Source organism: Macaca thibetana, chromosome 6 (genome assembly GCF_024542745.1).
Source record: "Macaca thibetana thibetana isolate TM-01 chromosome 6, ASM2454274v1, whole genome shotgun sequence".
Lineage (NCBI taxonomy): Eukaryota > Metazoa > Chordata > Mammalia > Primates > Cercopithecidae > Macaca > Macaca thibetana.
The window spans coordinates 24,079,745-24,656,460 of NC_065583.1; the positions used below are offsets into that span (position 1 = coordinate 24,079,745).

Sequence of the window (576,716 nt, forward strand, 5' to 3'; positions counted from 1 at the left end):
AGATTAAAATCACTGTTACAGAAATGAAGAATCTATGATGGGCTCATGAGTAGACTGAACACGGCTAAGAAAAAAATCTCTGAGCCTGAGGATGTGAGAATAGAAATTTGCAAAACTGAATAGCAAAGAGAAGAAAAGACTGAAAAAATAAAACAGAATACCCAAGAATTTTGAGACAAGTACAAAAGGTACAGATATGCACAATGAAAATACCAGAAGGAGAAGAAAAAGAGAAAGGAGCAGAAGCAATATGTGAATTTCCCCAATGACAGATACCAAACCACAGATCCAAAAAGCTCAGAGAACACCAGGCAGGAGATATGCCAAGTAAACAAACAAACAAACAAAAAACAGGGACACCTAGTCACACACAAGAAATATGTTAAAATGAACAAACAAATGAAAAACTACACTTAGGCATATCATAATAAAACTTCTGAAAATCAAACACAAAGGCAAAATCTTGAAAGAAGCCAGGGGAAAGAATAAAACACCTCACTTAAGGAAGAGCAAAAAATTGGACCTAGCTTTTCAGAAACCATGCAAGCAAGAAGAGAATTGAGTGTAATATTTAAAGTGTTAAAAGAAAAATCCCACCAATCCAGAATTCTGTACACCATGGTACAGAATTCCTCAACAACAAAGGAGAGGCCGAGCGCAGTGGCTCACGCCTGTAGTCCCAGCACTTTGGGAGGCCGAGGTGGGTGGATTACCTGAGGTCATGAGTTCAAGATCAGCCTGGCCAACATGGTGAAACCCCGTCTCTACTAAAAAAAAAAAAAGAAAGAAAAAAAAATTACCCAGGAGTGGTGGCATGCACCTGTAATTCCAGCTACTTGGCAGGCTAAGGCGGGAGAATCTCTTGAACCTGGAGCGAGGAGGTTGCAGTGAGCCGAGATTGCGCGATTGCACTCCAGGCTAGGCAACAGAGTGAGACTCTGTCTCAAAAAAAAAAAAAAAAAAAACTAGGGAGAAATAAAGCCTTTCTCAAACAAAAATGGAAGGAATTTGTTGCCAATAGATCTGCGTTGCAAGCATTTTTTTTTTTTTTTCTCAGACGGAGCCTCTCTCAGCTGCCCAGTCTGGAGTGCAGTGGCGCGATCTCGGCTCACTGCAACCTCCACCTCCCAGGTTCAAGCGATTCTCCAGCCTCCTGAGTAGCTGGGACTACAGGCGTGCACCACCAAGCCCAGCTAATTTTTGTATTTTTAGTAGAGATGGGGTTTCACTATGTTGGCCAGGATGGTCTCGATCTCTTGACCTCATGATCCACCCGTCTCGGCCTCTCAAAGTTCTGGGATTACAGGGGTGAGCTACCATGCCCAGCCAATAAATATTTTTTAAAAGTTCTTCAAGGAGAAGGAAATTGATATAGGGTCAGAAACTTAGGTTTGCATAAAGAAAAAACGAGCAACAGAGAATAAATAAATGACAATAAAATTGAAATTTTTATTTTTCCTATTCTTAATTCTTCTAAGGGATAACATTGTGTTCCAAATAATAATAGCAACAATATATTCAATGTTTATGTATACATGTGCATGATTATCTGTTAGAGAAATGAATCACAGCAATAATACAAGGAATGGGAGGAATTAGGACTATTTTCTTATTATAAGGTATTCACACTACCCAGGAAGTGGTACAGTGTTATTTGAAAGTGGACTTGGATTAGTTGTAAATGTATTTTCAAACCCTAGGACAACCTGATATGCTAAAAAAGGAGAGAAAATAGAATCATAAAAATGCTCAAAGCCACAGAAGCCAGAGAAAATATGAAAGACAAAGATAGGAACACAGAATAAGGGCAACATATAGAAAACAGTAACAAATATGATAGGTAATAGTTCATCTATATCAACAATCACTTTAGATGTCAAAGGTCTAAATATATCAAATAGAAGACAGTTCAGAGTAGATCAAACAAGAAGACTCAACTCTATGTCATCTGTAATAAACTCAACTTTAAATATAAAGACACACAGATTAAAAGGAAAGGGATAGAGAAAAATACACTCTGCAAATACTAATCAAAAGTGATTGTACTGTAACAGAGCAGACTTCAGAGCAAGGAATAAAGGGGGACATTATATAATGATGAAGGTGTCAATATTCCAGGAAGACATAACAGTCCTTAAAGTGTATGCACCTAACAGAGAGCATCAAACTATGTGAGGCAAAAGCTGATAGAACAACAAGGAGAAATAGATGAAGGCACTATTATAGTTGAGGACCTCAGTGTTCCTCTGTTGGTAACAGGTAGATAAAGCAGGCAGAGTATCAGTAAGGGCATAGTTGAACCCAATAGTACTTCATTCAACAACAGCAGATTCATACATTCTCAAGACGTCATGGAACATTCACCAAGATAAACCCCATTCTGAGCCATAAAACACGCCTTAACAAATTTAAAAGAATAGAAAGTATACAAAGGCTGCAGTCAGATTTCAACTGAATGAAATTAGAAATCAGTAACAGAAAAATAGGTGGAAAATCCCCAGATACTTGGAGATTTAAAAAAATACTTTCACTGGGGATGGTGGCTTATGCTTGTGTAATCCCAGCAATTTGGGAGGCTAAGGCAGATGTATTGTTTGAGGCCAGGAGTTCAAGACCAGCCTGGCCAACACGGTGAAACTCTGTCTCTGCTAAAAATACAAAATATTAGCTGGGTGTTGTGGCACACGCCTGTAGTCCCAGCTACCCTAGAGGCTGAGGCAGGAGAATCACTTGAACCTGGGAGGCAGAGGCTGCAGTGAGCCGAGATAGAGCTCCTGCACATTACCAATGTTTAACTGTTTCTGACCTACAAAGTCAACACTTCCTGATAGTTTAACCTAAGATGTCTTCATGGGACTGTTATGGGCATTAAATGAGATGATGTAGGCACTGTGCTTGGAACCAATCAGGGTGCTCCATATATGATAGTTGTTATTATGCACCATGTTGGGGACAGTACCCAATGTTGACAAATCAAAGGACATGAGTCATATGTCAAGAAACTTGATCCTCCTCTGTAATCAGTCACTTAATTTACTTGTCAGTTCCTACCAGCTCCTTTCTTTTATGCCCCTCCCCCTACCATGATTGTAATAGTGGAAACCCTATCTCAGATTCTCTGTAGATTTTAGCAGATGCTGGGAACATAATAGGTATTCAGTGAATGCTTGCTGAATGAATGATTTCAAGAGCTTTGTGAGTTATCCAGGGTTTAGGAAGATTTGCTTCTTCTGTGAATTATTTAAAAAAACAGAAATAAAGACTAAAGTCTTTACTATATCCATAAAACTTGAGTAAAAGACTCTCTTTAGGCTTTAATTCCTTTCATTAAAATGGATATAATCATCCTACCTGGCTACATCATGGAGTATTTGAAGAGCCAGATAATTGTTAAGAAACTACACATCCATTACAATGGCTAAAATCAAAAGAACTGGCAATACCAAATGCTGACAAGGAAGCAGAGCAACCAGAACTTTCATACCTTGCTTGTGGGAAGGCAAAGTTGTACAACCACTTTGGAAAATATTTTTTGCAGTTTCTTGTAAAGTTAAACGTATACTTAACCACAATACCCAGTGGAATTGCTTTCACCCTACGGAAACGAAAGATTGTGTTCACATAAAACCTGAATATATATATAGTGACTTTATTCATAATCATCCAAGACTGAAACACTCAAATATCCTTCACGGGTGACCGAATAAACTGACAATGATACATCTATACAATGGAGTACTACTGAATGATAAAAAGGCAGGAAATATTGATAATGCAGTGACCTGGATGAATCTTAAATGCACTATGCTAAGTGAAAGAAACCATATCCAGAGTCTATATCCTGTGTGCTTCTATTTATATGACATTCTGGAAAAGGCAAGTTGAGAAGGACATAAAATAAACCAGTGATTCCAGGAGTGAGGGGAGTGGCTGAATGCATAGAGATAGGAGGAAAGTTTTTGGTGTGGTCTTGACTCTGCAAGTGGTTATTCCACTGCGTGTGCTTGTCAAAACTCATGGAACCATAGATTTAAAAAACAGAGAATGTTAATGTATATAAATTATATCTAAGTAAACAGAACTTCAAAGAGCAAGTTGCTGAGAAAATGGTTCACAAAGCAAAGTTATCACAGGTCCAACATTATTCCCATAACAGGGACACAACAAAGATGATTCTTTAATGAGGGGCTTGGAAGTTTGAGCGGAGCCAGGATGAGATAATTATTATTAATTGTTTAACTTCTAATTTGTTTAATTAAACATTGATTGTGCCTCCCAAATGCTGGAGGGCTGAGTGAAGAACAAGGTCCAGCTCCTATTCACAAGGGGCTCACAATCTAGGGCGAGGGGATAGGAAAAAGACAATAATAGTATAACATGACCATTATCATTGATAGTAATTAGAGAACAAGTATAAAATTAGACTCTTCACACATTATACAACAAAAAGCACAAGCTAGGCGTTATAAATAACAGCCCACCTCTCAGTACTTATTAGCAGTAGAAGGAGGGTAATACTGACTAGCATTCATTGACTGCCTACTATGTGATGGGTGCTATTCTAAATACCCATTTAAGCCTCACAAAAACTGTCATTATTATTGTCCTTTATAGATGAGACAACAGCATCACAGAAAAATTTAGTGGCCCAAGTTCACATAGCTAAGAAGGGACAGAAAAGGGATTTAATCCCTGGCAGGATGGCCACTTCCTAGCCATAATGTTAATAGTATACTCTAGCTGGAGATGACCAGTGACCTGTGTCACTTCAACTCCCACATTCTGGAACTGGCTGCTGTAACTTCAGCTCAGTTTTCCCATCGTCAGAGGAGAAGGTCAGCCGTATATACAGAGGTCAAATTTGCAAAACTCTGTTTAAGATACCAGGAAAAACTCTTTTTCCTTTTGTGTTCCTTTCTGTATTTAACATTTACCTGCCCTCCCATGACTAAAGTAATATAGTTATGTGCCATATAATGACATTTCAGTCAATGAGGGACCAGATGCAGATCCCATAAGACTGAAACATTCCTGTCCCCTAGTGGCATCATAGCCCGTCGTAGCACACTGCGTTGTACTTTCTATGTTTAGATGCACAAGTACTTACAATTGTGTTACAGTTGCCTACAGTATTCAGTGCAGTAGGATGCTGTATAGGTTTGTTGCCCAGGAGCAATAGGCTATACCGTATAGCCTGGTTGTATAATAGGCTATGCCATCTAGGTTTGTGTAAGTGCACTCTATGATGTTCCCATGACAAAATCGCCTAATGATGTGTCTCAGAATGTATCCCTGTCATTAAGCAATGCCTGACTGTGTACTTCATTATTGTAGAAAATGAAAGAGAGAGAAAGAACAAACAGGAAAACAAAACCAAACAAAAAAAACCCTGTCATCCATAGTTTTACCATGCAGAGGTAACTACTGTTAACATTTTGACACGCTTCCTTCAAGTCTTTTTAGAAATGTCTTTTATTTACATAGCTGAGATCATACTTAAATGTAATTTTGGACCCTGCTTTTTTTCACCTACCATCAGAGCAGAAACTCCCATCATTTTAAGTGGCTGCATAATAATCCATCTTATGGATATTCTATAATTTATGAGCTGTTCTTTCACAGTTGAATATTTCGGTTGTTTCCAATATTTTCACTATTATAAATAACACCATTATGAGCATTCTAGTCCATAAATCTGTGTGTGCATTGCAGATTATTTTTTTTAGGATAGTTTCCCAGAAATGTAATTACTAGGTTAAATGTCATGAATATTTCAAAGATTATGTAGCGACTTAATACTCTTTACAAATAACATATACGTTCTTTACAAATACATGGGAAGGCTTCTACAAGGTCAAAGTTGTATATATACCCGTTCCTGTGGATAAGTGGGGAGGAGGAGTAGGATGAGACTACACTGGGAACTCTGTGATTCCTTGGTTGTGCATGAACCACTGGACTTTTTGTCTTGTGAGCTACCTCCCAATTTTCAGGCCTACATACTGATTAAATATTGATCAGCCGAGTGCCAGCAAAGGGAAGGGAACTTCGAGTATGGAGTTTGTATGTCTTTTGCAAGGAGACCTGTCTACAGAGTCAGTTAGGCATGGCACTTCAGCATTTTCCACTTGTCACGGAACTTTCACTCCCATCATCGCAATTGCTCGTCACAGCTCCTGGGTGACATGCATTGGGGGCAGCCATTCCTGTTCCCAAGTTATTCAGCAGAAACTCAGTCCCAGAAAGGAGAAGTGACTCACCCAAGGTCACAGAACTGGTTGGAGAGAAAACTGGGACTAGAATTGTAGTCTCATGGCTCTAGGGCTATAGCCATAATTATAGACTACATTTGTCTCTCCCAGCCCCCAAATTCATAAGTTGGAATCCTAACCCCCAATGTGACTGGATATGGAGATAGGGCTTCTAAGGAGGTAATGAGGGTTAAATGAGGTCATGAGGGTGGGGCCCTACTCCGATAGGACTGATGTCCTTATAATAAGAGGAAGAGAGGCTGGGCGCCTGTAATCCCAGCACTTTGGGAGGCTGAGGCGGGTGAATGACTTGAGGTCAGGAGTTCGAGACCACCCTGGCCAACATGGTGAAATCCCATCTCTACTAAAAGTACAAAAAATTAGCTGGGCGTGGTGGTACACACCTGTAATCCCAGCTACTTGGGAGGCTGAGACAGGAGAATTGTTTAACCTGGGAGGTGGAGGTTGCAGTGAGCTGAGATTGTGCCACTGTACTCCAGCCGGGGTGTCAGAGCAAGACTTCATCTCAAAAATAAAATAAAATAAAATAATAAGAGGAAGAGACCCATCCCCTCCACTCTCTCTCTGTCTCACTGAATGTGCAGAGAAGAGGCCATGTGAGAGCACAGTGAGGAGGTGACCATTCTACAGGCCAGGAACAGAGGCCTTGCCAGAAAGCAAGCCTGATGGGAGCTTGAGCTTGGACTTCTAACCCCCAGAACGGTGAGAAAATAAATTTCTGGCCGGGTGTGGTCACTCTTGCCCATAATCCCAGCACTTTGGGAGGCTGAGGAGGGAGGATTGCTTGAGCCCAGGAGTTTGAGACCAGCCTCGTCTACATGGCAAAATCCCATCTCAACAAAAATTAGCCAGGTGTGGTGGTGTGCACCTATAGTCCTAGCTACTCGGGAAGCAGAAGGATCGCTTGAGCCTGGGAGGTAGAGGTTGTAGTGAGCTAAGATTGCACCACTGCACTCCAGCCTGGGCAACAGAGAGAGACTCTGTCTCAAAAAAAAAAAAAAAAAAAAAAAAAAAAATCTGTTGTTTAAGCCACCAGTTTGTGGTATTTTGTTTTGGCAGCCTTAGCAGACGAATACAGGTTTTGATACTGAGAAGTCAGCTATGCTATAACAAAATACCTAAAAATGCGGAAGTGAGTTTGGATCCGAGTAATGGGTAAAGGCTGGATGAGCTTTGAGGTGCATGCTAGAAAAAGCCAAGATTGCTTTGAAGGACTATTGATAGAAGTGTAGATGTAGCACGCATATGTTTATTGCGGCACTATTCACAATAGCAAAGACTTGGAATCAACCCAAATGTCCATCAGTGACAGACTGGATTAAGAAAATGTGGCACATTTACACCATGGAATACTATGCAGCCATAAAAAAGGATGAGTGCGTGTCCTTTGTAGGGATATGGATGCAGCTGGAAACCATCATTCTCAGCAAACTATCACAAGAACAGAAAACCAAATACCGCATGCTCTCACTCGTAGGTGGGAATTGAACAGTGAGATCTCTTGGACACAGGAAGGGGAACATCACACACCAGGGCCTATTGTGGAGAGAGGGTAGGGGGGAGGGATAGCATTGGGAGATATACCTAATGTAAATGACGAGTTAATGGGTGCAGCACACCAACATGGCACATGTATACATATGTAACAAACCTGCACATTGTGCACATACACCCTAGAACTTAAAGTATAATTTAAAAAAAAAAAAAAAAAAAAAAAAAAGAAGTGTAGATGTTAAAGGTGATTCTGACCAGGGCTCAGGGAGACAGGAGGAGACCTGTAGAGAAAGCTTCTGTCATCTTGGAGAACGCATATATCATCAGGAACAGAATATTAGTAGAAACATGAATATTAAGAGCTATTCTGGTGAGGTCTATGATGGAAATGAGGAACATGTTATTGGAAACTGGAGGAAAGGTGATTCTTGTGTAGGGGCTAAGAGAAAACTTCCCCTTTGCCCTCTGAAGTTTCAGCAAAAAATCAACTCACAAAAGGCAGATTAACTGGAGACAATGCATACACATTTATTAGCATGCATGGGAGAGAATCACAGAGTGACTGTCCAATATCCCATTGGGGTACGGATGTTTATACACCCTACTTCTTAGGGGAAAGGGAGATAGGGAAGTGTGGATGATTTTAGGGGGATAGTACATGATTTTTAGGGGAATTCGGTGGGCCTGAAGAACATACAATGGCCTAGGACAGAGTCTTTTGGCCCACAGACCTGACAATGGTTTGTGACAAAAGTCTGTTCAGGTGTGTTGACAGACTCCAGTCTTCCTGCGATATGAATGCAGCTAATGAAAACACAGGGAAGGCACCCGAGACAGTTGGTGTCTTCTTTGGCAGGTCCAGACTTTAGGCAGATAAGGGAACTTCAGAGAACAACTTCATCCTGTGCTTTGGGAGAGACGAAGGATTGAGAGACAGGAGAGTGTGGGGAAAGGTCAAAGAGACGTGAAGCCTTCTTTAGTTTAATGTGTCAAAGTGCCATATCTTGGGATACTGGTTTCTGAACCCCAGTACTACTTATAACATGGCAAAGGGTTCAGCTGAATTGCTGTGATATTATGATATATATGTATATTGGTTTTCATCCATGTTTCCTGGCTCATAACTCCCATAGCCCTTGTTATAGTCTTTGGTTGTGATATTGGGGCACTTTAGGTCTCAGAAACAGGTGTCAGGAAACAGAATCTGACCTTTTTCTGCCCTTCCTTCACCTGCCTACAGCAGGACTATAATCTAATTGTGGGTCATAGGCTCTCACTGCAGAGAGGAGCCTGCCCTATACTCTTTATTTTTTACTTTTAATATATAGAATGCATCATGAATTTTCATGTTATCCTTGCACAGGAGCCAGGCTAATCTCTGTATCTTTCCAATTTAATAGACGTAGTGCTGAAGCAAGCTGCCCTCTACTCTTGAGGAAGGAATGTTGCACAGAGAGGTCAAGAAGAATCTGAAGACACAGGCCTTGCTGGGTTTATGTAAACAAGTGCTTCCCTGAGTTCTGTGAGCTGCTCCAGTAAATTAATTAAACCCAAAGAGGTGTCCTGGAACCCCAATTGGAAGTCAGTCGGTCAGAAGTTCTGGAAGCCCAGACTTGTGACTGGTGTCTGAAGGGGGCCCAATCTTGGAAACTGAGCCCTCAACCTGTGGGATCTGATGCGATCTGTAGGTGGGTAGTGTCTGAATTGATTGCTGCTTGGTGTGTGGGGAAAGCCCCCACGTCTTTGATCACAGAAGTCTTCTCTGTTGATTGTTGTTGTGTTGAGTGAGAGAAAAGGAAAAAGCACTTTGAGTTTGTGTTTTCTCCACCACCAATTGTGTTCTAGTGTTTTGTGGAAAGTAGAAATTGCAAGTGATGAACTTAAATATTTAGCGGCAGAGATTTCCAAAGTGTTGAAGATGAGGCCTGGCTTCTCCTTGGTACTTACGTAAAATGTGAGTGGACGGAGATAAATGGAAGGAATTGCTAAGCAAAAAGGAAACAGAACTTGAAGATTTGGAAAATTATCGGCCTATTCATCTTGTAAAACATGAAAAAGGATTTTCTGGAGAGAACACTAAGGGTGTGGATGGACAATAACCCACGGAGCTAATCAGCCATCTCATTAGAAGCTAGAAATAGAGATGGGTTTTACCAGCAAAGACATTGCCAGTTTAGACCCAAAGGAGTAAAGACAGGATGAAACAAAGGAAGGCTTTTAGAATTTTGTTCTATAGGACAGGATAATACCGCTTGCTTCATTCTTTAAGAAAAATGATTCACAGATCATCAGGGTTGCCACTCCCACCACAGCGGGCTGCTGGGGAGGTAGGGAGTGAAAGAGTGGAGTCTCCTTCTCTTAAGCAGGCCAGGCTGCCCCTGCCCAGTGCCTTGGGGTAGGGGACTGTGGCAAAGAGCTATGGTGCTGGCCACTGCCTAGTGCTGTGGGGGTGACACTGCTGACCCGGTGGGCCTACAGGGCAGAACATCCAGCCAAAGAGGATTGTTGAAGAACTTTAAGATCTGATGGAATTTGCCTTGCTAGATTTTGCACTTTTGGGGACCTGTCACCTTGTTCTTTTCAGCATCTCTCTTTTGGAATCAGCACGTCTATCCTATGCCTGTCCCACCACATTGTATTTGGAAGCTGAGAGGAATTTTGCCTCAGGATGACTCAAACTTCAAGTCTCACCCATATCTAATACAGATGAAATTTAGACACTTCAGACTTAGAATTAACGCTGGAATGAGTGAAGATGTTTGGGCTGCTGGGATGGGGTGAATGTATTCTGCATGTGAGAAGTGTAAAAGGAAAATAAATCTTAGGACTCCCAAATCACTAAGCCAAGGGAAAAGTTAAGCTGGGAACAATGTCAGGCAAACCTGCTTCCCATTTTATTCTTTTCTTTCTTTCTTTTTTTTTTTTTTGAAATGGAGTCTCACTCTGTTGCCCAGGCTGGAGTGCAGTGGCATGATCTTGGCTCACTGCAACCTCCACTTCCCCGAGGTTTAAGCGATCTCCTGCCTCAGCCTCCTGAGTAGCTGGGATTACAGGTGCGCCACCACGCCCCGCTAATTTTTTTGTATTTTTAGTAGAGACAGGGTTTTGCCACATTGGTCAGACTGGTCTCTAATTCCTGACCTCAGGTGATCTGTCCGCCTTGGCCTCCCAAAGTGCTGGGATTAGAGGCATAAGCCACAGCGCCAGGACACCATTTTATTCTTAAATAAGATAGCTACAAAGGTAAACAGCTCTATACCTTCCTCACAATTTTCACACAAGGAAATTCCTTGTGGACAAAGGACAGACAGAACTTAAAGTCATCCCTCTGAGGCTCGCGGGAAACAAATGCATATCTGATTGCTTCTTCTGCCCTATTGTTTATGTAAAAATGCAGATTCACTGAGCTAGACTAAATTGTGTATTCAGCGGAAGGTTGATCAAGGACTCAAAAGAATGTAACCTCTTCTGTTTCTTATCTACTTATAACCTGGAAGCACCACCCCTTCTGTAGCTTGGAGTTTTCTCACCTTACCGGACCCGGAAGCAATGTACATCCTACACATATTGATTGATGTCTCATGTCTCCCCAAAATATATAAAAGGAAGCTGTACCCCGACCACCCTGGGCACGTGTTGGGACGTCCTGAGGCTGTGTCACCAGCACGTTCTTAACCCTGGCAAAATTAACCTTCTAAATTGACTGAGACCTATCTCACATATTTTGGGTTCACAGAAAGATACAAATTTTACAGCAGCTGGAGGAGACTAACGGAGTCCCAAACGACATTAATGGCCAGAACCACATCTTTTATTTCCCTCATGGGTGCCCATGAGTAGGGTTTGATAGACCTGCCTATCCATCATCTTCAGGAGTGCCTCGCCCTCTCTGACACACAGCACTTCTCTAGTCAACCTGGGTTTGACTAAAGAGGCTCAGAAAAAGGGTGAGGTTTGAGACTGGGTTTCTAGAATGAGGCTTTGCTAAAACTTGCTAAGGGATCTTAAGCAAGTCATTTCTCTCTCATTATCAGTTTCCCCACCTGGAAAATAAGGTGTGTTGCATCAGGCTCTGGAGTTAGACGGATGTGGGTTTGAATCCAGGCGCTGGCATTAGCTGTGTAACCTTGGACAAGTGGTTTAGCCTCTCAGGTTTGATTTCCTCATTTCTAAAACAGGGATAGTACTAGTACCCACCCCATGGGATTATTGGGCTAATGAAAAGAGATAACGTCTGCAGAGTCCCTGGATAATAAAAGTTATTTTCTTCGATTAAATAAGTGAATATGTGTAAGGTGCTGAAGACAGTGTTTGACACAGCGTTTTATCGGTCTTAGCTATCATGATTTTCTTATTCTAGTACATAGCAAGTCCTCAATAAGTAACAGTAATTATTATTATTTTTGGTTTCACCTCCCTGCGTTTCCCTCCAAAACCCTAACTATCCCCAATTCTGGTTTTCTCCCCCAATGCAGCCCAAGGGTTTTCACGTCCCAGTGCGATTGTCTGGGCTGTTTCCTCCGCCTGATGTTCCATTTCTCCTCCCGATCTCAGATGTCTTCTCCTCTGGGATTCCTCTGGTCTTCACCACTCCCTCCTCCCAGGCAGAAGGAATGGCTCCTGGATTTGCGTCCTGCAAAAAAAAAAAAAAAAAAAAAAAAAAAAAAAAAAAAAAAAGTCCATAGAGCGCTTAGTTCTTTGTGCCTGGTGGTTGGGTTAACTCTTTCTGAGCCTGCCTACGAGAGTGGCGGCCTCTGGGGCACGGCACTGGGTGAGTCTCCTCTGAGTGTCACCCAAGGCGTCTGGCACAGTGCGGGACAGTAAACGGATCGCTGTGCGGAGAGGGGTCCAGTTTAACTCCTAGAAGCCCGAGTCCCCGACCCTCTACGGGCCGAGTCCACCTCGAATCCCTCCTCCTTGGGGGCTCGGATTCTCCCTTCCCCGCGGTCTCCCTCACCTGAGCCAGCCCTGCTCCCCCGAGTCTCGCCAGCTCCTCCCCGGCCGCTCCCTCCAGCCCCCTCCGGGCGGGAGCCTCCCCTCCTCCATCCCCTGGCGGAGCCCCGCGGGGCTGGGGGCGGAGCGTCTCGGCTGAGGGCTGGGAGCCGGGTGGGGAGGCGCGGGGCGAGCCGGGGGGTTCCAGACGCGCCTCCACCGCCGCCGGGCCGGAGGCAGGCATGGCTGAGGGCGTGTGAGCGCCGAGCGCTGAGGGCCGCCGCCACCATGCCAGGGGGCGCAGGCGCCGCCCGGCTCTGCTTGCTGGCGCTCGCCCTGCAGCTCCTCCGGCCGCGGGCGGCGCGGGAGCCTGGATGGACAAGTAAGTGGCCAGGCGCTGGGAGATGGAGGCTGGGTGGCCCGGAGATCTGGGTGGCCCGGAGACCTGGGAGTCGCCCTGCGGGTCCGGAGCGCTGGGACCGCGACCCCTGCGCCTCCCGCAACTCTGCGGGGCCTGTGCCCCCGCCGCCTCCAGCCTGGGAGCCCGGGCTTTGTTCCCACGTTGTGCGCCCTGGGTGGTGGCGGAGGTCGGGGAAACCTGGCACAGCCAGAAAACAGCGGGTCGGTTCAGGGGCTTGCCTTCCCCTCTCGCCTTCTCCTTCCTCTGTTTTTCTGCTTTTGGCTTCTCTTTCCGCCGTTCTCGCGGCTTATCCTCCTCCGTTTTCTCACGGTCCCTCGTGTCCGCTCCGCCTCTCTCTCTGTCTTTCTCTCTACCGCCCGCTGCACTCGCCAGCGCAGAGCATCCCGAGCGCCCTGCCCATGTGGCCTGGGAGCGGCTTCCTGGGACCAGGCTCGGTGCCTGCCACACTGGTGGGGTAGGACATAAAATGCCCGCGGGAGACTGTGGTGGCTTTGGCTGGGGGATGGCTCGCTGTGTATCTCCAGCCGTACACTTCGGATCCCTGAGCAGGCAGGAGCCCTACCGAAGGCCAAGTCAAACGCACCCATTTCACAGATGGGGAAACTGAGGCCCACAAAAGGGAAAGGACTTGCCCATGGCCACGCTACGGGTTGAGGTCCGCGGTGGCACTGTAAACCAGGGCTCTCTTTCCACGCCAACCCGACGGCCGCCTTCTTTGGTCCTCAATTTCCCCTTCTGTGAAGCGAAGGGGTCGGACTGGATGTTTCCAGCTTAGATGCCGGGTGATGTCCGTGTTTCTCACGACTAGTTTCCCAGACACCAACCCCCTCCCATCCCTCCGGGGCTCTGCGCAGATTTCGCGGAAGGAATGGTCCCGGGGGGCTGTGCCCGCGTTCTGTCATTATGACCGGAGAAGGCTTAGCCCTGGCTCCACCGCTGCAGACGGGCTGGGCTGACTCCAGACTGCTGCCTGGGGGACCAAGAGTCAGCGTTTTCAAATAAAGCGAGCACCGGCGGGGCGGGGGTGGGCTGGCTGGACCCCCGAGAGGCCTCAAACCCAGAGGCTGAGAGCTCTTCCGACAGTTTGGAACTTCCAGGGGCCAAGGTCGGGCGGTCCTCCCAAAGAACTCAAAGGAACCGCCCTTTGAGCTATTGTACCGAAGGGGAAACTGAGGCACAGGAGGTTCGAGGGTAGCACCAGGCCTGTGTCAGTGCTTAGTTCAGGAGAAAAGCATGAAGAAAGACAAGGGAAGCAAGTTACTGCTCCTAGCACAGGCGCCTTCTCTGAGTTCTAAGTCCTTGGAGACCACTTGCTGTAGAGTATCTGGGAAATAATGAAAAGTGTAAAAGAAATAAAATGATCTGCAACCCCCAAATCCACAGTTGCTATTGATATTTTTCCCCTCCCCATTCTTTGTGTGTTCTTATGAATATATATTGATAAAATTGGAACCATACCATAAGTACAGTTTCCTGTCTTGCATTTTTCACTTCACACCATGAGCATTTTCCACATCATTAAATTCTCTGGAAAACATGATTTTAATGACTCTATACAAAGTTTTCAAAAGTTAAAAACACGACTCATACAAATGCGGCCAAGATTGATTCAACTCATTAATGAGGTAGCAAACAGGACAGTAAAGCTGATTCAGGGAGCATTAGAAAGGGGTGATACAAGCATTGGAGAAAGAATGTTGAAATCCTGTGACCCAGGACAGATGCAGAAATGGTGGATGCCCCATGAAGCAAAACCATAATTCTTGGTTTCCTTTCTTTTTTAATTTCCCTCTTTCGTTTCTTCTTTTCTTTTCTTTTCTTTTCTTTTTTCTTTTCTTTTCGTCTCTATCTGTTGCCCAGGCTGGCGTGCAGTGGCAGGATCTGGGCTCTCTGCAATCTCTGCCTCCTGGGTTCAAGCGATTCTCCTGCCTCAGCCTCAGCCTCCTGAGTAGCTGGGCTTACAGGCATGTGCCACCACACCCGGCTAGTTTTTGTATTTTTAGTAGAAATGAGGTTTCACCATGTTGGCCAGGCTAGTCTGGAATTCCTGACCTGAGGTGATCCACCCGCCTAGGCCTCCTAAAGTGCTAGGATTACAGGTGTGAGCCATTGTGCCTGGCCAGGTTATCTTTCTACTATGCTGAAATCACTTACATCTCTGTCAGACAGAAATCTATAGATATATAGAGATTATATAACTTCACAGAGTATAGCCTTTAATCACTGGTAAATAAAAAGTCAATGGTACATTCCCCTAGATAATGCAATGATCCATGGATGGGTCTGTTAAACAATGCTCCGATATGACATTGAGAAGACATCTAGCTTGCTCTTTGCCTTATTTCCAAGTTTTGGAGACCTTTTCTTGACATGTACTGTGTTCCTCTTTTGTAGATTGCTTTCACTATTTTTTTACAATCATAGATATCATTTAATTCAATTAAATGTTCCATTAAATATTATAGAATTCCTTTTCATTTAAAATAATCTAGGCTTATCAGAGCCACCAGGGCAAGGGCGATGCTTGTCTTTTTTTATTTTTTTCTCTGAGATGGAGTCTCTCTCTGTCGCTCAGTCTGGAGTGCAGTGGCGCAATCTTGGCCTCCCAGATTCAAGGGATTCTCATGCCTCAGCCTCCTGAGTAGCTGGGATTACAGGCATGCACCACCACACCCAGCTAATTTTCATATTTTTAGTAGACACAGGGTTTCACCTTGTTGGCCAGGCTAGTCTCAAACTCCTGACCTCAGGTGATCCACCCACCTCAGACCTCCAAAGTGCTGAGATTACAGGTGTGAGCCACCATTCCTGCCATTCCTGCTGTATGCTTATCTTGTTCCTCCATGAATATTAAGCACCTCTTCATAGCATGGTACTTGGCACATAGTTAAGTACTCAGAAAATATTTGATAAATATATGAATGCATTGTTTCTAATATTTGCCTGTCTGATGAATTGGCATTGGTCCAATGAGATTATTTTTAAAATCCATGTTGACTGCAAGTGCATTATATTGGTATTCTGAAGGGAATGTTAATAATTACTCACAATCACCACTCTAACAGAACAACTATGGCTGTCTTTTTATCACTCATATTCTGTATGATTGATGTAGTTAGTTTAGACAGAATAGATTTTGGAGTCCTCAGCCTCATTCCCAGGAGCACTACGGAGACCAGTCTGTTTAGGTGTTGGGAAATTAACATTTTATTAAGATGGTCTGCAGCCAGTATTTGAGTTCTGCAGCGCCCTGAACAAACCTCTCCTGTAGTTTACATTCTCTTTCTTGCAAAACAGGACTCCTACTTCCTACTTCCCAGGGTTGCCCTAAGCATGAAGGAGAACTGGTTTGGGAGAGAGATTTGGGAAGTAGAAAGTGGAATACAAATGCAAACTTGCCATTAGGAAGCTCCAATTAATGTAACGATGCTCTGCCAAGTAGGAGGTTGACATTGGATATTGACTTTCCACCATAAAGCTGTGAGATGGGCAGGTAGGATCATTGTCTTCAATTTACAGGCAAGAAAACTAAAGCTCCACGGGAGCAATATTCATGGGCTTGACCTCCAGAATATGCCCAGAATCCCACCGCTTCATTCCTCTCCACTGATGTCATTCTAATCTGAGCCACCATCATCTCTCACCAGGGCTCCAGCATATCTCTAGCCTGGCCTTCCTGCTTCTGCTCTCACTCTCGCCGCTCTGCCTCACCCCACCCCCATTCTCCACCATGCAGGCAGAGTGATCTTTTTTAAACTTAACACAGATCATATTGCTCTGTATTTAAAACACCCAGTGCCTTCCAAGTCTATTTATAAGAAAATCCAGACACTCCCCATGGTCTCTGCATTATCAGACCCAGGGCTGCCTTGCTGACCATATCTCATACCAACTTCCTCTTTCATTTACTAGCTGCCCCCTACCTTATGCTTGTTCCTTCAACAGGCCAAGTTCACTTCTGCTCAGGCAGGGCCATTGCACTTGCTATTTCCTCTACCTGGGGCACTCTTCCCCCAAGTTTTTGCGTGGCTGCCTTCTGGCCCCTCAGGACTCAAATGCCATCTAAGTTGATCATCCTGTTTCAAATAGGCACCCCCTGCTAGATGTCTCTTTATACCATGACCCCAACTTATTTTCTTCAGGGTACTTAGCACCATCTGAGAACAGTTGTTCATTGTCTGTCTCCCACCTCTAGAAGGTAGACTTTACAAGTACAGAGACCTCATGTGTCCTATTTACTACAGTATCACCGACCCCTAGAGTGCCTAGTTCCTAGGAAGTGCCAAGAGCCTGAAATCCAGCAAGTCTTCTAATGACCCAGTGCAGGGGCAGCTCACAGACAGTGCATGTGTGGCTTAACTGGGGTATAGAGGTCTGGGATTCCAATGGTTTTGCATCTTGTCTTGGCAGGAGGAAGTGGGGAAGGCAGCCCCAAGCTGCAGCATGAACTAATCATACCTCAGTGGAAGACTCCAGAAAGCCCCGTGAGAGAAAAGGTAAGACTCAAAAGACCTCATTTACATTGGCAGGAGTTGACAACTGAGGTTTGGGCTACCTACTCAACTTTCTTAGAATCCCAGTCATCACTATTAGTTCTGTTTCCGGCCCATTCTATCCTCTGGGTGCCCATTTTGGATATCACAGACGGGACTTTCCTTCTTCGTATGACAAACTTCTAGAACACTTCCAAATGCTATTAGTTGAGGAAATGAAAATTCACATTAATGCTGACACAAGCTAAGTGCAAATGTGTTGGTGTCACAGAAGTCACTTAGTCTTGATTGGAATTCATTAAATATTGTCATTGTTATTTTTGCTCTGCATAGTACATACTTCATTTTCTTGAAGGAATAATGTACTTGGAGAGAAAAAGGATAATAATATAAACTATTTTAATCAGAGGCAGGGTAGAGACCTAGTACTGGGGAATGTATCTTACAATCCAGTAGGCTCCCCTGGCCAGAACACCAGGGAAATGCATAGGCTTTATCAAAGAGATTGGGAACAAAACAAAACACACTGTCCTGTTCTTGCAGAGAGGACCTGTGCATCTAGAATATTCTTTGTGGTTCTGTTTTTTGTTTTTGTGTGTGTTTTTATTTTGTTTGTTTGTTTGTTTTGACAGAGTCTCACTCTGCCGCACAGGCTAGAGTGCAGTGGCATGATCTCGGCTCACTGTAACCTCTGCCTGGCAGGTTCAAGTGATTCTCATGCCTCAGCCTCCGGAGTAGCTGAGATTACATGTGTGCGCTGCGAAGCCAGGCACATTTTTGTATTTTTTAGTAGAGACGGGGTTTCACCATGTTGTCCAGGGTGGTCTCGAACTCCTGACCTCAAGTGATCCCCCACTTCGGCCTCCCAAAGTGTTGGGATTACAGGCGTCAGCTACTGTGCCCCACTGTGATTTTGGTTATTGCAGCCCAAGTGAGACATGAAAGAGCAGGAAAGGAAGATGTGGTTGTTGTGTGCCAGTAACCAGCTATGTGACCTGCCACTTGCTGAAGTGGTGGATTTTCCTCATTTATAAAGCAGTGCTTAGAGAGAATAAGGAGAAAAGAAAGCTGGGGAGAGGGGTTGTTTTCTAAGATCTCTTTGGGTTAAAACGATTTGTGATTTATTGGGCAACATATTGGAGCAAGATTACAGCAGGAAAGAGATGTGTCAGGAAAGGCTGCAGACATTGTGGCTGTTGAATCTGGAAAGATAAATGGAAAGCAGCAACGTCCAGGATCCTTGAAGCTCTGGCCAGGATAATACAGACATGTCCAAAAAGGCTCCAACTTGGATTTACCAAGGGAACCTAACAGTGTAAATTTTAGGACAGGCCAAGTGCGGTGGCTCAAGCCTGTAATCCCAGCACTTTGGGAGGCTGAGGCAGGAGGATCATTTGAGGCCAGAAATTTAAGACCAGCCTGGGGCAACATACTGAGATCCTATCTCTATTTAAAAAAAAAAAAAAAAAAGAAAGAAAGAAAGAAAGAAAATTAGCTAGTCCTAGCGGTGTGTGTTGTAGTCCCAGCTACTCTGGAGGCTGAGGTGGGACGATCGCCTGAGCCCAGGAGTTTGAGGTTATAGTAAGATATGGTCGCATCACTGTCCTCCAGTCTGAGTGACAATGCAAGATCCTATCTCAAAAAAAAAAAAAAAAAATCAGGACAAATAAAAACAAGTAACATTTTGTCCTAAAGGCAGTGAACACATGGAATTCATTTCATCAAAAAGTAGGAGATGCTGAAAATAGCTTCAGGAAAAGTCTTGACAAATTAATGGATGGTCGTCCTAGAGCAAATTACTTTTCACAATTAAGATCTTGGGTATTGCAACCTATTCATACTGCCTGAGGAATGGACCTGCTACTTTTTATAGAGGCTTCTTTGTTCTCTCCAGATGTGGATGCTGGGCATCCTCAGGAAGGGCCTGAGAACAAAGCAGAGGACCAGATCCTGTCTTTGTTCCCAACCATTGTCTGCCCAGCATATGGGTCATTATATTCTATAGGAATAGTCAGCATAGTGCCTGGCACCATAAATATTTGTTGAATGAATAAATGAATGAATGTCAAAGAGAGAGAGACTAGAGGCTGGATTTCACTTGGGCCTCTCATTCTCATTTATGTAATTAATTCACTCACTGAACATTTTTTTCTTCACTTTTTCTCACCACTGACTTAAAGCTCACATTCATTAAACATTGACTGAATACTTATACTGTATACTAAATATTATACTAGATCTTAAGGGGAATGCAAATATAGGACAGATTTCCGATACCCTATGGAGCTGAAGATCTATTTAATCTAGACTGAAGGAGAGAGAATTTTTAAACCATCCCTAGGAGAGGGATAAATGGTGGGTCAGCTCCCTGTACTTTCTGGGAGAGGAGAGCTGATGGTGCCTCTTCTTAATACAGGGTGGAGTTTCATCAGAAAAGCTTATCAGTAGAACTGGACAGAAAAGCTTCATAGATCCTTAAAATGCAGTTTCGTTGTTTTGCTTGAAATGCCTCATAGAAAAAGGGAGCATCCTTTTTTAAATATCGGTGCCCGAGCACCTTCCAGAATAGAGAGAATTATTTTTGGATCACCCATATAAAAATAAAGATTACTACTCCTGGTGGGGTGAGGTGGCTCATGCCCTGTAATCCCAGCACTTTGGGAGGCCGAGATGATCACCTGAGGTCAGGAGTTCGAGACCAGCCTGGCCAACACAGAGAAAGCCCGTCTACTAAAATTACAAAAATTAGCCAGGCATGGTGGTGCGCACCTGTAATCCCAGCTACTTGGAAGGCTGAGCACGAGAATGGCTTGAACCTGGGAGGTGGAGTTTGCAGTGAGCCAAGATTGGGCCACTGCACTCTAGCCTGGGTGACAGAGCAAGACTCTGTCTCAATTAAAAAAAAAAAAAAAAAGATTACTACTCCTGCTGCAGCTTGTGTCTCTTTGCGGGAGGGGTGATAGTGCTTTGATTTGGGGCAGTATTCATTTTCTGTGGGGGCAGTGACATACATGGTTACCTACCTCTTGGATGAGGGAATCGCTGTAGCTCTGTTGCTATGTGGCCTTTCTTTCTTTTTTTGTTTTGTTTTGTTTTGTTTTGTTTAGACGGAGTTTCGCTCTTGTTGCCCAGGCTGGAGTGCAATGGTGTGATCTCGGCTCTTGGCAACCTCCGCCTCCTGGGTTCAAGCGATTCTCATGCCTCAGCCTCCCAAGTAGCTGGGATTATAGGCACCCGCCACCATGCCTGGCTAATTTTGTATTTTTAGTAGAGACAGGGTTTCTCCATGTTGGTCAGGCTGGTCTTGAACTCTCGACCTCTGGTGATCCGTCCGCCTCGGCCCCCCAAAGTGTTGGGATTACAGGCGTGAGCCACCGTGCCCGGTCTGTGTGGTCTTTCTTAAATGCCTTCTTGGAGCTGGGTCCCTGATGCTCAGTGTGATTGCGCGGGTCACTGGTTCAAAAAATCCATAAAGTGGCAAAGGATCCGCAACCAGAGTAGGTGTTGGCAGAGCTGAATCAGGGCATGACAAACAGAGAAGTGAATCTCTTAGTGAAAGTTATTGGTCAAACATCTCCCCAGCTTCCTACTCCGGTGGGTTTGAAATGTTCCTTCTTGAGATGAAGTAATACGATTAATTAGGCAATGGTCAGGGTTGACCAAGAGTCCTTGATCGGAACGTTTAGATCTCATTAGAGCCCTTGGTGACCTCAGAGTCTCAGAAATGCCCAAATCCTAATGCAGAGTGGGGTTTGCAGCGAGGAAGGGGAATGTGCTTAGAAGAGGTAGGCCTCTAACCAGAGGTGGCAGAACGGGTGACCTACTTCCTCAGACATGCAAGAACTAAGCTTTCAGGTCAACCTTATAAGGGCTAGAAGCTCTACTCTAGCAATGACTTTTGTGGATTGAAAGGGACTTCAAGAATTTATCTACTGGGTGAGGTGGCTCACGCTTGTAATACCAACACTTTGGAAGCCTGAGTTGGGAGGATCACCTGAGCCCAGGAGTTCAAGATCTCCCTTGGAAACATGATAATACCCCAGGATCTACAAAAAATTTAAAAATATTAGCCCAGTGTGGTGGCATGCACCTGTGGTCCCAGCTACTCAGTATGCTTGAGCCTGGGAGGGTGAGGCTGCAGTGAGCTGTGATTGTGCAACTGCACTCCAGCCTGCACAACAAAGCAAGACCCTGTCTCAAAAAAAAGTTGTCAGTTCCTTAGTCCCAAAATAGAGAGCTTATGTTTAAAACACTCCAAAGAATCTGTTCTGTTTTAAATATGTAAATATCTTTTTTTAAATAAATAATTTATTTCTTCAAAAACAGTTCAGTAGCCTTAAGTTGAATTGTTGAAGCATGGAGGTTTATTATGACTTGGTTTTTAAATTTCTTTGAAATTTTCCACAATAATAAGGTAAAAAGAGATTAATAAAAGTTATTTTCTTAAACTCTGAAAGCAACTATAAAAATGTGGAAAGATGTGCAGAAGAAAACAAAATTAACTCATGATCCTGTTGCCTAGAGTAAGTATGGTAACCTTTAGGCTTACTTCTCTTTACAGTTTTCCCTTTGCAAAGTGTATTTAAATAAAACATTCAGTGTTTTATTTTGAGGTTTTATGACTAGCGATTATAGTGTACATTTTGTCAATAATTTAACAACTACTTAAAGTTGCTGCTTTTAATGATCATTCAGTGTTCTGTCATATGAATGGATCATCATTTATTTAACCATTCTCTAACAGGTTATATTTAGGACAGTTAGGTTACATTTCATTATTCATTACTTTTATTTTATTTATTTATTTATTTTTGAGACAGAGTCTTGCTCTGTCACCCAGGCTGGAGTGTGCAGTGGCATGATCTTGGCCCAACCTCCGCTTCCCAGGTTCAAGGGATTCTCCTGCCTCAGCCTCCTGAACAGCTAGAACTATAGGTGTGCACCACCATGCCCAGCTAATTTTTGTATTTTTAGTAGAGATGGGGTTTCACCATGTTGATCAGGCTGGTCTTGAACTCTTGACCTCAAGTGATCCACTCGTCTCGGCCTCCCAAAGTGCTGGGATTACAGGCGTGAGCCACTGCTCCCAGCCCATTATTCATTATTATAAGTAATAAATATCCTTCTATACAAACCTTTGCTTGTGCCTCCTTTTATTCCTTTCAAACAGCCTCACATTCCTGAGTCTAAACTTTTTTTTTTTTTTTGAGACAGTGTCTCGCTCTGTCACCTAGGCTGGAGTGCAGTGGCGCGATTTCAGCTCACGGCAACCTTCGCCTCCCAGGTTCAAGCAATTGCCTCAGCCTCCTGAGTAGCTGGGATCACAGGTGCCCACCCCATGCCTGGCTAATTTTTGTATTTTTGGTAGAGACAGGGTTTCACCATGTTGGCCAGGCTGGTCTCGAACTCCTGCTCTGCCTGCCTCAGCCTCCCAAAGTGCTGGGATTACGGGCGTGTACCACTGTGCCCGGCCAAGTCTAAACATTTTTAAACTCTCGGTGCATACTGTCATGTTATCTTTCAGAGAGTTGCCGTCGGTTTAAATTCTCAGTGGTAGGGATTGCAAGTGCCCACTTTACAGTGGGCATTGTGCATTGTGATTTAGAGTTTTAGATAACCTCTGGCACTTTGATGTTTTTCAAGGTACCTTATTATTAATTTTTTTTTTCTGGAGGTGGAGAGAGGTGGTTTATTAGTGATGTTGAACATAGTTTTTGTGCTTATCAACCACTGGTATATGTTAAGTGATCCGTTCTGGGTGTGTAGCACCTGTAGTCACCACCAAACTGCTTATGTGTAAAATGTATCTACTTTTTGGCCTATAAAACCTTAATTTGAGGATCTCTTAGTTGCTTCCTCTGAGATGATTGGGGTTTTCCAAACTAAGAGTCAAAATAAAATAAGAACACCCACTACGAAGAGGATTCCCTAGTATTTTACAAGATAATAGGCAACATGTATCATGGCTTGCCGTGTGCCGGGCACTGTGATACATTATTTATGCTCATTATCTCACTCAGTCCTTACAAGATCCCCATCAAATTGACTATTACTATCTCTGTATCATACATGAAGAAACTGAGATGTGGGGAGGCTAAGCAACATGTCTGACTTCACACAGCTGCCGGTGTCAGAGCCAGCGCTTGAATCCAGATCTGACTCTGCAGGACATTTACTGCTAGAGATTGTGTTTTCCAGTGTTTCCCTTCACTGCACCACATACATACACTTACACCACATTGCAGCCTGGAGTTTCTTCCCTATGCCTTTCAGGAGAAAGCAGATGGGGGAAGGATTTGGGTCATTCTGGGATTGAGGTCGTTTTACATGTAGGCTGGAAATGCAATTGACCTTTGCTCGTTCACTTCCTGTGGATCAATGTCTGAGCACTGTGCTAGAGGCTGTGCCTGACTCTGGGAGCCTGGGTGCCGGGTTTTAGGAACTGACATTATTTTGTTGTTGCTTTTAGCATCCACTCAAAGCTGAGCTCAGGGTAATGGCTGAGGGGCGAGAACTGATCCTGGACCTGGAGAAGAATGAGTAAGTGGACTCCTCCTTTGTCTAAAATGAAACAAATAAAGTCTGTGTCAATGCCGGACGCAGGTGTCGCTGTTCTGGAAGGAAGCAGTTAATGGAGTGACCCCAAGCTCTCAGTCCTTGGTTCCTTTCAGGCAGCATCTTGCAAAGTCATGAAGCTTTCCACAGCCTCTTGACTTGATGTGAGATTGCTGGACTGCTAAATGTGTTGCTAAAATTTCCTTAGGCAGTATTTCAGGGGTCCCTGGAGTTCACTGTGGGCACACAGAGGTCTGTGTATGTGTGAGATTAAGGGAGTGGATGGACCGGAGGTCTTCGGCAGCTGCCTTACTAGCGCCAGCCCAGTGCGTGGCAGGAAATGAAGGAAATTAGAGGAAAACAGCAGAGAGGAGCGAGCAAAGCAGGGGTGTGCTGGGGCTTGGCGCCTCAGACTCAGATCGTTCCATGTGTTCTGTGTCAGCTGCATCTGAGATTTTGCCAATAGGGCATTGTCAACAGTCTCCTGGCTTCGTCGGGCCCGGCTCTTCCATCTTCCTAACCCCATTCATCTTGGGTGGTAGCCTGACTCAGAGGCACTTGTGCATTGATTGGCCATCAGACGCAGTCATATCTGGATTCATTTAAGGGAGGAGGTGAATGGGCACAAGGCATGACTATGTCTGTGGCCCATTCTTTGGCCATTCCCCATCTACTTAGCTGTGAAGAGCTCTCCTCACTTGGCCGAGGGACTCTGAAAACCTTTGGTATTTCCCCACCGACCATCCCACTTTTTGTTTTGCCACACAGACGTCGCAGATAAGGCCGCATGGCTTGGAGAGCTGCCTGTCTCCTCTTGGCAGCCTCCACAACCCCCTGGAAGCCAATGAGTAATCAAATGCATCACTGCCAAGAAAAGGATGAAGAAGGACCTTCCTGTATACAAAAGGATGGGAATGACTTTTAGGCTTGGGTGGAAAGGGAGAATATAATTTATTCCAAATTTGGGCTTTTTGGGCACTTGCAAAGGAGGATGAGTGGTGTCCCGAGTATGGTTAAAATACAACTCGCAGCTTGTGCAGTGGTGATGCTTCATCCACATCCTTCCTCTGCCTCCAGGACATGGTGGCCGCGGGAAGCCAGAAAGATGGGGATCACAGTCATTTTTGTTTCTCTCCTCTTGAGAGTAAAGCCAGTTCAGGCTGTGTTTCTTCTCTCTGTTGTCCCTGGAATAGACCTGGCCAGCTGCATCCCCAGACAGTGCAGCAACTATTAGCCCTGGATTTTTCCTTGCGTTGTCTTCCTTTGGTCCTTCAAGAAAAGGCCCTTAGAGGATTTGTTCTTCAGGGGCCTGCCTTTGTTTCTCATGGCCCCAGCCTATTAGCCCTAGTCTAAGTGTTCCCTGTTGTTGCCTGTGTCTAATCTCCTGTTCTGCCCCCAGTAGAGCCTGTGGCCCTTCAGCTTCCTCTGGTCAGCCCAAGTGATAGTGTTGGTGTTGTGGGAAAATCTTTAGGAGTTGGTCTCTGGCCAAGCAGGAGTCCCAGGACTCAAGTCTCTCTCCTTCCCTCCTATTTTGAAACATTTGCTAGAGACCATAGGAAGTTAAAGCAGGAAGATGCCTTAGAAAACACTGAATGGAAAGATCTTAGAAGACTCTGAAATTACAGATGCAGAAATTTTGATTCAGAGAGGGATAGGCCTTTGTCCGAGGCCACCCAGCAGGTAAATGCAAGAGCTGAAACTAGGATCATGTGTATTCTTGGTGTGAGTCTGGAGTTACAGAATGTGACCCAGGGCAAATGGCTGAATCTTTTGGAACTTCAGCGTCCTTGTCTATAAAATGAGGGTAATAAGGCCAGCCTCGTGGGATGATTGTGAAGATAAATGAGGTGAAGTGCAGGAAGTGCTTGCAGAGCGCATGGTGAGTGACCAGCCACTGTTGGGATTTTTATTGTCCCACACAGGCTCCAGAGGAGAACCCGTGGCTGTGGTTCTAGCATCTGCTTTTCCGAGAGCAGCTCTCGTTTCCCATTGAGCCGCATGGGGCTGGATGTGGTTCCTGGCCTCCTTGAGTTGGCAGAAGGCAGCAGAGTTGGTAAAAATGGAAGCAGCAGAGCCAAGCAATATGACCTCACCAGGTGTCCCTGGGGGACGGCTTCCTGCTATTTTCATCCAAATTGGGCTTTTTGTTTTGAACATGTGTTAGTGAGCGGAACTCCAACTGCACACGACTTCCTAGTGTGTTTATTTCCCAAAGCCTTCTCATTCATGGTGCGTGCGAGTCCGGATTCAAAACAGCTTTGGAGTGGGGGAGATGATTTTCTAATTTTTCAAATCACTGTGTTGCAGTTTCTATAATCTCATGATATTTGGGGGAAACTAGGCCCTGGGCCAAGCCATTTCTCAGCCTCTGGTTCTCAACCTCCTTGACCAACATATTCATTTTTTAAAATCTACTGTGCCTCTGTGATAGTTCAGGCACCAGTGCAGGTACTGGGGATAAAGCTGGGAATAAAACAGTTCAGCCTTTATGGAGCTTCTATTCTAGTGGGCAGTGGTAAGCAGACAAGTGAGTGCACCGTCTGTCAGGTGATGGGTGCTGTGCACGAGACAGAGGAACATAGGGAGTGGGGCCAGAGGAGTGTGGAGGTGGAACGGGAGCTGCTGTTTCTGAATGGCAGTCAGGGAAGGCCTTGCAGGTGAACTGATATTTGAGCCAAGACCTGAAGGAGGTGATGGAGTGAGCCATGTGGGCAGCTGAGAGATGACAATTCCAAGGAGAGGGAACAGCCACGTTCAAAGGCCCTAATAGATGATGAAGGTTTCCACTCTCCATCTGTACATTTCCCCATACACTGGATTCTCAGGTCTCCCAGGAGCAGTGAGCAAGGGCTTCTGGGACTCTGGGGGGAGGGAGAGGACCTTTTAAATTTCTTTTTCATCATCCTGCCGTGTCTGGCCTTCTCCCATCAAATCAAAGCCCACGTGTTAATGCATGGCCCAAAATAGCAGTGAGCAAGCCTTTAATGGAATTCACACATGGAGAGATTGCCAAGAATGGTGAGGATGGAAAGGCATGGGGCATGGGCCAGGAGAGGAGGGGGAACACAGCAAAGGGAGTTTCAGCTCAGGCGGCAGACACTCCGAGGTGTCCTACAATAGCACGGCAGCCGGCAGCCTTTCTCTGCTTTGAAGCAACTCAGGATAAACGGATGACATCCGTGAGAGGCACACTTTCTTTTTTTCTATTGAGTGCAGGTGAGAAACTGTGACCCTTTAGGGATAATCTGAGCATTCCTTTTGTGTCGGTTATTCCTGTGTTCAGATCCTGGCTCCGCCACTTACTACCTTGTAGCCTCTTTAAGCCTCAGCTTGTGCATCTGGGGTTTAATTATGGTCCCATGTCACAGAGCCACAGGGGGTATGAAATGAGATGGTACAGGTGAAGGACCTAGCGGAGTGCCTTGTTGGTATTCCAAGCTTAAGGTTGCTGTGATTATTTCTTGTTCATTGTTTTTAAATTGCCAAAGCAAATCATGCTTATTGTAAAACATGTAGCAATTCCGAATAAACAAAAGAATGAAAGTTTCCCCCCCAACAAGGAAAATCCACTGCTGTTTGGTGAGCAAACCCTGGACCTTTTCTATGCGTACAAGAACATGCACATGAATCCTCACAGACACAATCACATACAGACACAGTCACACAGAAGCTGCTATTTTTGTTGAGGAGGGAGGAGCAGAAATGAGATTATGCCAGACATATTGCTCCAGCATTTCCTTTTTTGAACTCAATTGGATGTCATGAAGACAGTCCTCTGCTCTAATAAAGTATATATTACATTGTTTAATATTTATATACACTTGTAATCACATAATTTGCAAAGATTGGTGCCTAGCTGTTGTTTGGAGAAACTAGTGATTGAGGCAGTGTGGCACGGTGGACATAGCATTGACCTCAGAGACAGATGATGTGGAATTGGTCAACAAGCCAGCCAGCTCCCCTGAGCCTCAGCTTTCTCATCTGTGAAATGCAGATTTTGGCCCCGGATAGGCTCTAGGCTCGGAAGGCTCTTCCTGCACTACCTCTTTAAAGCACGCTGTGTGAGTAGAAAAACACAAAAGAAGTCTCTGCCTCAGGAAATTTGCTCTACTTTGGAGACATCCTGGGAAATAGTGGGCAGTGGGATAAAGGAAAAAGGTGTCCCAAATCACGGGACCTTGAAGTTGGGGATGAACTTCTAGGTCAGAACCTGGCAGTTCAGGCAACAGAAAATACAAGAAGGGAAACTACAGAGCAGAGCTTACAGACTGCTGTTTGCACAACAGATTTGAGCATTAATCCGTATTTTTTCTCCATGTTCTTCTCCCCATGTCCTGAGACTACCTCACCAACCCAGGAACCCATATTTGACAAAAACTTGTTTGCTGAAATCAAATGGAATCCTCCTTAGTTAGCTACAGGCATCCAGGGAGATGAACAGGGCTATGTGAACCCTGGTGCTGTCTCCTGTCCTTTCTTGGCTTTTTCCCAAAAGGAGGGCACACTGAATTGCTCGGCCAGATTCCTGGATGCTCACTGGGCCACATTACTAGCGAGCAGGATCACTCTATTCCAAGATCACCTTCAAAAGCAAATGAACAGCTCAACTAGTAGGCACTTTGCCCAGAGGCTCTTTGGCCATATGCTTCTGTCTTCTAGTATCTTAAACACATTCTAGGACTCTCATCTCTTGGGTAGACTGTCCTTCCTCAAGTCCAAATGACGATGGCTTGAGAAAGGGAGAGACGTCCTTTGGTCTCACCCCATCCATTTGTGCTCCAGCCCAGTTAGCTAAAGAGATCCTATTTGCTCAAGTTTAGTTAATAAGAATGGGTGTTTGTTTTCTTTTGTGAGTATATCGACCTCCAAACCACCTGGGGAACAGCAATTGTCAAGGCAGAATTTGGCCTTTAGAGGTTTACTGATTTTAATACCCATCATTACCTCTCTCTTTAATCTTTCTTCCTATCCCTAACTTCTTATCAGTCCTTCAGTGATATCACAGGGAAGGAGAAGGCTTTTGTTGTTCTGGAAATCAAACTACAGTCTGGAAAATTAACAGTCATTCAGTGCTAATGGAGTAATCTAGCTCCCTAACATTCTCGTTTTTCCTCAAGTCCATTATACAATTTGGATTGCATAACATTGGTGGAATTGAAGAAGGGCAGAATTAGCAGGCAGGAAGGGAATTTTTCAGCAACACACAGGGCAGATTAGTTGCCATCTCCTATTCCTGCGCTTGTTTTTCAAGGAGGCCTGGTAGAAATAGTAGCAGACCCAAAGCAGAGCCCTGAATACCACTTAGGCAGTGGAGCTCTCCCCACCTCCACCCTCCCAGCTTCCTCCCGGGTCAAGAGTAGACTTTAACATCTTACCTAAGATAAAGGACAGCTCTCTTTGACCCTCTCCTGTCAGGAGCTTCATTTGTTGTTGGCAGAATTCAATTTCCTGGATCAAAGAGCAGCTTAGAAAGGCTTAGATGGTATCCCAATGCTCTTAGTAAACCATGCTTCACTGAGTTGCATTTAAATGAGTCATAGACATATGGATTACATTGCACTTAAAATACACATGGCTCAAGAAATTAAAGGATATCATTTTTTTAACCAAGTATTTGGCAGATCTAAAGTATTCAAAATGTTTTTCCAAACTCTGCTTGCAGCTGTACTCCCCATTCCCCGTGGCTAAGGTTGTATAACCCAGGGAGACGGGTGCTGAGGAAACAGTTAGATGAATGGGTGGGGACACCAGAATTTGATGAGAGCTGCCTGTGGTGTCTGAAATTTTCTTCAAATGTTCTTTGGAAGTATCAAGAACTGGTTTAACCCTGCTGTGTTGACGCTGAAGGCAGTGAATGCATGAGTGGATTTAAATTCCAAGTGCTGTGCTAGGCACGTGGTCCCAGAGAGACCTGGTAGTCCTGTTTGAGATGTAGTTTCTAATTGTAGCTTTGTAGACTGAGAATGATTTCATTTGCAATTCCCAAATGCCCGGAGTTGCAGAACAAATGGATTGCCAGCCAGTCTGATGTGATTTTTGTATAAGCCAAACTCTCAACCCCACCCCTGCATAAGCAGGGTCTCCATTTGCAATGTACTGAATGTTTCTGTCTCCCTTCAAATTCTTACATTGAAATCCTAGTCCCCAAGGTGATGGTATTAGGAGGTGGGGCCTTTTGGAGATGATTCGTTTATGAGGGCTCTGCTCTCATGAATAGGATTGGTGCCCTGATAGAAGAGACCCCAGAGAATTAGCTCACCTTTTCCACCAGGTGAAGACATGGCTAGCAGCTACTATCTATGAACGGAGAGAGGGCCCTCACCAGACCCCAAATCTGCTGATCCCTTGATCTTGGACTTCCCAGACTCTAGAACTGTGAGAAGTACATTTGTTGCTTATTTGCTACCCAGGTTATGCTGTTTTGTTATAGCAGCCTGAATGGACTAAGATGCCATTATTTCTAAATTGCTGGAAACATGATATCACTTTCTTAGGGTCCATTGCTTAAGCTCAGACTCAGTAATAAGCCTGGTGATCTGAAGGGATGCAGCTTCATGATACACTTGCCTGAAGTATCAGAGTGCATCCAAAACTGAAATAGCCTAGGTGTGTTGATTCTGAAAACCATGTGCACACAAGCCTTAAACATCCTAATCCATAGAGTAGAACAGATTTGGACTTTGGTCCCAGAGACCCCAATTCAATTCCAGATACTGACACTTCCTGGTTGGGTGGTTTTTGGTACGTCACTTGCCTTCTAAGTTTTACTTCTTCATCTGTATTCATAGTAATACTACTTGGCCAGGTGCAGTGGCTCATGCCTGTAATCCTAGCACTTTGGGAGGCTGAAGCGGGTGGATCGCTCGAGCTCAGGAGTTCGAGACCAGCCTGGGCAATGCGGCAAAACCCTATCTCTACCAAAACTAACCAACCAATCAAACAAAAACCCCCACAAAAATTAGCCAGGCATGGTGGCACATGCCTGTAGTCCCAGCTACTCAGGAAGCTGGGGTGGGAGGATCTTTTGAGCCCAGGAGGTGGAGGTTGCAGTGAGCTGAGATCATACCACCACACTCTAGCCTGGTTGACAGAGCTAGATGCTGTCTCAAATAATAATAATACTCACTGCTTTGTGAGCATTTGCTGAGAATGGATACCTCGGAAAAGGCACTTCACACAGTGTCTTACTGAATCCTCATGGCAACCCTTTGAATGAGATATTGTCTGCATTTTGTAATGAAACTCAAGCACAAGGAGTTTAAGTAATTTACCCAGCATTGGGCATAGCCAGGAGTCAAACTCAGGCCTGCCTGCCTCTTACTACATTATAGCACTTGCATAGAAAATAGAGACATTGATACCTTCATTGCAGGGTGTGGAAGGCTAAAAAATGTGCCCTCTCCCCTCCAACAATAACCACATTCTAATCCCTGAAACATGTGGCAGAATCTTTGCAGATGTGATTAAGTTAAAGATCTTGAGGCCCGGCATGGTGGCTCACGCCTGTAATCCCAGCACTTTGGGAGGCCAAGGCAGGTGGATCACCTGAGGTCAGGAGTTCGAGACCAACCTGATCAATATGGTGAAACCCAGTCTCTACTAAAAATACAAAAATTAGCTGGGCGTGGTGGTACACACCCCTGTAATCCCAGCTACTCGGGAGGTTGAGGCAGAAAAATTGCTTGAACCCAGGAGGTGGAGGTGCAGTGAGCCGAGATTGTGCCACTGCACTCCAGCCTGGGCGATAGAGCGAGACTCTATCTCAAAAAAAAAAAAAAAAGAAGAAGAAGAAAGAAAAAAAGGTTATAAAAACCTTGCTGATAAAACAGGTTGCAGTAAAGAAGAATCACTTGAGCCCGGAAGGCAGAGGCTGCAGTGAGCCGAGATCACACCACTGCACTCCAGCCTGAGTGACAGAGCGAGACTCTGAGACTCCGTCTCAAACAACAACAACAACAACGACAAAGTTAAAGATCTTGAGATGGGAAGGTTATCTTGGATTACCTGGATGGGCCCTAAATACAATGGCAAATATATTTGTAAGAGGGAGGCAGAAGGAGATTTGACTACAGACAGAACAGGAGACAGTGATGTGGCCACAGAGGCAGAGATTAGAGTGGTGCAGCCACGAGCCAAGGAGAAGCTGGAAGAGGCAAAGAACAGATTCTCCCAGAGGGTGTGCAGCCCTGCTGACCCCTTGATTTTGGCCCAATAATACCGATTTCACTCTTCTGACCTCTCCTGCTGTGTGAAAACAATTTTCTGTTGTTTGAAGCCACCAAATTTGTGACAGTTTATTACACACTGGCCCCAGGAAACACCCACACAGGGTTTGTGAGGTTAGGAGATAATGTATTACAATGTGCTTAGTACAACGTCTGGCACATAACAAGCAGGTTTTCAATACACGCTAATTTGTATTAATGCAAAGTCCAGAAGAAATATTTTCAGGTGTTTTGGGGATGCCAGTCGTGACGTGTGGCCCTTGCAGCTTTCTTCAAGCATGAAAATGACAAGAGAAAAAAACATATTGAGCAATAATCTGTGTGGTTATTGCTTATCTACATTACCTAAGTTCCGGGTCATGTTCTCTGATGCTCTGTCTGCCCTTAGGGAACTTCTGGCTGAGGATAACTAGGAATGATTGTCACGTATTAATAAATGGTGATAGCTAAAATGTAAGAGATGCCTGTATAACAGGCATTGTACTCTGGTATTTACCTGGGTCATCTCATTCTCTTGTTACAACCAACCAGTGAAGAGTAGATTCCTGTATTAGCCCTATTTGGCAGATGGGGACCCTGAGGTGTGGAGCAGTGTGACTTGCTCAAAGTCATGTGGGTGGGAAGGGCAGGGCCAGGATGTGAAGCTAGATCTGTTTGACTCCCAAGTCCAGGCTTTTAACAGGGGCAGTATATTGCCTCTGAGATGCATAGTCCTGGCTCAGTGTGCTTTGGTCTCTTCTTTGGTTAGCACTGGCATTTCTTCTCCACTATTCTACTCTCCCCCTTCCCTTTCCTCCTACCCTTCCCAGGCCCTGGTTAGAATTTTCATGTCAGTGTAATGTGATAGTGTAATCCAGGCAGGTGTGGATCCCAAGCTTGGCTCCTTGCACTACCTGGAGGTATAAGCTTTGTCAAGTCACTCAACCTTTGGGAGTCTCAGTTTTCTCATCTACGTGATGGGGATAATAACCTCATAGGATGTGTGTGGAATTCAATAACGTAATGCTTTTAAAGGATTTACAGGGTGCCTGGTGCACTATGAGGGCACAATAAATAGACACTGTTATTTGTGTTTTCCAGGGTCAGAAAAACATTTAAGAATGAAGTCAGAGGGAATTCCCCTGAGCTGGTTTCCAAATGTAATTAAGAAGGGTTGACCTTAAAATCCATTGCCCCTGGGAGGAAATTACTTCTGCTCTCCAGTGATGCCCAGTTTGACCTAATTGTGTCTCGAAAACACTGCTTTGCAGTGTTCTCCAGTGGGCCAAACTGTACCTCTTTTCTGTGCCTGCAGAATCAGATGAGGCCCTGAACTGTCCAATATGAGGTTGGGATTTGTCCACTGGTTCCGGCTCTCCTTCCAGGGAGCCGCAGCCAGTGCAGCCAGGAAGGATGTCCACGGTTTTCTTTTGTCTCAAGCTTATTTCTCCTGGCTGCTCTTCAGCAGGAGCACGGGGTAAAATGAATGGGAGGAAGCTGTCAACTGCCCTGTTGGCCTTAGATGGACCCTTATCCGAACTAAGGGAAGCTGTGGACTTGGAAGAAGTCAGGAGTGCTTGAGTTTGGGGATCCCTTTATCATCAGGCTGCTTACCTTCAGATAACAACAACTGGCATTGAGGGAGTGAGCATTTACCATGAACTTAGTATTTTATGTAGATTTAAAAATCCCTATGTATATTTATATACAAATGAGGTCATACTGTATTCTTGGTTTTGTAACCTATTTTTTTTTTCACTTGAAAATATAGCATGGGCATTATGAAAACATTTAAAAGATTTTACATGGAACTTTTTGGAATGTTTGACATTTTTCATAATAAAACTTCAGAGAAAAATTAAACAAGTTATAGAGTTTTTAAATGCATGGTATCATACTTGATACACTATTTTATAATTTGCTTTTTTATTTTTTGTCTTCAGTGTCTTTCCACATGAGCACATTTATAGACCTGTTTCTTTTTTTTTTTTAATTATTTTTTATTATTATACTTTAAGTTCTAGGGTACATGTGCATAACGTGCAGGTTTGTTACATATGTATACTTGTGCTATGTTGCTGTGCTGCACCCATCAACTCGTCAGCACCCATCAACTCGTCATTTACATCAGGTATAACTCCCAATGCAATCCCTCCCCCCTCCCCCCTCCCCATGATAGGCCCTGGTGTGTGATGTTCCCCTTCCCGAGTCCAAGTGATCTCATTGTTCAGTTCCCACCTATGAGTGAGAACATGCGGTGTTTGGTTTTCTGTTCTTGTGATAGTTTGCTAAGAATGATGGTTTCCAGCTGCATCCATGTCCCTACAAAGGACACAAACTCATCCTTTTTTATGGCTGCATAGTATTCCATGGTGTATATGTGCCACATTTTCTTAATCCAGTCTGTCACTGATGGACATTTGGGTTGATTCCAAGTCTTTGCTATTGTGAATAGTGCCGCAATAAACATACGTGTGCATGTGTATAGACCTGTTTCATTCTTTTTAATGGTGACATAGGATTCCACTGAATGGATGAATCAAAATTTATTAATTTCCTTATTAACTAACAGTTAGGTTTCTGATTTCTTGTTATTACAAATAATCCTAGTAATAGGATTGTACATAACCTGTAAGCACATTTGCAAGTATTTCTGTAGGACTATACCTAGATGTAGAGTTACAGGATCCTATGGAGTACATAATTAAAACGTTTTTAAATTTTGACAAGTTGTACCTCTCACTCCACAGATACCTCTCTAAAGACTGAATGTACCATTTTGCATTTATACAACAACAGATACCTCCCCAAAGGTTGAATGTACCATTTTGCATTATGAGTATATTATAAATATGTCTCCATGTACCTTTATCATATTTAAAAAATTAATTAGAAGTTTTATTTTTACTGACTTTGACCCCATAAAACAAGTCTCAGTAATTTTATTTTTTCCTTTTTTAATTTTTAATTTTCATGAGTTCATACATAGTAAGTGTATGTATTTATGGGGTACATGAGATGTTTTGGTACAGACATGCAATGTGAAATAAGCACATCATGAAGACAAGGGTACCCATTCCCTCAGGCATTGCAAACAGTCCAATTATACTCTTTATTTAAAAATGTACAGTTAAATTGTTATTGATGATGGTCACCTTGTTGTGCTATCAAATAATAGGTCTTATTCATTCTTTCTTTTTTTTTTTTTTTTTTTGGTACCCACTAACTATCTACATCTCCCCACTACACTCTTCCCAGCCTCTGGTAACCATCACTGTCTCTGTCCATGAGTTCAATTATTTTGATTTTTAGATCCTACAATGTCTGTGCCTGTCTTATTTCGCTGAACGTAATGATCTCCAGTTCCATCCATGTTGTTGCAAATGACTGGAGCTCATTCTTTTTTATGGCAAAATGGTACTCCATTGTGTATGTGTACCACATTTTCTGTATCCATTCATCCCAGATAGAGACTTAGGTTGCTTCCAAATCTTGGCTATTGTGAACTCTGCTGCAACAAACATAGGAGTGTAGATATGTCTTCAGTATATTGATTTCCTTTCTTTTTTTCTTTTTTTGTTGAGATGGAGTCCCACTCAGTCACCCAGGCTGGAGTGCGATAGCACAATCTCAGCTCACTGCAACCTCCGCCTCCCAGGTTCAAGCGATTCTCCTGTCTCAGCCTCCCGAGTAGCTGGGATTACAGGCATGCACCACTATGCCTGGCTAACTTTTTGTATTTTTAGTAGAGACGGGGTTTCACCTTGTTGCTCAGGCTGGCCTCGAACTCCTGTTGCCCAGGCTGGTCTCGAACTCATGAGCTCAGGCAATCCACCCGCCTCAGCCTCCCAAAGTGCTAGGATTACAGGCGTGAGCCACCACGCCTGGCACACTGATTTCCTTTCTTTTGGGTCTATACCCAGCAGTGGGATTGCTGGATCATATGGTAGCATGACATAGTGGTTGTACTAATTTATATTCCCACCGACAATGTGCACAAGGGTTCCCTTTTCTCCACATCCTCACCTCACCAGCATTTATTATTGCCTGTCTTTCAACTGGGTGAGATGATATCTCATTGTAGTTTTTTTTGTTTTGTTTTGTTTTGTTTTGTTTTTTGAGACAGAGTCTTGATCTGTCCCCGAGGCTGGAGTTCAGTGGTGCGATCTTGGCTCACTGCAACCTCCGCCTTCTGGGTTCAAGTGATTCTCGTGCCTCAGTCTCCTGAGTAGCCAGGACTATAGGTGCACGCCACCACACCTGGTTAATTTTTTTGTATTTTGTATTTTTAGTAGAGATGGGGTTTTGCCATGTTGACCAGGCTGTTCTCAAACTCCTGGCCTCAAATGATCCATCCCAAAGTGCTGGGATTACAGGCATGAGTCACAGCACCCAGCTCGTTGTACTTTTGATTTGCATTTCTCTGATGATCAGTGATGTTGAGCACCTTTTCATAGGCTTGTTTGCCATTTTTATGCCTTCTTTTGAGAAATGTCTATTCAAAGCTTTTGTCCATCTTTTGATTGAATTATTAGGCTTTTTTTTCCTTATAGAGTTGTGTGAGTTCCTTATATAGTCTCGTTATTAAGCCCTTGTCAGATGGGTGGTTTGCAGATATTTTCTCCCATTCTTTGGGCTGTCTGTTCACTTTGTTGATTGTATCCTTTGCTGTTCAGAAGCTTTTTAACTTGTTGTGATCCTATTTGTCCATTTTTTCTTTGGTTGCCTGTGCTCGTGGGGTATTGCTCAAGAAATTTTGCCTGGACGAACGTCCTGGAGATTTCCCCCATGTTTTCTTGTAGTGGTTTAATGGTTTGAGGTCTTAGTTTTTTTTGCGGGGAGGGGACAGAATCGCACTTTGTTGCTTAGGGCTGAAGTGCAATGGCATGATCTCAGCTCATTGCAACCTCTGCCTTCTTGGTTCAATTGATTCTCCTGTTTCAGCCTCCTGAGTAGCTGGGATTACAGGCGTGCACCACCACGCCAGCTAATTTTTGTATTTTTAGTAGAGACAGGATTTTGCCATATTGACCAGGCTGGTCTGAAACTCCTGACCTCAGGTGATCCGCCTGCCTCGGCCTCCCAAAGTGCTGGGATTACAGGCATGAACTACTGTGCCCAGCCTGAGGTCTTAGATTTAAGTCTTTAATCCATTTTGATTTGATTTTTGTATACAGTGAGAGATAGTGGTTTAGTTTTATTTTTCTGCATATGGATATCCAGTTTTCCCACCATTTATTGAAGAGACTATCATATCATTTTCATGGCTGTGTGATATTATATTCTATGTGTATGCATGATTAACTCTTACAGTTTCTTATAATGAAAAATTATCAAATATGCAGAGTGGAGAGAATAATGTTATGAATCACTGTATACCCAACTGAGTCAAAGAGAATTTACATGTAACATGGATATATAGAGGCAAGTTGCCCTTGGCTTCTTTACAAGTTTATATCTCACTACCCTTGTTGAGAGATCCTGTTTTCCCAAACACACCATTGAGTTGATTTATTGAGCTTGGGCAGACTCTTTAAACCCAAACTCTCTTGTCTTTTTTTTTCAAACAGCTTTGCTGAGATATAACTCACATAACATATAGTTCACTCATTTAAAGTACACAATTTTATCTGTTTTAGTATATTTACAAAGTCATGCAGCCATTGACATAATCTAATTTTAGAACATTTTCACCACTCCAAAAGGAAAACATTAGCAGTGTTATGAGTTGAATGGTGTCCCCCCAAACTCAAACTCATATGTTGAAGTCTTTATCCCTAGTACCTCAAAGTGACCTTATTTGGAAATTGAGTTGTGGATGTATTTAGTTAAGATGAGATCATACTGGAGTATGGCAGGTCTCTAATCCAACATGACTGGTGTCCTTTTAGAAGGGGGAGGTTTGGAAGCAGACACATACTCTGGGAGAATGCCATGTGAAGATTAGAGTTATGCCACCACAAGCGAAGGAACTCAGAAGCCAGGAGAGAGGCCTGGAATAAGCCCTTTCCTTGCACCTGCATAGAGAGCATGACACCTTGATCTTGGACTTTTAGCCTCAAGAACTGTGTGACATAAACTTCCAACTTTTTTTTTTTTTTTTTTTTTTTTGAGACGGAGTCTTGCTCTGTCGCCCAGGCTGGAGTGCAGTGAACTTCCAACTTTTAAGCCACTTGGTTTGTGACACTTTGTTAAGGTAGTCCTAGAAAACAAGTACAGTCATTCTTCATTCTCCCCAACCCCACGTCAGTCCTGTGAAGCTGGCAATCTGATGTCTCTAGATTTACTTATTCTGGATGTTTCATATAAATGGGATTATACCATATGTGGTCTTTTTGACTGGCTATTTTCACTTTGGGTAATGTTTTTGAGGTTTATTCATGTTGCAGTACGTATCAGTATTTCTTCTTATTGCTATGTAGTATTACATTGTATAGATATACCATATTTTGTTAATCCATTCATTAGTTGATAGATCTGCCTTTTAAACTTTATGTTTTAAATGCCTCATATGCCTTTTAAATCAAACATTCTACAAGCTTGATTTCAGGGGATACTGATTAAGCACCTCTATGTAAAGTCCTGTGCTAGGTGCTGTAGAGATTAGGCATGAAAACAGGATATTCTTACCTTCTGGCAGTTTAGACTCTGTGGGAGAGAAAACAACATGCCAACAGCATAATCCAAGACAGATTACAAATTTACATGGTAGAATTGAAAGTAAAGTACTGCGAAGGCAAGAGGAATGGGAATTTGTGACTGGGGAAGAGGGGAACCTTCCCGAATGGGGGTTACTTGGAATATTGTCTTGCAGAATGAAGGGAGGCTTTTGATGAGGGAGGGAGATGAGATGAATGGAGAATGAGAAAGGAATTCAGACTGAGAAAACAATGTGTAAAAGTTTGGTCTGGATCAAAGGGAACCTAAAACTACAGTGCTACTAATCTTTTAGGAATTTAGTATCCCTAACTAGCCAAATCATTTGAATTCAGAAGAGTGATATGTTGAGGTTGGAGAATGGGTTGCTTTTCCTTCACTGGTGGGCTACCAGAGAATTTGAGTGGCGTAGAGCTCAATATTTTAATTCTCCCATTTTTGGCTTTGAGTTGCGTTCTCTTGCCTCAGGTAGACCCATGTGGTCAGGGAAGTAGGTGATCTACTTCTAGGAAACATGCTTGAAGTGCGCTCTAAAGCTAGGCTGTATTTCTACACCTTGGAAGAGAAGCAGCTTTCCTCCCACCCCTCCCCACTGAAGAACAATTTGGGCCGAGCCAAGGGGATGGAGGTGTACTTGGTGGATGGAGCCCATGGATTGCAAGGCAGTGATGGCTTCTTCACAACTTCTGTAGATGGGGAAGCCTCCTGAGATGCAAGGCTGGTGGGCGGGATGCAGATGGATTTATGGATATACATTTGGATTTGGGAGAGGCCCTTTTGGCCCTCTCTTTTCTCCCAGCTCCGAGGATGTGACTAAGCTCTTCATCTAGGCTCTCTGGAAATTGGAGGATATTTCCTACTCTTTATGCTTTGTGCTTGGGCAATGGAGCATGACTATCCTGGAGAAAAGTGAGAGGAGGCTGACAGTGTGGCCCCTGGACAGATTCTGTCCTGAAAATGAAACTACATTTACACTTCACCCAGGAGATATTTTTGATTTTGAGCAATTAATGTTTGCTTTTTCTTTATTTAGAACTCAGTGATATATACAGACCTTTGGCTGACCCCTTGAATAAACTAAGTGAGTCGTCTTTTGGGTACTCTGGGGCAAGTTGCTAGGTCTTGCACAAACTCAACTGGGGCAGGTATTGAGTCAGAGAATCCCTGGCTTTTCTGGCAAGTCCCTTCCCAGTGTACTGGGCTTGAGCTCTGGACTACTCATTGAGAATTCCTAATTTACGTCGTTCTTTTCTTCTCTTCCTTCGTTAAACAAATATTGTGAGTGCCAACTATGTGGCAGGCACTGGGATAGGTCCTGGGTATTCATGGGAGAATCAGTAGTGATCAAAATAGTCTCTGCCATCATGGGGCTTAGAACTTAGAAGAGGGGACAGATAATTAAACAGTTACAGAACAATGTGGGGCTTGCTAGGAGGGAGGAAGTAGAGGGTACTGTAGGAACATGGGGAAGGGGAACTTCCCCTGGACTGGGGGCACGGGAAGTCTTATAGGAGGAAGTAAAGAAAAGGGGGAGTGTGGTGGTGGTGGAGAGTGTGGCAGAGTTGGCTCATGCAACAGCGAGTATGTGCCAAGCAGCACAAATCACAGGATCAAAGGCCCAAAGGCAAGAATGACATTGAAAATGAAAAGAAGTTCTCTATAGTTAGAACAGAGAGAAGGAGGAAGGAAATGATGAGAAGAAATTGGTGAGGCAGGCAGAGGTGAGTCCTTAAAGGGCCTTGCAGGCACTTTAAAGAGTTTGGACTTTTATCTCGAGGGCAATGGGAAGCGGATGAAGAATATTTTAAAAGTCACATAGTGACAGCATCCAAAATTCATTTGAGAAGGACTAATTTAGGGAAGAGGTAGCTGATATAAAGAGAAGAGGATAGATTCCAGAGATATTTATAGGGTGGAATCATGGAAACTGGGAAATGGGTTGCATGTGGGCTGAGGGAGAGGGTGGTTTCAAGGGAGAGTCCAAAGTTTCTAGCTTGAATAAGTAGCAGGATAGTTGTCTTAATTCATTTTGCATTGGCAAAACAGAATCCTAGAGACTGGGTCACTTATAAAGAAAAGAAATCTGTTTCTCACAGTTCTGCCAGCTGGGAAGTCCAATATCAAGGTACCAGCATCTGTTGAGGGCCTTCTTGCTATGTTACCCCATGGTGAAAGGTAGAAGGGCAAGAGAGCACATGAAAAAAAGAGCAAGAGAGCACACTTGCAGCCTCAAGCCCTTTTATAACAGCATTAATCCATTCATTAGGGTGGAGCCTTCATGGACTAATCTCTCCTCATCAGGTCTACCTCCCAACACTGTTGCATTGGGGATTAAGTTTCCAACACAGGCTTTTGGGGGGACACATTCAAACCATAGCAAGGGTGGTGTCTGTCCCTTGATTTTTCCTTAGCTTGTGGTGGGACCTTGGACAAGCCACCTCTTTCCTTGGATCTTTAGTTTTCTCATTGGATAGGTAATTAGACTCAATAGACTAATTAGACTAGGTAATAATTCCTAGTCACCAACTTGGCAGGATCATCATGGGGATGCAATAATAAAACCTATGTGAAAAGCAGTATCCTGTACTCTTTCCCTAGCGCTGACAGGCCCAGCAGAAGCAAAATCTGTGCCTCCCCTGGTTTTCTCTGTTTTTTCCTCCTTATCTAAAATTCTAAGCACTTGATCTCTTAGGAACTGGTGAGACCTCTGCCCATTCCAGCAGCTGAGGCTTCACTGGGGACCTCTCTAGGGATTCTGAAACTGGCTTTTGTTGAAAACAATGATATCATTGAGTAGGTGGAGCTGGGCCGGACTTTCCTCAGCCAGTGGAAGGAGAAATGGGGTCTTTATGACTTCTGTACTTGTGGCTCTTTTCCAGCTTCTTCCATGGCTCCCATGTGTCTCACTTCCCCCCTTTCCTCCTTGCAGAAAACTGGCAGTCTCCACATTTTCTCCTCTTGCATCAGTCTCCCTGGGGAGAAGGCCAGAAGGGCCAAGGAGCTATAATGGCTGCATTATATCAAGCATGGTTTCTTTTTCCAAGGGCTCCCTTCTGGGGAAGGGAAGGGCAAGTCATGGAAAGGGACTCCTTTGGAGGGAGACTGGAGTGCTGGGGAAAAGGGTGATCTAAGTGTGGGGAGGAATGTCAGGCTCTTTGTATTCTAGAAGCTCTTTATCTCTTGACTCACTGATGCTAGATTTGGGGCTTGGGTAAGAATGCAAAGGTCAAACTGGCCTCTCTGGGATATGGTGATAGGAATATGGGTTTGGAGAAGGAGGGCAGCCATGTTGAGTGAGTATCCTTAGTTCCTGATCCCCAGACTGGTCTTGCTCTCTGCTCACAACACACACACACGCACATACACATACACACACACACGCACACACATGCACGCGTGCACATACACATCCCTTCTCCATAACTGTGTAGACAGCTTGTTAGGAGAAACTGGAAATTGATTACCACACTGGTTTGCAGCTGTTGCAGGAAGGAAGATGAGCTGTGAAACAGTGCCTTCTGGGGACCAGACAGTTACACCTGCCCTATGCATGGTGTCAGCATTTGCCAAGCACTTGGAAACTGCAGGTGCCAAGCCAGGAGAGGGAAAGGAAACCTAGGCCTGCCTCATTGGCTGCTGAAGCCCCATCCTGTAGCATAGTGCCTGGACTTGCAGATGCACGGCCTGCAGGGCCTGATGCTCAGGAAAGGTGCTGCATCTTGACCAAGGACCCCCAGCAAATAGTGATGAAATCAAGCTGTGAGAAACTCTGCCCTCCCGATGCCAGGTGGCCTGCAGTTTGTACCACATTACACTGCTTAATATGCAGTTATTCATGAGATTGCATGAATAGCCTTTCTCTCTGCCTTCTGGGTGTGTCTGGATGGCCCAACTCTTGGCTTGTCTACCACTGACATTTAGCTTACTCTAGTTCATTGAGATGATGGGTTTAGAAACAAAATATAACTGTGTGATGCTGGGCAAGTTGCTTTTGCTCTTTTGCAGATTCTTCCATCTGTGAAAGTGGAGGTCAGGGTTGGGCAGAGAGGGTGGTATATAACTAATGTTTCATTGCGGTAGACTCTGTAACTTACACACTAACCCTTGCTTCTCCTGAACAATCTTTTTGGAAAGGATATGGGGGAATGCATAGAATGAGGGAAAAGTTGAAAAACTAAGGTTTGGAAAGGTTGAGGTCCCAGAATGAATAGATGGTCCCTTCATGTACTATCATCTTGAAGTTTCGAGATGAGATCTGACTGTCCAGGCATATCATGAAGCATTCATTTGGCCAGGCAAGGGCAGGGATCTTGATCAACTCCAGGTGCCCTAGTCAGCAATGCTATGAGAAGGGAGTATTTCTTTAAATACAAATCGGGCCACTGTTATCTCAGGAAGGTGGCACGGATGCTGGGCAGGCTCCGACAATAGGTATCCACTATGATCTAGGAGGGCTTTCCAAGTTCTGACATCCTTGACTTATGCTTTGGGTGTGGTTTGTGCCTTAGTGTGCTAAGAAACATTGGACAAGTTTTTGAAAGTTACTGGGATATTTAATCAGAGCCTAAAAAGCGCTAAGCACCTACACCTCCCTGTTTTATGTTTGTTTGTTAGTTTCAGGGAGTGGTCCGCTTATTCCCGTTTTTCTAAGCATATTCTCACAGCTTCAGTGATCTCAGAGGGTCCTTCTCTTCATTTCCCCTGTGTCTTATCCACACCATTTTTCTTTATGATGTAGCTCTCTCCTCATACCCTCTTACATCCGTCTTTCCCTTCAGGTTTTCTGTGGTATCGGCTAATCTGATAAACACTGTGGTTATTTACCAAAAACTGGTTGCTAGAGAAGTTGCTCCTACTCACCATTTTCGCTTTTAAATTTTTCTCAGAAATACTAAAGGTAGCACCTCATTTCCCCGAACTGTTCTTATCTGGTTTCAACAAATACACATAATGGACTATTTGGGACACTGGAAAACAAATTTGTGAACTCTTCTTGGGTGAGCCATTTTGAGGGCCCCTCAGGTCCCTGCCAGTTAAGTTGTCTGATCTCAAGAAGTCAGCTCTATTTGTGCAGAGAGGTTACCCATCTTCATAGAGGCAGCCAAGAGGGAGGCCTGAAGAGGGTTAAGTAAAGACCCTGCTGGCCAAAGGAGTCAGTGGTGCTCATCCAAACATCCTTTGGTATATAATGTAATAGCAAAACACAGGACCAGAAACTAGTCGGAAGGGTGCCAGGTCTTGTGGGGACTGGGAGAAGATGTCATGGGAAGTGGTTGGTGAAAGGGAGTGTTGACTTAACGCATTGTTTGGAAACTTCCTTAATAGGAAGTTAAAGAAAACATACTGAGTAGCGTTGGCCTTTTGCCAGGCTTCTGGATGGCGCCATTTTGCCTTCGGAGTGTTGCTTCCAAAGCTGCTCCTCTGGCAACGATGGTGCTTATTCAAGGGAGTCCCTGGAATAGGAGGAGGTCCCAATTTTTTACTCTCGGAGCAACCTCCAAAGTTCCCCCTTCCTTGGCCTTTCTGTTCCCTCATAAAGGAATGTGTCTGCTTGCAGCCCCCTGGACTCATCAGTCCCTTATTTGGCTTTGGGGCCATGCCTTTGGCACGTTGGTTTGTTTCCATTCCTTTGGAGTCAGAGGTGGAATGAGCACTGATGCAGAAATCTTGGTTCTGAAGCAGCTCTAGCTGTCTCTTCCCTGCTTGTCTTTCAGCATCTTAGAAAACAAAACATTACTCACTGAATTTATTTTGTCCCAAATCTAGACTAGCGCAGGCCATGACATTAGAATAGCACTCTGCTTTTCAGAGACACTTTCCAGGACCTGTCTGTCCTGGGCATTGCCATTTCTGTTTGATAGAAAGGGAAACTGAGGCTCAGTAGTTTGTGACTTGCACCGTATCACCCAGCTAGTTAAAAAATATTGTCAAAATTTATAAACCCAAAAAGAGAGAGACTAGTATTATAAGCCTCAGACAGCCATTACCTAGATTTAACAATGATCAAGATTTTGGCACATGTATATATAGCTAGTGCTGGAGAAAATGATAGCAATATTTGTAAAGCGCAAATACTTTCTACTTTACAAATAATTCTTTCACATTTGTTCATTTTATCTAACGAATAGTCATGTGATCTTCCTATATGCCAGGCACTATTCTAACATCTTACAGGAGCACTGTGAAGTAGATTTTATCATTCTCCTCATTTTTATGATGAGAAACCATAGGCATGGAGAAGTTACTGACCAGTCTGAACTCACACTACTTATAAGAGCTAGGATTTGAAAGTATTTTCTCATTTGGTCCTCAGCATCGCTGTGATACTGACGGTGATTATTAGTCTGTTTGTTTTGCAGTCTAGAAAATGGAGGGGGTTTTTGTGGCTCACGTGAAAACACTTTTTATACAAATGCATGGTGAGCTCTTCTCAAAGTTTTATTTATCTAATTAATGGGGGAACCAGCAAGATGATAAAACTGGTTTAAAATTAGATAAGGGAAACTAAGATGTGTTTGTGTGGGTGTGTGTGTGTATTTAACAGTGAAAAAAGGAATGCTGAGATAAGATTGCTAAATGAGATACAAAACTAGTTAATATCCTAGGGGCTGTAAAACCATAACCTTTGGGGTTATCTTTTCTACTAGATGGAAATATTTGCATTTCTGTTGTATCTTATTAAGTTTTTACAAGTTAACATCTGATTTTACAGAGTGCAGCAAGGGCTGCCGTAATTAATTGTAAATAGTACATCTTTCAAAGCCACATTCTTCCCATAAAGACCAGAGAACAGTAGGCAGGCCTCTGAGACTCTAAAGCTTGGCTATGCTCCGTGTTTTTTAATTTAATTTTTTGAGATGGAATCTGGCTCTGTCACTCAGGCTGGAGTGCAGTCGTGCAATGTCAGCTCCCTGCAACTTCCGCCTCCCGGGTTCAAGCGATTCTCCTGCCTCAGCCTCCTGAGTAGCTGGGATTACAGGCACGCACCATCATACCCGGCTACTTTTTTTTTGTAGAGAGGGCTTCTGCCCTGTTGGCCAGGCTGATCTTGAACTCCTGGCCTCAAGTGATCCACCTGCCTCGACCTCCCAAAGTTCTGGGATTACAGGTATGAGCCATCGCGCCTGGCCGTGGCTGTACACTTGTGTGACATTGAGAGGAACCATAGTCATCTTTTGCTTTATTTCCAAAAGATGGCTTTGGAAGGGCAGTTGCGTAGCGCGGCTGCTGCTTAAACCAAAGCATTCTGACTTTCCCTCTCTGCTGGGCTAGGATGATCTTTAGATTTTTGGAAGGTGATTAGGAGGCTAGACATGAAAAAGAGAATTAAAAATGTTAAAATTGCGCAAATGGAGTAGAATAATTCCCACAACCTGAAAACATAAATCACCTGAAAAAAAAAAAGATTAAAAATACAGATTTCTTAATCCTTCCCTAGAGAAGGCAGGGGATTGTGTATTTTTGAACAGTCTTTCCGTGTTGTGCAGTTGCTGGGCTAAGTCGCATGGTGAGGACATTATTACTAACAGAGGCAGAATGAAGTGAAATAAGAGAGACCAGAAAAGCAGGACCTCCCAAGGCATCATCTGGAGACTCTTGGAAGATTTAGATAGAGAAAGACCCAGAGAAAGGAGGTGTCAGCAAAACTCGCTACTGAGGTGAACAGAGCTCGCGTATGCTGAGCTCGTCTGCAGAGAGTGTTTTTCAAGGTAATTTGGAAATTGTTATCACTTTATCTTCACTGGTTTGCTTATCTGAAGCAGGAGGAAGAAGGTTTGAGCTCCCAGAAGATGTTTTGCAAATTCATTTTAGCGTCACTGCTCCTTCCTCTCTAGAGGGTGGTTTAGCATAGAGAGGCACTTGAAATTTGTCTGATGATAAATAGAACTTAAAGGAATTGTCCTGAGTTTGAAGCTTCCGAGCCTTAGGAAAGATGGGTCCAAGCTGTTTTCAGGCTGCAGTGTACTTTTGGGGCTGGCTGCTTGTACAGGTTTCAGTTCTTTTTCCCTAGAGAGTGACCTGATGTTTTATGTCCAGTGTTTGGGGGTAGCTTATTTTCCTAGGTGGAAGTCTGAAGATGCAGGTTTTGCTCGGGGACTTTTGAATCTAAGTGACACAGATTTTGCTCAACTGTAGTGCTGGCTACTATTCTAATGGTGCTGAGACATGGCAGTGTCCTACTGATTTCTGCCTGTCCATGGGCTCCTGAGCACGGAGCAGACAGAGCGGGAGGCAGCAGGGTAGAACAGAAATTGCTTTTCTATTAAAGCTAGAAAAAAAGAGTGGGCGGAATGGGAAATCGTGCACAGTCCTTTCTCTTCCTGGATGCACATCACTCATAAGTCGTTTCCTGAAAATCCTAATGCAATCCAGTGGTGAGAGACGGCTTCCTGCCGGTCTGCTGAGCCAGCCGCTTGTTAGGGAGGAGATGAGAACAAGATGTGGTCAGAGAATGGGGCAGCTGGGCTGGGCCGGGCTGCTCAGTGGCCACGTGCCCTCCTCTCTGTGGGACAGCAGTGTCCTTTGGTTCTGAGAGCAGCACCTGAACACATGGGCGTATATGGACCTAGCTTGGGGGAGTTGCAGAGTTGTTCAAACCGATGGCTGGGCCCTAACCCTAGAGTTTCTATCTGATTCATGAGTCTGGGTGGAGCCCGACAATTTGCATTTTTAACTAGTTTCAGATGATACTGCTGCTTCAGAAAGGGTGTTTAGGTGGAAGATGACGGCAGATTGTTTTATGCAGATTCAGAGGCCAGAACGAAGGCCTGTGGGTACCAGTGCCAGAGGGGTAGTTTTTAATCGGGAGTAAAAATTAACTACTGTATGTGGTCAGATATGGAGTGGGTAGTCTCAGGAGCAGCCTCTCCTAGCAGGTGTCCAGTGGTGAATGGCCATCTGGCAGATTCCTACATGAGATAAAAAGTTCATTTATTCATTTGCGAGTTTATTCACTCATCCACTCGTTCACAGAATGCACATGTACTGCCTGCTTGCTAGGTGCTGGGGGCCGGGGAGAAGCCTTCAAGGACACCGAGGTCCCTGTTTTTGGGGAGCTCACAGTGTAACTGGAGTTTAACTGTATGATTTCTAGGGTTCCTTTCAGTGCTGAGGGTCGGAGAGTCCTGTGATGATGGGGTAACGTCACTGGCTGGATGATTGTTTTCCCCCCTTGCTAAGTCTCAGAGGAGGCTGAGAATGTTTTTACCAGGAGTGCATTTTCTGTGGGAAAAGTCACACTTCCCCACTGACACCTGGAATGAACCATTAAACTCTGAACTCCTGACCAGCTGTACGTGGCGCAGTGTGTGAAAGCAGACCCAGGAAATGGGCTGCAGGAATGAGCACGCTGCGTTTTACCACCTCTCTTAAGCGATGGACTGGGGAGTTCATGGCTGGGGAAAGTTAGAGAAACTTTCTGGGTTCTTCTGTCATAATCCCTGTTGAAAGCAATAATGATTATCACTAACTTTTACCGAGCTCCACTTTGTGCCAGGCATGGCATTAAGCCTGCTACATTTATTATGTTGTTTGATCCTCATCACAGCCCTGTCAAATGAGTATTTCATCCTCTTTTTTGTCTAAGAGGAAACAAAGGTTCAGAGACATACATTTACTTGTTCACGGCCGTAGAGACAGTAAATGTCAGAGCTGGAATCAAAACATCAGTTTTTCCAGTGTCCAGACCATGCTCTAAGCTCCCAGGACACTGAACTACTCATCCATCTATTCATTCAGTAACTAGTTAAGTGGTTTTTTCATTGAACAAATGTTGAGCACTGACATAAACCAGTGAGCAAAACTGCTTGGCCTCTGCCCTCCTGAGGCTTACAGTTTTTCTCCCTCAGGCAAATGGGTGACTCCTCCCTCGAATCTTGGGCTAGTTAGATGCTAAGGAGAAAGAGAAAGGACTGGGAGACAGATTCTGTCAAGTTAGCCACTGACCCAAAGTTTCCATGTGAATGAGAATTTCTCTTCACAAAGCTGGGGTTTGTGCTTTGCTTTATTTTTACATTTTCCTGTTGGGCTTCTTTTCTTCTTGTCCAAGGCGAGAAGTTGAAGGACTTGACATAGTACAGAAGACAATTCTTGTGGCATTTGCCTTCTGACCACACACTGGGGATGGAGGGAAATCTGAGCGATCCCAGAACTTAGAGCTAGAAGTGACTCTAGAAGGATTCTAGAGACCCTCAACAATGACCCTCTCTTGCTGGGAAACGTCACCTCCTTTAAAACCTGGGTTATCCCTGCAGATTCCTTTGGCTTTCTGTGCTGGCCACAGCCTACATTTTCTTCTTTTTAAGAGCAGTTTTAAGTTAAAATTTCAGTTTTCAAAACAGCTCTCTGACAGTTAATTTAAAAGTCAACCAGCTTCAGAAATATGCAACTTATATTGTAAACATCTTCTGCAACTCCTGAGATAATCACCATCAACAAAGGTCATTTGTTTCTCCTTTTTTTTTTTTTTTTCTTTTGAGACAGTCTCGCTCTTGTCACCTAGGCTGGAGTGCAATGACGGGATCTCGGCTCACTGCAACTTCCACCCCGCAGGTTCAAGCAATTCTCCTGCCTCAGCATCCCGAGTAGCTAGGCACCTGCCACCACACCCGGCTAATTTTTGTACTTTTAGTAGAGACAGGGTTTCACCACATTGACCAGGCTGGTCTTGAACTCCTGACCTCAGGCAATCTGCCTGCCTCAGCCTCTCAACGTGGTGGGATTACAGGTGTGAGCCACCACACCTGGCGTCTAATTATTTCTGATGCCTGCTTTAGAGTGTGTAGTATTTGATTTTCAATGAAATGGACTTTTAAAATACATACTCTTCAGAACTTTACTATTGCTGTCTAACTCCATTTTAGACATCTTCCCATATTAGTACATACAGAGCCACATCATTCTCTTTTTGTCAGATTTGAATTTCTAATGGTGCCTTCCTTTAGAAACCTTTCTTGCCCCTTGACCTGGACTTTTTTTTTTTTCTTTTTCCTTTTTTTTTTTTTTTTTTTTTCTTTTCTCTTTTTTGAGATGGAGTGTCGCTCTTGTCACCTAGGCTGGAGTGCAATGGCATGATCTCGGCTCACTGCAACCTCTGCCTCTCAGGCTCAAGCGATTCTTCTGCCTCAGCCTCCCGAGTAGCTGGGATTACAGGCACCCACCACCACGCCCAGCGAATTTTTGTATTTTTAGTGGAGAAGGGGTTTCACCATGTTAGCCAGGCTGGTCTTGAACTCCTGACCTCAGGTGATCTGCCAGCCTTCACCTCCCAAAGTGCTAGGATTATAGGTGTGAGCCACCGCGCCTGGCCGACCTTGGCTTTCTCTAGATCAATTCTCCCTTTAGTGAAGCTGAACTATTAATAGTTGAAAACATCCATTTGACTCTTGTATTTTTCTTTTAATTTTTAGAGAAATTCTAAGAATATTTCTTGGAGTTGCCTGGCCTTTGGTGAGGAGATTCTTAACCTCTCCTTCAAGGGGTCTGTGGTGAGAGAAACCAATGTCCAAGTTCAGAAAAGAAAAAAAGGAATTTATTGGAAGGGTAATATAGTCCCAGGTCTCAGGGAATCTGAACCACTAAGCGTCAGAAAGGGCAGGCAACGGAAGCTTAGGGAACCTTTGTGGCAGGCACAGAAGAACAGATGCATTGCTTCCATCTGTTCAGACCTGGCAGCATCACTCCGCTGGCCAGGTCACCCCTTGGCCAGGGCCAAGTAGGACTCCTTGATTGACAGTCTCACCAAAATACACATCAGAGAAGAGGTATTCCCTTAAAGAAAAATTGGTCTGCTGATACTAAAAATTGGTAGATCCAGTGCTGGAAAAATCAACCAAGGTACACAATAGGGTTCATAGGCCCTGGAAAATTTTACATGTGTTTGCATGTCTGTTTTCCCGGGACCCAGACAAATACTAAGATCATTGCTTTAGTTCTGTCAATTCGATCTAGTTGGAGTGATGTTCCCATAGTGATGATAAATTATATTTAATTTACATTAAATATAAAATTAATAGCAAACTTCTGGTTTTCCCTTTTGTTCCTTAGCCCATAGTGGCTGCCCAGTTTCTTTTGCATGGAGATGCTTGGGATAGTCCTGCCTGGTTCAGTTAAAATCACTAGTTGTTGTTGCTAGGAGAATGGAGTTCATCCACTTATGATATAAATGTCTCTTTTTATTTTTTGCAGGCAACTTTTTGCTCCTTCCTACACAGAAACCCATTATACTTCAAGTGGTAACCCTCAAACCACCACACTGAAATTGGAGGTGAGTTCAGGTCAACAAATGTCTATACAGCAACTGTCCTCTCCCAGCACCACTCCTAGGACCTCAGGAGACGCCTGATGGAGTTGGTCCCTCCCCTGAAGGGAGTGTTTCCCCCAAGTGAAGACCAAGGGAGCAAACCAGAGAAGCAAAACATATATTTGATGTTTCATAGGTGCTCCCCCTTCTTTGCTAACTAAAATGGCTAAAGAAACATAGACTATTTTAGGGTAATTGCATCTGATTACAGTTGGTGCAAATTATTATGAAACATACATGCTCTTTACTTTATGTTAATTACCCACATATTAACGAAAGTTTTAGTAAAAGGAATGACTTACTCATAATCCTGTCATCTCATCCAATTAGATGTTTGATCAGTCCTTTTTAAATGGATGTATAACATTTACCAAGTTGTAATAACTGTGCATATACATTTTGTAGTCTGCTATTTTAATGTGATTTTTAAGTTACGAAGATTTTTTAATTTTGCTTCTGTATTCATATTGGACATTTTTTCCCTCAAAGTTGTTTTTGAGTAGGGATGTTTACACAACGTCAAAGATCTTTCATTTAGAAAATGGTCTTTCAGATGGTTACATGTCAGTTTGCTTTGCCGCACTCCACTGGTAGACATTTAAGGTAGTGAATGATACACATTTCATGGTGTCTGGTTCTTCTTACAGGGATGCCTATTGGAATTTGTAGGCTCAGAACATTGATTCTCAACCAGGAGAACCAATGGTTTTCCCCCGACCCCAGGGGACATCTGGTAATGTTTGGAGGCAGTTTTGATTGCCGTGACTGGCAGGGAGGATCTACTGGCATCTGCATTCTGTAATGCATAGGACAGACCCATCACTCCCCCACAACAGAATTATCCAGCTCCAAATATCCGTAGTGCCCAAGTTGAGAAACCCTGGATTCAAGTGACCATTCTCAAAGTCTGGGCTGGTGAGATGGGGGTAAAGAAGGGAAGACGCACGCTGGTAGGAGCAGCAGTGACCTTTGCCTTTGGGGCAGGACATAATGGACTACTGAGGCACACGGACTGGGAGGTGCGGTGTAGAGAACAGCAGGAGAGGTCCCTCCACCTCAGGACTCCTCCAGCAGCTTCCCATGGAACCTGAGTACTCTAGCAGGCCCGTTCTTTAAAATATCCCTGCTGGAGTGCAAGTGTCCAGCAAGATAACACTGGCCGCTATCAGTCATTAACAGCTCAGATTAGTTCACCAGATTACCCCTGGATGGGGAAAGGGACACAGGACAGGCAATTTTTGTGTGTGTGTGTGACAGAGTCTCACTCTGTAACCCAGGCTGGAGTGCAGTGGTGAGATCTTGGCTCACTGCAACCTCCGCCTCTCGGGTTCAAGCGGTTCTCCTGTCTCAGCCTCCCCAGTAGCTGGGATTACCGCCACACTTGGCTAAGTTTTGTATTTTTAGTAGAGACAGGGTTTCACCATGTTGGCTAAGCTATTCTCAAACTCCTGACCTCAGGTGATCCGCCCACCTTGACCTCCCAAAGTGCTGGGATTGTAGGCATGAGCCACCACGCCTGGCTAATGTTGTATTTTTAGTAGAGATGGGGTTTCACCATGTTGGCCAAGCTGGTCTCGAACTTCTGACCTCAGGTGATCCACGTGCCCCGGCCTCCCAAAGCACTGAGATTACAGGCATGAGCCACCGTGCCCGGCCACAGTTTTTGATAGATCCAAGAGACCTGGAGTATAGTAACTGGGTAGTTCAGGGGCTGTATTATATGGCTGAATGCGAGGACCAGTGCTGCCTTCTTCACCAAGACTTCCCTGGATAGGGAAGGAGTTGGTAGTGTGGCCAGTGCCTGCAGCACAGTTGGGCTGTGTCTTCTCATCCCCAGGAAGGCTGTCTAGCTGTGACTTCATATTCTTCAATGCCCCTTGGTCAAAACTTTTCCTCTCTTCTTGAGACCTCTGTTCTCTGCCTCCAGGGGCAGGGGTGGGATGGGGGAACAGGCATGCCTAGAAAGCCTAGCTATGACAACCTCCTTCAAACACCCTCCTCTGAGTTTGGATCCTGCCACTTCTATACCCACAGCTCAAGAATGTGTCTCAGTCCACAAATTTGCCATGAGCTCACGCTTCCTGCTATGAAAGCCCCCTTGGGGTGGCCCCATCAGGCTGAGAAGCTGAGGAATGCAATGACTTCATGACTGATTCTTGACTTGTTCTTTGTGCTCTCAGCTTGTGCATTAGGCAGAGATGTTGTAAGGGCCTTTCAGAAATAGAGGACTGGAAGAGAACTCCCCCTCTCCCAAAGTCCCCTCCTTCCAGAAGGTCTTGTTGGCTGAAGCACATCCTAGCTGAACCTTGGGACGGACAACTCATTGTTTGCTTACATCCCCTGCTACTAGACTCTTGCAAAGCTCCCACCCAGGCCCATGGGGTTCTCAGTCAGACTTCTCGTTTGGGAGCCGAGACCTCAATGAAAAGTGGGAATGGAATAAACCACTCAGCTGCCCTTGACCCGAATGTTGGAGACTGCACTCTACTACCAAACTTGGCCTGGGGTAGCTGGAATTCTGGCAACCTTATCAAGACTCATCAGCCAGGCCTTTTGGCGACAGCCTGCATCTAGGTCAGGCGGCTGGGGGAATGGGTCTGTGAATGTGTTCCGACAGAAAGAATGACACGGTTTGCGATCTGAAGCCAAGGTTGTTATCTTGGCTTTAACTAGTTATATGACCTTAAACAACCCCCTTAACCACACTAGTGTTGAGTTTTCTCCTTTGTAAGTTGGATATGCTGATATCTGACTCGCAGCGCTGTGGAAGGGTAAGATGAATCACTAATTTTTATGGGAATTCATAAACTTCTCTTCCAACTCCACATTTTACAGATGAGGAAATTGAGAGAAGAGGAAAAGTAACTTGCTCAAGTTCAGATAACCAGCAAGTGGCAAGGCTTAGGCTAGAACTTGTCTCCTTTGTTGCTAGAGAAGCTGGGGATAAAAGAGCCCTGACTAGCCAAGTTCCTCCTTTGCTACTGCTGAGAGAGGCAGAGGATGGAGCTTGGTGCCAGGCTGGTGGGGTTCCAGTTTCCACTTTGCTGTGTCACCTTGTGAATGACTTAAAACCTCTCTTTCAATTTCCCCCCTTTAAACTATGGCAATAATAATATCTACCTCATAAGATTGTGGTCAGAATCAAAGGGAAAAATTTGCCTAAGTTGTTCAAACAGTAAGAGCTGGGTAGATATTAGCTCTTTTATTTTAGACATAGGGCCTCGCTCTGTCCCCAAGGCTGGAGTGTAGTGACATGATCACAGCTCACCGCAGCCTTGAACTTCTGGTTTCAAGTGATCCTCTCACCTTGGCCTCCCAAAGCATTGGGATTACAGGCATAAGCTGCCATGCCTGGTTAGATGTTAGCTCTTATTTTTTTATTTTATTTTATTTTTTGAGACAGAGTCTCACTCTGTTGCCCACACTGGAGTGCAGTGGCATGATCTCAACTCAATGCAACCTCCGCCTCCCAGATTCAAGCGATTCTTATACCTCAGCCTCCCAAGTAGCTGGGATTACAGGCGACCACCACCACGCCCAGCTAATTTTTGTATTTTTAGTAGAAATGGGGTTTCACCATGTTGGCCAAGCTGGTCTCAAACTCCTGGCCTCAAGTGATTTGCCTGCCTCAGCCTCCCAAAGTGCTGGGGTTACAGGTGTGAGCCACCCCACCTGACCTCTTACTGTTAATAATACAAGTTGTAGGTGTCGTCGTCGCATGAGATAGTGTATGTGAAAGCTCTGTAAATTATAAAGCATGTTACAGAAGTCAGGTGCTCTATTTTCGAGAGAACTGGAGTTGTGAACACTCTTAGCATCCATTCAGAGATAGGAGGAGGTGCAGGGATTCTTCACAGCCATCCCTGGGTTTCAGTTCTTTCTTTTTTCTTTTTTCTTTTTTTGGAGACAGAGTCTAGCTCTGTCACCAGGCTGGAGTGCAGTGGTGCCATCTCGGGTTCAAGCAATTCTCCTGCCTCAGCCTTCTGAGTAGCTGGGACGACAGGCGCACACCACCATGCCCAGCTAATTTTGTGTATTTGTGATAAAGACAGGGTTTCACCATATTGGCCAGGTTGGTCTAGATTTCTTGACCTCATGATCCGCCCACCTCGGCCTCCCAGAGTGCTGGGATTACAGGCGTGAGCCACTGCGCCTAGCCTCAGTTCTTTCTGTTAACCAGCATTTTGAAACTATACCGATATATGTTTCTGAACTCCTTGATTCTTGGTCATTCCAACTCCTCTGAGCCCCATTTACCCCACACAGGCCTGGCCCCTCTTCTCCCCATGAATAATCCTGTGCTACAGGGCTCGTGGCTTCCCTGTTGAGTTCTAAGGACCAGGTTCAGGACTTGAGTGCTTCATGAGGGGCCTCCAAATCCCAGATCCCAGGGATAGGTTGAGAAGCCACATGACAGGCTGGCATTTGAAAGCAGTTGGAATCCTGGCCAGGAGGAGGGTTTTGCCTGCCACACTTTCTTTCATAGTCACAGCACAGTGACTTTCCTTTGTGCTCCTCAAGGGTGACATCTGACTTGTTTAAAATCCAGAAGAGTTTGATGCAAAGACAGGGGTTGGCTCTGTCCCTCCTCCTGACTGTATGAGCTTGAATGGGCAGAGAAGCCACATTGCTGGCCGAGGGACCATATGCAGATGAAAGGGCACCTGTGTTCTGGAGAACGAGGCCATGTTGAGTGTCAGCTTGGCCTGTATCCTTTGATCTGGCTGCGTGGCTGGCTGGATAGGATGGAGCACTGGCACAGCTAGGGCTTTGGATTCAGCCTTTTGGTGGGCTTCCAGGTCCCTTGAGGCCATATTATTTGATAAAGGAGAATTTCATGATTATATGGTTGCCGATGTTTATTGCCTGCCACTCTGGGCCAGGTACTCTTACTAGCTCCTTTATGTACAATATTCTCACCACCACTCTGGGGGATAGAGGCTAAAGACACTGAAGGTCAGAGAGAGGTTGTGGAACTGCTTATGCCTGGATTTAAATATGCCTGGCTATGCCAAAATGCTTGAATTTAATTATTCGTCTATACTCATGCTTAGAGCTGGGAGGGAGGTGGAGCCAGAGAATACGGACACGTGGGATAGCTGATTACTGGTCACATCCCTGTCCGGTGGGGACAAAGAAGCATGGTCCTAGAGGTGGGGGAAAAGAGAAAGCTTCTGTGTCTGCAACTGTGTGGTTTGCATCCATCCCTTTTGAGATCTTTCCAGAACTTGGCTCTACCCTGCGGGTTTTACCTTCTCTCTGTTCTGACCAGTGCATCTCTCTTGACTTATTTGGGAGGAAGCCTCTAGGAATGTGTCTCTTGTTGTTACCCCTCCATTTGTTGGACACAGTCCTGATTTCATCCCCGTCTGTCTGGTTTAGCGCATTAGCATGCTCAACAGTGCATATTTGCTTCCTAAATTCTATGGTTACCTGACTTATAAAACACTCAGCCCACACCTGAAATGTTTGTTTCAAGCCCCTTCTTTTGGTTTGTAATTATATCTGTTTGGATTTCTCATTAATGACTGCCTCTCACAAGACCATAAGCCCCATGAAGGCTGAAGCTGTGACTCTATTTGCTGGCTATGGTGTCTCCAGGGGCTGGCCCCAGGCCTGGCACAGAGCAGTGCTCACAGCTGTTTGTAGTGATGGAGGAATTCTGACAGCTGTGAGACACAGTGGCTGGAGAGCAGCAGCAGACCTCATGGGCATAGGTGACAAATCAAGTATGATTCAGGTGTGGAGGGATTTGTGTAGAAGAGCATCTTGAGCTGTGGAAGAGTAGGCAGTGTTCATTTCCTAGGCCTATGGCAACAAAGCACCATAAACTTAAAGATTTAAAACAATAGAATTTTACTTTCTCACAGTCCTGGAGGCTAGAAGTCCAAACTCAGGGTATTGTCAGGGCCACACTCCCTCCAAGCCTCTGGAGAGAGTCCTTCCAGGCTCTTCTAGCTTCTGGTGGCTTCTGGCCATCCTTGGTGTTCCTTGGCTTGCAACTTCATCACTCTAGTCTCTGTCTCCATCTTCATGGCCTTCTTCTCTTTCTCTGTGTGTGTCTCTCTGTGTCCTTTCCTCTTCTTAGAAGGACACAAATCATTGGATTTAGGACCTGCTCTAATTCAGCATGACACCACCTTTTTTTTTTTTTTTTTTTTTTTTTTTTTTTTTCCTTTTCCTTGAGACAGAATCTCACTCTGTCACTTAGGCTGGAGTGCAGTAGTGCAATCTCGGCTCACCGCAGCCTCCACCTCCTGGGCTTAAGCAATTCTCCTGCCTCAGCCTCCCAAGTAGCTGGGATTATAGGTGTGCACCACCACGCCTGGCTGATTTTTGTATTTTTAGTAGAGACGGGGTTTCACCATGTTGGCCAGGGTGGTCTGGAACTCCTGACCTCAAGTGATCCATCTGCCTCGGCCTCCCAAAGTGCTGGGATTACAGGTGTGAGCTACCACGCCTGGCCCAGCATGACATCACCTTAATTTAATTATATCTGCAAGACCCTATTTCCAAATAAAATCACATTCTGAGGGGGACATGAATTTTAGGGGGTTCTATTCAACTCATTGCAGGGGGTTGCGAAGATAACGTTGGTGGGGAGGCAGGCTCTTTCAGGAATCAGTGTTTTCTGTGGCCAACAGCATGCCATGGAAAGAGCTCTGAACTAGGAAAATACTGGATTTTCCAAACAGCAGGGAGACCTTGGGCAAATCTCTTTGCTCCTTTGAGCCTCAGCCTTTCATCAGCTTCATGGAGATAATGACATCTGCCCTGCCCCGTCTCCAAGGATTATTTTGGGAATCAAATGAAATTGTGTCTTGGAAAGCTCTTTGCAGGTTGTAAGGTGCTATAAAGTTGGGTAGGTATATAATAAGCCATGAGTCACCCACCATCCTGAGACATTAACGTTGCCATGCTTATCAGTGTTCTTTAGCCTGACCACCTCCTTTCTCCTTGTTAGGATCACTGCTTTTACCACGGCACAGTGAGGGAGACAGAGCTGTCCAGCGTCACGCTCAGCACCTGCCGGGGAATTAGGTAAGAGACTCTAAGGCTACAGGTGGCACCTGACACTCTCCTCAGGAATGGAAGTTTCAAGACAGACAAGGCAAAGGCAAGGACCTTGGGAAGGAGTCCATTGAGAATGTGTGCAAGCCAGCCCAGAGAGGGGCTGAGCCTGGGAGGACGGGCAAGGGAAAGCCTAGGTAATCCACAAATCCATTGGGATTTAACTTTCCTGATGAAACTTGATGTTTTAAAATATAGGTTTTGTTATTATTTAGGTATGGTGAGGCCAAAAAATCAGGAGATGACTGCCATTGAAAAGATGGTTATACTCACAGAAAAAGGAGGGGCCCAGCTGTGCCATGGGGGTGGCCTGGGGAGGCACTGGGGTTGGTCAGCCGGCCGAGGGAGCCTGGAGAAATGTCAGCAGAAGCCCTTCTTGTGGTTTCTGCAGGAAGGAATGGGAGAGGCAGAGTAAGCAGGTTTAGGATTGGCTAGTTTGCATCATTTCAGCAGGCTCTGGGGTTTATGGGCTCTCTGTCCTTAGTTGTCCTATACCTGGTTCTGGGGTGATTAGGGAAGGGGGATAGTGGCCCAGAGGTTGACAGCCCCATAAAATAGATGGCTAGGGTATGGGTTCTGGATTGATTGGCTTGCATTTGAAAGGCAAGGTAGCTGGGAAATTGTTGACCATCTCTAGGAGTTGGCTAACCCTGGAAGGGGCAGTCCCTCTATGGTCAGCAAGACCCAGATGTCAAAGAAACAGAAGATAAAAAAGAAGACACATGGTTAATATGCTCGCAATGGATGAGTTTGAGCATTTGGTTCCACACCTCCTCAGTTCTTCTTTGGGAGTACTTGGAGGTGGTGAAATAGGAAACGGACGGTTAATGAACAGAGAGTAGGAAGAGAAAGGAGAGGCAAGAATAATTTTCAAGAGAGAAAATCAATTGAAAAGTTCCCACCAGAATGTGCTTTTGAGAGTGACCCTTCCTTCTCTGAGTGAGACTACCTGGCTTTGAGCTGGTAGCAGTTTACCAGCTGGGTGACCTTGGGTCTCAATGGTCTCACTTGTAAAATGTGGATAAAAAGAATATATGCCTGTGGTTGTGAGGATTCAGCTTGTGAATAGCCATCTTACCTAGGAACTTGCAGCGGCACACTGTCAGCATGCGGTGACCTCCTAGGCCTTTGCTTCTCTAGGTGTGGTCCATGGATGGGTAGCGTCAACTTTACCTGGGAGTTTGTTCAAAATGCAGCTTCTCAGGTTCCACGCAGACCTACTGGGTTTTAATCTGCATTTTACCAAGATTCCCACGTGATTTGTGTGCACATTATAGTCTGTACCTGAGAAGGTGTGTTCCTTGAGAATATGCAGTATATCTCACATATCTATTTCTCTCCACCAGCCTGCCCTAATGCCTTGCATGCAATAGAATCTACGCATGTATGTTGACGTGATAAGTCTTATTTATGTAGACCACTTTCAATCTCCTTCTCCTTCCCTTTTTTTTGAAGAAGGATGATGATCTAAAAAACCTGATATCTCCTTGTATATACTAATTGCCTGGGTTTTGATTGCCTGTACTATGTGGTGCCTCTGTGCAGTGATAGACAGTGAGCTACAGTTTCCAAGAATACACAGGCTCAGTGAGAGACACTTCAGCCCAGTGTAAACTGGCTCTATGACAAAAAGGAAAAAGCCCTGATTTGTAGCATCTGCCAATATGCTGGCAAAGATAATCCCACCATGATCAATTTCAAGCTACCCATGTGATGTTATTGAAGGCAGAATTGGGAAGACATGCCTTGGATTGGCTCTTGTGAGCTGATAGGAGGTGGCTCCATTGTGTGTTCTTCCTCTATTGACTGATTCATTCATTCAGTGATTGCCTTTTTCATTCACAAATTGAAATTGAGTGTCTTCCTGATGCCAGTGCCCTACACAGGCGGAGGGAAAACCAGCATTGTAATTTTGGAGCCCTCAGTTTCCTTGTCAATAAAGTGAACATCAATATTAGGCATGATAGAGATTATTGCTGTAATTATGGTACTTTTTAAATGTAAAGGTTTCTCCTCATCTTACACTGGTGAGACGATGCTAAGACTTATGCAGGCTCCTATACAGATGGAGGGTTTCTGACACTGCAGGTCCCAAGTGTCTGTTTATAAATTGGGCCATGACTTTGTTTGAATGCTGCATGGTGAGTTGGCTGGAGGAAATTAGGCAGGAAATGGGCTTTGGATGGGAAGCAATAACAGAGTGGCCCCAAATCCCCTCTGTTTAAGTGACCTGGTTGAGCCAAGCTAACTGGCCTCACAGTGGTATTTACAAGCCCAGCCACCGCCACCTGCAGTCTGCAAGTAAACAAAGTTTGTCCCAAGAAGGAGGAAAAAGAACATGCAGGTGTGACCTGCTTCTGTCTGCCTCTTCCTCCATCCCCTCAGTCTGGAGCAGTGGGAACTTGGCTTGGCGTCTTGTAAATCATTCCAGCAGCAGTGCTGACAGGGAGGGGGATACCGGGTGAGCTGTCCATGTGTTTCTGTTTTGCATGCTTCCGTCTGGTGAGGTCCACCTTCCTTACTTTCCCAGTCTTCTCACTACACACGCCTTAAGAAACCAAGGCGTGGACTGTGGGTGGACTGATTTAAGAGCTGGAGACTCATGCCAGATGGTTCCATTTGGACCCTGGAGAAGGAGCAGCTGCAACAGCAGCAGTATTCAAACCCATGTCATCAAAACTCAAGGCGCCTCCCAAAGCTCATAAAGCACTGCTGCAGTGAAAAATCTCCATAGTGATTGTTCTTCTGTCCTGGAAACAAGATCCCGTGATTGGAGAAAATAGGTAGGATTTCTATCAAGTGAGATCTTCAAGCTGATGATACCAAGAGGAATTCAGCTGAGCTTCTAGATGGTTGCTAGGCCCCCTCTTCTCTCCAAAGCAGTTCTTTAGGTTACTTTAATTGAAGAAGTCATATATGATCTTAGTAAAAATAAATTCAAAAAAGTACAAAAGAGTGTACAATGAAAGATACGTCTCTTTTTACCCCAGATTTCCACATTTCCCCCCCTTCCCAGAGACAGCCGTTGTTACTAGTTTCTTATATATCCTTTTAGGAATATTCCTTGCGAAAAAAGAACATAGATATGTAATTGATATGGTTTGGCTCTGTGTCCCCACCTAAATCTTATCTCGAATTGTAATCCCCATGTGTTGAGGGAGGGACCTGGTGGGAGGTGATTGAATCATGGGAACAGTTTCCCCATGCTGTTCTGGTAATAGTGAGGGAGTTCTTACAAGATCTGATGGTTTAAAAGTGTCAGTTTCCGGCCGGGCATGGTGGCTCACGCCTGTAATCCCAGCACTTTGGGAGGCCAAGGCGGACGGATCATGAGATCAGGAGATGGATACCATCCTGGCTAACACGGTGAAACCCCGTCTCTACTAAAAATACAAAAAGTTAGCTGGGCGTGGTGGCGGGCGCCTGTAGTCCCAGCTATTTGGGAGGCTGAGGCAGGAGAATGGCGTGAACCCGGGAGGCGGAGCTTGCAGTGCACTGAGATTGCATCACTGCACTCCAGCCTGGGTGACAGAGCGAGACTGTCTCAAAAAAAAAAAAAAAGTGTCAGTTTCCCTTGTGCTCCCTCTCTCCTGCCATCTTGTGAAGAAGGTGCTCTTTCCCTTGGCCATCTGCCATGACTGTAAGGTTCCTGAGGCCTCCCCAGCCATGCAGAACTATGAGTCAACTCAACTTCTTTCCTTTATAAATTACCCAGTCTCAAGTAGTTCTTTATAGCAGTGTGAAAACAGACTAATACAGGAGTATAATGTCTGTAATCTTATTTGGGCCCCTGGACCCTTTGAGAATTGATTGGAAGCTATAGTACTTATAAATGACACCAATAGGCTGGGCGAGGTGGCTCACGCCTTTCATTCCAACACTTTGGGAGGCCGAGGCGGGTGGATCACTTGAGGTCAGGAGTTTGAGACCAGCCTGGCCAGCATGGCAAAACCCCATTTCCACTAAAAATATAAAAAATAGCCAGGTGTGGTAGTGCATGCTGTAGACCCAGGTACTTGGGAGGCTAAGGCAGGAGAACCGTTTGAACCCGGGAGGCAGAGATTGCAGTGAGCTGAGATCGTACCACTGTACTCCAGCTTAGGCGACAGAGCAAGACCCCTTCTCAAAAAAAAAAAAAAAGACACCATTGAAAAGACATGGCATCCCATCTCACTGGGGATGTCAAGTGTCATTCTCCCAAGCCTGTCTCAGATTAAGACATTCTCTAAATATCTACACTGGGTTAAGGTATCTCTGACTGAGCCTGTGTGTTCTGGGAAACTGTGTGTGTGTGTGTATGTAGTTCACTGTCAATAGCAGAGGTGTATCTGGTTGGTAAGTTGTTTACTTTTTTTAGAGAAATTTTTAACAATTATCATTATATAACTAATATGGGTTTAGTATTAAATGTTCAAATCATGCAGGAATGTGTAAGCTTTGAAAAATGAAAGTTGTTTATCTTGTCCTACCCTTCCAACCAATCCCGTTCTCCATCTGTTATTACTGTTGGAGGTATCCTTAATTACTGTTGGAGGTATCCTTAATTGAAATGCATAATTGTGTGTGTGTGTGTGTGTGTGTGTGTGTGTATATATATGTAATATATGAACATATTTAATCCAAATGAGGTTACCTTATACATACAGTTTTGTTTTTTTTTTCCAACTTAGCATTATGTTTTAGGTATACATAGATCTATCTCATTCTTTTAATGATTGCATAATATCATTTGTACTAATGTCTGACAGATTTTCATTATATAGAAAGTCTTTCAGAGGCATACAGTAAATCATGCATCGTTGTCTATTTGATGGATCACCCTTATATTACAGCAGCCCTGCCTTCAAAAACATAGGGCTCACTCTCACTGTAATTATACCTTAACTGTGGTCCCTGGACTAGATTCTGTGAGAGAGGGAGAAAGGGAGAATATGAGATTGAAAATGAATGCAGGAGAATGTGTAGGAAAGTGCGCATGATGGCCTGGAATAAGCTCAAAATTTAAAGTCAAGGGATCCACGTTTAAGATCTAGCTCCATACTTCCTGGCTGTGTGGCTCTCTGTGTTTTCCTCTCCCCATTAAATTTTTTCCATGTCTTTGCTGTGGCCAGGCTGGTCCCTCCACAGGCCCTACTCTGTCCGAAAGGTGGGTAAGTCCTGGGAGTGGGGTGGGTGGTCAGTGGGGGTGAGGTCGGGGGCATACCCCAGAGTCATGAACCTGGACGTTAGGAGAGCTGGGATTTGCACCGGCTGTCACATTAACTCACTAGGTGAGCTTGGGCAAGTTCTTTTTTGGGTGGGCTTTCCTCTCTTCTGTAAAACGAGAGTAGACCAGACTGTTAAAAGCTTCCTTTTGTGTTGGAAGTCCTGGGATGTAGAGAGGTTGGGCAGAGTCTCAGGGAGGTGGGAGCCTGGGGCAGAAGGAGGTGGTTCATGTATACACAGCCAGCCCTGGACGAGAAGTGGCAAGTCCTTTCCACCTTTGAATTCCTTGCCTTCCTTCTGCAGAACAGATCATAAATGCCACGTCCATGTCAGGCATTGCGCAGACTAAGCCCTCAGAGGACAGTATTATTAAGTTGTGATGAATTTAGATTCTGGAGCCAGACAGTTCCTGGTTTAAACCCTGCCAAGCTACTTAAGCTATCTAGTCTCAGTTTGCTCATCCATAAAATGGGAATAACAATATTGACATCACTGGTGGATTTACAATAGGTGAGGAGTGCAGGCTCCTTGACAGCAGGGACTTTGCTTTGATCATGCTGTTTCCCGTGCTGAGAACAGCTCCTGTCACACAGTGGGTTCTCAGTACAGATGTGTGGAATGGCTGTCGAATAAAACACTTTGCACTTTGCTTGACGTATAATACACAATCAATGACTGTTAACTATTCTTTTAAAATGTTGCTTTGGTTATTAGTGAACATTGCCTATTCAGTCCATTATCACAGCAACTCTGTGAGATGGGCAGTGTTATTACATCACTTACCACACAGCTAGGAGACAGCACAGCCAGAGTTTGAATCCAGGTGCTACATGGGGGCACCCCGTCCCTAAGATAGCACATGACCTACAAGCCTTCTCTTCTCTTTTTTGCAACCTTTGGAATTCCCCGTAACTCCTTTTGCATGGATATAATTTGCAGAGAAGGGGAGAGGAAAGAAGGGTAGCAGGGTAGTTACCTTTTAGGGCACCTCTGGGTAGAGGGATGTAGAACGTGTCCCCTTTGGTTTAGCTCTGAATGGACAAGTCCCCAGGAAGCAGTTCTTGGCCTACTTCCTTGAAGAATGCATTTGGTGAATCCTTCAGTTATGCAGGGGTTAGACATGAATTGCCTGTTGCCTGCCCGACCTGGCCTGCCCGGGTTTTTCTGTACAATTTCGTTTGTATCCATCTCTTAACAATGAGCAGTAGGATGGAGGACAGAATGGAGAATGGCACGTGAGGCTGGCCACCCAGCCTCCTGGGCCCCGGCTCATGCCTTCTGGCTGAGTTCTGCCTTTGCCAGCGCTAACATTCAGCAAATTAGATCAAGCAAGGCTCCTAGAAAGATAAACAACTGGTGGTGTTTGGAAGGGGGCAGCTAAAGGAATTAGGGGTGGGGGCGGGGAGGGCCCCTGGAGCCACATTCTCAGACATTCCCCCAGCAACAAAGCTGCAGGCCGCTGACAGTGCTGGGGCTTGTGCCAGCCTCTCCTCCATCCCCAGGCCGTCTGAGGGGATTGCAACCGTGACATGGGCACATTACCAGGAATAGCAGTTGGAGGAAGGGAGGGAAGTGGCCACAGAATCCTATTGCTGGAAGGACCTCCAGGGTCCTTCTGAGCCTGCGTTTCTCTCAAACTGTAATCTGCCCACTCCCTGAATCAGAATTACTAGGGTCCCCGTGAAAAGCAGGTGCCTGCTGCAGAGTGCGGTCTGCAGGCCAAAGTTCCTGAGTGTGGCTGGGCAGGGAATTACTCATGGGCCTTGATAACAGTGCAGACACTCAGGCCTGCAGATCTGGATTTTTAAAGTTGGGCCCTGTATGAGTCCATTTGTGTTGCTATAAAGGAATACATAAGGCTGGGTGCTTTATAAAGAAAAGAGTTTTATTTTGGCTCACAGTTCTGCGAGCCATACAGGAAGCATGGCGCCAGCATCTGCTTCTGGTGAGGGCCTCAGGCTGCTTCCACTCGTGGCAGAAGGAGACGGGGAGCCTGTATGAGCGGAGATCAAGTGGTGAGACAGGAAGTGAGAGAGAGAGGGAGGAGGTGCCAGGCTTTTTAATAACCAGCTCTTGAGGAAGCTCTCACGGGAATTTGCTGAGTAAAACTCTCTCATTACCACCAGGATGCACCAAGCCATTCATGAGGGATCCACCCCATGACCCTAACACCTCCTACCAGGCCCACCTCCAACACTGGGATCACATTCTACCATGAGACTTGCTGGGGACAGGTAAACCATATCCACAGCAGACCTGGATAGCCATGTTTTCAATACACTGTAGAATATTCTAGTAGATATCCCTGAGACCTCTGCTCCTAGAGATCTCTGACACTTAGGCCTGGAACTCACTGATGGAGGCAGAAAGCATAGAGGCTAAGGGGATAGGGTCCAAAGTCTGTGGACCTTGAATCTTTGACTCTAGATTACCTGGTCCCCATGTCTGGAGCCCACACTGCCCTTAGCCATGAGAGCTTGTTATTTAATGTCTCTGAGCCACAGTTTCTTCATCTATAAAGTGGGACTCATGAGGGTGCCTCCTTATAATGATGATGTGGGAATGAAATAACATTTGTAAACACAGTGCCTGGCATCCAGTTAGCTCAATCAATGGCATCTGAAGGTGAAAAGTAGGCTGCACACCTCCTTTGTCTTTTTTCCTAGGAAACTGAGGTGAGGCCAATCACCCCTCAAAGGAGAGCTGCTGGCACCATCACTGGAGCCATCTGTAGGCTGGTGGTATCTTTCTGATTCACTCTACAGGGCTGTTTTTTTTTTTCCTTTTGGAGACGGAGTCTTGATCTGTCGCCCAGGCTGGAGTGCAGTGGTGCGATCTTAGCTTACTGCAACCTCCACCTCCCAAGGTCAAGCAATTCTTCTGCCTCAGCCTCCCGAGTAGCTGGGATTACAGGCGCCGGCCAGCACGCCTGGCTAATTTTTGTATTTTTAATAGAGACAGGGTTTTACCATATCCAACTCCTGAGCTCAGGGAATCTACCAGCCTTGGCCTCCCAAAGTGCTAGGATTACAGGCGTGAGCCACTGCGCCCAGCCTCTATAGGACTATCGTGACTGAGGCAGTGGAAGGTCAGGGTAAAGTTGTGGGACTTGAAACTAGAATACTTCCATTCAAATCCCAACTCCTTTAATACCTAGGTGATGGGCTGATCTGTGCAGCAAATCACATGGCACATGTTTACCTGTGTAACAAACCTGCCCATCCTGCACATGTACCCTGGAACTTAAAATAAAAGTTGATGAAACACGAACAAAAAACAAATCCCTACTCTTTACTCTTACTATTTATGTGACTTTGGGTTAATTAACCTTGCTGAGCCTTTGTTTTCCCATTTGTACATTGGGGACAATATTTGTAAGGATCCTAGGAAGGTGGTGGGAATAATAAAATGCTCACTTGGCACAGTGCCAAGTCCACAGCAAAGGCTCTATAGTCTGCAGCCACTATGAGGATTCTTATTTATTGTGCACCACACTTTGGCTTGGTCTCTGTCCTGTTTAGCTCACAGGCTTGTTCAAGTGATGCCAGATCAATTGCGCCTTGTGACCCTCCACTGGAACTTTCCCCGATTCCTCTATGGAACTTTCCACTCACTGGGTGTCATCTTGGCAGCCACAGCCTGGTGCACAGAACCATCCGTTGGTGGTCAAGCCCTCTGTGTTCCCAAAGTGTGTAGCCATCAGGGGAAACTGAGGTGATGGGAGAGGCCTTGGTTGGCTGGGATGAAAAGATAACTTGGGAACAGGATGTGTGTAGCAGCTCTCTCCTCTGCCCTTTCCTGACTGGATTAGGGAGTGGATGCGACCCTTGCTCCTTGCCCCGCTCCCACCCCCAGATGTTCAGGGAGTACCTTACATGTCCGTCCGAGGGGGTGGTCGCGTATTGCTGCGTCAGCCTGGGTGAGGCAGCCAGGAAGTCATCAGGCTTCCTGGATCTGGAATAAGGTCAGCCAGGGATGGGATCCGGGAAAAGCTGCTGCCCATCACAGCCTGGCGCTGATTTTCCTGAGAGCGTCACAGGCTCTTCCCAAAGGGCAAAATCTGGGCGGGAATCCCAAGTGGCGGTTGTGGTGGAGGTCGAAGCTGAGATAAGCTAAGAGAGAGGTCCTGCCAATTTACAGTGGCAAAGACTGGGTTGGAGATGCTGTAGGTTCTGAGCTCTCTGGATGGATGAGAGCCTGCCTGAGGTTTTAGAGCATACAAAATGCTGCTAGAGTCTGTAGGGCTTACTCCTGGGCTTCCTTCTCCCCCTGAGCCTTGATTACATACCTTTACAATCATGTTTATCTCATTGTATCAAGGATGACACATGCCTGCTGCCTGGGCCTTCACTGATCATTAGCAATAGCAATAGATCATAAGTCATGGTCTTCTTTCTTGCTGAGGCTAGAAAAGCCCTCAGAAGCCTTGGTGATGTAACACTTGGAGCAGCTGCCTCCAGTCCAAGGGGTGATGAAACTTTTTGCTCTCTCTGTTATACATTAGAGTGACTTATTCCAATGCTTAGACTCAACGCTTCACAAGGGTAGGCACTTGGTGTGTCTTGTTCACTATTCCATCCTCAGCAACTAGCATGATAACCTGGCCCGCAGCAGGAGCTCAGTAAATATTTGTGACTGTCCTCCAGATGACTGTGAGTTTCTTGAGGAAAAGGATTATGTCTAGATTATGTGTAGGACACAGTAAGGGCTCCATGAGTTTATTCTGAGTTCAATGCTAGTATCTATAATCAAGGGAGGAAAAAAAGTAGTCACTCATGCTTGGTGGTGGATGTCACTTCACCAAATAACTGCCGTGCTGATGTGGGGCAGTTGGGACAGGTAGGCATGTCATCACTGATGCATCTAGCTTTAGTTTCCAAGCACAAAGACCCTTGTCTTTCCACTTAGTCATCCAGGAGTCTTGATAAGTTATAATTGCCATTTTAGGGATGAGGAAACTGATGCTTGGAGAGATTTAAGATGCTTGTTGAAGAGCGTGTGACAATTGAATGTTGGAGCTAAATCCAGAACCTGGGTCACCTCACTTGCAGGCCACTGTTCTTTCTCTGGCCACTGTACTGCTTCTTCTGAGTCTCTAAAGTTTTGACCCATGATTTGTCCTATGCCATGTTTTGGTTTGGGAGGCTTTTTGGAATCCTGGACCTACCATCCTTCATAAGTTTTAAGTGTCACAGGTACAGCCTTTTCAGAACTTTTTGAGATTTCCCAGTCCAGAGATTCTTAACCTGGAGCCTCACGATGAGCTTGGTGGTGGTGGTTGGGTGGAGTGGGGAAGGTCCAAGTGCCCTGAGCTCATGCACCACGTTTTATGTATATGTACATTTCGCTAGAGAGGAAGTGTGAGCTTGCATCAGAGTCTCACAAAGGGGTACATGGCCCCATAATGAGGTTAAGAACCGATGATCAAAACCCACTATGTCATTTTGCATATGGAGAAACTGAGACCTACACAAGGGACTTTTTCAGAACCATAATCTTTGACCAGAGTTTCTATTTCTCCTCTCAACAGAGGACTGATTACGGTGAGCAGCAACCTCAGCTACGTCATCGAGCCCCTCCCTGACAGCGAGGGCCAACACCTTATTTACAGATCTGAACATCTCAAGCCGCCCCCGGGAAACTGTGGGTTCGGGCACTCCAAGCTCAGCACCAGGGACTGGGCCCTTCAGTTTACACAACAGACCAAGAAGCGACCTCGCAGGGTGAGTTTTGAGGCTCAACCTGGGGACAGGCTTGTCCCCTCTGAGGTTGCTTACTTTGAATCCAGGAGTATTTCTAAATTGAAGGGTGATGCCTAAGAAGAAGGAAATAGTGTTTTTCTTTGATTCTAAGTCATTGTTGAGTGTGAAATACCCTCATAATAGAATAACTGCTTTTGGGGAGAACACCACTACCTTTAAAACACTCAGATGCTGACTTCAGAAAGCTTAAAAAGTGAAAAGAAGGCTGGGTGCCATGGCTCATGCCTATAATCCTAGCACTTTGGGAGGCTAAAGCAGGCAGATTGCTTGAGGCCAGGAGTTTGAGTCCAGCCTGGGTAACATGGCGAAACCCCATCTCTACTAAAAGTACAAGAATTAGCTGGGCATGGTGGCTGGGTACCTGTAGTCCCAACTACTTGGGAGGCTGAGGCACGGGAATCACTTGAACCCGGGAGGCGGAGATAGCAGTGAGTCGAGATGGCACCACTGCACTCCAGCCTGGGTGACAGAAGAAGACCCTGCCTCAAAAAAATAAGAATAAAAAAGTGGGAAAGAAAAGTATGCCTTCCCTATTGGAGTAGACACTACACCCTATGCACACAGTCTTCATATTGATTCATACTGAAAACAGCAGGGTGTTTTGAGGTTTTGAGGTTTCGAGGTTCTGTGGGAACGTGGTGGTTAGCACACTCCCTCTCGTACGCTGGCCTCTGTCCTGCCTGTGCTCACCAGCTCATCTCAGTATTTTCTGAGAATAAAGGACTGAATCCAATGTCCCAGAGCAGCCTCCAGCAATAACCAAATGGCAGTGGAAGGTGTTATGTGAGTGACGGCCACCACAGCCAAGAACATCTCTAGTGCCCAATGACAAAATCATTACAGAGGTAGCTGCTGCTTCTCCAGCAGCTCTGTTTCTTAGCAGTTTTTTAAAAATGAGGCCAAGTCCACCATTTCTATAGCGCTGATCTGTTTCTCTTTCTTAGATGAAAAGGGAAGATTTAAACTCCATGAAGTATGTGGAGCTTTACCTCGTGGCTGATTATGCAGAGGTAAGGGGGAGGCAATGGGTTTGACAGAAAAACTGCTCTCTTGATAGCTTCCATTCCAGGCTCCAGACTGTTTGGGGAAATGTTGCCTATTCATCTTTCTCCAGTTCATCTATGATTTTGACCTTAAGTCTGACCAAGGGCTGGGCGCGGCAGCTCACGCCTGTAATCCCAACACTTTGGGAGGCCAAGGCGGGTGGATCACCTGAGATCAGGAGTTTGAGACCAGCCTGGCCGACATGGTGAAACCCCGTCTCTACTAAAAATACAAAATTAGCTGGGAATTGTGGTGCATGCCTGTAATCCCAGCTACATGAGAGGCTGAGACAGGAGAATTGCCTGCACCTGGGAGGCAGAGGTTGCAGTGAGCTGAGATCGTGCCAATGGCACTCCAGCCTGAGCAACAAGAGCAAAACTCCATCTCAAAGAAAAAAAAAATCTGACCAAAGGCTCTTTTTGCCATTTTAAACATGGCTGGGGGGAGCTCCCCTCACTCCCCTGACCCTTTGTTCCCCTCCCCCCACCCCCCGCCCCACACAGCTAAGCCTCTCCTGGCTTGATACATCAATCACATAGAAAATCAAGACAGTTATCTGATTAACATTTCTTGAACTGGGTCTGAAGACCTTAAGGTTCTGGTGTTTATTCTTAGGAACCCATGAATTGTCCATGGAAATTCTAAAACTCTTTTTTGTTTGCAAAGATAGTAAGTACATTCCTAGTCATCCGACTGAAAACTGTGTTCTTGCCCATGTGTGTGGGTCCATTTTTATAATCATGTCAAATGATGCCAAATGATGACCTAAAACCATGGTCCCCAAAATGTGGTTCCCAGAGTGCCAGCATCAGCAGCACCTGTGATCTTATATAAAATGCAAATTCTTGGGCCCTACCCCTGACCACCTGAATCCCAGACCATCAGGATGGGGTCTAGGAATCCATGTTTTAACAAGACCTCTGGGCAATTGGGTTGTACAGGCAAGTTTGAGAACCACTGACCTAAAGGCACAGCAGTTCAGCCTTTAACACCATGTTCCTCAAATCAGACAGGTTCTAAGATTTGGTGAACCCTCACCTGGCTCATTGTATATTTCATTTATTCATCAATGATCTCTTGATTTTCTATTATGTGCTAAGCACCTGGACATATAGCTCTCAAGAAGATGTACCCTCCCCTGGCATCGCAGAGTTTGCAGTAACAGCACACAAACCTGTAGGTCCAAAGTGTGATGAGCACTAAGATGGACCATTAGGAGGGATGAGAGCGCAGATAATGAGGGATTCAACATAGTTTTGGGAATTAGGGAAAGCTTCTCTAACATTGAAGCAGACACTTAAAGAGTGAGTTTAGGCCCTGAGCCCATATTCGCCTAAATTAGCCAGATGTTACCTCCAATTCTCACTGTGTTTAGCGTCTCCATCATATAAGTACTAAGCGCATCTTGTGTGCATTGGATGTCATTATGAGCTGAGCGCTCGCTGTGTTGGAGCAGGGCAGACACTGGCCTTGGTCTCTCCTGAGGATAGAGCCCATCGCTACTCCAGTCTGTCTGTATCCCATCCACATGGTTTAGCTACCATCTCCCCAAAGAGCTCAGTCTAAGGCGCCTATATCTAGTCACATTTCCAAAGCATGTGTCCTGCGGCAGGGCCTGGTAGTGTGGGGAGAGCACTAGGCTGTAGGCCAGAAGGTCTTTGAGTGTTAGTCACTGGATGTTCGTTAGTGGCAGAAGGAGGTGGCCCTTGAAGCTGTCTTAAAAGACAAGGAGGAGTTAACTGGGCAGAGGAGTGGAGATGAAGGGCATTCCAGACCGAGGGAACATTGTGCTCTGCTTTGAAAAGCGTTTAGCTTTTTAATTGATGTTGATATTGGTTTTTCCAACAGCTGTGTGTGTGTGTGTGTGTGTGTGTGTGTGTGTTTTCTATGTTTTCTGTTTCCTCTCCAAAGACTCGTGTGTGTACAGCATGGGGGAATAGTGTGGGGAGCAAAATCCAAAGCTGGTTTAAAAGCCAGCTGAGGCTCCAAAGTCATGGGAGGAGATAACTGACTCTGGCCTGCCCTGCACGACTGCCCGTCGTGGGAGGACTGGTGGAAGAAAACCGAGCTCCTCTGACTCTGGGACATTTTTCCATTTAAGCTTTGCATCTGTGATCATCGAATACAATGGTCATGAGTCATTTCTTTCAGCTACAGAATCCTTTGGTTAGATGGCAGTTCCTGGGAATCCCAATACTTAAGTATATAGAGCCCAACTGCTCTAGTTTAAAGGTGGGGTGTTTCTCCCCTTTGGCCTTGCACTGTTCTCAGAGGAATTCTGTGCAGGTTTTAAAACCCACTGGGTGTGAATCTCCAGCAGCTGGAGAAGTGGGCAGCATGGGGGGAGGCAGGGATTAGGCATCTTCTGTCTCCTGACCTCCAGGGTCACAGCACACCCCCAGAGAAAAAGTGTCTGCTCAAGGTGCCTCGAGGACTCTGGTGTCACCTAGAGCCATCTTTCTCTTACAAAGGAGAGCATCTCAGCAACAGCCCGGGGTTCCCAGCAGGGCTGTGATTCATGCAGCCGTGGCGGATAAAGGAATGTGCTCATTTCTCAGAGCCCTGGGCACCCCTCCGCTGAAGGCTTTGAATGATTCATTTGAGGGACTGGGGTGGGGGTGTAACAGGCCAGGCTGGGTTCACAGGCTCACGAATCATCCCCTCTCCACCTGTCTCCATCCTCTGCAGACAGAAATATATTCTTGACAATTAATTAATCAATCTGAGAGGATGGGATGGCAGGAAAGGGGAGGGCTGCTTTACCATGATTTATAACCTCCTGCCGAGACAGGACAGCCTTCACCTTGCGGCTCTGAATGCAGAGGAGGAAGTGGAGACACAGATAGGGAGAGCCAGACGCCGCTGCTGCCTAGAGAGAGAGCTGTCAGCAGTAAAAGTGAGCAGGCAGCTCCTCGCTCCCTGGTCCTCGGTGGGAGCTTCTAGTTTATTCATCCCCCAGGTGGAATGGAATCCAGGGCGGAATAAAGAGTAAGGTGGACTGTTGTAGGGGTAGACAGGATAGCTGTAAACACAGGCCTGTAGAGGACTTCCATGATGCTGGTACAGTGCCAAATGGCTGGGAAAGGATGGTGCTGCATGTGGTACTTGCTGTGTCACCCTAGAAAATGTGAGCTTGAGACAGTCCTTTCTTTAGATCAGGGGTCTGCAAACTATACTCCATGGTCACATCCAGCCTGTACTATGTGTTTGGAAACAAAGTTTTACTGGAACACAGCCAGGCCCGTTGGTTTCTGTATCATCCAGGCCTGCTTCCGAGCCACCGCTGCACAGTTGAAGAGTTGTAGCAGAGACTATATGGCCACAAAGCCTAATCTGACCTTTGCAGAAAAGGTTTGCCGACTCCTGCTTCAGACTACTCTGGACAACAGAATTCACTCCTTAAATTATGGTGGTCTCATTAGGCAGTTCTTTGAAGAGAAGAAGGTTAATATTTTTTTGAAAGACAACGAAATCTGACCCTGATGTTCTAATAAATATTACTAAATGAATGGAAATGCTGCAATGCTATCTGTGCTGAGAGACCAATTTAGAAACAGGAGACCTCTAGAATGAGAAACTCCTGGATTAACACCTTGGAAAGGTCTAAGTTACAGTGTCTCACTGAATCTCACTCTAGAAAGCGGTGGTGACAGATTCTCTTCTGGTGAGTGGCAGTTTTAAGGAAGCCCTGAGAATGTCCACAAGCTGTGCTGAAAGGGAAATGGTGGATTTCTTCCCTGTGTCAGGGCTGGGACACACCTCTGGCTGAACAAATATCCCAGGGTGTTTTACTTGGCTGTTCTTGTTTCTTGCTTAGATACTCTTGCAGGATAGAGGGGAGGAAGGACGTGAAGGTTCAGAATTGAAGTAACATGTACAGTGGGTACCCAAGATAAATTAGAGAGGACCCAGATTCTATGTAACAATGGCAGTGTACAGGACATGCCTATGATTTTCAACTTTAATTTGCAGTTGTAGCAGGTTTTCTCTTTACACTGTGAAGCTTTCCTTCATCGCAGCTCAGAGAGATCTATTTTTTTGAGGCAGGAATGGTAAATAGAAGGTATTCACACTGAAATGTCCTCTTTCTGGTACCCATGGCAGATATTTCTAATGGAACACAGCTTTCTTTCCTATGCTTGGTTAGAAATGTCTGATTGCGGCCGGGCATGGTGGCTCATGCCTGTAATCCTAGCACTTTGGGAGGCCGAGGCAGATGGATCACTTGAGGTCGGGAGTTTGAGACCAGCCTGACCAACATGGTGAAACCCCATCACTACTAAAAATACAAAAATTAGCCGGGCTTGGTGGTGAGCACCTGTAATCCCAGCTACTCAGGAGGCTGAGGCAGGAGAATCACTTGAACCTGGGAGGCAGAGCTTGTGAGCCAAGATTGCACCGCTGCACACCAGCCTGGGCGACAAAGCAAGACTCAGTCTCAAAAAAGAAAAAAAAAGAAATGTCTGATTGAATTGATGCAGTCTCAGAATTCTCCTCACTGTAGAAGGCATTGCCAGTGGATCTGAGTGGTGTGCAAGATGAAGCCTATTTGCCAGTGTCTTATGGTCCTCCTCGTTAGCACTCATGCCATTCACATGGCCTCCTACTGTGGTTTTTCTGTGCACGTTTTCCAGGCAGGTTTTCTCAGACCATTTCAGTTGTATACTTCTTAAGCACAGGATCTGTCACTCAGGATCTGCCACAGTTATTTCTGGCCCTTTCTGTTTTAATTGAAGCTCCTCTAGGCTAGGACCAAGATCTCACACTTCTCTGGGTCCTACATAGTGCTAAGCGCAGTGCCTTGCCCATAGCAGGCATTCAGCAACAATTCGATCATTGTTGATTGACCACATGTAGGGAAGCCTCCTGAGATCTGTGCGATGGTGGCTTCATGTTGCGGTGATGACCGAGGTGAGGATTGGATCAGTCGTCCTAAGCCCCAGTGGGAGTTTGTCAGAGGCCTTGTAGTTTGAAGGGCAGGAGAATAAGATGTGCTTCAAGGGTTAGAGGAAGGCAGTTCAACTCCATGCATAATTATTACATGCCTACTGTGTGTGCTGCACTGAGCTAGTAGCTGTGGATACAAAGATAGATGTGACAGGTACTGCCCTCCATCAGCTCTTACTGTGGTGGGGAAGACAATTGCATAAAAATGACGGCTCAGAGAAGACAGAAGGAAATAAGAGCAAATTCAAAGACGAGTAATGGGGCGCAGGAAGCATCCTGCGAGAGGTTCTGGGATCTCACATGGCTCTGCTTGTCCCATTTAGTTTCAGAAGAATCGACGAGACCAGGACGCCACCAAACACAAGCTCATAGAGATCGCCAACTATGTTGATAAGGTGAGACCAGGTGTGTACTTTGTGGGAAAGGTGTCAGGTGCCAGCACTTCCAAGGGCACTGGAGCTGCCTTCTACTGGATTGGCTGCCCCAGCCATCTTCTGAAAGGGAATGAGCAATGCCATAGAGGCCCAGGGCGGTCATGACAGAGCCCTGAACTACGTACCCTTAGGCAAGTAACTCATTTTCTTTGAGTCACCTTTTTTTTTTTTTTTTTTTTTTTTGTGTTATTTTTATTTTTCCGGTGGAATCTTAAAAAATGAAATCTTATGCCAATGTCTAGTATAAAAGTTGAATGAAAACAGACTGCTCTAAGCGGGAGCAGGGGTGAGGACCCAGAACACTGTCCTTCTGACCCCTTCCTCTTACCCCTGCAGTGGATCCCAAGCAGCTTGGGCATGGAAGAGCCCAGTTTAAGAATCCTTTAAGGTTCTTTAAGGTTCCTCCAGATACAGAGCCCAGGGATTCTCTGACTTAGGAGGGAACTGAGGTGGGTCAGGGTGGGAAAGACACACAGCCTTGAGAAGTGGGCTGTTTGAGAAGTGGGCTGTTTGAGAAGTGGGCTGCTTGAGAAGTGGGCTGTTTGAGAAGCGGGCTGTTTGAGAAGCGGGCTGTTTGAGAAGCGGGCTGCTTGAGAAGTGGGTTGTCTGAGAAGTGAGTTGCTTGGGGCTAATCTGTAAAGTCTCCATGTGTAAAACTATCCTGAAATTATGTCTTCCCCCTTAGGAAGGATGTGCAAATGGTTAACTTTCCTAGGTCAGGACCTTTTACAAGATGCTCTTGGGAAATACCTACATTTTTGAATTTTACTAGAATAGGCTGGTCTGGGACTTGGAAATACATTGTGTATAAGAAAGAGGATATTTGTTATAGTACACAATGCAGAATAGGTAACCTAGAACGACAGTAGCCTCTTGGTAGGCTAGAAGTATATAGTTTTTAAAAGTAGGTTTTAATGTGTTTGGGATCACAGGTCTCTTTGAGGATCTGGTAACGTTTATTGCACAATTTTAGAACACTCATAACATTGATGAAGCTTAACCTTGGGCCTGCTAGGGATTCATGAATTCCAGGCCTAAAAGGAAAATCATTTTTTCCTAAACACTAGAGAATATAGGAGATTACTTAAAATATTTTTTAGGGACCAATAGGCAAATATGTTAGCGTTCTGAAGTCGTGTGATGGCAGTTTCCATGCCCTTGGTTTTTTTTTCTGCCCTAGATGGCTCTGGAAACACAGGTCAGTGGTCAGTGACAGGTGAAAGTCAAACACTGGTATTTCCTGGAAGGACAGACTCTAGGGACACAGTCCAGTCCTCTCTCTAGCTCCTGACTCACTCAAGAATAACATTTAAATAATCCTACAACCCAAACACTCAACATCTGGGAAAACATGGGAAGCTTGTTTCCCTGGGGAGAATATGGGAGGCCGACTCTGCTTTCACCCATGTGACATCCATTGTTTGGGGACCTGGCAGGTGGGGACTTGGCTGGGTATCCCCTCAGTGGGGTAGGTGATGGAGCCAAGGGTGCTGGTGACAAGTGAAGGGAGAAGAGAGGCACCAGCAAGCCTCAGTCCTTACTGAAAGCCCTAAGCCTGGGTGGCCCATGCATCCTGTCTTGGCTCTCTCCTCGCGGCTGCTGTTAGTCACTCCTGGCTGGTGAGGGAAGCCACGCCCACTTCTCTGGAGCTTGCTGACCCAGCTACTTGAACTGAACTATTGTTGAACTAAAACTGGAATGAATTGCACTCCTGTGCTGAATCATGAACCCAATCCAAAATGTTTCTCTGTAACTGTGAAAAAAAGCCAAGTTTACTTCCTTGAAAAGCTCCCTAGGAAAGCAAATTCAAATTGGAATCTGAACCTTTTATTTTCTGTTAACGATTGAACTGGCACAAAATGGAAAAATCAAAATTTCCGTTGAAATAAACTGATATTTCACTGAATCTTGAGCCCATCTTGACCAGCGTTTCTTGGAGCAAGTGGCTTATCTGGATGTGTCGATACTGCAGCACTGAGGCAGTAAAGGATCACACATAGGCTCTGAGGTTGTTATTTAGGACTTCATCCTGCCTCCACTATCTTCTTGCCGAGACTTTGGGCAAGTTCCTTAACTTCTCTAAGCCTCAGTGCCTAGTACATAAAAAGAGATGGAAAAATGTTGGTGCTATGATTATTCTTTTTAGCTGGGGCAGTACCTACCAATTTTGGATTAAGATGGTATCTTCTGCTCATACGAACTCTCCATACATGGGGCTTTTTATTAAGTCACGGGCTCAGTATTTGTAGGGTGGACCCATCAAAAAACCTGTTGTACTCACACCTTCCAGTGGTTTAGTTTTAAAGAAAACCCTCCTCCTGCTTATATTTGTATGAGATGAAAGATGCCAGGCCATAAAGGTTAGATGCAGCTCTAGCCTCGAGGAGGTTGAGTCAGATCTTGCGTATAGAATTTCAGGATCTCGGGTTTGCACAAAACCCTGAAGATTACCAACAATCTTTGTAGTCTATTGCTTGCAACTTGCTTATTCCATCCTTGACAAAACCTGAGACTATCCAGGGATGGGGAAGAAAATTTGAAGAATAAGCGTATCTATGCACTTTTATGTCGTTGATACTCATTTACTTCCAAAATGAGTGGGAGACATTTTATAATAAAATATCCATGTATTAATATAATTTGGTATATCCATACAAAAGAATATTATTCAGCAATAAAGAGAAATCACAAATGATACAGTCTACCACATGGATACATCTCAAAAACATTATGGTAAGTGAGAGAAGCCAGACACACAAAACCACATATTGTAAAACAAATGTCCAGAAAAGGCAGAATAAAAACAAAGTAGATGCATGGTTGCCTGGGACTGAGGGTGAGAATGGGAAATGACTGTAAATAGACATGAGGGATTTTACTGATGTGATGAAAATATTCTAAAACTGGATGATGGTGATGGCTTTATTTTATTTTTATTTTTTTGAGATGGAGTTTCACTCTTGTTGCCCAGGCTGGAGTGCAGTGGCACAATCTCGGTTTACCGCAACCTCCACCTTCCGGGTTCAAGCGATTCTCTTGCTTCAGCCTCCTGAGTAGCTGGGATTACAGGCATGCGCCACCACACCCAGCTAATTTTGTATTTTAGTAGAGATGGGGTTTCTCCATGTTGGTCAGGTTGGTCTCAAACTCCTGACCTCAGGTGATCTGCCCACCTCAGCCTCCCAAATTGCTGGGATTACAGGTATAAGCCACCACGCTTGGCTGGTGATGGCTTTAAAACTTGGTAAATTTACCAAAAACGTATTGGGCTGTACACCTAAAATAGGTGGGTATTATGGTATGCAAATTATACCTCAATGAAACGGTTTTTTAAAAATCCATATACAAGAGAACTTTTTAGATACCCATAAGAAAGATAAGGCCCATGTAAGAAATTGGGAGAAAAAATGGTACCAGACAACCTGGCCAAGGGCACTGATTACAGAAGACAGCAAAGCTCAACTCTGAGCTATCTCATGACCAGCTTTGTTTGAAAGCCTTCTTCCTATTTTAAAATGAAATGTATGTTTCTGTCTCTTTTACCTGTTGACCTAAGCCCTACTTGAAAATCATGCAGAACAACGCTAACCCTTTTTCCACATGATAGACCTGTTCGTATCTGAAAGCAATTTTATCTCTTATCTCAGTCATCTCTAAGCAAAGTCACCGCAGTTCTGCCACCAGAATGTCCTGCTCTCTCTCAGGACCTCATTTTCCCTTTCTAAAAAATGTCAATAACACCAGTTGCCTCCTTCCCTTGGAGCCATGGGCAGAAGAGAAATCTGGTATCTGTGCTCTGTGTTCTTAGGTTGAGAAGGGGCTTTTTTTTTTTTTAATTTATTTTTATTTTTATTTTTTAGTTTTAGTTTTTTTCTTTCTAATCTCAAGCTCCAGCAGAATGAAAGGAAGGGGCTTTTAAATCCCAGGTGGTTTGAGACGTACCGTGTTTTTCTGTGTCTTTTCAGTTTTACCGATCCTTGAACATCCGGATTGCTCTTGTGGGCTTGGAAGTGTGGACTCACGGGAACATGTGTGAAGTTTCAGAGAATCCATACTCTACCCTCTGGTCCTTTCTCAGTTGGAGGCGCAAGCTGCTTGCCCAGAAGTACCATGACAACGCCCAATTAATCACGTAAATAGCCTTTTTCCATATGTTGTGTTGTCCTTGGCTGCAAAGCCTCTGCCCACCGTGCACAATGCTCAGAGTTTGCCCCATGGCGAGTGTTGGTTGTACAAGGCCATTCTGACTCCCTGGTCCAGAGAATCAGGCATTTCCTAAACATGCGCTCTGTACCCAGCATACCCCAGAAAATGTTTAAAAGCCTGAGTCACATTAGTCCTAAGACGTGTTTAACAGTCTAACGGGAAAATTAGACTTACCCATATTCCATTGAGCATCTGAAATAATTGGGTATATATTTGGGAAGGGACTGACTGTTGGTCAGGTCTTAGACTTTCTAAGAGGCTCATCTCACTCTTCCTGGCACTTTGTTCTAATACATGAGCTGATCTCCCAACACAGGCACAGGAGAGGGGCTCTTTGTGTTGTCCTTCACTTGGTTCCCAAGGGGCACAGGGCTGAGTGCCTGAGAGAGTTGAAGTGTGAGACAGTGCAGGAACTGAGGGTTTGGCTGGAGGGAGACATTGAGGGGAGGGATTGTGCTAGATTTTCATCAGCCCCAGAGAGATAGTGATGGGGGTCGCATGTGACTGTGCCCCAGGGTGATTATTTGGTATTTATTAGTGTTGACTTCTGAAGGTATTTTGAGGCAGTTACAACAAAAGGCATATAGATAATAAAACCATTTGTCTTCTTCTTCTTCTTCTTTTTTTTGAGGGAGAGTTTCCCTCTGTTGCCCAGGCTGGAGTGCAGTAGCACCATCTCGGCTCATTGCAACCTCTGCCTCCCGGGCTCAAGCAATTCTAGTGCCTCAGCCTCCCAAGTAGCTGGGATTGGAGGCATGCACCACCAAACCCGGCCGATTTTTTTATTTTTAATAGAGACAGAATTTCACCATGTTGGCCAAGCTGGTCTTGAACTCCTGGCCTCAAGTGATCCGCCCGCCTCGGCCTCCCAAAGTGCTGGGATTATAGGCGTGAGTCACACATGCCTGGCCTTAAAACCGTTTTTCTTCTGTTCCCTAAATATAGTTGAGCCAATAATCATTTAAACCTTGGCTTATACTTTTAAAGAAACTGGGAAAAATAACTGTCCCAAAACCTGGGCTGTGAACAGTTACTTCATGACAATACATTTGCCTAGGAAGAGTCTTTGGTTATTAGAACTTTTGGCCTGAACTTTGGAACATTTAGAAAATAACTAGTAGGACTTCATATCAATTTGCATAGATTTTGCATATTTCTTTGCAGATTGTTTCTCTGAAGATAAGTCTGCCTGTAATTCAGCAAACATTTATTATATACCCACTATGTGTGACATTCTGTGCTAGGTTCTACTGATCCCAAAATAGTTAAGATAGTCTTGCTGTCAAAGATATCATGGTCTAGATAAGAAGACAAACATGGAGATAAGTACCACATAATGAATTTCCACATAGATTCTTTAAATATATTACATGTTTGTGGCATGCACAGAAACACTGGTAGTTTTTTTTTTTTTTTCTTCTCCCCTACCCTGGATGTATGTAACTGAAAGAAGGATGTATTCAACTGGGGAAAATGCAGCTTGCTGCTGGCAGATGAGGATCCCATTGCAAAACAAAGGCAGAAACAGCTCATTCTTGCATCCAGCTGCACTTTGTGAGGTTCCTGATGGGACACAGCTGTTTCCTTGGCCCCTGAGTATGTGGGAATGAAGCATCATCAGCCCCACAGCTGCTGCCCCGATGCCCCCACCCCTACCCCGGGGACTCACACCACAGAGCCAGGGATAAGGCATTGGATCCCGGCAGCTGGTGGAAGTGGGCATGATTCACTTCAGCATCAGAATCTGTGCCACCCTTCCATCAACCTCTCCCTCTGACCTTTTCCTGTGCAGCAGGAATGCGATGCAGCTTTGCAAACCCTGCCCATTTCCTTCCAAAGAATCGGTTATGGGTATATTGTGGGGGATAAACGACCTTTCTCTCTCTCTTTGTGTTTCTCTGGAGTCATGAGGGAGTAGGTGAGAGGAAGTGAGAGGTGTGGTGAGCTGGAAGTTGTCCAGTTGGCCTGATTACAACAGCCTCTACCCTTGGGGATGACCTGGGAAAGTCAGCAGGGCCAAGGAACCCCGGGATGGCCACCTACTCCTGGGCACATTGGAACAGCCCTCTCAGTCCCCTCCCAGGTCACTCTCTCTCCTTGCCTCCTGCAGGGGCATGTCCTTCCATGGCACCACCATCGGCCTGGCCCCCCTCATGGCCATGTGCTCTGTGTACCAGTCTGGAGGAGTCAACATGGTGAGTCTCAGCCCATGTGTGTGTGCTGCAGAAGGCGCTGAACTGCCTTACAAGACCAGAGGTCATCTTTTGAAAAAAAAGTTGATATTTATTATTGTAGCAGAAAAAGCTTTGATATCAGGAAGGGCAGTTGTTTAAAATGAAGTCATTAAGTTCTAAGAGATGGAGGTACCCAAGGGTGAATTTTCATTTATTATAGTTCATTCCGTATCTCCAAGCTGAGGAACCCTGAAGAGATTACATGCATTCATCACTAGATCTCATATGTTCCAAACCAGGGACTGGAAAATAGTAAAAGAGTAGAGGTTAAAAATGTTTTTATTCCAGGTCGTGCGCTGTTATATATGTCATTAAGAAACAAGAACCTGTCTCAAAGTCATGGTTAGGAAATTACTGCCTTCTTTTGAAATTCACTCTGACTTCATGAGACTATTTGTTTTGACTCTGTATTTCTAACCTGTGAAGTGCATATCGAGGAAGACTTCTCTCCATCTATTTGTCTGTCCCTCTATCCATTCTGTATTTATTGACAAAGTAGCGTAATGGCCAAAACCACAGGCTCTAGGGTCTGAGCCTGTTGGGTTCAAAGAACACCTGTGTGATTTTGGGGGAGTTAATGAGTGTCCTCAGCTGTAAAGAAACATAGTTTTACAGTTGATAATCATAGGATAAGAATGGGAATTAAATGAAATAATGCAGGAAACACACATCCATGTTTAGTAAATCTTTCTGCTGCTTCTTTCCTGCTGGGTTTTTTTCCTCTTGATTTCCTTAGCTTTTGCATCTGACAATTACATACCAGACAGTACACCAAGTGCTGTGCCTGGAGTGTATCTGTCTTGTGTGGCTCTCTCAGGAAACACTAAGCCAAGTACATCCTATGTTTGAATCAAGGTGGTGTTTTCTATGTTGATTCCCTTATGTCTGGAGAGGGATATATGTTCAGAAGAAGAATGGGGAAAAATCTTCCTCTTATTTATTCAGAAAGCATTTATTGGTCTGGAAGTTCATCAGTAGGTCAGTTGTGGTCTGCAACCTTGGAGAACTCAGAAACACGGACTTCTAAACATTTGATTTCCTCCTAGTGACAGCAGATTCAGCCTTGCTGTCAGAGGCACATGTAGAGAGTCTGTATGCTCAGTGACAGTGGAATTGGTGGAGACCTTCAAGACTTGGCTAAGGATAAGGCAGGGATAGGGGGCAGAGGCGGATCTGTCCCCTGGACCTTGACCTCAACTCTGTCTTCTGAGCAGGACCACTCCGAGAATGCCATTGGCGTGGCTGCCACCATGGCCCACGAGATGGGCCACAACTTTGGCATGACTCATGATTCTGCAGATTGCTGCTCGGCCAGTGCGGCTGACGGTGGGTGCATCATGGCGGCTGCCACTGGGTGAGTCAAACAGGAAGAGGGAGGATGGGGAGGAGGGTGGGCACACCTGGACAGTGTGACACAGGGGTTCCTCCCAGCTGGTCCCACTGAGACTCCCTTAAACTTCTGATGGGGCCGGGCGCGGTGGCTCAAGCCTGTAATCCCAGCACTTTGGGAGGCCGAGACGGGCGGATCACGAGGTCAGGAGATCGAGACCATCCTGGCTAACACGGTGAAACCCCGTCTCTACTAAAAATACAAAAAACTAGCCGGGCGAGGTGGCGGGCGCCTGTAGTCCCAGCTACTCAGGAGGCTGAGGCAGGAGAATGGCGTAAACCTGGGAGGTGGAGCTTGCAGTGAGCTGAGATCCGGCCACTGCACTCCAACCTGGGCGACAGAGCGAGACTCCGTCTCAAAAAAAAAAAAAAACAAAAAAAAAACTTCTGATGGGACCAAAAAAATGTGGTTTTTACAACAAAGAAATTGAGAGAAGACCAAGGCAAATGTGTGGCAAGAACTTAACTTTCCAGCAGGAGGTTTGGTGCTGGTGTAACCCTAAATTTACTTAATTTCTGTTTTAAGGGGTTGAGTTATAAATTGGCTTGGCCACATGTGTCTTTTTAATTTCATGAATTTTTGATGAGGACACATTTTGATCATAGCCACAAACCTTAATTCTTCTATCCCAAGAGAGTTGAATCAGTGCTGTTTCAATTCCAGGCTTCACTGAAAGCTCGGATGTAACAGAACAAGTTGAAGAAGAGGGCCATCCATACACCCTACAGTGACTTCTCAGGGAATTTGCAGGCTGTGTTACCCGTGAGGAACAGGGCGAGGCAGCTGCATCTCCCTGTGGTCTTGAGGGATTTTTAAAACCAGAGCCTTTGAAGAAAATTAGGAAGTTTCTTCAAAGGTCTTGTCTTCTAGCATCTGGACTCAGGCAGCACAAATCTTTGGGTTCTTCCAGGCTCCTTGGAAGGCATCACGATAGGACCTTGTGTTCTTTCACCCCAAACCATTCGGGCCTGCTTATGATTCTTTCTTAGAGGATGGTGTTTCAATGCCTCCAAGAAACAATGCAGCTTCCTTAGACCTCTGGTGTTAATTTTTAAAAATTACTTCTCAGCTGTGACATAGAAAGGATGATGTTGATTGGGTGCAGTAGCTCACGCCTGTAATTGCAGCACTTTGTGAGGCTGAGGTGGGCAGTTCATCTGAGGTCAGGAGTTTGAGACCAGCCTCGCCAACATGGTGAAACCCTGTTTCTACTAAAAACACAAAAATTAGCTGGGCCTGGTGGTACACGCCTGTGGTCCCAGCTACTAGGGAGGCTGAGGCAGGAGAATCACCTGAACTCAGGAGGCGAAGGTTGCAGTGAGTCAAAATTGTGCCACTGCACTCCAGCCTCCAGCCTGGGCAGCAGAGCAAGACTCCATCTCAAAACAACAACAACAACAAAAGAATGAGGCAGGATACAACTTCAGAGTCGTGCCTGGATCCCTATAAGCTCATGGTTAAGCCCACCCGTTTCTCTCTCAATCTGAAAAACATATCTGAAGACAAATGATTGAGAGTTATATTGATTACTACTCCACTTCATTTTAAAATTATTCACAAATTTGGGTAGTTTAACAATAACGATTAGTAACAAATTCCTTGTAGCATACCTTCTCACTGAAGGAAAACCTCTAATTTCTTGGAGGGTTTAACCTTTAATTGGTTTAGAGAAGTGGGAGCAGGATAACTCTCCTTTTGTAGACCCAGATGGTTGTACTTTTTGTCCTTCTCACCAATAGTGGGACCCAGTACCTTCCATGCTCCTGTGATAAAGAGCATGCGTTTATGAGTTGGCTGGTTGAGTTTGGAGTGCTCTCGGCATCCTTGGAACAGCGATGAGATCACTGGCCCAGAAAGAAATAAAACTTATGATCTTGGCCTTTTTTTGGCCTGGTCCTCTGTTGCAAGAGAATATTCACCTGATATCAGCTTCAGGAAAGGTTTAGGTTGACTGGTATTTTCTCCAGCACTAAGGCTTGGGAGACCTATTGTAACACACTCACCTTTTACTTATTGCAGCCCCCTCATGCAATGGGCAGAAATTGATACTCCTGATTCTCAAATGCTTCCTCCATGCAGAGTGAGAAAAATAAAATGCTATGGGATGGTTACTATCTCATCACTAAGGATGAAAGAATTCTAAATTAATGTATTGGTAAATGTTCTAAGGGGCAAGAATGTATGTGTGTGAGACAATGGGGGTCTGAGCCCAGGTGGAGTCAGCCCCACGGGTAGCAGGAGTGACAGGAGGAGTGACACCTGCCTGACTGCTGGATGCTTAGATTCCCCACTAATTCCAACCTTGTCCTCTGCCAGGCACCCCTTTCCCAAAGTGTTCAATGGATGCAACAGGAGGGAGCTGGACAGATATCTGCAGTCAGGCGGTGGAATGTGTCTCTCCAACATGCCAGATACCAGGATGCTATATGGAGGCCGGAGGTGTGGGAATGGGTACCTGGAAGATGGGGAAGAGTGTGACTGTGGAGAAGAAGAGGTGAGGGGTCACAATGGTGCTAGGGGGAGGGGAAGAATTTGCATTGGTTTCAAAGCTCAAGGTCAAAAAAGAACACAATTGAAAATTTCTTAGTCACAGGCATTTCCTACACATAACTATCCAATACCCCATGACAAATCAGATACGGAGAAGAAGCTTCCAGATGGAGTGTTTCTGCTGCCTCTCCCAGTTTGTGGCCAGCCTCGCTAGTGTCCAAGATCAGTTCTTCTTGTAAATGTCTGGTCTAACCAGAAACCACAATCGCATGGCATGTTGACTCTCTCTTCTTCGGTGGAGCTGCACATGCCTGCTTGGCCCTCCAGCTGCACGGAATTTATTCTGGAGGCCACACAGCTGGATATTTGGGCTTGAACAGGGGCCTTATGAGGATGCTTAAAATAACAAGCTCGTGCTGTTTAGGCTGGAGGAGAAAGGATGGAAAGGGGATGTAGGAAGTGCTGTCGAGTCTCAAAAGGGCTGCTAGGAGGAAGAAAGGGCAGAACTGTTTATGTGTAAACTCTCTCCTTCCTTCTGATCTTCACAGTGAGTGTGGAGGGCACACGGCAGAGCCTGGTCATTTTTAACAAATGCATGTGGTTCTGCAGAAAGCAGAACTGGATTGTTTCGTCTCTATTTTTTGAAGGCTGAAAATATGTATGTTTATACATGCATAACAATTTGGGGTAGATAACAAGTAACAGTAAATTATGGGGGTGAGACTGGGGTTCTGTATAAATGGAAAAAAATGTTTGATTTTATGGCCTTCTCTCTCTCACTCTGTTGCCCAGGCTGGAGTGCAGTGACATGATCTCTGCTCACTGCAACCTCCACCTCCAGAGTTCAAGCGATTCTCCTGCCTCAGTCTCCTGAGTAGTTGGGAATACAGGTGTGCACCACCACACCTGGTTAATTTTTTTGTGTGTGCTTTTAGTAGAGACACGGTTTTGCTACATTGGCCAGACTGGTCTCAAACTCCTGACCTCAGATGATCCACCTGCCTCGGCCTCCCAAAGCACTGGGATTACAGGCGTGAGCCACCGCACTCTGCCTGTGACCTCTATGATGTGATTTTCTTTTTTTAATGCCAGCATGCCACTTTCAGAATAGGATAAGTACTAGTCAAGGATGCCACCCCCACCACCATGAGCCCAGAGAGATCAACCCAGACCCATCAGAAAGAAGGGAGTGGTAGGAACATGGAGGGCCCATTGGGGTTGAGGAATGGCCTGAGAGTGGGCGTGGCCAGTTGGCTTAGGTTCTGAGCAGCTGCTCATTCTACAGACACACTGAGTGTGGGCTACGGTGTCTGGTCCTGGGGTTAGGATGAATGGCAAAAATGACATCGTTCCTGTCCTTGGGGAGCTGATAGATTAGTGGGAGAAACACATATTGAAATAATTGCAAAAGAATATACGTGCAGTCCATGGCAAGTGCTAGGAAGACAAATGACACAGTGCTCTGAACATGTATAATGTGAGGGGGAACCTCCTTGCTTGTGTGGGAGGTGACCGTGGAGCCCATATCTGAAGGCTGCATTAGGAGTTAGTGAGGCACGCAGGAGGGAAGGCACATATCAGGTGGAAGGGGAGCGTGTGCCTTCATGGGAAGAAATATGATACATTAGGAAGGCAGGAATACAGGTCTTCCTGGAGCCCAACATGGTGGGAGATTAATGGGAGGAAAGTGTTCTATTCCTTCTCTTAGGGGAAACAGGTGGACAGGTGTCTGTGGTCAGGGGATGGGATGTGGCTCTCCAATATGCTAGAGCCCTGGACAGTTAGGGGTATAAGGTTGATAAACATGAGGCAGGCCTCAGGCAGACCTGACTTGAATTCGGCAGGCGTGTCCCTCGGCCAGCTACTGGACTTGCCTGAGCTGCAGCGTCCCCATCTGTGGAATGGGGACAAGGCTGCCTCATAAGGCTGTGGTGGAGAGATGTGTGGAGCCCCATACACTCTTCATCAGTGGCTGATGGATTGGCCTGTGAATACTGTAAGAGTGTGATGAGGACACTCGGGGTCACTGGAGCGCCTCATCATCTTTTAAAAATCTCAGGCCGGGGGGCAGGAAGCAAGAGAGGAGAGCAAGGAATGCTTGGGCCTTTCTGTTCCAGAAAGGTCCAGGCCAGGAAGGGCTTAGGAAGAGAAGCAGATGGAGAAAAAAGTCTAAGGAAACAGGCCCAGGAGTTGACATAAACTATTCAGAGAGGTTGTTCCAGCAGCCTCTTGCACCAGCAGCCCCTTTTCATGAGATAAGAAAGCCTAGGAGGGTTGGAGGCAGGAGGGCACCCATGAAAGACGGGGTGTCTGGATATTCTACTGGGGATTAGAAAAACAAATCTTAAAATTTCCATGTACTATGCTAAAAAGTCAATTTTAGAAGAATACATGGTTACAGGGAGAAATATGCATGTTATATTAAGTAAAAAGCACTGTGGATACTATGATTTTGAAGGTAAGTATAAATATATATGTATGTGTGTAGAAAATGCCTGGGAAAATATTCATACTCAAAATGTAGCTGTGTCCTAGCCGGGCATGGTGGCGTGTGCCTGTGGTCCCTGCTACTTGGGAGGCTGTGGCACGAGAATTGCTTGAACCCAGGAGGAGAAGGTTGCAGACTGTCTCAAAAAAAGATGTAGCTGTGTCCAAGTCATGTTACTAATGATTGTGCATATATATGGTTCTTGTGATAAGTACACATTAGCTTAGTGACAAAACTGTCACATGATTTTTGAGGTCAAAAGTTTCTAGGCCAGGTGCGATGGCTCATGCCTATAATCCCAGCACTTTGGGAGGCCGAGGCAGGCGGATCACTTGAGGTCAGGAGTTTGAAACCAGCCTGGCCAACATGACGAAACCCAATCTCTACTGAAAATACAAAAATTAGCCAGGCATGGTGGCGTGCGCCTGTGGTCCCAGTTACTTCGGAGACTGAGGCAGGAGAATCGCTTGAACCCAGGAAGCAGAGGTTGCAGTGAGCCAAGATATATTGCATCACTGCACTGCAGCCTGGGTGACAGAGTGAGACTCCATCTCAAAAAAAAAAACAAAAAAAAAAACAGAGAGAGAGTTGCTAGAGAGCTGGGGTTCCAGGGGTGTGTGGGCAAGAGTGGGGAAAATGTTGGGGGTGGTGAAGGCCCTCCCCAACTCACATCCACCCCACTGCCTCCCCAGGAATGTAACAACCCCTGCTGCAATGCCTCTAATTGCACCCTGAGGCCAGGGGCGGAGTGTGCTCATGGCTCCTGCTGCCACCAGTGTAAGGTAAGTGGCCCTTTCCTCCGTGCCTTGGGCCCTGGCCTGGCAGTGAGACAACAGGACTGCTCTGCTGGGGTGGCTGGCTGGGATTTGCCTCCATCCTGGGGGAGTGATGGCAACAGAGTTTCAGAAACATGGAGCAGGAAAGGCACCTTGAATAAAATTTACTGTTCCTATACTGGGCCTCATGAATTCAGACCATCCCAGAGGAGGGTGGCGCCTCTTTGGAAATGGTAGTTTTTTTTCTTTTTCAAAGAAGCGTCCGGAGAGAGTGGACTTGATTTTACTGAGCTCATAAACAATAATAATTATCATAATTGGTATTGACATTGATGAACCTCTCAGTAGATGCCAGGCACTGTGCTGAGAATTTTATGTGCCTTATCTCATTCTCTCCTCACAAAAACCCCATAAAATAGATGCGATTATCCTCATTTTAAGATGTGGAAACTAGGGCTTATAGGGGATAAGAGGTTTATCTGGAATCAGGCAGTCAGGAAGGGACTGAATCCAGCTTTCCCTGACTCTGGTGCCCACATTCCTAATACTGATGTGGGAGATAAATCGTCTATTACTGCTAGTGTTACTGTAGAACCACAATCTCTCTTGCACAATTCTGAAGTTAAGAGAGTTCTAAAAGCTGGAAAAAAAATGTAAACACATTTGGTGGCAAAACTTGACCTGAATTGACACGAGACGAATTGTAGTCTTTTTTTAAAAAAGTCACTCCTAAAGTGAATATTTATATTGCATTATAGAAATATTAATATGTTTGATCAGAAGGTGTTATCCCCGGCCTTGCTGGGGGGTTGTGTAATATACATATGTAGTTATATATGCAGACATATGTAATTATTCATATCCATATATATACACACACACGTGTAATTATATATGTACACACACGTACATATGTACCTATGCATTACAATATCTGCTTTCTAAATCTGAAAAGGCTGAACCGCATCTGGCCCCAACATTTTAGGCAGGAACTGTGGGCCTCGGCTTCTGTCCAGCACTTGCTGAGTACTCGTTAGGGGCCAGATACCATTCACGTACTTCGTTCTAACTCATGTTGAATCACCCATGAGTGGGTTATTATCCTGAGTTGTGGGTGAGTGAGCACACACAGGTCACACACAGCAGGTGCCCAAGGCCCCCCTGCTGGTTAAGGAACGGGGATTTGTGCCCAGGCAGGCTGGCTCTGGGGCGGGTCCTCTTTGTCTCCACCTGCCTCTGGGTGGCAGAGGTGTGTCCTGCAGCCTCCTCCTGCATACACCACCCTGCCCACACTTGCAACGGGGCATCCACTCTCAGCATGCTGCTCAGCTGGCTCAGTCTCAGCCTGAGAGTGGCCAGTGGAGAAGCCTGTCTGCCTTCTCTCCTGGGAGGACCCTGTGGGTGGGAGGAGTGGCCCAGGAGCAGGGGAGGGGGTCTGTTCTCAGTCACAGGTTTCCTTGCCTGGCTCTCGGAATTTGCATGGCCTCTGGTTTGGCTGTGCATCCCCCAGGGAGGCTGTGCTGGGTCAAGTTCTTCCAGTTTTGGCCCAAGACCTAAGCATAGGCATGGAGTGGACCCCTTCATTCCACACAAGAATTTCAGTTTGAGCCTCAGAAAGGATTCCCTGGTGTCCGAGACTGACTTCAAACCCTGGCTGTGTGACTTGGGGCAACCTATTACCTCTCTGAGCCTAGGTTCTTTATTTGTAAAATGGGAAGAGTATTAGTAACATCGACTACCCAGGGAGGCTGTAAGACTCTTCGCCCGTTGCCCCAGGTGTGCTGTTGATCAACTTTTCATCTGCAAAGTGGGGCAAATAGCAGTATCTATCCCATGGAAACTGTGAGGATCCCACGAGATACATGTATGTCACACAGTCAGCCCAGTGCCTGGTTCCACAGTGGGGACGGATTATTGCTGAGGTGCTTTGTAAACTCCGGTGTTATGTGAATGCTAGGGTGTGTGTGTGTGTGTGTGTGTGTGTGTGTGTGTGTGTGTGTGTGTTAGTGGGCCTGGCTCCTCTGCCACTTACTATGAGTCTTTGGATGCATCATGTAACCTCTTTAAGCCTACGGATTTTATCTTCTGCAGAAGGGATAATTATATTACACAGGACTGTCATGAAAACTAAATGAAGTCATATTTGTACTGGATACTTACGTGGGAGCTGCAGAAAAGTAGCTGCTATTACTAAAGCGTGTAGGAAACTGTAAATTATTGTATAGGTATTGTTTCTTGCTTCCTTCTTAAGGCTTCCATGAAGAGAAAGTGAGTTAGCATTTGTGAAAACACCTTGAAATTCTGTCAGTATTCACATGAGAAGGCTGAAGATGGTTTGGGCTAATGAGGTCATGTAAAAAGTGCTGTAAAATCATGGTAATGGAAAATTCTGTTCTATGAGAGTGATCCTTTTGAGCCCTTGGGCAATAGGGTTGAGGATGGGGAGGAGATTGACGGTGTTTTCCTCTCGTTCCTTGGCTCAGCTGCTGGCTCCTGGGACCCTGTGCCGCGAGCAGGCCCGGCAGTGTGACCTCCCGGAGTTCTGTACGGGCAAGTCTCCCCACTGCCCCACCAACTTCTACCAGATGGATGGTACCCCCTGTGAGGGCGGCCAGGCCTACTGCTACAACGGCATGTGCCTCACCTACCAGGAGCAGTGCCAGCAGCTGTGGGGACCCGGTAAGGCTCTCCTGGGGAGAATGGCTCTCCCCAGCCCGCCACTTCCCAGCCAGCTCCCCTGGCCCTCAGGGTAGTTTGGAATCTTGGCTTCAAATGGCGCCTCTAGATACTGCCTCTTTCATCCCCTTGACTCAGGGTAGATGTTCAAGGAGAACCAGAGGACAGTGTTCCTTCCTGGTACCTTGATGCTTTTATTTCTCAGAGTGGACAAACGAATAAGAGTAATCCAAAAGAAAAATGAGCAGAGGATGGAGACAGAGAAGCAAATGCAAACGGCCCTTAAAGCTATGAAAAGACGTTTAACCTCAGTCATACTGAGGGAAAGCAAAGTATAATTATGATGAGGTGAGATTTTTCATATATCAGATTGCAAAGACTGAAGTTAAGATAATGATGTAATAACAATAATAATGATGGAGCGTTGTGGAGGGTGTGAAGAAACAGGTAGATACAACCACTATGTAAAGCAATTCGGAGATATACTTAGAAATGCAGCTAACACTTGCACATGTATGTGAGGATATATTTACTATGATGTTTACTGCACCATTGTTAGCCATAGCAACAACAACCTATATGTCTTTCAGTAGGGACCAATTAAATTAATTATGGTACATTCATATAATGCAATGCTTTATGGCTAAATAAGGAGGCAGGCCCATATTTACTGAATAAAATCATCTTCCACAAAAAACAAAGTGGAAATTGCAAGGTGTAGAACAGTGAACAAAATCTGCTTTCAAGCCAGATTTGGTGGCTGGCACCTGTAATCCCAGCTACTCAGGAGGCTGAGGTGGGAGGATGGTTTGAGCCCAGGAGTTTGAGGCTGCAGTGAGCCACTCCACTCTAGGACTCCAGCCCAAGTGACAGAGTGACGTACCATCTCAAAAAAAAAAAAAAAAAAAAAAAAAAAAAAAGGCCGGGGACAGTGGCTCTTGCCTATAATCCCAGTACTTTGGGAGGCCGAGGCAGGTGGATCACCTGAGGTCAGGAGTTCAAGACCAGCCTGGCCAACATGGTGAAACCCTGTAACTGCTAAAAATACAAAAATTAGCCAGGTGTGGTGGTGGACGCCTGTAATCCCAGCTACTCGAGAGGCTAAGATAGGAGAATCACTTGAGCCTGGGAGGCAGAGGTTGCAGTGAGCTAAGATTGTGCCACTGCACTCCAGCCTGGGCGACAGAGTGAGACTCTGTCTCAAAAAAAAAAAAAAAAAAAAAAAAAGAAAATGCTTCCATTCTTTATTAGATAGATTATCTCTAGAAGATACACACAGAATTATACCTAGGAGATACAGAAATTAGAGATGTAAGTCTCTTTAGAAAATATACTGTTAATAAGTGCTATTCCTCCAGGATGTAGAGAAGTAGGAACTAGATGACTACAAGAAAAATTTTCCAAGCCATATGTATATCTTTACAATATTATGCATGTTTGACCTATTTTTTAAAATCTTGAAATGGAACATGGCTTCTTCATTAGAGAGCAGGCTTAGCATGCAATCCTCCCCACACACAAATATAAATCCTCAGTAAGGTAGGAAGAATTCATATAAAACAGGCCAGGTGTGGTGGCTCACGCCTGTAATCCCAGCACTTTGGGAGGCCGAGGCAGGGGAATCACGAGGTCAGGAGTTCAAGACCAGCCTGGCCAAGATGGCGAAACCCCATTTCTACAAAAAAAATAAATAAATAAATACAAAAATTAGCCAGTCGTGGTGGCAGGTGCTTGTAATCCCAGCTACTCGGGAGGCTGAGGCAGAGAATTGCTTGAACCCAAGAGGCAGAGGATGCAATGAGCCGTGATTGTGCCACTGCACTCCAACTTAGGTGACAGAGTGAGAATTCATCTGAAAAAAAAAAAGAATTTATATAAAACATTATTCTCTGAGTAGATCTTGATGAGAATATGGGGATGGAATAACCTGGGGTGGGGGGAACAGGAAGAAGAGGCTGAATATTCTCTCCTAGAAAATATTCTTAACTTCACTACTTTACCAAAGATACCTTTGCTCTTGGGGACTTCTGACAGACGAATATACTGACAGATGTTGCTTGCCCACCCAGGAGCCCGACCTGCCCCTGACCTCTGCTTCGAGAAGGTGAATGTGGCAGGAGACACCTTTGGAAACTGTGGAAAGGACATGAATGGTGAACACAGGAAGTGCAACACAAGGTGATGACCAAAGGGCAGGCCCCATGAAATGAGGATGAACAAGCAGTTTCTACTCTGTCCTCACTGCTGCCCTGCTTAGCAGCGTGACTGGCCCCAGAGCTGCACCTTTACATCAATCAGTTGAAGTCAGTCATCTTTTCTCGGCCCCCTGTTTGACAGTGCACTATTCATCTCTAAGGAAGTCAGAGGAGGGTGTGGGTGGCAATGCTTCCTAGAAAGCTGATCAGGCTTCCTTTGGGGACCATCTTACAGTAGGGCAGGTAATCAGCCCTTTTGGGTCATTTCTGCAAAATTCTAATCGTGCCCTAATTTGAATAACTCCTCATTCATTAATTCACTAATTCATTCATTTATTCATCATTCATTCCAACCAACCATCCACTCATCTGTCTACCCATCCATCCATCCATCCATCCATCCATCCATCCATCCATCCATCCATCTATCCATCTAGTATCTATTGAAGATTTACCAACTATCTACTATCTATCGAAGATTTACCATGTGCAAGATACAGTGCTGAGTGCGTGGAACTTGTAATTAACAATACAGTATGATAATGGGAGTGTGGAGAGAGCCATCCAACCCATCTTAGTGTGTCAGAGTGGTTTCCCAAAGGAAGTTATACCTACACTGAGATCTGGAGCAGTTACCTAGGTGAACAGGGTGGAGAGTGGTACTGGTGCATAGGAGAGTGATCCAGGAAGAGAGATGAATGGAGAAAAACTGGCAGTTGAAAGAATTGAGAACAGTTTGATACAGTTAAAGTATAATGTTGGGATGCGAAGGAGAAGGTCTGCTGAGAAATTAGCCTGGATAGTTTAGCATGGACCAGGTCATGAAAAGCCTCAAATGCATGGCTAGGGGAGTTTGGACTTTAGCTTGAGAGCAGTGTGGAAATTCGACTCCTATGGGGCAGACTGGAGGCAGGGAAATCAGTCTTCTGCAGACCAGGTAAGGGGAGTGGGGCAGTGTGAATTAAGGTAGATCTATAGGAGGGAAGATGGATAGGGTTTGAAAATGGCTTGAGCCCAGGACTGAGGGAGAATGGGGAATTGGAGATGACCCCAGATTTCTGGCTGGAGCTCCTGGGTGGATGGCGGTATAAGGAGCAAAAAGGGAAAGATTGCTCAGCTCAGGTGGCTGTTCTTGGAGTTAAGGACTTTTCGAGGCCAGTTCTCTGGTCTGGATTTGCTCAGGGTCAAGGAGCCTGTTCTCTTCCCTTGGTGTCAGTCCACATGGAGTCTCTCCTGGTGAGTCTCCAAAGCACATGGCTGCCCTAAACCTTTGCCCCACCCCACACAAGCCCGCTGTCTTGGTCAGGAAAGGCTGAAGCTCTCTGGTGCTCCAGCTTTTCCTCTGCTCTGATTCCACCTCCTTCCCTCTCTGTCTCTTGTGCCCAGAGATGCGAAGTGTGGGAAGATCCAGTGTCAGAGCTCCGAGGCCCGGCCCCTGGAGTCCAACGCGGTGCCCATCGACACCACTATCATCATGAATGGGAGGCAGATCCAGTGCCGGGGCACCCACGTCTACCGAGGTCCTGAGGAGGAGGGTGATATGCTGGACCCAGGGCTGGTGATGACCGGAACCAAGTGTGGCTACAACCATGTGAGTCTCTTCCCCCAGCTCACCTAGGAGCTGGCTGCAGAGCAGAGTGATTGAGAAGTGAGCTTTGAGGGAAGGATGCCTGGGCTCAGATGCCACCTCCCCAACCTCTGAGCCTCGGTGGCTCCCTTCATGAAGCGTGTATAGCGACAGCAGGCGCCCACCCCAGAGAATTGTCAGAAGGATTAAAGAAAATCATCCTGGTAAAGCACTTAGGTCACCTAGCTAGTGCCACTTTCATTCTCATCGCTAATTATCATGGGAATTAAAAATGGACTAGGAGTTAGGGAAGCCTGAGCAAAATGATAGCAACTATCCCGTAGAGTCGATTCTGATAACGAAACTATGAAAAACATGAAGCATTTAGCATAGCACCTGGCACAGAATACTGTCACCATCATTATTTTTAAATATAATGTTAAAATTGATACATATTAATGACAAGTAATTAACATAATCAACATAATAGTCCTATAATATTATATTGTTAAATGTGATACTTTAACAATGTATTTGTTTTCTCCCTAATCACAAAAGTAATAGCAGAATTTAGCTGACTATTGTCCTGTCCTTAGCTTTTGCGGGCTGTTTTCCATTTTTCACTTTGATAGTTACCTGAAGTGGGCTGCCTTTTTGGGTCCTCATAATTTTTTTTTTTTTTTTTTGAGATGGAGTCTTGCTATGTTGCCCAGGCTGGAGTGCAGTGGTACAATCTCAGCTCACTGCAACCTCTGTCTCCTGGACTCAAGCAATTCTCCTGCCTCAGCCTCCCGAGTAGCTGGGATTACAGGCACAGGCCACCAGGCCCAGCTGATTTTTGTATTTTTAGTAGAGACAGAGTTTCACCATGTTGGCCAGTCTGGTCTCGAACTCCTGACCACAGGTGATCCACCCACCTTGGCCTCCCAAAGTGCTGGGATTACGGGCATGAGCCGCCAGGCCGGGCCATGGGTCCTCATATGTTCCAAGTGCAAAATCTTGCCTCTTAACTCCCAACCAGCGTACCTCCCACTGCACTGATCATTCTATTTTCTCCCTGTGCAGATTTGCTTCGAGGGGCAGTGCAGGAACACCTCCTTCTTTGAAACTGAAGGCTGTGGGAAGAAGTGCAATGGCCATGGGGTGCGTGCTGGGTTCTGGCTTCTTTGTGTCATGGGGACGTCATGAGGGCAGGCCCTGTGGGTGGTGATGCTCTCTGGGGTGCTGATGCCTCTACCCTTCCTTCACTCCAGGTCTGTAACAACAACCAGAATTGCCACTGCCTGCCGGGCTGGGCCCCGCCCTTCTGCAACACACCTGGCCACGGGGGCAGCATCGACAGTGGGCCCATGCCCCCTGAGAGTGAGTGCCAGCCCTGCTGGGGCCACTGCCCGCTTTTGTGAGAAGAGCAGGTGTCAGGGGCAGGTGGCATGTTGCAGAGCATCCACACTGAGTCAGCTTCATTGTCCTGATTTTGCAGAGAGGAAATCAGGATAAAGAGAGACCAAGAGAGAGGAGCGACTGCCCGTAGTGTGGTGTGGGGTCACGGTTCAGTCTCTCTTCTCCCATCCTTTCTACTGAGGAGGGGGAGTCTGCTTAGTAGAATGAGAGTAAGAGAGACTGTAGGTCATTGAATGTTCCCATTCTTTTTAGGGAACGTGGTGAATATTTCTTTTTGGGCACTTAAAAATCATCATGAACCTGGCACACATTATGGTAGTTTAGATTTCCTCTAATGGACACAAGTTAAAATGGGGAACCAGACTCTCAGAAAAGTTTTGTAGTATTTTAGTGGATCTCTCAAGGATTCTAGCCCTGTGGTTTCTAAAGATTTAAAAAAATAATAATAACAAAGAACTTAAAAAAAAAAAAGCACCAAAATCTTTCAAGGAAGAAATCCCAATATGTAAAACTGATAAAAGCAGTATTTTGTTAGTACAAATATATTCTGTATATTTACATTAACCACTTGAGAGAATATTGGGGTAGTTTTGATGAAACCAAATGTTAAGTTATGGATTATGGGTGAGAGTTCTAGTCTTAAATCTGTCTGAGTCTTTTTGCTTCTTTGTTCTTTTTTTTTTTTTTTTTTTTTTTTTTTTTGGGTAGGGCGCGGTAGCTCGTGCCTATAATCCCAGCACTTTGGGAGGCTGAGGCAGGTGGATCACAAGGTCAGGAGATCGAGACCATCCTGGCTAACACGTGAAACCCTGTCTCTACTAAAAATACAAAAAATTAGTCAGGTGTGGTGGCGGGCGCCTGTAGTCCCAGCTACTTGGGAGTCTTGCTCTGTCACCCTGGCTGGAGTACAGTGGTGTGATCACGACTCACTGCAACCTTCGCCTCCCGGGTTCAAGCGATTCTTCTGCTTCAGCCACCTGAGTAGCTGGGATTACAGGTGCCTGCCACCACATCTGGATAATTTTTGTATTTTTAGTAGAGACAGGATTTCACAATGTTGGCCAGGCTGGTCTCGAACACCTGACCTCAAGTGATCTGCCCACCTCAGCCTCTCAAAGCTCTCAAAGCATGAGCCAGCACGCCTGGCCAAGTCTTTTTGTATTTTGTGTTGGTTCCTTTGTGTTCAGGAAAATCATGATTCAGGCTAAACACTAGTGGCAAATTGTAACAGAGCTTGAACTGCTTGCCTGAAAAGGGACCTCTTCAATTAAGTAGAAGTGGCTATAGAAGCTTTGTACTGTAGAGTCTGTGCAAAACAAGTTGACTTGGCTCTTTGAGCTAACATTAGTGATTTCCCAGTGGTACATAATGTGTGTGGTTTTTTCTTGAGACGGAGTCTCACTCTGTTGCCAGCTGGAGTGCAGTGGCACAATCTCTGCTCACTGCAACCTCCGCCTCCCAGGTTAAAGCGATTCTCTTGCCTCAGCCTCCTGAGTAGCTGGGACTACAAGCGAGCGCCACCACGCCCAGCTAATTTTTGTATTTTTAGTAGAGATGAGGTTTCACCATGTTGGCCAGGATGGTCTTGACCTCTTGACTTTGTGATTCGCTCACCATGGCCTCCCAAAGTGCTGGGATTACAGGCGTGAGCCACTGTGCCTGGCCCATAATGTGTGCTTTTAATTATAATTTATAAGTTAAAGTAAGTAATACAAATTAAATGCAAATCAAATGCCTGAAGAAGAAGCAGGAATACTTATTTTGAAATCTGCTGTAGCCCTGACAGCTTCTAAATCTCCCACTTGGGTTCTGTTTCTGGAAGGTGTGGGTCCTGTGGTAGCTGGAGTGTTGGTGGCCATCTTCGTGCTGGCGGTCCTCATGCTGATGTACTACTGCTGCAGACAGAACAACAAACTAGGCCAACTCAAGCCCTCAGCTCTCCCTTCCAAGCTGAGGCAACAGTTCTGGTATGACAGGGTTCCATGGAGGACTCAGGGTCAATTTATGGGTCACAAAGGTCTCCATAAATGGTACTTAGCAAAAGTGTTGGTGACAGTGGGTCTAATTCAAGGAAGACAAATGCAAGGAACACGCTGCCCTCTCCCCTGCTGTGACTGTGACAGGCATTACTAGTTGATCTTATTGTAAGTACTCTACTGATTCTGGTCATCACTCCTGAGTTCTTCTCAGCAGAATATCCCCAACCAAATCAAGCTGAAATATAAAATAAAATCTATTTGCCATCCTTTATCTACTTGATTTGTTCCCCATGTTATTTTATATATTTATTTTCGAGATGAAGTTTCGCTCTTGTTGCCCAGGCTGGAATGCAGTGGCGCAATCTTGGTTCACTGCAACCTCTGTCTCCTGGGTTCAAGCGATTCTCCTGCCTCAGCCTCTTGAGTAGCTGAGACTAGAGGTGCGCGCCACCATACCCAGCTAATTTTTTGTATTTTTAGTAGAGATGGGGTTTCACCATGTTGGCCAGGCTGGTCTCAAACTCCTGACCTCAGGTGATCTGCCCGCTTCGGCCTCCTAAAGTGCTGGGATTACAGGCGTGAGCCACCATGCCTGGCCCCCTCTTTGTCTTTTTAACCACTGTTGCTTTAAAGTTTGTTTCATCTGATATAAGAATAGCTACTCCTGCTCGCTTTTGGTGTCCATTTAAAAAGTGATTTATTATTTTGGATATGGAAGATGTACAGTCTCTGAATCACCTATTAAATAATGCTTGTTCTGGAGGGGATTTTAAGTCCTAGGGTCTGTGGGTCTGTGGGTCTGTGCCTGATTGGGATTGGTTGATGGCTTGTGACACCCTTGTGTCTCCTCAGAGGGGAAGGATCTTAAAAGGGTGAAGAGAAGGTGTGGAGAGAGCTCTGCTTTGTATAAGGCCAACTCTGTTTCCTTGAGAGTTCTCCATTGGCCACACGTTTCCCTACTTAGGAAGATGTGGTTTGAGAAGACCAATCCCACTCCCTCCAGAGCAGACTTGGGGAAGATTTAGCTGCTTGCTGGCCCTGCTTGCGTCAAAGGGAACTCAGCCACTGTCCCCTGCTGAACATCTGCCCCTTTCTTCTCCTCCCCCATTTCTTGTTTCTAGTTGTCCCTTCAGGGTGTCTCAGAGCAGCGGGACTGGTCATGCCAACCCAACTTTCAAGCTGCAGACGCCCCAGGGCAAGCGAAAGGTAAGAGCTTTGCATCACTGAACTTGGCTACTTTTCCTTTATCCCTCACGGTCATGCTGTATTTTTCTAAGAGCCTCTGTGGGCCCATGGATTGGTAATAAAAGCCCTTTTATTGGCTGGAGAGGCATGTTATTTGGTTCTGACTTCCCCTAATGACTTTAAAGGTTGCATCTGACCTCTGGGATCCTCGGGCGGTTGATAGATGGGTGTGTCTGTTCTCCCTTTGGGCTCTGGTTTATCTCAAAGAGACACACAAGGGCAGCCCGAGTGATTTCTTGTCTCAGGTGTTCCTTGACTTGTGCATACAGGTAATCAACACTCCTGAAATCCTGCGGAAGCCCTCCCAGCCTCCTCCCCGGCCCCCCCCAGATTATCTGCGCGGTGGGTCCCCACCTGCACCACTGCCAGCACACCTGAGCAGGGCCGCCAGGAACTCCCCAGGGCCCGGGTCTCAAATAGAGAGGACGGAGTCATCCAGGAGGCCTCCTCCAAGCCGGCCAATTCCCCCCGCACCAAACTGCATCCTTTCCCAGGTAAGTGGATTGTCAGCAGCCTTGGGCTGGGAACATTGCTTTTAAGGCCACTTTCACTGGGTAATGGCAAAGGTGGGGAAGGTGAAACTTGTGGGGTCATGAGCTGACTGCCTTTTCTGCAATTCGGTCAATACGGGGGGCGCACAGCGGGTTAGAGCAATTAACGTGGGGAAACAGACTCTCCAGGCAGCTCCTAAACCACGTGACATTTTCTCCCGGATTGGCCTATTTTATGACAAGCCACTACCCACCTTCCACCCCAAATGAACTTCTGTCAGTTCCCCATGCTCGTCTGCCTGCTAGGTCTTTGCCAATGCTGCTTGTTCTGCCTGATACACTCCTTCTGCCTTGGCGGGGCCAGCTCCTGCTCGTCCTCAGATCTGCTCCTAGATGCCGCTTCTCCCGGGAAGCCTACTCTGATTCCTCAAGTCTGAGGCTGATGGGACTGTATTTTTCTCACCAGAGTACACTTCCCACCAAATTGTACCTGTTGGTACCTTCTACTGATTGGAAAGTCTTACCCAGGGATGTGCCCTGATGCCTTGCCCATCCCAAGGGGGCAGGTGCCTCTGGTAGGTGAGAGTGGGGTCCAGATTCTCTGCCCCCAGGCCTGGTGCTCATGGAAGCAGAGCCTGCCCAGCAGCCTGTTCCCACTGCGTGTGTGTGCTCTGATGGCTCCGACCACACCTTCTGCAGGAGATCCCCCCGTGCAGACACAGGTGTTTCCTGAGTGGCGGCTGGGCGGGTTGCCTTCCGGAACTGGCCTGTGTGTTTTGGGGGTGACCTCTCAACTGAGACTGCTTTCCTTTCCTCGGGTGTGGTCCAGAGGGGTCCATGCAACCCAAGCTGTCTCTGGCCCTAAGGACTCTGGGGTTGGCTGCAGGCTTTGGAGGGTCCTTAGGATGTGTGGCAGTGGGACAGTTTGGGAGAGCTGAGGGCATCCATTCTGTTTCTCTGCTGTGAAACAGCTGCTCTCCCCTTCCTTTTTGTGTGGGGCCGCGGTAGAATGGAGAAATCCGTGCAGAAAGAGAGAGGGAAGATTGACAAGGAGAGAGAGGGAAGGAAGAAAGGAAAAAAGCAAGAGAGGGGAGGAGTGGAGAGAGGAGAGGTGGAGAGTGTAGTCGTGTGCTGGGGGTGCTCTAACAGAGTACTGCACACTGGCTGACTTCAGAACAGACACCTATTTTCTCACAGTTCTGGAGGCTAGGAGTCCAAGGTCAAGGTGCTGGCAGGGTTGACTTCTGAAGCCTCTCTCAGTGGCTGGCAGGTGGCCGCCCTCTTGCTGAGTTCTCACGTGGCCTTTCCTATGCACTCCTGCCTCCCTGGTGTCTCTGCGTGGCCAACTGTCCTCTTCTTATGAGAACACCAGATTGGATTAGGTGGCCTCATTCTACCCTAATCACCTTTTTAAAGACCTTATCTCTAAATACGGCCACATTCTGAGGTACTCAGGGTTAGGGGTTCAGCATATGATTTTTTTTTTTAAGTGATGAGTGCACAGTTCAGTCCCTAACAGAGAGATGAAAGAAAGGGAGAAAGCAGGCGTGTAGAGACTTGGGGTTACGGGAGAGCAGGGGTGCCGGCGGAGGGAGGAGGGAGTGGGTCGGACTAGCAGTCCACTCAGACTATTGTTCCGAAAAACCCACACTAGAGGCGTGTTCAGAGAACACGGGGCCAGCCTCACCCCTGTCACCCCGAGGTGCTGAGCCCTAGGTCAGGAGGGGTCAGGGACAGTGGGGACCCAGCTGTGTGTTAAGTGGTGGAGGCTGCGTGTACCCTGCGCCTGCGTTTCTGGGGCTGCTGGCAGGAGTCCCGGGTGCAGGAAGCTGCCCAGCCAGTGGCAGGTGCCCCAGAACACAGCTAGCTCCCAAGCACAGCTTCTCCTGGGCCCCAGGGCCCAGTTGGGGGTCTCTCTACAAGCGAACAGTGGGAGGCAGCTGCTCCGAGTGGGGGTTGCTGTGATGACATTGGGCTGCCACCTGCCTTCTCACAGCCATTCCAAGAAGGGAGTTGCCGCAGCCCTCATTTCTCTTGGAGGTTGCCGGGCCTCACAGGGTTGAAGGGACTTGCCCGACATTGCGCAGTTGTGAGTGGAGGAGCTAGGACTTGAACCCAGGTCTCACCCAGCTGAGCGAGACAGCCTCCTGCCCTGGGGCCACTCACAGTCTCCAGTCTGCCATCAGAGACTCCCCACTTCCTAGCTGGGGGACATGGACGCCCTGGAGAAGTGATGGATGAAACCTCAGCACTTCTTCAGTTCTGCTATTCTCAACCGGCGTATGCACCTGCACTCTGGGCCAGGGGATGACGAGGAAGGCAGATGGCAGCTTTGCCTCCAGGAGCTCGCATTCTGCTGGGACAGCGACTGCAGGATACGTGTCACTGCAACAGCGATACGTGCTGAGAAGGAGAGGCTCAGGGTGCTCAGAAGAGTAACAAGGGGATTTGACCTAGTCTGGGAAATCCAGGAAGGTTTCCCTGAGGAGGTGACATTTGAGCTGAGACATGAAGGAGGAACAGGACTTAACCAGGCTGTGAGGGCAAGTGACGAAGGAGCTTTCCTGGTCCCAGGACCCACTAGTAGGGAGGCTCCGTCATGGGAGAGGGCCCTGCGGGTTGAAGGAACTTAAAGTTTTGTGTTCTTGGGGCCCAAGGAGCTATGAGATGAGGCTGGAAAGCCAGGAGGAGCCCAACTATGCCCAGGCCACATGGCCTTGGTCAGGACTTTGGTCTGTATTCCATAGAAAGAGGACAGTGGTGACATGATGCAATTCTCTATTGACAAGGATTGATCGCTGTTTGGGATATCTTTAGGCAGGAGGGAGGTGTAGTTCCTGCAAGGGGCCCATAGATGCTTCTGAAGCTGTTAATCTACTGTTTGACCTGCATGAGGATTACTTGGTGTATTCACGTTGTGATAATTCATCTAGTTGTATATTTATGATTTGTTCACCTTTTTCTGTGTATATTATATTTGAATTTTTAAAATAGTTTTAACAAATGAAAGTCACTCTAGAAGCAAATGGGTGTCCTAGTTAGAAGATTGAAAGGTTGTCCTGAAGAAAGATGGTAAAAGCTCGGAGCAGGGAGTAGGCAGGGCTGATGGAGTGAAGCTGATAAGAAATGTGCAGAAGAGAAAATAGACAGGACTTGAGGATCCATTGCAAACAAGGCTTGGCAGGGGATGATGCCCCGTGTCAGGCTTGTGCAATCTAATCGAGTGAGATGCCGTCCCTTGTGGTGGAAGGGAGCGTGGGCCAGAGTAGCTGAGGGACTGTTACTGCTTTAGAAAAAGGAAAACAGTGCGGGGCGAGGGCCCTGGTAGGGCTGAGTCGGATCATCACAGATGTGGCCTCTGGCTGGTTGCTGTGCTGGGAGGCCCAGCGCTGACATGCTGATGAGGCTCCTGCCCAAACACCAGCCCCTCAGTGGCTCATTGGCACAGCTCCTTGGGAGCACAGCCTTTACCAGTTGCAACCTGACATCTGCACCCAGCTGTCATCTGCCCCAGAAGGTCTCTATCCTGGCTTCCAGCAACCACTGCAACTTGGCAGCTATTCTGGGCTGGGGAAAGTGGTGGTGAAGGGGGCAGGTTGCATTGTCCTTCTACGTGGAGCTGAAGAACATGGCTTCTTGGCCCTAAGAATTTGCTTTCCTTTCTGATGCCGTGAAGCTTCTTGGGGAAAATCTCGGCTCTTTGTGTTATTCCTGGCCTCTCTACATGCTTGCCTTTTGTCCACTTTGATATATGGTAGTAACCCTCTCGAGAAGGGAAGGAAGTCAAGGAGAGCAGGCACTGGAACGCCCATCTATGCAGTTGGCTTCCCCTTAAACCCCAACAGCTTGGGGGCCTGCGGGTGGCACCATCATTCTTTCCCCCTAAAAAAAAACATGGATCAATTAATACATGTTGAGCACCTACCGTATGCTAGGCACACTGTTCTGAAAGCCGAAGATGTATCAGTTAACCAAACAGATGGAGACCCCACCCTGCTTCAACTCTAGAGGGGGATGGAGAGACAGAAAGTAAAACTCAACTTGATAAGTAACTAAATTATATATGTTGGAAGGCGGGCAGTGATACGAAAAGAAAAGAAGAGATATGTTAGGATACAAAGGTCAGGGAATGTCAGGGTGGGGCTGTTGTAATTTTAAATAAGGTAGTCAGGGCAAAGCCTTGTGGAGATGGTGAGAACATGAAGGTAATAGTAAACAGCAAGGACAGAATCCATGAAATGTGCCACACACATAGACAACCAACATGAACAAAATGTAGCTGCTTCTTTGTTTAAATTTTGTTTTAATCTAAACAGGCAATATACATACATGCTCTCGTTAAAAAAAAAATGGAATGTTCGAGGGCTGGGCATGGTGGCTCATGCCTGTAATCCCAGCACTTTGGGAGGCTGAGGCAGGCAGATCACCTAAGGTCAGAGTTCGAGACCAGCCTGACCAACGTGGTGAAACCCCGTCTCTACTAAAAACACAAAAATTAGCCAGGCATGGTGGTGGGCCCCTGTAATCCCAACTACTCAGGAGGCTGAGGCAAGAGAATCGTTTGAATTCGGGAGGCAGAGGTTGCAGTAAGCTGAGATTGTGCCATTGCACTCCAGCCCGGGGGACAGAGCAAGACTCCATCTCAAAAAAAAAAAAAAGGAATGTTCACCTGGACCACATCCCTCCCCTCTTGCACCCCATCCCAGCATAATCTCTTTTCAATTTGGTCCGTATCCTTCCTTTTTTTCTGTTTATAGACATTTCTAGTAGGTGGTGAGCATGGTGACTTATTTTGTGTCAGCTATCCTCCCCAGCTTGTTTGTTCCACCTGACAACTCTTGAACATCTCCCCACGCCAGCCCCTGTCAACCTACTTCATTCTTTTTAAGTGCTATGTCATCTGTCACTTTATAATTTTAGTTATTTTTCTGCTGATGAAATTTTGCTTATTTATGGTTTCTTTGCTGTTACAAATAGTGCTGTAAGGAACAGATTTGTTACATAGGTATACACATGCCATGGTGGTTTACTGCACCCATCAATCCGCCATCTACATTAGGTATTTCTCCTAATGTGATCACTCCCCTAGCCCCCTACCATCCAACAGGCCCTGGTGTGTAATGTTCTCCTCCCTGTGTCCATGTGTTCTCATTTCATGTTCAACTCCCACTTATGAGTGAGAACATGTGGTGTTTGGTTTTCTGTTCTTGTGTTATTTTGCTGAGAATGATGGTTTCCAGCATCATCCATGTCCCTGTAAAGGACAGAACTCATCCTTTGTTATGGCTGCATAGTATTCCATGGTGTATATGTGCTACGTTTTCTTTATCCAGTTTATCACTGATGGGCATTTGGGTTGGTTCCAAGTCTTTGCTATTGTGAATAATGCCACAATAAACATACGTGTGCATGTGTCTTTATAGTAGAATGATTTATAATCCTTTGGGTATATACCCAGTAATGGGATTGCTGAATCAAATGGTATTTCTAGTTCTAGACTCCCCCTATTTAATAATGATGCTGGGAAAACTGGCTAGCCATATGCAGAAAGCTGAAACTGGATCCATTCCTTTCATCTTATACAAAAATTAATTCAAGATGGATTAAAGACTTAAATGTAATACCTAAAACCATAAAAACCCTAGAAGAAAACCTAGGCAATACCATTGAGGACATAGGCATGGGCAAAGACTTCATGACTAAAACACCAAAAGCAATGGCAACAAAAGCCAAAATAGACAAATGGGATCTGATTGAACTAAAGAGCTTCTGCACAGCAAGAGAAACTATCATCAGAGTGAACAGACAACCTAGAGAATGGGAGAAAATTTTTGCCATCTATTCATCTGACAAAGGGCTAATATCCCCAATCTACAAAGAACTTAAACAGATTTACAAGAAACAAACAACCCTATCAAAAAGTGGGTGAAGGATATGAACAGACACTTCTCAAAAGAAGACATTTATGCAGCCAACAAACAGATGAAAAAAAGCTCATCATCACTGGTTATTTGTCCTTTCAATAGATACTGCCAGCTTGCTCTCCTGACTTCCTCTTGAGAATATAAACACATTATACATACAGTTTCTTTCTAAAGGGGACCATACAGTATATAACCTTTTCCTATCTGATTTTGACCCATAAGATAGCAGGGATATTTTCTTTCAAACAGGCCTCTGGCCTTCAAGTGAGGCTTGTTGCTTTCTCTCCAGGACTTCTCCAGGCCTCGGCCGCCCCAGAAGGCACTCCCGGCGAACCCAGTGCCAGGCCGCAGGAGCCTCCCCAGGCCAGGGGGTGCATCCCCACTGCGGACCCCTGGTGCTGGCCCTCAGCACTCCCGGCCTTTGGCAGCACCTGCCCCAAAGGTGAGTCCATGGGAAGCCCCGAAAGTGAAAGCTGGTACCAGAGGGCTCCAGGGGGGCAGGTGTAGAGTTGAGAAAATGAAGCAATTCATGCTTCTTGTGGTCTGGACTGAACTTCCAGAACAAAAGCCAAGGGCAAAACATTCATGTTTCTTGGTGCCTGCTTGACTGTGGAGTTTTGGCTTCATGTGAAAGTTGATGCTTAGAATCCCGAGCTGTGGTGGCTTCAGTCCTGCCCCTGCACGTGACCTGCGGAGGGACCCTGAGCAAGTCCCTCTTGAGTCTTTTTCCTCATTTGTACAGAGGCAATGATGGGCAGTAGTACCAGCCCCATCAGGTTGCTGTGAAGAGCAAGGCAGTGCATTAGTAGAAGCCACCTGGTCTGCGGGAGGCTGTGCACACTCGGCCCCTCCTCGTACCTCTTCTCTGTGGCTGACAGTCTCAGTTTGCCAGTCTTGGGAGTTGGGTCAGAAAGGGATGTGGTGAAGAAGCTGGCTGACCATACTGTATTCCCATGAGGCACCGGGAAAACTATGGGCTGTGCTGCTGCCTTAGCAGAGAAGGAAAGAGGAAGGGGTGACTGGTCAGTTTGAGACAGTGGCATCCACCACACCCCTCCTTGCAGGACTGATGGTCTGGGTGAGCGGACACACGGATGCACTTCACAAGAAGCCTTTGTTCTCAGTGGGTGGTCCACCCCTTCTTGTAAAATCAGGAGGATGACTCCCCCTTGATCCCACTGATTAGCATCAAGCTGATGTCTCTCTCCCTCCCTTCTTTTTCTTCCCAGTTTCCAGAATACAGATCACAGAGGGCTGGAGGGATGATTAGCTCGAAAATCTAGACCTGTCCAGGGGGCTTCTCCCTTTCCTTGAGCTCTCTGGACACTGCAGAGGACGCATGGCCATGGAACCCTGAAGAAGCATGTCTGGCCGCCGCCTCTGATCTCCTCCCACCCTCCTCCAGGAACCTCCACATCTCCAAAAATCTCCTTGTTGACTCAGTGCCTCCTCGGCTTCCTTGGAAGCCCAGAGGGACTACGATCCAATGGCTTCTAGGTGTTGTTTTGTGCAATATACAGCCCCAGGTAGGGAGGGGAGAGGAGAGGAGGGTGAATGGCAGCTTCTCCTCCAGACTCCTAGCCCCGAGGTGCTGATGGAGATGATCAAGGCTGGCAAGCCCCTCAGGCCAGCTCATCCATTCACTCCTGGGGTGTAGGGCACGCAAAAGAGCTTCCCATTGCTTCTGCTCTCCTCAGAGGTCCCGGGCTGGACAGAGGCTGGTACTTACCCACTCCTTTTAGCTTTTAGGGATTAAAGAAGGGTCAAGCCAGCCACTGCTGTGGCTCTGTCCAGGGCTTGGTTGAGGGAACGGCTTCTGGCTGTATGGCTGCATGTGACAAGCCAAGTCCCCTCCCACCTCTCCCCAAACCCCTGCATCCCCGTATTCACACGGGTCACTCTGACTCAGACAGGTACTATTCATAGGCAGTGTAGACAACAAGAGGAGCCTGGGCTTGGGCTTCCTCTGAGTCGTGATGCCAAAGGTTGCGACTCCTGACTCTGGATAATTTTTAGTTGCTTTTTGTTTTTTCTGCTGCACTTTCCTGGTGCCCCATGTTTTTCTCTCTTCCTTCCCCTCTCATTCCCCTTCTAAGTGTGGTGCTTTGGTGGGCAAACCCTCAGCAGTCCTGACCTTCTGGTGAACAGGTGCTTGTGACCTATAAGTCAGAGTCCTCTGTCACAGTCGGCCACTGGATTTCCCGCGTTGGCTCTCAGGAGTGTGACCAGAGTAGACTTGGGGCATGGCCATGTGGTCATATGTTTATTTTTCATTGTGTTTTGTGACCTCAGCAGGGTGGGGGTCTTCCTTCGTAAATCTGAGCTAAATCTAGTGAGGTCCCCCCTTAGGAAGCCCAGCTATTTACAAAGTACACACGAGGGAGCCAGCCTGCCCTAGTGGCTGGTCATTGACTTCGGGCTGGACCGTTGCCTTCTGAGCAGAGAACGGACCCATTTCTGGGAGCTGCCTGAGATCACTGGAGGAGGCAGCCAGCAGCAGCTGGGCTGGAACAGTCAGAGCTGGGAGCCTCTTCCTCAGCTCAGCTTTTTGTCATTCACTGCCTTTTGTTCTCTGTCTGGTCACTGCCCTTACCTGACCCTCACAGAAAGAGAGCTCTGAGCAGGTGAGGGGCTCTGCGGGGGCTCCTGTCTTCCCTGCAGCAGGGAGGGAGGGCCACGTGGTGCTGTGCTAGATAGGACGGTTTTTGCAAAGCGCCTGGAGATGTTTTCTGGGAGATTGACTCCCACCCCACAAAGGTGCTGGGTAGTTCTCTGGACAGGAGCTGGCTTGACTCTCACTCCTCTGAGGCTTTTCTGGGGCCTCCTCCTGTCCTGCCATGAGCAATTGTTTGCTCTTGAAAACCTCACTGCAAGGCTGAGGCTGAGCTTCTGATTCACCACTCCAGGGCCTCCTTAGAGTTCTCTGCATACAATAGGTGCTTCTTGGATGTTCTTGGGTTTGGAAATAAGTGGAAAATACGGGCTGTATCCCTGGGGGAAAAGCCTGGGTTGGGTTTAGAAAGATCTCAGGAAAATGAGTTTCTCTTCCCTCAGGGTGGCGGTGATACAGGTTCCCCATCTCCCTGCCGTGGGCCATCCTTGCTCCGGAGATCCATTCCCCACCTTTCCTGTGGCCCGATTAAGTCAGGAGACAATCTTTTATTTAAATGTGCCACCCTCTGCCTCAAGGCTTTGGTTCCTGGAAAGTAAAGGTGAAAACATCCCCCTTAACCCCCCTGCAAAACAAACAAGCAACATCCTCAAAACCCAACCCCATGCCTCGCAGAGGTTCCCGTGGCTTCTCCAGCCTTTCTCCCTCACATCAGGAGGTAGATGGCTCTGAAGTGACAGCGCCACAGTCATAATGACTGCGTGATCCGGCTGAACCTGCAGTCCACCCTCCCTGGAACCACACCAGAAAGAGGCCTGGGTTGTTGTTTTCTTGCTTTTTGTTTTGTTTTATTATTTTCCTATCACCTCCATCCCATAAAGTTGTACTGTGAACTAGAAGATGGTGGAATGTTTTGGAATTTGATAGACTTTCGGCAACCAGTTCTACTGATGCTTCTTCACTCCTGGCTCTATTGAGGAAGGCTGCCCAGGAGGAAGACTGGCCATTGTGCATCCCCTTTTCTCTCCAGTGCCCAGTACGCTGTTTTGAGGTGTCAAATACAAATAAATCTGGGCTTAGGGAAGGAGAGACCTTATTCCAAAGCACGATTGCAGAAGGGGAAAGGGAATATTGCAAAGGGGAGAGGAAGGGGCCTTATGGGAATTGTGACAAGGCTCAGACCCACCGATGGCAAGATCTGCAAGTGTCTCAAAGCCCAGGCAGAAAAGGCCTTTTCTTTTATTGGAAGAATTAACATGGCTAGAAAGAGCCATGTTCAGGGAATGACTTTGTGCCCAGCCTTTTTTTTTTTTTTTTTTTTCCCCCCAGGGGAGGGGCTGTTTGCTGGCTCAGGCTGAGGGTGGGTCAAAGTCCAGGGTTGGTGGGGAGGAGGGAAACTTAACTCAAGTTTGGGTTAGTGAGTTACAAGCTCTTTGTGCAGATGGAGATGTAGGCAAATCTTTTTAAAAGTGAAATTAACCTCCTGCTAGTTTTACAACCCAATAATTTTTTTTTTTTTTACAGGCCTTGGAGCCATCTCTAAAACAAACCTCAAGGGATTTAGTGCCCTATCTCCCTGTCTCTGTAGAAGCTTTAGCCTGGGCACCTGGCTCCATCTTGTAACTGCCTGCTAGCCATAGGTTCCTCTCTGCCTTGCTGGCTTCTCCCTATAAAAGTAAAGCCCTTTTCTGCCCCAGCTCGGAGACACTTGCAGATCTTAAGGTCTGAGACTTGCTGATTTTCTGGTTGGAGAGTTTTTTGTACTGCCATAGTCCCTTCCCCGTGAAGCAATAGCCCCTCACTACCTCCTGCAATAGGCCTTTCCAATAAAGTCGCTCCCTGCCTACTTCCTAATTTATTCCTATTTGACAGAAGGTATGGAAGACTTGCAATTTGAAAACTGGGGACCAGTTCCAAAGTCAGTCATCGTGTTAACCACGTGTATAACAGCTCTGCTGGACACCCAAGAAAGCCATGGGAACACCAACTGGAAAGGTCCCCTTCCCGAGGGAAGCCTGCGAAGGAGAGGTTCTGTAGAATCCAAGCCCACACTTCCAAAGTCACCCCCCACACGTCCTCTCACACCGTCCACTGTGCGTCCGTATGTGTCTGGGATCCAGGGCAATGTGAATTTTCTTTTTATTTGGAGATTGTTCACGGAAAACAGATCTTCTTCTCTCTTGTCCACCTATTAATTGTTTACAATATTTGTACATCTATGCAAAATACTTGAATGGGCCATGGTGCCTTTTTTCCTTGTTTGTATTTAATTAAAATGAATCGTTTGTCATTTGCAATGTTATCTGGTTTGGCAACTCTTTATTGCGTGTTTGTTGTAACGTCCTGCTGCTCAGATTAGATAAGATTCATGATGTGGACTCCAGAAAGAGTTCCCACAAGGACCATGAGTTCAGCCTATAAAGCCATCATGGTGGACCCGGAGCCACAGCAAAGCCTGTGTTTTCCTATGACCAGTAGAGGGGGCTGTGTGTCTTTGCACCTGGACGCAGGCTGCTTATTAAATCCTGAGATTCTTCGGTGTTTCTTCTCATCCTACTCTACTGAATATAGAAGACAGCTGAGAGCCTCTGCTCACCTCCTCATCTTGTTAAGGCAAGGGATCATACTTTAAAGAGGGGAGACACTTGCCTAAGGTCTCTTGGGCTGGGTAGGTAGGCACAGCCAGGGATAGGGTTGGGTGTGCTTTCTGATTCCAGAACCCTGCGTGATACCACATCTCATATTCATTAGTGCTTCCCAGTCCATAAAAGGATCCCACTCTTATTCTCTCATTGATCCCTACCTCAATTTTGAGGTTCTCTCGGAGAGATGGAGGATTAATAACCATGATGGAAGGTAACAGTTACTGAATACAGTCGGCCCTCCCTATCTGTGGGTTTCAAATCCATGGATTCAACCAACAGCAGATTGAAATGTTTGGAAAAAAAAAAAGTACAACTATAAAAAGTAATACAATTTTAAAATACAGTATAACAATGAGTTACACAGTGTTTACATTGTATTAGGTATTACAAAAATCTGGAGATGATTTAAAGTCTATGGGAGGATATAGTAGGTTATATGCAAATACTATACCATTTTATATAAGGGATTTGGCCGTCCTTAGATTTCGTTATCCATGAGGGTCCGGGAACCAATCTCCTGCAGATACCAAGGAACAGCTGTATTTAACATATGTGCGCCACTGCATGCGATTTACAAATAAGGATTATCTCATTTAATCTTCACAAAAACGCTGAGAGGGGCTTCTTGCTCTCTGATTATACTTTTTTTTGTTTGTTTTTTTTTAAAGATGGAGTCTCTCTCTGTCACCCAGGCTGGGGTGCAGTGGCATGATCTTAGCTCACTGCAGCCTCCACCTCCCAGGCTCAAGCAATTCTCGTGCCTCAGCCTCCCGTGTAGCCGGGATTACAGGTGCCCACCACCATACCTGTCTAATTTTCACATTTTTAGTAGAGATGACCTCATGTGATCCATCCGCCTCAGCCTCCTGAAGTGTTGGGATTACAGGCGTGAGCCACCGCGACAAGCCTGATTATACTTTTCTAACCTCTCGTGGTTATGAGGTTGCCTATGGACCCTAAAGAAATGTAAACACAAATGCTTTCACTACTAACATGCCTGCTCATGAAATTGCTTCCTACTCACACATCCCTCCCTGGTTAAGAGGCCACTCTTTCCCTGCTGTCAGCCAGCCTCTGGGGTGATGCTCATGTGTTGGTCACTAGCATAATGGAGAAAGCCTGGTTGGACAGACCCTGGTTAAAGTCCTGACTCTGCTTTCTACTCAGTAGATGAGTGGGCCTGGATAAGTTCCAGATTTCTGAGTCTCTTTTCACTATACAAATGGGAGTAATATACCTACCTCAAAAGTGTTGTGATCATCAACGAAGTCCTGTATGTGAAAGCCCCCAACAGCGCCTGTCACAGGCTGTGTGCTGAGACACTGCTGACTATATCAGTTTACAGTTGCTTTGCTTAACATGCAGGGTTCTATTGGGATCTCCCTTGCATTGAGTGCTGGTCCCAGGAGAATTTGGGCAAGGAAAGATTGTGATATTGTTCCTTCAATCTTGTTTTTTTTTTAGTGCCTATGATGTACTAGGCACTGAGGATAAGCAGTAAATCAAAGCCAACTCTCATGAAGCTTGTATCCAGATGGGGAAAGAGCACAGATCACAAGAAAATAAATGAATAAAGTAGTAGCAGATTATGCACCAGGCACAGTGGCTCAGGCCTAAAATCTCATCATTTTGGGAGGCCAAGGTGGGAAGATCACTTTAGGAAAGGAGTTTTGAGACCAGCTTGGGTAACACAGCAAGGCCTCAACTTTACCAAATCTGAGCCTGGGCGTTTGAAGCTGCAGTGAGCTAGGATCACACCACTGCACGCCAGCCTGGGGGACACAGTCAGACTCTGTCTCAAAACACAAAAAAACAAAACAAATTATACAATTGGGAGCAAGGTTAGTCTTGGAGAGATGCATGATGCCTGGTGGTTAAACCAGATATCGGCTCTGCTCTTCCTGGCTGTGTGACCTTGGGCAATTATTTAACCTCTTTGAGTTCCTTTCCTCATCTATAAATGGGAATAAAAACATATCCAACTTGAGGATTTGTGAGGGTTAAAGAGAAAATTCACAGGAAGCACCTACTATGCCTGGTGCCTGGTAAGGGCTCAGGTGTTAACTAGGGATGAGTTGTCTTCAACTGACTCCATTTCAAAAACTATCTTTCCCACTCTACCAAGGGTGTTAACTATCAAAGACATGGTAGGGGCTTTATTGGCAGTCACATTCATTCAGAGATTGGAGACTGTCCTTCCAGCACTGGAAAAACCAGTTTCATCACTCCATGCTCAAGGAAGGTCAAGACACAAGTATCAAGTAAATATAATCTGAAATCTTTATTCTTGATCCTGCAGACCACACTCTTAGGGCCCTCAGTTTACTGCCATTCTCAAGATCCAAGTTGTTGCATTGCTTTTAATTACAGACGGAAATCCACATTCATCAAAAACTGGGGATTTGAGGCTGAAGAGTCCAGGAGCCAGTCTGCTGGTCAGCCAAACCTTGGAGCTCCAAGGCCAGCAGGAATTTACCTGGGCTTGGCCCACTTAGGGCACAGGATAGAAACACAGAGTGCAGGTAGAGTCACACAGGGGAGGCCCTGCACCAACCTCGGGGCTGAGGATCAAAGTCTTCCCTCTTTCCAGATATACCAGCCCACTAATTTCCCTTTCTAATGGTTCTTCTCCAACCCCTGCACTCTTGCAGCCAGAAAAGAGATGGGAAGGGAGGGAATAGTAATTATCTCTCTCTCCAGCTGCTCTGTTTTTTTTTTGTATGCCTCCGGCCAAATGTGAAGGGACCAGAGGTACTCCCCATAGCAGGTGGTGTTGGAACAGTCAGGGCATGCTACTTCCCCGTGTGGCAGCTCACCAGTGGAGTGGGGGACTCGGTGGCAATCTGGTCAGCAGCTAGAATGCATCCCATGCCAAGTCTGCACCTCCACTTGGACATTGAGATTCACAGCTGATCCCACTGTCTAAGCTTTTAAGGCTGCAGCCCAGAAATTACCCCTGAGTTCTTTTCTCCTAAGTTCCTGGATGAGCACCAGAGTCAACAAAAAAGCCCCTAGTATCCAGACAGCCTGGGACTGTCTTCTGCCACATCCCAACTTTGCTCCTCATCCTCTTCCCACCTCCCCAGATCATAAGTTGGTTGACTCCTTGAGGAATAGAAAAGTACATTCTGCCAAATTCTAGCTTGGCAGCCAGGCCGCTTTGAAGCAGTGAATTTGCTGTTCTTTTTTCAGAGTAAGACAAAATGAAAACACTGGGTTTGGCCACCAGAGTTTGGCTGTGGTTCTGTTATTGTTTTGTTTCCAGTTCTGCGATTACTGCCTTTATGTCTCAGTGACTGACTCCTTAGGATGTAAGTAGAGGGGGAAGGGGTGATGGTGGGATGGACTGGGTGGATACCGAGGTGCTGACTGCCAGGCTGGAGTGCTCGGGGAATGAGCTGGTTGACATTTTTCCCTGAGACATCAAGTGGCTTTCACAGTAAGAAGGTCAGCTGAGGCCTTGCTTCTGCCTCCAAAGAGGAAGTGACAAGAGCAACAGGATATTTTACATTGGTTGTATCCCTGTCAGCTCTGGATAGGGAGGCATGGCCACTCGCCCTTTGGGCCTCTGGGAGCCAGCTCTATGTCATCCTTGGGCTAAACAACAACAACAACAATGGAGATTCCATCTCAGGAGGAGAATTGGTGTAAAGGAACTCCCAATGACCAATATCTCAGGGATGTCCTTGGACTGTGCTACATTCAATGGGTCAGATTCCACCTTCTTCCCAATGGCATAGAGATGGCACCGAAAGAATGAATGAGAAGGGAGGTCCAGGGGACCTGCAGGCACTGATGTAAACTTGGGTATTTGGTCACTGAGTCTGTTTCCAGGAAGTTCTGCCACCACTGCTATTTGGGTAGAGATGTTTCTCCTGGAAACAGTGATGAGGTATAAATGAACTTCTCAAGAAAAGAGAGCCCATTGGTAACAGTTGCACTGGAAAATAACCAGGTGGTTTTGAAATTGGGAGGTCAGGCTGTACCACTGGGCTCATCCTCTCACTCATATATTCCAAGCTTCAAGAATGGATTATAAATACTTTGGGTTTCTCTTCTGGCAATGAGGTGCTGGCGAGTTCTATATTGTCCACAAGGACGTTCTTGTCTTCCAGTCTAATGACAGTGGGTTCTGGGGCGGGAGAAGGGGGTGGGTTTTTGTGCATGTGGGGCAAGCTGGCGCAGCTGATGTCCAGGTCTTTGAAAGCATGCAGCATGAACACGCCCAGGATGATGGTGACAAAGCCCGAGAGGGTGCCCGCAATGTCCACAGCAGACATGCTGTACCACTCCTTGAAGAGGATGATGGACGAGGTAACGACCACCGTGGTGAAGAACACGTAGTAGATGGGGAACACCAGGGAGGTGTTGAAAATGTCCAGTGCCCTGTTGAGGAAGTTGACCTGAGTGCTGAGGGACAGTGCCAGGATGAGGGACAGGATGTAGGGGAGCGGGTGCCTGACAACTGGCAGCCCCTGGAAGAAGTTCTTGATGGTGATGCCCAGCCCCTTGACAGCAGCCACGGAGAAGGCCCCGATCACAGAGCAGATGATGATGTAGATGAGAATATTCCTTTGCCCATAACGTGGGGCGATGACAAAGATGAGGATGAGGCATGACACCAGCAGAAGCACAGCAAACACGATGAACCCTTTGGGAGGAGAGGGAGAAGGATCACCCAGCTGTGGAGGGTGCAGGCAGTGTCTAGGGCCCAGACTCATGGCAGTGGGAGGTAGCATTAAGATCGTGGGCTCTAGAGTCAGACAAACACGGGTTCCAGACCCAGCTTCATGACTTTCTAATAACTTGGTTAGGTTGTTAAACCCCCAAGAACTCAGTTCCCCATTTGTTAAAGAGAACCAAGAATAGGATCATCCTCATAAAGCTGTTTTGTGGGATTCAGTGAGATAATGTATATAAAGCATTCATAACAGTGCCTGGCACATAATAAACACTTATTAATGGTACCCATACATACCAGGCCTGGAAGCCTTTAAGCTAGCCTCGCTAACAAGTACCAGCCCATTAACGTTTCTTCTTTAGCTTGCCTTCTCCTCTAGGTGGCAGCACCTGAGATGGTCAGAACCCAATCTGAATTTTTTTTGTTTGTTTTTTGTTTGAGACGGGTCTCCCTCTGTCACCCAGGCTGGTGTACAGTGGCACCATCTCGGTTCACTGCAGCTCCACCTCCCTGGATTCATGCCATTCTCCTGCCTCAGCCTCTAAGTAGCTGGGACTACAGGCACCTGCCACCACGCCTGGCTAATTTTTTGTATTTTTAGTAGAGACGGGGTTTCACTGTGTTAGCTAGGATGGTCTCGATCTCCTGACCTCGTGATCCGCCCGCCTCGGCCTCCCAAAGTGCTGGGATTACAGGCTTGAGCCACCGCGCCCGGCCCAATGTGACCTTTTATGGGGCAGAGGGGGGCGTTCAACCTCCAGTATTTTCCTGCTCTTCGGGGACTTGGAGTCTACCTGTGTCTTTCATCTTGGAAGCCATCTCCATGATGGTGGTGACCTTCTCTTCCTCAGGGGCATGTATCACCATCACCGTGCTGCCGGCCACACAGATCACGCAGCCCAGCTTCCCCAGCAGATTCAGACTCTCTCCCAGGAAATATGAGGAGAGGATGGCACTGCACATGGAAATGGGAGAAGGGGATTAGAGCAGATATGCCTGTCCCAGAGTCCCAAAGAAAAATGGGGCCTGAGCAAGCACTCCCAGAGAACAACAGATCAGAACTCACTGCTCTCTCACGTGGAAGTTTTTCTTCCAAAAAAACTTATGTTACCATGGGCAAGTCATGTGACCACCCTAAGCCTCATTGTCCCCGTCTGCAAAATGGGGATGCTAATAATATCCAGGGGGGGCATTGTTCTCAGGAACTAAATGAGGTAATGCACAGAAAATGCACAGTATAGAGCTGGTACCAAAGAATAAACACAGCTGTCACATATGGAGGGCTCTGTATGTGCTGAACATTCTGAATGCATCCCGCATATTAACTCATTTAATCCTCACAGCATCCCTAGCTGAGGCCAAGAGAGGTTAAGCAACTTGGCCAGGGTCACCAGGTTCTAAGAGACCAGGCCAGAATTCTAACCCAGGCAGTCAAATTCCAGAGTCAGGGGGCTTAACTGCTATGCCACGTTGCCACTCAAGTAAACACTCATCAAATGTCTGATAGTTTTAAAAATAATTGATACGAAATATCTGTGCTTCCCACCACCCTCAGTTCTCCTGAAGGGGGGCAAAAAATGGTTTATATAGAAACTCATTTCTGGGAGTGTTAGAATGTTTGCTGGAGGAATAGAAATGCAGGTGAATTTCTACCATTTTAGAGACTGAAAGTATTCCCAAACAGAAGAGTTGGAAGAACACTTCGAAATGCTCTTGTCACACTGCCTGCCCAATGGACACATCCTCTCTTAGCACTGCCAACAGATGGCTCTCAGCTTTGGCTTATAGACACCTCTGGTGGCAGAGAGCCCACCCCTTCACAAGCCAAATGAGGCTGTTGTAGATTTGCTCTAATCATTTACCAAAAATATGCCTCCTGGTAATTTCTATTTTTTGCTCCATCTCTGCTCCTCGGGTCATCCGTAACAAATCTATTATTTCTTTCATTTGTGTAAGCCAATATAAACAACCTCAGTGACAATCACAGGTACCATATCTTAGGCATTTATTACGTACTATGTATGGTGCTAGGAACTTCCTGTCTACCTCACTAGCATCTCACAATTCTTTGCAAAGTGAAATATACTATCTCCAGTTGATAGATGAGAAGACTGAATCTCAAAGAAGTTAAAATGACTTGGCAAGTTCAAATGGCTAGCAAGTAGTGGAACCAGGAATTGAGCTCGAGTCCTTTCTAATTATAAAGTTCATGGGTTTTCTTCTATGCCTCATTGAAGAGGATCTTGTGACTTCCCTGAGTCTTCAATTTCTGGGCAAATTATCTCCAGTTCCTTGTCGCGCCGTGGTGACATGATTTCCATTCCCCTCACATCCTTGAACGAGCCAGCAGAGGCGAGAAAGTAAGGGAAAAAAATCACGGGCAAGCCTCATATGATCTCAGGGGCATGCTTCTGTCTCTTCACAAAGGTGGCATTCGTTTAGGGTAAAAACCTATTGGCTGTCTCGGGACACAATTAGCCTCAAAAATCCTGCTTCAAGTTGTCAGGGGAGAGGAGATTGATGTCTATCTAAGCTCTCTTGTCTGTCTTCCATCTTTCCTCTGAAACTACCAAATACATTTTGGCCACAATGTCCCATTCAAGAGATTGTTCATGCAGGCAGGGGTCACACACAAGGATTTCATGGCTCTCCCAGCTTCCCCGGAGTAGGAATTTGCAAACTAATCAGATATGCAATTATAGTATCACAGCTACATCAGCTATGTTAGGCCAGTTACACAGCATGAGTCAGGCCAGTTGTACAGCATGAGTTCTATTTGGTTTTTGAGTGTGCAAATGTTACAAAATTTTCATCAAGACGGTAAAACAAATGATGGGTACTGGGTGTGGTGTGCTAGGATTTACCAGTGTTCCAAGGTTAGGCCAAGGTTAGTCTCCTTCAAATGAGGCTCCAGGACCCCCACAGAGGAGCTGGCTCTGTGTTTGTAGCTCAGGGGGCAGTGGGAAGCACAGACGTTTAGTATCAATTATTTTTAAAACTATCAAACATTTGTTGAGTGTTTACTTGAGAGGCAACGTGACACAGCAATTAAGTCCACTGACTTTCGAATTAAGACTGCCTGGGTTAGAATCCTGCCTGACCTCTTAGAACCTGGTGACTTTGGCCAAGTTCCTTAACCTCTGTTGGGCTCAACTAGGGATGCTATGAGGATTAAATGAGTTAATACGCAGGATACATTCAGACTGTTCAGCACATACTAAGCCCTCACTATGTGACAGCCGTGGTTATTGTTTGGTACCAGCTCTGTACTGTGCATTTTCTGTGCATTATCTCATTCAATCCTCAGAACAATGCCTCCAGTAGGTATTATTGGCATCCTCATTTTGCAGATGGGAAAAATGAGGCTTTGAGTGACTAAGTGGCTTACATGACTTGCCTATGGTAACAAAACTACTAAGTGGCAGAGCGAGGATTAGAACTAAGGCAGCGTTAATCCGGAGCACATGCTCTTAACTTGTATGCTGCATCTATCGAGGCACCAAAATACTGGTATGCACCGTTCAGCCTGTTGACGGTGGAAGCCCTTCCAACTGGTTTGGGCTTGGCCTGCCTCTCTATGACCCAGTCAGTCAAGGGGATGCTGGGGCAAGTGGCAGCAAACATTCCCAGGGTCTATAGCTCTGAACTATAGCACACTGCCTCTTTCTGGAGGCTGAGACCAACCCAGGTCCCTGATTGCCAACTGGCGGTCGATCCCACTTGGCATTCCAGGCCTCAACAAACTGAAAACGGAACAGAATAAGAGAGGGCTAGAGAGGGACAATAACCTTATGAGGACACTCAGTGCTCCCAGAGGCGTGACGACTGTTGCAGGTGCAAATGCATAGGCTCCAAAGTTGGCAACTTCTCCAGCAGCCACTAGGAAATGAAGAGAGAAAAGAGGCTAGCATGGCGCAGAAGCACCGTCTCCGTCCCAGATGAATCATTCCGTGTGCAATCAGCTGGAGAATTCCCAGACCAGCATTCCTTAAAATCCTGATCCGTACGCACTCTTTCTGGAGAGTCTGATCAAACGTCAGTCCCAATCTATCCAGATTGGATCCTTCCATTTTAAAGATGGTGAAGCTAAGGCCCCGAGCCTAAGGTCACATGACATGCTTATGGGGTAGAAGCCCTCTTGTTCTTTAGGCCTCGTGGCTTCTAGTCCAGGCACAAATTTGTCTCAGGGACTGCCAGTATTTTGCACTAGATCTTTAATTTAAATTCTAGGAAGTGTTAATTATCAAAGGAAGAAACAGTTACAATTATTGATACTCCAGGTACCAATTGGTCCATGGACCCCTCTTTTCCAGGGGAACTGTGAAGAGTCTAGAACTACAAGCAGGTGATTAGAAAAATCTGACATTCCTGGCTGGGGGTGGTGGCTCATGCCTGTAATCCCAGCACTTTTGGAGGCTGAGGCGGGTGGATGACCTGAGGTTGGGAGTTCGAGACCAGCCTGACCAACATGGAGAAACCTCCATCTCTACTAAAAGTACAAAAAAAAAAAAAAAAAAAATTAGCCGGGCATGGTGGCGCATGCCTGTAATCCCAGCTACTCGAGAGGCTGAGGTAGGAGAATCACTTGAACCCGGAGGTGGAGGTTGTGGTGAGCCGAGATCGTGCCATTGCACTCCAGCCTGGGCAACAAAAGTGAAACTCCATCTCAAAAAGAAAAAAAAAAAAAAAGAAAAGAAAAATCTGACATTCCCAAGGGGGCAAGTCTTTTCTCTCCATCCGAGTTTTCCAATTTGTAAACTCCTGAGTTAATATACAGGATAACACTTAGAAAGTTTAGCACATAGTAAGCCCTCAATATGTGATAGCTGTGGTTATCAAAAAAGTGTCTTTTCCATCTCTCTGCTGATAGACAACGACCTGGTCTCCCCTTTAAAAGGAGATCGTCACTGGGATAGCTCTGGCTGAGACGGGGATCAAAACTTGATGTAGGGGGATTATGAATAGAAACCTGGTTAATTTTCCACCTAAAAGAGTCAGGGTTTGATAGCAGGAGAGGATGGGTGGAAAGTGGGGGAAATGTGTGAGTATACAAATTTGGGCAAACTTTAAGTAACGGACCAGCTATGTTATAAGTGGGCCAACACATTAACTGCCTGTGGACTGGGGGAAGTTGGCCTAGGAGTTCCAGCTTCTACCATGTAAAAGTCAAGAGTCCACTACCAACAGAGCTATGGAGCTATGTTTAAAGGGAAGTTGAGAAAATACACCTTCATTGTTGCCAGCTGTGTGCAGACCTCTCTGGGAGTAGACGCTTCATGGATGAAGACTGGCTTTGAGGGTAAGATGTTCTCCCTGCAAGGGTTGTCAAGGTTTTCCCCTGGGAATCTGGGCCTCAGATGGACACTTGCCATACTAGAGACAAAAACGCCCCACCCACCCCTCCCTTTGTCTCTGGCCCTGCTATCAATAGGCCACTGTTATTAGTAGCAAACAACCCACTTACTGGTGAGAAATCCAGCCCACCACATTGTATCTTTCAGGTAGCCGAAGCCTCCGTCCACTGTGGAGGGAATGGACACAAAGTTAGGATGGAACTTGGCCACACTTTCTCAGGCACCTTTCCTAACTCTCTGCTCACTCCCCGGCCTCCTTGAGGCTTGGTTCTGGGCCTTCTCCTGGGTGGGTTAATTTGTTCCTAAAGTTTTAAATACCATCTATATCTGGTGCCTCTGTATCTGTAGCCTGGACCTTCCTTCTGAGTCCAGGTGTATATCCAACTGCTTACTTCACATCTCCTCTTGGATTTCTCACAGGCGTCTCAATCTCTGTCCTAAGTGGAGCTCTTGGTTTGAAATGTTCCCCACCCACCTGCTGAATGAAACACAGTAAGTGGCACTCTCATTTATCCGGTTGCTTAAGCCAGAAACCAGGGAACTGCTCTTTGACTCTTCTCTCTCTCCTTCTGCAACTGGTAACTCTGTCTCCAAAAAGCATCTCGCATGTGTCCACTCCACTGCCACCCGCTACACCAAGGCACTGTCATCCCTGCTCCAGGTTGAGGCAACAGCCTCCTTCATAGTTACTCTAGTTCCACTCTTGACCCTTTAATAACCTATTTTTCTTTTCATGTTAACCAGTGGTCTTTTAAGAATGCAAATCAGGGGAGGCCGAGACGGGCAGATCACGAGGTCAGGAGATCGAGACCATCCTGGCTAACACAGCGAAACCCCGTCTCTACTAAAAAATACAAAAAAACTAGCCGGGCGAGGTGGCGGGCGCCTGTAGTCCCAGCTACTCGGGAGGCTGAGGCAGGAGAATGGCGTGAACCCGGGAGGCGGAGCTTGCAGTGAACCGAGATCCGGCCACTGCACTCCAGCCTGGGCGACAAAGCAAGACTTCGTCTCAAAAAAAAAAAAAAAAAAAAAAAAAGAATGCAAATCAGGGCCGAGCATGGTGGCTCACACCTGTAATCCCAGCACTTTGGGAGGCCAAGGCGGGCAGATCACAAGGTCAGGAGATCAAGACCATCCTGGCTAACACAGTGAAACCCCGTCTCTACTAAAAATACAAAAAAATTAGCCAGGCGTCGTGGCGGGTGCCTGTAGTCCCACCTACTCGGAGGCTGAGGCAGGAGAATGGCGTGAACCCAGGAGGCGGAGATTGCAGTGAGCCGAGATCGCGCCTCTGCACTCCAGCATGGGTGACAGAGTGAGACTATGCCTCAAAAAAAAAAAAAAAAAAAAAAAATGCGAATCGAATCAGCTTATGTCACTCCTCAACTTATGGCTAACCAATGGCTTCTGAGTGCTCTCAAGATAAAGACCAGAATCCTTAACAAGACCATGCATAGTCTTGGCTCTGCTCACCTGTCCAAGCACATCTCCTGCCACTCTTCTCCTCTCTCTTAGCTCTCCAAAAACGATGAGCTCTTTTCTGCCTCGAGGCCTTTGCACATGCTTTCCCTGTGTCCAGAATACTCTTCCTACTAATATTTGCCTCAACTTACACTCACTCTACAGGTTGCTATGTGACTGTTGCTTCCCCTACGATGCCATCCCTGACTTCCTGATTTCTATTATTTCCTGTTGGAGTTCCCTGTCTCCCTGCCTCCCTCCATCCTTTCCTTCCTTCCTTTCTTCTTTCCTTTCTCTCTCTCTCCCTTCCCTCCCACCCTCCTCCCTCCTTTCTTCCTTACCTTTTTCCTTCACTCCCTCCCCCACTACAGGGTCTTGCTTGGTCGCCCAGGCTGGAGTGTGCAGTGGCACGATCATAACTAAATGAAGCCTCAAACTCCTGGGCTCAAGGGATCCTCCCACCTCAGCCTCCTGAGTAGCTGGGACTACAGTCATATGCCACCATGCCTGGCTAATTTAAAAAATTTTTCTGTACAGATGGGGTTGCACTATGTTGCCCAGACTGGTCTCAAACTCTTGGACTCAAATGATCCTGACACCTCAGCCTCCCAAAGTGCTGGGATTACAGGTGTGAGTGACTGCACCCAGCTGGGGTTCTCTTACTGCACAGTTCTTCTCTTTCATGGCATTGTTGTTTATAATTTTAGTTGATCTTCTTATTTTATGACATTTCGCCCAGTAAAATGGAAGCTCTGCAAAGCCAGGAACTGTGTCTGCTTTGTTCAGGACCTGGCACATAGTCAATACTCAATAACATTAGCAACAAGGATGATGATAATGATGGATGATCATAGATGGGTTTGAGACAGTTTTGTACAAATCCAAAAATCTTATGTTGCTTTTTGGGAATGCCCACTTTTCTAAGGAAAATGTTTCTTGTTTTCACCGGGTTCCTAAAAAGGTCAGAATTTCCCGTAAATGTTAAGAACTCTGAGAGCATTCTACTCTAAGGGTTGAAATCACTGAAGATACTGAAATAGCAGATTGGAGAAAAAAACCTATTCCAGGGAAGCTGTCATTCTGAATGGTCGATGATACCTTCTCTGAGCACAAGCAGAAATTTCCCGGGCACTCTGGGAGTTCTCTGGCCTTTCGAGCACTTGTCTAGAAGTGAAGGGTGGAATAGCAACGACCATCGTTCCCAGCTTCATCCCTGCACCTTACAGCTATTCATTTTGCAGCCCACATGGGCTCTAGACCTGTACTTCTAACTGTGGGAACCTCCCACTGAGATAACAGTAATACCAGTACTAGTGCTAGTGTTTGCACCAGTACCTCTAACTGTGGGGACCTCTGACTGAGATAATAGTAATGCCAATCCTAGTGCTACTCTGTGCTAGGTATGATTCTAACTATGTTGCATTTTCTTATAACCCTTCAGGCTGGTACTATTCTTATCTCCATTTTATAGATGAGGAAACTGAGGCATAGAAATGGATACTTTTCTAGCCCAGAATTGAATCACCAGGAATTGAGGAACCAGAATTAGAACCCTAATAGTCTGCTTCCAAAGTGCAACATCCCATAGAAACATTAAATTGAACATGTCCAAACCTGAATGCATCATCTTCCCATAAACCTGTTCCTCCTTCGACGCTCTTCATCTCAAGAAATAGCACCTTCATCTCCCCAGTTGCTCAAGTCAAAAGCATGAGTCATCCTTGACTTCTTCCTCCGCCCCCCCTTGCTTGAAGCCAACCTGTATCAAAGCTGGTAAGCTCTACCTTCAAAAACTAGCTCTGGAATCCGCCACTTGTCTCCATTCCCATTTCCATCTTCCGGGCCCAAGTTCTGTCCTTTCACTCACCTACTTGGCCTCCCAGGCTCCAGGCTTGTCCCCTAATCCATTCTTCACCCAGCAACCAGGGATCTTTTCAAATTGCAAATTAGTCTGTGTCACTCCCCTGCCTAAAACCTTTCAGTCACCTAACAATTGCACTTAAGCTCTGTGCTTCCGTTTACAAGACCCTTCATGAGCTGGCCCTTCGCTCACCATGCACCCCTCCTGCTCCTGCCATCCTGAACGACTTTCGATTTCTAATATCACTCAAGTTCTCTCACTGCTGAGCCTTTGCACATATTATTCCTTCTGCCTGGAACACTGTCTCCCTCTTTCCCCTTTTACCTTGCTGTCTCCTCATCATCTAGGTCTCAGTTTAGAGATCATTTCTTCTAGAAAAACCTCCCCTAATCTCCTGAGTCTGGGCTTTACACACCCCTCCAAAATATTCCCCCATAGCAGGCTGTGTTATCCCCATGATGGTACTTAACACATGATAAAACGACTGCCTACTGACTCATCTGTCTCTGCCACTTGACTGAAGGTTCCATGAGGACACTGAATCCCCGTGTCTAGCATTGTCCCTGGCATACAGCAGGCATGCGATAAATGGTGATTAAATGAATGAGTCCTTTTGCACAGGATTCCTTTTCTTAAGCACTGTTTCATGGAAAACATCTTATGTCCCAAACAAGCAAATCCCTTGGGGTCAGAGACCTCACCATTTTCTGGCAGCCCAGAAGGGAGCTCAATTGGATGACAAGTGAGGGTACACTAGCGTCTGACATTGCTCTCAGCAGAGGTAGCTATTCCCATTTTGCAGAGAAGCTGTGACTTGCCTGTGATGACGTTGGTAGGAAGTAAGACCAAGACCAGACCTGCAGTATCTGATTCTTGGTCCTGAGACTTGTCCCTTCCCTCCTCTAATAAAGACACCATGAAGGTCTCAGGAAATTGGATTCTAAAGGAAGTCCTCCTGCTGGATCTCTAAACTGAAACCTCGGTTGGAGACCTTCCTTTTTAACCCTAAACCCTAACCCTGTTGGCAGGTGGGATTCCAGACAGGGTTGACAATGAGCCTTTTGTATCTCGCCGAGGCCATCCTCTTAGACTGCAGCCCTGGCCCCTGTGAGGGTTCAGCTGCCCTGTGCCCCATCCTCTCCTGGCCCAGGGACCTACCAGCTCTCGTGGCTCCCGTGGCCACGAGTCGCAGGAGGCCTTTCTTCTTGAGGATGACGCTGCTGCCGATGAGGAAGCTGGACAGGAAGGCCAGGCCCAGGCCGATGTAGAAGCCATAGTTCTGCCTGATCCTTTCCTGCCAGCTGTGAAAGGTGGCATTGCTGGGCACCTCAGGGCTGAGGTCACCGACAATCTGGCACAGGACTTCTTGGGAGGAGCAGTAGAGGTGGAGCAGGGAACCTGGATGGGAAGACCATGGTGAGAGAGTCACACTGGGGACATTTGCACATTTTTAAAATATTGGAATTGGCCACTGTTTCAAATCCTGTGCTTCTGCTACTGCAGCGCTATACCCATATACTGTGCCTCCATCCAAAAATAATAATGTTCAGTGAGTGCTCACTCTAGCTAGGGGCTTTCTTTGCATGACCAGAACAGATTTGTACCACCACACGCCAGATACAAACCTGGGCACAGGGGCAGACCCTCAGTCAGAAGAAGTACACAAGTTCAATGAAACTGCAAAGAATAGCCAATAATTCTCCAGTGCTACCACTCACATGGTCCTCTGCTCTGGGGTTTTCCAGGAGGGTCTCTAGTGACTACTTGGAAACAGGCACGACAATCATTTCTAGGCTTTTAGTTGAAGAAACCAAAGCTCTGATAAGTTTAGTAACCTGCCCAAAGCCAAAACATGGGTACTAAGTAGTGAAGCCAGTGTCAGATTCTAAGCTTATCTGATGCCAAAGCCCATGCTCTTAACCACCACACATACCTCAATAAAGCAGGTAGCATCTGGCCTCCTAAGAGGCTTTTTGTTTGTTTGTTTTTGTTTTTTGGGTAGAGATGGGGGGTCTCGCTGTGTTGCCCAGGGTGATCTTGACCTCCTAGCCTCAAGCTATCCTCCTGCCTCAGCCTCCCAAAGCACTGGGATTACAGATGTGAGCCACCATGCCTGGCCCTAAGAAGTATTTTAAAATAGAAAACATTTAAAAATTGGGAGATTTTCCATGAAAATTCAGGTGTGAGGCTACGGTGAAAAATCAGGTCTGCTCACCATATTGCGCCCTCTTCTAAGGCAACCACTGGCTGCAGCTGGGCAGTGTTGCCCCCTAAAACAGGACATGCTTTCTGCAGTTCCCCAAGAGTCTTATCTGGCTCCTTTCAGTAATTTCTGGCATGTGCTTGGCCCTTGTAGGCATCTGAGTTTGTGACCTCTGGAGGTAGCCTTTTACAAGCTGTGTGCCGCCAAGGCCCAGGTCCCTAGGCCAAGGATGTAAGCCTCAACCAAGTGTCCCTCCCACCAACCTAGAACTCCCAGCCAGTGCCTGGAAGGGCCCCCAAGTCCATGGTCAAGCAGCTCTGGCTCTGGCACATCTGCAGTGCAGAGTGGCATCTTGGTGGAACAGACTAAGGGCAATGTTGACCTTTCTTCCATGACACAGACTCCTGAATAACAGAGCTTGAAGAGCCCTTAGAAAGCAGCCTAAATTCTTATTTTCAGCTGGGGAAACTGAGAAGGGGAAGGGCTTGCTGAGGTCACCCCAACATCTGGTGAAAGATCTGGATCCAGCACCCACTAGGGCACATTCATGTGTCTTTTGCAGTGTGAGATCTCTCTTTCCAAAACCCATGTCACAATCAAGGGAAGATGAGACAAGAGGCATCTCAGTCCCTAATCAGACTTGTTCTGCGCCGCTCATTCCTGTTTCTCCAGCTCAGGCTTCCTTGCCCAAGAGCTGAATCTGGGGAGTTCCCTGAGCCCAGGAAATGAGCCAGAGCCTGGGATGACATAGGCTAGGGGAGGTGACTCCTGAGAGGAAGACCAAACTCATCCCCACGCCCTTCCCCTGCTCCCTGAAGATGCACCTCTAGCAGGTGGAGCCAAATAACCCTCTGTGGATGGACTTGGCTATCACAGTAAAGCCTGCAGCACCCAAGGGCTCAGCACCCTCCATTGAGTCAAGTTCTTCCACTGCAGTGAAAAGTAAAAGACAGAGGGCTGATGGCCAAAGTAATCCAATTCTGAGCATAGGCCAGATGATTCCTATCATCCCTTTCGGAATTTGCTAGGACTGGGGAACACATTCTGGCCCAGAGAAAAGGTGAGGCTGAAAATGGCCTGCCTTGTTCAGGAAACCAAAGTCAGACACCTAACGGGCTGGCTTTGAAAGCTTCACTGTAGAAGGGAAGAGGTTAGAGGAACAGGGACATCTCACAGCCTGCAGTTCCAAGACAAGGTGGGAAAGTGGAGCCACACCAAGGAAGGAGTCAAGGTTTTACCGTCCACCAGCCCTGGATCTATATTCCATTTCCTTACCGTATTACCTTGAGCAAATTATTAACTGTTCAGAACCTCAGTTTCTGGATCTTTAGAATGGGGATAGCAAGATAGTAAAATAATAATATCTACCTACCTTCTAGAGGATTCAGGGAGATAATGCAGGCAAAGGGCCTAGTCCACTACCTGCTTTATGATCAGAACGCAATAGGAAGCCAACGAGCTTTCTTTACCCCTTCCTGTGGTTCTTTCTCTTTCTTTTCCAAAGACAAGACCGTCCTGTGGTGGTCCTCCCATTGACCCAAACAGAAAGCCCAACTGCTCAGGTACTAAAACCTGAAGCAACTATACATTAAAAGCAACTATACATTAAAAGCACAACAGTATATTAAAAGCACAGAATCCCCCACCCCCAACTCTCAGAGTGTCTGCTGTCGACAAAATACCTGTCCCAACTAACCCCCCATCTCAACCCAGGGACATCCTTTCCCTCCCTGCCTCCTCTCAGCTACCCCAGCTGCGAAGATGAAAATGAAGTCTCAGCCAGAACCCTGATCTTCAAAGCTGGGTGGGAGCCACCTCGTGCTGGCCCTGCCCCTCCCCAGCTTTGGACCCCTTGGGAGGAGAGGATGCGAGGGAGAGGGGTGGCAAGGAGGGGAGGGCGGGAAGCGCGGAGCCCGCCTGGTCCCCAGCCCTGCGTACGCACCGTTCTCGCAGCTGGCGTTGCTGACCCGCAGCTCCATGGGGCCCAGGGCACATGAACCGACGCGCGGGCGGACGGCGCCCGGCGCCCGGCGCCCGGGCTCCCCAGCTCCGGAGCAGGTGGCCGCGACTTGTCTCCCGCTTGGATCGCGCGCGAGAAGCCGCCGGGGGTCCGGACCCAGGGGTGAGGAGAGTGACGCCTCCCAGAAGGGGAGGGTCCTCGGGGAGGAGTCACCCGGCGTCTTGGGCAACTCCGGGGGAAGGGGGCCCAGGGCTCGGGCCGCCCGCAGAGGGGCGCCTGCCTTCTCTGGGTGAGGACGCTGCCGGGCTCCCAGCTCTGGAGTCACCGCCCCGTGCCAGGGGCAAGAGGTGAGGGGGCGGGTTCCCCGGCACCACCCCTCCGATGCCTGAACTGGTGCCCAGCTCCATCCCCAGTGAAAGAGTACAGGGGCCCTGGATGGCTGGAGAAGGGGCAACTTTCCTGCCGAGGTGGAAGTGGCAACATAGGGGTTGGAAGTGGGTACTGCTGCCAATTGGGAACCTGGGTTCCTTCTTTTCCTTTCTTCTTGCCCTCCCACCCTCCCACTCTCCCTCTTCCCCTCCACCTTTCCTCCCTTCCTCCCATTGGACCCTCCTACCTTCCTCTCTTCCTTCTGCCCTGGACCTCCTTACTTGCCTTACCCATTCATTGATTCAACCTAGGTCTGATCTGTGCTGGTAGGTAACAGGTACATAGTGAGTGCCTAATAAATGCTCAATATATATTTATGTCTAATGAATAGATAATAGGAGCTTGGTAAATTAAATGAAAGAAGGAAATGAAGTGATTGGAGACCAAAATGAGTCAGACTATTCCCTGTCCCCCAAGTACCTTATATTTTAATGGGGGAAACAAAGTGTGATCATCTCTTAGAGACCAATGTTTTTGAAATTACCACTTTAAAATTATTTACATACACACATTGTGATGGAAAGCATATTTGTTACTATGGGTAACAGTAAAAAGCAAGTTAGAAAAACACTGACCTGGACCATAAAAACACTTATGTAGAGTTTGCTATAGGCCAGAGTTCTAAGTGCTGAAAAATTCCAGTTCATTTAATCTTCATAACTGCCTTATAATGTACAGACTTTTCTTATTTACCAGAAGGAAACTGAGGCACAAAGTGCTCAAGTAACTTGCCGGGGATCTCAGCTAGGAAGTGGAAAAGCCAGGATCAAACTCATGCTGTCAGTGGCCACATTAAGCCGCCTGGCAATTTACACTGAAAGAAACTGCTCCTGGGCAGTGAGGGTGTAGGGCTACTGAGAAAGCAGTGATTGGTTCTGCCAGTGGTGGTCACCGGCTTCCTGGAGGAGGCAGCTTTTAAGAACTGTCATGTATGGAGTCGTCAGCATGGGCCAGACACCGTGCTAACCCCTTTCCAGGCACTGTCTCATCGAAGCCTCCTAGGAGACAGATATCCTTACTCTTTCCATGCTACAGATGAGAGGAAACTGTTATTTTAAAAAATTGTATCATGAGATAATTTTAGACTTATAGAAGAGTTACGAAAATAGTATAGAGAGTTTGCATATACCTGTCACCAGCTTCCCTTAATGTTAACATCTTGAACAGAAATAGAAAAAACTATACTTTAAATACTCCAAGACACTTGCTCCCAAGATTGCACAGTTAGTGATTGAGGGTGCCAGGTATAAACAGAGCTGCTCTGACCCCCAACCCTGTCCTGTCCTCCTAGCTACTACCCTCCACTGTCTACGTGCGGACTTCTAGCTGGGCCTCCAAGGATGGGTTCTTCCAGCATGGGGCTTCCCCTAACTTGCTGGACTACTTTGAACAAGTTGCTTACTCTGCCTAAGGATCAACTTCTTTGTCAAATGCAACAGCCCCTTCTCCAAGGGGTCGGGATCGGGTTGGGGAGAGGAGAGGTTAAAAGAGAAAGGGAAATGTGAGACACAGCGAAAGTAACAGGCCACGTTTGCTCATTTTACTTGCCACATAATTTCACAAGTCCTTGATTCTGTAATGATGTGCACCTCTCTGGAAAAACGCTTTGAAAACAAAACAGGATAGAGCACAAGGCCCCCGCATCTCTTGTCTGAGGCACTATATTTCTTCAAAGATAAATGACCCTAGACCTTGCCTATTCTTACACATAGGATAAAGTTTGACAAGGTTAGTGACTATGCCTCTGTCATCTATAACCAGATATACTCTTGCACCCAGACTTTCATGTGATTCTGCTTTACTGTAACTTCTGAGCAAGTTTGGTGTAATGTTTGAGCACACGCTGCACTTCCACTACCTGTATATCAGCCATGAGCTAAAACACTGTTTCAGAGCAGTGGGGCAAGACCTCTCTGAAAGACTCCTCCCAGACTTTTGTCTTCAGTCTCTAGTCCTCAGTAAGGCTTATTTTTATTTATTTATTATTTTTTTTTGAGACAGAGTCTCGCTCTGTCGCTCTGGCTGGAGTGCAGTGGCTCGATCTCCGCTCACTGCAGCATCCGCCTCCCATGTTCAAGAGATTCTCCCACCTCAGCTTCCGGAGTAGCTGGGATGACAGGCACCCACCACCACACCCACTAATTTTTGTATTTTTAGTAGAGATGGGGTTTCACCATGTTAGCCAGGCTGATCTTGAACTCCTGACCTCAGATGATCCACCGCCTCAGCCTCCCAAAGTGCTGGGATTACAGGCCCTCAGTAAGACTTCTGAATAAAACTAACTTAAAATTTAATTCCTTGAAAGCTTGATTTTCTTTTCTTTAGTTGACAGAAGTCATAGCCGTTGCCAATGAATGTATCTAAGTCTGCGGGTGAGTGCGCCCAGGCCCGCCTGTAACTTTGGAGGTATGTGGTACCACCGTTCAAGTAGAGGTGAACACCTCCAAAACTGAATTTGAACACAGAGCAGCAAGACACTGGATGATTGACCCTCTTCGGAAGTGATACTTCATGATGAAAAAATACATGCATCCATGCTGCCTGCAAGGGAGAATGTGACAAGAGAATTCAACTTCTCATTCTCTTCCCTAAGCATTTCTGCTGTTCAGCTCCTCCTTGTGCTATAAAACAGAGTCAGCACTGAACCCGGCGTGGTACAGCCCTCAAACCCTCACTGCATTCAAACTTGACTGCTTTTGTTCCAAGGACATAAGGTGAGACATGTGGAGTATTTCCCTCTGGTCCTATCCTATCTTTTTTCTTCCTTGCATTATTGAAGTATGACTGACAAATGAAAATTATATATATTTAAGATGTACAACGTAATGATTTGATATAGGTGTACGTCGTGAAATGATACGACAATTAAGCTAATTAATACGTCGATCACCTCGCTTAGTTATATTGTGCGTGTGTGTGCGTACACGTGTGTATGTTGAGAACACTTTAAATAGTGGTGCCTCTCGGTGGCCTGACTTTTTAAATCACAAGAGAGGATGTTTCGGATTGTAGTTGCCAGAGCTGAGCCCAGATCCTGAAAGACAGATGCACATATATGTTCTTTAATACATTTATTTTTGTGTGTGTTTGTGATTTGTGGAGCCTCTAAATTTTAGGTTCAGGGCAGGGGCCCCCTCGTCAGGGGTTAAGGGCAATATTGAGCTTATCCTGTGTTTCGAGACGGGCCTTTTCAGAGTCAGGGGAATCTCATGTTTTAGGGCAGTGTGGCACGAGGTGAAGGAGGCCAGGATCCACTGCAGGGACTTCCACACCCTCACTGGGCCTCAGGCTCCCCATCTGTTCTAGAAGGGGGCTGGGCCTCGACAGGGCTGGCATCAGAGCATCTCGCCAATACAGACATAAAGGGCCCCATTGAATTGCAGGCTCCTCGGCTGCTGTCCTGACAAAGCCCTTTTCTCCTCCAGCCACAATGGCCCTGTCAGGCAGGTAGCAGAGCCTGCAGCATTGTCTCCCCAGAAAAGAACAACAGGGTTCACTGTCTGTTCCAGGCTCAGTCTCGCTGGGGAGGGCGCGTGGCTTAAGAAGGGTCTAACCAGCTAGGGACAGATGGGTTCTGCCCTTAGCCAGCCAGCGACTGGTGACCCAGCCACAGCTCTTTTGGTCAGTTATTCCGGGATGAGTAGGAAAACAAATTCACCAAAACCCAAGTTTTTAAAAACTTGCTTTTCCAAGTGCATGTCCAGACATTTTAGGTTATAGAGCTGTGCCGTCCAATATGGTAGCTACCAGCTGCATGTGGCTTCTGAGAACTCGATTAGCCACTAATCTGAATCGTGATGTGCTGTAAGTAGAAAATAGGCTCACTTAGCATTTTGGACCAGATTGTTCTTTGTGGCGGGGGCTGTCCTGTGCTCGTAGAATTAAGCACCCCTGGCCTTTACCCTCCAGATGCCAGCAATGCACACACCTCTGCACCCCGACGCCCACCCCAGTTTTGACAGCCCCAAACACCCCCAGACAATTGCCAAAATCACGCTGGATTGAGAACCACTCAGATTTCAAAAACTTAGTAAGAAGAAAAAAGGAAAATCTCATTAATGATTTTTAAATATTGATTATATGTTGAAATGATAACATTTTGGATTATTGGGCTAAGTAAAAACATTAAATTATTTTTCCTATTCTTTTCACTCTTTATAAAGTGGCTACTAAACTATTTAAAATTACATATGTGGCTCATGTTAAGTTTCTATTGGGCAGTGCTGTTAATAGAAGAAACTGGCCAGACGTGTTGGCTCACGCCTTTAATTCCGACACTTTGGGAGGCCGAGGTGGGCAGATCACAAGGTCAGGAGTTCGAGACCAGTCTGGCCAACATAGTGAAACCCTGTCTCTACTGAAAATACAAAAAATTAGCCAGGTATGGTGGTGTGTGCCTGTAATCTCAGTTACTTGGGAGGCTGAGGCAAGACAATCGCATAAACTCGGGAAGCAGAGATTGCAGAGAGCCAAGATTGCACCTTTGCACCCCAGCCCAGGTGAAAGTGCAAGACTCTGTCTCAAAAAAAAAAAAGAAGAAACTGAGTGCCAGAGGGAAAGTGACCAGCGGAGGGTCACAGAGCAACAGAGAGGCAGTCAGGGCCCCAATCAGTTTTTCAGACTGGCACCTGTAGGGTAAATGCACCTGGTAGCAACAACTTAAGCATATGCTTACAATGACCTTGTACGACAGACACACCTGAATGTGTGTTCCAAGGTCTGGAATCTGGGAGTGGCCAACCTGGAGACTTGTTCCTTGTCTACGAGGAACATCTGAGCCCCCGGTCTGTCCCATGGAATATGGGCTGTACAGAAGATTGAAGCCCTGACTTTCGAGTTGGATGAAGGTTGCCAGGTGGAGGTCATTAAGGGGAGGGTGTTAAGTGAAGATGGAATATAAACTGCATGCGGTTTGCAATTGGTTGTGGTTTTCCTGCCAGCCCTTCACCCCTGGGTTATCTTGTCCAGCCCACTGCGGCTGGACTGTAGGTAAGGAGGATATCATGTCCTTATCTGTCCTAGCCTGTCATCAGTGGACGGGTTTTCCTGTCTAGCTCGCCACCACTGGACTTGCTTCCCCGTATGTAAGCTGCCAATCAAACCCCAACTCTCATTTGCTGGCTCTGGGTCTCTTCTTCAGCCTCGTGAACCTGGTACCTTCCCTATCAAGGTTATAGGAGTTCAGCACAATAGCACCCAGACCAAGTCTTCGTCTCCATACAGCTTCACAACGGAAAGGAAATCCAAAAATCAGTGTGTTGCGTCTTTCCAGTGTGCTAAGGTCAAAGGGCACTACAGCAGGAATAGAGAGGACAGACATGACGTCTGTGGCCCACATTATGTTTGACCTTCATTTAATCTTTGCAGCAACCCTGGTAAGAGACTCCGTTATTAAGCCTATTGTCCAGATGAGGAAACTGAAGTCCTGTGAGGACTCTTAGCCTGCAAGTTGAGAAACTAAGCATCAAACCCAAATACTCCTTTCAATACTACACATACTGCCGTGCAGTCCTAGGTCTAGTGAGACCTGGATAGGTTAACTCTTCTCCTTACATCCTACCTGGGTAAGAGGACTGCCCAAGATATAGTCTGAAGTCCTTCCCAGCCCTGCCGAGCTGGTCTTCTGGGCAGGGTGGGGAGAGACAGATGGTTATCACCTCCTTCAGGCTGATGGGGAGTCATGGAATCTGGATGGTCAGCATGCAGAGGCTGGCCCACCCCTTTTCAGGTGTGTCCCTGGGATGGCTGCTGTCCTCATAAACAGCTTTGCTGACATCAGAAATAAGGCTTGGAATGGACACGTGTACTTGCTCTGCTTCTAAGAAGAGCACCATGCCCAACGATGGGGTCCACTGGCATCAATAATGATTACTAACCGAACACTCTACTGAGTTCTGTGTGTTAAGCACTTAGCAGACATTACCTCATGTGCTCTTACAATTCTTTACTCTGGTACCACTCTAAATCCCATCTTACAGACGAACGAACTGAGGCTCAGAGAGGTGAAGTGACTTTCATAAGGTCACACAGAGTGACAGAGAATTTCAAGCTGGGATTGTGCATTCCCACAGCAGTTCCCTTAACTAAGGCACCGGTTTGATGAGGCCACTGGTTTGAGGATTAGTCCCCTTCCTGATCCTCCTCTGTATGGGAAGACTGGGGCCATCCAGACTCAACAGCGGGCAGCTGTATAACGTTCTCATCAGCCCTTCTCCAGAGTCAGAGTTGAAGCAGCTCACCTAATCCAACCCTGCTGGTTTGAAATTGTGGGGAAGCTGAGATACAGAGAGGGGCAAGGTCATGTCCAACGTCACTCAGCTAATTTGTGGCACAATCAGTACTTGACTCAAAGTCACTGGAATCCAAACCCAGCACTTTTATCTCTCTCTTGGCTTCTTTCTTTCTTTCTTTCTTTCTTTCTTTTTTTTTTTGAGACAGGGTCTCACTCTATCACCCAGGCTGGAGTGCAGTGGCATGATCTCAGTTCACTGTAACCTCTAATCCCCAGGCTCAAGCAATTCTCTCACCTCAGCCTCCAGAGTAGCTGGGATTACAGGCGTGTGCCACCATGCCCAGCTAATTTTTATACTTTTAGTAGAGACAGGGTTACACCATGTTGGCCAGGCTGGTCTCAAATTCCTGACCTCAAGTGATCCACCCACCTCGGCCTCCCAAAGTGCTAGGATTACAGGCGTGAGCCACTGCACTCAGCCTGTTTCTTTGCTTTCTTTCTGAGAAGTAAGGACAGACTTTAGGACAAGTCATGAGTTAATAGTTTTTAGCTACTTTTTAAAGACGAGTCAAGGCACTGAGGTTTTCACAGGTATTATCCCATTTAATCCTCAAAACAAGCCTGGGAATTAGGGACTGCTATTATTCGCATTTTAGAGATAAGAAAACTGAGGCTCAGGGAGGTTGAGAAACTTGTCTTCTATTAAATAGTGGAGCCATAATGAAACCCAGCAGACTAATTCTAGAGCCAGTTTCTTCTCAGGCTGATCCAACAGCATCTGTGGAATTCTCCCATCAGAACATCTGCCTACAGGTGGAAGACTGTCAAATAACTGCAGAGGGCAGGGCTCAGGCCAGCACAGGTATGAGGAAGTGCAGCATTGCTTGGCCTTGATGTGGGTGTGCAGAGAGCCTAATGCACTTAAAGTATGTATAAGAACTTCAGATCTTGTCGAAAACCAGCTGTAGTTAAAACAATAATATTGATATGAACTATTACTTGTTGCACAACTTCCGTGTTGCAGGTTCTTTATGTGTATTGCCTCTGAGCCTTACAGCAACCCCATGTTAGGATACCTTCATGGTAACTTCATAAAGTTACCCAAAGTTTACAGCTGATGCAGTGAGACTTTGTGAGGTTAAGTGACTTGCTCAGGTTCCCATGGAGAATAAGTAGCTAAGCTGGGATTCAAGCAGGTTCTCAAAGCATCTGCCACTCTGTCTTCCTTGTTCCCTGCCGTTTGCTTCTCACTGGCAACAGTGAGGGCAGAAACCTCCTGGTGGAGGATTGAGGAGGACTGTAGTTACGCTCATCCCCTGGGCCTGTGTGGACCCACAGCATTTGGTATACGGGAACAGGGAGGGTTGGAACACAGTGAGCTTTGAGTGCGGCCAGAGGGAAGACTGATTCTAAAGTCAACTTGAACATGAACAACAAACTTAGGTTCTGTTTTTCCTTTCAGTTAAAAACAAACAAACAAACAAACAAACAAGAAAATGACCGGGCGTGGTGGCTCACGCCTGTAATCCCAGCACTTTGTGAGGCCGAGGTGGGCGGATCACGAGGTCAGGAGATCGAGACCATCCTGGCTAACATGGTGAAACCCCGTCTCAACCAAAAATAGAAAAAATTAGCCGGGCGTGGGGGCAGGCACCTGTCATCTCAGCTACTCGGGAGGCTGAGGCAGGAGAATGGCGTGAACCTGGGAGGCGGAGCTTGCAGTGAGCGGAGATCGCACCACTGCACTCCAGACTAGGTGACAGAGCGAGACTCCGTCTCAAAAAAAAAAAAAAAAAAAAACCCGAAACAAAACAAAAACAACCACCTCCGACTCTGCTGTTTGACAGGCTGGTATAAAAAGAGACAGGAGATGTCAGGTCCACTCTCTATTCTGTCACTAACACACTGGGACCTGCGGCAGTTCCTCCCCACCTGGGCCTGTCTTCCCAATATGCACAGTGGAAATGAAGAACTAGATCAGTGGTGTTTAAAACCTTTTTTTTTGGTGGTGGTATGGGGGTAGACAGCAAGCCTCTTTTTCAAATAGAAAGTTACATGGAAGCACAACATACAAACTGCTTTCAAGAGCAACTGCTTTCATTGACTCAGGCCCAGAACCTAGAACCTTGCCCCCCTCGGCCTCCATGTTGTCTCCCTGCTGCCCCTTCCCTGTGACAGCCACAGAGGCATCCCCCACGTACGCTAGGACTTGGAAGATCCCAGGTCGACAGCCGGGGCCATGTGGCTTCCTCTACATACAACATGTGCACTGGCCATGGACACTCCCTGTACAGAGAGGCTCATAAAGGGATGCGCATAGGCTCAAGACCTTCTCAGTTCTCCAGGCCCATTTGTCAGGGCCTTGGGTCATGGGCATGCTGTTGTCAAGTGGGTCTGAACGCTTATGCATGGGTGGTAGGGTCTGCGTTCTAAGGGGAAATTCCCACTCACTCCCGAGTGGCATGTGATGTGAGGCGTGGAGAGGAAGAGAGGTTTTATTTGCAAGTTCAAATAAAATGGGCTTAGCCTCCTTCAGGGATCCTGGAGAGAAAGAGCAGGTTTGGGGTTCTGTATAGGTCTCAATTCCGCCACACACAATAGCTGTGTGGCGTTAGGCAAGTTACTTACGCTTTCTGGGTCTCTGCTGTATGATCTCTAAAACACGAATAATGATGAGGATAATGATAATAATGGTGAGGATAATGATAATAATGAAGTGACTTCTTACTGTATACTTCCTATGTGCAGATGCTAAGTAAGTGCCTCTCGTGCATTATATCTGCAAAGCCTCATGATAACCATATTAGGTACACATTGTATTATCCACTTTGCCAAGGAGAAAACTGAAGCGTAGAACAGTTAAGCGGCTTGCCCAGGTTCACACAGCTATAGCTATCAAGTAACATAGCTAAGATGCAAACTCATGTTTATCAGACTCCAAAGCCTACATTTTCAGCTGCAACATTATCCCACCTTCTTCAAATAAAGCCTGCTTCAAATGGCTGTTTTGAGAATCATGAAAAACAATCTAAGCCATGATCACAGAGCTGGTATATAGTAGGTGCTCAGCAAATGAGTTCCCTTTCCTTATCTCCATGCTAACCAAAAGTCCCTGCAGACTTGAAGGAGTGGATGACTGTTTATAAGTTCCTCTTTTCCTAGCAGGTGAAAATAGGGCAAAGGAAGAGAATTCTGTCTGATCTCAGGAAAAATAACTTTTTTCCTGCAAACAAGCTATTTTTATTTTAATATTTAGACTGGGTCTTGCTATATTGCCCAGGCTGGAGTACAGTGGGGCAGTCATAGCTCACTACAGCCTCTAACTCCTGGGCTCAAGTGATCCTTCTGCCTCAGTCTCCCAAGTAGCTGGGACTATAGGCGATTGCCCCTACACCTGGCTAATTTTTTTAAAATTAATTTTTTGAAGAGACAGGGTCTTGCTATGTTGCCCAGGCTAGTCTTGAACTCCCAGGCACAAGTGATCTTCCTGTCTCAGCCTCCCAAAGTGCTGAGATTACAGGCATTAACCACTGTGTCTAGCCCAAATAAGCTTTTAAAATGACTGTTTACCAATCTATGTTCCATGGGATACTATTCCACATTGTTCTGTGTTCAATAAAGTTTGAGAAATGCTACATCCTCAACCCCGCTCTTGAACAGTTCCATTGTACATTAGCATATTAAAGGCACTGATAAATCCTGCTGCAAAGAGTTCCACCTAATTTAGCTTAACCCTGCCCGCCGCCATAATACATATTAGCATCTTTTTCTAAAGAACACACATGGAAGAGAAGCTGATTCTTGTCCATTTATGCACATAAGGCAATTAAGGGCCAGAAAGCTTTGGGTTTAGAGCTTAGGTCACATAGCTATCCAGTGGTAAATACTTTTGTAAATGAAGACTTATTCTCAAATCCATTGCCGAGGTGCAGGGTAGAGTGGCAAGTAAAAGAAGGAATCTCAAGTCAGATAACCTGAGTTTATATCTTGCCTCCACCATTCTTTAGCCTTGTGACCTTGAGCAGTTTGCTTAACCATCCTGGGCCTCAGTCTCCTCATCAGTTACATGAGGTAATATGATACATACCTCATGATGCTAGTTTGGGGAGCCAGTGAGTTAATACACGAGAAGTATTTAGAACAGCACCACGCATGAAGTTAGTTATCAGTATGCCTGTTGGAGTTTTGCATAAAAGGAAGTCCACCTGAATATACATGGTACTGGAGGCCTGCTGTTTGAGAGTGCCTGCTGCCTGCCGGGGCTCACAGGGCCTTGCTGGAGGGAGGCCGGGCCTTGGCTTGCAGCTCTGGGGAGGCCTGTTTTCCAGCCAAAGCTCTCAGGAGGTGAGAGCTCCTATCCTCCCTCCCCCACCAGCTCCAGGGCCAGGCCTCTTGGTGCTACCAGATCAGACAATATCCACATTTCTGTTTCTTCTCCCTGTCTCCTAAGCCCAGAGGAATCCTTGTTGGAATTGACAATTTGTGAGGCTAGATCGGTCTGGAAGAAAGAGCTGAAATAAGCAGTATAGCATCGTACAAAGAGTACCAGCTTTTGAGCCAGATAGTCCTGGCACCAAACCCAGGCTATGACACTTCCCACTTGCATAATTTTGGCCAAGTCACTTAATTCCTTTGAGTCTCAGTTTCTTCATTTGTAACACGTGCATAATAATGGTACCTACTTTCTAAGTGTGCTGTGAGATATGAATAACAGCTAATGTTTAATACATGCTTACTATATGCCATGCGCTGTTCTAGCAGCCAGGTATAGCTAATGTCATAATAGACAAGATACCTGCTCTCGTGGAGCTCAGTTCTATTAATAGAAGCGGTAGATACGACACAAGTAAAGAAATAAAAAAACAGATCAGAGTGTAATAATGTATATAGAGAAAATAAAATAGGTTAAGGGTCAGAGAATGAATAAAGTGGTCTGGGAAGGACTCACTGAGGCCCCGATATTTAAACTGAGATCTGACTGATAAGGAGTGAACTGTATGCAGCGATCTGGGGGAATAGCCTTCCAGACAGAAGGGACAGCCAGGCCAAAGGCCCTGAGGTGGGAGTAAGCTTGGTTTGCTTGAGGGACAGAAAGAAGGTCCTTATGATGCAGAAGGGGAGAATAGTATAAGATAAAATTATCCAACCCGACTATACACTTAAACGAATGAAAACCTATGTCCACACAAAAACTTGTGCCTGATTGTTGGTTCATAGCATTATTCATAAGAGCCAAAAAATGGGAACATCCCAAAAATCTATTAACTGATGAATGAATAAACAAAATGTGGCATATCCATACCATGGCAGCCACAGAAAGCAATGAAGTACCGAGACGCACATGGCAGACAACATGTATGAGCCTTGAAAGCACTATGCTAAGTGGAAGACACCAGACACAGAAGGCCACATATATGATTCCATTTCTATGAAATCTCCAGAAAAGGAAAATCAACAAAGGCAAAAAGTAAATGAATGACTCCAGGGGCTGAGGGGAGTGGAGAATGGAGAGTGACTGCTAGGGGGCACCCTTGGTTTTGGAATGATAAAAGTGTTCTGGGCTGGACGCGGTGGCTCAAGCCTGTAATCCCAGCACTTTGGGAGGCCGAGGCGGGTGGATCATGAGGTCAGCAGTTCAAGACCAGCCTGGCCAACATAGTGAAACCCCGTCTGTACTAAAAATACAAAAAATTAGCCAGCCATGGTGGCGGGTGCCTGTAATCCCAGCTACTTGGGAGGTTGAGGCAAGGGAATCGCTTGAACCCGGGAGGCAGAGGTGGCAGTGAGCTGAGATCACACCACTGCACTCCAGCCTGGGTGACAGTGGGAGACTCCGTCTCAAAATAAAATAAAATAAAAAATGTTCTGGAATTAGTGGAAATTGTTGCACAACTTTGTGAAGATACTAAAAACCACTGAATTGTACACTTTAAAAGGATACATTTCATGGGAAGTGGATTATATTTCAATCTTTAAAAAGAATTGGAGGGCTAGGCAGGGGCCAGCTTAGAAGTTAAACTGGATATTGGGGGGGTAGTACTACTGTTATGAATATTATGGAGGAGGATCCTAACACAGAGAGAAGATATGGAACTTGCCGGGGACCACACAGCTACAAATTGGCTGAGCCTGGCTTCAGAGCCCATTCTTTTATGTAAAACATTTATGTAGCACAGGGGCTGGTATCTGTCCATATAAACTCGATATATGGGGTTAGGGTTTCAGTTTCCGGATTCCCTTCCCTTGAGGCCTCCAATCTCACGTCTGGCCTCCACTTCCTGAGATGCGCCCTACCCAACCGCCTCATTCCAAGCAGAGAGACTAAGGACCTGGCATTCTTTTGTCCTGCCCTCTTAGGCAAGTCTACAGCAGCGACAGCCACATCCTCCTCGGTTGCTCATTAACTCTCTGCCAACACAGTCACACTGGAAATTCTGGTTTGCGGGCTGGGACTGGATAAGGGACCCCAGAGGAATCCAGAGCATGGATTAAGCTTTCTTCAGGCTTGTCAGGTGAGGCAGAGGGTTAAGCTGCCCCTCTACTACCAAGGACCTCCGCCCAGCCAGTGCGAGGCCAGATGTCCTGATGGGCAAAGGCCTGCAGGGCTGGGAAGAGCTCCGCCCACTAGGGTGTGGACACAGCCGCCCACCTCGGGATTGGCAGCACACAAAGGCGCTGGGCCAATAAAAAGCCACGCCTTTTTAAACAGATGCACTAAAGCTTAAGTGGTGATAATTATCTGCATATTGCTCCCCAAAGAAAAATGTAGCTGTTTGTTCTGTAGCCAGCCCATTAACTACGTTGGTGCCTACCTATCTCAAGGCCTGCATTTCTGGCAATCCTGTTCTGACAGAGCAGTCTGACCTTCAGTCACACCCCAACAGAACCAGGAGTAAGTAGTCTTTATTTTAGGGAAGGCCTTCATTGGTAATTTTTAACTTTTTAGGAGCTCCAAATTCCTTTAAGAATCCAACAAAAGGGGTCAACACTTGCCCAGAGAGAGGCACACACCACTTTTGCACTGAATTTCAGAAGGATACAAGTCAATAACCCTTGACTTTTGGCCAAAGGGGGGAAAACATCCTATATTTTTGAATGCATATTTTTTATTAAGGCAGAACTTCACAGAGAATAGTGCACAAATGTTAAGTGTGAGGATAGTGGGTTTTCATGTATGCATACACCCTTGTAACTACCATTCATGTAAGAGATGGAACATTTCCAGCTCTCAGAATGACCAAAAGAAATTCGGCAAGACTTTTTCATTTATTTATTTATTTTTTGAGACACAGTTTCCCTCTGTGGCCCAGGCTGGAGTGCAGTGGCGCAATCTTGGCTCACCGCAACCTCTGCCTCCCAGGTTCAAGTGATTCTTCTGCTTCAACCTCCCTACGAGCTGGGTTTATAGGCACGTGCCACCACGCCCGGATAATTCTTGCATTTTTCGTAGAGACGCGTTTTGTCATGTTGGCCAGGCTGGTCTCAGACTCCTGGCCTCAGGTAATATGCCCACCTCAGCCTCCCACAGTGCTGGGATTACAGGCATGAACCACGGCACCCAGCCAAATCATAAAATTTTAAAATTGTATGTTATAATTGGTTAAAAAAATACATAAAGTGCAGTTCAGAAGGGTGTAAAATGAAGGATAAAAGTACCCTGGCTATCCTACACACAAGAGGTAGTCACCACCATTAACAGATTCTGTGATATCCATCCAGAAATTACATATACATACCACAACACGGAGTCACATTATATAGCTTTTATTTCGGGTTGCTTTTCTCCTAGCAACTGACTTAGAGACTTTTTCATATTATACATATGAATATACTTATGTTTAGAATACTGCATCTTTTTGGAATATGCTAATGTATAAATATTCCTAGCTTATTTTGTTACGTTTCTACTGATTATCAGTAGAACAGCTTGTTTCCAGGTTTAAATATTATAAATTCTGTTGTGTGGACATTACTTCTTTATACAGTTTAGCCTGTAGGATAAACTCTGCAAGTGGAATTGCTGGGTTAAAGGATATGACTATTCAAAAGGCTTCTGGTAGGCTGAATATTCACATTCCCCACCCATGTCTTCATCCCTGAAACCTGTAAATTTGTCACCTTACATTGTAAAAGAGATTTTGTAGATGTGATTAAGTTAAAAATCCAGAGACAGGGAGAGTACCCTGGGTTTTCCAGGTGGACCCAATGTAATCACAAGGGTCCTTATAAGTGGAAGGCAGGTGGGTCGGAGTTAGCAGGGAAGGTCATGTGAGGATGGAAGCGGGGGTGGAAGTGATGTGGTCAAGAGCCAACAGCCTCTAGAAGCAAGAAACAGTGAGAAGCGAATTGTTCCCTGGTGCTCCAGAAAGAACCAGCTTTGCCGACACATTGATTCTCATCAGGTGACTAAGAGACTTACGTCTTTTGGTGTCCATAATTGTAAGATAATACGTTTGTGTTGCTGTTAAGTTGGCGGTAATTTGTTACACCGGCGTTAGGAAACAGGGCTGCACCCTCTCTCATTTTCACCAAGACAGTAGGAGAGTACTGGGTTCCCCAAAGTTCCCAAATAGACTCTTTAAAAATGTTGCCAGTTTAGAGCAGAAGTTTGAGAATCTGAGGCTGTCTACGACTCACTGTTTTCTGAAGAAGGCAAAACACATATATACGTGCCTGTAGTTTGTGAGTGCTCATGGATCCCCTAAGGTTAGAGCTTTCCTTTTAGGGTTTTGGGTTCCCCTTCCCTTGCCATCTCCCCCAAGGCAGCTGTGGTTCCCATCCATGGTTCCAGTGCAGAAGATCTCAAACTGCCAGGGCAGGAGGAGTCCTTAGAGATCATCTGGGGTACTATGCCCATTATAAAGATGGAGAAAAAGAAAAGCTGGGATGAGATGTGAGTTTCGTGACTCCCAGTGCTGTGTGTGTGTGTGTATTTGCCTACACATCCTCCTCTGCAAGGGAGGAGAAAGGACAGAGAAGCATCCAGGTCTGGGCTGAGGCTTGGGAGATCCCTCCTGTCACAGGTGAGTCCAGTTTTAGTAACCAGTCAACCCCAGGCAGTAAAGGCCTCCCACAGGCTCGTCTTCCCTCTTCTGGGCAGGGAGATGCACACATAGAAGACCTATCCAGAGACTCCTGGCCTCAGGCTTCAGGTCCTGAGAGTGAACTCTGGGTTCTTCGGAGCTAAAGAGTTTGCCAAGGAGGGGCTGAGATGGGGAACTTGATCTTCTCCCCACTGGTCTCAGGTGCGACCCTTTCCCACCTCTGGGCTTCCTGGGCTCTGCCATAGTCCCCTCCAGCTGGTGGTTTCTTCCTCATCTAGGCTTTTTGATTCCTGAATCTGTTGGAAATAGCTTTGGACTGAATGGGGATTAGGGGTGATCAAGATCTTCCAAGATATACTTCCACCTTCCCTGGGGAATCCTGAATGGAAACCCGAGTTGGAAAGGAGGAAACGGGGCGGTGACACCTGGCTGCAGAGGGTAAGAACAAGTGCCTTCAGCTGACCGAACCCTTTTCTCTCTATCAGCACCAGTTATTGATCACGGACGGTGTGCCGGGCACCGCGCCAAGGCAATTCGTACATACTATCATTCATTCCTTGTAACAACCCAAGAAGCGGGTATTATCACTGTTATTATTATTTTGCAGATAAGGAAAAAGATGCTCAAAGATTAAGAATTTGCTAGTTCCTGGCAGAGCTGGGTTTTCAACAACCCAGATCTTAACCAGTTACTCTCTTCTGCCTGCCTTCTTGGTTGAAAAGGGTTCCAAAAGAGAAAATTAACACCACGAAACCTCATGCTCAGCCCTGACTCTGTCCCTTTCTGTGTTTGTCCATGTCCCTCCTGCCTCAACCCTACCTTCATAGTCCTGTTTTCTGCAGCCCAATCTAGTATACCCATAATACTTACAGTCAGTGCCAGTTAGCCCTTTCCTCTCTTATGCCAGCTGCTGTTTTAAGGAAGGGTTTTTTTTTTTTGTTTTTTAGGGGAAGGAAACAGGGAGATATGGATTCATTTAGATGACATACATGGAGCATTTATGTGTCACCCGCTGTGAACGGCACTGGCACTATGATGGTGAGCAAGACAGGAAGTCCCTATACTCCTAGACTGTGTTCATTACATGATCACACAATTAACATTGAATTATAATTTTGATAAGAGGTAAGAAGGTCAAAGACAGGTGCTTAGAGAATATTTCACAGATCAGCTGGAACCCAGGCTTCCAGGAGGAAAAGGCATTATAAGGATGATAGAAGGCCTTGGTCTGTGAAGAGGGGGAGGTGGGGAGGGGGGAGGGGAAAGATGGTAGGGGGAGGGGAGCAGGCAGTGTGGTTGCTTGACCTCTGTTGTGTTCTAAGTCTGAGTCCTTGTGTATGAAATGGGGATGATATTTGCTCCTCAGGGAGGGGCGGAGTGATATGACATGAGAATATGTGGTAGCTAGTAGACAGGCTGCACCCAGGCTGCCCTGTCTACGGTCAGCCCCCTCCGCATTACAGTTCAACCCAGTTTACTTTCTCCAGCTCATTCCTGGGTTTGGCTTCTTGCCAGAAAGCCTATTAGAAAAGTTCCAACCAGGGACTCTTTGATTTCCTCTTTTCCTGTCAGTCTGAAACTCCAAAAGGCAGACATCCCTGGGTTTTATTCTGGCTAATGAAGGTAGAGTTTGGGGGCTGCATATTTTTCATTTGGATAGCATCTCACAGCGTATTTTCCCAGGGAAACTCTCCTCTATCCCTGTTCTGCCAGAAGCTGTGGGCTAGCCAGATAGTGATGTATCTGTCATCCCGCCGGACTCAGCCCAGAAAGAAGCCCAGGTGGAGAAAATAAGAGTAAATTAAACCATATGGGAAGTGAACTGGCTTTGGGGGCTGCTTACTCTTCTCCTTGCATAGAGGGGAAACAGATATGTCTTTATCCCTTTCCCACTGTGGGCTTTATTCTTTTTAGGGGTGCAGAATGCAGGTTGAGAGCCAGCCCCCTCCCAAAGTTTCTAGGGTCTGGGGCAGAAGTACCACATACCATATGTCTCCAAATAAAAGTTACATATCGCACCAATAAACTGTTTAAAAGATGCTCTATCTTCCTAACTTGACAAAGTAGACCATTATAACACAAAATAAGGTATATTTAAAGTCATGGTTTTTATGACTAGAAGCTGGCAAAAATATCAAAGATCACTGAATTTAATTATTGCATATTTCTGCGTGTTCTGTTTATGTGTCAGTGACATTTGAATAAAGACACTTGTAACTTACATGATTCTATGCATTTATTTTCCAAATCAACTTTGATTTGGAGAAACTGCTCTGATAAGGAGTTGCACCTGGAATTGTCAAGCAACATTTAGGTTCGTTTCTGAATCTAAAAGGCCTGTGGTAGGCTAAATAGTCACATTTAAGTATTCATTTTACCTACTACATTCACCTGTAATGAGGCCACATGTACAGAAAGCCCTCAATTAACATTGTGGAGAAGTTCTTGGAAACTGCAGCTTTAGGTAAAATATACAGGTCCTCGAATGTCGTCACTGGTTCTACATCATTTTGTTATAATGTTGATGAGGACAAAAAACGGCTTTTGTGTAGTTTCACTTAAACTTGTAGTTTCCAAGAACCTAGTGATAATTACTGAGACTTACTGAAAACAGTATCACAGAAAATTACAAATTATCTTCGCCTTATTGTATAAATATTCCTTATATTACAATTTTCTCTGTCTCTTAAAGCAGTATCTAGATCATACAGTATTTCTTGAACTGTTCTTTCAAATTTTTCAATTCTCAGATATTATAAGGAAACCTCTTTAAAAGCAGTATTTTCCTCACTTTGTTCTGACCTCCTTCAATCAAGATTATACCCTGACCTGTAATGGTCAAAAAATGGTTTATAAACAAGTTAGTTTGGGAGTACTTGCATGTGAATCTTCTCTATCATAGTCATTTGAAACATTTTTGTTTTATTGTTTCGGTTTCTTTATATTTCACTGGAATGCCATTTTTGTTGTATATGTCACATGCATTTTTATTTGGGAAAAGCAGTTTCTAAAACCTGTAATACTTCAGTTGTTAACGTAAATTAGGCAAGCGTAGATTCCTTTTTTGTGTGGTAATAGTAAAAATAGTTCATACTAAATAACTATAGATGGTGCTTATTCAAAATTATTTTTATTTTCTCCCAAGATCACAATTTCATTCTTTTTATTTCTTTTTAAAAATTTTTTCCCACAATTTTACTCTTTGAGGATCCTGTTTTACTTATTTAATGCATCTTTTACTTTTTCCAAACTAAATCTACTTTAATAGCATTTTGTCAACAGTCCTTTGAGTATGTGAAAGTGGTTTCAGTGTGAAATCTGATGTTTCATCAAATGTTCTCTTTTAGCAGATCCATAAAATATTTTAATCTTTTTCTAAAAATTGACATAATTCTAGGCACAGATATAACTGTGTCTCCTAGTAACAAATTTAAACTACATGCTGTATGTGGTAGAAAAAATACCCCCGGATTTTCAGCTAAGTTAATGCCATTTCCATGGGCTTGCCCTAACAGTCTTTTAAATAAATTCCTCAAGTGGAAAGTTGATTTTTTTTTTTTTCAGTTCTCCTTTATATGATTGTCTGTCTTTTCTCTTACCCAAGTGCCTCCACAGCTCATACTTCTCCACAGTTCTAGGGAGCGCTCATCCCTGATATTGGTGGTGGCACAATCCACAGACGTTTGCTGTGCTTGGATGCAGTAGCATTTTGTCTCAGGGATGTACACGAGGTATTAAAAAGATTTCATGGGGGCCTGAATGGTGTGTCACAGAGTAGATGTTTAGGATTACAGATTGCACTAAGCCAGCACTGAGCATTAGATGCTGAGTGACAGTGATGCCCACTGTTCTTTGATAAACTTATTGTGACCTTTAGGGCCTAGTGAAGTGTGGGGCTTGGGGCAGAAATGTGTTTAACCTAATCTAGACTGCGTGTTGATCAGGGCCACCATGTGTTGTTGGTAGATTACTTCTCTTGGTGCTCTCATGCTTCTCCCTCCATGTCCATGAGTTCAAATTCTCATTTTTTTAAAGTTTATTTTCAAATGAAACCTCTTCCATGAAGACCACCCTGATACAGGCCTCACCCTGTCAATCTTATCCCGCTGGAATATTTTTCTCTTTCCTTTGGTCTTCCAAAATATTTGATGTGGCCTTGTTAGGATCCCATAGGATAGAGTTACTGTACATGTTGTTACATATTTTAGTGGTGAAGAGCTTGGACCTGGATCCAAATTCACTAGACTTTGGATCCTAGCTTCATTCTTTATCAGCTGTGAGACATGTGCCTCAGTATCTTCATCTGTAAAATGGGAGTAAATAATAGTACTTATCTTCTACAAGTTTTGTGAGGTTTAAAGTGTTTAAAGCTCATTTTCTGATGGGTGGCATGGAGAAAGCACAATAAATGCTAGTGATTATTAGATTCATCATATTCTCCTTCACATTCTAATACAATGTGTGCATATTTTATCCCTGCTCTAACTCCCTAAGTTCCCTCAGGTCTGTGGTCATGATGGATTTTTTCCATTGTTCTTATTGTGGTAAAATATGCATAAAATCTACCATCTCAAATTTTTAACTGTACAGTTCAGTGATACTAAATTCATGTTATTATGCAGCCCTCATCAACATCTATCTCCAGAACTCTTCATCTTGTAAAACTGAAACTCTACTGATTAAATACCTTACTCCCCTCTCCCTAGCCCCTGGCAACCACCATTCTTTGTCTCTGTGAAATTGACTACTCTAGGTATCTCGTACAAGTGGAATCATAGTATTTGTCCTTTTGTGACTCACTTATTAGACTTAATGTCCTCAAGTTTCATCCATGTTGTAGTGTATGTAAAAATTTCCTTCCTTGTTGCGGCTCAGTAATATTTGATTGTATATATGAATATACCACATTTTGTTATCCATTCATCCATCAATGAACTCTTGAGTTACTTCCACCTTTTGGCCATTATATAATGCTGCCGTGAATGTGGGTATACAAATATCTGTCCGAATCCCTGCTTTCAATCCTTCTGTGTGTGTACCCAGAAGTGGAATTGCTGGATCATATGATAAACCTGCTAAGTTTTCTGAGGAACTGCCATGCTGTTTTCCATAGCAGTGGTACTATTTTGTATTGAACCAATGGTGCACAAGGGTTACAATTCTCCACATCTTCACCAACATTTATTTTCTCTTTTTTTGGTAACAGTCATCCTAGTGGATGTGAGATGATATCTTACTGTGGTTTTAATTTGCAGTTCCCTATTATTAGTTGAACTTGTCTTTATGTGCTTATTGGTCATTTGTATATCATCTTTAGAGAAATATCTATTTAAGGTCTTTGTCCATTTTTGAACTGGATTGTTGAGTTTCAGTGGTTCTCTGTGTATTCTGGATGTCACTCCCTTGTTAGACATATAATTTGCAAATATTTTCTCTCATTCCATAGGTTGACTTTTTACTCTCGTAATAGTGTCCTTTGAGGCACAGAAACCTACTTTTTGTGAAGTCCAGCTGGTCTTTTTTGTTGTTGTTGCCTGTGCCTTTGGTGCCACATCCAAAAAATCATTGCCAAATCTAATCTCATGAAACTTTTCCCGGTTTTTTTTCTAAGAATTTTATTGTTTTAGTTCTTATATTTAAGTCTTCAATCAATTTTGTGTTAATGTTAATATATGGTATTAGATAAGGGTCCAATTGAATTCTTTTGCATGTGGATATCCAATTTCTGAGCACCATTTGTTGAAAAGACAGTCATTTCCCTGTTGAATGGTCTTGGCACCCTTGTTGAAAATCATTTGACCGTAAGTGCAAAGATATTTTTCTAGGGTCTGTATTCTATTCCATTGGTCTATATGTCTGTCTTTATGCCAGAACCACACTGTTTTTAATACGGTAGCTTTATAAAAAGTTTTAATATCAGGAAGTGAGTCTCCCAATTTTGTTCTTTTTCAAGATTGTTTTGGTTATTGAGAGTCCCTTGAAATTCCACACGAATATTAGAATAGATTTTTCTATTTTCAAAAACATCACTAGTATTTTTACAGAGATTGCATTGAATCTGTAGATGACTTGGGATATCTTAATATCAAGTCTTCCAATTCATTAACATGGTGTATTAGTGTCTTTTCATGCTGCTGATAAAGACATACCCAAGACGGGAATTTACAAAAGGAAGAGGTTTAATTGGACTTACAGTTCTACATGGCTGGAGAGGCCTCACAATCATGGCGGAAGGCAAGGAGGAGCAAGTTACATCTTATGTGGATGGCAGCAGGCAAAGAGGGAGCTTGTGAGAGAAACATTATTTTAAAACCATCAAATCTCGTGAGACCCATTCACTATCATAGGAACAGCATGGGAAAGACCTGCCCCCATGATTCATTCATCTCCCACTGGCTCCCTCCTACAACACATGGGAATTATGGGAGCTACAAGATGAGATTTGGGTGGCGACACAGAGCCAAACCCTATCACATGATATGCCTTTCCATTTATTTGTGTGCTGTTTAATTTCTTTTAGCAGTGTTTTATAGTTTTCATTGTGCATGTCTTTCACCTCCTTTGTTAATTCCTGAGTATGTTATTATTTTTGATGCTACCAGAAATGGAGTTTTCTTAACTGCCTCTTCAGATTAGATTGTTCCTCATTAATGTGCAGGGATGCCACTTTTTGTGTGTGTTGACTTTGTATTCTGCTAATTTGAATTTGTTCTAACATTTTTTTGTGTTAAATATTTAACGTTTTCTACATAGAAGACTGTATCATCTGTGAACAGAGATCATTTTTCTTCCTTCCCAATTTGGGTGCCTGTAATTTTTTTTTTCCTAATTGCTCTGTCTAGCATTTCTAGTATTATGTTGAATAGAAGTGAAAGCAAGCAAAGCATCCTTGCCTTGTTCCTCATTCTAAACAAAATTTTGATCTTTTTCATCACTAAGTATTATGTTTACTGTAGATTTTTCATATATGGCATTTATTATTTTGAGATGAGATACTTTCTATTTCTAGTCCGTTTTTACCATGAAAGGGTGTTGAATTTTGTAAGATACTTTTTCTCCACCAATAGAGATGACCATTTGTTTTCTCTCCCCTTCATTCTGTTAATGCAGTATATCACATTGATTTTTCTTTTTGTATGTTGAATCATCGTTGAATTTCAGGAATAAGTCCCACTTGGTCATTGCTATGGTTTGAATTTGTGTTCCCATTCAAATCTCATGTTGAATTGTAATCCCCAATGTTGGAGAAGGGGCCTGGTGGGAGGTCATTGATCACGGGGGTGGACTTCCCCTTTCTGTTCTCATGATAGTGAGTTCTCATGAGACTCATGCCTGTAATCTCAGCACTTAGGGAGGCCAAAGCAGGCGGATCATGAGGTCAAGAGAATGAGATCATCCTGGCCAACATGGTGAAACCCCGTCTCTACTAAAAATACAAAAATTAGCTGGGTGTTGTGGCACATGCCTGTAGTCCCAGCAACTTGGGAGGCTGAGGCAGGAGAATCACTTGAACCTAGAAAATGGAGGCTGCAGTGAGCTGAGATTGTGCCACTGCACTCCAGTCTGGTGACAGAGCGACACTCCGTCTCAAAAAAAAAAAAAAAAAAAAAAAAAAAAAAATGTGTAGCACTTCCCCCTCCTCTCTCTCTCTTCCTCCCACTCTGGCCATGTAAAATGAGCCTCCTTTCTCCTCTTCCTCCATCATGACTAAGTTTCCTGAGGCCTCCCTAGCCATGCTTCCTGTACAGCCTGTGGAATCAGGAGCTGATTAAACCTCTTTTCCTCATAAATTACCCTGTCTCAGGTAGACATAATTTGCAAATATTTTCTCTCATTCCGTAGGTTGACTTTTCACTCCCTTAATAGTGTCCTTTGAGGCACAGAAACTTACTTTTTGTGAAGTCCAACTGGTCTTTTTTGTTGTTGCCCGTGCCTTTGGTGCCACATCCAAAAAATCATTGCCAAATCTAATCTCATGAAACTTTTCCCGGTTTTTATAGCAATGTGAGAATGGATTAATACAGACATGGCACATACTCATTTAAAAATGCTTCTTAATTCTGTCTGCTAATAGTATTTTGTTGAATTTTTGCATCAAAGTTATTGAGGGAGATTGGTCTGCACGTTTCTTGTGTCTTTCTCTGGCTTTAGCATCGTGAAGCAGATTCACTGCACTAGTTACCAGCTTGTCTGAGTCTTATGAGACAGAACACACACATATAACAAATTACATGAAGTGGGCTTGTTACTTACAGAAAAGCAGCAAGGGACAACAGAAACCTCACATTCATTATGATCTGGTCTTCCAAAGTTCAGAAAAGCTGCTCAAGGTGCATGGAGTCTCATCTGTGTGTGCTCCTTTTGCACTGCAACTGAGGCAACCTGGAATGTACCCCACCCTGGGTTTGATTTCCTTGGGGTGATATGACATACTGGGGTGACGTGACATGCTGAGTGAAAGTGTTGAAGGACATCTTGTCTCCGGAGGTGGGGACTGGATCAGGACCTGGGCGTTTCTGACTGGTTCCTCCCTGCGTCAGAATATTACACTCCCAGCACATTCTATAGTTATTATTGAACTACAAGTAAGAAAGAAGGGAGAACTGTGTCAGTCCAAGGCCACCCAGAGAACTGTCCTGCTGATATCAGGCCAATACTGGCTTCACAGAATGAGTTAGGAAATGTTCCCTTCTCTTCAAATGTCTGATAAAAGTTTGAGAATAATTGGTGTTAATTATTCTTTAAATATTTGGAATTTACCTGTGAAACCATCAGGTCCAGAGCTTTTCTTTATTGGGAGGTTTTCAATTGGTGGTTTAATCTCCTTACAAGTCATAAGGTCTATTCAGATTTTTTGTGTGTGTGTGTTTCAGTCTTGGTAAGTTTTGTGTTTCTAGAGAATTTGAATTTTCCAATTTCCCTTCTGTTTTTGAGCTCTAACTTCACCCTATTGTGGTTGGAGAAGATTATTTGTATGAAACTTTTAAAAATCAGTTGAGACTTTGTGGCCTAAGCTCTAGTCTATCCAGGAGAATGTTCCATGTGTACTTGAGAAAAACATATATTCTCTTGTTGGTAGAGTGTCCTATATGTCTATTAGGTCTAGTTGATTTATTGTGTTGTTCAAGTCCTCTATTTCCTTATGTCTGGTTGTTCGGTCCATTATTGAGAGTGAGATATTGAAGTCTCTATCATTGTAGAAACATCTATTTCTCCATACAGTTCAGCCACCTTTTGCTTCATATGTTTTGATTAGCTGTTATTAGGTATGTAAATGTTTATTATGTTATGTTTTACTGTATTGAATCCCTTATTAATATATAATACCTTTGTCTCTTATGATTCTTTTAATTTAAAGTCTATTTTGTCTGATATTCCCATCCCTGCTCTTCTTGGTTGCTATGTGCATGAAATATCTTTTCACTTTCAACCTATTTATGTCTTTGGATTCTAAAGTGAGTCTCTTATAGACAGCATATGGTTAGATCATTTTAAAAAATCTATTCTGCCCAACTGTCTTTTGAGTGAAATATGTAATGCATTTAAATTTAAAGTAATTACTGAGAAGGAGGGACTTCTGTCATTTTTTGTTTTTTTTTATATGCCTTATAACTTCTTTTGTCTTTTTTCTGCATTGTCTCTTATGTTTAATTTTTTAAATAGTGAAACATTTCAATTTCCTTATCTCCTTTTGTGTAAATTCCATAACTATTTTCTTTGCAGTTACTGTGAATATTACATTTAACATCCTAAAGTTATAATACTATAATGTGAATTTATATCAGTCTTAATAGCTTCAATAACACAAAAGTTCTGCTCATTTACAGCTCCATCCCCACTGCTGTCAGCTATTGAAGTTAAAAAATGCATCTTTGTACATTGTGTCCAAAAATGTAAACTAATAATTGTTTTAAAAAATGCATTAGTCTCTTAAATTATGTAGAAAACAAAACGTAGAATTACAAACTGACATTGCAATAACACAGTTGACTATTGAAAATGTGGGGGTTAGAGGTGCTGACATCAGTGGAGTCAAAAGTCTTCATACAATTTTGACTTCCCAAAAAACTTAGCTATTAGTAGCTTATTGTTAACCAGAACCATTACTGGTACCATAAACTGTTAACACATATTTTATATATATATCATATACTATATTCTTAAAGCGAGCAGGAGAATACAGAAGAGAAAATATATTTACTGTTCGTTAAGTGGAAATGGATCATCATAATGGTCTTCATCCTTGTCAACTATGTTGAGTAGGTTGAGAAGAAAGAAGAAGAGGACAGATTGGTCTTGCTGTCTCAGGGATGGCAGAGGCAGAAAGGTGGAGGAGGTGGAAGGAGAGGTAGGAGACACATGCATACTTGGTGCAACTTTACAAAACTACATTGTAATTTCTGACTTTCTTTTTTTTTTTTTTTTTGCTTTTGCATTTTTCTAAAAGTATTTCTATGTGGTACCAATCCTTCTTCCACCATTTGCTTTAGTTTCAGTGCCTGTATCATAGAAGGGTCCAATGTCAGAAAAGAAGTCAAAAGCAGTCTTGAAGAATCAAAACCCTTCTTCCAGATGGTCTAATGTCAATTTGTTTTCTGACGCAGCTACTTTTGCGTCTTCTTCCTCATTGCCTGGCCCTGGTTCTGAAGCACTCATCTCTAAGTCATCTTCTGTTAGTTGCTCTGGAGTGGCATCTATTGGTGCTTAAATTCCTCTAAGATCCAAGTCATATTCACAATCGCTTTCATGATTTCCTTGATTGTCTCTGTTGTAAATCCTGTGAAGTCATGCACAACATCTGGACAGGGTTTTCTCCAGTAGGAATTTATTATTTGGGGCTTGATGGCTTTAACAGATTTTTCTGTAATACTAGTGGAATCATGAATGGTGTAATCCTTCCAGACTTTCTTGATGTTCTATCAGGGTTCTCCTTGGTAGTGTCAACAATCCTTTCTGTAGAGTACCATGTGTAACGGGCCTCAAAGGTACTTATGACCCTCTGATCTAGAGAGATTGAATTAGAGATGTTGTGTTTGTGGTATTATTTCAGAGGGCTCTGTTCTGTTCCATTGGACTATATATCTGTTTTGGTACCAGTACCCAGCTGTTTTGGTTACTGTAGCCTTGTAGTATAGTTTGAAGTCAGGTAGTGTGATGCCTCTAGCTTTGTTCTTTTTTGGCTTAGGATTGTCTTGGCAACGTGGGCTCTTTTTTGGTTCCATATGAACTTTAAAGCAGTTTTTTCCAATTCTGTGAAGAAAGTCATTGGTAGCTTGATAGGGATGGCATTGAATCTATAAATTACCTTTTTTACAATGTTGATTCTTCTTATCCATGAGCATGGAATGTTCTTCCATTTGTTTGTGTCCTCTCTCTTTTATTTCATTGAGCAGTGATTTGTAGTTCTCCTTGAAGAGGTCCTTCACATCCCTTGTAAGCTGGATTCCTAGGTATTTTATTCTCTTTGAAGCAATTGTGAATAGGAATTCACTCATGATTTGGCTCTCCATTTGTGTATTATTGGTGTATAGGAATGCTTGTGATTTCTGCACATTGATTTTGTATCCTGAGACTTTGCTGAAGTTGCTTATCAGCTTAAGGAGATTTTGGGCTGAGATGATGGGGTTTTCTAAATATACAATCATGTCATCTGCAAACAGGGACAATTTGACTTCTTCTTTTCCTAATTGAATATCCTTTATTTCTTTCTCTTGCCTGATTGCCCTGGCCAGAACTTACAACACTATGTTGAATAGGAGTGGTGAGAGAGGGCATCCCTGTCTTGTGCCAATTTTCAAAGGAAATGCTTCCAGTTTTTGCCCATTCAGTATGGTATTGACTGTGGGTTTTTCATAAATAGCTTATTATTTTGAGATGTCCCATCAATACCTAGTTTATTGAGAGTTTTTAGCATGAAGGGCTGTTGAATTTTGTTGAAGGCCTTTTCTACATCTATTGAGATAATCATGTGGTTTTTGTCTTTGGTTCTGTTTGTGATTGACGATGTTTATTGATTTGCATATATTGAACCAGCCTTGCCTCCCAGGGATTGTGGTGGGATAAGGTTTTTGATGTGCTGCTGGATTCAGTTTGCCAGTATTTTATTGAAGATTTTTGCACTGATGTTCATCAGGGATATTGGTCTAAAATTCTTTTTTTTGTTGTGTCAATGCCAGGCTTTGGTATCAGGATGATGTTGGCCTCATAAAATGAGTTAGGGAGGATTCCCTCTTTTTCTGTTGATCTGAATAGTTTCAGAAGGAATGGTACCAGCTCCTCTTTGGACCTCTGGTTCAATTCAGCTGTGAATCCATCTGCTTCTGGACTTTTTTTGGTTGGTAGGCTATTATTGCCTCAGTTTCAGAGCCTGTTATTGGTCTATTCAGGGATTTAACTTCTTCCTGGTTTAGTCTTAGGAGGGTGTATGTGTCCAGGAATTTATCCATTTCTTCCAGATTTTCTAGTTTATTTGTGTAGAAGTGTTTATAGTATTCTCTGTTGGTAATTTGTATTTCTGTGGGCTTGGTGGTGATATCCCCTTTATCATTTTTTATTGCATCTATTTGATTCTTCTCTCTTTTCTTCTTTATTAGTCTTGCTAGTGGTCTATCAATTTTGTTGATCTTTTCAAAAAACCAGCTCCTGGATTCATTAATTATTTGCAGGGTTTTTGTGTCTCTATATCCTTCCATTCTGCTCTGGTCTTACTTATTGCTTGCCTTATGCTAGCTTTTGAATTTGTTTGCTCTTGCATCTGTAGTTCTTCTAATTGTGATGTTAGGGTGTCAGTTTTAGATCTTTCCTGCTTTCCCTTGTGGGCATTTAGTACTATAAATTTCCCTCTATACACTGCTTTAAATGTGTCCCAGAGATTCTGGTATGTTGTCTTTGTTCTCATTGGTTTCAAAGAACATCTTTATTTTTGCCTTCATTTCGTTATGTACCTAGTAGTCATTCAGGAGCAGGTTGTTCAGTTTCCATGTAGTTGAGTGGTTTTGAGTGAGTTTCTTAATCCTGAGTTCTAATCTGATTGCACTGTGGTCTGAGAGACAGTTTGTTATGATTTCTGTTCTTGTACATTTGCTGAGGAGTGCTTTACTTCCAACTATGTGGTCAATTTTGGAGTAAGTGCAATGTGGTGCTGAGAAGAATGCATATTCTCTTGATTTGGGTGGAGAGTTCTGTAGATGTCTATTAGGTCCGCTTGGTGCAGAGCTGAGTTCAAGTCCTGGATATCCTTGTTAACTTTCTGACTCATTGATCTGTCTAATGTTGACAGTGGGGTGTTAAAGTCTCCCATTATTGTGTGGGAGTCTCAGTCTCTGTGTAGGTCTCTAAGGGCTTGCTTTATGAATCTGGGTGCTTCTGTATTGGGTGCATGTATATTTAGGATAGTTAGTTCTTCTTGTTGAATTGATCCCTTTACCATTATGTAATGGCCTTCTTTGTCTCTTCTGATCTTTGTTGGTTTAAAGTCTGTTTTATCAGAGGCTAGGATTGCAACCTCTGCTTTTTTTTTGTTTTCCATTTGCTTGGTAGATCTTCCTGCATCCCTTTATTTTGAGCCTATGTGTATCTGTGCATGTGAGATGGGTCTCCTGAATACAGCACACTGATGGATCTTGACTCATTATCCAATTTGCCAGTCTGTGCCTTTTAATTGGAGCATTTAGCCCATTTACATTTAAGGTTAATATTGTTATGTGTGAATTTGATCCTGTCATTTTGATGTTTGCTGGTTATTTTGCTCATCGTTTGATGCAGTTTCTTCCTAGCATTGATGGTCTTTACAATTTGGCATATTTTTGAGGTGGCTGGTACCGGTTGTTCCTTTCCATGTTTAGTGCTTCTTTCAGGAGCTCTTGTAAGGCAGGCCTGGTGGTGACAAAATCTCTCAGCATTTGCTTGTCTGTAAAGAATTTTATTTCTCCTTCACTTATGAAGCTTAGTTTGGCTGGATATGAAATTCTGGGTTGAAAATTCTTTTTTTTTTTTTTTTTTTTTTTTTTTTTGAGACCGAGTCTCGCTCTGTCGCCCAGGCTGGAGTGGAGTGGCACGATCTCGGCTCACTGCAAGCTCCGCCTCCCGGGTTCACGCCATTCTCCTGCCACAGCCTCCCGAGTAGCTGGGACTACAGGCGCTCACCACCACGCCCGGCTAATTTTTTTTTTTTGTATTTTTAGTAGAGATGGGGTTTCACCATGTTAGCCAAGATGGTCTCGATCTCCTGACCTCATGATCCGCCCACCGTGGCCTCCCAAAGTGCTGGGATTACAGGCTTGAGCCACCACCCCTGGCTGAAAATTCTTTTCTTTAAGAATGTTGAATATTGGCCTCCACTCTATTCTGGCTTGTAGAGTTTCTGCTGAGAGATCTGCTGGTTAGTCTGATGCGCTTCCCTTTGTGTGTAACCAGACCTTTCTCTGACTGCCCTTAACATTTTTTCCTTCATTTCAACTTTGGTGAATCTGACAATTATGTGTCTTGGAGTTGCTCTTCTCAAGGAGTATATTTGTGGCATTCTCTGTATTTCCTGAATTTGAATGTTGGCCTGCCTTGCTAGGTTGGGGAAGTTCTCCTGGATAATACCCTGAAGAGTGTTTTCCAACTTGGTTCCATTCTCCCAGTCACTTTCAGGTACACCAGTCAGACATAGATTTGGTCTTTTCACATAGTCCCATATTTCTTGGAGGCTTTGTTCGTTTATTTTTACTCTTTTTTCCTCACTTCATTTCATTCATTTGATCTTCAATCACTGATACACTTTCTTCCACTTGATCGAATGAGCTACTGAAGCTTGTGCATGCATCACTTAGTTCTCACGCCATGGTTTTCAGCTCCCATCAGGTCATTTAAGGTCTACTCTATGCTGTTTATTCTAGTTAGCCATTCATCTAATCTTTTTTTGAAGGTTTTTAGCTTTTTTGTGATGGGTTCGAACATCCTCCTTTAGCTCAGAGAAGTTTGTTATTACCGATCATCTGAAGCCTTCTTCTCTCAACTTGTCAAAGTCATTCTCCGTCCAGCCTTGTTCCGTTGCTGGTGAGGGAGCTGTGTTCCTTTGGAGGAGAAGAGGTGCTCTGATTTTTAGAATTTTCAGTTTTTCTGCTCTGGTGTCTCCCCATCTTTATGGTTTTATCTACCTTCGGTCTTTTATGATGGTGACATACAGATGGGGTTTTGGTGTGGATGTCCTTTCTGTTTGTTAGTTTTCCTTCTAACAGTCAGGACCCTCAGCTACAGGTCTGTTGGAGTTTGCTGGAGGTCCACTCCAGACCCTGTTTGCCTGGGTATCACCAACGGATGCTGCAGAACAGCAAATGTTGCTGCCTCTGGCAGCTTTGTCTCAGAGGGGCATCCAACCATGTGAGGTGTCAGCCCCTACTGGGAGGTGCCTCCCACTTAGGCTACTCAGGGGTCAGGGACCCACTTGAGGAGGCAGTCTGTCCGTTCTCAGATCTCAAACTCCACACTGGGAGAACCACTACTGTCTTCAAAGCTGTCAGACAGGGATGTTTAAGTCTGCAGAAGTTTCTGCTGCCTTTTGTTCAGATATGCCCTGTCCCCGGAGGTGGGGTCTACAGAGGCAGGCAGGTCTCGTTGAGCTGCGGTGGTCTCCACCCAGTTTGAGTTTCCTGGCCGCTTTGTTTACCTAGTCAAGCCTCAGCAATGGTGGATGCTCCTCCCCCAGCCTCACTGCTGCCTTGCGGTTTGATCTCCGACTGCTGTGCTAGCAGTGAGCAAGGCTCTGTGGGTGCAGGACCCACCGAGCCAGGTGTGGGATATAATCTTCTGGTGTGCCATTTGCTAAGACCATTGGAAAAGCACAGTATTAGGGTGGGAGTGTCCCAGTTTTTCCAGGTACCGTCTGTCGTGGCTTCTTTGGCTAGGAAAGGGAATTCCCCGACCCCTTGCGCTTCCCAGGTGAGGTGATGCCCTGTGTTGCTTCCGCTCACACTGTGTGGGCTGCACCCACTGTCCAACCAGTCCCAATGAGATGAACCTGGTACCTCAGTTGGAAATGCAGAAATCATCTTTCTTCTCCGTTGCTCATGCTGGGAGCTGTAGACTGGAGCTATTCCTATTCGGCCATCTTTGAACCGTATCCATGTATGCCTTTCTTCTAGCAACCCTGTACTCATATGAAAGCTGCATTTTCAATATGAGATAAAGTATTTTGTACAGAGAACAAGGTTTTTCATGCCTGCTGGCATAGCTGCAGCTTTAGCTTCATTATTTTACAGTGGTCCTAATGTAGGATTCATTTATCTTGAAGTGGTGGACAACCCCAGCTGCAGACCTCAGTCTATACATATCAAGTAGTTCAACTTTTTCTTGTAATGTCATGACTTTTCTCACCTTCTTGAACACTTCCAGCATCACTAGTGGCATTTTGTATGGGCCTCAGGTTGTTACTCAAGTTTTACAATATTTCACTAAACATAAGGAAAAATACGTGAGGACTGCCGGAGATCTTTTTACTGCTACATGCAATTTACTAGAGGGACAAACTGTTCACATGGAGATGCATAGCATCACACAACATTTTAAGCAGATACTCACCACACTTGGTCTCACTGCAACAGCAACAGAAAGTATCTATGAAATTATTACAACAGTACAGTATGTACTCCAGTTAATTTTATGCAGTTGTGGTTTAATACTACATCTTTATTTACATTTCTCTTGATTGCAAATAGCACAAGTATGGCATGTAAGTGTGTGTGTAAGTTTTCATAAATTTTAACTTTTTCTAATTTATATTTTATGGTAGTAAATGATAAAATAGCACCTATTTATAGTTTATGTATTCATAACATTTACTTTTTTATATTTCTAGACTATGCAATTCATCTGTGATTATTTTCAAATTGTTGCAAATCTCCAAAAAGTTTTTCAAATTTTTTTTTTTTAAATCCACATGTGGCTGGGCATGGTGTCTCACGCCTGTAATCCCAGCACTTTGGGAGGCTAAGGAGGGTGGATCCCTTGAGTCCAGGAGTTTGAAACCAGCCTAGGCAATATGGCAAAACCCTGTCTCTACAAAAAAAAATTAGCCAGGCATGATGGCACATGCCTGTGGTCCCAGCGACTTGGGAGGCTGAGATAAGAGGATCACCTGGGCCTGGGAGGTTGAGGCTGCACTGAGCCATTATTGCACCACTTCAATCCAGTCTGGGTGACACAATGAGACCCTGTCTCAAAAAAAAAAAAAAAAAAAAAAAAAAAAAAGTAAAAATCCACATATAAGTGGACCCATGTTGTTCAAGGGTTAACTGTACTAGCTTTTGGACTAGTAATAATTTTTAGTCTCTTAAATCATGCAGGAAATGAAGAATATGGTTACAGATCATTCTTACAAGAATATTAGCTTTAAAACTTGCCCATGTGTTTACCTTTGCTGAGATCTTTATTTCTTCATATAGCTTCATGTTATTGTCTAGTGTCCTTTCATTTCAACCTGTTAGGACTCCCTCTAGTATTTTTTGCAGGGCAGGTCTAGTGGTCACAAACTCCCTCAACTTCTACTTATATGGGAATCTCTTTTTTTGGTCGTTAAGTTTTAATCAAAGCTTGTGTATAAGATTACTTTATTCCTGCCTCTTCTTAATTGTTTCTTCCTTGTATTTGCCCTTTTCCTTTCCCACTTGGTGAGATTTGGCTTTCCGTTCAAAGATCTTTTTGTGGTCTTTGTCCACTTCTAGCCTAGTGATAACCACCTTGCTGGGGTGAATGCCTACGTGGACTGTTGTGCCGTTAGCCTTTTCACACTGCACCCATTCAGTGTAGATAACATATTTCTTCCTGTAAACCTGGAGTACTTTGCCAATTTGCTGACCTTTATAGTGTCCTCATACAACCTGAACTTCATCATCCTTTCGGATGGGCATGGATCGCGCATTGTACTTTTGTCTCAGCTGTTTGGAAACAGGGGAAGACATCCTCCTGCGAATGTGGAAAGGTGCTTTTGTGATTCTTGCTTTGGTTGGAAGTCACAAAGGGACTGAACCTCGTTTTGGCTGTTCCCGCTTTGGTGATGGCTGCAAAAGGGTTATCTGGGAATCTTTTAATATGTCCCTCACTTTTTTTTCCCCAATGAAACTTAATTTATTACCCTAAAATGTAAATTACATAAAATTTTCATGTGTTGTGAAATATTATTCCTGTTAATTTTTCAACTATTTTAAACTGTAAGAATCATTCTTAGCTCATAAGCTGTAGAAAAATGAGTAGCAAGCTGAATTTGGCTCAAGGGCTGCAGTTTGTTGACTCATGAGTTTATTTTAAAAAATTTTTTATTTCCATAGGTTATTGGGTAGTGTTTGGTTACATGAGTAAGTTCTTTGGTAGTGATTTGTGAGATTTTGGTAAATGCCCATCAATCATGATCAATGAGTGGATAAAGAAACTGTGATATATATATATATGTATATATATATCACATATATGTATATATCACAGTTTATATATAAATAACATGATATATATGATGGAATACTATCAGCCATAAAAAGGAATGAATTAATGGCATTCACAGCAACCTGGATGAGATTGGAGACTATTATTCTAAGTGAAGAAACTCAGGAATGAAAAACCAAACATTGTATGTTCTCTCATAAGTGGGAGCTAAGCTATTAGGATGCAAAGGCATAAGAATGACACAATGGACTTTGGGGACTTGGGGAAAGGGTGGGAAGGGCATGAGGGATAAAATATTTCTCTCACTTCTGAAGGACAGTTTTGATTGATATAAAATTTGTTGGTTGTCACATTTCTAGAATTGATACATAATATTTGTACATATTGGGTACATGTTATTTTGTTACATGCATAGAATGTGTAATAATAAAGTCTGGGTATACAGGGTATCCATCACCTCGAGTATTGTTTCTTCGGGTTGGAAATATCTCGAGGCCTCTCTTCTAGCTATTTTGACATGTATAACACATTGTTAACTATAGTCACCCTACTCTGCTATCAAACATTAGAACTTATTCCTTCTATACAACTGTGTGTTTGTATCCATTAACCAACGTCTTTTCATCCCCCCTCTACCAACATACCTTTCCCAGTCTCTGGTATGTATCATTCTACTCTCTGCTTTTATGAGATCAACTTTCTTAGCCTCAATATATGAGTGAAAACATGCATATTTGTCTTTCTGTGCCTGGCTTATTTCATGTAACACAATGACCTTCAGTTCTATGCATGTTGCTGAAAATGGGATGGTTTCATTCTTTATTTTATGGCCAAATAGTGTCCCATTGTGTATATATCACATTTCATTCATTCATTCATTCATTCATACATTGATGACCACTTGGGTTGATTCCCTATCTTTGCTGTTGTGAAGGGTACTGCAATAAATATGAGAGGGCAGGTATCTATTTGATACACTGATTTCTTTTCCTTTGACTAAATTCCCAGTAGTGGAATTGCTGGGTCATATGGTAGCTCTATTTTTAGTTTTCAGAGAAATCTCCATATTGTTTTGCATAGTGGCTATGCTAATTTACATTCCGACCAACAGTGTACAAGAGTTGCCTTTTCTCTGTATCCTTGCCAGCATCTGTTTTTTTTTTTTTTTTAAATTTTTTTGTTATAGCCATTCTAACTATATCTCATTGTGGTTTCAATGTGCATTTCCCTGATGAGTAGTGATGAGCTTTTTAAAAATTTCATTTACTTATTGGCTACTTGTACGTCGTCTTTTGAGAAATGTCTATTCATATAATTTCCCCCCTTTTTAATGATTATTATTATATTATTGAGTTGTTTGAGTTGCTTGTATATTCTAGATAATAGTCACTTGAGGGATGAATAGGTGGCTAATATTTTCTCGCATTCAACAGATTGTCTCTCCATTACATTGATTGCTGTGCAGAAGCTTTTTAGTTTATGATAGTCTCATTGTCTTTTCTGTTTTTATTGTCTGTGCTTTTGAGGTCTTAGCCAGAAAATCTTGGTCTAGATCAATGTCCTGAAGTGTTTTCCCTGTTTTCTTCTAGCAGTTTTATATTTTCAGATGTTACATTTAAGCCTTTCATCTAGCTTGAGTTGACATTTATATACAGTGATAAATAGGGATCCAGTTTCATTTTTCTGCATATAGATATTCAATTTTCCCAGCATTACTTATTGAAAAGCATGTCCTTTCCCCAGTGTCTGTTCTTGGTGTCTTGGTCAAAAATCAGTTGGCTGTGAGTATGTGACTTTTTCTGTGTTCTCTATTCTGTTCCATTGGTCTGTGTGTCTGGTTTTATACCAATACTGTACTGTTTTGGTTACTATAGCCTTGTAATAGATTTTGAACCAGGTAGTGTGATGCCTCCAGCTTTGTTCTTTTTATTCAGGAGGACTTTGATTATTCTGGCTGTTTTTTGGTTTCATTTGAATTCTAGGATTGTTTTTTCTATTTCTGTGAAAAATGACATTGGTATTTTGATAGAGATTGTGTTGAATCTGTAGATTGCTTTGGGTAGTGTGGTCATTTTAACTATGTTAACTCTTCTGATTCATGAACATGGAATGTCTTTCTATTTGTGTCCTCTTTAATTACTTTCAACCGACTCTTGTAGTTTTCCTTGTAAAGGTCTTTTGTTTCCTTGGTTAAATTTATTCCTAAGTATTATTATTTTTTGGAGCCATTGTAAGTGGGATTGCCTTTTTGATTTATTTCTCAGTTTATTATTGGTGTTTAGAAATGCTGTTGATTTTTGTAAGTTGATTTTATATCCTATTTTGTGAAATTTATTTATTGAATATAAGTTTTTAAAGTTTTTTTCTAGATATAAGATCATATTATCTGCAGAGGAACAATTTGACTTCCTCTTTCCAAATTTTGAGGGGTTTTTTTGTTTGTTTGTTTTTTTGAGACAGGGTCTTACTCTGTCACACAGGCTGCAGTGCAGTGGTGCAATCTTGGCTCACTGCAACCTCTGCCTCCCAGGTTCAAGTGATTCTCCTGCCTCAGCCCCATGAGTAGCTGGGATTACAGGTGCCAGCCACCACACCTGGCTAATTTTTGTATTTTTTTTTTTTTTTTTTTTTTTTTTTTTTTAGTAGAGACGGGGTTTCACCATGATGGCCAGGCTGGTCTCAAACTCCTAACCTCAGGTTATCCTCCTGCCTTAGCCTCCCAAACTGCTGAGATTACAGGCATGAGCCACTGTGCCTGGCCTATGTCTTTCATTTCTCTTACTTTATTGCTCTGACTAGGACTTCCAGTACTATGTTTAATAAGAGTGGTGAAAGTGAACATTCTTGTCTTGTTTCAGTTTTCAGAGAAAAGGTTTTCAGCTTTTTCCCATTCAGTGTGATGTTAGATGTGGACTTGTTGTATATGGTCTTTATTATGTTGAGGTATGTTCCTTCTATGCCTACTATGTTGAAGTTTTTATCATTAAGGTATGTTGAATTTTATCAAATGCCTTTTCTCCATTTACTGAAATGATCATATGGTTTTTGTCCTCCCTTCTGTTGATGTGATATATTGTGTTTAACTTGTGTATGTTGAACCATCCTTGCATCCTTGGGATAAATTCCACTAGATCATGGTGTATTATGTTTTTGATGTTGGATTTAGTTTGGTAGTGTTTTGAGGATTTTTGTCTGTTAATCAGGGATATTGGCATGTGGTTTTCTCTTTTTTTAATTAGAGAAAAATTTGAATTACAGAAAATTTCCTCCTTTTCAATTTTTTGCAATAGTTTGAGGAAAATTGGTATTAAATATTAAGTTGGCAGAATTCAACAGTGAAGTCATGCAGTCCTGCACATGTTTTTGTTGAGAGACTTTTTAATACTGGTTCAATCTCATTTCTCATTGTTGGTCTGTCCAGGTTTTCTATTTCTTCCTGACTCAACCTGGATAGGTTTTATGTGTCCAGGAATTTATCAATTTTCTATTAGTTATTTATAATTTCTGATCTTTTATATGTCTGTGGTATGTCTTCTATTGTAATGTGTACTTTTTTGTTTCTTTTTTTAAATTTTAGATTTGGGGGTATATATGAAGGTTTGTTATATAGGTGAACATGTGTCATGGGGAATTGTCGTACATATATTTCATTACCTAAGAATTAAGCCAGTACCCAATAGTCACCTTTTCTGCTCTTCTTCCTCCTCCCAACCTCCCCACTCAAGTAGACCCCAGTGTCTGTTGTTTCCTTCTTTGTGTTAGTGAGTTTTTATTATTTAGCTCCCACTTATAAGTGAGAACATGCAGCATTTGGTTTTCTGTTCCTGTATCGGTTTACTAAGGATAAGGGCCTCTAGCTCCATCCATGTTCCCACAAAAGATAGGATCTCATTCTTTTTTATGGCTGTGTAGTGTTCCATAGTGTATATGTACCTCATTTTCTTTATCCAGTCTTCATTTATGGGCATTTAGGTTGAGTCCATGTATTTGCTATTGTGAATAGTGCTGCAATGAACATTTGCATGCATGTGTCTTTATGGTAAAATGACTTAATATTCCACTGGGTATATACCCAGTAATGGGATTGCTGAGTTTAACGGTAGTTTTGCTTTTAGCTCTTTGAGGAATCAACATACTGCTTTCCACAATGGTTGAATTAATTTACACTCCCAGCAACAGTGTATAAGTGTTCTCTTTTCTCCAAAACCTCACTAGTATCTGTTATTTTTTGAGTTTTAATAATAGCCATTCTGACTGGTGTGAAGTGGTATCTCATTATGGTTTTATTTGCATTTGTCTAGTCAGTTATATTAAGCTTTTTTCTTAAGTTTTTTATTATACTTTAAGCCTTTTTAAATATGTTTGTTGGCTGCATGTATGTCTTCTTTTGAGAAGTGTCTGTTCATGTCCTTTGCCCACTTTTTAATGGGGTTGTTGTTTTTATAAATTTAAGTCCCTCATAGATGCTGGATATTAGACCTTTGTCAGATGCATAGTTTGCAAACATTTTCTCCCATTTTAGATTGGCTGTTTACTCTGTTGATAGTTTCTTTTGCTGTGCAGTATCTCTTAAGTTTAATCAGACCCACTTGTCGAATTTTGCTTTTGTTGTGATTGCTTTTGGTGTCTTTGTCATGAAATCTGCCTGTTCCTATGTCCATGATGGTATTGCCTAGGTTGTCTTCTGGGGTTTTTATATTTTTGGGTTTTACATTTAAGTCTTTAATACATCTCGAGCTAATTTTTGTGTATGGTGTAAGCAAGGGGTCCAGCTTCAATCTTCTGCATATGGCTGGCTAGCCAGTTATCCCAGCACCACTTATTGACTAGGGAGTCTTTTCCCCATTGCTTGTTTTTTGTCAGCTTTGTTGAAGATCAGATGGTCGTAGATGTGTGGTCTTATTTCTGGGCTCTCTATTCTGCTTCCTTGGTCTATGTGTCTGTTTTTGTACCAGTACCATGCTGTTTTGGTTACTGTAGCTTTGTAGTGTAATTTGAAGTCAGGTAACGTGATGCCTCCAGCTTTGTTCTTTTTGCTTAGGGATGTCTTTGGCTATTCAGGCTCTTTTTTTGGTTCCATATGAATTTTAAAATAGTTTTTTCCAGTTCTGTGAAATGTTATTGGTAGTGTGATAGGAATAGCATTGAATCTGTAAATTGCTTTGGGCAGCGTAGCCATTGTAATGGTATTGATTTTTCCTATTCATGAACATAGGATGTTTTCCCATTTGTGTCTTCTCTGATTTCTTTGAGCAGTGTTTTGTAATTCTCATTGTAAAGCTTTTTCATCTTCCTGGTTAGCTATATTCCTAAGTATTTTATTTTTGTGGCAATTGTGAATGAGATTGTGTTTCTGATTTGCCTCTCAGTTTGGCTGTTGTTGGTGCATAGAAATGCTAATGATTTTTTACATGGATTTTTGTATCCTGCAACTTTGAAGTTATTTATCAGCTTAAGGAGCTTTTGGGCTGATGCTATGGGGTTTTCTAGATATAGAATCATGTTATCTGTGAACAGATAGTTGGACTTTCTCTCTTCCTGTTTCAATGCCCTTTCTTTCTCTTGCCTAATTGTTCTGGCTAGGACTTCCAATATTATGTTAAATAGAAATGGTGAGAGAGAGCATTCTTGTCTTGTGCCAGTTTTCAAGGGGAATGCTTCCAGCTTTTGCCCATTCAATATAATGTTGGCTGTAAGTTTTTCATAGATGGCTCTTATTATTTTGAGGTATATTCCTTCAATACCTAGTCTGAGAGGTTTTAACAAGAAGGAGTGTTGAATTTTATCAGAAGCCTTTTCTGTGTCTATTGAGATAATCATGTGGTTTTTGTCTTTAGTTCTGTTTATGTGATAAATCACATTTATTGATTTGCCTATGTTGAACCAACCTCGCATACCAGGGATGAAGCCTACTTTGTCATGGTGGATTAGCTTTTTGATACGCTGCTGTATTCGATTTGCAAGTATTTTGTTGAGGACTTTTGCATCAAGGTTCATCAAGGATACTGGCCTGAAGTTTTATTTTCTTGTTGTTTCTGCCAGGTATCAAGATGATGCTGGCCTCATAGAATGAGTTGGGGGGGAGTCATTCATTGTCAATTTTTTTTGGAATCATTTCTGTAGGAATGGTACCAGCTTTGTTTTTTTTTTTGTTTTTGGTTTTTTTTTTTTTGTACGTCTGGTAAAATTTGGTTGTGAATCCATCCAGTTGCATGCTTCTTTGAAAGCCCAGGACTGGTTGGTAGGCTTTTTATTACTGGTTGATTGGTAGGCTATTTATTACTGATTCAATTTTGGAGCCTGTTATTAGTCTGTTCAGGGAATCAATTTCTCCCTACCTCAGAAGTGGGAGGGTGTAGGGTGTATGTTTCCAGAAATTTATCCATCTCATCTAGGTTTTGTAGTTTGTGTGCATAGAGGTGTTTATAGTAATTTCTGATGGTGTATTTTTTTTTTTTCTTTTCCTTTGTGGAGATAGAGTCTCGTTCTTTTGCCCTGGCTGGAGTGCAGTAGTGCAATCTCGGCTCACTGCAACCTCTGCCTCCCAGGTTCATGCAATTCTCCTGTCTCAGCCTCCTGAGTAGCTGGGATTACAGATGTGCACAACCATGCCTGGCTAATTTTTGTATTTTTTAGTAGAGATGGGGTTTCACCATGTTGGCCAGGCTGGCCTCAAACTCTTGATTTCAAATGATCCACCTGCCTCAGCCTCCCAAATTGCTGGGATTACAGGCATGAGCCACTATGCCTGGCTTGTTTCTGATTGTTGTTTTTATTTCTGTGGGGTCAGTAGTAACATTCCCTTTGTCATTTCTAATTGTGTTTATTTGGATCGTCTCTTTTCTTCCTTATTCTTCTAGCTAGTGACCTATCAATTTTTTTCAAAAAAAACCAACTCCTGGATTAACTGATCTTTTGAGTGGTTTTTCATGTCTCAATTTGTAGTTCAGCTCTGATTTTTATTATCTTCTGCTAGCTTTGGAGCTGATTTGTTCTTCTCTAATTCTTTCAGTTGTGAAGTTAGGTTAATTTGAGATCTTTCTAACTTTTTGATGAGGGCATTTGGTGCTATAAATTCCCCTCTTAACACTGCCTTAGCTATGTCCCAGATATTCTGGTATGTTTTATCTTTGTTCTTATTATTTTGAAAGAACTTCTTGATTTCTGCCTTAATTTCATTATTTATCCAAAAGTCATTCAGGAGCATGCTGTTTAATTTCCATGTAATTGCATGGTTTTGAGCAATTTTCATTGTCTTCTATTTTTATTGTGCTGTGGTTTGAGAGAGTGTTTCATATGATTTGGGCTCTTTTACCCTTGTTGAGGATTGTTTTATATCCAACTATGTAGTTGATTTTGGAGTATGTGCCATCTGATAATGAGAATAATGTATATTCTGTTGTTTTGGGGTGGAGAGTTCTGTAAAGGTCTAACAGATTCATTTGGTCCAGTGTTGAGGTTAGATCCCGAATATCTTTATTTTCTGCCTCAATGATCTGTCTAATATTGTCAATGGAGTGTTGAAGTATCCTACTATTATTGTGTAGGAGTCTGTCTCTTTGTAGGTATCTAAGAACTTGCTTTATGAATCTGGATGCTCCTGTGTTGGGTGCATATATATATTTAGGATTGTTAGGTCTTATTAAATTGAACTTTTTACCGTTATGTATTTTTACATAACTTCTTTGAGTTTTTTGATCTTTATTGGTTTGAAATCTGTTTTGTCTGTAGTTAGGATTTTGCAAGCTTTGCTTTTTTTGTTTTCCATTTGCTTGGTAGATTTTCCTCCATTCATTCATTTTGAGCCTATGAGTATCATTACATGTGAGATGTCTCTTAAAGGCAGCATACCATAGGCTCTTGCTTTTTTATCCAGCTTGCCACTGTGTGCCTTTTAAGAGGGCATTTAGCCCATTTACGTCCAAGATTTAGTATTGATATGTATGGATTTGATTCTATCATTGTGCTGTTAGTTGCTTAAGATGTTGGCTTTTGTGTGTTTGCTTTATAGCTTTTGTTATTAGCTGATAGAAGTCTTTCCTTTCTATAGGTAGTGCTGCTTTCAAGATCTCTCATACGGCAGGTCTGGTGGTAATGAATTCCCCCAACATTTGGTTATCTGAAAAGGATTTTATTTCTCCTTCACTTAGGAAGCTTAGTTTGGCTGGATATAAAATTCTTGGTTGAAGATTTTATTCTTTAAGAATGTTGAATATAAGCCCCTGCCCCCAATCTCTCCTGGCATGTAGGGTTTTAGCTGAGAGGTGTGCTGTTAGCCTGACAGGGTTCCCTTTGTAGGTGGAGAGTTCTGTAAAGGTCTAACAGATTCATTTGGTCCAGTGTCGAGGTTAGATCCCGAATATCTTAATTTTCTGCCTCAATGATCTGTCTAATACTATCAGTGGAGTGTTGAAGTATCCTACTATTTGGGGACCTGCCCTTTCTCTCTAGCTGCATTTAATGTTCTTTCATTGCAACCTTGGAAAATCTGATTATGTGTCTTGGGGATGATTATCATGTATAGAATCTTTCAGAAGTATTTTCTGAATTTGACTGTTGGCCTCTCTAACAAGGTTGGGGATAATTTCATGGATGATATCCTGAAATATGTTTTCCAAATTATTTGCTTTCTCCTCTTCCCTTTCACGGAGGCCAGTGATTATCATAGATTTGGCATCTTTACATAATCCCCTACTTCTCAGAGGTTTTGTTCATTTTATAATTTTTAAAAAATTTTTGTCTGAAAATTTTAGAGAGTCAGTCTTCAAGTTCTGAGATTATTTCCTCACCTTGGTTTATTCTACTATTAATACTTGTGATCACATTGTGAAATTCTTGTGTTATGTTATTCAGCACTGTCAGACCCATTAGGTTTTTTTTTTGTACTGGCTATTTCATCCTTCAACTCCTGTATTGCTTTATTGTGATTCTTATTTTCCTTGGATTGGGTTTTTCTGTCCTCACGAATCTTCATGATTTTTGTTCCTATCCATATTCTGAACTCTATTTCTGTCATTCAAACCAGTTTGGCCTGGTTAAAAACTCTTGTTGGAGAACTGGTGCAGTTATTTGGAGGACATGACACTCTGGCCATTTGAGTAACTGGGGTTCTTCTGTTGGTTCTTTCTCAGCTCTTTGTGTGGATGTTCTTTTAACTGCAGTGTAGACTGACTACAGTAAATAGGCTTCTTTTCTGGATGTTTTCACCAGGCCAAGGCTTCGTGCAGGGTCTTTATTTGAAACTGACTTATTGTCTCTGATTTCAGAGAGGGTATGTTAGTGAGGTATCTTTGGTGTTGAAGCTTTGAGATGTGATCCAGCAGTTGGCACTTAGGCTTATTGGTCAGTTGGTAGACTCCTGCTTGGTTGTATTTCCTCACACTTGCAGCTGTGTTCTCTCTCAATGTTCTGAAAGTATGGGTTCCTTTCCCCCTCGAGTGCTGACCGTAGATGACAACTTGGCACTCCTGGGCTACCCACTGCAGCTCTGGGGTGATCTCAGTGTTTGTTTCTATTTCCCAACTTGGAGGCAGCAGAGGAAGGGATTTTAGTAGTGGTTGTGGTCAAGGGTCATTTGCTTGTCTCCTGAGTGCTCTACCCCAGAGAAATGAAGGTCAGCAATGGCTCATTGCAATCAGCCCAGGATGGAGGGTTTGTGCTGCAGGCCTAAGCCATGGGTTCCCTGTCTGGTGACAAGCAGTTGGGGGTAGAGAGGGTGTGGTGGGATCAATGGGAGATGGAGTGGCCTCCTCTCCTTGGGTTGACTGCAGCTTGTTGGAGGTATGGATAAGGCATTTAGGGTCTTTGCTCCTTCATTAGTCTGAGGGTGGCAAGGGCAGTTCCACTGCAGAGACAGTGACAGGCTTTCAATTGCCCCTGGAAAAGTCTGGCCACTTTTCCATAGGTCTGCTGCAGTAGGCTTGGGTCCCACTGCAGTCTCTAGTCACTTCGGATTTTCTAGTCCCGAGAGGTATCACCAGTGAAGGCTGAAAAACAGCAAAGATGGCAGCCTGTTTCTCCCGCTGGGAGCTTTGTTTCAGGGAGGTGCGGGCCTGTTGCTGGCCCAAAGGCACCTGCAGGAAGTACCTGGAGACCCAGCTTGGGAAGTCCTGCCCAATGAGGGGGAATGGGGATGATCAGGGACCCACTTAAAAAAGCAATCTGGCAACATTTTGATCAAGCAGCTGTGCTGTGCTGGGGGTCTGCTTCAGTGCCCTCCCTGGTCACCTCAGACACTCTGAAGTCCAAAGGCTGGAATGGCTAAGTCGCTCAAACAGCAAAGATAGTGGTTCACCCCTCCCTCTGGGAGCTCTATCCCAGAGAGATTAAAAATCTTTGTTTACTGGAGAACACCAAGAGGGGTGGCTGGAGGACCCAGTTGGGAGGTTCTGCCCAGTGAAGAGGAGCGGGATCAGGGATCCACTTAAAAAAGCAGTCTGGCCATGTTTCGGTAGAGCTATGCAGTGCTGAGGGATCCCTTCCACCCCCAGTTGGCTTGGGTTCTCTAAAGTCTGAAGGCTGAAACAGCTATGTCACCCAAACAGCAAAGATGGTGAACTGTCCCCCACTCTGAGAGCACCATCTCCAGGAAAATTCAAATCTCTGTCAGCTGGAGACCACTGGTGGCATTGGTTGGAGGGCCCAATTTGGGAGGTCCTGCCCAATGAGGAGGTCTGGCATCAGGTACCTGCTTAAAGCAGCAGTCTGGCCATGTTTTGGTAAAGCAGCTGTGCTGTGCTGGGGGATCTCTTTCATCCCTGGTCAGCTTGGACACTCCAAGGCCTGAAGGTTGGAATGGCTAAGGTACCCAAACCGCAAAGATGGCAGCCTGCCCCTCCCACCAGGAGCTGCCGCTTAGGGAGGTGCAATGCCACTACTGGTGGCTGGCTGGAATTCCAAGCCAGTGGGTCTTATCTTGTGAGGTGCTGTGGAAGTGAGCCTGCAGGCTATTCCTGCTCAGTCCCCTGGATTCTGCCCCTTTCCTAGGATTATGTATGGGGGTCTAACCTCCCACTTTGCTGGAGTTGCAGCTACTTTTGCCGCAAAGCCCGAGTATCTAAAGCTTCAGAGTTTCTGCACATGCCTGAGTGGCTGCTATGCTGAGGCTCCACATAGCTCTGTCTGTCAGACTGAAGGCCCTGGGGGAGTGGGTTCACAAGGACATCTCCTGACCTGAGGGTTGCGAAGATTCCTGGGAGAAGTGTGGTTTCCCGGGGTCTCTCATTCCCTCACTGCTTTCCTGGGTGGGGGGGGTTCCCATAGCTAGCTCCATGTTGCTCCCTGTTGGACTGTTGTCCTGTCTTGCTTTTTTTTTTTTTTTTTTTTTTTTTTTTTTTTTTGAGATGGAGTCTTGCTCTGTCGCCCAGGCTGGAGTGTAGTGGTGGTGCAATCATGGCTCGGCTCACTGCAAGCTCCGCCTCAGCCTTCTGAGTTGCTGGGACTACAGGCGCCTGCCACCACGCCTGGCTAATTTTTTGTATTTTTAGTAGAGACAGGGTTTCACCGTGTTAGCCAGGATGGTCTCAATCTCCTGACCTTGTGATCTGCCTGCCTCAGCCTCCCAAAGTGCTGGGATTACAGGCGTGAGCCACAGCACCTGACCCTGTCTTGCTTTTCTTTATTCTCCACGGGTCAAGTTGTTACCTTGATTAGTCCCAGTGCGAGTACTTGGATGTTTCAGTTGAAGGTGTTGTATTTACTTGCCCTTTCCATTCCTCTCTGAGAGAGTCACACACATTAGCTGCTTCTTGTTGGCCATCTTGGCCACTCCCCACACTTTTTAAAAAAGTTTCTGAGTTTGAGTCTTCTTTTTTTTTTTTTTTCTTGGTTAGTCTAGCTAATGATTTATCAGTTTTTATCTTCTTAAAACACTATCTTTTCACTGATCCTTTGTATTTTTAGTTTATATTTTGTTTAGTTCTGCTTTGATTTTTTCTTTATGATTTCTTTCATTGTACTAAATTTGGGTTTGGTTCTTGCTTTTCCAGTTCCTTGAGGTACATTGTTAGATTGTTTTAATTCCTTCTACTTTTCTGATGTAAGCATTTATTGCTATAAACTTCCTTCTTAGCACTGCTTTTACTGTGTCCCATAGGTTTGGGTATGTTGTATATCAATGCATTTCTTTTAAGCAGTTTTTTGATTTCCTCCTTAGTTTCTTATTGGACCTAGGTGGTTATTCAGGAGCATATTGTTTACTTTCTGCATAATTGTATAGTTTTCCAGAGTTTCTCTTGTTATCAGCTTCTAGTTTTATTCCATTGTGATCTGAGAAGATAATTAATAGATTTTGATTTACAAAAATTGTTGAGACTTGTTTTGTATCCTAACAAATGGTCTTTCCTGGAGAACGTTCTATGGGCTAATGCGAAGAATATGAATTCTGTAGTTCTTGGTTGAAATGTTCTTAAATAACTCTCAAGTCCATTTGATCTGAAGTACAGTTTAAATCCAGTATTTCTTTAATTCTCTTTCTAAATAATCTGTCTAAAGCTAGGAGTGGGGTGTTGAAGTCCCCAACTATTATTGTGTTGGTGTCTATTTCTTCCTTAAGATCTAATAGTCTATCTTGAGTACTCTCATGTTGGGTGCATATATGTTTAGAACTATTTGATCCTGGTCCTTACTTGATTTCTGTATCATTAGATAATGACCTTCTTTGTCTATTCTTCACTGTTTTTGACCTAATATGTGTTTTATCTAAGTATAGCTACTCATGATTGTTTTGTCTTTTTCCATCTCTTTACTTTCAGTCTGTGTCTTTTACAAGTGAGATGAGTTTCTTGTATGCAGCATCCAAGTGGGTCATTTAAATAATCCATTCAGCGCGTCTCTTTTAAAGTTTAATCTGTTTACTTTTTTTTTTAATTCAAGGCTATTATGTGAGAGTTTATTCCTGTCATTTTATTAATTGATTTCTGATTGTTTTATATATTCTTCCTTTCTTTCTCTCTTTTTATCATTGTGGCTTGATTTTTTTTTTTTATAGTGGTAACGTTTAAGTTTTTTATTTTCCTTATTTGTGTGTTTGCTTTACCTTTATACTTCCATGTGTCTTCAGAATTGTAGAAGACATTGTCCTTTTACTTCCAGGTATAGGACTGACTTAAGCAATTCTTATAGGACTGATCCTAGTGGTGATAAATTTCTTCAACTTCAGCTTGTCTGGGAAGACTTTTCTCCTTCATTTTTTAAAGACAAATTTACTGGGTATAGTATGCTTGACTGGCAGGTTTTTTTCTTTCAGCACTTTGAATGTATCATTCCATTATCTTGGCCTGTGAGGATTCTGCTGAGAAATCCACTGTTAGTCTGATGAGGGTTCCCTAATAAATAACTAGATCATTTTATTTTGCTAGATTATTTTACTGGATCATTTTATTTTATTTTGCTGGTTCTCTTATTTGACTTTTGACAGTTTGACTATAATGTACTGTGGAGAAGACCCTTTTAAATTGTATCTGATTGGAGATTTCTGAGATTCCTATATCTGGATGTCTAAATCTCTTGCTAGACTTGAAGTTTTTCAGCTATTATTTTGTAAAATAGGTTTTCTATCCCTTTGGTTTTCTTATTGGCTTCTGGTACACTTGATATTGGAATATTTGGTTGCTTTATATTGTCCCATATATCACATAAGCTTTGCTAATTTTTTCTTTATTTTTATGTGACTGGGATATTTCAAAAGACCTGTCTTCAAGTCCTGAAATTCTTTCTTCTGCTTTAACTAGTCTATTGAATCTTTAGAATGTATTCTGTATTTCATTCAATGAATTCTTGTGTTATAGAATTTTTGTTTGGGATTTTTAAAATGTCTATCTCTTTGGTAAACTCATATTCTAAAATGTTTTTTTTTTTCTGATTTCTTTGTATTGTATTTGAGTTCTCTTGCATCTCACTGAGCTACTTTAATATCATTGTTTTGAATTCTTTAGTATTTCATATGTTTCTTTTTCATTGCAATCTGTTGCTGAAAAGTTATTGTGTTCCTTTGGAGGTATCTTATTTCCTTTCTTTCTCATATTTCTTGTGTCCTTATGTTATCTGCACAACTGGTGTAATAGTTGCTTCTTCCAATTTTTTGGATTTACTTTCATGGGGAGGACTTTTTCCTGAAAATGTATCTACAGTGTTGGTTGAGTAGGAAACTTTGGCTTTGATTCTGGTGCATGCTACCATGTAGTCTCCATATGATTTCTTTGGGTGTAAACAGTGTCAGTTGTGTCTGTGATTTTCTCTGTGGCTTAGGGTATGGTTATTAGTCGTAGCTATGGTGAAGTTTTGCTGGAGATAGGATGCCACATGGATCAGTCCTCAGGCCTCAGTAGTGGCATCTGTAGGCCAAATGTGCTTGTCCTTGGGCCCCAAGGTGGTATATACTGGCACTAGTGTTAGCAGGTCCAAGTGGGCCAATTCTTAGGTCTCCTTTTGACCTGGCTCAGATATCAGCTGTGGCAGCAGAGGGCAGGGCAGGTGAGTAGATTCTCAAGTCCCCTAGGTAGTGGGCATAGCATGAGCAATTGGCAGTAGCAGTGGTTGAACAATTTTCTGGCTATCAAGTGGTCCATGCCAGTGTTGGTGGTGGCTATGATGGGCTGGGTGGGCCAGTCCCCATGCTTGTAGGTGGGGCATGTGGGTGGGTGCTAGCTGTGGTGGTGGTGGCAGGTTGGGTGAGCCTGTTTTTCAGCCCCTTGGAAGGAATACTCACATGCCAGTGGTGGGGGGGGGTGGGCAGGGTGACTTCCAGGCCCCTGGATGGTGTGCTTGGGCACGGAGCAGGGAATGTAGCTAGGCTGGGCAGGCATGTCTTTAGGCCCCCCAGTGGTATGTGCAGGTGCTGGCTATGATAGGCAGCAGCAGGGTGATCCCTAGGCCCCCAGAAGAATGCTTGGGTGGAGGTGGCAGCTGCACTATGGCCTTGCTTCTGGGGAGGGTGGGGTTGGTTTAAGTGGCAGCAGCCATAAATCGGTGCCTGAGGAGCTCATGCTTTGGCCTTAGGTGGTGGCTATTTACAGGGTAGCCTTTCCTCAGGATGCTCTTATTTTATTGCTATATTTTATTTTAGTTTTTCAGAGAGAGGGCCTTGCTTTGTTGCTCAGACTATAGTGTAGTAGTGTGATCATAGCTCTTTATAACTTTGAGCTCCTGGGCTCAAGTGATTCTCCTGCCTCAGCCCCCTGAGTAGTTAGAATGGTAGGTACACACCACCATGCGTAGCTAACTTTATTTTTTTAAAGACAGAATCTTGCTATGTTGCTCAGGGTGGTCTTGAACTTCTGGCCTCAAGTAATCTTCCCAACTCGGCCCTCCTGCTCAAGCACTGGGATTGCAGGTATAAGTTACCACACCCTGATTTGGTGTGCTTTTAAATGACTGGTGGCCCTGCTACTGGGGGTGGCAGGGTTGCTAGTCATGGCTGGCATTTTGACCCTGGCAGTAGCAGCCAGTAGTAGTACCTGGTTGCCAGTAGAGGGATGTCAATGGGGCTCCAGGGATATGGAGGTGTAGGAGCTATTGGGCTCCAGGCAAGAATGCAGTCCAATGAGGGCTAGGCTCTCAAAATAGTGCTTTGTTATCATGGCTTATGTCTCAAGGTGTGTGTGGGGGCCTAGAGTGAGTTCTGTCTCTGGAGCAATAGCATTTCATGGTCTCCAAGCAGCTCCCTATGTTAGTCTCAGGGTCTGCGTGGGTTGTGAGGCTCTCCCTTGGCTAGGATTGCAGGAGTCTGTAGTGGGAATGTGGACCACCCAGGGTCTCTTACTTACCCTTACTTCCCCTTTTACCACATTGGGGAATCTCTAGGCTCCTGGTTGATTCCAGCCCAGCAGGCTGCTTTGCTTCCTTCTTCTGCCTTGTTTCTTATCACCTCTGCGTTGAATTTTAGCCTTCTCTCTTAGACGGTCTATTCAATTGTGATTATCTGCCTGCTAGTTTGATGGTTCTTTGTGGAAGAGGAGAGTACTAGATGCCTCTAGTCAGCCATCTTGAAACCCTTCTTGTTAGTTTTTTTCTTTTAAAAAAAAAAAAAAAGAAAAAAAATGAAAAAATCTTGGCTTTTTTTTTTTTTTTTTTCTTTTTACCACTTTGAAATATAAGCCTCTTCCCTTCTGGCCTCCATAGTTTGAGAATCTCATAATCTTACTGAGAATCCTTTGTATTTGATGAGTCACTTCTGTCTTGCTGCTTTCAAGATTCTCTTCTTGAAAGAGAGAAAAATTTCAAGATTTGTCTTTCAGTGGTTTGATTAGAATGTCTTTCTTAATTCATCTTACTTGTAGTGAGCTTCTTGGGTGTTTATAACCATATCTTTCATTAAAGTTGGGAATATTTTGGCTATTACATCTTCAAAAAATATCTCTGCCCTTTGTCTCTCTTTTGAGATTCTCACAATGAGTATATTGGTTCATTTAATGATATCCCATGGGTCCCTTAGGCTCTGTCTTTGGTAGTTCGACCATCTAATGTTTCTCATGGATAGTTTATATTTTTTTCTTCCTTTAAATCAGCTATACTTTCCTGCTTCCTTGTATGCCTTGTGATTATGTTAAACACTGGACATGGGAAGCTAATAGTATGGTATTTCTGGAAATCGGGTTCTTTCTTTTCCTCCAAGTCTTGCTGTTTGTTTTTGTCTTTTTTGTTTTGTTTTGTTGTTTGTTTTTTTAATCATTGTAGGCTGCCTCCATGCTAGCGATCAGCCTGACGTGTAAGCTTAAGGTCTTCTCAGATCTTTTCTGAGCTTGTGCCTTTTCCTGTGCATACAGGGTAACTTCCTAATTTCCTCCTTTTATGTAGTTGTTTTTGAACTTACTCATCTTTAATGTCTGGCTCCCAAAAAGGGAAAAAGAGAAAAATGAAGTGGGCGTATACAGGGAAGAAAAAGAACACTAGCCTTTTATATCCCTTGGAAGTTGCTTCATCTGGGGTGGGGAGTGGCTTGTGACAATGGCTGCCTGCCTTGGTGCTTACATCTCCATGATCAGAAGCAGCAATCAACCATCAGCCATCAGAACATAGATCCCTGATATTTGGAGGACAGGGTCTTTATTGCCCACCCTGGCTCATGCAGGAACACATGCACAGCTGTCTGCCATGGGGCAGGGGTGGGGTGTGAGAGGTAGGGTGGTGAATGGGTAGCAACTGGTGAACCAAGAGCTGAAGTTGAGCAAAATGAACTGTAGTTCACTGTCCAAGTCTTCCCCTGGAAGTTTTAAGCCTTGAATAAAATCCAGAGTTCCAAAATAGTTGTATCAGATTCTGCCGGTGTGATTGTCATATAGGTGCGGAGATGGATTCCTTGGCCTTCCTACTCCACCATATTCCTATACTTCTCTCCTCTTTTTTTCCCCTAATCTTGTAAATAGTGAGTGTTCAAGGGGTGTTCCACAAAGGAATAGCATCCCAGCCTTCAAACTGTCCAAGGCTCCCAAAAACACTTTCTCCAGATCCATGCCCAGCGCAGTTCTGGGCTAAATTGTGCTCTGCCCCCGACCCAGGCCCCAAGTTCTAGCCCTTAGTACCTCAGAATGTGGCTGTATTTGGAAATAGCGTCTCTAAATAGGTCATTAAGTTAAAATGAGATCACTAGGGTGGGCTGTAATCCAATATGACTGGTCTCCTTATAAAAAAAAAAAAAGTGGCCAGGCTCAGTGACTCATGCCTGTAATCCCAGCACTTTGGGAGACCAAGGCGGGTGGATCACAAGGTCAGGAGTTCAAGACCAGCCCAGCCAAGATGGTGAAATCCCGTCTCTACAAAAAAAAAAAAAATTAGCCGGGTATGGTGGTGGCCACCTGTAATCCCAGCTACTTGGGAGGTTGAGGCAGAGAATTGCCTGAACCCAGAAGGTGGAGGTTGCAGTGAGCCAAGATCACACCACTGCACTCCAGCCTGGGCAACAGAGCAAGACTCCATCTCAAAACACACACACACACACACACACACACACACACACACACACACACACACACCACAAAAAAGGAAAGACACATACAGAGTGAAGACCATGTGAAAACACAGGGAGAAAGATAGTCACCCACAAACCAAGAAGAGAGATCTTGGGGAAAGAAACCAACTCTGCTGACACCTTGATCATCGATGTCCAGTCCCTAGAACTGTGAGAGAGTGAATTTCTGTTGCTTGAACCACTTGGTTTGTAGTATTTGTTATGATAACCCTGGGCACACTTATACCCCCAGTGACGGTATTCTTTCCCACTGTCAGAATGCTTCCTCTTCCCATCTGAAATCCTTCAATAATCTGTCAGGCCCTTGCTTCTCTAATTGTGCCCTTGTATCATAATTCTCTACATGTCAGTGGTCCTTCTGTGGGAGTTTAAAAAAAATCTTACCATGGATTTGCATACCCTTAGGCAAATGTTTTTCAAAGTGTGTTCCAAGAGAGGATGATTAACATTGCAGAGAAAGGGGTTTCCAAGGTAACGACCATTGATATGGTTTGGCTGTGTCTCCACCCAAATCTCAACTTGAATTGTATCTCCCAGAATTCCCCTGTGTTATGGGAGGGATCCAGTGGGAAGTAATTGAATCATGGGGGCCAGTCTTTCCCCTGTTGTTCTCATGATAGTGAATGAGTCTCAGAAGATTTGATGGATTTATCAGGGTTTTCTACTTTTGCTTCTTCCTCATTTTTCTCTTGCTTTCACCATGTAAGAAGTGCCTTTCACCTCCTGCCATGATTCTGAGGGCTCCCCAGCCAAGTGGAACTGTAAGTCCAATTAAACCTCTTTTTCTTTTCAGTCTCGGATATATGTTTATCAGCAAACAGTGTGAAAACTGACTAATACAGTAAACTTGGGAGTTGGGCATTGCTGAAAAGATACCCAAAAATGTGGAAGTGACTTTGGAACTGGGTAACAGGCAGAGGTTGGAACAGTTTGGAGGACTCAGAAGACAAGAAAATGTGGGAAAGTTTGGAACCTCCTAGATACTTGAATAGCTTTGACAAAAATGTTGATAGTGATATGAGCGATAAGGTCCAGGCTGAGGTGGTCTGAGATGGAGATGACAAACTTCTTGGAGCAAAGGTGACTCTTGCTATGCTTTAGCAGAGACTGATGGCATTTTGCCCTGCCCTAGAGATTTTTGGAACTTCAAACTTGAGAGAGACAATTTAGGATATCTGGTAGAAGAAATTTCTAAGCAGCAAGCATTCAAAAGGTGCCTTGGGTGCTGTTAAAAGCATTCCATTTTAAAAGGGAAACAGCATAGAAGTTCAGAAAATTTGCAGCCTCACAAAGCAGTAGAAAAGTCCATTTTTTGAGGAGAAATTTAAGCCAGCTGCAGCAATTTGCATAAGTAGCAAGGAGCCTAATGTTAATCCCCAAGACCATGAGGAAAATGTCTCCAGGCCATGTCAGAGACTTTCATGGCAGCCCCTCCCATCACAGGCTCGGAGGCCCAGGAGGAAAAAGTGGTTTTGTGGGCTGGGCCCAGGGTCCGCATGCTGTGAGTGCCATCTAGGGACTTGGTGCCCTATGTCTCAGCCGCTCCAGCCATGGCTGAAAGGGGCCAATATAGAGCTTGGCTGTGGCTTCAGAGGGTGGAAGCCCCAAGCCTTGATAGCTTCCACATGGTGTTGAGCCTGTGGGTGCACAGAAGTCAAGAACTGAGGTTTGGTAACTTCCACCTAGATTTCAGAAGATATATGGAAACTCTTGGGTGCCCAGGCAAAAGTTTGCTGCAGGAGTGGGGCCCTCATGGAGCCTCTGCTAGGGCAATGCAGAAGGGAAATGGGTTGGAGCTGCCACACTGAGTTCCTACTGGGGTACTGCCTAGTGGAGCTGTGAGAAGAGATCCACCATCCTCCAGACACCAGAATGGTAGATCCACCAGCAGCTTGCACTGTGCACATGGAAAAGCTGCAGACACTCTACGTAAGCCCATGAAAGCAGCCAGGAGGGAGGCTGTACCCTGCAAAGCTACAGGAGTGGAGCTGCCCAAGACCAGGGATCCCACCTCTTGCATCGGTGTGACCAGCATGTGGGACCTGGATTCAAAGGAGATCATTTTGGATTTTTAAAATTTGACCACCCTGCTGGATTTTGGAATTGCGTGGGGCCTGTAACCCCTTTGTTTTGGCCAATTTCTGCCATTTGGAATGGCTGTATTTACCCAATACCTGTACCCCCATTGTATTTAGGAAGTAACTAGCTTGCTTTTGATTTTACAGGCTTGTAGGCAGAAGGGACTTGCCTTGTCTCAGATGTCACTTTGGACTGTGGACTTTGGGTTAATGCTGAAATGAATTAAGACTTTGGGGGACTGTTGGGAAGGCATGATTTGTTTTGAAAGGTGGGGACATGAGATTTGGAGGGGCGAGGGGCAGAAGGATATGGCTTGGCTGTGTCCCCACCCAAATCTCAACTTGTAGCTCCCAGAATTTCCATGTGTTGTGGGAGGGACCCAGGGGGAGGTAACTGAATCATGGGGAACCCATCTTTCCTGTGTTATTCTCGTGATAGTGAATAAGTCTCATGAGATCTGATGGGTTTATTAGGGGTTTCCGCTTTAGCTTCTTCCTTGTTTTTCTCTTGCTGCCACCATGTAAGAAGTGCCTTTCCCCTCCTGCCATGATTCTGAGGCCTCCCCAGCCAAGTGGAACTGTAAGTCCAATTAAACCTCTTTCCTTCCCAGTCGTGGATATGTGTTTATCAGTAGTGTGAAAACAGACTAATAAAACCATCTAGGAGATAGGTTGTTAATCCAGACTGATAAGGTTCTGCAGGACTCCTCAGTCTTTTGGATCTTCATGGGGAAAAGAGCATGAAGTGTTTCCCAAATTTATCTTCTTTGGAACCCTTTTTTCACTGAGTATCTCAAGACTAACAGTATTCCCACTACACTAGCTCAAATATGACTCGTTGTGATGGCAATTTGATGAGGTGATGACATAGGTTGAGAAAGATGTTGTATGAAGTAGACCTCTCAAAGTGCACCAGTGGGAAATTACCTAGAATCAGGATATCAGAGCTAGAAAAGATCATCTTGTCCAACTTGACAGAAGAGGAAACAGCCCTAGGACTCATTTTAGTGGATGACCTTTAGGAAAGCTGGTGCTAATGTGAAATGTGAGGCTCAATTTGTAAAGATGTAATTTCCCACGTGGGAAAGCAAGCAAAGCCATTAGTTTGGTGTGCAGTAACCTATATTTTTCTTTCATTCTCTTTTAGGTTGTTTTCTTAGTAATTAGTTTTATTATGGCCTTCCACAGGTCAATGAGGATTAGAATAGGACCAGGAATCAAGACCAAGTTGCTGGTTTTACTAGTTTGGAAGCAGTTTTAATGAAGATGGAAATGTTTATCAACTCAACACAGGTACCCCCAAAATACAAATCAAAATATCATCTTTAGCTGCATAGCAAATATGATTTAAGAATTTAACATCATTATTTGATCACAAGCGTAAATATAAGTCACCATAAATAAATGTAAATTCATTGTACAAAAATTCCCAACAATTCTTAATACAAATATGGTACATTTGACAGTTTCTGAAACAGATTTTTTTTAAAACTTTTTAAAACCTAAGCTTTATTTTTTTCCTGGTCATTAGACACACATAAAATAAAAAATCAAAAGAGGCTTGGGCAGTAATGCCAGGGAGGAAGAATATTAAACTCATTGGGTGTTAGGAAATCAGTGCCACTGGCAAGCCAGGGAAATAAATCTTTCTGCTGAAAGGGAAGACCTCAATCTACTGGGATCAAGTCTCCTGAAGGCAATATGACTCGGCCCAGAGGGTCAAATTTAGGGATATAAATGTGGGGTGAGAGAGGTGGGTTATTGAAATAAATATCTCATCAAATAGATAATTCAAATCTCCACGAAGTCGTGGTCAGGGATTTGGATGGAACTCTAGCCATCTATCAGCTACAGAAAGGCAGCTACCAACCTCAGACAGGACTAAAGATGTAGAAGGATCTGGAACTTTGACATTCTATATGTTTTGAAAGCATGTTCTCTGCCATGTGGGGTAATCTCTCTCTTCTGCCTCTGGAACATATCTATGGTCATCAAGAAGGAAAAGTCAGAAATCAGAATAGAAGGTGGTACCTCCAGAGAGGAGGATCTGCCAGTTTCTACTTGCAATCTCCTCCCTTCTCTCTTCCCTGTATGTATTTTCTTTCATGGCTTAGTGGTAGCTCAAAGCTCAAGGTGACCAGAATGATTCCCTTACAGCAGTGGTTCCCAAACATTGATGTGCAACATAATAACTTGGGTAGCTTGTAGAAAGGGCAGACTTCCTGGCCCTATTCCCAGAGATTCAGAATTAGTAGGTTTGAGGTGGGTTCCAGGAATCTGCACTCAAATGTGCTACTCTCAGGATCTGACCTAAGGGGCCTTTCACATGTGGCCCCACCTTTCCTCACTGGAGGACATAAGTGCATCACGCAAGCCTCTTGCTGTGGGCACTTCCTTTGGGGTTAAAAATGGGACCATTTGATTAAGGCAACCATTTCTAACCATCTTACTTCCCAGGGCTGGAGAAATATCAAATGTCACATTTGATATTCTTAAAACCTCAGGGCCACAGATTTGCTTTGACAATGACATGCTCTGTAACAAGAAATTTATATCCTAAAGGCTTTTATCCTTCTCAATGGTCTCATCACACTCGGTGGGAGATTTTGCAGAAGACTTTTGGTTCGGTCTAGAAAATGGAAGTAAATGTTACCCCTGGGAGGGAAGTCACACCCCAAAGTCTAACTTAAGGAATGTAAAGAGAACAGCAAGTTGAGAGTAAAAGCTAAAATGTTCCAAGAATCTTTCAGCTTCTAGGACAATGGAAGTCCTGATTCCCTAAAAGAAGACTCTTCTTCGGGAACAGGGGGCATATCTTGGTATTAAAAGCTCATTGACAATTATTATTACTCCTCCTCACCTCTGTTTCCAAGACTTTTTGGGCCTCTGTGGAAATAACCCCTTAATATTTTATTTCTTGTGGAAATGTTCCTTGATAAGCATTTCTGTGCCAAGAAGTGGCCCGTAATTTGGTCACTGGCTAATGCTGTAGGCAGTGCTATGATTGATTTGTTCAAAGCTGCTTCCCCTGTGTGGCCCAATGCTAAGCCTTTCCCATAGGAATAAGGGAACCATCTCACCATCAAGCAGCTGAGATGGCCTGAAAGCATCCTGTTTGGACTATGACATTTCTGGCTGTGTTCACACATACCGCTTCCCCACAGCAGGCCTGACCAGTCTCCTACCTTACCTGCATGGAGTGTGATACAGCTGTGAATGCTTTTTGGACCTCTCTCTAGGACTTCCCTGAGAGAAGGGAGTTGGAATGGGGCTTTGGGAAGCCTATGTGGTAGAATCCCTGGTACCCAGAGTGGGAGAAGTTGCCACCCAGGGTACTACATGGAGGGAACCAGGAGAGATGAAGTAGTAAGCTGAGGCATGCCCTTCTGGCCAGGCTGGCATCTCTGGGCATGGCCACATCTGTGTTCACAGTCTGAGACTTGAGTCCTGGGGTCACACATGGGCACTGGGTAGGAGGTGTCCATCTTGGGAGGCGGTCTTGGGAAGCAACCACAGATGGGTGCGACGATGGGATGGAGAAAGGGTGAAACTAGGAGTTCTTAATATAGTTCAGCAGGGAGAAAAGAAAAAGCACACACTGCCCTGTTTCCTTTTTTTTTTTTTTTCATTTATGCTATGAAGAAACCAGCATGGAGATGTCATGGGAGAGCATGCACAGGCCCCGCCCTAGGGAGTGGTGATGTGTTTGGGGAGGTGCTTGTTTCCAGGTCCATCCCACACGTTGTCCAGTTGGATCCTGTGGCAGGCTGGCTGTGGCTTTCTCTCTCCTACTTCTCTTCCTCCAGAAGAGCGTCTGCAGGACCTACTGCTTAACAAGTGGTGGCCAAGGACTGGTGGATGGGCGGCTGGAAGCAGCGCACATGCTCCACAGTGGAACTGTCTGTCTCCACAGACTTCATGTACTTGTTCAGGATGGCAAAAACCTCATTGTTCAAGATCTGGTACTTCCTGATCCGGTCGGCCATCTTCTTCAGGGGCTACAGAAGGAAGGGGATGTTCAAGTTAGGGCAGGACAAAGGTGGGGGTGGAAAGAGGGAGTAACAGGAGAAGTCAGTGAGGTACAGTGTACCCTGCATCAGTGATCATGTCACCTTCTTAAAGTCCTTTTATAGAATCCCCTGGATCTGACAATCAAGTGTTAACTGGACCCATAAAAACCCTCTCCAAGTTTTAAAGCAATCTACAGAGCTACAATAATCAACAGTGTGGCACTGGCATAAAGGTAGACATACAGATGAATAAAACAGAATAGAGAGCCCAGAAATACACTACTACACATACGATCAAATGATTTTCAACAAGGGTGCTAAGACTGTTCAATGGCAGAAACAGCCTTTTCAACAAAAGGTGCTGGGAAAAATGGATACCCACATGAAAAATAACATTTGACCCTTACCTCCTTATACCATATACAAAAATTAACTCAGAATGGATCAGAGACCTAACCATGAGAGTTAAAACTGAAATTCTTAGAACACAGGGGAAAATTTTTATGATACTGGATTTGGCAATAATATCTTGGGATATGACATCAAAAGCAAAGGCAAAGGGTTGCATTACATCGAAATTGAAAACTTTCGTGCATCAAAGAGACACCATCAGAATGAAAAGGCAACCCATAAAATAGAAAATAATCACGAATCAGATCTGATAAGTAATATCTAGAATACGTAAAGAACTTGAACTCAACAAAAATGAATTAAAAAAATGGACAAAGGACATGAATAGGCATTTTTCCACAGAAGATACACAAATGGCAAATAACACATGAATACAGCACTCAGCATTGACAGCCATTAGGGAAATTCAGATCAAAACCATAACAAGATAACTTTTTTCACTCATCAGGATGACTATTAAAGAGTAAGTGGTGACGATGTGGAGAAATTGGAACTCTTGTCTACTGCTGGTGAGAATGTAAAATTGAGCAGACACTATGAAAAACAGAATGGCAATTTCTAAAAAAATTAAACATAGAATTACCATACGATCCAGCAATTCCACTTCTGGGTATATACTTAAAAGAATGGAAAGCAGAAATTTGTAGAGTTATTTGTACACACATGTTTCATAGTAGCCAAAATTAACCATTTTCAAAAATAGCCAAAAGGTGACAGCAACCTGAGTGGACAAACACAACATGGTCTATATACACAGTGAAATATTAAAAAAGGATGGAAATTTGAACACACACTACAACATGGATGAACCTTGAGGATACGCTAACTAAAATAAGCCAGTCACGGAAAGACAAATACTGTATGATTCTACTTAGATGAGGTACCTAGAGTAGTCGAATGCATAGAGAAAGTAGAATGATGGTTACCAGGGGCTAGGGAGAAGATGGGGAGTTATTTTTTAATGGGCCCAGAGCTTCAGTTGGGGAAAATGAAAAAATCTCTGGAGATGGATGGTGGGAATGGTTATACAATACTTAAGTATACTTCATGCCACTGAATCATATACAGAAAATTACCATTGAAACTATTTATGTGTATTTTTTTTAAAGCCCTTTGTGAGGTGGCTTCTACCCTCTCCTCTCACTGGGTCCCTGAGACCCACCCTTCGATCCGCCTTCGTGCCTCAGTGCCTCTGCTGTCACCGTTGCTCTGTCTGGAGCATCCTCCCTGCCCCATACCGCCTTCGCTGCTTGGTTCTTTGCTGCGGGCCATTCTGGACTCAGCCCAGACACAGCCTCCCTCTCCTGGGAAGCTTTCTCTGCCCGCAGCCTGGTTTAAGGGTCCTTCTCTCCCTTCCCACAGCAGCCTAGCTCACCCCATGCCAGTACCTACCCCATCCAGGTGCCCGCACAGCTCTGGTATTTGGTGAATATTTGTACAGGTGAGAAACTGGTATCAGCAGAGTCTACTGGGACAGGGGAGATGCACTCCCGGTCTGGAGCCCAGCCCTGCCCTTCGGGGTGAACTGATTCATGGCAGTAAGTGATGAGCGGGTGACTCATGGCTTCTTCTAAGCAGTAGTATCTTTGTACTTGCGGTGTGGGGAGCTGGCCTTCACAAGCAGCTCTTCCCCTGCTTTTCTGGTGAAAGCCTGGTTGTCAGCCCAGCCCCACCTCCCAGGCCTCGGCCACCAGCCTGCTTACCACATTCTTAATGATTTCATCCTTCCCGTCCTGCCTCTGCACTTTGAGCAGGTGGTAACAGAAGTCGAACAGGTCGAAGCGACGCTGCTGGCCCAGCAGGACGATGATGGAGCAACCAGCCCAGTTCAAGCCATCGCCGAAACACTGCCTAGGAGCAGGGGGAGGAAGCAGCTGGAGAGGGAGGTGGCGGAGGAGGGCAGGGAGGGAGGGCGCCTCATCTTGGGCCAGGAGTACAGCTACTAAGCAGGCCTGTCTTTGGGCCAAGTCTCTTAATCTATAAAATGGGTACAAAGGAAGCTGTGAGGGGGGGTTCATTAGTTGCAGGGATGGTAGTTATGTCGTAAGTCCTTCCGGTCACAAAGAGGTGTGAGCCTGTTTGCATCACTAATGTTAAAAAATAAAACAAAACAAAAAACAGCTCTTAAGAAGCTCTGAATTTGTAAGGAAAAAATCCACCCAGCCCTTGAGATGTATGTGGCTGATTACTCTGTGCAGGTCAAAGGAGAATCTGTCTTGACTCTAAAGGAGCTGAAGGAACACCCAGGGGCAGAGGGGCCATTTCAAACCAGGAGGCCAACTGGCCAGAAGCAGGCTGAGAGGGAAGGGAAAGGCCATGGGGGGCAGATGCTGCTGGGGTCGAGGCTGAGTCCTTTTGGTTCTGACAAAGCTCCGACTGCAGGCCCCAACTCTCAAGAGACCTGGGCAGTTTGGATGGCAGTAGAGTCATCTTTCAGCTGTCTCTCTTGTCCTCAAGCAGCAGCCCAACCCGGGCGGGTGTCCCCAGTTCCCCATCCCTGCACTGGAAGCCTGCAGGCCAGCACTGCTCTGAGACAGCTTCACCAACACCACTTTCTTGGGGAAGCCTCCTCTTCCCACACCTTTTTCCTAGAGCTCTTGGCTGCCGGAGGGGAGGCCTTGTCTGCCTTTCCACTCTGTCCTCGCTATGTAGCTGGGTGAGTGCAGTAAGAACTAGCTCTGCTGTCTGCTCTAAGGACTCCTAAAGGTTCCTCATTGTCTAGTGGTACAGTGTAGTGGGGGTGAGGCAGGCAGTGAGGGTCTTACTATCAAACCCTTACTGGGCTCTTTCTTGCCCATGCAGTCAGCTCAACACACCCAACAAAGTAGTTGTTGGCCAACCACCCCTACCCCCTGCCCAAGTTTCTGGCTGAACTCTGGCAGCCCCATGACCTGCAGGAGCACAGGCAGACTGGGGGTAACCCTGCCCTCTCTGGCGGGTACTCACTCAGCTGTGAACTCGTTGGTTCCCACAGGGATGCAGTAGACGAACTGCATGGCGCTCCACAGCCGGTGGAACTCCACACACTCATCGACGTGCATGACGCCATTGGTGGGCGGCGGGCCCCGCCAGATGGGGTCCTGCAGGTAGCTCCGAATGCGGGTCAGGATGACCTCAAACATGGACAGGCCACAGCACAGCCGCTCCTTGGTCAGAAGGTCACCCTCGCGAGCGATGGCGATTTGCTGGAAATGGAAGGGCACATACACCTTCTATCCACATCTGAGAGCCCATCTGCCACCTCCCACCAGAGATTCCCAAACTCTGAAGCTGGCTGCACCTGGAATGAATTCACCAGAACTGGTCTTGTTCAGAGCAGGGCACAAACTTGATGATCCTGAATGCAACAGCAGGGAAGTTTCACGGTAAGTCTTACTGGTGTTAAGTAAAATCCAGGCACAATCAGTAGCGGATTAATTTTTAAAATTATGATTTACCCACGTCATGAATGCTGGATAGCCATTGAAAAGACTGACATGATACCACTAGTAGTACTACTGCTTCTACTGTAACTACTACTAGCTTATGCTTTCTGAGTGTGGGTAGTAAAGCATAAGGCCCTGTTCTAAGCACTTGATATATACTGACTCCATTCCATCCCGTGAGGTAGATGCCATTACTGTCCCCATTTTACAGATGAAGAAACTAAGGTTCAGAGAGGCAGCCAGTGAGTGTCAAAGCTCACATTTGACCCAGTAGTCTAGCTCTATTGGTTAAGTTGTAAAGTAAACAGAGTAAATTGCAGAAACGAATGTATACTACAATTCTACTTAAAAACATTGACAATGTACAATCGGACAGATGAAAGTATGTGTGATGTGTGTACGTGTAAAGCATATTTTAGAAGGACTAACATCAGTTGCGGGAACAGATGGGCTTGGAGAAATGAGTGGGATTGTCACTCTTGACTTTAAATACTTCTGTACAGTTGAATGTGCTACAATGAACATATGTTACTGTTAAAACTTGCCCATGACTTCAGATAATTATTTCCTCTAGAAGTGCTTGACAGTTACAAATGACCTCTATTAATAACGTAAACTGGCCTTTCATCTGGGTTCTGGCTACTGCACATCTAATAAGCAGCTGGCTAGACAGGCTAGATGTCAGACACATTACTACACATGTTATGAGTCAAACCATGTAGGGGTAGAGGTCCTGAAAGCTATCTGCAAAGTAAGGTAAATGTTAAAATTGGAGGTTAAAGTAAGGTCTCCAAATCTGTGAACAAAGCTAAAAAAGGCAGGCTTCTGACTCTGAGAGATCCACAGGGGACTCATGGAATCAGCTCCCCAGTGGGAGGTTTCCCCAAGGAGCCATTTTACAGGGTGGCTGGGAGGCACCTGCCTGACCTCCCCCGGAAGCCGCCTCCCTGGAGGCCCCCAGGAAGAGGGTGACCTTTAAGTGAACCCATGAAGGAAAGGAAATCGGGAAACACCAAGGCAGGAGTCTGTTATAAATGTGGACCATGAGTACAGTTGTCATGACAACTACGAACTGAAAGAAATCTAGGAAAAAGATGAATTGGAGAAGCAGTTTGCCAATGTGTGTTTTAAACACGAAGGAGAGGGAACCCTGATTCCCAGTGACTCATCTTGATTTCATTGGCAGGAACAGCTTGGGAGCCGAGGGAGAGTCGCTGAGATTGCCACAGTTAGCTAGAAATATCTCTTGTGTTTAAAAAAAAAAAAAAAAAAAAAAAAAAAAAAAAAAAAAAATCCTGAGCCTGTGTTTGAGTCTGTTTGTATTCTCTTTATTTGTTCTTACTCTGTTCTATTTGGCCCCAGAAAGGGCTCCCCATTTCAGAAAGAGAGTCTAGTACAGGAGAGATGCTCAGTAAATAAAAGACCCCAATTTGTTCTCAAGCCATGCATATTCTTTTGCCAATTAATGCATACAGAGTTCTGGTTTACTAATTAATCGACTGTGCATTTGGCTAATTTGAATCAGTCCTCAGGGTCAGACAGTCCTGGAAGGGGGAATAGAAAAATTGGCCACTGAGGTTATAAATCTGCGGACAGACTTTGAACTCTGGTGCCCCCACCCACTACAGCCAATGAAAAGGGCCTTGACTGCCACAGGAGCTTTCTCCCTTTCCTTTGAAATGTGTTTGTCCTTTCCTGATGGCCTAATGGAGTGGTTAGGAAAAAAAGAAAAAGTTCTAAGGAAATAAAAATATTTCATAAACCTCATTACCCAGAGATAAGCGTTCTTAAAATAACTCATTTCCTTCAATATTATGAAGGAATGGCTACATTTAATGGCCATTGATATAATTCATTTAGTCTTATATACTTAGGTTATCTTAAATTGTTAACAAACTCAAAATTATGAACAATGCTAAAGACACCATCTTTTTTTTTTTTTTTTTTTTTTTAAATATTTGAGACAGAGTCTCACTCTGCTGCCCAGGCCAGAGTGCAGTGGCGCCATCTGGGCTCACTGCAACCTCCACCTCCCGGGTTCAAGTGATTCTCCTGCCTCAGCCTCCTGAGTATCTGGGATCACAGGCATGGGCCACCATACCCGGCTAATTTTTGTATTTTTAGTAGAGATGGGGTTTCACTATGTTGGCCAGACTGGTCTCAAACTCCTGACCTCAGGTGATCCACCCACCTTGGCCTCCCAAAGTGCTGAGATTCCAGGTGTGAGCCACCATGCCCAGCCCACCATCCTTATACATAACATCCTGTGAGCTGTGAATGAGCATTTTGTTAGGATGAATATTTACTAACTGAAGGGTCAATGAGTATAAATATTTTAAAAGGCATCTGCTATACAGTGGCAAACTATTCTTAAGGAAAGTTGATCCATGTGCATTCACCTGTGTGAAGCCTGTTCCTTGTACCCTCATGAATACTCCTGTATCCCAGACTGGGCAACACAGTGACACCTCATCTCTCTAAAAATAAAAAAATTATCCAGATATGGTGTTGTGTGCCTGTCATCCCAGCTTCTCAGGAGGCTGAGGCAGGAAGATTGCTTGAGCCTGGGAGGCTGAGGCTGCAGTGAGCTATGATTGCGTCACTGCACTCCAGCTTGGGTGACAGGAAAAGACCCTGTCATAATAATAATAATAATAATAATATAACAATAATAATCCATTCAGAAATAGTCTTTGTCAACTTGAGATGAAAAATTTTACCTCATTCTTTGAATGTGCATTTCATTGATTACTGGTAAGGCCAGATACTTTTCCGTGTGTGTTAACATTGTATTTTTTTATGTTGTGAACTTTCTTTCATGTCTTGTCTTTTGGTATGTCTGTCATTTTCTCTTTGCTTTGAAAACGTGCTTTATAGATCACTTCCTGCGAACACCCTCAATTTGCAGTTTGGTGTTATGTAGGGAGGGGAGGGTTTAACATGGCTTTTATCCATTTCTTTTCTATTCCCCTCAGTGGGGAGTTTTTCTCTTTCTGCCCTTATGTGAGTTTAACAAGGGGATAGAGAAAACATTTGTGAAGCTGTGCCGAAATAATCTCAATATTCCTTCTCTATAACTTTCAGAAGGAATATATAACAATATTCCTTCTCAAAAAACTCGATGTTTTTTGAATTCTTATGCTTCTATTATTTGCTCATCATAACAATCAAGAAAGGCAGGTAAAGCAGCTATGATCTCATTACATAGATGGTAAAATAAAGATTGAGAAAAATGGCTTGCACTAGATAATTTAGGGGTGGAGTTAGGACAAGGATCCCTGTCTTTTAACCTCCTCCGGCTCCAAGTTTTTCTTCCATGATAGTGTGGGGCAACAAACCAGGCCACTTCAATTTGTCTCAAACAAATGCAAAGAATGCAATACTGCTCAAGCTTCCCGGCTTTAAATAGGTTGCAGACTTCCTCTGTCACCTCCTAGATATCTTACGAGTACCCTGTGCCCAAACCATCTCGGAAGTTAATATTTTGTTAACTTTTCTTTGGTTCATGGAATGACTAAGTTTTGGACTATTTCTTGAGGAATGGAGGACTTAGAAAACTAGCACTTCCTGTCCCACAGAATGTCTAGGCTTTTGTTTGTTAAACACTCAGCATTTGACAGACTGAGATTTCTATCAGTCCCAAGGAAATGGTGTTCACCAGAACAGGGAAGGAATTCACAGTCCTCTAAGTGGAAACATATGCCAGACTTTGGAGTGAGAGGCGGATGCCTGCAGGATGACAGCAGCCGTGGGGAGCAGACACATTCACGTGTCACTCACTGGGTTTTCTCCCTAAAAGGAAATCACTGGAGAGGATCTCCTCTGTTTAGCCTCTGCAGGCCAAAAAAGAAAATGTGTGTGCTCTACAGTATCTGAGTTCTCTCTGTGGTGAGTTAAAGAACCCAACCACCATTAGCTGCTTTTTTTTTGAGATGGAGTCTCGCTCTGTTGCCCAGGCTGGAGTGCAGTGGCACGATCTCAGCTAACTGCAACCTCTGCCTCCCAGGTTCAAGTGATTCTCCTGCCTCAGCCTCCCATGTAGCTGGGATTACAAGTGCCTGCAACCGTGCCCAGCTAATTTTTGTGTTTTTGGTAGAGTTGGGGTTTCACCATGTTGGCCAGGCTGGTCTCGAACTTCTGACCTGAGGTGATCCGCCTGCTTTGGCCTTCCAAAGTGCTGGGATTACAGGCATGAGCCACTGCGCACGGCACCACCATTAGCTTTTAATCACCATTTTCAGAAGGAGGTTGGTGGCATGCGGGGGCTGGGCTGGGGTGGCTTCCTCAGTGTGACGTTTGTGCAGATGAGGCTCTGCATTGCGCTCCAAAAATACTTACCATGTTTTGCCAGAAGAGAGGCCACCTTCTGCCCTCTGCTGAGGATTTGAGTCCTTCTGCCCTTGGTGAGAACACCAGAGAGGACCGCCGGAATGCAAGTTCAACAGCGACTTTCAATCCTAAATCTCTTAAACAGTTGGCATTGGCTTGTCTCACTAGAATACCCTGTTTCTCTTCTTCCTGAATTCTTCCCCTGCCTGCGCCCATAAAACGTGAAGCTTGCTTAAATCAACTTGAAAGGTGACAGCACACGCCTTTTGTTTCTCCACTTTCCCCCCATGTCTCTTTCCTCCTGCTCCCTGCATAATCTGAATTCTCTGAAGGCAGGGGTCTTGTCTTACTCATCTTGATGTTCATCGTGACTAGTACTGGTTTTTAACAAGTACAGAATAACATATGAGCTCATTCACCTTTATTAGAACACTACAGAAAAGGCTGAAGTCTTCTTTCTCTCCCACTCTATTCTATCTCATCTCTCTTCAGAGGTTGCCACCATGATAAACTAGGTAGACGTCATTCCAGACATTTTCAGAAGAGTTTTATATGGTTTTGTTGTGTGCATTTAAAAAAACGCATCATCGGCCGGGCGCGGTGGCTCACGCCTGTAATCCCAGCACTTTGGAAGGCCGAGGCGGGCGGATCACAAGGTCAGCAGATCGAGACCATGGTGAAACCCCGTCTCTACTAAAAATAGAAAAAATTAGCCGGGCGCAGTGGCGGGCGCCTGTAGTCCCAGCTACTCGGGAGGCTGAGGCCGGAGAATGGCGTGAACCCGGGAGGCGGAGCTTGCAGTGAGCTGAGATTGCGCCACTGCACTCCAGCCTGGGCGACAGAGCGAGACTCCGTCTCAAAAAAAAAAAAAAAAAAACAAAAAAAACAAAAAAACGCATCATCCTGCGTGAACTGTAGTGCAACTTGCTTCATCCAATCGACTGTGCTTATGATCTATCCACACTGATGCATCAAGATCTAATTTTGCCTTTTCATTATGTATTAAGTACATACGTAATATGCAATAACTTAGCATTTTATTTAATCAATGCTTTACTATTAGATGTTTGGGTTGTTTCTAGTTTTTGCTTTAACAAACAATGTTACATAAGCATCTAGTGTTCCTTTAGCAAAAATATCCAGAAGTGAACTGCTGGCTCACAGAGTATGTGGAGTTTTAACTTTTAGAGACAAAGTAACAGATTCTTGATATCTAGCAGGGACACAGTAGATACTTGTTTAAATAAGCAGACGACTTGTTGGCAGGATATACGATACAGGGTACTGAAGAAACACTCAGGCCTGAGAGTCAGCAAATCTCATTCCAGACCTGTTGTTGCTATCAATATTAACCAGTTTTGGGGTATTGGACATTCTCTTCCCTTCTCTGAGCCTCAGTTTTCTGACCTGTACAATGAGGGGGTTTGGTCGAATGCCTTCAAGTTCCTGTCAGTGATCAGAGCCCATTCATCATATAAGATTGGTACCTGAGGGGTCCCCAGCCGCTCGATCAGAGGGACCAGGTGGAGTGGGGCATACTTGGCTTCCAGACGTTTCATCCGGACCTCCAGGCGCTCCCCCTCTGCAAAAGGAGTCACAGAGCAGAAAATGAGACTCAGGGCACATGGGGCAACTGGGGAAGGAAAAACTCTCAAAGGACCTGATGATGTATCTGCATTCCAAAAATGGAATGGAGTGTGTGGCACCGCTCTCCTTCGTTCTGGAAAGTGCGAGCAGTGTTTTCAAGGAAAAATGTTCTATGATTTGTCCAACAATGGAATCGTCTGCCTTCTAGAATATCTCTAGTTGAGTGGTTTAATATATTAATATACATATATTTAAATTCCAAGCCTAGATACCACTAAACTAGAGATATTTTAGAAGGAACAAGGGACAGGGCCTGGAGTGTCATTTCTATAATCTTATAAGGAATTTGTTGAAGAATTAGAATGAATGACAGAATCAAAGATAACAGGCTTCAGAGTCTGTCTGGTCAGTCATGTGGTCAGTAGGCTCAATGCAGGTGGCTGGGTTCATCTTCCAATTCGTGATTCTGTGGTTATTCAATAGGTGTCCAAAGCTTTAACCTTCTCCCCTGCTGACTAGATCTGAGTTGACTGGGATTAGGAAGTGAAAATAAGGTTCAAACGCTGGTCAGCTATTCAGCTGCTGTAGTGGTTTCTTACCTTTGATGTAGACTCTAGGCAAGATGTTTTGGAAGGGTGCGGCATGGAGCAAATCACAGACCTCCTCCTGAGACTGCAGAGAGGGGGGAAAAGAGAGAAAGCAATTTTCATTTTAAACAAGGAAGATTTTTCATTCCTAAAAACCTCAGCACTGGAGTTAGCTAGACCTGGGTTCAAATCCTGGCTCTTCTCACTGTGACCTTGGGCAAGTTACTTAGCCTCTCTAAGTCTGTATCTATCTGCAAAATGAGGATGAGAACAGTACCTATTTTAATGGGTTGTGAGGATCAAATGGGAAAATGCATAACCTTGTGGCATAGTCACAGGTACATAATGAGAGCTCAATACATTTTTACTATGATCTTATAAGGAATTTGTTGAATTAGGATGGATTACACAGAATCCAACAGATGATGGGTCTTAGTCTGTGTCTGTTTGGTTGTGAGGCCTGTAGGCTCAAGGCAGGTGGCTAGGTCAGTCTTCAGTCTACAAATCTAGGATGACTCTGTGTAAAGGCCTATGTCTGATTGGTTTTCTGCACACCAGACATCAACTAGCAAGAAAAGAGGGACAAGAACCCAGGCCAGATTGGTTTCGATGGCGACTTGTTATGTGTAAAGATAAACTTAAAAGCAAACATACAATGGTTGGACGGGAAGCTTGGTTAGGGCAAGACGGGAGATAGGGTCTCATGGGCTTACTGTCCTGGGACAAGCTCACAATCCCTGGATTTCAGAACAAAGGGGAGGGAAGGAGTCTGGAGAAGCCATCCTCTACTGGGGTCTGCTTTCTCTTCAACTCTGGGCACTTGGATTAGGTAGGATCCAGGCTCCATTTCAAACTCTGACACTTTGGGATTCTAAGCATCTGAGAAAATCAAGATTGCAGGTGTCCTTGCCTTCCTCTACCCCAGGCATGGATGGAACACCACCAATCCAGGACTCTGAAAGGCCAGTTGTTCAAGAGGGGAACCCCAACTCCTGTTTAACTGCAGACCAGTCCTTGAAATGAGGCTACCAGAGGAAGAACACTCTGCAGGCCCTTCACAGGAGCCTGATCTGTCATTCTCAGTTTCTTATCCAGAGGGGAAACTTTCCCCTCAACTTTTTTTTTTTTTTTTTTTTTTTTTTTTTTTGGTGAAACAGAGTCTCATTCTGTTGCCCAGACTTGGCTCACTGCAGCCTCTGCCTCTTGGATTCAAGCGATTACTCCTGCCTCAGCCTCCTGAGAAGCTGGGACTACAGGTGCTCGCTTCATGCCCGGCTAATTTTTGTATTTTTAGTAGAGATGGGATTTTGCCATGTTGGCCAGGCTGGTCTCAAACTCCTGACCTCAGGTGATCTGCCTGCCTTGGCCTCCCCAAGTGCTAGGATTACAGGTGTGAGCCACCATGCATGGCCCTTTCCTCCTTTTTTAAGTGAGGTGTGTGTTTGTCTCCTTTCTAGTAAATCTCACAACCTGGTCTTCATTGCTATGTCTAAGCTTAGATTCTTTGATTCATTATATAACCTGAAAACTTTGCTTATTGATCATTCAGGCTAATCTTTCATATTCACATGGTGGATTACACTGGATGATTTTTGAATGATGAATCAGCCTTGCATAGCCGAAATAAACACACTCGATTATATATTGTCCTTTTGATGTATTGCTCGAATTTATTTGCTAACATTTTGTTGAGGATTTTTGCTCTGTATTCATGAGGGATACTGATTTGTAGTTTTATTTTCAAATGCCTTAGGTTTTGGTATTAGGGTAATGTTGACCTCAGAAGATGGGGAGAGTTCCCCTTTTGCATTTTTTGGAGATAAAACCCCCTTTCCAAAATTATAACAGGGGAAATTATGACAGTAAAAGAAATCAGACCTAACGAACCTCATTTTGCTTCTAACCTTGAAGCTGTTCTTGTTCATTCCTGGCATAGGCCGAACTAACTTGGGAAAGGAATTCAGTTCATGGTTTGTCTCTGAAACAAAATTGATCGTAGCCCTATCCTGAAAAGACCCCCTTCTTGCCTGAGGACCAGTCCACCTTTGCAGGACTAACAAATTAGCCACAAGATTAGAAATTACAGTTTAGGGGTCATGCAGCCTCTGGCTTCAAGAGTCTGAAACTCCCCAATAGCCCCTGGGGATAACAATCACTATTATAAAACCTAAGATCAGTGCTTGAGATATTTTGCAGACCTTGCACTCTAGTGGATCAGCTGACACCATCCAGACTGGTAATCTGGCTCAATGAGTTCTGCCATCTCACCCAGGAATAGAAAACAGCAAGAGAAACTCACTTCCACCCTCTATGATTCCATCTCCAACCTGACCAATCAGCACTCCACACTTCCTAAGCTCCTACCTGTCAAATTATCTTTAAAAACGGATTCCCAAATGCTCGAGGAGACTAATTTGAGTAATAATGAAAATAATGAAACTCCAGTCTCCTGCACAGCCGGCTCTGCATGCATTACTCTTTGTCCATTGCAATTCCCCTGTCCGGATAAATGGGCTCTCTGGGCAGTGGGCAAGGTGAACCCGCTGGGCGGTTACAGAGGAGATCATGTAGAATTGGTACTGTTTCCTCTTCAAGTGTTTGATGGAATTCACAAGTGAAACCATCGGCGTATAGTGTGGGTTTTTTGCTTTTGTTTTTTTTTTTTTTTTTTTTTTATATGGGGTCTTGCTCCCTTGCCCAGGCTGGAATGCAACAGTGTAATCATGGCTCACTAACCTTGACCTTCTGGGTTCAGGTGATCCTCCCATCTCAGCCTCCTGAATAGCTGGGACTACAGGTATGTGCCACCAATCTGGCTAATTTTTTTTGTAGAGACAGGGTTGGGAGTTTTCTTTGTTGGAATTTTTTTTTTATAAGTAGGAATGATATTTCTTTAATAGATACAGTACTATTCAGCTTATCAATTTTTCTTAAGTGAGTTTCGGCGGTTTGTGTCTCTTAAGGAATTAGCTCCTTTCATTTAAGTTTAATTTATGGGTATATTACATATTTGTCTTTAGAACATTTTTATTGTCCTTTTAATTTTTGTGGGTTCTGTAGTAATGTCCCTCTTTCATTCCTGGTCATTTGTGTCTTCTCTTTTTTTCTTGGCTAGAGGTTTATCATGAACACATGAAAAAGTCATGTGTTCATGATTTTTTTCTCCTCATAAAACCAGTTTTTAGTTTCAACGTTACTGGTTTCTTTTTTCTTTTTTTTCGTTTTGAGACAAGGTCTCATTCTGTTGCCCAGGCTGAAGTGCAGTGGCATGAACATGACTCACTGCAACCTCAGCCTCCCAGGACTCAGTTGATCCTTCTACCTCAGTCTCCCAAGTAGCTGGGACTATAGGTACACACCACCACACCCAGCTAAGTTTTGTATCCTTTGTAGAGATGGGGGTCTCACCATGTTGCCCAGGCTAGTCTTGAACTCCTGGGCTCAAACTATCTGCCTGCCTTTGTCTCTCAAAAGTGCTGGGATTACAGGCATGAGCCACCGCACCCAGCCTCAATGTTACTGGTTTCTGTTCCTTACTAATTCATATCTTTTCTTCCGCCTGCATTAAGTTTAATTTGCTCTTATTTCTCTAGTTTCTTTTTTATTTTTTAAATAATTGAAATAAAGAATAGGTATGGGGAGTCTCACTGTGTTGCCTAGACTGGTCTCAAACTCCTGGGCTCAAGCAATCCTCCTGCCTTGACCTCCCAAAGTGCTGGGATTATAGGCACGTGCCACTGCACCTGGCCATTGCTCTAGTTTCTTAAAGTGGAGGCCTAGATTACTGATTTGATACCTTTATTCTTTGCTAATAGAACATTCAGGGTATTCTTCCATAACTCCAGCAATCAAGAGTTCATTTCTTCTGGAGGCAGCTCAATCCACTTTCGAACAACTCTAATGGTTAGAAAGTTTAGCTGGGTATTGAGCCAAGGCTGCTTCCCAATAGTTTCCACTCTAGATCCTTGTTCTGTTCTTTAGAGTATCACTGAATGTATTTTTCAAGCTAGTATCTTTAGCTCTTTTATCTCTATTCTTCCCCTCAGAATCAAGCACTTTGTAAGAGTTTTCTACATCTCTCTCCATTTCCTAGTCTTCAGGTCCTTCCTCAGCAAACAGAAATATCATGCCTAGTCATACCATGCCATGACAATGTCTCTCGCAGAGATTACCAAGGACTGCACTGTCACCAAGTTCAATGCATACCTTTCAGTCTTCATCCTATGTAATGTCTCTAAAGTATTAGGCACTGTCCTCCTCCGCTCCTATGACAAGGTGTGCCTTTGTTTCCACCATTTTGGCTTCTCCTTTTTAGCATCTTTGCAGATTTTATCTCTGATCATCCCTTAAATGTTGTTGTTGTTGTTTTTTCTTATTCTATTGTCCCAGTTTATCTCATCTACTCCCATGACTTGAAACACCATTCACTGTCCACTATTAATCAAACCTGTGTTTTCATCCAGACTTTTCTCCAAAGCTCTGGACCTGGACAGCCAACTCCTTGCTGGATGTTCCCACTTGAATATTCCACAGCTCAATGTTTCTAAAGCTGACCACCTTCTCCTCCTTATCACCTGGTGTTCCTTGCTCACAGAATGGCACAATCAACTCATCTGCCCAGGCCTAAACCCTGGGGTGCATCTTCTCTCTTTCTCCTAGAAACACCAATTAGTCTTTGTCCTGCTGATTCTCATGTATGATTCTTTGCACGTTTCTCCACACCAACCACCACAACACTAAGAGCTCCATAAGGGTAGGGATGGCGTCTCTATTTCTGCCTCTCATCTCCAGTGCCCTGCATATATTAGTTTCTCAATAATTTATTAAATGTCTAAACATCTGTTGCTCTATAAATGTTTCTTACATGAGTAAATAAATTTGTCTGCATGACAGTCCTCCAAGTATGAGAATGCTACTATTACATCCATTCATTCATCCGACAAATATTTATTGAGCACCAGGCACTGTTGCAGGCTTTGCAGATATGATGCTGAACAAGTTAGACTAGATCTTTGCCCTCACAGAATTTATGTTCTAGTTGACAGAGACAGATAAAAACAAGTAAACAAATCAGAAAATTTCAGGGTAATATGCTAGACAGTGACAGGTTTGGGAAGGGACTACTACAAGGTAGTTAGAAAGGATCTTTTTGGCCGAGTGTGGTGGCTCATGCCTGTAAGCACTTTGGGAGGCTGAGGTGGGATGAATGCCTGAGCTCAGGAGTTGGAGACCACCCTGGGGCCGACATGGTGAAACCCCGTCTCTACTAAAATACAAAAAATTAGCCGAGCTTGGTGGTGCATGCCTATAATCCCAGCTCCTTGGGAGGCTGAGGTAGAATTGCTTGAACCTGGGAGGTGGAAGTTGCAGTGAGCTGAGATTGCACCACTGCACTCCAGCCTGGGCTACAGAGCTAGACTCTCTCTCAAAAACAAAAACAAAACCTTTTTTTTTTTTTTTTTTTTGAGAGATGTTTGAGTTGGTGACATTTGAATAGAGAATGGAATGAGTTGGTGACATTTGATTAGAGAATGGAATGAAGCAAGGGATCTAGCCATGTAAATATGAGGTAAGGGTGGTCCAGTACAAAGGCCGTGGGGCAGGGAACGAGTTAGGGTGTAGTGTTGAAGAGACTCACAGTACATACGGCAGGAGGTCCTAAAGGTAGGGAGAGACCAGATCAGGTGGGGCCTCGTAGGCATGGGGCTAAGTGTGAATTTTAAGTGTACCAAGGAGCTATTGAAGTTGTTCCAGAGGACTGGTATACATAGCCCCACTGCCAAGTTTTCTCATCTTTCACTTTTCCAAACATTTCAGTTGTTCCTAGAAATGTCTTGTTACTGGAAGCTGGCCATTGCGTGAACTATCAACTTTCTGTTTTGTTAACATGTGTAAAGTGGTGTGGGCAGCCGCCTTAGGGGATAGAGGAAGGGGAAGAGAGCTCTGGTTCTCTGCAAGAGTAATGCTGCTGTTTTGTTCATTTTACATAATGAGCTTCTTCAGATTTCTTTTGGGGAGACAGTGTTCCACTTACCCCCTTCAACGCCCCTGCCACCTCAATGCAAACTGAAACTGCAGGACCAGAGGTTCTTTGGGGGTGCTTCCTGCTGGCAAACTTCTGTGTGTGCTTCGTAATGTCATTTATCAATGAAGGTGAGAAACAGAAGGATGTGATTTCTTAAGAGATGGAAAAGCATTTGCCTGGAAGGTCCCAGGATTTGAGCTATGTGGCTGTTTTCATGATGAGGTGGCTACACACTCTGCAACACCTTTTGTGGAAGGTGTTTGTTTGGCATTGAAGCTGAGATCATTGTGACTGATAAAAACATCCATTTTGGAGCACACAAAGGCCTGTGTAAGGGATACAAACAAGCTTCCATTGTGGGAGCCCAGGCAAAGGCTGACCTCCCTCTTGTCTGATCCTTATCTTAAAGGATCCACACTAGGCCATCCACTCTGCCTAGGAACCCATCAAGCCATGCCCTGCTGGAAAGGCTCCTTGCTGTGGCCTGTGAAGACCACCCAGCCTTGGTTCTCTCTCCACTCAGCTCCCTCCTTCCCACTCCACTCTGACTGTTTCAGCCATAGGAGCTGTTTGTTATTCAAACATGCTGTCTGTGTGCCCATCACAGAATCTTCACTGTCTCTGGAATGCTGTCTAATCCATCTCTTCTCCCTTACTCTCTTTGCTTAGCAAATTCCTGTTCTTTCAGATCGCAATTTAAGCATCGTTCCTTTTAGGAACACTTCCCTGACCCCAATGCCTCCCTGCTCATGTAGGTTCCTTTATTAAATGTCCTCAAAGAACTGAGTTCTCTTCCTTTCCAGCATCTTAACTCAATCTATATTACACATTCCCATACATGACTAGTTCATAAATGTCTACTCCCCCACCACTGAAATTTAACCTCCATGAAAGTAGAGACAATGTCTATCTTTGACCACATCTTATTCCCAATAGTAAGCATGGTACCTAATATATAATAAATGCTCAATAACTATGTAGAATTAAAGTTGAAAAGTCCCAGCATGTAAGGAAATTTAGCCTTAGAATACAATCTCTCTTATTTGGGGCCTATGTGTTTCTCCTTATTGTAATAACAAAGGGAGTATTATCTCTTCAATTTTACTGATTACTCTATGAACTATATGAAGTGGTTTTAAGAATTGTCCATGTAGTGGGACTTTCAGGTGTTTTTAACTTTCTTTCCCACTCTTTCCCTTTTTTTTTCCTACTTGTATGCATTTACTAAGTTTTCTACATTGAACCCATATCACTTTAAAAAATTAACTTGAAAAAAAAGAACCCTGAAAGCAACTACTTTTTCCCAACTTGAAAGTAAAGAGCTTTTGGAGTCTTGTTGCTGGAATCAGAGGGGAAAGGAAATGAAATCCTAGCATGCCACTTGATCCAGCAAAGAAAAATATTTGCATAGGGGCCAGGCACGGTGGCTCATGTCTGTCATCCCAGCACTTTGGGAGGCCAAGGTGGGTGGATCACCTGAGGTCAGGAGTTTGAGACCAGCCCAGCCAACATGGTGAAATCCCGTCTGTACTAAAAATATAAAAATTAGCTGGGCATGGTGGCACATACCTGTAGTCCTAGCTACTTGGGAGGCTGAGGCAGGAGAATTGCTTGAACCTAGGAGGTGGAGGTTGCAGTGAGCCGAGACTGAGCCACTGTACTCCAGCCTGGGTGACAAAGTGAGACTCCGTCTCAAAAAAACAAAAAAGAAAAGATATTTGCATAGGTTTAATGAAAATAGTTTTTGTTTTAGTCTACAATTAAGGACATGACAGATGCAGAACAAAAGATAAGTATTATAAAAAATACAGTGGTGATGAAGTAAAAGTGAAGCTGACAAGAGGCAGGAAGTGGGAGTACCAGGGGTGGTAATTTCCTCAGTCTTTTGTCTTTTCATGGAAAGGAGTCAAGATACTAAATCATGTTAGCAAAAGCAGCAATAGAGGTATAAGTATATTATCTATGATTACAAGGGAAAACAACAGAAGCAGTAATATAATCAAATGTTGAGAGGGAGAGAGATAAATGAGATAAAATCCCATCTTTCCAAGTAGGGAGTCAGTATTGTCTAAAGTTGCGAATTAAGAAATAGGCTACCCTCATGAGTGTTACGGAGGTGACTGGAAGAACTGGAAACAGAAGTGATGAGGACAGGCTGCCCAGGGAATTGGGAATACAGGTGGGCAGAAGTGCAGTAGAGACAAGTAGGATGTTTTTCTTTAAAAGCTCTTCTGTAGTATTTGATTTGTTATAATGTGCAATTAAGACCTTAATGGAATTAAGTTATAGTGTGCAATTAACAACTTGAACAAAATGAAGAGGCTGGATTAAATGGTCTCCAAGTCTTTAGAACCAAGAGTCTGTAAAATACAACCACTTTTCTCTTTAGAGAAGGAGAAGCAATGAACATTACTGAGCACTAAGTAATGAGCTAGCTGCTTTATGTCAGTCGCCTGCTGTATGGTTCTGGACAGCCCTGTGAGATAGGGCTCACTGTCCCCATCCTGTGGAGTAAGGTGAACTTTCCTAACTAGGTCTCCACGCAGATGCTTAAATAAGCAGTAAGGCTGACATTTAGATCCAGGGCCACTCCACTTCGACACACATTGTTTCTCCATGGCAGCCAATGCAGCCAAAGTCTTAGGAAGCTTGACTTTCCCCCTTCATTATATATACATGTCATTAAATTGCAAAGTTACCAAAAATAGAAATAGAAAATCACTTAAAATCTTAACACCTAAGAAACTTGAGCCTCACTCATATCTGACAGGCTCATATCATTTGTTGACTTATTGGGTTTTTGGTTATAGCAACTAACATTCTTTAAACTTAAACTGTGGTATATACGCAGTTTGAAGAAGAACAAGAGTCTGAGCTACGTTCTTCTGTGCAAAGAAATAGGAAATTACTGATACCTTTATTCCCAACTTCCAGAGGTAGCCTCGACCCTGAATTGGTTTAAATAATTTCTTTGCAGATGGACTACTTTTTATAAATCTGCTGATGTTTCCAAGTCTATAATTAGACCACTCACGTCAATTTGTACCCACAAATTCCTTCTTCCCTGACCCTCTTATCCCTACCCAAAATTTTCTACCCAGTTTTATCCATCCCATAAATCCCCATTTAAGTTTCACCTTGTAGGAGTGTTCCAAGCCCCTCCAGCCCACAGTGCCTTTGCTTTTTAAAAACTTACCAGAGCTCTTATTCATTCAGGGCTTCCACTAAGTCACCTGCAGACTGGGCTGTCTAATCTAGCCCAGGCTCCTGAAATCTGAGCTTCTGATGGAGGACCAGGACATTGACCCACATCTCATGCAAACATTGATTGAGAGAGAATCTTCTTGAGGGACCACCCGTGTGTAGGACCTGCACGTTCTCTATATTTTTCTTGTTGGCCTGATATGCGAGGCCAGCAAGAATGCAGAGAACGTGTGTATAATAGGATCTAGATACCCAACAAGGTGGTACCAAATTCTGAAGACTTTCATTCTGACTTGAATAGAGCCTGAGCCAGAGATTAAGTAATTCTTCCATTTATATAGCAAACAATAAGCACAAGGCTTTCTGCAAGGTGCTGGAGTAGGTGAGGGAGACCAGATGCACAACGCTTACCAAGATGATGACAAAAGCAAGTAAATGGGCAATTCTAGTAAGTGCTACAATTGGGGTGTGCCTGGGGTCTATGGGGACGCAAAGAGGAGCAAGCAATTCAGACCTTTGGGGAGGATGATAGGGAAGGATTTCTGAAGAAGGACGCTAACTTGGAACCAGGGGTGAGTGATGGACAGCTAAGGGGGAATAGTATCTGCAAAGGCCTCAAAGCAAGAGGCAGGGCTGAGAGCCAAGGTAGACTTAAGCTTTCAGTGCTGGAGGAAAGTGATATGAGACAGGAAGGAGGGGTGGGAAGGAGCGGGTTGGGAAGACTCTTCTAAGTCTCACTTAGATTTCTGGATATTATCCTGATGGTTTTCATCAGGGAAATGGCAGAGTTGCAGCTTCACCTTCTGGTTGCAAGGGAGAGAAAGGATTGGGGAGAGCAAAGTGGGTGTTGGAAGAGTCCAAGCTGGAGAAAGCAGGGCCAGGAGTAAGTGGCAAAGGAGACGGAAGGAAGTGAGCAGAGGCCACAGACCTGATGACTGGACATCAGGACAGCAGGAAAAGAACCCCTGCACAGGGCACCTGTATGATGATGGTGCCGTTCGTGGAGTCAGAGGACACAGTGAGTCTGCAGGCAGGAGGAAGCCAAGGTCAGATTCAGGCAAGGTAAATTTCTGATGTGTGTGGACATGGAAAAGAAGATGTCTAAAATGCAACTGGATGTGAGGCCTGGGCCCTGAAGAGTCTGTGGGGTAGAGCTGAACTTGGAAGTCAGCATGGGATGGAGGCTGACCCCAGGGGAAAGGAACTGCGCCAGGTTTGCATGAGTGGGTGCTTCTCAGGGTGACCAAGACCCTTCTGGAGACTTGAGTTCCTCTGACTATATGAGACCCAAGAGAAAAAAAGCACCAAGTGCTCCTTGAGTTCAAGGGAAGACATAAATTCTGAACATTTCCATGTCTACTAGCATACAGCCTACACAGGGATAAAAAGACACCTTTCAAGTCAGGAATAGGGAAGATACCACTTCTCTGCATGTGCTGCTACCTCTTTATTCCTTTCTTTAGGTCACCAAATATCTACTGAGTGCTTGCTCTGTGATCTGGCAGACAACCCAGAGGCACAGAGATGAAGATGGCACGCTCCATGGAGCCAGGGAGGGGCCTGGATGCTGCGGGAAACCCTATAACAGGTAGAGCTCTCTATAAAAATGAGATTTCAGTGAAGTTTACCAGCTCGTGGAGAAGAGATCCAAGGATCCAAGGACACCTATGACTGAGAAATAAAACAGAATCAACTGGGTTCAATAGGAGAAGCTGCTGACAAAGGGCTTTGGAGACTGAGAAAAGAGAGAAACACCATCAAGTTCCTCGCAGAGAAAGGCATTTGATAAAATGTGTGTTGATGAAAAGGACCAGCGGTTTGGGGAGGATGAGGAAATGATGGCTGTGAGACGGGCCTGAGAGGAGGGGCAGGGTTTTGAACTGTGAGGAAAGGTGCCATCCCATTCAGAAGGAGGAAGAAATCAGGGATAAAATGAGGTGGCTGATATGAAAGGAGTAGGGCATCCTTGGCTTGGGCTTGTGAGGAGTGTGGGCCACAGTGCTATGGGCGGTCAGTGAGCCAGGCTTTCAGTTCTTACGGGGCTTAGAGAAAAGGCTGATTCAAGTCTCCTTGCTCATGGCACGAGGAGGAAAGGGGGCTCTTGGTAACTGAGGACCTGCTTCTTAAGCATTGGAGACTTTGCATTCATTACCTCATTTAACACTAAGAACTCTGTGAGGTAGCTCCTTAGTCCCAGCACTTTTCAGGTGAGGAAACTAAGGCTTAGAGAAGGAGTGTCCCATCTTTTGGCTTCCCTGGGCCATACTGGAAGAAGAACTGTCTTGGGCCACACATAAAAATAAAATACACTAATGACAGCTGATGAGCTTAAAAAAAAAAAAAAAAAATCTCATAACGTTTTCAGAAAATTTATGAGTTTGGGTCAGGCTGCATTCAAAGTCGTCTTGGGCCGTGGGTTGGACAAGCTAGGCTTAGAGAATATAACAGAGTCTCATAGCTATCCAGTATAGAGGCAAGACTTCTGAATTCAAAGATATATGGTTTCCAGTGGAGACCATGGAAATCAACCGGAAATCAGGCTGAGAGAGCCTCATGCAACTCACCCTGCCCTTCCCCTTGGTCTCATTCCATGTAAGAGTCTCCAGACTTAATGACACCAGCTCTTTGATAGGCACGGTGTCTTCCTTTGGACACAGGCAGAGCATAAGTAAACAGAATAATACTTCTTATTAAATGAAGAAATGGGTGATAAACCAGAGCTATGGCCTCTCAGGATTGTCTTGCTGCCAAAGGCCTGCTCTCATCTCCAAGTAGCCATCCGGCCTACCAGGCAATCACCTTCTTTAATATCAACCTCACTGTGTTCTACTTGCTGAGTCTTATAGTCAGGGCCTATAGATGGGACAAAGGCATGAGGATTCCTGGGTGCCTTTAACAAGTCTCAAGTTGGGAATGCTGATTTTAAAACTCCAAGTGGTCACTTAGAATGTTCTGGGTAGTAAATGTCCCCAGCATGAGTTTCCGTTACTCATCATTAGGCAGCAGACTCTGTCCCCTAGAATGAGTCTCCTTCAGAACCATAATGGTGCTGGGAGGGAGAGGCTGGGCTTGCAATGCAGTCGATGCATCAGCAAAGACCCCAGGAACTAACTATGTTTTTTACAAGTGACTGGAATGTGCAATCAGCAAATTCACAGACTGGAAATAAAAATTAATTCGCAATTTAATTGGAACAGAGACCCACAGTCCTCCTTTCCCCATGCTGCCTTGAAAAAGGAACAGCTGACTGGTGAGCCCTATCCAGTTAGTGTCCTGGGCTTTGCTGCATTGCCTTGCTGTACAGGACTGTGCATCTGACCAGGTGGAAGTGGGCATTTCAGGAGGAAAGCCGCTGCCCAGATACCAAAGCAGGACAAATGCCAGCACCTGGAATGCTGGAACAACGGGCAGTTTCCAGGGGTCTTAGATCAATGATACCATCTTGTCAGGGTTTGTGCTTATTTTGGGGGGATGGGGGAAGTTTATTACCCAAGGCTGCTGGGTATCGTTTATGTAGCGAGTATAGTATCCAAGGGCATCACATCCTAGGGAATGCCAAGCACACTGCAGACATCAGAGATTGTTTATAATCACTTTCTAGCAGATGTTATTCTTTAAAAATATATTTAAAAAGAAAGAGGTGAAATGTCTTGAGGAAGGATACCTTTTTATGATTTCCTGAAGGCAACATGTGTCCCAGTAATGGCCCTGGGGTCACCTCATACATCAACCACTATTGAGAGGCAGCAGTGGCTTTTGGAGAGGATTCTGACACCAATTCAGTGCAGCAGGATCGATCGACAGCCATGGCAAACTCGAAGGGGGCAGTGGCATTCAAACTACAAACCTGCTGTTCTTGATTTCCAGTGACTATCATCATTAATAATCTAGTTACCTTACATGTGGGATTTGACTTGAAATTTGTCATTTTCTTCTGGGAGTGCACCAAATACTTAATTTAGCCCCTAGGCAAAGACTGTCCTCTGGAAAATTACTAACTTTAGATATATTTTAATGATTGCCACTCTAGCCTCTTTTTATTGGCTATCTTTATGTTCACTTTCAAAAAATTAGAAAATGCAGATAAATTTTTTAAAGGAGGAAAAAACGTATAACTCTACCACCCAGGAGTCGTCACTGCTAATAGCCTTTTCCAGAGTTTGAACTGCCAAGTTCTTCTCTGCACATACCTTTTCAGCATATATTTTAAAATAAGAACAGAATATACCTACTCTTCTGTACTCTATTTTTATCATTTAGTATATACTATTAGCATCTTCCCATGTGCAGTACAAAGCTTCTATCTGGATTTTTTTGGGCCTATTTTTAGTTATCCTACATCCTTTTTAAAATGAGCATCCTACTCCTCAAAATTACTTGATAAATGAATATTCACTAAAGTATCAGCTCTCAGAAGCCCCATTTTAGTGGGGCCTTCTAAAGATCAGGGTGGGCCTGGTGGCTCAAGCCTGTAATCTCAGCACTTTGGGATGCCGAGGCAGGTGGATCATAAGGTCAGGTGTTCGAGACCAGCCTGGCCAACGTGGTGAAGCCCTGTCTTTACTAAATAAATACAAAAATTAGCTGGGTTTGATGGCGCTCACCTGTAATCCCAGCTACTCAAGAGGCTGAGGCAGGAGAATCACTTGAACCCGGGAGGTGGAGGCTCCAGTGAGCCAAGATTGTGCCACTGCACCCAGCCCAGGCGACAGAGTGAGACTCCATCTCAAAATAAAGAAAAAAAGAAAGAAAGATCGATCAGATAACATTCCAAACCCCTGGAGCGAGTCTCTAATAGCATTTCAGACACTGTGATAGAAAGTGGAGGTGCTCTTTCTTGGGGGCTGAGGGGGTGTTCTTGGTGCTCTTGAATTACAAGGCCAAGGTGGTAAAAGTCAACAAGCCTTAAGGTAGAAGCCAAGGACAATGGGATTCAGTCTTGCCCTGATGCAGACCTGCAGTGAACCTCAGTTTCTTTCTCTGTAACTTGACCCCCAAAGTATGCCATGTGGTTGGGTTGTGCAGCCAGGCAGACTGGTAATAATAGATAAGCTGGTGGAATAGGCATGGCTGAAATCTTCTGAGCCTTGCTGGTCAAAGTTGGGAGTTTGAATTTTAAGAATAACAAGAATCCACCTGTCAGTTTTAAGCTGGAGAGTAACAATCTGATTTATCATTGTATGAAGACCCCTTTGCTGTTAATGCTAAGGCATGCCCCTCTCTTGGCTCGAGCATGGAAAGGCGGTGACCCTCAGTAGAGCTGGGTTTGAGACATTTCTCTTAAACAGCGCATAGGGAGAAGGCATTCTTGTGTGTTAGTATTCCTGAAGCAGATGGCAAGCCTTCCCCCCACGGCCAATGGGAGGAGGGTGGCTGCCAGAGGTGTTCTCTTAGGGCCACTCACTGGCCTCTCATTTGGACTGGCCAGCTTCCCTGGGTTCATTTGCCTTTCTTGGATCTTAAACTGGTATTTCCTGATGGTGAATCAAATAGGTGGTCAGCCTGTGAGTCACGGCTGACTTCGGTGCTAGCAAATGCCTCTATAAATTTTTTAAATGAGGCCAGATGTAGCTCCGGGATATATGTTACCAAGAATAAATCTTACCAACTAGCGGAGTAGCTGGAAAAGACAAAAACCCTCATGACTTTTTCTTCATACATCATGACCTTGTCTGCTTTAACCCCTTTCCTTCTTAACTTTTTGATCCCTGATGAGGTTTTATGTCTCCCACTTCAACTTCACATTAGGAAAAATTCTAAACATATAAAATATTTGAAGGAATAATATCCTTATACCCTTGACGTACAGTCACAATGAACATTTTGTCATATTTGCTTTATTTTAGAGTCATTTGAGAGTAAATGGAAGACATTGAGTCACTTCAGCCTTAAACACCTAAGCATGCAACTCCCAAAAACAAGGACACCCTCCTGTGTAACCTCAGAATCGTGATCCCCTAAATTTAAAATTTTCCTAATATCATATACAATGTAGTCAAGACTAAAATATCCTCAATTGTTCTTAAAATATTTCTTTTACAGCTTTTTTTTGGAACCAGGATCTAACCACGATGAGTTTTCCAAAGTGTGAATAATATGCAATTGCTATACAAAAACAACGAACTTCAATGATCCCTCCTTGGAGAACTGCCAGGAGCTTGTGCTTCTGCAGAAGTTTCTCTCTGGGAGGAGTTAGTAAGTGAAAGTTAGGATTCAGTAACTTTGCATGTACCAAGTGCCATGCGAATGCTTGTTATTCCCACTATATGATAACTACAAGAGAAATAATCAGTAGGTGATTAAGAACCACGGTCTATCGACTGTAAAATTGCTGTGCTGACAGTAAAAGCAAAAAAGGTTTTTAGAGTCAGGATGCAAAAAAATATTTTACTGTAAGGAAGTCACATCAGAATTCAAGGGATTCATGTTTTATTTTTGCATTGCTTTCTGTCTTAATTTTCTTTTTGTATTATACTTAATTTACAACTGATGAACATCAGTTTTAAAACTGAGGGATTCCATCAAATATCAAAAACCTTAAGTGTTCCCAACTCACTTAGTCTATGAGGCTAACTGGAGACTTGATTTCTCTTGGCTACAGGCTACCATAAAGATTCCGTGTACATATTTAAAAAAGATTCAATACGATCCTAAGAATGTCAGATTTATGCAGAATGGCATTAGACTCTACCTTTAGGGTTCTGTTCACAGTTGAGTGAAAAACTACCATTTTTAGCTGATTTCCTAAAAACAATAATCAAACCAGTATTTTCTTAACCTTTAACTCTGATTTTTGAGGCAACAAAAAGACAAATAACACTAATGCATTATGTTTTTGTGTGGAGAAAGGAGCTGGAAATGGGAGGTCCAGGCAACCCCACAGGGATCACTGCTTGGATTTTCTAGCAGGAGGGGGATGGGAAGCTGGGCCTAACCAGAGAGCTTAGTGTTCTAAACATTCCCTTATATGGAGGCACATAATGTGTTTCCCGCATACTGATGTTAAGCCTCAAGGATACACAGCCTGTGAGGCAGGCAAGAAATTAGGCTTCTCATTTCCACCATGACCCTCTCCCTTGCACAGAATGTACAAGTCGCAGCTTCCAGCCCTCATTTGGGACTCCAGGTGCAGTGGAAGCCTCAACCGAGAGACGGTGCCTCTGCTCCTATTCCACTGGTTCCTCACTTTCAGCAGCTCTTCGTAGCCCTCGCTAAATCTATCAGTAATTTAATCTTACCTGATTGTATGTGATCTTCTCCTGTCAATCTATGCCTTGCTTGAATAGTGCTGTATATTACTATGTTTCATCTCCAACCCCTTCCCCTGTCCCCTGAACTGTCAAGGGGATAATAGACTTATTATTCTGGATCAGAATAATATCTGGTCAACTGGGAAAGATCTATAGCCAAGAAACTGTGGTCTAGAAAGTGGGCTTTCCCTTCCCTCAAGTGTATGCCAATGTCTTCCAAGGTTAGCATTTCCTAAAGTGGAAATTGGGCACACAAGGAAATGTGATTTAATCATAATGAGCCACACAGTGAGCAAGTTCTTTCCTTTTTTAGTTTCCTATCAATCTTTCTGACAACCTTAATGAGACAGTTTCCATTTGAAACCAGCACAGGTTAGCACCTAATATTTACTAATCTTGTTTTTATCAAAGAGGGAGTAGCGCTTGTGTTCAGAGATCTGGGCAGGCAGCAGCTGGAATTATATGACTTTGCTGTATTTTGGTTGAATGTATTATTCTGGTTGCTTTCTAATGATGGCAAGAGATGATTTTTTCTTTTAAATGCAAGTGATGGTTTCCTTTTAAAATTAAGTTTCATTAAAAGGATTATGTAAATAACAGAACCAGTGATCTGCAGATGTGGCAAGAACTATGACAACTAAGCATCCATGTCAAAAGTCTGGCAGCTCTAGTCCAAGAAGATGCTTCTAGATCAGAGATCCTCTACTCTGGCTGCACATCAGAGTCAAGTGTGGAGCTCTGAAAGTATCTGGGTCTGGCCAGGCGTGGTGGCTTGAACCCCACCACTGGAGGGTTTGGAGGGCTAACCCTCTATGCTGAAAACCAGTGGGTGGGTAGTGAACAGTGCCATCAGGGATGGGATATGCCCTGGAGTCTCACACTCTGCCTGGCCCATGGGGGCTCTTGGTCTTGTCTGTGGAACCAGTGACTCTTACCTCTCAGACCATTTTTTCCCAAGTCCTGATATGTTCACACTAACAGGTTTGTTTTTCAGATAAAGCCATGTCTGAAAAGATGTAAATATACTTAAAAATCATAAAGTCACACAAAGGAAGGGTATTATTGGGAGTCAAAGTGCCTCCATTCCACAAAGCGTGGATAATTTTCAACCAAAAACATAATCAGTGTCTGGGCTAAGAAACACTGATACAGAAAGGCCAGAGGCATTACTTGTGGGTGCCTGGGCAAAGGGACAGGATACGCTTCTTGGGCAGCTGGAGGAGCCTTTTCTCAGAGTGACGGGCAAAATCATCCTGGATCAAGCACAGGTGGGCGTATGGAGTGATGGTCTGAGGGGGTGGTTGAGATGGGGCTTTTACTTTTTTACTTTCCATGCATTTGAATTGTATACATTTGCTACATATGAGTCTTTCCTTTTAAGGAAAAAAGTAATATTTAATGCAATAAATCTAAACAATAAAGTCTAGAAAGTGAGAGATACTTCTCCCACACCCCTGTCACCCACCACACCTCATAGAGGTAGTCACTCTTCTCACCTTGGTGGGTACTGCTTTTATAACTACTAATTTTATAAGGGAAAATCTGCTAGAACACAAAAACATCTGGAAGAATATCCTTTAGAATGTGAACAGAGGTCGGCCGGGTGTGGTGGCTCACACCTGTACTCCCAGCACTTCGGGAGGCTGAGGTGGGCAGATCACTTGAGGTCAGGAGTTCAAGACCAGCCTGGCCAACACCTCATCTCTTCTACTAAAAATGCAAAAATTAGCTGGGCGTGGTGGCGGTGCCTGTAACCCCAGTTACTCAGGAGGCTGAGGCAGGAGGCTGAGGCAGGAGATTGCTTGAACCCTGGGAGGCAGAGGTTGCAGTGAGCCGAGATCATGCTACTGCACTCCAGCCTGGGCAACAGAGTGAGACTCCATCTCAAAAAAAAAAAAAGTGAACAGAGGTCATCTTAGTGTGACAAAGTGGTTTTTGTTTTCTTTCTGCTTCTCTGAGTTTTCATTCAATGAATTTATTTCAACTGTGTAATAAAAACAATTAGAGGAAAGACATTAAAAGGTAGAAGTGGGAGACAGAAGGTCAGATGTGGGCATGAAACTACTGAAAAGAACAAAAACAATCGGCAAAGCTCAGCTGGGCATCTCTCTGTACTGTAATACACCTTAAGGTTAGCACCTTAAGGATCTTTGGACTCCAAGGGGCATCTGGTTTTCATCCAGACTCCTGCACTAGCTGTAAGGCTGGGAAAATCAGCTCCCTCTTGGGGCCTCGGTTTTCCTATCTAGAAAATGTGAGGTTGCACTAGATGAGTGGTTTTCAACAGGGGGAGGTTTTGCCCTCCTAAGGACTATCAGGCAATATCTGGAGACATTGTTGGTTGCCACAATGAAGGGATACGACTGGAATATAGTGCAAAAATGCTGTTTGACATCCTATAAAGCCTAGGGAAACCCCCTAAAAGATTATCTGGCTCCAAATGTCAGTGGTGCTGAGGTTGAGAAACTGACCCTGGATGGTCTCTGGGGGCTTTTCCAGATCTGATAGGCATTTGGATCTGTGAGTTTGGGTCTAGACTCGCCTCATCTCTGATGAGGGCAGTAATGCTCTCAAAGGACTGACTGGAGTGTTTCTGTGGTCCACTCTAACAAAATAAGGAGAGAAGAAGTAACAGAGATGAAGGCAGAGGCAAGAGGCCTTGCAGTAAAAGGCAGACTAAAAGGCTCTGTCCCTCCCAGGGACTCGGGCCCGCCCTCCCTCACACTTACAAACAGGTCCCTCTCCTGGTGTATGCTGGCATAACAAACAATGGCCCGAAGTCTAGAAAACCACACAAAATTTGAACAAAAACTTAGTGACTGCGACTTCCCTAATGACCACTTTCTGATTTCCCAGGGAAGAATTTCCTTTAAAAACCTGATACAAATCAGTATTTTTTATGTTTCAGATTAGATCCAACAAATATTAAGAGGCTGCGATGACCAGACCATTTATGGACACGAGATAAAAGACATAGCACTACCACTACAGACTGCAGGAGGAAGGTCTTTTCAAGAAGTAGCGCCAGAACAATCTGGAAATAAAAGATTTATACCTCCCATTAAACACAAGCATCAATTCTAGGTGAATAATATGGACTTAAAGGTCTGTTTAGCCTTGAAGGACTAACCTCTAAAACTTTCAGAGGATAGCCTATCTTGATGCGTGAGAGTAGGAAAGGTTTTCTAAACAAGTCACAAGAGTATCAACTGTAAGGGAAAAAAAATAACTACCTTAAGCCTGAAGAACTTCTGTTCACCAAGACACAAGCCAGAGTAATATATCTGCAATACATGTATCCATAATATATAATGGCCACAAATCCATAAGAAAGATGACTTAAAAAGGCAAGAATGTTGACCAGCACTTCACAAAAGATGGTGTCCAAATGGTTAGTAGCATGTGGAAGGAGAATCAGCATCATTAGGGAAATCAAAATCATAATGAAAGATGACACCCCCCACCAGAATGGCTATGATAAAGAGGGACAAATTGTTTATGAGGCTGCAGAGAAGTTATAACTCTCATATACTGCTGCATGGGAGTATAAATTGGTACAATTTGCAAAACTGCTTTGAAGCTAACCTAATAGGTATTTCCCTAATAAAAACAGGAGCATACATACAGCAAAACACTTGTACAAGAATATTCATGACATCATTATTCATAATAGTACCAAACTATAAACAACCCAAATGTCCACCCACAGTAAAATGGATGATTCAGTTAGTCTGTTCATGCAATGAGAATACTAGAGTAATTGATTCAGTAATAAAAAATGGATGATTTACAACATGGATGAATCTCAAATGTAATCTTGAACGACAGAGGTCAGAAAGGAAAGGGAAAACATACTAGATAACTCTATATGAAATTCAAGGACAAGCAACATTATCTCCGGAAATAGAACTCAGAACCATGATTCTTTGCGGAACACTGAAGAGGGCATGAAAGAACCATCTATGATACTGTAAATGTTCTGCGTCTAGACCTGGGCTACATGGACATGTGCCTTCATCAACCTGTACACTTAAGATTTATGCATTTGACTGTAATATCTTAATTGAAACCACCAGAATACCCTATAAAAACCCAAAACCAGAAAAATAATGTCACAGGTACCTGGGTTTCTGTACTAATATTGCACCCTGAATTTTGAGAAATATTTATAAGCACCTAACTTAATGAGGAAAATACCTTTGTCCAAGTCATCAACTATTCAATTTATATCCCTCTACCTATCAATGATATATTAATCTGTTTTTTTTTTTTTTAAAAGCAAACGACAGAATGAGAAGGTATTATGGAACCTATAATCAGAAAGACCTCTGAAAATCTATTAGAAAAAGACAAAATATGGAAAAGTAAAGGGGGCAAGAGATTTCTTACTTGTTCCTTTGCACTTTCTGGTATTTCCCAGTTTTTCTAAAACTAGCATATACTAACTATTTTAAAATGATAGGTCAATAATAATACATGAATATGCTTTCCTTGTAAGACATTAAGACATTCTAGATAAGGCTAAAAAGTCCCTGCTGACCTCTAATCCTGGATTCCTCCCTAATACCTAGAGAAAATGATTGTTAACTACTCGGTATGCTTTTTTGCTAGATCTTTTTCAATGCAGTATTATTTGTGGGGTTTATTTTTTGTTTACATCTATGGCATCATATGTGTCTTAAAACTTTTTTTAAGCTCACTATTGTATCTTTCACTATTTTTTATCTTGGTATGTGCAAAGCTACTTTATCAGCTTATTCTTTTTACCTGCTTCACAGTTTTCCATGAGAATGGATATTCCACAGTTTGTACAGCCTTTCTTCTACGATGGCCATTAGGCATCTTTCTTTTCTTTTTTTTTTTGGCAATTAGTAGTCCTCTTTCATTGAGAACAATTGGTATGTCATTTAAATATTTATTTCTAGCTTCCTAAACTAAAAAAAACCTCCAGAAAGTTCACGCTTCATTCTAGTCTCAGAAAGCACTATCTAGGCTTGGAGATCTCCCCGGCTGTCTAAGTAGAAAGGGGAGTGTGGACTTCAGTGAGCCTAATCCCTGCTCTGTGTTCCCCACCCTTCCCCGACCCCTAGCCCCCAAGGACTGGGATCATCAATACCGGAAACCTGTGCTTTAGTTCTTCCATCTCTGCTGCTGCTATGCTGTGTGACTTCAGGTGAGTTCCTCCTCTCTCTGGTTCTCTGTTTTCTCACTTATGAATAGAAGGAGTTGAAACATTCATGCTGTAGGGGGTCTGTCTCAGCTCTGAAGGTCATTGATACTGAGTGTCCTGTTGTCCTCAGTGATACACGTGAGTGACCACCCAGACGGTGCCTGAGGAAGTTGTCCTTTCCTTGCAGCCCCCATCAATAGTCTGCCTCCTGGAGTCTGAATAGGGGAAGCTGAATTGGCGGTCTCTGAATCACAGTTCCTCATGAAGAGAGGTGCTTAACAGGAGACACTCGGGGAATGAGGCTTCAGGGACCCCCCACTCCGACCTCCACTGTTCCTGGTGCCCCCGAGGCCTTCAGAAGTTGTCCCTATGTATCCCTGTGACTTCTGAAGGCTACATTGCTATAGCAACCTGGGTCTGCTGATCTGTGTAAAAAACCTATCAATTAGTTGTCTGGAAAGTCCATTTAAGGGGTAACAAGCAATTACTCCTTATAGAGGAAGAGCAAACAGTCCCCATTTCAGAGCCTCTCAGGGTGAGTTTGAGAGCGGCAGGTCCAAGTCACTCATTTTAGGGATGGGGGATGAAATGAACTGGTTCATCCCAAGTCACAAAGACAATTAGAGGCAAGGCATCCTTTCTGGCTCTGATTCGGAAGCTGCATTATCTCTCTACCTTTGTTCCAGGCTCTTCCTTTCCCCTCCCGTCTATTCTCCGAGCACCTACTGCCTCCAAGATGGGCTCTAGATTGTAAGAGACTTGTCGTTCACTCTCCCAATAGCTCCCAGGCCTTTGAAAACAGCCAAGCAGACCCCCTCACCTGCTGCTCACATGGCATCCTGCAGTGGCCCATGAGGCCCCAGTGATCTGCTGCCTGGCTGCCTCCCTCCACGTCTCTTACCTCTGTCCTCTTGGCACCAGCTCACTATGAGGTCCTCCCTGTCCCTTAAAGACCAAGCTCTATCCTCTTCAAAAACAGCACATCCCTCTCTGACACAGCCACTCTCCCTTTATCCTGTAATCCTGTGTATTCCTTCACAGCTCCCCTCCCCACCTGCAACCACAATCTGATTATTATGACTTTGCTTGTTTCCCTCTCTGGAATAAAAATGGCAAAACTCTGTCTCTTATTCATGGCCATTTATCCACAACCTAGAACTGCTCCTGGCAATGAAGAGGCTCGCCACGCCTCTTGCTGAATGAGTGGATGGAGGCTGAAAGAGATTCCCACTAGGTCCTGAGAATGATGCACCCCAGAGTAACATCCTTCCGTTTCTTTCTGCTCCAGGCTGTCTCTGCTACCCTGACACCTGTAGGACTGGGCCCACTGGGAGCACCTTGGGGAGGAAGGAGGAGAGCACAGCCTCTGAGTCAGCCGTGAGGCAGAGCAAATCCAAGTGGTCATGCAGGAAGAAGAGTGTGCCAGTTCTGCGGGGTCCTAAGAGGGAGATGTATGGGGGGTGTGCTTTGTTCAATATGACAACACTACCGATGTACCGATGGTTTAGTTCTTACTGCATGAGCTTTACATGTGGTGTATCTTTCCAGCCTTGAAACTATCCTGCAAGGTAAAACAACTGTCCCCCATCATAAAAAATGAAGATGACAGTGCATGTTCTCCCTCGGCCTGGGACAGCTTCACCAGGCAAATTCCTGCTCATTCTCCAGGCCACCTCCCCGGAGAAGTCCTTCCTCAGCCCCAAGAACGCATTGAGTTCTCTGCTTTCTGTTCCCACGGGACCCTGCACTCACCCCTCCTAGCTCTTGCTGTAACCACAGACACACGATTTCAGCGTAAATATGGACAGGACAGGAGGCAGGGCTGGACACTGCTACATGCCCCAGCACAGTGCCTGTCCTGAGGTATCCAAGGAATAATTATCTAATGAGTGAGATGGAGCAGGGAACCCCCTAGGGGCCTGCAGCACCACCCCACCTAAGCATGGAAATAAAATCTTGAGTTTCTTCAAGGGAAATTCCAGGCACCTAGCTAGCCCTGAGAAGTAAATAAGCAAGCTGATAAGCAAGAAGGTAATAGTAACTTAAAGATAACATCTTCACATATGAGCCGGAGTTGTTTTTCAGAAACCTGGACCCACACCAAACAGATGTGCTGGCATGCAGACCTCAGATAAGAGGGAACTGCAGGCCGAACTCTGACCTCAGTTCTTTGTTCCTGGGAGGCCTGGAAGAAATCATACCCACAAGCCAGAGCTAACATTCTTTTCTGCTGACCCTAAATTTTAAAGCTTCTCTTCCTTACCCAATTGCAAATCAGAAACTCTCTGAATCTACCTATGACTGTAAGCCCCCACCTACTTCAAGATAGCCTGCCCCATTGGGCTAAACCAATGTGTAACTTCCCTACAACGACTTTTAACTTTGCCTGAAACTTCTGCTTTCCTGAAACTTACCCCTGCCTCTAAAAACCCTTGTTTGCAAGTCATTGGAGAGGTGAGGTCTTAGGTGAAAACTGCTCAGTTCTCCTTGCATAGGACTCTAAAAATAAACGCCCTCCTTTCTCCTGCAGTAAACCTCGGTGTGGATGTTTGTCCCCTACTGTGCCAGGCAAGTGGACCCCAGTTTGGTTCCATAACATGAGGGAATGGCAAACTAAGACCTAGACAACTGCACTAATCGTGATTGGGAGAGCCAGGACTGGAATGCATGTCTGTCTGGAAATGAACTGAAAAGAGCATGTGAGCTTACACTAAAAGAGCACAAATTGATGCTGCAGGAGCCTCAATATCTGGTTGGAGTTGGCATCCCCTCCAACCTGGAGATACCTCAATTCCTTTGGGCTCTGGACTTACCAGAGCTTGCTCTATGAGGAGGCAGAAGAGGATGGCATTGCCCACTTCCCTCAGGCTCTGGAACACGTCTGTTTTGAGCTCTGCGTACTCAATGATGTCCTTCAGCTGGTGGTGGAAGAACTCCAGGATCCCTGGGAGAAGAAGCGGGATGGGTCAGTGGGAAGTTGACACTGCTCAGTAGGGTCTATGGGAAACAATGACTGAGTGGCAGCCCCAGACCTGACTCTCGGATAGCAAAAAGCCAAACCACGTATCCCTCTTCTCTGCAGGCCCAGAGTGAGATTTCTTTCAGGGCTCAGTACTGGAAAAAGTTCGAGAAGCGGGCTCGTGTCTTTTTCAGAACACACACACATGTGCACGTGCACACACACACAAATGAGGCAGCACTGGACCCTTTCCAGTCCCTCCAAAGTTGCCTGAATTCCTATCATGACAGGAATGAATATTTATTAGTAGGTGTCAGATATTGTGCTGAGCACTTTATCTGTAATACCTCATTTACTACAACAATATCACTAGGCACTATTACCCCTGTTTTCAGATAAGGCTCAGAGAGCGTAAGGGGCACGCCCATAGTCACATAGGTAGTAAGTAGGGCAGCTGGGACTGAACTCAGAAATTTTAGCCTTATCTTTTTCCTATTCTGAATCATGCAGACCCAGCACTAGACATCTTGGTTTTGAAAAGAAACATCAGATGCCAAGTCACAGTCCCCATCTTTCCCTCTTCTCCAGGCCCTGTATTCAGTTCACTATCAAGGAAGGAACTAATTATTTCTCTGCCCAGTGGTCAAACAGCAGAGATGTCCATTTCCTCACTTATCTTAGATATGTCAACTTGGCACCACTGCCTGGAGCCTCGGTCTCCCCAAATATGCAGATGGAGGAAGATCTGGAGGTGCTGAGCTCATAAGTACCTTTTCTAATAACCTGGCTCTGCATTATTTAAACAAGCTGACATCTGCTGTCGTCTTCCAACTTCCTAGCAGTCCCATGAGGCAGGCCCCGCAAGCATCATCTCCCTCCACTGACAAGATGATACCATTGCTCAGAGGGATTAAAAGGCTATCTAGCTAGTGGCCGGGGAGGATGGATAGCCAGTACTCTGCCAGCTCACTGGCATGTTAGAGAAGCAAACGCTCTGAGGTGGATGGTCAGAGCCTCCCTTCCCACCATGGGATGGGTCTGGATTGTTTTGCTATCACCAACCTGGGGAGCCATACTCATGTCGGGGCAATCGGCATATCTTGGGCATCACCTCTATCAGTGTTTTCACATACTGGAGAATGGTTCCTTGGAGCTGACAAAAGAAGAGTACAGATGAGTGAGATAATCTGCTGCAGCAAGTGTGCATCTCTGGGCTGAATTCTGGGCTACGGAGGGTTCTGTTGAGACCTCTGAGAGGAAGGGGCAGGCTTGCCTAAAGGTGGAGAACAGTCCCTTTGACCTTTATAAGACTGAAAAAGGAGCTCTCTCATTATTCTTTCGGGCTTACAGACTTCAAGGAGGGCACATTTCTAGGTGTAGGGTCTTTCCTGGGGCTGAGGATGCTTGTATCAGATTCAGACTCAGAGCTAAAATGAAATGGAGCCAGGAAATTGTGGAGATTGAAACAAGCTATTTAATTTCAGCCTGGAAAATTCATGGCACGTTCATCCCTCCTGTGCCCAAGGCAGACATCTTTAATCAATTACCACATTTTCTGGTTTTACTCTGGATTTAGCTCCACAATCTTTAACAACCCATGGTTCCACAAAGCTGCTGCCACAGAATTGGAGTTAGCAGATTAATCCTATTTGCTATCCCTGATCTGGTTATAAATTACTTTTGTCACTTGAAATTTTCATAAACATCTTAAATGTTTTGGCCTTCAGCAGTGTTGCAGGAAATTAAATGAAATTCAGATGACCATATTTGGGGCAGATGCAGAATAGTGGTAAAGGTAGATATAGCGGTAAAGGGATACAGAACTCTCTTAAAGCCAGTGCAGTATGAGAAGCAGTGTTTAGCAAGAAATCCCAAGGGAAAGAAGCATGGTGATTGATTAGAGATGTCTGCCGTGGGTAAGGGCGTGGAAAATGGCAGCTACAAGTGTCATGAATTCGCCCTGCTCAAATTAGATAATGGAGTACAGCTGGGGAGCATGAGGAGTCAGTGGTAAGCGCTGAAGGACAAAATCAGGATTTCTGACTTCAGTCATCAAATACAAGGAGTTTGGGGTCAGAAAATGAGGAGCACAGCTATAGGTCAAAATGTGCACAGAAATGTAACAGAATGATAGGTAAGACCAATCCAGGGATACGGGCAAGGGACTCCCTGAGCAGTTTCTACAGGCAGAGCTGCAGTGCCTGGGATTTGTTTTTACAGGCCAGGTAAAAAGTAAAAGCAAACCTTGTTTATGTCAAACCCACATGGGCACATCTCAAGCCACACTGAGGCCTTTCCTTACCAAGCTCTTCACAATCTTTAGCAGTTCCTCCATGACCACAGCGATGCCCTGGTAACCCAGGAGTCTGCAGATAGTCTTGAAATGAGGTGGCCCCACAAAATTCCTGTAGGAGCTGTAGATGTGGCTGTAGGCAATGTTGAGAGGCTGGAAAACAGAGTGGCAAAGTAAGTGCCTGAGTACTGAATGGATGCTGGTGGAGTCCTGGCAGATGTTCCGCTGACAGAAGAATTAGGAACTCAGTGTTATGAGTGTGCTCACTGGGGCTCTATGAATACGTTTGCAAAATGATGGTCAGAGAGAGAGGTATGGTCAGTGACTACAGGATGGCGCACAGTCACCAGATGGAGCAGCCACTCCCTAGCAGAAGAGGATAAAGGACTTCCAAGCAAATATCCCTTTTATAGGGATTCCTGCCACCCATGATGTTCCACACCCAAACCAGGAGTTTCACAAATGGAGCCATGGGGGAAAAGATAAACAGCCAATTTCCTTTCTTAAGAGGCATTACTAGTACTAGACATTGGCTGGAAGAACCATGTGAAAACTCAACAGCTGCTTCAATATTGTCATCTTTCCTCTACTGTTAGTTGTTTCCATCTATGACAGGCGGGGTCCTGGGAACACACAGGCCTGGGAGTCAGGAGACCTCTGCTGAGTGCATGGGACAACTGCCCAGGGTTTTTGAGCCTTAGTTTCCACATCTATGAAATGAGGGGTTGGATTAAGTCAGTGGTTTCCTAACTTTAAGAGCAGCAATCCGAAGGAAAGATGCCACGGAAGCTCATATGTGAAGCAGGCAAAATGGAGCTGCTCTGGCTTGGTGCTGGCTGGGGACCCAGAGCCCTGGCCACCACCATTGTCCTCTGGACCTCATGAGACACCATAACTGAACCTGAAGGATCTCTTTAAGATCCTTGTCTGAGAATATACAACCAAACTATAGGGCCCTAAATTGGTCTCACTTGTTTGGTGAGAATGTAAAGTTATCATTGACTCTAATGCTCTGTTCTGGAAATGCCGCTTACGAAGCACCTAATGCCAGGCTTTGTGAAGCCCTCCAGGTACATTCTTGTTTAATCCACCCAACAAACCTATGTGATCTATATAATTATTAGTCCCATTTCACAGATGAGGGAACTGAGGCTCAGGTGGGAAGCAGCCTGCACTCACTTTAAGTGGGTATGGCTGATTCCAAAGCCCATGCTCTACCTACCATGGTGTATTTTGGAAGTTGAATTCTTATATAAATGATACTCAGTTTTTTACATAAGGTTTTAATTCAAAACTTAGGTTTTTTTCTTTGTTTCTTTGTTTTTTGAGACAGAGTCTTGCTCTGTCACCCAGGCTAGAGTGCAGGGATGTGATCTCGGTTCACTACAATCTCCGCCTCTGGGGTTCAAGCGATTCTCCTGCTTTAGCCTCCCAGGTAGCTGGGATTACAGGTGCCCTCCACCATGCACAGCTAATTTTTGTGTGTGTGTTTTTAGTAAAGGCAGGGTTTCACCATGTTGGCCAGGCTGGTTTCAAACTCCTGACCTCAAGTGATCCGCCCATCTCAGCCTCCCAAAGTGCTAGGATTATAGGCATGAGCCACTGCACCCAGTCCAAAACTTAGTTCTGAGTATAGTTCTCCCAACTGGAATTGCAAAAATCTTGTACATGAAACATGCAATTTATGGGATGACCACATAAGATATTCTATTCACTGAAATTCTCTACTAGCTAGCTAGTTAGAAATTCTACATCAGTTAAATGGAAATTCTCATGATGCTTTTGAAGTACTGCAAGATTTTCAACTCCCTTTGGAGCCATCAAGAAAATATTTAATTGAGTTCAGTCTAAGTTTTGAGTTAAGTACGTATATATGAATTATTCTAAACTTTACAAAACAAGCATCACAAATATGCACTAATAACAAGGATACGTGAAGAACACAATTAGAGTTCCCACTAATAGCAAGGACTTGTGAAGAATTAGAACACCCACTCATTCACCAGGTTGAGTAATAGTTCACTTGGTGAGCTAATGTCTAGATATTGGGAGGCCTGGAATGTGAGAAAGAGCAAAGTTTTTTTTTGTACATGACACTGAGGAGCTGTCACAGCAAACTGCCTGAACCTAGGGGAGGAACTTTTTGTATTTAGCTTCGAAATGTATGGGCCAGGAATGGCTTACATAGGGAGAAAATGGAACTGACTTAAGAGTATGATGTTCACTGAAGTCGATGTTCAGCAAATCCTTGGAGTGTATGATTTGCTGAGTTGATTTAGCTAACTGTGGGGCCAGGCCATGTCACTTTCTAGGTATGAAGCAAATCTATTTTAGTGCCTCTGTCACAGGCCACCCTGTCAAACAGGGCTGGGGCTAGGTTGAGGTGAGTGAGGCACACAGGATGCAAAATGCTAGGAGGCGTGTACTCTTCTAAGTGAGTGCAGCTTAGTTTTTGCCTTGTTAGCAAAGCCCCACTCTGTATTCTCCTGTTTCCCTCTCTGGAGATAAGGAATACATAGCAATCACCAAACAAGCCATGGCTTACCTCTGTTGGGAGGAGGAGACTAATTGGAAAGGGGCACGAGGGGACTTCCTAGGGTGATGGAAAAGCTCTACATCCTGATTGGGCTGTTGACTACATAGAGGTGTTTGTCAAAACTCACAGAACTGTACATACAATTATGATCTGTGCCCATGTGCACCAAATGTTTGTATCCCTTCCAAATTAGGATTTGGAATCTTAATCACAAACAAATTAGGATTCTTGTGTTGAAATCCTAACTGCCAATATGATAGTACTAGGAGGTGGGCCTTTGATAGGTGATCAGGCCATGAGGGTGGAGCCCTCATGAGTGGGATTAGTGCCCTCATCAGAAAAGATAAGAGTGCTCACTGTTTCTCTCCTCTCTGCCATGGGAGGGTACAGTGAGGAGAGGGGCCATCTGCACAGCAGGAAGTAGGCCCTCACCAGACACTGGATCTGTTAGCACCTTGATCTTGGACTTCTCAACCTCTAGAACTGAGAGAAATAAATTTTGTTATTCAAATCACTCAGCTTACGGTATTCTTGTCATAGCATGCTGAACTGACAGACAGTGCATCTTACTGAATATGATTATACCTCAATAAAGAAGTAAATTTAAAAATCCCACTGAGCTATGTCATAGCTTAATTCACCTTCCCAACATGATTTTCAAAGGTTAAAAAGCAGAAACATGCTTTAAATTTTCTCCTGAAGAGAGCGGTGGCTTAAGCCAGCACAGGTACCAGGTGACAAAGACCTGGCTGTGCTCACAGCCATGGGAACATGGTGTTCATGGACGGCCCTAACAGCCTTCTCATTCTCCACCCACACCAGGGACTCTGGGCTTCTCCTGTAAACCCAGCAAAGCTCTCAGAACATTCTCTTTTGTCCCCTTTTCAAATATTTAATGAAAGGAATTTCTGAGTAGCAGGGAGCTTTCAAATGGATATCTCTGGAGGGGACAAAAAGCAATCATCTACTTATATTTTCTGTCTGGTTCTCTGACTTCTTTTCTAGCTTTGTCTGAGTCTAGAGGATGGGCTCTGGGGTGGGCACACCTGAGTTCGAATTCAAATGTATTAGTTAGATGCTCTTGGGCAAATTACCTAAACCCTCTAAGCCTCGATTTCCCCTAAGTAGAGATGATAATACCAAATCCAGTAGGGTTGTTGGAGGTTTAAATGTGATCACATATATAAAGCAGTCAGCATGGGGCCTGGCACACTGGAAATGCTTACTGAAATAATAGCCATTAATATTATTTTGTTTGATGACTTGGTAAATAAAGATGAAAACGCAGCTTTCTGGTCAAATTTCACCCCAGCAGCTCTGGCGACAGCTACGCTTCTCTGATTGTAAAGAGGGCAGTGCATAGGTGGGCTGTAATTTTATACAACACAGTGTGTACCCCACAAAGTGATAGGATAGAGGTAAGAGCCAGGACTAGTTGATAGAATGCACCAAAAAACACAGATTTGACTCAACATTAAGAACATCATAGAAAGGGGAGATGTTCACCAGCAGATTGTACCGGGTGGAGTCCCTCCTCATTGCAGGTATCTTATACCAAGGTTGTTATAAGGTTCCTGTAAAGGGCTGGAGGTGGGGATAGATGTGCTTCCTCTAGAGGATCAAGCTGAAATGCATTCTTCCCGGACGTTTGTCCTCCTGAGTGGTCTCCTAAACCCTCATCCCTGCCCAAGGAGCTTCTAGTACCAAGCTTCCCTGAACTCTTCCTGGCAAGCACAAATAAACACACATTTACATATATGGAAACTGTTCAGCAGGAATTCCCAGATCTAGGCAGAGGCGGAGAGTAGTATTGGAATTGTTTTACCACATAAGGATTTTTTAAATGCCCCCTACACACCCACTCGGTGTACTTTGGAGGCCTCTGGTTGACATTCCTATGTCAGACTTGGATTCTGGTCTAGACTGGGAGTTTAAGCTTTAGTTGATGGCCCAAGATGCATTTCATGTGAGAAGGACCAGCATGAATGAGGAGAATTCAAATCTCCTAAGATTAAAACAAAAACTCCTCCGACCCCTCATTCCCCCAAATACACCACACGCATGCAAGAGGAAATGCACATGCATGCTGAAAAGTACACACATACACACCCCCGGAGGGCACCCATCTGACCTGCTGGCTCAATAGGAGGCTGGGCCCTATTGAGAAAATGTGGGAATAGGGGAGCCTGGGCATTTTCTGAGGGTTGGCAAAGAAAAACAAGAATGCAACATGACGTGAGCCATTGGTAACTTGCCATTGAACCAATCCTGCTAACTGATAGGTTCCAACCAATGGGCCTCATGGGAAACTAATTATGTATCCTACCTGGTTAGGATGGATCACTTAAAATCAAGCTTGTTTAAATCCACATTACACAAAATAGATAGCTTTATGAGATCTCAAGAAATAAACAACCCTGATTCAGGAATTAGAGCCATGTTATTACTGTGTGACGCAGACCTGCATTTTCTTGAAAAAAAGCAAAAAAGCATTTTTAAAGAGAGAAAAAAAATATGGTGAGTGGAATCTGGCAGATCCTGGGCACTGTAATATTATCTGTAGATGAACTTTAAAATGTTGTGGTAAAATATACAAACATAAAGTTCACCATTTTAACCATTTTTAAATGTTGTATATAGGCTTTTCATCTATCTGTTGAGATAGGCCTCTATCTCATCAGATGGTAAACACGGCCAGCCACTTCAAACAGTAAGGCCTATTTACTTGGCAAACTGAATTTGTAAGCAATTTGCATCTCTGCTCTCTGGAATCACAATTGCTGTTTTCAGAGGTCCCAAGAGGAATTAAAACTGCTCCTAATTTCCTATTTTTGTTACAATTTCCCTAATGGATATCATCAGCCTACAAACACAAACACAGCTCTCTAATTTAGGTGGAAGAGCTGCAGCTCAATTCTCTAAAATCACTGCAGGTAAATGAAGGCGAGGGCAGAAATAAAATAGCAGCATCGTCCTTCTCGGGAAGGTCACAGAGCAAGATGGCGCCAAGGACTGATCAATTCTCAGTTCCAGGATCAAATCCATTGTGAACGCTTGGGTAAAACTACTAATGTGTCATCACTTTTCTTATAATCAGTACTCATGTGATGACACACAATTACATCATGCTTCTCCGTGAATTTTTCACATACGAATTCCATCGTAGCCGCCCACATTGTTTTCTGCGGCTGCTCTAACAATTACCACAAACTTGGTGGCTTTGAACAATAGAAATGTATTATCTCAGGCTTCTGGAAGCCAGAAATCCAAACTAGGCCAAAATCAAGTTGTCATCAGGGCCACACTCCCTCCAGAAGCTGCAGGGGACGATCTGTTTCCCACCTCTTCCAGCTACTGGAGGCTGGCGGCATTCCCTGGCTTGCGGCTGCACCGTTCCAAACTTCCCATTTCTCTGCTGGGTCTTCACATGGCCTTCTCCCCTTACATGTGTAAGCTCCCTCTGCTTCTCCCTTATGACACTTGTGATGCATTTAGGATCCAGCATAATCCAGGATCCTCTTCCCATCTCAAGGTCCTCCAGTTAATCACATCTCCAAAGACCTCTTTCCAAAGAAAGTTACATTGACGGGTTCCAGGATTAGGACCTGATGTCTTTGGGAACCATTCTCAGCCTTCTAAACCAGGTAAGGCAGTGCAAGTATTCCCATTTAGCAGAAGTGGAATCTGAATCCCAAGTGAAATGAAGTGACTTGTCTGGGTTGAGGTACAAGATGAAATTCTGCATAGGAAATTCCATATGTACTGGTTGCCAAAATCACAAAAGCCTCTGGACTGGTGGGTAACCTACCTTGTGGACGTGGTACCATGCAGACAGAAGGGTGGGGTGGTGACAGGGAAGGGGGTGGTGCTATTGGTGGTGGTGTCACAGGGACCAAGATTCCCCTGGTCAGCCCAGGTGGGCAGTGTTGGCATCCAGGTATGTACCCAGCTGAGCTGTGCCCAGCTTGCTGCAGCAAAGCACTGGCTTCTGGGTCCTAAGGATATGATTTAATGAGGAAGGCACTGTGAGAGTACGGCAAACTTGCCTCAGACAGGGGCTTGTGACAACCAGGCCAAACAGATCACACCAACAATTTCTAAGGGCCAAAAAATTACCAGGGAGTTACTGGAATAATTGAACGAATGCTTTATGTCACAATCTGTGTCACTTGGGAGGCAGTTTTAGGATAGACTCTATATAATTTATTTTATTTAGAGAATATACTCTTAAAGTTTTGATTCATCTATTAATTCTGATTACTTGACCAGCTGTTAAAGTTTTGTTTTATTTAGCATCATCCCTAAGTGACAGAGCTCTTGGGCAGAAGAACCTGGGCTTCAGAGTAGGGCCTGCTCAGAAGAGGAAACACTTGCTGGTCATATTTCTCCAAATGAGTTGATATCTTCCCTGATGCTACCACATCAGGTGGTTAGATGTTCTCTGTAAGAGCTTTTAGTTCTTCACCTGCTCCACCATTCTGGAGTGCATCATACTTTGAAGTCCTGGCCCTACCTCTCAAGGGAAGCTAACCACAAAGCAAAGGGCTACTACGGACTGAAGAATCACAGGTTACAGGATGGTACAACCAGAGCAGCAGAGCATCAAAGAGGCCAGCCAGGATCTCCAGCTCTAGTGGCCAACAGACCCAGGCTTACACCATTGTTTGCCAGGACCTAGCTTCGTGAGAGCAGCCAAGCCATCCCCCCGTGAGCTTCAGTCTCTCCAGTTGTACAATGGGGATAAGAAGGCCAATCTCAAGGAGTTGTCATGCGGTTTGTAAAACGAGAACACACATGTAAAATGCACAGAAAATTCCCAAGTTTGAGTTGCATGAGTTTTACTGTCATCTTTGAACTTTTCTATATTATTCATGTACAATGAGTATATACATTAAAAAATAAAACCAATAAAAGTGATTTAAGAGAGGAAAAAGCAAGGAAGTGCTATGCAATGCAGGGTGTAAACTTTGCTCATTATAGCCTCTGGATGAAGCTATGACCAACTCAGGAAATGGCTCTGATCCACTGACCTTTTCTTCTTAATAATGACAAATACTATTCCTAAGCCCAGGACTTTATAGACATGGGTTCACCTGTTATAAATAACACTACAAGGCAGACATTATAATAGTCCCATTTTTAAAGTGAGGAAGTTTCCCCTGAGAACTGGAACAAGACAAGGGTGCCCACTTTCACCACTTCTATTCCACATAGTACTGGAAGTCCTAGCCAGAGTAATAAGATAAGAGAAAGAAAGGGCATCCAAATGAGCAAAGTGGAAATCAAACTGTCACTGTTTGCTGATGACGTGATTGTATACCCAGAAGACCCTAAAGGCTCATGCTATACACCAACACCGACCAAGCTGAGAATCAAATCAAGAACTCAACCCCTTTCACAATAGCTGAAAAAAAATTAAAATAGTTAGGAATATACCTAACCAAGGAGGTGAAAGACCTCTACAGGGAAAACTACAAAATACTCTTGAAAGAAATCACAGATGACACAAACAAATGGAAACACATCCCATGCTCATGGATGGGTAGAATCAATATTGTGAAAATGACAATATGGCCAAAAGCAATCCACAAATTCATTGCAATTCACACCATCAAAGTACCATCATCATTCTTCACAGAACTAGAAAAAACAATCCAAAAAGGAATATGAAACTGAAAAAGAGCCCACACAGTCAAAGCAAGGCTAAGCAAAAAGAGCAAATCTGGAAGCATCACATTACCTGACTTCAAACTATACTATCCAGCTATAGTCACTAAACAGCATGGTACTGGCATAAAAAATAGGCATATAGACCAATGGAACAGAATAGAGAACCCAGAAATAAAGCCAATACTTAAAGCCAACTGATCTTTGACAAAGCAAAAAAAACCAAAGTAGGGAAAGGACACCCTTTTCAACAAATGGTGCTGGGATAATTGACAAGCCACATGTAGAAAAATGAAACTGGATCCTCATCTCTGACTTTATACAAAATTCAACTCAAGACGGATCAAAGACCTAAATCTAAGACCTGAAACCATAAAAATTTTAGAAGACAACATCTGAAAAACCCTTCTAGACATTGGCTTATGTAAAGACTTCATGACCAAGAGCCCAAAAGCAAATGTAACAAAAACAAAGACAAATAGACGGGACTTAGACTAAAAAGCTTCTGCACAGAAAAAGAAATAGCAGAGTAAACAGACAACCCACACAGTGGGAGAAAATCTTTGCAAAGTATACATCTGACAAAGGACTAATATCCAGAATCTACAAGAATTCAAACAAATCAGTAAGAAGAAAACAAAACAAAACAAAACACTCCCATCAAAAAGTAAGCTAAGGACATGAATAGACAATTCTCAAAAAAAGATATACAAATGGCCAATAAACATATATATATATATATATATAAGCTCAACATCAATAATGATCAGGGAAATGCAAATCAAAACCACAATGTATTATCACCTTACTCCTGCAAGAATGATCATAATAAAAAATAAAAAAATAATACATGTTGGTGTGGATGTGGTGATAAGGGAACACTTTTACGCTGCTGGGGAGAATGTAAACTAGTACAAATATAATGGAAAAAAGTGTGGAAATTCCTTTAAGAACTAAAAGTAAGAACTACCATTGGATCCAGCAATCCCACTACTGGGTATCTACCCAGAGGAAAGGAAATCATATGAAAAGGATACTTGCACACACATGTTTATAGCAGCACAATTTGCAATTGCAGACATTTGGAACCAGCCCAATGCCCACTAATCAATGAGTACATAAAGAAAATGTGGCATGTATACATCATGGAATACTACTCAGCCATAAAAAGGAATGAAATAATGGCATTTGCAACAACCTGGACGGACTTGGAGACCATTATTCTAAGTCAAGTAACTCGGGAATGGAAAACCAAACATCATTATGTTCTCACTTACGAGTGGGAGCTAAGCTATGAGGACAGAAAGGCATTAAGAATGATACAATGAACTTTGGAGACTCGGAAGGGTGGAAGGAGGGAGAGGGATAAAAGACTACATATGGGGAATAGTGTATACTGCTCATATGGGTGCACCAAAACCTCAGAAATCACCACTAAATAATCTATGTAACCAAAACCACCTGTTCCCCCCAAATCTATTGAAATTAAAAAAAAAAAACTGAAATAAGTAAATAAATAAATACATAAATAAATACATAAAGTGAGGGAATTTGGCCAGGCGTGGTGGCTAATGCCTATAGTTCCAGTACTTTGGGAGGCCAAGGTGGGTGGATTGCTTGAACCCAGGAGTTCGAGACCAGTCTGGGCAACACGGTGTGGGGAGGATGCTTTTTTTTTATTTTGTTTTTTTGAGACGAAGTCTTCCACTGTTGCCCAGGCTGGAGTGCAGTGGCGCGATCTCGGTTCGCTGCAGTGGGAGGGTGCTTTTATGCTCTGTGGGGACTCACCACTAGCAGTTGGGAAGAGACATGCTGTATGCATTGCTGCAGGTTTAAGACAGGCCCCTGGGAAGACTGAATGCCATGGGAAAGCTTCAGAGCAACTGTCTGATCTCGTATCTACTAAAAACACAAAAATTAGCCAGGTGAGGCAGGGCGCAGTGGCTCACGCCTGTAATCCCAGCACTTTGGGAGGTTGAGACAGGTGGATCACGAGGTCAGGAGTTCAAGACCAGACTGGCCAACGTGGCGAAACTCCATCTCTACTAAAATACAAAAATTAGCTGGGCACAGTGGTTCACACCTGTAGTCCCAACTACTTGGGAGGCTGAGGCAGGAGAATCACTGGAACCCAGGAGGCAGAGGTTGCAGTGAGCCGTGATTTTGCCACTGCATTCCAGCCTGGGCAACAGAGCGAGACTCCATCTCAAAAATAATAATTAGCCAGGTGTGGTAGTGCACGCCTGTAGTCCTATCTACCTGGGGGGGCTGAGACAGGAGGATCACCTGAGCCTTGGGAGGTCAAGGCTGCAGTGAGCCATGACTGCCACTGCACTCCAGCCTGGGAATTCCAGGGCGTGCTCTGTAAGCCACTCACTTTCCCCATGTGCCAATCCAGCTTTGGGACTGGGGCTTGCCCCATGTTATCCCTTCACTGCCACCTTCAGGAAAGGTGGAAGAACCTTGCTCCTAGCTGATTTCCTCTAGCAGTAGTTTACTACTGGTGTCAACTAGCTGGGGCCCACCTGGCCTGACAGCAAACAGGCTACAACTTGCACAGACTCTGGAGGAATTGTCCCTGATGATGGAGAAAGTGTGAGCATGGCTGGGGTGTAATGTCCTGGGGCAGGTGTCCCAGTTACTTTATCTCCTTCGCAAAGGGCTGCACTGGCTCCTCTGGGTGCTGCTGGCGAGTGGCGACAGCTCAGGGGAGCGGGATGAACCCTGGCCTCCGAGTCTGGGGCCCCATCCCATTTCACTGGCAGCTCTGCCACTCATCAGCCAAGCGGCCTGAGGAATGCCACGTCTTCTCCCAGGACTGTGAAACAAGAGGGCTTCGAGGCCTCACATTCTCTGAGTCTCTTAATTCCACAGAGGAAAATTTTTCATGGTTAAAAATGTCATCCAAGAACATTAAAAATAAATTCCCATTTTCTGTGGAAAAAGGCTTGAGTCTCTACCTTGTTCCTCCTCAGACCCCTTAACTCTGGTATTTTTACTCCCCTCAAAATAACCTTTTCAAAGGGCACCTGCGAACAGTTGCGTGGCCTTTCTGTGAGAAGGATGCTTTCATGCTCTGTGGGGACTCACTATTAGCACTTGACCTGACTGTGCTCGCATGGGAAGAGACAGGCTGCACGCATTGCTGCAGACTTAAGACAGGCCCCTGGGAAGACTGAATGCCATGGGCAAGCCGCAGAGCAACTGTCTGATCAAGGATCACTGGCTGTCCTGAGACTCCACGCCCCCCAGAGACCTTTGGCCAAGTGTAGGGTCACAACTCACCAAGGCGGTTTTTTTTTTTTTTTTCCAACGGAGAAAGTCTTTCTATGTTGCCCAGGCTGGTCTGGAACTCCTAAGCTCAAGAGATCCTCCCACCTCAGCCTCCCAAGTGGCTGGGACTACAGGTGCACACCACTGCCACTGTGCCTGGCTTTCTTCCTAACCTTTTATCATTAATAGGAATCAGAAAGAGACCTTCATGTGTTCACTTGGATACTTTGGTCAACAATCAAGAAGAGAAAAGCTGACTTTTAAAAACATATAATTTGTACAAATTCATTGAGGTCTAAATGTATGTGAGCTACTTTCCACCCTCTGTTCCAGACACGCCCTGTGATCTCCTCAACAGAATGGCGGCAACACGTTCTTACAAAGTTGAAAGGAACAGGAAGGGATGGAACCTCAGAGCCAGACAGCCCTTTGTGAGGAAAGGGGAGGCAAGCAGTCTGGATTCTTGAAAGGAACACTGGGGATGGTCCAATCCAGGAGTAGCAGTTTCCATTTCTGGCGTCAACTCCAACTGACTGATTGGGAAGCAGTTTCTTGGGACGCTTGTGTTCAGAGGAGCTCTGGGGCTGTTTCAGCACCCAGCTGGAAGGAGTGCTGCATTGGATTCCTAGGGTTGCTATCACAAATTACCATAAATGTGGCAGCTTAACATGACAGAAATTTATTCTCTTACAGTTCTGGAGACCAGAAGCCTAAAATCAAGGTTCTGGGAGAACCATGCCCTCTCCAAAGGCTCTAGGGGAGAATCTTCCGTTGCCTTCCCAGCTGCTGATGGCTCCTAGTGTTCCTTGGCTGATGGCAGCATCCCTCCACTCTCTGCCCCTGTCTTCCCTTGGCTTCTTCCCTTTGTGCCTCTCTGTGTGTACATCTCCCTCTCTGTTCTCTTACAAAGACATTAGTCATTGAATTTAGGGCTCATCCTTAAATCCAGGATGAGTTCATCTTGAGATCCTTATCTAGTTACATCTACAAAGGCTCTATTTCTAAATCAGGTCACATTCTGAGGTTCTGGGTGGATATGCATTTTTTTGTGGTGGGGGGCGGAATTATTCAACCCAGTGAGAGTGCCATGACCGTTTAGCAAGCTTGACATGGGTTCGGGGCTGTGCAGGGATAGGGTTCATGTCTTCTGCCTTCTGATCTGCCATCCTGATGTAGCTCAAGCCCACAGCTTTACAGATGATGGCGGAACTGAGGTTCAGACAATACAAATAAAAGGGTTTTGACCAGTATCATATAACTACGTAATGCTACAAGAGTCAAGAACAGAGAAAAATGAAGATAAAGAGGTGGGGTAGGCAGTTGGGATGGGGAAGTGTAGGGGTGGGAGGGGATGAAGATGAATATTATTGTTTTGGTTGTGGAGTAACTGAGAAGAGCATCTTTGCATTTAAAACCATTAGCCAAAGAGGATCTAGATGGGACGAGAAAATAATAACCAGCCAGTTGGGGAGAAAATGTAGGAGTGTTAGAAGAATTAGTACCGCACTGGGGATCAGTTTGCAGGGGATCATCTGCCCTTTTTCAGCCAAAGGAATGAGAGCTCCTCTCACTGGGCAAAAGCCTTTCCAGGCTGGTCCCTGAAAGCATCGTGCGTACAGATGCCTGCTGGTTGCCATGGTGAATGATGCTGATCTGAAGAAATGAATAACATGAGCGTTAGGGGCAGCAGTGGGATTATTCAGTGTTGAGAGAAACAACACAGAAAGCCCAGAGTGGAGGAGGGAGAAGGCACCATTCTCTCAGCTTTAATCTACTCCACCTCGGAGGGCAGAGCTCTAACCAGACACGCTGCGAGCATCAGGTAAGAAATATAAATGGCTCTTCTTGGAAATGGAAATGAGTTCTTTTCACACTCTGTTTGGAGAAGGGCTGGGCAATGGTAAATGAATAGTTAAAAATAGGGGAGAATTTAGAAATGGAAACAGAGGAAGAAAAATCAATAAGGGAGATGGACCTGGTCCTAAAAGCTGAGGATGCTATTTCCGTCTTGACAGAAATCTCTTAAAAATGTCTGCTGAGGTAATTCCATCTGTACAGACAGCTAGTGGCAGATAGGAAGCCAAGAGAACATTTGTGCGTGACAAGAAACAGGAAGGGTTTTACACAGGTGGCTGCCTGTGTATCATAAGTAATGAATTAGGCTCTTTTCATTGTGGTCGAAAGTGTATTTATAGGGGTGTGTGGGGTGGGGAAGATGAGTGTGTAGAGGACAACAAGCCAGGGAACACAAACGTTCAGTCTCCTTCATGATGACCTTCCCTGGAAGGGTCTGAGCACATCTGTCTCATCCCTTTCATTCTCCATTTATTGGGAAGAAATTTTCAGCCACATAGAAAGACACTATTCACCTTCCCGAGCATCTTAGCTCACTGTTACCCTTACAGAAGCAAAACAAGGATTGAGAAATTACTCAATGCTGTGCACCTTTCCGCAGCTCCACTGCTGGAGGAAAATGGGCACAAACACAAGAGGATGGGGGCAAGCGGAGGAGAGAGAAAGGCAGGTCATAATAGCCATTGGTTTGGCTTAATATCCAATGCAGGCGAAAATCCAGTTGACAGCTGTTTACTATGTCACTGCAACCCAAAATGAAACCTACTGGATTTCATGTGAGGGAGGAGGGACGGAGGACAAAGCAGGGTGAGACCTTTACGTGAATATACGTAGGCTGACTATGACTTTCTCTGTATTTCTGATCGGGGAAATCAGTAGAGGGGACTGCAAGAGAGAAACTAAAATACTTGAAGATGGCTCTCTCTTATCAAAGCGGGGCCTGGCAATCTGAAGAGGGCTCATTTGATTTGTCTGGAAAAACAGCAACTGGGTCTCAGTCCTGGCACCTCATTTTGCAATAACGTCTGTAACTAAACCCGGCAGCCTCGCATTAGGAAATGCAGTGATTAGGCAGCATTGAGTCCTTTTTCTACATATTCGCGGTGTGACATCAGGTTGCTCATCCGTAAAATGGGAATCTAGCTCAGAGGATGTGATGAAGAATAAAGGAAATTAATTACTATCTGTGAATCATCTAGCATGATCAGTGACATAGCAACCACTTACTGTGAGTGGTTATTACCATCATTAACATTCATAATACCAGCAGAGTTAAATAGTGGTAGTTATGCTGATATTAGGGGATGATTATCTTCACCTATAAAATAAATTTTCTGGTAACGCTGGTTTTGAAAAAACAAACAAAACAGGAGAAGCTTTGGGGTGAAATCAGCTGCTAAAGAGTGACGAAGCGAATTTCCACTCACCATGGGCAACAGAACCAGGAGGCTAAAAAAAGCAGTGGGCAGAATGTTCTAGATCACTGAGTTCACAGTACTTACAGCAGAAACAGAAGGTCAGGGAGGAAAATTGAGGTCAATCAATTGCCTGAGGGGAGGTCACAGACCTGAGAATAAAGGTGGAGTCTCTGAGGTTCTACTGATTTCTCCTACTTTTTCGTCTTTTTTCTTAAGGGTATGAGAACAATGTTATTATCTGAAGGATCTTGGCTAGGGTGGGATGTGGCTGGGATTACATGGGTGCATCTCTTTTTAGGCCTGAAATTTGGCATGGGATGGTTTTAACTTTTGTTCAGCCACTTTTTCGCTATGCCTAAATAACAGAACATCTAGGCCTCCATTTCTTTGTCTGTAAGATGAAGGCAATATGAGAGACTGTCTCAAATGTGCAACAAATGGTGGCTATGATTATGATAAATACATACTTAAATCGGGGGATGTCACTCTTCACTTTGATTCTGGTTCTAGAATCGGGATGAACATCGAGGTGGGGAACATTTCTTATACAGGAGCCATCATCTCCTGGTCGTCCTCGGAGCCCTGCCTGGAGGACTATTACCATATTATGTATAGGCCCAACTGGAACAGCATCTTCTCTGGCTATCTTCGCTACAGCTTCCACCACGAGGAGAAGGTGCCTCGAACGATCAGCTCCGTGGTGCTGGAACATCTCGCCCCTTCCACTCTCTACTTCCTGTGCATCAGCTGTAAGAAGGCTGCCTTCCCTTACAGGCACTACTGCACCATGTTCCACACCCTAGATAAGAGTCCTCTGGCTCCCGGAAGCTCCCTGGTAGACCCCCAAATCTCCCTTTGGGTGCTGATGGCTATTCTGCTGGCCTGCTTCACAGCTGTCTTGGCCTTCATCTGCCTCCAGTTCTGGTGTGTCCGTTGCCATGAGCCGCGATGGTCTTACAGGGCTGGCCACATGGAGGAGGCCAATGGGTTGGTGAGATGGCCAGAGGAGGCCCCGGATCTTGGTCAGAGGGAGGAAGACCTGCAGGGGCTCCCCCTGGTGGAAGTGCCACGCAAGAACTCCAGAGATGAAGCTGAACTGAATCCTGAAGCCAACCAGGATGCCCCTGATGCGGGTGCCTTACAGAGAGGGGGTGGTGACCAACCCGCCATACTGCCTCATTGTGGGGAATGAGAGTGGGGGGGAGACAGCCCGCATCATGTAGCCTAAAGCTTTCCACACAGTAGGTCTTTTGTACAAACATGTCTATAGGCTACCCATTTCTCTCCCATCAAATGTCATTGCTATTGTGGGTCACCTGGGTTGGATGAATGCCCCATGACAAAGCTTCTCAAGCTGGAAAAGGTATCCCCCAGGGTATGTCCCCCAGGGTATGCCAAGGCACCAACAGGGCATCTCTGCAGCAGCGTCCACTCGGAGGACACAGTTAAGAATTGAAATCTTTGTTTTAACATTAAAACAAACATGGATATGTTATAAAGTAGAAAGCAAACATTTGCATGACTTAAATAAAACAGCACTTGAAGGAAATGTTTGAGTTGCGAGTACGCTCTGGGAGGTACACTTTTGGGCAAAGGTGGATGTCTAGTTTCCTCTGCCCTTGAGGGGATTACTTGGAAGAGTGTGAGAACCCTTGCTGTGGAGTGTTTTCCAACTTTTAGGCAATCACACACCACCTGTCTCTGTTTTTTAAAATCATGGATTATCTTTACTATTATTAATAATACTTTTTCTCTCTTTAAATTGACTCTGTTTTTAGGTGTAAACTTATTTTCAAAGACAGCCTTATTTTAGTCCATAAGTGAAAAGCCAGCACCCTCCTGCTACAAACAGAAGGGAAGAGACGTAAGAATAAACATCATGAAAACAAGATAATATTAAATCTGACTTAGCTTCTATTGCCTGCCAGTGACTCTGAGCTTAATGCCCGCTTGCTTGTCTTTGATAAAAAGGGAGATCCAGTGTTGGAGAGGTAATAAACACATATTAGCACCAATATTTGTCTTTCCCTTGATACAGCATAAGGTTGGAAAGAGAATCGAAAAGGGAAGTGCTGTTTTTACTTTATGAGTCAGTGTTAATTAAATGCCATGTCTGTGAACCACTTCAAATGCTGTCAGTCAGCTTCCCTCGATTTGAGAAAATTGTCTTGACCAGACTAGGCGGGCTGTTCTGGAGAAGATGCCTGCACTCTCCAAGCATCATCCTAAGACTTTCCCAGTGCCCTCTTGTATCTATAGAGCACAAAATCCCAGAATCACAGGACGACACTGCAGTGAATCAACTGAGAAACAGCAGGAGCTGAGAAGCCAAGACGAGAAGCCCCACATCCCTATTCCCTTGCCTACCTCACGCATTCCCTGCTCAGCACCCAGTCATGGAGGTCTGCTTTTGCCCCCATTCCTGCTACTTGTGAACAAATAAAGATTCATATACTCATAGCTGTTTCTGCCTGGATCTCATTGCTGCCTTTTTCCTTTCTCTTTAAAGATAAGAGTCCCGCCCTGTCACCGAGGCTGGAGCGAAGTGGTACAATCATGCTCACTGTAGCATAAAACTCCTGGGCTCAAAGGATCCTCCTGCCTTAGCCTTCCAGGTAGCTGCTGGTGCATGCTGCCATGTCTGGCTAATTTTTTAATTTTTTTTGGTGGAGACAGGGTCTCGCTATGTTGCCCAGGCTGTTCTCAAATTCCTGGTTTCAATTATCCACCGGTCTCGGACTCCTAAAGTGCTGGGATTAAAGGCAAGAGCCACTGTGCCTGACCTCATTGCTGCATTTATCTCTCCACCTTCTTACTCTTCTAATTAAGGGACACTTTTCTATGTGCTTTTTCTCACCAACCCTCTTTTAGGCAGGGTAGGGCAGGACTACTTACCTTGGATCCATAAAGGTAATAAGGCTGGACGTTGGCAGGTTTGTCTCGTTGTGGTTCTTGGGTGAAAGGAATGGCAGTCCGCACAAAACTAGTAGAAGCAAAGGGATGGGAAAGAGTTAATATGGTGCTAACATTATTCTTCATGGGACACAGATAACAGGAGTGCTTCCTGGCCAGGTGAAGGTTTGCATTGGTACAAGTGCACTGTTAGGTGGTTGACTATAAAGGTACTAAACTCTTCTGACATCTTCCTATTTAACTTCCCATTCAACTCCTTTCCATAGATGGGAAAACTTCAGTCTAGATTCCTGGGCTCAACCAGGAGCTTGTGGCTGCTCAGAATGACACTAGGCAAGAATAAGAGTGGGCTGGGCTTGAACATGGCTTTCTCTGGGGCTCCACTCCTCTACCTTCAGTTTGGTTTCTCAAGAGCAGAGTTCAGCAAACTCTTTCTCAGAAGAGCCAGGCAGCAAATATTTTTAACTTTGGAAGCCAGATGGTCTCCGTTGCAAGTACTCAACTCTGCTGTTGCAGCATGGAAGCACCCAAGGACAATAATAAACAAATGGCATGACCGAGTTCCAATAAAACTTTATCAATTACAAATCATTTTCACTTGTCACCAAATATTATTATTCTTTGGATTTCTTCCCCTCAACCACCCAAAAGTGTGAATACTATTCTCAGCTCATGGGCTTTACAAAAACAGTCAGCAACTAGACGTAGTCTGTGAGCCACAGTTTGCTGCTCCCTGCTCAAGAGTGTTAAAACTCCTATATCTTTATAGAACTGGAAATCTATCTCGCTTAGTGTGTGGATTCAGGTACATTTGTGGATATCTCCCATACCCTTCCATTCATTCAACACATACTCATTTAATACTTGAGCCAAAGCTTGGAGATACCTAGAAGAACTGCAGATTAATACATTTTTTTGCACCCTTACATACTTATTTTGTATGTGAATATCCATGCCTTACCTCTTTCACCAGGTTATGAAACTTTCCAGGGATAAAGAAATTAGGTCTTGGCTCTACCTCAGTGCCTGGCCCAGGGCTGTGTGCACCTTGCAGGAGGCAAGTTCCACTTTGTCATGTGTATTTGTGCTCTGCAAATGTATGCTGTTTTGCATGCATGCTTTCAGATATGTGGATATCCTTACAAACATACAATCTGATCATGTCATCTCCTTTCCTCAAACTCCTTCAGGGTTAATAAAAATGCACGATCCTGCCCTGGCCTCTAGAGTACTGCACAATCTGTTCCTGTGTTATCTTTCATGGCACCATTTCCCACCCGACTAGTTTTACCCTCATCAACCTCTTGGAGAAACCCTTAGAAACTTGTCTGGAATATTCTTCTGCCTTTTTGCCCTTATTTATTCCTACTCATCCTTTGCATCTTAACTCCAGCATTACTTCCTCAAAGAGGCAGCCTCCCTTGAGGTTTGCATGACTTTTTAGACTGGAACAGGTGGTGCTGTTACCTCTGCCATGGCCCTGTGGGCTTTCCTTCATCTCCTTATTCACTATTTGTAATGGTACATTTGTCGTGTGATTATTTGACCACCTATATCCTCCTCTAGTCTGAAGACTCAAGAGACAGGAAGGTATCTGCTCACCATGGCATGCCCCATGTTTTACTGGAGCAGTAGAACACCCAAATGGGCAACTTCAGAGTAGTAGTAGAAAGAGCTCTTCAATGAAAGAAGACCTAATTGTTAACAACATTCAACTGTCAATCAGCTCTGCGACCTCAGACAAGTGACAGAGCACAGAGCCTGTGCCCAGGAGGGGGTCTGAGAGACTCCTGTTGCAGGAACCACTCACATGTGTACCGGGCCTAGTTTGGAGGAGGCAGCTGGTCACTCCCCCAACCCCCACCCGGCCCCCTCTGAGGGATTCCCTTACCGGTTCGTGGACCCATTGTAGCAGTAGTTGGGGAGAAAGTCAAAGTTCAGTTCCCAGAAGACATGCAGGGTGATACGGCCATAGGGAGCGGACACATTGTGATTGGCCTCCCGGAACATGGCGTCAAAGCTGTCCAGCGTCATGTGCTTACAGAGCAGCCGGTGCGTGAGCCGGTTAATCTCCAGCAGCCACTCCAGCTCCTGTCCAGAGACAGAACCCACAACTGCTGAGGAATTGCTTGTAAGGATTACATGTGTGCTTTATCTTACTGCTTCTGTTCATGCAAGTGACAGCTGCTCAGACAACCTCCTGACCATCTACATGGCAACCAGGACCCCTGCAGTAGCAAGTGACAAGGTTCCCTTCTTCTGAGAAGTGGAAGGATTGTCAGACTATGCTGAGAGAGATGGAGGCCCAGAGGGTTAAGGGCAAGGTTGGGGAAACGAGGCTGCATGGCTATCCCGTGGAAGGAGACCACGGACCATGTGCAAATCCCCTTTGGGTAGAGAACAAGCTTACTAGATTTCCAGTTTCTATATCGATGAGAAAAGAGCAATACTAAGAGCTACCACTCATTAAGGGTTTACTATCAGGTTGAACCCTATGACGTTACTGGTTTTTTAGGTTACTGGCAATTTTGTCTGGTTCAACCAAATCAGTATGTGCCAGTTTTATATGCGTCAACTCATTTAATGCTTATCAAACTCTATGAGGTCAGTATTGCTGCTGTTCTTATTTTACATGTATGGAAATCGAGGCTTTGAGAAGTAAAGTAACTTGGCTTCAAATCCAGGAAACTGGGCTCCAAAGTGCACATTCTTAACCACTATATACTCTAACTGCTATAGAAATTCTAAAAAAAGGTGGGAGCAGAATGCCTCATCCTTTGGAGTGTAGGCCCCTTGAGGTATCACATGGGGTTGGCAAAGGCGTGGCTACAAGCCATGGGCAAGCAGTCTGCAGTCAGCGCATGATGACTGGGATCCATGCGCACTGTGGGCCCTGAACAAAGGAATCCCATCTTCAGGCAAAGTGGGACACAGTAACATTGAATCCCAGCAGGACACGGCATTTGCTGGGAAATGAAGGAAAAGTATAACTCTTCCAACACGCTTTGGTCCCTCATTGTCCTGCAACTTCCCCCCATTGCTATCAAAAGGAACCAAAGTACAGCCTTGTGTAGAGACAGAAAGCACCTTAGGCCACTCCTGTGTTGTTTTGGTTAAGCCATCTTTTAAGATCGGTACAATGGTCCCTCATTCAGAGAGGGGAAATGGAGGCCCTGAAGGTTAAGCAACTTGCCCAAGGTCACCATAATAGGCCTTAGGATGTGAATCCAAGTCTCCTTATTCCAAATCATGTGTTCTTGGCTCCTGTGATACAGTTCCCCGGAATAAGGATGCAAGAGCTGTGAAAGTTCTTTCAAAGACAAAGCTAGCTTTACAACATAAAGGCTAAAAGAACACCAGCAAGGCCAATTCATCAGAGCACGACCAGGTGGGATGACCATGGGGTCTGCTGTAATGGCTGGAATATGTCCACAGGAGGCAGCCTCATGCCAGGGATTCAATTTCATTCTCATTAGCCACAAAGACCTCCAGATGGAGACCAGAGTATGGTCAGGTGGAGATCCCAGGCTAGGCTTCCAATTTTTGGAGCTCTGCCTCTCTGAAACTCAGATTTTGTGACTCTAAATTGAAGTGGGCAGAAATGGTTGAAGGCTTGCAAACATACACAGCTAAAGAGACCAGACAGGTCAGGTAAGTGAGATCAACTGGGGTGAACAGAAAGTTTGGGGAGTGAGTCCGTCTATGGCACATTGGAGGGCCCTGCCCAGGTAAAGGTGGAGCTACTACTTCTGATACCCTGTCTGACTGCTGCCATGCTGGAGTGGGGGATTAGTGATGGCAAATCCTGCAATTTTTCAAAAGAAGGTCAGAATTTCAATTCTGGAACAGCATTGGTGGAATAAGTTTCCAGTCATTGTGTACCATGAAGTAAATGAAGGGCAGAAATACAGAATCAGCTTCTCTCCTGGGGGCCTGGCTAGCTGGAATATGTCTCTATTCTGATTCACTTAGGATGGGTACTAAAGAAATAAAAAATACATGGAGTAAGCACTACTCAATTTATTTCTAAGATCGCTGAGTCCCCTGGCACACTGCAGTGCCTGTTACTGGGAAGACAACTGAGAAGCTGTGGAACAAAATTCTGCATTACCGTTCTGTGACTTTAGCAGTCTTATAACACACATCCGTGTTCACAAGGGAGACCGAAGGAGAGGCAGATCCACTGAACCGCAGGTCCACTTCTCCCTGCACATTATGCAACTCAGACGATGTTTCTGCAACACATTTTGGATTTGTTCTTCTGGCCTTGAAACCAGAAGAGGGCATGTGCCAGCTGGATGCAGGGCTCAATGCACCAAAGTGTGGAAAAGGCTTAAAAAGCCATGTGGGCAGTTTAGGGGTCTCCTAAGAGGATGACAGTTTTCCATAGTAAGGCTGATTTACTAAAGGGCAACACAGAAACAGAACCGGGGCAGTAAAACACCCAAATGGGCAACTTCAGAGTAGTGGGAGAAAGAGCTCTTCAGTGAAAGAAGACCTGACTGTTAACCACATTCAACTGGCAACCAGCTCTGTGACCTCAGGCAAGTGAGAGAGCAAAGGTCTCAAACTCAGCACAGTGAGGCCTGGTAGGTCACACACATAAACGAAGCCTGCCAGTGGGGCTGTGGCAAGCTGAAGAAAGTGTAGCCCATCTCACAGGAACTTCTAGTCATTTCTGGGCAATCGTTACCATCTGGGAATGCTGGTCTGGCACCGCCAGAGCTTCTGCATTTTTATTGGAATTCTTCCCAACGTTAAATGTTGGCTCAAAATTACAAGTGTATTATGCCGCCTAAACAAAACGCAGCCTGTGGGCTGCCCGTTTTCAACCTCAGCATCAGGTCTTGCTGAGACTGTTTGCTCAGCCGTGTAAAATGAGGGGGACTAACTCCCCAAATCTTTGCAACCTCTCCCAACTCAGAATCAAGTTGTCTCCCCATCTCAGAATGGAGTTTTTCAGGTGGAGGGAAAGGCTGAGGGGAGCGCACTCCTCATTTTGTTTCTTGGAGGAGGTCGAAGTTTCTCAGCCAGGGCGAGCAGGGGCCGTCCTGACCCACCGGGAGAGTGCTTCCCTGAGGTCTCTTCATGGGCTTCCCAGGAACGGGTGTTCTCCGGGGAGCCATTGCCCTCGCCTGATAAACAAGGGCTTTCACTGCTTGTTTTGATTTTGTTCTCAGCCAAAAGAACATTTAGTGCTTTCAAACAGGTGGGAAGAGGCCATGGAGACACATATATCCCAAATCTTTTTTTTTTCATAAGATATGCTCATTATTGGAAAACTAGAAGATACAGATAAACAAAAAAGAAAAAAAAAATCCCACCACTTGGAGCTCATCACTGCTAACTATTTGGCATAAAGAATAACTCTGTTTCTCAAAATAGAGATGAGCAAATGATTTCTCAGCAAAGTGCGTGCTGTGCTACAGTCTCTCGAAGTAAGTGACCCAGGACTAAGGAGGGTGGTTAGGGCAGGCCCTAAGAAATGCTGTTGAAAATTCACCCAAAATCATTGCATTGCAGCCCCAAATTTATTTTTCTCTCATCTTTTTTCCATAAGCTATTATTTATTAAGTGCTAACTATGTATACAAAGGATTCTTGGGAGGCTGAGGCAGGTAGATCACAACGTCAGGAGTTTGAGACCAGCCTGGCCAACATGGTGAAACCCCATCTCTACTAAAAATACAAATATTAGGCAGGCCTGGTGGCACATGCCTATAGTCCCAGCTACTCAGTAGGCTGAGGCAAGAGAATTGCTTGAATCTGGGAGGCGGAGGTTGCAGTGAGCTGAGATCACGCCACTGTACTCCAGCCCAGGCAACAGAGCAAGACACCCTGTCTCCAAAGAAAACAAAACAAAAACAAACAAACAAACAAACTCTGCAAAGCTCTTTCCAGGTAGTTATCTCATTTTATCCCTATAGTAACCCTAAGAGGTGGATTCTGATATTCCCTCCATTTCTACAGATAAGGAAACAGACTTGGAGAAGCTGAGTAACTTGCACAAGATCACGCAGCTAAGTAAGTAGCAGGGTAAGGACTGGGACTGCAGGTATGATGCTAGAGTCCTAGTTCATTGCCACTTTATTTTTTACCACTTTGTCCACTTAAAATAAAACCCAACTTTATTTAAAAATAATTTTGGACTCATAGAAAAGTTGTAAAAACAGCATACCCTGCATATCCTTTACCCAGCTTCCCCACTGTTAACCTCTGGCAGAACCACAGTACAATTATCAAATGAAGGAAATTAACGTTGGTACAACACTATTAGCTGAATGACAGGCTTTATTCAGGTTTCACTAGTTTTCCCACTAAAGTCCTTTTTCTGTTCTAAGATTCAATCTAGGATTCCATGTTGCATTTAGTTGTCATGTTCCCTTATTCTTTCGTAATTTGTAACAGTTTTCACTCTTTCCTGTCTCTCAAGACCTGCACACTTTTGAGAAATATCATTCACTTTTTTTTTTTTCAGAATGGCACTCGATTTGGGTTCATCTGATATTTTCTCAAAATTAGATTGAGATTGTGCATTTTGGCAAGAATATATCATGACAACAATAATGTTTTACTGGTGATATTAACTTTTGGTTAAGATGGTGTCTGCTAATTTTCTTCATTGTAGAGTCATTCTTCCCTTTGTAATTAATAAGTATCTTGGGGGAGGTACTTTGAGATTATGCGAGTATCCTGTTTCTTCTCAAAGATTTTTTGGTTTAAAAAAATTTTTTATTGTGGTAAGATGCACTTAAAATTGAATACTTTAATGATTTTTAGGTGTACTGTGGCATTAAGTACATTCACATTGTTGTGCAACTATCAGCACCATCCTTTTCTAGAATTGAAACTCATCTTCTCCAACTGAAACTCTGGATCCATCAAACACCATCTTCCTCTTCCCTGGCAACCACCATCCTACCTTATGTATCCATGAATTTGCCTACTGTAGGAACCTCATATAAGAGAAATCATGCAGTATTTTTCTCAAAGTTCTGCCCACTTATTTTAGCAACCGTTGACAGAACTTGCCTACAATTTTTATTATGTTCTAATGGTGATTTTCCATTTCCCAGTCCTACTGTTTATCTGCTTTTGAAAGCACTGAAATCTTCCTTTGATTCACTGAAAGGATAACCAGTCAAGTTTACTCTAACTCTTGAAGAGAGAGAATTAGCAGAGAGTCGTTTAAATTGCTGTTTTCTGGGGGAAAGGAGTAGGCCTATTCCAGGCTTGTGCATCAGAACCAGTTACATAATGTACAGGGTATGATGTTTAATGAAAATGTGGGGCCCCCTTGTTTAAGAATTTCAAGATGGTGACAGCAGAGCAGTAAACCAGCTGCAAAGCCCGTCTGGGCCTTATACTACTGCACACCCGTGAAGCCAACCCTCTTGTGAAATTTCCCCTAGGTTCTTAGGACCATTTACCTACTTGCTCAGCCTGCAGGATCCTAAGGACATGCAGCTGTGTCTGAGGGTTGGCCATCTCTAGAAATCTCAAGGAGACCCCCTCCGCTCTGTCATTCCCAAGGCAATCAGGAACGTAAGATTATTCTTATTCTGTGTAAGTTTTTATTTCTCAGCTCCATTCAGATGGGAAAGAGACTCACTGCCCCTCTTTAACTGGCCCATCACTAGACTAACTACAGTCCCCATCTAGGCTTCTAGTCTGAGAACTCCCAGAGCAGAAATCCCACACGCTCCCAGACTCTTACCACAATGGAGGTCAGATCCTCACTCTCAAAGCGGCTGATAGCCTGGTCCAAGGATTTATACATGGCGGCAGAGATGCGCTGGGTAATGAGTCTGTTCAAGTCAATTGATCTACCCAACAGCTGGATGAAGAGAGAGAGAGAAAAGTTACTTAAAATTCACACTGGCCGGGTGCAGTGGCTCATGCCTGTAATCCCAGCGCTTTGGGGGACCAAGGTGGGAGTAAGACTGCCAGGTGGGAGGGGTTTCCTGAAGAAACTCCAACCAGCCTGTCCATTGAGGTAAAGGCTTGGGAAGTTTATGATGTTTCCAGCAGGGAGGAGCCCGGCCCCTCCTCTTCCTGTGTGGAACCTGGGATTCCAACAGCCTGGCAGGAAGTTCTCTAGCTGAGGGACTCTGGCCTTGTGAAAGTCCCTGTTTCCCCCCTTTTTTTCCCCTTTTCACCCAATAAAACCCTGCTTTACCCACTCTTTAAACAGTCTGCAAGCCTAAGTTTTCATGGTCGTGGGACAGACAAGAACCCCATCTTTAGCTGAAATGAGAAGTCCTGCAACAGGAGGATAGCTTGAGCCCAGGAGTTTGACACCAGCATGGGCAACATAGTGAGACCCAATCTCTACAAAAAATAAAAAATATTAGCCAGGTGTGGTGGTGTACATCTGTAGTCCTAGCTACTTGGGAGGCTGGAAGTGGGAAGACAGCTTGAGCCCAAGAGTTTGCGGCTACAGTGAGCTATGATTGCACCACTGCACTCCAGCCTGAGCGAGAGAGAGAAAGACCCTATGTCTCAAAAACAAAGGTTCTCACTGACACCTGATGAGTATGTGCATGCACTGATAGGAAACTGGATTAAAATTACAAAGGACATAACTGGGACAAATGGGAACTGTATTTAGAAAGCAGTACTGTTAAATTTCCTGAGTATCATCATTCTATTCTGTTTTTATAAGAGAATGTCCTTGTTCTTAGGAGATACAGGCTGAAGCATTCAGCGGTGAAATGTCATGATTTGGCAACTTAAACTCTCAAATGATTAAGAACAAAAGTATGTACATTCATCACACACACACAAACAAACACACTGTATAAGTGCTAGAGAGAGCATACATACATGAGAGAGAGAATGTGAACTAAATATGGTAAAACATAAATAACTGCAAATCTGGCTACGGGATAATAAGTGCTCATCGTATTATTCTTTCAACTTCCCTGTAGGCTTGAAACACAGGAAGTTTAGGAAAAATACGATTCACTCAGGCTGTGGGAAGAGGTTCAGGATACGCTCTGGTTTCCCATAAATGTTTCTGCTGACATCCTAAATTTAGCCCTGAGGTGCTTCCTGCATCTTTCCTGTGCTCAATTCAGTCACCAGGGCACAGCAGCTGCCTCAGCAAGGGCCCAGTTTGTGCCTTCGTGAGGGAAAATTTAAAAGCAAGAGGATGAAGGTCTGATTACAGGATGGAAAATATAGCTTAAGGTACTTTCCACTGGGGTACATGCGGGCACTACTGCAGCTGCTATGTAGATAGCAATAAACATTTGTCGAGCACCTGCTGTGTCCATAGCACTTTGCTAGGTGTCAAATGATTATTCTTAACTATTTTATTTTTCAACTTCTCTTTTGGCACAAATTTTCTACCAACTGACTAGGGCCCCTTATACCCATCTTATGCACACATAAAGCCCTCAGTATTTAATATCCTGTGGCTAATTCTGGCTGCATTGTAACTGATAGCAGCAATCTTCTGAGAGGTTGAAAGAAAAGCTCTCATTGAGCCCCTGCTGTTGACAGAAGTACAAATTCTATTCCCTGCCCCCTCCCCCACCCCGTTTAATGAGTCTCCATTTCCTTGGATTTCTCATTGCAATGGGAATGTCCAGGGTTTCTGAGATGAATTCTTTCCTTTTCACCTCTGGCATGGGCTTAGCCTCAGCCCGGACCTTTCACAAAGATCAGGACCACATAATAAGCACACAGACATCACAGCATAAAGGCCATTTTGCCACCCACTTGGCCAACAGCAGGGCTCTAGGAGGAGGGCTCGCCATCTGCTGGGGCATCTCTTATGCTGTCTGTCTCCCTCACATTAACATTGTTAAGTGGGGATGTTTCTCGGTTCCCAGCAACATTTCCTCTATATCTAGGGTCAAATGTTAATAGAAACCAACTCTGCACACACAAAAAAACCAATTTCTACCATGGATTTGCCCTGACATGCTTTCGTTTCAAAGGCGCCACGGTCTTCCTCACTTAGACCAGCACTTGGGCCCTGTTCAGGGACAGATTTACCCATCTCTGAGTGGCATCCCAACTGGAAAAAGTGGGCTGCAGCTTATGATGAGAAGACGAAGGCTTTGGTTGCCATAACTTGTCAGAGGTCAGCTATAGACGGTGGAGAAGCCCAGAACCTGAGCCAAAGGACGCCCAATGCCTCTTTATTGTTTATGAGATCCTGAGGCTGTGCTACACCCAGGCTCAGAAACCCACACTGGCAACGTGCCGGGAAGACAGTACCCAGGCCTGATTCCTGATCTCTAGGCTGACTTCACAGCTGCTCTCTCCTGCCCCTTCCATCTCCATGGTGGCTTCCGCTCCCCATACCTGGACGTGTCTCTGTTTCAGCAGTGTTTCATAGCGATTGGACGGTGGATAAGGAATGATGACGCCATAATTCTTACACTCAGCTCGAAAACGTTTATCCAACAGGACACTGGAAGTAATAAAAGTGAAACAAGGTCAGTAAACAGACAGTGAATGACTCTCAACTGCCCAGATACTTCTATTTCAGATCATAGAATCTACCCACAGAGCACTATCTTATATATCTTAAGCAAAATTGTTTTCTGCTCTAGATAAGTTACTTCACATTTCTTTTGAGTCACAGAAGCTCAATACGTGAAACAGAGTTTCTAAGTTAAAGATGGGCAACACTGAACTTGGGCCACTTTCCTCTTTTATTCATTTACCACAAAAGCAATTGAGTGCTTGCTTGGTGTATCCCAGGAAACATTCTGGGTACTGGGAATACAAGGTGCCTCTCCTCATGGAGCTCATATTCGAATGAGGAAAGACTGATAAACACAAACAGAGGAATGAAATAATTTCAGATAATAGGTAATAGTTGCATAGTGTTTATTATTTCCCAGGCACTTTAAACACACACATACAAACACACGTCATTTTAAATCTCTCCACAACCCTATGAGCTGGGAGTGTTACTATCTTTCACATTGAGGCATGGATTGCAGAGGAGCAAGTGCTTTGAAAATAAGAAAATGGGATCATTTGGAGTTAGGAAGTCAGGCAAAGTCTCTCTAAAGAAGTTTTGCTAAATGGAGGCCTGAATGATAAAATCGGAAAGATCTAGGGGAGCACTATCATTGACACCATAAGCTTGGTTACGTTTGAGAAAAGGAAAGATGGCCAGTGTGGATAAAGTACAGTGCAGGTTGCACCGTATGGTGCAAAATGAATTTATGACATTAGACCAGGGCCAAACCAGGTAGGGCCACACAGATCCTAGTACAGAGGCTAGGTGTATTCTAGACATAACTAAAAGCCACCTAAAGGTTTTATGCAAGAAAGAGACATCATCTAAATCTACACTGTCCAAAGTAGTAGCCACCGGCCACATGTGCCTACTGAACACTTGAGATGTGGCTGGTCCAAATTGACATGGGCTGTAAAACACAGGATTTTGAGGACTTAGAAGAAAAGAATGAAAAATCTCTAATAATTCCTATATTGAGTATATGTCAAGATTATAATGTTTTGGATATGTGGGGTTAAATATATTATTAAAATCAATTTCACCTGCTTCTTTTTCCTTTTTAAAATACCTCTACTAAAAAATTTAAAATAACATCTCTGGCTCACGTTTGTGACCATGTGGCATTTCGAATGAACAGGACTGACCTAGCTCATGGTTTTCCTCCTGGGTTTTCTCCGAATCTCTCAACCTCCTCAACTTTCCACACTTTAAAAAATCACTGATCTTACAGGGAAGGGTGTAGATAAAAGCCCATAAGTTAGACAAAGGAAGACCCAGGGTTCGACATGCCTGAGTCTGTTTCTACAGATGATGGAACAGTGTATTTGGAATCAGAATTGTCTTATAGAAGCCAGAAACCCAACTCACTGTTAGAACCACATCCCATTCAATCCACAGATGCGTATTGACTACTCTGTGAAAGGCTGTGTTCTCTGCTTTCCTTGAAATCCTACATGCATGCTTTCTATACTTTCCAGCCTTTAAGAGTCGCGTTATTTAATGCACATCCTATGTTAACAGAAACTTATATGTGCTGCACATCAACTCCTATTTGAAATATATCAGGGCTACTTTGGCTGTTAAAAGCAAAATGAAGTAAATCCGTTTCATAGAGAAATTATTAAAGCAAGGAACTATCCTTGAAATTACTGGTTGGTATGTTTGGATTTCCAATAAGAATGGAAATACCTATATATAAATTTGAGGTTTTCCTTGATCAGTGCTGTTACAGGTTCTTGAAAACCAAGAACTCACGAGGGTTTGAACCAACATATAGTGGCAATACCAAGGAGCCTCTAAGCCTGATACATCTCTGATCCAGACTTCTTCACTGGCCTCCTGTCTGGTTTGCACACACCCATTCTTCTCCAATTCATTCTCCGTACATTTATATTTTTAAGGGAGTAAACTTTCACAAGTAAATAAAAATCGAATCGGGTCACTGTTGTACTTTTGAAACCATTCGGAGTCATTCCATTCCTGGGAGAAACAGCCACAAAGCCGGCGTGCCCTGGCCCTGCCCACCTCCCCAGCCTTAGCAGGCAGCCTGCCCCCTCTAGTGGTGGTGAAGAGACACTGACATGCATTAATTCACAGGAATCCTCCCACAGCCCTGTGAGGTTGGCAGGCTGTTATCATTATACTCCCGCCACAGGGACCTTGCACAAGCAGTTCCTTTTGCCTGCAACTTCCTGCCACATCCTTCACCTCCTTTTACTTTCTTCACTCCTACCAACTTCAGATAAGAACTCAGATGCCACTTCCGCAAGATGGCCTTTCTAGTTCCCCACCCCCAAAGGTTTAACCGTCGTACGTTCCCATGAGCTTTTCCCTCACAGAGAGCATGTAACCTCCTTGTCACTGTGCACTCATCGGCTTTTAGTCAATGTCTGTCTTTCCTGCTAGACTGCAGTCTGTGTGAGGTGAGCCCTCTATTTGTTTAGTTTCCTTTCCACTCTATTTCAGCACCCAGTCTGGGCCTGTGGAATGGCTCTGTTTTCCTCAGGGGCTAAAGAAGAAGGGAGGTTTCACAATGGAAAATCACATCCTCCAGGTGGCAGTCTTAAGAGACTGCTACTCACAGCTCTGGGGCTTTCCTACCTGCCGGCCATGGCTTTGTAGTAAGCAAAGATCTGGTCTGCCAGCTTGTAGACAAACTGATCAAAACACAGGTTCACCTGGTGGAGAGAAAGCAGGAACATCACTGGTGCCCGTTCAGCTTAATCACAGAAACCGAGCCAACTGAAAGAGGGCAGTCGGCCAGGACTGCCCAAAGTGCATTCTGGGGAAAGACGCTTTGAAGGGGAAAAAGAAGATTCTGTGGCTAAGTTTGGGAGGTTTGGTCCCTTGCTCTCAGGGTCCTCAGTCAGTCAACAGACAAGGCAAAGTTCAAAAAGGAACCAACCTCCCCACGGACCCCCTCCTTAGCTGTTTTGAGGCTGCCTGCCTGGAGGGATGCAACGAACAGACCGTCAGAACCCGTCAGTGCTTGAATCTGTCTGCTAACTCGGCAGCCTCTCCATCTATCTCTTCTGATAGATGTTATTTTTCATTGTATTTTACTTTGCTTTGCAATTTTTTTTTTTTTTTTTTTTTTTTTTTGAGACGGAGTCTCGCTCTGTCGCCCAGGCTGGAGTGCAGTGGCACAATCTTGGCTCACTGCAAGCTCCGACTCCCGGGTTCACACCATTCTCTTGCCTCAGCCTCCCGAGTAGCTGGGACTACAGGCGCCCGCCACCACGCCCGGCTAATTTTTTGTATTTTTTTTTTTTTTTAAGACAGAGACTCGCTCAACAAGTCGCCTAGGCTGGAGTGCAGTGGTGTGATCTCGGCTCACTGCAACCTTCACTTCCTGGGTTCAAGCGATTCTCCTGCTTCAGCCTCCCAAGTAGCTGGGATTACAGGCACCCACCACCATGCCCAGCTAATTTTTGTATTTTTAGTAGAGACAGAGTTTCACCATATTGGCCAGGCTGGTCTCAAACTTCTGACATCAGGTGATCCACCCACCTTGGCCTCCCAAAGTGCTGGGATTACAGGCATGAGCCACCACACCTGGCCGCAAATTTGTTTATGAAGTTGATGGTCACATTTCAAAGCGCCTTCCTTCCAACTTTGCTTACGTAGCTTTGGTTTTTAATGAAGAAAGCATTGACATTTCAGGGTCTCATCATCAGTGACAGACTGTGATGCTAAGGTGGGAAGATAATTCACACCAGACACAGAGAATCAAACCAAATATTCCAAAAATAGCAAGAGCAGGACATGACCATGAGATGGGGCAAAGGCAGTAGCTAGGTAAGAGTCAAAGGAAACAGATCCTATTTACTGTCAGATTTAGTATTTTAAGTCTTTCATGTTTAACATTTACGTGATTAACCTTTGATCCTTTCTCACCAGACCCTTGGCTCCATAAGGTTAATGATTCAAAAAGCTTTCAGATCTTTCATCTCACACCCTACGTGGTATGCAGAACACAAAATCCCAGCGCTGTGTTTAGTGCTTTCCTCAGACCTAGGTCACTGAGGCCGCTGCCCTGCACTTTGAGCTTCAAGGGTCATCAGTAGACCTCCGTCCAGGCAAAGAATCCATAGGGTCAAGGTGGGCATGTGCACTCAGGCCCCATTCTCCCCTTCTAGAACCAGCTCTGAGAAGCCTTCTACAGGCAGCTCAAGCCTCTTCCAGGGCCACGTGCTCTCTTCTCTGGCCTCCCCTCTGAGGATGGACTGCACTACGGGTGTGTGTGACCATAGGTTTTAGGTCTGGCTGAGGGTCACTGTTTCTGAGCAGAGTTGACAGGCAGAGCTTGGGTATTTACACACATGCACATGAAGCCCTTCATGGTGCAGCACAGAGTTTGTGGGTGGGAAGAGAAAGGCAGCAGGTCCTGAACTGGGTGTCTCAGTTTGTACTTCTGCCCTCAAAGGTTACACAGGCCTTCTGATGGCCATGATTACAGAGATTCCTCTCCTAGAACAAGTCCCTGATACTCCTACTTCATGCTAATAGCAAAAAACTGGAAAAGTCCGGAATTTGGAACAAGATTAAAGGAGCCAAAGGAGAAGCACGTCACTTGCCTCAGCTTCGATCTCATCGTACAGGAACTGCTTTTTAAACTTGGTCAGAGCATAGTAGGCGCTGTCATTGTATAGATCCAAAGGGTAGAGGACATACCTGAAGAGGGAAAAACACAGCCAGCCGCTTACTAATGACCTCCCTTAAGGAAGACAGTTTTATACTTGCTTGGGAAATAGAAACAAGTTCAGAGTCAGGAAAAGACCATCTTTCAGCCCTCTCTGATGGTCCCAGAGCCTCCACCGCTTAGGAGCAACTTACTTTACAGTCAGCCCAAAGAAATAAGAAGTCCAAGATGCAAATAAAACCAGGACTTGTAAACATGTATCTGGGACTAAAAGACATCAGGTGGCAGTTAAGAATACGAGCTTCCTGCTCCTGAGATTACTCTTTTCTGAGCATAGCTGTTATGAGGCTGACAAAGCATAGGAAGGACAGCTGGCCTGGGAAACTTCAGAATTTATCTGCAAGGCTGAATTAAATGATTCTGTCTGTCTGAGCTTTCCCCGTGGTGGGGCACATGGCCTCATTTCTTGTCAACTCAGTGCTTCCTTCTGGAAAGAACGGAGCTCCCTGGTAAACTGCCCTCCACTTGCACCCCAAGAGCCACCTGCTGGCCCAATGCTGCCTCTTACTCCATCATGGAAGGTTCTTTGGTTTCCAGGATATGGTCCGTTAGAATCCAGGGCATGGACATCTCGATGGGGAACTGGATTCGTCGGCCCATGGTTAACTCCAGGAAGAATTCTCGGAACCAGAGCTGGGAGAGGTCACAACACTGCTGCAGGGCTTCTGAAAAGCATAAGGGAATGAGCCTTGGGTTACTCTTAGCACTAAAAGACCTTAGTTCTCATTGTTTTTATTAATTTTCATTGTTATTGTTACTGTGTTAGGTATGTAGCAGGTACTAATATTGATTAGTAGGATCCTGCTCTCTTTTACTTAAAGGCAAGCCTAATATGTACTTGGAAAATAGCATTTGTTAAGCTTGAGTGGCAGTGGTTGTGGGCTGGCGGGGGAGAAGAGAAGGCAGTGATGTTTTAGAGCTTTAGATGCCCCTATAGTTCCCATCACCCTCCTACAAAGTCATCCTGAAAACCGGCAACCTAAGCTTGAAAAGTACGCTCATGGCTGGGCGCAGCGGCTCATGCCTATAATACCAGCACTTTGGGAGGCTGAGGCAGGCAGATCACTTGAGGTCAGGAGTTTGAGCCCAGCCTGGCCAACACGGCAAAATCCCGTCTCTACTGAAAATACAAAAAAAAAAAAAAAAAAATTAGCCAGGCATAGTGGTGCATGCCTGTAATCCCAGCTACTCAGGAGGCTGAAGCAGAATTGTTTGAACCTGGGTGGCAGAGGTTGCAATGAGCTGAGATCACACCACCGCACTCCAGCCTGAACCTGGGAAGCAGAGGTTGCGGTGAGCTGAGATAGTGCCACTGCACTCCAACCTGGGCAACAGAGCAAGACTCCGTCTCAAAGAACAAAACAAAACAAAACAAAAGTATGTTCATTACACAAATACAGTGTCAGTGTCAAGATAGGCCCCCAAGTGCCCACTTTCAGTTGGATTGTGGCTCCTTGACTTCTTGTGTGTGTTAATTCGTAGATCCCATACAGTTTAGAGGCCTTGAAGGCCCTTCCCAGGCTACTCTCTAATGGAGAAGAATGTACTGTTTGTTACAGTCATCACTCTTTTCAATCCCAGCAGACATACGAAGACTCACGTCCCTGAGATACTACTCTTCCTCTGCCCTAGACATACATCTTACTAAAAGGAGAGGAAGTGTGAAGAACACAGGACTGGGATGCAGCTCGAGAGCCTCCCCTGCTGGCAGCAGCAAGTACTACTTAGCGCTCGGCTGCGGCTGAGTAGCAAGTCTAGCATCCATGTGTCTATATGTGCATATTCTTGGTTTTGATCCCTCTCTACTAAGGACTTTATGACAGATTAGCCACAGGTATCTCCCGGACACATTTAGCTAGGTCAGAATAGCTGAGTTGAACCTGGCCTTTCCCAGCTCCAAAAGCCCACTGGAAAGTGTGTGTGTTTTCCTTGGCGGTGATATCAACGATCACGTCCTTAGGGTCAACGATCACGTCCCTTTGCCATGCCTGGCTTGGTGGTCTTAGTGGCTCTGAGCCCTTCGTCCCCTCCCTCCATGCCTCAGCAGGGGTGGGATGCAGCTCACCACTGATGTTGAGCAGGTGTGTGAAGAAGAAGGACTGTTTGTGAAAGTCCTCTATGGCGAGGACAATGGGTCCGTCGAGGCTGCTCCTCAGGGTCTTCTTGGAGCCGCTTTTGTCTGCAATGAGCGATTCAAGCATGGTCCGCACCATGTACAGCTTGAAAAAGAAGGCAAGATGAGAAGGTCAGAAGCTGGCCCTCCACCCCAGGGGAAGAGGTTGCTTCGTGTTGTATTTATGTATTTATTCTTGTCTGCAGATGTCTGCTCTTAAAAAGCATTGTCCTAAGGAAGCACCAGTTTAGGGTTTGAGAAGTAAATGTGGAACTGTGAAAAGCTTCATGGCCAACCCGGGCCCCGTGACATCCCTGGGCCGGTGGGCCTGGCCACAGCAGGTGGCTCCCTGCTCTGCTTGGCCAAGGGTGTGTATATCAGAGGAGAACCTCATTACATGTCACCCTGGAGTCACTCCCTGTTTTCCCAGAGGGCCACAGATGCCATGGGCGGAGCACTGGACTGGGAGTCAAAAGACCGGGGTTCAAGGCCAGGCACTGCTGCTGATTTGCTGTGTGACCTTAGGCAACAAAGCCCCCACTCTGGGCCTCAGTTGTCTCATGTAACATGAGGGGGTTGGACCAGATGCCTTCTCACACCAGTCCCTTTCAGAACTAACATTCTGAGGAACTGAGAAATGGGATAAGATCAGAACGAACCCCCTCCCACACCTGTTCCTGATCCTCAGCGTTTTGACCCCGTGGCTGAGCAATGGCGCCCCCTTGGTGGCATCGGCTGCACTGCACAGCCTGCTGAAGTCCGGGGCGGAAGGCGGGTTAACATTGGTACTTACACAGGAGGCTACTAGACAATTAACTCCCGCTTACAGGGTGCCTTAAGTGCAAAGGATGCAAGTGCGGTGGGGTGGTTCTCTTTGCTAATCTAGATCTCTCCACATCATTTGTCTGTGAATCTTAGGGCTGGAAGGGGCCTTGAGGAGCCAGGCTAGTCCATTCCTGCTGCCTCCTCGAGAAGGGTACCCAAACCACCCAGCCAGGCGGTGTGATACCAGGGATCGGCAGCCTCTTCGGCCCTGTGTGCCACCAGTGGGGTGAAACAAAGCCCTCGGGGACCACTGGCAGGCCTAAGACACAGATAGGAGAGAAGGAAGAGGGAACGGGAGGGCAGGAGAGACAGGGAAGAGGGAGAGAGAGAAAGAGAGAGAGAGAGAGAGAGAGAAAAGCAAGAGGTATTGTATACGGTGGGAAAGCCGCCACGACTGCCGACTGCCGGGGGCTACCTCTGAGACACTCCAACCTCCCAGCAACCACGTTCGTCTTCGCTGCCTCTGGAGCTTCCCTGGGATCTTCCCCACCACATACCTGGCACTGATGCGGGCAGGGCAGCCACAGAAACGTGACCCACCATCCCTGCCACAGGGCTTCCTTTGTGGGAAAGCAGCCATGGTGGCCGTCAGTGCCTCAGACAGTCCCCCATCTGCAGGCCTGTTGGGGGGCCCGTCTCATCATCCCTAAGAGCCGAGAAGCACTCTTCTCATGACGGCCTCTCAAGTCCTCAAAGGAAGAATGCAAGTCTAATCTGTTGTGGATGCTGTCTGATTGACGTCCAACTCTAACGATCTGAAAACTGGTTTCACCCATAAGAGGGTGAACTCTTTTCCCATGTACTTTTACTTAACAGAGCATTTAATTCACCAAACCAGTCTCTATCCCAACTACGCAAGATGCCCGTGTCTGCTGCGTCCTGCAGACCATACCAGAGCCCTGGGTGGGTGTCAGGAGACCTGGGTTCTTGTCCCACCTCCACCTGGGACTCGCCTTGTGACTTGGACAAGTCACTTCCCCTCTCTAGACCTCAGTTTCCCCATCTGCAAGATACGGGGAGGGCCTAGGTTCCTCTAAGAGCTCTCCCAGCTCTGGTTGTCTAGGAGTCTATTCCACATGTCTGTGCCACCCTGGCATGACCTGGTGGAGGCTGGGGGTGAGGGGGGATTTACTGCTGGTGACCCACCCCTCTCACATCATCTACACAAATCCTCCCTTCCTCACCTCTCCTTTTCTCTCTGCCTGTTAAGCCCCCTCCTCCTCCTTTCCAGTGTCTTTTGTGCCTTGTCTGTCTCCTGCTCACTCATGTCTTAAAACTTACAGAAACACCTGAAAGCCCTGCTCAGTGTTCCCCGGACCTCAGTCCTTGATACTACACAGAACTGTTTGCAGACGCTTCCTCGGGGCGTTCTACAACCAGCCGGTGAGATTGGTGCAAACTGGCAGAGGGTTGTCAAGCCAAGGGGAGTTAAGACGACCCTGCCGAGAACCCACCTCTCCCCTGCCCCAGCCCCCAGCACAGACACAGACACACACACAGGGAGAAGGGTCAGGGGGTGGGCCTCGGATGGTCCATCTCGGGTGACTGAGAGCAGAGAAAGGCTTAAAGGTCATGGGAAGTGAGGCCTCTGAGACCCTTAAACCCGCAATGAGAACCATCTGCTTTTTCCAGCACATCAAAAATACTACCAGAAACTACCTAGCCTTAAGTAGGTAGCAGGGACTTAACGGAGATACTCAGATTATTGACTTTTTTTCTGTAATGTTATGACTGCTCTGGATAAGCCACGGGCGACCTCTTGCGTAGAAGCTCTGGCTGGCAACTCTGAGTGTTTCCAAATACTGGACTTCCTCTAAGGGGACAAGGGCTTTCAACACTTGCACTTTTGGAAGGATGTGGAACTAAGGGATATTTTGTTAGTAACACAATCTCATTCGAAGTTTTCATTTTGCAGAGAAGATAGTCAGAGCTCAGAGAGCTCAAGGTGCTTGCCCAAGATCACACAGCAAGTCAGAGGCAGAACTTTTAGGGGAAAGGGCCAGGGCTTATTAAAGAGGGACAGGATAGATGTGTATAGATTCCACTTTAACCTCCTCCTGCACTTTGGAATCTATACTTCATAGGACTAGAAGATAGCCAGGCAAGGTGGATGTGGTATTATCCCCATTAGCTGGTTTAAACAACTGAGGCACAGAGAGATCTGTAACGTGCCCGAGGTCACACAGGTATCTAGGACTAGAATCCAGGTCTCCTGAATCTTAAGCCAGTGGTCCTCCTTCCTATATCAAAACAATATGGCAGAATAAGACCAGAGCAGCCACTCAACCCTGCCCCTCCTGACCAATGGCTCCCAGTCCCACTACCCATGGCCAGCCATGATGACCTACCATAGCTGGGCTGGCCTCTGAGTCAACGCAGCTGGCCTGTGCCTGGAGCCGCTTACCTGTGTGCTGGATGGCCCCACAGCACGCCGGGGCACCTTGATGTCAAATCCACCTTTGGGGTCCTTCTCCCCTCTCAAGCATGGGTCATTGGGGGGCTCTCGCCCTCCCTCCCAGTCACAGATGGTCTTTCGAATTGCCTGTAGGACACTGGGGAAGGAAGAACTAAGACTTAGACCAGGTTTCACCATGGGAAAAAGGCACTACAAGCTTGTGTGTCTAGGGGCCATGGTGTCCCAGGACTACCCACATTTGAATTCTTGGGGTGCTTGTAAAGCATGCTCATTTCTGCCCCCATTCCAAAACTCTGGTTTAACAGATTTAAGGTACGGTCCAGGAATCTGTGCTTAAACAAGTGTCCTACATGGTTCTGATGTCCAAGGGATGTTTGAGAACTCAGCTCTGAGCCCATCAAGTGAGACAGAACTTGTGTGAGGCAAGATGTCTATTTTTCCTTTCTGGTTATCGGGGAGTCTCATTGGTCTTACGAAATCTGTGTGTGCTTAGTTTTCATAATAGCTTAGATGTACTGCATACCTACTCCATGCTACATGTGCTTAGGTCTATCTGTGGACCATCTCATTTCATCATCCCAACAAGCAGCAGGTGGGGATTATAATAATCCCTATTTTACAAATGAGGAAAACTGAGGTTTGGAGAAGGTCAGTAACTTTACCAAGTTCACACAGCTAGATAGCAGTGGATATGGACTTCCAGAGATGAAGGCTTAATTCATCCCAAATGCCCAAACTTCTAAAGAACCCTCTAGAGCTTGCTGGAAGAACCCGTGGGTGTTCAGTGGCTGAGCCAGGACATCCTCTCTGAAGGGTATCTGGCATACTTATGTCTGATATGCTCCTGAAGGTATCTGAAAACCCACCTGATGAGGACGTTCTTCTTCTTCCGTACCGCCTGCCGCAGGGGCTCACGCAGCGTCACCTGGGCGAAGTCCTGCAATGCCGCGTAGATGGTGTTCCTGATGGCCTGGTTGAAGACACTCTCCATCCTGCCCATGAGCACCTGCAGGCCTTTGATCATGGCGATCACCTGGGCAGGAAGAGGCCAAGGGTCAGGTTCACCATGTCCAGCACACCAGCTCTCTACTACCCATCATCACCTCACCAGGGGAGGCGGGGAATGATATCCAGAGGCGTAAGGCCAGTGCTACTCAAAGTGCCAGTGCATGGCTAGGTAGGAGACATGTGCCACAATGTACGTACATCAGCACTTAGCTTCAATCATTGAGACAGTCTTGCTACAAAACACAAATGTCAGCTCAACTAACAGCATTCTTCGCAATCCAACTGATTTTCATCCTGGCATGAGCTCCTGATTTTGTTGCTCGCTGCTGACAAATGGCAGCTGGCCCGTGGGCCACCATTTGAGCATTTTGAGAAGTGCCCTGGCTTTTGAAGGCCCCTCCATAGACCAGGCACCCACAGACCACATCAAATAGAACTTTTTTAACATAAAATTTTCTAAAGAATTTTTACAACCTTTGTTTTTAAAACCATTTAGCCAGTTACTGCTTGAGTTTATAAGATCAAAATTTCTCCTGCAGAAGTCATGGGGGAGAATGCCTCTACTCCTCTATTTCCCTTCTCCTTACCCTAACTCACTGATCTGTTTGGAGAGATTGGGATTCAAGCGTGTGTGATGAGAGGAGCCTGGCTTGACCTTGGCTCGCTCTTTTGGGACCTGCCTGCCTGCAAGTATGTGGCCTCCCTTCTAGGTTTCTGGCGACTTCTTGCAGTGACCATCCCCTGCCCACCCCGAGGAAGGGAAGCGTGTATCTATGCAGCTGCTTTGCCTATTACCCAGTGGCAAGTTTAATGAGATGTAGGAGGCATAGGAAGACTGGTGTGGCGTTGGGTGAAAACCACATTATCTAGTTCAGCTTTACCAGCAGTAAGTCTGAGCCTTTGACTCCACTGGCCTCTAACATTAATTTCTCAATTGATTCAGAATTCAGAGGCAAAGACATGTGGCGGATCGTCCACCTCACAACTGCCACACAGATCACACCCATAATGGCATGTTCCACCTTCTACACCAGACTGGAAACACATAGGACAGGGCCCAGCTATGCTGTGCACACCCAACTGCCAGTGTCTGGGCTCATGGTGGGCAGACACATTTTTTGTTGAAAAGGAACAAATAAATGAATGAATGAGCTTAGATCCTAAGCCTGTTTTTTTTTCTCTAAAACTTAAAGGAAGAAAAAGAACATTTTTAGATAGAACTGGTATGAAAACAACTCAGGAGGTGATGGTTTTCAGTGGCACCAACAGTACAACAATTTTGTTGGCGATAAGTTTTGGTGCAGAGAAATAATGGGAAAGAAGCATTAGAGGACTGTTAGATCATAACAGAATCTGGGCTCCTGGCTACAGATGTAACTAGGAGACATCAGGACAAAGGAAGGAGTAGATAATGAAGATGTCTCAGACTAACTCCAAACACAGAGGAGTGGGCAGGCCTGTTGCATCTAAGGGAAAAATCTTTGCAACTCTAGACAAGGCAAAGATTTCTTAGCTGAAACCCCCAAATCACAAACCACCAAATAACTGATAAACTGGACTTCATCAAAATGTAAAACAGCTGCTCTTCAAAAGGCACCCTTACAAAAATGAAAAGGCAAAGTCACTGATGAGAAAAATTATTTGCGACATATATTTGACTAAAGACTTGTAATCTAAAATATGGAACAAATTCTCACAATTCAGTAATAAGAAGACAGAAACCCGACTTTTAAAAAATGGGCAAAAGATCTCAATACTTCACAGAGGAAGATATATGAATGGGATCCAAGACAGGACAGAGGTAAAGAGAATTCTCAAGATAATACATAATGAGGAGACTCTTCGATCAGTGGCTGGGCTGGTCTAGAGACAAACCCATGCAGACTGGAAAGAAGAGGGCTTGTGGAAGAATGGCTCCAAGAAAAAAAGAATAATATCAAAACTCATCAAATGATGACGGTGATGGACTATTTTGTAAGGAGTTTTACATTTTGTTGGTATATTTGGTGTTGCCTTTTTGATAGACTCATAGAAAACAAAACAAAAAATAAAGTATTGCTAATTCTATGAAGAACAAAAAGTTGTGCAAGAAAATAAAGGTATTCACATTAGATCATGTGGCTCAGTGATGGACAATAGTTACTTGGTTATACTAATAATAAGGTAACTATTGATTTTTACCAAAAAGTGTAAAATTACCAAGATGGGAAGATGGGGGAAGGAAACCAGGTGTGTTGCAGGGACGGGAGGTAGGAAGGAGATAGCTATATCCTCATTTCCCAAAGTAGAAAATCAATACGAAATGTCATAAATTGAAAAACCAAGAAATAGTCTCGTTAGAACTAGGGAGACAAATACTACAAGGAATCGCTTAACAAGTTGAATGGTGTTTCCTATTTGGGGACTCAGATTGGAAAGGCATGGTGCAGGCAGGTTACTACTCTCACTTTGTTTTATTTTTAAAGGCCACACTGAACTATTTTTCTTTTTTATTTTTTTAAACATGTTTTTATTAATGAGATAAAAATGATAAAACCTCTCAATGTATAGCACAGTAATGACTAGAAGGAAATCGAGTGACATGTTCTTGGTGGTTGTGCTTGGATGATGATATGAGGTTGTGGGAAGGTGAAGGTAGAAGTGGGGTTGGGGTAGCATCTTCTAAATCACTTACAGTGCATATGCATCCCTTTTATTAAGGACATAAGTGCAAAAATAGTTTTATAAAGTTGCATTTACCCTCTGACTGTCTCACTTTAAACAGGCTTCAGGATGACTTTGTAGAGATGACTGCAAAACTTTCTTCCAGGTTGCCAGTTAGTAATGGAAGTGCCAAGGGGTCTGGGGCCACTTAGGACAATGTAAAGTGTGATTATGATTTTTCTCCTTTCTGAAATTATGCCACTGAGCCTCAGTCCTTTAAAGTGAACTTGGAGAGACAATGACTCTAACCTCTTACATCTGTATGACCCTGTAAGTTTTCAGAGCTCATCTACATTCATTATCTTACTTGACAATTATTGTTTGATTCTCCATAATAACCCTGGGATGGGGCAGGGGAGAAATGATTAGCTCCATTTTACAGATAAGGAATCTGAGGCTCTGAGAGCTGAAGTGACCAGAGGGCCCAGGGCTGGGATCCAGGTCTCTGATTTCTAGATTCGTCTCCTGTAGGTTTCAAATGGTCCTCAAAGAAATAGCTGTCACTCACAACCTAGTGTAAAGGAGTTTTCCTCCCAAATAGAAACATCATTTTGTAATCAAACAAAATACAATACAAAAAGGTATAAATCAGACAGTCCTGTTTCCAGAAATTACTACTGTTCATGGTTTGGTATACATCATAAATATTTATGCCCTTCAGTTTTCCACAAATATATAAAAGTATATTATATTTTGGTATAAGTGGAATCATTTTATATGTTGTTCTGTTTTTGGTCTAAATGTCTATATTTGGAGTTTTATTTTTTATATGTTGATAATATGTATTTAGATATATTACATATTTCTTTACATACTTAAAAATATCCACATTTATGTGTATATGCATCTTTATTTCTAGATATATTTTTGCTTTTTCCCTGTATGCATGAAAACTACAGACATGCTGTTCTTTAACTATTTCTTTTTTAACTTAACAATATGCTGAGCGTAGCCTTCCACGTAGGTATATCTTTTTTACTTTTTATTTTTTTTGAGACAGAGTCTCACTCTGTCGCCAAGGCTGGAGTGCAGTGGCACAATCTTGGCTCACTACAGCTTCCACCTCCCGGGTTCAAGTGATTCCCCTGCCTCAGCCTCCCGAGTAGCTGGGATTACAGGTGTGTACCACTACGCCTGGCTAAATTGTTTTTGTATTTTCAGTAGAGATGGGGTTTCACCATGTTGGTCACGCTGGTCTTGAACTCCTGACCTCAACTGATCGACCCGTCTTAGCCTCCCAAAGTGCTGGGATTACAGGCGTGAGCCATGGTATATCTTTTTTAGAGACTGCACAGTATGCAACGATATACCTGAGTCTTAACTTATTTACCTGGTTCCATATTGAAGAACATTTAAGTTGTTCCATATATTTCGGTATTATAAACAACACTGTGATAAATATCCATGTACATATATCTCTGCACAGTTGGCTTATTTCCTTGGGATATATTCCCAGAAGAAGAACTTGGCCAAAGGGTATGCACATTAAAAACGAGAGTACATATAATCAGATTGCTCTCATAGAAAGCCTATAAAATGTAGACTGACCACTAAAGACATGAGAATGTCTATTTCCTGCAATTTAACTTGCAACAGGCATCACCCAGCTGTCAAATCTCTGCTATCCTGATGGTAAACACTGTATCCCATCTTATTCCAATCTGTAGCTCTTTGACCACTGATAACTTTGGGCATTTTTCATACCTCTTTTAGCCATTTGTGTTTGTTTCTTCTGTTGGTTTCTTCGTGCCCATTTTTCCAGTGGAATGGATGTTTTTCTTTGGATTTTTAAGAACAGAATGAGTTTCTAATCAATTCTGAGTAACAGAATAACTTCTGACAAATTAATTTAGATGGGAGGACAGGGAGGAGCATGCAAATTGGGGCAACCAATGTTGTTTTCTTGCTCAGAACTATGCAGGAACCACCATGAGCTACAGCCTCAGGGACAGAGGGAGATGCAGGGAGTCTCACCTACCTCAACGAAGGCAAATTTTTCCTCACTGGTGTAATTGTAGCGCGTGGCTCTCTCATATTCTTCTGCAGTGCCAGGACAGTCCTTGTTGCAGAACTTGTCTGTGGGATGAACCAGCTTCCAAGAGTACTGGGGAGAGTGGAAACAAACCAAATGTCCATCAACTGATGAACGGACAAACAGAATGTGGAGGATCCATGCAATGGAATATTATTCAGCTGAAAAAAAGGAATAAAGTACTAATTCATGCTACAACATGAAAAACCTTGAAAGTATGCAAAATAAAAGAAGCCTGACACAAAAAGCCACATATCATATGATTTTATTTATGTGAAACATCCAGAATAGGGAAACCTATAGAGGTAGAAAGCAGATTGTTAAGGGCTAGGGAGATGGGAGGGGATATAACACAGGGCTTCTTTTTGAAATGATGAAAATGTTCTAAATTTGACTGTGGCTATACAACTCTGCGGATATACTAAAAACCGACGAACTTACACTTTAAATGGGTAAATGGTACGGCATGTGAATTATAACTCCATAAATCTGTTAAAAAGACAGCGCTAGGGGGAGATGGAGGCAGATTCCAAAGAAAGAGAGGTCAGTGTGAGGCCCTCTACCCGGAGACACCTACCACCTCCATGACGTGGGCGCTCCACTTGGATAGAAGCTGCAGACCCCGCAGGGCTAAGTCAAAGAGCTCGCGATACTCCTCGTCTGACTTCTGGCTGTCCAGTCCTGAGCCCGTCACCACCTGGGGAGCATCAAGTGTCATACTCACGGTCTATGTGCCTGACACTTTTATATGTTATCTCATTGATTCCCCCAAGAACACTGCAGGGAAGTGCTATTATTACATCCCCTTGACAGATAAACTGAGGCTCAGACAAGTGTCTTGCTGAAGGCCATGTGGTTTATAAATCACTGAAGGTTTGGGTTCAGGTGGTGATGCCAGAGCCCCACTCATAACCACCCTGGAGTATTACAGGGCAGCAATTTTCAAACTCTGACCGCATTCACTGTAGGAAGTGCACACTATATGGTAACTCATGAACATATATCTACATACAGATATTAAATATATGTATGCAACAATTTTTTTTCTTTTTTTTTTCTTTTAGAGACAGGGTCTCACTGTGTTGCCCAGGCTGGTCTCCTGGGTTCAAGGAATCCTCCTGCCTCAACCTCCCAAAGTGGTGGGATTACAGACGTGAGCTGTCACACAGAGCCTCAACAATATTTTTTACAAAGCAATCTTACTCTTAATATATGGGATTCCTTCTGATTTTCTATTCTATACTTATATAAAAATGCTAATCACAAACACTAAGTTGATTTCACAACTCATCAGACATGACTCACAGATTGAAAGGCAGTGGATAAACATCTATATAATATTCCACAATGATACAGAATATGTGCATATGCACAAACATACTCCGTGTGTGTGTATATGTACATACACACATATACATATACAGCCAGTCCTCCTTATTGGCGGATTCTGTATTTGTGAATTCTCTTACTGGTTAAAATTTATTTGTAACCCCAAAATCAACACTCATGGTGATTTCTCAGTCATTTGCAGACATACACCCACTCCCAGCTGAAGTCGGACAAAGTGACTCTGCCTTGTTTCAGCTCTCATATAGTAAACAAGTGTCTTTTTTGAAGTCTATTTAGTACCATGTTTTCTGTATTTTTGTGCTTTTAACTCCAACTGCTCAATTTAAAATGGCCCCCAAGCTTAGAGCTAATGCGCTATATAGTGTTCCTCTGTGCAAGAAAGCTGTAACATGCCTTATGGAAAAAAAAAATACGTGTTCTAGATCGGCTTTGTTCAGGCGTGAGTTATTGTGCTGTTGGTCATGAGCTAATGAATCAAGAGTAGAGATCACATCAAGTGTCTTCAAACAGAAGCATGTATAAAACAAGGTTATATAACGATCAGTTGATGAAAATGTTGTGACCAGAGGCTCACAGAACTGTAACTCTGATTTCTTCTTGGGGCAATGATTTAGTATTTGCTACTTCAGAGTTCATGACCACTTTACAGAACTCCTGTGAATAATGAGAATCAACATGTATAGAGCATATAATTTTAAAAAACATCTTTGGCCAGACTCATTCTCAGACCACATCAAAATGTGAGTAGGAATTAAGAGCTCTGGCGGGGGGCAGTGGCTCATGCCTGTAATCCCAGCACCTGGGGAGGCTGAGGCAGGAGAATCATTTGAGTCCAGGAGTACGAGACCAGCCCGGGCAACATAATTGAGATCCTGCCTCTATTTTTAAAAAAGAAATAATATATTTAAAAAAATTTTTTAAAGAAATTTTAAATAAAGAATAAGTTATTCCTGTAACTTCAGTTCAATTGATTGGTACATATGTTTAGAAAGCTAAAGGTCTGGGCTTGACCTTGGTCCCTGTGGGCCACAAGTCTAATGACTACAAGTCATGGTCTAATGGCCACAACTCCTTGCATTTGTCAGACTGTCCCCATTTCAGGTACGTTGCTCTGTGATCAAAGGCATCTCCTGAGTTGGGGTTTGTAAAGCAGAGTCACCATGGCTGTTAGCCACATGGTGGAAGCAGTGAGCATACGTGGGTCAGTGCACAGTCACCCACGAGTGCTATGTAATAAAGGAATCTGAGTCACAGGATCAGTGTTTTTCTTTTCTTTTTTTTTTGAGACGGAGTCTCGCTCTGCCGCCCAGGCTGGAGTGCAGTGGCCAGATCTCGGCTCACTGCAAGCTCCGCCTCCCGGGTTCACGCCATTCTCCTGCCTCAGCCTCCCGAGTAGCTGGGACTACAGGCGCCTGCCACCTCGCCCGGCTAGTTTTTTGTATTTTTTAGTAGAGACGGGGTTTCACCGTGTCAGCCAGGATGGTCTCGATCTCCTGACCTCGTGATCCGCCCGTCTCGGCCTCCCAAGGTGCTGGGATTACAGGCTTGAGCCACCGCGCCTGGCCAGGATCAGTGTTTTTCAAACAGCATATTCATGTGTTAGGAGGGTATGTATGGGATGAGAACCAGAAGAATATATACATCCAAATACCAGTCTTCGTTGGTTCTGGGATGGTAGGATTTTATGTGATTTTCTCTCCTTTTGCTTATTTGTGTTCTTTCCTGAGGTTTGTGCACTGATCATGTCTCCATTAAAAAAAAAAAAGTTTTTAAAAAAGGAAAAATTAAGTGAAATGTAATTATTGGTATTAGTGGAGATTTTTATGACCTTCATCTGCCCTTAAGTATATTAGTGATATTTTTTTACAATGATAATTTATTGCTGTGTAGTTTAAAAACATTTAGGTAATGTTATGAGTATGCGTGTTCTGTTTTCTTGCCATCCAGCGTGGCGATGGTTTGCATCACTTACCACGTACAGGCAGAACTAACCATCACCATGCCTTTATTATCTGCCATATCTTTTAATCCTCTCAATGAACCTTTCAGGATAGATACTGTTATCACCTTCATTTCACAGATGAGGAAACTGAAGCAGAGAGATGTTGAATAACTTGCAAAGGGCAGCAGCACCACGGAATTCACCCCAGTCTGCTTGGCTCTAAAACCCCTGCTGTTGGCACTTTACCCTCCTGCCTCCCTCCCTCCTACTCTCCAGTGTTCCGTGGATCCACGTTCTTTCCTGGCTGCTCCTTACCCCTTCTGGCCCTGGGCCCATGGGCCTGCTTCCCAGCAGCCTGTGTGCTCACCTCACTGTTGCTGTAGCGAGCAAGCTCGGAGATGAAGCGGATGTGGTCATCCCGGATCTGAACCATCTGCTCACAGATATTGTACTGGGGGCTGATGCTGCTCTGGGTACACGTCCACCTGGGTAGAAAATTACGGGGTCAGAGAGGGTCCCAGCCTCAGGTGCCTGGGTGGGACAGGCATTAGCTGCTCCTGGTGCTCAGCCCACATGGCCAACTCCCCTGGGTAACACCACGTGGTATCCCAGCCGCCTCAGCAAGAGAGCCTGCTAAGTCCAACACTGTGGGAGCTTCAGGCCTAGTGGAACAGTCCTTCCTCCTCCTCCTCCTCCTTGGGGCTGGCCTCATCTAGGACCCAACTGCAGGCCTTTCCAGATACCTGGTCCATAATACTTACCAGTAATGTGAGAAGGGAGGGAAGACAGCGTCTCTAGGGCTACAAAGGGGTGGAATCCAAGCACAGAAAAAGCAAGGTGGGCAACCTCCAAAACCAGCCTACCCACTCTGACAGCACACTCTGCAGCTGAAGCTGGCTTTGGGGGGCCTTTGGGCTGAGATTGCGGAAATCTGAATGTGACTGTGCCTCTTTTCCAACAGTGCCCTGGCAACATGGAAGCACACGTGGTGGGGGAAGCCAGGGTCACTCTGAGACATGGGGGTGGCCCCTCCCTCCACCCACCCCCTCTACCTTTCGCCCCCTTCTCTCCTTCTCTCTCCACTCTCTTTCCTCCTTCCCTCTGCCTCTTTTCCACTCCTTGTGAAAAGATGTCATTAGGAAAACCATCCTAAGTCAGAGAGGAAATGAATGAATGAACATCTTCACTCTCCATGCCCAAGAGAAAAACCACCACCCCCTCTTCCACCCTCAGGTGCTGGTGACCCAGCAGACAGACGAAGCACAAGCACCAGACAAGGCAGAAAAAAGATTCTAGGGAGAATTTAGTATTTCAGAAGGAGCCCTGACATACCCCTCATAAGAACAGCAGAACAGTGACAGCCTTCCTCAGGCCTCCCTTCAGTATCACTCAGAGAGTTACCTGTGGAGAGGGGAGCACCCGGCCCCTCACACCCCGCCCCCGTCACTCCCCCAGCCTCTGCTCCCAGCCAGCTTCAGCGGGTCGGGAAGTCAGGCAGGGGGCTGAGGAATGAGTTCAGCATTCTCCATTCCCTGCTTTTCCTGCAAACCCCCTCACGCGCTGGCAGCCAGAGGGTGATGAAGCGACTACGCGAGCTTCCTTCGGACACTCATTTGCAGAGGCTCCAGGCAGATGCAGTTCAAGGACACTCCATTTCTATCTTTTTAAGATGCCAATACACTCACCCTCGACTAAAGGACAGCTGGTTCCCCTCTGTGTGGAAAAGCCACAACTCTGGGTGAGAAGCACATAGAAGGAACCTCCCTAACAGCCTCAGAGACCAAAGGGGCAGCCGAGGTTGGAGCCCCCCAATTTCAGTGAGGCACTGACACCCCGGGCCTTTGCACAGATGACCTAGAATTGTGGTTTATCAAGTGGCTGAAGGTGAGGCTGCCCACCCAATTCACGACTCCACGATGGACTTAGCACACGGTCATCTAACCTGAGAGAATCAGCATGAGGAGGAACAACGCCACCTCTCCTCACCAGACCACTGAGGGCTGGCCACTCCTCCAGAGGAGGAGGTGGACTCCTGCTGTCCTGCTGCAAGGACGTGCGAGTCACTGCTGGGCTGGACAAGGGGCGTGGCTGTGCTCTGAGCCCTTTTGAACCTGGCAGCAAAGGGCGGATACAAAAGGGCTCAGAGCACCCTCGCGGCTCCCCTCCGGCCGGCGCCTGTATTCTGATGGAATCCACCTGCCCAGGACTCTGGGGAGGGAGGAGGGGCTGAAGTGGCCCCTCGGCTCCCTGCCCGGGCTGGGCATCCTTGCGGGAGCCGAGAGACATTACGGCAGGCACTCACTTGGACTTGTTCTCTTCATAGTGAGCACTGGTCTTAATGTATCTGGCCAGCTCTATCTGCATGTCGCCGAAAAGGGGCACCACCTGCAGCTGCTGCAAAGGAAGCAAACACAGCTCGTGAGATGCTGAGGAGGGGCTGGGGCGGCCGCCTTCGCTGCCACCCCACCGGGGGAGGCACGCCTCTGTGTATGCCTGGGGGCCGACCCCTAGTTTCTGCTTCCAATGATGCTACCATGTGACTCTGAAGCCAAAAGGAACCCTAGTCGTGTACAGGTCCTCCCCTGCCTCCAACCAACTCTATGTTCTAGGCAATGGAGCCCAGAGAGGCAAAGTGACTTGTCCAAGGTCACTCAGCCAACAGCATGGGTGAAGGCCAAGGATTGGATGGACGGCTGTCCAGTGCAGGGTCCTTTCTGCTCCAATCTTCCCTGGCTTAAAGCATCCTTGCTGCTATGAATTCTGGGCTAGAAGCAGGTGTCTGAGTGCTGTTAGTCTTCCTGAGAAAGTCTGTACTTTCAAAGCAATTAAAATCATAGTAATACCTAACATCAGAGGGCAGACAACTCCAGACCAAAAACCAAGGCAAATGGCAGGGAGGCTGGTATTTATCGTGTGCTTCTCACGCACTAGGTACTACGACAAGCACTTTAAAAACAGTATCTCAAGCCATACAAGAGCGCTGTGAAGCCTGTACTATTATCTTTCCCATTTCAGAGAAGAAACCGAAGCTTAAACAGCTTAAGTGATTTTTCACAAAGTCAGACCAGCTAGAAGTCAAGAAGCCAGGATTATACAACCCAGGGCTCTGAGTCATCTATTGTAACCCCACTGAATCCTCCAGGCAACCCTACAGAGCCCATACCCTTGGTATTCACATTTTCCAGACTTGGAACTCAGTTTCAGAGTCAAAAAAGATTTAGCGACTTTCCCAAAGTCATCCAGCTATTAAGTGGCAGAGCCAGACTTATACCCAGGCCTGCCAAGGGAAGGGTTGTATTCTCTTTCTTCGACCCTCATCTCATTCATGCTGACTTAGGAAAGATTTTGCAAGGGTCTCCCAAAATGAGCCCTATTTTCATTTGGGGCAACTCTAGAGAAAAGTAAAAGTTCCACCCTTGAAAACAAGCAAAGCCAAGGCACAGGATTCCTCTTAGTGACTTATGTTCCTTTTCCTTAACCTTGAAGAGTCAGTGGGACTCAGGCCCAATCTAGTGCCCTGCATGTCACACCACTAAGGAATTTTGCTGTGAATATTAATCTGGGCTTTCCCACGTCTGACCTCTCAGGCTTGCTCCAAGCCCACAGTGCCCAATGCTAGAATAAATTGAGAACATGGGAAGTTAATTCCAAAGTGTAAGATTCCTCTGCAAAATTCTAAGAGGCTTAGTTTAACTGCAAATTTTTAAAGATCTGGAGCCAAAAGATCAACTCTCAGAGGCACTGAAATAGAGTGGGTAGATGACGGATGTTGCTGAGGCATTCTCTCCAGAGGTAAGGGCAAGCTGAGGTGGCCCCTGGTGTACCAGGTGAGAGCCTGTGATTTTACAAATGTCAACCAATTTAAAATCCAGTCTTTAATCATTCTACTTCTGCGAGCTCTGATTTATACTGGAAATTAGAGCAGGTGCTGTCTTCTGGGATGCACCTCTTTAAGTGACAAGGGACTTCAGAAAAAAAAAAAAAAAAGCAGCATTCAAAAAGAAGCATAGGGCCTCCTCCTAGCCAAATCCCAGCTGAATCCTGAAACTTGGAACTATGTGTGGCTTTCATGCAACAGCCTTCTAGGGCATAAATGCCTCCATCGATGGCAGCTGGAGGCCCTGCTGTTCTATTCTCTCCCTCTTCCTACTCTTGGGATCTTTGGAGCTACAGCTCAATTAAAAAAAATGACAGTTTCCTGGCTCATTTCATCCCTTTCCCCCAAAGACATCTGAGCTCTGGTAACCTCAGCCCTCTGCCCAGCCCCAGCCCCAGTTGCTGACCTTAAAGAATTTATCAATTTTGCTAAGATTAATTCTCTTCTTGGCATCCAGTTTGTAAATGTTACTGACATTTCCATCCATTAGGTAGAGGCCAAAGCCCATCACCTAGAATGAGAAGGAGGCACAGCATAGAAACTAATCACATCCACTGGAAAAGTTTAAAAACAAAAATGTAAGTCTGTATATGTCCTACACACACACACACACACACACACACACCCGGTAGAGACGCACATTATATTATAAACACCTATGCATCTTCAAATAAAGGCAGGAAATAGAAGTCTAATTTCAAACAGAAATTTAGTGTATTACTATGGCAGCTACTTCTTCAGCCCTTACTATGGGCCTGAGTCTGTGCTCAGAGCATTAATAAGCATTATTTTCTCAAGTCAAGTTCTCGGCAATAACCTTGTTCTACAGATGAGGAATCAGAGACACAAGGAGGTTAGACAGCTCACTAAGGCCACACAGCTAAGCAGCAGAGACAGGAGCTGAACAGAATCTGTTGACATTTCCGCATTTAGATCTTTCTGAGAGAAAGGGCTGCTCCTAGCTCCTTGCTGTATCCCAGGGTGTGGCGCAACACAGGCATCTGATGAATACTTGAACAGGTAGTGAATGTGAAAGTATCCACCTCTTTCTCCACAGAAAGGACAATGTAAAGATTTCCAAGAGCTGCTGGTGACTTTAATTTAAAAAAAAATCTTCCTGAATTTGCCCTCTGAGTGGGTTGACATTCTTGATTCCAACCCTTCTAACAGTTTCTTGAATGCTGGCTTGGCTTGTTTTGCTCCTTTTAAAATGTATGCAGAAGGGGACCTGAGCAGCTGTGTGACCGTGAGAAAGTCACTTCTCTCTGTGCCTCTATTTCTCATCTGACATGAACAGGATGCAGCAGGGTACTGCTAGGGTTGCTTCCCCTGTGGGTGCATTTACTTTTTTTTTTTTTTTTGAGATGGTCTCACTCTGTTCCCCCACCACGCCGCCCAAGCTGGAGTGCAGTGATATGATCACGGCTCACTGCAGCCTCAACCTACTGGGCTCAAGCGATTCTCTTACCTCAGCCTCCTGAGAAGCTGTGACTACAGATTCATGCCACCGTTGGCTAATTTTTGTATTTGTCTATAAAGATCATGTTCCACTGTGTTGTCTCAAACTCCTGGGCTCAAGTGATCCTTCTACCTTGGCCTCCTAAAGCGCTAGGATTACAGGCGTGAGCCACTCTGTGGGTATATTTTGTTCTGCAGAATGAACTTCATCCTTTTCTGCGTAAGAGCAGACAGTGCCCGATGGTGGCATCTGAGTTCACTAATACAAACTACCCATGTGGCAAAACCATGTGAAGGCCAGATTGAAGAGGGCGGGGAACAGAGAGGGAAGAAGGCAGGGAAGTCCGGGTGTGGAACTCTAGAGAATGTGAAAGCCACATTAAGACTACTTGGTGGGCTGGTAGGTAGTGACTTAGCTTGTGGAAAGTCTACAGCAACCGCTCAGGCAGAGCACCAGGGGTGAGAGGGGTGTGTGAACTGTGACTGGCTTCTCTGGATTTCTGACGGTCGGGAGCAAGCCAGAGTGAACAAGTCTCAAAGCCACCCAGCCCTGCAAACTTAACTGAGGTACTAAGACATGTAAGACAGGAGCACCAGCACGGGGCTGGGATTCTCAGAATAGCAGGAGAGACGCTGAAGGAGAAAAAAAAGGAAAAACCACCAGAAGGTTGAGAAGTGAGGATCTGGGACAGAATCAAAAGGGGCTCTGCAGCGTGTATAAAGAATGGGAAAAGGCTGTTCACGTCAGTGCTACAATTGTGAGGTATCAGTTAGAGACAACCTAAGCTAACAATGGAATAATGGCTAAGGAAGGCTCATGGAAATCACATTATTTCACAGCAGCATAACATCGCCAAATAAATTTAGTCACATGAGATAAAATGGATACATGGTCATGCAGATTGCAAATTTTGAAAATATATAAGCATAGCAAAAAACTTAGAAGGACATATATAAAAGTGCTGAAAGTAGGCCAGGCGCAGTGGGTCATGCACGTAATCCCAGCACTTTTGGAGGCTGAGGAGGGCAGATTGCTTGAGCCCAGGAGTTCAAGACCAGCCTGGCCAACATAGGAAGACCTTGATTCTACAAAAAATTGTTTTAAAAAAATAGCTGAGTGAGGTGGCATGTGCCTATAGTCCCAGCTACTCAGGAAGCTCAGGTGGGAGGATCGCTCGAGCCTGGGAGTTAGAGGCTGCAGTGAACCACGACTGTGCCACTGCACTCCAGCCTGAGACAGAATGAGACTCCACCTTGGAAAAGAAAATGCTAAAAGTGTTAATTCTTGGTGAAGAGATTGTGAGAGATTTAATTTTTTTTATGCTTTGCTGTATATTCCAGATTTTTCAAAACAATAAATATGACAATTCTGGAATGAAACGTGTAAACTGATGAAACAATTGTGATCACTTTGGCAAAATGTAGCAAAAGCTTGAAGATTTATTTTGTTTTCTAGTATGGAGATTCCTTAAAGAACTAAAAGCAGAATTACCATTTGATCCAGCAATCCTACTACTGGGTGTCTATCCAGAGGAAAAGAAGTTATTGTATGAAAAAGACACTTGCGCACATGTTTATAGCAGCACAATTCACAATTGCAAAAATATAGAACCAACCTAAATGCCCATCAACCAACAAGCAGATAAAGAAAATGTGTTCTACATACACATCAGGAAATACTACTAAGCCATAAAAAGGAACAAAATAATGGCATTCACAGCAACCTGGATGGAGTTGGAGGCTATTATTCTAAGTTAAGTAACGCAGGAACGAAAAAACAGAATGTTGTATGTTCTCATTTATGAGTGGGAGCTAAGCTACGAGGGTGCCCAGGCATAAGAATGATATAATAGACTTTGGAGAATTGGGGACAAGGCAGGGAGGTGGGTGAGGGACTACACTTTGGGTACAGCGTACACTGCTTGTGAGACAGGTGCACCAAAATCTCAGAAATTACCAGCAAAGAACTTTTCCATGCAACAAAAAAACACCTGGTCCCCAAAAACTATTGAAATAATAATAAAAAAAAAGGTTTATTCTGTTTTTCCCTTTGAGCCAGCAAATCCTCTTCTAGGAAGTTGGGCTTGACAAAAAGATGTGCACAAAAACTGCTACAAGGGTGTTCAATGAAGTTTAGCAAACAAATATCCAACCACAGGGGATATGTTACAGGACAATGTTCCAAAACAATGGAATACTTGGCAGTCATTAAACATAACATTGTAGAAATAGCCTTAATGACATCTGGAAAGGTGACTATGGTATATTATACTATAGGAAAGGAACAAGTTACAAACCATTCTGTGCAGTAAGATCTGTATCAATGTTTAAGAAAAAAAGAAACATTGTTTTTTAAAAAGGATTTTTAATAAGAAGAAGGTGAGAGGGTAAGCCCAGGCCCCATGGGTGTGGCCTCAAGGGCGTTTTACCTTGAGGAGCATGTGTTTCTCACTAGGGGTCAGGTACATCTTGTTCTCGTAGTAATCCACGCAGATATTGACAATGTCAGCCAGCAGCTCCTCATAGCCTGGGATCACTTCCAGTTGCTGGTGGAGACACTAAACAGCAGCGCCACCCTCAGGTTAGGCAGCGCATGTATCCTGTGCCCTCACCTGCACCCCTGCAGAAGGCCCACAGCTGGCAGGTGTGGTCCCCACTGATGGCCAGGAATCACAGCTCCAGGGAGGGCAGCCTGCATGCCAGCTGGCACCTGATGCCTGAATCCTCTCCTTGATGTCCCCACAGTACTCCTGCACACCTCCCATGGCAAGGAACTCATCCCCCTATTTAATTCCCCGGCATTTCTGATGGTTAGAAAGTGCTTTCCTGGCCTGAGCTAAAAAGCAGCTCAGTTTTACAGCAATAGGCTTCTTGTCATTTCAGCTCAGCTTGGAGGACGTGGGTTTATCTAGGATGTCTTCTCAGACAATGGCAGCAAAACCCCACCCGGGGGAGGAGAGCTGGTGGTGGGGAGTGGGGCAGGTGTCTCCCTCCCGGCAGGACACAGCAGTAGAAAAACATCTATTAGAGAAGGGTCTGAGGTCCCCACTCCAGGCCCTTTCTCTCCAAAGGGACCAACCAGGACCCTGCAGGGTATGCAGAGGAGGACACTGCTGGTACTTCCCACAGGCAAGAGAAAGAAAACCTGAGGCCTCAGTGACTGAACAGCTTTCTGCAGTTAACAAAGAGTGGCGAGGGCCCTGTCAACCCAAGGGCCTCTGTGATATGGATTTGAGCGTGAATACCCTTGGAAGATGGAGGATCCCCTCAGTTTTGTCCTGAGTCCTGCAGACATTCTTGCTAGAGCCTGTTTAGGCTGAAGTGACAGAAAGCAAGACAAGTGATGCTTGTCTTGCTTATGTTGGGCAAAATGGGAAAATGGCAGCTGAGGGGAGTGCCCTGGCAAACCAGTGGTAGCAATAACAACTATGTCTTCCTAGGCCCTGAACATCTGTCAGGATCTGCATGCTAAGGACTTTTCATATACTGGTATCATTTATTTCTCACAACAGTCCTATGAGCTGGGTTCTCATAATATTCTCAAAATAACAGACCCATTTTACAGAAGAGGAAACTGAGGCTTAGATTGGCCCCAGGTCTTACAGAGTGGGTCAGTGGTGGTCTAGGATTAGAAAACAAGGCTGCCTAACTCCAGACCCCACGTTCTCAACCCTGATGCAGGGTCAGAGCACTGGCTGAGAGGGCTTCACGAGAATGACAACTGGAGAGGGTGAATGGGCCACCTGGGGTTGGGAGGAGAGATTTAAGTCCTCAGCTGCATTTCACTCTCACGGAGGGCAGCGGAGACGGAAGCTGCAGACCGAGCTTGTCTGCTTGGGCTCGTGGTCCACCCAACCTCTACATGCCTGCCCGTAACCCCGAGACACCAGGTCAGGCCTAACAAGGAGTCTGCCCTCACCTGGGTGATCCTGTTGTGGTTGGCCAGGAACATGGAAAGGTTCTGCGACTCCTGGATAGACTGGGGATCCGCCATCTTCCGCAGGAACTGTGCCGCCCTGAAACATAGATAGTGGGCGCTGCAGAGAGGACTGTCCAGGCACAACAGCCTAAACCATGCCTCACGGGCTCCCATGCCCACCTAACCCAGAGTGACACCATCTTGGAAGTTAAAGAGCTCTGAATATCCCAGGCAATGCTAACGTCGAAACAGAGTGTGTTCTGAAGTCATTTGCTTTGGGGCTGTCTACACCCTTGTAATAAGGACCCCTTAAATTAAAAGGCGGGAATGTACTAAAAATCTCTGAAATCTCAGATAGTTTAAGGGGAACTAGCATCCCATCAACCAGCCAGGAGTGGTGAAACAGGGAGTAAAATGATATCCTTGTACTCTCCTGTGACCTCCAGTGAGGCTGCATGGTAAGTTACGGAGAAGCAGCGCAGGTAGGATGCTAGAATGCACTTGTTGTGTATTCCATTATTTACAGGAAAACTTCAACATTTCCAAAGCAAAGCACTGTATAGAAAACAGAAGTCTATGGAACCTCACAGAATTGCAGGTGATGGGATGACGGGCACAGGGAACACAAGCAGGACTTGATGGGAGAAAGCTGCGGCTGCCTGACTTCCCAGCCTAACCTGGAGATGGTGCCACCTGTGTCATCACGAACTGTGAAAACAGACAAGACACCCCGTCTTGCTCATGACCTAGCTGGGCTGCAGAGAATCTCATTTGCGGCCATGACAGAAGCAGTCTGGCTGCAGCTGGGGAAAATTTGGTAGAAGATATTATACAATAAGCTACCCATAAAAAGCACTTTGGGAGGCCAAGGCAGGCGGATCACAAGGTCAGGAGTTCAAGACCAGCCTGGCCAATATGGTCAAACCTTGTCTCTACTAAAAATACAGAACTTAGCCAGGCACGGTGGCGGGCGCCTGTAGTCCTAGCTACTCTGGAGGCTGAGGCAGAAGAATCGCTTGAACCTGACAGACAGAGGTTGCGATTGCACACTGCACTCCAGCCTGGGTGACAGAGCGAGACTCCATCTCAAAAAAACAAAACAAAACAAAACAAAAAAACTTTGTAAAGTTGTCAACTTCTAAGTCAGCCTTGAGACGGGGCCCTGCCTGCTGGACAGCACCAGATGTCACAGCTGACTCAGGAAGGTAAACTTGTGAGAATCAGTCTGTTTTCTCTGGTTACCTTGCAGCCCAAGAAGATGCCTTTATCAGAGGCACAGCAAATCCTTCTCAAGAGACTTCTGGGTGGCTGTATACTGGTTTCTGGAACGACTCCTCCCCCACTTTCAGTCCTTTTTGTTTGTTTGTTTTAATTAAAAAAGAGAGATGGGGTCTCACTATGTTTCCCAGGCTGGTCTCGAACTCCTGGGCTTAAGTGATGGGCCTGCCGTGGCCTCCCAAAGCGCTAGGATTACAGGTGTGAGACACCTCTCCTGGCTAATCTTTTTAAGAGCTGGCAGAGACCCTGAACTCCAAAGGTGAGCAACCATCCCATCAGCGTATCCCCACCTCTACACCTCCAGTGACTGACAGGAGGTTTAGCATATGACTCAAGCTGAATCAAAGGCAATCCTCCCTGGGAGGATATTCAGAGTTCCAAATACTAATTTGGAAGAAGCAGCATCCCGTCCTTCCTTAGAAGCTGGGGTTGCTGCACTGGCCTGAGGAAAGCTGCTGGAAGACTCCACAGACCTGAGAATGAAGCCAATGTAGAGGAGGAGGTCGAGCTGAGAGCTGGAGGCACCCAGGTTAACATTATCATCTGAGTGCCTGCGTGCAGGTGTGCCTGGACTTTCTGTGAGCCAATTCATTTCCTTCTTCTACATACACTGTTTGAATTGGCTTTATGATTCTTGCAGAAAATGACTAATGTAACCAGTCTGTGATGATCTTACTGGTTCCATATTACATGGGGCAACGTAAAATGCTGCTGCTCCACAGATGGGGGAATGAGGATTTGATTCTATCTTGAGACATAAAACTCTTCAAAGATTAAGTTCTTCCAAGGCCCAGCTCTATGCCCTGTTCCTCAAACCACATTGAATCAGGCCGAGCCCTGCTGTGTTTGGGAGATGGCTAGTTTGGTATCAAAGAAAGAGCAGGTGAGAGGGGCTCCATCCTCTTCCTCCACTTGGCAGGCAGCCCTGGAGGAGGGGCCCCGCTGGGGAAAGGGAGAAGGGGAGGTTGCCCTGACCTTTTGTAGGCAGAGTGGTCATTCTTGACGCTGCACTTCATGTTCTTTAGCTCATCTAGGACAGCAAACATGTTGATGAACTTGCCCAGGGTCAGGAGGTAGGCCTCAGAGACAAAGTCCTTCCTGCGCTCGGCGTGGCACAGCCGCTTCACCTCGCTGCAGAACCGCTCGATGGCCTTGCGCTGGGGGCAGAGGGGCAGCGAGTAAGGTCCCCTGGGGCGGCTTACTGTGCTCCCTTGTAGGGGCAGGGTGCAGGCTCCTCTAGGGCCTTCCTTGGAGCCAGCCCTCTGGAGAAAGGCAAATCTGCCAGGCAAATTTTCTCAGAGGAGTCCTTAAATCCAAAGCTGATTTCTAGAGGGGAGCCTGGAACCTGCCCCCAAGTGATTCAAATCAATGCATTCATTCAACATACATTGGCTGAGCATTATGTCTTATTCATTTTGGCATTTCCAGCACGTAGGACAGTGTCAGAAACCAGTCAATAAGGTGGTAGAGACCAAGAGTGAGAGAGACATACAGAGAGAAAAAGAGGTTCATTCATCCAGTAGCTATTTAATGGCCATCTACTATGTGCCAGGCATCATTCTAGGTCCTGGGGCAGAGCAGGAAACAAAAGAGAAAAGCAGACAAGCAATGAAATTCTGCCTTCAGGAGCTTACATTCTACTTTTTTTGTTTGTTTGTTTTTGAGACTGAGTTTCACCGTTACCCAGGCTGGAGTGCAGTGTCGCGATCTCGGCTCACTGCAACCTCCGCCTCTCAGGCTCAAGTGATTCTCCCGCCTGAGCCTCCCGAGTAGCAGAGATTACAGGCACACACCACTATGCCCAGCTAATTTTTTGTATTTTCAGTAGAGACTGGGTTTCACCATGTTGGCCAGGCTGGTCTTGAACTCCTGACCTCAAGTGATCTGCCTGCCTCAGCCTCCCAAAGTGCTGGGATTACAGGTGTGAGCCACCATGCCCGGCCTAGGAGTTTACATTCTAGTGAGAGAAGACAGAAAACAATGCATAGATCTATTAGAACGTGGTATGTGCTATGGAGAAAAACAAAGCAGGAAAGCTTGAGGAGAAAGGCTCAGAGGGGTTCTCCTTCTAAGGAAGAAGATCAGAGATGGAATCCTCAAGAAGTGACTTTCAGGAAAAGAAGCTGAAAGAGGAGGAAAAAGAGGCATACGGGGTAACTTAATGGTCAGTGTGAAGGCCCTGAGGCATGTTCCAGGGATGGGAAGGAAGCCAGGGTGGCTGAACTGGAGTGAGTGCACCAGGAGACAGAGAGATGAGGCCAGGGCACTGGCTCTTGTAGGCCTTTGTGAGGGCTTGGGCTTGGGCACTGCATGAGTTGGGGAGACATGGGAGGTTCTGAGGCCAGATAACATGGCCTGAATTATATTTTAAAAGAGTCCCATTGGCTGCTGTGGGGAGAACAGACTGTAGGGTGCAAAGATAAAAGTGAGAGAATAGTTAAGGGGGTATTTAAAGGCTTAAAGATGGGGTTACCATCTGACCCAACAATTCCACTCCTAGGTCTCTACTCGAGAGACATGAAAACATATGTCCACACAAAAACTTGCACATGAATGATCAATGTTTCTTCATCCTAGCCCCAAAGTGGAAATAAACCAAAGTCCATCAACTGATGAATGGATAAATAAAATATAGTACATCCATACAATGGAATAGTATTCAGTCCTGAAAAGGAATGAAATTCTGACACATGCTGTAACATGGATGATCCTTAAAAACATCACACTAACTGAAAAGAGCCAGATGGACACAAAAGACCACATGTATGATTCAGTTTATATGAAATGTCCAGAATAGGCAAATCCATGGAGGCATAAAGTAGCTTAGTGGTTGCCTCGGGCTGGGATGTGGGCGGAGATGAGGGTATTATGGAGTGACGGCCAAAGGGTGTGGGATTTCTTTTTGGGGTAATGAAGATGTTCTAAAATTGATTGTGGGCCAGGTGTGATGGCTCACGTCTGTAATCCCAGAACTTTGGGAGACCAAGGCGGGTGGATCATTTGAGGCCAGGAGTTTGAGACCAGCCTGGCCAACATGGAGAAACCCCATATCTACTAAAAAAAAAAAAAAAAAAAAATTAGCTGAGTGTGGTAGCACACACCTGTGGTCCCAGCTACTCAGGAGGGACGTGGAGGCAGGAGAATCACTTGAAACCAGCAGGCTGAAGTTGCAGTGAGCCGAGCCAGTGTCACTGCACTTCAGCCTGGGCGACAGAGCAAGACTCTGTCTCAAAAATAGATAAATAAATAAAACTGACTGCGGTGATGAATGCACAATTCTGTGAATATATTAAAAACTGCTAAATTATCCACTTTAAATGGGCAAATTATATGGAATGTGTTAAGTATATGTCTGTAAAACTGGTACCATACATTTTAAAAGGCAGTTGAACAGCAACAACAAAACAAGGCTACTGTAGTAACCCAGAAAGAACAAGAAAGAAAGAGGAGGAAGAAAAGGAAAGCAGAGAAGGAATGGGGAAGAGAAACGATGGCCCCGCTTGAGCTCCACTCCGCTTCCATAGGCCTGAGAGGCCCAACCAGCCAGTCCGTCCTTTCCTTCAAAGACTAAGTCACACTTTCTCCTTCCAGAGTCTAAGTCCAACTATACTCTGTGAGGATGAAAATGGTCCATATATGCACTGTCCAATACGACAGCTACCATCACACAAGGCCACTCAGCACTTGCAATGTGCCTAGGATTACTGAGGAACTGAATTTTTCATAGTGTCTCGTTTCATTTTTTTCCAACCTACCTCATGCTTTGATTTAAAAATTTTATTTTTACTCATGTTTAGCTTTTAATCTTTATGTTTTTCATGTTGTCACTTTTTAATTAAGGTAAGTACCCACATGTGGCTAATGGCTATGGCACTAGACAGCATAGTTCTAAATTATTCCAGATCCTCCCTTCTGTAAATACCTCTCATCAGGGGACTCTCAGTTTCACACTCAATCAGTTTCTGGATAGTTCTTCTCTCTTGGCCCTGCCTTCCCAAAAAGATTTTGGGCTCCCGAAGGCAGGTCCATGATGCTAACAGCCGCTGCAATTTGTGAAACCTACTCTGACCAGGGTCCCACTTGGCTCTTTACAAACAGACCTCATTTATTCTCACCATAAACCTGTGAAGCAGGTCATTTTCAAGGTGAACAACCCCAAGGTGTCAGAGACGTTAAATAACTCACAAGCACACAGTTCGAGAGTGAAAGGGCCAGGGATGTGACTTGGGCTTCTCTGCCTCCAAAGGCCATGCTCCCCGCCCAGGCTGCATACCCACACCCCACCTTCCCATTTCCCTCACACCCAGGCCCTTCATTTTATTTCTTAAACACAGCAAGCTCCTTCCAGCCTCAGCCTCAAGGCTTTTGCCTCCGTGATACCTTCTGCCTGAAACCCTTTCCTCCTGGTCACCACAGGTCAGTCTCTCTCTCTAGAGTCCCAGCTCAAATGCCACCTCCTGAGAGGCTGTCCCTAAAGCAGCACCCACATCACAGGCACACCCAGAATTTTTCAAAATGTTATTTTACTCAGAGAATTTATTATTCCCTGAATATTAATGTGTATTGCTTATTGTCTGTCTCTCCTCCTACACAAAACACACTCACATACTCACTAGGATGAAAATCACGAGGGCGGGGAGACTCATCTGTCTTGCTCACTCAGGGGTGTGTAAGGCACAGTCAGAAAACATTTGCCGAGTGAATAAATAACATGGCAAAAAAACTGCAGACCCCAATGATTAGACGACTAGGGGTCTTTTCAGTTCTCCAGATGCAGAACTGCCCCTCCCCACTCACCTGAAAATACATGAACTTCATGAGCTTGGTGACCTCCGGCTCCAGCACCTCCACTGTCTTCTCATAGATCTCTACTCGGTTGGGCTGCTCGTTGCATTTCACCTGTGGGGGACGGTAGGGGCACACACATCCTGGTTTGCCCAGGCAGTCCTGGTTTCACACCTGTTGTTTTCTTACCGTTTTTTGTTTTGTTTCATTTTGTTTTTGAGACAGGGTCTTGCTCTGTCATCCAGACTAGAGGGCAGTGTCACGATCATGGCTCACTGAAACCTCAACCTCCCAGGCTCAAGTGATCCTCCCAACTAAGCCTCCCAAGAAGGTGGGACTTCAGGCATGCACCACCACATCCAGTGAATTTTTGTAGTTTGTGTAGGGATGGCATCTCACTATGTTGCCCAAGCTGGTCTTGAACTCCTGGGCTCAAGCAATCCTCCCACCTCAGCCTCCCAAATTGCTGGGATTACAGGCATGAGCCACCATGTGCGGCCCTGTGGTCAAAATAGGGCTCTTTTTCACTCTCAGATATACCTGATTTTGGATGATAACTGATCTGCTCATCCCGGTGAGAGGAGATTTGGGTAGCCCCTGCTTCACCAGGATGGCAGGGGGCAGAAATGCTCCCCAGACACTGGCTGCAGGAAAGGAACCAGTTCGTCCCAAGAACAAAACCCTCCTCCTTCCTTCTTCTCAGTTCTGTGCCCTGTCCGTGAGCTACTGACATGTTCATGTTGATCTGCAAGCTCTCCCTCCTTCAGTCTTTCCCCTGTCCTCACTCCAGCAGGGTCCAGCTGGATTCTAAGTAGAGAGAAATGTTCTTTCCATTGTTCTGGATACACCTGGGACAAAGCTCCCCGAGGCCTACCCAGGCCCATTTCCCCTACTCTGCAGTTTTCACCAGTGTGCACATTAGAAACCCATGGCAGACATCCTCACAACGCATACGCCAAGACTGCTAATGGATACACGGGATCTGAAGAGTGAGCCAAGGTAAGCACAGGGACATTCTTCACACTATTGCTTAGAAAGTCTTACAATGGCAGCATCATGCTAAATATCCACTAGTTGACCATTAAGTGGATAAAATATGCTACAATCACATAATATCACTGTGAGCTGTTAGAAGGAATGAGACAATTCTATGTAACCAGGAAACAAAGTCACCATAAACAGTTGAAAAAAGTGACAGAATAGTCAGGTCCCATTTTTGTTAAGTGAAACAAGACAGCATGTGTGCTCATATATAAGACAGGCATAGAAAATCTGAAAGGATGCAAACCAAACCATTAATAGTAGTTTATTGCTGGGGCCTAGAATTAGGAAGAAGGGGCAGGAATAGTTTCTCTTTACACACCTGTGGCTTGCTGACTTTGTTGCCATAGGACCCGCTAATTACATGCTGATGGCACTGATGGTAATAAAAATATCTGTATGTGTCAACATGAAAAAAGTCAGTAAGTAAGAATTAAGTGGGGAAAAAAGCAAGTGGCAGAACAATAGAAACACGAAACAATACATTTTTGTAAATAATAATTTACAAAATAATATTCATGTCAGGAAAAAGATCCAGAAGAGTATGTCACAGAGTGTACATGGCCATCCTATGGCGGGAGGTGGCTTTGGGTGGTTGGGGTGAGGCAGTGGGAACATCTTGCTTTTTACTTCATACCCTCTGCAGTGGTTTTGGTGTCATGTAGTTACCATATACCGCTTTGGAAATAAAATATATTGAACAAATGTGTTTTCAGTCCCTCGACATGGGTCCCTGTCATCACTTTTATGGGAAGCTCTCTGAATGTCGTCCAGGTTCTTCCTTGGATAAGAGGACCTGCTTTACTCCCTACCATGTGGAAAAAAAAATAGCTCAGCTCTCTGGTTTGGGGATGAAGTCGGGGTTAGTAATGTCCTCTGGAGGGGAAAGAGACACACAGCAAGGACAGTCTCACCTGGGGAATGGCCCGGGAACAGCTGCGCCAGGTGTACAGCATGACCGCATACTCATGTCCTTCCTCCAGCATCTCATTCTGAAATGGTAAAACAGCCTCAGCAGGGAGGAACCAGATGGGTGCCACCAGGCTTCAAAAGCCCCCAGGTCCTCACTGCTTATGGAATGGTCCATGGACTCACAGCATGGACATCACCTGGGGACCTTACTGGAAATGCAGAATCTCAGGCCCCTCCCTGGGCCTATGTAATAAGAATCTGCATTTCAACAAAATTCCCAGGTGACTCACATACACAATGAGTTTGAGAAGAACTCACCCTCAGGCCACATTTTCCCAAACAGATGGATGGCTACCTTAGAAAGAATGGGGGAGACCTATGTGCCACCCAGATATAACATTAGCAAGAAAATAAGCAAGTAGCAAAACAGTATGTACAGCAGATAGGTTAAAAAACAAAACAGAAATAGTTATGAAAGTATATTATCAAAACTGCCTTTGCAAAGATTATGACAGGAGAGAAATCTGACATAGTTGACGCCATCTTGCTTCTAACCTCCAAACTGTCCTTGGTCATTCCTGGATGCAGGCTAAGCTACCTTTGGGAGGAATTTTGTTGACAGTTTAACCTTAAAGCAAGGAAGATAATAGCCCTTTCCAAAACTAAACTGCCTTTGTAAATCTAATGAAAGTCCACAAGGTTAGGATTATGAGAGGTGCGTGAATTCTGCTTAAGATGTAGGCATATTTTCCATAATCCCTTACTACTTAGGAGTCACGTGGCCGGAGGTCACAAGATTTGGGACTTCCCCAATTGCTCTTACTAATACCAACACTATTGTAGAATGTAAGATTGGTCTTTTGAGAAGTTCTTCAGACTGACTCCACCTGGACTTTTGGGACTCGACTGGTCCAATGGCCCCCACCCAGAGGCAGCCTCAGCACATGAAGCCTGTTTTCCACACTCCATGACCGCATTCCCAATCAATCAGCACCCATTTCCTAGCCCCATGCCCACCAAACCATCCTGGAAAAAAGTCTAATCTCCACGCTTTTGAGGAGGCTGATTTGCATAGTAACTCTGTCTCCTTTGTGGGCAGCCTCATATTGATTAAACTCCTTCTTTACTGCAATACCACTGTCTCAGTGAATTGGTTTTGTCTGTGTCGTGGACAGGAAAAACCCGTCAGGTGATTACATTATTACGTATTGAAAAAAATTTCAGTGCAACATGCACCAAGCTATGAATAGCAAGTGCTCTGGGGGCTGGATTGTTTTGCATCACTTTTTAAAAAGTCCTACAGCACTATAATGCTCATACTTTTATAAGAGCCCATGTACTATCTCATAAGCAGGAAAAGGATTAATATCAATTTTTAATAATAAGCAGAGCAGATGGGAAAACCGACAACAGCATGAAAAACTAATGTGAAAAAATACAGTCATGACTCATCTCACTGAGGAAGTGTTACTGTGGAAAGAGACCTAAACTCAAGGTCCAAATATCTGGGCTCAAGGCTGGGCATGGTGGCTCACACGTGTAATCCTAGTGCTTTGAAAGGCTGAGGTGGGTGGATCACCTGAGGTCAGGAGTTCAAGATGAGCCTGGCCAAAATGGCAAAACCCCGTCTCTACTAAAAATACAAAAATTAGCCAGGTGTGGTGGCGGGCGCCTGCAATTTCAGCTACTCGGGAGGCTGAGGCAGGAGAATTGCATGAGCCCGGGAGGCAGAGGCTGCAGTGAGCTTAGATTGCACCACTGCACTCACAGCCTGGGTGACAGAGTGAGACTTCACCTCAGACATACATACATACATACATAAACATGTGGGCTAAAATACCAGCTTCATCACTTATTAGCCCTTTAGTCTACTGTAAATCACTTATCCTAAAATTCTCCACTTAGTCATTTGTTAAATCACGATAATAATAATCTCATACAATTTTATGAGAATTAAATGGAACACACACACATACTCTTGGTAATCTATGAAGTGAGTCAGGACAGTAATCTGGCAGTGTTACAACATGTTAACCACAGATTTACCATTCGACCCAGTAACTCCTGGGTATGTGTATACCCAAGAGTACTGAAAACGAATATCCACACAGAAAAATGTGTAGATTCAAGATTTGCAAGTAACACAAATATTCATAGCAGCATTATTCAAAATAGCTCAATAACCTGAGTGTCCATCAACGGATGGATGGATAAGTAAAATGTGGCATATCCATACAATTAATTATTTGGCAATACAAAGTAATGAACTACTGATACACGCTGCCACATGGATGAACTCTGAAAACACTATGCTGGTCAGGCATGGTGGCTCACGTCTGTAATCCCAGCACTTTGGGAGGCCGAGGCAGGCGGATCACCTGAGGTCGGGAATTCGAGGCCAGCCTGATGAACACGGAGAAACCCCATCTCTACTAAAAATACAAAATTAGCCAGGCGTGGTGGCGCATGCCTGTAATCCCAGCTACTTGGGAGGCTGAGGCAGGAGAATCGCTTGAACCCAGGAGGCGGAGGTTGTGGTGAGCCAAGACCGTGCTATTGCACTCCAGCCTGGGCAACAACAGTAAAACTCTGTCTCAAAAAAAGAAAGAAAAGAAAAAAAAGAAAAGAAAAGAAAAGGAAAGGAGAGGGAGAGAGAGAGAGAGAGAGAGAAAGAGAGAGAGAGAGAGAAAGAAAAGAAAAGAAAAGAAATAAAGAAAACATTATGCTAAGTAAAAGAAGCCAGACACAAAAGGTCCCATATTGGATTATTTATTTAGATGAAAATAGGCAAATCTATAGAAACAGAAAGTATATTAGTGACTGCCAGGAGGTGGGGGGGTGAGAGGAATTGGGATTGATTGCTAACAGGTCCAGGGTATCTTTTAGGGGTGATGAAAATTAGGTAGTAGCCATGGCTGTGTAACATTGTGAATATGCTAAAAACTACTGAATTGTACACTTTAAATGGAAATACACCTTGAAAAAAAAGTCAACAAAAAAAGAATTTTACTAGGCCATCTCTTTTTATAAATGTTTGTATCTACATTAAAAAATGAACTTCAGGTCGGGCGTGTTGCCTTATGCCTGTAATCCCAGCACTTTGGGAGGCCAAGGCAGGCAGATCATGAAGTTAGGAGATCGAGACCATCCTGGCTAACACGGTGAAACCCTGCCTCTACTAAAAATACAAAAAAGTAGCCGGGCATGGTGATGGGCACCTATAGTCCCAGCCACTCGGGAGGCTGAGGCAGGAGAATGGCATGAACCCGGGAGGCGGAGCTTGCAGTGAGCCAAGATCGCGCCACTGCACTCCAGCCTGGGCGACAGAGCAAGACTCCATCTCAAAATAAATAAATAAAATAAATAAATAAATAACTTTATTTTAAAATCCACATATCACCATTTCATAATATCTTATTAGTACAATAGCAGATTAATTTACTTATGACAGTTCTGTTTTCAACAGCAAATGTCATTGCCAAGTCACACTTACAATGATTAATTTAGAGAACTTTGAAAATCAGTAACATGTTGTCCTTGAGAACAGGGAGAGCCAATCAAGCCTGTGGGTCCCGCAGTCATCTGCCTCAGAACACATGTCAAAAAGGGGAAGTGACAGTCAGTCATGTAAGGAACATATGTCTACTTTTAGCACTGAACTGCCTGCCAACAGGTGTAATTCCAACTCATGCATTCAGTGAATGTTTAACTGGGTACTCACGGGTCCCAGGCTCTGTGCTTTGTGCTGCGAACAGCGCAGTGAACAAGAAGAATGTGAACTCTGCCCTGCGGACAGTTTGGCCGTCAGCCAGATCTGTCATATAATTATGCTGGAATGTAGAGGTTAGGATTGTGCGGTGGAAAGAGCCCTGAGTGGGGAAACTTGAGTACTGGTCCTCACTCTTCTTGGGCCCATCTTTTAATTTTTAATGTCTTAATTTCCTTACTTGGAGGTAAAGAGTTGGCCTGAATCATTGGTGTTCAGCCCTGGTTGTACGTTAGAGTTACCTGGGGAACTTTGATGCCTAAGCCAGGCCCCAAACTAACTATTTATCCCTGGGGATGGGGTAGGACATTGGTGTTTTTAAACAATCCCCAGGTTGATTCTCTTGTGTAGCCCACATTGACAGCTTCAGGACTAAGGATCTCTAAAGTCCTTTACATTTCTAATATTCTGAAAGTCCACGACTTAAACCCAATGTGAGTCTGGCTCAAATTTTCTGTAGTGGCAGATTCAGTGATCACTCAGCCCCCATCTGACCCCCAGCAAAGAACCTTCAACTCTTCCATATAGTTGGTCAATTATGTGGTTTGCGCACTTCCCCTCCTCTTTTCTCTGGTTATCCTGCCCTTCAAGAGATTCACCTTGCCCAAGTAGGGGGCAGGAGACATACAAGAAGATGAGCATCTCATATGCCCACATTGCTGCTGAGAAGCTACCCCAGAAAGACTGGGAAAGGCATGAGGAGGACACTGTTGACCGAAGGGAGATTTTGATGTTATCCGGGAATGTCAGCATTGCACGCCACTCATGACTCATGCCTAAGCCACATCAACACTCTCCCTGTGTAGGCAGAATAATGGTCCCCCAAAGATGTCTGCACCCTAATCCCTGGTGCCTGTGAATATGTTCCTTCACAGGGAAAGAGGGAGTTTACAGATGTGATCAAGTTAAGAGCCTTGCAATGTGGGTAGGGGGGTGGTGGTGGTGATTCTGGATTATCCTGGGGAGCCCAGTGTAAACACAAGGTACTCATAAGCAAAAGAGGGAGGCAGAAGAGTCAGAGAAGGACATTTGAAGATGCAGGCAGAGATCAGAGTGATGTCACTGCTGGCTGGGGGCCACAAGTCAAGGAATGTAGACACCTCTAGAAGGTGGAAAAGGCAAGGGCACAGACTTTCCCCTGGAGCCTGCAGAAGGAATGTGTCCCGTTCGGCACCTCCCCGCACCCCAGCCCACACGCCCACAAAACACGAACTCCCCCCCGGTTCCCCCCCCCTATCCCCCCACCCCCCCCCCCTCCTCCCCCCCCCACACCCCTTCCCCCTTCTCTTTCCCCTTTCCTCCCCTCCCCCCCCCTCTCCCCCTCCTCTCCCTATCCCCCCCCTCCCCCTCCCCCCCCCCCCCCCTCCCCCCCCCTCGCTAACCCCCCTCCCTCCCCCCCCTTTGCCCCTGCCCCCCCCCCCCCTCCCCCCCCCCCTCTCCACCTCCCACCCTCCCCCCCACCCTCCCCCCCCCTCCCCCCCCCCCCCCCCCCCCATCTCTTCCCACCTCCCCCCACCCTCCCCCCCCTTCCCCTCCCCCCCCTCCCTCCCCCCCCTCTCTCCCCCTACTTCCCCCCCCCCCCTACCCCCACATTCCCCCCTCCCCCCCCCCCCCCCTTCCTGTCTCCCCCCCCTACCCTCCTCCCCCCCACCTATCCTCCTCTCCACCTCTACCCCCCCGCCTTTCCCCCCCCCCCCTCACCCCCTCCTCCCCCCCCCCCCTTCTCCTTCCTCCTCCCTACCTCCTCTCCCCCCCCCCCCTCCCTCCTCCCTTCCCCCCTCCCCTCCCCCTTCCCCCCCTCCCCCCCTCCCCCCCCCTTTCCCCCCCTTACTCTTCTCCCCCCCCCACTCCCTCCTCCCCCCCTCCCCTCCCCCTCCCCCCCTCCCTCCCCCTCCTCTCTCCCCCCCCTTCCCTCCCCTTCCCCCCCCCCCCCCCCCCCCCCCCCCCCCTTCTACCTCCTCCCACTGCCCCTTGCTGGCACCCTGATTTTAACTCAGTAAGACCCATGTCAGACTCCTGACCTGACAGAACTGTGAGCAAATAAATCAGTGTTGTTCTAAGCCACTAAGTTTGTGACGCTCTGTTAGGGCAGCAACAGAAAATGAACACCATCACCCTCCAACCTAGCCCCTCCTTCCGACTGCCCTGTTGGTGACTTGACCTGGTCTTCCTGGGAACTCAGTCAGTGCAGTTCCAGCTGACTGCTAAGCCAGTGTCCCTCACATCCATATCCTCTTAGCTGTACCCCAGTGCCATCACCCTCATTCGACCTGGAATACCTGCAGTGTAGATAACTTTAATTATCTTGACAAATTTATTTGCCCCATTCCTACTTGCAACTCATTCTACATATAACTAACACATGGAACCTGTCCCCCAAACAGAGTTCTGTTCACATCTCTTCTAAGGATAAAGATTTTCCATGGCTTTTAATTTTTTATTAAATAAACTAAAGCCTTCTGTTATGGGCTAGACTGTGTGCCCCCCAGATTTATATGTTGAAGCCCTAACCCCACAGGACCTCAGAATGTGACTGTATTTGGAGATAGGGCCTTTAAAGAGGTAATTAAGTTAAAATGAGGCCATTAGAGAGGGCCCTGATCCAATCTGACTGGTGTCCTTATAAAAAGAGGAAATCTGGACACACAGAAAGAAGGTGCCAGTGATGTGTGCACACAGAGAAGAGACCAGGTGAGGATGCAGAGAGAAGCAGCCATCTGGAAGCCAAGGAAAGAAACCTCAGGAAAAACCAAACCTACGGACACCCTGATCTTGGACTTTTAACCTCCAGAATAGGGAGAAAATACATTTTTACTGTTTAAGCTACCTCATCTGTAGCACTTTGTTATGGTATCTAAGCAAATGAATACACCCCCCATGCCCCGACACCTTATCTGTAGGGAATCTATAAACAATATCCCTATATGTACTTTACAGTCCAAACCAGTCACTCCTTGAAAATCCTTGCCCTGTGCCTTTGCTCACACTGGCTCTTCCACATGCTGTGCTCTCCCCATCTCATCTTGGACTGGTAAAATTCTAACTGTGTGAGACAGCACGGAACAGGAGAAAGAGATCAGGACTGGGAGTCAGTCCTGGATTTCAGGTCCAGTCTTGTGATTTACTCGTTGTGAGATCATGAGCAACCTGCTTATTAACTTTTCTAGGCCTCAGTTTTCTCATCCCTAAAATGGATATAATGATCACTTTGCAAGTCACAGGGCTGTTATAAAGCCCCAATAATATGATATATGAAAATGCCTTACATATATTTTAAAGTATACTGTGTCTACAAGGTATCATTATCCTCCTACAAGGCCTCACACAAAAGCCACTTCCTTCATCAAGCTTTCTCTGACTCTCTCAAGGTTCCTTCAAAAACACAGAACTTTGAACTTTTATCATGACATTTACCCCTAACTTTGCATATTTTTGTTTGTCTGTAAGGCATAGTCTGGAGCAAAGGTTTTGTAGTCAGGCAGACCTTGATCTAGAGCTGTCACTTGTCAGCTGCAGGACCCTGAGTAAGTTACGTAATTTTTCTGGGCTCCAGTTTTCCCCATCTGCAAAATGGATATGACAATAGAACCTATCTCACAGGGTTGATGTGAGGAGCAAATGAGACAATGCATCTAAAATATCTGTATAGAAAAAGCATTCAATAAATGGTAAGCTTGTCAATTTCCCACTTGACTCACTGAGGATCAGGACTGGCCCCTATCTGTCCTTGCATATCTCTCCAGCATTTACACGGTCCTCTGTGGGCACCAGTGACACAATACTTACTGAATGAATGAGCAGAGTTTGTCAACACAAGGTTACGGGAAATAACTGATACAGTGCTATGGTTGGAGTGTGTTCCCCAAAGTTCATGTGTTAGAAACTTAAACCTCCAGTGCAACAGTGTTGAGAGGTGAGTACTTTAAGAGGTGATCAGGTCACGAGGGCTCTACCCCCATGAAAGAATTAATGCTGTTATTATGGGGGTGGGTTCCTTATAAAGGATGAGTTTGGCCCCCTTCCCTCTCTCTCCTACCCACGTCATGCCTTCTGCCACGGCATGATGCAATAAGAAGGCTCTCACTGGATACTGTCCCCTCAATCTTGGACTTTCCAGCCTCCATAACCATGAGCCAATAAACTACTACTCTTGTTTTTTGTGAGATAGGGTCTTGCTCTGTTGCCCAGACTGGAGTACAGTGGCATGATCACAAGTCACTGCAGCCTCAACCTCCTGGGCTCAAGCGATCCTCCCACCTGAGTCTCCCACGTAGCTGCAACTATAGGTGTGCGCCACCTCACCCAGCTAATTTTTAAATTTTTTGTAGAGACAGGGTCTTGCCATGTTGCCCAGGCTGGTCTCGAACTCCTGAGCTCAAGGGATCCTCCTACCTCAGCCTCCCAAAGTGCTGAGGTTAGGGGCATGAGCTACCGTACCCGGCCTAAGCTTCTACTTATTATAAATTACCCAGTCTGCAGTTTCCTTGTTATAGCATCACAAAATGAGCTAAGACATATAGTGTCAAAGGTCTATGGAGCCACAGGCAGGGTCTATGAACACGGAATTTGGAATTCTTTAAATTGCAGTGCTGCATGAGAATAAAAGCAATGGAAGCCTAATAGAGAAGGGGAGGAGCCCTCCACAGATGAATCAGACTCTAGGAGAGAAAATAAGAACTAACCCTATTTGCACGTGATTTAGGCCATCAGCTTTTTTGAGTAACTGTTACTCCAAAACCAAAGCCAATGTCCCTTTTTCAAGGAACCTTTTGCTTTGCTCGAGACAAAATTCCACACATTCATTAACCTATAAACAAGGCAGGATCCAATCACATGTTAACCCAAAAAGCTATAGGAGCTCAGGGAAGTGAATAGTGGAGACTCAGTTGGGCCCTAACAGTTAAGGAGTATTCACAAAGCCAGACGATAAAGGGGAACAGTATGTTTCTAGGCACGGAGAGGGGATGGGGCAGAATGTAAGAGTGGGCTTAAGCAGATGCTTCTGACTGAGGAAGGGGGTTCTTAGAGTAGGTGTGCACATGCCTCTGGCGTGAGAAGCTGCCCACGACCCCTGCCAGCCCAGCAGGGAGCATGTCTGCACATGTGGATCACAGAGACTTACCATGCTGGAGTGAACTGTAGCCTGCTCAATGTACCTTGCAATGCCCGTGACAAATGCATTTCTGTCTTCGAAGTTCGTGTCAAAGTTAGCCTGTGGAATTAGAGGACAGGAACACTTTGGTTGTTAGAAAACAGTTCCAAGTTGGCTGGGCATCCAGGGAGCAAACTGCTGCTGACAAACAATGCAAGTTCTCTGTGGGGACCTCCTGCTGCATCACCTTTCATCTTGCTCCTTCCCCACAAAGTCCTACTCTCAATCACACTGGGCAGGAGCTGGCGATGACAGGGCCCGCCATCTGCTTCCCATCAGTAATCAGGTTCACTCGGCTGAGCTTAAGAAGCAGATGCTTAAACTCCACAAGCCCAAATAGCTGCTAAAAGTTAAGATGGGCATTGCTTTGATTAGGCAGTTCCAGAAATACTCACCCAAGGGTGTGGATATATAGGTACAAGAATAATCACTGTGGCAGTTTTTTGTGATTTAAAAAAACTATAAACAACCCAAATGTCCAGCAACAGTGAAAGGCTAAATATACATACATTTTTATATATATATATATATATATATATATATATATATATATAAAAAATAGCATATCCACAAATGGACTTTTAAGTACCATGAGGTGGCTAAGCATAATGTGGTAGTACTGCGGCATTGTCAAGGAAAAATATCCATAATAAATTTTAAGTTAAAAAGCCAACTCATAAAGCAATAAATATAGTATGGTTTTCTTTTGGTAATAACATATATATGTATATATACACAAACACATATATGTATATTTGGTAAAAAAGGTATATATAGGCATAGTTATAGAAAAAATTTATATGTTTTTGTATACTTTTTTGTGTACTTTTTGTATTGCTTATAATAAAAAAGATATTTCTATAATTAAAATTTTAATCTGGGTTAGAAGATGTGAATCAATGAAGTTTTGAGCTGAACCTTCAAGCATGTGCTTCATACATGCACTGAAAGAAATTTAAGAATTTATTATGTATTTATATTTAGTTTCCTTTTGCTGTCTGAGAACTATCGAAAGGTCAAACACAGTTAAAACTTTCAAATTAGCATATGCTTTCTTAACATGGCATCTGGCCTGGCACACCCAGACAAGGGGCTATAAGCTTGACTCCCGGCCCTGATGGGTCATAGTTTGGAACAATCTGATGGTGGTTTATCACAAGCTCTGCTACCTTAGGCAAAAGCAAACAACTGTGACCAGCTTCCCTGAGCCATGAGCTGCTATGGGGTGTTGTACTGTCCTCCTCACACGCATGAAGGAAAAGTAATTACCCAGGCAGGCTCTGGGGTTTCTAAGTTGCAATATTTAATTCATGAGGCCAGAGCTGCCAAAACCTCGGTTGGTACAGCAGCAAGAATAGCCAGGAAGGTATTTCGGGGTCAAAGCAGATCAACAAGACTTCCCTGTGGGAGGGAAATAGTCCTGCAGCACATTTAGTAGCTAATCTGTTCCTTACACTCAGCTCCACCAGTGCACAAGGGACTCCATCAGCTCACGACTTTTCACCTTCTAGATGCAGACCTCTCCCTCTGCCTCAGGGCAAACCCTCTTAGGGGATCCCCAGAATTCCTGGGCCCCCTGGTGCTATCTGCCATTTCCATTACCTGGTACATGATGGAGGAAGGCGGGGGCTCGATGCATGGCTGCTGGTCAGGGAGGGGAAGCTCTTCAAGCAGGTCCACGTTGGACAGGGCATCTTCCAGGGTGACGTGCGTGGTCATGGCTGCAGTTTCTGTATTCTGCACTGCGGGAAAGGAAGAGAAAGTCAGTGGAGAATTTCAGGGGCCTCTAAAATTCCTCTTAACCACACCATGTCCAGGATCCTTAGGGAGTACAGAGAGAGTTAAAACGCATTGAGGCCACTTCTCCTCACCACTTCTTCCCAAGGTGTTCTCAGTGTGTATCTTTTATATCTGAGGATCTCTTTATGGCTAACAAAGTACTTTGTGTGTACTTGGTCGACCCTCACCACCGCCCTCTGTGATCAACGTGGAAGGTGGCACTCTATCCATATAACCGATGAAAAATCAAGGCTCAGAGAAGTTATGTGATGCCCACACAGCCACGTCACCAGGAGCGAGGGACCTCAAGTGGGATGTGAGGACATGGGTCATGGTTAGTTTCTCCACCTTTCGTTCTTCATAAGGATATTTATGAGTTCCACTCTTAAATTACCATGCAATACAATTATTCATGATGGTGACAGCCAAGATAATCAACTGAAAACCAAAGCCCAGGTTTTTAGGCTAATTAAATTGGGATTAAAATAACTCAATTCCTGCAAATCAACCTTCCTTGCAAAGATGGAGGAGCCATTGTCTTCCTTGGCCTGGGTATGTTTTGTGAGTCACATCAAACAAATCAGCCCTAAATGGACATTTCTGTGTCTTAGACCCTGGCACAGCACAGCTGCTTTGATTGTATGTTTGGCAGGATTAGAAGCTGAAGAGAATCTGAACAGCACAGTTACCCAACTCGAGCTAATTCCTATTTTAAGAACTCAGCACCCAGCAAACAGAATACTCATTTTTCCCCCCAAACATATGTGAAACACTGCTTAAAAACTAACCACGATTTAGGCTATAAATCAAGTTCCCACAAGTTTCTTCAAAAATGATAGCCTACAAGTTACATTCACTGTTTATTAAATGTAATGCAATGAAATTAGAAATCAATAATGCAAATTGTAGCAATAAAATCCCATACCTTTGAAAATGTGTAAAACATACTTCAAGGTCATTCAAAACTAAAAGAGGAATTCCAATAGAAATGATAAGATATTTAGAAATGAAAGATGGAAAGCACTAATACATGTCTTCAACACATTTAGCTGAAAGAAAAGTGGAACTCAATGAAGTTAATGTTACACTAAAAAACCTTAAGAGAACAAAAGTCAGCCCAGAGAAATGAGAATAGAGGGACTGAGAGTTACAAAGGCAGACATAAAGCAAAAAACAAAGCAAAATAAAACATAACAGTAGAGGTAAACAAAAACACTAAAAGCTGAGTTCTAGAAAACAGCTTTTAATAACAATAATAAAGCCAACCCTAAACACACATGATTAAGAGAGACACAAAGAGAAGGGCCACTGTGCTTGTCTGAGAACCCCTTCCTGACCACCTTCGATTCCAAGGAGTTGTGAGATCCCTGGGCTGGAATTTCTCCTGTGAATGTCAGCCAGTTTGCCTTGCTTGTTAGGAAATACGGTGTCTGACATTAGCGGGAAAAAGGACCATCAACACAAGAATTTGGTACAGGGGCTGCAAAGGACTAAAACAACTGCAGAATATACCCAAGGTCATGCTGCCCCGAGACTAATACCTGCCTTAGGCCCAAGGTTGGGAGGGCAGAATGGGGCTGAGCCTTCACTGGCTGCTGTGCAGCTAACCAGATTCACATTTCACTGAGTTCTCGAACACACCTTCCCATCACGTACCATGGCAACAGCAAATGCTGCATCCAGTGAGGGCTCACTGAGCCCAGAGGTAACTTCCCCATCTGCCCTCTGCAGAAGGCTGGTCTCCTAGGGTGGTTTCAGGTCCTCTCCACATCTAAGTTTCTTCCTCTTCTCTACCCCACAGTTCTAAGTGTGGCATTCAGTTCTACAGCAAAACCACTTCACTGATCCATTGAAAGAAAAGGAAAAAAAAGACTCTCTTCCTTCTTATACTACTACTAAGTCCATTTTACAGGAGGGAGTAATGATTTTACTGGGCATAATGATCTTCAGCCTCCAAAGCCCTAGTAATTCTCTTCATTAATTCCAATTATAATAACAGTAAAACATTTCTTTAGCCCTTACTTTGCGTCAGACACTACGCGAAGTACTCAACTATTTCATTCTTGTATCCACCCTATAAAGGTAGGTACTATGATTACTCCCAGTCTATAGATGAACAAACAGAACCTCGGCATTTAATTTCACAGGATCAAGCGCTGGCAACTGGTGGAGGGAAGGCTGGCCCAGGTTTGTCCAGCTCCATAGTCTGAAGTCAGCTTCATTACTACATACTTCCCTCCAAGGACTCACGCTCGCATTTTGAGATTACACTTGATGAGTGGAAGTTTATTTCATACCAACCTCTACACTAGGTGTTTTCAAAAACTACGCATTAATGGTTCTTGGCCCTGCTTGCGCCAAAAAATCATGTGCACAGCTTCTAAATAACAAAATGCCTGGGTTCCAACCAGGGGACCAGGAAGACTGCATTTGAAAGGTGTCCTATCTCATTTTCAATAAGGAAAATCCAGATGAAACTTACAAGGAGATACACCATTTCTCACTGATTAGATCGACTCAAATCCAAAAGTTTGACCACACATGCTGTTGGCAAGGCTATGGAGAAAAAGGCTCTCCCAAACATTGTTGGTAGGCATGGCAAAATGACACAACTCCCGCGGGAGGAAATCTGCAATATCTAACAAACTTCCATAAGCATTTTACCCTTTGACCAGCAATCCCACTTCCAGGAATCTGTCCCAAAGATGCACTGACAAAAATACGCAAAGATACATGCACAAGGCCATTCACAGCAGGACTACTTGTGATAGCAAAAACTGAAAACAGCAAACATTCATTGATATAGTTACGATACTCGCCCTCACCCAAATCTCATGTTGAATTCTAATCCCCAGTGTTGGAGGTGGGGCCTGGTGGGAGGCGTTTGGATCATGAGGGCGGGTCCCCATGAATGGCTTGGGCTATCCCCTTGGTGATGAATGAGATCTGAGTTCACAGGAGATCTGGTCATTTAAAAGTGTGTGGCACCCCCCTCCCCCACACTGCCCATTCTCTTGCTCCTGCTTTCACCACGTGGTGTAACTGTTCCCCCTTCTGCCTTCTGCCATGACTGAAAGCTTTCTGCAGCCTCCCCAGAAGCTGAGCAGATGCTGGCACCACGCTTCCTGTACAGCCTGCGGAACCTTGAGTCAATTAAACTTCTTTTCTTTATAAATTACCTAGCCTCAGGTATCTCTTTATAGCAGTGCAAGAATGGCCTAATACATCCATTAACAGAGGAATGTCTGGATAAACTATGGTGCCACCATACAGGGAAATATCAAGCAGCAGGAAAATTAAGTGAGGACCCTCTCTACATGCTACTACGGGTGATCTCCAGGACATGGTATGGACAGCATGCACTCATTTACCCAGGAGCGGGGGCTGCAGATGTCTACACACACATCTTCTACTTAAAAAACAAACCATGGAAAGGCAAGCCATATACTTTTAAAAATTAGTTACCTATGGAGAACAGGAAAAGAAGGGAAAACAGTTAACGGGCAGAGATAGGGGCTACAATACTTTGAATATGTCTTATTTTGTAGATTTGACTTTGAAAGCATCAAAACATTTTACATACTTACAAAATAAAATGTAAATTTATAAAAAGTGGCCCCCAAATCGAAAAGTAAAACGAAACAAATGAATGTATATATGTTGTACTATTGGAGTAACTCCACAGAAAGGGACTATTATTCCAAGTGATTTTAAAATTGAGCCATGTGCTGGAAGAGCCCTGATGGATCACAAAGACATCTAATAAAAGCTTGGTTTTTATTACTTTGTTACTGTTAGATGAGCCTGTGAACCAACTATTATGCTGAGAATTGGTAAATAACAGCAAACATTTAACCTGTCTTTCCTAAACAAACTATACCACCAGATAACCAAACTATAGAAGAGATGGATGTTTCTTTCCGTAAAAGTATTTTTTTCCTTTTTAAGATAAACAGACAATATCCTTGTTTTCCAACCTCTATAAACAAATGGATCTAGGCACTGATCATCATCAGCTGCTAACATCCCTAAATGAAAGACAATCAAATATTATGTGCTTAATGATGGAAAAACACACCAAGAATGCTGGATCCAAAACAAAACACCTGAATCTAATTAGGCCTTTGATGCCAACTCACAGGAAATATAAGAGGGCAGAAAAACATGCTATACCCCAGTGATGTAATCAGCAAAATACAACCTATGACAAATTCTGCAGGACAAATGACTCAGGACCTCTAACATACAAATTGCAAAGACAGAAAAGAGAGATGGGAGGAAAATCTATAGATTTTGAAGAGACCGAACACACTATCATGTGTGGACCTTATTTGGATCCTATTTCAAACAAACCACCATACAAATAAAATTATAACTTTATGAGAAAATTAGAAAATTAGTACTGACTGGATATTTGATAATATGAAGGAAATATGTTATTTTATTTAGGTTTGATAATATCAAGGTTAAGTTTTAAAAGAGCCTTTATCTTCTCGAAATACCTACTAAAATATGGATAAAAGGACACAGGGGTTTGCTTCTAAATAATACTAGATGGGGGAAGAGTGAGTAAAAATGAAACAAATTCAGCAATGAGTTAATAAGTATAGATTGTGTGTGACACATACGTAGAGATTACTGTATTTTTCCATCCAATTTTATATATGTTTCAAAGTTTTCATAAAATTCCCTAGATCAGTTTATAAGCTCCCAGCTCTTATCCAACTTTCCTTTTTTCTCCCATAACTAGGTTTCTTCTGGGCTTCTCAAACTTAAAAAACACTCATTTACAGATGGGCACGGTGGCTCACAGCTGTAATCCCAGCACTTTGGGAGGCTGAAGTAGGTGGATCACCTGAGGTCAGGAGTTCGAGACCAGGTTGGCCAACAGTTCAAGACTAGTCTGACCAGCCCGGTCTACTTTTCTTACTAGAAATCCTGTTTCTACTAAAAATACCAAAAAAATTAGCTGGGCATGGTGGTGGGCACCTGTAATCCCAGCTACTCAGGAGGCTGAGGCAGGAGAATCACTTGAACCCAGAAGGCAGAAGTTGCAATGAGCCAAGATCATGCCATTGCACTCCAGCCTGCGCAATAAGGGCAAAATTTCATCTCAAAAACAAAAAACAAAAAACAAAAAACAAACAAACAAAAAAACCCAACTCATTTACCAGAATAACCATTAAGTTTTCCTCTGCAGCCTAATAGTACCCCTGAACATCCCCTGAAGAGAATCAATAAGTGAACAACCTACAAAGCTAATAAATTAGGAGTCTGTTTATGTTAATGCTATCTTTCTTCTCCTCTGGCAAATACAACTTCTATAGTGGATTTCTACGAGCTTTGGTAGATCATTCAGTGCCTAAGGGAGAAGGAAATCAACATTTTTAGCTCAAGTGCTGGTAGGCATTGCGAAATCCACATCAATCGGAAAGAAAAAATATTCTGGAAATTTGAACAGAGGTATAAATGAAAATAAGAATGTACTTCTTTTCGGCCCAAGTGTCCTGCCTGTTTTGCAATCTTCCAAGTGAGAATGATTCTTTATGTTCAGTCTATGAACATGTGACCATTTCATCATTTTGGAAAAGAAATTAATAAAATATTTAAAAGTTAACAGTGTTCTGGGAGTATCATTTACCAAACACAGCTGCAACTTCTCAGTGGGGGACATTCATGACCGATTTAAATGCAGTGTCTTCAAAACAAACTCAGTCAGTGGCCTGGTTTCACCAAAAGCTGTACTAACATTGGGCTCACAAGCAATTTGCTTCTGAGAAGGGGAGCTTTAGGTGCCCCCCATGCAGAAATGACTGACAGACCCCAAGCAAGAGGGGGATGGGTCCCATAAATGCAGGATGGCTGCCAGGAGAACATGGCTTTGGAAATGCAGGTTCTGACATTCATAGCTTAAACCCTGCTTCTTTATAAGCAAAATACTTGCATTGTCATTATCTGTTTGATTTTCTGGAAAGAAATGAACTATTAAGACGTTTTACTGAAGTGAAATATTAGGCTAGTGTAGTGGGTAAGCTTGAGCTCTGGGTTTGAATCTGTCATCTGCCACTTACAAGCTATATAACCAACAGCATGTTCCTTAACCTCTCTGAGCCTCAGTTTCCTTACCTTATAAGGGTGACAATTTATAATAGTGCCTGTCCTCAATGTTTATTTTGATTATATAACTACAGCATGTAGAATACTTAACACAGTAGCCAGCAAAGACGTAAGTGTCAAAAGACAAAATTACAATAAATTTATAGAATTAATTGCCCTTAATTTGTGATTTATGAATTGAAGCACCTCCTTTCTATACAATAGAATGAAAGCTCCCACTGGGCAATAGCAAAACAGTGGGTTTTGTAATGTGGGAAAAAGGAAACACAACAATAGAAAAATAAATGATTAGTTAACATCAAGTTACTTCAGGTTACTTTTTTGTAAGGGTTAAGGCAGAGGGGATTTGCTTATTATGCTGACTTAGGTGGAGAGTGGCATTTAGCATGAGTGACCCCATTTTGGTTTGGTCTGGTTTTTAGGGGCCTAGTACAGGAGCTTAGTCTTAAACAATGGCCTCCCATACTTTTGTTCAATATTAGCTAGTCTGTGGCCTGTTTTCATTCGAGAGGATGAATTAAATACTGCAACAATTCTCCTACCAAAAAAAGGAAGGTATTATTTTTATCACACTAATATCTCAGTTGTATAGGTTCTTCACATTGATTTTCTCAATCACAACTATCCTGCAAATTCAACTCAGCAGGTGTAATTTTTGCTGTGTTTCTGAGGACACTGTGTTATGGAGAAGTAAACACTTTTATTCAAGGTCACATGGTCAGCTAGTGGCAGAAACAGGGTAGAAACAGGATATCTTGACTTCCAGTTCTACCCCTTTTCTTCTAGATCACACCTGGTTTTGTACCTTTTCGAAACGTGCTAAGCACATTTTTTTTTTCCCAGTTTGGCTGCTTTTTCCTTCCTCAAGAAGAACACAACTCTGCCAAGCTAAAGATTAGGTAACTGTCACCTTTGTGTTTCATGAACATCAAGAGGCCAGGAAATACTTTCCATGTCCGTATGGCTCTCCAGCCAGAGGCTATATAAGTATATACACACACACAAACATACTGCACACACATATACATAGACATATATACATGTGTATACATATATTAGTACAAAGAAAATATTATATAAATATAAAAATAAAAGGGAGATTTAGATTGTTCCTATTAAAAAAATTTAGTCATTTGCCTCATAATGATGTTTCAGTCAACAGAGGATCATATATACGATGGTGTTACCATAAGATTATAATATCATATTTTTTACTGTACCTTTTCTATGTTTAGGTACACAAATACTTCTCATTGTGTTGCAAGTGTCTACAGTATTCAGTACAAGAACATGCTGTACAGGTTTGCAGCCCAGGAGCAACAGGCTATACCATATAGCGTAGGTGTGTAGTGGGCTATGCCATCCAGGTTTGTGTAAGTGCACTCTATGATGTTTTCTTGGCCTCAGAAGAAAACCCAAATACTGCCACTTCTTCTTCCCATGCCAGGGCAGACACTGCTAATTGGTAATGACTCTATTTTCCACTAATTCCACAGACAGCTTCAGAATCCTCATGAAATAGTGAGCTCCAGGAAGCCACCAGCAATCAATCTGAGTTTGCCCATGAAATAAAACATAACATGCCCTTTCTGGAGTAGAATCATGCATGTGAAAGCTCCTCAAGGTCAGGGACCATTTATTTTTTTTTTTTTTACCTATCACTGAAAATGCAGAGACCTTAGCAGAGTGCCGCAAACAGATTAGGCAATGGGGAAGTACTGAATGAAAGAATTCATGAACACACCTCAGTCTCCTGACAATATAGGAGACAGGAGACGACCTGAAGTTGGCCATGTCCTTACTTCCAGTTTTTCCATTCTTTCTCCTTCACTATTAATAACACAGATAAGGCTGGACTCGGTGGCTCACGCCTGTAATCCCAGCACTTTGGGAGGCCGAGACGAGCAGATCTCCTGAGGTCAGGAGCTTGAGACCAGCCTGGCCAACGTGGTGAAACCCCATCTCTAATAAAAAGCCAAAAATTAGCTGGGCACAGTGGTGCGCACCTGTAGTCCCAGCTACTCGGGAGGCTGAGGCAAGAGCATTGCTTGATCCCGGGAGGTAGAGGTTGCAGTGAGCTGAGATGGAGCCACTGCTATATCTGGGTGACAGAGTAAGACTCTGTCTCAAAAACAAAAACAAAACAGCTAATTTAAATCAGCATAGAATACACAGTCATATCCATAAACTGCCAGGATAATTCTTACTATTTTTTTCTAGAGATTCTGTTTTTCGCCAGTTTTTATTTTAGAAGGAAGCTTTATATCACAATCACAGATAGAAAACCAATATTATATGCCATAAACACAGAGGAGCCATAAAAAACACAGTAATGAACATAAACACAGGTCTGGGTATTATCTGAAAATCATTCCATGTCCATCACTGATACCCACACAAGAGGCATTTTAGTGTGGAGGTGAACTGGATAGCTTGAGTTAGAATCTTACCTCTGCCAATACCTAGTTGTGTGACCTTGAGTAGGTGACATAACCTGCCTGAGCCTCACTCTCCTCATTTTGGTATAAGGGATAATGATAGTTTCTATCTCACAGGATTTGAAAACTAAATGAGTTAATCCATGTAAATGGCTTGGCTGGTAGAAAGTGCTCGATAAAAGTTAGTGCCTCAACAAAACTGAATCTAGAAACATATAAAAAAGATTATGCACCATGAACAAGTGAGATTTATCCCAGGAATGTTAAGATCAGGTTAACATTAACATCAGAATATCAACTAATGTAATAAGCTATAGCAATAAAGGTCAGAAACCATATCATCTCAATACACACAGAAAAAGCATTAGACAAAATCTCAACACCTTCATGATAAAAACACTCAAAAACTTAGGATTAGAGAATATCCTCAACTTGACCATAAATGGCTACAAAAAACTCTTAGCTAATATCAAACTTAATGCTTTCCCACTAAGATCAAGAACAAGACAAACAAGCCTGCTCTTAGCACTTCTATTCAACATCGTACTGGCAGTTCTAGCCAAGATAATTAGGCAAGAAAATTAAATAAAAGACATCTAGATTAGAAATGAAAAAGTAAAACTATTCCTATTTGCAGATAACATAGTCTTGTATATAGAAAATCCGTGAAAAATCCACTAAAAACTATTAAAGTCATAAACAAGTTCAGCACATTTGTAGGATACAATATCAGCATACAAAAATCAGTTGTGTCTCTGTATACCAGCAACGCACAATATGAAAAGAAAATTGAGAAAACAATTCTATTTATAGTAGGATCAAAAATAATACAATACTTAGGAATAAACTTAACAAAATAAGTGCAAAACATACACTCTGAAAGCAATAAAACCTTGTTGAAAAAAATTAAAGACCTAAATAAATAAAAAGATATCCCATGTACATAAGCTGGAAGACTTAATATTGTTAACACGGCAATACTACCCAAACGAATCTACAGATTCAACATAATCTCTATCAAAATCTCAGCTGGCTTCTTTGCAGAAATTGACAAGCTGATCCTAAAATTCATATGGAAATTCAAGGGACTCACTCAAGATAACTAAGACAATCTTGCGGGTGGGGGGAACCGAACAAAATTGGAAGACTCACACTTCCTGATTTCGAAACATACTGAAAGCTACAGTAATCAAAATTGTGCGGTGTTACCATGAAGACAGACAATGAACAATGATAAATTGATGGAACTGAACTGAGAATCCAGAAATAAACACTCACATTTATGGTCAATTGACAAGAGATGTAGAAAGAATATTCTTTTCAACAAATGATTCTGGGACAACTGAATACCCACATGCAAAATTTGTTTTATGGTGTGAGGTATAAATAATGTAATATATAATAAATTAATTCAAAGATCTATGTAAGAGCTAAAACTATAAAACTCATAAGAGTACATCTTTGTTACCTTGAATTATGTAATAACAAAAACACAAGCAACAAAATAAAAAATAAACTAAACACCTAAATAAAAAAATGTGTGCTTCAAAGGACACCATCAAGAAAGTCCATCCACAGAATAGAAGAAAATATTTGCAAATCATGTATTTGCTAAATATATAAAATATGTAAATAATTCTTGGCTGGGCACAGTGGCTCATGCCTGTAATCCTAGTACTTTGGGAGGCTGATGGGAGAATCGCTTAAGCCAGAAGTTCAAGACCAGCCTGGGCAACAGAGCAATACCTTGTTTCTACAAAAAAAATTTTTTTAATAAAAATAAATGTAAAAATGAATTCTTAAAACTCATTAATAAAGACTACCTGATTTTAAAAATAGGCAAGGAACAGATTTTTCTCCAAAGATATACACATAGCCAATAAGGACACAGAAAGATTAATGTCCTTAGTTATTAGGGAAATGCAAATTGATACAACTTCACACCCACTAGGATGGCTATAATCAAAAGGACAGACAATAACAAGTGTTGGCAAGGATGTGAAGAAACTGGGAACACAGTTGCTAGTGGGATTGCAAGATGGTGCCGCACCTTTGGAAAATCGATTGATATTTCCTCAAATTTTTAAACACAGAGTTACCATTTGACCCAGCAATTCTACTCCTAGGCATAACCCCAAGTGAAATGGAAATACATGTCCACACAAAAACTTGTACATGGATGTTCATGGCATCATCATTTGTAATAGCTAAAAAGCAGAACTAAAATATGCATCAACTGATAAAATACGGTACAGCCACATGGAATATTTTTCAGCCATAAAAAGGAATTAGGTACTGATATTGATACAACATGAATGAACTTTGACAATATCATGCTAAGTGAAAGAAGCCAGTCATTAAAGACTCTGTATTCTATGGTTGTATTTATTAAACATGCCCAGAACAGGCAAATCTATGGAGACTTATAGTAGACTAGTGGTTGCCTAGGGGTGGGATTGGGTGAAATAGGTGGTGCTGCTAAAGGCCATGAGGTTTCTTTCTGGGGCGCTAAAATACTCTAAAACTGACTACAATTATGGGTTGTACAATTTTGTGGATATATTATAAACCACTGAACTGTTTTTTTTTTGTTTTTTGTTTTTTGTTTTTTTTTAAGACAAGAGTTTTGCTCTTGTTCCCTAGGCTGGAATGCAACAGTGCGATCTCACTCACTGCAACCTCTACCTCCCAGGTTCAAATGATTCTCCTCCCTCAGCCTCCTGGGTAGCTGGAAAAACAGGCACCCACCACCATGCCCAGCTAATTTTTGTATTTTTAGTAGAGACGGGGTTTTGCCATGTTGGCCACGCTGGTCTCGAACTCCTGACCTCAGGTGATCCACTCGCCTCGACTTCTCAAAGTGCTGGGGTTACAGGCATGAGCCACCATGCCTGCCCTGAACTGTATTTTTTAAATGAGTGAATTGTACAGTATGCAAACTATATTTCAAGAAAGCTGTTACCGAAAGTTAGTATTTTTATAACTACCTTTTGGGAAACTTTGGGTGTAACATAAGCAGAAGGGGTACAAAGACAGCTGCGGTTGGAGTAGGAGCTTGGGGAGTTTGGGGACTGTAACGCTGCCCCTACAAGCAGAGGTTGTGGAGAGCAAAAACCAATGGGGACAGCAGGGGAGGAAAAGAGCAATAGATACAACCATACCACCCCGCAGAGCGGCCCCCTAAACTGCAGGAGTGAACTAGACCACACAGGGCAGGCCCAGCTAGCTTGTTTGTTCCCTCCCCCCTGCCCCTGCCTGTTTTGGTTTCTCTGCCATCTGTCAGGTCCTGGGGCTGCCCCCCCGCCGGAGTAAAGACTCCTCAGATAATATTATCTGAGGAGTAATAATATTACCACCTGTGAGGTGGGTGGAGTGACAGGTTCTGAGGTTTAGAATGAGAACAAGAAGGGAGTCTAGCTCTCTTTCTACTGATGAGGAAACCGAGGCTTAGAAAAGAGAAGGGACTTGTGCAAGGTCACTGGGCTAGTTAGGGGTGGAGCTGGGGTTAATACTGCACTTCCTGAGAAGACAAGGGAAGGCAATAGAATAACTCATATGACACAGAGCTTTAAAAGAAAAGGAGAGGGCCAGGCATGGTGGCTAGCGCCTGTAATCCCAGCACTTTGGGAGGCAGAGGCAGGTGGATCACCTGAGGTCAGGAGTTCGACACTAGCCTGACTAACATGGTGAAACCCCATCTCCACTAAAATTAAAAAAATTAGCCAGGTGACCAGGAGGCAGAGCTTGCAGTGAGCTGAGATCGCGCCATTGCACTCCAGCCTGGGCAACAGAGCAAGACTCTATCTCAAAAATGAAACAAAACAAAACAAAACGAAACAAAAAAATTAGCCCGGTGTCATAGCACATGCCTGTAATTCCAGCTACTCGGGAGGCTGAGGCAGGAGAATCGCTTGAACCTGGGAGGCAGAGGTTACAGTGAGCTGAGATCACACCATTGCACTCCAGGTTGGGGAACAAGAGTGAAACTCCATCTCAAAATAAATAGATAAATAAAAGAAAAAGACAAATATTACAACAAAAATTCTGCAGCAAAACGAAAAGCCCTCTAAGAAAGGAAATACAATCAAAGGACATTACTGGTTCTCTGTGATCATCATTTATATATCTTAATAATGTAGACACTTTAAACCTGATTTAGGTTAAAATAGAGCTCTTCCTATCTTGAGAGACGGGGGCAGGGGAGGGAGGGAGATGGTGTAAGAAAGCAAAATCTCCATTCATCACAGCAGGAAGTAAATAGACAACGTGCAGAATAGATAAATCAAGAAATAGCAGTGTAAGCACATATCATTTAGAGATGAGGAGGCAGCTATTAGAAGAAACAGTGAGTTAAAAGTGGCAGCTTCTAGGGGACGGTGGGTGCTGGATGGTTGTTTTTCATTATAAGGCTTTCGATATTATTTGATTTTTAAAAACATGTGTATGTATTGTTTTGATCAAAATTTAATAATTTGCTTTAGAAGACAACCACCCAACGTCTCCCTGCTAGCAGTTCAGACACCTGGCTGGCACCCAGCACTGACTGGCAAGGCGGTCTTTGCTGTTTCAGTCCCTTGCTGCCTGTCTTCTGGGACCAGAGGCTCCATCACCTACAGCTTCTCTCCACACAGTGGACCTGCAGTCAGAGTGGAGAAGTCAAGTCAGCCTCGACTTGGGCCTCTGGGCCTATCTTCCTCGTTGTTTATGAGTAGACAGAGAAAAAGATCTTGGCGGGGGCTAAAGGACTTGCCACTTCATTTGCCGTTTTGCCCAGCTGCTTCCTGTGTTGTTAGGGTTGAGGCGGCCTTTCTGGTGACACCAAACCAGGCAGCTACCAGCGGCTCAGGGGAACGGCCTCACGCTCTCAGGAGGGGAAGTCATGCCACCAAGGTGGCTTGCTGATTTGCTCCTGCTGGGGCCCTGGGGCTGTCATATGAGGAACACCAACATGAAGCGTATGTGGGGAGAGGAGCTGCCTCTCAGATGCACCTGCTGAAACTCACAAAGGGAAGCCATGCATCTGCTACGGAAACAAAGAGCAGGACTTCAGGTCTGGCCACCAGATCGGAGCACGTGGAACTCAGCTTCATGGACGTGAAACTGCAACTTGAGCATGGCTCAATATGAAGACAAAGGTCCCCAAATCACATTTTCACTCACTCTAAAAGGGCAAATTTCTTTGTCTGTAAAATATGGAGGTTAGCCTTGGTTCTCTCTCAACCATGATGTCCTGCCTTGTGAAGGTTACTGTAGGTAACTTGTGCTAATAATAGCTTAAGCACTGAGGTTTGCAAACAAGGTACGTTTTATTGTATGTAAGGTGAGGGTTCAAGGTCTCTGTGTGATATTATTCTTGTATGTTCATCTCTTCCCTTGAATGGCAGGACTGGAGCAGAGTTGGGGGATTGGCTGTGGGGGCTGATGGGTTGAGCATGTCAATATTGTCCATTTTGTGTACTAAAAAAACAACAACAGCAACAAGTTAAGAATCACTGGATTTGGGCCTCTCTCAGGGGCCTTCCAACTCTAAAGCAAATGACCATGACTACAGTCTAGACATTCCATCCAAAGGGCTTCCTTAAAGACACATGTTAAGGATCATGCAGACCATTCTCTGTGGCCAAGATATACAGGGCATCATAAACCTGTCCAAGGATAGTCCTCCTTTGTGCCTTTGCTCAAACTGTCTCCACTCCCTTACGGACTGTCTTCTTTCCTTCTTAAATCCTGCCAGTCTATCAAGGCCCAAGTCAAGACAGGCCTTTTCCACAAAGGTCTGACCAGCCAAGCCCCATAATGACCTTCATTTCTCTCACTCCATTAGCACTCACAGTCTAGAGTTCACAGTTTTTAACTGCACTACAAACTGCTTTATATTTCACTAATTCTTTGGATTGCTAAGAATGCCAAGGATAGTCATCTTGTCTGAGTTTGACCCATAGCAACCAGCACAGAGATAGGCACACACCAGGAATTACTTGCTTAATTAATAATTCATGAATGATTTGTTGAATGCATGAGCCAATGACCAAAATTCTTAACTTCTGGTTTAAAAAAATTAACAAGAAAGTTAAAATATCACACTTCTCTGAGGTCCCATATCCAAGTCTGCCTTATCAATATAAGAATCTGAGGAGAGTTCTTTAGAGAATCCTTCTATCATACAGTTTCCACTTCAAACCCTAAGAAGCAGGTCCTCATTTCTCTTTCCCATGTGGAAGTATAGCAGACTTGGAGATAGGGGGCTGACCTCTAGTTCTGAATTCTTATCTTGTCATTCATATATTGCCAAAACAAATCTTAAAACATCATATTTTAAAAGCACAAATCAAAAGTAGTTCTCAGATATTCCTTAAGAGTTATTGCATGCCTTCTCTGAGGGTCAGCCCTGCAAATTCCCTTTGATCTCAGCCAGGCCTTCAGTGAAGTTAGACAATTCTCTCATTCTTCCCCAGTTGATTTCTTATTCCACCCACAGAGGCAACTGTTCCAAACTCTGAAGTCTCCTGAAGTTTCCTAACCAGTCCATCACCTTGATTTCCTGCAGAGGACCTCACCTCCTGCCTTACTTAGAAAACAGAGACTACAGAACGTGGACAGACTAAACACACCTCTGTTTTACCTAGAGATTAAAGCCTGACAACCACTGCTCTACAATGACCAAATAATGACGCAAACAGAATCAAAAGGCCTACTGATGAAGTCATCACTGGGTCTTTCTCAGGCATCTCGCCAGAAAGTCCTATTTACTTTCCTCTCTCACTGCCTGTAGCTGAGCTGCCCAAAGTCTATCAAAATGCCACACAACCAGAATGATCCCTGCAAGAAATTCTGCCTGAACTCAAGCTCTGCCTTCTCAAAATGATTTCTTTCAAGAATTTGCACCCTCTGTTGCCAGGGCCCAAGTATGGCTTAAATGGTCGTTTTTTTTTTTTTTTTTTTGAGGTACATCACACACAGCCCTTAGCATAATGGCCATGGCTAGAAAGCCAATATCTAAGCTCTTTGCATCCTGGGAGGTGTCCCGCACCCACTGACTGAATTCTGAAGTGTCTTTGTACAGACAAGGCTATCCAGGGGCCTTGACAGAATCTGGGAATCACAAAATGCCTTTAAGCTTCCCATTGGCTCAACAGTACAGAGAGGCCACAGATCCGTCTTCTTAAAGTGACACACAATATATAAGGAATAAATTGTTTCTTAAGGAATGGAGGGCATTTACCCCAAAGAGTCACACATTCAGGAGGCTCCTTCTCTATTTCCATGGTCTTTGTTTCTCAGACTGGGATTTACAGACATTACCTCATCCGCAGGCTTCCATAATGACAGGCAGGTAACAGTTGGGCAGGCTGCCTTCCATTGCTCAGTTTTGAATGTCAGAGAGGTAGTGGCTGGTTTAAGGGCACACAGCAACTCAGGGATCCTGTGTCCCACACTCACTGTGCTGCTGTGTCTGTCCTGGAAGCAAAGCATGCCCTCAACATTTTTGGGTGGTTGCAAAATGCTAAATTCTCACAGAGGAAGAGGCCCTTCCTTAACTCTCTGTGTTGAAATGTGAGAATGGCCCTGGGCTTCTGCTTGGCGTGTTCCCTCCCACTTCTCTCTGCGGACACCAGCTCCACCCACCTCTCCTGTGCTACTTAAGAGCACTTCCCACCTGAAGCCTTTCAGTTCATGCCTTACCACTCTTAACTTTCCCTTCCTTTGGCAGGTAAACTTGGGGCTGGGTTTACTGGTCACAGAGACCAACTTCCCTCAAAAAAGCAAAATTCAGGAAAGCTCTAGAGGGAGAGGGGCTGGTAACAGCCAAGAGTTGATTCCATACATGAGCCAAATTCTTAATGATTATGTAACGAATACATTATAACAATAAATATATAAATATGCTAGTACTTACTATGTGCTAAGCATTCTGCTCGGCACTTTCATGCACCCCTCGGGTAGTAAGAGCATCCAAAGATATTCTAGTTCCTCCCCCGCCCCCATTCACTGCCTAGAAGGCAGCAGCCTGCCCCCCTCCTCCCACCATCTCACTACTGATGCAGGGGCCATCCCCTGGACCCTAGGCATGGCTTTGCTCCTCAGAATGACACGACCAAAGGCCTTTCATAAAGACTCCAGTGAGGTGACTGATGTCTGGCTTCATCAATTACAAGTGAATAATTAATACTTGCCAGTAAAGAAATAGACTCATTGTTATGGTGGCCACATGGAGGCTACAAAAGGCCATTTTGTGACACTCTTGGTGGACCCCTGGGGTCAACAGAGGTCCAAAGAAGCCGCCTTGAGAGTGTAGTCCAATCCTTAAACGTAGGGACTGGGGCCCGTACTGTTTTCCAGGAGCGCTTTTCCGTTAATTAGCTTGTTGCCTATTCATCTCATTCAGTTTTCTGGTCAATGACAGCAGCAGAGGCCCACTGAACATCAGAGAGGGCATGATTTATCAGAGGGGACATGTAGAGTTCTCCCAGGGCCTTTTACCAGTTTTTGAATTCATGTCTACTTCCTTCTCTGGGCCAGCATCTGATTTGAGTAAAATTCTCCAACCCCATTGGGTTGTACATTCGACTCTTGGCCTAATGCCTAAAGCAAGTTTTTCCTTTTTCATTTTTCAGCAGGGACTGAACAAGGCAGCCTTGGGTGCCTACAGAACCGGTCAGAACTGGCCAGGAAATATAATAAAGAAGCTTAGTGAGCAGAGAGCTAATGCCCCCAGCCAGAGGCTCAGTGTGTAGAACTATCTAGAGGCACTGACTTTGTAAGCAAACAACACTCTCTTCTTGAGGTCTAATAATTGCCTTGGCAAAGGGTAGCCAATGCCAACGAGGAACCCTGTGTACACAAGTTTCTCATCCTGAAAGTGGACACTGGGTGCTCAAAAAATGCCTTCCGGTGACAGTAACCCCTGACCAGTTAAACAAACATGCACTCATGCACACACATGCACACACACTCTTACAGCATTCCTGCCCGCAGGGCCAAAGCTGCCCTTGCCAAATACAGAGCTGACAGCTGCTAGATATTGTCATTTCAGGGACCTGTTCCCAAAAGAACTACCCAGCTCCCCACCTCCACTTCCAGCCCACTGTTTGAAATTCCACCATTAGCGATAGCAAATATTTCTACAGTGTTTCCCATTAAAGCTTTGTTTCCCATTAAAATGCCTCCATCCTCTGTTTATTTTCTGGTCAAATGACTTGTAAGGCACCTGCTCCGCATCAAATGCGAACTTCTTTTGTATTCAGCTTTTCAAGATAAACACAATCATTGGCTCCTTTCTTGAAAACAATTTCTGACACTGGAGACTGGGGGAAGAGCAGGGCACTGTATGGAAGTGGAGGTGGTAGGCCACCAGGAGGGCCACAGAGAGAGGGTCTAATGGTGGAGAAAGCAACCGTCAAGGCCTTCACAGACCTGCCCATAGATACGGACCTGATTTTTACCCTCTAAGATCTCAGGGACCCGGGTTGCTGGCACAGCCTGTATCCAAGAGAAAGGTGAGACCCACTGCCCTAACTGGGACACAGACAGGAGGCAGGAAATGGGAACACAGGAACCGACACTCTCCTGATTTGCCCCTCCTGCCAGCAGGACTGCCTCCGTCTCCCTGCCCATGCTGAGGGCACAGGCACCCAGGAACTAGCAGAAAAGGATCCTTGTCCCATTCTTGGCCTAGCTGGAAGGACAGCTGATGGCTCGTCGGGGCTGGTGAATGTTTCCACTGTGCTGGGGAAAGTAGGCAAGCAAAGGTCAAAATCAGATTCCCTGTGCTGGGGGGGCACCGGGGCGCTGTCAGTGTCTTTTCCAGCCGGGTTCTGGGTATAGAGGGCCATACTTCTGTGGACCATCCCCCATCCCCAAGCAGAGAGCACCTCCTCTTCTTTTGCACATAGGTGGGCTGTTCCTTGGGGTGACGGGTAGGGATGTCTTGAAAAGCAGACGTCACAACAGACAGGTAAGCCTCTTCCTGGTTCCTCAGAGCTCAAGAAAAAACAATCTTTTCCCCCAGGAGTCAGCCCACTCATCCCCTTCCCCCACTTCCATCCTGCCCGCGGCCAGCCTGGAGAGCGATGCTAGTGTAGGCCAGAAAGCTTCCAAGCGGGTCAGACCTGCTTCTCTCTCATCAAAGCCCTCCGCCCCCAAACATCGCCGCTGCGCCCCTCGCCCCACCCATCACACGTTCTGTGTGCCCGAGGCGGCTGCCAGGCGGGCCCAGGCGGCTCTCGCTGGCCCTGGGGGAGGTGACGGTGGTCACAGAGGCAGAGGCAGGGGCCAGTGCTCTGCAGTACCTGGACCCGAGGATGTCGCCGCCGCCGGGCTCGCGGCCACCGCAGGTGTCTCCGGTCCCTGAGATTAGCACCGCCTCCTCCCGGGCTGGCGGCTCCGGCCCAGGCCGCGCACCTGCTGCTGCGGCTACCCCGCCGCTGCGCCGGAACTCCGCGATGTGCTCGCGCCTCCCGGGCAGAGGGTCGGTGCCGCGGGACGCACCGTGGGCCCGAGGGGGAAAGGGGCCGCGTGGGGCCTGAGGCCGGGCCTTGCGCTAGCCCGGGCGCAGCGCCGAGCGCCCCCCGCGGACCGGGAGAGGGGGCGGCCCTTCGCGCATCCTCACGGCCTCAACCCCGTCCCCGGCAGCATCCCGGTCCCCGTGCCCGGCCCAAGGCCTGCGAGCGCCGCTTACCTGGCTCTGCGGCGAGTTCAGGGGAGGGGCCCAAGGCTACCGCAGGGCCCCGCGCCGGGGCGCAGGATGCTCTGCCCCGCTCCGCTGCGCGGCGCTCGGCCCCGCCCCGACCCCGCCGCTCCGCCTGCCGCGGCTCCGCCCCCGCCCAGCGCCCGCCCCTTCTCCGCTGCGGCTGTCACACAAAGGGCAGGAAATGGCTGCGGCGAGGGGCTCTCGGCGCTCCCCGCTGTACCGCCGGCGCGCCCGGGACCTGCCCCTCGGGCTCAGAGGACAGCTCAGCACCCAGGCTTCCTGCCCTGGGGGCGGGAAAGGGAGGGAGGGCTTATTCCACGGCCTCCATCACTAGGAACCACACCTGCAGCAACCCGAGAACGAGAGCTTCGGCCGCATTCGGATCTCATTGGCCCCACATGATTTCCGAGTGCTCATTTATCAACCCAATCTTTATTGATTACCTATTCCGTTCCATGTACGGTGCCAGGACCTGGGTGTGCACTGGTGTACAAAAGACAGGGTCCCTGCCCCCGTGGAGTTTTATCACCTGCCAGGAGAGACGGGTGTACATTAACCCATCTAACGTCCAGTTACAGCCCAAAGTGCTGTGAGGAGAAGTAGCAGGGTCAAGTGACTGAAGATGCAACTGGGGCTAGGGGAGGGGGCCTTCCACCAGTTGAACCTGGACGCTGATGGGGCTTCTTCGCTCAAGAATAAGTTCTTCCCCTCCCTTCCAGTTCCCTGGAGAAGAGTCCCTGAAGCTGCCACCTCTTTAACAGGGGCCTGCCTCAACTTCATTCTGGAATTGCTTCACGGACAAATAGGCGACAGGAAGCACTGAAAGGACAGGTACCTTTCTCTTCAAGGCTTATCTGCCGTTACGGGCTCCTTAAAGAAGCGATTATCTGCCCACCGGTGGCTCACACCTGTAATACCAACACTTTAGTAGGCCGAGGAGAGAGGATCGCTTGAGCTCAGGAATTGGAGACCATCCTGGGCAACTCAACGAAACCTCATCTCTACTAAAAATTAAAAAAAAAAAAAAAAAAAAAAAAAAAGATGGGTGTGGTGGCATGCACCTTTGGTCCCAGCTACCCAGGAGGCTGAGGTGGGAGGATTGCTTGAGCCTAGGAGATTGAGGCTACTGTGAGCTATGATCCCGCTGCTGCACTCCAGACTGGGTGACAGAGTGAGACTGTCTCACAAAAAAAAAAAAAAAAAAGAAAGAAAGAAAAAGAGAGAGAGAAGAGAAAGAACGAGAAAGAGAGAAAGAGGAGAAGAAAAGAAAGAAGAGAAAGAGAGAAAGGAAAGAGAGGAAAGAAAGAGAGAAAGAAACAATTCTCATTGAGATCCAGCCTGGTAGGCCTTCAGACCAGGCTGAAGTCAGGCTGCACCAAATTCTAACCTTGAGACACCTGAGCAGGTTACTTCACCACTCTGCTCCACAGAGGTCACCATATCTGCAACACAGGGAATGACGGTTGCCTTTTATACCTTACAGGGTAAATAATTTGAAAGCATTTAAGACATTGTGGAGTGTATGTAGACATAAGGAGTGGTTTCCTAGGGTCCACAAATTTATACTTAATCACTCAGCTATTCCTAATAAGGGCAATTTGTAGAGGAGCCCCGTTATTCAAGCTCCAGCAAAGGACTTGTAGAAGCCTTTGCTTGCCCTTACTGATCTCACCTTATTTCCCAAGTGCTCAGAATCCATGATTCCTTGTGGTTTGATCTTAAATCACTAATTCCAATTCAAATTGCTATTTCAGAAAAAAAAATGACATATATATATATATACACACATACATTTCTGTCCCTGGTTCTGTGTGAAAAGCTGTGGGAGTGTTTGTGAAGGATGGGTTTAAAAACAGAACCGAGGTTTCCTTTTTAAAAAATGTTTCATTTTCCACCGTGATCCTTGGGATTTCAAGCTCAATGATTACAAATACTTTACAATGAGAATCCCAATAAGTCAGGTTTTCATTCTAAGGGGCACATTATTTCAGATGGTATCGTTTTTTGGAAGATGTATTTCTCCCTGCTGTTCCTTCGCTGTCTTTTCACCTTCAGGAACAAGTTGCCTAAAAACAGAAAAGACTATTACATGTATATTTGGTTAGATCTTAAACAAAAATAACTCCCGGACCTCTGAGTTCTACTTGTGTAAAAAGGAGAGCAGTATGGTCTTTTGAAGCCACCATGTTGGAAATCCAGAGGCTTGTCTTTTGGTCCTAGTTTTGCAACGAACAGAAGAATGATCTTAGGCAAGGAGCCTCACCTCTGTTTCCCCACCTATTAAATGAAGTAGGTTGGATGCACTCCAACATCCTTCTGAATGTGGAAAATTACATGAGTTAAAACAAAGGGCATGCCCCTCCCAGGCTTAAGGCACTTCCCTAGCTCCCCACTGCCCCCCGATGAAGCCCAGACTCTCTCCAGTGGCCAGAGAGAGTCGTCAAGAGCTGGCAGCTATCTCTCCCTGTGAACCAAGCTTGCTGTGCTTCAGCTAAAAGGAACAGCTTTTAGTTCCTCAAACTTGCTGTGTTCTTTGTTGTGCTTGACATTCGTACATGCAAGGCTTCCTGAATGGCCCTTTCTGTGCCGGCATTCCCTCCCTCCACATTCCACACTTTTTCCCAGTTCACCTGATGAAGTTCTGTTCGTCTTTCTGGTATCCCTTTAGATGCTGCTTCCTCCAAGATTCCTACATGTCTGGGTTAGCTTGAGATTGGTTGTCTATGTGCCCTTAGCTGCCTGGGCTCCTTCTATCATCCCACGTATTAATCTGTGATATAATTGTCAATACACTTGCCTGTATTCCACCATGAGACCATAAAATCTAACGGAGCAGGGATATGTCTGTCTTGCTTTCCCATTGCATCCTCGGAGTTCAGTAAAAATGGATGGAATGAACACCCATAGATGACATTTTTCAACTTTGCCACTGAAATGTATAGCTATCTGTCTACTGCCTTCAGATTTCCTTCACATCCAACCCCAAGCTGTGCCATCAGCAATGAAATGGTAGACGATATCAATAAGAATTGCTTTGGTACTTGCAAAGCTGTGGCCCATGTGTCGTCCATGTGGCAACATTGCCTTGTGTTTTAGAAAAGTTTCAAGTTATAATTCCAACACTTTGGGAGGCTGAGGCAGGTAGATTGCCTGAGGTCAGGAGTTTGAGCCCAGCCTGGCCAACATAGTGAAACCCCATTTCTACTAAAAGTACAAAAAATTAGCTGGGCATGGTGGTGGGCGCCTGTAATCCCAGCTACTCAGGAGGGTGAGGCAGGAGAATTGCCTGAACCCAGGAGGTGGAGGTTGTGGTGAGCCAAGATCACGCCATTACACTTCAGCCTGGGCAACAAGAGTGAAACTCCGTTTCAAAAAAAAAAAAAAAAAAAATTTAAAACTATCAGGAGACCCTGCTTTATAGACACCAGTAATGAAGTATCTGGAATGGGCATGAAGGGAAAACATAAATAATAATAATAACAATAATGGCTAACATTTACCAAGTACATTATCTCATATAATCTTTCACAATTTTTCTATGAGGAAAATATAATCATTTTTCCCATTTTTATAATTGAGGCAATTAAGATTTAATAATTTGCCCAAGGTAGTGAAGTCAAACCCATGCTTTTTACCACAATCTCATACAGCCTCACTTTCCCTCTTCCAAGCTAAGTCCATGTATTTACTAATACGCTCCCTTATTCTAAAAACATATTAAATGTAAGTTATAGGAATACATTATGTTAAAAAATTAAAAATCAGCAAGAAATTTTTTAAAAGGAAGGAAAAGAGTACAAAGATGAGATGGAGAATCAAATGTACATAAGACCAAAATGTAAACAAAACAACAAAAATCAATCACAAGTCTACCTGCTATGAACTTGCTAACATTTGGTTCCAAGTATTTATGTGGGTGGCAGGAAAAGAGAAACTTGATGGTCAGTTACAGAATTTACATTGGCCATTGACCACTTGCTCAAAATTGCCTCATTTTATAGGCAGGAGAATCGCTTGCGCCCAGGAGGAAGAGGTTGCAGTGAGCCAAGAGGGTGCAGCTGCATTCCAGCCTAGGCAACAGAGCAAAACACTGTCTCAAAACAAAACAAAGCAAAACAAAAAAGTATATCCTTTAGATTCTTGTAAAGGTTATGTGAAATGATAATGTAACACACTAAGCAGTTTAGTACGTAATAAATGCTCAGAAATGGGATTATTATTATGATTTTCTTTCTGAGATGGAGTCTCACTCTGTCGCCCAGGCTGGAGTGCAGTGGCGTGATCTTGGCTCACTGCAACCTCCACCTCCCAGGTTCAAGTGATTCTCCTGCCTCAGCCTCCCGAGTGGCTGGGATTACGGGCGTGTGCCCCCACACCTGGCTAATTTTTGTATTTTTAGCAGAGATAGAGTTTCACCGTGTTAGCCGGGCTGGTCTCGAACTCCTGATCTCAGGCGATCCTCCCGTCTCGGCCTCCCAAAGTGCTGGGATTACAGGTGTGTGCCACCACGCCTGGCCTGTGGCCATCTCTTGTTGCTATTGTGGTGAACTCAAGTGTTGCCAGTATCCACTTCAAGTGCTGTGTGATGCTTATTATCTCTGAGTGAGCAATTCATCTCTGCAGTTAATTGGATATCAGAGTAAAATGTGATATCTCCTGGTTCTCATGATAAAACATTTTTCATCATGTTTAGTGTAATACAGCAAACCTTGAATAACACCATGGAACCCACGTGAAGTGACACTAGTGATGCTGAAAGTGTTCCCGAAAAGCAGAGAAAAGTCATGACATTACAAGAAAATAACTGAGTTGCTTGATATATACCATAGATTGAGGTCTGCAGCTGCAGTTGTCCATCATTTTAAGATGAATGAATTTAGCATAAGGACCATTGTAGAAAGAAAGAAAGAGAGAGAGAGAGAGAGAGAGAGAGAGAGAAAGAAAGAGAGAAAGAAAAGAAAGAAAAGAAAGAAAGAAAAAGTAAATTCATGAAGCAGTAGCTGCAGCTCCCAGCAGGTATGAAAACCTTGCACTTTTGGTGAAATACCATTTTAGTTCATATTGAAAATGCAGGTTTTAGGTGGGTGCATTGCTATAAAGATTGCTATAAGAAAGACGTACCCATAGACTCTAATATGAGTCAGGAAAAAGTGAAGTCATTATATGAAAACTTAAGGCAAAAGAAAGGTGAAGGATCTAAAGCCGAATAATTTAATGCCAGCAAAGATGGTTTGATAATTTTAGAAAGAGGTTTGGCTTAAAAAATGTCAAGATAACAGGAGAAGCAGCTTCTGCCGACCAAGAGGCAGCAGATGAATTATCAGATGCCATTAACAAAATCATGGAGGGGAAAGGATAACTAATTGCCTGAACAGGTTTTTAATTTGGATGAAAGTATCCTATTCTGGGGGGAAAAAAAGCCACAAAGAACATTGATTAATAAGGAAAAGAAGCGATCACCAGGATTTAAGATAGGAAAGGATAGGCGAACTCTGCTCTTTTGTGCAGATGCAGTCAGGCTTATCATCGGGACTGCCCTTACCTATTAAGCTGCTAACCCCTAAGCCTTGAAGGGAACTGTTAAACACCAGCTACCAGTCTTTTGGTTGTACAACAAGAAGGCCTGGACAATGAGAACTCTTTCTGGATTAGTTCCATCCATGTTTTGTCCCTGAAGCCAGGAAGTACCTTGCCACTAAGAGTCTGCCTTTCAAGGTTCTTTTGATATTGAAGGATGCCTCTTGGTTATCTAGAACCCCATGAGTTCAACACTGAAGGCATCAAAGTGGTCTACTTGCCCCCAAACACATCTCTAATCTAGCCTCTAGATCGGGGGTCATAAGGGCCTTTAATTCCCATTATATATGATACTCTTTGGAAAAGATTGTCAACGCTATGAAAGAGAACCCTGCTAGAACATCAAGAAAGTCTGGAAGGATTACACTTTTGAAGATGCCATCTTTGTTACAGGAAAAGCTATGAAAGCCATCAAGCCCAAAACAACAAGTTCCTGCTGGAGAAAACTGTGTTCAGATGTTGTGCATAACTTCACAGGATTTGCAGCAGAGCCAATCAAGAAAATCATGAAAGAGATTGAGCATATGGCGAAAAGGTAGGTGAGAGGTCTGTGTGAAGGGTCTCAAGATATGGATCTTGGAGAAATCAAGAGCTAATAGATGCCACTCCAGAGGGATTGACAGAAGATGACAACTTGATGGAGACGAGTGCTACTGAACCAGTACCAGACAATAAGGAAGAAGAGGTAAAAGAGGCAATATCAGAAAACAAATTGATGTTAGACAATCTGGCAACAGGTTTTGGTTACTCAAGATGACTTTTGACTTCTGTTATCACATGGACCCTTCTATGATGTGGGCACTGAAACTAAGGCAAATAGCGAAAGAAGGATTTGTATTATACAGAAACATTTTTAGAGAAATGAGAAGGCAAAAAGTCAGACAGAAATTATGACGTATTTCTGTAAAGTTACATTGAGTGTACCTGCCTCTCCTACCTCCGCTTCTACCTCCTCCACCTTTTCTGCTTCTATTACTCTTGAGATAGCAAAACCAGCTCTCCTTTTCCTCCTTCTCCTCAACCTTCTCAATGTGAAGACGATGAGGATGAAGACCTTTATGATGATCCACCTTCATTTAATGAATACTAAATATATTTTCTCTTCCATTTGATATTCTAAATAACATTTTCTTTTCCGCAACTATTTTGTTTGTTATAAGAATACAGTATATAATAAATGTAAGACATACAAAATATGTGTTAATCAACAGTTTGCATTATCAATAAGGCTATTAGCAGTTAATAGTAACAGTAGGCTATTAGCAGTTAAGTTTTTGGAACATTAAAAATTATACATGGATTTTCGACAGTGAAAGGGGTTGGGATCACTAACCTCCATGTGTTCAAGGTCAACTGTGCTTGACTCCTTCAGTTGTCTCTCGTGTGATTGTGGCCAGCACTTGGTTTGGGCCTCGAAGGTCCTAGACCTATCATGAAAATAATGCAGGGAAAGAAGTTGGAATAAGATGCATTTTTATGCCTGCTAATTTCTCCACCTGAAATGCCCTTCCAGACCCTCTCCTTCCTGGGAACTCTCATTTACCCATCAATGCACATCTCAAACTTCACTTCCCCCGTGAGGCCCTTCCTGATCCCTTAGGAGTGTTTACTTAATTCTCTGTGCTCTTGCAGTACTGTGACTGTAGCTACATCACATAACCTACAACAGCTCTTTGTAATTATAGTTGGTTCTTATTATTCAGTAATTCTGTAAAGTTGCCGTGAACACTGAGTTAACAAATGCTGAACCATTGCTTCTAGGAGAAATAAAGGGTTAGGTTCCTGCAAGCCCCTGTTCACCACACTTTTGTCAACTGATCAATACATAACCTTGTTCTGTGCATGTTTCTGTTAAAAAAAAAAAACTTATTTAATGTATATTATTGATTTATTAACATTGAACTCACAATCAACAGTACTATAACTCATACCTTATTAAACTTATCGAAGTAACAGCTTTCTTGCAGTTAGGAACACTAGACAGCATGTCAGCACTACATTTTGGGGGGCGTTTTATTATTTATTTATTTATTTATTTATTTATTTATTTATCTTTTAGATGAAGTCTTGCTCTGTCACCCAGGCTGGAGCACAGTGGCAGAATCTCATCTCACTGCAACCTCCACTTCCCAGGTTCAAGCAATTCTCCTGCCTCAGCTTCCCAAATAGCTGCGACTACAGACATGCACCACCACACCCAACTAATTTTTGTATTTTTTTTTTAGTAGAGATGGGGTTTCACTATATGTTGGCCAGGCTGGTCTCAAATTCCTGACCTCAAGTGATCCACCCGCCTTAGCCTCTCAAAGTGCTGGGATTACAGGCGTGAGCCACCATGCCTGGCTGGGGGCCATTTTAAACAGAAAAATCACCAGAAAAAAAGTACAGAAATGCAGAAAATGTGTCACTAAATAAGCTTTTCTAAAGCCACTTGCTTGCAGCATGAGAGCTGAACACTGCTCTGTTTGACCTCAGTTGGGAATGTGTCTATGGAGCAATGCAAAATTTTCACTGCTCCACACTTGGCCATGTCATGAATGACTGCAGGAAAAGCCTCCAGGATTGATTTTAGGGTTCTAAATAAATTTTAGCCAGTAGACAAGCTTACAGATACAGAATCTATGAGTAATGAGAATCAATTGCATTTGTTTAAGTGTTGAACTTTTTCACTAGGCTGAGCCCTCTTATAGGAAGGATGGTGTCTGTACTAGGTATCTTGTCTTTGTCTCTCCAGACCACTCCACTCTCTCACCCTGCACTCTGGTCCTGGAGACCGACCTCTATGGACTACCCTACTAGGGCTTCCTTGTCCTCTGCCTTCAGTGGGATTTGACCAATAGAAGACCCAGTTGATGGGAGGAAGGAAGGAGAGTGAGGCAGGGTATTGATGCCCCTGGCTTCCTCCCTGTGATGTTGCCTTGGGTTTCCTCTGTCCCTTACTAAAGGTCTTCTAATTTAAGGCAGCACGCTGTAATATTCTCTTTCCATATTTAAATGACCACTCCCGCTCATCATCCCTTCGGGCCTAGGGGGTGATAACTACTTGTTTCAAGCTACTCAAGCTGCTATAATGAAATACCTTAGACTGGGTAATTTATAAACCACAGAAATTTATTTCTCACAGTGCTGGGGACTGGGAAGCTTAAGACCACGGTGCCAGCAGATTCAGTATCTGGTCAGGGTTCACTTTCTGCTCCATAGATGACACCTTGTTGCTGTGTTCTCATATGGCAGAAGGGTAAAGGGCAGAAAGGGACTAACTCCTCAAACCTTTTCATAAGGGCAGTAATCTCATTCATAAGGGCAGAGCCCTCACGACCTGATCACCTCCTACAGGCCTCACCACTTAATACTATTGCACTGGAGATTGTTTCAATAGGAATTTTGGAGGAGCACAAGCATTCAAACCATAGCATGAGTGCTCAGCTGTCGTTTTCCTCTGTACCACTTTCTAAGGTTCTCCCAAACTGACCCACACAGTTTTAAATAGTCCTTTGTGAAAAAGTTCTCCTCGAATTATACTAATTTGATTGTGACATGCTTGGTCCCTAACTGATAATATATCTTAGTCATCTTTTTAGATCATGTACCTAACAAAGAGCCATAGTAGATGAATAGTAAACATTTATGAAGTAAATAAATGACCTCTAAAACTCCTTCTACCACTCATTGTCTGATTCTGTTATCCTATACATTGTACCTTAGGGAGAATCTCAAAGTCCTTGCAGACACACCGTTACACAACCATACACACCCCTAGTGCTGGTACCAAGGGGTGGCTCTGGGAAGTGAGCCTCAGTGCACCAAAATTTCAGCACCTTCCCCATTAAAGCTCACGCAAATTAATATCTATTCTAAAGTAAAACCATGTGCTTACTGTTCAAATGCAGCTTCCACCCCAACCCTCTCTTCCTGACCAGGCCACCTTCCCAAGCCCTCTAATTGGGAATCTGGAGCTGTTTCCGCACCTGGTGATGCACACACTCCCTGTCTTGCTGAATGAGGTATTTCTGTCTCTTCCTCAAAAGGGTGGCCTTAGGTGTTAGGAGATTCTGAGAAGAGCAAGGTCTGCAGGAAAAATCCTCTAAGAAGCGGATCTGTTCCTCCAATCTGCTTTTGACTTTCTCGTGTGGATGATTTGGCAGTGGGATTCAAGCCCAGAGGTGAGTTCTAGAAAGGACTGCATGGAAGCCTTGAGCTTTCTCATCCATGCTCAGTGGTTGGCACACAAACTGGCTCCTGCAATGGAGCTCGGCATTTGGTGGACTGAAAAACTATTGGACACCAAAACTATAACCACCCAGCCTTTATATTACTGGGATTTTAAGAGGGAAAGCTATTTTGTTGTTATCCAACAGTAAGTGACGAACTCCAAATTACAATTTCCGTATATCACCCACATAGCAGATGACAGTGAATGATTAGGAAAAATAATATGGTACTGTGAACAAGGCAAAAATCATCTCCGAATTAGTTTCTTTTCCACTGGCTTTGCCTTTCTCAAATCCATTCACTATGCTGCTGTCAGAATATACTCTTAAACACAGATCACAAATTTGACCTTCTCTTGCTGTGCCATGACATCTTTTCTACCTATAGGGTGAAATTCCAACTTCCTGGTCTTTTAAAGTATAGTTCTTGCCTATATTTATAGACTCAGTTTCAATTTACCCACCTCTTTTATCATCCTTACCTTTGCTGAGAAAATACACACACACACACACACACACACGTGTGCATGCACGCGCTCTCCAGCAATAGTGAACTGACAATAGCTTCCCAATACATCCTGTTCTCTCTACCTGGAAAGTATTTCTCTTACTTCTGCCCACTTACTTACCTTGTAACTCATAAATTTATCTTCAAAACTGGGTTAGACAGTATATCCTTGTAACAGTGCTTCTTAAACTTTAATGTGTATACAATTACCTGCAGATCTTGTTAATATGAAGATTATTGCTCAGTAGGTGAGGAAGAAGCCTGAGAATCTGCATTTCTCATAATATGGTGATGCTATTGCTGCTTGTCCAGGGACCACACTTTGAGTATCAGGGCTCTAAGAAGTTTCCCTTGGTGTCATCCTTTCCCTGATAGATTCCATCACTTTTCCTGGGCTCTTCTCTTCTTTGACCAGTTTTTTGTTGTTGCCCTAATTGTTGTATCATAATTTTATTTCTTTATATGTTTTCCTTTACAATCAGACTAGGAATTTTTTAGAAGTAAAGACTATGCCTTTTCCATCTTTGTTTTCAAGAGGATACATACACTGAGCTGTGTGCAATGACCTGTAGGAACATTTGATATTTACTTGTTGAATGAATGTTGTTCAATGATATGTAGTCTTTAATTGTCTGTGGAAAATGAAACCATGTAACCATTTTTACTTAAGGAAAATTTCTGAGAGTTTGCGATTTAAATAACGGAACCCAGACCCTATGCACCACATTTCTTAAAACACAACTTTAATATTGCTATATTCAACTTTTAACTCTGTGTGCTCTACAAAGGATAACAGGTATTTGTAACATTTTTATTTTCAACACTAGCAGTGACTGTACATTAATAAATATGTATCTGATCCAAATATAAATACATAGTCTCAAAAGGTACAAAATGCAAAATCTACAAAATAAAACTAGAACCAAAACTCTGCATAAGGGAGTTCTCTACAAACACAGGGGACCATTTACAAAACGTGAGACGAGAAAAACCAGGCAGGAAGCCCATTTTGCGGGATAGGACACCGGGAGGTGAAGTATCTACACATGTTCAGTTAAGGCTTTGATGAATCTGAGCTTGAAAAAGATAATACCATGCACAGGGGAATTTTCTAAACCAAACCACAGAGATCAGTCAGTTCCAATGTTTTCTTTCTAGACTGAATGTTCCAGAAATCATCTCTAATTAAGGGTTCCAAAAGATAATGTACAAAATTCTAAAAAGGAAACAGAGATAATTTTGGATAAGCTGAGTAAAATCATCTTCTGAATGACAGAGTTTTATCTTGAGGCTCTCCACTTCACAATAATTATAATTAAAAGTTATGCATCTGAATCTCAAGTCAGTCAAAATGTCACATGATTTAGAAAGAGCCAATTGCAAAATCATCCTCTCATATCAGGGAATGTCCCTCCTCATGAAGTATTCAAGGAGACTACAGCTGAAAGTTGGAATGATAATTAAAGGAAGGACTCATACTTCTACAGAAGAATCTTCTAAAGTTGCTTTGAAGCTCGTCTATAAATGGCTTCAAGCAACATGACTGGTGGGTTGTGAGAATTAAAGTGTTCATTAACTGAATAACTCCAAAGTTATTAACATGACCAAGGTAAGGATACAGAGTAGGAAAAGGAAAATCCTATTCCAAGTTGGAGGGCCATGCCATCAACCACAGTGGTCTGTGCCAGAGCAACACTATCGCTAGTGGTTCTATATTTACTTCTTTACTGACTTTCCATTTTTCCTCTCTGTTGTATTTATTCCCTCTTCAATCCCTTTCATTTTCAGTAGCAGGCAGTGTCGAATAGGAATAAAGAATCTGTGTATTGGGGTCAGACAGATTTGGGCTAGAATACCAGCTCTAGACTTTCTGGTTCCGTCACTTTGGGCAGATGTCTTGGTTTTTTAAAGTCTCAGTTACATTATTTGTAAAATGGGAATAATAATACTGCTTCATGGAGATGTGAACCCAGGGTGAACAGAGATAATGCAGGAAAGTCTCCTAGCTCAGCACATATTCACCTTGCATACAGAAGTGCTCAAGCCAGAGTAGGCATTCTCGTGCCTCTTAGAAGCACCCCAGTCAGTGCCTGGCTGTTTCCATCCTGATGGTTTGAGCAAGAACAGACTCTTTATTTCTCTCCTAGAATTTTAGGAGGCTTGGAGTCTCAACCTTAAAATTGCTCAACCCTAGGGCCTAAACAAGTTTCAATTGCTCGCCAAAGCAACACTGACCAACACAATGCTGCCCTCTGTTGATGAGGATCGGATAGTGCAGAGAAGGGGCTGATTCCCAGAGACTGGAAAAACAGGATGCCCCTCAGAGTCCGTATTCAGAAGTGATCATTTCTTCTCAGGATGCTGGTGGAAGCGTTCTGTGCTGAAGAGGAGACAGAGTCACCTGCACAGCTTCGTATAAAAGATGAGCATGGGAGTGATAAAACCTAAGGTCTCTTCTTGTACCACGTGGTTCTCCACCGTCAGATGTTCTCTTGTTCTGGCGCAGACATCAGATACCCAACGCTCCAAGCATGGGACCTGAACTGCTCACCCCAATCCATCCAACGGGTCTCACCATGCTCCCTTCAAGGAGAGAGGTAGCAGCGTACTCTGTAAAACCTCATAGAGCTGCTTCTCAGAATATCCGGCCTCCTGTGTGAGCAGCTGTTCTATCATTCTCTACGGCAGGAAGCTGTGGCTGACAGCATCACAGCAACAGAGCACACTCACTCTAACCTTAGTTAACTCACCAGTTTTCTTAGAAAAAGAGTCATGCTCTTTGTTCCCCTTGCCTCCATATCCTGGGATACTGTGTTGTTGGGTCAAATAAAAAGTCCCTGGAACCATAAACTTTAGATTCATGTTAAAAATAACAATAAAAATACCAATCTGGGTCTTACTCATGTCTCTCTCTATTACTAAGAAGTGCAAGAATGCTGCCTGAAAGCTGTCAGGTTGAGGTTTGTGCACCACATGTGACAAGAGGCTAGAGGGAGGGCAGAGATGTCATTTCTGTCTGGCCTGGCTCCCAGCTTGGTGGCTGACCCTCCAGCTGTGGCTTGACTGCCAGCTGTGGTCAGGATGCTGCTTCCATGGTGACTCAGGGACTGATGCCACAGGCCAGGCTGCCTCTGGAGGGTCCTGGGTTGGTGGCAGCTTCTAATGCTCTATGGAAGGAGGACATATCCTTCCTCCGTTCAGGATCTGCAGCCCGTGGCCTGGTACTCAGTCTCTACTAAAGTCCCGATTCTGCAATTTCAGCCAGTTGACGCAGCAGTCTGGAGAAGGCTGGCCGATCTTCTGGTCTCTGGAGAGGGAAAAAGAACTCTGTAAGTTCCCTGTACTTGTGTGTCATAGGTAAATCCAGAACAAACCAGAATTTAATAGCAGCATCCCCTGCGGAGTTTTATATGTGCTTCCATATAGACTGTATTCCACATCCATGGTCCTAGTTTTTAACAGCAGGAATTCTGGAATCCAGTAGACTAGTGTTTAATTTCAGTTGTACCATGAATTAGCTGTGTGACATTGAGCAGGTTATTTAACCTCTTTGAACCTCAGTTTTGTCATTTGTAAAATGGGGATAATAATAGTATCTACCTCATGAAATTGTTTTGAGAATTAAATCACATAAAAAAATATATCATGACATTAATGCTAAAGAACACCAAAATATGAAATATCTGGGTATAAATCTCAGAAAATATCTATAGGATCTATATGAGAAAAAATTAAAAATTCTAATAAAAGAAAGCAAAGAAGATCTAAATAAATGGACAGATACTCCATGCTTATGGACAGGAAGACACTATAGTGTTAAAATGTTAGTTCTTCCCAACTTCACTTATAGATTCAATGCAATCCTAATAAAAATCTCAGCAGGTTATTTTGGAGATATTGACAAACTTACTGTAACATTTATATGGAGAGGCAAAAGACCCAGAGAGCCAATATGATAATGAAGAAGAACAACAAAGCTAGAAGACTGACCCTACCTGACTTCAGGACTTACTTTAAAGCTACAGTAATGACAGGATGGTACTAGTGAAAGAATAAACAAACAGATTAATGGATCAGCCCAGATATAGATCCATATAAATATAGTAAACTAATACTTAACAAAGGAACAGAGGAGAAAGGGTATAATCTTTTCAACAAACAGTGCTGTAATAATTGGACATCCATATGTGAAACAATGACTCTAGTCACAGACCTTATACCTTTCAGGAAAATTAACTCAAAGTGGATCACAGACCTAAATGTAAAAATGCAAAATTATAAAACTTCCATAATAACATAGGAGAAAATTTGGGGGACATTGGGCTTGGCAATGGGTTTTTAGATGTAAACCAAAAGCACAATTCATGAATAAACAAGTTGATGTTGAGCTTTGTTAAAATATTTTAAAAGTCTGCTCTGTGAAAGACACTGTCAAGAGAATAAGAAGACAAGCCACAGACTAGGAGAAAATATTTGCAAAGCCCATGTCTGATAAAGGACTTGTATCCAAAATATACCAAGAACTCTTAAAACTCAACAGTAAGTAAACAAACAACCTGATTGAAAAATGGGCAAAAGATCTGAATAGATATTACCAAGAAGATATACAGGTGGCAAATAAGCATATGAAAATATACTTAACATCATATGTCATTAGGAAAATGCAAATTGAAACAACAATATAATATGACTACACATCTATTAGAACCACTGAAATCCAAAACAACGAATGCTAATGAGGAACTCTCATTGCTGGTGGGAATGTAAAATAATACAGCTACTTTGGAAGACATTCTGGCAGTTTCTTAACAAGTTAAACATAGTCTTACCATATGATTCAACAAGCATACTCTTAGGCATTTGCCCAATTGAGTTGAAAATTTATGTGCATACAAAAATCTCCACATAAACATTTATAGCAGCTTTATTCATAATTGTTTAAAACTGAAAGCAAGCAAGATTTCGTTTGGCAGGTAAAAGTATAAACAAACTGTGGTATATCCATACAATGGAATATTATTTAGCAATAAAGAGAAATGAGCTATCAAGCCCCAAAGACATGGAGGGACCTCAAAGGCATATTACTGAGTGAAAGACACCAGTCTGCCTGAGCACTCACACCTGTAATCCCAGCACTACAGGAGGCCTGAGGTGGGTGGATTGATTGCCTGAGCTCACCTGGGCAGTGTGGCAAACCCCATCTCCACCAAAAATACAAAAAATTAGCTCGGCACAGTGGCACACGTCTGTGGTCCCAGCTACTTGGGAGGCCGAGTGGGAGGACCGCTTGAGACGGGGAGGCAGAGGTTGCAGTGAGCTGAGATCGCACCACTGCACTCCAGCCTGGGTGACAGAATAAGACCCCATTTCGAACAAAACAAAACAAAACCCCCAAAACCCAAACAAACAAACAACACAAAAACTGAAAGCAACCAAGATTTCCTTTAGTAGGTAAGTAGATAAACAAGCTGTGATATATCCATACAATGAAATATTATTTCACAATAAAAAGAAATTAGTTATTAAGCCACAAAAAGACATGGAGGGATCTTAAATCATATTACTGAGTGAAAGAAGCCAGTCCGAAAAGCCTACATGCTGTATGATGCCAACATATGGCATGCTGAGAAAGGCAAAGCTATGGAGACAGTGAAAAGATCAGTAGTTGTCAGTGGTCTGGGGATGAGGAGAGGGATAAATGGGTGAAGGACAGGAGATTTTTAGGGCAGTAAAACTATTCTGTCTGATACTATAGTGACAGATACATGGCATTATGAATTTGTGAAAACCTACAGAACTCTACAGCACAAAGACTGAACCTTAATGTAAACTATGAACTTTAGTTAATGTATTAATAGAAGTTCATTAATTGTGACAAAAGTATCACACTCATGCCAAATGTTAGTGAACAGTGAAACTGTTCAGGTGAGGTGGGTATATGAGAACTCTGTACTCTTTGTTAAAAAATAAAGTCTATTAATTAAAAAAAATCAATACATGATGGTTAAAAGAGGAAAAAAGTGCTAACTGAATGTCACCCATCATTATTATTATTGCAGCTAATCCTTATGAAGTGGATAAGATTTGTTTTATGCCCTTGTTTATGTCTTTATTGTTTGTTTCTTTCTGATTATAAAAGCTCTATGAGCTCATAGATCAAGCATTATTTAATTCAACAGTAAGAAAAAGGAAGTTCAGAGAATTGTCAAAGATTAATGGCAAATAAATGGTAAAGCTGAGACAAAATCCTAGTGTTCTAAATTTTTTGTATTCTACCTTGTTGTCCTACAATGATCTGAATTTTTATTAATTCTCTATTTCAGCAACTTTCCACTTTGGCTGAAATGTATGATTTTCTAACTCAGCAAAGACTAAGACTCACAGTGATGGGACTCAAGCCATGGCCTGCAGTCCAGGGATGAGGTAAATGAGCCACCTGGGTGGGTACGGAGTAATTGCCTCCCCGTTTTAAATTGCTGAATGAATAAAATGTACTCAAATTAAGCCATTTTAATATTTTCATAGCACAAGTGAACTTTGTTCCCGAAGTTATTTCTATAACTTCTAATGGTTTTATGATGTTACAGATTTTTTTTTCTCTTCTCAGAAAATCGAGGAGGAAGCTGGCATAGGCCACACCCCATCCTCCTCTCTGAAGCTATGCTTATAGCTTGTGACATTATGTAGCAAACTAAATAACCTTTAAGGTCACCGTCAGCTCCTTTTTAGGGATGGGGGATCCATCCCGTTAATAGATCCTCAAAGTCATGTCGTTGCTAATCTATATTAGTTATCCCTCCTGCCTCATCCTTCCGAGAGGGTTCCTTTCTCTAGGGAAGGAGGCAGGTCCTGAAATTGTATACGACAATGCATGGGGAAGCACTTCCTCTGCTGACCTCTTTCCAGCAGTGATTCATAATCTGGTAGACATGTGTGGAGGCCAGCCGGGGCTTGTACAACCGAAATCCGGTGCTGATATCTTCCACCACCTCTGAGTTGCTCCGGTTTTCATACGGGATTTTGCCTTCACTGAAAACTTCCCACATCAGCACACCTACGAGAAATGGTGAGCACAGCACAGTGAATGACAAAGCTCATAGACAGCAAACAAACCAACCTGCCTCTAGAAATTACAGACTCCTTGGCACTAGGATCCATGTGCTACCTCCAGAAGTACATTGAGTCTACCTGAGGTTTATTAGGCCTGTCTTATTTTTAAAGAACTGAAATTTCCCAACCTTTGTAGTGGAGAAGGATTTTTCAAGATGGACCCTTTGTTATATCAAACTCAAATGCTACAACTAACAGTTGTAGACTGAAATACCACGATGCAGGATGTAAATGAATGGCGTGCAGGAGGTGTGACACTATAGGGATTGGGGAGGATTGTGGAAAATGAAATAAACAGTTCTGTCTTAAGGAGACAGCTATGATTTGACTCCAACCAAAGTATGGCACATGAAAATGAGGGATCAGAATTGTCACATTTTCTGATTTTTTTTTTAAAAAAGAAGTCAAAAATTAAGAGTTGAACTTCTCGAATTTTAAAAATACCATGCAGACTAAGCAAAACACATCTTTTGCTTGTCTAGTTTTGACCTCTGATTTAATCCCTTTCTTTTCCTCTTCTGCCCTTAGTAGAAATGTCACACCCAGCTTTGTCTTTATCATGTGCTGATGTATTCACAGGTTGTCAGAGCAAGACGGCTGCTTGCAAATCAGCTAATCCAGAGCTTTCCGAAGCTTGTTCCAGAGAATCTTAGAGTACCCATTCCCAACGCATGATCCTCAAAACACCTGAATAAAAATCATCTCACAGCCTTGTTCAAATGGCAGATTCCTGGGCCCTAGCCCAGATCCAGTGATCAGAATCTCTAGTGTTACTCAGAGGTGCCTCGGGAGTTGGAAATTCAGAACCTGACCCTAAATAAGAATGCTTATCACTCCAAGACACCATAATTTTTAGTGAAAATTTATTTGAAAATGTGCTGCTGCTAAAACATGGCTTCAGAATGATTTCTTTAATACATAGATGCATAGATGAGATATGTATAGATAAAAAAAATTGAGTGAAGTACAAAGAGGTTGACTTGTTCTGAAAAGCACACTGTTAATGAGGGCAAAAAAACTTAAAACATAGGACAAAGTCAAATGGGTTGATGCAGGCATGGAGCTTTCAGCTCATCCAGGTTTCTGTTGCTTAGGCTGGTACCCCCAGTTTTTTCACACTTTTTTTTCATTGACCTCTTTCTATTCTGCATCCATCCATCAACCTCATTTCTGGACTCTCTTCAAATAACATATTCTAGGCAGGGACGAATTTCAGCCCAACCCTCTAATGGTAAGATGCTGCAGGAAATTCCCAGGCTGATACCCTTTGGCTGAATAAACCCCATTCAGAGTCAGAAGGTGAATGTGCTAAAGTGGCCATTGCTCCAAATGTCTCATTGTGGGGCCCTTGCTTGGTGCAGTGTGATCAGTTTCATCACCCATAGTGAGATGACTGTACATCAGCCCCAACCTTCCTAGTTATACACACTGGGGAGAGGAGAGTCATCCAAGAATGCTGTTAGTAAATTTCTTTCAGGTCCATTCTGTAACTTAAACCTGGTTAACAAAGTGGCTGCTAGGTTTGGTGAACAGGGGACTGTTTTAAGAAACAGGTAGGACTCATAATTAACAAACCACTTGGCTCCTAGAGATGGATAGTCTAAAATGCTGGAGAAGATTTTTAACACTCATTCTTCTCCTAAAAGATTTACCTAGCCAACCTCCCCCTGGTTTCTACTACTAGTAAGACCTTGTCAAACCCTTCCTTCATATCGAATGGCAAAAATCAATCTTCAAGTAGTTTCTGTACACACTATAATTCTTCTTGCAATCCAAATCAAAGAGGTTCTCTGGTATATATTTGTTGCACACTTTAGTATGCACAAACTATGACTTCAGGTGACATGACAAATCCAGCAAGAACATTTGGTACATCCTGCCATACCAACATCATTCATTCATTCATAGCCCTTTGCACTTTTTAGAAATTCTAATTCTTTATCATGGCCTGCCACCTTCATTGTCTATTGTTCTCCCAATAAGTCAGTACCCCCTGTTCTTTGGATGCACCAAGATTTTGTACTTGCTGGTCCCTCTATCAGGGACACTGTTCCCTGTCTCTTCAAATGGTGACAGCTCCCTCCTATCATTCAAGTCTCTGCTAAAGAATTACCTTCTGAGAAAGGACCTCCCACACCACCCTATTCAAAGCAGACCCTCTCTCCATTCTAGTCACTCTGCCCCATTACTGTTTTATTTTATTCCTAGCACCTACTTATGATTGCTTGACTTTATCTTCTATCCCTTAGCTTGTTTATGATTGTTATGGTTTATGATGGTTATTATGATCTTTTGTGATTTTCTGTCTCTCCTCCCGTCTCAAATTTAGTTCCAAAAGAACAGAAGTCTTTTCTGTCCTATGAACCATTGCATCCTCAGCACCTAGATTAGCCCTTGGCATAGAATAGATCCTCAGTTAATTGTTCTTGAATGAATAAATATTAATACTTATTAAGAGATAAGTATGGAAATGTAATGTTGGACAAAACATGGTCCCTGCCTTCAAGGGGCTCATATTTGAATCTCTTGATTTCTCCAGCTTTTGACTTCACAGCAGCTGGCACCAGAACGCTGTCTCCACTTTTAGTTAACTCCCAACCATGTCCAATAGCTCTAAAAACAAACAAAATAATGAAAGCCCTTTCATAGTTTTCAGGGCCTTTCTTACGCAACCCTCCAGTAGGACACCCTCATGATACGATACTGGGTTCAGTGTGGGTAAGGTTGTCCGCATTTGATAAAGGAAACAGCTGGCCTGCAGCCCAGATCTTGGGGCGGCGGGGCCCAGCATGACACTCACCAAATGACCACACATCCGATTTGCTGCTATAGCGACTGAAAGAGAAAACTTCTGGGGATGCCCACTTCACCGGGAATTTGGTGCCTGTGGAACTGGTGTACTGATCATCAAGAACAAACCTGGGAAGAGAGTGGAGGGAGAAGGTCAGAATGTTCCGGGGGCCTGAGTCCCATTCCTGAGACTTCACTGGCACCACCTCCCTCTTTTACCTTGTCATCCCAAAGTCGGACACCTTGATGACTTGATTTTCTCCCACCAAACAATTTCGGGCAGCCTGGAGAGGAGACAGGCAAACAAACGGGGAGAGGAAAACTGTTGATGGGTCGTCAGTAGTTAAGGAGTCTCCTATAATCCCAGTCCTTTGCTTTACTGCAGTGCTGTCATACAAGGGCATCCTGGAGCTTTACAAATGTTAATTAAGCCTCACAAATGCCTGCTAGAAGTTAACTGGAAAGTTGAATGTGTAAGATCCACTATCAAGATGAGTAAGTTTATCTCCATTCTTGAGTTCTAATTAGAAATCCTTGGTGTTGTCTAACCAAGGATAGGCTCTAATGCAACCTGATGTGATAGGAAATGTTAACATCAGGGATAACAGGAAGAAAGTGTCTCCCAGTTGACTAGATTAAGAATGTTTTGATGTTGTTAATCCTCTTAAAACTATTCTTTAATAAGGAGAGGCCGGGCGCGGTGGCTCAAGCCTGTAATCCCAGCACTTTGGGAGGCCGAGGCGGGCGGATCACGAGGTCAGGAGATCGAGACCATCCTGGCTAACACAATGAAACCCCGTCTCCACTAAAAATACAAAAAAATTAGCCGGGCGTGGTGGCGGCGCCTGTAGTCCCAGCTACTCGGGAGGCTGAGGCAGGAGAATGGCGGGAACCCGGGAGGCGGAGCTTGCAGTGAGCCGAGATCGCGCCACTGCACTCCAGCCTAGGCGACAGAGCGAGACTCCGCCTCAAAAAAAAAAAAAAAAAAAAAAAAAAAAAAAAAAAAAAAAAAAAGGAGAGTATCTGACCCCAAATTAGTATTATACAATGTTGCTTTGAAAGAGCCCTTAGAGATAACACCCCAGTGTGTCTCCATTTTTTTTTTAGATGGAGTCTTACTCTGTTGCCCAGGCTGGAGTGCAGTGGCATGATCTCAGCTCACTGCAACCTCTGCCTCCTGGGTTCAAGCAATTCTCCTGCCTCAGCCTCCCGAGTAGCTAGGGTTACAGGTGCCCGCCACTAAGCTCAGCTAATTTTTTTGTATTTTTAGTAGAGATCGGGTTTCACCATATTTGCCAGGCTGGTCTTGAACTCCTGACCTTGTGATTCACCCACCTTGGCCTCCCAAAGTGCTGGGATTACAGGCATGAGCCACCACGCCCGGCCGTATGTCTCAAATTCTAATGTGCGTACAAATCACATGGGGAATGTGTTAAAATGAATATTCCTGAGTCCCAGCCACCAGAGATTCTGAGAGGAGCTTAAGGGCTTCCCCAGTGTGATTCTGGTAGACCCTTGAATAACACCTTCAGACAAACTCAGTTTCCTCAATTTACCAGGAGGAAACTGAGTCACAGGGAGGTTAAGAAGGAGTGGCAGTGATCTCCATTTTGGAAGAATATAAACTGAAATGCAGGAGGTGAAAGACTTTGGACTGGGATTAGGGCCCAGAAGTAAGTCCTCATGCAGCACTTTCCACTAGGACCACCCAAAGTAGGTGAAGGAAGGGAGAAGTTGAGAGAGGAAAGGAGATTGTCTGTGATGTATTATTTATTAATGCATTCCCAGTCATTTCAGTGAGACCTGTCCCTTTACCCTGGACCTGTGGGTGTTCACCCTGCGTGCTCATACCAAGTCTCTGTGGATGACACATGCCTCTTCCAGGTAGGCCATGCCCTCACACACGTCCAGACACATGCCCAGCAGGGTCTCTGCCGCAAAAAGTCCCCGCTGGCTGCGTAGATAATCTGACAGGCAGCCGTGCTCCATGAACTCAAACACCAGGCAGATGGGGGCCTGCTCCAGGCACACCCCATACAGCTGGACCAGTTTGGGATGAGACAGTTTCCTGGAGGAAAAAGACAAGGGGTGAGATGGCCTAAACTCAGCCTCCCCAAAATGCCGAAAATATTATGGTACCAAAATAGCCAATGGTCATTTTGTCTAATTTATGGTTTGGATGAAAATAATATTCATTCCCTCCCCAAAACAAAAACATGTCATTGGAGCTGAGACCTGACAAATGGCAAGGAGTCAGCTGTGTGTGTGAAGATGAGCAGAGGCCAGTGTGGCTGGCATGTCATGGACCGGAGGAGAGATGGGTAGGAGCTGAGAAGGGGGAGGTAGGCATGATCAGATTATGGTGGGCCTTGGAGACCACTGTGAAGAGTTTGATTTTATTCTCTGTGCGATAGGAAGCCACTGCCGGGAGCTTGCACAGGGAGATAGTACTCTATGGCATTTGAATGGCATTTCAAGAACACGGAACTGATGTTCCTCCACCCAGAGTTTCTGCATATCCCTGTTTCGAGCACTCACATCATGACTTCAGCCTCCTCTATGAAGTCTTCTTCTGACATAGCCCCTTCCCGAATGGTTTTGATAGCCACCTTGTCCTTGTTGAGCCAGTAGCCCAGATGCACCAACCCAAACTGCCCACTGCCAATCTCTTGTACAAAAGTGAGCTCTGAGGGATCAATCACCCATTTCCCTGGAAGAGAAAGAGAGAGTTCCCTGGGGTCAGCAAGTGGTAGATATAAGGTACTGGGATACCAGGGGATTATAAAGCCCTATCTAGAATTTTAGCCTATGTTAATATAATTCAAAGATGGCAAATAAATAATCTTTTTTCCCACCTAATAACATAGGATATGCTAGAAAACTATGAAAATATGTGTGGGAAGGTAACATGGAAAGATGAAGGAGAGTGGCATTAATCAAGATATTAAAGAAACCATGTTAATCAAAATATTAAAGAAAGGGTTCTTGCAACGTCACAACCATTTTCTATGTCTGACTCTAAAGTTTTTATTGTCATTTTTCACACTAAGTAAATTTCATTTGAGCTGATCATTCTTTCATTCGTTCATCTATCAAGCGCATCTGCTATATACGCAGAACTCTATTAGGCCTTACTGGGGCGGAGGGGCAGTTAAAGAGACAGATTCAAAGACAGTTTGTGCAGAGGCACAATCTAGCACAGTGTCTGGCACATGGGAGGTTCTCAAGAAAAGTTTAACAAACAAATACGAGATTCCAAGGCTCAGTTTCCTCACCGACCAAATGCGTGGGCTGACCAGATAATATCTGAGATCCCATCCAGCATGGACACATTAAGATTCTACATTTATTAGAATACCCTTATTTTCATAAGGAGGCCAAAGAAGCATTATCCTTTTCCAATGCTCGGTCTGGTACCTAAACAGCAAGATTTCCACCGCTTTGAGGCAGAGACTCAACAGCAAGCAGTATTGAGCACCTACTATGTGCCGGACATGGTGCTGGTTAGGGATAAAGAAGCCCATGCGTGGCAGTGGTTCTCAAAGTATTGCCCTCTGACCACCTGTATCAAAATCACCTAGCATGCTTGTTTAAAATGTAGACTCGGCTAGGCACAGTGGCTCATGCCTGTCATCCTAACACTGGGAGGCCGAGGCAAGAGGATTGCTTGAGCCCAGGAGTTTAAGACCAGCCAGGGCAACATAGTGAGACCCTGTCTCTACAAAAAATTTTTAAAAATTAGCCAGGCATGGTAGCGTGTGTCTGTAGTCACAGCTACTTGGGAGGCTGAGGTGGGAGGATCGCTTGAGTCCAGGAGGTCAAGGCAGCAGTGAGCCGTGATTACGCCACTGCATCTCCAGCCTGGGTGACAAAGCAAGACCATGCCAGAAAAAAAAAAAGCAAAAAAAAAAGCAGACTCCTAGACCCTATCAAGGATTGTGTTTTGGTGAGTGTTTGGATAGGAACTAGGAGTCAACATTTTTAATAAGCATTCTAGAAGACTTTGATGCACACTGATGTTTGAGAACCACCAACCTAGGAGATAAGAAATGAAAATTAGGCAGCCTTCTGCCTAATCCACAGGCAGCGCACAGTTGGGGCCAAGGCTATGCAAAGCCATATGCCTTCAGAGTCCAGGCAGATAATCCCAAGCGAGTGAAGCAATTCCATAGGACAAGAAAACATAGTAGGGGCTGCAGCACTGGAGATCATGCCACGCCTAAAGGCATTCCAAAGAATTTTAACACTCTCTTATGCAGACAAATACTTCCAGATGCTGTCAGCTTGCAGTTCTTGCAATAGTCTGCTACTCAGCCAACTAGATGATATAAAAGTTCTAGAAGATAGGTGGAAACACAGTGCTAAGGCACGGTTTTCTAATATTTTTCTAATAGCATTTAGTAGAGTGCTCTGTACAAAGTAGGTGCTTAATAAACACTTCATTAATGAACTCTTCACTAAAACCAATGGCCACTGGTTTGACCTAGAGAAATATGCTTATGTATGTACTTCTCTTACACACAATGTAAATATTCATTAGTGCCATCATCTCTAGATATATAATATACTTGTTTTAATGGTGATTTGTAGTCTGGGGAACAGGTAGGCTCATGGCCAGTTTATTCAGAATTTGCCCCAGACCTTGAGGGACATGAGTTTACATTCCTGATTGTACTGCTCACCGTATCTCAGTCCTGCTGTAACTGGAGCTTTCTGCCTCCCAAAACACACTGGATACCGGAGTCGAGTCACCAGGCCTGGGATGATTGAAAAGCCAAGAAGCAGTGGTTAGGGCTTTGCTGTAGCAACCATCTAACTTAAATCACTACAAATAATAATAACAATAATAATACTCAGATGCAAAAGCTAATTTTATTCTGGAAAACAAATCCCAAAGCCTAATTATTGATATTGCACCCTCCTTGAAAACATCATAGGCACAGATGGGCAGGTGGTAAAATTTCTTGATTTCTGTAAGATAACTTGCTAATAGAAGATATATAATATAATTAAATATTTGTCATATTTTTGTATTTTTGTTTATTATTTATGGTCAAAAAGAAGCCAGGGTGGGCTTTTGCCAGTTTTCATTAAGTCTCCTGTGTGGGTGCTGATATCGTTTGGATGTTTGTTCCCTCCAAATCTCATGTTGAAATGTAATCGCTGGCTGGGCATGGTGGCTCACACCTGTAATCCCAGCACTTTGGGAGGCTGAGGCGGGCAGATTACCTGAGGTCAGGAGTTCAAGACCAGCCTGGCCAATGCGGTGAAACCCCGTCCCTACCAAAAATACCAAAATTAGCCCGATGTGGTGGCACACGCCTGTAATTCCAGCTAATCAGGAGGCTGAGGCAGGAGAGTCACTTGAACCTGGGAGGTGGAGGTTGCAATGAGCCAAGATTGAACCACTGCACTCCAGCCTGGGCTACAGAGCAAAACTCTGTCTCAAAAAAAAAAAAAAAAAAAAAAAAAAAAAAAAAAGAAAAGAAAGGAAAGGAGGTGGGGCCTGGTGGGATGGAAGGTATTTGGGTCATTGGGCAGGATCCCTCACAAATGCCTTGGTGCTGTCCTTGTGATAATAAATGAGTTATCACTCTGAGTTCATGCAAGACCTGATTGTTTAAATGTCTGTGGCACCTTCTCCCTCCTCGCTCATGCTCCTGCCATGTGATACTCCTGCTTCCCTTTTGTCTTCTACCATGACTGAAAGCTTCCTGAGGCCTCCCTAAAAGCCAAGAAGATGCCGGCACCATGCTTCCTATAGAGCCATGGACCAATTAAACCTCTTTTCTTTATAAATTACCCAGCCTCAGGTATTCCTTGATAGCAATTCAAAAAAGCCTGACCCAGGTGCCTTTTGCCTTTGTCCTCTAGAGCAGCAGTCCCCAACCTTTTTGGCACCAGGGACCGACTTTGTGGAAGACAGTTTGTCTATGGATGGGTGTGGCAGGGGGTTGCTTTCAGGATGAAACTGTTCCATCTCAGATCATCAGGCATTTGATTCTTATAAGGAACGCACAACCTATCCCACAAGTGCTGTTCACAATAGGGTTTGCACTCTTATGAGAATCTAATGTAGCTGATCTGACAGGAGGCGGCGGTCAGGCAGTAATGCTTGCTCACCTGCTGCTCACCTCCTGCTGGGTGGCCCTGGTCCACCCCTGCTTTAGAGCTTACCTCCTCCATTATGTTGGTGATAGTTGATGAGAAGAGGGATGGAATCGAACACAAACTTTTCAGCCACATAGTATCGCTTAGGATTGTCATTTGTTTCCTTGATGTGATAGTGCTTTATACAGGGGTTGTTCTCACTTAAACAAATGAAGCATAAATGTAGTGATTATTAAGAAGCAATGTTGAGACATAAAAGTCTACTAGTATTAATTTCTTATTATCTTTGTCTTGTAACCTCTCACAAGATGGTAGATATTGTTCAGCTTGTAAGTCAGTGTTGACAGGTTGGCCCTGGGTGCTGCAGCACTGTGTTTAAAAGGACTCTGAGGTTGTGTCTGGACCCAGTGGACAGCAGTGTTGTGATGGATTGGTGATGGTTCTTCCACTGCCACAAAATGAATGAAGGGAAATATTTGCTATGTGATTGCTTTGCCTGTTCTGTGAATTTAACTGATTGCCAGCATACGTTCAGAAGGCCTCTATGACCCCTTCACACTTACTTGACTTTACGCTGCACAGGATGAACCTAACAGGCCCGACGACTCTCCTTAGAAAGGCCTGCCTGCACGCTTAGCCCTTGGCTGGTGTTGGGGAACTGGGATTTCGGGAGGGCTCTTTCTCTAACTGATAAGGGTGGTGAGCTTTGCCTAAACTGTTTGCTAGAAACAGTGTGATTTATGGTGAATCCTAGTTTTCCTTTTGGGTCTCTGGAATTTTGGCATGTGCTAGGCAGGGGCTGTCTATGGAAACAGCCTCCAATAAAAGCCTTGGGCACGGAGTCTCTGATGAGTTCCCCTGGTGGACAGTGCTCATGTGTGGTTACGACTTGTTGCTGGAGGAGTTAAGCACATCCTGTGTGGCTCCAGTGAGAGAGGACTCTTGGAAGCTTGTGTTTTGTGGCCTCTAGATTTTGTCCCATGTGTCTTTTCCCTTTGCTGAGTTTGCTTTGTATCACTTTGCTGTATTAAATATCAATAAGTCTTAGTCCTGTAAGGCCTCCTAGTGAGTTCCTGAAGCTGGGGGTAGTTGTGGGGAGCCTCAACAAAGACTGTATGTTTCATCCCTTCGCCATCATACCTGCGGGATTGCAGGTCACCTCCTTACTGTCTCCCAGCCATGGCAGAGGCACAGCCCCTGTGTTCCCTCCCATCCCTGGATCAGGCCCTTCCTCTTTGCCACCTGCCCTTGCTCCACGTCCTGCTCACAGTCTCAGTCTTCCAAAAAAATTTTCCAAAGACACCTTAAAAATTATTTGTCTTTTCTCTTAATTCTGACTGCACTTTGGTCATTGTCAAACAGCTTAGTTCTAACTAATGTTCTAATTAGAAGGGAATTTGAGCCCTAGATAGGTTCTTAGACACCATTTTACAGAGAAGAAACAGGCCCAGAGGGGCAGAAAAGGAGCTAGGGTCTTGCAGTCCAGTTGGCTGGAGGCTGGAGGTGCCTTGGCCCGTTCAGACCCACGGCCGTAGGGAGGCACCATCAGCTCCTGAACCTCGGTTTCTTCTGTGTGAAATGAGCATAGTAATACCTGCCTTCAGGGCTTCTTAGGATTGGAAATGGTCTGCATATTTTCTGGCACATAATAAAGATTCAGTTAACGGTAGGTAGTTTTATGAGCAGAGCCAGAACTGCAGTTCATATATTTTTGCTTCCAGATAGAAATATCTCTTCTGTTATTCTATGTATTAAATTATATACTCATCCAATACAGTGCCAAGTATTTTATGTCTTTAGAACTCTAAAATCGGAGATGCTAATTGAAAGAGGACCTGGCATCCACCCCCAGCTCTGTCACTTTCTAAGTCTCTTAAGTTCTATCCTTCATCTCCATGGCCTTGGTTTTCTCAGAGTGAAGAGGGAAAACAGACCATTTCTAGTGAGCCTCTACCTCTTGCACTGTCTGACTTTGTCATCTGTACCCCAGTGCTCACACACTTCAAAAGTGTTTCTCTCCACTTTGCTGAGCAGAGTTAGCTCCATACCTCACAACAGCCTTGGTGAAAACAGACACGGTGTATGTTCCCGGAGTCCTGGAATCTCTTACCATGAAGGCTCCTTCTTTGCCCTGGAATGGTTAGAAAGAACAGAAGGTTAGTGATCTCAGGAAGCCAGGCTTATTCCTCCAGCTCCCCTTTCTTGCCCAGAGAAGGAGGAAATACTGTAGGCCCACTTGGCATAGAGCAGATTTCAGTAAGAATGGCTACCGTTTCATTTACTCCTGTCCTTCAGTAGATATTCCTTGGTCTCTGACGTGGATCCCAGACTGTTCTCGGGCTGACATGAACCATGAGTGGAGACAGACAGACATAAGCTCTGCCCTTTTAGAGCTCCGCATGGATCAGACTCTTTACAGATATTTTCCAACTCTTACCACAATATTGCCGTCTGGATATTGGTATCCTTAACTGCCAACGACACTGAGTGCCAGAGAGCTTAAGTGGCATTCCCGCCACCCACAACTAGAAAGTGACAGAATTGGGATTTGAACTCTGGCATGCAAGCAAAGCCCAGGCTTGGTTTACTACTCCAGATGCCTCCTTTCAAAGAAAGTTAGAAGCTGCTTCTCCATTCCCCTACAAAGTCACAAAACTGTCCTGAAAACTTCATCAGTGTCTTAATGGGAATATAAAACTTTTACATTTTTTTTTTAGATTCAGGGGGTATGTGTGCAGGTTTGTTACGTGGACATATTTCGTATTGCTGAGATTTGGACTTCTATTGAACCCATTAGCTAGATAGCGAACATAGTACCCAATAGGTAGTTTTTCAGTCCTTGTCACTCTCCCTTCCTTTCCACTTTTGGAGTCCCCACTGTCTATTATTCCTATCTTGATGTCTGTTTAGCTCTCACTTATAAGTGAGAACATGTGGTATTTGGTTTTCCGTTTCTGTGTTAATTCACCTAGGATAATTCCTCCAGGTGCATCTGTGTTGCTGCAAAATGCACAATTTTGTTCTTTTTTAGGGCTGCATAGTACCCCATGGTGTACATGTGCCAAATTTTCTTTATCCAATCCACTGTTGATAGGCACCTAGGTTGATTCCATGTCTTTGCTGTTATGAAGAGTGCGGGTGTCTTTTAGGTAGAATAATGTATTCTCCGTTGGGTATATACCCAGCAATAGGATTGCTGGGTTGACTAATAATTTTATTTTTAGTTCTTTGAGAAATCACCAAACTGCTTTCCACAGGGGCTGAACTAATGAACATTCCTACCAACAGTGCATAAGGATTCTCTTAATGATAATATATTTCTTAGGCCCTTTCCAGAGTGAGAATTTGCTGCAGGGCAGAAGGAAAAAACATTAAGCTCCTGGTTTCATGAGAGAGGGGGGAAGAAGGGAGTGCCCTGAGAATGTAACTTTCACCACCCTGACAATTTTGCCAGCACTGACGAAATAAGCACTAATAAATGGACATACCATTGTATTCATTCTTGGTGGAAATTAAAAAATGAGAAATCTATTTTAAGTCCTTCATATCTAACACTCTGTTCCTACTCCGCTGTAAATTTGCGCTGGTAACATTTATTAAGCCTAATATTATGATTCACTTAACTTAGACATAGTGAGGGCCCCAAGTAAAGGTCAGAGTTAGACAAGATCCTTGTGCAGATGGCATACACTTGGAGCATAAGGAACAAAGTATATAGAACCTACAACAACGCAAATCCCTGTATCCCACAACTACAAAGATGGTTTGCTTATGGGTGCACACCGGTGCACTCACACAGTAGCCCATGCTAATTGTTTGAATTCTAGAATCTCTGGGTTTAAAACGAATTTTCTTTTCTTTTTTTTTTTTTTTTTTTTTTTGAGATGGAGTCTCATTCCGTCACCCAGGCTGGAGTGCAGTTGCGCAATCTCAGCTCACCGCAACCTCCACTTCCTGGGTTCAAGCGAATGTTTTGCCTCAACCTCCCAAGTAGCTGAGACTACAGGTGCCTGCCACCATGCCTGGTTAATTTTTTGTATTTTTAGTAGAGATGAGGTTTCACTATGTTGGCCAGGCTGGTCTTGAACTCATGACCTCCAGTGATCTACCTGCCTCACCCTCCCAAAGTGCTGGGATTATAGGTGTGAGCCACTGTGCCTGGCCTTAAAAGGAACTTATAAAGATGAGTAACTGTATAAGCTTCAGTTTCCTCATCTGTAAAATGACCGTTGGAAGGTTGTTGGGAGAATTAAGGTAATGGGCCTAGAATTGCTCCTGGAGTACAATACCAGGACAAGGACTATTAGGGTTATTATTGGCCATTATTATCACATGCTATGGTATGCTACTTATTGGAAGTAATTATTCCATTGTCAGTCTCCATCTGAGACATGTTGGATATGTTAGGAGTATTTTTCTTGCTTTCTGTTCTTATAATTTGAAAGTGACCTTTCAGAAGATAATCTCAACACACAGGTTAAGTTACTGTGAAAAGATGGACTGATAATTCATAGTCTCATTACGCTGTGTTATATTTTAACAGTGTCTCTGATGTACCGCCATCTTTCATTCGGGAGGTGGTGCTTTTCTTCTCTGGAAACAAACCAATTATTAAGTCAACATTGAGTCTTCAATGACAGTTTATAATGTCTGAACTTCAGGTCACCCCATGTGTGAGATGTTGTAAGGTGTTCTCAGTGAATTACAGAGTACCCAATTCCAAGGAATTCACCATCTACCTAGATGGGTAAAGACAGAAGAGAAACTGCTGAGATTGGAGGCAGAGTGAGAACAGAGCCACTGGAGAAGTAATAATACTAATAATAACATTTGACCTATAAGGGTTCAAAGGCAAGAAAACCCATTTTCCATAGCTAGGGCGAGGGAAGGCAGGAGAGAGTTCATGGAGGAGGCAACATTGGAAGAACGGATACAGCACATTAGGAGGTGCTTTTTAGTGGCTCCCAAACATGGATAAGTTCCAGAATAACTTGGGTGCCACCTCTAGAGGTTTTGATTGGATAGGCCTGGAGTCCAGCAATTTGTATTTTTAAAAAGCTCCTGCAGTGATGCTTATGATCACCCAGGTCCCCCTTAAGCGGAGTTGTTAGTTTAAAAACATTTATTAAGCATTCAATGTATTCGTTCATTCATTCAACAAATATTTATTGAACAACTACAAGGGGCTAGATACACTTTTGGGTGCCTAGGTACAGCAGGAACAAGATAAAGCGTTTATAGTGTAGTGGCAAAATATGTATGAGGCAGTATACCAGGAGTTTTAGTTCATAAAAAGGTGTAATGAATCAATTCATCTCTTTTATTATTATTATACTTTAAGTTCTGGGGTACATGTGTAGAACGTGCAGGTTTGTTACATAGATATACATGTGCCATGGCGGTTTGCTGCACCCATCAACCCGTCATCTACATTAGGTATTTCTCCTAATGCTATCTCTCCCCAAGCCCCCCACCCACCGACAGACCCCGGTGTGTAATGTTCCCTTCCCTGTGTCCATGTGTTCTCATTGTCAACTCTCACTTATGAGTGAGAACATGTGGTGTTTGGTTTTCTGTTCCTGTGTTAGTTTGCTGAGAATGATGGTTTCCAGCTTCATTCATGTCCCTGCAAAGGACATGAACCCATCCTTTTACCAACCCAAATGCCCATCAGTGATAGACTGGACAAAGAAAACGTGGCACATATGCACCATGGAATACTATGCAGCAATTCCTCTCTTAAAGGTCCTATACTTATTAGATAAAAAGACTCTAAATACACCTAGAAATAATACAGCTATTGTTTCAAAAACAGCATACAAAAACAGTGAAAAATAGCAAGAAAATGCCCTTCAATTCTATCCAGAATCTGGGCTAAGTTTGAAGTTTGCCCTCATATTTACCTAAGGAGGAGAAAAGAATTTGGTAAAGTAGCTCAAAATATTAGTAAGGAGTCTGGGCATGGTGGCTTATGCCTGTAATACCAGCACTTTGGGAGGCCAAGGCGGGTGGATCACCTGAGGTCAGGAGTTCAAGACCAGTCTGGCCAACAGGGCGACACCCCGTCTCTAGCAAAAATACAACAATGAGTTGGGTGTGGTGGCATGTGCCTGTAATCCCAACTACTTAGGAGGCTGAGGCAGGAGAATCACTTGAACCCAGGCAGCGGAGGTTGCGGTGAGCCAAGATCAGGCCACTACACTCCAGCCTGAGTGACAGAGCAAGACTGTGTCTCAAAATAAATAAATAAACAAGCAAACAAACAAAACAAAAAACTCTCCTCCACATTCATATATATCAATAAGGAGGAATGTTTCAACTGCCAGAGCAAGCAAAATGGACTTAGCACCTCACAAGAACTGCTGTAATACAGGAATCATCTCTAGGAAATTATTAATGTGGGCTGTTTGAAGTGCTCCTCAGACAACATTAACTGATGTGTGATTTAATATAACAAAACTACACTTGTTTAAACACAGTGTAATTCAGAGTTTTAATTAATTTTGCACTCCACTCAATTAGCTCATATTAATCAAGTTCTACTTTGTTATCCATTAACATAGACTGGCGGTGCCAGGTTTGAGCTGGCCACATTTGCATTGTAAATTTAACTTGAGAAAGTACAGATTCCCAGGAACTCATGCTGGAGACTCTGATTCTGTGGATCTGGAGTGGGACCTGGGAATCTGTACTTTTGAACATTTCCCAGCAATTCTAAAAAATTCAAAAAAACAATTCTGTATTTTTTTGGGGGGAACCCACAGGAAACAAGTACTGAGTTGGTGTAGAGCCAAGGAGAGACCAGAGTTCAGTAAGGACTCAGCTCAACTTCTTTTCCTTCATGGAATCTTTCCCAACTCCGCTGGAGTTTACCTCAGTTTATTTTAGATGATTTGCTTGCTCTTTTTTCAGCATTTGTCTTGTTTCCCAAGAGTCCCAATGCCATGGACTATGGTTAGCTGTGTTGGTCACAGGACAAGGAGCAGAAAGTGGCAGGATAAGGGCTGGGGAATTGCCATCCCTGATTTAATCCAATGCTCCCCTTCTACTCATTGATAAACTGAGGCCCAGAAGGAAGAAGAGAGGTCCCCAAAGTCACACACTGAGTTGATGACTTAAGGAACTAGAGCCCAGTACCTGCCCCCACCATACCGTGTTTTCTACTTTTCTCTTCCCTTTCTCCCTTAATCTTGACATCCCTGAGTAAAATCAGTCCTGCTATGCATGGCTTTAAAGAATAACTATTAAAACAAGTGCTGTGTTCCATCTGGACTCGCAGCCCAGCCAGGCTGAATCAGAGTCACAAGCACCTCTGACCTACACCGAGAAGAAGGCATGGCAGACCAGCCCTGATGGCACTCCATGGCCAGCCATCACCACTCATAAAGACTGCTGCAGGCCGGGCGCGGTGGCTCAAGCCTGTAATCCCAGCACTTTGGGAGGCCGAGACAGGCGGATCACGAGGTCAGGAGATCGAGACCATCCTGGCTAACACGGTGAAACCCCGTCTCTACTAAAAAAATACAAAAAAACTAGCCGGGCGCGGTGGCGGGCGCCTGTAGTCCCAGCTACTCGGGAGGCTGAGGCCGGAGAATGGCGTGAACCCGGGAGGTGGAGCTTGCAGTGAGCTGAGATCTGGCCACTGCACTCCAGCCTGGGCGGCAGAGCGAGACTCTGTCTCAAAAAAAAAAAAAAAAAAAAAAAAAAAGACTGCTGCAGCTGTGGTGATGTCTGCATGCCAATGCCAAGCCCAGGTTTCTCATCCTGTGGTTTGCTAGTCCTGTAAATTCCCAGAATATTTTCACCAGACACGAAAACTATTGTTAATCCAACCTATCAATCCACTGCACGGGCATAAAACACAGCAAGGCTGAAAAAACAAGACAAGAAAAAGGTCAAGGAAAAAGGAACGGAAAGAAAGGGAAGAAAGAAAGGTCCTTCCTTCCTTCCTCCCTCCCTCCCTCCCTACCCTCCCTCCCCCCTCCCGTCCTTCCTTCCTTCCTCCGAAGAACCTCCTTCCCTCCCTCCCTTCCTTCCTTCCTTCCTCCCTCCCTCCCTCCCTCCTTCCCTCCCTCCCTTCCTTCCTTCCTTCCTCCCTCCCTCCCTACCTCCTTCCCTCCCTCCCTTCCTTCCTTCCTTCCTCCCTTCCTCCCTACCTCCTTCCCTCCCTCCCTCCCTACCTCCTTCCCTCCCTCCCTCCCTCCCTACCTTCCTTCCCTCCCCCTCCCTCCCTCCCTCCTTCCCTCCCTCCCTTCCTTCCTTCCCTCCCTCCTCCCTACCTCCTTCCCTCCCTCCCTCCCTACCTCCTTCCCTCCCTCCCTCCCCCTACGAAAGAAAGAAGAAACCCTCCCTCCCTCCCACCTACCTCCCTCCCTCCCTCCCCCTCCTCCCTCCCTCCCTCCCTCCTCCTTCCCTCCCTCCCTCCCTACTTCCTTCCCTCCCTCCCTCCCTACCTCCTTCCCTCCCTCCCTCCCTACCTCCTTCCCTCCCTCCCTCCCTACCTCCTTCCCTCCCTCCCTCCCTACCTCCTTCCCTCCCTCCCTCCCTACCTCCTCCTCCCTCCCTCCCTCCCTACCTCCTTCCCTCCCTCCCTCCCTACCTCCTTCCCTCCCTCCCTCCCTACCTCCTTCCCTCCCTCCCCTCCCTACCTCCCTCCCTCCCCTCCTTCCCTCCCTCCCTCCCTACCTCCTTCCCTCCCTCCCTCCCTACCCCTTCCCTCCCTCCCTCCCTCCCTCCCTCCTTCCCTCCCTCCCTCCCTACCTCCTTCCCTCCCTCCCTCCCTACCTCCTTCCCTCCCTCCCTCCCTACCTCCTTCCCTCCCTCCCTTCCCTACCTCCTTCCCTCCCTCCCTACCTCCTTCCCTACCTCCTTCCCTACCTCCCTTCCTTCCTTCCTCCCTCCCTACCTCCTTCCCTCCTTCCCTCCCTCCCTCCCTTCCTTCCTTCCTCCCTCCCTCCCTACCTCCTTCCCTCCCTCCCTTCCTTCCTTCCTTCCTTCCTTCCTCCCTTCCTCCCTTCTTTTGACAGGTTCTTGATCTTGCCCAGGCTGAAGTACAGTGGTACAATCACAGCTCACTGTAACCTTGAATTCCTGGGCTCAAGTGATCCTCCCACCTTGACTTGACAAATCGCTGGGATTCCAGGCATGAGACACTGCGCCTAATTCATTTTGTTTTATGTCAAAAGACAGGTTAAGGAGACTTACTGTGTCCCAAAGAAGTTTTTCAGCTTTGTCTCGGCTGATACTCTTATTGTACCACCTGAAAGCAAATAAAAGTCATATGTCAATGACATATTTTAAAGTGTCATTAGTTATAAAAGACAATGCTAGAAAATCATATGGTCATTTTCTATTTCTGACAGTGCTTTAAACAAATGTTTAAACAAAATTTTAAGTATATTTTACTTATTTAACTTATTTAACAAGCCTGCACACATATGTTTCTACCAGTGCCTTTAAACTCAAAAGCAAATGCGTGATTCATTTCCAGGTATTAAAATGTTTAATTGGAAAGAAACATATGAAACAGAATTGGCAAAATATCGATCATTGTTGATGCTGGGTTTGGGGAACGTGGATATTCATTATATTATTCTCTCTACTTTTGCATATGTTGGAAAGTTTCTAAAATAAAGTTGTAGAAAACATTAATTTTCCTCTTCGTTTCATAAGTCAGTAGGCAGTTGGTTGTAAGGAGGAGGGTGCTAGTGCAGCTATAAAAACGTAATACCAGTTTGAAAGTTTAGCAAAAATCCTTTTAAAACAACTGTAGTATTTTCCTCTTTAAGACTGGTCTTCCAGACATTCTGCCAAGTAATTGCATTCTTTTTATAATTTTGTTGTCTGGTGAAAAACAACTATAAAATGGTAAAGAAGAATATAAATGATTTTTAGGGATGAAGGTTTTTTTTTATGTTGTTAACAATATTTGAGCCAACATCCTAACCTCTCTGGCTGCTTTTTAGGTGAAAGGAGGCAGACTGATCCTCGGTTAATAATCAGTTTTGAAAATTAATAAATCCAGGAGGAAAGAAGGTCTGGGTAGGGAAGAAATACCACTTAACAAACTTGTTTGGCTATTTGAGAGTAGCCATGATTAAAGGCATTCATGGATTCATTAGAGGTTTTTGAACATTATAAGACAGAATAGTACATACATTACACGAACATGGGCTCTTAGAGATTATCTAATTGAGGATTGGGAAAATATAGGCTTCGTCTCATACACAAGCCCCCAGCGATAGTAGTGGCTGCCTAGAGCTGTGCATTGAAAAGGTTGTCACCAGCATGGTGGGTAAATAGTTTCACTATCAAAGGGTGACATCTACCTGACTTCAGTGCACGGGAAGGGAATGCCAGCAAGAGAGCCATGATTTGCTTTCCTTCATCTTGTCTGAGCCTTCATTTTATGGAGAAGGGATCAGAACTCAAATAGGATGAGGTAACTTGCCCAAGGTCATGACTGCAAACCAAGGCAGGAGACCTGAATCCATTCAATTTACCAACCCATGACTATGTTATCAGGTGGTACATATTTAAGTACTTAAGCAGATCTCACCTGAAACTAGACAACACTAAGTTCACGAATAAAAAGTTATCATACTGGAATCTTTCATATATCCAGTTATATACTAAGTATCTGCATGTTTGCTTGTAAGTCATGTTATTTTCCAGCTGAGATTCATAATCTGGAGAATGCAAACTGAAAGTGCACAGTATAACTAGATTGTTTTGTTTGCATGGTATAGTGTTTTATTTTTGAAATGGCTTAAAATACTTTTAGGTGGGTGAATAGACGTTTTTTATTTGCTCCAGGCATCACCATTTCCTATTGCTTATCCTGTTGGAATTTTGAGTTTGCTCCTTTGATCATAAGCAAAGAGATTCTGATTAAAAGCAAAGATGAACAAACAAAACTACACAGTTTAGTGGTCATTTGAAATAATGCTTATTGTTTTTTCTTCAAAGGTATTGCCTATAATTTTGTTATTTTATTTAAGCATATATCCTATATGTTTTATGTCAGCTCAAAAATTCTTAGAACTGACGACTCTTCTGTTCACTGAGGGAAGGGCTACTCACACATACTTGACCAAAACAAACCAGGTTGAGAGACTACAGGAAATGATGGTTCTTCACTAAAGAATCTGCTAGAATTTCAGCAACAAATAACTCGACCACATTTGAATTAAGAACCCTATTGTGTTAATAGGTGTCCTCATTAGCATTATTCTTTAGGCCTGGTATCTTATATTTAGTGAGTAATTAATTTTTAAAAATTTTTAAATAATTTCAAACTTACGGAAAAGCTGTAAAATAGTGTAAAAGAACCCTCATCTACACATCACCCAGGTGAGCCAATTGTTGATATTTTATACATTTGCTTTACTATTCCCTTTAGACATAGATTGACTTTTCTTCTGAACTATTTGAGAATTGACTTTTACTCCTAAGTACTTCCGTGTCTATTTCCTAAGACACAGAGTATACCCTTATCTAGCCACAGTACAATTACCAAAATCATGAGATTTAAGATCTACATAATACTAGTACTTAACTGCAGATCTTATTCAAATCTTATGGGTTGTCCCAATAACGTATATTATAACAAAAAATATTTTTTGTATGGTTCAAGATCCAGCCCAGGATCACCACTGTATTTAGTTACCATGTCTCTTTAGTCTTTTTTTTTTTTTTTTCTCTCTCTCTCTCTCTCTCTTTTTTTAGATGGAGTTTTGCTCTTGTTGCCCAGGCTGGAGTGCAATGGCGCAATCTTGGCTCACAGCAACCTCCGCCTCCTGGGTTCAAGCGATTCTCCTGCCTCAGCCCCCCAAGTATATGGGATTACAGGCATGCGCCACCATGCCTGGCTAATTTTGTATTTTTAGTAGAGATATTTGCTAAACTTTCAAACTGGTATTACATTTAGTAGAATATTTTTAGTTTCACCATGTTGATCAGGCTGGTCTCATTCCTGACCTCAGGTGATCCACTTGTCTTGGCCTCCCAAAGTGTTGGGATTACAGGCGTGGGCCACTGCGCCTGGCCTCTTTTGTCTTTTTTAATGTGGACCAGCTTCTCAGCCTGTTGTGTCTTTCATGATATTAATGATTTTTTTTTTTGAAGAGCACAAGACATTAATTTTAGAGAACATTCCCTAATTTGGATTTGTCTAATATATCCTTATGAATATATCCTCATGAGTAAATTCATGTTGTGCATTCTTTGAGCAGGAATATCACAGAAGTGATGTGTGCCCTTCTCAGTGCATCACATAAGAAGACACAAGATAGCTTTTTGCTCCATTATTTATGTGCATTTGGATTGATTGTTTAAGATGGGCCTACTAGTTACCTCCACTTTGTAATTACAAGTGATTTGTGAGGAAATACTTTGAGACTATGTAAATATCCCATAGCTCATCAAACTTTAATCTGCTAGTGGTGACCTTCATTGAGGATTCTTGCCTGAATCAGTTGATACTCTGGGTTACAAAATGATGATTTTTAAACTTTATCATTCATTAGTTGGCATTCTGCTATAAGAAAAAACCCTTTCCTTTTTATTTATTTACTTCTTTATTTATCTATCAGCCTATTTATTACAGATTCTTATATTATTCAATGGTTTCTAGTCTATTACTTATTTTAATACTCATTATTTATTTTGATACTCAAATTGTCCCAGATTTCATCAAATGGAGCCCGTTAAAGCCAACTTCTGTGCTCATTTGACATGCCCACATCTTTTTGGCTGGGCACAGCAGTTCACACCTGTGATCCCAGTAGTTTGGGAGGCCAGGGCGGGAGCATCACTAGAGCCCAAAAGTTCAGGACCAGCCTGGACAACCTAGCGAGATTCTGTCTCTACAAAAAATTTACAGATTAGCTGGACAAGGTGGCATGTGCCTATAGTCCCAGCTACTCGGGAGGCTGAGGAGTGCTTGAGCCCGGTAGGTTGAGGTTGCAATGGGCCGAGATCACACTACTGCACTCCAGCCTGGGTGACAGCAAGACCCTGTCTCAAAAAGTAAAAATAAAAATTAAAAACTTATTTTTAAGTACTTCTTTACTTTCTGGCACAAAAAGATGTTCTAAGTTCTTTTTTGTTCTATCCCTACCCCAAGACTTTTCTTCAGAAAGTCCTGGTTCTTTTTAGTGGAAAGTGTTATTTCGGAATTAAGAGCTGGGTGGTATGTGTGAACATTACTATTGCAATAGAGATCATCTGGTATTTTTACAGTCAACCAATAATTTATTCCTAACCTAGGGAGGATTCCTTAGGACTGTATTTTCCAAAAACAAATAAAATATCTTACTCATAGGTTTCCAGATTATTTGGAGATTTTTCCACCAGATAACTGCTTGGTACATATCCTTCATGCCTGTTAAAAGGAAAATTAGTGTTTAGACCTACATAGAACTAAGTTTTACATCGTTTTATAGGTTTAATCCATTAAAAGTCATTTAAAGATTGGGAAATATCATATTATTTGGCATTTGCGATAAGACATTTTAAAATTTAGAATAAAATAATTGGTAGGCCAGGGGCGGTGGCTCACGCCTGTAATCCCAGCACTTTTGGAGGCAAGTGGATCACAGGGTCAGGAGTTCGAGACCAGTCTGGCCAATATGGTGAAACCCTGTCTCTACTAAAACTACAAAAAAAAAAAAAAAAATTAGCCGGGCATGGTGGTGCATGCCTGTAGTCACAGCTATTCGGGAGGCTGAGGCAGAAGAATAGCTTGAACCCAGGAGGCGGAGGTTGCAGTAAGCTGAGATCATGCCACTGTACTCCAGCCTGGGCAACAGAGCAAGACTCTATCTCAAAAAAAAAAAAAAAAAAAAAGGAACTGGTAAAACTAACAGCAACTTGCTGTCTGTTAAAGGCAGGTTGATTTCACTACTAAAATATGAAACATAATAGAAAAGAAGTGGCGATTTTACTTAAAAAGTTCTGTTTGCTGCTCTCCTCATTGTGAAATTTCCTCTACTGGAAAAAAAGATTAATATTCATTCTCTATTTTCTATAAGGAAACATTTTTGTGTGATAATCAACATTTTTTTCCACCTTAGTACTATCATTTTATAGTCAGGAAGCCAAAATAATTAAAATATAAAAGATGACTTTCCAACCACAGATTCTAAAAGACACTACCAGTTGGCATTGTAAGCTTTTTAATTTAAGGCCTCCCTAATTGAGCTTCTTCAGATATGAATGGTATAAACACAAGAAAAAAGGATAAAGCCAGGCTAGATTTGGGGATCGGGAGTCTCTTTTGAGCAAGAATTAATAATTGTGCATAAACAAAAAACATAATAAACAAAATAAGAATATCAAACTTCTTTACATTTGTGTATAACTTTGTAGTTTTCAAAGCACTTTCACATTCATTATCTCATTTAATACCACAAGGTGAAAATGGCATCCCTTCTGCTCTCTGGATCTCTGACTTTATATGTGTCAAATGAAGGGCTTAAATTAGATTATACTTAAAATCTAGTTTAAGTAGATACTCCATACTATGCCAATGTAAAAAGATGACTGATAGGCTGGGCGCAGTGGCTCACGCCTGTAATCCTAGTACTCTGGGAGGCTGAGGGGGGTGGATCACTTGAGCTCAGGAGTTTGAGACCAACCTGGGCAACATGGTGAAACGCTGTCTCTAGAAAATATATAAAAATTAGCCAGGTGTGGTGGCATGCACCTGTAGTCTCAGCTGCTTGGGAGGCTGAGGCATGAGACTCATTTAACCTGGGTGGTGGCGGGTGGGGGCAGTGGTATGGAGGTTGCCATGAGCTGAGATCATGCCACTGCACCCTGGCCTGGGTCACAGAGCAAGACTCTGTCTCAAAAAGACAAAAAGAACAAAACAAAACAAAACAAAAAAAGATGGCTGATAGTTTATTGCTCTTTATTCCATAACATGTTCTAATTTTCTTATAATAAGGCCAGTTTTCAATCTAGTGATTCTGTTTATGGGAAATGTGTAATCGGTGCACAGAGTTGTGAAGAGTGAAGAAATCAAGACTGGCGATGCCAAATACAGGATGATTATCTTATATTTTACTCCTCTGGCAGACGTTGCTAAGCAATCACGGCATAGTTTCTTTGCAGAATTGGACATCTGCCCTCAGAATCATCCTTCGCACAGTGCTCAAGGCAGCCATTCCGACTGAAGAAAGTTAGCTTATTCTGAAATTTGCCATCCCTTCTGTATCACTCTTGTAATCCCCTTAACTACGTCTGGTGTTGCCATACTATACTTTTCGAATTATATTAATGGATCAAGTAATATTTTGCTTTTCAATAGAATATGCCACCCAAAGCTGGGCCATCTACACAAATGATAACTCTCATACTTGTATGTGGATGTGTAGACTTCCCAAAGCTCTTTCACTTCCATCATCTCATTGATTTTCTCAACACTGTGATATAGACAAAGCTGACATTATCATCTGCATTTTACAGTTCAGGAAATGGATTCACAGCGGAAAAGTGACTTGGTCATCTGTGAATGACGTGGTCACACATATGACATGGTCATCTGTGAATCCTCAGCTACATATGACAAGAGTAGCTGATAAAGTCCGAGTCCTCTGTCTGCCCATCTTGTGTACTTTCCACTATACCACACTATCACAAAGCAAACTGGGGAAATTCCATAATGCTGACTGGCTGCTGGGGTGTCCTCTTTGATGCCCTTTGAAGTGCATCATTAAGCCTTTCCACAGCTCACCAATGAAGGGTTTAACTATCATTTGGGGAAGTAAGACCTAGAAGAAATTTCCTGGCACATTAGATGTGCTAAATAAAGTCAGTTGATTGAACTAATGAATTTCTAAGTCCCTTTAGTGTTTGTAGACCCTGTAGACAGCCTTGAACCTATTTCAGATATGGGCCTCTCTATAATGGACAAAGAGAAGGTGATGTGACCAGCCTTAATTGTCTTCATGAATCAACTAAAGAGGGAGGTTCCAGGTGAGGGGAGTTGGAGTCTGTTCTTAGCTAGCAAACTACACTGCCTCTCAAACCATTGTTCTGAATCTCATCACCTTTTACCCTATCTCACTTCTGTCTTTCCTCCCCCTGCAATGGGGTTGATAAGCCTACCTAAAGAGGAAGCACCTTGAAAATCTCACTTCTGTCTTTTCTCCCCCTGCAATGGGGTTGATAAGCCTACCTAAAGAGGAAGAACCTTGGTGTATGTAAAAGGTAAAGCCTTATACTTAAAGATATTTGTGCCCCTCTTTTGTTTTTTTTAACCCATCAGATTGGCTTTTTTAAAAAAGTTCAATGATACCCAGTCTTGGCACTTCCATAACTCCATTAGCAGGAATGTAAATTTGGCAAGCTTTGTGAGGAAATTACATGGCAAAATTAAGATATCACATACTCTGACTCAACTGTTGCACAGTTAGAAATGTGACGTATAGGCCAGGCCTGGTGGCTCACGCCTGTAATCCCAACTACTTTGGGAGACCAAATAAGGAGAATTGCTTGAATACAGTGGTTTGAGACAAGTCCGGGCAACACAATAAGACTCTACTTCTACAAAAAATTTAAAAATTATCTGGGCATGGTGGTGTGTGCCTACACTCTCAACCACGCAGGGGTCTGAGGTGGGAGGATCACTGGAGCCTGAGAGGTCAAGGCTGCAGTGAACTGTGAGAGTGCCACTGCACTCCAACCTGGTTGATAGAGCAAGACCCTGTCTCAAAAAAAAAAAAAAAAAAAAAAAAGAAAGAAAAGAAAAGTAATGTTATATATATATATATATATATATTCCAAAGATGGCCAAGATACATGAATACAAGATCTTCATTAAAGCCTTGTTTGAAACAGCAGAGGAAACAAATAAACTGGCAACTAAATGTCCCACCATAGAGGGTTATTTAAACACTTATAATATAATCATACATTCTAATATTGTGCAATTATTATTATTATTTTTTTGAGATGGATTCTTGCTCTGTTGCCCAGGCTGGAGTGCAGTGGTGCGATCTTGGCTCACTGCAACCTCCACCTCCCAGGTTCAAGCAATTCTCCTGCCTCACCCTCCCGAGTAGCTGGAATCACAGGCTCCTGCCACCACACCCAGCTAATTTTTTGTATTTTTAGTAGAGATGGGGTTTCACCGTGTTGGCCAGGTTGGTCTCTAACTCCTGACGTCAGGTAATCAGCCTGCCTTGGCCTCCCAAAGTATTGGGATTACAGGCGTGAGCCACTGTGCCCGGCCTATGCAACTATTTAAAAAATGAGGTAGATTTGCATGTACTGGTATGAAAAGATCTTCAATGTGTATTAATATCATTAAAAATTAAAAGTAAGATGCAGAACAGAATGGATCAACTTGGTACAAGTGAAAAAAGGATGCATTTTTTTTTTTTTTTTGAGACAGAGTCTTGCTCTGTCACTCAGGCTGGAGTGAAGTGGCACCATCTCGACCCACTGCAACCTCTCCCTCTTGGGTTCAAGTGATTTCCATGCTTCAGCCAGTGGAGTAGCTGGGATTACAGGCGTGCACCACCACACCTGGCTAATTTTTGTGTTTTTAGTAGAGACAGGGTTTTACCACATTGGCCAGGCTGGTCTCAAACTATTGGCCTCAAGTGATCCACTCGCCTTGGCCTCCCAAACTGCTGGGATTAGAGGCGTGAGCCACCGTGCCTAGCCGAATAGTGATTACTTTTGGACTTGATGCGGGGGCAAATGGAGGGTGGCTTATTTTTTATGTCTATTTCTCTCTACTGTTAGTTAAGCAAAATGTTGACATAAATGATCCATATGTTGCAATGACAGTTTTCTTTTTTATATTTTAAAATTAATAATAACCTCATACTTTGAAAACATTTAAACCCTTAATATTAAGATACAAAGATGTTCGTTGCAGTGTTGTTAATATTTGCAAAATATTGGAGATCACGTAAGTGTTCAACAAGGGAATTTGCTAATTTAGAGTACATTTATGGCTGGATTGATGCAACCATTGAACTCATATTCTGGAAAATATTCCAGAACATGGGTTAATACATCTGATATATTAAGAGAAAAAAAAAAAAAAAAACCCTTAAAAGGCAGTGTGAATCTCATGCTCGGTATTTTTTTCATTCAAAAGTTGCATAGTGGGAAAGTGGTATTTGTACAATCTTATTTTCTCCCTGAGTCAAGTGGATGGCTAGTTCAATGACTGCGGTTGTAACTAAATCTTTAGTATCTTCTTTCTGATGCATCCTAACATAATTATCAATCTGTACCATCTCTACACACACCTTTTCTTTCCACCAAAAATAAGTGCTTCCTAATGGGATGTACCTTCAGCCTCACTTAACACTCAAGAACAATAACACTTTACAGAATAAATTGCCAAGCTCCCAAATTGTAGATGTTAGTGGAAAAATCCAGGGTTTTTTTGAGATGAGTTTGGGTCTGGAGTGCGTGAGATGGGGTGCAGGGAGCAAGCATAGCAAGTGACTGCCTCAGAGTCACTTCTTGAGAAGAGGAAAAACGAGCCTCAACTACTTCCTTTCCTCCCTCTTCCTCCTGCCTCTGCTCTCCTCTCCCACCTCAGTGCTGCGGTCACGCTGCGGGAGATAGGACAAATCATCCTGGTATTTTATTTGTTCGCACCACACCTCAAACAGAGGGACAGCAGCCACAAAGATGCCTTACCCATTCCTGTCCTGGACTCTCCACCAGTGAATCTCAGAACTGTCCAGCAGGCAGTACTCTTCATTGCGCCGCAGTGCGAGTTCCTGAGGATCATTGGTTTGGTAGTCATACAAGGCAATGACCACAGTTTCTTCAGGTTCCCAAAGTGGTCGCTGGGGAAGAGAGACAACAAAACCAAGCAAAGACATAAAAAAGGAGAGAAAATGCCTCCTTTCATGGGGTGTCTGGGGAGACAATCTGCCTTCCTCTGGTTGACTTTCTTTATGAGTTAGAGTTACGGCACTGAACATGGCAAAAAAGACATCAGTGCTTGGAATTAATCACATTGCTCATTCTATGAGGTAAATTCTGACCACAGTGAATTCCAAGCAGCCACATGATTTTCACAAAAGTCTGCTGGTTTCTTTATCCGCACTATGTTATATGCGGCAGCCTCTCTGCCGGATGCATCATGCCCTTGGCAAAGGAGATATAGTCAACATGAAATCTTTCAGTTTGTGCTTCACTGATATGATTTGTGGGTTTATCCAGATCTACAGAATCATAGGTTATTGGAGCTGGAATTCCTCTAACAGATCATTTAATACACTTTTTCATTTAGGATGAGGAAACTGAGGCCCAGATAAGAGAAATGGACCTGGCCAATCTACCACTTGAATTAGCCCTAAGACTCTCTCTACTCTAGCACCTGTCTCCCTTCCTTCTCCAATGGGCTCTATTGCTGATGTCTCTGTTCCTCAGTCCCTTTCTTAGGATTACATATTGAGGACATGAAGAAAAGACCACAAAGCACACAGTTGCCAGAGTTCAGGATGGGCATGCCTACTATGGGTTAGCAGACTTTGTGAGAGTAAATGTGCGGAAAGATTGAGTTCCTCACTAGAATGTGATTTAGTGTTAGGAAGTCACAAGTTCTCTGAGTACATTGAAGCATTTGGTGGCATAAAAATACTGGAGCTGAAAAAAAAAGTCTCATCATACTGATGTAGTATGTTATCTCAACTGAGCCCAGATCGGATTTTTTTTTTTTTAAATAGAGACAAGATCTCACTATGTTGCCCAGGCTGGTCTCAAACTCCTGGGCTCAAGTGACCCTCCCAAAGTCCTGGGAGTATAGGCATGAGCCACTGTGCCCGGCTGCAGATTAGAATTGGAAATCTAGATATTTGTGGAGCTTGTGAGGATCTGTAAATGGGATGCTACAGAAAAGAGTGGATGTCCTGAGGCTTTTGCTGTAAGAGCTCATGGAGGGAGGAATAGTGTTCAAGGATGCTTGAAGAAGATGAAGGAGAGCTATGGCATTCATCCCACTGTAGGTCAACTCATTGGTTAATATCTGTGAAGAGAAAGATCAGAGCATGGTCCTCAAATTATGATGGTACCTTTCTGCAGGAGGCACACTGGACATGTATTTTTTTTTTTCTAACAATCATGCAAGCTTGGAATATGGGGATTATTTTGAATATCACAAAGTTTGAGGTATGCTATAGGCCTTTAATGGGTGATGGTCAAGAATGCAAAATGCCCTGTAGAGTCCCACATTCCATACAACTTTCGAATATCCTTGTAAACATTCACGTGATGAGAAACCAGCTTATACAATAATTATATAAGAACATCCTGAGCCTAGATCCTATCCGTACCCTATCCAAAGTACTGGATTTCCCAAGAATGCAACTACCTTGTACTTTGAGGGAAGACTATACTTTGGTTCAGAAGTTTACCAAGAGTTATTCATCATTTTGGAAAATTATATCACAGGGGTAATGCTGTAGTTGAGTCCCAATGCCACAATTTTTATCAGTTGCATTTGAGATGTCAAATCCAACGGGATCCTACCTACAGGTGCAAGAAAATGACTATTTCATTCTGTCTTCCAGTGCAGTCATGCCCCAATATTTATACAGAAACACATACTTTATTTTATTTTTTTAATTTTTATTTATTTATTTTTGAAATGGAAATTTTGTTATATATATTATTTTTCCTTCCTTCTAAGTATTACAGTTAGAACATTTATTGATTTTTTTTTTAAAAAGTATGTGTAATACAAAAGTTAGCCAGGTGTGGTGGCACATGTCTGTAGCCCCAGCAGCTGCGGAGTCTGAGGAGGGAGGATGGCTTGGACCCAAGAGACAGAAGGTGCAGTGAGCTATGACTGCACCACTGCACTCCAGCATGGGCAACAGAGTGAGGCCCTGTCTCAAAACAACAACAACAAAAATTAATTAAGTACTTTAATTAAAAAAATATATGTATTCATATGTTACATTATTTATGAATTTTTTTCAGGATAACAAAAGGAGCCTTACAAAATATCCATCATTAAAAGGCAGTATTGACTTTGATAAGGTTGGGAACCATTATTTGAGTGAGAAAATCAAGGGATGGCATTTGGAGAAACTGAGTCTGTGGGCTCAGGAAGGATTGTTTGGGAGCCTCCATGATGTGGTGAGGCACGAAGGGAATGAGGATCCTGTCTCCTGGCCACTCTGCTACAGGCCTCAGCATAACCTGACCCCCCAGGACCTCTGCTGGTCCCAGGTGGGAAGAGATCCACTGGGCTGAGGGGCCCTCACAGGGAGTCCAGGTAGCAGTGGCAGGGATAGGGTGCCTTAGTAGGCAGCCAGCGAAAAAGGACACATGCAGACACATTCTAGTGGCCCCTCAGCAAGCCCTGGGTTGACTGGGAGGGACTGTAAGAGGAAGAGTTGAGTTCCCATGCATGCAGGGGGCCAAGAGGAATTGGAATTTGGACTTCAATGTGAAATACGACCTTGTTTGTATCCATAGGCAAGAGAGGCCTGGGATTGTCCTTCACTCTGACCATGGATATTCTCCATCTTGAACAAAATAGCCATCCCCCGACCCCGGAGGACTGGCCCTGCTCACAGTGTTTCTCACATAGAGCATGAGACCTGTTGGCTCAGACTAGGTTAAAAACATAGTTTCTCTGTATGACAATCCGAGATGTCATTACCACTCAGGGAGCAGAACGAGAAGGTGAGGAGAGAAATGACTCCAAGTGGCTCAGATAAGAGAATCGTTGCATCGGATTTAGACATGCGGTTGAAACTAGAACAATGATTCCAAAACCCTTGTGGTCAGAACACTCAAAACAGTATCCACGATACTCCTCCAAGAAGGCTGAAAAGCCAAATGGCAGAGTGCAGGGAGAGAAGGATCAACAGTGTATTCTGGCTTTCACCTTCATTGATACCAAAAACAAAGACACAGAGCAGCCTGGCTTAAGATGAGAGGTGTGGGTTTAGGCGGGACTGTTGAGGGAACCATCTGCAAGGGAGGGCAGTAGGATTCCGAATCAGGCCTTCAAGGGGGATGGTGAAATAGTCTTCAGAAGGTCAGTGAAAGAAAAGGAGAGAGAGCTCATTCTCTGCTACAGTTTCAGTTTCTTTTCTGTTGTGAGGGAGTAGGCTGATGACAGATCTAAACACCAGGCTGGAGCTTTGAGGATTTAGAGCTTCCTTTATGGGGACGCTGCCAGTTTTGAAATGTCACCATGTTGGCTGAAGGGAAAAAAGACAGAGCTCATTCTTCAGGAAGAAGCATGAGGAAACGGAATCAGTAAACTCTGGTTAAAGAATTTGCTCTGGAATGAAGAGCGAGTACTCAAATGTGGGTATTGGTCGGGTACAGTGGCTCACGCCTGTAATTCCAGCACTTTGGGAGGTCGAGGTGGGTTGATCGCCTGAGGTCAGGAGCTCAAGACCTGCCTGGCCAACAATGCTAAAACTCCGTCTCTATTAAAAATACAAAAATTAGCTGGGCGTGATGGTGAGTGCCTGTAATCCCAGCTACTCGGGAGGCTGAGGCAGGAGAATTGTTTGAACCTGGGAGGTGGAGGTTGCAGTGAGCCGAGACTGTGCCATTGCACTCCAGCCTGGGTGACAAGAGCAGGATTCCATCTCAAAAAAAAAAAAAAAGTGGATATTGGTGTTAATATTATCATAAGGTCAGGGCCATATCCCCTACCTAAAGGTCATGATCCTTTCTCTCATCTCTCTCTTTTTTTTTTTCATCTCCTTAACCAAATAAGCTGCCCTAGAGTAGGTACTGTGCTATCTAAGACTTGTAAGTCAGTGTATTATAGATCAGTGAGGAGGCTTATTAAAATGCAGATTCCGGGGCTCCTCCCCCAGCGTTGTGGACACAGCAGGTCTCGGGGTGGGGTCTAAGAATTTGTATTTCTAACATGCTCCCAGGTGATACAGATGCTTCTGGTCCATGGGCTATACTTTGAGAACCACCACTCGAGTTAAAGACCACCACGCCAGAAACCTTGCATCCTACTAAGTTGCTAAATGGCCTTGGAAAAGCCTTAAGACCTCCCTTGGGATTTGATTTCCCAAGCTTTACAATGAGAATAAAACTAAAACCCTCTGAAGTGGATAGAACAGACAGTAAGTTTTAAAATAGAAGATAAAGGGGTTGAAGTGCTTTGAAAAATATAGAATACCAACAAATGTATGTCTCCAAAATGCTTGCATAGAGTGAGTATGCACCTTTTTTTTTTTTTTCTGGAGACAGGGTCTTGCTCTATCACACGGGTTGAAGTGCAGTGGCACACAGTCATGGCTCACTGCAGTCTTGACCTCCTGGGCGCAAGTGATCCTCCTACCTCAGCCTGCTGAGTAGCTGGGACCACAGGCGTGCACCACCACACCAGCTAATTTTTAAAATTTTTTTCTAGAGATGGGGGTCTCACTTTGTTGTCCAGGCTGGTCTCGAACTCCTGGGCTCAAGCGATTCTCCCACTTTGGCCTCCCAAAGTGCTGGGATTACAAGTGTGAGCCACCATGCCAGCCACACTTTTATAGAGAGTGCGCTGCTACTATACTCCAAAGTGGTCAGGTGAATGGCCACCCAATTTGATATCAGTATTTGTTGAATAAATAAAGTGACATGGAGATTTAGCAGCTGAATGGTTCTTTAAGGGGACAGACCCCCAAGTCAGTTGAAGCCCAAAAATACCCAATGTGTTGAGTTCCGCTGAATCGTGACAGCCTGCTGCATGCATCCAGGGTTTGAAAAATATGGGCAGAGGGGAACATGAAATAGGAACATGCCAATCAGGTAGCTTGTGGGCCGACCTGCACCCAGAGCTAGGGCTCTCACTCACCCTGTTGTCTTCAGGAGTAGGAGGAAGAGGCTTCTTTGAAGCTGAAAAGAGAAAAACAGGAAAAGAAAAAATGAGCATGAAAACCAATGGACCCAACCGGAAGTGAGCAGCCAGGGGGCTTTTCTGAGAAAAAGGGCCCAGGGAAAACAACAGAAGAAAGGGGGCCAGAAGGAGCAATAAGACACAGTGAAACCTGACTTGGCTTTGTCAGAAGCTGTCTTTTATCTCCTTGGGCCTGCTGGTTTCGGATTCCCTTTTCTAGTAGACACCAGAAGCTTCCAGAAGTCCATATTCAGGGACCCTGTCTCTCTGTATTCCCAGGAAAAGCCTGACAGTGGGGTTAGACTTGCACCCTTCCCTGTAGGCATAGAGACTTCTGGGAATGTCTCTGCCACCTGCTAAACTCAGGAGTGGGAATTGGTGACTCAGGGGGACAGTGACTCACTAGCTTCCTGACTCAGTTGTGAGCTTGAGGAGGGGGTGGCTAAGGTGGGAGGTCATTGTGCTGCTTTTTGAGTGGGCTGGAATCCACTTTTAGTTGCCTTAAGGCATCTGAATATGTGTTATTTCTGCTTCTTTCAAACTATACCAACCCAGCATCTCTCTGTCTTTGTCTTTCTGCTTATCTCTGTTTCCACATCTCCCTCTGTTTAGCTCTCCTCTCTCTTCTCTCTTTCCTCCTTTCTCTTCTCTTCTCTCTCTTTCTCTTGCCCTCCTTCCTCTCATTTCTTCATACTCGTCTCTCACTATTTCTCCTTTGTAGCTCTGCAAAGGCCATTCCTGGACTCAATGAATCAAAGGTGTGTGGCTGTGTCTGGGGCTCTCTGTGGTACGGGAGGCACTGCACAGGCTTCAGGCTAATACAAAGACATCCTTAATAACGAGAGATGAGAAAAGAATGGGCTGCATAGGTAGGTGATGAGTTCCTCATTTCTGTAGGAGGTTGACTTGAAGTTGGACAGCCCACATCAGGGATACAGTAGAGGAGAGTCACACATTGACACTGGAGCCCAGCCCCGTGCAGACTTGGCAAGAAACAGTAGGCTGGGGTAGTGACCTGGGTATGCGATGACCAGAGAAGAAGGAAAACCCCTATAATAGGAAGCATGGCTGCCATTTAGAACTCAACTTGGAGCTGGGAGACTGGTGTTCTAACTCTGGCTTCACCAACACTAGCTGTGAGCCTTGGCCACTTCCATCCCTGGATATTCTATGACTGGTGTCTCTTTCTTCTTCCTCTGGCCTTGCTTTTCCCTTCTTTCCTTTCCATCTGTGTGGGGTTGGTATGTGGAGAGATCAGGGCCAGTTCTGGTTGAAGACATGGGTGTTACTATGGGTTGGGTGTGGCTGGGTCTGTTTTTACTCAACCAAGTCTGCTGCTTCCCAAACACACACAAGTTCTGAGGCTATATCTCGGCCTTAGATTCTTTCAACCACCAATAAGGAAGACAAGTAGACACAATTACCATTTATCGAGAACTCTGTATATGTTGGCAGCTGTACTGCTTTCCACAACACCATTGAATCTCCCAGCCTTACACGTAGCTACCTATTATCATTATCCCCATTTTGCAGGTGAGGAAATGCACTTAGAGGCTCAGAGGGGTTATCCAAAGCCCAGTGCTCATAGACCTGCACTGGCAATGTGCTCGGTACCAGGAATCCTGTGAGCCTTCACCCAGGGAGGTGACCATGAGCTGTATTCACAGCGCAGTGTGTTTCTTGAAAACTCTAGTCTCAACTGTGTAAAACTCGGATCCACGAAGTTATTTAACCAAATCAGAAGAAGGTAGAGTGAGTAGATGTTCAAGGGGGAGACAGCAATGGGTTGCAATGCAAAAGCAAAACCATTAGCAGAGTGACTGCACGACACCCACAGCAGGACCCCAAGAGTGCTCAGGCCCTGGTTTCACGTGGGGAGCAGCTCAGCATGACCAGCCCTCCTGCACTGGAGTTCTGGTGAGTCATTCAGATGTTCCTAGCACCTCAGTCACATGTGTATCACTTGGAGGAGGGAAATACTGTGCGCCCCAAAGAGGAATAGCTGCGGCATGCATGGTGCAAACTACAGAATGGAAATACTGAGTCAAAGAATTTCAGAACTGGAAAGGGGCTTAGATATTATTTCATCCTAAGCCCCTCAGAACTCCTTGCTATTTTTGAGATGAGGACACTGGGGCCCCTTGATGGCCAAGTCACTCATCTGAGGGCCCAGAGCAAGGCATTGGCAGAAGTTTGGAGACCAGATCCCTGACTTTGGAAAGGGCTTTCACTCACTGAGGTAAGCCCATGCCGTTCTGTTATTACGGTGGAGCCCATCCATAGAAAATTTTCCATTTCTTTTTTATTAAATATTGGCCCACATGAATATGGTCACAGGACTAATGTGGAGGATCACTTGAATATTTACCAATTTCTAAAACTTATTAAGTATTATTCCTCTGGGCCCAGGGATGGATTACGTTGAAGGGCTTTTTTTCCCCAAGACGCAGGGTGAAAAGTGGTGGTTTTTAAAGTGGTAATGAGAGGGGCTATGAATCAGGAAGCCACAGAAAACCGAGCCATGTGTTACATCCGCCTTGGGTTGCCAATTTTCAGTATTAAGTTTTAGTGCACAAAAGGAAATGATAAATGAGAAGGAGAAACTATGGCAAAAGAGGTTGAGAAGAGAGGAACATGGAAGGAGAACAATCCACACGGTCCATCATTCCTATGCAACAATGGAATTTGCAGAGCACTTCCAGCAGTGTGACCTGGAGCATACTGAATTGCTCAAGGCAGCCCATTCCCTTAACATGACACCATCTACCCCAGATGGTTGAGAGGAACAAGAGCATAATGAATGTGAAATGCATTCGAGTGGAGTTGTACACAACTGGAGGTTAAGGTTCGAAAGTCATTACTAAAATCCCGTTGCAGCCCAGTCCCCCGGACCTGAGCCTTTAATGTCAAAGGCAAAGAAATAGCTTTTTTTGTTTTCACTTTGCATTTAGACTGTGGCCTTCTCCTTTCTGAGATTGTGGAGGTCAAGGGCAAGTTTGAAGAGGAGGCAAGGAGAAACCACAGAGTAAAAAGTAAAAGAAAAAAAAAGTTCCTCTCACCTTTAAGGCTATAGAGTTGAATTTGTATAATTAAATATATGTGTGATATGATGCCACTGTGATAAATAAATATTTTATATCTCTTAAGGCTGCCTCTGTAATTTAAGACTTAAATAGACCATGCCATTCAAATGCAGGTTATAGCAGGGTTCCTCAAACTGTACTGTGCACATACGTCTCCCGGGATCTTGTTAAAATGAAAATTCTGATCTAGTAGGTCATGAGTGGGGCCAGATCATTTGCATTTCTAACTAGCTCCTAGGAGATGTTGATGCTGCTGGTCCAAAGAACACACTTTAAGTGGTCAGGAGCTATAAAGACATCAGCTTTGAGATGGAAGCACCAACAGACTGGTAGAAAACACAGACGATTCCTCTTGGAAAATTCTGAAAATGTAGAATTTTGCATTCCATTCCTGATACCCTCAATGATTGAAGGCCAAAAGCTTTTACCTTTCTATGGTCATTTCACAGAGTAGAGGGAATTCCCAGTCTCTTACCGTTCTTGGTTGGATCATATTGGGCACAGCCTGCTGCAAGCTTCTCCAGCTGAGAACAGCACCTCCACTTCCCATCCATCCAGAAATTAGGATGATATTTAGGCACCAGACTGTTATTATTCCTCGTTTCTGAAATAGGTTGGCACCAACAGAAGAGTTATTTCCAGGTCAGTCTATCAAGGGCTACCAATTTTATACCATCTCGAGTTTAGACCTGGCTAAGTGAGCCTGAATGAGTATTGTCCAGACCATTCAGAAGCATGGGTTGACCTGAGCACATAAATGCACTGTGCTATTTACTGGGGTAGTTCATGTTACATTTAGGCATCAGCACATCTAGGCTCACATCCGGCTCTGCCTTGCATTAGTTGTGTGTTCTTAGGTTGGGCAAACCCTCATCTGAGCCAATGAGGTTGTTAAACACTGGGCTCTACAAAAGTGCCTTTAAGGGTAATGAGAAGGTTGAGAAGGTGGAATCACCATCCCTCCAACTCTCCTACCTTTAACCACAGCAACTTTGGTTTTTTCCCTTGTAGGTTTGTGGCTTTGAAGTAAGATTTTGGTTGGGGAAAAAGGGGGGCTCTGCTACTGAAACAAATACATACATAAGGCACAGAACAGTGTTGGGTGTAGTAGCTTATGCTTGTAATCCCAGTTCTTTGGGAGGCCAAGGCAAGAGGATCTCTTAAGCTGGAGATTAGCCTAGGCAATATAGTGAGACCCCTTCTCTACCAAAAAGAAAAAGAAAAGAAAAAAGTTAGCTGGGCATGGTGTCACACACCTGTAGTCCCAGCTTCTCAGGAGGCTGAGGTGGGAGGATCACTTGAGCCCAATAGGTCGAGGCTGCAATGAGCCATGCTTGTGCCACTGCACTCCAGCATGGGTAACAGAGTGAGACCCTGTCTGATATAGTTTGGCTCTGTGTTCCCACCCAAATCTCATCTTGAATTGTAATCTCCATAATTCCTACGTGTTGAGGGAGAGACCAGGTGGTGGTAACTGGATCATGGGGATATTTTCCCCCATGTTGTTCTTGTGATAGTAAGTGAGTTCTCATGAGACCTGATGGTTTTATAAGTATTGGGCAAGTTCCTCCTTCTGTCATTCTCTCTCCTGCCACCTTGTGAATAAGGTGACTGCCTCCCCTTTACCTTCCACCATGATCATAAGTTTCCTGAGGCCTCTCAGCCATACAGAACTGTGAGTCAATTAAACCTCTTTTCATTATACATTACCCACTCTTGGGCATATCTTTATAGCAGTGTGAAAATGGACTAATACATTGTCTCCTTGAATAAATAAATAAACAAACCACAGAACTAGATAGCTAATCTCTAATGTTCCTTCCAATTTTAACATCCTGTGTATGAAATCCCTTCACAGAGGGCAAAAAGCCAATGATCATAGCTGGGGCCCTTTTGATTACTTTTTTTTCTTCCTTTTTTTGGTGGGGTAAGACCAGGGTCTTGCTGGTTACCCAGGCTCGGCTCACTTGGCTCACTGCAACCTTGACCTCCCAGGCTCAGATGATTCTCCCACCTCAGCCTGCCGGGTAGCTCAGAGCACAGGCCTGTGCCACCATGCCTGGCTAATGTTTTTATTTTTAGTAGAGATGAGATCTCACTATGTTACCCGGGCTGAAGTGCAGTGGTATGAGCATGGCTCATCGTAGCATTGGACTCCTGAGTTCAAGTGATCCTCCCACCTTGGCCTCCCAAAGTGCTGGGATTACAGGTGTTAGCCACTGCAGCCAGCCCATTTTGATTACTTCCTACTTTTGTGTTTGCTCTATGTCCCATGACTGTTAGAACTGTGAGCCCTTTCCCATTTACCCAGCACTTGTCTGCTCATAACTCATTTGAGGCTCACAACAACCTTGGGATAAGATACACCTTGTATTTCTATTCTCGTTTTTTTTCAGATAGAGGAATTGCAACTTCAGAGATAACAAATAGTTTGCTTATCCTTAGTCCTCATAGTTTCATAGAGGCAGATTAGTATTTGAATCCAGATCTTCTGACACATCCAGTGCTTCAGGCTAAAGAACAATAATGGTAACATTGATCGAGTGCTTTCTTTGGGATGGGTATTGTCCTAAGTCCTCAATCATTCAGTTCTCACAACAGCTCCATGACTGTTTTTAGTCAAAATTTACAGAGACACACGAAGGTCAAGGAATTTACCCAGGGTCACATGCTAATCATTGGCAGAGCTGGGATTTTCACCTTCATGCCTGGCTCCACATCCCATGTGCTTAAACACTACTGCCTCTAACTGTGCCATCAGGAAGGTAAGGCTTAAGAAATACCCTTACCAATGGTCTGAAACACTTGAAAGCTAGCTGATATTTATTGCGTGCTGTCTATGGGCCAACCTAGTTCCCAGGACTTTGCTCACATCAGCTCCAAAGGCAGGTGCTGTTATCCCTTCCTTTTCTCCCTTTTAAATAAATGGGAAACTGAAGCACAGGCAATTAAGGAACTCACCCAAGTGTACATAGCAAGTGACAGACTGGGATTTAAACCCAGGTCATTTCACACTAGGGCCTATGCTCTGCTTCTTCATACTATACGAGGAGTTGGCAAACTTGTTCTTAAAAGGCCAGACAGTAAATATTTTAGGTTTTACCGACCATGAGACAAAATCAAGGGTCTTATGTAGGTACTTATTTAACTATGTGAAATGAGTTATATACAAATGTTGCTCAGAGCCTGACAAGAACAGACAGCAGGCTGGATTTGGTCAGCCCTGAATGATACCAGTTATTGCCTCCTGGGCCCGGAATGAAACCGTGGAAACTTCCACTAACCCCAAAAGGGAAACCAGCCATCAGCTGCTCTCACACCACAGTCTATTCTATTGTGGAACCCAACCCTACTATAGGATCAAGGGTGTCAGTGATTCAATGGCAAAGGAGTTTAATTACCTTCTTTAAGGGCCAGCACCCAGCGCTGCCGGCTCTCACGATCTGGAGCAAACACATACAGGAGGTAGTTGTCATGCATGACCTGGAGACACACACAGAGTCCCAGGTGAGCAGTGTGCATGGAGATAGTTGACTGACAGCAGACCTACTGAGCTGAGAGTGGGGTCTCGGGTGTTTATCGTCACATAGGCAAACATTTGGGTAATTAGGGGGCCAGTATCCCTTTCATCCAGATGTTTGGGTGCTACGAAAACACAGGGTAAGCAGTTTCAGCTGCTTGTCTCAGATTCCATGCCCCAAGAGAGCAATCACTAACTAAAACAGCAGGAGAAAGTTCTCCTCTTGACTAGAAAGCACATTTATTTCTCATCTTAAGTTTTTAGTGATTAAAAAAAAATATTTCTGGCACATGAAAGAGAAAGATATTATATGGCAAATGTGTAATGAGAGTTTTGAAAACTTCTTATTTTGAAATAGTTTAAGATTCACAAGAAGTTCCAGAAATAGTACAGAGTTCCTGTGTACTTTTCACCTACTTTTCTCCACTGATGACATCTTACATAACCACAGCACATTCTTCAAAACCAAGAGACTGTCATTGGTATAATACTTTAACTAAACTGCAGTCTTCTTTATATTTCACCACTGTTTTAGGCACTCATTATCATTGGGACTTTGAACAACTGAAAAATACATGCTATTCCTTTTATTTTCAGTCCTCAAAATTCCAACTCATGAGGGTCACTTTTCCAGTAGGAAAAAAGTTCTTTTCTATGCCACGTTAAATATATACTCATCCCTCAGGTTGGTAAGCAAGAATGGTACCCTGAAATGTGCAAGGAGATACCCATGCCTTTGAAGCCAGAAGTGCCAAGATTCATACATAAGGTAAGGACTTTAAAGATACCCTCCACTAACTCTGTTCAGTAGAATTTTGGGAGGCCGAGGCGGGTCGATCACGAGATCAGGAGTTTGAGACCAGTCTGACCAAAATGGTGAAACCCCGCCTCTACTAAAAACACAAAAATTAGCCGGGCGTGGTGGCACGTGCCCATAGTCCCAGCTACTCAGGAGGCTGAGGCAGGAGAATCACTTGAACTGGGGAGGCAGAGGTTACAGTGAGCCAGGATTGCGCCACTGCACTCCAGTCTGGGCAACAGAGTGAGACTCTGTCTCAAAAAAAAAAGAACTTTCCGCAGTGATAGGAGCATTCTATAGCCAGTGCTGTTTCAGTATAGTAGCTGCCAGCCATCCGGCTATTGAACATGTGAAATGTGCCCAGTGTGACTAAGAAGCAGAATTTTTAATATCATTTAATACATTTAAATGTGAACATGCTTGTGTGGCTAGTGGCTACTGTACTAGACAGTGCATTTCCAGATAATCCTCAGATTATAAAATCTGAATCTTTGTGCCTCAGAATCTCCAAGCAATTCATACCCAGCAATTGCAATATGTTGCTTCAAATCATGAGTAAACTGCACTTAAAGCACGTTAGGTTTGGGGCCCCGATAGCAGCTTTATTTCTTTCCTCACTAATTAGGCCTTCCCTTGAGGAAGAGAAGACATGAGGGAAAGGGGTATGAGGAATAACCACCTTTTTAAGATTTTGTGCTTAATGTGTGTTCAGTAAGTGAAAGAATTAACAAATAAATGTCATTGATTGAAGGAACACATATGTTTCCTAATGGGATTTGTCTAAGTTCTAACCTTGGAGTAGAGAGTCATCCCTGTCCACCCTCTCTCACAGTGACTGAGGCCTTTTGTTTTGTTTTGTTTTTTTGATGGAGTCTCACTCTGTTACCCAGGCTGGCGTGAATGGCGCGATCTCAGCTCACTGCAACCACTGCCTCCAGGGTTCAAATGATTCTCCTGTCTCAGCCTCCCAAGTAGCTGGGATAACAGGCACCCACCAGGACGCTAATACAAACATTAGCTTTGTGTTTTTAGTAGAGACGGGGTTTCACCATGTTGGCCAGGCTGGTCTCGAACTCCTGACCTTGTGATTTGCCTGCCTCGGCCTCCCAAAGTGCTGGGATTACAGGCGCGAGCCACTGCACCTGGACGTGACTGAGGATTTTAACCGCGGTCCAGGAAATGGGGAACTACCCACCTGATGGACTTACCTGAAACGGGTATTTATAGTGGCATGGGATGCTGATGTCACTTTTCACAATCTCGACACATTTGATTCGGGACAGCTCAATGGACCCCTTCAGCGTGCGCTTCTTCTGTGGGGAGACAAGCACATCCCATTCATGTAAGAGAGAAGACAATATTTTTGTCCAGATTGCTCCAGAAATCTACTACTAGATAAGATCCACTGAGTTTTTAACAAATTCCAACCCTCCAAACCAAATATCCAAAACTGCCTCTTGGCCCTAAGTGTGGGATAAACACTCTGAGCAGACTGCTGGGAAAACATGCCTTCAGAGTCTTCTTCTTGGTGACAGGCTTCCACTCATTGAGACACTGGGTCATGTACCCCACTGCCCTTGTGACAAATGGCAGCATCGGCAGAACTCGTAGCTGAGATGCGTAGAGAAATCCATGGACACATATGTGACAATTTTCTCTTCTCCATGTCTATCCATGACCATATTAGCATAGTAATTGAGCTGGGGCCTGACCTGGATTGTGGTGCATACCCTTAGCGGCACCTTTTTTTTTTTTTTTCTGCCTCTGGCTTCTCCATGTCCTTTAATTATCCGTAGTTCCACAATGACACTCCCAAAGGACATTGCTGACTCTGCTCTACAACTACCTCTTCTCCACGTCCTCCCCAACCTCCCCATCAAGTATTACTGGGCCTGTGTCTCATTGTCTTGGAAACTTGCTAGCTGTATTTCCCTGATAACTAATTCACATGATGGTATCTGTGATTTATAATGATGTTACGTGTTACCTATTTCTAAGGATCCTTGTGCTTGGAGAAGGGATCTCAGGGGATTTGATGCCTTACCCAGTGGAACAAATTCCATTGGTGGTCTATCAGACTCCAAGGAAAGATAGTTAGGAAAGTGCTTTTGGATTGAAGAAGCCTTTCACAGGTGCCTAGAATTAAGCTGCCATTGAGAATAGACTTTAATTCAGCTCTGGAACCAGTTGCAAAATACGTCATTATACCCACTACTAGTCAATCCCAAAAGACACGATTCTGAATGTCATAGTCTCAAATGCTGAAATCCTGAAAGATAAAAATCCCTAAAGTCTAAGTCCCTAACGTCTAAAATCTCAAAAATCACGATTAGTGAATTTTCTGTTGTATGCAGGATAGCCTCATTATGTTAGTTGCATCATGTTAGGCAGAACTACTGCTTTATTATTGTCTTCATTTGGAAATTACGTGTGGTTTAAGATGTGTATGGGTGCCAAATCGATGAGGAGTGGACTTGTTGACTTAATTTTAGGTGTCAAATTGACTGGATTAAGGAGTATCTAAAGCTGGACATGGTGACTCACACCTGTAATCCCAGCACTTTGGGAGACCAACATGGGAAGATCACCTGAGATCAGGAGTTCAAGACCAGCCTAGTGAAACCCCACCTCTACTAAAAATACAAACATTAGCTGGGTGTGGTGGCAGGCGCCTTAATCCCAGCTACTCTGGAGACTGAGGCAGAAGAATTGCTTGAACCTGGGAAGCGGAGGTTGTAGTGAATTGAGATTGTGCTACTTTGCTCCAGTCTAGGCAAAAGAGTAAAATTCTGTCTCAAAAAAAAAAAAAAAAAAAAAAAAAAAAAAGACGTGTCTAGATACCTGATAAAGCATTATTTTGGGTGTGTCTGTGAGGGTGTTTACAGAGTAGATTAGTACGTGTATCAGAATAGACGAGGTGGGGGAGATCTGCTATCAGTGTTGGTGGACACCATTGAATTAGCCAGGGACCCAAAAAGAACAAATACTGAAGGCAAATTAGTCTCTCTCTGAGAGTTGGCACAGACTTTTCTTCTGCTGTTTTTGAACCATCTCATTAAAAGACTTAGGTTGTCTATCGTAGTATTTCAGATGACCTGGCTATATAAGCTATTTGTTTTTTTAAAAATTTAAAGGTGAAATATATTGCATATTAGTTTTTTGTTTTAAAAATCAATTTTATTAAAGTATAATTTACATACAATAAAATTTACCAATGTACATTTCAGAGAGTTTTGACAAATGTATACAGTTGTGTAATAACCTCTGTAATTAAGATACAGGAAAAGAAACAACCAAAATCAGAGCTGAACCAAAGGAGATTGAGACACAAAAAACCATGCAAAAGATCAATGAATCCAGGAGTTGGTTTTTTGAAAAAATTAATAGGATAGATAGGCCACTAGCTATACTCGTAAAGAAGAAAAGAAGGAAGATCCAATTAAACACAACTAGAAACGACAATGAGGATGTTACCACTGACCCCACAGAAATACAAATAATCAAAGAGACTACTATGAACACCTCTGTGCACACATATTAGAAAACCTAGAAGAAATGAATCCATTCCTGGACAACATACACCCTCCCAAGACTGAACCAGGAAGAAATTAATTCCCTGAACAGATCCATAAGAAGCTCCAAAATTGAATCAGTAATAAATAGCCTACCACCCAAAAAAAGCCCAGGACCAGATGGATTCACAGCCAAATTCTACCAGATGTACAAAGAAGAGCCAATATAATTCCTACCGAAACCATTCCAAAAAATTGAGGAGAAGCGTCTCCCCCACAGCTTATTCTATGAGGCCAGCATCATCCTGATACCAAAACCTGGCAGAGATACAACAAAAAAGAAAACTTCAGGCCAATATTGATGAACGTTGAAGCAAAAATTCTCAACAAAATACTTGCAAACCAAATCCAGCAGCACATCAAAAAGCTAATCCAGCCAGGCGCGGTGGCTCATGCCTGTAATCCCAGCGCTTTGGGAGGCTGAGGAGGGCGGATCACTTGAGCCCAGGAATTCGAGACTAGCCTGGGCAACATGGTGAAACTCTGTTTCTACAAAAAATTACAAAGATTAACTGGATATGGTGGTGCAAACCTCTAGTCCCAGCTTCTCGGGAGGCTGAGGTGGACAGAAGTTGCAGTTAGCCAAAATCATGACACTGCACTCCAGCATGGGTGACAGAGCAAGACTGACTCAAAAAAAAAAGCTAATCCACCATGATCAAGTAGGCTTTAGGGATGCAAGATTGGTTCAACATATGCAAATTAATAAATGTAATTCATCACATAAATAGAAATAAAGGCAAAAACCACGATTATCTCAATAGATACAAAAAAGGCTTGCAATAAAATTCCACATCCCTTCATGTTTAAAACTCTCAGTAAACTAGATATTAATGGAACATAACTCAAAATGATAAGAGCCGTCTATGACAAACCACAGCCAACATCATACTGAATGGGCAAAAGCTGAAGGCATTCCCCTTGAATACCAGCTATTTCTTTAGCTGCTCAAGTTTTGAGCAGCCTTTTTGTCTGCTCAAAACTGTTATACCCATGTGACTGTCCTTAGTATACCTAAGTGTTTATGTTTGCAAAAGAATGTATATTATTACTGCCTATTTTATCGCACACAGTGGCCTATGAAGCATTTCGTCATGTCTTTATACATTTCTCAAATAAATCCACTTTTAAAATGTAAGCAAATGTCTTTTAAAAAAGTTTTAGAATTATTTTTTCCAGAACTATATTTTTGGGAATTTTTATGTTTTGGATTTCAATATCTGGAACTATGGTGTTCAGGATTGTGGCTCAAACCCCATTCTACCTTATTCTTTTAAAGGAGGTAGCAAATGATGGTGAAATGAGCACAAGTTTGGAAAAGCTATGTTCAAAGTAGGTCTCTGCCTCTTATCATAGGAGCTCTGCGACCTTGGGCAATTCATTAAACTTCCCAGAACCCTGGTTTCTACATCTGATAAGTGGGGATAATACTTACCTTTTGAGAGTTGATTGGAGAATAAAATGGGATGATGTAAACAAATTAACTGGCTTATAACAGGTGCCCTCAATAAAGGGTACTTTCCCAATTAAAGAAGTTAAGGAAGCCTTAACTATCGCAAGAGATTTGTGTTATATGAAGGGGCTTGGTTAGTATCCAGGGACCCATTACATCATCAAATTCTCCCGAAGTGAATTCAGTCTTTACTTCCCGTTTTTGGGTCCTCAGCCCGGAAGCTGATCTTTGATTTAGTAGCTGAGGAACACAACTGAGATAAAAAAAATTCAAGATGCCAGAAGCAGACCCTATCAAATACAGGAAAGCTTTGTTGTGTTTGGTTTTTACTTTTTTAAGTAAAAACAACTTTATTTTTTTTTTTTTTTTTTTTTGAGACGGAGTCTCGCTCTGTCGCCCGGGCTGGAGTGCAGTGGCCGGATCTCAGCTCACTGCAAGCTCCGCCTCCCGGGTTCACGCCATTCTCCTGCCTCAGCCTCCCGAGTGGCTGGGACTACAGGCGCCCGCCACCTCGCCCGGCTAGTTTTTTTTGTATTTTTTAGTAGAGACGGGGTTTCACCGTGTTAGCCAGGATGGTCTCGATCTCCTGACCTCGTGATCCGCCCGTCTCGGCCTCCCAAAGTGCTGGGATCCATTTTTGAAAGTAAGAAATCTATTTATGTTTATTGTGACGAATAAAAACACTATAGAGGCTCAGTATGGTGACTGATGCCTGTAATCCCAGATCTTTTTTTTTTTTTCTCTCTTTTTTTGAGACAGAGTCTTGCTCTGTCGCCAGGCTGGAGTGCGGTGGTGCGATCTCGGCTCACTGCAACCTCCGCCTCCCGGGTTCAAGCGATTCTCCTGCCTCAGCCTCTTGAGTAGCTGAGACTACAGATGCCTGCCACCACGCCCAGCTAATTTTTTGTATTTTTAGTAGAGAGGGGGTTTCACCGTGTTAGCCAGTATGGTCTGTATCTCCTGACCTCGTGGTCCACCCACCTCAGCCTCCCAAAGTGCTGGGATTATAGGCGTGAGCCACCGTGCCGGCCCCCAATTTTTTTTGTCTTTTAGTAGAGATGGGGTTTCACCATGTTGCCCAGGGTGGCTTGGAACTCCTGAGCTCAGGCAATCTGCCCGCCTTAGCCTCCCAAAGTGTTGGGATTACAGGCCTGAGCCAACATGCCCAGCCAATCCCAGATCTTTGAGAGGCTGAGGTGGGAGGTCGTTTAAGCCCAGGAATTTGAGAGCAGCCTGGGCAACACAGTGAGACAATACAAAAAATTACATAAATTAGCCAAGCCTGGTGGTGTGCGCCTGTAGTCCCAGCTACTTGGGAGGGTGAAGTGGGAGAATCGCTTGGGCCCAAAGTTCCAGGCTGCAGTGAGCTGTGATAGAGCTGGTGGCATCAACTCCAGCCTGGGTGACAGAGCAAGACACTGTTTCAAACAAGCAAACAAACAAAACAAAATACTATAGAGGCATGAGAAGAAAATATTTATAGTGTGTTATTATCCCAACCTTCCCCATAACCCTGAGGTAGCCAAGGTTAATCATTTGGAGTATATTTGTCTTTTCCCTGCACTTTTTTATAGAGTATATATAAAGAAAATGAGTGTTTACTCTACTTATCAGTCTAGAACTTGCTTTTGTAGTCTAATGCTAAATTAGGAGACTTGTCTTCCTGCAAAAGCCTCTGCAAACGTGCCCTTTGGGCTCAAACTATCTTCTCATTTAGAGTTAGGAATGCATGCTCTGGTCCTGACCATAATCACAGTTCTTTGGAATGGTTAACCTGTTTTTCACAAATAGTAGAGCACAGCAGAGCTGCCTTTTCAAGAACTGTCTGCAGCTACTGGTAAACAGGCAGCCCGAGCTTGAGGTTGCCGTGTTTTGACTTCTGTTGGGTTCTTTCCTTAGAGCACGTATAGTGAAATAAAAACAACAGGCTCATGGCACGTGACATGACAACACCATTTGCTGACATTTTTGTCTTTGGAACCTACTGTCCTGAGCTCCCTAAGGTCAGAGACCAGGGCATCTTCCCATATACCCAGTGCCCAGCAGTGGCTAGCCCTAAGTGGAGCTTAATTAGCTCAAAACAAAGGGTGTCAGGTTGGAGCACAGTTTAAACAATCTTAACCAGATTTAAGGCTAGTAAATTTAGCCATTCAGGAAATATTTATGGAGGGCCAGCCATGAGTGAGGTGCTATTCTGAGTTCAGGAAATGAACTGACGAACATAGTAGACTCTCACAGAACTCGTAGTATACTCGGGAAGGCAGACAAGACAAAGAAGTGCTGGAAAGAGAATAGAACAGTTGATGTGACCGAACTGTGGCCAAGGCAGACTTCTCTGGAGAAAGAAAGTGCATTTAAGAAGAGACCAAAAAGTCAAACAGGAGCCATGTGGGAGAAGGTCTAGGGGAATGAGTATCCTAGGTAGAGCAAGCAGCCAGGGCAAAATCATGGAGTAGAAAAATACTGGATAAGTCTGGCTTGTTAACAGCCTAGCAGCATTGTGATGAGGGCAGACAGTGGAGGCAAATACTAACTGGAATTGTGAATAGCGATAAAAATTCTATGTGAAGTTCTAAAGTGATATTGTCCAATAGAAATGTAACATGAGCCATATATGTAACTTACATTTTTTTTCTACTAGGCACATTCAAAGATGCAAAACATAACAAGTAATAATTTTAACAATATATTTTGTTTAACCTAATATCTAAAATATTATCATTTCAAATTGTTAGGTGATTTCTGACAGAATTTAAAACAGAATTACCATTTGACCCAGCAATCCTATTATTGGGCATATACCCAAAGGAATATACATTATTCTACCATAAAGACACATATACACATATGTTCATCACAGCACTAATCACGATAGCAAAGATATAGAATTAACCTTAATGCCCATTAACAATAGAATGGATAAAGAAACGTGAGGCCAGACGTGGTGGCTCACATCTGTAATCCCAGCACTTTGGGAAGCCAAGGCTGCAGATCACTTGAGGCCAGGGGTGTGAGACCAGCCTGGGCAACATGGTGAAACCCCGTCTCTACTAAAAACATAAAAATTAGCTGGACGTGATGGTGCACACCTGTAGTCTCAGGCACTTGGGTGGCCAAGGCACAAGAATCACTTGAATTCGGGAGGCAGAGTTTGCGGTGAGCTGAGATCGTGCCACTGCATTCCTGCCTGGGTGACAGAGTAAGACTCTGTCTCAAAAAAAAAAAAAGAAAAGAAAAGAAAAGAAAAAGAAAATGTGGTACACATACACCATGGAAAATTCTGCAGTCATAGAAAAGTATGAGATTGTGTCCTTTGCAGCATCATGGGTAAAGCTGGAGGCCATCAGCCCAAGTGAACTAACACAGGAATTGAAAACCAAATACTGCATGTTCTCACTTGTAAGTGGGAGCTAAACAGTGAGCACATATGGGTATAAAGAAGGGCACCACAGTCCCCAGCACCTACTCAAGGGTGGAGGGTGAGAATTGAAAAACTGCCTACTGGTACTATGCTTATTACCTGGGTGATGAAATAATCTGTATACCAAACCCCTGCAACATGCAATTTACCTGTATAAAAATCTGCACGTGTACCCCTGAACCTAAAATAAAAGTTTAAAAGAAATTAATTTGTATGTTGACCTTGTATCTTTTGACATGGATGAATTTGTTTAATAGTTCTAGTGGGTTTTTAGTAAATTCCTTACAATTTTTTTTTGTGTGTGTGGAAAATTATGTGGTGTGCCATGAAAAACAGTTCTACTTTTTTATCTCAATCTGGATAATTTCATTTCGCTTTATAGTATCATTTATCTGGCTAGTACTTGCAGAACAGTGTTGAATAGAGTGTTAAAAGTGGAAATTGGCCGGGCACAGTGGCTAATCCCAAAGTGCTGTAATCCCAGCACTTTGGGAGGTCGAGGCAGGTGGATTACTTGCAGTCAGAAGTTTGAGACCAGCCTAGCTAACATGGTAAAATTTCATCTCTAAGAAAATACAAAATTTAGCTGGGCATGGTGGTGCACACCTGTAATCCTAGCTGCTCGGGAGGCTGAGACAGGAGAATCGCTTGAACCCAGGAGGTGGAAGTTGCAGTGAGTCAAGATTGTGCCACTGCACTCCAGCCTGGGTGACAGAGCAAGACTCCAGAAAAAATTAAAAAAAGTGGAAATTTATGTCTTGTTCCCAAACTTACAGATAAAGCACTCAGTCTTTCACCATTAAGCATAATGTTAGTTGTAGGTTTTCATAGATGACTTTTTGCAAGACTCAAAATTTTTTTTCTATTAATGTACTGGGGGTTTTATCACAATGAGTGTTGGATTTGTCAAATGTTTTTCTTTGTTTATTGAAATTTTCTTTTTTGACATTTATTCAAGTAATGTTGTATATTATCTTAATTGACTTTAGGATAGTGAGCCGACATTGCATTTGTGAGAATAAAATCTTACTTGGTTATAGTATATTTAAAAAATTGTTATCCACAAAAAAATTAATGCAATTTTTTTTTTTGGTACTTAAGTCTTTGAAATTGTGTATTTTGTGCATATCTCAATTTGCACTTGCCATACTTCAGGTGCTCAGTGGACCCATGTAGCTAGTGGTTACGTTAGTGGACAGCGAGACTCCAAGATTTCCAAGGAGGAGTTCTCCTCCCAACTCACATGGCCTCCTTTGTGCCTGTGCCTTAACAGTCTGTCAGATGAGCTTGCTCTTGGGCTTGCTCTTCTATTGGGATGGATTTCACGTTCCACCATTAACGTCACTCTCATTCCTAAATGAGTGCTTGGGACCCCACCACTACAATCCATCCTGACGGGCTGGTCGGTCTTTCCAAAGACCCTGGGGTTGGTTCTTCTGGCATCTCACCAGATCCAATACTTGGTAAACAGCAGGACCAGCTATGTCCTTCCTAGTTGGTCCCTGGGGAGTGGCCGGTCACTAAGCCTGACACAGTTCAGTCTCTGGAAAAGGGTGATTGCCTATAATCATCCCAAACAACTGTGCTATTTCTGAAAAATGCCAGGGTAAAACTTTCCAAAGAAACCACACAAAAGCCACCAGAGAAAGGGAGAGGCCAAGTACAACCTGCTCTCATTCTTACTTGTTATTCTGTCTGCATTACTTGGGGCGAAAGTCACAGGACCTTGCTTACCCTTGTCTCTTTTCTTGGCCATGTTCAAAGATATGCCGTCCTCATAGTCTAATGTTTCATCCCAAGCATCTGACACGTGTCAGACACAATTCAAGATGCTGATGCTTACAAATTTGCACAGGGGTAAGCTTGTGCAATCAGCTTTTATATCTTTTTTCTTTGTATGTTACTGTTTCTCTCTCTCTCTTTTCCCCTTTCTTTTCTTCTTTTCTTTCTTTCTTTCCTTCTTTTTTTTCTCTCTCTCTCTTTTTTTTTTTTTTTAATAAACCCTTGTATCAAGGGCTGACTTTCAATAGATCTCACAGCGAGGGAGCTGCTCTGCTATGTACAAAACCCCAACCCAGAAACAAGTTGTTTACAAATGGGTCAGCATCAGGTTCCCCATAAATGTGCCTTGCTTGATAGATAGATGAGGGGGCAGGGTGGCTTTTTATGTTAATATTTTGTATGAAATAGAGCTTGCATTATAAGTTTCAAAGAGAGAAACAGGAAAAAAGTGAAAAAGATATTATTTCTGAACATTTTCTATATTCCAGGCACTCAATATTCCATCCCATTTCGTCACGATCCTATAACATATTATCTCCCCATTTTATAGATGAGAAAATTGAAGTTCACAGAGGCCAACCTTCTTAATACGTAGAAGAGCAGTGTACAAGCTCCACTCTATGACTCCAGAGCCTGTTAACCTAACTACTATGCTTCCTGGCTTAGCGCTTGCTGGGACTTTGCACAGAAGACTATCATTCCCTGAACTCAGCGCTGGAAAATCAATTGCGTGACCCATTTCACCAAGCCGTGGCCTAGCAGAGCTTTGTTTCTGTCCCATTTGGTTGAGCAATGCTTATGCTGGATTGCAAAGGTGGAACACGCTCCCTGGTTCCTCAGAATAGCCACTTCTCTTTGCTCCAACAACATTGGTTCCTTTGCTGCTGGACTAGTCCAGCAGATACGCCGATGAGAAGTTATGTGTCTGCTACCCATGGGAAAAGGACGTCTCCACCTTTCTGAAAAACAGCAGTTTTCAGCTTTCTCCTCTGGTGAGGCAGAGTGGGGGAGAACTGGAACTTTCAAGTAGGGCAGACTTGGGTTTGCATCCTAACTTCATTCCTTGCCAGCTGTACAACCTGAGGCAAGTGTCTCAGCCTCTCAGTTGCTTCGTTTTTCAAAAGTGACATAAGAATAGTCTCTGAATCATTGAGATAATTAAGATGATTTTTAAAAATTACATAAACCTACTAGCAAATGCTAGTAGCAATAGTTCATGCCTGTAATCCCAGCACTTTGGGAGGCCAAGGAAGGAGGGTCGCCTGAGGTCGGGAGTTCAACAGTCTAGATAACATAGTAAGGCCCTGTCTCTACAAAAAATGTTAAAAAGTTAGCCAGGTGTGGTGGTACATGTCTGTAGTCCCAGCTACTCAGGAGGCTGAGGCAGGAGGACCAATTGAGCCTGGAGGGTTGAGGCTGCAGTGAGTCATTATCATGTCCCTGCACTCTGGGTGACAGAGTGAGACACTGTCTCAAACAAACAAAACAAAACAAAACAAAAAGATATGATCATTACTGTCTCTATGGACAAATTAGTGTCTCGTAAAACACCAGAGCAATTTGCAATGAGCTGTTCCTAGTTCCTACCTCCCCAGCCCATCTTCAGCTAGACCTAACGTCCTTCTACTGTGAAGCTCTGGGAAAGTCTGGAGCTCAGGCCATTAATTTCAAGTCTCCCTGGACCACCTTAAAGCCAGGAAACTGATCGATCCCACACCTGCCTTCTTTTCTCTCTTATTTTCCATAAGACCTCTCACTCATCACTGGCCCACCGTTGGCTGGCTTTCTCCGCCTCAGCATTTCACACTGTGGGTTACCATGTGGCTAGATGTGCTATGAGGAAAACAATTTCACTTCCTTTAAAGTCTGCCATTTTTAAATAGTAACACCCTGGCCACCCAAATGAAAAAAGTGAGAATTTTCAAAAGGAAAGAAGGAAAGGAACAAAGAAGGAAAGAAAAGAAAAGAAAAAGAATTATACTCACACACAGTTTTCAGAGGGCAATTTAGGATCATCTATTAAAATGTATTTTCTCATAAGAAACTATTAAGAGCAGACACCTGTGTGGGTGATCCTGGGGGTTGGGAGTAGGGAGTGGGAAGAAAGCTTTCTTTCTTTCTTTCTTTTTTTTTTTTCTTAAGAGGTAGGGTCTTTCTCTGTTGCCCAGACTGTCCTTGAACTCTTGGTCTCAAGCAATCCACCCACCTTGGCCTCCCAAGGAGCTTTTCTTTTTACCTTGTATCCTTCTGTACTCTTTGAATATTTTGCCATGAACATGTATTTATTTTCTTATATTAAAAACAATTAACTAAAATGAATAAATACATTTCTCTGATCAGATTTATTCTATGGAAACATTTGTTCAAAATATATAAAGATATAATAAAAAGGATGTTCACAGCAGCATTATTTATTACACTAAAATAAACTGGAGAAACTTAAATTCCATCAATAGACAAATGGTTAAATTAGTTATGGTTCATCCATTCTGTGACTACTCTGTAACCATTAACAGATAATAAAGTTCGTCTATACGGAGGGACAAAAGTATACACCAAATGTTAAAGAGTAGATTTAAAGCAACAGATGGAGCATCATCCCATTTTTGGAAGAAGAGATTATATATTAGCATATGCAATATACGAAGAAATAATACAAGAAGAAAAGCATTCCAAGCTACTAACACTGGTTCTTTGTGGTGGGTTCCACTGTGGCAGAATTTTACAAACTTATATATTCTTACGATATTTGAAGTTTTTACAGAGAGTGTGAAGCAGGAGGAAAAGCAGGGAAATGAAAATAATGTTTTAATACTGTCGGAAGTTTTAAAAACATCACAGTGTCAACTCGGATGATTATGGGAGAGGAATAAGGGGTATGCATCAAATGCTGGGTGTGCAAGATGATGCACACCCTTGTAACCGCATAACCCCATTAGCGGTGAGCAGCAGCTAGAGAGCACCTGCCACCTGCTCATCTACATCCATGGGGGCTCAAGTTCATGACAGTATCTCTCATGTTCTTCTTGAGGGATAGCCATTTTCTTCATAGATTCTAATAAAGTAATTCAGTGTGCTTTTATATGGATATATTTATCTTATAAGTGAAATGATAACTCAGGAATAATGTCCAAGCCCCATTCTTACTAGATGAAGGTAACATGATCCTAGCATGATGAAAACATGTGTGTTTGGATTTTCTTATAAAAGGGAGAAGAGAGAAATGGATTTATGTGGAAATTAAGAGCAGGAACTAACTGATATTTTCCAAGCATAAAGTAGATTCTCAAGGCATCCTCTGTATTGTTCTCTTGGCATCTCTAAGCTGTGAATGTTCCTTCGAAGACCTTTCTCCCAGAATAAGAAATAGGAAATGTTTAATGATTTTGAAAGAACATATTTTTTGTGTCTTCTTTTTAAGCGCTGAAGGACCAGTAGCCAAAATACATAAGTGCATAACAACTTCATCGCATTTCAGGAAATAACTCCTTGCATTGAGGTGATGTTCAATTAATATTTGTTAATTGATTGAAGGAATAGCAAGTAAAACCAAGTATGCAGCAGAAAATGTTATCGTGAACCCTATGACAAAACTCTTAATGGAAATAATTTGGAATCAGATTTCCAGAAAAATTGGTAGGTGGATAAAAATCTCTTGACAATGAAAATGTAGGTTAAAACTAGTCTGCTCAAAGTGTTTAGCTGGTAGATAAAGAGCTCCTATAAATTAAATAAAATACTAATAAACTTATAGGAAAATGAGCAAAAGGAATATAAATATTTAAGCATATGGAAAGATGCTTAATGTCACTATAACAACAGAAATGCAAATAAATTATACTTAGGTACTATTTTTTAAACCCCTATCAGATAAGCAAAGATCAAAACGTAAGATAATGGTGTTGGTGAGGTTTTGAGAAAACAGGCTTCTCACATGTGGCCCTGGGGAATGTTCATTGGTACAACTTCTGTAGAGAGTAATTTGCTCGTAGTCAACAAAATAACAGATGCAAATATCCTTTGACTCAGCAATTCCACTTCTAGAAATGTTTTCAACAGACTGGAGCTTCTCAACCTCAGCATTATTGACATTTTGGGCTGAATAATTCTTTGTTGTGAGTCTGTTCTGTGAATTGTAGGATATTCAGCAGCACCCTCAGCTTCTACCCACTAGATGTTGATTGCACCCTCCTCCCCACTTACAACAACCAAAAATTTCCCCAGGCTTTGTCAAATGTCCCCTGGTGGGCAAAATCACCTTTGGTTGAGAATCACTGTTATAAACATATTTATGGAAAATGACACATCTACAAGGCTATTCATTTCTCATTGTGCATGATAACAAAAAACTGGAAATGGATGAACCATCACTAAAAGAAATTTTTCATGCATGCAATGAAGTATTATGCAACCATAACCAGAATGAAGGGTATCTTTGTGTATCCATGTGGATTAATCTCCAGGATACATTGTTAACCAACTAAAAGAAAGGTTAAGAAGTGTGTGCAGAGTATGTTACTACTATTTAAAAAGGAAGGAAAGAAGAATGTTTATTTGTATTACAAGTATTTGTATAAAGTATTGTTGGAAAAATTTATAAGAAATTAACTATCATGGTTGCTGTGATGTAGGACAGCAATGTGACTTGGGACAAGGATAGGAGATTTGTTACTGCATAACATTTTGCAACTTTTTAAAAAAAATTATTGAAATGTGCCACATGGCAAAACCCCGTATCTAAAAAAAATTAAAATAAAAATAAAATTTTGTGAATGTATTATCTCTTTAAGAATTAAAAATTAGTCTACATTTTTCACAAGATTGCCAAACAAAAGTGACTATTAATACACAGATATGAAGTCCAGCAGGCACAGACGCAAGGGGACAAGGATTCATTCCAACAGCAGTTAATTATGCATTAGGAACCAGTTATATAAATCTGAAACATAGTTGGAAAGCAATGTGAACAACACTAACTTCATGTTATTGAGGTTTACAATGAGCTTGTTTGGAATTAGAACAGCCTTTTCTTGGATTCAGAGAAATTTGGGTTCAGTTTGTGGCAGGAGGCACATTTGCTTGCTGTGCTCTGGCAGAACGTGGGGGCCTGAGATCTCTTTTGACCATCTTCCCTGCTCCTCTGTGCTTATATCTATTAACGGCAAAAACCACAATTACTTTTGCACCAGTCCGAGATCTTCAAGTGCCCTAGACTCTGCGCATCACCTCTGTATCTTCAAATGTCCAGTGGAGGTTATTACATTTCACTCTTGAAACTACTTAAAAGCAAATTATAATGAATCATGATTCACACTGCTATCCCAAGGATTCAGTGCTCCCAGGCTTCGGTTTGCAACCTAGCCTGGCAATTTCCACCATACCCTACTTCCCTCAAATAGTATTGTCTGCTTAATAGTATTCTTTCAATTGACTTATTTTTTCCACATAAACAAATTTATTCTAGGAGGAAACTGTAAACCACCACCATAAATTTTAAAACACTTATTTCGAATATAAATTGTAGTAGATACATAACTATTAAAGACATGTTAAAACCAGATTTGTCCGTGTGCCATCTTGTGTGCTCCTGGTAGTACCCCACTTTGGGAAACACCACATTGGGTCATTGTCATGGAAGTGGCCTCAACACGGATTGTGGAAAAGGGTGAGGTTTGGTGTTAGCACCCTCAATCTCCCTTTCTGGGTCACTTCGCTGGGCTAATACTTTCCTCCTGGTACTCCTTGTATTACCACTTCGGATATAGCGTTCCCAGAATGTTATTCCCAAAAAAGGCTCAATAAGTGGTCGATGCTGTTATTAGTTGTTAATCTGGAAAACTAGATAGTGCTGAGGTGGATACAGCCTCTTTCCTTGTCAGAGGCCACCCCAGGAACAGATTCTCAGGTTTACAAGCCCAGGAACTCATGTTTGTCAGCCTACAGAGTCCAGGTGAATGGAAATATACTCTGCAAAGTCACCAAAGACTGGTGAATTCACAAACTCGCAGCGAGAAGCTGGCTGAGATGCTTGCAATCATGAAGGTAAGTAGAATTACCTTCTCGCAAAACATAATTCTACTTAGGTAACCACAAAGATATCAGGAAAGGTCTCACTAAAGTGTAGTAGGAGCAAAGTGTAGGGAATCCTTACATCCTAAGGCATGCTGTTGCCTTTACACTTTTCACTTTGCTTCCTTGGGAAAATTACTTACTGTCCTCATAGCTCCATTGCTTCCTCACTAAAACAAAATTTTACTTTTATCTCGTTCAAAGAATTGTAAGGAGGAAATGAGAAAATACTTAACAAAGTGTTCAGTCCTCTTCTTGTAGTAATGCTAACTATTTTTTTTTTTAATTGTTGCTGTTGATGATGTTTGTGCTGTCTTTCGAGTAAGTCTGCTGGGCAACCTGGAGCAAGCCTGCTGGTCCCGACTCAACACCTCTATTGGACTGTGTTAGAAACTCACCAAAAAATCCGTGCCCCAACGCTGCCTTTTCAGCTTCTATTATAAGACTTATCAGACCCAAACAAGCTTAGATCTGAAAATGTCCATTGAAGAACATTTAATCCAACTTTTAATATTTGTCCTATATGTGTAACCTAAATAAAGATACTTAGCTTCTTTAAACCTCAGCCTTCTCAAAAATTACATGGAGATAACAATAGGATAACATAATGAATGTGGGTATTGTGAATATTTATGATATAAGACATATAAAACACTTAACCCTGATGCTCTGAAACACAAAGAGAACTCATTAAATATTGGCTGTTATTATTTCAGATTTTATATTGGTTACACATGAAATGTCTGACTTGATTTTCAGGGGACATTCTTGGGGTCATGCTTGTATTTTGACAACATGCTTTCTCATGAGCCACACAGTTATTAATCACCTTAAAGGTGTTACTTCCTGAAAAGGTTTCTATGTTTGGCTAATCTCCATCACTTTTTGTGAATTCCTGCTATCATTGGCAGAGATATCCAATTTCCACTTAAAAAAAAAAATAGAGATAGGGTGTCACTCTGTAGCCCAGGCTGGCGTGCAGTGGTGCAATCATAGTTCACTGCAGCCTTGAATCATAGTTCACTGGGCTTAAGTAATCCCTCACCTTAGCTTCCCAAAGAGCGGGACTATAGGTGTGCACCACCATGCCCAGCTAATTTTTTTATTTTTTGTTTTTGTGGAGATGGGATCTCACTATGTTACCCAGGCTGGTCTCAAACTCCTGCCCTCAAGCAATCCTCTCACTCTGGTCTCCCAAAGTGTTGGCATTACAAATGTGAGCCAAGTTTCCACAGTTTTAAACTGGAAGAGTCTTTAGAAATCATTCAGTCCAACTTTATGTTAGAGATGAGGACAATGAGGCTTCAAGGTGACTTTCTAAATTGGCTCTTGTCTTTTCATTTCTACTATTCAATTTACACCCTGAGGAGACGGGTCAGAGTTGGAAGATACCTTGTTGATCCCTGAAAGTCAGGGACAGGCCAAGGGACATAGGGTTCTGGGCAGTTGCCCTGCCCTGCTTCAAGCAGAGAACTTCCACTTCTTTCTGTTTTATATTTGGCGATAGTGATGACTTTTATAATTTTATATTAAAATGTTTTTTAAAGTTTGAAAAAGCACTGATCCAGCCGAATCCTTTAATTTTAGGACAAGAAAGCTAAATCCCAGAGAGAACAAAGAATTAGCCAGGTGACTTGGGTCCAAATCTCTTTTCTTTTTTTTAAAAATTTTTCTTTTTTAATTTTTTTATTATTATACTTTAAGTTCTAGGGTACATGTGCATAACGTGCAGGTTTGTTACATATGTATACTTGTGCCATGTTGGTGTGCTGCACCTATCAACTCGTCAGCACCCATCAACTCGTCATTTACATCACGTATAACTCCCAATGCAATCCCTCCCCTCTCCCCCCTCCCCATAATAGGCCTCGGTGTGTGATGTTCCCCTTCCTGAGTCAAAGTGATCTCATTGTTCAGTTCCTACCTATGAGTGAGAACATGCGATGTTTGGTCTTCTGTTCTTGCGATAGTTTGCCGAGAATGATGGTTTCCAGCTGCACCCATGTCCCTACAAAGGACACAAACTCATCCTTTTTTATGGCTGCATAGTATTCAATGGTGTATATGTGCCACATTTTCTTAATCCAGTCTATCACTGATGGACATTTGGGTTGATTCCAAGTCTTTGCTATTGTGAATAGTGCCGCGATGACCATACGTGTGCGTGTGTCTTTATAGCAGCATGCAAATCTCTTTTCTGTTAGGTTGCTCTGTTGTTCCTTGCTCACCTCATCCCACTTTTCTGGAATTGCAGCCTGAGAATTTCAGTGTCATAGGCCCTGTCTAAAATTAAAACTAACTTCTATGGAACAGTCAAAAGTGGCTCCTGTGACACCTTCTTGTATTTCATTTGCTCCTTGATAAGGTGTTTCATGACCTAACCCAAAGAACTCATTCATGGGAACCTTTCAGACCACCCCCACTCTGTGACGTCAGTTCGAGGATTCAGCTTTTGCAGAGTAGGAGACCCTCTGGCACCGCTTAAATCCAACTATGCAGGTGGTGGTTTCGTCTACATACATGTGACACTGACTTTAAATCAAATCATCTCACCTATGTGTAAAAGATTACACATTTTGCCCTCTCTCTCACTACAACATTCAAAATGGGGTACTTGAAAATCACAACAGTGTGATTCTTTTGTTTCTATTAGTTCCTTTTTAGAAACATAATCTTCTCTAATGGTTCTGCTAACAAATACGGTGCCGCTTTTTGTGGCCCATGCACTGCTTCTTCAATCTCTTTGGAAGATGATCTAGCAACAAATGATCAAGACCAGAAAATCTTCTTATCCTGTGACACAATTATCCTATTTGGGGCACTCTATCCTAAGAAGCTGATTTTTAAAATAAGACAGCCCTATATTATGTTTACTTTTTTTTTTTTTTTGGTGTTTTCATTATACCTGGAAAACTCTGAATGTTGAACCATAGCTGACAGATAAGTTCATCTATTCCCCCACGTATGTAAAATAGATAAGCATGTTCTTGCAATGAACTGACTCAACCATTAAAAAATCATATATATGAAAAATGATTACTTTGGAGGCAATGTAGATATATGGAAATACATTTACATAAAAGAATAAATGAAAAAGTAGAATATAAAATTGTCATGCATTATGATTATAACTCTGCAAAAGATATGTCTGCACGAGAGAAAAGACCAGTGCTGACACAGATAGTAAATTGATGTCTTCAGACCAGATTATAGAAAACATTCTGAAAGTACTTGGTGCATTAATTTTTTTGACAATATGAGGATCGGAAGATTCCTTACTCTGTCTTGAGATCAATCAAAGCTGATTTAACTAAATTCTAATTTGGTTTCAGTCTTTGCTGCTACAGTTTGTCTGAGCTCAGTGTTGCTCCTGACCCAGGTTATACACCAGGCACTTTCCTATCAAAACACGGAGTGAGATGATTCTGGACAAAGTACCCCCAGGAAGAAGGATGCCACAAGAAAGTTAAAACGTAAGACAACTGAAGAACAATTCATAGGATGGGACACTACACAATGGCCCAGGAGACCACTGCAGTAGACTCTACCTGGCTTCCTGGCTGGCTTCTATTCTTGGCCATTGTACAATCTGCTGACCCCAAAGCTGTCAGCTCACTTCTAGATGGATGGAATCACCCCCACTGCTTCAACCTTGGAAACTTTTCATTGGCGTTGGAATAAAATCCAAACTCCTTGCCATGATCCACAAGGGCCTGCAGAGTTTGGCTCCTGCCCCTCATCTTGTGCCCCACTCTTGAACTCTGCATGTTCAAATCTCTGTTCCTCACACAAGCCAAGCCTTTTCCTACCTCAGGGTCTTTGTTCTTGCAGTTCCCCCTGCCCAGAACACTCTTTCCCATTTCTTTATTTAACTAGTTCTTTCCTCAAATTTCAGTTTAGCTATAAATTCCTTCTCTGACCACCCTTCCTCCCAGTTCAGCCCCAGTGGCTGCCTGGTCTTGCCATAGAACCTACCACATTCTCTATCTGCTCTATGCAGTTATACACTTGCTTGCTGTCTGTCTCATCTCCTGGAATGCAAGCTGTTAGGTTGGTGCACAAGTAATTGACCTCAATTAAAACCTCAATTACTTCTGCACCAATGTAAGACACCTGCCTCCATTACTTACCACTGTGTTCCTCACATCTAGCACAGTGCCTGGCACAGAGTAGCTATTTGCAAAATGTTTGCTGAACAAATGACTAAATCTAAATGTACCAAAACAGAAACATTTCCTTGATACAGAGTCAATGAAAAACAGACAAACAAACAAAAACCCCAAAACCAATAATAATAATAAAAATTTGGCACAATATATGAAGTTTGGGGGAAAAAAACTCTATAGTTGAATTTTTATAACAAACAGTTATAATTTCTGTGACTTTTTAAATATCAAAAAAGGAAAAATACAATGAGAAGCCTGCTTATAAATACCTTTAGGTTAATAGGAATTATACGGCAACATAAGACGTAAGAACCTGTATCTAGCGCTTATTCTATTAAAATACAGAAAACTTTTACTAAATTTCAAGAAACTGAACAGACCGTTGATCCAAAAGGGGACTTTTATATGCATGGGAAGGCATTACAGACCTGTTTTCTCCTCAGGATCACTTTTAGCGAGGCCTCTGAGTGTCATGAAGCCAAACCCAAACTGACCTCTGGATGAAAATTACTTCCCGGAAGGTCTACTTTTTCCAGTAGGTCTCATAATTCACTGATGAATGGAGGAACGTATTATCAGTTGGTTCAGAAAATGAGGGTGGAATGAGGATTTACTATTTGGTTCATCAACATTTGAGAAGAGCTTTAGTACAGTTTTTTGTAGACATGATTTCCGAGTTTGATATTTACATATCTTGTTTTACATGGAGCTTGTAGTTCAAGAAACTGAGCTCTTCTTTCTTTCTTTCTTTCTTTTTTTTTTTTTTTTGAGACAGCTTCTTGCTCTGTCACCCAGGCTGGAGTGCAGTGGTGCGATCTCGGCCCAGTGCAACCTCCGCCACCTGGGTTTAAGCAATTCTCCTACTTCGGCCTACCGAGTAGCCAAATTACAGGTATGTGCCACCACACCTGGCTAATTTTTTGTACTTTTAGTAGAGATGGGGTTTTGCCATGTTGGCCGGGCTGGTCTCGAACTCCTGAGCTCAGGCAATCTGCCCGTCTTGGCCTCCCAAAGTGCTAGGATTACAGGCGTAAGCCACTGTGCCTGGTCTAAAACTGAGCTCTTCTGCTTTCTTTCAGACTGAGTCAGAAACTAAACTCTCATGCTTATAGTATTTCTCTCTGGCCTATTTTTGCTGCAGAAACTGATGAATGGGTGCACCAGTCCCTAAACAGTAGGAATCAAATCTAATTTTATTTCGAGAAAAGAAGCTGTCAATACAATAGTTATCTCCATAAAACATTAACCTCACATTACGCAGGTAAAGATCAATTCATGACAACACTCCATTAAAACAGATGGAAACTGTGCATGTCTCAATTGCAAAATACTTTGCTTGGGCCCTTCCTTGTCTTTGTGTGACTAGACAAGACCCACATTTTTAGCTTCCAGATGCTTTTCTGAATGCAACATGAGTTATGTGGCCTTCATTCATTCCCCAGATATTTACTGACCACCTATTACTACTAACCAGTGCCCAGAACTGTTTTAGATGATGGTGATACTGTGATGAAGAAGACAGTCAAGATCTCTGCTTTCATGGAACTGCCCTTCCAGTAGATGGACAGACAGAAATTAAACAGGGAAGCAGATCCAGAAACCTAACAAATAAGTGCAGATACTAAAGTATCTATGTGCTTTGGAAGAGGTGGGAAATAAATCAACAAACAGAATTAGCCAGACATGGTGATGCACTCCTGTAGTCCCAGCTAGTCGGGAGGATCGGTTGAGTCTGAAAGGCAGAGGTTGCAGTGACCCAAGATTCCGCCACTGCATTCTAGCCTGGGTGACAGAGCAAGACCATGTTTCAAACAAACAAGCAAACACACAAACCCTCCTGCAAAAATCTGGGGTGTTTGAGACAGTGGGAACAGCTAATGCAAAGATCCTGCATCCTGAGAATGAGTGCCATTTTATGTGTGTGTCTCACTTGTCTCACCCTAGTCCTGGCCCTGTACAAAGGCCCTTCAAGGACCTTGAGCTTTGAGTGCTTATGGTTAAGAAAGAAGGCAGATGTGACAGAAGCACATACAGGGAGTGTGGTGTGAAGTGAAATAAAGAAGGCAGGCTGGGACGACAGGATGAAGGGTCTTGTAAGTCATAGTTGAGAATTTATTTAAATACCCTAAATAGCCATGGAGGGCTTTAAGGTAGAAAGTAGTATCTGATTTAAAATTTTAAGGTTCATTCTAGGTGTTGTGTGGATAATAGACGGTACAGAGCTTCAAATGTCAGCAGGAGCCCAGCTGGAAGGCAACTGAATGACATGGGAATGAAGAGAAGAGGGTCCATGACTTCTCAATGTCTCAAGCAAAAATGCCTGGGTAGTTTTAAGAATATTATCTACATGGCCAGGCATGGTGGCTCATGCCTATAATCCCAGCACTTTGGGAGGTTGAGGCAGGAGGATTGCTTGAGCCCAGGAGTTCGAGTCCCGCCTGGGCAATATAGTGAGACTCTGTCTCTACAATTTTCTTTTAATAGCTGAGCATGATGGTGCATGCTTCTAGTCCCAGCTACTCAGGAGGTTGAGGCAGAAGGATCACTTGAGCCTGGGAAGTTGAGGCTACAGTGAGCTGTGATCACACCACTGCACCCCAGCCTGGGAGACAGAGCAAGCCTCTGGGTCAAAGAAAAAAAAAAAGAATATCATCTACAGAGGGTTTAGCTGTAAAAGGCAAGGAAGGAAGGGTAAGACAGGGCAGAGGAAAAAGGAGAAAAGAGTTGATTAATTCTCCTAAAAAGAGTTGAAGGCTGGGACCTGGCCCTCCTGCTGGTTCCTACATGTGCCTCTCTGACCTAGCACTTAAAATTCCATCCACCTGAATACCTGAATCTTCCTCTTCCTTGTTCAAGGATAGGCCATACACTACTGCCTCCAGGGAGTCTTTGTTACATGTTCCTACACCCAGTAATCTCCCTTTTGAAGTCCTATGTCACTTGGCTTGGTGTCTATTATTTGGGCATTGAACCTTTTCTATTTGAGGTTCATTTGTGTCTCTAACCTCTCCAGCCGAATCTATACCTTATGTCCTTACTCCCTCCTTTCTTTTCTCCCTTTCTCCTTTTATTCCTTCCACAAATGATGCATGAGTGAATAGTGTGTGCCAGACACTCTTGTAGACACTGGTGAGGCCATCTTTGTCAACTTGGATGCCTGCTCTCATAAAGCTGATAGTCCAATGGAGGGTGAGGTGGGGAAATGACATGAATACATCGTTACATTAACAGATGAGTAGTTACAACTTCAGCATGTGCTGTGAAGAAAGGACACCTGGTGCCATGGTAGAACAGGACAGGAGGACATGACTTAGTCTAGGGACATCAAGGAAGGCTTTCCCAAGTAAGTGACACTTAAAATGGAGGCTTTAACATTGAAGAAAACCCGGTGTGGTTGGATCCCAGAGATGAGAGAATGAGACAAGAGCTGAGACAGACGAGACCATGTGGTAGATTCTGGTAGTGTCCATCCTTAGGGCAATGGGGAGAGCTGCTGGAGGGACACATCAACTTCTGATGAAGGTCTTCAGGACTTGACTACAGTCACATGTGAAAAGCTGGTGCTGGCTGCCATGTGGAGGATGAAGTGGCAGGCAGGGGTGAAGCGGGTGCAGGGAGACCATGAGAGGTGGTAGCAGTCCCAGGTGAGAGATTCTGACAGCTTCCACTAAGGAGGTGGCTGTGGGAATCTGGGGAGATTCTAGGGGAACTTTAGGAGGCAAAGCTTGCCAGGGCTCCCTCTCTATCTCTCTTTATTTTTATTTTTTTGAGACGGGGTTTTGCTCTTGTTGCTCAGGCTGGAGTGCAATCGCACAATCTCAGCACTCTGCAACCTCTGCCTCCCGGGTTCAAGCAATTCTCCTACCTCAGCCTCCCGAGTAGCTGGGATTCCAGGCACCTGCCATCACGCCTGACTAATTTTTTGTGTTTTTAGTAGAAACGGGGTTTCACTATATTAGCCAGGTTGGTCTCGAACTCCTGCCCTCAGGTGATCCACCCTCCTCAGCCTCCCAAAGTGCTGGGATTACAGGCGTGGACCATCGTGCCCGGCCTCTCTCTCTCTCTCTTTTTTTTAAAGACACATAGCGGGGTTTCTTGAAGTGAATGAAGACAAAGATTTGTCCTGGGGCATATGTGGAAAGTGTAGAGGTCCTAAAATAGTTCATTGCAGAAGACCCATTTGGCACAGGGTACCAATTTTCAGGACTGTCCTTTCCACTGGGGACTTGTAAAAAAAGTGACCTCCATCTTCTTAAAAGGAAATAAGATCATGAAGGAATGTTTAATTATTTTATTTTATTTTTGAGACCAGGTCTCAGCCTGTTGCCCAGGCTGGATTACAGTGGCATGATCACAGCTCATGGCAGCCTCAACCTCCTGGGCTCAAGGGATCCTCCCACCTCACCCTCCTGAGTAACTAGGACTACAGGCATGCATGCACCACATCTGGCTATTTTTTTTTTTTTTTTGTAGAGATGGAGTCTCACCGTGTTGCCCAGGCTGATCTCAAATTCCCGAGCTCAAGTGATCCACCCACCTCGGCCTCCCAACGTGTTGGGATTACAGGTGTGAGTCTATGTGTCTGGCCTTGCTTAATTATTTTAAAAACATAGGTCGGGCGCAATGGTTCAGCATTTTGGGAGGCTGAAACAGGCGGATCATGAGGTCAGGAGTTTGAGACCAGCCTGGCCAATATGGTGAAACCCCGTCTCTACTAAAAAAAATACAAAAGTTAGCCGAGTGTGGTGGCGCGCACCTGTAGTCCCAGCTACACAGGAGGCTGAGGCAGGAGCATCACTTGAACCTGGGAGGCAGAAGTTGCAGTGAACTGAGGTGGCACCACTGCACTCCAGGCTGGGCGACAGAGCAAGACGCTGTCTCAAAAAAAAAAAAAAAAAAAAAAAAAAAAAGTAAATAGTTTTTTAGAAGATTGCATAGCATTATGTAATTTACACAAAATCACACAGATCATATGTGACCTAGTCTTTGACCCAGATCTGATGCAGAAGCAGTGTTTTTGACCACTATGCAGTAATGCTTTCAAAATCAAGGAAAGGTGACCATCTCCCCACCTACCACCTTTAATTTAGAAAGGATGCTTGCTGCAAGCAGGAGATGGTTCTGTTGCTAGATCAGACTGCACGCTAAAGGGAAGAGGCCGTGAAGAGTGGAGACCCTCACCCAGATGCTGACTGGAATGGTGATCATAACTGTTTCTCTGGTTCCATGTAAATGATAATGACTCTCACATCATAAGGTGCACAGCACACTTGATCTCTAAGGTGGAAAGAGTCATCAAAACAGGAGAATGCTTCCAGTTCTCCAGAGGGGCTTTCAGAAGATCAAGGTGGTGCTTGGGCAAAATTGTGAGTGATAATCACCTTACCATGTAGCAATTGGTAAGAAGCTTAAAACATACTTTTCTCATGAAATACTCAACATCACTTGAAGTAGGTAGTGCTGGGATCCTTACTTTACAAATAGGACACAGGCATAAAGAGGTCAAATGTCTGGTCTGAGATCCCACATCTAGAAAGTGGCCACAGGAGCCACACCAATCTATGATGCTTTATTCCCATCTAGGCTGCCTCTTCCATTCTGTGCTTACTCAAAGCGCCTGAGGTTCTTCACTTTCTTTTTACCACTGAAAAGGATCTGATATCAGTCATGTGCAACTAAGTATGCTGCTTAGTTGGTGGCTACCCCTTCAAGGATCATTTGTTCTTAGGCTTGCCAATGATGTGCTGGACTTGGCTTGTACTGGCCTGAGGTAGCTAATTGTTAAATTTTCAGGAATCTGTGAACCAGCAGACTTCACATTGGTAGTTTAAAATGGGCCATGATGGGAGTATTTACACCAAAGGAATTGGCAAACACTATGAATCAAGGCTATCCAACAAGCCCCGTACTCGGATTCCTAAGCATTTACCAGCACACTCATGTGCCCTTATCTCTCATTGCCCTCCGTTATAGAATTTCTGGCATCAGGGACTACTTGGAAAAAAATTGACAGGCACAGGAGAGACTCTGAAATCATGTCTGTCTGCAAGCCACTACCTGCCAAATCTATGCTTCTTTCTGGCTCACTGCTCCAGCAAGATGAAGGCGCTTTTTGGCCCCTCTGAAAACACTTGCACATCTCAATAGGAAAAACAGGCATCTAACACCAGAACTAAATCCATGTTAAAGTAAAAGCCTCAATCAATTAGTATTATAATGACAATAGGCATGATTTTTAAGGTTAGAATAAACATACTTGATTTATAGAACTACAGAATATGTTCTTGAGTATGTAGAAGGGTTATTTTTCATATGGTGTTATAAATTCATAGAATATGAGAATTGCAGGAATCATGATTTTACAAATGAGAAAAGAGAAAAACAAGCTCTGACACCCTAAGAGGGGCAATAACTGGCCAAACAGCTCATGATGCATGTATATCTACCCCACAAACTTGTATTGCCACAGAATAGAAGGAATCCAGGACCCTGATCTTAGCTTGATTTTGGAGAATCCTTGAATATCTCCCATAATTTGAAAATGAATTGTTATGACACCCTGCTAGCTTCTGTAGAGATGTGAAAGGGATACAAACAATGGTTAACTTTTAGTAGATGCTTACCAGATGGCAGGGCCTATGCTAAGTACCTAACATTAAGTTGAATTGTTTGAGACTTCTAATACCTGATATTCGACCTGCCAAATAATTTCAAAAAGTTCAGCCTAAAGACATTATACCTCTGAGTCTTTGCCTTCTTCCTATGAAATGGGTACTAGTATCACATCCATTTTACAGATTGAAAGTGAAGGCTTTAATTTAAAAATGAAAATGTTCTTCCCACAGGTGTAATGTTATTTACTTATGAGTAATATTAATGCACTCTTGTGTACAAATTGGTGGCCCTAAACGATGTAGTACACATAAGACATGGACGATAATAACTCACATATATTACCTGTTTCAGGGACCTTGGATAAATTTCTAATTAATCAATTTCTATAATAATTAAATAATTAAAGAAATACTTTAAAAATGTTATTTATAAGTGCAAAAAAGGCATTAGAAAACAAGAAATTTGATGTTTGGACATGTATTCTCTGTATCTTACGTGGAAGTATCAGAAACTACAGCCTAGGGCTCCCCAGAATGAAGTAATTGTCTTGGAATTTTTCATAATGCTCAGATAAAGAAGTAGGGTGATTTTACAACCTTGTCTACTTGCAAATTATGACCAATAAAATTCTGAATTGAGGCCATCTGGTTCTGTGATTATTTGCAAATAATATTGAGCTGAATTCACAAACAGTTCACAAATAACAATTGGGCTAAAGAATTATTAGTACTAACTAAATAAGATGATACTATGTTGAATCAGGAAAACAAACTGGTGAAAACTGTAAAATGGGCTTTGAAAAAAATATTTAAAGGTACATGACTGTTCTTTCAATATGAAACAAAAACTTTAAATGTTCCATTCACAAAAAAGCATTGAGTAATGCCATGCGATTTATTAGCTCTACATGATAAATCCCCCAAGTTCACAAACTGGGCTCCTGGCCACCTGGCAGAGGCCTCGCACATAATTCCATGTGTTTTCTGATTGACTGGTAAATTGTTATCAGTAAGAGTCTGATAACAAGACAAGCAATTCTTTTCACTTTTAAAGAGGCAGCACTATTTTGCCTGTAACTTTTTTTTTTTTTTGGTAATTCATCAAAGACATGCAACACCTGCAACTTTAAAAAGTGAGGCATCCATAGACTCTATACTCAGCCTGACCTCCTTTGGAGCTCCACCTCATGAAATGCTTTAAAGCCTGGCACGCCAAAGAATCCCAAACTCATGCCTCCAGCTACTAAGTCAGACTCCAACAAAGAATCAGAGCACTTTTGTTTCTAAGTGACCATCAGGCACCTAATATTATTTTCCCTTCAGTAAAATATAAGTGATAATCTTTGTCCTACCCCACTAATGATGTAAAAATAATATAACCATTCAGTAAGGAATCAAACACGCTTTGAAAAATTGCAGCATAGGGCTAAACAAGAGCCACTGCATAAAGCAAAGAAGTTTTAAAGAAGAAAGGGATCTTGAAGGTTGTTATTTCCAGTTTTTTCCTTTGATAAAGAAAGAACCTGAAATAGGGGGTAGACATTTGTCCAGATTGGATCACCTACTGAGAAGTAGTTTGGTCTCCTGACCCTTTGTCCAATGCTTTTTCTACCAAACTACATTATTAGGATTATTCCTGTTGCTTTTGTTATTACTGATCTTAAAGAAGCATGAGACTATTTTGAGATACAGAGACAAACTGACCTAGCTAAGCAGCCATACTCTTCTGGGTAAGAACCGCTGGTCTGCACTGCAGAAACTTTGTTCTTAATAAACCTGGTGTCCTAGGAAGTCTACCAAGAGATGAAGAGGCTTGCCATTGTGCCTTACAACTTTTAGACAATTAAATGCCTGGGGAATCTTATTTCAAGATTGGGCAAGTGACGAGTATTGCGACAGACAGAGTTATTCATGAAAACGTTAACACGGAACCCCAAATTTAACCATTCTAAACACCAGTTTCTTCCACTAAAAATAAGCAAGCTGGGGTAGATCATCCCATCGAATGCTAATGTTGTATTAATCTAAGTTTCATTAAATTTAGTATGTTTCATTAAGTTTAGTATGTTTCATTAAATTTGGTATGTTTCATAGAAAGTTCAAGTTTTAATGAATCATAATACTTGCTTCCTAAAATGTTATTAATAATTTAAAAATCAAACATAATCTTGCACGGGGAAAAAGCTGATGAATATTAAATTTCCAGTTTTTAGAACTGAAATTGCCTCGCACCACCATTTCACCTCTTGACTGCTCTCTGCATTCTCCTCTGGTTACTTTTACTGTACTTTTTATGTTGTTACAACAAGCATGTTTGTGTTTCCTGTATTCTATTGTATGCTATGTATATACTTTTGCATTAGCCCAGTCCAAACATAAAATACTATGCGAAAAAAGACAAATGAAACTGCTCACATACCCCATGACGATCCTCAAAGTATGCCAGGCTGGCTTTGGTTAACACAAAGAAGCGGACTTTAAAGTTCGAGGGAGAAGTTCTTCTCTTTTGTTGGGATTTCTTGATGAGCTGTTCTTCCAGGAGGATAAAGTTGTTCATGATCCAGTTCTTGAAACGTGATGCACCTTGGGCATCACCTCTCAGCACAACCAAAGGGAAGAGTTTTGGGGCAAAGAATGCAATGTGGAGGCAGTTGATCTTCAGAGAGTTGCTCAAGGGCAACTTGCCTTCAACGTTATCTTTCTATCAACATTCAGCCAACATAGCTGAGCGTCTCCTCTGATGTCAAAGGCCATAACCACATCCTTTCAAAATTCACAAAACGAGGAAGCATATGTAAAAAATACATACAGCCTTTGCTATATGGCTCAAAATGATATTTGAAAAACTGTAGACTCAAAATTATGGTAAGGATTACAGTTTAGTCTTTATAGTTCCTGGTTTAATCCATCCAATCCATCCAGCAGTTAAAACATGTAGCACAAGGGGTAAGGACAATGCGTGGTTTTGCTTACCATGATATACTCGGCAACCATCACAGTGCCTGACACATAAAAAAGATGTTTAAGAAAAATTTGTTGAACGGATCTTCGCCAAATTGGGTTTGACAATTAAAAGAGGTAATGAGCACAAACCCCTCACACATTAAAATGAAGAAATATGTTGCTGAAGTTTATTAGTTTTTAAGATTTAAATTAAAGCCCACAGAAATTTCTCAATGCTACATATAGATGATTGCCTTTCTGTCCTGACATTTTGTGAAACAGTGAAAAATAAGCGAATCCTTCAGAATGGCATAATAAACAAAGTATATATGGGCTTTAAAAACAAACAAACTTGTGTTGGATTACCAGATCTGTCACTTACTAAGCTGTTTCTCTTTGAGCAAGCTGTGCCTCCTCTGATCCTTAGCTTCCTTGTGAGGGTCCCTTGGAGGACTGAATCCCATACCTCTTACAAATGGTGGGTGCTAGTCATGCATGTTGCCTTAGAGTTAGTACGTAGTTGAAAAATAATGTGTGGCATTTATCTCTACCATGTTAATAATCAAGAGATTTTAGTGTAAGCAGAGATGGCATGTACTGGGTAGTGATAAATAATAAATGAAACAATCATTCTTGCTGTATAGGAGTGAAATTCTCCAATGTTTATTTTTAAATGTAAATTACCAGACAACAGCCTTATTTTATTTCATATACTGGATGCCCCAGCATAATCAAGACACTCAGGAGGGTAGGGTACAGGTATATTTTAAATGATCTCCCCTATTCTGAGATTTTAAGATATATGTGTGAAAATACGCTGCTCAAACAAGATCTTTTTTTTTTTTTTTTCTCCCTGAATATGGGCTTGAGGTAGGGATTGCTGCTTTTCCCAAATATCTACTCTCTCCTTCATACAAGAGTAACTGACTGAATCCCTGATGGTTTTCTGGGCATCTGGCCATCAAGAATAAAGACCACAATTTTTAGCCTCCCTAGTAGCTAGGTGTAGTTGTATGACTGTCTTCTGGTCAACTGAATGTACAGAAGTGGTGTGCACAACTTCTAGGAAATTTCCTTAGTGGGATCTGTCATCCCCTTTTCTTTCCATTTTCCTCCTGCCTTCTGACTAGAATGTTGAGGTGACAGTTGGAGCTGAAGCAGCTATCTAGTATCATGAGGTGGAAATTGAATGTTGAGGACAATGGAGTATAAGATAGAAAGAGCCTGGGACCTTGGTGACCATGGATCTTCCATGCCAGTCCTGGATTACCTTTTTTAATATCTATTTTCTGAGTCTCAGTTATTTTGAGGTTTCTGTCACTACCAGGAAACCTAGATAATACAGTAATACAGTGTTATTTTCTCAAACTAGACTACAAACTCCTTTGAGAGAAGTACATTTTATACCTGCTTGGTTCAGATGAAAAGATTTACAGACTTCACGAAGTGTTCTCATCCGGGAAAACAAAACATCATCAGTAGCTGCTGCAATCGTTAGGAGTCTTTCATTTGCTCAGTCTCCATGGAGTGCCATCATAAGTAGTTTTATTCTCTTTCTCATAGAGCCATCAAACCCACTATCTCGGAATTGTCTTTGCCAACTTTAAATTGTAAACTTAGGAAGCTCAATATTTTTTTTCTCACTTTAAGGAAAACATAAACAAAAAAAAAATAGTCCCTTTGTTTGTTTTCGTTTTAAAAAGTTCACTTCCCAGGAGCCAAATTCAAGGAACTCCCACTTGCCAAAGATGGAACAATTTAAGTATCAAAAGGAATAATAATTGCCATGAATTGAAGAACAGCAAAAATGTTAAAGCAATGAGTCCAAAAGAGAATTGAAAAAAGCATCCCAACCTTTTGATCACTTTTGGAGGATGCTGAAGAACCAGCTTGTTTTTCTGAAAACTGGAAACAAAGGAAAAGAATAAAACATGTTTCCTGCTTTTCTTGAAGAACTATCTTTCAATTCAGTAATCAAGTATTTAATGAGGAAGTCCTTTTTTTTTCCGAGAAACCAATCAATGAAGGAGTGATAGAATATCATTTTGCAATGCCAATGAAATAATAAATGTAGGCAATGATCATGAATGGCTGTTAAAATTATTACGCAAAAAGTCAATACGAAAATGTATAATTGTCATATGAAGCTGACAACACTGTAACACGCTGATTAATCTTAAAAGAATGACAACCAGACGTTGTATGCCTCCTGAGGTGATGCAAGAGAAAGTACACAAAACCAACAACTCAGGAGTCGTGCCAAGAGAAAACAAAATTGAACACAAATCTAATCAAACTTCGAGATATAAATTCGAGTTTACAGGAAATACAAGAGATAAATGGACCTGACAAATGACACTGTGGAGATGCAATTGGATAAGTCCAGAATACAAAACCTGTTAAGGACAAATGATTCAGTGTCATTCACAAATAAGTCATAGAGGGTGGGGCACGGTGGCTCATGCCTGTAATCCCAGCACTTTGGGAGGCCAAGGGTGATGGATTGCTTGAGCCCAGGAGTTTAAGACCAGCCTGGGCAACATGGTGAAACCCTTTCTCTACAAAAAATACAAAAAGTTAGCCAAGCATGGTGGCACACACCTATAGTCCTGGCTACTCGGGAGGCTGAAGTGGAAGGATCACTTGAGCCCAGTGAGTGGAGGTTGCAGTGAGCTGGGACTGCACCACTGTACTCCAGCCTGGGTAACAGAGCCAGATTCTGTCTCAAAAAACAAAAACAAAACAAAACAAAACAACAACAAATAAGTCAGAGGGAGAACCCTTAGATTAAAAGAGACTTTCAGAGACATATGAGCATGTTTGGACTTTGGATTAAGAGTCAAGCAAATCAATTGTATAAAGATGTTATGAGACAATTAGACACATTTGAATGCTAAATCAATGTTTGATAATACTGAGAAACTTGTTATTTTTAAAGATGTAATAATAGGCTGGGCACGGTGGCTCACGTCTGTAATCCCAGCACTTTAGGAGGCTGAGGTGGGCGGATCATGTGAGGTCAGGAGTTCGAGACCAGCCTGGCCAACATGGTGAAAGCCCGTCTCTACTAAAAATACAAAAGTCAGCTGAGTGTGGTGCTGTGTGCCTGTAATCCCAGCTGCTTGGGAGGCTGAGGCAGGAGAATCGCTTGAACCTGGAAGGCGGAGGTTGCAGTGAGCCAAGATGGTACCACTGCATTCCAGCCCAGGCGACAGAGCAAGACACCATCTCAAAAAAAAAAAAAAAAAAAAAAAAAAAAAAAAGATGTAATAATGGCACTATTATCATGTTAAAATAGTCCTTATTTTGCATAGAAACATACACTGAATTATTGATAAAACAATAAAATGTTTATGATTTGCTTCATTATAATCCAGTGGAGGGGGAGAAATTGGTAGGGGAAGGGATGAAAAATGTTTGACCATGACTTGACAATTGCTAAATCTGGCTAATGGGTACATCCTTATTCTACTCTCCTTGCACTGATGCACGTTTGAAAATTTCCATAATTAAAAAGTTAAGAAAAGAAAAAGAGGCTGGGTGTGGTGGCTCACACCTGTAGTCTCAGCACTTTGGGGTGCCGAGGAGGGTGGATTACCTGAGGTCAGGAGTTCGAGACCAGCCTGGCCAAACCCTGTCTCTACTAAAAATACAAAAATTAGCCGGGCGAGGTGGCAGGCGCCTGTAGTCCCAGCTACTTGGGATGCTGAGGCAGGAGAATGGCTTTAACCTGGGAGGCGGAGGTTGCAGTGAGCTGATTGCGGCACTGCACTCCAGCCTGGGTGACAAGAGCAAACAAACATCTCAAACAAACATCTCAAAACAACAACAACAACAACAACAACAACAAAGAAAAGAAAAAGAAAGCCCAGTTCAGTTCAAGGTAATAATCAAAACTCCAAACATGTATTTAAACTCATGCTTTTCCTTAACTTTAAATGGGTTTGCTTCAGGATTTGAAGCACCTTGGCTTTTCCACCATGTCCTAACCTCTCTTTTCCTACACACAAGCCTGGTGTCTGACCCACCTGAGTTGGAAGCTCAGGCTGGAGGGAAAAGAGGAAGAGGGGCAAAGGGTGCAACATTTGTGTAGTTGCAGCAGTAATCTGGGGATGATGTCCCTGGGATGTGGTGGATGCATAATTGCTGCTTTTTCTTGCATGTTTCATGTGCTTTGTTATTTTCAGAGATTTTTCAGCTGAAGATTCTGACAACTGTTCCCCTGATGTGGGAGATGCCACTCTTCTTGGCCAACGAGCCCAACCCTCAGCCCTTGGGCTTCAGCTGTTCCAGCTCCCGTCAGGATTCAATTGCCCACTAGGTTGTCCTCTTGGGTAAAATTTCCTTGAAAATGAACTACAGAGGCTGGGCATGGGGGCTCACGCTGGTAATCTCAGCACTTTGGGAGACTGGGGTGGGAGGGTCCCTTAAGCTCAGCTTGGGCAACACAGGGAAACCTCGTTTCTATTAAATAAAAAGAAAAAAGAGCCAGGCACGGTGGCTCATGCCTGTAATCCTAGCACTTTGGGAGGCTGAGGCAGGCGGAACACTTGAGGTCAGGAGTTCGAGACCAGCCTGGCCAACATAGTGAAATCCTGTCTCTACTAAAAATACAAAAATTAGTTGGGTGTGGTAGCATTCGCCTATAATCCCAGATACTAGGGAGGCTGAGGCAGGAGAATTTCTTGAACCTGGGAGGTGGTGGTTGCAGTAAGCTGAGGTCATGCCACTGCAATCCAGCCTGGGGGACAGAGTAAGACCCCATCTCAAATGAAGAAAAAAGAAATGGAACCACATACCACTTATTTCCTCCCATAGATCTACTGGAAGACTCAGGCCTCCTTTCCCAGCCAATGATGGATATACCATTTGCCCCAAGTAGAGGCCCCTCTCCCTCTGACACCGAATAAGTAGCTCTTCTACAAACTTTCACCATGATGTTTCTCCAAGAGGGATTTAGACACTAGTCCTTATAGCTGTAAAACTCTGGGACTCACACCAAGCTCACTGAACAGTCTCTTAAAGTCCCTTTTGGTTGGCTTCTGATAGATAAGCACCCACCCGCATTACCCCGTGGGCTAGTGGTGAGAGGAAACGCACAACCCCCAACATTCTCTCTCTTGCTTTTTCATGCCTTGTTTTCTAAAGGCTGAAGGTGGGCAAACGCTATTACTGGCAGAATCTGTTTTGCCTCTTAATGCGTCAAGTATGGATGGAGGTACTTCATTCCCTTTATCATATTAATATAGGGCTTTGGGGCCTCAACTGAAACTGGGTTGGAAAAAACCTAATTTAACCCAATTTCTATAACAAAGGAAAAACCAATTCAACCTGGCACTGCTGGGTCCCCTGGTATTTAACGACGACATCAGAGGTTTTGGTTTTCATTCCTTAGTTCTGGGCTGGTTTCACGTATGGGCAAGCTGTCCTCCGTGGCAGCAAAATGGCTGCTGGGCTGATATCTTATCAGTGGAGCTAGATCCTTTTCCTCATAGTTCAGTAAAAGTCCCAGAATTTTGAATCATTGGCCTAACTCAGATGATATGCTCACATGTACCTCAATCATTAGAGCCAAGGCAATGGAATATTCAGTTGACCCATTCCAGGCCTGGATGCAATCCTGGATCTGGGAGTGGGGTGGAGTCAGCCCTATCCAGCCACATGGACCTACCCATCCACAGATGGGGGAGGGATGGTTCTCTGAGGAACACTAGAGTGTTTCCACTAGAGGAAGGGGAATGGCTGCTGCATCAGTGATAAATGATTGCTCTCTTACTGTTACCTAAAACCCATCTTCATTGCTTTATCTTTTGAGGTCCTACAACTCCAACCTTCTCTAGTCCGGGAGCTTGCCCTTTGGATAATTGCAGGGCCCTCTTGTGTCCAGGCCAAAGAGATCCTTCCATTGTCCTCTTTGGATGTGGCTGTGAAGCCCTTTAATTTCCTTGTGGTTCCCATCCAAACTTTATCAGGTTTATTAATATCCATTTAAGAGTCATACCCAGAATATTTTGGCACATATATAACTTATTTCTTCTGAAAACAACAACAACAACAACAACAACAACAACAACACCTTCTGTTTGCTAGAGCTATCAACTCTAAGGGTGAAAAATAGCATGAGCACAGAGAGGTATCTGTACAAGATGTTTATTGCAGTTTTTTTTTTCTCTTTTTGAGACGGAGTCTTGCTCTGTCACCAGGCTGGAGTGCAGTGGCGCGATCTCGGCTCACTGCAACCTCCGCCTCCTGGGTTCAAGCGATTCTCCTGCCTCAGCCTCCCGAGTAGCTGGGATTACAGGCGTGTGCCATCACGCCCGGCTAATTTTTTGTATTTTTAGTAGAGACGGGGTTTCACCTTGTTAGCCAGGATGGTCTCAATCTCCTGACCTTATGATCTGCCCGCCTCAACCTCCCAAAGTGCTGGAATTACAGGGGTGAGCCACCGCGCCTGGTTATTGCAGTATTTTTTTTTTGTAATGGAAAACACCTGTCTGTGCATCAATGAGAGACAAGTAAAATAATCTATGGTGCATCCTTACAATGGCACACTACAAGGTTATGGAAACAAATAATGTATATTCATAATGTATCAACCTAAAAAACTTCAGGATATATTGTTAACATGGAAAAGGCGCAGAACAATATGTTTGGCTTGTATGTTTTTACGTTTTGTTTTTACATACAAGTCATACATATTGTTCTGTACCTTTTCCAGGTGTATTTTATTTTTATATAATGTATATTTAAATGCACATGGTGATATCAGGAAGTTTGTGTATCAAAATTCCAGCAAATAAAACTGGAAAGGTAAAGAAATGTTTTGCTTTTTAATTTACAAAATTTAAAAAATGATAAAATGGAAGGATTTTTTACTTTCCAATTTAAAATAAAAGAAAAATGATTTGTCAGAAATCATTGATTTGATTTGTAGAAGACAGTAATGACTGAAATGGCTAGTAAATTTAGAGCTAATTTTTTTGCAATATATATATATTTCTGATAACGAAAGTAAAGTATATTCTTGGTGGAAAGAGCAGACCAGCAATTAAATAAAAATTACATCTAATCTCACCCTGCAGAAATAATCAATGTTAATATTTATTTTACATTACATTCTTCCAGTATTTTTTCAGAGTTAAATTTAATATTTACTTAGAATAATCATTTTATCCCAGCTCCTGGATCAGTTACCTCTTTCTACCTGTAGACAGTTTCTGTTCTTTTTCTTTTTTTTTTTTTTTGAGACAGAGTCTCCATCTGTCACCCAGGCTGGAGTACAGCACCCGGGCTGGAGTGCAGTGGGGTGATCTCGGCTCACTGCAATCTCCGCCTCCCAGGTTCAAGCGATTATTGTGTCTCAGCCTCCAGATAGCTGGGATTACAGGTGCGTACCACCACGCCCAGCTAATGTTTGTATTTTTATTAGAGGTGGAGTTTCACCATGTTGCCCTGGCTGGTCTCGAACTCCTGGCCTCAAGTGATCCACCCGCCTCGGCCTCCCAAAATGCTGGGATTACAGGCGTGAGCCACCAAGCCTGGCCTGATCTTTATTTTTATTTTTAATGTTAAGTGTTTTATTGTGTGTGTGTGTATGTGTGTCTGTGTGTGTGAATTTAGCTGCAAGTTTCTTCAATGTAACATTAAATTAATAATATGTAAACGGAGGCAGAGCATCTCATGATTTGTAAACAGAGCAAAACAGGGAGCCGAGCCAGGGAAGTTGTCCTAAGCCTGTGTGAGCAGCGAAGGATTCCGCTTGGGAGTGGGGCCGAATGCGGAGCAGGAAAGAAGCAAGACAGGAGTGGGGGATGGGAGGGGGAAGACAGAGGGCGCTAGTTGGATCATAATGTTGAGAAATACAATTATTTTGATTCTCTCCCTGACTTCTTTTTTGTATGTATACCAGCTCATTTTCCTTTTCAACCCGAGGCAGAGAGGCAAGCTGATTTGCATACTGGTCCTCAGGGGAAGAGTTAGGTGACGGTCTTTTCGGAGCCAGAAGGTGAGGCAGAAATCAGGTTGGCTTCCTGAAGTCCTAGGTGCCCCAGGCTGACCGCAGCTCAGCCCCCGCCACCTCGGCTGAGCAGCATTGACATAAAAGTACTGTGGATTGTATTTTAGGCCAGGGGATTTACCCAGCCAGTACATACTGTGTATGGTATGGAAATCTCCCCACCCTCACATCCTGCCTAGCTGGCAATGCTCCCCTGGGCTGCACACTCACTGAAAAGGCTATATATAGCTGTCTACTTCCCTTGCTTTTCAAAATCATAGATGAAGAATAAAAGTTATTGACTTGAAACCACTTCCCACAATGCACATTTAGACTTCAGCCACCTATAATCTTGTATGTCTACATATACTCAGTGCCTTGTATACACTGTTTTGTGTTACCACTCTTCACAGCTCTTCAACCTTAGGCTCATTTAAAATATATGCAAAACTTTCCTTAGAACTGTGGTTCTGATCGTTTTTCTTCTTAAGAAACAATTATTGTTGGTTTTGAATATAGTGGTAAAGGGTATTAGAGTCACCATGCATTCAACTCATTTGTTATCACTCTGCTGTGTATTTACTTGCCCTCCTATTTTCTTCTCTTTCTTCAGTGTGTGTTTTACCGGCTTGTAAGCTCTCTAAAATTTAGATTCTAGCTTATACATGCTGTACCACATTCCTTGTCAAGAAAAATTACCCAAAACTCATAAATAAAAATCAAGCAAAGCAGGCAATATGTACTTCTGATGTCATATTAAAGCCTTGTTTAACATGCCTGCTGGGGGATTATTTAATTATCTAAGAGAATGAAGGAAGACAATGGGATTGGATCCATAAGTCAAGACTGAAGTATTGCTATTTTCTTCAATAACCTTATTGAGATATGTTTCATTGACCATAAAATTCATCCATTGAAAGTGTATAGTTTGGTAATGTTTGGCATATATTCACAGAGTTGTACAGCCCTCTCAATTTAATTTTTAGAACATTTTCAACACCTTAAGAAGGCTATCCACGACTGATGAAAGTCTCACTCTTTGAAGGGAATGTTCTAGAAATGAAGTCTCCATCTTGCTGTTTCCCTGAGACAGCAAGTTGACCCAAGGTAGCTCCTGTTACCAGTTCCTTTCACACACGCACATACATACACACACACACACACTCTCATACACACACATACACACACTTTAAATTTCTCACTAAAAAACATATGATATACCACATATGCTATTTTGCAACCTACTTTTTTGTGTGTGCCCAGTATCCTAGGCCAAGCAACTTGCTTTTTCACTTGCTAATATTTATTGGAGATTGCTCAATTTCAGCATACCTAATAGTTGCCTCAAAGTATGTGTGGTGGCTGAGCACTTCTCATTACTCTCACTGCTATCGCATACGTCTTACCCCAAATCATCTCTTGCAGGAGTTGCCCCATCTCTACTGCTGTCTTCCCTGCACTTCTATAATCTCTTTTTAGTATGGTGACCAGAATCATCTTCTATATTTATGGTTTGGATCATCCCCCGTTCAGAGCAAAGCCAAAGACCTCTCAGAGCGCTAAAAGGTCCATCCAACATGATCTGCTCATCCATCACCACCCCAGTTGCCTCTCAGCCTCATCTCCAACGACCCTCCTCCTTACTCTACTTTCATCACTGTAGCCTGCTTGGAGTTCCTTAAACATACCAGGCATGCTGTCATCTCAGGGTCTTGGCCTTTGCTGCTTCCTCTGACTGAGAAGTTCTTTCCCCATCTTCATGGCTTCCTCTCCAATCTCCTTTATGTCTTCGCTCAAAGGTCACTTCTGGGCCCATCACAGTGGCTCACACCTGTAATCCCTACACTTTGGAAGATCTGAGGTGGGAGGATTGCTTGAGGCCAGGAGTTTGAGACCAGCCTGGGCAACACAGCAAGACCCTGCCTCCACAGAAAATTTAAAAACTAACAGGGTATGGTGTTGTGCACCTGTAGTTCCAGCCACTTGGGAGGATGAGGCAGGAAGATCACTTGAGCCCAAGAGTTTTGAGTCTGCAATGAGCTGTGATCACATCACTGCACTCTAGCCTGGGTGACACAGCAACACCCTATCTCTTAAACAACAACAACAACAACAACAAAACCTTTCTCATTGAGCATTCTTTAACAACCACCTTCCCCTCCCCTACGCACGCTCTCATAGAGATGCGTGGCCTATAAAATAGATACCTGGCCTGGTGTGGTGGGTCACACATGTAATCTCAGCATTCTGGAATGTTGAGGTAGGCATTCCAGAATGCTGAGGTAGGCATCTCCACTTGAGGCCAGAAGTTAGAGACCAGCCTGGTCAACATGGCGAGACCCTATCTCACAAAAAGCCAGGCACGTGGTGGTGCTGTGCTTCTGGTCCTAGGTACTGCTGAGGCTGAGGTGGGAGTTTCGCTTGAGCCTGGGAGGCGGAGGTTGCAGTGAGCTGAGATGGTGCCACTGCACTCCAGCCTGGGCTACAGAGCAAGACTCTGTCAAAAAAAAAAAAAGGTAACGGGGAGAGACCTACACTTTTAGTTTTTTAGAGACAGGATCTCACTCTGTTGCCCTGACTGGAGTGCAGTGGATAGAGCCACTGCTCAGTCATAGCTCACTGCTGCCTTGAACTCATGGGCTTATCCTCCTGACTCAGCCTCTTGAGTAACTGAGACTACAGGCATGCCACCATGTATAGCTAATATTTTTCATTTTTTGTAGAGCTGAAGGTCTTGCTATGTTACCCAGATTGATCTCTCCCTTGTGTTCTCAAGTGATCCTCCTGCCTTGGCCTCCCAAAGTGCTGAGATTACAGATGTGAGCCAAGGCACCCAACCAGAATTAAAATGTTTAGAAGAATGTATCATGGCAACAGCATGCCTGGCTTATAGTAGGTTCTCAATCATACAATTATAGTTTCTCTCATTATTAATTATTCATCAGAAATGACCTTAGGAGAAGAATATATGGCTATGTCTATATATAGCTCCAACTTCTTACTTTTTAACATAAGTGTGTTGACTTTTAGTTATGATTCCGTTATAATAGAATATATGCCACTTTGTTTTTTCTTATTTTTCCCCAAAAAGTCATTCAATATCTTAAGAAAAAAAATTTTCAGCTTTTCAGAAATAGGAAACTTTATCTTTGCATTTCCACTTTCTAGGGGGTCGCAAACAAAATACTTGCTCATTAAATTTTGTTGAATAAATAAATGGAAGAATGAATCTCAATGGACACAAGCAAGTTTATATTTACTGTGAAGCTGCAATGTGCCAGGCACTGCAGTTGGCACTGGGGGATATAAAAAGTAACATTTCGTGGTTGAAGTTCATTTCAAGACCTCCACATGGTAATCATCGAGTTTGGGGGAACGTATGTTTATTGCAGAAGTAATTCTCTAGCTGGGGGAGGGGGAATTCGGATTCTTCACCTTGTACAAAGTAAAACAAAACAAAGCAAAAACTCCAGAAAGATGTCTTTGCCATCATTTCTCAGAAGAGCTTTAAAAAGAAACAGAACGTCAGTGGTTTATCAAGTAGGCATCAAAAGTGAAGCAGCAGACATATCCGTGTGGGAAATCCTGTGGTGATTCAAGACCTCCAAGAATTCCTGTGGTTCCCAGTAAATCCCCACACATGTCACTACCTACCAATGACACTCACTTTGATGCAGAATGAGATTCTCAGTGAGCCGTGCAGCTTGAGGAAGAGAAAAAGGTTGGACCTAGAATCCGGCTCTGGACTCTAACCTCAAGCAAGACAATCTTGAGCCTCCGTTTTCTCACTCGAAAATGATGTTTTAAAAGATAAACCTGCGTCTGGCTGGGTGCGGTAGCTCACACCTATAATCCCAGCACTTTGAGAGGCTGAGGGTGGATTACCAGAGTTCGGGAGTTCGAGATCAGCCTGGCTAACATGGTGAAAAACCCTTGACTCTACTAAAAATACAAAAATTGGCTGGGCATGGTGGTGGGCACCTGTAATCTCAGCTACTTGGGAGCGTGAGGCAGGAGGATCGCTTGAACCTGGATGGCAGAGGTTGCAGTGAGCAGAGATTGAGCCACTGCACTCCAGCCTGGGGGACAAGAGTGAAACTCCATAAAAAAATAAAAAATAAAAAATAAAAACCACTTCAAATGAGAGAATAGTTGAGAAAATTCTCCATATCCTGAAAATCACTGCCCAAATGGAACCCTGGCTCTTTAGTTCTGATGGGGAACAGAAGTCCCTTGGGACCATTCGTTCAACACCTATTCCTGAGTGCCTGCTGGCACTGTGCCACCTACACACTGGGGACACAGAGATCAGCATCTAGACAGCACCCCTGCCCTTAGCAAGCACACCTTACATGCCCAGGATTTTATCCCCAGGAAGCAATTCAGCTGAAGCAAAAATATTTTTGCAAGAAGATGATCCTTGAAGGGGTATCTAAAACAGCAAAACTGGAAACAACCCAGATATTTATAAAAGCAGAATGACTTCATAAATTATGCGTCCCAGCATTTTGATTGAAAGAAATACCCAGCCTACCCACACCTACACCCCGGCAAGCCTCACTACACCCACAGCCTCACCCCTGTGGAGGTGTTGATTTGTTTTGCGGGGAAGGCTGGTGACCCTGACTCGAAGGGATAGTTGCATGGAGGCTAGGACAAAGGGGTGTGAGATGAGTACAGGTCACAAAGGACTGCAGAGGATAAATGTGGTGGTGCCAGGAGATTTAGGCAGAAGCCCTGTAGGGAGATGGGCAGTTACCTTCTCTCCCTCTCTCTCTCGGGGACTCTATTTGTGGCTGGTGGAGTTGTCTTAAATGAAGAGAACTATGAGCAATGAATCTTGTTTACCTTATTACACAGCCCGCAGCTACTACTCAATGAGTGCGTTCAAAACCTCCATGGGGGACCTGCAGCGACAATTGTACAAGAGAGGAGAGTACGACATTTTCAAGTATGCACCGATGTTCGAGAGTAATTTTATTCAGATAAACAAAAAGGGAGAAGTGATTGATGTACACAACCGTGTCCGAATGGTGACAGTGGGCATCGTCTGCACCAGCCCCATCCTCCCACTGCCTGACGTCATGGTGCTGGCCCGACCAACTAAAATCTGTGAAGAGCATGTCAGACAGGGCTGGTTTGCCAAGGGGAGAGGTCGCAGACCCGTCAAGACTCTAGAGCTCACGAGACTGCTTCCCTTGAAGTTTGTGAAGATCTCCATCCACGATCGTGAGAAACAGCAGCTGCGCCTGAAACTCGCCACTGGCCGTACTTTTTATCTGCAGCTGTGTCCCTCTTCTGACACACGGGAAGATCTCTTTTGCTATTGGGAAAAACTTGTCTATCTCCTGAGGCCACCAGTAGAGAGTTACTGCAGTACCCCGACACTTCTAACTGGGGACACAGCACCCGAAGACAACAAAAGCCTAGTGGTAAGCCTCTCTAAGGCTCGAGAACACGGGGCAGGGTCTTTGAGGAGCAGTTCAAAGCCAGTCCTACAAAGCCTTTGGTGCTTTCTGAGGCCCACCTGGAAAAAGTATTGCATTTGCAAGGGCTCAGGACCAAATGAGCCACTACTAGGGGACTTACCACGCTGGGAGGTGGGAGGGCTTGTTCAAAGTGTCCCATAGGCTGAATTTCAGAGACCTTAGGTATCAGCTACTCCGGTCTCACACCCAGGGTTGAAATCCTTTCTACACCATCCTGATTGTCAGTCTTTTCTTGAACACTTATTACCCCAACCCAGGTAGTCTGATGTGTTGTGGAACTTTTCTTTATTTGTATAAATATAAGGGGTGCAAGTGTAGTTTTTTTTTTTCGTGGATATATTGTATACTGATAAAGTCTGGGCTTTTAGGGTAACCATCATCTGAATAATATACATTGTACCCACTAAGTAATTTCTCATCCCTCACCCCCTCCCACCCTTCTGAGTCTCCAATATGCAATTGGAGACTGTACAGTTTTTTGTGCATTTTTTTTTTTGAGACAGAGTTTCACTCTTATTTCCCAGGCTGGAGTGCAATGGCATGATCTTGGCTCAATGCAACCTCCGCCTCCCGGGTTCAAGAGATTCTCCTGCCTCAGCCTCTAAGTCTCTGAGTAGCTGGGATTACAGGCACCCGCCACCATGTCCAACTAATTTTTGTTTATTTTATTTTATTTTATTTTTTAGTAGCGATAGGGTTTCACCATGTTAGCCAGGCTGGTCTTGAACTCCTGACCTCAGGTGATCCACCTGCCTCAGCCTCCCAAAGTGCTGTGCAAGATTTTTAACAATGAAGAAGTCTTTCTTCCATCTGAGTCACAGTCTGTCTCCCTGTGACTACCAGGCACTGATTTCTGTGTCAATCAGCACACCCTGCGTGTGTGTATGCACATGCACAATCTTAGTAGCCACCAAAATGTAAAGTGAGTGTATCCCTTGACTGTGCAATCCCACTTCTGGAAATCTGTCCTGCAGAATATGTAAAAATAAGTGTACAAAATACAATGTCCAAGGATGAGGAATTGTATCAGTACTTTCTCTGGTACTGGAATTGTTCAACCAAAATTGAGTGACCATTGAAGGGGTACTGTAGATGGAACCTGGCAACAAATGAGAGCAAGACTTAGGCTTAGGCTGGGTGCAGTGGCTCATGCCTATAATCCCAGTACTTTGAGAGGCCGAGGAAGGCGGATCACCAGAGTTCAGGAGGTTGAGACCAGCCTGGTCAACATGACGAAAATCATCTCTACTAAATATACAAAAAAATTAGCCAGGCATGGTGGTGGGCGCCTGTTGTCCTAGCTACTCAAGAGGCAAAGGCAGGAGAATCCCTTGAACCCGGGAGGTGGAGGTTGCAGTGAGCCGAGATTGTGCCACTGCACTCCAGCCTGGGCGATAGAGTGAGATTCTGTCTCAAAAAAAAAAAAAAACAAAAAAACCAACAACAACAAAAAACAACTTAGACTTGATGATTTTAGAGATTCTGCTTTTCCTTCTCCTTCTTCTTCTTTTCTTTTTCTAAACAGTGTCTCACTCTGTTGCCTAGGCTGGAGTGCAGTAGAGTGGCGTGATCTTGGCTCACTGCAGCCTCCGCCTTCTGAGCTCAAGCGATACTCCTACCCCAGCCTACTGAGTAGCTGGGATTACAGGCACGCGCCACCCTGTCCAGCTAATTTTTTGTATTTTTAGTAGAGTCGGGGTTTTGCTATGTTGGCAAGGCTGGTCTTGAACTCCTGGCCTCAAGCGATCTGCCCGCCTCGGCCTCCCAAAGTGTTGGGATTACAGGCGTGAGCCACCATGCCCGACCCAGGTTCTTCTAATTATAAGCCTTTGAATTGTTCAGCTCCAGGATAAGAGAGGAGCAGAAAGTTCTGATCTCCATTTCAGTCATCTCTATCTCATCTGTTTCTCTTCCCCTTGGTACAGGCTGCAGAGCTCCACAGAGAAAGGGATCAGAGTGAGACTGGGCTCCACAAGCCTTGTGATGTATCCGCAGCCACCTCTTCTGCTTATGCTGGGGGAGAGGGAATTCAACGTGCCTCCCACAGAACGGCTAGTGCAGCTTCTCTATCCCGGAGCACTCCAGGGACTGCTGAAGGAGCAGCAGCCAGGACAGCAGGTGGCATAGCAGTGGCAGGAACAGCAACAGGCCCTAGAACAGATGTGGCAATAGCAGGGGCAGCAACGAGTCCTGCAACAGGCGCTGTGAGCATAGCAGCAACCAAATCTGCAGGCCCAGGCCAGGTGACCACAGCGCTGGCGGGAGCAGCCATCAAAAATCCAGGAGAAAACGAATCCAGCAAGTCCATGGCAGGTGCTGCCAACATATCCTCAGATGGTATTAGCTTGGCCTTGGTGGGTGCCGCAAGCACCTCCTCGGCAGGTACTTCCACCTCGATGGCGGGGACCACCAGTCTCTCCCAAGACAGCAGCTTGAGTGCGGCGTTTGCAGGCAGTCTGACGACCAGCAAGTGTGCAGCAGAAAGAACTGAAGGGCCAGCCGTGGGGCCCCTCATCTCCACCTTGCAGAGCGAAGGCTACATGAGTGAGCGAGATGGAAGCCAGAAGGTTTCCCTGCCCAGTGCTGAAGCCTGGAATGAAAAAAAGGAAAGAAGAGAAAAGAAGGACAGACATCCCAGTAGGAAAAGTTCTCATCACCGCAAGGCAAGTGAAAGTCACCGCAGGACAGCGGGGGACAAGAATCAGAAACCGTCCTCCCGCCGGTCCGTATCTGGCCATAAAAACATGAGAGATGACAAAAAAGAAAAAGGGCACAGCAACGTGAGGGGCAAGCGACATAGCTCCTCTCGCAAGAGCTCCACCCACAGCTCCAACAAAAAAGAGTCGAGAACAACTCACGAACTGGGGAAGAACCGATCTGCATCTAGCACAGGAGCTTTACGTAAGAAAGCCAGTAAGATCAGCTCGTTTTTAAGGAGCCTCAGGGCCACTCCTGGTTCAAAAGCAAGGGTCACATCACACGACAGAGAGGTAGATATCGTGGCTAAGATGGTGGAGAAGCAAAACATAGAGGCCAAAGTGGAGAAAGCCCAGGGTGGCCAGGAGCTGGAGATGATCAGCGGCACTGTGACATCCGAGACCACGGAGACGATCATCTTTGAAACCAAATCCATTTAAAGAGGAGCCAGGGCTACAACTGCCCAGGGATCTGGGAAGTATCCCTAGAGGAGCCCATCCCAGCTTTCTTTACTGCAGCTCAAATAATAAAGGAAATCATACAACTCCAAAAGAAATACAATCTCCTGTTTGAATTTTTCTGCCCATAGCCTGGTGGTGACCTCACAGTGGCTTCTGTGATGGTGGCTACGCTACAGCCGGAGACCCCAGCCTCCAGGCAGGTAGAGCCCCACCACCCACCCAGGCCCAGCAGAGCCAATGTGAATGTTCTGCTTTGCCTCAATCCCTTTCTTCTGTTGCTTCCCAGAGATTGTCAAAGCCACAGACGAAGAGCTGGGATGCACTACCGCCACCATGTCCCCACACCCATTCTCCTCTTTTCTCTGAATGCCCCTGAACATGGACATTCAGTCCAGTCCTTAGCCTAAGCAGAGACAGGATTCACCTCCCCTCAGGGGATATGCAGGTTAGGAAGGAGCAGTGCAGCAGTATTTGTAGGCAATTAGAATAGGAAATCTACTCATCTAGATCAGGAATTGGCAAACCATGTTCTGAGGTCTAAATCTTGCCAGCTGTCTGGATTGGTAAATAAAGTTTTATTGGAACATAGCCACAGCCATTCCTTTGCATATTGTCTATGGCTGCTTTCACACTAAAAATGACAGCTCTGAGTAGTTGCAATGGAGACCATATGGCCCGCAGAATCTAAAATATTATCTGGGCCTTTAAGAAAATGTGTGCTGACTCTTGATCTAATCTTAACAAGTCTTCCTCCAAGGTGTAGACAGTGGAGAAATTCTCACATATGCTTACCAGTAGACAACTAGGAGAATGTTTACAGTAAGACAAGTTGTAATAGCAAAACCCTGGAAATTGCCCAAATGTTCCTCAAACAGGAGAGTTAATAAATTGTGGAATGGACTACAGTGCATAATCTACAATAGTGAAAATGAATGGCAGCTCTACATGTTAGCATGAATAAATCTTTATTTTTTATCTTTTTGAGACAGAGTCTGGGTTTGTTACCCAGGCTGGAGTGCAGTGGAGTAATCTTGGTTTACTGCAACCTTGGCCACCCAGGCTCCAGCAATTCTCATGCCTCAGCCTCCTGAGTAGCTGGGATTATAGGCATCCACCACCATGCCCAGCTAATTTTTTTGTATTTTTACTAGAGGCAAGGTTTCGCCATGTTGGCCAGGCTGGTCTTGAATTCCTGACCTCAAGCAATCTGCCCTCCTAGGCCTCCCAAAGTGCTGGGATCACAGGCATGAGCCACCGTGCCCGGCTAGCATGGATAAATCTTACATAATGTGGGATACTAAAAGCAAATCACAAAAATATATATGATATAGTTCAATTTGTAGAAGAACTCAAAAATAAGATTCAACAATGGGATATATATTTGCTAAACGTAGAGAGAAAAACAAGCAAATGATAATCACAAAATTAAGGATAGTGACTATCTACAGGGTAAAGGGAGAGATGCCTGATCTGGGAGGCACACACAAGGAGTTTCAACAAAATAGTGATTATTCTATTTCTTGAAGAAGAGAGTGTATTCACGGGGTGTTGTTATTGTATCTTTAACATCTCTGAAATCAGGATTGTTTTTAAATCACTGTCAGCAAGATGTCAACTGCATGTCACTATCACTGCCTTAGAAATGCCCTAATCAATTTATTTCATCAATGTTTTCCTTTTTACACGTACACACGAGCGATGTATGACAGAATATCTAAGTCTGAAAGATATCTTTCAATAAGTATGAAATAAAAATTCTAAGTGACATAAAAAGTATTCAGAATACAGAAACATGGAAAAATGTTTAAATATATTAAGAAAAAAATAGTCCAAAATGCTGTACTAACATGATGTAAATTATGTGCAAGTTAATTCCCAGAATAAAAAAATCACACTACATTAGACATGGGATTACAAATTTTAAAAACCTTTATTGTAAAAAAATTGCCTTTCCATTTTTAAAAAACCTGTAAAAGGAGTCAATGAAAAACATTAAATTATTAACACCAGATAATAAAAGTCGGATTTGAGAAAAATGATTCCGGGAGCCATGTAAGTCCAGGAGGGGAGCACCTGCCCAGCCTTGCAAGTCTTTGCTCATTCTCTGCAGCAGCAGTACCTTGGAGGACAGAAGTTGGGTTTCCAGCAAAACTTAGGAACCTTTTCTGAACAGCAAATATGTGTAGTCGAGATGGAGGAGGTGAGAAGCGACATATTCTGGAAGGAGTGGTGGTTTGTCAGTATCAGGGGAATCCCTTCTCAGTTGCTCTAGTGGGCGGCTGGAAAATCTCACCTTGTGATTTTTGATAAATACCATAGGGGCTGAGATTAAGATGTTCTGGGAGTTGACTCTTGAAACAGTGGGTACAGGTAGAAGGACAGAGAGAGAGGCACACGCTCAAAAGTCTGAGAGGGCCTTTGGGAAAACCACCCAAGAGTGTGAAAGGTTGGCGGGTGGGGTAGAGGAGAGAGATAAAGGGAAACTCATTTCAAAGCCTTTAGTCCGGAGTTCCAGATTTGTAGCTATGCCAGAGTCTGAATTATCCTAGCTACAAACGGTTTAATTTCATGATTGTGTAGACTATGGTTTTATCTTTTGCCTTTCTTCTAGTCTTGTTTTATGCACCCTCCCCTCCCCGAAGGGTTTCTTCAGCATGAATATACTTTATTCACCCAAACGCAATTTAAGTAAACTAGAGATGGGGACTTGCCCACCACAGCGTGCTGTACCATGCACTTTCTCTACATTTCCTTTTCTATCTTGATACTTCATCAGAGATAGATGCATAAATACCTACGTATTTCAAAGCAACAGGCCTCTTCCTCAGAGGGAGTTATCAATTGGGGCATCAAGTCAATATCCCTATCAGATAAAAGCCAATACTTTTAACAGCAATATTCGTCACCATGGTAACAATTCTGCTGCTGCAAGTGCAATGAGACAGTGGATGGTTGATTACTAACCAATGATCCAAACTTAAAGTCTGGCATTACATGCATAAGTACAAAGATGACAAAGCGATATTTTGGCAAAAGCAGTATAAGATCACTCATGCAGTTGTCATGTTAGGGTGGAATCTTTCAAGCAGAGGAAACCCGTCTATGGCGAGAAGAAGCAAGGTGCCTCAAAATGTTGAAGGCAGACCATCATGGCTGGCAGGGCAAGAATGGAAGGCGAGATGCTAGAGGGAGCAGCAGGAGACAGACTGTGCAAGGCTTTGAGGTTCGTGTATGCAACTTTAACTTCTGTCCTTAGTAATGAGAAGCCACTGAAACATTTTAAGTTGAGGAGTGACTTGATCATATTTGCACTTTGTAAAGGTCGCTGTAGTTGCTGTGAGAAAAAATATTTGGGAAAGTAGTTGTTAATATGTGACCGTATGTAATTTCTGCCTCTTGCTGCAGGATCTATAAAATGAGATTAGAGCAGATGCTTTGAAAGACATGCTCCCATTAGAAATATCCATGTGATGGCTGGGCTCTGTGGCTCATGCCTGTAATCCCAGCACTTTGGGAGGCTGAGGCTGGCGGATCACCTGAGGTAAGGAGTTTGAGACCAGCCTGGCCAACATGGTGAAACACCGTCTCTACTAACAATACAAAAATTAGCCAGCCATGGTGGTGCGTACCTGTAATCCCAGCTACTCAGGAAGCTGAGGCAGAAGAATCTCTTGAACCTGGGAGGCGGAGGTTGCTGTGAGCCAAGATTGGCCACTGCACTCCAACCTGGGTGCAGAGCGATACTCTGTCTCAAAGAGGAAAAAAAAAATATTCATGTGGGGTATACGTGGTGATGCACTATCCAGACCCTCCTTCAATGAAGGACTTGTGTCCTCAGTTGCTGAGAATGCTGCCCATAGACACCTTTCAGCTGGCAGTGAGTTTAGAAATTGTGCCAGTTGCAGAGATCTCTTTCACCCAATGTGATGCTCTTTCCAGAGCCCACATCAAGAACAGTGTGATGTAGCATATGAAGGTCTGGCTGTCAGCCCAATACAGACCAAGTCTGAAGGGCTATTCTAGTTCCAGAGCTTCCTGAGGGGCCTGCATCAAAATTCACCTTCCTTCCCTGTGTACTCCTGCTTCCACCCTTTTCCCTTCCACAGGTGCTGGTCCTAAGGGCGCTCCTTAATAAACATCCTTCCCACAAAACTCTGTCTCAAAATCTGCTTCACAGAGAACACAACTTGCAACATTATGCCAGTGTAATGCACTGGGGTCACCTCCTTGTGACTTCACTAATGTTATGAAAAGTGTTGATGATAGCCAGGAAGGATATAAGGTAGCATATACAATTTTGAATTTAAATAATTTTAAAACTAGGTATATTTGCTTACTGCCAAATTAATGGGTCTATTTGAGAAAATTCAAAATATGTAGAGATACAAAAAGAAACAAGTATTTTATTGACTACTTGGATAATTCACTTCTTACTGCTTCCAGAGAGATAGAGTAGATGTGATTTTCTCTGTTCTTCCTGATCAGTACAACTAAAGATCTTGAACATTACATATAAAACAAACAGCAGAAGACTTGAAAGGTGGAAAGAAAGCTAGGAACCTCAGGAACTGAGGAACAACATCGGGGTTATTTCCCTGGGTTTTTTTGTTTGGTTGGTTAATTTTTGCCTCATATATTCCACAACCTGGAGGTGAAGAAGCTGGAACCACTTACGCCAAAATAATCCCAACAAAGATATGATCAGGAGAAAATAAATAAATAAATAAAGATCAGGAAAGGGGCAGCCAAGGAAAGCAGAAAACTTTTACACAATTACAAGTCTACTTCAGCGAAACATCACAGAAAAAAAGAAAAAGAAAAAAAACCTGTGGCCCCACCCTCACCCATGGCAAAGGCCGAGTGGAGCTGAGATTAACATCTAACATCCTCATGAGGCTGTAATGAGGCCTCCTATATCCCAAGTGTGTGGTATCAGAGAATGCCAAGGAAGGAGCTTGGACTTTGACTTCCACTCCTGATAGCTGGTGATGAAGGCCTTCCCTCCTCTTCCCTATGCTAGTGGTGTCCATTTGGGGAGCTGGAACTCCCACCCTTGCCCAGTAGTAATGGGAAGTCCACCCTGGGGGCCAAGTAACTGCTATAGAAGTAACAAGGTGACGCCCCCTCCCCATCTCCTACTGGAATAGAGTCAGAAGAAGTCCACTAAAAGTAAGTTTTAAATAAGATTCAGAGTTTTCTAATGAATAAATGTCAAGACTTAAACCAAAAATCACTAGTCATACCAAGAAATAGGAAAATTCAAAACAGAATGAAAAGAGACAACCTATAGGAGACAACATCAAAATGACAGAGATGTTAAGTTAATATCATAAAAACTTTAAGGCATCCATGAAAAGGGAGTTAGGAATGTTCTTGGAACAAATGAAAGAAATAGAAATCCTTAGCAAAGAATAAAAAAACTTCAACAAAGAAAAAGAAGATGAAAAAGAAGAACCAAACAAAAATTTTAGAACTAAAACTATAATAGCTGAAGAAAAAAGCTGAAGAAAAAAAGAAAAAAAGAAAATAGCTGAAGAAAAAAACTATAATAGCTGAAGAAAAAAGAAAAAATAGCTGAAGAAAAATTTTAGAACTAAACTATAATAGCTGAAGAAAAAAGTGGTTGGGTTGAACTGCAGAATGGAGGAGAAGACAAAAAAAATCAGTGAACTGAAAAAGGATAACAGAAAGTACCCAATCTAAACAACATAGAGAATAGTGATTAGAAGAAAAATAAAGCCTCAAGGCCTTGTGGGACTATAACAAAAAATCTAACTTTGTGTCACTGAAATCCTAGAAAGAGAGAAGAAGGGGTAAAGCTGAAGAAATAAAGATTGAAAGCCCTCAAATTTAGCAAAAGACATAAATCTACAGATTGAAGAAGTGGAGATAACACCAAATAGGGTGAACTCAGAGAAATCCATGCTAAGACAAAGCACAATTAAAGGCTGAAAACAAATAAACAAAAAATGTGGCCAAGGTAGGAAGATCACTTGAGCTCAGGAGTTTGAGAACAGCGTTGGCAACATAGGGAGAACCCGTTTCTACATTTTTTTTTTTTTAAATTAGCTAGACATGGCGGTTCACAGTTGTAGTCCCAGCTACTCAGGAGGTTGAGTTGGGAGAACTGCTTGAGCCTGGAAGGTTGAGGCTGCAGTGAACTGTAATCATACCACTGCACGTCAGCCTGGGAAAAAGAGCAACACCCTGTCTCAAAAAAATAAATAAATAAATAAATTTTTTGAAAGTAGCTAGAGAAAAATGACGTATATCTATAGGGGAAAACAATTCAAATGACAGAGGATTTCTTATCAGAAACCATGGAAAACAGAAGGAAGTGGCACATTGTTTTTCATGTGCTGAAAGAAAAGAGTTGAAACCCAGAATCCCATCCCAGCAAATTAATGCTTCAAAAATAATGGGAAAATCAAGACATTATAAATTGAAGGAAAACAAAATTTGCCATCAGTAGACCTATCCTACAAGAATGGCTAAAGGATGTTCTGTAAACAGTAAGGAAATGATTTATAAAAAGTAGGGCGGGATTGTGGAAGATAAAGAAAGAACATAGTAAGCAAAAATATGGGAAAACACAATAGATTTTTCTTCTCTTGCATTTTCTAAGTTATGTTTGACAGTTTAAGCTGTCTGATGGGATTAAAATTTTGTTGAGGAAATATCTAAGGCCATTATATTATAAATGTGGGAAAGTAAAGGGATAGAAAGAAAGGTAAGGTTTCTATATTTCACTCAAACTACTAAAATGGCATGATAGATTGTAAAAAGTTACATATACATAATAGAATACCTAGAGCAATCACTAAAAAAGCTAAAAAGAAGGTATACTCAAAAACATTATAGATAAACCAGAACAGAATTTTAAAAACTGTTCAAGTAAACCACAGGAAGGCAGGAAAAATAAAATAGAAACAAAAACACAGAGAACATAAAGCGAAAAATAAAATGGCATACGTAAGCCCTGACATATTAATAATCACATTAAATGTAAATGGTCTAAATATACCAATTAAAAGACATTGGCAGAGTGAACAAAAAAGCATGACCTAACTACATGCTGTCAACAAAAGCTGCCTACAAATATAATGATATAGGCATTTTGAAAGTAAAAGGATGAAGAAAGATGTGTTATGAAAATGTTAATCAAAGTGAACCAGAAATAGCTATATTAATATGATAGACTGCAGAGCAGAGAAAATTACCACAGAGAGGCATAATGATAAAAAGGATATTAAAGGGACCAAGAAGACATAGCAATTCTAAGTGTTTTAACCAAATATAAGAGTTGCAAAATATGTAGAGTAAAAACTGGTAGAACTGAAAGTAATAAATCCACATTCGTAGTTTGAGGAGGCACACCCCTCTCTCAAAAATTTAAAGAACAATTAAACAGAGAATTGGTAATTATATAGAAGACATCAATAACACTATCAACTAATGGGATTTAATCAAAATTAATAGAACACTCCACTCAACAACAACAGAATACACATTCTCATCAAGATACCACAGAATGGGCCGGACGCGGTGGCTCACGCCTGTAATCCCAGCACTTTGGGAGGCCGAGGCGGGCGGATCACGAGGTCAGGAGATCGAGACCATCCTGGCTAACACGGTGAAACCCCGTCTCTACTAAAAATGCAAAAAATTAGCCGGGCGAGGCGGCGGGCGCCTGTAGTCCCAGTTACTCGTGAGGCTGAGGCAGGAGAATGGCGTGAACCCGGGAGGCGGAGCTTGCAGTGAACTGAGATCGCGCCACTGCACTCCAGCCTGGGTGACAGAGCGAGACTCTGTCTCAAAAAAAAAAAAAAAAAAAAAAAAAAAAAAAAGATACCACAGAATGTATACCAAGATCAGGACAACATCCTGGGCCATAAAAGAAACTTCAACAACTTTAAAAGAATTGAAATAATACCATGTGTTTTCTGACCACAGTGGAATCAAACTAGAAATCAATAACAGAAAGGTAACAGGAAAATCTCCAAACACTTAGAACTGTGTTGTTAGAATCTAAGTGGTAAAAGGGAGTCAAAAAGGTAGTCTAAAGGGAAATAAAAATTACATTGAATTGGCAGGGCACGGTGGCTCATGTCTATAATTCCAGCACTTTGGGAGGTTGAGACAAGGGGTTTGCTTGAGCCTATGAGTTCGAAGTAGAAATGAGCTATGATTATGCCTCTGTACTCCAGGCTGGGCAACAGAGTGAGACTCCAGAAATAAAAAAGAAATATAAATCATATCAAAATGTGTGGGATACAGGTAAGTAAAGGAATTAGCACTGTATGCATGCACTTTCTAGAAAAGACAAAGAAGTTTTTTTCTTTTACTTTTTCTTTTTTTTTTTGGTTTGAGACAGGGTCTTGCTCTGTCGCCCAGGCTGGAGTGCAGTGGCACAGTCTTGGCTCACATAAACGTCAATCTCCTAGGCTCAAGCAATCCTCCCACCTCAGCCATGTGAATAGCTGAGACTACAAGCAAGTGCCACCACACCTGGCCAATTTTTGTATTTTTTGTAGAGATGGGTTTTTGCCATGTGGGCCAGGCTTGTCTTGAACCCTTGACCTCAGGTGATCTGCCCGCCTCAGCCTCCCAAAGTGCTGGGATTACAGGCGTGAGCCACTGCACCCGGCCTAATTTTTTTTTTTTTTTTTTTGAGGCAGAGTCTTGCTCTGTTGCCCAGGCTAGACTGCAGTGGAGCAATCTCAGCTCACTGCAACCTCTGCCTCCCAGGTTCAAGTAATTCTCCTGCCTCAGCCTCCCAAGTAGCTGGGATTACAGGTGCACACCACTATGCACAACTAATTTTTGTATTTTTAGTACAGACAGCGTTTTGCCATGTTGGCCAGGCTCGTCTCGAGCTCCTGACCTCAAGTGATCCACCTGCCTTGGCCTCCCAAAAGTGCTGGGATTACAGGCGTGAGCCACCATGCCCAACCTGAAGAAAGAAATTTAAAAAGACCTAAGTCATGGATTGGATTTCTCAACATAGTAAAAATGTCAGTTTTCCCCAAAGTAATATACAGATTTAATATGATTTCTATCAAAATCCTAGTTATTCTGTAGATTTAGAAGTGATTATTCTAAAATTTATATGGAATGGGAAAGGAATGGGAATAGAACAGTTGTGGAAAAAAGAATAGAGTGGGATGAATCAGTCTACCTAATTTTAGGACTAGTTATACAGCTATAGCAATCAAGACTGTAAGTTACGGATGGAGGGATAAAACAGATAGCTAAATGGAACTGAATAGAATACCCAGAAATAGATCTTTACAAATATGGCTGACAGATTTTTAAAAATAAAAGTGCAAGAGTAATTTTAAAAAATAGACTTTTGCACATACGGTGCAGGAGCAATCAGACATCCATAGGCAAAAAAATTAGCCTTAAATAAGGCTCACACCTTATTTTAAAAAATGAACTCAAAATAGATCACTGACTTACTTTAAAAACAGAAAACTGTAAAACTTTTAGGAAAGAAACATCGGGGATAATCTTTGGAAACTAGGACTTGGAAAAGAGTTATTAAACTCAACCCTGAAAGTATAACTAATAAAGGGAAATATTGATAAGCTAGACTCCTCCAAAATTAAAAACTTTCACTCTTTGAATGACTTGGGGAAAAGAATAAAGACAGGCTAAAAACTGGAGCAAATATTTGCAAACTACATATTCCATAAAGGACTAGTATGTAGAATATACAAGGAACTCTCAAAATTCAACATTAAAAAAAACAAACAGTCCAATTAGAAAATAGGGAAAAGATATCAAGATAAACTTTTTTCAGAGGATATACAGATAGTACATAAGCCCATGAGAAAATATTCAGTATCATTAGTCATTAGGGAAATGCACATTAAAGCCACAATAGTTTAATACTATACACATATAGATACTACTATACACATATTAGAATGATTAAAACAAAAATAATAAATAAGGAACAACACCAAATTATGATGTAAAACCAGAGAAACTATACCACCCACACATTGCTAGTGGGCACGTAAAGTAAGCCAATAAGGAAAACAGTCTGGTAGTTCCTTTTTTTTTTTTTTTGAGACAGAGTCTCATGTGTTCCCCAGACTGGAGTGTAGTGGCGTGATCTCGGCTCACTGCAACCTCCACCTCCTGGGTTCAAGTAATTCCCCTGCCTCAGCCTCCTGAGTAGCTGGGATTACAGGCATGTGCCACCATGCACAGCTAATTTTTTAAACTTTAATAGATACAGGAGGTTTCACCATATTGGCCAGGTGGCTCTCAAACTCCTGACTTCAAGTGATCCACCCACCTCAGCTTCCCAAAGTGTTGGGATTACAGGCATGAGCCACCATGCCAGGTTGGTAGTTTCTTAAAAATTAAACATGCCACTACCATACAACCCAGCAATTGTACCCCTTCGCATCTATCTCAGAGAAATGAAGACTTACATTCACACAAAAACTTGTAAACATACATTCATAGCGGCTTTCTTTGTAATATCCATATACTGAAGACAACACAGATGTAAAACCCACTTGTTGTACACCCATCCCATGGAATAATATTCAGTTAAAAAATGGAATGCACTATTTATTCATGCAACAACATAGATGAATCTCCAGAGAATATGCTAGCTAAAAAAGTCATCCACCAAAGGTAATATACTGATTGATTCCATTTATATAACATTCTTGAAACTAAAAAAAGCAGATTAGTGGTTGCCATGAGTTAAGAGGGAGGTGGGAACAGGAGGGAAGTAGATGTGCTATGAAGGGCATTATGAGGGACTTTTTTAGTGATGGAAGTGTATCTTGACTATATTTCTGTCAATATCCTGGTTGTGATATTGTATTAAAGTTTTGCAAGATGTTACCATTGGGGTAAACTGGGCAAAGTGTACAAGAGATTTCTCTGTGTTACTTCTTAAAATTACATGTGAATCCATAAGTATCTCAAATTAAAAATCTTAATTTACCCACCAAGTTATTTCATGGATATTGACAAACTGATTCTAAAGTTTCCATAGAGAGGCAAAAGACCCAGAATAGCCAATATCATACAGAGAGAGAATGAAGTTAAAGAACTGACACTACCAGACTTCAAGCCTACAAAGCCACAGCAATTGAGACAGAGTGGTACTGGTGAAAGAATAGACAAATGGGTCAATGGAAGACAATAGAGAGTCTAGAAATAGACTCGTACAAATATAGTTAACCAATCTTTGACAAAGGAGCAAAGGCAGTTCAATGATGAAAGGAGAGTCTTTTCAAGAAGTGGTGCTGGAACATCCAGACATCCATATGCAAAAAATTGAATCTAGGGACAGACCTTACACTCTTCCCAAAAATTAACACAAAATAAATCTTCTAGAAGACATGAATCTTCTAGAAATTAACACAAAACGAAACTTCTAGATGACAACATAAGAGATAATCTAGATGGCCTTGGCTTTGGCAATCAGTTTTTAGATACGACACCAATGGAATGGTCCATGAAAGAAAGAATTAATGAGCTGACTTCACTAAAATTAAAAATGCTGCTTGAATCATCTTGTATGTTCTGCATGAAAAGAAAGAAATCTGTTCTGTGAAGGACAAGAGGATGAGAAGACAAGCTACAAGCTACAGGCTACAAGAAAATATTTACAGAAGACGTATCTGATAAAGGTCTGTTGTCCAAAATATACAAAGAGCTCTTAAAACTCAATAATAAGAAAATGAACAACACGACTAATAAATCAGCAAAAGATTTCAACAGACACCTGACCAAAGAAGATATACAGAAGGCAGATAAGCATGTGAAAAGATGTTCAAAATCATATGCCATTAACAAATTACAACAACAATGAAGTGTCTCTGTACCGCTGTCTTCAAGTGATTCTCCTGCCTCAACCTCCCTAAGTGCTGGGATTACAGGCATGAGCCACCATGCCCAGCACAATGAGATGTCATGCATAACTATTAGAACCACTAACACCCAAAACACCACCACCAACAAAAGTTGTTGAGGAGGTAGAACAACAGGAACTCACGTTCATTGCTAATGAAAGTGCAAAATGGTACAGCCATGTTGGAAGACATTTTGGTAGTGTCTTACAAAACCAAACAGACTCTTACCGTATGATCCAACAATCAGGCTCCTGGGTATTTACATGAATGAGTCGAAAACTCCCATCCAAACAAAAAGTTACACATTGTTTATAGCAGTTGTGTTCATAATTGTCAAAACTTGGAATCAACCAAGTCCTTCAGTAGGTGAATAGATAACCTGTGGTACATCCCAACAATGAAATAGTATTAAGTAATGAAAGGAAATTGGCTATAAATCCACAAAAATAAAGAAAGGAGACATTAAATGTATATTACCAAGTAAAAGAAGCCAGTCAGAAAAGGCTACATATTGTATGATTCTGGATAAAATAGGCAGAATTATGGGGACAATAAAAAGTCAGCTGGACGTGTGGCTCACTTCCACCTGTAATATCAGCACTTTGGGAGGTCAAGGCAGAAGGATCTTTTGAGCCCAGGAGTTTGAGACCACCCTGGGCAACATGGTGAGACTTCATCTCTTTAAAAAAAAAAAAACACAAAAGTCACACGTGGTGGTACCTGCATGCATGCTGTGGTCCCAGCTACTCAGGAAGCTGAGGTGGGAGGATCATCTGAGCCTGGGATGTTGGGGCTGCAGTGAGGCATGATTACACCACTGCACTTCAGCCTGGGTGACATAGTGAGACTCTGTCTCAAAAAATAATAATAAATATTTTAAAGTTACCCACGAATGACGGTGCACACCTATAGTCTCAGCTACCCAGGAGAAGGAGGTGGGAGAATGCTTGAGCCCAGGAGTTTGAGGCTGCAGAGAACTACAATTGTGTCAATGCCTGGGCAACAGAGTGAGATTATGAATCTAAAACATGAGATAAAACAAAACAAACAAAAAACTCCCAAACAAACGAACAAACAAAAGATAATGATATCCAGGGGTTTGATGAGAGGGAGGACATTCCAGAGCACAGGCGATTTTTATGGCAGTGAAACTATTGTCTATGGTACCATAATGGTGAATATATGTCATTATGTGTTGTCGAACCCATAGTGTACAACACCAAGAGTGAAGCCCAGTGTGAACTATGGACTTTAGGTACTAACGACGTGTCATTGTTGGCTCGTCAAAATCAAATGCACCACTCTGGTGCAGGATGTCGATGATGGTGGAGGCTGTGAGTGTGTGGGGGGAGCAGGTATATGGGAACTCTTTGTACTTTCCACTCAGCTTTGCTGTTAACCTAACACTGCTCTAAAAAATAGTCTGCTTAAAAAGTAAAGTAGACTGGTTGGCTGGGCACGGTGGCTCATGCCTGTAATCCCAGCACTTTGGGAGGCTGAGGTGGGCAGATACCTTGAGTCCAGGAGTTCAAGACCAGCCTGGGCAACATGATAAAACCCCGTCTCTATTAAAAGTATGTTCTTATTGGCCGGGCACGGTGGCTCATGCATGTATTCCCAGTACTTTGGGAGGCTGAGGTGGGAGGATCACGTGAGGTCAGGAGTTCGAGACCAGCCTGGCCAACATGGTGAAATCCCATGTTGATACTAAAAATACAAAAACTAGCTGAGTGTGGTAGCGGGCACCTGTAATCCCAGCTACTTGGGAGGCTGAGGCAGGAGAATTGCTTGAATCCAGGAGCCAAGATCGCGCCATTGCTCTCCAGCCTGGGTGATAGAGTGAGACTCCATTTAAAAAAAAAAAAAAAGTTTTTAATTACAGAAAAAGGGAAAAAGGTAGACTGGTTATGGAATTACAGGGCATCTTTTTAATCCCTTGGAAGAAAAGTTTTACTCCCTCATTAGACATGACTCTTCAAATGCTCTTTGAAATCTGTGAGATTGCTTTCTCTAATTTGCATACAATCAACAATAAATACATAGGGAGGTAATAACAGTACTAATCAATACCAAATCTCAAAGAAATTTGGAGATGATATGATTCAGTATTTGTCAAACTTTTGCACATATTGATCTTTTAAAAAAATATAAAATCATAAATGGAACTTAGTAAACAAAAGAGACGAAGGTGAGGGCCCCCTGTCTGAAAGTAGGGGTAGAGTGGGCAGCCTGAAGCCCCACCAGCTTGGCTCCCCTTTGCCTCAGGGGACACCTGGAATGCATTTCCGTGACTTGGAGGCCACTGGTTTGACCTGAGGTTCTCACTTTACTGAGAAAAATGTGTCTTGCTTAAGGTTACCCATCTGATTGGTTGAAATCAGGTCTATGGAATCTCAGGTCAGACTCTTTTCCATTCTGCTTTACCCTGATTGATTTGGGGGCATTCTCAGGCTAACAAATGTTGGAAGACAAACTGGGACTCAGGTATCAGAGGTGGTGGAAGATAATAAAGAGACAAAGGAAAGGAGACTAGAAGGAAGATAGTCAAATTCTGTGCAATACACAGACTGGAGTCTGAATGGGGTAAAGAAACCCACAGGGGTCAGAATTCATAAAATCTGTCTCTGTCGGAAGCCCACGTTCTAAGAGAAGTTCATCTTGGACCTGAAGCAGGGTAGACTCAAGTGGATAAAGACTTTCCCAGATAACTGCAGGGAAGCAGCACCTGGACTTGCCATGTGTTGGGCCACTGTGTCTGCAGCACCTAGGACAGTAGCTGGCATGTAGTAAGTGAGTAACAAATATTGGGTGAATGCCAGCCTGGGCAACGTGGCAAAACCCTGTCTCTACAAGAAATACCCAAATTAGTTGGGCGTGTTGGCACATGCCAGTAGTCACAGCTACTCTGGAGGCTGAAGTGGGAGAATCACTTGAGCCTGGGAAGCAGAGGTTGCAGTGAGCCGAGATCCTGCCACTGCACTCCAGCCTGGGGGATAAAGTGAGACGCTGTCTCAAAATATTTATTTCCTAATAAATACATCCATTCACCAAAGATATATATTAAAATACATAATATATAAAACATATAACACATAATACATAATTTGTATTATATACTATATATAATTTTTATTATATATTACATATAACATATATTATATATGATATATATTGAATTTTTGTGATGTATGTTTTAATATATATTATAAATCTATATTAAAATATATATGATATATAATATATACATTGGGGTGAATAAATGCCTCATTAAACTTTAAAATTCTGTCTATGAGGACACTACTACCCATACCCTTGGGAAAATAATTCTGGCCTTTTACAGTTGCATGAAAAACCTCTCTTCTTTAAATGGTTGTGTGTGAACTACTAATCCTGTCTTTGTTTAAAATTGTAATATTTTGGCTGGGCGTGGTGGCTCATGCCTGTAATCCCAGCACTTTGGGAGGCTGAGGCAGGTGGATCACCTGAGGTTGGCAGTTCCAGACCAGCCTGACCAACATGGAGAAACCCTGTCTCTACTAAAAATACAAAATTAGCCGAGCATAGTGGTGCATGCCTGGAATCCCAGCTACTCAAGAGGCTGAAGCAGGAGAATCGCTTGAACCCAGGAGGTGGACGTTGCGAGAGCCAAAAAGAAATTGTAATATTTTGTAGATCATGAGTTTTTCCCTTAATTTTTTTATTTAAAATATTCTGTAGGCCGGGCGCGGTGGCTCAAGCCTGTAATCCCAGCACTTTGGGAGGCCGAGGCGAGCGGATCACGAGGTCAGGAGATCGAGACCATCCTGGCGAACACGGTGAAACCCTGTCTCTACTAAAAAATACAAAAAACTAGCCAGGCGAGGTGGCGGGCGCCTGTAGTCCCAGCTACTCGCGAGGCTGAGACAGGAGAATGGCGTGCACTCGGGTGGCGGAGCTTGCAGTGAACTGAGATCCGGCCATTGCACTCCAGCCTGGGCGACAGAGCGAGACTCCGTCTCAAAACAAAACAAAACAAAAAAACAAGCAAACAAACAAACAAACAAATATATATATATATATATTCTGTTAAGATATTACTTATCTTGTTTTTTGTTTTTTGTTTTTGAGACGGAGTTTTGCTCCTGTTGCCCAGGCTGGAGTGCAATGGTGCGATCTCAGCTCACCGCAACCTCGGCCTCCCAGGTTCAAGCAATTCTCCTGCGTGAGCCTCCCAAAGTGCTGGGATTACAGGTATAAGCCACTGCGCCCAGCCAATATTATTTATCTTGATTACTGAGTTTGCTCCTCCTTAATTTTGTACATGAGGCTTGTTCCTTTCACACCTCCACCTAGTCTTGATCCTGATGTGAAGCTACACTGAAAGCAGGTAGCTCACATTTATACGCACACCATTAAGGAGAATTTTTTTCTTCTTTCTTTTGCTTTTGCTCAAATCTGTCTTCGAACAAAAATATATTCAACATTGGCCATGAGTGAGGTAATTCCAGGGATTGTTAAGGGGATGCCCAGATAAGTCAGGAACTTAGCTACAGTCATAGAAATAATACATGAGAATAATTACAACTTCAGCTAGAGGAGTGCTGTAAGAAGTAAAGGAAAGAGGCTTTGAGTGGGTGAGAGGTAACTTTTATTTGGGTGAACTTAGAGAAACCTTTTGGAGAGGACCACCTTTGAGATGGATCTTAAAGAGGGAACTTAAATGGATTGGATGCAGCCCAGATCCTTTAGGGAGTGTATAGAAAATCAATCAATCAATGAATCAATAAAATGGGTATTTTTTGTTGTTGTTGAGACGGAGCCTTGCTCTGTTGCCCAGGCTGGAGTGCAATGGTGCAATCTCAGCTCACTGCAACTTCCGCCTCCTGGGTTCAAGTGATTCTCCTGCCTCAGGCTCCCGAGTAGCTGGGATTACAGGCTCACATAATCACGCCTGGCTAATTTTTGCATTTTTAGTAGAGACAGGGCTTCCCCATGTTGGCCAGGCTGATCTCGAACTTCTGACCTTAGGTGATCCACTTGCCTCAGCCTCCCAAACTGCTGGGATTACAAGTGTGAGCCACCACGCCCGGCCGTAATGGGTATATTTTGTGATAATTTAAAGAACAGGTATGATGATGGCATGGCTATTTTTTTTCCTCTGGTGAAATTCCACATAATGTAATTGTAGATTTTAACAGTGACAGCTACAACAAATAATTCAAAACGGCTTACCTGCCTTTTTGTAGGATTACAAATTCATTTTAGGTTCTTCAACCTGCAAGTGATAACTGACAATGTCTCTCAGTAGGTCCCAATATGTGGGACACAAATCTTGCTCACAAGAAGTTGAAGCTGGGGATTATTTCCAAATGCCAGGGTTGCTGCTTCCCCCTGCTGGTAAGAAAAAATGTTGTAGGCAAAGCAAACCGCAAGCGCTCTCCCCACCGGTGTGTGCTGCACACAGATCTGGATTGTTGACACTGTTAGTGATAAGGTCATTGGCACCCATGAAGTAGCAACAACAACAAAATAGTGATTAGGAATTGAAACTATACTGCAGACTGCAGAAAAAAAAAAAAATTAGCAATGTCTCTCATCCAAAGTGCATCATTAAGGCCGGGGATGGTGGCTCATGCCTGTAATCCCAGCACTTTGGGAGGCCAAGGTGGATGGATCACCTGAAGTGAGGAGTTCGAGACCAGCCTGCACAACATGGTGAAACCCCATTTCTACAAAAGTAAAAAAATTAGCTGGACGTGGTGGCGTGCATCTATAGTCCCAGCTACTCAGGAGGCTGAGGCAGGAGAATCACTTGAACCTGAGAGGCAGAGGCTGCAGTGAGCAGAGATCACACCACTGCACAGCAGCCTGGGTGACAGAGTAAGAGTCTGTCTTAAAAAAAAAAATGCATCGTCATAATCGTATACAGTATATGAGCTTATAAAAATCAGGAAGAAGCACGGAGTGGAGATGAAATTTTTATTTTCTTTTTTCCTTTCCTTTCCCTTTTTTTTTTTTTTTTTTTTTTTTTTTTTTTTGAGACGGAGTTTCACTCTTGTTGCCCAGGCTGGAGTGCAATTGTGCGATCTTGGCTCACTGCAAACTTTGCCTCCTGGGTTCAAGTGATTCTCCTGCCTCAGCCTCCTGAGTAGCTGGGATTACAGGTGTGTGCCACCATGCCTGGCTAATTTTGTATTTTTAGTAGAGATGGGGTTTCTCCATGTTGATCAGGCTGGTCTCAAACTCCTGACCTCAGGTGATCTGCCTACCTCGGCCTCCCAAAAGTGTTGGGATTACAGTCGTGAGCCACCGTGCCCAGCCTTTTTTTTTTTTTTTTTTTTTTTTTTGGCAGAGTTTCACTCCGTTGCTTAGGTTGGAGTAGAGTGGCACTATCACGGCTCAAGCAATCCTCCCACATCAGCCTTCCAAGTAACTAGGACCCGACGTGCATTTTTTTTACTTGCTGTGTTCCAATTATTCTGCCTGGGCTGATCAGCAGGCCAAAGATACAATGTAACTGACTAACAGATGCTCAGAGATTATTATCTATAAATCTGTCTACCAATGACAGAGGTAGTAAGGCTAACAAAATTAACAAGTTGCTGTAACAATTGGACTTCCATAAGCATAAATAAAAAAATAAAAGGAATTTTGACCCTTACCGGGCATCAAATACAAAAATTAACCCCCAAAGGATCATGGACCTAAATGTAAAACTTAAAATTAGAAAACTTGTAGAAGAAAACAGAGGAAAAATCTTTGTGACTTTGAGTTAGGCAAAGATTCTTGGAAAGGACACAAAAAGTATGAACCATGAAAGAAAATAATTGATAAACTGGTCATCATCAAAAAGAAAAAACTCTGCTTGCTGAAAGACACTTAAAAAATGAAATGATTAACCACAGACTAGGAGAAAATATTTGTAAAAGACATATCTGATCAAGGACTTATACCTTGTGTGTATTTGTGTGTGTGTGCCCTTGCAATTCAATAGTAAGAAAACATGCCAATTTAAAAATTGGGCAAAAATTTTGAACAGACAGTTCACCAAAGAAAAGATATATATGGCCAGTAAACACATGAAAGATATCTAATACGAAGGAAATGCAAATTAAAATCATTATACAGATATTAGAATAGCAAAAAGTAAAAAATAAAAGGATAATACCAAGTGCAGATTGAGGGCAACTATACCTCCTGCAGATTGCTGAGAGATGAAAAATAAGCAGCCTCTTTAGAAAACTGCTTGGCAGTTTCTCATGTAGTTAAATATATAATTATTATAAGGTCCAGCAATTGTATCACTATGTTGTTAGCCAAAAGAAATGAAAACATATGTCCATACAATTGACTTGCATGGGAACGTTTATAGTAGTTTTGCTAATAATCACTTCAAACTGAAATAACCCAAATGTCTATTAACCAGTGAAGGGATACGTGAATTACAGCACATTCATACAATGGAATATTCCTTATCTGTAAAAACGAACAAAGTATTATACATTGAACAACATTGATGGACTTCAAAAGTATTATGCTGGGTGAAAGGAACCAGATACCAAAGACTGCATACTTTCTAATTTCATTTATATGACATTCTGGAAAAGGTGAAACTATATGAACAGAAATCAGATCAGTGGTTACTAGAGGATGGGGATAAAGGGAAGGAATCGAATAAAAAAAACATTGTTTGGGGTGATGAAATAGTCTACATCTTAATCCAGGCGGTAGTGGTTTTATGTCAGTGTGTATTTATCAAAACTCACATAACTATTCACCTAGAGTTAATTTTATTCTATGTGAAGTATCCCTCAATAAACCTAAATTTTAAAAAATCAATAGGGTGGAAACTAAAAATTTCTGCTTGCCATTCAGGTTCAAATGATAGCGATGTTTTCTATAATGTGCCAAGATCCTAAGGGAGGCAAGAAGTCAGTTACCGTGCGTCTTTGCCCATTTCTACCCTTTCATCTCCCCCACTCTTTCTTTCTTTGCTCACTAGTTATGGAGCACACAGGCTCCCTTCCTGTCTCTAATTCAGAAAGACCATGGCAGCCCCACGCTCTTTGCATTTGCTGTCTTCCAGATCTCTGCACAATTCACTCCTTGATATCTTGTTTCCAGAGTTAACCTTCTGTGAGAGGCTACCCTGACCACCCTCTGTAAAGCAGCTATCCCCCAACCCACGTCACTATCACATTAATCTGTATTATACTTTCCCCCATAGCCCTTGTCACTATTCGAAGTTTTTACTTGTTTGTATACTCCTTGTCTGTGTCTCTCTAGAACACCTTCTAGAGAGAACACCTTTTTCTTGTCTTTTTTTTTTTTTTTTTGAGACAGAGTCTCGCTCTGTCACCCAGGCTGGAGTGCAGTGGCGCGATCTCAGTTCACTGCAAGCTCCGCCTCCCGGGTTCACGCCATTCTCCTGCTTCAGCCTCCCGAGTAGCTGGAACTACAGGCGCCCGTCACCACGCGCGGCTAATTTTTTTTGTATTTTTAGTAGAGACAGGGTTTCACCGTATTAGCCAGGATGGTCTCGATCTTCTGACCTCGTGATCCGCCCGCCTTGGCCTCCCAAAGTGCTGGGATTACAGGCGTGAGCCACTGCATCCGGCCGTGAGAACACCTTTTTCAAAGGCCCCACTGGCTTTTGTCTGTCTTTTTAGACTTCCAGACCAGTGCCGGCACAACAGATACACAATACATATTTATTCAATGAGCATATTCCTTGTTAAGCTGCAGTAGGCATCTTTAAGGAATAAGCTTTCCATCGAGATTCTGCAAATATAGTCACATAATTAAATGTGTAACACACATCATATTGTCACTAGCCCTTCTCATGATATGCACTTCATATGCCTTCATTCTGCTACTGTCAAGACACTGCACCTTTGGGCCCAGTAATTCTATTTCTAGAAATTTATTCTGAAGAACAAAATTGGACACATGCACAAACATATATGCACTGGGATGCTCCTCATCCTGTGTAGTTATACTGGCTAAAATTGGGAGAAACGTAATTTAACACAATGAGGCTTTGGCTAAAGAGACTGTGGTATAACCACCAAAGCCACACTATGAATTTATTTGAAAGTGATGATTGTATTCATTTCGTTCCTTATTCAATAAACGCTCATTGAGTATTTGCCAATTTCAGCCACTCTTGTATGTAAGTTCAAACACAACAGCAGTAAATGAAACAAAGGTCCCATGCTCATAAACCTGATATTTCTGATGGATAAGAAAGGCAATAAAATACATAAATACACTATATAAGATGATTTCAGATGATGAGAGGTTCTATGAAAAAAAGATAATACATAGAAAGAGTTTCAGGGGCATTTCCCAACAGCAAGATTGGGGATGCGCTATTTTGTATAGAGTAGTGTAACCCCAGAAGAACTCTTTGAGGTCACATTTGACCAGAAACCTGAATGAAATGAGGAAATGAAGCCGGGTGCGGTGTCTCACATCTATAATCCCAGCACTTTGGGAGGCCGAGGCGGGCGGATCACCAGGTCAGGAGATTGAGACCATCCTGGCTAACACGGTGAAACCCCATCTGTACTAAAAATACAAAAAAAAAAAAAAAAAAAAAAAAAAAAAGGGAGAGAAATAAGGAAATGAGACGTGTGAATATCTATTCCAGGCAAAGGCATCTGCCCCCAAGACCGGGATGTACTTGGCAATTTTGTAGGGCCTATTATATAGGCCGGGGGAGGATGTCAGATTTTATTCTAAAAGTAGTAGAAAGATTTTGAATAGAAGAGCGTTAAGATTGGTTTTATATTTTAAGAAGGTGTGGTAAATAGACTAAGGCAGGACAAAAATCAAAGAAATCCAGATGAGAGATAATGGCAGCATGGCATAGGACCATACCAGTGGGGACGGTGGTCAGTCATATTTGGAACTTTATTTACTTATTTTTAAATAGAGCTAATGCAAAAGGCTGGTATGGTAGTTTCGGTGGGGTATGGGAGAAAGGAGAAAAAGGTGATTCCTTAGATTGAACATTTGCAGTTGAGTAAAGTGCAACGGGGTAAAGATGTCTGTCACCACTGGATATGAGGGTCTGAAGTGCAGAGGAAACGGTGTTCCAGGGCCTGCATGTATCTGGGTGATATCTGACTGAGAAGTGGTTGGAGAACTGAGTCCTGGGGCAATCCAAATAATCAAATGTGCCAAATGCTGCTGACAGAGCGAGTAAAACGAGGACTGGGAACAAGCATTGGAAGTCACGGGTGCAGGACATATTGGGGTCAGCAGTGAGGATGAATTTCTTCAGGAAATAAATTTATATGTGCGGGGGAATTAAAATGGGGGAGGCCGGGCTACGTGGTTCACGCCCGTAATTCCAGCACTTTGGGTGGCCAAGGCGGGCGGATCACTGTAGGTCAGGAGCTCGAGACCAGCCTCACCAACATGGTGAAACCCTGTCTCTACTAAAAATACAAAAAAAGGAAAAAAAAAAAATTAGCCGGGTGTGGTGGCACATGCCTGTAATCCCAGCTACTTGGGAGGCTGAGGCACGCGAATCGCTTGAACCCCGGAGACAGAGGTTGCAGCGAGCCGAAATCGCGCCACTGCACTCCAGCCTGGGCGAAAGACACTCCGTCTCAAAGAAAAAAAATAAATAAATAAAACAAAATATACCAACAAAAAACCCTGCATATCTATATTTTCGAATTTTTATGTAAGATGTCTTCATTGTATGGGTTAAATTAAAAAAGAAAAGACAAAAGGAATGGAACTACCAGCTGCGACTGTCAGCATAAGAGTTGTAATGCGGGCAGCGGGTGGAACACACGAACCACCTTTGCTAGGTTTTCTTTGGGAGGTTATTTTCGCGTCATAAATGTCTAAATTCATGGAAGTCTTACAAGAGCATGTTACATATTAAAATATAAGATTTTTTCTAGTCAATAAGGGGTCTATAAAAAATAAAGCAATAAGATGTCTTGTTTAATTTTATGCCTTAAAGAAACGAAGAAACAACCCTCACTTACTACTTTTAAAAGTCAGTAAAAGGGGTCGCGATGGCAGGAGTCGAATATACGCAGGCGCAATAGCGAGCGATCGGTCTGAGGCGGAGCTAGAATCTCGTTAAAGGACAGCTCCTACAGCCAATCAAAGACAGAGTCGGTAGCTTCTTCCAGGAGGAGACCGGAAATTGGTTTCGGCTGCAGAGGGGGAAGGCGGCTACCAGTGTAAAGCCAGAGTTGAGGTGAGTGGGCGGCAACGGCTTGGGGCCCCCGCGTGTGTGCGTTTTTTTCTTCCGGACCCCGCGGTTTCCTCTGTGCTGGGCTGGGAACTGGGGAGGCATGGAGGAGTTCGGCCTCCGAAGACGCTCTCTCGTCTTTCTGTCCCGAGTCTCTCCGAGAGCGCGGCCTCCCCGCCGCTCGTGGAGGTCTCGGGATGGACAGCCTGGAGGAGGGGGCTCTTAGCGCTGCAGTCCCAGGGCTTCCTCCGTGTGGGGACGCCGAGCCGGAGTGGAGGTTGGGAGACGTGGTGTCTAGTCCCCTCGCCGCTGTTTTTCTAGGCTCTGTGGCCTTGGGCGAGTTATTTGCCCTTTCTGGCCCTTTGTAACATGAGAGTAGCCCTCCCTGCCCTTCCTTCTTCTGGGAGCAGTTGTGAAACAGCTGAGATACGGGGGCAGGCGAGGGCAGTAGATCCCAACCAAGCCTAATCGTCAGGTCCATCTGGAGAGGTTTTTAAAGCGACATACCAGGGCCCATTCACAGTGGACAGAATGAATCAAATCTCTGGGGCTGGGACCCTGGAATATCTGTCGTCTTCTGGTGAGGCGCCTTCTCCCCCAGAACAAACACTAGATGTTGGATCTTGAGTCTAAGAACCAGTTATGATGCTTGGCTCTGGTTTTATTAAAATAAGACTTCCATCGCCTTTGAAAAGTTCCATCTAGAGAGACAGTAGAGAAAAATATAATTTTTGTAATATGCAAGTTCTAATTGTACAATTAGATGCTTCACGGCTTAGAGATATAAGAGAGCTTGCCCTTTGGAGCTAAAGGGACCTGGGATAAGAATTCCTGTTGTACCATTTATTAACTTTTTGATCTGGGGCAACACTTCCCCTCATTGAGACTTGGGATCTTCACCTCTAAAATGAAATTGATAATAGAACTTAATTCATGGGACCCTGTGGTGGCTCACGCCTATAATCCCAGCACTTTGGGAGGCCGAGGTGGGCGGATCACTTGAGGTCGGGAGTTCCAGACCAGCCTGGCCAACATGGTGAAAACCTGTCTTTACCGAGAAATAAAAAATTAGCTGGGCGTGGTGGCACACACTTGTAGTCCCTAGCTACTCAGGAGGGTCATGCAGGTGAATCCCTTGAACCTGGGAGGCAGAGGTTGCGGTGAGCCCTGATCATACCACTGCCCTCCAGCGTGGGAGACAGATTGAGACCTTGTCTCAAAAAACAAAACAAACAACCTTAATTCATAGAATTGTTATGAAGATTATGTTAGAGAGGCCATAAAACAACAGTATCTGTCACGTAGTTGCCTTAGGAAAATGACAACCTAAGTACAGGAATGCACATCGTGTAGGAAAGTACAGAGCAGCACTCGTCACCTAAAAAGGTTTGAGTGGAATGAAACGTAAGGTGTCAAAAATTGTGTTTTGAAGTACCAGATCAATGTTAATTCCTTGATTTTGGTAATTGTGCTGTGGGTAGAAGAAAACATTCTTGTCCTGGGAAAACACATTGAAGTATTCAGGGGTGAAGGAATGAGAAACCAATAAAGCAAATGAAGGAAAATGTTAACATTTGGAGAATCTGAGTGAAGAATATGAAGTGTTCTTTGTATATGCATGCACTTTTTCTGTAATCTGAATTTATGTTATAAGTTTTAAAATGTTGGCTGGGAGTGGTGGCTCACACCTGTAGTCCCAGCACTTTGGGAGGCCAAGGCAGGAGGATTGCTTGACCTCAGGAGTTCAAAACCACCCGGAGTAACATGGCAAAACTCTGTCTCTACAAAATATACAAAAATTAGCTGGGCGTGGTGACATTTGCCTCGTACTCCCAGCTGCTTGGGAGGTTGAGGTGGGAGGATGGCTTGAGCCTGGGAGGTCGAGGCTGCATCATCCTATGCACTACTGTGGCATGGTGGAAACTCAGGGCTGCACCACGCCTGCCCTTAGTACCTCACGAATTCTAAGTATAATATTGCTTCTAATAGAATACTTGCCCCACCTGATGTTAGAGGGTGTTATATCTTGAAACTTTGATAATACCAGTGTAAAGGAGCACTTCAGAATCTTCTCATTGGATGGTATATCTAGGCTTAAGGTAGAGTAAGTAGAGGTTATTATGGCCATAGAAGATACTGGGTTTGAACCTGGGGTTTGAAATTTCTGTGATAGTTGTAGGGAAGTTAATGTGTCCATACAGGCCGGGCACGGTGGCTCACACCTGTAATCCCAGCACTTTGGGAGGCCAGGGTGGGCGGATCACCTGAGGTGGGGAATTAAGAGACCAACTTGGCCAACATGGCGAAATCCTGTCTCTACTAAAAATACAAAACTTAGCCGGGCATGGTGGTGTGCGCCTGTAATCCCAGCTACTTGGGAGACTGAGGCAGGAGAATTGCTTGAGCCCAGGAGGCGGAGGTTGCAGTGAGCTGAGATCGCACCACTGCACTCCAGCCTGGGCATCAGAGCAAGACTCCGTCTCAAAAAAAAAAAAAAAAAAGTTAATGTGTCCATATAAAATTGCATAGTTTACTGTGACAAAAAGGATATGGAACTGAATCATTTCATTCAGGAACTTTGGATAATACCATGTGTTTAGGATTTAGAAGTGTTAATTTTGTCAGTGTTTATGAGAGATACAAGTAAGTGTTTGCTATTGGAAATCAATCTGTAACATAAAGCAAAAGTGATTGTGATATGAGATTGGGAGACAACATGTGTAGTTTGGTTATGGAGGAGTAGAGAAATGGGGGCATGAATGGTGAAGGGTGTGGAATCCAGAAGATTTTCTTGTTTTTTTTTTGAGACAGATTTTCGCTCTGTCGCCCAGGCTGGAGTGCAGTGGTACAGTCTCGGCTCACTGCAAGCTCCGCCTCCTGGGTTCACACCATTCTCCTGTCTCAGCCTCCTGAGTAACTGGGACTACAGGCACCCGCCACCATGCCCGGCTAATTTTTTTTGTCTTTTAGTAGAGACGGAGTTTCACCCTGTTAGCTAGGATGGTCTCGATCTCCTGACCTTGTGATCCGCCTGCCTCGGCCTCCCAAAGTGCTGGGATTACAGGTGTGAGCCATCGCACCCGGTGGAAGATTTTCTTTAGAGATCAGAAGATGCTACAGATTTTTTCATGCTGATGAAATTATTAGGGAGAGAATGGAAAATATGTGAATGGTTGAGAATATAATGCCTACTTAGAAAATATGCCAAACTTTACCTATCATAAATGTTAGTTTTAGAAACCAAGGAGATCATCTTGTCTTGGACCCCAAACTACTGGAAGAAAAGGAAGAAAATATTCTGTCTGTAGTTATGAAATGTAACAGGTTTGTTTTGTGGCTCTAATAAATCTTTGGTCTGTGTCCATAGGTTCTTGATAGTCCACAATGGGTGAACCACAGCAAGTAAGTGCACTTCCACCACCTCCAATGCAATATATCAAGGAATATACAGATGAAAATATTCAAGAAGGCTTAGCTCCCAAGCCTCCCCCTCCAATAAAAGATAGTTACATGATGTTTGGCAATCAGTTCCAATGCGATGATCTTATCATCCGCCCTTTGGAAAGTCAGGGCATCGAACGGCTTCATCCTATGCAGTTTGATCACAAAAAAGAACTGAGAAAACTTAATATGTCTATCCTTATTAATTTCTTGGACCTTTTAGATATTTTAATAAGGAGCCCTGGGAGTATAAAACGAGAAGAGAAACTAGAAGATCTTAAGCTGCTTTTTGTACACGTGCATCATCTTATAAATGAATACCGACCCCACCAAGCAAGAGAGACCTTGAGAGTCATGATGGAGGTCCAGAAACGTCAACGGCTTGAAACAGCTGAGAGGTTTCAAAAGCACCTAGAACGAGTAATTGAAATGATTCAGAATTGCTTGGCTTCTTTGCCTGATGATTTGCCTCATTCAGAAGCAGGAATGAGAGTAAAAACTGAACCAATGGATGCTGATGATAGCAACAATTGTACTGGACAGAATGAACAAAGAGAAAATTCAGGTCATAGGAGAGATCAGATTATAGAGAAAGATGCTGCCTTGTGTGTCCTAATTGATGAAATGAATGAAAGACCATGAAAGATGTTTATGTTTCTTTTTTCCTTTTGATAAATAGCCTCATATATTAGTTTATTTTCTTTTGGACAGTCTTAAGAGAGGTTTCACTAAAAATGTAAACAGCTTTAATCTTGACTCCAACTTTTTCAATTATGAGATGTCATAGGCAGTAATTTCACTGTATAACAAGCATAGACAAATGAGTACCCCTGCACTAAGAATAATCACTTTAAAAAGCAAAGTGTTCACCGCTGTTGTATGGGACATTCCTGTGTTTTGGAGTTGCAGTAAAACTTTGATGATAACCTCAGTAATAGCAAAAGTTTTCGTCTTTGAAAAGGGGATTTATCATTTGCTTTAAGAATGATAGAGGAATAATGGATATCAATCTATAAATGTAAAACTATGATATCTTTAAACTTATTCCATTAAAAATTTTGCTTAAGCTGCAAAAGGTAGTATAACATGTTAATAGAGAGGAGCCCAGAAGAATTATAAAACAGAAACTTTATTTTTTCCTCATGACTGCTCCTGTAAACCCACTATCTCAGTCTTTTCTCCCTATCCTGAATGGACTCTTGCAGGCAAGTCCCATGAATTGTTTTTTTCTCCAGTCACTCAGGTAATAAGTCCTTTGGCCATTTTAAGTTACAGACATTAATTTTAGTAATTAAGATGTCTATGTCATTAGCTACACATTTTCTTTAAAGCTAAGCCCAGACTTGCTTAAGTCCACAATGGGAAAGGGGTTTGACGGCAGAGACTGCTAGGTGTCTACCAGAGAGTCTTGTTCTTTGAAGATACGTTGCCAAGATGTGGCAACCCAACCAGGGACATTTCCGTACTGCCAGCATCTCTGTGAGAACATATGATTAAGTTCTAGGCAGTGAAATGTGGGCATAGGAATCCAGGCTTGCCCCATAAACATTTCTTGCATGATCCTCCATTCTTTTCTCCCAACTGCTGGTTGCATGGTCATATCCAGGATAAGTTTGGAAGCCACCGAAGATGGCAAAGATTGTCAGTCTGGGTCTTTGAATGACTGTGAGGACTAAGTCTTCTTTTCATTAACTCCACTCTGCCCCTCACTAATTGGACTTTATGTGAGCACTTTCTTCTCCCCACTGTCCATCACCTCTTCCACCAAGGTGTTAGTAGAGAGTTGACTTTGTTTCTGAGGATCTTTGCCTGCCATTTTCTTAATGTAGGCCAGTGGTTCTTAAAGTGTGTGGTCCTGGACCAGCAGCATTGGTACCATTTGGGGACTCACTAGAAATAAAAGTTTTAGTATAATCCATAGGTTCAGAAAAATAAAAAATAAATGAAGTTTCTCTAGCTCCATCCCAGACCTTTTCAACCAGAAAGTTGAAAAGACCAGCGGGGGCAACATAGTGAGAACTTCTCTCCATTGCTATTTAATTTTAAAAGGAAAGGATATAGGGTATGTTGATTGAAGGATAAGTTGAATATATAAACCATGAGGAGGACAGAAAGTGTCTGAAGTTTTGAGTTAGTAGCCCTGGAGACCATCCTTCCTGTTAGCTTCATTCTCTTTACTGATGAACTTCTTTAATGATGTAGGTGGAGAACATGGCAACTAACAGTTCCCATGTGTTAAGCATTTCTATGTTTACCACTGTCTGGGAGTTCGCTCTCAAATACGAAAAAAAATGAGGTTAATTAACGACCTAGACATGAGGAATTAGGGGTTGCATACTTGATTCCAACTGGGCAAATCAACTGGGACTTGGCTCCCATAATAATTTGACAGTCCCCACTATGTCTATGTATGGAAGAGTCAGTCTGTCTCAGAGGAAGGAAGTGGTGCTGAACTAACAACGAGATATCCGCTACAGATCAGGCACGTGTAAACTTAATATAAATAGCAAAAATAAACTGTACAAATCTGTGTTCTCTTTATGAGAGTAGTTTTTCCCCAGCTATTCATTTATTCATGGTATTCATTTGATGAATACTTACTGTGGTCACCTCTATGCCTGATGCTAGTTTAAGTGTTGGATGTGTCGGAAGGGCGAAGGAAAATGTAACTAAGATAATAAAACGAATTGATTTTTGAAGGTGATAGTTTGTGTCTTAACCATTCAGCCATTACAGCACCTTGAGAAGAATCTTGCTTCCAGTTATGTTTCTATTGTCTGTTCAAATCACCTTGTCCACATTATCTTCTCTTTTCAAGGCATGTGTACATGTTCACTTCTTTTTTATCTCTTAAAACTTTTTTTTTTTATTTTTTGAGATGAAGTCTCATTCTTTCGCCAGGCTGGAGTGCAGTGGCAGAATCTGGGGCCACTGCAACCTCCAACTCCCAGGTTCAAGCGATGCTCCTGCCTCAGCCTCCCGAGTAGCTGGGACTACAGGCACGTGCCACTATGCCCACTAAATTTTGTATTTTTAGTAGAGAAGGAGTTTCACCATGTTGACCAGGATGGCCTGGATCTCCTGACCTCGTGATCTGCCCGCCTGGGCCTCTCAAAGTGCTGGGATTACAGGAGTGAGCCACCATTCTTGGCCTAAATTTTTTTTTTTCTCTTTGAGTAGAGATGAGGTCTCACTATGTTACCCAGGTTGGTTTCAAACTCCTGAGCTCAAGTAATCCTCCAGCCTCCCAAAGTGCTGGGATTACAGGAGTGAACCACCATGCCTAACCTCACATTTGTTAAGGACTTTAGAAGACAACTTTGCCAGGTATGGTGACTCACACCTGTGATTCCACCACTGAGAGACTGAGGCGGGAGGATCACTTGAGTCCAGGAGTTCGAGACCCGCCTGGGCAACATAGGGAGACCCTGTCTCTACAAAGAAATGTAAAAATTAGCTGGATGTGATGGCACATGCCTGTGGTTTCAGCCATTCCAGAGGCTGAAGTAGAAGGGTCACTGGAGTCCAGGAGGTCAAGGCTGCAGTGAGCCACGGTCATGCCACTGTACTCCAGCCTGGGTGACAGAGCAAGACCCTGTCTCAAAAACATAAAAGAAGGCAGCTTCAACTCATGCACTGAGCTCCAAGATTACTGGGAACGGCAGGTGCAAATATCTCACGAGGAGATACAAAGTTGGCATAACTTGGATGAGAAAGGCTATGATGGCTACAATATCGTGAGGGAGGAGGTTGGAGCTTGAGAAGCAGATGGAGGACAGATGTATATGATTTAGAGGGTCAAGGGAAGGAGTTGGGTTTTTATTTGAAATCTGATGAGAAATTATGTTTGCAATTGATTTCTCATCAGATTTTACTAAAATACAGAGAATCAGTAGGAAGGGTACTAGCTGTCCTTTGATAGCTTTCTAAGTACCACAAATTGTGCTAAGTGCTTTGTAGCCATTCCTTCTTTAGTCCTTGGAATAATCCTATGAAGAACCTTCTAAATCTGTTGGGATTTATGGCTGTAAGTTGCTGGCAATGTTTGAAGCTGTTTGTATAAATAAAGTCATTTCAGCCTTACAGCTATTTAATGAAATCAGTATTCTTTTTACACTTACATTTCAGATGAGGAAGTGGAGGGTCAGGGAAGTTACATAATTTACCCAAGATTACCTGACTAGTGAGTGGCAAAGCCAGAATGGAAACTAGGCATTCTAGTTTTCAAAGCCTGAGCGCTCAACCTTCATACTTCTTTGCCTCTCCATTCCCTCATGTTGTTACTAAGTCATGTAGGCAAATAAGTAGTGAAACCAAGAGTGGAGCCAATATTTTGACGCTAAAGTCCATGCTTGTAAATACTACTTGATACTGGGCTGAACAGATTTATAGATGGAAATTATGAGTTCCCTTTGAACATATTAAGGTGCTTATGTCTTAGCTTAGACTTCTGTGAGTATCTTAAGGAGATTCTGTGCTTATAACTCTAATCTTCCTAAAAACTCTTAGCAGGTATTATCCCCATTTTATGAGTAATGAAAATTGAGGATTAGAGTTTAGATTTGCTCAGGTTGGAATCTAGGTCAGGAATTGGCAAACTCTTTTGTAAAGATTCAATTAGTAAATATTTTAGGCATTGAGGACTGCACAGTTTCCGTTGCAGCTACTCAACTGCTGTGGGTCGAAAGCGGCCATAGACAATCCATAAACAAGAGAGCTCGGTTCCAATACAGCTTTCTATATGGACACTGAATTTTGAATTTAAATAATTTTCATATGTGAAATATTCTGATTTTTTCCAACTATTTAGCATATACAATTATTCTTAGATGTGAGAGTACAAAATCAGACAGCAGGCTGGATTTGGCTGGTGAGCCATGATGACCTAGGTAATTGGATTCTAAACTTTGGAGTGTTTTCACAAAGCTACTAATAAAAAAATCACAGAGATACAAATTACAGAAGCTTCTTCATAGTATTGTTCCAGGAGAATAGTGTTGTATTCATAGTATTGTAGCCAGGAAAATGGCTACAAAGCACTTAAGCTTTATTTTGTTTTTAATTGATAAATTATTTATTTGTGAGTTACAATGTAATGTTTTAATATATGTATACCCTACTGAGCCTTTTTTCTTTTGCATACCACTGGCACTTAGAATTAAATTTGTGAGCAGGTTTCAAGTTGCATTGTGATGAGGCTACCAGTAAGTGGCACTCTTACCTCAGATTTAAGAGCTGTAGCTGGTTGCAGAGTAGACTCAAATGAAGAAACCCAGAGGTACTGCTCACCCTAACTTACCCTAACTCTGGGTAGTTAGTGTCAGAATTAAATTGAATCATTAGAAACATACTTGGTCTGTTGAATTAGAGAAGTGGTTGGTGTTGGAAAACATCCCAGAATCCTAGGGTTCTACTGTTTAATCAGTTGTATATCTTGGTTTGGTCATATTAACTTCCGGCTGGGCGTGGTGGCTCATGCCTTTAATCCCAGCACTTTGGGAGGCGGAGGCGGGTGGATCACCTGGAGTCAGAAGTTCATAGACCAGCCTGACCAACATGGTGAAACCATGTCTCTACTAAAAATACAAAATTAGCCGGGCACGGTGGCACATGCCTGTAATCCCAGCTACTCGGGAGGCTGAGGCAGGAGAATTGCTTGAACCTGTGAGGCAGAGGTTGCAGCGAACTGAGATCGCACCATTGTACTCCAGCCTGGACAACAAGAGCAAAACTCCGTCTCAAAAAAAAAGAAAACCAACTTCCGTAAAACTCAATTTCCTTAACTATGGTAAACATAATACATATCTCCCCATAGTGTAGGTACCATCTAATGCTGAGAATGAAAGAGAAGACCCACCCTAATTCTCTTTAAAAAAAATTTTTTTTTATTATACTTTAAGTTCTGGGATATATGTGCAGAACGTGCAGGTTTGTTACATAGGTATACACGTGCCATGGAGACCCATCCTAATCTTTCTGAAACGCATTTGCCTCCAAGCAACATACTCAGAGCTTGCTGAACATCTGTGCAGAAGCATCTGATCTGAAAGGGCAGCAGGAGTGCCCTGGCAGCTTAAGTGGTGCTTGAGTCTGGGGCTCTGAGTCACTGCTACTTGCAGGGGAGAGTGATAAAGAAAAAAAAAAAAAAAGAGGAAGGCACAAATAATAGCAGAAATGAAAGGGGGGACATTATTATAGTTATAGTAAAAAATAAAATATGGATTTTTAATAAGTTAGAAAATTTATTATTTATTTAGAAAATTACCAATGCAGGTTGAGGAATAGGAAACCAGGATAATTCTCTAACAATTAAAAAAAAATGGATCAATAGTCAAAATCTTTTCACAAAGAAAGCTTCAAAGTTCAAATAGCTATATGGCGAATATTAAAGTCAGCTGATTAGCAAAAGTAAACAAGCAAAAACACAAAACCAAAAAAACAAAAAATAGCTTTGCTGGCAAGTCTGCTAAACATTGCCAGAAAAAAATACAAAAATAAATAAATAAATAAATAAATAATGATTCCAGTCTTATACAGACTCTTTCAGAGAATAGAAAAACAGGAAGTATGTGTCAACTCTTTTTATGAGACTAGTACAAAATATTAGCAAATTAGACCCAATAATATGTAAAAATAAAAGGTAATGTATTATGGTTAATCTGTGTTTATCTCAGGAATGTAGAATAGATAAGTAAAATGTCACAACAATATAAATTGAAGAAAAATCACTTGGTCATCTTAAAAGATGTGCAAATGGCAGTTATAAAATTTAGCATTGGCCGGGCGTGGTGGCTCATGCCTGTAATCCCAGCATTTAGGGAGACCGAGGCGGGTGGATCAGTTGAGGTCAGGAGTTCAAGACCAGCCTGGTCAACATGGCAAAACCCTGTATCTACTAAAAATAGAAAAAAAATTAGCCAGGTGTGGTAGCCCGCACCTGTAATCCCACCTGTTTGAGATGCCGGGGCAGGAGAATTGCATGAACCCAGGAGGTGGAGGTTGCAGTGAGCCGAGATCGTGCCACTGCACTCCAGCCTGGGCGACAGAGTGACGCTCTATCTCAAAAAAAAAAAAAAAAAAAAAAAAAGCATCTATCCATGAAAAAGATAAAAACCTTTAGAACTTTAGAAATGGAAGACTTCCTTAATATAATAAATAGTAGCTCCATAAAACCTATAGCACATATTATATTCAAGATGAAAACCTGTAACTTTTCCTTTGAGAGCTGGAGTAAAACGAGGATGCCTGCTATCAAAATTTCTATTAAATATGTACTAGATTTCCTAACCAGCATGGCAAAAGTACTATTGAAAAGGAAGGAACTAAACTGTCGTTATTTGCAGAAAATGGTTGTTAACATAGAAAATTCAGTATAACCCACAGATAACTTATTAATGAGTTTACTGATTGCTGAGGAAAAAATATTCAGAAATAAATTTTGTTTCGGTATGCCAGCAACAAACAATAATTTAAAAATGAGGTACTAGGCCAGGAGTGGTGGCTTATGCCTGTAATCTCAGCACTTTGGGAGGCTGAGGCAGGAGGCTTGCTTTAGCTCAGGAGCTCAAAACCAGCCTAGGCAATGTAGTGAGACCCCATCTCTGCCAAACGAAAAATAAAGACACTAGCTGGAATGATGGCATGTGTCAGCTGCTTGGGAGGCTAAGGTGGGAGGATTGCTTGAGCCCGGGAGGTTGAAGCTACAGTGAACCATGATCACACCACTGCACTCTAGCCTGGGTAACAGAGTGAATCCCTGTATTGGGGTGGGGGAGGGGGAATATATTACATAAAGTAGGATTAGTAATATGAAATGCCAGGAATAAATAAAAAAATTAATTGAAGGTTTCAATTGAGAAAATTTGAGAAATTTTTGAATTTTGAGAAAATTTTTAAATTTTATTAAGAGATATTAAAGAAAATCCAGGCCAGGCATGATGGCTCACGCCTGTAATCCCAGCACTTTGGGAGGCCAAAGTGGGTGAATGACTTAAAGCCAGGAGTTTGAGACCAACCTGGCCCATAGGGAGAAACCCCATGTCTACTAAAACTACAAAAAATTAGCCAGGCGTGGTGGCACAAGCCTGTGATTCCAGCTACTCAGGTGGCTGAAACACGAGAATCGTTTGGACTTGGGAGGTAGAGGTTGCAGTGAGCTGAGATCGTGCCACTGCACTCCAGCCTGGGCAACAAAGTGAGACTCTGTCTCAAAAATATCTTAAAATAAAAATAAATAAATAAAATCTAAATATAAAGAAAGAGAAAACATGTTTATGGGTTAGAATACTAAACATTGTAAAGAGGTCAAATTTATTCCAGATTGATCTGTGGTTTCAATATTAGCCAATCAAATTCTCACCAGGTTTTAAAAAAATTTGCTAAAGTGATTCTAAAATTTATAGGAGATACAATGTACCTGGATAGCCAGATTCCTTTGAAAAAGGACAGATAGAAAGATTTGCTTCACGTGATATTAACATCTGTCATAATGCTGCTATAATTAAAACATGCTGTATTGGCAGACCAATAGAAAAATATATGACTGGAACAGACTAGAAAGCCAGGAAATATATCTATACCCATGATTGTTTTTTTCAGTCCTATTTTTAAAAGTAAAAGTTGTATATATTAAGGTGTACAATATAATATTTTGATATACATATACATGGTGAACTGATTACTACAGTCAAGCTAATGAGCAGATCCATCTCTTTACATGGTTTCCTTCCCCCACCAGTGAATGGGTAATGAATATTTATTATTTTATTTTTAATTAAAATTTTTTTTGAAAATAGAGATGGGGTCTTGCTGTGTTGCCCAGGCCGGTCTTGAACTTCTGGCCTCAAGCAGTCCTCCCAACTTGACCTCCCAAAGTGCTGGGAGTACAGGCCATTGTGCGCAGGCTTATTTTATGTTTTAATTGACAGTAATTGTACATATTCATGGGGTATGTATTGATGTTTTGATGCATATACTGTATACTGCAGGGGTCCTGAAACCCCTGGCCGTGGACTGGTACCTGCTCATGGTGTGTTAGGAACTGGACCACAAGGTGAGCAGAAGGCGAGTGAGTGAGCATTACTGCCTGAGCTCTGCCTCCTGTCAGATCAGCAGTGGCATTAAATTCTTACAGGAATGCGAACCCTATTATAAACTTTGTATATGAGGGATCTAGGTTGTACACTCCTTATGAGAATCTCATGCCTGATGATCTGAGGTGGAACAGTTTCATCCCAAAACCATCCCCCCACCCCAATTTTCCATGGAAAAACTGTCTTCCACAAAACTGGTTCCTGGTGTCAAAAAGGTTGAGGACCACTGGTATAGTGATCAGATCAGTATAATTGGCTTATTATCATTTCAAACATTTATCATTTTGTTCTATTAGAAACATTCAATATCCTCCTTCTAGCCATTTGAAGCTGTATAACATTGTTAACTATGGTAATTCTACAGTGGTGTAGAACAGTAGAACTTACTCCTCCTATCTCACTGTAATTTTCTATCCTTTAACAAATCTGTCCCTATCCTTCCTCCCTCTATCATTCCCAGCCTCCAGTATCCTCTGTTTTACTTTTATGAGATCAACATTTTTTAGCTTCTACATATGAATGAGAAAATGCAGTGTTTAATTTTCTGTTCCTGGCTTATTTCACTTAACATAATGTTGTCCAGTTCCGTCCACATTGCTGCAAATGACAAGATTTAATTCTTTTTTATGATTGAATAGTATCCCACTGTGTATATATACCACATTTTCTTACCCACTTATCTGTTGTTGAATACCTAAGTTGATTCCATATTTTGTCTATTGTGATTGTGCTGCAATAAGCATGGGGATGCAGATATCTCTGATACACTGATTTCCTTTCCTTTGGATAAATGCCCAGTAGTGGAATTGTTGGATCACATTGTAGTTCTATTTTTAGCTTTTTGAGAAAACTACATACTGTCTTCTGTAGTGGCTCTACTAGTTTACATTCCCACCAAGCGTTTAAGAGTTCTTTTTTCCTGCAATCCCAGCAGTTTGGGAGGCTGAGGCGGGCAGATCACCTGAGGTCAGGAGTTTGAGACCAGCCTGACCAACATGGAGAAACCCTGTCTCTACTAAAAATACAAAATTCTCCAGGCATGGTGGCACATGGCTGTAATCCCAGTTACTCAAGAGGCTGAGACAGGAGAATCGCTTGAACCTGGGAGGTGGAGGTTGCAGTGAGCCGAGATTGCACCATTGCACTCCAGCCTGGGCAACAAGAGTGAAACTCCGTCTCAAAAAAAAAAAAAAAAAAAAAAAAGTTTTTTTTTTCTCTACTTCCTCGCCAGCATTTATGTTTTCTTTTTTTCATAATTGCCATCTTGAGGTGAGATGATACCTCATTATAGTTTTGGTTTGCATTTCTTGTTTTTTCTTTCTTTTTTTTTTTTGAGATGGAGTTTTGCTCTTGTTGCTCAGGCTGGAGTGCAATGGTGTGACCTCGGCTAACTGCAACCTCTGCCTCTGGGATTACAGGTGTGCACCGCCACATCTGATTAATTTTGTATTTTTAGTAGAGACAGGGTTTCACCATATTGGTCAGGCTGGTCTCAAACTCTGACCTCAGGTGATCCACCTCCTTTGGCCTCCCAAAGTGCTGGGATCATAGGCATGAGCCACCAAGCCCGACCTGCATTTCTCTAATTAATTTAATTAGTGTTGTTGAGCATTTTTTTCATATACTTGTTGACCATCTTTATATATTTTCTTTTGAGAAATGTTTGTACAGATCATTTGCTCATTGTAAAATCAGACTGTTTATTTTTTGCTATTGAGATGTTTGAGTTCCTTGTATATTCTGGACATCAATCCTCCACTGAATGAATAGCTTGCAAACACTTTCTCCCATTCTGTAGGTTGTCTTTTCACTCTTTTGATTATGTCCTATGATGTGCAGTGTTTGTTTGTTTGTTTTTTTCAGACAGAGTATCACTCTGTCACCCAGGCTGGAGTGCAGTGGCACGATCTTGGCTCACTGCAACCTCGGCCTCCCAGGTTCAAGTGATTCTCCCACCTCAGCCTCCCGAGTTGCTGGGATTACAGGCTCATGCCATAATGTCTGGCTAATTTTTGTATTTTTAGTAGAGACAGGGCTCTGCCAGGCTTGTCTCGAACTCTTGACCTCAGGTGATCCACGTCCCCTAGCCTCCCAAATTGCTGGGATTACAGGCATGAGCTACCATGCCTTGCCCTAATGTACAGGTTTTTACTTTGATATAACCTAATTTGTTTATTTTTGCTTTTGTTGCCTGTGTGGTTGAGGTTTTATTCATAAAATATTTTCTCAGATCAATGCCTTGAAGCAATTCCCTTATATTGTCTTCTAGTAGTTTTATAGTTTGGGATCTTACATCTAGGTCTTGGATCCATTTTGAGTTTATTTTTAGGGTTTTATAGGGTATTATAGGGTTATAGGTGAGGGTCTAGTTTCATTCTTCTACATATGGATATCCAGTTTTCCCAGCACCATTTATTAAAGAGACTGTTCTTTCCCCAATGAGTATTGTCAAAAATCAGTTGGCTGTAGATACATGGATTTATTTATGGGTTCTCCATTATCTTCCACTGGTTTATGTGTCTGTTTTTGACACATAGTGTCATGCTGTTTTGGTTACAACAACTTTGTAGTATATTTTGAAGTCTGGTAGTGTGATACCTCCAGCTTTGTTCTTTTTGCTCAGGGGGTCTTTTGTAGTTCCATGCAAATTTTAAGATTTTTAAAACAATTTCTCGGCCAGGCACAGTGCTCAAGCCTGTAATTGCAGCACTTTGAGAGGCTGAAGAAGGAAGATCACGAGGTCAGGAGATCGAGACCATCCTGGTCAATATGGTGAAACCCCGTCTCTACTGAAAATACAAAAAAATTAGCTGGGCGTGGTGGCACGTGCCTATAGTCCCAGCTACTTGGGAGGCTGAGGCAGGAGAATGGCCTGAACCCAGGAGGCGGAGGTTGCAGTGAGCTGAGATTGTGCCACTGTACTCCAGTCTGGGTGACAGAGTGAGACTCTGCCTCAAAAAAAAAAAAAAAAAAAAAAAAAAAAAAAAAAAAAAAAAAAAAGAAAAGAAAAGAAAAGAAAAAGAAAAAAGAAAAAAAACGATTTCTCTGAAGAATGTCATTGGTATTTTGGTAGGGATTGCATTGAATCTGTAGGTTTCTTTGGGTAGTATAATCATTTTAACAATATAAATTCTTCTGATCCATTAGCATGGGATGTCTTTACATTTGTTTTATCCTTTTCACTTTTCTTCATCAATGTTTTGTAGTTTTCATTGTAGAGGTCTTTCATATCCTTAGTTAAATTTATTCCTAGGTATTTTTTTTGTAGCTTCTGTAAATGGGATTGACTTTTAATTTTTTTTTTTGATGAGTTTGTTGTTTTTATATAGAAATGTGACCGATTTTTGTATGTTGATTTCTATCCTGCAACTTTACTGAATGTGTTTAGCACTATGTTGAGTAAGGGCATCCTTGTCTTTTTCCAATTATCAGAGGAAAAACTTTCAGCTTTTCCCCATTCAGTATGATGTTAGCTGTGGGTTTGTCATATATAGCCTTTATTATGTTGAAGTACTTTTATTTATTTATTTATTTATTTATTTTTCTTTTGAGACAGGATCTTGCTCTGTTGCCCAGGCTGGAGTGCAAGGACACAATCTTGGCTCACTACAACCTCCTACTCCTAGGTTCAGGTAATAATCCTACCACCTCAGCCTCCTGAGTAGTGGGACTATAGGCATGTGCCACCATGCTCATCTAACTTTTAAAAAACTTTTTGTAGAGATGGGGTTTCACCATGTTGTCCAGGCTGGTCTCAAACTCCTGGACTCACATAATCCACCCTCCCAAAGTTCTGAGATTACAGGCATGAATCACCTTGCCCAGCCTGGTACTTTTCTACTATACCTAATTATTGAGAGTTTTTGTCATGAGGGTGTGTTGAATTTTATCAGATGCTTTTTCTGCTTCTATTAGATGATCATGTGGTTTTTGTGCTTTGTTCTGTTCATGTAATATATTACATTTATTGATTTACATATGTTGAACCAGCCTTGCATCCCTGTGGTAAATCTCACTTGATCATGCTGTGCTATCTTTTGATGTACTGTTGGATTCAGTGTGCTAGTATTTTATTGAGGATTTTAGATCTGTGTCCATCAGGAATATTGGTCTGTAGTTTTTTGTTGTTGTTGTGTCCTTATCTGGTTTGTTATCAGTTATGCTAGCCTCATAGAATGAGTTAGGAAGAGTTCCCTCTGCTTTAATTTTTAGGAATAGTTTGAGAAGAATTGGTATGAATTCTCATTTAAAGGTTTCTGTAGAATTCCATGGTAAAGCCCTCTGGTCCTGGACTTTTCTTTGTTGGGAGAATTCCTTTCCCTCTCCCCTCCCCTTCCCCTCCCTTTCCCTCCCCTCCCCTCCCTGTTCCTGTCTTTCTTTTTTCCTTTCTGTGTGTGTGTGTGTGTGTGTGTGTGTGTGTGTGTGTGTTTTTAAAATGGACTTTTGCTTAGTTGCCCAGGCTGGTCTTGAACTCCTGGCCTCAAGCAATTCTCCCACCTCGGCCTCCCAGCGTGCTAGGATTACAGATGTGTGCCACCATGACTAGCTCTCTTTCTAGTTTTTTGATGTAGGCATTTATTGCTATGAACTTGCCTCTTAATGGAGGTTGCAGTGAGCCGAGATCACACCACTGCACTCCAGTCTTGGTAGCAGAATGGAGACTCTGTCTCAACAAAGCCCCCCCAAAAACAACAAAAAACTTATCTCTTAATACTACTTTATTTGTGTTCCATAGGTTTTGATATGTTGTGTTTCTATTTTCATTTGTTTCAAGGGAACAAAGATATATATATTTATTTATTTTGAGATGGAGTCTCACTCTGTTGTCCAGGCTGGAATGCAGTGGCGTGATCTCAACTCACCTCAACCTCTGCCTCCGGGGTTCAAGTGATTCTCCTGCCTCAGCCTCCCAAGTAGCTGGGATTACAGGCGTGCACCACCATGCCTGGCTAAATTTTTTGTATTTCTTGTAGAGATGGGGTTTCACCCTGTTGGTCAGGCTGGTCTCGAACTCCTGACCTCAGGTGATCTGCCTGCCTCAGCCTCCCAAAGTTCTGGGATGATAGGCATGAGCTACCATGGCGGCCGAGAGAAATACAGCTTTTATATATATCTTTTGTTTCTTAATTTCTCTCTTAATTTGTTTTATTTGCTCCTTAATTTGTTTTATTTGTTTTACAATTTCATTTTTGGCCAGGTGAATGGAGACCTGGTCATAAATAAATAAATAAATAAATAAATAAATAAAATTTTATTTTTAATTTCTTCTTTCATGCATTGATCATTCAGGAGCATGGTTTTAAGTTTCCCTCTAGTTGTATAGTTTTGAATATTCCTTTTTTTTTTTTTTTTATTAATTTCTAGTTTTATTCCATGTGGTCAGGTAAGATACTTGATATGATTTTGATTCTGAAATTTTTTTTTAGCCAGGTACGGTGGCTCCCGCCTGTAATTCCAGCACTTTGGGAGGCTGAGGCAGGTGGCTCACCTGAGGTCAGGAGTTCAAGAGCAGCCTGGCCAACATGGTGAAAACCCATTTCTACTAAAAATAAAATTAGCTGGGCGTGGTGGTGGGCGCCTGTAATCCCAGTTACTCGGGAGGCTGAGGCAGGAGAATCACTTGAACCTGGGAGGCAGAGGTTGCAGTAAACCGAGATCACACCATTGCACTCCAGCCTGAGTGACAATCCTGGGGAATGTTCCATGTGCTGATGAGAAGAATATGTATTCTGCAGCTATCTAGTGAAATGCTCTGTAAATGTCTGTTAGGCCCGTTAGATTTATGGTGCAATTTAAATCCAGTGTTCTTTTGTTGATTTTCTTTCTAGAAATCTGTTCAATGCTGAGAATGTAGTGTTGAAGTCCCCAACTGCTTTGTATCGGGATTGATCTCTCCCTTTAGATCTAACAATATTTGCTTTATATATCTGGGTGCAGGGTGTTGGGTGCATACATATTTACAATTGTTTTATTTTCTTGCTGAACTGATCCATTTATTATTATATAATGTCCTTCTTTGTCTCTTTATACAGCTTTGACTTCAAGTCTGTTTTGTCTGATATAAGTATAGCTACTTGTGCTTGCTTTTGCTTTCCAAATCAGAAATCCTTAACTTCTCTCTTACTATTTTTGCAGTTGAGTGGTTTTCTCTGGTGATAAGGTATTATTCCTTTCTATTTCTTCTTTGGGTATTGGCTCTACCAATGAGTTTTATATTTTTGCTTTCCAAAAGCAAGAAGGAATGAAAAAGAAAGAGTATCTTTTTCCATGAGCAAAAATCTTTGTCCAAAAGCAAAACAATATCTTTTTCAATCCTTTCATTTTCAATCTATGTATTTATATATAACGTGAGTTTCTTGTAGGCAGCCTATAGTTGGGTCTTGTTTTTTTATCTGTTCAGCCAGTCTGTATCTTTTAAATATGGAATTTAATTAGTTTACATTCAAGATTATTATTGATAGATGAGGACTTTTTCCTGCCATTTTATTGATTTTGTTGTTGTTGTTTTGTGTATCTTTTGTTCCTTAATTTCTCTCTTACTATTTTTGCAGTTGAGTGGTCTTCTCTAGTGATAAGGTATTATTCCTTTCTATTTCTTCTTTGAGTATTGGCTCTACCAATGAGTTTTATATCTTTGTGTCTTTCCACGATGGTGGTTCTTTTCTTTCACTTCCAGATGTAAGACTCCCTTGAACATTTCTTATAAGGCTCATCTAGTGGTGATGAATTCCCTCAATTTTTGCTTGTCTGTGAAAGATTGTATTTTGTTTTCATTTCTGAATGATAGCTTTGCTGGGTATGAGATTTTTGGCTGGCAGGCTAAAAGCTGGCAGGAAAAAAAAATCTCTTTTTTTTTTCCTTTCAAATCTTTAAATCATTCTCTCCTGGCCTGTAAAGTTTCTGCTGAGAAATTAACTGTTAGTCTTACAGAGATTCCCTTGTATATGACTCAGCACTTTTCTCTTGCTATTTTTAGAATTCTGTATTTCTCTTTGACTTTTGATACTTTGACTATAATGTGCCTTGGAGAGGACCTGTTTGAATATAATGTATTTGAGGTTCTTTGAGCTTCCTAGATCTGGATGTCCGTCTTTCTCCCAAGACTTAGAATGTTTTCAGCTATCATTTCATTAAATATATTTTTTTAAATATACCTTTTCCCTTTTCTTCTGCTTCTGGAATGCTTATAATGCAAATAATTTTTGCTTAGTGATGGCTCATAAACCCGGTAAGCTTTCTATTCTTTTTTTCTTTCTTTCTTGTATTTATTTATTTTTTTTGTCTTCCTGCATTATTTCAGAAGACCTGTCTTCAAGTTTTTTTCTTTTATCTTTTGCTCAGTCTATTCTATTGTCAATACTCTCAATTGTATTTTTTGTTTTATTCATTGACTTCTTTAGCTTTAGAATTTCTATTTGGTTCTTTTTTAAATGATATATATCTGTTGCATTTCTCATTCAAATTATGAACTGTTGTCCTGATTTCATTGAATTGTCGATCTGTATTCTCTTGTATCTCACTGAGTTTTATTAGAATTATTATCTTGAATTCTTTTTCTGTCATTTTTAATATTTCCTTAGTATTGGGGTCTGTTACTGGAGAATTGTTGTGTTCTTTGGGAAGAGACATGTTTTCTTGCTTTTCCTTACATTGATTTCTATGCAAGTCAGTGAAACATTTGCCTCTTCCAATTCTATGCAGTAGGTTTAGTAGGTAATGACTTATTTGCATAGATGGGTCTTGGGGTGTTGGTTCAATGGGGTGCATTGGCTTTGGTTCTAGGTGGATGCAGTAGTGCAGTCTCCATGTAGTTTCTTCAGCTGTAATCCATGCTAGTGATGTTTGCATGTGTCTCAGTAGCATAGGCTAAGAGAGTTTGTGGCAGTAGTGGTGCAGCTCTGCTGGATGTGGGCTTTCAGGTTATTTCAGGTTTTTTCTCAGGTCAGTACGTCTACATGCACATGGTAGGTTGGCCAACTTGGGGTCTCACTCATCAGGATTGGACCACAGAGCTTTTACTCTAACTAGGGTCATCAGTGTGCCATTTCATGGTTAGTCTAAAGGCCGATCATCCGGGGTGGCCCATGGTGCTGTTTCTTGAGCCCAATACACTGACTGCTTTGCTGGCCTGGAGGGTGTGTCTCCTGGAGATGGTCCTTGGGGCTGGTTTTTAGTTCTGAGAAGTGAGTAAAGGTTATTTGGGCTGGCCTGGGGCGTGTGTCCTTAGGGTGGTCCACAGGGCTGTTTCTCAGGCCTGAGATGTGGCCATATGGCTTTTTGACTGGCCTGGGTTTATGTATGGTAAAGGTGGACCCCACGGCTATTTCTCAGGCCCAGGATGGGGTGCATAGCTGCTCAGCTGACCTGGGTGTGTGTCTGGTGGGGGTGAACCATAGGGCTGTTTCTCAGGCCTAGGATGTAAGGGGACACACAGTTGCTTGCCTGGCCTGGAGGTGTGTCTGCCAGGAGCAGCCTGCAGGGCTACTTCTTAGGCCCTGGACATGGGCATGTAACAGCTTGATCAGCTTGGGAGCATACCAGCCAGGAGTGGCCTGTGGGGCTGTTTCTCTGGCCCAAGATGTGGGTGCACAGCTGCTCAGTTGGCCTGGGGGCTCGCCTGCCAGGAATGGCTCATTGGGCTGTTTTCTAAGCCTGAGATATGGTCACACAGCTGCTTGTCCTGCTTGGGTATGTGCCTGCCATGGATAGTCAACAGGGCTATTTCTGAGGTCCTGATTTGGGGTGCAGGTCCTTTGGGCAGGCTAGGGGTATGTCCGCAAGTGTAGGAGGGGGCACTAGATGCCACAGGGCTGTTTTTCAGGCTTTGGGTGCAGGCAGGTAGCCACCCTGCTAGCTTACAGATGTGTCAGCTGTTGGATGGCTCAGGGACCTCTCTTGCTCAGGGGAGGGCCTACAGTAGTTTGGCTGGCTTTAGGGTGGGTTTGCTGGGGGCGGGACTGCCAGACTATTTTTCTAGCTGACTATGTGAGCAGCAGGGGTTGGTCTCCCTGCTGGGCAAGGCCAGAGTCAGAGCTAATCCTGGGCCCAGTCTCTGCAGAGTTGGGATTGTGACATTTAGTCACCTGTGTGGGCTTGGCAGAATGAAGACGGAACCCTAGCTGGAGAGATGAAGTGCCTACTGGTCCCCAGAGGAGGATGAGCTCCAGATGTGGCTCTGGTCTCAAGATGGCACTGTGCTGCACCAGCTTGGCTCACACCAGGTGGGGGGACCGAGTAGGGAGTGGGGAGTGCATACTTGGTATCCTAATCCAGATCACACAGCTGCATTAACTCTCTGCGCCTCTCCTAACTGGGCTCAGGGCTTGTGAGGACTTTGTAGGATTCTCCTGTAGTAAAGACTGTAGGTATTTTTGGTGGCAGTGGGGGCTGCTGGGGTTCTTCTGCTTACCGTTTCCTTGTAAGGGAAAGTCCTTCCTGTCTCTTGGCCAGTCTGGGCTGGGGAGATGGGGGCTGCAGAAGCAGGGTGCATCATAGTGTTCTTCTGAGCTTCCAGTCATCGCAGGTGCCTCTCTACTTTCCCACTGTACTCTAGTGCTCTCCCTTTGATATCTGGTCAAATCTCAGCTATTATTTATTGCCTTGGTTCTTTCTTTTGGGGGAGATGAGTGCCAGGCATCTCTAGTCAGTCATCTTGCACTCTATGATTTCTGAAATGTGATAGCGATGTCATTACAAAGTAGTGGGAAAATGATGAAATTTCCAATAAATGGGGCTGGGATAAAACATGCAAAAATAAATTCCAGGAAGATTAAAGGCTTAGGCATGGAAGACAAAATTATAAAGATTTAAGTTAAGGTAGGCAAATATTTTTATAATCTCTGGATAAAAGAGGAATTTCTTAAAAAGTACTAATGTACTACTCAGAAAAGGAAAGATTAGTCAACTTTACCATATTAAAATTAAGAAAGTTCAAGAAAACATGTCATTTATTTCCAAGTGGATAGTGTAAAAAGGAAAAAAAGAAAGAAAGAAAGAAAAGAAAACACACTGTAAAGTGAAAAGCCCCAGTGTGGGAGAAAATAATTGCAATGGATTAAACCAGCAGATAACTAGTATCAGAATATATAAATTATTTGTATAACATAAGAAAAATACAGAAAATCAATGGGAAAATGGGCAAAAGACTTGAATAAGCATTTGTCCAAAAAGTCCAAATAATTCCTAATCAAAATAAAAGATCCTGGCTGGGCGCAGTGGCTCATGCCTGTAATCCCAGCACTTTGGGAGGCCAAGGCGAATGGATCACCTGAGGTCAGGAGTTCGAGACCAGCCTGGCCAACACGGCAAAACCCCATCTCTACTAAAAATACAAAAATTAGCCGGGTGTGGTAGTGGGTGCCTGTAGTCTCAGCTATTTGGGAGACTGAGGCAGGAGAATCACCTGAACCCAGGAGGCAGAGATTGCAATAAGCCAAGATTACACCACTGCACTCTAACCTGGATGACAAACCAAGACTCTATCTCAAAAAAAAAAAAAAAAAAAAAAAAAAAAAAAAGGCCAGGCACAGCGCCAAGGTGGGTGGATCACCTTGGGTCAGGAGTTTGAGACCTGCCTGGCCAGCATGGTGAAACCCCATCTCTAGTAAAAATACAAAAACCAGCCAGATGTGGTGGTGCTACTTGGGAGGCTGAGGCAGGAGAATTGCTTGAATCTGGGAGGTGGAGGTTGCAGTGAGCTGAAATAGTGCCACTGCACTCCAGCCTCGACAACAGAGTAAGACTCCGTCTCAAAAAATAAAAAATGAAAAAAAAAAAAAAAAGAAACAAAATAAAAGATTAATTTATTAATAACTATGAAAATTCAAATTAAAACGACAGTGAGATGTTATTATACCCTTACCAGTTTGGCAACAAACAAACAAACAAAAAGACAAAAAAGCCAACTTTGACAATCCCAAGTGTTGCTAAGAATGTAGGATGAAAGAAATTGCTGTATACTGCTGCTGGGAGTATTGGAAGCTAATTAGGCATTCTCTGGTAAGTTTCAACATGTTTATACCTTCTGATGCAGTAATTCTGCTGTTAGAAATGTAGTCCAGAGAAGCTTCTCTATTTGTGTACCAGGATTCATCTATGAGTATGTGCAGAATGACTTTGTTTATAACTAAACAAAAGATAAAGGTCCCTCTAAAGTAGAATGAACATGGCCGAGCGCGGTGGCTCACGCCTATAATCCCAGCACGTTGGGGGGCCGAGGTGGGCAGATCACCTGAGGTCAGGAGTTTGAGACCAACTGGCCAACATGGTGAAACCCTATCTCTATCAAAAATACAAAAATTCTCTGGGCGTGGTAGCATGCACCTGTAATCCCAGCTACTCGGGAAGCTGAGGCAGGAGAATCGCTTGAACCTGGGAGGTGGAGGTAGCGCTGAACCGAGATTGAGCCACTGCACTGTAGCCTGGGAGACAGGAAGATTCTGTCTCTAAATAAATACATAAATTAGAATGAACAAAGAATATGAGGTGTATTCAGTCCCAGGAAAACTGTTTAGTAAAAATACATAAACAACCTACAGGGATACAAAACAGCATGAATGGATTTCACAAATATACTGTTGAGTTAAATAAAACACAAAAGACTACAAACTATATGATTTTATTCACATAATGTTCAAAACCAAGGAAAACTGTACATATAATTTTGGGATACACACGTAGCTGGTAAAGCTATAAAAAAAAGACTATAATTGCAAAATTCAGGGTGATTTCCTGTAGAAGAGAGGGAAGATTTTTATAAATAATTTTTTTTGGTAGAGATGGGTTCTCACTCTGTTGCCAGGTCTTGAACTCCTGGCCTCAAGCATTCCTCCCACTTTGGCTTCCCAAAGTGCTGAGATTACAGGTGTGAGCCATTGCACCCAGCTACTTTGTTTTGGAGAGACAGTCTTGCCATGTTGCCTAGGCTGGCCTTGAACTCCTGGCTTCAAGCAGTCCTCCTACCTCAGCCTCCCAGGCATGAGCCACTATGCCAAGCTGGGAAGGTTTTGTGATCAGGAAGAAGTACATGGTCTTGGCTTGGGGAATAGAAGAGACTTTTGGAGACTAGCAGTGTTTTATTTTTTGTTGGAGTCCTAGTTACTTGAGTTTTTGCTTCAAAGTATTTATAAACTATAAATTTATGTTTATATAATGTCCTACATTCTGTTATATTTCCATTAAATGGTGGTTTGACCTTAAAACCATATTGTGACAGCATTACATATCCATTGTTTTGGAAAAAACGAAAAAGCCTCATGGTACTGATATTGGCAGCAGCATAGAACATCAAAAGAGTTCTCACTGTCAGTGGGAATGTGAGTTTTTGAAAGCTGCTCAACATTCCCCTGTAAGGTGGATGCCTATGAGAAGAGAAAAATAAGAATGTGGGTCAGAAACAATGGGGGGAAAATAGTAAAGTAAAAAAAAAAATAATAATAAGCAAAGGACCTCAAGGGACTGACAATGAGTACGTCCATGTATTGAAGAGTATGATAAGCTTAACTATCTGAACCCGGGGTAAAAGGCTAATAACCAGCAAACAGAAAGATAAGGGAGATGCCGCACTGGAGAACACGGTCAGAATGAGAGACCACTCATGCTGCCCCGACACCAGCGGGGCCTCTGTAGGAAGTTGTGGGACCTCCACTTTCAAGATGAGACTGCAGATAAGATTTCCCACAGTGACTCACGTAGCTCAGCTGAACTTTGTCGGTGAGGAACCCCTTCTCATTCTTTTCATTTTCGTCATTGGGAGCCTAGCTGAGCTATTAAGGGTGTAGTATTTCTACACCCCTCTCCGTTTCCTCTACTCTAAAAACATTTACTCAGGCAGGAGCAGCATCAATTTCCCTTAGGAGTTACTTAATAGATAAGGCTGGGTGTGGTGGCTCACGCCTGTAATCCCAGCACTTTGGGAGGCTGAGGTAGGAGGATTGCTTGAATCCCGGAGTTCAAGATCAGCTTGGGCAACAAAGTGAGAACCCTTGTCTACAAAAATAAAAATAACAAACAGGGTGTGGTAGCTCATGCCTGTGGTCTCAGCTGCTCAGGAGGCTGAAGAGGGAAGAAAAGTATTTATCTTGTTCCATGCCACTGCCAGTGTTACTACCATCAGATTTTAAATTTTTTTCTACAACAATGGATATGTAGATGTCACAATATGGCTTTAAGGTTAAACTATTGTTTAATGGAAAAATATAACAGAATAAAGAACATTACATAACATGAATTTACAGTTTGTAAGTACTTATAAACTATAGGTATTGAGCTTAAGCCCAGGAGTTTGAGGTCACAGTGAGTAATGCTTGCACCGCTGCGCTTCAGCGTGGGCGACAGAGAGAGACTCTGTCTCTAAACTAATTTTTAAAAAATTACTTGCTGGATAAATGTTGTGATAGCTCAGAATGCTGACTTGTCCCTCCTGGGCCACTGTTTTCTATATTGGAAGGGGCTCTAAGCTGGCCTTGCACTCACTTGAGTGTGACCTCAAGCTTACTCTCTCTGGCATCCATTCATGGTTACTAAATAAAAAACTCTCTGTAAACACAAGAGCTCTTTATCGTCTCTTCAGGGTTGTGAAGAGCATGTCCTTGTAACTTAACACTGCATTAGTAAAATGTCATTTTTAGGTAAGAAAAAGAACCATATATACCTGGAGGAGAAAGTTTCTTTCCCCATCTCCCGCATCATCCCTTTTTGTTTAAGGGGTCTCTAGTGGATGTTTGTTTTTGTTGTCCAACGTCTGTCTCTCCTCCTGAAATGCACTGCAGTTTTTGTTTGGGGGAGTCACTCTTCTCTCACTTTCAGAACGTGAAGTGTGGGGAGGTGACCCAGGCCTAAGCCTATTCATATTTTTTCACCCTTTGGGGACAGTGATTTTTCAGGAATGAGTCTGTGACTCAGACCCAGACTCGGGCCTTTGAAAGAGTATAAATCCCTTGACCCATAGGGGAGTGGCCCACATAGATGTGTGCTCTGTGGGTGCAAAAGAGGGGCACTGTGTAGAATCCGTGAAAAGAGCCAGCCCTGGAGGCAACTGAGTGTTAACATCAGCCAGAAACTAGGTTCGTGGTGACCTCTCTGAGAGCCACTGAATTAAGCCTTGCCTGAACCTGGATTTTTCCATAATGTCATTTAATAAATTCACTCTATAGTTGAAGCCAGCTTGAGTTGGGTTTTCTGTCATTGGCAGCATAATAATGTATGAGGTCTTTGGTAAGAGAATTTTGTTGGCATATGGGCACATCAAAATCAGTATAAGAACACGCCATAGTCATGCTGTGAGAGGTAGTCAGTAGTAAAGGGGAAATTTATTTATCTTTGTAAACACGTTATTCTGAAGACCCTGAAAAACCTGAAGTTTCCTCCAGGTATGCCCAGGATCTTGGTGGTCTGACATAGCCCTCTTAGTGCTGGGACCTGGTGAGAAGGGCAAAAGTGTTGAAAGTTAACTTAAGCTGGGCCCAGTGGCTCACACCTATAATCCCAGCACTTTGGGAAGCTGAGATGGGCAGATCACTTGAACCCAGAAGTTCAAGACCAGCCTGGGCAGCATAGTGAGATTCCCATCTCTACAAAAATAAATAAATAAATAGAAATTAATTAGCCAGGGCCAGGCACGGTGGCTCACGCCTGTAATCCCAGCACTTTGGGAGGCTGAGGCCGGCAGATCACTTGAGCTCAGGAGTTTGAGACAAGACCGGCAACATGGTGAAACCCCATGTTTAAAAACAAACAAACAAAAGACAAACAAACAAAAGAAATAAATTAGCCAGGTGTGATGCTGTATGCTTGTAGTCATAGCTACCTGTGAGGCTGAGGTGGGAGAACCACTTGAACCTGGCAAGTTGAGGCTGGACTGAGCTGTGATTGTGCCACTGCATTTCAGCCCGAGTGATAGAGTGAGATCCTGTCTCAAAAAAAAAAAAAATTTAAAAAAGGAAAGTTAATTTGACACAAATGAGAGGATTTGAGACCACAAAAATAAAAGTGCTTCCATTTGAGGGAGGGCACATGAGCTGATAGGTGATTTAATGAAGAATGTAAATAAATGTTTTGTACGTTCTCCTGGGTCATGTGTATGCTCATGATGTTCATGCTTTTCCAGGGGTGAGATCTTTTTTGTGGTAATGTACCTATGGGATGTACTGATGTTAACAAGGAGTTACATCTTTGTATGTGTGTAGGAGTGTATAGAAAAACATCTGAAAGGCCAGGCACAGTGGCTCACACCTGTAATCCTAGCGCTTTGGGAGGCTGAGGAGGGTGGATCACCTGAGGTAAGGAGTACGAGACCAGCTTGACCAACAGGTGAAACCCCATCTCTAATAAATTCAAAAAATTAGCTGGGTGTGGTGGCGCGTGCCCGTGATCCCCGCTACTTGGGAAGCTAAGGCAGGAGAATCACTTGAACCAGGAGGTGGAGGTTGCAGTGAGCCGAGATCACACCACTGCACTGCAGCCTGGGCAACAAGAGTGAAAGCTCCATCTCACACACACACACACACACACACACACAATCTGAAAGAAGACTCATTATGTTGAAAGTGGCTATTTCATGGTACTGGGATTATGACTATTTTTTTGTTTTAAATACGTGTTTTTCAAAATTTTCTACAGTGAATATGATTTATATGATTTTTTAAAAAGGTTTTAAAAGTACTATACAAACACACAAGGTGACAGTACTCCTCCTGGGAAGTCACGTGGCTAGTTACAATCTGGAAGTCAGAACATCTAGCTCACAATTGCTTAATTTAACCTCTTACCCTTAATATCCAACCTCAGTTTCTTCCTTGGCAAAATTTTGAACTAATCTCAGTTCGGTCTGTGTAACCTAACTGAGATGTGATTTAACTAAGTTAATTATCAACTCAATTTAAGTACATATAGGGTCCTTACCATAAGTGGTGACTGTGGTTACTCCCCAATATCTACTCCACTGCACTTCCCAATTGTGTAGAGAAGATTCTAGTTGGACTGAGATTTTCCAGGTGCTGCCATCTGAATCACCCATATTTTCCTGTCTCCTGATCTGGTTCTAACTTCCATTTTATGAACTTTGTCAAGTAGCCCTTTAGTTATCTATAAAGGCGTAACTCTAATTTGCATAATTAAAGTTACACTCTATGCACACTGTGCCTGGCCCAGTGAGTTCATCTAATGGAGTCTACGTAGCTGTAATAAAGAATGAGGACATTCTACAGGAGCTGAAAGAAAAGATTTTAGACTGGGCGCAGTGGCTCATGCCTGTAATCCCAGCACTTTTGGAGGCCGAGGTAGTCGGATCACTTAAGGTTAGGAGTTCGAGACCAGCCTGGCCAACATGGTGAAACCTTGTCTCTACTAAAAATACAAAAGTGTCTATAATCCCAGCTACTCAGGAGACTGAGGCAGGAGAACTGCTTGAGGCAGAGTTTACAGTGAACAGAGATTGCACCATTGTGCTCCAACCTGGGTGATGCAGCAAGACTTCATCTCAAAAAAAAAAAAAATAAACAAAATTTTAAATGCATTTAAAAAGGAAAGTTGCATGCTGTGGAGCAACCAGACAATTGTGATGAAATGGGAAGTACAGGGCACCCGCTATGACGTGTTTTTGCCAAGAAGTCAAACCAGGTTCCAACTAAACCTCTAGAGCAAAGTTTCATTTGTAGGAAATTCAAAGAAAAGGGGAATAATGTAAATGACCCCACAGGGAAACAGACAAACCCTGAATGTGGAACATTTCACAGGACAAAACCTGGTTTGTATAACTGGTTTGTATAACCAATGGCAAGGGGGTGGAAGGAGATTGTCTTCGATTAAAAGAGACTTGAGAGACATAGCAAACAAATGCAAACAAATGCAATGCTGGGACTTGTTTTGGTCTGTATTTAAACAAACTGATTGATTTTTGAGATAATCAGCGAGATTTGGCTATAGACTGAAGTATTAGGTGCTGCTAAGGCATCATTAAATTTGTTATGTGCGATAATGGTATTATGATTATATTAGCAGAAGGTCCATTTTTGTTTGTTGGTTTGTTTGTTTTGAGATGAAATTTTGCTTTTGTTGCCCAGGCTGGAGTGCAATGGCACAATCTTGGCTCACTGCAACCTCTGTCTCCCTGGTTCAAGCGATTCTCCTGCCTCAGCCTCCCAAGTAGCTGGGATTACAGGCACCTACCACCACGCCTGGCTAATTTTTTGTATTTTTAGTAGAGATGGGGTTTTACCATGTTGGCCAGGCTGGTCTCGAACTCCTGACCTCAGGTGATCCACCTGCCTCAGCCTCCCAAAATGCTGGGATTACAGGCGTGAGCCACCACATCCGGCCTCAGAATGCCCATTTTTAAAAAAGAAGGTTGCACACTAAAGTACGTAAAAGTGAAATAACACGATGTCTGGGATTTGTTTAAAAATATTTCAGCAGACTTGGCGTGATGGCTCACACTTGTAATGCCAGCACTTTGGGAGGCTGAGGCAGGAGGATCTGTTGAGCCTAGGAGTTTGAGAGCACCCTGGGTAACCTAGTGAGACCCTTGTCTCTAAAAATAAATTAAAATAAATTTAAAAAATTTAAAGGGCCAGGTGTGGTGGCTCCCGCCTGTAATCAGCACTTTGGGATGCTGGGATGGGTGGATCACCTGAGGTCAGGAATTCGAGACCAGCCTGACCAACATGGTAAAACCCTGTCTCTACTAAAAATATGAAAATTAACTGGGCATGGTGACAGGCGCCTGTAATCCCAGCTACTTGGGAGACTAAGGGGAGGCAGAGGTTGCAGTAAGCCGAGATAGCACATTGCAATCCAGCCTGGGAGACAAGAGCGAAACTCCATCTCAAAAAATAATAATAATAAATAAAATAAAATAAATAGATACAATTATAAAAATTAATATTTCAGCAAATAAAATAACAATAGGAAAATGCAAGGTTCAAAAAATGTATATGGTATTTTGTCTAAGTAAAGAGAGTATGAGAATATATATTTCATTTTCTTGGGTTTGCATTGGGAGTATACACAAGAAACTTATGAAAATGAAAACCTGGCCAGGTGCAGTGGCTCAAGCCTGTAATCCCAGCACTTTGGGAGGCTGAGGTGGGCAGATTGCTCGAGGTCAGGAGTTTGAGACCAGCCTGTCCAACATGGTGAAACCCCGTCTCTACTAAAAATACAAAAATTACCCGGGCATGGTGGCAGGTGCCTGTAATCTCAGCTACTCAGGAGACTGAGGCAGGAGAATCGCTTGAACTCGGGAGGCGCAGGTTGCAGTGAGCCGAGATCGCGACACTGCACTCCAGCCTGGGTGATAGGGCAAGACTCTATTTCAAAAAAAAAAAAAAAAAAGAAAAGAAAAGAAAATGAAAACCTATGGCATAGGTGGGAGAAATGGGAGTAAACTTGGAAGAATGGGATCAAGGCTTCTTGAGCTTTTTATATTGCTTTAACTTTTTAACTATTTGAATGTATTATCTAAAGTTTTTAAGAAAATAAACAGGAAATAAAAGTTAAGTGAATATGAAAATGTTCAGAACCAGCTCTCTACACACAGAAAAGAAGAAAGAGTTAAAGTAGATCTCTAGACCCCTTCATATCTAGACTTCAATGAACTAATAAATTGTTAATGTTTTATAAAGCTGGTCTCAGTAGCAATCCTAGAAATGAGCAGAAAACAAAGTAGTAAAAACAAAACATGGCTGGACACTATGGCTCATGCCTGTAATCCCAGCACTTTGGGAAACCGAGGCAGGCGGATCACCTGAGGTCAGGAGTTCGAAACCAGCCTGACCAATATGATGAAACCCCGTCTCTACTAAAAATACAACAATTAGCCAGGCATGGTGGTGTGCGCCTTTAGTCCCAGCTACTTGGGAGGCTGAGACAGGAGAATTGCTTGAACCCAGGAGGTGGAGATTGCAGTGAGCTGAGCTGGTGCTACTGCACTCCAGCCTAGATGACAGAGCAAGACTCCATCTCAAAACAGAAACAAAAACAAAACGAAACACAGAAACTGAGGACTGATGCTTTTAAGAGCCTTGACCAGTTCATGCTGCTAATAAACATAACCCCAGACTCCATGTTTAATCTATTCTACCTTACACTTGAATATGGGCATTTGCTGGTTATTAATTTAATGACAAACATTAAATTAATAAAACATAATTTATACTGGAAAAAAATCTGACATTTAGGGGACTTATGCTGTCATTCTAAATGACCAATCATGTGCCTTTCGGCAAATCAGTTTTTTGAAGTCTCAGATTCCTTGTCTATAAAATAAGAAATTGGCCAGGCACAGTGGCTCACGCCTGTAAACCCAACACTTTGGGAGGCTGAGGCGGGTGGATCACCTGAGGTCGGGAGTTCAAGACCAGCCTGACCAACATGGAGAAACCCCGTTTCTACTAAAAATACAAAATTAGCCAGGGTGGTGGTGCATGCCTGTAATCCCAGCTACTGGGGAGGCTAAGGCAGGAGAATCCCGGGCTTGAACCCAGGAGGTGGAGGTTGCAGTGAGCCAAGATCGTGCCACTGCACTCCAGTCTGGGCAAAAAGAGTGAAACTCTGTCTCAAAATAAAGTAAAATAAAATGAGAAACTGATTATGATCTCTTGAGTAACTGCCACTCTGCGATGCTATGGGAAGTACACACATTGAAGAAGTTGCATATTTATATTAAATGCCATTTGTTTATATTGAACAAATGGGGTGTTTATACCAAATGCATTTAATGGCATAAATGTGAATGACAAACTCAAGAAGGCAAGATATAGAGGAAGGCCACTGGCTTTTCAGAAACCACTCGGCCTGTGAGCTCACTTCCCTTTTATTAAAAAAAAGCTTTCGCTTTTAAGGTGTCCAGATAAAGGTCACACTCCCAGAGCTGAGGCTCTGTGAGTCTGAGCTGTTACCTCAGTAATGGGAGCGTGGCTGGAACTCAACACTTTCTGATCATTCATGCCCAAAGCCTCTTGGGATAGGGGAGAGGGGGCACCTTGTATGCATGAGATGAAATAGGATACCAAGAGCCCCTTAATTCCACTCAGAGTAGAGGAAAGGAAGTGTTGCCAAAAGTAACATGTTTTTTTCTGAATTGAAGAGTTGGAAGTTTGAAGGTCAAAGTCAGAATATTAGAACAGAGAGCCATGCATGTATTATCTAATACAATTTCCTCATTTTATAAATTATGTAAATGAGGAAACTGAGACCCAGCAAGGTTATAGGACCCACAACCTAATCTGTGTTAGAAGGATGAGAGCGAGGCTTATGCTGGGAGTTGCGATGGTCTGTAAATGTGAGGATAAGGAACACGCCATTCACCATTGTGTTCCACCTCCTAGTCCAGTGCCTGGTGCAAAGTAGGGGTTTCATAAACATTGGTCACAGGCCTGATGGAGGGACTGATTTGAGTGAATGTGTCCACGGATGATGCATCTGTACTTTATGTTCCCTGCTAGTCAGATGGACTCATACGTGCTCCATTTCAGGTTCATCTCATCTGGGATATTATATTAGAGGGTTCTCTTTATGTGCCATGACCGAGTAGCGTTTTCTTCCACTGAAGTATTGCTTCCTCTTTGTTGATGTCACAGGACAAGCATCAGAACACTTACAGGATGTGTGTAGCATGGCATGACAGAGAACTTTGGTTTCCTTTAATGTGACTATAGACCTGGCAGTGTTATTATAAGAATCACTGGCAGTCAGACACCCGGGTGTGCTGAGCTAGCACTCAGCGGGGGCGGCACCGCTCATGTGATTGTGGAGAAGACAGCTGGAAGAAGTACCCAGTCCATTTGGAGAGTTAAAACTGTGCCTAACAGAGGTGTCCTCTGACTTTTCTTCTGCAAGCTCCATGTTTTCACATCTTCCCTTTGACTGTGTCCTGCTGCTGCTGCTGCTGTTACTTACAAGTAAGTCTGAGCATGGATATTTACAATGAGACAATGGTGCTGTACAGAGGACAAGGAGGAGATACAAGGATGGCCATTGTAATGTTGTTTGTAATAGCAAAAGCTTGGAAGCAACGTAAATGTCCATCAGTGAAGGAGTGGGTAAATAAATGTGATATAATCATGATACAAACAGTGAATCTGAGGAAACATACTGGTATAGAATGTCTCAAAATTATAATGTTATTAAAGAAAAGAAAGGTACAGAATAATGCATATATTAGGCTTCTATTTGTGTGTGTGCATTGTCGGGGAGCAGGAATATGTGGACATTTCTTAATGTATAGTCTCTAGGAAAAGGAACCAGAGAATGGTAAAGAGTTGGGAGAGTAAGGCATATTCTTCTCTTCTCTTCTCTTCTCTTCTCTTCTCTTCTCTTCTCTTCTCTTCTCTTCTCTTCTCTTCTCTAATTGAGATGGAGTCTCACTCTATTGCCCAGGCTGGAGTGCAGTGGTGGCATGATTTCGGCTCACTGCAATCTCCGCCTCCCGAGTTCAGGCGATTCTCCTGCCTCGGGCACCCGAGTAGCTGGGATCACAGGCGTGCACCATCACGTCCAGCTAATGTTTTTAATTTTTAGTAGAGACAGGGTTTTACCATGTTGGCCAGGCTGGTCTCAAACTCCTGGCCTCAAGTAATCTGCCCATCTCAGCCTCCCAAAGTGCTGGGATTACAGGTGTGACCCATTGTGCGCCCGGCCACTTTTTCATACACCTTTGATAGTGTTTGAATGTTTTTACTGTAGTTGAGTCATGTGAAAAAAGAAAAGGGAAATAAAAAATCAAAAGAAAATATATAATGAATGTTTTATCATATATAAAATATGTATAGGTTTTTAAAATGGAATTAACTTTGTCAATTGAGGAAAATGACGAGACAAGTCTCAATCATTTTAGGAGATTTGTTTGCCAAAGTTAAGGAGGCACCTGGGAAACAGGTCTATGCCTTTCTCAGAAGATGATTTTGAGGGCTCCAAATTTAAAGGGGACAAGGTGGGATATTGAGAAGCACTCAGTTCGCACATTAAAAAAAAGGGGACACTTTGGGAGGCCAAGACGGGTGGATCACGAGGTCAAGAGATCAAGACCATCCTGGCTAACATGGTGAAACCCCGTCTCTACTAAAAAAAAAAAAAAAAAAAAAAAAACTAGCCCGGCGAGGTGGCGGGCGCCTGTAGTCCCAGCTACTCGGGAAGCTGAGGCAGGAGAATGGCATAAACCCGGGAGGCGGAGCTTGCAGTGAGTGGAGATCCAGCCACTGCACTCCAGCCTGGGCGACAGAGCGAGACTCCGTCTCAAAAAAAAAAAAAAAAAAGAAAAAAAAAAAAAAAAAAAGAAAAAAGGGCAGAGGAAAAATGTGGGAATCTGCATTTTACATTAGGTAACACAGACAAAATGGGGTAGGGTAACAATCAGATACTCGTTTGTGTCTGGCCGGGGTGACCACGCCGGTAAAGGTGAGCTATCAATCTGCATCGCAAAACTGAGCAGGAATTTCCTTGTGAGCAAAATATGGCGGAGGCGTGCAGCCTTTCATCCTGTAGCCATCTTATTCAGGAATCAAAAGGAGGAGGCGGGTTTCCGTGATCCGGTTCCCAGCTTGACTTTTCCCTTTGGCTAAATGAGTTTGGGGTCCCAAAATTTAATTTCTTTTCACAACTTTAAACCTTAAAACAACTCCATGAGTAGTTTCAAATACACAAGATTCTTGTTTAACCAAGAGTTTTTATTTACTGTGCACTTGCTGCTTAAAAAGAGATGTATGTTAGGGGAGCCTCCCTTTGTTGATGAACAAACAAGTAGCCCAGATGGGTGGGCCATTTCCTGGCTGACCATGACCAATTTTCTGATTGTCTGTTTCCATCAGCCCTGTTCTCCCATGTTCACAGAATTGGGCCACAATTCTTTCCTAGGGCAGTGTTTCTGAAAGTGAGGTTCTGGGACCAGCCACTTCAGCCACATTGAGAACTTGTTAGAAACAAAAGTTCTCAGGCTCCACCACAGACCGACCAAGTCAGGAATTCTAGCAGTTGAGCCCAGCCATCTGTGTTTTTGCAAAGCTTCCCAGTGATTCTGATGGCTTTTACATCTGAGAAGCACTGTCGCAGTGAATCATCCTCCAAACAGGACTGCAGCAGTGGCTTCCCCTTTATTCTGTAAGGCATTGCTTGCAGTTTTCCTGAAATGGAGTAACCTCACTCACTGCCTGAGCCTTGGCTCTCCTTCTGTCTATTCAGGGTCCTCAGAAGTGGAATACATAGCAGAGGTGGGTCAGAATGCCTATCTGCCCTGCTCCTACACTCCAGCCCCGCCAGGGAACCTCGTGCCCGTATGCTGGGGCAAAGGAGCCTGTTCTGTGTTTGACTGTAGCAACGTGGTGCTCAGGACCAACAACAGGGATGTGAATGATCGGACATCCGGCAGATACTGGCTAAAGGGGGATTTCCACAAAGGGGATGTGTCCCTGACCATAGAGAATGTGACTCTAGCAGACAGTGGGGTCTACTGCTGCCGGATCGAAATCCCAGGCATAATGAATGATGAAAAACATAACCTGAAGTTGGTCGTCATCAAACCAGGTGGGTGGACCTTTGCATGCCTTCTTTATGAATAAGATTTATCTGTGGATCATATTAAAGGTACTGATTGTTCTCACCTCTGACTTCCCTAATTATAGCCCCTGGAGGTGGGCCGCCAAGACCTAAAGTTTAACAGGCCCCATCAGTGATGCTCAGTGATATTTAACACCTTCCATCTGTTTTAAAACTCATGGGTGTGCCCAGGTGCTGTGGCTTACACCTCTAATCCCAGCACTTTGGGAGGCTGAGGCGGGAGGATCACAAGGTCAGGAATTCGAGACCAGCCTGGCCAACAGAGTGAAACCCTGTCTCTACTAAAAACACAAAAACTTAGCTGGGCATAGTGATAGGAGCCTGTAATTCTAGCTACTCGGGAGGCTGAAGCAGGAGAATCACTTGAACCTGGGAGTCGGAGGTTGCAGTAAGCCGAGATCTCGCCATTGCACTCCAGCCTGGGTGACAAGAGTGAAACTCTGTCTCAAAAAAAAAAAAAAAAAAAGAAAACCAAAAACTCATGGGTGGAATGTATAGATGGGAAGAAAGACCTAGATCAGTGGTTAGAGACCCTGACTCTCATTAGAATCACATAGAGAGTTTTTGAACAACTACAGATGCCAGGTACGGTGGCTCATGCCTATAATCCCAACACTTTGAGAGGCTGAAGCAGGAGGATCATTTGAGGCCAGGAGTTTGAGACCAGCCTGGCCGATATAGTGTGACTACCCCATCTCTTAAAAAGAAGAAGAAAAAGAACCCACTACCAAAACCCAGAGAAATCAGCATCTCTGGAGGTAGATCCTAAGCATTAGCTTTTTACAGAGTCTTCCTCAGGTGATTTTACCCCTGGTGCAGCCAGCACGATGAACTGCTGGGTTGTGCATGTACGCTGGGAGGTGAACAGACTTAAGATTTCTATAACATATACTTTGTGCCCAGATAGAGCTGAGTTTAAATCTAACTCTGCCTCTTACTAGCTATATAATCCTGAGCAAGTTATTGAAACGCTGTGACCTCTTCCTCTGTAAAATATGACAATAAGACCTATCATGTGGGCCATTAGAAGGATTTTGCGTGATAATATTTTATGAAAAGCATTTATAAGTTGGGCATCCCAAACCTGAAATGCACCAAAATCTGAAATGCTCCAAAATCCAAAACTTTTTGGACACTGATATGGCATTCAAAGGAAATGCTCATTGGAGCATTCTGCTCATTGGAGCATAAGTATAGTGCAGATACTAAAAATTTTTTAAAAATGGCTGGGCGCGGTGGCTCATGCCTATAATCCCAGCACTTTGGGATGCCAAAGTGGGCGGATCATCTGAGGTTGGGAGTTCGAGACCAGCCTGACCAACATGGAGAAACCCTGTCTGTACTAAAAATACAAAATTAGCTGGGTGTGGTGGCACATGCCTCTAATCCCAGCTACTCAGGAGGCTGAGGCAGGAGAATTGCCTGAATCCGGGAGGTGGAGGTTGCAGTGAGCCGAGATCGTGCCATTGCACTCCAGCCTGGGTAACAAGAGCAAAACTCCGTTAATAAAAAAAAAAAAAATCCAAAAAAATTCAAAATCTGAAACATTTCTGATTTCAAGCATTTCAGATAAGGGGTCTTCAACCTGTAATTATGACCATTTGCGTGGCTGTTAGTTCCACTATTAATAATCAGAATGTCACAATGCTGACTGCATCTTACCTTTGTCAAACATTTGAAGTGTGTGATACACTCTCAATGTAGGTATCCAGGCAGGTTTGGAAGCTGAGGCTGTATTTCTCTTTCTTAATGGTCTTTCGCATTTTTTTTCTGCTGCCCTTTTGATTCCCTGAAATAAGCTTTCTGCTCTCAGATAATTTTCATCCTTATGTTGGTTTCTGACATTAGCCAAGGTCACCCCTGCACCAACTCTGCAGAGAGACTTGACTTCAGCCTTTCCAAGGATGCTTACCACCGGGGAACATGGCCCAGGTAACTATGCATGGGGCAGAGGAGGGAGTCTTTAGCTGGCTCTGAATTCAGAGGATTTTGAATGTGGGAAAAAACATGAGAAAACAGTGTGAGAGTGGAGGCATGGACGTCTCTGTGCACCTGAAATAGTGTTTGAGAAGAGGGAAGTAGTGGAGACACACCTGTGCTGGGAAAAAGATGCTCTGGTTTAGGATTATTTTACTCGAATTTTAACTTTTAAAAAAAGTTAATAAACTTTATAGTCTTTAATTTTACTTAAATGTTAACTAAATTGGATGAAATGCTCATTACTTTGTCCACATTTTCGGGTTGACCCTGGACTGGCGACGTTTCATCATGAACTGGTGCCAGTCTGTGTTTGGGAACTGACACATTGGATTAGGTGATTTCTAGGATGCCTTTTAGCTAGAATAAAGCCCATCAGCTTCCCTGGATTCCAGCCTCAGAAGGAATAGTTAAATTCTTCATGTAATTCAGCAAGGATGTACTTAGGGTGCTCCAGATGAGAACATTGGGCAGAAAGTAGAAGTCCGGTCACATTGATCATGAAGGTTAATTTTAAGTCATTTCTTGTCAGTGTCCTGGTCTCTCCTAATCTCTCTGGAGCTCCATTTTTTTTTCTTCTGTAAAATGAGGTTAATAGGTGAGTCCTATCTCATAATGTCATAAATCTCATAAATCACACCTTATGGGCTTTAAATAAGAAAATGTTGGCCGGGCGCGGTGGCTCAAGCCTGTAATCCCAGCACTTTGGGAGGCTGAGGCGGGCGGATCACAAGGTCAGGAGATCGAGACCACAGTGAAATCCCGTCTCTACTAAAAATACAAAAATTAGCCGGGCGCGGTGGCGGGTGCCTGTAGTCCCAGCTACTCAGGAGGCTGAGGCAGGAGAATGGCGTGAACCCAGGAGGCGGAGCTTGCAGTGAGCCGAGATCACGCCACTGCACTCCAGCCTGGGCAACAGCGTGAGACTCTGTCTCAAAAAAAAAAAAAAAAAAAAAAAAAAAAGAAAATGTCTAAAACGTGTAGCCCAATGTCTGACCACAATTTGTACTTTTGTACTCAGTACATGTTAGCTGTTGTCATTAATATTATAAGATCAGGAGGCAGAATGAGATTGTGGTTAAACTACTTCAGTGAAAGGTGGAATGGGCTCTCATTTCAGCTATTCTTGCTAGCTCTGTGACCTCAGTCAAGTTGCTCAAATTCTCTGAAGCTCAGTTTGCTCATCTCTACAATGAGGATAATTTCAGTGCCCATGTCATGAGGTTGTTGTAATGTATAAACATGATAATGTATGTAAAATGCTCAGGCTAGTACCCAGCCCATAGAAAGCACTCAACTGTTTATTATTACTATAGTTACTAGTTTTAGCTCTCCAAAGTTTCAGTCTTTGGTTAGTCTTTAGTGATTGGTAGCCAACATCTTTTATGCAATTAGAGAGGAAACTATGGTGGGGACAGATGATCATCCACATTGTGGGTTAATAAAGTCATACCAGATACTTATTGTATGCCATTGTTATATTTTAAAGAATCCTACAACCATAGTCCTAGAAGGGATTTCAAGGGTCATTTAGTCTCACTTTCCCATCCTGTGCTTCAGTACTTTTTTTTTTTTTTTTTAATTGAGACGGAGTCTCGCTTTGTCGCCCAGGCTGGAGTGCAGTGGCGCCATCCCAGCTCACTGCAAGCTCTGCCTCCAGGGTTCATGCCATTCACCTGCTTCAGCCTCCTGAGTAGCTGGGACTACAGGCGCCCACCACCCGGCCTAGCTAATTTTTTTTTTTTTTTGTATTTTTAGTAGAGACAGGATTTCACCATGTTAGCCAGGATGGTCTCGATCTCCTGACCTCCTGATCCAACCGCCTTGGCCTCCCAAAGTGCTGGGATTACAGGCAGGAGCCACCGCACTTGGCCAGTACTTTTTGCCAAATCACCACTGAGTGGGCATTTGCTGTAGATGGAATTTACTCCCTGTTGAGGTGGTGCATTTACTTATGCTTGTCTCTACCATGGACAGAAGTCTTCTTTCCTTTAGTTTTTCTTTTTTCTTTTCTTTTTTCTTTTTTTTTTGGAGAGGGAGTCTCACTTTCTCACCCAGGCTGGAGTGCAGTGGCACAATCTTGGCTCACTGCAAACTCCGCCTCCCGGGTTCAAGCAATTCTTCTGCCTCAGCCTACTGAGTAGCTGGGATTACAGATGCGTGCCACCAAGCCCGGCTAATTTTTGTATTTTTATTAGAGACCGGGTTTCACCATGGTGGCCATGCTGGTCTCGAATCCTGACCTCAGGTGATCCCTCTGCCTCAGTCTCCCAAAGTGCTGGGATTACAGGCTTGAGCCACCACGCCCAGCCTTCCCTTTAGTTTTTGCTTGTTAGTTCCTTCCCTCTAGGGCAACAAAAATGGGAATATTGGCACAATACCTCGAATCTCTGAGCTTCTCAAGGGCCTGACTGAGAAAAAATATTGAAACAACCAAAAGTATGTCAGTAGCTCCAAAATAGGAAAATAAAATAAAAAATTGAAATTTATGGATATTTAATGGCTTGTCTATAATATGTAACATTATGTAAATTGGCTGCTGGTAAACCAACTCAAAATGTGGGATGTGGGAGCATTTAATATAAAAATGGGGCTGGGCACAATGGCTCACACCTGTAATCCCAGCCCTATGGGAGGCCAAGGTGGGCAGATAACTGGAGCTCAGGGTTTGAGACCAGCCTGAGCAACATGGCAAAACCCCATCTCTACTACGAATACAAAAAATTAGGCCGAGTGCAGTGGCTCACACCTGTAATCCCAGCACTATGGGAGGCCAAGGCAGACGGATCACCTGAGGTCAGGAGTTTGAGACCAGCCTGGCCAACATGGTGAAAACCCATCTCTACTGAAAATACACAAATTAGCTGGGCGTGGTGGTGCATGTCTATAATTCCAGGCACTCAGAAGGCTGAGGCAGGAGAATCATCTGAGCCTGGGAGCAGTGAGCTGAGATCTCACCACTGTCCTGAAGCCTGGAAAACAGAGCAAGATTCCATCTCAAAAAAAAAAAAAAAGCCAGGCATGGTGGCATGGGCCTGTAGTCCCAGCTACTTGAGGGGGCTGAGGCAGGAATATTGTTTGAACTCAGGAGGCTGAGGATTCACTGAGCCGAGTTGGTGCCACTGTACTCCAAGCCTGGGCAACAGAGCAAGACCCTTTCTCAAAAAAAAAAAAAAAAAAATGGAGTAGAGCCTTTAAAAGTAAGAGATCCAAGGGCCTGGAATTTGAACACAGAACAAATGTAACTTCTCTTCTACCTGAAGGAGGAAGGACTGGGTCACAGGTGAGTCCTCAGCTCTGGAGTAGATCTGCTTTAAATCCTAGCTTTCCCAATTAATAGCTGTGTGATCTTGGGCAAAGTGGGTCTGTCAGACTCAGTATTGTCATCTGAAAAATGGGGAAAATAGTAGTAGCTACTTATTGTGGTTGAGGATTAAATGAGATTGTATGTATACGGTGCTAAGCACCATGTCTGGCACCTAATAAGTGCCGAATAGATGGTAGCTACTAAATTTATACACTGTTAAGGCCATCACATCTCACCTTCACTGCTACCTGTCCCCTGAGGCAAATCTTGGGTTCTCCAGAAAGAACATTGCCACTCCCTTCAACTGTCCCATCCATCTTGGTTGGTGGCCAAATCTGTGTGAAAAAATGCTGTAATAACACAACAGTGCTTGATTTTACTGATCATTTTCATAGCAAAATGAAGTTTAAAAAGAAGTTATTTTTACCATTTTTATCAAGAAAAATAATTATAGGGAGGCTGAAACTGGATTTACAGTTGAAAATCTTATGTGCACTTAAGATTCATGTTTACTTAGCAGTTGTACTGATGAAGGTTTTTTTTTTTTTTGAGAAGTAGTCTTGCTCTGTCACCAGGCTGGAGCGCGATGGCGCCATCTTGGCTCACTGCAACTTCCACGTCCTGGGTTCCAGAGATTCCACTGCCTCAACTTCCTGAGTAGCTGGGACTACAGGCGTACACCACCACGCCTGGCTAATTTTTTGTATTTTAGTAGAGACAGGGTTTCACCATGTTGGCCAGGATGGTTTCAATCTCCTAACCTCGTAATCCGCCTGCCTTGGCCTCCCAAAGTGCTGGGATTACAGGCGTGAGCCACCGCACCCGGCCTGTGGTTTTTATACTTTAATTTTTTTTCTGGTAATTAGGGCAAAAGTAAGTGGAACATAATCTTTATTTTCTTCAATAATTTTAGGCTGAGGCTATGCCTTTATAATATTTAAACTATAGTTTGTTAAACCAGCATTTAGTCAAACCCTTTATACACATTAAAGGGTTCCGACTTTAAGGCTCCCAGAAGGTGACTATGACATTTAAGAAGTTTCGACATCTCTGACTCAGCCATAAAAATGAGTAAGCACGCTTAGTTTCCCAAGAGCTGGCAAGGTACTTATTTTTAGAATTCAGCGTTCATGAGGTCAGGGCCTGTGCCCCTCTTGTTCCCTGCTCTGTCTCCTGTGCCTAGAGTAAGGGTGTAGTGCATATTCATGGAATAGATCTGCAGATGAAATAAACAAATGAACAGGAAGGAAAGATGGTGAGTAGGTGGCTGGGCAATGTGACCCTCTTCATAATGACAGCACTGAGGTAAAGGCTGGTGAAGGCAGTATAATTAAGAATGTGCATTTAAATCTATGCAGACTTAAATTGGAAGGCCATTTTGTCATTTGCTAAGTTGTGTGACCTTGGGTTAGTCACTTCACTTCCCTGATTTTCAGTTTCTTCATCTGTGCAATGGGACTAACAGTCAGTCTCTACTTTAGAAGAGTAGTTCTAAAGTAAGTGCTTCTAAGTATCTCTAAAATGAGCTCCTTCACTGAAAGTTTAGCACAAGCCCTGGTTCCTATTACATTGTGGCCACAGTGATTATTTTCATTTGTAGGCAACCCTGTCTCCCTTCTCATGAGTAAATGCAAAACTTATTTAAGAAAATGGAGGCTGGGCACGGCACGGTAGCTCACGCCTGTAATCCCAGCACTTTGGGAGGCCAAGGCAGGCAGATCACTTGAGGTCAGGAGTTCAAGACCAGCCTGGTCAACATGGTGAAACCCCATCTCTACTAAAAATACAAAAATTAGCTGGGTGTGGTGGTGCACCCCTGTAGTCCCAGCTACTCGGGAGGCTGAGGCAGGAGAATCGCTTGAACTTGGGAGGCGGAGGTTGCAGTGAGCCGAGATCATGCTACTGTACTCCAGCCTGGGTGACAGAGTGAGACTGTCTCACCAAAAGAAAAAGAAGAAAAAGAAAATGGAGGCTGCAGTGAGCTGAGATTGTGCCACTGCACTCCAGCCTGGGCAACAGAGTGAGACTCTGTCTCAAAAAAAAGGAAGTGAATTTTTGTTGTCTTTAAAAATCTAATTAGAATATAATGCCTAAGGCCAAGCCTGGTGGTTCACACCTGTAATCCCAGCACTTTGGGAGGCTGAGGTGGGCACATCACTTGAGGTCAGGAGTTCACAACCAGCCTGGCCAACATGGCCTTGTCTCTACTTAAAATACAAAAATTAGCGGGGCATGGTGGTGCATGCATGTAGTCCTAGCTACTTGGGAGGCTGAGGGATTAGAATTGCTTGAACCAGGGAAGCAGAAGTTGCAGCGAGCTGAGATCATGTCACTGCGCTCCAGCCTGGGTGACAGAGTGAAACTCTGCCTCTAAAAAAATAAATAAATAAATAATGCCTGAGTGTTATCAATATTCCTGGATTTTTGTAGAACTCATTAGGGTCTTGTGAAAAAAAAACAAAGCACATATTTAAGTAGGACTTCTTGGCAGAATTCTCTATTTCATAAAATAGTAGGGTTCATTGTCTAGATGAAAAAATGTGGCCATCCTAAAGTTGATTCCTGGGTGTTCAGTAAATTTTGTTGGTCTCTCCGTTAATTATTGTGACGAGTATGGAGTAGAATTTGTTTCAAATAGAATTATAGGCATCATTAAGATTTTTTAAAAACTTAGATAAAAGAAAACGTTCTTAACTATTCTATTGGCTGTTTTTCCTCACTTTCTCTTTCTCTTTTTATAGCAGAGACACAGACACCAGGGAGCCTCCCTGATGTAAATCTGACAGTAAGTAACTTTTTTTGTGAGCTGTGTTGTGCTCAACTTGGAGGGGAAAAGTATGGCTCTAGACTTCCTTCATGCCCACCCTGTCCTTGAGGTAAAAAGCCTGAAGTTCCCTTAGCTTCAGATTCCTCGGCTGTAACATGTTGATGATGACAGTTTTTTTTTTTTTTTTTTTTTTGAGACGGAGTCTCGCTCTGCCGCCCGTGCTGGAGTGCAGTGGCCGGATCTCAGCTCACTGCAAGCTCCGCCTCCCGGGTTCACGCCATTCTCCTGCCTCAGCCTCCCGAGTAGCTGGGACTACAGGCGCCGCCACCTCGCCCGGCTAGTTTTTTTGTATTTTTTAATAGAGACGGGGTTTCACCGTGTTAGCCAGGATGGTCTCGATCTCCTGACCTCGTGATCCGCCCGTCTCGGCCTCCCAAAGTGCTGGGATTACAGGCTTGAGCCACCGCGCCCGGCCGATGATGACAGTTCTAACCTCATAGCCCTGTTGTAATGAAGGACTGAGGTGATGCGGGTAAAGTACCTGGCATATAGTAAGAGCTTGAAAACCACAAAGAAGGAACATTAGCATTTTGTCCCTCTTATTCTTCAATTTCACAACTGTCTACCCTGTGGAAGGTTCAGAGATTCTTCATCTCCCTAGAATACCATTCTTCTTGCTTCCATCACAACCCAAATGGGAAAGAGTATTTAAATTTACCTCTTTATATATGACAAGACACCAATCAGGAGTATTCAAAGCCATAAGTTGTTTTTTTTTTGTTGTTTTTTTTTTTGAGACAGAGTTTCACTCTTGTTGCCCAGGCTGGAGTGCAATGGTATGATCTTGGCTCACCTCAACCTCTGCCTCCTGGGTTCAAGCGATTCTCCTGCCTCAACCTTCTGAGTAGCTGGGATTATAGGCATGCGCCGCTACACCCGGCTAATTTTGTATTTTTATTTTAATTATTTTTTTGAGATGGAGTTCCGCTCCTGTTGCTCAGGCTGGAATACAATGGTGTGATCTCAGCTCACTGCAACCTCCACCTCCCAGGTTCAAGCGATTCTCCTGCTTCAGCCTCCTGAGTAGCTGGAATTACAGACGCCCACCACCACATCCAGCTAATTTTTGTATTTTTAGTAGAGACAGGGTTTCACCACATTGGGCAGGCTGGTCTTGAACTCCTGACTTCAGGTGATCTGTCCGCCTCAGCCTCCCAAAGTGCTGGGATTACAGGCATGAGCCATGGCGCCCAGCCAATTTTATGTATTTAACTATAAATAAAACCATACCTTAATTAACCTCAATTTTACTGTCCCTGCTACCTTCTTAGAATAAAAGAAAAACTGGCTGGGTGCAGTGGCTCACGCGGTAATCCCAGCACTTTGGGAGACCGAGGATGGTGGATCACCTGAGGTCAGGAGTTTGAGACCAGCCTGGCCAACATGGTGAAACCCCATCTCCACTAAAAATACAAAAAATTAGCCAGGTGTGGTGATGTGTGCCTGTGTAGTACTAGCTACTTGGGAGGCTGAGGCAGGAGAATCGCTTGAACCCAGGAGGTGGAGGTTGCAGTGAGCTGAGGTCGCGCCACTGCACACCAGCCTGGGCAACAAAAGTGAAACTCAATCATAAAAGAAAAACCACTAGAAAGCAAACTTGCAGCAATGACTTAAAAATTCTTTGAGGAGGCCAGGCACAGTAACTTACGCCTGTAATCCCAGCACTTTAGGAGGCCAAGGTGGAAGCATTGCTTGAGACCAGGAGTTTGAGACCAGCCTGGGCCACATAGCGACACTCTGTCTCTACAAAAAATATTTTTTTAAAATTGGCCAGGCATGGTGCGGCATACCTGTAGTTTCAGCTACTTGGGAGGCTGAGGCAGGAGGATTGCTTGAGCACAGGAGGTTGAGGCTACGATGAGCAATGAGCTGTGATCATGCCACTGCACTCCATCCTAGGTGACAGGGTAAGACCTTGTCTCCAAAAAAAAAAAAAAAAAAAAAAAAAAAAAAAAAAAAAAATTACTTGAGGACATATCTAGGAGTCCACATTTATTTGACTCAGTTTCCTCCCTGTGTATTCACAACTGATGCTCAGCATCTTGTATTTGCTTCTTCTCTCTTTGCAATCAAACAGTGCTTTTTAAGGACCTGTATGTGCCCACAATGCTTAATGCACAATATCTTACATATAGGACTCCTATTATTGTAGGAGTAATCTGTATTGAATCAATGTGTAAATGTATGTAGAATAAATGGAAGATTTAACTTCCTTAAATTCATTACTTTAAAAATGTTTATAATTATTTTGTGTGTGTGTGTGTGTGTGTGTGTTTTGTATAAATGGGGTCTCAATATGTTGCCCAGGCTGCTCCCTAACTCCTGGCCTCAAGTGATCCTCACATCTCAGCTTCCCAAAGTGCTGGGATTATAGGTGTGGGCCTGGCCTATAATTATTGTTTGTTTGTTTATTTATTTTTTGAGGTGGAGTTTTGCTTTTGTTGCCCAGGCTGGAGTGCAATGGTGCGATCTTGGCTGCAACCTCCACCTCCCAGGTTCAAGCAAATCTCCTGCCTCAGCCTCCCTAGTTGCTGGGATTACAGGCACCCACCACCACACCTGGCTAATTTTTGTATTTTTAGTAGGGATGGGGTTTCACCATGTTGGCCAGCCTGGTCTTGAGCTCCTGACCTTGTGAACCGCCCACCTTGGCCTCCCAAAGTGCTGGGATTACAGGCGTGAGCTACCGCACCCGGCCTAATCATAGTTTTTAAAGAGGAAAACAGAGAACATAGACTGAAATTTTAGAAACAGAATTTATTTTGTGTGACTCTCAGTTTTCAGAAAATGAAGTTAACTAGAGCAATAGCAATAATAACTACCACTGATTGAACATTTGTTATGTACCAGGCCCTGTAATAAGCATTTTATATTTTCTGTCACTTAATTTTCCTGATAACTCTACAGGGTTACTCAGCCCTTAGTGGCAGAGCTGGGATTTGTTTTTTTGTTTTTTTGTTTTTTTTTGAGATAGAGTCTCGCTCTGTTGCCTAGGCTGGCATGCAGGGGCATGATCTCAACTCTCTCCAATCTCCGCCTCCTGGGTTTAAGCAATTCTCCTGCCTCAGCCTCCCCAGTGGCTAGGATTACAGGCATGTGTCACCATGCCTGGCTAAGTTTTGTATTTTTAGTAGAGACTGGATTTCACCATGTTGTCCAGTCTGGTCTCAAACTCCTGATGTCAGGTGATCCGCCTGCCTTGGCCTCCCAAAGTGCTGGGATTACAGATGTAAGCCACTGTGCCCGGCCTCAGAACTCGGATTTGAATGCAGGACCATCTGTCTGTAAAGTCTTGGCTATTGAATCACTGTCTTTTTGTGAAAAATAGAGGTTTCATAGCAAGACACCAAATGGAAACTACTCTAAAACTCTCTGGGGAATCTTAGGGGGTCTTGAACCAACAAGACTCCACTCTAAAACCAATTTTTGCAGGGGCAGGGGAAGGGTCTTAAGAGCTCCTTCTCCACCCACAACACAGAAGGGCACATTTTGTTTCCCCGCTAACTCCAAAGGTTAAGCGAGTCTCTTTCTTGGGTTGGCTTAAGTGTTGGCTACAAGGTGACAGATGAAAGGTGATTTCAAGGACTCTGCCATCTTGTGATGTTGTAAAAGGCATGGTCCAATTCGCAAATCATGAGACTGAGTACACAAGCGATTTCTAGCTATTTTCTGCTTAAATCCTGTTTGTGTTTGCATAGCAAATATTCACATTGACCAATGAGTTACGGGACTCTGGAGCAACCATCAGAACAGCCATCTACATCGCAGCAGGGATCTCTGCTGGACTGGCTCTGGCTCTTATCTTTGGCGCTTTAATTTTCAAATGTAAGTGTTTTTTGTTTCTCTCTCCTTCTGGTAACAAATTCTTAAACAAGAACCAGTGAAACCTAGATAGAAATGCAAATTCATGGGCCGGGTGCGGTGGCTCAAGCCTGTAATCCCAGCACTTTGGGAGGCCGAGACGGGTGGATCACGAGGTCAGGAGATCGAGACCATCCTGGCTAACACGGTGAAACCCCGTCTCTACTAAGAAATACAAAAAACTAGCCGGGCGAGGTGGCGGGCGCCTATAGTCCCAGCTACTCGGGAGGCTGAGGCCGGAGAATGGCGTGAACCCGGGAGGTGGAGCTTGCAGTGAGCTGAGATCTGGCCACTGCACTCTAGCCTGGGCTACAGAGCGAGACTCCGTCTCAAAAAAAAAAAAAAAAAAAAGAAATGCAAATTCATGTTTATACCCAAAGGTGATTAGACTAAATACTCTTTTGTCCATCCAAATCCTAACAATAATGGCTAATTTTAATTTAATATTTATTGTGTGCCAGGCAGGCACTGCGTTAAATGTTTTACATACATTTTATCATCATTACTGTCTGATGAGGTAAGGAATAGTGCCATCCCATTTTACAGTGGAGAGAAGTCGAGCTTAGAGTAAGCTGCCTTCCCAAGGTTTCAACATCAGTACCTGGCAGAACCGAATTCAAATCCAGACAGGCTGATTCCAGTAAACCAATTTCTTTACTTCATGAATATGCTAGGTTTATTAGGAAACACAGCAGCAAAAAACACTCCCTTCTGTGCACTTTTCTGTTACTGGTTTCTCAGGCATACCTCTTTGGGAGTAGATTGCAAGTCTGTTTAATACTGGGTCATTGGCCTGGCGCGGTGGCTCAAGCTTGTAATCCCAGCACTTTGGGAGGCTGAGACGGGCGGATCACAAGGTCAGGAGATCGAGACCATCCTGGCTAACCCGGTGAAACCCTGTCTCTACTAAAAAATACAAAAAACTAGCCGGGCGAGGTGGTGGGCGCCTGTAGTCCCAGCTACTCAGGAGGCTGAGGCAGGAGAATGGCGTGAACCAGAAAGGCGGAGCTGGCAGTGAGCTGAGATCCGGCCACTGCACTCCAGCCTGGGCGACAAAGCGAGACTCCGTCTCAAAAAAAAAAAACAAAAAAAACCACTGGGTCATGATTGGGGTTACAGAATGTTTTCCTCCATCATGGTACTTAGCACATAGCTTTTTCTAAGTTACTTGTCCTTAAAAAAAAAAACCCACAAAAACAGAAAAACAACAACAACAACAAAAAAAACAGGCCCTGCGTGGTGGCTTACGCCTGTAATCCCAGCACTTTGGGAGACTGAGGCAGGTAGATCATTTGAGGTCAGGAGTTCAAGACCAGCTTGGCCAACATGGTGAGACCCCATCTCTACTAAAAATACAAAATTAATCGGGTGTGGTGGCGCATGCCTGTAATCCCAGCTACTCGGGAGGCTGAGGCAGGGGAATCACTTGAACCTGGAAGGTAGAGGTTGCAGTGAGCTCAGATCATGCTACTGCATGCCAGCCTGGGCGAAAGAGTGAGACTCTGTCTTAAAAAAATAATAGTAATAAAATATAAATAAATAAGCAAATAAATAAATAAATACAATGGCCGGGTGCAGTGGCTCATGCCTGTAATTTCAACACTTTCGGAGGCTGAGGTGAGAGGATCAGCTGAGCCCAGGTGTTTGAGACCAAGATCAGCATGGGCAGCAAAGCAGGATGCTGTCTGTACACAGTAATAATAATAATAACGAGGTGAGCATGGTGGCACACACCTGTAGTCCCATTTACTCAGGAGGCTGAGGTGGGAGGATCACTTGAGCCCAGGAGGCTGCAGTGAGCTGTGATTGCATCTTTGCAGTCCAGCCTGGGCCACAGAGTGAGACAGTCTCCAAAAAAAAAAAAAAAAAGTGTGTTCAAGTTGATGAATTTTGATGAAGAATTACAGTAGGAAGCCATCACCACAATCAAGATCTAAATAATACTTCCATTACCCCCAAAACCTCGCACACACTTTTCTTTCTTTCTTTCTTTCTTTCTTTCTTTCTTTCTTTCTTTCTTTCTCTTTCTTTCTTTCTTTCTTTCTTTCTTTCTTTCTTTCTTTCTTTCTTTCTTTCTTTCTTTCTTTCTTTCTTTCGAGATGGAGGCTGGAGTGCAGTGGCGCGATCTCAGCTCACTGCAACCTCTGCCTCCCGGGTTCAAGTGTTTCTCCTGACTCAGCTTCCAGAGTAGCTGTGACAACAGGTGCGTACCACCAGGCCCCAGAGTGTAATACAACATAGCAGCCTTTCTTACTAATAGGCAAACAGGGACTGTCTGTGTGGAGTGAGCATTCACTTCAGACTGGCTTAAGACTAAAGGGTGTTCCTAAGATATGTGAGACTTCTAGAGCTAAAACTGGAACAGCCCAAGAAAAACAGGGATGAGTTGGTCACCCCATTAACTGTGGACTGAAGCTGCTAAGTGCTTTACGTGCATTAAATTCTCGTAACTACCCTATGTTTCTAATGGAGAATCAGCATGCTAAAAGGTTAGGTCACTTGCCTGCATTACACAGTTAATTGATAGATATAGGAATTGAAACCAGGACTGTCCTGCTCCTCACCGTTATGGTTTCTGCCACTCTTGTCGCCCAGGCTGGAGTGTAATGGTGCAATCTTGACTCACTGTAACCTCCACCTCCCGGGTTCAAGTGATTCTTCCACCTCAGCCTCCTGAGTAGCTGGGATTTCAGGCATGCGCCACCACGCCTGGCTAACTTTGTATTTTTAGTAGATGGGGGTTTCACCATGTTGGCCAGGCTGGTCTCAAACTCTTGACCTCAGGTGATCCACCCACCTTGGCCTCCCAAAGTGCTGGGATTGTAGGCATGAGCCACCATTCCCAGCCTGATACCTTTATCTTTATTATAGTCAACCTTTTAAGTTGATCACTCATTCTGGAAGGTCGTCCTTCTCTTGGCTTCTGAAATGACATTCTCCTATTTGATCCATTGCTTTTCAGTTCTTCTGCCTGATCCTTAGATGTTGAGATTCCTTAGGGCTGGGTATGGTGGTGGACGCCTATAGTCCTAGCTACTCAGGAGCCTGAAGCAGGAGGATCACTTGAGCCCAGGAGTTTGAGGCTGTGAACTAGGATCTTGCTGTTGCATTCCAGCCTGGGTGACACAGGGAGACTCTGTCTCAAAGAAAAACAACAACAAAAGATTCCTGCAGTCTTCCTCCAACATATATCTAAAGTATTTTCATTATTCTGCATCTCTTTTGGCCATTACCTTACTCCAAGGCATCATTATCTCTACTTAATTTATCTTCTCATTTCTTTATTCCTCCTTCTAATCCAATATTAAAACCCAAATCAATATCTGAGCACAATGGCTCATGCCTATAATCCTAAGACTTGGGGAGGCCAAGACAGGAGAGTCACTTGAGGCCAGGAGTTTGAGACTAGCCTGGGCAACATATTGAGATTCACCCAGGCTGTAGTGCAGTGGTGCGATCCCAGCTCACTGCAACCTCTACCTCAAGTGACCCTCCTGCCTCCGCCTCCAAGTAGCTTGGACCACAGGCATGTGCCAGCTCACCTGGCTAGTTTTTGTATTTTTAGTAGAGATGAGGTTTTGCCATGTTGCCCAGGCTGGTCTCGAACTCCCAAGCTCAAGAAATCTGCCTGCCTTGCCTCCCAAAGTGTTAGGATCACAGGCGTGAGCCACTGCATCTAGCCCAAAAACATTTTAAAAATTATCCAGCTGTGGTGGTGTGCACCTATATTCTAGCTATTCAGAAGCTGAGATGGGCAGATCCCTTGAGCCCAGGAGTTCAAAGTTGCAATCGGATATGATCTTGCCACCGCATTCCAGCCTGGCCAATAAAGCACGACCCTGTCTCCAAAAAAAAAAAAAAGAGAAAAAGAAAAATTTTCAGTTTGAATATTTGAAACTGCATCCCCAGAAGATACCTTGAAAGAGATCATGAAAGACCTTGATCCAGAGGTACCCAGTAAGCCACACCTGAATTCCTGACGCACAACATGGAAATTATGAGATAAGGAAGTTGTTTTCAGCGGCTAAAAGAAACCCAAAACAAATAAGGATCACATCTCTGCCCTTTAAGGAAATCTAAGTTTCCTACAGGTCTTAGAATCGAATACAGATTCCTGATTATGGCTGGAAAGGTCTTGTTAGACCTAGCCCCAGCCTACCTTTCAGACCTTATCTTGGGCCCCTCCCTTAGTCCAGCCATGTTTTCAGTTTCAGGCACTCAGCAAGATCTTTACAGAGGGTTCCCTCGTCCTGGAATGCTCCTTCTGGCTCTCTACTTGGCTGACTCATTTCAGAAGTGAGCTTAAAGGTCATCTCTGGGGGTCCTTCCCTGACCACCCTCTGTATTATCTGTTTCAATATGATGTTGGTTTCCTTTATAATACATCATCATTTGAATTTTTTTTTTTTTTTCCTATTTACTGTTTCCTTTTTTTTTTTTTTTTTTTCTGAGACGGAGTTTCGCTCTTGTTGCCCAGGCTGGAGTGCAATGGCTCAATCTTGGCTCACCGCAACCTCCGCCTCCCGGGTTCATGCGATTCTCCTGCCTCAGCCTCCCGAGTAGCTGGGATTACAAGTGTGTGCCACCACACCCGGCTAATTTTGTATTTTTAGTAGAGACGGGGTTTCTCCATGTTGGTCAGGCTGCTCTTGGGTCTGGGGTACTGTTTTCTTTTATTTCTTTGGTCTCCCACAGGAGAACGTAAGCTTCATGAAATTAGGGCTCACAATTCACTTTTACGTTCCTGTGTTCCTCGTGCCAAGCAAACTGCCAGACACATAGTAGAGGACTCATAATTATTAAATAAGAAAAATGCATCTTTATTATTATTTTCTAGCCAGTCCATATAATTATCTAAGGCACATATTGAGAGTTTCATTCAACTCAGTCTAAGGTGAGACCAGATTTCCCTGAACAATGCATGCCTCCAGTGAGCCTGTTTGATTTCTTGTCTCATTTATTTTATGAAGGCATTTTTATTGACTTTTCTTTCCCCCTTTATCTAGGGTATTCTCATAGCAAAGAGAAGACACAGAATTTAAGGTAAGAATAATGGAATGGGGTTGGGGAAAGGTGAGAATCTTGGCAGTCCATACTCTTAACATGTCTGATCTTTACTCTGAGAAGTCCTGTCCTGGGGCTTTGAGATCTGAGTTTATACTTCCTTTTTCCTCTAGGTCTAGTTATGAAGAGAAAATGTAACATACTGCTGTGTTTACTTCCTGATACCTTTAGCTTCTTTAGTTCTAAAGTTAAGGTATACAATTTATCTCCCTAATAATACAACATGCTTATTCATCTCGATATTAATGGTTTTTCCAATGAACTGAAACATCAACGGATTGAGCTCCTATTATATCCAGGGTCTGGGCTGAACTTTGGCATTAGAGAAGTGAGCAAGACACCCAGTATCTGTTCTCAGCATTTCTGTAAACCAGCCCAGGCATTTTCAACTTTGGTTTCCTATTAGAATCACCTGGGCACCGAAGTGTACTAATGCAGGGCCAACCCCAGAGCAACTGAGTCAGAATCTCTGGGGATGAAGCCTAAGCATAGATAATGTTCTAAAAGCTCTCCAGGTGATTCTAATGAACAGTCAGGGCTAACAACTGCTAGTCTATTACAGACTACTGTCTTAACCTTCATTCCTGATTATGCACACACACACATCCCTTTCAAATAGGTATGGCTTATGTAACTTACTAGATTTTAGACTTTTAGTGATGTTTGGCACATGAATGGGATGCAATATATTTGGATTACAAAAATGACTCTGGGCCAGGTGCTGTGGCTTACACTTATAAGCCCAGGACTTTGGGAGGCTGAGGTGGGAGGATCACATGAGCCCAGGAGTTCGAGACCAGCCTGGGCAACATAATGAGACCTCTTCTTTACAAAAAATAGAAAAATTAGGTGGAAAGATTGCTGGAGCACAGGAGCTGAAGGCTGCAATGAGCCATGATTGTGCCACTACACTCCCACGTGGGTGACAGAAAGACCCGCATCAAACAAAACAAAACAAAAACTTCTGAACATTGAATGCTATCTAAAGCATTAATAATTTTTTTTTTTTTTTTTTTTAGACAGGGTCTTGCTGTGTCACCCAGGCTGGAGTGCAGTAGTGTAACCTCTGCCTCCTGGGTTCAAGTGATTCTCTGCATCAGCCTCCCACATGGCTGGGATTACAGGTGCACTCCACCACGCTGGCTAATATTTTTGTATCTTTAGTAGAGGTGGGGTTTCACCATGTTGGCCAGGCTGGTCTCGAACTCCTGACCTCGTGATCCACCCACCTCAGACTCCCAAAGTGCTAGGATTACAGGCGTGAGCCATGATGCCAGGCCCATTTTTTAAAAATCTAAATGTGTACATAATTGCAGACATCTTGACACTTCACCTAAACTTCAGCCTGCAACTCCTAGAAATAAAGATATTCTCTGAGCTATCACAATGCTATTGTTATACCTAAGAAAATTAAAATTAATGGGAATTTTCCCAATTGTTTCCCCATAGTATTTTATTGCTGTTTCTTGGCTTTTCCCCTTGTTCAGCATCTGATCAAAGATCATGCACTGTATTTAGTTGCTGTCTCTTTGGGAAAGCCTATTCTCTTAACTCGATTCCGTGTTACCTGGGAAATGCTTAACTCAGCTTCAACACTTTATTTCCACAGCCTTATCTCTTTGGCCAACATCCCTCCCTCAGGATTGGCAAATGCAGTAGCAGAGGGAATTCGCTCAGAAGAAAACATCTATACCATTGAGGAGGACGTATATGAAGTGGAGGAGCCCAATGAGTATTACTGCTATGTCAGCAGCGGGCAGCAACCCTCACAACCTTTGGGTTGTCGCGTTGCAATGCCATAGATCCAACCACCTTATTTTTGAGCTTTGTATTGTCTTTTTCAGAAACTATGGGCTGTGTCAGCTGACTGGTTTTGGAGGTTCTGTCCACTGCCATGGAGCAGAGTTTTCCCATTTTCGGAAGATAATGACTCACATGGGAATTGAACTGGGACCTGCCCTGAACTTAAACAGGCATGTCATTGCCTCTGTATTTAAACCAACAGAGTTACCCAACCCAGAGACTGTTAATCATGGATGTTAGAGCTCAAACGGGCTTTTATATACACTAGGAATTCTTGATGTGGGGTCTCTGGAGCTCCGGGAAATTCAGGCACATCTTACGTCCATGAAACTTCAGATAAACTAGGCAAAACTAGGTGCTGGGGTGAATGCATAACTTTTTTGGCACAGAAAGTCTAAAGGGGCCACTGATTTTCTTTTCTTTTTTTTTTTTGAGACGGAGTCTCACGCTGTTGCCCAGGCTGGAGTGCAGTGGCGCGATCTCGGCTCACTGCAAGCTCCGCCTCCCGGGTTCCCGCCATTCTCCTGCCTCAGCCTCCCGAGTAGCTGGGACTACAGGCGCCCGCCACCGCGCCCGGCTAATTTTTTGTATTTTTAGTAGAGACGGGGTTTCACCGTGGTCTCGATCTCCTGACCTTGTGATCCGCCCGTCTTGGCCTCCCAAAGTGCTGGGATTACAGGCTTGAGCCACCGCGCCCGGCAAGGGGCCACTGATTTTCAAAGAGATCTGTGATCCATTTTTTTTTGTTGTTGTTTTTGAGACAGAGTCTCGCTGTGTTGCCCAGGCTGGAGTGCAGTGGCACAATCTTGGCTCACTGCGACCTCTGCCTCCTGGGTTCAAGTGATTCTGCTGCCTCAGCCTCCCCAGTAGCTGGGATTACAGGCATGCACTAACACACCCAACTAATTTTTTGTATTTTTAGTAGAGACAGGGTTTCACCATGTTGGACAGGCTGGTCTTGAACTTCTGACCTCGTGATCCATCCGCCTCAGCCTCCCAAAGCACTGGGATTACAGGCGTGAGCCACTGCATCCGGCCAGGTCTACCTTGATCTTGAAGATTCCCTCAGAATATTGAGGTTTAGGCTTCTTTGAGCACTACCTGTCCAACTGTCAGTGCCAGTGCACAGCCCTTCTTTTGCCTCCCTTATGAAGACTGCCCTGCAGGGCTGAGATGTGGCAGGAGCTCCCGGGGAAAAAGGAAGTGCATTCAATTAGTGTGTATTGCCAAGTTTTACTTGTTGTGCTCTTGAAAGAAAATCTCTCTGACCAACTTCTGTATTTGTGGACCAAACTGAAGCTATATTTTTTGCAGAAGAAGAAGCAGTGACTGGGACACAAATTCTGTTGTCTGGTGGAAAGAAGGCAAAGGCCTTCAGCAATCTATACTGCCAGCGCCGGATTCTTTGATAGAGAGTGGTCCTTAAACTTAAATTTCAAGGTGGTAAAGACTTGGTCTGTCTTGCTTATTGTTGCCCCCAGTGCCTGGCACAATTGTGACACACAATTGGAACTTACTAAAAATTTTTTTACTGTTTTTTGTTTGTTTGTTTGTTTTTTGAGATAGAATCTCACTCCGTTGCCCAGGCTGGAGTGCAGTGGCATGATCTTCACTCACTGCAGCCTTGACCTCCTGGGTACAATTCGTCCTTCGGCCTCAGCCTCCCCAGTAGCTGGGACTATAGCCATGCACCACCACGCCAGGCTAATTTGCACGGTTTTGGAAGAGACAAGGTTTCACCATGTTGGCTAGTCTGGTCTCAAATTCCTGGGCTCAAGCGATCCCCCCTGCCTCAACTTCCCAAAGTACTGAGATTTTAGGTGTGAGCCACGATGCCCGGCCTAAATATTTCTGGAGCAAAAAAATTAATCAGAAAGGTAACTTTCTGGAAGACTTCCATTAGAGTGCTCAGACAGAGTGTGACTCTGCAAGTTCACTTCTTAGAGAACTCACAAATACCCGGAAGCTTCCATATTCACTCTTTGTTTTGAGACAGAGTCTCACTCTGTTGCCCAGGCTGGAGTGCAGTGGCACAAGCTCGGCTCACTGCAACCTGCGCCTCCTGGGTTCAAGAAATTCTCCTGCCTCAGCCTCCTGAGTAGCTGGGACTACAGGCGTGCGCCACCACACCCAGCTAATTTTTGTATTTTTATTAGAGATGGGGCTTCACTATGTTGGCCAGGCTGGTCCCAAATTCCTGAATGCGTGATCCTCCCGCCTCGACCTCCCAAAGTGCTGGGATTACAGTTGTGACCCACTGCTCTCAGACCCACATTAACTCTCATCCAGGCCAAAGTGGCCTTTGTTTTTCAACATTGTTCAGCTCAGGCCTTTGTTGGGGTCTTACTCTTTTGTCTAGTTCCCTTTTTCTGCTGAGCCATCCTCAGCACATAGGAATGAATTAACAATGTGGGCCTATCACCGCCTAAAAACTGCTCCTCCCCAGGTGATGACTAAGCTGTGATTGTGTTGCATGCAGAAGATGTTGGCCAGCAAGGCTGTAGCCAGACTGCTTGTTTCTGGAAGTCTTCCTGACAGTCTTGTGTGAGTTAGAGTGTTGGGCTGCATCTAGATAGTTTTGGGAGGGACTGGCATTCTGTAGGGAGATCCGTAAGGGAGATCATTTTACAAAATTAATTATAGGGAGCAGCTCATACAGGCTAAAAAATTAATCTTAAGTGTCTTTTTAATTTTTTTGACATAGAGTCTTGCTCTGTCACCCAGGCTGGAGTGCAATGGTATAATCTCGGCTCACTGCAACCTCCACTTCCTGAGTTCAAGCGATTCTCCTACCTAAGCCTCCTGGATAGCTGGGATTACAGGTGCATATCACCACACTCAGTTAATTTTTTTGTATTTTTAGTAGAGATGGGGTTTACCCTGTTGGCCAGGCTGGTCTCGAAGTCATGACCTCAGGTGATCCACTCGCCTCTGCCTCCCAAAGTGCTGGGATTACAGGCATGAGTTATCGTGCCCAGCCCATAAGTGTCTTAATGTCGTGAAATTCTAGTGAGAAGAAACTTCAGGACACATTTGAAGCAGATCGATGGTCCCCCTCAAAAGACATTCTTATCCTACCAAAATCTTTCAATAAGGGTATGTGTACAAGGCTGATCATTGCAATGGTGTTTGCGGAGATTTTTACAATCAATAAGGGAATCATTGATTGTAGTGTTATGTCAATACATTGGTGCAAGTAAAAAGAATTAGGTTGTTTTATCATTATGCTTTTTTGCTAACTCAACAAGTACTTATTAAGTGCTTACTATGTGCAAAGCACTATGTACTTTTTTTTTTCCTGTCAGATCAACTAGGAGTTCCATGGAGCCAGGAATGTGTCTGTTCGGTCCCCTTCTGTTTTGTTTTGTTTTTGTTTTTTTAATTTTTTTTTTTTTGAGACAGAGTCTCACTCTGTTGCTCAGGCTGGAGTGCAGTGGTGCAATCTTGGCTCACTGCAGCCTTCGCCTCCTGGGTTTAAGCGATTCTCCTGCCCAGATGCTCACTGGAGTAGCTGGAATTACAGGCGTGCACCACCGTGCCTGGCTAATTTTTGTGTTTTTAATAGAGACAGGGTTTCACCACGTTGGTCAGGCTGATCTTGAACTCCTGGCCTCAAGTGACCTGCTCACCTTGGTCTCTCAAAATGCTAGGATTCCAGCCGTGAGCCACCACGCCCAGCGCATTCAGTGAATATTTATTGGCACCTACTTTATGCCAAACACTATTCTGGTCTCCAGAAATATAGCAGTGAATGAAGCAGTCAAAATCCTTGCTGTCATGGAACTTACTTATCAGAGAATGCTATGTAGTTAAGTTCAAAGGAAAAAAAAAAAGGGTTCCATAATGGTATATATAACTGTTGAATTTGATTTTGCCTTAAAAATATGGAAGAATATACCCAAATGAATATGGTTACCAATGGAGACAAATAGTGAAGACTCACTTTTCCCTTTTTCATGTTTCTGCTATAGTTTGAATTATTTTCTCCATTTTCTTTTGTAATAAAAAAAAATTTTAAGCACTATAGCAATGTTTTTCTGTCCACCCTCCTCATCAAAGAAATAGATGAAGACAAGGTCAAGGTCAAGATCAAGGTCATCAGTAGAGTGTGGCAGCAAACCAGGACCGGAACCCTGGTTTTCAAGGTGGAATCTCCCTTTACATCAACTATTTGGAATGCGAAAGATGGACACAGAAAAACAAAAAAGGGAGGGGAATTACTACAAAGGGCCCAGGAGATGGCAAATGATAACTTAGAGAATTAAAAACAGCCAGGCGAGGTGGCTCACGCCTGTAACCTCAGCGCTTTGGGAGGTCGAGGTGTGTGGATCACCTGAGGCCAGGAGTTCGAGACCAGCCTGGCCAACATGATGAAACCCCATCTCTATTAAAGATACAACAATTAGCCAGGCATGGTGGCAGGCACCTGTAATTCCAGCTACTTGGGAGGCTGAGGCAGGAGAATTGCTTGAACCTGGGAGGCGGAGGCTGCAGTGAGCCAAGATCATGCCATTGCACTCTAGCCTGGGGACAAGAGCAAAACTGTCTCAAAAAAAAAAAAAAAAAGAATTAGAAACAGTGCAATATAGACCAGCATTGGGGGGCCATGTATACGCTGCCTCAGGCCACACCCGGTGTTCTGCACAGCAGTTCCCAAGCATGTGAGACAGATACAGTCTAAGGGAAGAGGCCCATGTGCCTGTCTTTTGCTGTATAAGCAAGGCTCTTCTAGCAATACTAGATCCCACTGAGGAACTCCCACCCTGGCATCTGAGCTCCTGATAGGCTGCTGGAGCTCCTGATTTGACAAAGGAGCTTGCCTTCTTTGAATGACCTAGAGCACAGGGAGGAACTTGTCCATTAATTTGGAACTGTGTTCTTCATAAAGACTGCGGCAAGCAAGTGCTGTGAAATAACATCTTAGTCCCTTCGTGTGTGTGTGTGTGTTTTTTTAATATATCTTGAGAATAAAACTTCATATAACATTAAAATAAAAAAACAATGCGTTAAAATTGGATGTGTGGTTTGCTCTTAGAAATGCCTTAGGATTTTTCTTCCAGAGCTGCCCACAGAAAGCCCACAGGCTCTGAAAAGGGGGAGAGTCCCTGATCTTTTTAGACTGAAAAAAGTAAAGCCGACTGTGTTTTATCTGCCCATCGCTTCTAGATTTAGAATTCCTAAGGCAGAAATTCCAAACAGGTCAATTGCTCAGTGAGCGATTCAGATAACATCAAATCAATTTATATAAATGAAAATTGTTTTCTTTTTTTAATGTTATGAGCGAATGTATATATGGAAATCACTTATTGAATTTTTGTTTTTATTAATTTTATTCATTCTGCAGTCATGCGGATAAATTTTTAAACAGGTACAATTTACATACAATAAAATGCTCTTTTTTTCCTTTTTTCTTTGAGACAGAGTTTCCCTCTGTCTCTGAGGCTAGAGTGCAGTGGCTAATTTCTGTATTTTAGTATAGACAGGGTTTTGCCATGTTGGCCAGGTTGGTCTCGAACTCCTGGCCTCAAGTGATCTGCCCACCTTGGCCTCCCAAAGTGCTGGGATTATAGTCATGAGCCACCACGCCTGGCCAAAATGTTCTCATTTTAAGCAGACAATTTAAATTACGCAAATAGGCCAGGCACAGTGGCTCATGCCTATAATCCCTGCACTTTGGGAGGCCGAGGTGGGAGGATCACCTGAGGTCAGGAGTTCGAGACCAACCTGGCCAACATGATGAAACCCTGTCTCTACTAAAAATACAAAAATTAGCTGGGCGTGGTGGCAGGCGACTGTAATCCCAGCTACTCGGGAGGCTGAGGCAGGAGAACTTCTTGAACTCAGGAGGTGGAGGTTGCAGTGAGCCGAGATCGTACCATTGCACTCCAGCCTGGGGGACAAAAGCGAGACTTCATCTCAAAAGAAATACATACATAAGGCCAGGCGCGGTGGCTCAAGCCTGTAATCCCAGCACTTTGGGAGGCCGAGATGGGCGGATCACGAGGTCAGGAGATCGAGACCATCCTGGCTAACACGGTGAAACCCCGTCTCTACTAAGAAATACAAAAAAATAGCCGGGCGAGGTGGTGGGCGCCTGTAGTCCCAGCTACTCGGGAGGCTGAGGCCGGAGAATGGCGTGAACCCGGGAGGCGGAGCTTGCAGTGAGCTGAGATCCGGCCACTGCACTCCAGCCTGGGCTACATACAGAGCGAGACTCCGTCTCAAAAAAAAAAAAAAAAAAGAAATACATACATAAATAAATAAAATAAATTCCACAAATATACACCTATGTTAATACCACCCCAAGCAAGATATAAAACATTTCCACCATCTCGAAATATATTTGGAAGTTCAAAGGGTCCTCCTGTCTACTTCCAGTGATAATGTATTGATTTAAAAAATTAAACTGAACACAAATTAATTTTGTCTCCTGATTTCTATTGAAAAAGTCTGGATGCTTCTAGAGATAAGTAGAGATGCCCTAGAGCAGTCACTTTTAAGATTTTCTGTCATCATTTTCTGGAACTCAGTTGGAAAGTGGGACAAAGGAGAGAGGCAGCTACCCAGTTGGCTGGGAGGTTCTTAAGCTTTAGGAGGGCTTGGATTTTTTTTTTTTTTTTTTTTTTTTTTTTTTTTGAGACGGAGTCTCGCTCTGTTGCCCAGGCTGGAGTGCAGTGGCGCGATCTCGGCTCACTGCAAGCTCCGCCTCCCGGGTTCACGCCATTCTCCTGCCTCAGCCTCCCGAGTAGCTGGGACTACAGGCGCCCACAACCGCGCCCGGCTAATTTTTTGTATTTTTAGTAGAGACGGGGTTTCACCGTGGTCTCGATCTCCTGACCTTGTGATCCGCCCGCCTCGGCCTCCCAAAGTGCTGGGATTACAGGCGTGAGCCACCGCGCCCGGCGAGGGCTTGGATTTTGCTTGATTTTTAGTGGAAAAGCGGTGCAAGGGAGAGTATCAATCAGAAATGTTAATTTTAGGCTTCTATTAGGTTGGTGCAAAAAGTACTGCACTTTTTGCCATCGAAAGTAATGGCAAAAACCGTAATAACTTTTGCACCAACCTAATAGAGCCTCTGTATCTTTTCCTCAGCCATATAGACTGCATTTGCAAAGGTTATTCCAAGTCACTCACCTACTCATAGTCATGAATCTCTTGTGAATTAACATTCCAATTTCTTCTGCTTAAGGTGTGACTCTTTTTACAAAAAGAGCAGTGAGATTGAAAAAAATAAAAGGCTATTTAAACTATTCACATGTGGTGGTGGTGGTATGAGCTCATCTATTTAAATGTGCATATTATTATTATTACTTAATTTTAATTTTTTTTTTGAGACAGAGTCTTGCTTTATCACCCAGGCTGGAGTGCAGTGGTGGGATTCGGCTCACTGTATCCTCCACCTCCTGGGTTCAAGCATTTCTCCTGCCTCAGCCTCCTGAGTAGCTGGGATTACAGGCACGCGCCACCCCACGCCCAGCTAATTTTTGTATTTTTAGTAGAGACGGGATTTCACCATGCTGGTCAGGGTGGTCTCAAACTCCTGACTTTGTGATCCACCTGCCTAGACCTCCCAAAGTGCTGGGATTACAGGCGTGAGCCACTGCACCTGGCCGTGAAATTAATTTTAAGAATATATTTTATTTAACTCCATTCATCTAAACTATTATCATTACAACATGGAATAAAGATAAAAATAATTAATGAGGGCTGGGCGTGATGGTGCACACCTGTGATCCCAGCACTTTGGGAGCCTGAGATGAGCAGACTGCTTGAATCCAGGAGTTTGAGACCAGCCTGGGCAGCATGGCAAAACCCCATCTCTACAAAAATACAAAAATTAGCCTGGTATGGTGATATGTGCCTCTAGTTTCAGCTACCTGAGCGACTGAGAGGTAGGAGGATTGCTTGAGCCTGGGAGGTCAAGGCTGCAGTGAGCCAAGATCGCGCCATTGCACTCCAACCTTGGTGACACAGGAAGACCCTGTCTCAAAAAAGAAAATGGGGGAGAGAGTTTATGTTCTTTCATTGTAAGTTTTCAGAATTCAGTAAAAATTCAGTGTGCACTTTACGTTTAAAGCACATCTCAGTTCTGACTAGCTGCATTTTAAGTGCTCAGTAGCGACATGTGGCTAGTGGCTACGGTATTAGACAGCGCAGATCTGCACCATTCTCTATTCTCACTCTCTCTCTCTCTCTCTCATTTATTTATTATTATTATTTTTTGAGACGGAGTCTCCCTCTGTTGCCCAGGCTGGAGTGCAATGGTGCGATCTTGGCTCTCTGCAATCTTTGCCTACTAGGTTCAAGTGATTCTCCTGTCTCAGCCTCCCAAGTAGTTGGAATTACAGGCACCTGCCACCACACCTGGATAATTTTTATATTTTTAGCAGGGACAGCGTTTCAACATGTTGGCCAGGCTGGTCTCAAACTCCTGACCTCAAGTGATCCTCCCACCTCGGCTTCCTAAAGTGCTGGTATTACAGGCGTGAGTCACTGCACCTGGCCCTGTTTTTTAAAAATAGAGATAGGGGTCTCACTATGTTGCTTAGGATGGCCTTTAACTCCTGGGCTCAAGCAGTTCTCCCACCTCAGCCTCTTAAAATACTGAGATTGCATAGTAGCTCTTGGGTAGAAGTTAAAAAAACCAAACCAAAACCAGAACCTCCAAAAATAACAAAGTGCTGGATTACAGGCATGAGTCACAGTGAACCACGATGCCCAGTCTCTCTCTCTCTCTCTCTCACACTCACACATACACACAAACAAATATAGGTTGTAACGTACTTTTTTTTTTTTTTTAAGAGACGGGGCCTCACCCTATCACCCAGGCTGGAGTGCAGTGGCGCGATCTCGGCTCACTGCAAGCTCCGCCTCCTGGGTTCACACCATTCTCCTGCCTCAGCCTCCCGAGTAGCTGGGACCACAGGCACCCGCCACTGCACCCAGCTAATTTTTTGTATTTTTAGTAGAGGCGGGGTTTCACTGTGTTCGTCAGGATGGTCTCGATCTCCTGACCTTGTGATCCACCTGCCTTGGCCTCCCGAAGTGCTGGAATTACAGGTGTGAGCCACTGAGCCCGGCCTTTTTTTTTTTTTTTTTTTTTTACTATTTGTAGAAGGTTATTAGTCTATGTCAGAATATTTGGGAGAATACCTTTTACTTAGATAGCTATATAGTATTGAGTAGAATAAACATATATGTTCTATTAAATCATTTCCCTATTGAAAGATATTTATTGTCTTTCTTTGTTTCAAATAAGGCTACAAGGAACATCCTTTATACAAAAACTTACGTGCATTTGTGTATTTTCAAGGTATAGAGTTCTAGATATAGAATTGCTTTGTCAAAGGTTATGATGCTGGTAGAAGCATTATGACTATAAAACAGTAATATATATTTTAAACCAATATGCCAGCAAGTGTATAGCTAAATATATACCATCTGTTTCAAGGTAATCATTTTAGAAAACCACATTTTAATTCCAGCATGTTCCTTCACTAAAAATAATTTGATTTTGCTTTTTGAAATTTGACTTAAAAACCAGTTTAAGCTAAAAAATCTAGGTCTAGTGACTGTCATGAGGCTTGCTCTTTTGTTATTTTTATTTTTTGAGGCAAGATCTTGCTCTATCACTCAGGCTGGAGTGCAGGGGCTTGATCATGGCTTACTGCAACCTCCACCTCCTGGGCTCAGGCAATCCTCCAGCCTCAGCCTCCTAAGTAGCTGAGACTACAGGTACTCACCACCATGCCTGGCTAATTTTTGTATTTTTTGTAAAGACAGGGTTTGCCATGTTGGCCAGGCTTGTCCTGAACTCCTAAACTCAAGTAATCCACTCACCTCGGCTTCCAAAAGTGCTGGGATTACAGGTGTGAGCCACCGGGCCCAACCTGTAATCAGAGTTATTTTTGTCTCTCATTCATCTGTTTCTTTCTTTCTTCCCTTCTCTCTTTCCTTCCTTCCTTCCTTCCTTCCTTCCTTCCTTCCTTCCTTCCTTCCTTCCTTCCTTCCTTCCTTCCTTCCTTCCTTCCATTTGTCCATGGATCCATCCAAGAAATGGCTTCCTAATTGGTAGCCACCTAGTCCACTTTTGCTCTCTTGGTAGTTCATTCTCTTCACACAGTAGCCTAAGTATTTTCTTTTTCGTTTTCATTTTTCTTTTTTTTTTTGACAAAGTCTCACTCTGTCTCCTAGGCTGAAGTGTAGTGGCACCATCTCTGCTCACTGCAAGCTATGCCTCCCAGGTTCAAGCGATTCTCCTGCCTCAGCCTCCTGAATAACTGGGACTACAGGCACACACCTCCATACCCAGCTAATTTTTGTATTTTTAGTAGAGATGGTGTTTCACTATGTTGGCCAGGCTGGTCTTGTACTCCTGACCTCGTGATCTGCCTGCCTAGGCCTTCCAAAGTGTTGGGATTACAGGCGTGAGCCACCATGCCTGTCGTTCTTTTTCTTTCTTAAATCATTAACTGGATTCAATTACTCTTATTTAAAACCTTTCAATAGCTTGCCATTGAACTGAAATTCTGCTGACCTCACCAACCACTCCTTACTCTCTGTTTCAGCCACACTGATGTTTCTGCTTCTAGAACAGCCCAAGTTCTTTCTGATTCCAACCCCTTTTCAACGGCCATTTCCTCTCTTCGGAATACTTCTCTCAGACTGTAAAAAACTTCCCCTTTATCATCTTTTGGTTTCTAGTTTAAATTTCTTTTTATTTTTATTTTTAATTTTACTTACTTATTTTTGAGACGGAGTCTTGCTCTGTCACCCAGGCTGGAATGCAGTGGCGCGATCTCAGCTCACTGCAACCTCCTCCTCCTGGGTTCAAGAGCGATTCTCTCCCTCAGCCTCCCGAGTAGCTGGGACTACAGGTGCACCTCGCCATGCCCGGCTAATTTTTTTTTTTTGTATTTTTAATAGAGATGGGGTTTCCCCGTGTTGCCCAGGCTGGTCTCAAACTCCTTGCCTCAAGTGATCTGCCCGCCTCGGCCTCCCCAAGTGCTGGAATTACAGGTGTGAGCCACTGTGCCCAGCCTAAATTTCATCTAAGAGCATTTCCCCAACCACCAAATCTAAGTAACTATCTTCCCATCTCTAATTCAGTTTATTTCCTACATAGCTTGTTCCAATCTAAAATTCTCTTGCTTAGATTTTTCTGTGTGTGTGATCTATCCACCCCAACCCTCAACTGGAAAGTAAACTCTATCATTCATGTCCTATCCCAGGGGCCTAGTACAATGCTTGGCTCACTGCGAGTGTGGAATAAGTATCTGTAGACTAAATGAATGAATGAACATATGCCTGCTGTATTGCAGACACAAGCTGTGACACAGGCACCACAAAAAGGTTTACGTTTTTCCTTCAAGGAAGTCAGAATATAGCAGGGCAGCCTGATCCCCAAGAATATAGTTATAATAAAAGGCAATAAACCTATAGCAGACCCACACGCTGATTCTGAATGATACAGAAAAGGGCTTTTTGGTGATGTCTTTAAATAAAAATTTCTGGAAATACAAATCCTTAGCTTTACCACTTGCCTAACTTAACTCTGTAAAACTGCAAATGAGTCTCATAGAATAAGGTTGCCTGGCACATAGCAAGTGTTCAGTAAATATAAATGGGTGAATGCATAAAGTGACAGAGGTGACGCAGATTCTAACAGCAGTCCCTGAAATAAATATACATAGTTGACTCTTGAACAATATGGGGGCTAGTGGCACCAATCCCCTGTGCAGTTGAAAATATGCATATAACTTTTTTTTCCCTCTCTCTTTTTGAGATGGTCTCACTCTCTTGCTCAGGCTGGAGTGCGGTGGCATGATCACTGCTTACTGCAGGCTTGACCTCCCTGGGCTCAAGCAATTTTCCCACCTCACCCTCTTTAGTAGCTGAAACTATAGGTGTGTGTCACCATGCCTGGCTAATTTTTGCTTTTTTTGTAGAGATAGGGTTTTGCCATGTTGCCGAGGCTGGTCTTAAACACCTAGGCTCAAGTGATCTTCCTGCCTTGGCCTCCCAAAGTGCTGGGACTACAGGCATGAACCATTGTGCCCAGGCTGCATATAACTTTTGACTCTCCAAAAAATTTGCTAACAGCCTACTGTTGACAGGAAGCCTTACAGATAATGTAAACAGCCTATTAAAACACATTTTTGTATATTATATATATTATATGCTATATTCTTAAAGTAAGCTAGAGAAAAGAAAATATTACTAAGAAATCCTCTGGAAGATGAAATATATTTACTGTTCATCATCAGGATCATCCTCATCATCTTTCCACTGAGTAAACTCAATGTGAAGGAGGAGGAGGAAGGGGAGGAGTCGGTCTTGCTGTCCCAGAGGGAGTAGAGGTGAAAGACGTAGAGATGGAAGGTGAGGCAGGAAAGGCAGGCACACTTGGTATAACTTTTATTGAAAACAGTCTGTGAATAAGTGGACCCTTGCAGTTCGAAGCCATGTTGTTCAAGGGTCAACTATAGTGAGCCAATGTATTTTCTTTGTAGAAGAACATGTGCTTTGTGGTGTAGTGCTTCTATGTTTATTAAAGCATTATTTCATAATCTTCCGTTTTTCTAGATGCTTGGTGATGTCCAAGTCTAGCTTCTGGCAACTTCAGTTGCTATCTTTTCTCTCTGTCTTTCTGGGTTAAAGAAAAGGATGATTGTAGTTAGGCTGTGAAAAATGAAGTAAAATGTGAATGACTGATTGTAGTTAGCACTTTGTGAGGCCAAAAGGAGGATTGCTTGAGCTAGCCCAGGAGTTTCAGAACAGCCTGGGAGTGGGGTCTCTACAAAATATAAAAAAATTGAGTGTGGTGGCTGGTGGCATGTGCCTGTCCTTCCAGCTACTCAGGAGGTTGAGGTGGGAGAATTGGTTGAGCCCAGGAAGTCGAGGCCACAGTGAGCCATGTTTGTGTCACTGCACTCCACCCTGGGTGACAGACAAATACCCTGTCTCAGAAAAAAAAAAAAGAACTCTACTTTTACAAGAATGTACAGTTTTGGGATTGGGTTTTGCTTTTTGTTGTTGTTGTTAAAACACTTTGCATGCATTATAGTATATAAACAGTACATAGTTTATTGTATATAAACAGTATATAAACAGTAAACAGTTTATAGTATATAAACAGTACATAGTATATAAACAAGAATGTAAAATACTGAAATGGTACATAAATGGCTGGGCACGGTGGCTCACACCTGTAATCCCAGCACTTTGAGAAGCCAAGGTGGGCGGATCACCTGAGGTCGGGAGTTTGAGACCAGCCTGATCACATGGAGAAACCCCGTCTCTACTAAAAATACAAAATTAGCCGGGTTGCGGCAGAGGTTTCGGTGAGGTGAGATCGTGCTATGGCACTCCAGCCTAGGCAACAAGAGTGAAACTCCATCTCAAAACAAACAAACAAATAAATATATAGCCTCAAACTGAAAGTTCCTCTTTTCTCAGCCTGCTTCTCTACCAGATAGGATATGCTGACCTGACTAGTTTCGTAGATTCTTTCCCGTAACTTTTCCACATAGGTACATATGCATATATACATGCATACGCTGTCATTTCATTGTAGTGTTTTTGCAAAAATGGATTCCTATAAAATAGGTGGTGGTGGTGGTGGTGGTTGTGTGTGCGTGTGTGTTTTAAATTGTGTTTTCCTCTCACCTCAGCCTCTCAAGTATCTGGGACTACAGGCACACGCCACCACACTCAGCTAATTTTTGTTTATTTTTCGTAGATGCAAAGTCTCACTGCATTGCCCTGGTTGGTCTCAAACTCCTGGACTCAGTGATCTTCCCACCTCAGCCTCCTAAAGTGCTGAGATAACAGGCAGGAGCCACCGTGTTGTTGTTTTTGATCTAATATTTCCTTTTTTTGTTTGTTTTTGTATTTTTTTGAGACAGGGTCTCCCTCTGTCACCCAGGCTGGAGTGCAGTGGTGCAATCACAGCTCACTGCAGCCTCAACCTGTTGGGCTCAAGCGATCCTCCTGCCTCCGCCTCTCTAGTAGCTGGGACTACAGACACATGCCACCATGCCTGGCCTAATTTAATATTTCCTGGAAATACTTCTTTTCTTTTTCTTTTTAAACAGAGTCTCATTCTGTCACCCAGGCTGTCGTGTAGTGGTGCAATCTTGGCTCATTGCAACCTTGCCTCCTGGGTTCAAACAATTTTTGTGGCTCAGCCTTCAGAGTAACTGGAATTACAGTCATGTGGCACAACTGCCGGCTATTTTTCTTCTTTTTTTTAGTAGTGTCTAAAATACTAAATACTGGCCGGGCCCAGTGGCTCATACCTGTAATCCCAGCACTTTGGAAGGCTGAGGTGGGTGGAACACCTGAGATTAGGAGTTAGAGACCAGCCTGGCCAACATGGTGAAACCCCATCTTTACTAAAAATATTAAAATTAGCCAGTGTGGTGGCAAAAGCCTGTAGTTCCAGCTACTTGGGAGGCTGAGGCAGGAGAATCGCTTGAACCTGGGAGGCAGAGGTTGTAGTGAGCCGAAATTGTGTCACTGCACTCCAGCCTAGGTGACAGAGTTAGACTTCGTCTCAAAAATAAATAAAATAAAATAAAATAAAATAAAATAAAATACTAAATACTAAGTTCATCATGTTGGCCAGGCTGGACTCGAACTCTTGGTTTCAAGTGATCCTCCCACCTTAGCCTCCAAAGTTCTGGGATTACAGATGTGAACCACCGCACCCAGCCATATGTTTTGAAAATATTTCTATGTCTAAGTTCCCAATAAAAAGTTGGCATTTTATTAACATATATCATTATTAAGCAGAATCAACATTTTTAAAAGCCACAATGCCTACCACTAGCACAATGTTTTGATAGAACTCAGCATACATTTTATATAGTCGTTACTTAATGTCATAGGCAGTTCAACACGGTGTCCAGGTCCTGTGGTGGTCTTGGTTTGGGAGTGTACAGAGTTCTTTAAAAAAACTTCTCTAATCCCATCTGGTAAAAGCTGCATGCCACAACCTACGGTGAATTCATTTTCGACAAAGGTGCCAAGAACATGCACCTTGTTCTTGGGGGTGAGAATGCTTAATGGGTTAAAAAAAATAGAAAGAATGAATAAGAAGGCTGGGCATGGTGGCTCACACGCATAATTGAAGAACTTTAGGAGGCCAAGGTGGGACGAGTGCTTGAGCTACTCAGGAGACTGAGGCAGGAGGATCGCTTGAGCTGGGGTAGTCAAGTCTGCAGTGAACCATGAATGTGCCACTGCACTCCAGCTTGGGCAACAGAACAAGACCCTGTCTCAATAAATAAATAAATAAATAAATAAATAAATAAATAAATAAATAAAAAAAAGAAAGAAAAATCAAAATGTTCCATTCTTTGCATGGGGTGCTCAATAAATATTTATTGAAGTACTGTTTGTTGTGTAACAAGAACAGTGGAATAGGAAAAGTTAACCTGGCTTTTACTTCTGCCTCTGCCTCCAGTGGCTTCTATGGGTCCCACACTCTATTCTATTGTTTGGACCTTGGTTTATTCACTATAAATTGAGGAAACTCGGCCTCAGGTAGTTTAAAGTCCTTTCCTGCACCAGCGTTCACAAAGTCTGTATCATTTTTCAATCCTGGAGTCTGACCTAACATCCAGATCTTGGCTGAATCTTTAAAAATAGCCCAGCAGAGTGTGGTGGCTCCCGCCTGTAATCCCAGAACTTTGGGAGGTCAAGGAGGGTGGATCACTGGAGGTGAGGAGTTAGCGACCAGCCTGGCCAATATGGTGAAACCCCGACTCTACTAAAAATACAAAAATTAGCCAGGCATGGTAGCGAGTGCCTGTAGTCCCAGCTACTTGGGAGGCTGAGGCAGGAGAATCCCTGGAACCTGGGAGGCGGAGGTTGCAGTGAGCGGAGATTGCACCACTGCACTCCAACCTGGGCGACAGAGCAAGACTGTCTCAAAAAAACAAAACAAAACCAAAAAAAAAAAAAACCCAAAAAACAAAACAAAACAAATGCTCAGTAGAGAACAAGTACTGTAACAATCTCCCTGTAATCTGTTTAAATTTGTAAGTGGATCAAGTCCAGTAAAAAGATCAGCCAACTGGAGAAATGTAACATTCAAACGTGCTTCCCAGTATTCTTATGTGAGGGTGTGGCAAAGAGATAAAGAATGGAATTCTGGGTGAATGTAGTCTTAATCTAGAAAGATCTTTGGAGGAGGGCTACAAACAGACCAGGAGGAGGGAGGAGAAGCTGGAAAATTGCCTTCTAACTAACTGGTAAGTGCGGTCTTCTGGAAACTTATGACAAAGAGAAAACCAGGATATAGTTGCTTGGACTTTCGTAGTTTTATATGCGAGGTAAGGACAATAATGATTGAGCCAAGAAATTTAGGGGAAATTTACACAAAATAGAGTTTTTTGGATTTCCTGAGAAATTGACTTTTATTTAAATGGAATCATGGACTGCAATAGCGGCCTTATTTAAACTTTACTTGGGCAAGTTTAGTGAGAGAAATAGGACGAAGAAATAAAACTGCAGAAAATTGTGTGGTACATTTGTGTCAAGCCGTATTTATTCAGGCTGACTGGAAACTGTGACTTTAGGTGCAACACATACTTTTGGTGAGCCTCTCCTTTTCTGTAAAATGGGTATTATGCAATAATGTGGAACTGCTGAGGGCATAGCTCTGTTAGTAGTTTTATGATTTGTAAAGTAAAAATATTAGAGGGCGTGGTGGCTCATGCCTGTAATCCCAATGCGCTGGGAGGCTGAAGCAGGGGGATTGCTTGAACCCAGGAATCCGAGACCAGCCTAGGTAACACAGTGAGATCTATCTGAAAAATAATAGAAAAATGTGCTGAGTGTGGTGGAACATGCTTGCAGTCTCAGTTACTGGAGAGGCTGAGGCAGGAGGATGGATTGAGCCTGGGAGGTGGAGGATGAAGTGAGCTATAAAAGTGTCTCAAAAAAAATTGTAAAAAAAAATCCATATAAAGATAATGTTCAGTAAAGCAGAAACTTAGTACTGGCTGCTGACTTTTGTGACAGTCTTGCTTTGTCACACAGGCTGGAGTGCGGTGGCTCATTCATAGCTCACTGTAACCTTGAACTCCTGAGCCCAAGCTATCCTCCCACCCCAACCTCCTGAGTAGCTGGGACTACTCGAGTGCATCACCATGCCCAGCTAATTTTTACAACTTTTTTTGTAGAGATATGGTTTCACTATGTTGCCTAGGCTGGTCTCAAACTTCTGGGCTCAAGCGATCCACTTGCCTTGGCCTCCCAAAGGGCTGGGCCTACAGGCGTGAGCCACAGCACCCAGCCTTGCTGCTGACTTTTTGTTTTGTTTTGTTTTGTTTTGTTTTTTTGACAGTCTTGCTCTGTTGCCCAGGCTGGGGTGCAGTGGCTCCATCTCAACTCACTACAACCTCTGCCTCCCGGGTTCAAGCGATTCTCCTGCCTCAGCCTCCTGAGTAGTTGGGACTACAGGCGCCTGCTACCATGCCTGACTAATTTTTTTTTTTTATGTTTAGGAGAGACAGGGTTTCACCATGTTGGCCAGGCTGGTCTGGAACTCCTGACCTCAAGTGATCTGTCTACCTCGGCCTCCCAAAGTGCTGGGATTACACGCCCTGCTGTTTTGTTTTGTTTTGAGAAAGGGTCTTGCTCACCGGGCATGGTGGCTCATGCCTGTAATCCCAACACTTTGGGAGGCCAAGGTGGGCAGATCACCTGAGGCTGGGAGATGGAGACCATCCTGGCTAACATGGTGAAACCCTATCTCTACTAAAAATACAAAAAATTAGTTGTGCATGGTGGCACATGCCTGTAATCCCAGCTACTTGGGAAGCTGACACAGGAGAATTGCTCTAACCCGGGAGGTAGAGGTTGCAGTGGGCCGAGATCGAGCCATTGCACTCCAGCCTGGGCAACAACAGTGAAACTCCATCTCAAAAAATAAAAATAAAGAAAAGAGGCCGGGCGCGGTGGCTCAAGCCTGTAATCCCAGCACTTTGGGAGGCCGAGACGGGCGGATCACGAGGTCAGGAGATCGAGACCATCCTGGCTAACACAATGAAACCCCGTCTCCACTAAAAATACAAAAAAATTAGCCAGGCGTGGTGGCGGCGCCTGTAGTCCCAGCTACTCGGGAGGCTGAGGCAGGAGAATGGCGGGAACCCGGGAGGCGGAGCTTGCAGTGAGCCGAGATCGCGCCACTGCACTCCAGCCTGGGCGACAGAGCGAGACTCCGCCTCAAAAACAAAACAAAACAAAAAAAAAAAAAAAAAAAAAAAAAAAAAAGAAAAGAAAAAAGAGAGAGAGAGAGAGAGAGAGAGAGAGAAAGGGTCTTGCTCTGCTGCCCAGGCTGGAATGCAGTGGTACAGTCACAGCTCCTTGCAGCCTTGACCCAGGCTCAATTGGTCCTTCAACCTCAGCCTTCCAAATACTTGAGACCACACACTTGTGCAATCATGCACAGCTAATTTTTTTTTTTTTTTTTTCATAGAGATGGGGACTCATTCTGTTGCTCAGGCTGGGTTTCTGATTTTTGAAGGTTTGTAGTAGTTTCATGTGTTAGAAATTATTAAGCTTGCAAAGATTAGTGAGTATAAGCAATTCGGTTTGTTTGGAACTTTGTGAGGCTTAGAGTGACAGGGTGTGACCAGCCTGGGAAGGTGGGCAGCTTTTAGAGTATGGACTTTGCCTTAAAGGCACTGGCAAATGCCTTTGAAGGGGAAATGATGTTTAGAGAAATACTTGGGAAGATTAAGAAGTTATCTGCTGATATGTGTCCTCTTCGTTCCCCATTGCCTGCAGCTGCAGGTAGCTACAGAGCATCAACCTCATGACCTCCTACTTCCAGTGATAACCTGAGTGCTGCCAGGTGGTGGAACATTTGTCTCTACTTCATTTGCTCTCCTAAAGCTGTCTTCAAATTCCCCAAACCTCTTCCCCATCCTTACTGCTAACTTTTTTTTTTTTTTGAGACGGAGTTTTGATCTTGTTGCCCAGACTGGAGTGCAATGGTGCAATCTCAGTTTACTACAACCTCTGCCTTCTGAGTTCAAGTGATTCTCATGCCTCAGCCTCCCGAGTAGCTGGGATTACAGGCATGTACCACTATGCCCGGCTAATTTTGTATTTTTAGTAGAGACGGGGTTTCTCTGTGTTGGTCAGGCTGGTCTTGAACTCCTGACTTCTGGTGATCCGCCCGCCTCGGCCTCCCAAAGTGCTGGGATTACAGGCGTGAGCCACTGTGCCCAGCCCTTACTGCTAACTTTTAACTGTTTCCTACTTCACTGAGGAAGCAGTCAACCTGGAGCTTCCCCAGACATACGTGCTTGCTTAGCGTGTGCACCAACAAGATATTCCTGGTTGTGAATTAGAACCTTCTAATTGGGCAAAGGATCACACTCTTCTGTTGACTTGTTGCCCCAGCAAATTTTCCCTTTCTTCCTCTTGATTGTCTCCAGATCATACAAACATCGTGTTATCTTTATCACTTAAAAAAACACCCAGAATTTTCTCCTTCCATTTTTGCCAAACTTTTTTTTTTTTTTTTTGAAGACAGGGACTCACAGGATATAGTGCTACCATATCTCACTGCAGCCTCAAACTCCTGGGCTCAAGTGATCCCTCCCCGTTAGCCTCCCAAATGGCTGAGACTATAGGCACTCATGTCCAACTACTTTTTTCAGTGCAAACTCCTTGAAAGCGTTCCCTGTATTCAATTATCTCCTGATTTTCCTCCTTGTAATCTTTTTACTGCAGTATGAAGAACTGTGCTCACTGATAATCTCCAGTTTGCTCAGTCTATGACAAATCTTATCCCTTTCCTTTGCAGCATTTGACTCATGATTGCTGCCTGTTCTTTGATGCATTTGCTTCACTTGGCTTCCAGGACCTTTTTGCTTTTTCTCTTACCTCCTTGGGCTGCTTCCATTTCTGTGTTGGTGCCTCTTCCACCTCAGCCTTTAAAAACATTTTTTTCAATTAATTATTATTATTATTATTATTATTATTATTATTACTATTTTGAGACGGAGTCTTGCTCTGTCACCCAAGCTGGAGTGCAGTGGCATGATCTCGGCTTATTGCGACCTCTGCCTCCCAGGTTCAAGCAATTCTCCTGCCTCAGCCTCCTGAGTAGCTGGGATTACAGGCATGCGCCACTACGCCCGGCTAATTTTTGTATTTTTAGTAGAGACGGAGTTTCACCATGTTGGCCAGGCTGGCCTGGAGCTCCTGACCTCAAATGATCAGCCCACCTTGGCCTCCCAAAGTGCTAAGATTGCAGGCATGAGTCACCACGCCCGGCCTTAAAATTTATTTTTATGTAGAGATGGTGTTTCACCACGTTGGCCAGGCTGGCCTGGAACTCCTCACCTTAAGTTATCAGCCTGCCCCAGTCTCCCAAAGTGTTGGGATTACTGGCATGAGTCAACATGCTTGGCCTCATTTTAACCTTTTAATGCTGGAAGGCCCCAGGATCTAGTCCTTAGCATCAAGCATTCCTTTGAATCTCATCCTTTGAATTCCTACCTCATTCAGGCTCCTGGCTTTAAAATACCGTTTCTAAGCCAATAACTCGTAACTGCATCTTTAGTTCAGACCTCCCTCCTGAACTCCAGCAGTCTCCACATGGGTCTAAGACATGTCAAACTCAACATACTTAAAACCCTGAATATTTCCTCTAAAACCTGTGGTCATGCAGGGTTTTTTTTTTTTTTTTTTTTTTTTTTTTTTGAGACAGAGTCTTGCTATGTTGCCCAGGCTAGAGTGCAGTGTCATGATCTTGGCTCACTCCAACCTCTGCCTCCTGGGTTCAATCAATTCTCCTGCTTCAGCCTCCTGAGTAGCTGGGATTACAGGCACCCACCACCATGCCTGGCTAATTTTTTGTATTTTTAGTAGAGACAGGGTTTTGCCATGTTGGCCAGGTTGGTCTTGAATTCCTGACCTCAGGTGATCCGCCCGCTTTGACCTCAGGTGCGAGCCACTGAGCCCAGCCTTTGCAGCTTTCCTTGTCTCAATTGGTTAGCACCTCCAGCTGTTCCAGTGGCTCAGGCCGAAACCCTTGGAGTCATCTTAGGCCCTTTCTCCTCATATCCTACAGGAAATCCTGTTTGCTCCACCTTCTCCACCTCCTTGGCTCAAGCCATTCTCCTGCCTCAGCCTCCTCCTGAGTAGCTGGGACTACAAGTTGCATGCCAGCATGCCTGGCTAATTTTTCTTTTTCTTTTTCTTTTTTTTGTAGAAATGAGGTCTCGCTATGTTGCCCTGGCTGGTCTGAGCTCCTGGGCTCAAGCAATCCTCCCACCTTGGCCTCCCAAAGTCCCGGGATTACAGCTGTGAGCCATCACATCTGGCTACTCTAGCTTGAGCGAGGAAAGTTCATTGACCACTTCCACTGCTAACCCATCTCTTCTGGAATCTTGCCATAGTCTCCTGATAGGTCTCCCTGCTTCTCAATCTAGCAGCCACAGTGGTCCTTGTCAAACGAAGTTAGATCTTATCACCCTATGCCCCTGCAGTGGTGCTTCCTTTCATGTGGGGTGAAAGCCTATGTCCTCAGAAAATGGTTCCTAAGCCCCACGTGTTTGTGCTGTGCCCTTACTCCTCTGTGATCCCTGTCCCTCGCTCAGTTGCAGTCACGCTGGCCTCTCTTGCTCTATGAACACACCAGGCACCCTCCTGCTTGAGGACCTTTGCCCTTCCTGCCTGTCTCCATGGAAAGCTTTTCCTGTCTTGGCTAACTCCCTTGTTCTTTGTCTTAGTTCAAATAATCAACTTCTTGGTGAAAGTAGTAGACACGATTCAAACCTGACCACCTTAAAATTGCAACTCAGCGCCTCCTCAACCCTCCACTCCCAACCACCTTCACCCTGCTTTTGCGTATCCTTTTGCCTTTTTTGCATTAGCATTCATCAACTTGTAATATGCTGATAAATTACATTTTAGTGGTTTTAAAAATCTGTATATTTATTTTTCAGTTAAATGTAAGTTACATGAGGCCGGGCGTGGTGGCTCACGCCTATAATCCCAGCACTTTGGGAAGCCAAGGCAGGTGGATCACTTGAGGTCAGGAGTTCGTGACCAGCCTGTCTAATATGGTAAAACCCCGTCTCTACTAATATTACAAAAATTAGCTGGTGTGGTGGTGCATGCCTGTAATCCCAGCTTCTTGGGAGGTTGAGGCAGGAGAATCGCTTGAACTCGGGAGGCAGAGGTTGCAGTGAGCTGAGATCATGCCATTGCCCTCCAGCCTGGGCAACAAGAGCGAAACTCCATCTTAAAAAAAAAAAAGGTAAGTTACATGAGGCCAGGGGTCTTTGGTTCATTGGTACATTCCAGAAAAATAGGATCATTTCTAACATATTGCAGATCATCAACAAATAATTGTTAAACGAGTACACTTTTGGTATTTTTATAGTTTTTCTTTTCTTTTTTTTTGAGACAGAATGTCGCTCTGTCACCCAGGCTGGAATGCAGTGGTGTGATCTCAGCTCACTGCAGCCTTCATCTCTCAGGTTCAAGCGATTTTCTTGCCTCAGCCTCCCTAGTATCTGAGACTACAGGCATGAGCCACCATGCCTGGCTAATTTTTGTAGTTTTAGTAGAGACGGGGTTTGCCATGTTGGCCAGGCTGGTCTTGAACTCCTGACCTCAAGTGATCTTCCTGCCTTGGCCTCCCAAAGTGCTGGGATTGCAGGTGTGAGCCACCATGCCTGGCCTTTTTTATGTTTTCTATGGTAAACATAGGTACCTTGTAATTTTTATATCTTTGTAAAAGATATATAAAAAAGAAGCATCATATTACTTGTTATGAAATCAGAGGAGTAAGTGAAGGAAAATAACTAGCTTAGGGCAGTGGGCATGGCAGGAAGAGAAGGGAAAGGTAGGAAGACAGTTTTGGAGGGAATTGCAGAAGTTTGGATTATAGAGGCCTAATATAAAGTGATGGGGATGAGGGAGAGCCTTACAGGTACAATGACGTGGAGTTGGTGAGTCCGTAGTTGTGGAGGGGGCCTAAGAAGATCTTGCTGTGGTGAAAGCATGGGGAATATGAGCAGCTGAAGTGTCTTGCAGGAGGCCGGAGCTGGAGGTAAGATGTGCGCTGAGGTAGCAGGGAAGTAATGGTGGTTGCAGGAAAGAACAGTGAATTATTTTCCTTTCTGAGTTCTTTCTCTTTTTTTGAGACAGGGAGTCAGTCTGTTGTCCAGGCTGGAGTGCAGTGGCACGATCTCGGCTCACTGCAACCTCCGCCTCCCAGGTTCAAGCAATTCTCCTGCCTCAGCCTCCCGAGTAGCTGGGATTACCGGCACCTGCCACCACGCCCAGCCCAGGTTCTGAATCATTTCAATTCACTGCCATTAATCTTGGTTTACACAGATGCAGCTCTCTAGTGAGCAGCTGGAAATTCAGCTTTGGTGCCAAAGTATTGTCACCTCCAGCTTTACCCCACAACTGGGATGCATCCTTCAGGGGGTCATGAAGTTTGCCCTAAAGAGTAGTGATTCATGGAGGTTGTATAGCTCATAAAAAAAACCCCACTGTGCTATATTATTTGGGAGTCTTTAGAACACAGGCGTCTCTCATGGGAGATGGTCGTGTGTCAGAAAATTCAATCCTATGGAATGTACAGTTAAGTAACATCTCAGATTCTTGGCTCTCTCTGGCTCCTCATTTCCTCTACTTGAAACACCCTCCACCCATTCTTCTCACATGTAACTTTTTAAGAAATTCTTATCAACCCCCACACCCCATCGTCAAAATGAATGGTGTTTCTCTATGGGTTTGTGTTTCCATTTGTTTATCTGTTCAATTAATAACTTTGTTTTTTTTTTAGAAGTCTCACTCTGTGGCCCAGGCCAGAGTGCAGTGGCATGATCTCGGTTCACGGCAACCTCCGCCTCTCAGGTTCAGGCGATTCTCCTCTCTCAGCCTCCTGAGTAGCTGGGATTACAGGCACCTGCAACCATGCCTGGCTAATTTTTGCATTTTTAGTAGAGATGGGGTTTCACCATGTTGGCCAGGCTGGTTTGGAACTCCTGACCTCAAGTGATCCTCCTGCCTCGGCCTCCTTTGGGAGGATTACAGGTGTGAGCAACCATGCCCAGTCTCAAGTAATACTTAAATTGCCTTAAAGGAGTTTATGGTCTGGAGTTGGGTGCCATGCAACACAGTCGCTGTGTGTGACAATTTAAATTTTATTTTTTTATTTTTAATTAATTTATTTTTTTGAAAGCTCTGTCATTTAAGGCTTGAGTGCAGCAGTGCTATCTCAACTCCCTGAAGACTGTCTCCTGGGCTCAAGCAATCTGAAATTTTAATTAAAATGAAATTAAATAAAAAATTTTAAGCCAGGCATGGCGGTTCACACCTGTAATCCCAGCACTTTTGGAAGTTGAGGTGAGGGGATCACTTGAGGCCGGGAGTTTGAGCCCAGCCTGGCCAACATGGTAAAACCCCGCCTCTGCTAAAAATACAAAAATTAGCCAGGCATGGTGGCGTACGTCTGTAGTCCCAGCTACTCAGGAGACTGCGGCAAGAGAATCGCTTAAACCCAGGAGATGGAGGTTGCACTGAGCTGAGTTGTGACACTGCACTCCAGCCTGGGTGACACAGTCAGACTCTGTCTTGGGGAAAAAAAAAAAAAAAACCCATTAAAAATGCCTTCATTGCCCTAGCCACATTTCAAGTGCTTAATAGTTATATGTGGCTAGTGGCTGCTGTAGTGCACGACACACAGAATAACTGCGTTACCAATATTCTACTGGAGACAGACTCGATCCTATGGAATTCAAATTCAAATCCTATGGAATTGTACAGTTATGTAATATCTCAGAGCCTTGGCTCCGTATCCCTGTCTTGACTCTCTTTGGTTGATCAGTTCCAGAATAACTCCGTTACCAGAATAACTCCATTACCAAAATTCTACTGGGCAGCACTGTACAGGAGGGACTATAGTCAGACACCATATATACTGCACATACAGATAAAATGGAATAAGGGAAATAAGGTAATAATAGTAAGAGGGACTGCTTGGCTACTTTAGATTGAAGGACCAGTGAAATGTCCAGGGAGGTAACATTCAAGCCAGGATAAAAATGAAAAAGAAAAAAGTGAAAATGGTGGGACTGGGGAGCTAGCTGGAGAACACAGCCATGGAAAAGGCCTTAGGGTTGAGGCAAGTTGGAAAGAAAGCTCTAGTGGCTGGGGCTGAGTCAGCAGGGGAGAGAGTGGTAGAAGAAATCTGTGGGGTAGGTCAGGGCCAGATCACCAGGGCTTCAGTAATTTGAGTAAAGATTTAGGAATTATTATTACTATTTTTTCTGAGAGAGGTATGAGAGGGTTATAAGTGGGGGAATGACATAATCTGATTATATATTTACCTTTACCTCACTCATCCTGATTTCATTAGTTGCTTACTTGCCCATGTCCCTGCCTGATTGCACAATTCTGGATTTTTCACGTCCTTAGTATATTGAGTCATGTCCCATCAACTCAATGTGTTAGTAATGGACTGGTTGAATTGAATTAGCTTAATTTTTTGTTAAATCTTTTTTTCCTTAAGAAACAGGGTCGGCCAGGCGCGGTGGCTCAAGCCTGTAATCCCAGCACTTTGGGAGGCCGAGGCGGGTGGATCACGAGGTCAGGAGATCGAGACTATCCTGGCTAACATGGTGAAACCCCGTCTCTACTAAAAATACAAAAAACTAGCCGGGCGTGGTGGCGGGCACCTGTAGTCTCAGCTACTTGGGAGGCTGAGGCGGGAGAATGGCGTGAACCCGGGAGGCGGAGCTTGCAGTGAGCCGAGATCACGCCACTGCACTCCAGCCTGGGAGACACAGCGAGACTCCGTCTCAAAAAAAAAAAAAAGAAACAGCGTCTTGCTCTGTCACCCAGGCTGGTGTGGAGCGGCACAATCATAGCCTCCAACTGCTGGGCTCAAGAAATCCTCCTGCCTCAGCCTCCTGAGTAGCTGGGACTACAGTCATGTACACCAGGCCTGACTATTATTTTTTGTTTCTTGTTTTTTTGTAGAGAAGGGAGTCTTGCTGTGTTGCTCAGGTTGGTCTCAAACTCCTGACCTCAGGTGATCCACTCGCCTTGGCCTCCCAAAGTGTTGGGATTACAGGCATGAGCCACTGTGCCTGGCAAGAAATGAATTTTTATTTTTATTTTTGAGATGGAGTTTTGCTCTTGTCGCCCAGGCTAGAGTGCAATGGCTTGATCTCACTGCAACCTCCACCTTCCAGGTTCAAGCAATTCTTCTGCCTCAGCCTCCTAAGTATCTGGGATTACAGGCGCCCGCCACCACGCCCAGCTAATGTTTGTATTTTTAGTAGAGACAGGGTTTCACCACGTTAGCCAGGCTGGTCTTGAACTCCCGACCTCAGGTGATTGGTTGGCGTTACAGGGGCAAGCCACCGCGCCTGGTCAAGAAATGAATTTTTAAACGCTGCCATACAAAACGCTTGTAGGCCAAATAGTGTCTGGGTCACCAGTTAGTAGTATCGGACATCATGTCAGAGTACAGAGGCTGCTGGCTGCTGGAGTCAGGAGTTCCCACTCCTGGGAGCCTGCGACCCATGGCCACAGTAAGCCAAGACCACTTCCTCATGAACCCTGTCATGAGATGCAAGATACAGAGCACCACTGCCTCCTTGGAAGTTACCGAAATCTCAGACCAGAAGAGGAGTTAATGAAGTACTAGGCGAGCTTACTTACGTTTGCGTGGTTTAATGATTAAGAGCAGAAGTCAACAGCCTGATTTAACGCATGTGGGTGCTTGACACAGAGCCTGCTATATAGTATTCCCCAAAAACCTTAGCTAGTGCTGTTAGTGCCTACGTAGGTTTAGTTTTCGAAGTTCTTGCCGCCGCCCTTTTTGCTTATTATATCAATCCTTGGTGGGAGACAGAGGAAACATTTTTAGTGCTATTTTACAACTGAGGAAATAGAGGTTTGAAGAGAACTCAGGAAGGCTCAGGGTTATCCAGCATTGTGAGTGACAGAGCTTGGATCTGAACGTAAGTCTGCTCCAGACTTCTGTTTCCTGAAGCATTCGCTTGAAATCCCATGGTAAGGAGCTGCAGTCTCAATCACGCTGTCCACGGGCATGAAAGGTTAGGCACAGTGATTCATATTCACTGTCAATTCCTCTTGCTAACGGCAAACTTGGCAATGTCACTGTTAAGGCTGGGGATGAATCGTTGTAGCCACTGAGCAGGAAAAGCCCCACGTCCACCAGAGGCCCAGTTTACTCTGAAAAGCAAGTGCAGCTCCGCCACTGGAAGGCTGGCCTTTGCTCTTGTGCTGCCATTGAGCCACGCTGGTTCTCTGCTTCCACTTTCCTTTTTGTTTGTTCCCCGATCCCCTGTATCAGGACCAGGAGTCAGTTTGGAGCCTATGTGTGGGGAAGAAGCTGGGAAGTCAGGGGCTGTTTCTGTGGACCGCTTTCCTGGTCCTTTGGAAGGCACAGAGCTCTTAGCCGCAGGGAACTAACAGAGCTCGGAAGCTGTTGTATGTGGTCTCTCATTTCCATCAGAGCAGGCTCATAGGAATCATCCAAAGATAAGTTGCAATCTGAGAATTAGGACTTGATCAGATACCATCTGGTGGGGTGTACCAACCAGCCTGTCTGCTCATTTTCCTTCAGGCTGATCCTATAATGCATCCTCAAGTGGTCATCTTAAGCCTCATCCTACATCTGGCAGGTAAGTGAGTAGGTGCCCTGGGCGGGAAGAAGAGAATAGAGGGGGTTTAGAAGCCCAGAGAATGGGGTAGGGGAAGGGGAGGGGATGGTGGTGGTGGATGAAAGTAGATGTTCTTTGTGCACTGTTGTATGGCTATGAATTAACCAGTGAGCAGGACCAGAATAGAGTTTTAGGCCAAAGAAATTGCTTAACTGCTATGAATTACAATATTCATGGCTAAATGAACAAGGCAAGATGCAGCACAGTGTGTCACATGCTGCCATTTGTGTTTAAACAAAAAGGGACTGGTTAGATGTATATGCATAGACACATGTATATAGGAAATAGTGACAGTGGGTACTGCGGGATGGGGGCGGAGTGTGGGAGGTGGAGGGAGGGTTAATCTTTGTTGTATTCTTTTGTGCCATTCGATTTTTTCAGCCACATTCAATTCTTTCTTTCCTTCCTTCCTTCCTTCCTTCCTTCCTTCCTTCCTTCCTTCCTTCCTTCCTTCCTTCCTTCCTTCCTTCCTTCCTTTTCTTTCTCTCTCTCTCTTCATGAGGTCTCACTCTGGAGTGCAGTTGGGGAATCTTTTTTTTTTTTTTGAGACAGAGTCTCACTGTGTTGCCCAGGCTAGAGTGCAGTGGCGTGATCTTGGCTCACTGCAACCTCCGCCCTCTAGGTTCAAGCAATTCTCTCTCAGTCTCCTGAGTAGCTGGGATTACAGGTACCTGCCACCACTCCCAGCTAATTTTTTTGTATTTTTAGTAGAGACAAGCTTTCACCATCTTGACCAAGCTGATCTTGCACTCCTGACCTTGTGATCCACCTGTCTTGGCCTCCCAAAGTGCTGGGATTCCAGGTGTGAGTCACCGCGCCTGGCCTAGTTGGGCAATCTTGATTCACTGCAGCCTCCACCTCCTGGGCTCAAGTGATCCTCCCACCTGAGTCTCCCAAAGTGCTGGGATTATAGGCGTGAGCCATCACACCTGGCCTAAGTATTTTATTTTGAAATAAACACTTTAATTCAAAACATTCTATGAGATAAGGAAAGATTGAAATAGGCATATCCTAAATTTTAAACACAAATTTCTGGAGTGATATGTGCCTTTGGGATTATGGGGGAAAGATAACCTCTCATTATATACTTCTATAACCAAATTGTAATAGCATGCATTGTATGTGTAATCCAAAAAAAAAAAAATGATACTAGTATTAGGCAAAAGTAAATAAGAATTTATTGGCGGCCAGGTGCGGTGGCTCACTCCTGTAATCCCAGCACTTTGGGAGGCTGAGGTGGGAGGATCATGAGGTCAGGAGATCGAGACCATTCTGGCTAACATGGTGAAACCCCACCTCTACTAAAAATACAAAAAATTAGCCGGGCGTGGTGGCGGGCACCTGTAGTCCCAGCTACTCAGGAGGCTGGGCAGGAGAATGGCGTGAACCCAGGAGGTGGAGCTTGCAGTGAGCCGAGATCGCACCACTGCACTCCAGCCTGGGTGACAGAGCGAGACTTCGTCTCAAAAAATAAAAATAAATAAATAAATAAATAACTCAGCACTTTGGGAGGCCGAGGTGGGAGGATCACAGGTTCAGGAGTTCAAGATCAGCTTGGCCAAGATGGTGAAACCTTGTCTCTACTAAAAATACAAAAAATAATTTCTTTTTTTTTTTTTTTTTGAGACGGAGTCTCCCTCTGTTGTCCAGACTGGAGGGCAATGTGCAATGGCATGATCTCACTCACTGCAACCTCTGCCTCCCAGGTTCAAGAGATCCTCCTGCCTCAGCCTCCCGAGTAGCTGGGATTACAGGCACGCACCACCACATCCAGCTACTTTTTTTTTGTATTTTTTTTTTTTTTTCAGTAGAGACAGGGCTTCGCTATGTTGGCCAGGCTGGTCTGGAGCCCCTGACCTGAAGTGATCTGCCCGCCTTGGCCTCCCAAACTGCTGGGATTACAGGCGTAAGCTGCTGTGCCTGGACTAAGTTTTGTATTTTTAGTAGAGACAGGGTTTCACCATGTTGGCCAGGCTGGTCTCGAACTCCTGACCTCCAGTGATCCGCCTGCCGCAACCTTCCAAAGTGCTGGGATTACAGGCATGAGCCACCGTGCCTGGCTGAAAATTAAAATTTGAAATGTAAATGCAAATTAAAAAAAAAAAAAAGATTTATTTTCTCTTTCCTTTTCTTTCTGGACATAAGGTCTTGCTCTGTCATTCAGGCTGGAGTTCAGTAGGGCATTCTTGGCTCACTGCAACCTCGACCTCTCCAGGGCCCAAATGATCTCCCTACTTCAGCCTCCCAAATATCTGGGATAAACTCCTGGGCTCAAGAGATCCTCCCACCTTGGCCTCTCAAAGTGCTGGGATTGCAGGTGTGAGACACTGTGCCCATCAAAAAGCTGTTTTCAACTGATGCAGCAATTGGATCTAGTAGAGCAGACTGGGGACTGGAGTGGGAGGGGGACTTTTCACTGTATGCCCTTTGGTGCTGTTTCATTTTGAAAAGCCACATGCATTTCTTACCTATTGAAAAATCAATGGTAAGCAGATATCTAACAAACACAGGGTGAAATACACACTCGCATTACTTGAATGTTATTTGGTTCAAACCTTTTGGAAAGGATTTTGGCCATATTATGAAAAAATGGAAAATGTTCCTGCACTTTATACTGATAATCTCAGAATTATATCCTATTAAGAAAACTAAATGCAAAAAGTTTTGTGTAGAAAGGTTATGTGAAGTTATTTACACTGGTAAAAATGAGAAACAGCTTGAATATCACACAGTACAATAAAATGTTTTACTTGTAAATATATCCCCTGAGCAATACTGTTGGAGAAGATGCTAAGCCAGGTGCAGCGGTTTATGCCTGTAATCCCAGCAACTCCAGAGGATCACTTGAGGCCAGGAGTTCAAGCATCATAGCAAGACTTTGTTTAAAAAAAAAAAAAAATTAAAAGGATGGTAACATAAAAAAATGCTTGTAATCTCAAATTTAAAAAATTCCAGCTATATCAGCTAACTTGGAAAAAGGGGGAAAAAATTCCAGCTATAATGTCAATTTACAAGGCTGGGCTTGGCAGCTCACGCCTGTGATCCCAGCACTTTGGGAGGCTCAGATGGGCGGATCACTTGAGGTCAGGAGTTCAAGACCAGCCTGGCCAACGTAGTGAAACCCTGTCTCTACTAAAAATACAAAAATTAGCCGGATGTGGTGGCACATGCCTGTAATTCCAGTTACTCGGGAGGCTGATGCATGAGAATTTCTTCAACTCAGGAGGCGGGGGTAGCAGTGAGCCAAGATCTTTGTGCCACTGTACTACAACCTGGGTGACAGAGCAAGACTCTCTCTCTAAAAAATAAACAATTAAAAAATGAATAAAATATTTTTTTAAAGAAAGTAAAACAAGTAAAAAAAAATTCAGAGAAACATTTTTTTTGGGGGGCGTGGGAGGACAGAGTCTGCTCTGTCGCCCAGGCTGGAGTGTAGTGGTGCGAGCTCAGCTTGCTGCAACCTCCGCCTCCCGGGTTCAAGCACTTCCCCCTGCCTCAGCCTCCTGAGTAGCTGGGACTCCACCACCACACCCCGCTAATTTTTGTATTTTTTTTTTTTTTTTTTTTTGTAGAGATCGGGTTTTGCCATGTTGGTTAGGCTGGTCTTGAACTCCTGACCTCGGTTGATCCGCCCGCCTTGGCCTCCCAAAGTTCTTGGATTACAGGCGTGAGCCACCGTGCCCAGCCAAGAAGAAATGTTAAGGCTCATTCTCAGTTTGTCTTTTCTTCATTGCAGATTCTGTAGCTGATTCTGTAAATGTTGATGGAGTGGCAGGTCTACCTATCACACTGCCCTGCCGCTACAACGGAGCTATCACATCCATGTGCTGGAATAGAGGCACATGTTCTGCTTTCTCATGCCCAGATGGCATTGTCTGGACCAATGGAACCCACGTCACCTATCGGAAGGAGACACGCTATAAGCTATTGGGGAACCTTTCACGCAGGGATGTCTCTTTGACTATAGCAAATACAGCTGTGTCTGACAGTGGCATATATTGTTGCCGTGTTCAGCACAGTGGGTGGTTCAATGACATGAAAATCACCATATCATTGAAGATTGGGCCACGTAAGTTTTTCTTTGACATTTCTTGCTAGTTCATTGAATTTTCTGTTTGGTAGTAATTTTCTTTTTTCTTAATAGGGAAAGAGGAGGTTCCTGTAAGTCCTGTTTTAAAATAAACTCTTGTTCTTGGGAAATAGAATAATTTTTGTGTAGATGAAGTTACAAGGCCAAGCATAATTCAAGGTCAGGCTAGAGTCAGCAAACTAGCTCCTAAAACAGTACAATTGTTCCTTGATATCCATGGGAAACTGGTTCCAGGACCCCCTTGATACCAAAATCTGCAGATGCTCAAGTCCCTTATGTAAAATGGTGCAGTATTTGCATGTAAACTATGCACATAGTCCCATATGCTTTAAATCACCTCTAGATTACTTATAACCCCTAATGCAATGTAAATACTATGCAATTGGTTGTTATACTGCATTATTTAGGGAATAATGACCAACAAAAAAGTCCATATTTGTTCAGTACAGCAGACAACATATCCTTCTTTTTCCCCTGTACATTTCCATCCAAAGTCTTGGTTGTATCTACGGATGTAGAACCCACAAATATGGAGGGCCGAATGTACTTCAAACAGAGTAATTGGTCCAAGAAATAGCATTTACTGTTCCGTAGTAAAATACAGTGAATATTTTTATCAAGCTGAATTTATTCACCTTAAAGAACTGTCCTTTTTAATTAATTTATTTATTTTTTGAGACAGAGCCTTGCTGTCGCCCAGGTTGAAGTGCAGTGGCACAATTATGGCTCACTGCAACCCTCTGCCTCCCAGGTTCAAGCAATTCTCCTGCCTCAGCCTCCCGAGTAGCTGGCACTACCACACCCAGCTAATTTTGGTATTTTATATTAGTAGAGATAGGGTTTCACCATGTTGGCCAGGCTGGTCTCGAACTCCTGACCTCAAATGATCCACCTGCCTCAGCCTCCCAAAGTGCTGGGATTATAGGTGTAAGCCACCACACTGGGCCTTTTTTTTTTTTTTTCTTTTTGAGACAGAGTCTCACTCTGTTGCCCAGGTAGCAGGCTGGAGTGCAGTGGTGTGATTGCTACTCACTGCAACCCCCGCCTGCTGGGTTCAAGTGATTCTCCTGCCTCAACCTCCTGAGTATCTGGGACTACAGGGGTGCCTCACCATGCCCGGCTAATTTTTTTTTTTTTTTTTTTTTTTATGGTCTCTGTAAAATTCTTTTTTATTTATTTATTTATTTATTTTATTTATTTATTTTTTATTACTATTATACTTTAAGTTCTAGGGTACATGTGCATAACGTACAGGTTTGTTACATATGTATACTTGTGCCATGTTGCTGTGCTGCACCCATCAATTTTTTTTGTAGAGGTATGGTTTCACTATGTTGCCCAGGTTGGTCTCAAACTTATGGGCTCAAGCGATCCACTTGTCTTGGTCTCCCAAAGGGCTGGGCCTACAGGCGTGAGCCATAGCACCCAGCCTTAGTGCTGATTTTTTGTTTTGTTTTTTTGAGACAGAGTCTTGCTCTGTCGCCCAGGCTGGGGTGCAGTGGCTTCATCTCAGCTCACTGCAACCTCCAGCTCCTGGGTTCAAGCAATTCTCCTGCCTCGGCCTCCTGAGTAGCTGGACTACAGGCGCATGCCACCACGCCCAGCTAATTTTTGTATTTTTAGTAAAGATGGGGTTTCACCATGTTGGCCAGGCTGGTCTCAAACTTCTGACCTCAGGCGTTCTACCCGCCTTGGCTTCCCAAAGCGCTGGGATTACAGGCGTGAGCCACCGCGCCCAGCCATTGCTTTTTCTTAATGAATCTTCTTTCACTAAGGTCTTACAATGATAATAGAACCCAATACCTATGACCTTAATAAGCTATGTCTCTATTTTCGTTTTAAGTAAGAGGAACTTTAATTTGCAGTCTCTTAGCTTTTGGACTTGGATTGTTTCCCTCATAAGGGTGAGCAAGATAAGGTCAATTCTTTTTTTTTTTGAAACAGGGTCTTGCTCTGTTTCTCAGGCTGGAGTGCAGTGGCCCAGTCTCTACTCACTGCAATCTCCACCTCTGGGGTTCAATCAATTATTGTGCTTCAGTCTTTCAAGTAGCTGAGATTACAGGCATGTGTCACCACACTTGGCTATTTTTTGTAGAGTTGTGGTTTCGCCCTGTTGCCCAGACTGGTCTTGAGCTTTAAACTCCTGAGCTGAAGTAGTCCACCCACCTTGGCCCCACAAAGTGCTGGCGTTACAGGCATGAGCCACCACACCCAGCCTCTACAAAAAAAGTTTTTTTTTTTTTTTTTTTTTTTTTTTAATTAGCCAGGTGTGGTGATGCCTGCATGTAGTCCCAGCTACTTGGGAATCTGACACAGGAGGATTGCTTGAGCCTGGGAGTTCAAGGCAGCAGTGAGCTGATCATGCCACTACAGTCCAGCCTGGATGACAGAGTGAGACCCTGACCCCAGAAAAGTGCTTCAGTGCAAATATGAGGCATCTGTTCTTATTTCTGAATATGCATGCACCTTTCAATATATCTTCTCTTCTTTTGGAAGAAGGGTCATGTCTCCAAAGCCCTCTCCTGTCACAGTTTCTAGCTGGGCAATGACCAAGATTGAGAGTTCAGGAAGTTAATTCCACCTTGGGACAGTCTGTCATTGGTGTGCTAGGGTACAGTTCCAGCCTGAGGCTCTTGTTTCTTGTTTGACTCATGCTCATTCTCATGTTGATTTCTGACTCCAGCCAGGGTCACAACTACTCCAATTGTCAGAACTGTTCGAACAAGCACCACTGTTCCAACAACAACGACCCTTCCAACAACAACAACTCTTCCAACGACAACGACCCTTCCAACGACAACAACTCTTCCAACGACAACGACTCTTCCAACCCTTCCAATGACGACTCTTCCAACGACAACGACTCTTCCAATGACAACAACTCTTCCAACGACAACAACTCTTCCAACGACAACAACTCTGCCAACGACAACAACTCTTCCAACGACAACGACCCTTCCAACGACAACGACTCTTCCAATGACAACAACTCTTCCAACGACAACAACTCTGCCAACGACAACAATGGTCTCTACCTTTGTTCCTCCAACGCCATTGCCCATGCAGAACCATGAACCAGGTAAAACAGATGTGTTTGGGAGCCCAAAGACCTTCCAACGAGGAGCTACGAACCATCCAGGGCATTGTATCAAGGTAGAAGGACGGTCTAGAGTGAGAGGTCTTACCTGGGTTTCAATCAGGGTCTCCTCAGGATTTGTGATCCTCCCCAACTCCCAAGTTACATGCATCTTTTGCACCAATAAGCATTTTTGGAGTGAGGGGACCCATTGCTTTTTGTCAGATTCTCAAAGAAATTGATTATTAACCAAAAATAGCTGGACCATTTATTGTAGGACATCTAACAGGGATAGTGTGGATCTGATTCAGCTACGTATGGCTTTATGATGAAAACACAGGGAATGCCAGAGAACCAAAGGTCAGATAAATGAGATTCTGTCCTCATGAAGAGCTCTGAAGAGAGATCATTTAGTCCATTCTGAAAGCAGACCTTGATTTCAAAGAAGTTAACATTTACTGTTTTCTATTTACGAGGCACCATGCTTCATGCATTTTATTGTTAGGATAATTATATTGACTGTAGGTGTGGTTTATAATTGTGAGAACTGAGACAGAATCTAAAAGCTTATTGTTGAAAGTTACACAGATAGAAGCCAGGTGTGGTGGCTCATGACTGTAATTTTAGTCCAGGAGTTCAAAACCAGCCTGGGCAACATAGTGAGACCCTGTCTCTGCATGGTGGTGTATGCCTCTAGTCCCAGCTACTTGGGAGGCTGAGGTGGAGGAATCGCTTGGGGCCAGGAGGTCAAGGCTGCAGTGAGCCATGATGGCACCACTGTACTCTCTAGCCTGGGTAACAGAGTGAAAAAGAAAGAAAAGAGAAAGAAAAAATAAATTTACACAGATACAAAGTTGTTGAGTCAGGTTTTGATTTCTGTTAGCTTGAATTGGGGCCAGTACTTTTAACTACTGGATCATGCCTCCTATTATGAGCACTGAGTTTTATGTTTGGATGAGTTTGCCCTGATCTAACATTTTTACTGAAAAAAAAAAAAAAAAAAAAACAAAAAAACCCTTAAACAACCATGCTGTTTTTTCAGGGCAGTCAATAACTTACACATTTTTACTTCAAAGGTCCTTTAATTTATTTATATACAGTGGAAATTGCGAAAGGTGCGATTTATACTTAGGAAAAAGTAACATTGGATTTAAGGGCTTTAGGGATTTGGAATGTACATGTTTATTTTTTTTTTTTCAGTTCAGGCCATATAGTTGATACTTCAAATTCCCTGTAAATAAGATATTAGATTTAATATAAATGGAGGATAACTTGACTTATAGGTGGGGAAATAGCTTGTCATTCTGAGGACAAGTATAGGTTCAAATCTTCCATTTCCGGGATTTAAAAGATAACTTTTAGTGGAGATTCTCAAAGCCCTCAAAAACCCATTGACCCCTTAGGGTGGCTCTGGATTCTGAGGAGTAACAAATGTCACAACCTCTTAGCTGGAAAAATCTGATGGAACATATTGATTTCCCTTGACTCTCATTGAATTGTGTGTGTATTTAACCAGGAGGGATCTGAAGGATTGGGCTAGTAGCTCAGTTTGGAAGAGAGGGTGTTAGTTAGGTCATAGCTTGGATTTTAGAGCCATAATGTTTGTAAGAAAAACAGTTTTGTTCCAGGCAGTCGACTTTCTCAATGTTGATTTCACTTTTAGCTTGTGTCTGCTAAGGTGGATGGATTAGTGGACTTGTTTTGGAGAACATCCCCAAGTCATTGACTTCATTTAAAGCCAAGATTTGGGAGAAAGTTGCCTTTCTCCTAAGAGTTGGTTTTTATGGCTATAACCTGGAGGATGGTATCAATTGAGCTTTTTCTTATCTGGATAGTTTTCTAAAGAGTTTGCATGAGTTGAACATTACAGTCCAAGAATGAGAGAATCCTGGAGCGAATGGAATGCAGGGACATTTATCTTTGCATCCAATCCGCCCTGCTCAGTGTCCCTAGTACCTGCTCACTGCCTAAAACATCCATGGAACAATTGTATGTATGGTTGTAGGAGCAGCGGAGAAAAGAAAGATGCCATAAAGACCCAAACTTAGGAAAGAAGTTAAGCTGAAGAGGTCTTTTGCATACAACTCAATTGGGTACAGACTGCCCACATGACTCTCCTGTGTTATTCTGGTTTTTGTTCCGAAAGAGAGCCACATCCTCTTACGGGTTTGAGCACTAGAGGAAAACAGGAAAACAGTCGAGAACAGGAGAAAGAGTGATGTTGAAAAGTGAAGTTATGGAGACTGTGGTGGGGAAGGAGAAACAGACCAGTGAGAGGCAATAAGGAAAGCCCAGGTTTTGGAATTCATCCAGTCACCGTCACTAATTGACTCTAAATTTCTGTGGTGCTCTAAGAGAAGGGAATCATGTAAATGCTTTGTAAAGAGGCAAGTGATCAACTTTGCAAATAAGGAAATAAAGGAGAGATTTCAGGAAAGGAAAGGGGATTGTAGCCCTATGCTGGAGAATTCCTAATGGAAGCTTTCCAGTGAGAAGTGGAAGATGAGTCAGAAAACACAGGAAATCACCCTTAAAGGAATGACTAGAATGCAGATGCGGAAGGAGCTGGGGTCAGGGTCTGCCAGGAACCTTACCTTTAGGGTTGCAAATCATTACCAAGGCTGACATTGGGCAATATTGTCAGCTTTTAGAGACCTCAAGGAATTAATATTGTATCTGTTCTGTTAGTTACTGGATGTGTGGATAACTGAACTTCAGTAAGACCAGGAAATCCAGAATGGGGCTGTTTTGAAGGGGTTAGAGCATGTTAGTGCAAATTCCCAACCCCCCCCCCCCCCCCCGTTTTCTGAAAGTGAAATACTTGTATGAATAAAATAAAAGTTTAATTGGGTGTTCTGCATAAAATGCCCTGTTGTTGACTTTGTGTATTTAGAGAGAACCTGGGGGTATAGAAAGTGTGAGATAATCTTATATATTGATAAGACTAGCTAGAACATTATCTAGATCGCATTTCCTTGTGTTAATGAAATAACTAGACAGCAGGGCAATGCCTGAAGGCCATCTTGGAATACATTTCTAAGAGGAGCCGAAAGGTTCAGAAGTGGGTGGGTAGGAGCCCTGCATGCCCACTGTGGAAGGCCAGGAGAAGGGCCCGTGGAAAGGTGATGGTAATTCCTGATTCTAGTTTTGTTCTTTATTTTTCTTGGGGTGCACATTTTCCTCCACAAATGGAACAATTCTTCCATTCTTTTCATTCCAGTAGCCACTTCACCATCTTCACCTCAGCCAGCAGAAACCCACCCTATGACAGTGCTGGGAGCAACAAGGACACAACCCACCAGCTCACCATTGTACTCTTATACAACAGGTAACTGCGTTCTCTTTCCTGAACAGCTGGGATCATTCAAACCTTGATAACCATTGACTTTGTTGAGAGCGCATGCTCTGGAATATGACTGATCTGACTTGAGTGCCAGCACCAGCCACACAGCGGGTCATTTGACTTGTACAAATATCTACCCTTTCTGAATGCTTTGTCATTTGTGTGTGCGGGTTTTTTTTGTTTTTTGTTTTTTTCCCCCTGAGATGGAGTCTCGCATTGTTGCCCAGGCCGAAGTGCAATGGCGCGATCTCGGCTCACTGCAAGCTCCGCCTCCCGGGTTCACGCCATTCTCCTGCCTCAGGCTCCCGAGTAGCTGTAATTTTTTGTATTTTTAGTAGAGACGGGGTTTCACCATGTTAGTCAGGAGAGTCTTGATATCCTGACCTCGTGATCCACCCGCCTCCACGTCCCAAAGTGCTGGGATTACAAGCGTGAGCCACTGCACCCTGCCTTTTTCTTTTTTGTTTTTTTGAGACTGAGTCTCGCTCTGTCGCCCAGACGGGAGTGCAGTGGCGCCATCTCGGTTCACTGCAACCTCCGCCTCCTGAGTTCAACCCATTCTCCTGCCTCAGCCTCCGGAGTAGCTGGGATTACAGGTGTGCACCACCATGCCCGGCTAATTTTGTATTTTCAGGAGAGAGGGGGTTTCACCATGTTGACCAGGCTGGTCTCAAACTCCCCAGCTCAAGAAACCCGCCTGCCTTGTCCTCCTAAAGTGCTGGTATTATAGGCATGAGCCACCGTGCCCAGCTGTTTTGTCATTTGTAAAAAGGATGTAATACCATGATCTTGTAGAATGCTTGTGAGAATCAAATGGGATGAAAGATTTGGGACATAGTTACAGGGAATAAGTGATAAATCTAATAGCAGCTATTATTATTATTCCTTAGAACATCAAGAATCCAAATGCCTGACTGGCACAGGCAGCTTATGTGATTTGGAAACATCCACAGGCATATTACTTTGTTTTTAGAAATCAGATCAACCAGTCTTGAATCCGAATATATTATTTTGACTTGATTCCTTGGGCCAGGGTCTTAAAACAATTAGATCCAGCCCTCTGGTGTTTAGCTCAAACACCAGACCCTATGCTTCTGACAAGTCCCAGACCAGGAGGCTTCCACTGACTCATCAGATTTATATTTACACGAGCATTCTCAGATGGTGCTATGATTTCAAAGTTTGTGTCCTCGCTATTAAGGGAAAACTCCCAAACTGGGTTTTCTCTCTGTTCTCACACCACCTCAATGACAATCATCAACTCAGATGAAGACTTCTGTGACTGAATGTGGGGAGTTTTTTCCCCAAACACCAAGCAGTGGACACCAGCTGTGTGTTCAATTCAATTCTCACACTATCTACCCGGAGAGAAGGTCAGATCCCACAGGTTAGGGGCTCAGTCCCCAAGACTGCCCCTCCGACCCCCACCACCCCCACCAGTTACAAGTTCGGGCCTCTGAAACTTCTGACCTCGTTTCAAGTTGGGGTTCCCACAACCCTGTCTTTGGGTTCTTTTTTTTTTTTTTTTGAGACGGAGTCTCGCTCTGTCGCCCAGCGCAGGCTGGAGTGCAGTGGCGCGATCTCGGCTCACTGCAAGCTCCGCCTCCCAGGTTCACGCCATTCTCCTGCCTCAGCCTCCCGAGTAGCTGGGACTACAGGCGCCCACAACCGCGCCCGGCTAATTTTTTGTATTTTTTTAGTAGAGACGGGGTTTCACCGTGGTCTCCATCTCCTGACCTTGTGATCCGCCCGCCTCGGCCTCCCAAAGTGCTGGGATTACAGGCGTGAGCCACCGCGCCCGGCCGGTCTTTGGGTTCTATTAATTTCCTGGAGTGGCTTCCAGAACTCAGGGAAACACTTACATTTACCAGATTATTGTAAAGGATATTGCAAAGGATACAGATGATGAGATGCACAGGACGAGGTATATGGGAAAGGGTTCCATGCCCTTCCTTGGGAACTCTATCTTCTAGTAACCTCCAAGTGTTTAGCTATCTGGAAGCTCTCCAAACCTAGTCTTCTTTTATCTTTCTTTTTTTCGAGACGGAGTCTTGCTCTGTCATCACCCAGGCTGGAGTGCAGTGATACGATCTCAGCTCACTGCAACCTCTGCTCCCAAGTTCAAGAGATTCTCCTGCTTCAGCCTTCCAAGTAGCTGGTATTACAGACATGCACCATCACACCTGGCTAATTTTGTATTTTTAGTAGAGATGGGGTTTCATCATGTTGTCTAGGCTGGTCTTGAACTCCTGACCTCAGGTGATCCGCCCACCTCAGCCTCCCAAAGTGCTGAGATTACAGGTGTGAACCACCACACCCAGCCCTTTTGGGTTTTTATGGAACTTCAAGACATCAACATTCCATCCCCCAGGGGCACAGGGAAGGACTCTCTCTGGGAAGTGTCTTATGATCCACAATCAGAAAGGCAGGGGAAATTAAAGTTGTGCCTTCTCAGGTGAAAGGAGAGCAGGAGAGAGTCAAAGATTGTTTCCTAAGGTCAAACATACTTATTATAACAGAAGACTATAATTAGGGATATGGGAGTTATGAGCCGGGAACCGTGCACGGACATCTATTTATCTATATATAATCTCATGACACCACACCCCTAAATTCGTGTTGATAGCTAATTCCCAATGCAAGTCTTAAGAACTGGGGCCTTCGGAGCATGATTAGGTCATGAGAGCCCTGCCTTCATGAATGGAATCAATGCTCTTATAAAAAGCCGAAGGTACATTTTCTTGATGGTAGAGAAACAATAAATTAATTAATTAAACAAAAGGAGGCCCAGGGGAGCTTGTTTGCTCCTTCCCCCATATGAGAACAAATAGAAGACACTGTCTACAGGGAAGAGGACCCTCACTAGATTGAGTAATCAGCCTGTGACTTAATCTTGGACTACCCAGCCTCCAGAACTGTAAGCAATACATTTCTGTTTAAATTACCCAATCTAAGCTATCTTATCATAGCAGCCTGAACAGACTCAGACAGATGGGTTGAGGACACCCAGACCAACATCAAAGAGGTATGCCCCTCTGAGATCCTGCTACTCTGCTCCAAGCAATCCTTACTATTCTTCCAAGTCTGAACAGGCCTCTTAGAGTCTCTGCTCCTTGGAAATGTAGAATTGACCTGTCTTTCCCTGTAATGGAGAAAGGTGATGCTGAAACCTGTCATCTTTCCCAGCTAACTCTCCTTGTTCCCCTTAGTGGTAAGTTCTGGGAGTGCCCTGTGCTGAGTGCCTCTGTGATGCTGAGCTGGCTCTGTGTCCTTGTGTGGCATCCAAGCAAGGTCATGCCTTGCAGGTCTCCTTGTGTGTATGACTCATTGTACTCAGCAGTTGCCAATCTGTAGGCAGCTGCTCCCCAGCCTGCATGGCCTACCTTTTTTTGCCAATCATTCCTGGTAGCTGGTTAATTTAAAATGGACCTGCAGTGTGATTCACATAGGGACTCATTCAGTTGGGATTAGATAATGGTGACATTGCATTTTGAAAGTGTAATCCTTAGCGCAAACTGTTTCCAGGCACAAAAACAAAATGAAAACAGATAAAAACACAAGGTAACAGCAGTAGGAGCAACTGCACCCCACTCTTTGAGAGTGTAAGGAGGTAGAAAGTAGGAGTGGGGAATCATTCTCTGAAATACCATGTCAGCGAAACCTGGTCAAGATAGAGTTTTCCAGGGTGGAACAGACAGTGGAGCAGCTGTATCCCCAGGATTTGTGTGGCTGCTGCCATTTTGGCCGTGTATCCAAGGCTCATGGGCCAAGTTCTTACTGTGCCTAAGTTGGCCTTCAGTTGCCTAAAGCCTCATGGAAGCAAGGAATATTAGGTCTGGAAAGGATTGGAGCTGTCATATGGCCCACTACCCACCTTTGACAGATGGATGTGCCAGGAAATGGATATATTATCTTGTTTAATTCTTTCAAGGCAGGCCATATTTAATGCTATTGCCAGATTGAGGAGGCCCTATAAATCTGCTCTGGAGACACACAACTCCCATTGCAGCTACGAGTTACTAGTTTTGTGCCCACAGGAAAATTGTTGAATATTCCTCTTTGGATGATTAGAGAGTATATGATATTTGGAAATTGCATTGCATAATATCTATCCCTCTCCTCTTCCCACTCCTCTTCCCCATTATATAATAATAATAGCTTAGTGCCAACCACTTTACATGCATCATCTAATTTAATTGTAACAACTTGATGGGCTGTGTACTATTAATAGGTTGTAGTTCATGCGTACTCTAGCTAGAAATATATATATAGTAGTTTTCCCCTTATCTGCAGTTTTGCTTTTCTGTAACAGTCAACCATGTTCCTAAAATACTAAGATATTTTGAGAGAGACTAAATTCCCATAGATTTTATTACAATTTATTTCTATAATTGTTCTATTATATTATTTATTTGTTGTTAATCTCTTTCTGTGCCTAATTTGTAAATTGAACTTTATCATAGGTATGTATATATAGGAAAAACAGGGTATCTGTAGGGTTTGGTACTATTCTTGGTTTCATGCATCTACTTGAGGGTCTTGGAACATATGCCCTGTGGGTAAGGGGGCACTACTGTATACACACATACACACACATCCCTTTATATACCTATACATACATACATACATACATACCTGTGTGTATGAAAAGGACTTTGAGTATCAAAGTTACATTGCTAACAGACATTGTCAGTATTGAACTCAAATTTTATCTGACTCCAGTCCATGCTGTTTTTCTGCATCACCCCATCCTCTTCCTGAAACTGTTACTTAAGGTCATAATACCTGTCACAAACAAAGCTGAGATTCTATATATTGCATAAACCTACATCTGTCTCTCTTTCCCTTTCCTTTCGTTTCCTTTCCTTTCCTTTCGTTTCCTTTCCTTTCCTTTCGTTTCCTTTCCTTTCCTTCCTTCTTTCTTTCTCAGTCTCGCTCTGTTGCCCAGGCTGGAGTGCAGTGGCATAATCTTGGCTCACTGCAATCTCCACCCCCTGAGTTCAAGCAATTCTTGTGTCTCAGCCTCCCAAGTAGCTGGAATTACAGACATGCACCATCACGCTGGCTACTTTTTTATATTTTTAGTAGAGATGGGGTTTCACATGTTGGCCAGGCTGGTCTTGAACTCCTGACCTCAAGTGATCTGCCTGCCTCAGCCTCCCTAAGTGCAGGGATTACAGACCTCAGCCACTGAGCCTGGCCTTGCCTTTGGCTTCCTAGGAAGCCTCAGAAACAGTAAAATGTAAACACAGTAATGTAAATTTTGGGGAGATATTAGTCCAAGTTTATTCATGTATAACTATAGCATTGTCACCAGTTACAGAATTTCATAGACCTAAGTATTTCCATTTGATGGAAGTGCGATGTGTGTGTAGGTTATCAGCAGAGGCTCTTGTCACTTAACTAGAAATCATCATTTAACCATTTCCTGTGTGTTTCTTCATCCATAAAAATGCGATTAAGGAACTAACTGGCTGGTAGAATGTAAAGTGTTCTCTACATGGTATATGCTCAGTAAGAAGACAGTTCTGAATTTGACCTATAGTTGTCTAGGAAGGCCAACAGAATATACTCTTTTTCTGGGACAGGGTCTCACTCTGTTGCCCAGCGTGGAGTGCAGTGGTGCCATCTCGGCTCACTGAAACCTCTGCCTCCGAGATTCAGGGATTCTCCTACCTCAGCCATCTGAGTAGCTGGGTCTACAGGCATGTGCCACCATGCCTGGCTAAGTTTTTGTATTTTTTGGTAGAGATGGGGTTTCACCATGTTGGCCAGGCTGGTCTTGATCTCCTGACCTCAAGTGATCTGCCTGCCTTGGACTCCCAAAGGACTTGGGTTTATAGGCATGAGCCACCCGTGCCTGGCTGAGAATACACTGTCTATTACAAAGCAGATATTTTAAAACATGTTGAAATTTTTAAAGGTTCAATTCTAAGAGAAATGTATCTTATACATTACATAAAATCTTAATCCTCATATGGCCTAATATGCATTGATCTGGTGGCTGATATATTTTTGAAAGCACTTCTAGATCAAAGCATAAGCACATTGGCAATAGCACAAGAGTTATATGCCACCTGTTTTTGATATTATGGCATATTTTACTCATTCTGAACATAAAACCAATATGACATCCATTCTGATGAGGGTGGTTCTGGTTTTGGATGTACATGCCTCTGACCATTCACTTACAGCTGTTTAGATAGCATAAAAGTATTGATTGCCTTTAAATGGCATTCTTAACCTGGTTCCATAAATGGGCTTCTGTGATTACCCTAAAATAGTAGATACAATTCGTGTACACATGCATTATTTTTTTAATTAAAAAAAAAGAGTCAATTTTCGAAAAGCCTGTGACAGAAAAGTTAAGAAATACAACTTTCCAGGAGAAATTAATACAACATTAATAACTTGGTATGACTCTTGCAATGCCTGTAGCATTTGATCATATTATCATTCAACTTTTCATCACCAGAAGGCAATGTGAATATATTTAGTGTCTGCAGTGCAAATTCAATATTTTTTGTAATTCTAATTAAATTTCCTTCTTGTTGAGTAGATGGGAGTGACACCGTGACAGAGTCTTCAGATGGCCTTTGGAATAACAATCAAACTGTAAGCATATTTGCCCCATTTGATTAGCCAGATTCAGTTGTATATCTCCCTGGAAGCAAGTTACATTTAAAGATTATTTCTGTAAGACTAACCCACATATTTTTTTTTCTTATTAAAAAAAGACGAAGAAAATCATTTGACTCTTAAATAGGAGGCTTTAATTTGAAAAGTTCATTTAGGCGACCCAGTTTGTTAGGGATGCCCAAAGAGCCATATGTTACTGAATAGCGTACTTAGATACATAGTACATACACTTTCTGCTGGGCAAAAATAGGGGAAGAAAGAATTTTTTGAGACAGAGCATCACTGTCTCCTAGGCTGGAGTGCAGTGACGTGATCTGGGCTCACTGCAACTCCGCCTCCTGGGTTCAAGCAATTCTCCTGCCTTGGCCTCCGGAGTAGCTGGGACTACAGGCGCACACCACCATGCCCGGCTAATTTTTGTATTTTTAGTAGAGATGGGGTTCCACCATGCTGGCCAGGCTGTTCTCAAACTCCTGACCTCAGGCAATCTACCTATCTCGGCCTCCCAAAGTGCTGGAATTACAGGCATGAGCCACCATGCCGGGCCCGAATGAGCTAATTTAAGGAGAACAAGTTAAGATAACACACCAAGGAGGAATTCAGTTATCAATAGGGAAACAGCATGCTTTGATGGGGTGGAGTAGAGGCCACCCCAAACAAAAGTAAAATGTAAGTGAAACTAACATGTTTATTCACTAATATATTTCCCCTACCTAATGACTGTTTTATGTAGAAATTTTAAAACTTCTATTGATTTTTTTCTATACAAAAATCTCCCCATGGGATGACTTTTTTTTTTTTTTCTTTCTTTCTTTTTTTTTTTTTTTTAGACAGAGTCTTGCTCTGTCACCCAGGCTGGAGTGCACTAGCGCCATCCCAGCTCACTGCAACCTCCTCCTCTTGGGGGCAAGTGATTCTCCTGCCTCAGCCTTCCAAGTAGCTGGGATTACAGGCGCCCACCATCATATCTGGCTAATTTTTGTGTTTTTGGTAGAGATGAGGTTTCGCCATGTTGACCAGGCTGGTCTTGAACTTCTGATCTCAAGTGATCCTCCCGCCTCGGCCTCCCACAAGTGCTGGGATTACAGGCGTGAGCCACCATGCCCGGCCCAGGATGACATTTTAAGATAACAAAGTTCTAAATAATAACTTTGATTCTGTAAAATGTTCCCATACTTTTTTTCTCAGTGAACTTGAGAAAAATTTAAGGGATCTAGTCTTATGACGCTCATCAATGTCTTCTGCATCCATGTAAGTTAGATTTATTAATGAGATCTTTTCTTTTGGCTCCTGTAAGAAACAACCTGCCTTTTAATTGGTGCAAGTAACTTTTTGAAGCAACAAACAAAAAAAGCCTGAGGTTATGAGAATAATCCTTCTGAGGTTTTTTTTTTTTGAGACAAGGTTTCACTTTCATCACCCAAGCTGGAGTGCAGTTTCTCAGTCTCAGCTTACTGCAACCTCCACCTCCCATGTTCAAGTGATTGTTGTGCCTCAGCCTCCCAAGTAGCTTGGGTTACAGGCACGCACCACCACACCCAACTAATTTTTGTATTTTTAGTAGAGATGGGGTTTCACCATATTGGCCAGGCTGGTCTCAAACTCCTGACCTCAATTGATCTGCCTGCCTCGGCCTCCCAAAGTGCCGGGATTACAGGCATGAGCCACCGCACCTGGCCCGAGAATAATCTTTCCGAAAGCCAGTTGTAAGAAATGACAGCATGGTCATTGTATAAAAAATTCAAAATGATCAAAGCGGGGCTATTTAGTGTAGAGCCAAATGACCTTATGCTATATACCTTAGTGACATTGTGAATGCCACTACATAGGAGTAACATTTAAAAATTTAGCAACTTGTATGGCATGCACTGACTGATCCGACATACTGGCGAAATATCAGAACTGCCACGATGTACATGTTTAATGTGTTGACATATGGCTAGACTTGTGCTGGATTTAAAAAACCCCTCAGAATAGTGGGGTTATTCTTGGTCTCAGTTACCTACAGAATAGGTCTGTTTAGAAGCAAGGGAAAACAATTGAGAGGCAGGTTCAAGGTTGGCAGTAGCAGAAACTTGGGCTTTCTGTGCCTTGACTGAAGATGTCAAGATGTCATCTCCCAGGTATCTTGAACACGCAGAATACATTTTGACCCAGTCGGTCATCTTCCTGGGCTCTATCTTAAGGAAAAAATTGAACTAATATATAAAAATGTATGAGGAGAATGTTCATTGTTAATATTTATAATCATGAAAATATTATAAACAACCTAAATGTTTAATAGTAAGAGATTACTTAGTTAAGCACGTCCATGTATTGGCATAAAGAATGTAGTCATTGGCAGGGCACGGTGACTCACACCTGTAATTCCAGCACTTTGGGAGGCTGAGGCAGGTGGATCACCTGAGGTCAGGAGTTCCAGACCAGCCTGACCAACATGGTGAAACCTCATCTCTACTAAAAATAGAAAAATTAGCTGGGTGTGGTGGCAGGCGCCTGTAATCCCAGCTACTTGGGAGGCTGAGGCAGGAGAATCACTTCAACCCCAGAGGTGGAGATGGCAGTGAGCCGAGATCGCACCACTGCACTCCAGCCTGGGCGACAGAGCATAAGAACGTAGTCATTGCAGTGCATTTACTGACATAGGTTATAGCATGTTATAATATGTTGGTTATAACACATTATTAAATGAAAGAAGCAACTTTTAAAATAGGATACAATTATGATATACTAATTCATATAGAATATAGTAATTATTTCTGTTAAGAAAAAATCCTAGAAGGATAAAATTCTAGAAAAGTATATAAAGCAAAATGGCAAAACTGCTCATTTCTGGATGTTAAAGTTATGGTTTATTTATTTATTCGAGACAGAGTCTCACTCCATTGCCCAGGCTGGAGTGCAGTGGCACGATCACAGCTCAATGCAGACTCATCCTCCCAGGCTCAAGTGATCCTCCCACCCCAAGCCTCCCAAGTAGCTGGGACCACAGGCACGCATCACCACGCCTGGCTAATTTTATTTTTTTCTGGAGACAGGGGCTCACCAAACTGGTCTCAAACTCCTGGGCTCAGGCTATCTTCCTGCCTTAGCCTCCCAAAGTGCTGGGATTATGGGTGTGAGCCACTGTCCCTGACCTGGTTATGGTTTTCTTAGTTTTCTTTTTTTATGCTTAGCTGTACATTCTAAAATGAGCATGCAGTATTTGTGTATTGTAATTAAAAACTGAAAGCAAATCCTGCCTCCTGAAACCCCATTCTCCATCTACCCACATTACATTTCCCTCCCACCCCATAGGTAAAGTAATAACAACGCAGTTTTGTACTCCCAGACACTGGCTATGCCACTTCTTAGCAAGCATGGCTCAAATGCTGTTACTCCACTATATTCATAGTGTTTACCAGGAAGTACCTAAAAGTACCCTTGCAAAGAACCCTATTGAATCTACTGTTGCTAGATATAGAAATAGGTCCAGAGAGGCTAAACAGCTTGTCCATGGGCACATAGTGACTGACTAGAGGACCTGGGATTCTTTTTGTTGTTGTTGTTGAGACGGAGTCTCGCTCTGTCGCCCAGGCTGGAGTACAGTGGCCGTCTTGGCTCACTGCAAGCTCTGCTTCCCAGGTTCACGCCATTCTCCTGCCTCAGCTGCCCAAGTAGCTGGGACTACAGGTGCCCGCCACCATGCCCAGCTAATTTTTTATATTTTTAGTAGAGACGGGGTTTCACCATGTTAGCTAGGATGGTCTCGATCTCCTGACCTTGTGATCCACCTGCCTCGGCCTCCCAAAGTGCTGGGATTACAGGCGTGAGCCACAGTGCCTGGTCAAGACCTGGGATTCTAACTCCAGAGATTAAGCTTTTATAAATGAGAAGACTTGGCCTTCACTCAGATTCTCCCCTTTCCTTCTATTAAAATACCTACCCGGTGGACTCTCTTTAGGATTAGAACTAAGCCATGAAAGGGGGACTAGCATGACGCCTGGCACATTTCAGGCCTATTCCAGGAGGTAATGATCTCTTGTGATAGGCACCAGAAGACTTAGACAATTCTACATTTCTGCATGATCGTATAGCATTGAATTGTTAATCATAGCCATGTCTGCGTGCACCTACTCTCAAATCTATTTATATAGATAGAGACAGAATCTTCAATTACAGGTAAAAAGACAAGTAAGGACTATAATCAAGGACAAAATTCAATAACTGAGCACATTAAGATAACATCACATCAAGTCAATTTATATAAACAAAATTTTCTTTTTCTTTTTTCTTTTTTTTTGAGATGGAGTCTCACTCTGTTGCCCAGGCTGGAGTGCAGTGGCGAAATCTTGGCTCACTGCAACCTCTGCCTCCTGGGTTCAAGCAATTTTTCCTGCCTCAGCCTCCCAAGTAGCTGGGATTACAGGCATGCACCACCACGCCCAGCTAATTTTTGTATTTTTAGTAGAGATGGGGTTTCACCATGTTGCCCAGGCTGGTCTCGAACACCTGACCTCAGGTGATCCACCTGCCTGGGCTCCCAAAGTGCTGGGATTACAGACATGAGCCACCACGCCCAACATTTTTTCTTTTAAATATCACAAGAGGATGTATTTATGGATATAACCTATTGACTTTCAAAACAGTAAATTAAAAAATTTACATACAAACCCATTTTAAGCATACAGTTTTAGTTTTGACAAATGTGTGCACCTATGTAAATACGACCTCAAGCAAGCTAGAAAACACCCCCATCATTGTAAAATATGTTTTGAATTTCAAATTGTCCTAGATTTTCACCATAGGGTTATAAACTCAGATCATTTGGTCTTACCCTTATGTTCCAGAAGTCCCCAAGCACCAATACAGGTAAATACGGCTGGGTAAGTGATTCTGGGAAACGTTTTCTCTTCATAACTTTCTGACAAGATGCTTTTTTGATCTGTTGTTGTTTCCTTAGCAATTGTCCCCAGAACATAGTCCACAGATGGTCAACACCACTGAAGGAATCTATGCTGGAGTCTGTATTTCTGTCTTGGTGCTTCTTGCTGTTTTGGGTGTCGTCATTGCCAAAAGTAAGTCATTTCAAGATTGTTCCTAAGGGACTAGAGCAAGGGATGTACAGCCAATTTGCCTGGGTTCACTAGTTTCATAAGCCACGTGATTTTGATTTCACACGACTTCCCTTTGTCCCCAAATCCTCATTTGTAAAAGGCACATGGTAATACCATCTACCTCAAGGGGGAAGGGAAATGAAGTTTAAATGCATTAGGACCAACAAAGCACTAAGAATGGGAGGTCGTATGCCTGTAATCCTAGCTACTTGGGAGGCTGAGTGAGGCAGGAGGATTGGTTGAGCCCAGGAGTTCAAGACTAGCCTGGGCAACATGGTGGGACCCCATCTCGTTAAAAAAAATGAAAAAAAAAAAAAAAAAAAACAACAAAAAACACCACCAGCCAGGACCAGTGGCTCATGTCTGTAATCCCAGCATTTTGGGAGGCTGAGGCAGGAGGATTGCTTGAGCCCAGGAGTTCAAAACCAGCCTGGACAACAGAGTGAGACATTGTCTCTAAAATAAAAGGAAAAGAACAAGAAGAAAAAGCACTGAGAATGGTTCCTGGCACATGACAAGGGCACAGCAATCTTAAACTGTAATCATAGTTAGAAAGATCCTTTTGCCATAAATCTTTATAAATCTCATGGAACTTACATTCTAGTGGAGTTTTCACTTAAAACCACTATTTTTTTAAAACTTATTATTTTTCAATTATTATTCCCCTATGGAAAAAATTTAATTCTATAAGAATTTTTTTGAGACAGAGTTTTTCTTGTCTCACAGGCTGTAGTGCAACGGCACGATCTTGGCTCACTGCAACCTCCACCTCCTGCCTCTGCCTTCCAAGTAGTTGGGACTACAGGCGCCTGCCACCACGCCTGGCTAATTTTTTGTATTTTTTAGTAGAGACGGGGTTTCACTGTGTTAGTCACGATGGTCTCAATCTCCTGACCTCGTGATCCACCCACATTGGCCTCCCAAAGTGCTGTGATTACAGGCGTGAGTCACGGCGCCCGGCCGAATTTTTGTATTTTTAATAGAGACGGGGTTTTGCCATGTTGGCTAGGCTGGTCTCAAACTCTGACCTCAGGTGATCTGCATGCCTCGGCCTCCCAAAGTGCTAGGATTACAGGCATGAGTCACAATGCCAGGCCAAGAAAAATTAAATACAGATGTTCCTCAGTACCATTGGGGGATTGGTTCCAGAGCTCCTCGATTCCAAAATCTGCAGATGCTCAAGTCCCTTATAAAATGGTGTAGTATTTGCACATAGCCTACTCACTTCCTCCAGTATACTTTAAATCTTTTCTAGATTACTTAGAACACCTAATAAACAAGGTAAATGTCAGGTAAATAGTTGTTATATTGTATTGTTTTTATCTGTATTATTATTGTTGTGTATTATTTTTATTTTTTTATTTTTATTTTTTTTAATTTTCAATTTGTGAGTGGTTGAAACTGAGGATGCCAAACCTGTGGCTATCGAGGGCCAACTGTATCAAGAAATAGGAGTTTATTGGGTAGTGTTGAGATCTGGAAGTCAACACACCATTGTGATATATAAGATTTAGTCTCTCCGCCCTACGAGATCTAATTTTTGTCACTGTGGGGGTGATATTGTTAAAATTTTACAACACTCATTTAGCAGAAGAGGCACATGAGACATTGGGTGGGGAAACTGATAGCAAGACAAAGACTAAAAAAGTAAAACAAAAGTTTTCAAAAAGCAACCACTTCATGTCTTCATGTCTCCCTTCTGCTAATTGTGTGTGTGTGTTTGTCTCAGTATAACCTGCCTCTGGTAAAAGAACCCTAGTTAGCTGTTTTGCAAGATGTGGTATTTGAAGCCATAACTGATCTAGTTCATGGCTCTGGGCAGAGGACAATCAGAAAATTAAGAGTATGTTTGACAAATTTGAGGAAGTTTTTACATAATTATTTTGGAGCTTGGGTAGTCAAAGTGATTATTTAGAAATTGGGTAAAATACCTTTCAGGGAAGTTCAAACTTTCCCTCTGAAAGTACTTGAGTACGTACTTGAGTACGCTGAAAAAAATAGATTATTAGGAGATTAACAGGAGAAAAGGAATACGTATTTATTATGTGTACAGAAGCCACACAAAATATGAGATGGAAGAAAGGGCCAGATGACTGGAGCTTAAATACCCTTTTCTTTCCTTCTTTTTGAGGCAGAGTCTCTCACCCTGTCACACAGGCTGGAGTGCAGTGGTGTGATCTCAGTTCTGTGGGGGAAAGAAAGAGAGATCAGACTGTTACTGTGTCTATGTAGAAAGAAGAAGACATAAGAAACTCCGTTTTGTTCTGTACTAATAAAAATTCTTCTGCCTTGAGATGCTGTTAATCTGTAACCCTAACCCCAACCCTGTGCTCGCAGAAAGATGTGCTGCGTTGACTCAAGGTTTAATGGATTTAGGGCTGTGCAGGATGTGCTTTGTTAAACATGTGTTTGCAGGCAGTATTCTTGGTAAAAGTCATCGCCATTCTCCAGTCTCGAGTACCCAGGGACACAATGCAATGCGGAAGGCCACAGGGACCTCTGCCCAAGAAAGCCTGGGTATTGTCCAAGGTTTCTCCCCACTGAGACAGTCTGAGATATGGCCTCGTGGGAAGGGAAAGACCTGACGGTCCCCCAGTCCGACACTCATAAAGGGTCTGTGCTGAGGAGGATTAGTGAAAGAGGAAGGCCTTTGCATTTGAGATAAGAGGAAGGCATCTGTCTCCTGCTTGTCCCTGGGAATGGAATGTCTCGATGTAAAACCCGATCGTACATTCTGTTTACTGAGATAGGAGAAAACCGCCTTATAGCTGGAGGTGAGACATGCTGGTGGCAATACTGCTCTTTACTGCACTGAGATGCTTGTGTAAAGTCAAACTGGCCTATGTGCACATCAAGGCACAGCACTTTTCCTTAAACTTATTTATGACACAGAGACCTTTGCTCACATGTTTTCCTGCTGACCCTCTCCCCACAATTACCCTATAGTCCTGCCACATCCCCCTCACTGAGATAGTAGAGATAGTGATCAATAAATTCTGAGAGAACTCAGAGACCAGTGCCAGCGTGTGTCCTCCATATGCTGAGCGCCGGTCCCCTGGGCCCACTGTTCTTTCTCCATACTTTGTGTCTTATTTCTTTTCTCAGTCTCTCATCCCACCTGATGAGAAATACCCACAGGTGTGGAGGGGCTGGCTCCCTTCAAGCTCACTGCAGTCTCTGCCTCCCAGGTTCAAGCAATTCTCCTGCCTCAGCCTCCTGAGTACCTGGGTTTACTGGCGCATGCCCCTACACCCGGATAATTTTTGTATTTTTAGTAGAGATGGGGTTTCACCATGTTGGTCAGGCTGGGCTTGAACTCCTGACATCGTGATCCGCCTGCCTTCACCTCCCAAAGTGCTGGGATTACAGGCATAAGCCACTGCACCCGGCCTTAAATACTCTTTTCTTAGGGGAGAGAAAAGTGATGGATGTGGGCAATTTTAGAGGAAGAGTAAATGATTTTTAGGGGAGATGAATGGGCCCAAAGAACAGACTATAGGGCGGGACAAATTCCTCTGGACTCTGGATGTGTTGTCAGCTCTAGTCTTCTCCCTGTGATGTGCATCAATTCCCCGCCCCCATCCCCCCCAACCCTGCCACCATTGATGAGGTATCTGGGGAAAGGATTCACAACAACAGAGTATCTTCTGGAGGATCTGGCCTTTAGCTAGATAGGGGAGCTTCAGAGAAAGCCCTTCCCTGCATATGCTCCTCCCCAGGTACTCTCACTTTGAAGTCCAAAGAAGCCTGTTTGAGGGTTTTGTATTCTGAACCCTAATGACCTTAAAATATGCTTTCCTCCTTAAGCAAAAATAACTCATTATTTCCTTCGTTAGGAGAGAGATGATTGGTAGTACAAACTCTTGCAAAGGTATCCTTCGATAGAGGTGACTTTTAAAGTATATGGCCTTGTGACCCAGTTCATCTGAAACAAATCTTGGTTGATGCCTGTTGTTCAGCAGCCCATCAGAAGGATCTTGGACTTACTCATTTTTTAAAAATGAAAGATAATTTAAGAATTGCATTAAAGTTAGGGAGGATATGTGGATGAATACACCAAAGCATTAATGAAATTGAGATACTGTACAGTAAATGGCTTGTTTGGGTCCTATGGAATCAAAAGGGACATGGGAAGGAGATACCTCAAGGTACCAGAGAAAAATCCAAGTAATAACAGAAATAATACACTTGATTGAAAAAATATTATAAACTCTTGCTGAGATGTTTAATTTTCTCTTCAACTCCTCTCTCCCCACCCCTGTAATTTAGAGTATTTCTTCAAAAAGGAGATTCAACAACTAAGGTAAGCTTGAAAGTATTTCTGTTAAAACTTTTGAGGTTCCTACTCTGGTAAAATAAAAACAGATTTCTGTCTCTCTCCTAAACTCTCCATCATATACCTTGGATCCTGATGGTCTCCTTTAATGAGCAATTCTATTATTTACACCTTCCAGTGATATTTGTAGCTTTGTGTATTTCCCTGGAGTTGTGACAGAGCTGGTACAGCGGGAGCATCTCAGTCCTAAGCTAACCCCATAGGGCAAGATAACTAAATTGCAAGATTTGCTCGACGGGACCAAACATTGAATGAGTTGTTGCTTTAGTTTGCTCTTTTATTTTGTTTAATGCTTTGTCTTTTTTTTTTTTTTTTTTTTTTTTTTGAGACCAAGTTTCAGTCTTGTTGCCCAGGCTGGAGTGCAATGGCACCATCTTGGCTCACCACAACCTCTGCCTCCCGGGTTCAAGTGATTCTCCTGCCTCAGTCTCCCGAGTAGCTGGGATTACAGGCATGTACCACCACACCCGGCTAATTTTGTATTTTTAGTAGAGATGGGGTTTCTCCATGTTGGTCAGGCTGGTTTCAAACTCCTGACCTCTGGTGATCTGCCTGCCTCGGCCTCCCAAAGTGCTGGGATTACAGGCATGAGCCACTGCACCGAGCCATTTTTTCTTATTTTTAATAGAGATGGGGTTTCACCATATTCAATGCTTTGTCTTACTGAGTATTTATTGACTATTATATTCCAAAGAGATCAATGAAACAGACAAAAACCATGTAAGCAAATAAGCATGGTTCTTTTACGTCCTTACAGATAAACAGCATGGGGACTATAGAACAGGATGAGGGTCTGTTTGAGCAACAGGAAAGCAGCTAATTTGGAGGAAGATAACTCCTGGCTGCAGGAGCAGTGAGTGCAAAGGTACTGAGGTAGGGCAAGTGCCTCCAGTTTTCTACAGCTTCCGTCATTCCCTGCTGCTCCCTACCCAGCCTGCTCCACTGATCTATATTAGCTGTCTAGCCTTGCAGGCTCTTGAATTTGCTTTTAAAGACCTTTCAGTCTATCCTGCTGCCAAGTTGCTTTTTTTTTTTTTTTTTTTTGAGACGCCCAGGCTGGAGTGCAATGGTGCGATCTGCAACCTCCACCTCTTGAATTTAAGCAATTCTCCAGCCTTAGCCTGCTGAGTAGCTGGGATCACAGGCACCTGCCACCATGCCCGGCTAATTTTTGTATTTTTAGTAGAGATGGGGTTTTGCCATGTTAGTCAGGCTGGTCTCGAACTCCTCACCCCAGGTGACCTGCTTACCTTGGCCTCCCAAAGTGCTGGGATTACAGGCGTGAGCCACTGCGCCCGGTGCCAGTTGCAATTTAAATACCCTTTACTGCATCTATGCCCCGAGGCCATCTGCCCCATTGCCTGTAATGGTAGGAGACAACTACCTAGTTCTAAAGCCATCCAGCCTGCTTCATTTGATACAGGTTGAGTTTTAAGCAAGGACTTTCTTTAATTCAGAATCCCATCCCTCTTACTTAGGCTTCCATCTATTAAGCCTAGGTCTCCTTCACTGGATGCTTGTACACAGACTTTCCTGAGTCTGAGTTAATTACCCAAGCCAATCCACAGAACCTGTCTGAACAGTGACCAGCATATTGTAAGTGCTTAATATACATCGACTTTTGTTATTGCAATCAAGCCCTTTACAGCAATAAACTGTGAGAGAGGCACTATTCTCATTTTACAGATTGGAAAACAGTTTCAGAAATGTTGAGTGACATCTAAGGTCACATCACATAGCATATGAAGGACTCAATCTCAGGAATCCGTGCTCATAAATATTTCTGGAATGACAGAGAAATGTGTAAAGTATAAAAAAAAAAAAAAAAAAAAAAAAACCACACTAACAAATTATGAACATTTCCTCATAACATTATCTTCTTGGCAGTTCTATCACACTGAGTCATTTGAGCTCATTGACACTTAAACTAAGTGTCTTCACACATGGATGACTGACCTGTTGAGGGACCACAGTGGAGCTTTGTTTTTCATGGTTCTTTAAATGTGTGAACATGTGTTTCATCTGCAGCTGAATGAAGACAAGGTCCATACTTTGGGGGCAGGCTTTGTTAACAAATAGTCACTATATACAAATATATTATATAAAAATAAGCAGTTACATCAAACGCTACACATAAGTTAAAATTAAGTCCACCTTCATCCCTCACTTGTATTTCTACTCTTTCTACTGATTTCTTTTTTTGAGACAGAGTCTCATTCTGTTGCCCAGGCTGGAGTGCAGTGGTGTGATATCGGCTCACTGCAACCTCCACCTCCCAGGTTTAAGTGATTCTCCTGTCTCAGCCTCCCGAGTAGCCAGGATTATAGGCACAAGCCACCACATCTGGCTAATTAAAAAAAATTTTCGTAGAGATGGGGCCTCGCTATGTTGCTCACGCTGGCCTCAAGCTCCTGGCCTCAAGGGATCCTCCTGCCATGGCCTCCCAAAGTGCTGGGATTAGAGGCATGAGCTACTGCACCCAGCACAGGAAGATTTTTAACACTATGATCCAGTGTACACTTGTGAAACAGTACAATTTAACTATATGCAATGTTTCTCTATTCTGTTTTTATCTTGAATGTAGGATGTAGATTGCTAAATAGATTTAAAAACCCTCTCTAAAGGATCACAAGCCACAGTTGGAAAAACACCAGTCACCCAATTCTTAGCCACATTTGAAAATGTGCATCTTGATTCAGCCACTTAGTTTGATGTCACAGCTCTGTATTTTTAGATTTTCCATTTTTGTATTCTATTATGTGAGTTGCAAAGAGACCAGTCTGAGTTTTTCAATACTTCTTAGGTTGTCTGTCTAGCTGCTTATTAAACAGACTTTTCTTCAACTTAATAATAAGAGCCCCACTTTTTACAACTCTAGAAAAGCACTATTTATTTTATTCTTTGTGTGAACCGGGCTCCTATAGTCTCGAATACCTGATATTGCCTGATCATAAACAAAAGTGCAGCTCATATGTGAGAAGTGGTCTGCCTTTTTTTTTTTCTTACTCATGTTATTCTTCAACAACTCTTTCTACAGTGTTTCATTTAGCAGCCATCAAATTAAAACTTTGCAAAATGCAGTTAAAAAGGAAGTCCACGCAGAAGACAATATCTACATTGAGAATAATCTTTATGCCATGAACCAAGACCCAGTGGTGCTCTTTGAGAGTTTACGCCCATGACTGCAGAAGACTGAACATATCAGACGTCTTTTAGACTCCAAGACAATTTTTCTGTTTCAGTTTCATCTGGCATTCCAACACGTCAGTGACACTGGGTAGAGTAACTCTCTCGTTCCAAACTGTCTATAGTCAGCCTTATCATTAATGTAGTCCTAATTTTTTGTGCTAAAACAGGCTCAATCAATCCTTCTGATCATTGTAGAGTTCTCTGTCAAACATGAACACTTTAGAATTGTATGTTCTCTTTAGACCCCATAAATCCTGTATCCATCAGAGAGAATAGTCACTGGAAACATAGCAAATGAACTTCTATCTTGGCCATCAGAGCTGTGCAGAAGAGGGAAATCTGTCTTAAAAATCAGCAAATCCAATGTGATACTTCATTTGGAAGCATTACATGATAATCTCTTGTTTCTATATTATACTTCCAAATGTTGCATTTCCTGTGTTTTCCAAAGGTTTCAAATCATGGGTTTTAATTTCCTCCATGGGGAAATAAAGTGAGTTTAATTCACCCTAACAGGTATGGCTGTTTTTTCATGACTCTGGAAATGTGATGCATTAAGTACTGGATCTCTGAATTGGGGTAGCTATTTTACCAGTTAAAAGAGGTGACAATAGTATGGAACACGTAGATACCAGGGAAAGAAAATCATTTGCCAGGTGATTCAACACATTTATGCAATTTTTTTTTTTTTTTTTTTTAGATGAAGCTTTGCTCTTGTTGCCCAGGCTGCAGTGCAATGGCGAAATCTTGGCTCACTGTAACGTCCATCTCCCGGGTTCAAGTGATTCTCTTGCCTCAGCCTCACAAGTAGCTGGGATTATAGGTGTCTGCCACTATGCTCAGCTAATTTTTTGTATTTTTTTTAGTAGAGACAGGGTTTCACCATGTTGGCCAGAATGATCTCGAACTCCTGACCTCAGGCGATCCAGCCGCCTTGGCCTTCCAAAGTGCTGGGATTACAGGCATGAGCCACCATGCCCAGCCCATTTATGCAATTTTTATCACATGTGTGTCACGGTGCTAAGCATTTAAACAACCACCAGGCTTTCTGAACAAATTTTTAGAACAAAGAAGGTCAGAAATAAAAGCAAAAAAAAAAAAAAAAAAAAAAAAAGGCTGGAGTGGGGAAAGGGCTGCCTTTTCTGCCTTACAAGTTACATTGCAGATACAAGTGTTTGAAACCCACTAGTTTTGACCCAAATTTTAAATTGTCTCCAAACCACTTTTATGTTTAAAATTGTTTTGGAGGCTAGTGCCGTGGCTCATTCCTGTAATCCCAGCACTTTGGGAAGCCAAGGTGGGCAGATAGCTTGAGCCCAGAAGTTTGAGATCAGCCTGGGCAACATGGCAAGACCCCCTCTCTATTAAGAAAAAAATTTAAGAAAAAAAAAAAAGATAAAATTGTTTTGGAAAGGCAAAGTGTCTTTCTCATATCTAATCAATTCCTGTATTTTTTTTTTTTTGACAATTCAGTTAGGCTTATTGTAATGATATCTTTAGTCAATATAAAAAAAAAATATAAAAAAACAATTATACTAAACCAGTATAATTGTTTAGAAGTATATGTTTGCCGGCCAGGCACCGTAGCTCACACCTGTAATCCCAACACTTTGGAAGGCTGAGGCAGGTGGATCACCAGAGGATGGGAGTTCGAGACCAGCCTGACCAACATGGAGAAACCCCATCTCTACTAGAAATACAAAATTAGCCGGGCACGGTGGTGCATGCCTGTAATCACAGCTACTTGGGAGGCTGAGGCAGGAGAATCACTTGAACACGGGAGGTGGAGGTTGTGGTGAACTGAGATAGTGCCACTGCATCCAGCCTGGGCAACAGGAGCAAAACTCCATCTTAAAACAAAACAAAACAAAAACAAAAGTATAGATTTGCAAGGGCTAGATTTGTCAGAAAAAAAAATATTTCTACATGAATAGTTAAGGCTGGGTATTAATTTCAATTTCAGTTTGAGTAAACTCTGAAATAATTCGTGGTTGAGGTTCAGAGCTACCCATACCATAGTTGTCTGGGACAACAGGATGCTTGCTTTCAGAGGAAACTTTTTGTTTCTGTTTTTTTGAGATGGAGTTTTTTCCTTGTCACCCAGGCTGAATGCAATGGTGCAATCTTAGCTCACTGCAACCTCCGCCTCCCGGGTTCAAGTGATTCTCCTGCCTCAGCCTCCTGAGTAGCTGGGATTACAGATGCCCACCACCATGCCCGGCTTATTTTTTAATTTTTAGTAGAGACGGGGTTTCACCATATTGGCCAGGCTGGCCTCCAACTCCTGACCTCAGGTGAGCCACCCACCTTGGCCTCCCAAAAGTGTTGGGATTACAGGCATCAGCCACCGTGCCCAGCCAGAGGCAACATTTTTAACACTGTTATCGTTCTAGGAAATTATAGGTCCTTTGAAGGAAAAATTCTGTGGGCAAATAAGATAGTGATGTATGGTATTTCAGTTTTCCCAAATGTGGCTGGCCTGATCTGGTCAAAAATTTTATTATTTTTTTAAACTGTAGTGTCTTTTTTTTCCCCTCAAATTTAAGGCAACATGCATAAAACTGGAGATTCGAAATTAAAGCCAAGATTTGTAGCTTCTCTGGAAAGACCTGGCAAGATTGGACTGGATTGCTATGTGACCAGGACCCCACTAGATGGCCCTCTAATCCCCAAGTCCTTACTGCATGCTCCCCTTTGTTACCTGGCTGGCAGGTGTGGGGTTTTTAACTTTATGGCAACTGCTCTATTCTCTGGATCCTTCCTGGGGATTTATGATGCATGATAAAGACTCCGGGAATCTGGTTAGCTTTGCTTAACACAACATTTCCAAAACTTGTTGGAATGCATGAGCACAGTGACTAGTAGCATTCTGTGAAGTACAATGTATGGGGGCTTAGGAGTTTAGGGTAGTATACAGAATTAGGAATAGGATTTAAGTCTAATCCTAACTCTTAGCAGTTACACTGGATGACATTAGAGCAAAAGGTTCTTTATGTCTACATTTTCTTCATCTGTTAGATGTAATAATTTCCATATCAACTATGACATACAGTGGTAATTCCAATGAAATGTTACATGTGAGAAGTCTTTGAAATGTAAAATACACTACAGATACTGAAGCAGTTTGGAGAATTAAAAAACACTACGAAAACACAGCTTGGTAAATAATTTTTTTTTTCTTTTGAGACAGAATCTGGCTCTGTCATCCAGGCTAGAGTGTAGTGGCACAATCTTGGCTCACTGCAACCTCCGCCTCCCGGGCTCAAGCAATTCTCCTGCCTCAGCCTCCTGAGTAGCTGGGATAGCCACCATGTCCACTTAATTTTTGTATTTTTAGTAGAGACAGAGTTCCACCATATTGGCCAGGGTGGTCTTGAACTCCTGACCTCAAGTGATCTGCCTGCCTCAGCCTCCCAAAGTATTGGAATTGCAGGTGTGGGTCACCGTGCCCGGCCAGGGCTTAGTAAATAATTTCAGTGGTGTTACACCTATAAGTCTCTTGCTGTATGGTATCTTTTAAAATAACATTTCTTCTCTGAAACGGTTGATACTGGGTAATTTGGCTATCGTCATATACTGTAGAAAAAAATTGTCAAGTGAGAGGGAGAATAGGTAAGAAGGAAGAAAGGGGAGGAATTTAGTGAATGAACTATTTTCCTTTAAATATATTAATCTTGTAGATTACATTGAATTTATTATTATTATTATTTAAGGTATTCTTGAGATTCCATTACCTACAATCAGTTTTGGGACATTAGAACACTGGTATGATTAAGACTGTATTTTTAGAGCCGGGCGCGGTGGCTCAAGCCTGTAATCCCAGCACTTTGGGAGGCTGAGACAGGCGGATCACGAGGTTAGGAGATCGAGACCATCCTGGCTAACACGGTGAAACCCCGTCTCTACTAAAAAATACAAAAAAACTAGCCGGGCGAGATGGCGGGTGCCTGTAGTCCCAGCTACTCGGGAGGCTGAGGCAGGAGAATGGCGTGAATCTGGGAGGCGTAGCTTGCAGTGAGCTGAGATCCGGCCACTGCACTCCAGCCTGGGCCACACAGCGAGACTCTGTCTCAAAAAAGAAAAAAAAAAAAAAAGAGTGTATGTTTAAATTGAGAAATTTTGCACAACTTTAACAAGCAGCAGAACTAATCTTTCACTGATGGCTTTAAAGATCAAATAATTCTGTGGATACGTGAAACTGTGAGGGACTCTTGGTGGTTGTCTAGGTTTATTTGTATGCGTGCTCATTAATAAAAGTTGTTTTTGTTTGTCTCTTGAAAACAAAACAGCTTTGTTTTAACAAAACAACAATGGAACAAATTTGAAAACCAACTCGACATTTTCTCTGGCTCATCCTTTAGTCTGGGTCAGGCATCTGCAACTTGCCGTGAGCTCTAGTCAAAGTGGATCAATTTGTGGCAAGTCACATAGGTGTCAGGTGCTCTTCACGAAACAACCCTGAACTCCAGGTTCTAAGGAGCTTAGGGAAGAAATACAAAACCCATGACTTCTGATACTGTTTATTACTAAGAGAAATAATCTTGTGATAGAGACTGACTTCTCAACTATGGCATTTGGGGACAGAAATCTCTGTTGTAGGGGGCTATTCTGTGCATTCTAAGGTATTTAGCATCATCCCTGGCCTCCACCCAACTAGATGCTAGTCACATACTCCAGTGGTGACAACCAACAACGTCCCCTCGGGCACAGTTGAGAACTACTGAGGTAGAGGTGTTTGTTGGGGGATAGGAAGTGGTGTAGCTTTAGCTGGTTGGTCAGCGGCTGCTTATAGGAAAGAGGTGACATTTAAGCTGAAACCAAGAGAAATGTGTAGGTGCCAGCCACATGAAAATCTAGTGGAAGGAAACAAATGCTGTGGGGCAGCAGGAAGCTTGTGTATTAAAAGAGAGGACGTTGTGTTCCAATGATTAAAAAACTAGCGAGTGAGGAGAGATGAAAAGAAGCGAGGCTGAAGAGATGCACAAGGTGTCTGGATGAAAAGGAATCTATGGGTCAGGCACGGTGGCTCACACCTGTAATCTCAGCACTTTAGGGGGCCAAGGCTGGAGGATCACTTGAGCCCAGGAGTTCGAGGCCCGCCTGGGCAACAAAGTGAGCCTCCATCTCTATTAAAAATTTAAAAAAGAAAGGAAAAGGGCTCTACAAACATGTCTACTTGGAAAAGAGTCCCACTCTTAGAAAACCACTTTTGCATATTAAAGACTAAACCTGCTACCCATCACCAAATTACATGCTAACATTCACTAACATGCTTCAGTGACACTATTCTAAGTCAGGTATAGCTCAAGAGTCAGGTTTGTTGGGGTGACAGAAGGATATAGGCAGGGGAAAAAGAGGGGGAGAAGGGAACCTCTTGGCAGCAAGGGGCTTTCCACAGGGCTGTGAGACATCCCCAGGCCTAGCAAGCGGGGTTGTGAAAAAAGAGGGAAATGGCACCGACGTTTGGCTTTAATTGATTTGGGCCCAAACTTGCCGCTTTGGGAAGCAGTAGTGGGGTGGTACAGGAGCTGATTTTATTCAGTCCACAAATGGATTTTTAAAATAGTTTTTTGATGTGTATTTTTAAAGATGCATCAAACCCATGATTTAATGGATATTGATTAGGATGAGTAAAATGTTAAAGTTAATTAATCTAAAATAATTTGAGTGAATAATAGCAACAAAGCAATGTGAACAGGGCAAAGGTTATGTAGATGCCTGAAGTCAGAGAGTCAATAGGTGAAATCAGCTGGGAGCTTGTTAAAATACACACTTCTCGGCCCTATTTCTAGACATTCTGGTTTAGCAGTACAGATGGGACCTGATAATTTTTGTTTGTTTAAGTGACAGAAGACAAGCTACTATAAAATATTTTACATTTCAATAAAAGCATTCAGACTTCATGAGAGAATGTGTGGAAATAAGAGCATAAAATCATCCTTTACTTCTACTTATTTCACATGTAAATCTCAGGAAATGAACACAAATTCTTTCTTGCAGGGGACTTTGGGTATTGCACTGCCACTTTTGTTTATTTAGTTACTTTTTGAGACGGAGTTTTGCTCTTGTTGCCCAGGCTGGAGTGCAATGGCTCAATCTCGGCTCACTGCAACCTCTGCCTCCTGGGTTCAAGCCATTCTCCTGCCTCAGTCTCCCAAGTAGTTGGGATTACAGGCGCCTGCCACCACGCCTGGTGAATTTTTGTATTTTTAGTAGAGATGGGGTTTCACCATGTTGGCCAGGCTGGTCTTGAACTCCTGACCTCAGGTGATCCGCCCACCTCTACCTTCCAAAGTGCTGGGATTACAGGCGTGAGCCACCATGCCCAACTTTGCACTGTCACTTCTGAGGCTAAATAAAATTACTTGGAGTCTCCAAAATATAGGAAGACCCAAAAAATGTAGGGGAAGCTTATTTATACTCTGGTTTTCATGGTTTAGTTTGTGGATGTTTCTTACAGGTTCATAGCTCTCTGGAAGGAAGGGAATGACAATTAGTCATTTGATCTCCCTCTGATTAAGGGTTTCTTTTGTCGTTGATTTCCTTTTCCCTTTTTTTTTTTTTTTTTTTTCCTTTGAGACAGGGTCTTGCTCTGTCACCCAGGCTGGAGTACAGTGGTGTGATCATGGCTCATTGCAGCCTTGAAGTCCTGGGCTCAAGTCCTCCCACCTCAACCTCCCGAGTAGCTGGGACCACAGGTGTGCACCACCTTGCCCAGCTAATTTTTGTAATTTTTGTAGAGATGTAGTTTCACCATGTTACCCAGGCTAGTCTCAAACTCCTGGGCTCACTCAAGCAGTCTGTCCACCTCAGCCTCCCAAAGTGCTGGGATTGCAGGCATGAGCCACTGCACCTGGCCCTTTTGCCATTAATTGTAAACAGTTTTGGAGGGTCTCAGAAGTCATATCCTCTTAAAGCCACCATGCCCTGCTAATTTTTTTTTTTTTTTTTAAGTAGAGATTAGGTCTTGCTGTGTTGCCAGGCTGAAGTGCAATGGTGTGATCATGGCTAACCCTAACAGCAGCCTCAAACTCTTGAGCTCAAGCGATTCTCCTACCTCAGTCTCCTGGGCAGCTGGGATTACAGGCATGTGCCACCATGCCTGGCTCATTTTTGTATTTTTGTAGAGACAGAGTCTCCCTGTGTTGCCCAGGCTCTCTCAAAACTTTATTTCTTTGACTATTGATCGCATTAGATTGTCTAAGGATACATACACAAAGGCTGTTGCTCTACCCACTGCAAAAGTAATGATAGCCAACCAGAAAACAGGGTGCCCTTGGTAGCCTAGACACAGAATGTGAGCACAGCGTGCATGGGGCTGAGGGAGAAACAGTCTATAACTCAGAACTCCTGGGAATCTAATTGTAGTGTTTCCTTGGGGATTCTCACGGCTACTAAGTACCTTTCCAACTCTTACTTGGAGTCTTGGGTGGCTACTTGTGCCTTACCCTAGTTGCTCCTGAGTCCTTCCTCTGCAGGGCCACCAGCATAATCTGTTTGCATTACATCTTAGCTGGAAATCCTTCAACTGCTCCCAATTTGGTAAAATTCTCAACTCCACAGCAAGCCCTCCACTGCTTATCCCCAACTCACTTTGCCTGCTTCATGGGGTCCCTTCCTGCTATGTTTCAAAGGCTATAAATGCCTCAGATATCCACTCTCTACTCCGTGGATCATCCCACCTGCCAGGAATGCTTGTCCTCTGGTTCTCCAAGGGGCATGTCATTCCTCAAAGTCCTGCTCCAGCGTCACTGCTTCAGCCCTTCTGGTCCTAATCCTCCTGGACAGAATCCCCTCTTCTGAATACTTCTGGGCAGCCCTTTTTAATTATTCAATAAACATGGAAAAATAGAGTACCTCTCATATTCTAGGCATGGTGCTAGTACCTAGCTGAGATTATTCTGCATGAGGCCAGGGTTTCGTCTAGCCTTTGGGGCATCTTAGGGTAAATTACAAAGAGGCCTTCCTCTTCTTTCTGGCTGACACAGCCCTGAGTCAGGACAGAGCTTGTAAAAAGGAGTGTGACTTAGGATTTTTGTGCTGTGCAAACTAAAACCATAAGTGGTGATCCTATAACTTCGTCCCTTGTATTAGAGATATTTACATTGATGGTGCTTTTTATTACTCAACATTTCGAGGGAAGTGTCTGTATTTTCTCAGCACCTAGCTTATACTTAGTAGGTGTTCGAGATATATATGTCTATTAAAATTAGTTAATAAATGGATAGGGCCAGGTGCAGCAGCTCACCCATGTAATCCCAGCACCTTGGGAGGCTAAGGGGGGCAGATCACTTGAGGTCAGGAGTTCAAGACCAGCATGACCAACATGGTGAAACCCTGTCTCTACTGAAAATACAAAAATTTGCCAGGTGTGGTGGCTCACGCCTGTAATCCTAGCTAGTTTCAGGAGGCTAAGGCAGGAGAATCGCTTGAACCCAGGAGGCTGAGGTTACAGTGAGCTGAGATAGTGCCACTGCACTCCATCCTGAGTGACAGAGTGAGACTCTGTCTCAAACAAACAAAAACAAATAAAAATAAAAAGTAAATTGATAAAAGAATGTTTCTTAGAACCTTCCTGTGTACTCTAGGGATGGGATAGAGCAGGGAAGAGTGTCTTTAAAACTCTTTTACAAGTCTATTTATATTACTGGCTGGAGCCAGTGTGAATCTCAATGACTCTCTGAGATCAGTAATTTGCAACCTTAGCTGCGTATTAGAATCATCTAGGAAGGTTGAGAAACTACCCATGCCTAGATCAATTAAATCAGAATGTCAGGAGGTGGGTCGCAGGTATTATAATTTTTTCAATCTCCCCAGATTTTTTATGTTTTTGAGACAGATTCTTGCTGTGTTGTCCAGGCTGGAGGGCAGCGGTGTGATCAAGGCTCACTGCAGCTTCAAACTCCTGGGCTCAAGCAATCCTCCTATCTCTGCCTCCGAGCAGCTAGGACTACAGGCACACTACCATGCCCAACTAATTTTTTTATTTGTAGACACTGGGTCTTGTTATGTTGCCCAGGCTGTTCTTGAACTCTTGGGCTCAAGAGTTCCTCCCATCTCAGCCTTTCAAAGTGCTGGGATTCCAGGCATGAGCCCCGTGACCAGCCTTCCCCGGGAGATTTGAGCATGTAGCTGAGATTGAGAACCACTGACCTTGAAAGACTTGGGAAGGGGAGATGACATCCTGTTTCCATGTCGTGTGTGTCAAGCGCTCTGGAAGGACATAAGACACAGAATTAAACAGGAAAATGTCCACAATAGGCTAGATCAGATGAAAAACCAAGTAGGAAAAATGGCAAGAGGTTGGTGACCACAGGTGTGTCCTATGTCTAGCACACATTACAAGAGCATGATGTTGGTGGCACCCCTGGGAACAAGACGGCTGAATGCTGCCATGCTTTTGGAAAGCTTCCCAGGAAGCTGGCTTACAGCTGTTCAGCTGACTTTGTCCCTGGGCCTCCTAGGAACTAAATGTTTCCCCTACAAACTGGTAAAAATAAATAAGAAAGTCCCCTTTGGACTGCCAGGAAATGCTCTAGGGTAACCTCTATTTTGTGCTGTGGACAGCTGAGATGGGGCTTGCTCTGCCTGTAAGTCCCTGCACCTGCTTGAGCCTAAAAATACTTAAAAAAAATTTTAGGAACGAGGTCTTGCAATATTGCCTGGGCTAGAGTGCAGTGGCTATTCACAGGCATGATTTTAGTGCACTACAGCCTTGAAATCCTGGCCTGAAGCGATCCTCTTGCCTCAGCCTCCAGAGTAGCTGGGACTCCAGGTGAGCATCACCGTGGCCAGCTCTAAAAAATACTTTGATGATGACTGATGCATACATTACTTTTTTTTTTGAGGCGGAGTCTCGCTCTGTCGCCCAGGCTGGAGTGCAGTGGCGCGATCTCTGCTCACTGCAAGCTCCGCCTCCCGGGTTCCCGCCATTCTCCTGCCTCAGCCTCCCGAGTAGCTGGGACTACAGGCGCCGCCACCACGCCCGGCTAATTTTTTTGTATTTTTAGTGGAGACGGGGTTTCATTGTGTTAGCCAGGATGGTCTCGATCTCCTGACCTCGTGATCCGCCCGTCTCGGCCTCCCAAAGTGCTGGGATTACAGGCTTGAGCCACCGCGCCCGGCCTACATTACTTAATAGACTTTAATTTTTAGAAAAGTTTTAGGCTAACAGCAAAGTTGAACAGAAGGTACAGAGTTCCCACATAGTCACCTTCCTCACACAATACACACACACATGATTTTGCCACCATTGTTGACATTCCCCACCAGTGTGGCATATTTGTTACAAATGATGAATCAACATTGGCACATCATTATCAATTGAAGTTCATAGTTTACATTAGGGTTCATGCTTTGTGTTGTGCATTCTATGGGTTTTGATAAATGTATAATGACATGTACCTGCCATTATAGTATCATGCAAAATGGTTTTGCTGCCCTAAAAATCTTATAGATCCACCTAGTCATCCTTTCCTCTCCCCAGATCCCTGGAAGTCACTGATCTGATCTTTTCACTGTCTCCATAGTTCTATCTTTTTCAGAATGTCAGATAGTTGGGGTCATACAGTATGTAGCCTTTTCAGATTGGTTTCTTCCAATTAGCAATATGCATTTAAGTTTCCTCCATTCTTTTTGTAGCTACACAGCTCATTTCTTCTTATTGCTAAATAATATTCCATTGTCTGGATGTATTACAATGTATTTTTGTTTATTCATTTGCTTTAGTTGCTTCCAAGTTTTAGAAATTATGAATAAAACTGCCATAAACATTCATGTGCACACAGGCTTTTGTATAGACATAAGTTTTCAGTTGATTTAGGTAAATATCAAGGAACACAATTATTGCATTGTCTGATAAGAGAATGTTTAGTTTTGTAAAAAACTGCCAAACTGTTTTTCAAGGTGGCTGAGCCATTTTGTATTCACACCAGCAACGATTGAGAGTTCCCATTGCCCCACATCCTTTCCAGCATTTAGTGCTGGATGTTAGCCACTCTAATTGGAATGTAGTGGTATGGCATTGTTGCTTGAATTTGCATTCCTTAATTACATGTTAAACATATTTCCTATGCTTATTTGCCAGCTGTATATCTTGAAAAAATGTTTATTAAGAATTTTTGGCCATTTTTAAATCAGTTGGTTCATTATCTTACTGTTGAGTTTTAAAAGTTCTTTGTATGTTTTATCAGATATGTCCTTTGCAAATATTTTCTCCCAGTACATAGTTTGTCTTTCTACTGATGATGTCTTTTGCAGAGCAGAAGTTTTAAATTTTATTAAATTCCAGCTTGTCACTTTTTTCTTTCATACATCATGTTGTATCTAAAAAGTCATTGCCAACCCCAAGGTTATCTAGATATTGTTCTCTTATCTTGTATGAATTTTGTAGTTTGGCATTTTACATTTAGGGCTGTGATCCATTTTGATTTAATTTTTGTGAAAGGAATGAAGTTTGTATCTAGGTTCGCTTTTTTAATGTGTGGACATCCAATTGCTTCAGCACCATCTGATAAGACTCCATTTGCTCGGTTCTATTGCTTTTACTTCTTTGTCAAAGGTGAGATGACTATATATGTATAAGTCTGTTTCTGGGTTCTCTATTGCACTCATCTCTTTGTCTATTTTTTCACCAATAATATGGTTTGATTCCTGTAGCTCAAAGTTATTGTAGTTCAATTATGGTAAGACTTAAAGTTGGGTAGTGTCAGTCCTCTGACTTCGTTCTAACCTTTCAATATTGTATTGGCTTCTCTGAGTCTTTTGCTTCTCCATATATACTATAGAATCGGTTTGTCAATTTTCACAAAAACAACTTTCTAGGATTTTGATTGGAATCTATACATCAAGTTGTGCAGAACTGACAGCAATATTGACTCTTCCTATCCGTGAACATGGTATACCTTTTTATTTAGTTAGTTCTTCAATTTCTTTAATCAGTTTTTTAAAGTTTTCTTCATACAGCTCTAGCATATATTTTGTTAGATGTACCTATTTTATTCTTTTGGCGCTAATGTATTGTTTTTAATTTTAAAATCCAGTTTTTACTTTCTCGCATATAGGAAAGCAATAGACTTTGGATATTAACCTAGTATCCTGAACCTTGATGTAATTGCTTATTGATTCCAGGAGTTGTTTTTTTTTTTTTTTTTTTTTTTTTTTTTTTGTCAATTCTTTGAGATTTTCTATAGACAATCATGTCACATGTGAACAAAGAGCTTTATAGCTTCCTTTGCAATCTGTATGCCTTTTACTTGCTTTTCTTGTCTTACTGCATTAGCTAGGACTTTCAGTATGATGTTGGAAAGGAGTAGTGAGAAGGAATATCCTTGCCTTCTTCCTAATCTTAGTGAAAAAGCATCTAGTTTTTCACCATTATGTATGGTATTAGCTGCAGGTTGTTTGTAGATTTAAAAACTCAAAATACAAAAATTAACTGGGTGTGGTGATGCATGCCTGTAATCCCAGCTACTAGGGAGGCTAAGGCAGGAGAACTGCTTAAACCCAGAAGGTGGAGGTTGCAGTGAGCCGAGATTGTGCCACTGCACTCCAGCCTGGGCAACAGAGTGAGACTCTGTCTCAAAAAAAAAAAAAAAAAAAAAAGTAATTAAGTTAGTTACATGAGGCTGGGAGTCTTTGGTTCATTGGCACATTCCAAATGAATAGGATCACCCAGGCTGGAGTGCAGCGGTGTGATCTTGGCACAATGCAACCCCTGCTTCCTGCGTTCAAGCAACTCTCTTGCATTAGCTTCTTGAGTGGCTGGTATTACAGGTACATGCCACCACGCCCAGCTTTTTATTTTGTATTTTAGTAGAGGGGGGATTTTGCCATGTTGGCCAGGCTGGTCTTGAACTTCTGCCCTCAAGCTATCCATCCACCTCAGCCTCCCAAAGTGCCACTGCGCCCAGCCAGATTCACATTTTTTTTGCTTTGCTTAGTTTTCCATAGATTCAAACTTTTTTTTTTTTTCTTTTTTTTGAGGCAGGGTCTTGCTCTGTTGCCCAGGCTGGAGTGCAGTGGCATGGTCATGGCTCAGTCCAGCATCCACCTCCCAGGCTCAAGCAATCTTCTCACTTCAGCCTCCCCAGTAGCTGGGACTACAGGTGTGCTCCACCACACCAGGCTAATTATTGTATTTTTTTGTAGAGACAGGGTTTCACCATGATGCCCAGGCTGATCTTGAATTCCTGGGCTCAAGTGATCTGTTCCCCTTGGCCTCCCAAAGTGCTGGGACTGCAGGCATGAGCCACCACACCCAGCTTCAAACTTTTTTTTCCCTTTGAGATGGAGTTTCACTCTTGTCACCCACATTGGAGTGCAATGGTGTGATCTTGGCTCACTGCAACCTCTGCCTCCCAGGTTCAAGCTATTCTCCTGTCTCAGCCTCTGGAGTAGCTGGAACTATAGGCTCCTGCCACCACACCTGGCTAGTTTTTTGTATTTTTATTAGAGATGGGGTTTCAACATGTTGGCCAGGCTGGTCTCTAACTCCTGACCTCAAGTGATCCACCTCCCTTGATGTCCCAAAGTGCTAGGATTGCAGGCGTGAGACACTGCTCCCAGCTGCAAACATTTTAAGAAAAAAAAATTACATTAATTTTTCTTTTATTTTTTTTTTTTGAGATGGAGTCTTGCTCTGTTACTCAGGCTGGAGTGCAATGGTGCAATCTCGGCTCACTGCAACCTCTGCCTCCCAGGTTCAAGAGATTCTCTTGCCTCAGCCTCCCTAGACTAGCTGGGATTACAGGCACCCATCATCACACCCTGATAATTTCTGTATTTTTAGTAGAGGCAGGATTTCACCGTGTTGGCCAGGTTGGTCTTGAACTCCTGACCTCAGGTGATCCGCCTGACTTGGCCTCCCAAATTGCTGGGATTATAGGCATGAGCCACTGTGCCTGGCCTACATTAATTTTTCTAATCTCCCCCACTCATTGATCTTTCATTCAAAATTTAACAAGTCTTTATTATGCACTTGCCATGCAAAGCATTTGTAAGAAGTTTATGTAGAAGAAAACATAAGTGTAAATTTTCAATACCTTGGATAGGATATGACTCTTAGTTATGACACCAAAATCATGAGCAACCAAAGAAAAAAACAGATGAGTTTGACTTTATCAAAATATAAACCTTTTTAAAATTTTTAAATTATTTTATTTTATTATTTTATTTATCTATTATTTTATTATTTATTATTTTATTATTATTTTAGAGACAGGGTCTTCCTATGTTGTACAGGCTGGACTTGAACTCCTGGGCTCAAGAGATCCTCCTGCCTTGACATCCCAAAGTGCTAGGATTACAGGCACGAGCCACCATGCCCAGCCTATTTTTAAATTATTTTTTAATCAGCTAAATTTAAGATTCATCAAGATGTAAACCTTTTGTGCATCAAAGGACGCCATCATGAAAGTGAAAAGACAACACAAAGAATGGAACAAAATATTTACAAATCACATATCTGATAGGAGTTTATTTTATTTTATTATATTTTATTTTCTATAAATTCTAGGGTACACGTGCACGACGTGCAGGTTTGTTACATAGGTATACATGTGCCATGTTGGTTTGCTGCACCCATTAACTCGTCATCTACATTAGGTATTTCTCCTAATGCTATATCTCCCCTAACCCCCATCCCCCGACAGGCCCCAGTGTATGATGTTCCCCACTTTGTGTCCATGTGTTCTCATTGTTCAACTCCCACCTTTGAGTGAGAACATCTGGTGTTTGGTTTTCTGTCCTTGTGACAGTTTGCTGAGAAGGATAGCTTCCAGCTTCATCCATGTCCCTGCAAAGGACATGAACTCATCCTTTTTTATGGCTGCATAGTATTTCATGGTGTATATGTGCCACATTTTCTTAATCCAGTCTATCATTGATGGACATTTGGGTTGGTTCCAAGTCTTTGCTATTGTGAATAGTGCCTCAGTAAACATATGTGTGCATGTGTCTTTATAATAGCATTATTTAGAATCCTTTGGGTATATACCTAGTAATGGGATGGCTGGGTCAAATGGTAATTATAGTTCTAGATCCTTGAAGAATTGCCACAGTGTTTTCCACAATGGTTGAACTAATTTACACCCCCACCAACAGTGTAAAAGTGTTCCCATTTCTTCACATCCTCTCCAGCATCTGTTGTTTCCTGACTTTTTAATGGTCGCCATTCTAACTGGCATGAGATGGGATCTCATTGTGGTTTTGATTTGCATTTCTCTGATGACCAGTGACGATGAGCATTTTTTCATAAGTCTGTTGGCTGCATAAATGTCTTCTTTTGAGAAGTATCTGTTCATATCCTTCACCCACTTTTTGATGGAGTTGTTTTTTTCTTGTAAATTTGTTTAAGTTCTTTGTAGATTCTGGATATTAGCCTTTTGTCAGATGGGTAGACTGCAAAGATTTTCTCCCATTCTGTAGGTTGCCTGTTCACTCTGATGATAGTTTTTTTTTTTGCTGTGCAGAAGCTCTTTAGTTTAGTTACATCCCATTTGTCTATTTTGGCTTTTATTGCCATTGCTTTTGATGTTTCAGTCATGAAGTCTTTGCCCATGCCTATGTCCTGAATGGTACTGCCTAGATTTTCTTCTAGGGTTTCTATGGTGTTAGGTCTTATATTTAAGTCTTTTTTTTTTTTTTTTTTTTTTTTAATGGAGTCTTGCTCTGTCACCAGGCTGAAGTGCAGTGGCATGAGCTTGGCTAACTGCAACCTCCGTTTCCTGGGTTAAAGCGATTCTCCTGCCTCAGCCTCCTGAGTAGCTGGGACAACAGGTGTGCACCACTACGCCCAACTAATTTTTGTATTTTTAGTAGAGATGGGATTTCACCATGTTGGTTGGCCAGAATGGTCTCTATCTCTTGACCTAGTGATCTGCCTGCCTCAGCCTCCCAAAGTGCTGAGATTACAGGCATGATCCACTGCATCTGGCCCCATTTAAGTCTTTAATCCATCTTGAATTAATATTTTTTTGTATGGTGTAAGGAAGGGATCCAGTTTCAGCTTTCTACATATGGCTAGCCAGTTTTCCCAGCACCATTTATTAAATAGGGAATCCTTTCCCCATTGCTTGTTTTTGTCAGATTTGTCAAAGATCAGATGGTTACAGATGTGTGGTGTTATTTCTGAGATCTCTGTTCTGTTCCATTTGTCTATATATCTGTTTTGGTACCAGTACCATGCTGTTTTGGTTACTGTAGCCTTGTAGTATACTTTGAAGTCAGGTAGCATGATGCTTCCAGCTTTGTTCTTTTTGCTTACTATTATCTTGGCAATGCGGGCTCTTTCTTGGTTCCATATGAACTTTAAAGTAGTTTTTTCCAATTCTGTGAAGAAAGTCATTGGTAGCTTGATAGGGATCTCATTGAATCTATAAATTACCTTGGGCGGTATGGCCATTTTCATGATATTGATTCTTCCTATCCATGAGCATGGAATGTTCTTCCATTTGTTTGTGTCCTCTTTTATTTTGTTGAGCAGTGGTTTGTAGTTCAACTTGAAGAGGTCCTTCACATCCCTTGTACACTGGATTCCTGGGTATTTTATTCCCTTTGTAGCAATTGTGAATGGGAGTTCACTCATGATTTGGCTCTCTGTTTGTCTATTATTGGTGTATAGGAATACCTGTGGTTTTGCACATTGATTTTGTATCCTGAGACTTTGATGAAGTTGCTTATCAGAATAAGGAGATTTTGGGCGGAGATGATGGGTTTTTTTAAATATACAATCATGTCATCTGCAAACAGAGACAATTTGACTTCCTCTTTTCCTATTTGAATACCCTTTATTTCTTTCTCTTGCCTGATTTCCCTAGCCAGAACTTGCAACACTATGTTGAATAGGAGTGGTGAGAAAGGGCATCTGGTAGGAGTTTATTATCCCAAATATATAAAGAACTCTTACCAGGCACAGTGGCTCATGCTTGTAATCCTAGCACTTTGGGAAGCTGAGGTGGGAGGATTGCTTGAGCCTAGGGGTTTGAGGCCAGCTTGGAAAACATAGGGAGATCTTGTCTCCACAAAAAACAATTTTAAAAAATCAATTAATTAATAATATAAATGACTCTTTTAACAACAAAAGACAAATAATTAGTTAAAAAATGGACAAAAACTTGAATAGGCATATCTCCAAAAAGATAAACAAATGACCAGGCCGGGCACGGTGGCTCATGCCTGTAATCCCAGCACTCTAGGAGGCCAAGGCGAGTGGATCACTTGAGGCCAGGAGTTTGAGACCAGACTGGGAAACGTGGTGAAACCTCGTCTCTACTAAAAATACAAAAATTAGCCAGATGTGGTGGTGGGTGCCTGTAATCCCAGCTACTCAGGAGGCTGAGGCAGGAGAATCACTTGAACCTGGGAGGCAGAGGTTATAGTGAGCCGAGCTCATGCCACTGCTCTCCAGCCTGGGTGAGCAAGACTCTGCCTCAAACACAAATCAAAACAAAACCATATTAATGACCAATAAT

At 43.7% G+C, this 576,716-nt stretch overlaps 9 protein-coding genes and 2 pseudogenes across 15 annotated transcripts; 6 read left to right on the forward strand and 5 right to left on the reverse strand.

Moving 5' to 3' along the window:
- Window positions 1–9,084: 9,084 nt before the first annotated feature.
- On the reverse strand, window positions 9,085–9,185 carry LOC126957733 (uncharacterized; annotated as a pseudogene).
- Window positions 9,186–12,862: 3,677 nt separating this feature from the next.
- On the forward strand, window positions 12,863–111,767 carry ADAM19 (ADAM metallopeptidase domain 19). 2 transcript variants are annotated; one of them, XM_050793913.1, is made up of 23 exons: window positions 12,863–13,080; window positions 17,530–17,615; window positions 24,082–24,152; window positions 51,215–51,293; window positions 58,294–58,370; window positions 69,136–69,328; window positions 70,312–70,377; window positions 75,682–75,753; window positions 79,758–79,924; window positions 82,109–82,193; window positions 83,447–83,586; window positions 85,939–86,116; window positions 89,293–89,382; window positions 91,860–92,055; window positions 94,122–94,230; window positions 95,634–95,838; window positions 96,880–96,957; window positions 97,068–97,176; window positions 99,038–99,182; window positions 100,316–100,400; window positions 100,709–100,933; window positions 107,144–107,296; window positions 108,084–111,767. In XM_050793913.1, exons 1-23 carry the CDS (start codon window positions 12,987–12,989, stop codon window positions 108,135–108,137), a joined length of 2,757 nt encoding a protein of 918 aa, XP_050649870.1. In that variant the 5' UTR covers window positions 12,863–12,986; the 3' UTR covers window positions 108,138–111,767. The 2 variants fall into 2 exon arrangements, with proteins under 2 accessions (XP_050649870.1, XP_050649869.1); XM_050793912.1 differs by lacking the exon at window positions 108,084–111,767 and having other exon boundaries at window positions 107,144–108,062.
- On the forward strand, window positions 14,134–451,183 carry MED7 (mediator complex subunit 7). The gene is made up of 3 exons (XM_050793961.1): window positions 14,134–14,143; window positions 446,772–446,817; window positions 450,179–451,183. The coding sequence occupies exon 3, from the start codon at window positions 450,196–450,198 to the stop codon at window positions 450,892–450,894; it is 699 nt and encodes a 232-aa protein (XP_050649918.1). The 5' UTR covers window positions 14,134–14,143; window positions 446,772–446,817; window positions 450,179–450,195; the 3' UTR covers window positions 450,895–451,183.
- On the reverse strand, window positions 114,368–135,379 carry NIPAL4 (NIPA like domain containing 4). Its single transcript, XM_050792960.1, is given in 8 exon segments — window positions 114,368–116,761; window positions 117,586–117,746; window positions 120,580–120,670; window positions 122,256–122,312; window positions 126,626–126,865; window positions 129,613–129,694; window positions 129,697–129,945; window positions 135,281–135,379. Coding segments are annotated over 8 exon segments (1,608 nt in total). The 3' UTR covers window positions 114,368–116,132.
- On the forward strand, window positions 131,529–242,254 carry FNDC9 (fibronectin type III domain containing 9). 2 transcript variants are annotated; one of them, XM_050793964.1, is made up of 3 exons: window positions 131,529–131,540; window positions 238,264–238,346; window positions 240,307–242,254. In XM_050793964.1, exon 3 carries the CDS (start codon window positions 240,314–240,316, stop codon window positions 240,986–240,988), a length of 675 nt encoding a protein of 224 aa, XP_050649921.1. In that variant the 5' UTR covers window positions 131,529–131,540; window positions 238,264–238,346; window positions 240,307–240,313; the 3' UTR covers window positions 240,989–242,254. The 2 variants fall into 2 exon arrangements, with proteins under 2 accessions (XP_050649921.1, XP_050649919.1); XM_050793962.1 differs by lacking the exon at window positions 131,529–131,540 and having other exon boundaries at window positions 238,146–238,346.
- Window positions 162,843–176,830, reverse strand: LOC126956088 (60S ribosomal protein L26-like; annotated as a pseudogene).
- On the reverse strand, window positions 187,405–319,625 carry CYFIP2 (cytoplasmic FMR1 interacting protein 2). 5 transcript variants are annotated; one of them, XM_050793900.1, is made up of 31 exons: window positions 319,486–319,625; window positions 300,076–300,210; window positions 298,444–298,533; window positions 289,558–289,635; window positions 287,615–287,716; window positions 283,793–283,974; window positions 281,540–281,636; window positions 280,050–280,178; window positions 276,569–276,673; window positions 274,588–274,679; window positions 272,653–272,770; window positions 269,571–269,690; window positions 268,940–269,065; window positions 264,117–264,283; window positions 263,239–263,386; window positions 259,962–260,115; window positions 258,405–258,561; window positions 257,772–257,868; window positions 255,796–255,872; window positions 253,026–253,134; window positions 250,426–250,545; window positions 244,601–244,800; window positions 242,692–242,779; window positions 225,058–225,201; window positions 223,818–223,908; window positions 222,610–222,740; window positions 198,160–198,232; window positions 197,461–197,555; window positions 191,166–191,404; window positions 189,923–190,070; window positions 187,405–187,796 (listed from the first exon to the last, which is right to left on the reverse strand). In XM_050793900.1, exons 2-31 carry the CDS (start codon window positions 300,190–300,192, stop codon window positions 187,629–187,631), a joined length of 3,762 nt encoding a protein of 1,253 aa, XP_050649857.1. In that variant the 5' UTR covers window positions 300,193–300,210; window positions 319,486–319,625; the 3' UTR covers window positions 187,405–187,628. The 5 variants fall into 5 exon arrangements, with proteins under 5 accessions (XP_050649857.1, XP_050649854.1, XP_050649856.1 ...); XM_050793897.1 differs by having other exon boundaries at window positions 300,076–300,215; XM_050793899.1 differs by having other exon boundaries at window positions 300,076–300,215; window positions 319,097–319,625.
- On the reverse strand, window positions 330,524–406,846 carry ITK (IL2 inducible T cell kinase). The gene is made up of 17 exons (XM_050793929.1): window positions 406,557–406,846; window positions 378,269–378,373; window positions 376,143–376,224; window positions 373,217–373,345; window positions 369,617–369,657; window positions 364,477–364,628; window positions 359,123–359,188; window positions 355,009–355,063; window positions 347,853–347,935; window positions 345,871–346,004; window positions 344,376–344,450; window positions 342,232–342,403; window positions 341,545–341,761; window positions 339,913–339,977; window positions 339,704–339,822; window positions 336,690–336,847; window positions 330,524–333,100 (listed from the first exon to the last, which is right to left on the reverse strand). The coding sequence occupies exons 1-17, from the start codon at window positions 406,692–406,694 to the stop codon at window positions 333,029–333,031; spliced, it is 1,863 nt and encodes a 620-aa protein (XP_050649886.1). The 5' UTR covers window positions 406,695–406,846; the 3' UTR covers window positions 330,524–333,028.
- GARIN3 (golgi associated RAB2B interactor family member 3) lies at window positions 419,771–423,818 on the forward strand. The gene is made up of 2 exons (XM_050793930.1): window positions 419,771–420,508; window positions 422,491–423,818. The coding sequence occupies exons 1-2, from the start codon at window positions 419,891–419,893 to the stop codon at window positions 423,700–423,702; spliced, it is 1,830 nt and encodes a 609-aa protein (XP_050649887.1). The 5' UTR covers window positions 419,771–419,890; the 3' UTR covers window positions 423,703–423,818.
- Window positions 451,184–479,351: 28,168 nt separating the features above from the next.
- Window positions 479,352–501,743, forward strand: HAVCR2 (hepatitis A virus cellular receptor 2). Its single transcript, XM_050793952.1, has 7 exons — window positions 479,352–480,241; window positions 482,517–482,858; window positions 484,740–484,823; window positions 490,917–490,960; window positions 494,701–494,827; window positions 499,870–499,906; window positions 501,537–501,743. The coding sequence occupies exons 1-7, from the start codon at window positions 480,184–480,186 to the stop codon at window positions 501,727–501,729; spliced, it is 885 nt and encodes a 294-aa protein (XP_050649909.1). The 5' UTR covers window positions 479,352–480,183; the 3' UTR covers window positions 501,730–501,743.
- A 27,597-nt stretch (window positions 501,744–529,340) lies between these two features.
- Window positions 529,341–559,550, forward strand: HAVCR1 (hepatitis A virus cellular receptor 1). Its single transcript, XM_050793939.1, has 8 exons — window positions 529,341–529,437; window positions 533,213–533,545; window positions 536,250–536,645; window positions 539,863–539,970; window positions 546,545–546,600; window positions 551,567–551,681; window positions 555,990–556,023; window positions 559,094–559,550. Exons 1-8 carry the CDS (start codon window positions 529,392–529,394, stop codon window positions 559,236–559,238), a joined length of 1,233 nt encoding a protein of 410 aa, XP_050649896.1. The 5' UTR covers window positions 529,341–529,391; the 3' UTR covers window positions 559,239–559,550.
- Window positions 559,551–576,716: the final 17,166 nt, after the last annotated feature.

Bases quoted from the DNA above. Each gene is read 5' to 3' on its own strand.
- ADAM19 (XM_050793912.1), top strand. From the start codon at position 12,987: ATGCCAGGGGGCGCAGGCGCCGCCCGGCTCTGCTTGCTGGCGCTCGCC. The intron at 82,194-83,446 runs GTGAGTCTCAGC...TCTTCTGAGCAG, and splicing joins AGTCTGGAGGAGTCAACATG to GACCACTCCGAGAATGCCAT. The intron at 100,934-107,143 runs GTAAGTGGATTG...CTTTCTCTCCAG, and splicing joins CAAACTGCATCCTTTCCCAG to GACTTCTCCAGGCCTCGGCC.
- FNDC9 (XM_050793964.1), top strand. From the start codon at position 240,314: ATGAACATCGAGGTGGGGAACATTTCTTATACAGGAGCCATCATCTCC.
- CYFIP2 (XM_050793901.1), bottom strand. From the start codon at position 300,192: ATGACCACGCACGTCACCCTGGAAGATGCCCTGTCCAACGTGGACCTG. The intron at 281,637-283,792 runs GTCAGGGCAACC...TCTATGTTTCAG, and splicing joins GACCACTCTGCCTACAAAAG to GGCGGCACAGTTCCTGCGGA. The intron at 198,233-222,609 runs GTAAGTCCAGAG...CCCTCTCTGCAG, and splicing joins TCCTCATAGAGCAAGCTCTG to TCTCAGGAGGAGGTCTGTGA.
- ITK (XM_050793929.1), bottom strand. From the start codon at position 406,694: ATGAACAACTTTATCCTCCTGGAAGAACAGCTCATCAAGAAATCCCAA. The intron at 364,629-369,616 runs GTGAGTGAGAGC...TCTCTTCCCCAG, and splicing joins CTACTCCTGAAGACAACAGG to CGACCACTTTGGGAACCTGA. The intron at 359,189-364,476 runs GTAAGGCATCTT...TCCTTTTAACAG, and splicing joins AGAGTCCAGGACAGGAATGG to GCATGAAGGATATGTACCAA.
- GARIN3 (XM_050793930.1), top strand. From the start codon at position 419,891: ATGAAGAGAACTATGAGCAATGAATCTTGTTTACCTTATTACACAGCC. The intron at 420,509-422,490 runs GTAAGCCTCTCT...CCCTTGGTACAG, and splicing joins AAGACAACAAAAGCCTAGTG to GCTGCAGAGCTCCACAGAGA.
- MED7 (XM_050793961.1), top strand. From the start codon at position 450,196: ATGGGTGAACCACAGCAAGTAAGTGCACTTCCACCACCTCCAATGCAA.
- HAVCR2 (XM_050793952.1), top strand. From the start codon at position 480,184: ATGTTTTCACATCTTCCCTTTGACTGTGTCCTGCTGCTGCTGCTGCTG. The intron at 484,824-490,916 runs GTAACTATGCAT...CTCTTTTTATAG, and splicing joins CACCGGGGAACATGGCCCAG to CAGAGACACAGACACCAGGG. The intron at 494,828-499,869 runs GTAAGTGTTTTT...CCCTTTATCTAG, and splicing joins TGGCGCTTTAATTTTCAAAT to GGTATTCTCATAGCAAAGAG.
- HAVCR1 (XM_050793939.1), top strand. From the start codon at position 529,392: ATGCATCCTCAAGTGGTCATCTTAAGCCTCATCCTACATCTGGCAG. The intron at 529,438-533,212 runs GTAAGTGAGTAG...TCTTCATTGCAG, and splicing joins CCTCATCCTACATCTGGCAG to ATTCTGTAGCTGATTCTGTA. The intron at 556,024-559,093 runs GTAAGCTTGAAA...CTCTTTCTACAG, and splicing joins AAGGAGATTCAACAACTAAG to TGTTTCATTTAGCAGCCATC.